Source organism: Phyllobates terribilis, unplaced genomic scaffold (genome assembly GCF_046119375.1).
Source record: "Phyllobates terribilis strain yellow unplaced genomic scaffold, ASM4611937v1 Scaffold_7__3_contigs__length_470593459, whole genome shotgun sequence".
In the NCBI taxonomy this organism is placed as follows: domain Eukaryota; kingdom Metazoa; phylum Chordata; class Amphibia; order Anura; family Dendrobatidae; genus Phyllobates; species Phyllobates terribilis.
The window spans coordinates 56,815,716-57,392,431 of record NW_027362767.1 but is presented as its reverse complement, the minus strand read 5'-3'; the positions used below and the strand labels follow the sequence as shown (position 1 = coordinate 57,392,431).

Here is a 576,716-nt window from a genome sequence, read left to right as displayed (position 1 = left end):
TGGTTAATTTAAATGATTAAAGAATGTGTCTGTTGTATTTCAAATAAAATGTTTGCTTTGTGTCTGTGTGTTTATTTAACTCTTTAATTTACTTTAATTAGTTTTGGTCATGAAAAGGTGTGATTGACATGTTATCATAATCAAACAAAAGAGCTGGATGTCAGCTAGTCCCATTCACCCAGTCTTCATTAGCATTTCTATTCATGTAATTTATGTGACTGCTGTGAGCTGGTATTTTTAGCCTGGGAAGGTGCCATTTGCAAACATGGTCCCTGGCCATTAAATAACATCTCACAGCTGTTTCGTTAGCTGCTATGTCCTCCCGATCAGCACTCAAAGCGCTGCTATATCCGAATAGTGGGCAGATAGCCTAAATTTTTTTTTAAAAATGGCGTGGGCTCCTGTGTCATTTTTATAACCAGCAGAGGGAAAACCGACCGCTGGGGGCTGATATTATTAGCTGGGGAAGGGGCCATTAGCCAACAATGTTCCCTGGCTATTAATATCAGCCCACAGCTGTTTGTTTAGCCTTTACTGGCTAGATTACAGGGGGACCCCAGAAAAAAATCGACGTGGGGTCCCCCTATAAAATATAACCAGCAAAGGCTAAACTAGACAGCTGCGGGCTGATATTAATAGCCAGTGAAGGGGCTATGGATACTAGCCACCTCCGCGGCTATTAATATCACCCCTCAGCAGTCCCAGAAATGGTGCATCCATAAGATGCCCCAAATCTGGCGCTTAGCCTCCACTCTTCCCACTGCCCTGTAGCGGTGGCGAGTGGGGTAATGGGGTTGGGGTTCACGTCAGCTTTGTATTGGCGGCTGACGTGAAGCCCAGGTTAGTAATGGAGGGGTCTATAAGACGCCTCCATTACTAACTGCGTAGTAAAATGGTCGCCGCTTTTTCAATAAAAGACACGGCCAGAATAAAGTATTTTAATGAAATAAAAAACACATGGTTCTACAATTTTTTTTATTGCATTCCATCCGCGAAGCTGTCGATCTCCTGAAAAAATAACCCGTAAAATAACAAACAACCATATCCCTTACCTGTCCGCCGTCAACAACTTAGTCCACGTACCGCCAACGATTGTCCCTCGGCGATCCAGGTCACTTCTACAGCAGTGACATCAGCCATCACTGATGTCACTGCTGTAGAAGACAGCACTGTACACTGACAGGGTTGTATAATCACCACTATCAGTATACATGCTGCAGGAGGTCACTAGGGTTGATCAGCTGAAGATCAGCTGATCAGGCCCGGTGAGCTTACCACCCTGGGAACATTCTTGCAAATGTTCCCAGGGTCAGGTGAGCATCAGCTGATCGGTCACGTGCTTGATCAGCTAATCGCTGGCGTCACCACTCAACTAATGGTCACGTGACCGACCAGCTGATCGCAGATGTAACCAATCAGCTGATGGTCACGTGACCATCAGCTGATCGCTGACGTCACTATCAGCTGAGCGGTCTCGTGACCATCAACTGATCGCTGACATCACTGATGGTGCAGGTCCTGGCCGCTCGATAGACTGCGGGAGCGCGCGTGCTCCTGCAGTGTACCGCCGGGAGGAGAGAATCAACGCCAGGGACCAGGAGGACATCGGGTGCCAGCTGACAGGTGAGTATAAAGTTTTTTTTTGTTTTTTTTACTTTTTTTTACTGCGGGCACATGGGCTGGGCAGAGCAGACTACTGTTCCTCCCATCCACGCCACTCTCGCTGTTATCAGCGGGAGCGGAGGTCGGATGAGAGGAGTTGTAGTCCTCCTCTTCTGACCTGGGCACCAACCGCACCGCATTTCCACCGCGAATTCGCTGCCTTTGGCTGTAATCGAAACACAGCAAATCCGCAGGTATAGATATTATACCTGTGGGTTTGCTGCGGTTCAATGCAAGTCAAAGGGCGCAAATTCGCGGCGGGATCGCGCAAGAAATGGCCATGCTGCATTTTTTACCGCAATGGTTATCTGGAGCGGAAATTTCCGCATCATGTGCACAGCATATCCGGATAACCATTGCTGCAGCTGGCAGACCTATTACTAGCATTCAATGATTTGATTTTTGCTTCATTCTCTTTTTTGTTTTTTCCTTGCAAGCAAATTAAATGAAGAAAATAATACCAAAGAATTTGTGATTGCAATCATTTTCAGGAAGAAACTGAGTATTATCTGACAGAATTGCAGGGGTGCCAATACTTTTGGCCACCACTGTATATGGCAGAGTTCCAAGACGAAAACCCCTCCTGAGCAAAAGGAATATAAAGGCTCATCTCGATTTTGTCAGAAAACATCTTGATGATTGCCAAGACTTTTGGGAGAATACTCTGGACTGACGAGACAAAAGTTGAACTTTTTGGAAGGTGTATGTCCCATTACATCTGACATAGAAGTAACACAGCATTCCAGAAAAGGAATATCATACCAACAGTAAAATATGGTGGTGGTAGTGTGATGCTCTGTGGCTGTTTTGCTGCTTCAGGTCCTGGATGACTTGCTGTGGTAAATGGAACCATGAATTCTGCTGTCTATCAAAAAATCCTGAAGGAGAATGTCCGGCCATCTGTTCGTGACCTCAAGCTGAAGCGCACTTGGGTTATGCAGCAGGACAATGATCCAAAACACACCAGCAAGTCCACCTCTGAATGGCTTAAGAAAAACAAAATTTAGACATTGGAGTGGCCTAGTCAATGTCCTGACCTTAATCCGATTGAGATGCCGTAGCATGACCTTAAAAAGGCGGTTCATGCTTGGAAACCCTCCAATGTGACTGAATTGCAACAATTTTTCAAAGAATAGTGGGCCCAAATTCCTCCAGAGCGTTGTAAAAGACTCATTGCCAGTTATCGCAAACGCTTGATTGCAGATGTTGCTACTAAGGGTGGCCCAACCAGTTATTAGGTTTAGGGGGCAATCACTTTTTCACACAGGGCCCTGTAGGTTTGGATTTCTTTTTCCCTTAATAATAAAGACCTTCATTTAAAAACTGCATTTTGTGTTTACTTATGTTAACTTTGTCAAATATTTACATTTGTGCTGTGATCTGAAACGTCTAAGTGTGACAAACATGCAAAAGAATAAGAAATTAGGAAGGGGGCAAACACTTTTTCACACCACTGTAGAATTAATCACTAATAACTGGCAGCCGTTACACAGGAGAAAGTGCCTGGCCCTCTGATTAATCAGCTGGATAAGCTTCCTGATTGGCCCAAATGGTCTGATTTCTGTGAGTGGACAGCAAATTGTACACCCGCCATATTTTGGTCATATTTTGGTCATATTTTGTAGATGCAGACACCATTTATATAGAGAGCACATAGAGCTCGATTAAATCAACAGTTTTTGGGCATAAATCACCTTGAAATGTTGCAAATCAAAGTTGTGCAAAAATTCTGCACTTTTTGACCTTTTTTACGCCATTCCTGGCCAGCTGCGCCAAAACAGACAAAATTTGGAAAGGGCATAGCGAAGCCAGCCCGACAAATTTATGAAAGGGACTGGAGTAATATTTCTGATGGTGATACTCATAATTCAATAAGAAGCACACTCCTCTTAATAAATGAGGCGCATCTTAATTCAGAGCTGCACAATGCCTATCTTAATTAATCTGGCTGATAGTCTCCCTTGACGTGCTTACATACATTCATTATCAAAAGCTATTATTCTTCTTCATTCTTGGGAGGCAGTCTATAAGCTTAGAACATATTTTAACACCACAGCGAAGGCTGAAAACTTAATTATCATGTCACCAAGATGTAATATGTGTCAAGATGTGGAGATGTTGCTAAAGATTAATTACAGGCTGTAATTCATCATCAAGTGTCCTTGTAAATAAGAATCTTATTAGGACTACTCATAGCATCATGGAAAGAAATAAGAACAGTGAGTCCTTCAGATAAACTGTAACTCACATGACTCTAGTTGGACTCTTAGGCCACAGCCCCACTATCAGTATTTGGTCATGTTCAGTCAGTATTATTTCTCAGGAGTGGAAGCCAAAACCAGGAGTGGGTGATAAATGCAGAATTGGTGACTTGTTTCTATTATACCTTTTCTCTGATTGTTCCTCACCTGGTTTTGGCTCCCGCTCCTGAGAAAAAATACTGACCAAATACTGATAGTGGAGCCGTGGCCTTAAAGGGGTTCTCCTGGAATTGAAGAAAATAAAGAACTAAACCAAATGTCACAAATAAATTCCTAAATACCTTTAATTGGCACGTACAATCTCTGGAGATAATCTTGAGATTGTTGATATTTTTCAACAATTTTGGTTCTCAAGTCCTCAGATAGTTCTTCTCTCCTCTTTCTGTTCTCCATGCTTGGTGTGGCACACACACACACACACAATGCAAAGATTGAGTCAACTTCTCCCCTTTTATCTTGTTTCAGGTGTGATTTTCATATTGCCCACACTTGTTACTTGCCACAGGTCAGTTTGAAAGAGCATCACTTGCTTGAAACAAAGTTTTTTACCCACTTTCTTGGAAAAGTGCCAACAATTGTGTCCTACCTATTTTGGAGGTTTTGTGTGAAATTATGTCCAGCTTGCATTTTTTTCTCTCTTTTTTTGTGTTGTTCCAATACACAAAGTAAATTAACATGTGTATAACAAAATATGTGTAATTGCAATAATTTTTTTGGAGAAATACTTCATTTTCTGGAACAATTCCAAGGGTGCCAACACTTTCGGCCATGACTATATACAGTTGTGCTCAAAAGTTTACATACCCCGGCAGAATTTTTGCTTTCTTGGCCTTGTTTCAGAAAATATGAATATTAACAAAAAAACTTTTTCCCCACTCACAGTTATTGGTTGGTTGAAGCCATTTGTTGTCAAACTACTGTGTTTTCTCTTTTTAAATAATTATGACAATCAAAAACATCCAAATGACCCTGATCAACAGTTCACATACCCTGGTGATTTTGGCCTGATAACATGCACAGAATTTGACAGAAATGGGTTTGAATGGCTACTAAAGGTAACATCCTCACATGTGACCTGTTTGCTTGTAATCATTGTGTGTGCATAAAAGCTGAGTGAGTTTCTGGGATCCAGACAGACTCTTGCAGCTTTCATCCAGCCACTGACGTTTCTGGATTGTGAGTCATGGGGAAAGCAAAATAATTGTCAAAGGATCTACAGGAAAAGGTAGTTGAACTGTATAACACAGGAAAGGGATACAAAAAGATATCCAAGGAATTGATAATGCCAGTCAGCAGCGTTCAAACTGTGATTAACAAATGGAAAATCAGGGGGTCTATAAAAACCAAACCACGGTCAGGTAGACCAACAAAAATTTCGGCCACAACTGCCAGGAAAATTGTTCGGGATGCAAAGAAAACCCCACAAATAACATCAGGACTCTCTGAAAACTAGCAGTGTGGCTGTTTCAAGATGCACAATAAGGAGGCACTTGAAGAAAAATAGGCGGCATGGTCGAGTAGCCAGAAGAAAGCCATTACTGCGCAAATGCCACAAAGTATCTCGCCTATAATACACCAAACAGCACAGAGACAAGCCTCAAAACTTCTGGAACATGGTAATTTGGAGTGATGAGACCAAAATGTAACTTTTTGGCAACAACCATAAACGTTACATTTGGAGAGAGGTCAACAAGGCCTATGATGAAAGGAACACCATTCCTACAGTAAAGCACGGAGGTGGATTGCTGATGTTTTGGGAATGTGTGAGCTACAAAGGCACAGGAAACTTGTTGAACGAAAGATGAATGCAGCACCTTATCAGCAAATACTGGAGGCAAATTTGTACTCATCAGCCCGGAAGCTGAGCATGGGACGTACTTGGACGTACCAATATGACAACGATCCAAAACACAAGGCCAAGTCGACCTGTCATTGGCTACAGCAGAACAAAGTGAAGGTTCTGGAGTGGTTATCTCAGTCTCCTGACCTCAATATCATTGAGCCACTCTGGGGAGATCTCAAGCGCGCAGGTCATGCTAGACAGCCCAGGAATTTACAGGAACTAGAGGATTTTTGCCAAGAAGAATGGGCAGCTTTACCATCTGAGAAAATAAAGAACCTCATCCACAACTACCACAAAAGACTTCAAGATGTCATTGATGTTAGAGGGGGCAATGCACGGTATTAAGAACTGGGGTATGTGAACTTTTGATCAGGGTCATTTGGATGTTTTTGGTTGTCATTAAGATTTAAAAAGAGAAAACACAGTAGTTTGACAATAAATGGCTTCACCCAACCAATAACCATGAGTGGAGAAAAAGTTTTTTTGTTATCATTCATATTCTCTGAAACAAGACCAAGAAAGGAAAAATTCTGCCGGGGTATGTAAACTTTTGAGCACAACGGTATATATTAATGGTATACAATATGAAAGATGATAAAGTTTTATTATTATCAAGTTTTAAACACTAGAGGGAGCAGCTGCTGACATTTGTCATAAAAACCTAGTGTACTGTTAGCTTTGCTTATAACTGCAGTAAAAGTGAGCAGAATCTATAGACATGAGTCTGATGGCACTCCTCCCCTACTCTTCTGGGCTTTTGCAATGACATGACTGCTCTGCTCAAATCTCAGCAATTACAGGTGACAGAGGGAAACTGTAACCCAGTTCTCAGCGCTGGGCTTCAATAAGATGGTGCAGGGCTCAAACTAAAGCTGTGAACCAGGGGCATGCCCAGTTCACAGTCCCCTATGAACTGGGGCTATCGTTTTTGCGGTGTGTAAGTGTTGTGTTCTTACACTTACACAACAGCAAATAAAAATGGCAGCTCCCAGTGGCTCAGTAATAAAAAAAAACTAAAAAAAGTTCACAATTTAATTTTAGACATTTATAAATACATTTTTTTAACATAATGTCCAAACATTTAAATAAAATTGTGACACATTGCCTTTAAAATGTCAGTTGTCTTGTTACACTGACAGAAACCTGTCCTAGCATGTTAAGACAAGTGCCTTTGAGCATGTGCAGTATGGATAGGTCATCAATACCTGTGCCTGGACAGCCCCTTTATCTTCCATAGTGTACAGCTGGTTTCCAAAGAGCTCTACCATCAGAGCCTTGCGAGTGTGCACAGCAGTTACCTTCCAGAAGAGGATTTACCTGCTAACATCCCAGCCATATCTCTCCAGCCCATTTATTTCTACACATGACGAGACAGAAGAATCTGCACAAGCCTCATACACAGAAGAGCTGTGGTTAGTTCTCCAAGATGTTTGGAATAAGCTTCTGCCAAAAACTGTGTGCAAGTGTACCTGAAAGATGTGATGCTGTTTTGAAGGCAATGAGCCGTCACACCAAATATTGATGTGATTTAGATTTCATCTTTGTTCATTCACTTTGCATTTTGTTAATTGATAGAAATAAACTATTAACACTTCTATAGTGAAAGCTTCTTACTTTGCAGCATTTTTTCCACACTGCTGTGACGCAAGGTGTGGGAAAGACTAAGTGCAACACGAAGGGATGAGGGGAAGGGAGCCCAGACACTAGGGAAAGGGGGAGTGAAGACTTCCTAGGCTGATCTGATATCACCCTGTCTCCCCTATATTGGTTCCTCACCAATCGCCGCACAGGAACCTAAAACCCTGTATTTCCCTAGAGCTGGACCATGGCTAGGGAAGAGGGGGGGGGGGGGGTGAGCACTAGTCAGTCCCCACTAATAACTAAAGGCAACAAGGTAGACAGACACAGGGGAAAGTAACTTAGCTTGAGCTGATTTCGGAGAGAAAGCACACACATCCTCTTAGCACCAGAGAGGAAGTAAGAACAGCACGAGCTCCAAGCTTTCACAAGGAAACATGTGAATATCACCTGCACCTACCTATAGCAAACAGGAAGTATTTAAACACCTAGGCCAGGGTGTCAATTAGCAGGCGGAAAGTAGCCGCTGGGTCCTAGAGTGAGACAGATCTAAGAAAGTGTGACTGTCTGTCACATCTGACACATCCGTGACAACTACCTTTCACTTTTGCACATTAATGTATATATTTAGTGAGTATGTAGTTTGTGTGTATAAATCCATGTACATCACAAGAATATCGACTTACTAAATAAATGTATGGGCTACTGTGCCCAGGGCTGTATTTTATTCCTAGTCCGGCTCTGGGTGTTTTCCAAACCTACTTACAATCTAATATACCTATCCTTATATCTGGAGGTCTGTCTCTACAACTTATCCTCTTTCAGCTGTATTTTAGAGCTTCTGTCACCGGGAAAAGCTCCTCATTTTACCTCTATAAAAAGGGATAAAATGCCCAGCCAAAGGAAAATATAGCCACATACAAGTCTCTGTGTGTATAATATATATACTTGTTGCATACAATCCATTATCTGCACCAGCCGTTCTCTTTCATATATTTTCCTGGTTATTTTAGCTTAGAGGGTTTTTTTTTCACACTCCACCCATAGTTCTGTGTTATCTTTCTGAATGTTATCTCTCTGCCTTTTGTGATGTTTCTGATAAATTGATGGCAAAGCATAATTTTTTCTGATGAGTAACCAACATTGCTCATGGGGTTTGCTTGTGCCCGGCCGCCCCTGATAATGAACACACGGGTGACACTTCAGCTGGCACTGTCTGACGAATACTGATGGGAGCTGAATGATTGTTATGTGACAGTTCTGTCCTCATACAGCATCATGTTGGCAGCACATCACCTGTTTACATGGGGGGATGTGCTGCATATAATGATGCTTTTTTTTTTGCCCCCCTTAAATAAAGGAAAGCTCAATCCTGACTATTGGCTCTTCTAAACAAACCGGCAAACATCTGATGAATGAGATTTGCTTGTTCATTGGTACAATGACTTTCATGCTGGTTATTCTGCCGATAACATTATATTCTGTGCGCGTAGAATAATTATGATAGCAATTGCACTGTGTGCATAGAACGATTGTCGGCTTGTGCAAATAGGCGAGTAAATAACCAGCTATCAGCTTACAGCCAAATCCAAGGTCATTTAACAACCTGAATCAGCTCACCTAAAGAGGCAGTAAATGGTTTGATCAACCAACAAACATGCAAAGCATTTTACTAGTTCCTCTGGTGATCTGCAGTATGTTTAAGTGTCTCTTTAACTGATCCTCAGCCCATCTAAATGCACCTTAATCCATATCCGTTACCTGACTTGTCTTTCGAACCTATTTCTGCATAAGGGAACCATTTTCCTCATCTGCCTAGGGCCTGGAAATACCTTGTCACAGGCTTTTTTGGTTGCGTAAACTCAAAAAGTAAGAGTCCCTACTGTTTCATTTTTCACCTATATTTTTTTTATCATATACATCATTGCCACATTTATTTTACTTACGACATGAGTTTAAAGCCGTGCCCTCCATTGTATTTGTTACAAATGCATGTTTGTCCTCCATTATTGTCCATAGGAAATACATAGAATGAGCGTGCAGCGCTACTTTTCTTTCTCCCAAAGGCTATAATTGAGAATCACCGCACACATGGAGAGCAGAGCAGGAGAATAAAGCAGAGTGACACACACAGATCTGGGTTGCCACTTTCTACTAATTGTTTTATCCCACCCCAGTACTGAATTCACAGCTACACTGCTCAGTATTGCTGTATGATGTCCTCCATGCTGCAGCTTCTGAACTTGTGCTGCATTGATGCAGGAGAGAAGAAATCCCTCATGACTGCGGAGACATTCTAGCTGATAGTCTCCACTCTCTAGCTCAGAGACAACCAAAAATTAGAAATGCTGATGCCTCTTGGCTGTTCCCATATTGCTGTAAAACCCTCTCTTTATTAGAGAGTTGGTTAGTTCCTTAATTCTGTAGTGTCCAGCACTTTGCCAAGGTTACTGGCAGTCTCCTAGGTAAGAAGTGCACGCTTCCAAGCTGTTTGCTACACAACTTTGTGACGCGCCCCCTGGGCCTGTGCTGTGCAGGGGAATACCCGGAGCCGGATCGCTGGGGGTTGTAGTCTCAATGTGGCGGTGACCCGGTCCGTGCCCAGGGTGGTCAAACCAGTGGCAGTCTATTTGTATTGTAATAAGTGTCCGACTACGCCATCCGTGGATTGCGGTCAGTGGGGACCGCCGCTGCGCTGCAGACCGCTGAGGCTGATATTGTTTGCGCAGCTGAGTATGGGATGACTCCCCACGGGAGAAGTATTGCCTCAGAGCAGCTAAGGTGGAAGATGATGGGAGTGATGGTCTGAGGGTCCCAGTGCTGATGGTGCAGGAGCGGCAAGGAATCACAGAGACGGGAGGTGCGGTTCAGGGTCTTTACTGATGGTACAAGGCAGACCCTCCCGGGAGTACTGGCTAGTATAAGGGGCCTGGTCAGTCTGCGAGCAAGCAGGAGTTCCTCTGGCCAGGTGGAGTTGTAGGCCTCCCCGTTTATCTGCACTCTTCCTGGCTACCTTGCTGTCAGCGGTTACAAGTAGCCCACGTCCCTGAGTATACCGTGTGGTGCTCACCCGTATGGCTGGTAACTTGGGGCCTTCTGTTAGCCTCCGCTCCTGGATGGCGGCGCTGGTCCCTTCCCTGTGACTGAGCCTCCGGGCTTCTATGGCCAGAGGACCTGGAATCCCCTGCCGGCTGGTTTCTGCTGCTGGGTGTATATCAGTCCCCACAGCCTCGGACTCCTGTGTCCGGCTTTAGTATCTTCGTCCAGGGCGAACTCTGCTCAGCTCCAGCCCCTGGACTTCAGCTACTGCTCCTACAGAGCTCCTAGTTCTTCCTTTCCCTGTGTCTGGAACTGAACTCCAGGCTCTGACTGCTCTAATCCCGCCCCAGACCCAGTTTAAAAGGGCAGATTCCTCCCCTCCCAGGTCTGGGTGGGCCGTGTTGCATGCTTAGGGATCCTGACCAGAGAAACCTCCCACTTGCTCTCAGACATAATATCTCTATTACTGCGGCAACCAGACCCCTGGGGTGTCGCATTCCCCCCTAGTAAATTTTAGTACTCCGGGACTAAACACATTTTTGAAGAAACATAAATACAAGGTATAACAATAACAAGACAACATATTTACAAGAAGCTTTAGTCTGTAGAGGTCACGGCGTTTCCGTGACCGGGTGTCCATATCACCCAAGGTGAAGTTTATGAAACAAAAGGGGGTGTCCATGTCACCCAACAAGGCGAAGTCTTGGCACAGAATAGGGGACCTGTCCAAAGCAAACCCCTTGCGTTGTCCTTGGGCGTGGCTGCAAGGCTGGAGCTAGCTACTTTGGGCCGCAAGTAGGCCACGCCAGACAGGTTTTTCTCTTCCGCGGCCATCTTCGCAAGAGGCACCAAGGTGCAACTATCTACAATGTAGTTCCGGTTATTCAGCGTCCATAACCTGTCAGTCCAAATAAACCTGAAGGGTAACTAGAGAAACATAATTAATAAACAGGCAACAAACATAAACCATTTTCAACATTTGCAGTTTACAGGTAAATTCACATTACAGGTTAGATTCTCCAGCGAGCGGGCATCTGACCTCTAGTGACTCTAGTGGACCTACGGAGCTCACTAACTGGTCCTGCACTACAGGGTGTAGGGGGTGTTATGGGTAAGCTGGGCAGCTTTCTGCGCACTCTTTGGCTCACTAGCGGCACGGCAGGCTCACTACTAGCAGAGGGTTGATCCTCCTGTACTGCTGGTGTGGACTCTTCTGCCTCTTGGGCCGGCTGCTCTTCCAGCTCTACCGGTTCCTCTGTAGGCAATTGCGGGGCTGGCTGGAGAAAGGTGAGAACGGGTACCACGACAGCGCCGTTTACTTGTGTCCAAGACCGGGGGAAGTCTCCGAGTACGGTACTGATCATTTCTTCCCTTTCCTCTGCGGGTTGAGGGTTTTCTTGATCTTCTTCAGGGCTTTGCAGCTGCTCGGGACACTTCTTCAGGTGGTCTCTGGAGACAATGGCTGTGGTTTCTCCTCCATCCTTACTGATTACGCAAATTTTTGGGTTCTCATGGCTTGATGGCAGTACGGTGTACGGGTCCTTCTCCCACTGGTCGTCCAACTTGTGGAGCCGCCTCTTCCTCTTCAAGACCTGCTCTCCAGGTACCAGGGGAACAGCGGGAGCATACTGGTTATAAGCCTTCTCTTGCCTTTCTCTAGCTTGAGACAGACTTCGCTCGACGCTCTCCTGTACTTTCCGATACTGCTGCTGCCTTTCTGTATCCCAGTCTGCCTCTGGCGAGGTGTCCTCAGGCGTCAGGACTCCCATATCCAGGTCAATAGGCAGCTTACCAGGTCTTGCTCTCATTAGGTAAGCCGGGGTACAGTTGGTGGAACCTACAGGGATGTGGTTATACAGGTCCACCAGATCGGGCAGTTTCTCAGGCCACAGACTGCGTTCTTCCAGGGGCAATGTTTTTAGCAGATCTATCACCACCTGGTTCATCTTCTCGCAGAGTCCATTGGTTTGAGGGTGATAGGGCGTTGTTCTTATCTTCTTGCAGCCGTACAGGTTGCAGAACTCCTGGAAGACCTCCGCTTCAAAGGCTGGTCCTTGGTCTGTCAGCACTTGGTCCGGGTACCCGTGTGGACGGCAGAAGTGCTGCTGGAAGGCTCTAGCTGCTGTTTGAGCCGTTAAGTCCTTGACCGGGACCACCACCAGGAACCGGGAGTAATGATCTACGATTGTGAGGGCGTAGACATACCCAGATCTGCTTGGAGCCAGTTTCACATGGTCCAGGGCTACCAGTTCCAGTGGCTGTCTGGTGATGATGGGCTGCAGGGGAGTCTTCTGGCTGGCACGGTCTTTTCTTCTCAGGTGGCACGGGCCACAGTCTCTGCACCACCTCTCGATGGCTCCTCTCATGCCTACCCAGTAGAACCGTTCACGCAACAAGAACTCCAGCTTCTTCCATCCGAAATGCCCTGCTCCGTTGTGGTATGCCTCCAGAATCATAGCCGCGTCTCGTCTTGGGACCACTACCTGCCAGGTCAACTCATGTGTTCGAGAGTTAACCATTCTCCGGCACAGCTTCTCCCTGTAGAGGAACAGCTTACTTTTCTCCTTCCACAGTTGCTTGGTCTCCTCCGGAGCGTCTGGGTCAAGACAGGCATCGGCTTGGGTCAGCATTTCCTTCACCAAATGGACTGCGGGATCACTGTCTTGCGTCTCCGCCCAGTTGTAGTGGGGCAAGGGATTGAATGTCACGGAGCGCCTGTCCTTCACACGGTGGGAATACAGGGTAATCCCATGACGGTGGAACGCAGGGAGCTCAACTTCTTCCAGATCTTCTGGATCTTCCCCTACGTCCGGTAAGTTCGGCATTCTAGACAGGGCATCCGCGTTGGCATTTGATCGTCCTGCCCGGTATTTGATGGTGAATTCAAAGTTGGACAGGCGGGCCATCCATCTCTGTTCCAGGGCACCGAGCCTTGCAGTGTCCAGGTGTGTCAACGGGTTGTTATCCGTGTACACGCTGAATTTGGAGGAGGCAAGGTAATGCTTGAAACGTTCGGTCACTGCCCACACTACTGCCAGGAACTCCAACTTGAATGAGCTATAATTCTCAGGGTTCCTCTCAGTGGGCCGTAACTTTCGGCTGGCGTAAGCGATTACCCGTTCTTTCCCTTGCTGGATCTGGGACAGTACGGCTCCTAGCCCGATGTTGCTTGCGTCCGTGTGGAGGATAAAGGGCTGGCTGTAGTCTGGATATGCCAGGATTTCATCCCCCGTGAGGGCCATCTTCAGCTGGCAAAAGGACTCCTCTTCCAGCTTTTCCCACCTGAAGGGCGGCTTCTGGTTCTTGGCTTTCCGAGATTGACCTATCAGGAGGTCCTGCATAGGGGCTGCCATTTTGGTGAAACCGGGAATGAATCTTCGGTAGTAGCCTACCAACCCGAGGAACTGCCGCACTTCCTTTATGCTGGAGGGTCTTGGCCAGTCCTTAATCACAGTGATCTTATCAGGGTCGGGAGCCACTCCGTCAGCACTCACCACGTGTCCCAGGTACTGCACCTTTGGTTTCAGGAGGTGACACTTGGAGGGTTTCACCTTTAGGCCGTAATTTGCCAGAGCTTCGAACACTTCTGCCAGGTGTTTCAGGTGGTCCTCGTAGGTCTTGGAATAGACGATGACATCGTCCAGGTATAACAGGACCGTCTCGAAGTTCCGGTGTTCCAGACAGCATTCCATCAACCGTTGGAAGGTTCCTGGTGCGTTGCAGAGCCCGAACGGCATACAGTTAAATTCGCTGAGACCCATCGGGGTGGTGAATGCGGTCTTCTCCCGGTCCGCCTCTGCTACAGGAACCTGCCAGTACCCGCTAGTGAGATCCAAAGTAGAGAAGAAGTTAGCAGATTTTAATGCAGCTAAGGACTCTTCTATCCTTGGTAACGGGTACGCATCTTTGTGTGTGATACGGTTGACCTTCCTGTAGTCTACACACATTCTCATGGTGTTGTCTTTCTTTTTCACTAAGACTAGTGGAGCTGCCCAGGGGCTACAGCTGTCCCTGATTACCCCAGCCTCCTTCATGTCTCTAAGCATCCCCTTGGCGTGTTGGTAGTGTGCAGGGGGTACGGGTCGGTATCTCTCCTTTATGGGAGGATGGTCTCCCGTGGGGATGTGTTGTTCTACCCCCTTTACTCGCCCGAAGTCTAGTGGGTGTTTACTAAACACTCTCTCGTACTCTCGAACCACCCGATAGACTCCCTGTTTCTGGTGTGAGGGAGTGGAGTCAGTACCCAAATGCAGTTGCTGACACCAGTCCTCCATTGGTTTCTTAGAGCCGTTACCTTCCTCTGGTTGAGATGGAGGCAAGGGTTCCACGGCCTGTACAGAATTCTGGTTTATGGTGAACAATTTGGCTAGCGTGGCATACCGGGGCAGGTGTACTTCTCTCTCCCCGATATTTATGATGCGAACGGGCACCCTCCCATGGCGTACATCGACCACCCCCCGTGCTGTCAAAATGGTGGGCCTACTGTCTGAGTAGACGGGTTCTACCATTGCTTGGTAGTCTCTACCTCTTAGACCAATAGCTGCCCGGCACCAAATCATCATCTCACTTTTTGGGGGCATGGCAATAGGGAACGGGTCACACATTCTCACGCTACCTATCTCACCACCAGATAGTTCCACCTGTTGCCGCTTCATCAGTGCCCGGATCTCTTTTTGGAGCACACGCTGCTGGCCGGAACTGGCGTTCTTGGCAACCTGCTGTAAAATGAGAATCACCTCTGCAAGACAATTTTCAATCACATTAGTTCCCAAGGTTATTCTAGGGTGACTCTCATGATGGTCTATGTCCACTATAATCAGTCCTTGTGCCGCCAGTTCGACTTTACCGATCTTAATGGTCACCTCTTTGAATCCCACCTGCGGCACGGGCTGACCATTGCTGGCGATGATACTCAGGTCGTCATCTGGGTAGCGGGTTATGTCCGAGTCATTCCAGTACTGTTTAAAGAGCACGTACGGGACGGTGGTCACCTGTGACCCAGTGTCTAGTAGGGCACTCATAGGAATGCCATCCAGTACTACAGGCAAGATTGGACGTCCCCCTACGTATTTATCACGCCAGTTTGATGGGCCTGATGGTCTTATGCCTGGGGGTTGACCCTCTACCCCAGGTTGTGCCCGTTTAAATGACAGTACCTTGCTACATGTCCGGGTTGATTGCAGCGGCGGCAGATGGGTCGTCCGTCCTCGTTGTATCTGTCGCTGGGTCTTCCTCTGGCCGGTGGGGTCCTCCTCAGTCGGCGCCACGGGACGTCCTCCGGTCCGGATGCCAGCTGGATCTTTTCTGGAGAAGAGACCTGTAAAGACTGCACAGTTCTGGTTAGCGCGGCAACGCTCTTAGTCAGCTCTTGGACCTGATGGTGCAGGTCTGTAGCCGGGTCACTGTTTAAAGCCTGCGCATCAGCTCCCACAGGCCCTGCAGACAAGGGCGCCGTCTCCTGGTGGTAAGTGATAGCAGGGCGCCTGTGGGTCACAGCGCCACCTGGTGCCGGTTCTCGGAGCACCCGGATGGCTCTGTCCTTGAACTGTGCAAAGTCCAGGTCAGGGTCCTGTAAGGCCATTGCCCGCAACTGGGTTCGGTGGGCATTGCACAGTAGACCCTCAATAAATTGTTCAGTCAACAGCTTATCTTCATTTCCCACGCTGTCAGGGTCTGCCTGCTTAATGGCTCTCAGGGCCTCTTGTAGGTTTAGCGCATAGTCTCTTATACTCTCATGTGCCCGCTGTTTACACCCGTAAAATCTGAGCTTTATTTCGGCTGAGGTGCGGGTATCAAATGTGTCTTTCAGCCGGGCTAGTATTTCTCTGACAGTCCTCTTCCTCCCAGGTGGCCAGGACTTTACCTCCCTTTGGGCTGCCCCGATTAATTGGGCCACCAGGATGCTCACTTTTTGCTCTTCTGTGAGGGGGTACACCTGGAAGAGGCTATCCAGTCTTTCTCTAAAGTCATTTAGGGTATGTGACTCCCCTGAGTACTGGGGAAGCCAGGCTGCCCCCGGGATATAGGGCATGGTGAAGGGCATGACCGCAGCAGCGGTTGCGCTGGCGGTGGCTGTGGCAGTGGAGCTCCCTCGGTATCTGGCATCCTCCTCCCCCCTAGTGGACCGTGGCCTACCTTGCGATGCTCTTCTTCCGTAGGCCGCGGCTCCGCAGTCGATCGTCGGGGTTGAGGACCTGGCGTCGCGCTCCGATGACGTCAGCGTCGCTCTTCCTTCCTTCCAGGACCTTGCGCAGCGTCAGAGCGTGGGGCGGAGCGTGGGGCGGAGCTTCGGATCTCGCGCGCTTTCGGCGTCCACGCCCCTCTTCTTCCCGTGCGGCGTCCCGAAGATGGCGTCCGAAGGCGGGAAGCAGCTGCGGATGGCGGGAAGAAGGCAGAAGACGGCGGGAAACGGTCCAAGATGGCGTCTGATGGCGGGAATCGGCTCCGGATGGCGGGAAACGACTCCGGACGGTGGGAAACTTCACCACAGGTAAGTATAAAAGTCTCTTTTTCAGGCACGCAGTACCCGGTGGTTGCGGGCACGAAATCCTGCCGACTACGCCAAAGTTGACACGTCCCCTGGGCCTGTGCTGTGCAGGGGAATACCCGGAGCCGGATCGCTGGGGGTTGTAGTCTCAATGTGGCGGTGACCCGGTCCGTGCCCAGGGTGGTCAAACCAGTGGCAGTCTATTTGTATTGTAATAAGTGTCCGACTACGCCACCCGTGGATTGCGGTCAGTGGGGACCGCCGCTGCGCTGCTGAGGCTGATGTTGTTTGCGCAGCTGAGTATGGGATGACTCCCCACGGGAGAAGTATTGCCTCAGGGCAGCTAAGGTGGAAGATGATGGGAGTGATGGTCTGAGGGTCCCAGTGCTGATGGTGCAGGAGCGGCAAGGAATCACAGAGACGGGAGGTGCGGTTCAGGGTCTTTACTGATGGTACAAGGCAGACCCTCCCGGGAGTACTGGCTAGTATAAGGGACCTGGTCAGTCTGCGAGCAAGCAGGAGTTCCTCTGGCCAGGTGGAGTTGTAGGCCTCCCCGTTTATCTGCACTCTTCCTGGCTACCTTGCTGTCAGCGGTTACAAGTAGCCCACGTCCCTGAGTATACCGTGTGGTGCTCACCCGTATGGCTGGTGACTTGGGGCCTTCTGTTAGCCTCCGCTCCTGGATGGCGGCGCTGGTCCCTTCTCTGTGACTGAGCCTCCGGGCTTCTAAGGCCAGAGGACCTGGAATCCCCTGCCGGCTGGTTTCTGCTGCTGGGTGTATATCAGTCCCCACAGCCTCGGACTCCTGTGTCCGGCTTTAGTATCTTCGTCCAGGGCGAACTCTGCTCAGCTCCAGCCCCTGGCCTTCAGCTACTGCTCCTACAGAGCTCCTAGTTCTTCCTTTCCCTGTGTCTGGAACTGAACTCCAGGCTCTGACTGCTCTAATCCCGCCCCAGACCCAGTTTAAAAGGGCAGATTCCTCCCCTCCCAGGTCTGGGTGGGCCGTGTTGCATGCTTAGGGCTCCTGACCAGAGAAACCTCCCACTTGCTCTCAGACATAATATCTCTATTACTGCGGCAACCAGACCCCTGGGGTGTCGCATTTGCAAGCGCTGGTTTGCAGCTGGCTGGATCGGTGCGCTCCTCCAATGCCATAGAGGCAAAGCTGCGCAGTATCGAAGAGCACACGGTTCAGGTCAGCAGCTTAGCCATGCCACCGGCCCGAATATCAATCTTCAGGAGCAGGCTGACAAGCAGAAGGACAGGAGCCGGGTAGTGCTGCGCTCAGTTTGTCTTTAGTGAGTACTGTCTGTAAGTTTTGTTATGTAGTGGTTGGCCAACAAAATTCTGTAATGCAGCTTTACTGCCATCTAGTGTTGAATCCATAGATAGATAAACAAAAATTAATAATTTTGGGGTCAAAATAGCTTACATTTCTGTATTGCAGTTAGAACTCTAGGACTTTCTCATTGGGCCTTATGGGAAAATACACAGGTATAGGTCAAGGAAAGCGATGTGGTTGAGGATTCCCCCATAAGGCAGAGCGAATTCTTGATTTTCTTTCTAACGACACAACACACTTAATGGATATATTCACACATTAGGACGCAATGTAGGTGGCACACAGAATACTTGAATGTTCTGGAAAATAACTTGAGCAATTGAGCATTGACACAGACCTCAGAACACATTTGTCTTCCTATCTGTTACGGTGGTGGAACCTCTGTGCTGAGATGCAAGGAGGGACCAGAGGGGCGTAACTAAGTGCCAACTCGAACCGACCCTTTTAATCGACTCTGTGAACCAGGGAGGGACTGGGCAGGTGGACCAGGTGCCACTCTGGGACCGACCTTGTGTGAGAGCAGGCGACTCCCATGGGTCAGATGGTTGAAACAGACAGGTACAGCAGATGAGCACGGCAGGTAGCCTGAGGGGTGATCCGGGTAGGTACGCAGGCGGGCACAGCAGGTAGCCAGACAGGTGATCCGGGTAGGCAAGCTGGCGGGCACGGCAGGTAGCCAGACAGGTGATCCGGGTAGGCATGCAGGCGGCCACTGCAGGTAGCCAGACAGGTGATCCGGGTAGGCATGCAGGTGGCCACTGCAGGTAGCCAGACAGGTGATCCGGGTAGGCAAGCCGGCGGGCACGGCAGGTAGCCAGACAGGTGATCTGGGTAGGCACGCAGGTGGGCACAGCAGGTAGCCAGACAGGTGATCCGGGTAGGCACGGCAAGTAGACAGGCTGGCGGGCACGGCTGATAGATAAGCAGGCGGGCACGGCAAGTAGACAGGCTGGCGGGCACGGCTGATAGATAAGCAGGCGGGCACGACTGATAGACAGGCTGGCGAGCATGGCTGATAGACAGGCTGGTGGGCACTGGCTGATAGATAAGCAGGCAGGCACGTCTGATAGACAGACTGGCAGACACAGCTGATAGACAGACTGGTGGCACTGGAACCTGCAGGGGAGCAGGAGGACTCCGGACCGGGACCGGGGAGGTGAGGGGAGCGGCGTCTCTGCTCATCAGGAGGCAGAGATGCCGACGCTACAGTACCCCCCCCCTTTAAGCCCGCTCTTCTTTAGGCCTGCAAGAAATTTTTCAAGAAGATGAGGGGCATGAATGTTCTCCCTGAGCTCCCAAGATCTCTCCTCAGGACCAAACTCCTTCCAATCCACAAGAAAGAAAGTCTTTCCTCTTACCCTCTTGATGGCCAAAATGTTCTCTACCTCAAAGATGTAGTCAGCGGAGACAGGAACTGGAGTGGTACCTGGATTGTCAGAGAAAGAATTAACGACAACCGGTTTGAGGAGAGACACGTGAAAGGAGTTGGGGATCCGTAAGGAGGCTGGGAGTTTCAGCTTGTAAGACACAGGATTTATTTGGTTCAGAATCTCGAACGGACCAATGAACCGCGGACCCAACTTGTATGATGGTATCTTGAGACGGACATATTTGGAGGAAAGCCAGACCTTGTCTCCCGGACGGAATTGAGGGGGATCCAGACGTCTCTTATCAGCATGTCTCTTCATCCGCTCGGAGGACTGAAGGAGAGCAGATCTAGTATCTTCCCAAATTGCAGAAAATTCACTGACGAGAGACTCCGCGGTAGGATTGTCCACTGAAGCGGAGACTGGAAATGGAATCCGGGGGTGTTGACCGTAGACAACAAAAAAACGGAGACTTGGCAGAAGACTCACTTACATGGTTGTTATAGGAAAACTCTGTCCAGGACAGGAGCTCTACCCAATCGCTATGGTGAGCGTTGACAAAGTGCCGAAGAAAACTGGTAAGGATTTGATTGATATGTTCCACTTGACCATTGGACTGAGGATGATAGGCAAAAGAAAAGTCCAAAGAGACATCCAGCAGCTTGCATGTGGCTCTCCAAAAGCGAGAAGTGAACTGAACTCCTCGGTCCGAGACAATGTGGAGGGGTAAGCCATGGAGACGGAAGACGTGACGGATGATGTCCTTAGCACACAGGTGCAGAAGGAAGATCAGGCAGAGGGATGAAGTGAGCCATCTTGGAGAAGCGGTCGGCGACCACCCAAATGACAGTACAACCGGCCGATACAGGAATATCCGTGATGAAATCCATTGCAATATGTTGCCACGGAGCGGAAGGCACGGGAAGAGGAAGAAGACGATCGGCTGGAAGGTGTCTAGGTATCTTGTTACGGGCACAAGAGGAACAAGCCGCGACAAAATCCGCAACATCCTTGCGCAGGGTGGGCAACCAATAGTGCCAGGTAATGAGCAGAAGTGTCTTCCTCTGGCCGGCATGGCCAGCCAGTTTGGATGAATGGCTCCAGAGTAAGGCCCTCTTCCCATCCTGAGCCGCTACAAAGCTCTTACCAGGAGGTAGATGAGACAGGTCAAACGGAGCAACAGTCAGTATTCTGGAGGGGTCAATGATGTGTAGAGGCTCCTCCTCCAGGTCGGAAGATGGAAAAGAGCGGGATAGAGCGTCAGCTTTAATGTTCTTGTCTGTCGGGCGGTAATGGAGACCGAAGCAGAATTGAGCAATGAACAAAGACCATCTGGCCTGACGCGGGTGTAGTCTTTGGGCGGTCTGCAAATACGCAAGGTTTTTATGGTCAGAGTAGATGACCACCGGGTGCAGAGCCCCCTCAAGCAAGTAGCGCCACTCCTCCAACGCTAATTTGATTCCCAGCAGTTCACAATCCCCTATGGAGTAATTGCGCTTGGCTGGAGAGAAGAGTTTAGAGAAGAAGCTGCAGGTCACCATTCTCCCGGATGAAGATTTCTGGGTGAGCACTGCTCCGGCTCCGGAGGAAGAGGCATCAACCTCCAGGAAGAACTGTTTATTGCCATCCGGACGGTGTAGCACAGGAGCGGAGGAAAAGGCTTGTTTAAGAGAGATAAAGGCATTCTCTGCCTCGGGAGGCCACTCCCTGAGATTTGCTCCCTTACGGGTAAGAGCAGAGATGGGAGCTGTCCGGGAGGAGAAATGAGGAATGCAGAGGCGGTAATAGTTAGTGAATTCCAGAAACCGCTGAATAGCCTTCAACCCCTCAGGTTGGGGCCACTTTAAGACGGCAGACACCTTCTCGGGATCCATCCGCAGTCCGGTCTCCGAGATGATATACCCCAGAAATAGTAGGGAGGCCTGCTCAAAGAGGCATTTCTCGTACTTAGAATACAGACGATTCCTCCGGAGCCTAAGCAGGACCTGACGAACATCCCTCCGGTGAGAGGGCAGATTAGGGGAGAACACTTAGATATCGTCCAGGTACACCACCACGCAGGAATACAGGAGATCTCGGAAGATATCGTTCACTAATTCCTGGAGGACGGCCGGAGCATTACAGAGACCGAAGGGCATCACGCGGTATTTGTAGTGACCATCCCGAGTGTTGAATGCCTTCTTCCACTCGTCTCCCTGGCGAATCCGGACCAGATTGTATGCCCCACGAAGATCGAGCTTAGTGAAGATCTTAGCGCCTTTCTAGGCGGTCAAACAGCTCCGAGATGAGAGGCAGGGGGTACTTATTTTTGATGGTGATCTGGATTAGGCCCCTATAGTCGATACAAGGATGAAGAGAGCCGTGTTACTTTTTGATGAAAAAGAATCCTGCTCCAGCCGGAGAGGTGGATTTCTGTATAAATCCCCTAGCAAGATTTTCTTCAATGTATTCAGACATGGCACGGGTCTCGGCCAGAGACAAGGGGTAGATTCGCCCGCGAGGAGGTGAAGCACCAGGTATTAGGTCGATGGGGCAATCATACGGCTTATGGGGTGGTAGAGTTTCTGCCTCCTTTTTATCAAAGACGTCCGCATAGGACCAGTAGGGTGCCGGCAGGCCAGGTAGGTTAGCCGGAGTACACGGGGGTCGAGAAGGACGAACCGGAACCAGACAGGTCTTATGTCATTCCTGGCCCCAACGGAGCACCTCTCCCGAGCTCCAATTCAGGACGGGCTCATGTCTCTGTAACCAAGGCAGGCCAAGCAAGATGGGATGAGAGAGACCGGACAGTACGTAAAAAGAGATCTTCTCCGAGTGCAGCATTCCCACCTGAAGGGTTACCGGTTCAGTGACCAACAAGATGGTTTCAGGGAGAAGCTTTCCATCCACAGAGGAAACCGCTAAAGGATCCGCCAGATGTATGGTAGGAATCTGAAAACGCTCCACAAAGGCCTGTTGGATGAGATTCCCAGCGGCTCCGGAATCCAGAAAGGCAGTCTCGAAGAAGCGGGTCTCACCACTGGTAACGGAAATGAACAGAGTCAAGGGCGGAGAGGAAGAACTCTTGCCTAGGAAGACCTCTCCGGGCGGTACTAGACACTGGAGTTTCCCGGTCTCACCGGGTAAGAGCGGATCTGATGCTCTATATTGCCACAATAGAAGTAACTCCCCTCGGCACGACGGGTCTCCTGGCGAGACTTGACCATCTTGACTTGGTCAATTTGCATCGGCTCTGGAGAAGACACCCGGGGGAGTGCAGGTAGCGAGACTGGACTTTGGAGGACGGGAGCGAGGTGCGGAGGTTTCCTCTCACGGGTCATCTCCTTAGCGCGTTCCAGGAAACGGATGTCGATCCGAGCAGCTAATGACACCAGGTCGTCCAGGGAAGGAGGTATGTCACGACCGGCTAGTTCATCCTTGATCCGTCCGGAAAGGCCCTCCCAAAAGGTGGACACCAAGGCCTCGTTGTTCCAGGCAAGTTCAGATGCGAGGGTTCGGAAACGTATGGCATATTGGCCCACAGTGAGACTCCACTGGCGGAGTCGAAGAAGTGAGAAGGCAGTAGAAGATTTTCATCCGGGCTCATCGAAAGCCGCGAGGAAAGCCTGGAGATCGGACACCAGAGGATCACCTCTCTCCCACAGAGGGTTAAGCCACGCCAACGCCTCTCTGGTGAGGTGAGACATGATGAATGCCACCTTGGCCCGGTCGGAGGTGAACTGGTGTGCCAAGAGTTCAAAGTGCAGTGTGCACTGATTTATAAAGCCCCGACATAGGACAGGGTCACCATCAAAACGTGGAGGCGCAGAAAGCCGGGGTCCAAAGCCAGTTGCCACAGCGCCACTGGGTTGAGGTGGCGCCGGAGCGGGTGCTGCTTGGTTAGAGGCGGACACAGTCGGGGTGGACAGCGCATCCAAGCGGGAATTGACTGTCCGCAGATAGGACAGGATAGTATCCTGTTGGGATCTCTGGCAAGAGACCTCTTGGTACAGGTCTGAGAGCCAAGGAGCCTGGGAGCCACCGAGTTCCATGGCCTGTGCAAACTGTTACGGATCCGGGTGGTGGAACTTCTGTGCTGAGATGCAAGGAGGGTCCAGAGGGGCGTAACAAAGTGCCAACTCGGACCGAACCTGGCCACACGGCGGCTTAATCGACTCTGTGAACCAGGGAGGAACCGGGCAGGTGGACCAGGTGCCACTCTGGGATCGACCTTGTGTGAGAGCAGGCGACTCCCATGAGTCAGATGGCTGCAGCTGACAGATACAGCGGATGAGCACAGCAGGTAGCCTGACGGGTGATCCGGGTAGGCAAGCAGGCGGGCTTGGCAGGTAGCCAGACAGGTGATCCGGGTAGGCAAGCAGGCGGGCACAGCAGGTAGCCAGACAGGTGATCTGGGTAGACAAGCCGGCGGGCACGGCATGTAGACAGGCTGGCGGGCACGGCTGATAGATAAGAAGGCGGGCATGGCTGATAGACAGGCTGGCGGGCACAGCTGATAGACAGGCTGGCGGGCACGGCTGATAGACAGGCAGGCGGGCACGGCTGATAGACAGACTGGTGGGCACAGCTGATAGACAGACTGGCTTGCACTGGAACCTGAGGGCTGAAGAGAGTGTTAGCACACAAACAACAACCTTGCACAGGCACCTCCATATTGGAGGAGGTGCTTTAAATAGGAGTGGTCTTCCGGCCATCGGCTGGCGACTCTTTAGGACGGCGCGCGTGGCCCCTTTAAGAGGGAGGGAGCATGCACGCGCCCTAAGCACAGTGCCCAGGAAGCTGCGCGCGGTGTGCGCAGCAGCAGCAGGAGAGCAGGGGGACGTCGGACAGGGATCGGGGAAGTGAGGGGAACGGCGTCTCTGCCCGGCAGGAGGCAGAGACGTCGACGCTACACCATCGCTCTCTAGAACTTGACAAAGTAAAACTCTCAGTATAATGTAAAGGGGTCGTCCAGTAAAAAGACGTTATCACAGATTTGGTGATAACTTGTTGATCTGTGGGGTCTAGCTGCTGGGACCTGCACTGATCAGCTTTTATCCTAGTTAGAATGGAGTGTTAGTGTGCAGGTGTGACCTGCGCTCCATTCATTCCCTATGGGGCTGCAGAGCGACGCACTTGGCTTTTTCCAGCTACGCCGTAGACAATGAACAGAGCAGCAATTGGATGTCCGATCTGCCACCCAATTTTTTATAGCAGGGATTAAAGTTCCCTATCGGGGATAAAAATTCCCTAATATGCCATTTGGTGCTGGTCCAGCTTTGGGAAGCCCACCAATCGGCAAGTTATCACCTATACAGCAGACATAGCAAAAGAGATTTCTCCAGAAGGTGCGATAAATTAGCTGAGATAAGCTTAATAATTAATATATGGAAAACACCCAGACACTGAGCAATTAAAAAAATCAATCAATTTTATTATACAAAAATACAGCAATTGAAGCAAAAATGTAACATAATAAATGATGCAGAGAGATGGCTAAAACTATACAGGAGTATAGTTGGAAAAAACCCTATAAGTGACTAGAATGATCCTCAATATAGAGCCAAAAGGGCAGATACTGGAATTCCTCCCAAAGGAGATAGTAAGGGAACCAGTCCGAAAAGCCCAGTGTGCTGAGATAGAAAACCATCCGTATACCAAGGCACAATATCTGCACGCAGAACCATACAGTATGATAAAGAATTCATGCACTAAAATGCTCTTAATAGTATTGAGATGAAACACAGACAATAATTACATACAGTAATGTCATAAGATCACAAATAGTGAATACAATAAAGTGCTAAGTGATGACAATGATGAAGACCGTCTAAAATAAGACAGGCACTAGCTATCAATCATTGCAAGCCGCATAATGGGCTGATTGTCTATATATAACTATGCTATACTAATTTCATTGTATTTGTTTGGGCCCAATATGGGAATTGTGACCATGGACTTCATGTCCCAGACACAGCACTTGACTCTATTAGAGGACCCTATTAGATTCTACTACAATCTAAGGGATTATTATTTCCCTTCTATCTACTAATCCCTCTCCCCATAGGTCCGGTATCTACTTTAACCTATAATTCTGGATAATTCTTTATCATACTGTATGGTTCTGCGTGCAGATATTGTGCCTTGGTATACGGATGGTTTTCTATCTCAGCACACTGGGCTTTTCGGACTGGTTCCCTTACTATCTCCTTTGGGAGGAATTCCAGGATCTGCCCTTTTGGCTCTATATTCGGGATCATTCTAGTCACTTATAGGTTTTTTTTTCCAACTATACTCCTGTATAGTTTTAGCCATCTCTCTGCATCATTTATTATGTTACATTTTAGCTTCAATTACTGTATTTTGTATAATAAAATTGATTGCATTTTTTAATAGCTCAGTGTCTGGGTGTTTTCCATATATTAATTATTAAGCTTATGTCAGCTAATTTATCGCACCTTCTGGAGAACACTCTTTTGGTAGGTCTTATTTGTTACCTGGGGATTACATCTCACAGTCAGGTGATTTGTTCTATAGCTCAATAACCTATACAGCAGAGTTAACTGGTTTTAACTGGAGAACCCCTTTAACTCAATTTTTGGCAGTTAAACAGGAGGAGGATTACTTGTTATTTCTACACCTGACCTTAAAGGGGCTGTTTGGCCTTAGGCCTCAGGCTACTCTGTGTGACTGCAGACTTGTGAATCCTCACATTGCATGCACTGCGCACTGGGAGGATTATTCTCTGGCGCTGGGAGCGTAGGGCGTGTGACTGCAACTATGTGATTTGCATACATGCAGTCATGTGCTGACTAGACGTTTCACAGCCTCTTTCAATGCAAGTGTATTGAGCGAGGCCAAACACAGTCTAGTGAGAATGTGGCCGGAAAGATGAAAATCGCATACTGGTGCTCATATGACCGCCCGACGCCAGCAGCGGAGAACCTTCACAGCACGCGGTGCCACTGAGGATCCACAAATCTGTAGTCCCATAAAGTGAAGGCAGACTAATAGCCTAAGGCCAGACAGCCCCTTTAATCCTGAGAGCCTTTTTATAACTGATCATCTCACAGGCCTCAGGGCAGACGATCTCCTACTTATGCACTGGTCACTAGTCCCACCCACAGATGGTATCCGTTGCAGATGTAGCCTAAATGCAGGTGTAGCCTCCCAGGGTTGAGGCCTTTTGCAGCCCAAACCATGTTGGCTTCTATATGGGCTAACATTCCTCATAGCTACTGTATAGCCACCTGCAAACTCACCAGAATTGACTATTCTCAGGGCTGACAGCCCACTCCGCTGCAGTGACAGCCGTCACAGAGCCCTGCAATCTTTCCCTCCATCCAACTACAGTCATGGCCAAAAGTGTTGGCACCCTTGAAATTGTTCCAGAAAATGAAGTATTTCTCCCAGAAAATGATTGCAATTACACAAATTTTGTTATACACATGTTTATTTCTTTTGCGTGTATTGCAACAACACAAACAGAGAAAAAAAGGCAAATGCGACATAATTTTACACAAAACCCAAAAAAAGAGCAAGACAAAATTGTTGGCACCCTCAACTTAATATTTGGTTGCACACACTTTGTAAAAAATAACTGCAATCAATCACTTCCTATAACCATCAACAAGCTTCTTACACCTCTCAACTGGAATTTTGGAGCACTCTTCTTTTGAAGACTGTCCCAGGTCTCTCATATTTTAAGGCGTCTTCTCCCAACAGCAATTATAAGATCTCTCCACAGATGTTCTATGGGATTTAGATCCGGACTCATTGCTGCCACTTCAGAACTCTCCAACGCTTTGTTTCCAATAATTTCTTGGGGCTTCTTGAAGTATGTTTGGGGTCATTGTACTGCTGGAAGACTCATTACCTAGGACGCAAACCCAGCTTTCTGACACTGAGCACTACATTGCCACCCAAAATCATTTGGTAATCTTCATATTTAATGATGCCTTGCACATAGTCAAGGAACACACTGACAGAGGCAGCAAAATAATCCCAAAACATCTTTGAACCTCCACCATATTTGACTGTAGGTACCGTGTTCTTTTCTTTGTAGTCCTCATTCCATTTTCGGTAAATAGTTGCAACCTTTCATCAATTTTTCTCTGTCGTCCACATTCAGGGAAATTAGCTACAGTGACATGGGTTGTAAACTTCTTGATTATGTTGCGCACTGTGGACAAAGGAACATCAAGATCTCTGGAGATGAACTTGTAACCTTGAAATTGTTGATATTGTTCAACAATTTTGGTTCTCGAGTCCTGAGACAGTTCTCTTCTCCTCTTTCTGTTCTCCATGCTTAGTGTGGCACACACAGACACACAATGCAAAGACTGAGTCAACTTCTCTCCTTTATATCTGGTTTCAGGTGTGATTTTTATATTGCCCACACCTGTTACTTGCAACAGGTGAGTTTGAACGAGCATAACATGCTTGAAGAAAAGTTGTTTATCCACAATTTTGGCAAGATGCCAACAATTTTGTCCGGCCCATTTTTGGAGTTTTGGGTGAAATTATGTCCAATTTGCATTTTTTTCTCTGTTTTTTTTTTGTGTTATTCCAATATATACAAAGGTAATAAACGTGTATAACAAAACATGTAATTGCAATAATTTTCTGGGAGAAATACTTCATTTTCGGCAATAATTTCAACACTTTTGGCCATGACTCTATATAACCCAGCTCACTACTCTAAAGTTGGAACAATGCCTTCTGTCAGCTTCCCGTCTTCTACGTATTGGCGTTTTCTAGGATTTACTAAGTGATATTACGACAACACCTCTAGCCTTTGGTTCTCCCAGGAGCAAGCAAGGAGGTCCATTATGCAGCTTAACCACAGGTTTCTTGTCGTTCACTTCGACCCCCAGCCCATCACACCGACTTTCTTCATGAACTAGCACTTTGGCCTCCTGCAAACCAATGCACCACAGATAAACAAGTCCAAGGCTAACAACTTACATTGGCTGCTCACAGGTCTTCTCTGACTTGCCTTACTTGATCCTACTTCCATAGGCCTCCGAGGCTTTCCATATGGCATTAGCAGCTCATTGACTGGGCTTCCTGATTGTAGTCCTTTCTATAACATCCTGGTTTCTGCTACAACATCCAGTGACAACACAATAGGTTTACTCTTTTTGTTTGGCAGGAGGAGTGAGTTTAATAGTAGTTACAATCTTTCAAAGAGGGTACAAACTTGATAGTTTTTATGCTAAGTAGTGGCACAGATCTTGATGGTTACGCAATCAAATGATGACACAAGACTTGGTGGTTATACTTCATGATCGAAGCACAGAGTTCAGCATAAAAAGTGAGGTCCTTACACATCAGAATCAAGGCTCAGCTTGGTGGTTACACATCAGAACTGAGACACAAATCTTGTCAGTTACAGTTAACAAAGGGAACAATCTTTTAATACGTTTCACAGAAGCAGGTTGCGATCAGCGGTGAGCATAGCCTGGCCACTCAGAACTCGCTGCAGTCCACAATGTTACTCACTGGTGCAGCCCAGAGTAGAACCTAATTGTTTTACTCATTGTTGCAGGACAGAGTATTCTTCACCTCTGGCTTTTGCAGGCCTGGCAGGTGGACCTGCGCTGTCAGCACTTGTAGGACATACTAGTCCAAAGGGTCACCAATTGGTCAGAGCATTACTCCTTGTACTAACTTAGAAGTTAATAATTTTCCCTCTTACCTTGGTGTTATGGTTTACACTTGTCTGCAATACTGGTAGACATCAGAGAGAGAGATCCACAACCACTTGCAGTATATAAGGCTCTTTCTTAGAATCATAGAATCATAGAATGGTAGAGTTGGAGGGGACCTCCTGGGTCATCTGGTCCAACCCCCTGCTCAAAGCAGGATTCACTAAATCATCTCAGACAGATGTCTGTCCAGCCTCTGTTTGAAGACGTCCATTGAAGGAGAACTCACCACCTCTCGTGGCAGCCTGTTCCACTCATTGATCACCCTCACTGTCAAAAAGTTTTTTCTAATATCTAATCTGTGTCTCCTCCCATTCAGTTTCATCCCATTGCTTCTAGTCTTTCCTTGTGCAAATGAGAATAAAGATGATCCCTCTACAACGTGACAGCCCTTGAGATATTTGTAGACAGCTATTAAGTCTCCTCTCAGTCTTCTTTTTTGCAAGCTAAACATTCCCAAATCCTGTAACCATTCCTCATAGGACATGGTTTGCAGACCGGTCACCATTCTGGTCGCTCTTCTCTGAACTTGCTCCAGTTTGTCAATGTCTTTTTTAAAATGTGGTGCCCAAAACTGGACGCAGTATTCCAGATGAGGTCTGACCAAAGAGGAGTAAAGTGCGATAATGACTTCACGTGATCTAGACTGTATGCTTCTGTTAATACATCCCAGAATTGTATTTGCCTTTTTTGCTGCTGCATCACACTGTTGACTCATGTTCAGTCTATGATCTATTAGTATACCTAAGTCTTTTTCACATGTACTGTTGCTTAGCTCTATTCATCCCATTTTGTATATGCTTTTTTCATTTTTATTGCCCAGATGTAGTACTTTGTATTTTTCCCTGTTAAAAACCATTCTGTTAGTTACTGCCCACTGCTCCAGTTTATTTAGGTCTTTTTGAATCCTCTCTCTCTCTTCTCTAGTATTAGCTATCCCTCCTAGCTTTGTGTCATCAGCAAATTTAATCAGTTTATCCTCAATTCCTTCATCTAAATCATTGATAAAGATGTTGAACAATACAGGTCCCAGGACAGAGCCCTGTGGTACCCCACTTGAGACATTCATCCAACTGGATGTGAAGCCATTACGACCACTCTTTGAGTCCGATCACTAAGCCAGTTATGAATCCACCCAACAGTTGCCTGGTCCATTCCATACTTGGTAATTTTTTTCAATAAGGATGGTGTGAGATACTTTGTCAAATGCTTTGCTGAAGTCAAGATATACTATATCTACAGCATTTCTCTGATCCACCCAGTCAGTGATTCTGTCATAGAAGGAAATTAAGTTAGTCTGACATGACTTGTTAGTTACAAACACATGCTGACTCTGGTTAATCACTTCATTCTTATCCATGTACTTACATACATGTTGTTTAATAATTTGTTCAAAGATCTTTCCTGGTATAGAAGTCAGACTCACCGGCCTATAGTTCCCTGGGTCCACCTACTTCCCCTTTTTGAAGATAGGAACAACATTTGCTCTTCTCCAGTCTTCTGGGACTTCTCCTGTTCTCCAAGAATTTTCAAAGACTATGGAGAGTGGTTCTAAAATTTCTTCTACGATCTCCTTCAGTACTCTGGGGTGTAATTCATCTGGACCTGGAGACTTGAACTCATTTATGTTAGCTAAATATTCCCTCACAATCTCTCTGTTTACAGATAACTTGGATTCTTCTATTCCTTTAATAGGACAGTGAAGATCAGTTGATGTTACATTTTCTTTCTGAGAGAAAACAGATGCAAAATAGGAATTAAAAAGTTCTGCCTTCTCAACATCCTTTCTTACCATTTCACCATTTTCATCCTGTAAAAATCCTATAGTATCTTTGACTTTTCTTTTACTTTTGACATACCCCCAAAATCCTTTTTTATTGCTTTTGACATCTCTTGCAAGCTTTAATTCATTGTCAGCTTTAGATAACCTGATACATGCCCTACAGGTTCTGCAGACTGCATTATAATTTTCTTTAGATATGCCTCCCTCTTTCCATTTAATAAACATTTCTTTCTTTCTTTTAAGCATGTGTTTAAGTGCTGTGTTCATCCATCCTGGTTTCCTTAAATGCTTCCCATTCTTCCTACTTATCGGGATTGTTAACGATTGTGCTTTGAGAATCTCATTTTTAAAAATTTCCCATCCTTCCTGGACATTTTTGTCCTTAAGGACATCCAGCCATTGGATCCCTCCTATTCTCTTTCTGAGTCGCTTAAAATCTGCCTTTCTGAAATCTAACCTTGAAGTTTGAGTCTTCACATGTCTTCCTCCTCTAGTTATCCAAAATTCTATAATAGCATGATCGCTGCCTCCTAGGGTCACAGCCACCTTTACCTCCTCAACCATTTCCTCCCTGTTTATAAGGATTAGATCCAAAGTAGCAGATCCACTTGTTTTCTCACCTACCTTTTGGAAGATAAAGTTGTCAGCAAGAGAGGATAAGAATTTGCTTGACCTGTTAGCTTCTCCAGAGCCTTCTCTTGATCGGCCCCGATATTTACATCAAAGCAGAATTCTTGGCGTAGGTAGTGGGCCGCAACCACCCAATTCTAAGGGACACCTATATACTGTATGATAGATTCAACTCCAACCGCAGAACCTCTCAGTGCCGAGGAAGGAACCTGGGAGGGTTTACTGAGGCTCTAGAGCAGGGAGGAAGTGACTAAAGGAATTTCTCTGATCATCATAACTGGGCAAAATTGCATATAACCACTGTCAGATCATTTTTACTGCACAATGAACCCCTTGAAACCAAAACCCCAAAAAATAATATCAGAATTGCCTTTTTTTTTTCACCATTTCACCGCACTTGGAATGTTTGCTCCTGCTTTTCCAGTACATTATATTGTCATTCAATACTACAACTTGTCCAAGTCTTCACACGGTTGTACCCCCAGAAAAATAAAAAGCTATGGCTCTTGTAAGAAGAGGAGGAAAAAAAGCTAATAATGGCTGTTTATTTACTGGGATTGCTGAAGCTTCAGTTTACACTTCTGAATGGTAGAGAAAACATTGTACATTACGGGTACAAGTATTGCAAGAATCATTAATACACTGCTCAAAAAAATAAAGGGAACACTGAAATAACACATCCTAGATCTGAATGAATGAAATATTCTCATTGAATACTTTGTTCTGTACATAGTTGAATGTGCTGACAACAAAATCACACAAAAATCATCAATGGAAATCAAATGTATTAGCCAATGGAGGCCTGGATTTGGAGTCACCCCCAAAATTAAAGTGAAAAAACACACTACAGGCTGATCCAACCTTGATGTAATGTCCTTAAAACAAGTCAAAATGAGGCTCAGTATTGTGTGTGGCCTCCACGTGCCTGTATGACCTCCCTACAACGCCTGGGCATGCTCCTGATGAGGTTGCGGATGGTCTCCTGTGGGATCTCCTCCCAGACCTGGACTAAAGCATCCGCCAACTTCTGGACAGTGTGGTGCAATGTGACGTTGGTGGATGGAGCGAGACATGATGTCCCAGATGTGCTCAATCGGATTCAGGTCTGGGGAACGGGCTGGCCAGTCCATAGCTTCAATGCCTTCATCTTGCAGGAACTGCTGACACACTCCAGCCATATGAGGTCTGGCATTGTCCTGCATTAGGAGGAACCCAGGGTCAACTGCACCAGCATATGGTCTCACAAGGGGTCTGAGGATCTCATCTCGGTACCTAATGGCAGTCAGGCTACCTCTGGCGAGCACACTGAGGGCTGTGCGGCCCTCCAAAGAAATTCCACCCCACACCATTACTGACCCACTGTCAAACCGGTCATGCTGAAGGATGTTGCAGGCACAAGATCGCTCTCCACGGCGTCTCCAGACTCTGTCACATGAGCTCAGTGTGAACCTGCTTTCATCTGTGAAGAGCACAGGGCGCCAGTGGTGACTTTGCCAATCCTGGTGTTCTGTGGCAAATGCCAAGCATCCTGCATGGTGTTGGGCTGTGAGCACAACCTCCATCTGTGGACGTCGGGCCCTCATATCACCCTCATGGAGTTGGTTTCTAACCATTTGTGCAGACACATGCACATTTGTGGCCTGCTGGAGGTCATTTTGCAGGGCTCTGGCAGTGCTCCTCCTGTTCCTCCTTGCACAAAGGCGGAGGTAGTGGTCCTGCTGCTGGGTTGTTGCCCTCCTACGGCCCCCACCACGTCTTCTGGTGTACTGGCCTGTCTCCTGGTAGCACCTTCTGCCTCTGGACACTACGCTGACTGACGCAGCAAACCTTCTTGCCACAGCTCGCATTGATGTGCCATCCTGGATGAGCTGCACTACCTGAGCAACTTCTGTGGGTTGTAGAGTCCGTCTCATGCTACCACGAGTGTGAAAGCACAACCAACATTCAAAAGTGACCAAAACATCAGCCAGAAAGCATTGGTACTGAGATATGGTCTGTGGTCCCCCCCCTGTAGAACCACTCCTTTATTGAGGGTGTCTTGATAATTGCCAATAATTTCCATCTATTGTCTATTCCATTTGCACAACAGCATGTGAAATTGATTGTCAATCAGTGTTGCTTCCTAAGTGGACAGTTTGATTTCACAGAAGTTTGATTTACTTGAAGTTATATTCTGTTGTTTAAGTGTTCCCTTTATTTTTTGGAGCAGTGTATTTGGAGATAAAACCTCTACAGTTTATTGGGCAATGACTTTGCTAACATCTGTTTGTTTATTACATTTCTCACTGTGTAAACTGTGAATGCAAACACTGTAAATAGAGAATCTTCCAGGTTGCTTCTATAGAAATGATTAGTGGACTACTAGGGATTTTGTTGGAGCGTTTAGTCTGGGCAGTGCATGGTGCAGTATATAGATGTGACAGTAGGTGGTGCTGGCTGTATCTCTTACATCACACAGATTCTTATATCACAGAGCAGCCTGTGCTTTTCGCCGGATGCGGTGGCGTGCGTCTGTAATCCCAGCTACCTGGGAGGCTGAGGCTGGCGGATCGCTTGAGTCCAGGAGTTCTGGTCCACTCTGGACTATCTCAGTCGAGTGTCCACACTATGTTTGGTATCAATTTGGTGACTCTGGGGGAGCTCAGAGCTGCCGGGTTGTTAAAGGAGGGGTGAACTTGCCTAGGTCGGAAACGGAGCAGGTCAAAACCCCCTTGCTGATCAGTAGTGGGACCATGTCTGTGAATGGCTGGTGTGGAGCCACCTGGACAACACAGCGAGACCCAGACTTTTTACAATAATATATCCCGTGTATCAGGATTATCATTTATGTGCAGATTATTGTGCTTTACCTCAATTCCTCAAATAATTTTGTATAATTATTCCATTGAAAACCTTTATGGATTCAGAACCTAAATGTATCTAGGTATTGGGAATTCTGCAGGACCTGATGTTATCTGCTTATCTATAGGAACCAGGTAGAGGATGCATAGAAGTATAATGCTGAGTGAGAAGATCATATTGCAGAATCCTGGCCGTCTGTAACGCAGACTTTGCTTCCATTTCAATAGCTGTGATTGTGTGTACATGGTGAAAGTAAACAGTAGGTGGCGATAAATCGCTGGATTTTCTATTGTCTGTCCCAAATTCCCATGTTACAAAGCAGCCTGCATCTCTCCTAAGGCACATGGCGTCTGTCTGTAAGGGTATGTACCCACGATGCAGAAATGATGCAGACATTTTCCTGAGCGTTTCTGCATCTTCTTGGCAGAAAAAACGCACGCGGATTGTACATGCGTTTTTCTGCCAGGGAGAAGCGTTTTTTAAGCGTTCTTCACATGCATTTCCGCATGCTTTTCTTCAAACGCTTTTCCAAGCGATTTTGAGCATCACTTGGAAAGTGCTTGACAAGTTGGTCACACTATATAAATCCATGCAAACGGCATGGATTTATATTGTGTGACCAACTTATGCTGCTTTAAATAGTAAAAAAAAAGAATTAAAACATAAAAAATAAAAAATAAATTATACTTACCTCTCCGGCGGTCCCCGGAGAGGTAATGTGATGGTCACGCGACCTCTGACATCGGCGGTCGCGTAACCTGTCAGCTGACTAAATGATGTCACCACAGGTTCTTTCAGAACACCGCGGGACGCCGAGGACAGAGGATGCCACCGGAGAAGGAGACCGGGGACCGCCGGAGAGGTAAGTATAATTTTTTTTTTATTTTTTATGTTTTAATTCTTTTTCTACTTAGGCTATGTGCCCACGTTGCATTTATGAAGCAGAAAATTTCTGCTTCATTTCTGCAAGTCCTCTCCCGGAAAAACGCATGCGGAATTCCGCACGCGTTTATCGCGCATTTTTCGCGCGTTTATCACGCGTTTTCCACATGCGGAATTGCCTTGCGTTTTTTATGCATTGGACAAAGGCAATTCTGCTTGCGGAAACGCAAAATTAATTGACATGCTGCGGATTTTTGAACGCGGCATAAACGCTGCGGAAAAATCCGCAGCATGTGCATAGAACTTGCGGAATCCCATTGGGGACCATGGGGTGCGGGTTACCAAGCGTTTTACAAGCGTTTCCGCTGCGGAAATTCCGCATCAAAAACGCTTGAAAAACGCTACGTGGGCACACAGCCTAATGGTACCCGGGTCGGATGAGAGTCTCCTCTTCTCCAGACTCGGTTACCGTTCGCGCATTGAACCGCATAACATCCGCATGTATACATGCGTTATGCGTTTCAATGCAAGTCAACGGCGGCGATTTCGCCGCGTTTACGCACAATAAATGGTTATGCTGCGGGTTTTTCCGCAATGATAATCTGCAGCCGAAATTTCCGCACCATGTGCACAGCACATGCGGATTATCATTGGGAAACATGGCAGACAACTTAACAAGGGTTTTTAATGCATTTTCGTGGCGGAAATTCTCATTGTGGGCACACAGCCTAGACATTTATACTGTGTGACCAACTTGTCAAGCACTTTTCCAAGTGATGCTCAAAATCGCTTGGAAAAGCGCTTGAAAAAACGCATGCGGAAATGCATGCAAAAACGCTTAAAAAACGCTTCTCTCTGGCAGAAAAACGCATGTACAATCCGCATGCGTTTTTTCTGCCAAGGAGATACAGAAAGGCTATGTGCCCACGATGCAGAAATGAAGCAGAAAATTTCTGCAGCATTTCTGCATCTCCCTGGCAGAAAAAAACGCATGCAGATTGTGCATGCGTTTTTCCTGCAGAATACATGCGGATCCACATGCAGATTGACAAGCACTTTCCAGGCGATAGCATCACTTGGAAAGTGCTTGACAACTAGGTCACACTATATAAATCCATGCAAACAGCATGGATTTATACAGTGTGAACCGTAAAAATTAAAACAAATAAAGCTATACTCACCCCCGAGGCCCCGGCGTGGCTGCAGCGCTCGTTCCTGTCTGGTTCCCGGCTGCCGGCATATCGCGAGACAGAGTGGTGAAGGGCCTGCGGTCACATGACTGTGACGTCACCGAAGGTCCTTCAGCGCTGCTGGCATTCAGAGAGAAGACGCCGGACAGGTGAGTATAAACTTTGTTATTTTATTCTTTTTTTACAGGTACAATGGTACCCAGGTCTGGATGAGAGTCTCCTCTCCTCCAGAACTGGGTACCATCCGCACATAGAGACGCATAGAAGCCGCTTGTAAAAATGTACAGTCGCGGTTTCTGTGCGTCTCAATGCAAGTCAATGGCGGGAGTTCCGCTGCGCTTCCGCAAAATTAAATGACATGCTGCGGATTTTTGTACGCAGCATAAACGCTGCGGAAAAATCCGCAGCATGTGCATAGAACATGCGGAATCCCCTTGGGGACCTTGGGGTGCGGATTACCTAGCGTTTCACAAGCGTTTCCGCTGCGGAAATTCCGCAGCATAAACGCTTGAAAAACGCTACGTGGGCACACAGCCAAATTCTCAGGAAAATTTCTGCATCTTTTGTGCATCGTGGGCACATAGCCTAATTCCAGCTACCAGGGAGGCATCAAGAGCGTTGCCCTGTACTATGTCGGGTGTCCGCACTAAGTACGACTGCATTATAGTGACTCTGGGAAAAAGGGGTTTTCCTAGTTTTAAGAAACTCTTGTCCCCTGGGTGCATTTTGTTTTAAAAAAACAAAATCAAAACTGTATTTTAATTGCCCTCCCCGGGTCCAGCACTGAGTCATTGCCACTGATTCCGGTGTCTGTTATTTTTTTACGCACTGTCGCTGCAGTCAATCACTGGAGCTCAGCAGCTCTGGGTGGTTTGTGCTAACAACTCTAGCAAAACCACTGAATTCAGCATTGGAAAAGGGGAGGGAGATCAAAGCATAGTTTTTCTTTAGTATTTTTTTATAAAGCAAACTGCAGCTGACGAACAGGAGTTTTTCAAAACTGGAAACCCCCTTTAAATGAGTTCCCCAGAGTGTCACGGGTGTGTCAGGTTTGACAGATTCGGCTGTAGAAGGTCGCTGCGTTTGGCCTTGCAAACATCTTCCTGATCCTTTCATTATCCCTCTCTCTCTAGGACCCAGCGGTGATTTTCACTTTGCTTGGGGATTATACCTTTAGGGCACCTCGGTGATCCTCACCTGCTGCTAATTACCACACCCTTGCTGGATCCTTAAACACACTCAGTTTCTCCAGAGAGTTGCTGGTGATAGAGTTTCCTCTTCTATTCAGGCCTGGAATTCTAGTAGTCGGCTAGAATTTTATGGGGGTTCCTTTGTGGATTGTAGCCGTGTTCTCTCTGGTGTCATTTTAAAGCTAAGTGTATTCCCTTGTTTGTTTCCCTGGTTTGTACTTTAGTTTGCAGTGGGGCTGACTAGTGCTTACCCCTTCCCCTCCCTACCTAGGGCCTAGCTCTAGGGTCAGCCAGGGCTAAGGTATCCTGCTCGGCGATAGGTGCAGAACCTATTTAGTGTCGATAGGGGAGTCAGGGTGTCATTAGATCTGCTTAGGGGTCTCCACTCTCCCTTTCCCTGGTTGTAGGGCTCCCCACCCCTGTTCTCGTTGTTGTACGCTGGGTTCTCCTCATACCTAGCATGACACATAGTCACCCTAATGCAATCAGACTTCGTGCTGACACACGACATAGCACATGGCAATGCTCAACCCTTGACATGGGGAGGGGGAGTAAAGTGCAGGTTTTTTTTGTTAAACAAACTGCAGTTGGGTGAGAGGGGCTTTCCAAAAACGGAAGACCCCTTTAACCACTTTTTGATACATAATGTACTATTATGTCATGTAGCTCCAGAGGGCACTTGCATGGCTCCCAACCGTCCTGGATTCAGTGAGACTGTCTCGATTTGAGGGGGCAGTCCCGCTACATCAGGACTTTGTTCTGACTTACTTCATTCTCTCTCTGCAACATCTTCATCGCTCAATAGCTCCTCCTCATCAGGGACAGGTCCAGCATCGTTGTACAAACTTACATTATTTAAATAAACAATTCTCTTCTTTTCTTGTGATCTGGTCTCCCCTGGAATCAAACCCACAACCTGTAACATTGCAGACAGCAGCTAAAGCTATGAGCCACAGCCTGCACTAGCATAACTAAGAGGATGTTGTAGACTTCAAGCTGCATTGCAGGTGTCACGGGTGTGTCAAGTTTAACTGTCATACGGGGTCCGGCTGTAGAAGGTTACTGCGTTTGGCCTTGCAAACATCTTCCTGATCCTTTCATGATCCCTCTTTTTCTAGGACCCAGTGGTGATCCTCACCTTGCTTGGGGATTATACCTTTAGGACCCAGCAGTGATCCTCACCTTCTGCTGCTAATTACCACACCATTGCTGTATCCTTAAATACACTCAGTTTCTCCAGAGAGAATAATGTTCTTCTTCTATTCATGCCTGGAATTCTAGTAATCGGCTAGAATTTCATAGGAGTTCCTTTGTGGATAGTTGTCGTGTTCTCTCTGGTGTCACTTTAAAGCTAAGTGTATTCCCTTGTTTGTTTCCCTTGTGTGTACTTTAGTTTGCAGTGGGGCTGACTAGTGCTCACCCCTCCCCCTCCCTACCTATGGCATAGCATTAGGGTCAGCTAGGGCCAGGTTTCCTGCTCGGTGATAGGTGCAGAACCTATATAGGGTCCATAGGGGAGTCAGGGTTTGTCGTCTGAGCTATTTAGGGGTCTCCACTCCCCCTTTCCCTACTTGTAGGGCACCCTTCCCTTTTCCTGTTGTTATACGCTGGGTTCTCCCCATGCCTAGTGTAACAGCAGGCCCTGACACCCACAGGCAGATTATACTGAAACCTAGAGATACATTGTACAGTGCTGCTCACCATTATTGGCACCCTTTCATTTTTTCATAGACTGTACAATATCTAGAGAAATAAATGGAAATGTACCAAAGTTATATTCTCAGGATTTTTTAATTAGTGGTCCAAAGTAATACAACAATAAAACATTATTTTTTAACTTCCATGTTGCAATTTCAAATAAGAAACAAAATAAACAGCATGTGCAGCAATAAAGACCCCCCTAATTAATACTTGGTTGCACACGCTTTGGCATTGCTGACAGTCTCCAAATGTTTCTTGTAGCCATCTATAAGCTTCTTGCACTTCTCAGCTGGAAGAGCTTTCAGTTTGTTCAAGCTCTTGAATGTTTGCAGGGTTCTTTTTCCCAATGGCAGATTTCAGCTCACCCCAAATATTTTCAATGGGATTGAGGTCAGGACTCATTGCTGACCATTTTAAAACAGTCCATTTTTACTTTTTCAACCATTCCTGTGTACTTTTGGATGTGTGCTTTGGGTCATTGTCTTGCTGGAGGACCCATGATTTTTCACTCAAACCAAGTTTTCTTACACTGGGTAGTACATTTCTTTAAAATCTCGTGATAATTCTCTGATGTCATGATTCCTGTGATACATAAAAGCCTCCAGTACCAAATGCAGCAAAGCAACCCCACAGCATTGTGGATCCTCCACCATGCTTAACTGTTGGTAAGGTGTTCTTTTCCTTATAAGATTCATTGCATGGTCTGTAAACAAACAGTTGCTTTGCATTGCCAAAAAGCTCCATTTTTGTTTCATCTGTCCACAGAACATTTTCCCAGAAGGATTGTGGTTTGTCAGGGTACTCTTTGGCAAAGACCAGTTGTTCCTTTTTATGTATTTTCTTCAGCAAGGTTTCTTCCTTGGCCTTCGCCCATAAAGCTCTGCTTGTTTTAGTGTGTGGCGTATGGTACTTGTTGAAATCATGACTCCAAACTGTTCCAGGTTGGCCATTGGGTCTTTGGATGTTTGACGTGGCGTTTTCCCCACAATTCGCACCAACCTTCAAAGACATCTTTTGTCAATTTTCCTCTTTTCCCCACATCCAGGGAGGTTCTTGATGGTTCCATGCTTGGCAAACTTCTTAAGAATATTGCACAGTATTGAAACTGGGATACCAAGGTCTTTGGAGATGGCCTTATACCCTTTGGCAGTCTTGTGTTTGCTAATAGCAGTTCTGATGTCCTTAGACATCTCCTTTGTCTTCGCCATTGTAAGAAAGGAACAGGGCCTATCATGTGGTTTTTTAAAACACTGAAGTCATGTGTTTCCACACTAAATTAATGTAAAGGGTGCCAATACCAGTGACACAGCAGCTTTAGGTTACTCTACGTTTCCCTCCCATTGTTTTTTGCTTTAAATTATTGTCTATCATTTGCTCTTTTGTATTTAACACGAGTCTCTATACAAAAAACTGTTTCACTTGATTCATTTTTTTCAGAAGATATTCCACATTATGTACTTAAACTTCATGGAGGCCAATAATGACGAGCAAGACTGTATATACAGTGGCATGTAAAAATTTGGGCACCCCTGATCAAAATTACTGTTATTGTGAACAGTTACGCAAGTTGAAGATGAAATGATTTCTAAAAGGCCTGAAGTTAAAGATGACACATTTCCTTTGTATTTTAGAGAAATATATATATATATATATATATATATATATATATATATATATATATTCATCTTTTACATTTTAATAATTACAAAAAGGAAAAATGGGCCAATACAAAAGTTTGTGTACCCTGCATGGTTAATACCTAGTAGCACAACCCTTTTGAAAGTATCACAGCTTGTAAATGCTTTTCGTATCCAGACAAGAGTCTTTCAGTTCTTGTTTGATGGATTTTCATCGATTCTTTCTTGGAAACTTCTTCCGATTCTGTGAGATTCCTGGGTCGTCTTGCATGCGCTGCTATATTGAGGTCTAGCCACAGATTTTCACTGATGTTCAGATCAGGGGACTGTGAGGGCCATTGTTAAACCTTCAGCTTGTGCCTTTTGAGGTCGTCTATTGTGGATTTTGATGTGTGTTTAGGATCATTATCATTTGTAGAAGCCATCTTCTTTTCAACTTCAGCTTTTTTACAGATGGTGTTATGTTTCCATCAAGAATTTGTTGAAATTTCATTGAATCCATTCTTCTATCTACCCGTGAAATGTTCCCCATGCCATTGGCTGCATCACAACCCAAAAGCATGATTGATCCACCCTCATGTTTAAAGCAAACTTGTTACCAAGAAAATGCAATGCGATCTGCGGGCACCATGTTATAGAGAAGGAGGAGGTGAGCAGAATGATATGTGATTTTGTGAGAAAAGATTCAATATAACCTGTGATTTATTGAAAAAAAATGACAATGCATTTTTTTTGCCTAAAATATAAACGAAATGTGTCACCTTTAACTTTAGTCCTTTTAGAGATCATTTCATCTTCAACTTGCTTAACTGTTCACAATAACAGTAATTTTGACCAGGGGTGCCCAAACTTTTACATGCCACTGTAGCAGTGTATTTATACAGTACAGACCAAAAGTTTGGACACACCTTCTCATTTAAACATTTTTCTGTATTTTCATGACTAGGAAAATTGTACATTCATACTGAAGGCATCAAAACTATGAAATAACACATGTGGAATTATATACTTAACAAAACAGTGTGAAGCAACAGAAAATGTGTCTTATATTCTAGGTTCTTCAAAGTAGCCACCTTTTGCTTTGATGACTGCTTTGCACACTCTTGGCATTCTCTTGATGAGCTTCAAGAGGTAGTCACCGGAAATGGTCTTCCAACAATCTTAAAGGAGTTCCCAGAAATGCATAGCAACGGTTGGCCCTTTTGCCTTCACTCTGCGGTCCAGTTCACCCCAAACCATCTCGATTGGGTTCAGGTTTGGTGACTGTGGAGGCCAGGTCATCTGGCGTAGCACCCCATCACTCTCCTACTTGGTCAAATAGCCCTTACACAGCCTGGAGGTGTGTTTGGGGTCATTGTCCTGATGAAAAATAAATGATGGTCCAACTAAACGCAAACCGGATGGAATAGCATGCCACTGCAAGATGCTGTGGTAGCCATGCTGGTTCAGTGTGCCTTAAATTTTGAATAAATCCCCAACAGTGTCACCAGCAAAGCACCCCCACACCATCACACCTCCTCCTCCATGCTTCACGGTGGGAACCAGGCATGTAGAGCCCATCCGTTCACCTTTTCTGTGTCGCACAAAGACACGGTGGTTGGAACCAAAGATCTCAAATTTGGACTCATCACACCAAAGCACACATTTCCAATGGTCTAATGTCCATTACTTGTGTTCTTTAGCCCAAACAAGTCTCTTCTGCTTGTTGCCTGTCCTTAGCAGTGGTTTCCTAGCAGCTATTTTACCATGAAGGCCTGCTGCACAAAGTCTCCTCTTAACAGTTGTTATAGAGATGTGTGTGCTGCTAGAACTCTGTGTGGCATTGACCTGGTCTCTAATCTGAGCTGCTGTTAACCTGCGATTTCTGAGGCTGGTGACTTGGATAAACTTATCCTCAGAAGCAGAGGTGACTCTTGGTCTTCCTTTCCTGGAGCGGTCTTCATGTGAGCCAGTTTCTTTGTAGCGCTTGATGGTTTTTGCAACTGCACTTGGGGACACTTTCAAAGTTTGCCCAATTTTTCGGACTGACTGACCTTCATTTCTTAAAGTAATGATGGCCACTCGTTTTTCTTTACTTAGCTGCTTTTTTTTTGTCATAATACAAATTCTAACAGTCTATTCAGTAGGACTATCAGCTGTGTATCCAACTGACTTCTGCACAACACAACTGATGGTCCCAACCTCATTTATAAGGCAAGAAATTCCACTTATTAAACCTGACTGGGCACACCTGTGAAGTGAAAACCATTTCCGGTGACTACCTCTTGAAGCTCATCAAGAGAATGCAAGAGTGTGCAAAGCAGTCATCAAAGCAAAAGGTGGCTACTTTGAAGAACCTAGAATATAAGACATATTTTCAGTTGTTTCACACTTTTTTGTTAAGTATATAATTCCACATGTGTTAATTCATAGTTTTGATGCCTTCAGTGTGAATGTACAATTTTCATAGTCATGAAAATGCAGAAAAATCTTTAAATGAGAAGGTGTGTCCAAACTTTTGGTCTGTACTGTATGTACCTGTATTCTATAGGGAAAATAAAAGTAAGATTTTTTTTTCTTCCTATAACATTGCTTACAACTAATTAAAAACAATAACAAAAAAATTATTTTCTCTTATTGAGATCTGGCTTCCCCAGGAATTGAAACCGCAGTCTCTGTCATTGCAGGCAGTAGCTAAAGCTATATGCCACAGCCTGCACTGTCAAATATGGGAGGATTTTCTCTACTTATTATACTGGTACATAGAGATACATCTGTATATAACCATGTATTTCTACAACCCCTGGCAAAAATTATGGAATCACCGGGCTCGGAGGATGTTCATTCAGTTGTTGGCACAAAACTAAAGTAATTTCAAATGGCAACTTTATGGCTTTAAGAAACACTAAAATAATTCAAGATAAAAAATGTGGTACTCAGTAAGAGTAATTTTTTTCAGACCAAGCAGAGGGAAAAAATTATGGAATCACTCAATTCTGAGGAAAAAATTATGGAATCACCCTGTAAATTTTCATTTCCAAAACTAACACCTGCATCTAATTCGATCTGCTCGTTAGTTTGCTTCTAAAAAGGAGTGATCACACATTGGAGAGCTGTTGCACCAAGTGGACTGACATGAATCATGGCTCCAACACCAGAGATGTCAATTGAAACAAAGGAGAGGATTATCAAACTCTTAAAAGAAGGTAAATCATCACGCAATGTTGCAAAAGATGTTGGTTGTTCACAGTCAGCTGTGTCTAAAATCTGGACCAAATACAAACAACATGGGAAGGTTGTTAAAGGCAAACATACTGGTAGGCCAAGGAAGACATCAAAGCGTCAAGACCGGAAACTTAAAGCCCTAAAGTTGCCATTTGAAATGACTTTAGTTTTGTGCAATGTCTGTGATCTGCTTTTTTCCAACAATATTAAACAACTGAATGAACATCCTCCGAGCCCGGTGATTCCATAATTTTTGCCAGCGATTGTATATCCCTGTATTCCAGAGGGAAAATAAAAGTCTGTTTTTTTTCCCTATAAAATTACTAAAAAATTAAGAAAAACAATCACAATAATAATTTTTTATTGCATTGTTTTTTAAAAATAATCATCACAAATCAGAAAATAACAGACTTATTTTTTATCCATGTAACAACTCGCACAACACAGCGATCAGATTATTTATGATGATCGGTAAATTATTTTTTTTCTCCATTAAACCCGTAAAAAATGTAACAAAAAAGTAATGATGAGGCTGTGTTCAAACATAGCTTAAATGCTGTGTTTTTTTCTGCTGTTTTTCATGTGCACATTTTCTGCAGTGTCTGCACCACACGACGCAATAACAATCTTCTCTGATTAATGCTTTTTTGATGCGTTTTTGGTGAGATGTGAAGATGTGAATCCGCTTTTTAATGCTTTTTTAATAGTGCAGAAAAGCTTTGATTCTGCACTTTTTTTACATGTGTTTTTTTAGGCTCCACGTAGAAGCCTATAGAGAAAAAATGCACAAAAAACGCTCAGTACAACAGGGTCTTTGGACGCACCGAGGGCAGAGTTTTCATGAAATCATATCCACTTTGCTTGGACATTTAAGCCGTGTTCACATGTACCGTAAATGCTGCATTTTTTCTGCTGCTTTTTTGCACCGATATTCTGCTGTCTTTAACTGTCTAAGCAAAATGGATGTGATTTCATGAAAGCTGCACCCACTGTGCGTCTAAAGACGCAGCTGAAATGTACGTTTTTTGTGCTTTTTTTTCTCTAAGGCTGTGTGCCCACGTAGCGTTTTTCAAACGTATATGCTGCGGAATTTCCGCAGCGTAAACGCTTGAAAAACGCATGTATATCCACACCCCATGGTCCCCAATGGCATTCCGCAATGTCAACGCCCATGCTGCGGATTTTTCCGCAGCGAATATGCTGCGGTCAAAAATCCGCAGCATGTTCATTAATTTTGCGGAAGCGCTGCGGAATCAATGTGCGGATGGTACCCAAGTCTGGATGAGAGGAGACTCTCATCCAGACCTGGGTTCCAAAGAACCTGTAAAAAAAAGAATAAAATAAAGTTTATACTTATCTTCTGATGTTTTCCCTCCGTCGCGCTGTTGTCTGAAGGACCTGCCACGTCATTGAGTCATGTGACCCACCACATGACTCAATGACGTCACCGCAGGTCCTGCACACAACAGCGTGAGCCGCTCAAGCCTCCGGACGGGGCAGAGAATGCATCGGAAGGTGAGTATAAAGTTTATTTTTTTATTTTTTACCATTCTGAACAAGTTGTCAAGCACTTTTCCAAGTGATGCTTGGAGAAGTGCTTGATAACCCGCATGCGGAAATGCATGCAAAGACGCCTCACAAACGCTTCTACCTGGTGGAAAACCGCATGTAATATCCGCATGCGATTTTCCCGCCAGGGAGAAGCGTAAAAAATATGCTTCAGGTCCGCAACGTGGGCACATAGCCTAAAGGCTTTTATAAGGAGCCTAAAAAAGGCATGTAAAAAACCTGCATTTTTTTTTTAGAAAGAAATGGTAAATGGGTGTTGGGGTGTGGCTAGGAGCATGGTCAGAAATTGCCCTTGCGAGCTGCATGGTTTGTCCCTCTTACTCTTCTGCTAAAGTTGGGAGGTATGCAAGTGTCAGCTAGGTTTTACGTGAATCTGCCTTTAAAAGCGGTGATATGAGCTACCTCTGATTGCTGCTTTTTAACCTCTTAAATGACACTGTCAATTATTGACAGCAGCATTTAGATTGCATGATGCTGGTGGCTCATCCGTTCGAGCACCCATCCATTGGCCCCCCTCAACACATGATCTTGGGGTACCTTTGGGTTGCCCTGGCAGCCAGAAGCCCCATGTTGAAACTCCTGTGAAGCCTAGTCACAGGCTGGGCTTCATAGGAAACTGTATTATTGCACTATATAGAACAACTGACCAAACAATCGCAGGTCAAGTCCCTTCTGGAAACTTAAAAAATAGAGCGCAAAGTGAAAAAAAAGAGTTTTAACAAACAATAACAAAATAATAACATAAAAATTTGAATCATTCTCATTTAGAAATAAAGGAATTTTGTATCTCCACATCCAGAAAAGTCTGATCTTTGATAATATAAATTTATGGTATTTAATCAGTGCAATAAACACCTTTAAAGGGAAAAAAAATCAGAATGCCAGAATTGCCCTTTTTTTGGTAGCCACACCTTCCCTAGCCCCAGAATTAAAAAGTGATCAAAACTTTTTATATGCTGCAAAATAAAACAAATTAGAACTATATCCCGGCATGCAAAAAGAAAACCCTCACACAGCTCAATCAACAGAAAAATAAAAAAGTTACAGGACGCAAAACAATTTTTGTTTTTAGTCAAATTTCAGAATTTTTTCACCACTTAAATAATAAATGAAAAACGAGACAATTTAGGTATGACCATAATCATGCTGATCTGGAGAATCATGTTACCAGGTCATTTTTACTGTACATTGAAGGCCGGTAAAAATAAAACAAAAAATGATGGCAGAATTGCATTTTTTTCACCATTTCACCTCTTTTGGATTTTTTTTCCCTGTTTTTCAAGACATTGTGTGGTAAAATGAATGCTGACATTCAAATCTACAGCTCGTCCTGACAAAGCAAGCTCTCATCCAGCTATATAGAGGGAAGAATAAGAAAGGTATGACTCTCGAAAAAAGGGAGAAAAAACCCCAAAAAGTTAAAAAAGAAAAGTTGCTGCTGCTGCTGGATGGTGTTAGGCTACTGTGCAGATGGCGTTTTTATGTGACAAGTTGGAAACTCTCCTCCTTTGAAGAGTTTATGGGGGAGTTTTCTTTTTCCTGAAGCGGGTTTGAAGAGATTTCGAAGAGTTTTTAATATCTTGAAGTATTTTTTTTGCAGCCTTTTGCTTTAACAGTGCCTAGTTTTGAACGGATTCCATCAGGATCCGCTCCAAACAAGTGACATGCACTTTCTCTTTTTCCACCTGGCGTTTTTCAAAGCCTGAAGTGGAAAAAAATTCTCATTCATCTTTCGAAAATGATATAATGTTAATGAAGATCGTTCGCTCATTCATCATGTTGACTGGCAAAGAAGAGGAGTGGAAACTCAAGCCCAAAATATAGTTGATCGTGTTCCAAGGCAACAAATAGTTCAGGAGCAGTGGAACGAGTAAATATTCGTGATTAGATGACATTTTCTTTGTACAGTATCAATGGAAATGTTTGTACAATACTTTATCAATTCATGTATTCGAAATACATATGTATCACTTATGGGATATGAACTTTGAAAGCACAAACACTTCTCTATTCAGCCATTTCCTTCATGATTCTCGTCCTGTGTAAACACTTGTCTGACATTGTTTGCTCGTCGTGAGTTATGATCACGTCGTTCATCGTTTAAACGATTATCTGCTGGTGTAAACGTATGCTTACTATGGTGATAAAGAATAGGAAAAAATGTTAATGGTCTCATTCCTTTTGTCTTGGGTAATGAAAGGGCAAAGTATCGGTTGGTTGGTAACAATATGGAAGGTATTATCCCTGTTGGTCTGGTGTATTAGGGGTTAGAAGAAAAGTCCCTACTGGGTTAGAGTAGTAAAAAGAGATAAAGGTTAAATCCAAGATGGTCTAGGGAGTTACACACATGGAAGGTATTATCCCTGGTGGGATGATTTAGTAGGAGTTAGAAGAAAATACTGGTGAAGGAGAATACAGGTTAAATCCCAGGTGGTCTCGGGAATTAAAAATATGGAAGGTATTATCCCTAGTGGGCTGATTCAGTAGGGGTTAGAAGACAAGACTCTGGTGAAGGGGGATACAGGATAAATCCCAGGTTGTCTAGGGAGTTATATATATGGAAGATATTATTCCTGGTGGGCTGATTTAGTAGGGGTTAGAAGACAAGATTCTGGTGAAGGAGGATACAGAATAAATCCCAGGTGGTCTAGGGAGTTATGTATATGGAAGGTATTATTCCTGGTGGGCTGATTTAGTAGGGGTTAGAAGAAAAGACACTGGTGAAGGGGGATACAGGATAAATCCCAGGTGGTCTAGGGAGTTAAATATATGGAAGGTATTATTCCTGGTGGGCTGATTTAGTAGGGGTTAGAAGAAATAACACTGGTGAAGGGAGATACAGGATAAATCCCAGGTGGTCTAGGGAGTTAAATATATGGAAGGTATTATACCTAGTGGGCTGATTTAGTAGTGGTTAGAAGACAAGACTCTGGTGAAGGGGGATACAGGATAAATCCCAGGTGGTCTAGGGAGTTATATATATGGAAGGTATTATTCCTGGTGGGCTGATTTAGTAGTGGTTAGAAGACAAGACTCTGGTGAAGGGGGAAACAGGATAAATCCCAGGTGGTCTAGAGAGTTAACTATATGGAAGGTATTATTCCTGGTGGGCTTATTTAGTAGGGGTTAGAAGAAATAACACTGGTGAAGGGGGATACAGTTTAAATCCCTGGTGGTCTAGGGAGTTAAATATATGGAAGGTATTATTCCTTGTGGGCTGATTCAGTAGGGGTTAGAGGAAAAGACTCTGGTGAAGGGGGATACAGGATAAATCCCAGGTGGTCTAGGGAGTTAAATAAATGGAAGGTATTATCCCCGGTGGGCCGATTTAGTAGTGGTTAGAAGAAAAGACACTGGTGAAGGGGGATACAGGTTAAATCCCAGGTGGTCTAGGGAGTTATATATATGGAAGGTATTATTCCTGGTGGGCTGATTCAGTAGGGGTTAGAAGAAAAGACACTGGTGAAGGGGGATACAGGTTAAATCCCGGGTGGTCTAGGGAGTTATATATATGGAAGGTATTATTCCTGGTGGGCTGATTTAGTAGTGGTTAGAAGAAATAACAGTGGTGAAGGGGGATACAGGATAAATTCCAGGTGGTCTAGGGAGTTAAATATATGGAAGGTATTGTCCCTGGTGGGCTGATTTAGTAGGGGTTAGAAGAAATAACACTGGTGAAGGGGGATACAGTTTAAATCCCTGGTGGTCTAGGGAGTTAAATATATGGAAGGTATTATTCCTGGTGGGCTGATTCAGTAGGGGTTAGAGGAAAAGACTCTGGTGAAGGGGGATACAGGATAAATCCCAGGTGGTCTAGGGAGTTAAATAAATGGAAGGTATTATCCCCGGTGGGCCGATTTAGTAGTGGTTAGAAGAAAAGACACTGGTGAAGGGGGATACAGGTTAAATCCCAGGTGGTCTAGGGAGTTATATATATTGAAGGTATTATTCCTGGTGGGCTGATTCAGTAGGGGTTAGAAGAAAAGACTCTGGTGAAGGGGGATACAGGATAAATCCCAGGTGGTCTAGGGAGTTAAATATATGGAAGGTATTGTCCCTGGTGGGCCGATTTAGTAGTGGTTAGAAGAAAGACACTGGTGAAGGGGGATACAGGTTAAATCCCAGGTGGTCTAGGGAGTTATATATATGGAAGGTATTATTCCTGGTGGGCTGATTTAGTAGTGGTTAGAAGAAATAACACTGGTGAAGGGGGATACAGGTTAAATCCCTGGTGGTCTAGGGAGTTAAATATATGGAAGGTATTATTCCTGGAGGGCTGATTTAGTAGGGGTTAGAAGAAAAGATACTGGTGAAGGGAGATACAGGTTAAATCCCAGGTGGTCTAGGGAGTTATATATATGGAAGGTATTATCCCTGGTGGGCTGATTTAGTAGGGGTTAGAAGAAATAACACTGGTGAAGGGGGATACAGTTTAAATCCCTGGTGGTCTAGGGAGTTAAATATATGGAAGGTATTATTCCTGGTGGGCTGATTTAGTAGGGGTTAGAAGACAAGATTCTGGTGAAGGGGGATACAGGATAAATCCCGGGTGGTCTAGGGAGTTACATATAGGGTGTTCGATGCAGCACGTTGAGGAAACCTTTTTCTCCGCTGCCAGTTTGCCCCTGCAGTTCTTCATAGGTTAGGGCCCTTGAAACTCTACAGTGGATCACAAACAGTGGATTTGGCCCCTGTAGAGTTCTCATCTTCCCTGTGTACTCTGATGATGACAATATTCGGTCACCATATGGCATAGTAGATATATTTGGGTACTATGTGGCGACATTGTTTAACTCAAAAAATATTTTGCTTTGGTTTAGATAGACCTTGATCCACCCATGTTCTCAGTACAAATATCTCCCTGTCCCAGCACTGTAATTACTCTAATCCGACCAGTTAAATATATATTTTTATAAACCTTGTGTCCTGTGTATACTTCCTATTAACCCTCAATCTGCGCAATCTACCAAGTGATGCCAATGTTTTTACCACATTTGACTCAACCTTACCAAACTGGATTTATGTCTTAAGGCAATTCTATGTTCCAGTATAACCTGTGGGAATCCCAAGAAGCAAGATGTCAGCATCTCGAGGATTAATTATATGGTTAATAATCGGCTTGTTTTAAATAAATTTATAAAACAACTCTGCACATATGCATAAAACTTTCCAAGGGGGAATTCCCTGGTACTAAAAGCACCAAAAAGTTTTTAGTTTTAAGGATCTGGTCAACATTAGCTTTTATCCCATTTTACATGCTAAGCTGGACACATCATGACATAGTGGCTGAAGATCTGAATAAAACATATTATTTATTTTTATTTCTCATCTCCATTGCGGAGATATTAGCTTGTAAACTTTATATGCTATTTCCCATTAAATTCAAAGGGGGGGGGGAATAGCACAGATTCTTCTATGGGGGTGGATACTTATTCACCTGTATGACATTGCCCAATCGTAAGTATGAGGCAACTTGCAGAGGAAAAAAAAGAAACTTCCCCCAGAGAAGGTCAGACTTTGCTTTTTTGGTGTCTAACAAAGTCACACAGATCTTACTGCCAGTGATTCCTGTGTAAGGGGCGGAGAGCGGAGCTGTGTTTCATTACAAACACTCCTCTGCCATTATCTCAGGCATCTGGAAATAATGCATCGGTACCTTGGATAGATGAACAGAGCAGTATGAGAAGCATTGCTCACACACTACAGCTCTCATCTGCCGGCACTGTTATGCTTTGAGATGAGAGCTGTGGTGTATGAGCAGCGCTTTTCACATACATCGCTCTGCATCTATCCCAGGCATACAGGAAAAATGCGTCGGTACCTGGGATAGATGAAGAGCGCTTTATAACAAGCGTTGCTCACAAACTACAGCTCTCATCTGCCGGCACTGTCATGCTTTTGAGATGAGAGCTGTGACGTGTGAGCAGCGCTTGTCATATACACTGTTCTGCATTTATCCCAGGCATCTGAGAATAATGCATCGGTACCTGGGATAGATGAAGAGCGCTGTATAACAAGTGTTGCTCACACACTACAGCTCTCATCTACCGACACTGTTATGCTTTGAGATGAGAGCTGGGGTGTGTGAGCAGCGCATGTCATATACACTGTTCTGCATTTATCCCAGGCATCCGGGAATAATGCATCGGTACCTGGGATAGATGAAGAGCACTGTATAACAAGCGTTGCTCACACGCTACAGCTCTCATCTACCGGCACTGTTATGCTTTGAGATGAGAGCTGTGGTGTGTGAGTAGCGCATGTCACATGCAGTGCTCTGCATTTATCCCAGGAATAGGGGCATTATTCCCTGTGGTTAAAGGTCCTCTTTAAACCCCTTTAATGTCCTGGTGATCAGTCACAGCTGCCAACTACTGTTGATGAAAAGTGCACAGTCCTTTAGCCCTGTGATCACGATGTCAGCTAACTTCAAGCCACCAGTGCAGTACATTTACATCAAAAGTTGCGAAGAGGTTAAGAGAAAACAATCCCTCTTTTTGCTACATTCATGCTGATTGCATCTTATGTGTACATGTTTCACATAGATAGTCCAAGTATATAAAGAAATGAAAGTACTCCCAATATCACTTATATATACAAATTTTTACAAAGGTGTGCGGTAATCACCAAGTAAAGAAAGGAGTAACAAAAAGAATATTAAAATGAATATTTTATTTGAGACATATATATAAAAAGATAAATAAAAGGGAAAGGTACCAATCAAAGGAAGACACAATAGGAGCTATTTAGTGCTTGGGAGGATATTAGATGAAAAAAATAATGTAAATAGGGCTAAGGGTGTCCGTAATCAAAATTTCATGGTAAAAAATATCTGCTCAGCAGCGCTCTTTGTGAATATAATCCATGACATTCCAAAATGGTTTAATTAGTCCAATGAAGAACAAAGAAGCACCCAAAGTTGACCTATATGTTCCACATAACGGGGCAAATCACCGACAGCAGCATATCAGGTGAGGGAAACAGCAGTGCTATCGTGCCTTAAACACAAAAAATGACACGGCCAAAGAATACAAAGATCCCCTCTAACCGATATGCCAATTGCCAAAGCGAGTCCTCCAATGAAAAGTGGAATATCAAACATAAGTATCAACATCAGATAGATAATTCACAATAAAGTCATCAAAAAATATATCCCATACCAATGTGAAAGCTCCTGCTTCCTGCCCCGACGCGCACGTTTCGCATTAGCTTCTTCTGGAGGCATCCGGGAATAATGCATCGGTACCTGGGATAGATGAAGAGCACTGTATAGCAAGCGTTGCTCACACGCTACAGCTCTCATCTACCGGCACTGTTATGCTTTGAGATGAGAGCTGTGGTGTGTGAGTAGCGCATGTCACATGCAGTGCCCTGCATTTATCCCAGGAATAGGGGCATTATTCCCTGTGGTTAAAGGTCCTCTTTAAACCCCTTTAATGTCCTGGTGATCAGTCACTGTTAGAACTCTCCTGTTAGGTTTTTTCTATTTTGCTGGTCACATGACCTTTTTGCCTATTTAATTCTGCTCCGCCCTTCTGGCCATGCTGGACTTCATTGTAATTTCTACTCTTAAGCTAGCCAGGTGCTTTGTAACCTTTCTCAGTCAGTTTACCTAGGTCTTTTGACCTTTATGTTCTATGTTGTGTGTTTGTCTTTTTACTGTTACAATTTCTGCTAGGAGGTGTCCATCTTTCTCCCAGTCCCTAGTTCTTGTAGGGATCCCTCCCTCACATCTATAGGTCTTCGTTCAGACTAGCTGAGGACTTTAGCGGGTCTGATCGCAGGATCAGGTTCCCCGTTACATCGTAGGGATCTAGCTTAGTTCTATTGTAGGGACAGATCTCCTGTCTTTCCTTAGTGCTTGTAGCCTATCATAACAGTAAGTCCAGCCCTAAAATATCTCTAAGGAAAGACCTCCAGTTTCCATCATGGTGTCGGTTCAGGATTTGGCTCAACGCCTGCAGGGACTCTCTCTGGAGGTGGCCGAGCTCCAACAACACGTGAGTAGCTGTTCTGGAGCGCATTTTGTGGAGCCAAAGGTACGATTGCCTGATTTCTTTTTTGGTGAACAACAAGATTTTTTTTCCTTTAAAAATGCTTGTTTATTGTATTTTCGTTTGAGACCCAAATCCTCTGGTGATGAATCACAGAGCATAGGGTTCATAATGTCACTTTTGCGCAAAGAACCTCAGGGATGGGCCTTTTCTATCCAACCTAGTAATCCGTGCTTTAGATCAGTGGATAGTTTTTTTTCTGCTTTGGCGTTGTTGTATGATGATCCTGATCGTGTCTCATCTGCTGAGACGGAATTGAGACTTTTGAGACAGGGATCAGGTAATGTGGAAAATTATTGTACTCACTTCCGTTGGTGGTCTGCTCAGGTGGGGTGAAACGATTCAGCTCTGAAAAGTTTGTTTCTTGCTGGGCTAGGTGAAAGGGTTAAGGATCTGCTGATTGCTTATCCTACACCTGGAAACTTGCAGGAGGCAATGCAATTAGCTCTACGGGTGGACAGGAGACTGCATGCAAGGGTTAATTAGAGTAAATCCTTTGCCATGTCAGCTCCTAGTCTTGAGAGGGTCTGTACTGACATTGGAGAGCCGATGGAGATTGGGGCGATGTCACCCCGCTCTCAGGAAAAAGACCGCAGGTTTTCTGAAGGTTTGTGCTTTTATTGCGGAAAATCTGACCATTTCATTAAGAACTGTGTGCTTCGTATGAACAAAGAAAAAAAAAAAAAGGTCAGTTACGCCCGTATAGCCTGTTTAAACACTAAGGGGGTATTTCTTTCTGCTACTACTGCAGCTCAGGAAGAATTGATTGAATTTCGGGTATTTGTGGATTGTGGTTCTACTCTGAATGTGATTGATGGGGGATTCTTGGAAAAACTTAAATTAAAACCCAAACCTTTGTCATCCCCTATTGCCGTGGTTTCTGTCGATGGCTCTCCCTTGAAATGTGTTACTCACAAGGTTTATGAATTTCCCCTCACTATTAATGGTATTCACCAAGAAAATTTGGATTTGGTAGTATTAAATAATTTGCCTTCTCCAGTAATTTTGGGGTTACCCTGGTTAAAATTGCACAATCCTGTACTGGATTGGTCTACTAATGAAATTAAGTCCTGGAGCCCTAAGTGTTATGACAAGTGTTGTAACGGGCGCATTGCTGCTGTGGATAAAGGGGAATTACCTGTACCTATTCAGGATTTTTGGAAAGTTTTTTCTGAGGAGGAGTCTCAAATTTTGCCTCCCCATAGAGACTATGATTGTACCATTGAATTTATCCCTGGAGCGACTCTTCCTAAAAGTCGTTTATTTAATCATACTATTCCTGAGAGAAAGGCTTTGGAGGAATACATACAGACGAGCTTGGCCGCCGGTCATATCCGACCCTCTAAGTCACCTGTGGCTGTTGGATTTTTTTTTGTAAAAAAAAAGGACGGCGGTTTACGTCCTTGTCTGGACTTTCGTGAGATTAATAAAATTACTGTACGCAATCCTTACCCACTGCCACTGATTCCTGATTTGTTTAACCAGTTAGTGGGGGCCAAAATTGATCTCCGGGGGGCATACAATTTGTTGCGCATGAAGGAGGGTGATGAATGGAAGACTGCTTTTAACACTCCTGTGGGTCATTTTGAGAACCTGGTTATGCCTTTTGGTCTTACCAATGCTCCAGCATTTTTTCAGAATCTTATTAATGACATCCTTAGACCTTTGATCGGCAAAAATGTGGTTGTGTATTTGGATGACATTTTGATTTATTCGCCTGATCTGGAGTCTCATTGGCGGAGAGTACGTGAGGTATTACAGTTATTAATTGACAATTCGCTTTTTGCTAAGCTGGAGAAATGTGAGTTCGCTGTACAGAGAATTAGTTTTTTGGGCTACATTATCTCCAGTGAAGGTTTTGAGATGGACCCGGTTAAAGTTCAAGCTGTGCAGGAATGGCCTAGGCCTATTGGTTTGAAATCGATACAGAGGTTTTTGGGTTTCGCCAATTATTACAGAAAATTAAATAAAAAATGTTCTATTATTGTTAAACCGCTGACCGATCTCACCAGGAAAGGTGCTAATACGGTTCAGTGGACTTCTGAGGCCATTGAAGCTTTTGTGTTTCTAAAGGAGAGGTTCAGCTCTGCCCCCATCCTTATGCAGCCTGATGTGACTAAGCCATTTTTGGTTGAGGTTGATGCTTCTTCTGTGGGGGTCGGTGCGGTGTTGTCTCAGGAAAACAAGGATGGAGTACATCCCTGTGCCTTTTTTCAAAAAAATTTTCTGAGACTGAACTTAATTACGATATTGGTAATCGGGAATTGCTGCCTATTAAACTCGCATTTGAACACTGGCATCATCTCTTGGAAGGTGCTGAATTTCCCATTCAGGTTTTCACTGATCATAAAAATCTGATCTATCTTGATGCTGCCAAGCGCTTGAATGCCCGTCAGGCTAGGTGGGCACTTTTGTTTTTGCGGTTTAATTTTTCCGTTACTTACATCCCGGGTACCAAGAATGTTAAAGCGGATGCTTTGTCTCGCAGCTTTTCTCCCATGGTCGGTGTTGAGGAGGAAGAGGAGAGCATTTTACAAGAAGGTGTTGTGATTGCTGCATTGGACTCCGTTTTGGAAGATGAGATTCTTAAAGCACAGGAGAATGCCCCATCTAACACTCCCCATGGGAGGTTGTTTGTGCCTAGGACCTTTAGGAGAGATTTGTTTGTTGAGTGTCATGAGTCTAGGTTGGCAGGTCATCCAGGAATTTCTGAGACCAAGAGACTTGTGGGTCGCAGTTTTTGGTGGCCTGGATGGCAGAAGGAGGTCATTAAGTGGGTGCGTCAATGTACTGTGTGTGCTAGATCTAAGTCTTCTCATACTCTAGCTGCGGGTTTGCTTTGCCCTCTGGAGGTTCCTAGTGCACCTTGGACACATCTGGCTATGGACTTTATTACTGACCTTCCCTCCTCTGAGGGTTTCACTGTCATCTGGGTGGTCGTGGACCGTTTTAGCAAGATGTGTCACTTGGTTCCCTTCATCAAACTGCCCTGCGCTAAGACACTCGCTAAGGCCTTTGTCAAGGAAATTGTCAGACTCCATGGTGTTCCTACTGACATTGTTTCTGATAGGGGACCTCAGTTCGTGGCTCGTTTTTGGCGTGCCTTTTGTGACAGGTTGGGAGTTCATTTGTCGTTTTCATCTGGATATCATCCTGAGTCTAATGACCAGACAGAAAGGAAGAATCAGGATGTTGAGCCAGTTCTTGCGTTGTTTTGTGGCAGACAATCAAGAGGGGTGGTCTGAGTTTCTGCCGCTTGCTGAATTTGCTCTTAACAACCATACATCCTCTTCTGCTGGGTGTTCGCCTTTTTTTTGTTGTTCTGGGAGACATCCGTCTTTTGGGTCATTCTCCAAATTGGTATCGGCTGTGCCTGAGGAGGAGAGTTTTTCCGGTGATTTGGAGAGAGTTTGGACGGATGTGCGTGGTAATCTTCAGGAGGCTAACAAAAAATCTTATAGGTACTTTGACAGGAAACGTCAAGAGGTTTTGTTTACGGTTGATGACATGGTTTGGTTGTCCTCTAAGAATCTGCGGTTGAGGATTCCTTCTAAAAAATTGGGTCCCAAGTTTGTAGGGCCCTTTAAGGTGCTTCAGATAGTTAACCAATCTGCTGTTAGGTTGGAGGTTCCTACCTCCTGGAAGATTAATCCGGTGTTTCATGTTTCTCTATTGAAAAAAGCTGATGTATCAGATAGAGACGCCACTGCCACTGTTCCTCCGGTGGTGGAGGACGGGGAATATGACATTTCCCGCATCCTTAATTCTAGACGGTATAGGGGGAGTTTGCAGTATCTCGTCGCTTGGAAGGGTTTCGGTCCCGAGGATAACTCATGGGTGAGGGCGGATGATGTTTCTGCTTCCAGACTTGTCAGAGCGTCTCACAAGAGGTTTCCTGATAAGCCTGGGCCTAGGGGATCCGGAGGATCCTCTTAGAAGAGGGGGTACTGTTAGAACTCTCCTGTTAGTTTTTTTCTATTTTGCTGGTCACATGACCTTTTTGCCTATTTAATCCTGCTCCGCTCTTCTGGCCATGCTGGACTTCATTGTAATTTCTACTCTTAAGCTAGCCAGGTGCTTTGTAACCTTTCTCAGTCAGTTTAGCTAGGTCTTTTGACCTCTATGTTCTATGTTGTTTGTTTGTCTTTTTACTGCTACAATTTCTGCTAGGAGGTGTCCATCTTTCTCCCAGTCCCTAGTTCTTGTAGGGATCCCTCCCTCACATCTATAGGTGTTCGTTCAGACTAGCTGAGGACTTTAGCGGGTCTGATCGCAGGATCAGGTTCCCCGTTACATCGTAGGGATCTAGCTTAGTTCTATTGTAGGGACAGATCTCCTGTCTTTCCTTAGTGCTTGTAGCCTATCATAACAGTCACAGCTGCCAACTACTTTTGATGAAAAGTGCACAGTTCCTTTAGGCCTGTGATCACGATGTCAGCTAACTTCAAGCCACCAGTGCAGTACATTTACATCAAAAGTTGCGAAGAGGTTAAGAGAAAACAATCCCTCTTTTTGCTACATTCATTCTGATTGCATCTTATGTGTACATGTGCCAAGGGGAACTTCTGAAACACTAAAATATATAAAGAACTGCTATCTGATTATCGCAGGTTCATCAAACAAAAGTAATGGTCAAGGTTTTAGTATAAAAATCCCCATTCCGTTGTTGTGATTAAAAAAAGTGACAACGGTTATACTGTATTCACGGGCAGGTCAGCAGGTACCTAAGCCAAGAGAAAAGTCCCCGGGACCACAAATGACATGACACACACATAGGTCCTGTAATAACCAGTACGGAATGAAGGAAGACATTGTTCGGCACAACACACTTTCATAGCCATGATTGTTCTCCCAAACCAGGTAAAAAAGGAAGCAGATTTATGGATATTATCAATATATCTGTGAATAATTCCACAGCTGTGCAAAGAGGATTCAGCTCAGATAGGTTTATTGTTGTCTCCTTGATAGGCTCATCATAGAAGGTACATCCTGCAAAATGCCATACATATGCATCATGGTAAAAGCTGTGCCTGAATGGCAGCTCCGGCTCTACGGGAAGGGATTGGTGATGACTCCCGTCCTGGTTATTCACCCCCTTACATGCTGTAGTCAATGCTGACTTTACCATCTAAGTCGTTACAGAGGAAATGGACTCCTTCCATCACCCCATCGTTTTTCCTGCAATGTTATCTCTTGGTGCCGATAATTATTATGGCAGTCGGGGGCTAACGTTATCCCCCAGGTCCGGCATCTTAGGATATCTATTAGGTCTGATAATTGTAATACACGTCAATACAAAGTATTGAAGAATATCATACAAATTATCACATATCCAATCAAAATTCCATACTGAGAATAAAGAAAAGCAACAATATTTTCAATAAAATGTTAAAAAAATTAAACAAAGCAAAAAAAGCAAGAACCCAAACTATAAAACATCTTTTTTCCTTTTTGGATGAAATTTGAATACTGCAGCCGATCAGTGGCTGCAGATTGCCTGCAGTGGTCACGTGATGCCCCTGTCAGATGTTGATGCCAAGGAGACCCATTAAAGGGATTATCCAGTCACAATATATTGAATTTCTATCTTTAGGATAGGTCATCAATAATAGATCAGTAGAGGTCCAATACCAAATACCCCCTCCAATCAGCTGGTATTTCCATATATAAAATTTGAGCAGAGCTACAAAGCGCAGCTCCATTCAATGTGTAGTGCCCTCTGCCAGGTACTGCAGAACAGCTCCTACTTTTTAAAAGAAGTTGCAGTAACCGGCTGCTGCTATTCAGAAGAGTAGGAGTTGTTCTGCAGCACTCGGCAGCGGATGCTGCACACTGAATGGCGTTGCCTTTGGCTGATCTGTTCAAAGTGTTTATATCCAGCAACCGCCGAAGCAAATTATGGCTGATCGGCGGAGGTGCTGAGTATTGGATATTGATGACCTATCATATGGATGGTTAATCAATATGTTGTGCCCGGTCAACTTCTTTAAGGTTACATTTTAAGGCAGTGGGCAAGGGCCAAAGCTGATTGCAATAGTAAGGGGTTAAATGTTGACATTCTGGCTGCCTGCAGCCACCACTAACTTAGTTAGGAGATTATTGCATACTGTTTTAGTTCTATAGCTGCAAAAATGCAATTTCTATTATTATTATTATTATTATTATTATTATTATTATTATTATTATTATTATTTATTGTGCAGACCTCCTCTCCCCTCCCCTTCTAATGTCTCTGGGTGGATTTGGATCTCTGTGTCAGAAAATTAAAGCTCCAACTGTTATAAGATATGCTAAGAAATATAGCACCATAAATTGTGAACCTATATAGATAAAAAAAAAGGTGTTTGAGCATGAAAATCTACTATTAAGGGGTTGTTCAAGTGGCTGTTGTCTAATAGTAGAACCTCACCTGCTCACAGGTCACAATTTACCCTCTCCCTGTCTCTACTCAATGACCTCTTCACAGGTCACATTACCACTTTCTAATATAAGTGAATGAGGTATCTCATATTGTGGCGCCCCTGAGGGTTCGACCGCCACAGGAATGCTGCACTTCTCTAATGGGGTGTAGTGTTCCTCCTCTGAGGTAAGAACAGTGTGATAGTCGTGACCCAACCTTTTGCATCCAACACCAAATTTCTCCACCAGAGGGGGCTGGTATGCACTAGGTGCTGCTCCCCTGGTTACAGGGAGACTGGGGAACCAAGAGTTAGGGGAACCAGTTAGTGGGTGAGGGTGGAGGACTTACAAGTTAGTTACACTTTAAATTTCCTATTTAATAGAAAGCCATCTTTGATCTTGGTCCTTGTTAGTCAGATCTTCGGCTGTCTCTGTGCTGTCAAAATTACTGTGTGTAATGTGACCTCCCTCCCGGAGCGCAGATCCTGTGTGGGCCTGCGCCGGCTAGGGACACAGCCCTCGTACCCCGGCCTTGGGACGAGAGGTAGGTTGTAGACAAAGAATGTCTCAACCCAGCCGAGGACCAGGATCAAGAAGGCCCAGAGCTTAAGAGCGTGGCTCCACAGCAAATGGATCCCAGGCAGGATGCAGACGGAGCGGTGTACGCCACCTGTCCTCGCCATGCTGACATATTCAGAGGGACTCCGGCTGCAAAAGGGGTACCGGCCCCCGACACCTGACCTTGCTACTCTACGTCTTGGACGGGAAAGCCCGGTAGGCCCAGAGGATCCCAGCGGGTATCGGACGGAGCGGAGCTGCCACCCGTACCCTTGTTCTGAGAGGAGTTCAGAGGGAGTCCCGGCCTATTTGCACACACACGGACAGGAAAGGATTCGGTCTGTAGTTCAGGAATACTCTGCTGTAAGGTCTCGACTGAACGCTGGACTTACTCGGAGGTTGTCGGACCCCCGTCCCTGGTGACCGCAGGACCCCGTGGGGAGCAGGGAGTCGCCTTCCTTTGCCATCTAAGTGAGTAAAGCCTTGGAAGTTCACCCCTATGGCCTCCGGACTGTTTATTCTGCGCCACACCGCGGGATGCGGGATCCATTCTCCTCAACTACTACCCCCATCCTCCTATCCCTCTGCCCTGAGGCCATGCTCCGCCTGTGGGGAGTAGTAAGAACTTTGGCCGCCATAACACCAGGCCTCAGCGGACTGTAGCGGCGCTGGTGGCCCTTCACCAGGTGCCACAGGTGGCGTAGTCGTTAATCAGCCACTCAACCCGGACAAGCCCATACCATCTCTTTTTAATGTGACGGCCCTGAGCACGGGTCGGGCCCGGGCCACGGCTGCATCCCACCTCTCCATCACAGGGCCCGACACCGAGTCCCCCAACACCCAGGGTAAAACACGGGCTTTACGAGTAGAGGCGTCACAACCTGGCGTAGTCGGCAGGATCGCGTGCCCGCAGCAAAGGAAGAAGTATCCATTGCTACCGGGTACTGTGTGCCTTACACCTTGAACTGTTGTTTTACACTTAAAATGGCGCCCCCCCCAAGAATAACAGGCGCCATAATGCTGTGAAAAGACTGTCTTTGAACGCCTCCCATCGCGGGCTGGGCTCCCGCTTGGCGCTAAAAATGTGGACTGCCCCTTCCATCAGAGACTGTCCGCGGGGTAATGCCCGTCAAACTGGATGGGCTGAACGAAGGCGGGCCTGTCAGCATTCCGCCCAGGAACCGCCCCGAAAGAGGAGGAAGAAGAAAGGCAACAAGGTGCGGCCATTGCAGTCGGAGCTTGGCAATCAACAGAGGCAGACATGGACGCCTCTGGGGAGCAAGTCCACACATCTACTGAACCCGGTTCAGGCCCTTCACCCGGCAGAGAGCAAGGTGGCAGCGGGTTAACAGTGGGAGATTTTGCATTTCTCCGGCAGGAAGCTCCGGGACTCTTAAGAAGGCAGAGAGAGGCCCAGGAGGCGGCGACGGCTGCATGGCGGGAGGAGATGCTGCTGCGTATCCGGGACCGCCGCCAAGGAGTTGAGGTTCCAGGACAAGGCGACGCGGTGACAGAGGTCGAGAGCGGCCCAGCGGCGGGTGAGTGTGCAACCCCTGCCCCGGCTGCAGAGCCTACCATGACTATCCTGGACCTCATGACGGAGTACCTAATCCCCCACGCGGTCACCTGGGAGCAAGCGTTGGCTCCAGAGCTGCAATCGGCAGCTATGAGTGGGGACCTGCGATGCCGCCCAAACCCTGATTCGGAGGTGCCTGAAACTACGGAGGGATCTACCGGCTCCAACCCGGACTGGTTCGCGTCTGCAGAGGACCCGCAGCAACCTGTTTTAACCCCGCTACCCGCACCAGCAGTAACCTGGCCCGAGGCTGAGGAGTGGGCATGGGAAAACCAGGGGGGCAACCTGATGGGCTTCCCCCGGGAGACCCGGGCTGAAGCGCGGAGGAGGAGCCAGTGGTGCAGTGATCAGATCTTCCAGCTCGCTCGGGAGCAGCGTCAGCGGGAACAGCGCTGCGAGCGTCTCGGGGTACGGGCCAAAGCTGCTAAATCTCGGGCGCGTCAGGAGGAGGCCACCCGTCCCAATCCCCGAGAGGAAGGCCAAGTCGTCCGTTTTCACCATGAGGCGGGGTGGGGGTTCATCCGAAGTCCCCAGTACCAGGACGATGTCTTCGTCAGCCGGCGGGACATCGAGCCGCGTTTAAGGAAGGGACACCCTGGTCGGAACCTCTTCCCGGGCGACACAGTGACTTTCTCTCGCCACCAGGGGGAGCGAGGGTGGTACGCCCTGGACGTACACAAAGTGTCTGGGAGCGACGCCACCCCGCGCTCAGCCTCAGGGGACCGGCTAGCCTCCGTCGGGAGGAATGAGCCCTTTCCAAGGAGAGAGCCCGAGGTTTAAAGCAGCCCCCGGCTGTTGCAGTTCTTGTTTACAAGTTTAATCTGTTGACTTTTTCTATTATTGCTTAATTTATTACCCGGTTTCTAGAGACACGTGTCCCTGCGGACTGGCAGCAGACAGACTCTTTACATTGTATATAGTTTGCATCTCTTTAGGTGCTCCATATTGGTTATATACAAAAACCGCGGATGTTTTCTACCTCAAGACCTCAGAAGAAAAACCTGTCGGGGTGGCTCTCCGGGAGGTCCAACTCGGGATCTTCATGCCCTGCAGCCACCCCAGGGCCCACGTTGGGGGTTTAGGACAGGTCCCTCGCACTTCTGAACTGACTCTGCGTCCTTGCACTTTTACCTGTCTGTTTGCACAAATGTCTCTGGAAAAATGCTAGCACTTTTATAATTTTATACTTTTATACTGTATGCCGTGTTATGCAACGTTTAAGATATGTGTCTCCCATAAAGGGAAGATAGTTTTTGTTATATTAAAAAGAAAATTTCCTGGGTGTTACTTCTTTTGCAGCCCGCGGACATGCTGTGTTTTACCAGGGGGGAATGTGGCGCCCCTGAGGGTTCGACCGCCACAGGAATGCTGCACTTCTCTAATGGAGTGTGGTGTTCCTCCTCTGAGGTAAGCCCAGTGTGATAGTCGTGACCCAACCTTTTGCATCCAACACCACATTTCTCCACCAGAGGGAGCTAGTATGCACTAGGTGCTGCTCCTCTGGTTACAGGGAGACTGGGGAACCAAGAGTTAGGGGAACCAGTTAGTGGGTGAGGGTGGAGGACTTACAAGTTAATTACACTTTAAATTTCATATTTAATAGAAAGCCATCTTTGATCTTGGTCCTTGTTAGTCAGATCTTCGGCTGTCTCTGTGCTGTCAAAATTACTGTGTGTAATGTGACCTCCCTCCCGGAGCGCAGATCCTGTGTGGGCCTGCGCCGGCTAGGGACACAGCCCTCGTACCCCGGCCTTGGGACGAGAGGTAGGTTGTAGACAAAGAATGTCTCAACCCGGCCGAGGACCAGGATCAAGAAGGCCCGGAGCTTAAGAGTATGGCTCCACAGCAAATGGATCCCAGGCTGGATGCAGATGGAGCGGTGTACGCCACCTGTCCTCACCATGCAGATATATTCAGAGGGACTCCGGCTGCAAAAGGGGTACCGGCCCCCGACACCCGACCTTGCTACTCTACGTCTTGGACGGGAAAGCCCAGTAGGCCCAGAGGATCCCACCGGGTATCGGACGGAGCGGAGCTGCCACCCGTGCCCTTGTTCTGAGAGGAGCTCAGAGGGAGACCCGGCCTATTTGCACACACACAGACAGGAAAGGATTTGGTCTGTAGTTCAGGAATACTCTGCTGTAAGGTCTCGACTGAACGCTGGACTTACTCGGAGGTTGTCGGACCCCCGTCCCTGGTGACCGCAGGACCCCGTGGGGAGCAGGGAGTCGCCTTCCTTTGCCATCTAAGTGAGTAAAGCCTTGGAAGTTCACCCCTATGGCCTCCGGACTGTTTATTCTGCGCCACACCGCGGGATGCGGGATCCCTTCTCCTCAACTACTACCCCCATCCTCCTGTCCCTCTGCCCTGAGGCCATGCTCCGTCTGTGGGGAGTAGTAAGAACTTTGGCCACCATAACACTAGGCCTCAGCGGACTGTAGCGGCGCTGGTGGCCCTTCACCAGGTGCCACAGGTGGCGTAGTCGTTAATCAGCCACTCAACCCGGACAAGCCCATACCATCTCTTTTTAATGTGACGGCCCTGAGCACGGGTCGGGTCCGGGCCACGGCTGCATCCCACCTCTCCATCACAGGACCCGACACTGAGTCCCCCAACACCCAGGGTAAAACACGGGCTTTACGAGTAGAGGCGTCACAATATTATCACAGGTAGGGTGACTATGATTGATGACCCCTCTATATACAGTAAATAACACAGAATCCAACATTTTTAACTGCAAATGTCACAGTTCACATCCTACTCCTGCTGTAAAATGACTGATAACACCTCTATATGCAGTAGATAACAGGCTCCACCATTCATAATGGCTGATATCACAGCTCACCTTCTCCTGAACAATGTCTAATAACACCTCTATATACAGTAGATAACACAGGATTCTCTGATAACAGCAGCTCAGGCCTGATGGCCACCCCATTATTATATGCACACAATTGTTTAGAAAACACAATTTGATTTTCTACTATAGGAGAAGAAATGTCTTATAAATAATCTAGGTGACACTTTGCTTTCAGAATACTTTTACATTGAATTGAGTTCTGATGTTAAACACAAATCCATGTCTGTTAACCTCTAATAATAATAACAGAATCGTGGTGTTGCCCATAGCGGTTTATTTAGTGATATTGTACAAGCGACGATCTGCTGTTTCTAAGGGAACACTTTTCTCAGTACTAAGTTGTGACAGACTATGAAATGTCTAACGTGAAGTTTCTCTAGCTGGTGCGGTTTTAAGGTTTTACATTATGAAATCTTTCCAAGCTGATGAAAGTCAAATTGCAAAATTCTGTGAATCCTGACATACAGCGCTTCTCTAAAATGCAGATTGGCACTGCCCGCCTCTCTCTAAAGGGGTGGTCCACAACTTGGACAACTCCTTCTTAAATGCTGCATTCCCAGTACTGACCTCCCGTACTGGTGCTGTTCCAGTGAAGTTGGCGCTGGGTCTCCACCATGCTCAAATGACATTGTTATATCAGAAGTGTGAGAACTGCAGACAATCAGCGGCTGCGGATAGGCTGCAGAATTCATGTGACATAATAATGTCACGCAGAAGCAATGGATGAAAAATTAAGTGCACCTCATGAAACAATAGCTTCTAAAACCACCTTTAGCAGCAATAACTTGAAGTAATCAGACAGGGCCAAAATGGAGGTCTGGACTTTGGGCCATTGCTGCTCAGTGATTCTTTTCTTTTTCAACCGTTGTGATATGGATTTGCTGGTTTGCTCAGGGACATTGTCCTGTTGCATGACCCACCTTTGATCAAGCTTAACTTTTAGATAGTTTGTCTCATATTTGACTTCATGGTAAACTCAATCAATGCAAGGAACCCAGGTTCTGTGGCTGCAAAACAAGCCAAATCATCACCCCTTCTACCACCATGCTTGACAGCTGGTTTGATCTGTTTGTACTGATAGGATGTGTCTATTTTTCACCAGATATGGACATTATGGCCAAACGTCTCTATTTTCATCTAGTCTGTCCAAAGGACATTGTTCCAGCAGCCTTCTGGTTTGTTCAGTTGCAACTTTGAAAACTTTTTAGAAAGAAAGAGCTTTCCCTTGGCAACCCTTCCAAACAAACGCTACATGTTCAGTCTTTTTCTGACTGTACTGTCATGAACTTGAACATTTAACATGCTAACTGAGGCCTTTAGACTCTGAGCTTTAGCTCTTGTATTTTTATTTTTTTTGCAATTTCTCTGAGCATTGTGTAGCACCCCGAGGGCTCGGCTGCTACAGGGGTATTGCACCTCAAACCAGAGGTGTGATATTCCACTACCGGGTAAGGATGGAGTGTGGACTAGGGCTCAGTAAGCTGCATGCACCACACACACCCCATTTCCGAGGAACAGCTCAACGGTGCTCCCACTAGACAGAAGTGCAGGCACGACAGCATCTGTTCCTGGCTGGGGTGGGGAGGGGGGTGGAATACCCAGTGGTGTAGGAGCAGATAGGGGTAGGTCTCTGGGCATAGGCAGGAGCCCATTGGTTGCTAGTCACCTGGGCTCGGGTGTCAGAAGGAGGTATATAAGGTGGGCACCATCTTAGAACAGGGTTGAGTCCGGTTCAGTTCAGAGAGGAGGAGAAGAAGACAGGAACTCAGCCAGAGAGGGCTGACAGGGAGCTGTGGCTCAGTCTGGGCCCAGCTCCAGAGGCAGGCCTGGAGTGGAGGCCAGAAGCAGCAGAGAGAGAGAGGAGGAGGAACAGAAAGGAAAATAAGAAAGGAACTGGAACAGAGGAGAAAGGAAGCAAGGAACACAGAGAAAGGCCCAGAGACACGAAGGCAGAAGGAACCCCATATGCCCAGAGGAGATACTGGGTGAAGGGTTGGCAGAATAGGGTACCGGAACCCAAATTGGTGGAGGCGACTAATCCTCAGCCAAAACCGGAGGTTGTGACCACATCTTGGTGCGACCCCTCACTACATCCACCAGAAAGGCATACTGCATAGGGTCAGGGAAACCGGGAGAGGTTTCGCCAACAGAAGGCCCGAGGAAGCTGGACAAAGGTGGGTCACTAGTGGGGACGGCCAGTAGAAAGGAAGAGAGGGGAGCTCTGACCCACGCTCTGGAATTGCCTGGGAGTTGACCGAGTCCCTCACCTGGTGGACGCAGCACGGCTTGGGCAGTCATCGCCTGCAGCATTGACCTGAATAACAACCGTGAGTAAAGCTTTGGAAACTGCAATTACAAGTCTCTGTGATTCCTTGCCGCTCCTGCACCATTAGCACTGGGACACTCACACCATCACTACCACCATCATCCACATCAGCTGCCCTGAGGCCATACTATTCCCGTGGGGAGTTATCCCATACTCAGCTGCGCAACCAACATCAGCCTCAGCGGTCGGCAGCGCAGCGGCGGTCCCCACTGACCGCAATCCACTGGTGGCGTAGTCGGACACTTATTACAATACAAATAGACTGCCACTGGTTTGACCACCCTGGGCACGGACCGGGTCACCGCCACACGGAGACTACAACCCCCAGCATCTCAGCGATCCGGCTCCGGGTATTCCCCTTGCACAGCACAGGCCCAGGGGGCGCGTCAACTTCACTGTCTGACCTTGGAGTGAATTTGTTGGGATGTTCACTCCTGTGAAGATTGTCAGCTGTCTTGATTGTTTTCTGTTTGTGAATAATCATTTTCATTGTACAATGATGGACTCCAAATTGGAAATGGCCTCATACAGTACCTCCTCTCCTATTGATGAGCAGCAATAATTGCTTCTCTAAGATCATTGCTTATGTCTTTCCTTCTTGGCATTGAGTTAACACACCCCTGAATGCTCCAGGCCAACAAGAGTTCTTTTATACATGTGTTCATTCACACTTGGCTTTGAACAATTAATCAAGGGCATTTGATTAGCAGCACCTGACAGTTACGTATGGAAACAGCAAGGGTGTACTTAATTTTTCTCACTGTCTTCTATATTTTGGTCTGGGTTTTGTTAAATAAATAACGACAGGGTGTAATTTATCAGGTGTTATTGTTCAGCCGAGGTCTTTGCCTAATTTTAACCCCTTAGTGACCATCAATACATCTTTTTACTGACCTGCGATATAAGAGACTAGTGTTCCCCGACAGGTGACAATCCTGTAGCTGTCACCTGTACACTATAGCTGACAACTTGCTGCATCAGCCACAATCAGTGTTGGCACTGACCATGGCCATTTAACCCCTTAAATGCTGCTGTCAGTAGTGACTACAGAATCTAAATAGTTTACAGAGTGTGGGGGCTCCCTCTTTACCCCATTGGCACCTTGAGATCTTGATTGTGTGGTCCTGATGTTTGCCATGGCAGGTAACGGCCAAATAACGGCCTTAGAGTCTGCCGGCTATAGCGACCTGTTCAGAAGTTATCAAAATTTAGGTGGTAAAAATGAACTTTTTCATTCCTGTCATTCCACTTTGTATTAATTCCTGAAAAGCACCTGAAGGGTTAATGAACTACCTGACAGCAGTTTTGAATACGTTGAGGGGTGCGGTTTTTAAAATAGTAGCACTTTTGAGTGGCTTCCAATGTATAGGTCCCCCAAAGTCACTTCAAAACTGAACTATAAAAATAAGTTTTGTAAATTTCCTTGAAAAAAAGAAAATTACTGCTACATTTTTAAGCCTTCTAAAATGCTATCAAAATAAAAAATCATTTTACAAATGGTGTTGATGTAAAGCAGACATGAGGGAAATGTTATTTATTTTTTTTTTTTTGTGGTACGACTATCGGGATTAAAGGAATAGTGATTCAAAGTTTGAAAATTGCTATTTTTTTTACATTTTTGTAAAATTTCTGATATTTTTATAAATAAACGCAAAACATATCCACCAAAATTTACCATTATTAGAAAGTATAATGTGTCAGGAAAAATCAATCTAAAAATCTATGGGATATGGTGAAGCATTCCAGAGCTATTACTACAGAAAGTGACACATGTCAGATTTAAAAAACATTTTTGTCCTGTCACTAAGGGGTTAAAACCTTCTAAGGTTACAGATATTTTTTTATACGTAAAACCATAGAATTCAAGTTTATTTTTTTTTGATGGATGGATGGATGACCGAGATAAATAGAGATACTGAAAAGGGGTTGGACCACAATAGTACAGGGTACCTTTCCTTAAAAAAAGAGTACATTTATGTTTTCGTTTTAGTGCCGCTCTCTCTCATAGCACAAGGGTCAGACAAGCTGAGGATGAGAACTGCAGCATCAGTTACCCCCTTTTCCTCCTTCACCTTCTCCTCTCCTCTGTATCTTCAGTTTCTTTATTACTGCATATCAGCTTTTTGCTGACTGATGAGGTTTATGAACAACTTATAATTAGTTTATGACTGCAGGATCCTTAAAAAATTGGCTAAAACTCATAAAATACAAAATATGTGAGTGCAAAGAAAGTCAGAAGCTGAGCCTGTTTTTACAACTTCTGATATTCTGGCATATCTAGGAAGGAATTTCGGGGCCCCATACTTGCAAAATTTTCGGGCCCCCTTGAGACTCAACCCATGCTCCGCTTCCATCCCTCGAACCTTCCACAGTCCCACCTCCCACTCTTGGAAAAACTCCACGTCTGCACCACATCCTCACCAATCACACATTACCAGTTCCCATTGAAAACCAGATCACATACGTAGCCAGCAGCTTTTGTTTTGGCCAAAAGATTTTTAAAGCCGCCACCACGATAAGGTAAACTATTGTGGCCGGGCCCTACTCTGTTCTAACCTATTAAAATTTTCTTAAAATATCCAATACTGGGTTTAGGTCAGGCCTCTGGCTGGGCCAGTCAGGAATGGTCACAGAGTTGTTCTGAAGCCACTCCTTTGTTATTTTAGCTGTGTGCTTAGGGTCATTGTCTTGTTGAAAGGTGAACCTTTGGTCAAGTCTGAGGTCAAGAGCACTCTGGAAGAGGTTTTCATCCAGGATATCTCTGTACTTGGCCACATTCATGTTTCCTTCAATTGCAACTAGTCGTCCTGTCCCTGCAGCTGAAAAACACCCCCATAGCATGATGCTGCCACCACCATGTTTTACTGTTGGGATTGTGCTGAGCAGGTGATGAGCAGTGCCTGGTTTTCTCCACACATACTGCTTAGAATTACCACCAAAAAGTTCTATTTTCATCTCATCAGACCAGAGAATCTTATTTCTCATAGTCTGGGAGTCCTTGAATGTGTTTTTGAGCAAACTCTATGCAGGCTTTCATTTGTCTTGCACTGAGGAGAGGCTTCTGTCGGGCCACTCTGCCATAGAGGCCCGACTGGTGGAGGGCTGCAGTGATAGTTGACTTTGTGGAACTTTCTCCCACCTCCCTACTGCATCTCTGGAGCTCAGCCACAGTGATCTTGGGGTTCTTCTTTACCTCTCTCACCAAGGCTCTTCTCCCACGATTGCTCAGTTTGGCTGGATGGCCAGGTCTAGGAAGACTTCTGGTGGTCCCAAACTTCTTCCATTTAAGGACTATGGAGGCCACTGTGCTCTTAGGAACCTTGAGTAATGCAGAAATTCTTTTGTAACCTTGGCCAGATCTGTGCCTTGCCACAATTCTGTCTCTGAGCTCCTTGGGCAGTTCCTTTGAGCTCATGATTCTCATTTGGTCTGACATGCACTGGGAGCTGTGAGGTCTTATATAGAGAGGTGTGTGCCTTTCCAAATCAAGTCCTATCAGTTTAATTAAACACAGCTGGTCTCCAATGAAGAGTAGAACCATCTCAAGGAGGATCACAAGGAAATGGACAGCATGTGACTTAAATATGAGTGTCTGAGCAAAGGGTCTGAATACTTATGACCAGTTTTTCTTTTTTAATAAATTTGCAAACATTTTTTTCAGAAATGAAAAAGTGAAGTTTTTTTTTCAGTCAAGATGGGGTGCATGGCTGCAATGAAACAAAGAGTGAAAAATTTAAAGGGGTCTGAATACTTTCTGTACCCACTGTAGTGTATAGTGTCAGTATACATGAAATACACTGACTCACCGGTGAGACATCTAGGTGAAGTCCTTCATCTTCGCTATTCTCCTTCATCCGGCACAGACCACTATCACATCTTCCAGACAGGACTTGTCTCTGCATAAAATAACACACAGTTATGTAGAGCACATTCCCCAACTTCTACACTACACAGCTGAATACAGACGTGCACCCACCATTAATATATAATTAGTCATTATGCAACCCACCATTACAAATATAAATTGTAATCCACCACGGTGCCCCTAACTGTAAATATCCATTTTCCCCACCTAATAAATATATAAACTAATTAGAACCTGTACCCTTTCCCCCAATTTATTAAAAGTCACATTCCTGCATCCGCAACACCCCCCTACTCTGTACCTCCTGCTCCCCCGATTCATTATATTTACATGCACCCTCTGCCCCAATTCATTATGTCATGTCCGTGCTCTCCCCACCCCCACCCTCTATTCATCAACATTTACTCTCCCCCATTCACCATTTGCTCTCCCCACCCCCCACTCCCAAATCATCATATGCTCTCCCCACTCCCATCTCCCAATTCACCATTTGCTCTCCCCACCACCAATTCACCATGCGCTCTTACCACCCACCACTCCCTATTCACCATGCGCTCATCCTCCCCCCACTCCCAATTCCCCATGTGCAGCTCATCCTCCCCCCACTCCCAATTCCCATGGGTAGCTCATCCTCGCCCCATTCCCAATTCCCCATCATGTGCAGCTCATCCTCCCACCACTCCCAATTCCCCATGTGAAGCTCATCCCCCCCACTCCCAATTCCCCATCATGTGCTGCTCATCCTCCCCCACTCCCAATTCCCCATCATGTGCAGCTCACCCCCCCACACTCCCAATTCCCCATGTGCAGCTCATCCATCCCCCACTCCCAAACCCCATCATATACAGCTCATCCTCCCCGCACTCCCAGTTCCCCATGTGCAGCTCATCCCCCCACTCCCAATTCCCCATGTGCAGCTCATCCTCCCCCCACTCCCAATTCTCCATGTGCAGCTCTTCCGCCCCCCCACTTCCAATTCCCCATGTGCAGCTCATCCTTCCCCCACTACCAATTTCCCATATGCAGCTCATTCTCCCCCCCACTCAAAATTTCCCATCTGCAGCTCATTCCCCCCCCACTCCCAATTTCCTATGTGCAGCTCATCCTCCCCCCCTCTCCTAATTCCCCATCATGTGCAGCCAATCCCAATTCCCCATGTGCAGCTCATCCTCCCCCCACTCCCAATTCCCCATGTGCAGCCCATCCCCCCCACTCCCAATTCCCCATGTGCAGCTCATCCCACTCCCAATTCCCCTTGTGCAGCACATCCCCCCCCACTCCCAATTCCCCATGCACAGCTCATCCCACTCCCAATTCCCCTTGTGCAGCACATCCCCCCCCACTCCCAATTCCCCATGCGCAGCTCATCCTCCCCCCCACTCCCAATTCCCCATGTGCAGCTCATCCTCCCCCCATTCCCAATTCCCCATGTGCAGCCCATCTCCCCCCACTCCCAATTCCCCATGTGCAGCCCATCTCCCCCCACTCCCAATTCCCCATGTGCAGCCCATCTCCCCCCACTCCCAATTCCCCATGTGCAGCCCATCTCCCCCCACTCCCAATTCCCCATGTGCAGCTCATCCTCCCCCCACTCCCAATTCCCCATGTGCAGCTCATTCCCCCCACTCCCAATTTCCCATGTGCAGCTCATCCTCCCCCACTCCCAATTCCCCATGTGCAGCTCATCCACCCCCACTCCCAATTTCCCATGTGCAGCTCACCCCCCACTTCCAATTCTCCATGTGCAGCTCTTCCTCCCCTCACTCCCAATTCCCCATGTGCAGCTCATCCTCTCCTCCACTCCCAATTCACCATCATGTGCAGCTCACCCCCCCCACACCCAATTCCCCATGTGCAGCTCATCCTCCCCCCACACCCAATTCCCCATGTGCAGCTCATCCTCCCCCCATTCCCAATTCCCCATGTGCAGCCCATCTCTCCCCACTCCCAATTCCCCATGTGCAGCTCATCCTCTCCCCCACTCCCAATTCACCATCATGTGCAGCTCATCCTCCCCCCCACACCCAATTCCCCTTGTGCCGCTCATCCTCCCCCCATTCCCAATTCCCCATGTGCAGCTCATCTCCCCCCACTCCCAATTCCCCATGTGCAGCTCATCCTCTCCCCCACTCCCAATTCACCATCATGTGCAGCTCATCCTCCCCCCACTCCCAATTCCCCATGTGCAGCTCATCCTCCCCCCACTCCCAATTCCCCATGTGCAGCTCATTCCCCCCACTCCCAATTCCCCATGTGCAGCTCATCCTCCCCCCACTCCCAATTCCCCATGTGCAGCTCACCCCCCCCACTTCCAATTCTTCATGTACAGCTCTTCCACCCCCCACTCCCAATTCCCCATGTGCAGCTCATCCTCCCCTCACTCCCAATTGCCCATGTGCAGCTCATCCTCTCCCCCACTCCCAATTCACCATCATGTGCAGATCATCCTCCCCCCCACAACCAATTCCCCTTGTGCAGCTCATCCTCCCCCCACTCCCATTTAATTAATTCTATTTAAAAAAATAAAATTGTCATACTTACCCCTCATACTATCCCTGCAGCATCCTGCGATGAGGAGATGCATACTGCCGCCGGGTTTTCCTGACTTCTGGTCAGGTGACGGTGCGTACTCGCTGTCACATGACTAGAAGTCAGGAGAAGAATGAAGGAACTGCTGCAGCTGCGCAGCTCCGGTAAGGAACACAGTGCCGAGATGTGCACACCCCGGCACTCAGCACTTTATTACAGCATGGGGCCCCGTGAACAGAAGAACAAGAGGGAGGGCCCCGACCGGGCCTGGGCCCTCCCTCTGTACTGCTGCTCACGGGGGCCCCATACAGCAGTAAGGGCAGTAATGCCCTGATGGCGGCCCTGAGTAGATATTTCATAAAGAACGCTGAACAGTGGATACGGGCAAGAACACAGCTGACCAATGATCATTCAGGAACATTATTCTCAGAATATGAGTATAGTGTGCCTGTATACTGTGCCGCGGCTGATGGACTTCACAGCTAATGCAATCTGCATCATAAATTTTCCTTTAAAATTAGTTAAGACTAGTGTTGAGTCATGGCTGATCCATTCTGATCAAAGCTTCAGTAGCTGCTGCATGAAAGATGTTTCCACCAATATGTAACAGATGGCTAGATAGATAGATAGATAGATAGATAGATAGATAGATAGATAGAGGGGCAGACATATCATTGGTGCAAATTGTGCAGCTGCCCAGGGGCCCAAGAAGTGAGGAGGCCACTACTACCTCCAAGACATGTGGTATTGCGCATTCTGATGAGCTATTGGAATGCAAAGGGCCCATATATTGTTCTTTCACAGGGGCCATTTTTTGTCTGTGTCCACCAGTGGATAGATAGCAGGAGCAGAAACTGACAGCGAAGGGCCCCCAGGCAGGACGTACGCCTGGGCCCCGTCCGCTATGACTCTCTTGCATATACACACATAATAAGTATTTGATACACTGCCAATTTTGCAAGTTTTCCCACCTACAAAGAATGGAGAGATGTGTCATTTTCATTGTAGGTACACTTCACCTGTGAGAGTCAGAATCTAAAAATATACAAGATCTCACCTTGTGGGGTAAGGATGATTCTGAGAAAGATCTGGAATCAACCCAGAAATACATGGGAGGACTTGGTCAATGACCTGAAGAAAGTTGGGACCACAGTCTCAAACATTACCGTTAGTAACACACTACGTCGTCATGGATTATAATCCTGCAGAGCACGCAAGGTCCCCCTGCTCACACCAGCACATGTCCAGGCTCGTTTGAAGTTCTCCAATGATCATCTGGATGATCCAGAAGAGGCATGGGAGAAGGTCATGTGGTCAGATGAGACCAAAATAGAACTTTTTGGTATCAACTCAACTCACCGTGTTTGGAGGAAGAAGAAGAATGAGTACAACCCGACAAACACTGTCCCAAGCATGAAGCATGGGGGTGGGGAACATCATACTTTGGGGGTGCTTTTCTGCAAAGGGGACAGGATGACTGCACCGTATTGGAGGGAGGATGAATGGGGTAATGTATTGCGAGATTTTGGCCAACAGCCTCCTTCCTTCAGTAAGAGGATTGAAGATGGGTCATGGCTGGGTCTTCCAACATGACAATGACCAGAAACACACAGCCAGGGCAACTAAGGAATGACTCCTTAAGAAGCATTTCAAGGTCCCGGAGTGGCCTAGCCACTCTCCAGACCTGAACTCAATAGAAAATCTTTGGAGGGAGCTGAAACTCAATGTTGCCCAGCGACAGCCCCGAAACGTGAAAGATCTGGAGAAGATCTGTTTGGAGGAGTGGGCCAAAATCCCTGCTGCAGTGTGTGCAAACCTGATCAAGAACTACAGGAAACGTCTGACCTCTGTAATTGCAATCAAAGGTTTCTGTACCAAATATTAAGTTCTGTTTTTCTATTGTATCAAATACTTATTTCATGCGATAAAATGCAAATTAATTATGTAAAAATCATACAATGTGATTTTCTGTTTTTTTTCTTTTTAGATTCTGTCTCTCACAGGTGAAGTGTACCTACGATAAACATTACAGGCCTCTCCATTCTTTGTAGATCGGAAAACTTGCAAAATCGGCAGTGTATCAAATACTTATTTTCCCCACTGTACATAACTTTATGAACACATTTGTACATTATGCATGCATTTTATGTACACAAGTAAGTACATAAAATTTCTTTTTTTGCTTTCTCCTTTTCACATTCACAGTCATAGCTTCCATAAAGTTTTATTTTTCCCAAAAATCTGATATGAGAAAAATGTGATATGAGGTCTAGTTTTTTGGGAGATGAGCTGTAGTTTTTATTTTGAGCCATTATACCAATCACATATCAAGCATTGCATTTATATTAACTATTGTTATAATCTAAATGCTGAAAAAAATGATTGTGCCACTTTTATTCACACAATTAATGATGTGTTCACTCCATTATATGGGTTGTTACGATTACAGGGATACCAAATATGTTATTTAGTGGTTTGTGACATTCGTTTAAAAATAGTATAAAAAAATTGATCATTGTAATTGATTTAGAATTATAATCTCTTTTAGTAACTTTCTGGAAAAAAAATCTTTCCTTTCTTTCCCTATAAGTTACTAGTAAAAAGAGAGGTTCCTCTATGTACCACTATATTGTTCCTCTAAGGGCTCGTGCAGACAACCGTATTTTCGGTTCGAGTGTGATCTGACAAAACATCGGATTGTACTCGGATGTCACGGGTGTGTCAGATGTGACCTGCAGTTGGTTGCAGAAGATCTCTTCGTTTGGCATTACAGACACCTTCTTAGCTGTTTCACTCTAGGTCCCAGCGGCTACCTCCTTCCTGCTAATTGACACCCAGACCTGAGTGTTTAAATAGTTTCACTTTGCAGCATGAAGGTGCCGGTGATACTCACATGTTTCCTTGTGAATGCTTGGAGCTCTCAGACTGCTATCTTCCTCTGTGGTGCTAGGAGGACGCTTGGAGTTATCTCTCTGAAGTCGACTAAAGCTAAGCTAGTTTCCCCCGTGTTTGTCTTCCTTGTTGTCTTTAGTCGTTAGTGGGGATCGATTAGTGCTCATATACAGGGTTTAGGTTTGCTTGCGGCGATTGGTGAGGAACCAATATAGGGACGTTAGTGGAGACAGGGTGATTTCAGATCAGCCTAGGAGGTCTCCACTCCCCCCTTTCCTTAGAGTCTGGGCTCCCTTTCCCCCTTCCCTTTGTGTTGCACATAGTCTTTCACACACCTTGTGTGACATTATCACTGGCCGTGCACATTTAGGAAAAAAAAAACAAAAATTGACATTTGGGTTTAACTGTGTGTGGGTTTTTTGGGGGGCATGTTTTCTTTTTCCCTTTCTCCTTAGTATGTGTTCAGATGCAGAGCGGCTGCGCAGTCTGCCTCTGGAGGTGAATGACCTCCGCTGTGAGGTTCAGCAACAGCATCAGCGGCTACAGGTTGCTAATGTAGGGGTTTCTGCAGGTAGTCCTGTCCAGCCTGAACCCAAGGTTGCCCTCCCAGACAGGTTTTCAGGATGTAGGGACAAGATTTTTGTATTCAAGGAGGCCTGAAAACTGTATTTTAAACTTTGTCCTTACTCCGGAAGTGAGGAGCAATGAGTAGGAATTGTGATCTCTCTACTGCAGGGAGATCCTCAGTCCTGGGCGTTTTCTTTACCGCAGGATTCGGTTTGTCTCCAGTCTGTAGAGAGGTTTTTCGGGGCTCTGGCCCTCATCTATGATGACCCTGACTGAGTCGCCTTGGCAGAGTCTAGGCTACGTCGCCTTCAGCAATCGAATCTGTCAGTGGAGACGTACAGTTCTGAATTCCGTAGATGGGCAATGGATTCTAAATGGAATGACTCAGCCATTAGAAGCCAATTTTGTGAGGGTCTTTCTGAAAGGTTGAAAGATGCCTTGGCAGTATATGAAACCCCTCAGTCCTTGGAGGCTGCCATGTCGTTGGCCATACGTTTTGATAGATGCTTTCGGGATAGACGGGTGAAATCACCTTCTCTGGGGCCTTCTTGCCAAGGTTATGTACCTCTGCCGGGGGAGTGGTCTTGCGGTGAACCAGTACTGGGGTAGGTGGAGGAACCCATGCAGTTGGTGGTGCCTTTACATCATACATTTCCCTGGAGATTCGCAAGAAAAAAGGCGGATGTTTTTTTTCTGGGAAAAAGGGACATTTTACTGGGACTTGTCCTTCAATTCCTAAACAAAAGGACACTCGATTAACTCTTGGTAGTCTGGAGTTGGATAAGCAAGAGGTGCATTTGTCGCCAACCTGCAGTTCCCGGTTTGTCCTGACAGCAGAGGTGGTGATAGAGATCAAAACTGAGAACATTTCTGTGTTTGTTGACAGTGGAGTCGGAGTCAGCATGATTGATACTGAGTTTGTGAAAACTCATGGTCTTGCTTGCTGTACTTTAGCTAAGCCTATTTCCATATTCGCCATCGACTCGGCGCCACTTGCACAGAAAGCATTTACTCAGATTGTACATAATGTAAAACTGAGGGTGGGGTCAGTTCATTGTGAATTAATCCCTTGCTATGTCCTGGACAGTCTTCCCACCTCAATTGTTTTGGGTCTTCCTTGGCTTGTGAAACATAATCCGTTGGTAGATTGGCAAGCCAGGGAGGTTATTGAATGGGGAGATTACTGCCATGAGAACTGTTTAGATATTTCCCTTGCTACAGTCTCTATGGAAATATTACATACTTTTCTGTCTGGTTTCGAGGACTTTTTTTCTGAGAGGGGGTGTCAGGATATACCTCCTCATCGTGCATATGACTGTACTATTAACCTGACCCCCGGAGCTAAACTACCTGTAGCGTCGGCGTCCCTGCCCTCTGCTAGGCAGGGACGCTGTTCCCCTCACCTCTCTGCTCCGAGCCCGGCGTCCTCCTCCCGCTCTGCTGGCAGCGCTCGCTCATTCCCGGCCACTGTGCTTAGGGCGCGCGCACCGTCCTAAGGATGGCCGGAGGACTTCACCATATATAAGGCACCTCCTCCAAAATGGAGGTGCCCGAGCAATGTTGTTGCACTGTTCACTACTCTGCTTCAGCCCTCAGGTCCCGTTGCCAGTTACCTGCCAGTTACCTGCCAGATTCCTGCCAGCTTGCTGTCTTATTCCTGCCTGATATTCTGCTACTTGCCTGCTAGCCTGAGGTCCGACGGTCTGCCTTCCAACTCCTGTCAGTCTGTCTAAGGACCAGCTTGCCCGCTCACCTGGGAGCGCACATCAGCTACCTGCCTGCTTGCCTGAGGTCCGACGGTCTGCCTTCCAACTCCTGTCAGTCTGTCTATGGACCAGCTTGCCCGCTCACCTGGGAGCGCACATCTGCTACCTGCCTGCTAGCCTACCTGGAGGCTCCGCCGTCACGTGCTGTGACCACCTGCCTGTCCAGAGACTCCTGCCCGCTCACCTGGGAGCGCTCATCTGCTGCCTGTCTGCTAGCCTACCTGGAGGCTCCGCCGTCACATGCTGTGACCACCCGCCTGTCCAGAGACTTCTGCCCGCTCACCTGGGAGCGCTCATCTGCTGCCTGTCTGTTGGTCTTCCTGGAGGCTCCGCCGTCACATGCTGTGACCACCCGTTTATCCAGAGACTCTCGCCTACTCACCTGGGAGCTCACGTCTACCATCAGCCGCCACAGGTCGTACCAACCCTTTACCCAGAGACTGCCCCGGTCACTTGCCGTGACCTTCTGCCCGTTCATCCAGAGACTGCCCCGGTCACTTTTCGTGACCTCCTGCCCGTTCATCCAGAGACTGCCCCGGTCACTTGCCGTGATCTCCTGCCCGTTCATCCAGAGACTGTCCCGGTCACCTGCTGTGACTGCCTGCCTGGTCGCCACCCGCTCCCTTACAAGGACCGCCCCCTTGTATAGTAGCTCAGAGGTTCCGCCTCCCAGACCCGTTACAGTTTGCTCGGGCACTGGAACCCGGTGGCACCCAAGCTCCCTCGCTCTCGGACCTGTGTCATGAACTGTCCCGTCAGAGGTCCCAACAGGAGTCCATCCTGGGTCACCTGCGGAATGTCAATTCTCGCCTGGACACTCTGACTGCTCCGCCAGCAACCACCGCCAGTGCCATGACTCGCAATCCGGCAGCTCCGCTGCCCACTAATACCATGGTATCCTACCCCGGACCCTGGCTTTCTGCACCTCCTCGCTTCGGAGGCGACTCCGCCCAGGCTCGGGGCTTCATAAATCAGTGCACCCTGCACTTTGAACTTCTGTCCCACCAGTTTAACTCCGACCGGGCCAAAATTGCCTTCATCATGTCCCATCTCACCGGGGAGGCCCTGGCCTGGCTAAATCCTCTATGGGAGAGAGGAGACCCCCTGGTGTCCGACTTGCCTGCCTTTCTCACGGCTTTCCGGAAAGTCTTCGACGAACCCGGACGGAAGACCTCATCCGCATCATCACTGCTATGCCTCCGTCAGGGAAGTCTCACCGTGGGCCAATATGCCATACGGTTCCGTACCCTTGCCTCGGAGCTGGCCTGGAATAACGACGCTCTGGTATCCGTCTTCTGGGAGGGTCTGTCCGGCCGTATTAAAGATGAACTTGCCGGTCGGGACATTCCTACCACTCTCGATGACCTAATAACTCTTGCCACCCGGATTGACCTACGGTTCCAGGAGCGTGCCAAAGAGGTCACCCGTGAGAGGAGGTTTCCACGTCTAGCTCCTACTTTTCAGAAACCCGTCACTCCCTCCGTCTCTTCCCAGGTACACTCTCCTGAGCCTATGCAGGTCGACCAGACCAAGATGGTCAAAACCCGTCAGGACTTACGCCGTGCCGAGGGGTGCTGCTTCTACTGTGGCAGTAAGGAGCACCGGATCCGTGCCTGCCTGGAGAAGTCGGGAAACGCCTGTGTCTAGGTTCGCTCAGAGAGGACGACCTAGACAAGAATAAATCCTCTCCATCTCTGCTGTTGTCAGTCTCAATCGTCTGCGGGGAGAACCGTTATTTCGAACTAGCCCAACTTGACTCTGGAGCAGCCGGGAATCTTATTTCACAGTCCCTGGTAGAGAAATATCGCATCCCCACCAAACCTCTGGCTGTACCCTTGTCTGTTGCTGCCGTGGATGGGGGCCTCTTACCACGCCCCATCCAACTCATCACCGAATCCATTACTCTGCAGGTGGGAATGCTGCATTCTGAGAGTATCTCCTTTCATGTTCTGCCTGGACTCTCTCACGCTCTCTTGATAGGCCTACCTTGGCTCCAGAGACATGCACCCGTGCTTGACTGGCAGACCGGAGAAGTCCTTCGCTGGGGACAGGACTGCCATAAGACCTGTCTGGTTCCCGTCCATCCCGTCCGTCCTTCTCCTACCCCAGCTAATCTACCTGGACTTCCGATTCCTTATTGGTCTTATGCTGATGTCTTTAATAAAAAGGAGGCAGAGACACTACCCCCTCATAGACCATACGAGTGCCCTATCGACCTGTTACCCGGTACTACTCCTCCCCGTGGGCGTATTTATCCATTATCCGCTGCTGAGACCCGGTCGATGTCCGAATATATTGAGGAGAATCTGGCCAGGGGATTCATCCGGAAATCTACCTCTCCGGCGGGAGCAGGCTTCTTTTTCGTCAAAAAGAAGGACGGCTCTCTCCGTCCCTGTATAGACTATAGAGGCCTTAACCAGATCACGGTAAAGAATAAGTACCCCCTTCCGCTCATTCCGGAGTTATTTGATTGTCTGAGGGGGGCTAGAATCTTCACCAAACTGGACCTCCGTGGGGCGTACAACCTGGTCCTTATCCGTCAGGGGGATGAATGGAAGACGGCATTCAACACCCGGGACGGCCACTATGAATATCTGGTAATGCCCTTTGGTCTTTGTAACGCTCCTGCCGTCTTTCAAGAGTTGGTCAATGACATCTTCCGGGACCTTCTCTACTCCTGCGTAGTGGTGTACCTGGACGACATCTTGGTCTTCTCTCCGGATCTCCAGACTCACCGGAGGGACGTTCGTCAGGTTCTGCTCAGGCTCAGGCAGAATCACCTCTTCGCTAAATACGAGAAGTGTCTCTTTGAGCAGACCTCGCTTCCGTTTTTGGGCTACATTATTTCTCAGACCGGCCTACGAATGGATCCAGAGAAACTGTCTGCCATCGAGAAATGGCCTCGACCGGAGGGGTTGAAGGCCATTCAGCGGTTCCTGGGCTTCGCCAACTACTACCGCCTCTTCATACCACACTTCTCTTCCCGGACTGCTCCAATTTCCGCGCTCACCCGTAAGGGTACTAATCCCAAAGACTGGCCGCCCGAAGCAGAGGAGGCCTTTCTTTCCTTAAAACAGGCCTTCTCTTCCGCCCCGGTGCTGCATCGCCCGGACGGCAACAAGCAGTTCTTCCTGGAAGTTGACGCCTCCTCCTCTGGAGCCGGAGCGGTACTTACTCAAAAATGATCTTCCGGGAGGATGGTAACTTGCGGCTTCTTCTCTAAACTCTTCTCCTCCTCAGAGCGCAATTATTCCATAGGAGACCGAGAGTTATTGGCCATCAAACTGGCATTGGAGGAGTGGCGTTACCTGCTCGAGGGGGCTCTTCACCCGGTAATAATTTACACAGACCACAAGAACTTGGCTTACCTCCAGCATGCCCAGAGACTTAACCCGCGCCAAGCCCGGTGGTCCTTGTTTTTTGCTCGCTTTGATTTTGTTCTTCATTTTCGCCCGGCTGACAAGAACGTCAAGGCGGACGCCTTGTCTCGATCCTTTCTGGTGTCTGATCTTGAGGAAGATCCGAAACACATCATCGATCCCGCCAGAGTAATGCAGGTGGCTCCCGTGAGTCTAAATCGTCTCCCTCCCGGAAAGACGTTCGTGTCGGTACCTGATCGGGAGAAGATCCTTCACTGGGGGTCATTCGTCTAAACTAGCTGGCCACGCCGGTCAGATAAAGACCCTCCAGCTTATTACCCGGCACTACTGGTGGCCTACCCTGCACAAGGACGTAATAGACTTTGTTTCTGCCTGTGTGTCCTGCGCCCGCAACAAGGTTCCAAGACATCTGCCAGCCGGTCGCCTCCTTCCGCTTTCTGTACCTGCTGCCCCCTGGCAGCATATAGCAATGGACTTTATAACTGACCTCCCAGTCTCTGCCGGTTGTACGGTCATTTGGGTGGTCGCTGACCGCTTCTCCAAGATGGCTCATTTCGTTCCCCTGCCAGGCCTCCCATCTGCACCCGAGCTAGCTAAAGACTTTATTCGTCACATCTTTCGTCTCCATGGCCTGCCCCTCCACATCGTGTCGGATCGTGGGGTACAGTTCACCTCACGCTTCTGGAGAGCCACTTGTAAACTGCTGGACGTCACCCTGGACTTCTCTTCTGCTTACCACTCACAGTCCAATGGTCAAGTGGAGCGGATCAATCAGAATCTGACCAGTTACCTCCGGCACTTCGTTAATGCCCACCATTCTGACTGGGTGGATCTCCTACCATGGGCCGAGTTCTCTTACAACAATCACGAGAGCGAATCCTCCTCCAAATCCCCGTTTTTTGTAGTCTTCGGTCAGCATCCTCGGATTCCTTTTCCTGTCTCCACCTCTGTGGACAACCCGGCTGCGGAATCTCTCGTTAGCAAATTTTCCTCCATTTGGGAGAGTACCCGATCCGCACTCCTTCAGTCGTCCGAGCGAATGAAAAGACATGCTGACAAAAAACGCCTGGATCCTCCACAATTTCGTCCCGGAGATAAAGTCTGGCTCTCATCTAAATATGTCCGACTCAAGATACCTTCTTACAAGTTAGGGCCTCGGTTCATCGGCCCCCTGGAGGTCATCAGTCAGATCAACCCGGTGGCCTATAAATTGAAACTCCCGGCCAACTTACGGATCCCTAACTCCTTCCATGTATCTCTCCTCAAACCTGTGGTACTTAACTCTTTTTCCAAGTCTACAGGTACGCCTCCTGCTCCGGTTTCTGCTGAGGACGAGTTTGAGGTAGAAAACATTCTTGCCACCAAAAGGGTAAGAGGAAAGACCTTTTTTCTAGTAGATTGGAAGGGGTTTGGTCCTGAGGAGAGAACGTGGGAGCCCCGGGAGAACATCCATGCCCCTCTTATCCTTGCTAAATTTCTGTCTGGCCTAAAAAAGGGGGGGCCTAAAGGGGGGGGTACTGTAGCGCCGGCGTCCCTGCCCTCTGCTAGGCAGGGACGCTGTTCCCCTCACCTCTCTGCTCCGAGCCCGGCGTCCTCCTCCCGCTCTGCTGGCAGCGCGCGCTCCTTCCCGGCCACTGTGCTTAGGGCGCGCGCGCGCGCGCTCCCTCCCTCTTAAAGGGGCCGCGCGCACCTTCCTAAGGAGTCCCCGGCCAATGGCCGGAGGACTTCACCATATATAAGGCACCTCCTCCAAAATGGAGGTGCCCGAGCAATGTTGTTGCACTGTTCACTACTCTGCTTCAGCCCTCAGGTCCCGTTGCCAGTTACCTGCCAGATTCCTGCCAGCTTGCTGTCTTATTCCTGCCTGATATTCTGCTACTTGCCTGCTAGCCAGAGGTCCGACGGTCTGCCTTCCAACTCCTGTCAGTCTGTCTAAGGACCAGCTTGCCCGCTCACCTGGGAGCGCACATCAGCTACCTGCCTGCTTGCCTGAGGTCCGACGGTCTGCCTTCCAACTCCTGTCAGTCTGTCTATGGACCAGCTTGCCCGCTCACCTGGGAGCGCACATCTGCTACCTGCCTGCTAGCCTACCTGGAGGCTCCGCCGTCACGTGCTGTGACCACCTGCCTGTCCAGAGACTCCTGCCCGCTCACCTGGGAGTTCTCATCTGCTGCCTGTCTGCTAGCCTACCTGGAGGCTCCGCCGTCACATGCTGTGACCACCCGCCTGTCCAGAGACTTCTGCCCGCTCACCTGGGAGTGCTCATCTGCTGCCTGTCTGTTGGTCTTCCTGGAGGCTCCGCCGTCACATGCTGTGACCACCCGTTTATCCAGAGACTCTCGCCTACTCACCTGGGAGCTCACGTCTACCATCAGCCGCCACAGGTCGTACCAACCCTTTACCCAGAGACTGCCCCGGTCACTTGCCGTGACCTTCTGCCCGTTCATCCAGAGACTGCCCCGGTCACTTGCCGTGACCTCCTGCCCGTTCATCCAGAGACTGCCCCGGTCACTTGCCGTGATCTCCTGCCCGTTCATCCAGAGACTGTCCCGGTCACCTGCTGTGACTGCCTGCCTGGTCGCCACCCGCTCCCTTACAAGGACCGCCCCCTTGTATAGTAGCTCAGAGGTTCCGCCTCCCAGACCCGTTACACTACCGAAATCCAGACTGTATAATCTTTTTGGCCCTGAGAGACAAGCCATGAACGATTTCATTGCAGAGAGTCTGGAGAAGGGACACATTAGGCCTTCATCTTTGCCTGTGGTGGAAGGGTTCTTCTTTGTGAAGAAAAAAGATGGCAGTCTACGTCCCTGTTTGGATTTCCGGGAATTAAATCAAATTACCATCCGAGATCCATACCCTCTTCCTCTGATTCCTGATTTGTTCAGCCAGGTTGTGGGAGCTAAGGTATTCTCCAAGTTGGATTTAAGGGAAGCCTACAATCTGGTTAGAATCAGAGAAGGGGGCGAATGGAAAACAGCATTCAATACCCCTGAAGGGCATTTTGAGAGTCTGGTTATGCCTTTCAGTTTGACCAATGCACCTGCGGTATTCCAGCATTTCATAAATAATATTTTCCATCATTTGGTGGGGAGGTTTGTGGTAGTCTATTTGGATGATATTTTGATTTACTCACCTGATTTTGAGACACATCAGGGGCATGTTAAACAGGTGCTCCAGATATTATGGGATAACAAACTTTATGCCAAACTAGAAAAATGTTTTCGCCGTTCAGGAGGTGCAATTTTTGGGGTACTTGTTGTCATCTTCTGGTTTTCGGATGGATCCGGAGAAGATCCGTGCAGTCCTTGATTGGAACCGTCCTGAGAACCTGAAGGCTCTACAACGTTTTCTGGACTTTACTAATTTTTACCGGAAATTCATCCAAAATTACTCAGCAATTGTGAAACCCATTACTGACATGACTAAGAAGGGGTCTGATTTTTCCAAATGGTCGGATGCCTCCCTCCAGGCGTTCTTCCTTAAAGAATTATTTTACCACAGCACCTATACTCAGTCAACCTGATGTTTCCCAACCCTTTATTGTGGAAGTTGATGCGTCGGATGTGAGGGTTGGGGCTGTGTTGTCTCAGGGTGCGTCCCCTGGTAAATGGCGTTCATGCGCCTTCTTTTAAAAAAAAATTGTCTTCGGCTGCGAGAAATTATGACGTGGGTAATAGGAAGCTTTTGGCGATCAAATTGGCGACATTGGTTGGAGGGGGCTGTCAATCCTAATACTGTTATTACTGACCATAAGAACCTGTCATATCTCCAGTCAGCTGAACGTCTCAACCCTAGGCAAGCCAGATGGTCCCTGTTTTTTTACTAGTTTCAATTTTGTTGTCACTTTTCGTCCAGGGGTCAAAAATGTCAAGGCTGATGCTTTCTCCCGGAGCTTCCCTGGTGGCGGTGACCATGAGAACCCTGCCCCGATATTACAGAAGGGGGTAGTCATTTCGGCATTATATCCTGAACTGGAGGGTGAGGTGTTGGAGGCTCAGGGGGAAGCCCCTGCCTCCTGCCTTTCAGGAAGGTTATTTGTACCATGTAATCTGCGCTGCAAAGTAATTAAGGAACGTCATAACTCTGTGCTTGGCTGGTCATCCAGGTGGTAAGGCAACCGCTGACCTCCTCTCTCGTAGTTTTTGGTGGTCGGGGTTGGATTGAACACATATCTGCTTGTAGTATTTTCCCGCGTTTTAAGGTTTTCCATACTCGTCCGTCTGGTACTCTTCTTCCGCTACCTATCCCTAGTAGGCCATGGACACATTTTTCCATGGATTTATATTACGGACCTACCGTTTTCTGCAGGGAAAATGGTGGTTTTGGTGGTTGTAACTAGTTCAGAAAAATGGTTCACTTCGTCACATTACCTGCACTTCCAAATGCCAAAACACTTGCTCAGGTGTTCATAAATGAGATCATGAAGCTTCATGGAGTTCCCTTCAGTGTGGTGTCAGATCGGGGGACCCAGTTTGTTTCCAAGTTTTGGAAGGCTTTCTGTTCTCAACTAGGGGTGCAGCTGTCCTTTTCCTCTGCCTTCACCCTGAGTCAAATGGACAGACCGAGAGAGTCAATCAGAATTTGGAGACCTACCTCAGTGGTTTCGTCTCCGAAAATCAGGAGGATTGGGGATCCTACTTACCGCTGGCAGAATTTGCCATTAATAATCATCGTCAAGAATCCACTGGCAGGTCACCATTCTTTGGTGCATATGGTTACCATCCACAGTTTGATACTGTTAGAACCCTCCTGTTTGTTTTTTATATCTTGTGTTTTGCGGTCACGTGACCATCTGCCTTTATATTCCAGCTCCGCTCTTCTGGCTGTGCTGGACTTCAGTGTTTGACTGTTTCTCTAGCCTGGTGCTTCGGTGCCTTTCTCTGTCAAGTTCGCTTGGTCCTCTGGGACCTCTAGTACATTTTTGTCAGTTTGTCTTTTTGTGTTCTGCACCAACTTCTCTGTTTAGAAGGTGTCCCATTTTTGTCCCAGTCCTTAGTTCTTTTAGGGACCCCTCCCTTAATTCTATAGGTCTTCGTCCAGACTAGCCGAGGACTAAGGCGGGTCTGTTCACTAGGAACAGGCAGCCCGCTACATCATAGGGATTCAGCTTAGTCTTACTGTAGGGACAGCTTTCCCCTATCTTTCCTTAGTACATGTTGCAGATCATAACAGTAAGTCCAGCCAAAAAAAAAAAAAAACTAAAAGGAAAGAAATTCGGGGATCAGTTTGGTTTCCGTCCAGGATTTGGCTCAACGCCAGCAGGGATTGTCTCTGGAAGTGGCCGAGCTTCAGCTCAGTGCATTTTGTCAAACCCAAGGTAGGACTGCCTGATGTTTTTTATGTTAAACAGCAAGATTTTTGTTCCTTTAAAAATGCTTGTTTGTTATATTTTCATTTGAGACCAAGATCCTATGGGAATGAATCACAGCACATTGGTTTTATTATGTCACTTTTGCGCAATGAACCACAGGGGTGGGCCTTTTCGCTCCAGCCTAATGATCCGGGTTTAAGGTCTGTTGAAGAATTTTTTTCTGCTATGGGGCTATTATATGACGATCGTGATCGAATCTCATCTGCTGAATCAGAACTTAGACGTTTGAATCAGGGGTCAGATGATGTTGAAAATTATTGCACACACTTCAGGAGATGGGCTTCAGAAGTTAGATGGAATGATCCTGCGCTGAGATGTTTATTTCTTGCTGGTTTGAGTGAAAGGGTTAAGGATTTGCTAATTGCATTCCCTGCACCTGAGACTCTGCAGGAAGCTATGCAGTTAGCTGTTCGTATAGACAGGAGACTGAGGTGCAGGCTCAATGAGGTAAAGACTCCTGTAATGTCAGTTCCTAGTCCCCAGAAAATCTGCTCTGACGGCGGAGAACCAATGGAGGTTGGGGGGATGTCACTCCGCTCTCAGGAAAGAGACTGGAGGTTTACTGAGGGATTGTGTCTTTATTGTGGTAAAGCTGACCATTTGATTAAGTATTGTGAGCGTCGTTTAAGTAAAGAAAAAAAAGGGTCAGTTACGCCCGTATAGCTTGTTTACGCTCTGCAGGAGTATTTCTTTCTGGGAGTACTACTCTGCAGGGAGATTTGATTGAATTTCAGGTATTTGTGGATTGTGGTTCAACACTTAATGTGATTGATAAAGGGTTTTTGGAAAACCTTAAATTGAAATCCAAACCTTTGTCATCACCTATTTCTGTGATTGCAATTGATAACACTCCTTTGAAATGTATTACTCACAAGTAGTGTTGAGCATTCCGATACTGAAATATCGGGTATCGGCCGATATTCGCGGTATCGGAATTCCGATACTTAATTCCGATACTTTTACAATATCGAATACCGGAATCGGAAGTTCCCATACTGCCTGCGCTCTGCAGTGTCTCTGAAGGATGACAAGCTGGATGGCAGAGCTCAGCTGAGATCCAGCCTGTCATCAGAATGCCATCCCAGCGTGGGAGAATTCTCCTGATTGTTTAAAAGCCGGCGCGCGGTAAAAAGCCGCCGGCTTTTAAACAATCACACATCCCCATACTGCTTCCCCGCAGCCTCCCACCCCGATCCTCCGCTCCCCTCGCCACCTCACATCCCGATCGTAAGTTAGGACCGGGCGGGCAGCGCAGCACCAAGGAGCGGGGAGCAAAGGACCCGGGCGGGGAAGCCGGCAGTGAAAAGACTTCACCACCGGCTTTCCCGTTCTGTGCTGCGCTTTCCCGCCGGTTATTTCAAATGAACAGCTGCGGTATCAGGTGATGGCGATCAGCTGTTCATTTGAAGTCGCCGCGGTGCCCTCAGAGGGTTCATGTGAGTTCATGCTTGACTGCATTGCATGAACTCACATGAACTTTCCCACGGTCGCACAGGTTAGCCTCACCTCCCAGACCCGTCATGATTGGTGTGTGTGGGTGTCTGTGCGATGTGTGCGGGTGTGCGCGGTGTCTGTGCGATGTCTGCGGGTGTGTGCGGTGTCTGTGCGATGTGAGCGGGTGTGCGCGGTGTCTGTGCGATGTCTGCGAGTGTGTGCGGTGTCTGTGCGATGTGCACGGTGTCTGTGTGATGTGTGCGGGTGTGTGCGTGCAGGCAGACATAGGCCGATGTGACACTACTACTCCCATCGGCCTATGTCTGTCCCCCGTCCACTCGTGCCAGCAGGATCAGCTTGATGGGAGCAGTAGTTCCCATCAGCCTGATCCTGCTATTTAAATTGCCCTACTGTGTCCCCAATAAATGTTAAATACATGTCATTGGTGGCCAGTGATTACCTACAATAAATTAGTTCATACATTACCTGTCCCCGCCGATCGCCACCTAAAATAATGTAAAAAATAAAAAACTACACCTATACTCATCTAGACACCTAATTCCCCGAAGCCATCGATCTCCTGTAATAAAATATAAAATAATAAACCACAACCTTATCCTTACCCCTCCGTAGTAGTCCACGAGTGTCCCACGAAGATCTCCAGTTCAGAGCAGCCACATAGAATGTGACCGCTCTGAACCGCTGCCGCCGCTAGAATGACGGGGCCGTAAGGGTTCACCGGAGTTCAGGCAGCGCTGCTCCGGTTAGCTCCTTTACGGCCCCGCTGTATCATGAGAAATTCCCACGGTACAGCACTGCCGTAAAGGAGGTCTCCGGAGCTGCGCTGCCTGAATGCACTCCGGTGACCTCAGTCAGTGGCTCCCGCTGCCGGGAGCGGACGTGTTCCCGGCAGTGTGAACTTACAGCAGCCATGCACAGCTGTCACCATCTCCAGATGTGACAGCTGTGCATGGGAGATCAGCGCAGGAACGTGGACAGGTAACTATTTTTTTTTAGTAAACTAAGAATTTAATAAAATGGTGTGTTTTATTTCAAATAAATTATTTTTTTCTGGGTGTAGTGTGTGTTTTTTCTTTTTAACACTTTGTAGGTTAGTAATGAGGGTGTCTTATAGACGCCCATCATTACTAACCTGGGCTTCATGGCAGCTGGCGCTGACATGAACCCCAACCCTATTACCCCCTGCCACCGCACCAGGGCAGCGTGGAAGAGCGAGGCTAAGTGCCAGAATTGGCGCATCCTATGGATGCGCCATTTCTGGGGCGGCTGACGGCTGGTGTTTCTAGCCTGGGAGGGGGCCAATATTCATGGCTCCCTTCCTGGGCTATTAATATCAGCCCCCAGCTGTCTGCCTAGCCTTTGCTAGCTATTAAAATAGGGGGGACCCCACTTCATTTTTTTGGGGGGGTTCCCCATTTTAATAGCTAGTAAAGGCTAGGTATTCAGCTGGGGGCTGATATTAGTAGTCTGGGAAGCTCCGTGGGTATTACCCCCTTCCCAGGCTTCAAACATCTTCCCCAGCCGTCTGCTTAACCTCCGCTAGAGACTAAAATTATGGGGGATCCCACGCCAATTTTTTTTTTAAATAAATCCTTTATTTTAACACTAAATGACATTTGAAGAGTTAATAAAGATGCAGTCCCTAAATTATTATTTATTTTTTAATTAATTTTTCCCAAAAATTTTGACGTGGGCTTTGCTATATTTTTGTATGCCAGCCAGGTACAGCATCCAGCTTCTATGAACGCGCCATTTTCCGGGGCGGCTGCGGACTGCAATTTGCAGCGGGGGGGGGGGGCCCAGAAAGCTTGGGTCTCCCTGCGCTGCAGATTCCAGCCCCCAGCTGCCTAGTTGTACCTGGCTGGACACAAAAATAGGGCGAAGCTCCACGTATTTTTTTTTTTAAATTATTTCATGAAATTCATGAAATAATAAAGAAAAAAAGGGCTTCCCTATATTGTTGTGTCCGGCCAGGTACAAATAGGCAGCTGGTGGTTGGGGGCAGCCCGTTCCTGCCTGCTGTACCTGGCTGGACACAAATATAGTGCAAAGCCCCACGTCAATTTTTTTTAAATTATTTCAGGAAATTCATGAAATAATTTAAAAAAAATTGATGTGGGGCTGCGTCCTATATTTGTGTCCAGCCAGGTACAGCAGGCAGGAACAGGCTGCCCCCAACCACCAGCTGCCTATTTGTACCTGGCCGGACACAACAATATAGGGAAGCCCTTTTTTAAAAAAATTATTTCATGAAATAATTAAAAAAAAATTGACGTGGCGCTTCGCACTATATTTGGGTCCAGCCAGGTACAGCAGGCAGGAACGGGCTGCCCCCAACCACGAGCTGCCTATTTGTACCTGGCCGGACACAACAATATAGGGAAGCCCTTTTTTTCTTAATTATTTCATGAATTTCATGAAATAATTAAAAAAAAAAATACGTGGGGCTTCGCCCTATTTTTGTGTCCAGCCAGGTACAACTAGGCAGCTGGGGGCTGGAATCTGCAGCGCAGGGAGGCCCAAGCTTTCTGGGCCCCACCCGCTGCAAATTGCAGTCCGCAGCCGCCCCGGAAAATGGCGCGTTCATAGAAGCGCCATCTTCTGGCGCTGTACCCAACTCATCCAGGGCCCTGGTGCGGTGGCTCACTGGGTAATAAAGGGGTTAAGGCCAGCTTGGCATTATCAGCTGGCCCTAAGCCCGAAATTCATGGGGTCACGCCAATATTAGACATGACCACCATGAATTTCTAGTAAAGTATTTAAAAAAAACACAACACCCAGAATAAAGTCCTTTAATTGAAATAAAGACACAATTCTTTATTGTTCTAAATTAAACTATACTTACCATCACGCCCATTCCAGCTGAAGCCAACAATCTCCTGCAATAAAAGAAAAATAATAAACCAACCTCATCCTTACCTTCCCATGGATCCCACAACAGCTTCAGCTCTGCTACATCGAGATGACAGGCTGGACCGCAGCAGAACGCTGCCATCCAGCCTGTCATCCCGCAGACACTGAGAAGCGCAGGCTTGCTTGCGCTCCTCAGTGTCTCTCTGTGACGGCATAAAGATGAGCCGAGTTCATGTCCAATGAACTCAGCTCACCTCATGCACGTCACTGACAGCGTGGGAAAATTCTCCTGCACTCAGCGCTTCAGCGTGAGAATTCTCCCACGCTGTCAGTGACGTACATGAAGTGAGCTGAGTTCATTGGACATGAGCTCACCTCATGCACGTCACTGACAGCGTGGGGAAATTCTCACGCTGAAGCGCTGAGTGCAGGAGAATTTTCCCACGCTGTCAGTGAAGTGCATGAGGTGAGCCGAGTTCATTGTCGGCTCATCTGCATGCCGTCACAGAGAGACACTGAGGAGCGCAAGCAAGCCTGTGCTTCTCAGTGTCTGCGGGATGACAGGCTGGATGGCAGCGTTCTGCTGCGGTCCAGCCTGTCATCTCGATGTAGCAGAGCTGAAGCTGTCGTGGGAACCATGGAAAGGTAAGGATGAGGTTGCTTTATTATTTTTCTTTTATTGCAGGAGATCGTTGGCTTCAGCTGGAATGGGCGTGACGGTAAGTATGGTTTAATTTAGAACAATAAAGAATTGTGTGTTTATTTCAATTAAAGGACTTTATTCTGGGTGTTTGTGTTTTTTTTTTAGCTTTCACTATGGGGTTAGTAATGGGGGTGTCTTATAGACGCCTCTCCATTATTAACCTGGGCTTGATGTCAGCTGGCATTATAAGCTGACATCAACCCCAGCCCTATTACCCCACTGCCACCGCTACAGGGCAGTGGGAAGAGCGAGGCTAAGTGCCAGAATTGGCGCATCCTATGGATGCGCCATTTCTGGGGCGGCTGACGGCTGGTGTTTCTAGCCTGGGAGGGGGCCAATATTCATGGCTCCCTTCCTGGGCTATTAATATCAGCCCCCAGCTGTCTGCCTAGCCTTTGCTAGCTATTAAAATAGGGGGGACCCCACGTCATTTTTTGGGGGGGGTCCCCCATTTTAATAGCTAGTAAAGGCTAGGTATTCAGCTGGGGGCTGATATTAGTAGCCTGGGAAGCTCCGTGGGTATTACCCCCTTCCCAGGCTTCAAACATCTGCCCCAGCCGTCTGCTTAACCTCCGCTAGAGACTAAAATTACAGGGAACCGGACGCCAATTTTTTTTAACATAAATCCTTTATTTTAACACTAAATGACAAGTACAGTAATCAACACTATCACTGTACTTCATATATATGTGACTGACATGTTTCTATCTATCTAATCTATGTGTGAAGCTCTATTCTTTCTGTTATAAATTGTCGGGTACAGATGCTGAATTGCCGGCCGGCTTTCTTAAAGAGACGGTGCATGAAAACACTAATATTTTTTTATATAAATCCTTTACACTAAATGACAAGTACAGTAAGCAACACTGTCACTGTACTTATTATATATGTGACTGACATGTTTCTATCTATCTAATCTATGTGTGAAGCTCTATTCTTTCTGTTGTAAATTGTCGGGTACCGGTGTATGCGCTGATGAATTGCCGGCTTTTCGCATAATACATTCTACATTATTCTTAGTTGTTTTACTTCATGTAGAATTAACCTATAAGGAAAGAAAGGGTTTATTTTCATTCCGATATTAGTGTCCCATTGACTTGCATTGGTTTCCGGTATCGGAATCGGCGATATCCGATACTTTTTGAGTATCGGTCCGATCCAATCCGATACGATATTTCCTGATATCGGAAGGTATCGCTCAACACTACTCACAAGACTGTTGCATTTCCCCTCACTATAAATGGAGTTCACCAAGAAATTTTGGACTTGGTTGCTTTGGATAATTTGCCCTCTCCAGTTGTTCTAGGATTGCCTTGGTTAAAACTGCACTATCCTTTATTGGACTGGTCTACTAGTATGATTAAGTTTTGGAGTCCGAAGTGCTATGATAAATGTAATGGTCGCATTGCGGCTATGGAAAAAGGGGAATTACCGGTACCTATTCAAGATTTTTGGAGGTTTTTTTTCGGAGGAGGAGTCGCAAGTTTTGCCTCCTCATAGGGATTATGATTGCGCCATTGAGTTTGTTCCAGGTGCTACTCTTCCCAAAAGTCGCTTGTTTAATCTGACTATCCCTGAAAGAAAGGCCTTGGAGGAATACATACAGACTAGCCTGGATGCTGGTCACTTTAGACCTTCTAAGTTGCCTGTGGAAGTTGGATTCTTCTTTGTTAAAAAAAAGATGGCGGTTTACGTCCATGTCTGGATTTTCGTGAAATTAATAAGATTACCGTACGCAATTCCTACCCATTGCCGTTAATTCCTGACTTGTTTAACCAGTTAGTGGGAGCCAAGTGGTTCTCCAAAATTGATCTCCGGGGGGCATACAATTTGTTACGAGTGAAGGAGGGTGATGAATGGAAAACTGCTTTTAACACTCCGGTAGGCCATTTTGAGAATCTGGTGATGCCTTTTGGTCTTACCAATGCACCTGCATTTTTTCAGAACCTTATTAATGACATCCTGAGACCTTTGATTGGTAAGAATGTGGTTGTGTATTTGGATGACATTTTGATTTATTCACCAGATCTAGAGTCCCATTGGCAGAGTGTACGTGAAGTTTTGCAGTTATTGAGTGATAATTCACTCTTTGCTAAGCTGGAGAAATGTGAGTTCGCTGTGCAGAAAATTAGTTTTTTGGGCTACATTGTCTCCAGCGAGGGCTTTGAGATGGACCCTGTCAAGGTTCAGGCTGAGCAGGAATGGCCTAGGCCTGTTGGTTTGAAATCTATACAGAGATTTTTGGGTTTTGCCAATTATTACAGGAAATTCATTAAGAATTTTTCTGTAATTGTTAAACCTCTAACCGATCTCACCAGAAAAGGTGCGAATACGGTCCAGTGGACTACTGAGGCCATTGAAGCGTTTGAGTATCTCAAAGAGAGGTTCAGTTCTGCCCCTATCATTATGCAGCCTGATGAGACCAGGCCTTTTTTGGTCGAGGTCGATGCTTCATCGGTGGGAGTCGGAGCAGTTTTGTCTCAGGAGAACAAGGGTGGAGTACATCCTTGTACCTTCTTTTCGAAAAAAAATTCGGAAACCGAACTGAATTATGATGTTGGAAATCGGGAGTTGCTGGCTATTAAACTTGCGTTTGAACATTGGTGTCATTTTTTGGAAGGTGCTAGATCTCCTATTCAGGTTTTCACAGATCATAAGAATTTGATCTATCTGGATGCTGCCAAGCGCTTGAATGCCCGTCAAGCTATTTGGGCACATTTTTTTCTCGGTTTCATTTTTCTGTTACCTATATCCCTGGTACTAAGAATGTTAAAGCCAATGCTTTATCTCGCAGCTTCTCTCCTACGGTCGGTGCCGAGGAGGAGGAGAGCATTTTACAGAAAGGAGTTGTGGTGGCGGCTTTGGACTCCATTTTGGAGAATGGGATTCTGAAAGCTCAAGATGATGCTCCATCTAACACTCCCCATGGGAGGTTGTTCGTGCTTAGAGCCTTTAGGAGAGATTTGTTTGTGGAGTGTCATGAGTCTCGGTTGGCAGGTCATCCAGGAATTTCGGAGGCTAAGAGACTTATCAGTCGCAGTTTTTGGTGGCCTGGATGGCAGAAGGAAGTCATCAAGTGGGAGCGTCAGTGTACTGTGTGTGCTAGGTCAAAGGCTTCACATCCTCCTCTGCTGGGTGTTCTCCTTTTTTTGTTGTACTGGGAGACATCCGTCTTTTGGTTCGTTCTCCAAATTGGAGTCGGCGGTGCCGGAGGAGGAGAATTTTTCCGGTGATTTGGAGAGAGTTTGGACTAATGTACGTTGCAACCTTCAAGAGGCTAACAAGAAGTCCAAGAAGTATTTTGACAGGAAAAGTAAAGAGGTTTTGTTTACTGTGGGTGACATGGTTTGGTTGTCCTCGAAGAACCTGCGGTTGAGGATTCCCTCTAAAAAACTGGGTCCTAAGTTTGTGGGTCCATTTAAAGTGCTTCAGGTTGTTAACTTGTCTGCTGTTAGGTTGGATGTCCCTACTTCCTGGAAGATTAATCCTGTGTTTCATGTTTCCTTGTTGAAAAAGGCTGACGTATCTGATATGGACGCCACTGTCACAGTTTCTCCTGTTGTTGAAGACGGCGAATATGAAATTTCTCGTATCTTTAATTCTAGATGGCATAGAGCGAGATTACAGTATCTTGTCTCCTGGAAGGGTTTCGGTTCCGAAGACAACTCCGAAGATGTCTCTGCTCCTAGGCTTGTTAAAGCTTTCCACAGGAGGTTTCCGGATAGGCCTGGGCCTGGAGGATCCGGAGGATCCTCATAAAAGAGGGGGTACTGTTAGAACCCTCCTCTTTGTTTTTTCTATTTTGTGTTTTGCGGTCACGTGACCATCTGCCTTTATATTCCAGCTCTGCCCTTATGGCTGTGCTGGACTTCAGTGTTTGTCTGTTTCTCTAGCCTGGTGCTTCGGTACCTTTCTCTGTCAGTTCGCTTGGTCCTCTGGGACCTCTAGTACATTTTTGTCAGTTTGTCTTTTTGTGTTCTGCAACAACTTCTCTGTTTAGGAGGTGTCCCATTTTTGTCCCAGTCCTTAGTTCTTTAGGGACCCCTCCCTTAATTCTATAGGTCTTCGTTCAGACTAGCCGAGGACTAAGGCGGGTCTGTTCACTAGGAACAGGCAGCCCGCTACATCGTAGGGATTCAGCTTAGTCTTACTGTAGGGACAGCTTTCCCCTATCTTTCCTTAGTACATGTTGCAGATCATAACAGGTACCTTTAGTGGGGGAGGAGCTTCGGGAGTTCCTGAAGAGGATCGCTTTGCTTCGTCGCTCTCCTCAGTGTGGCAGGGGGTTCTGAGCAATTTAAAGATCATGGGAGACAGGTATAAACGTATGACTGACAGAAAACGCTTGCCAGGTCCGGACCTGAATGTGAATGACTTAGTGTGGTTGTCTACCAGGAATATAAGATTGAAAGTTCCTTCTTGGAAGTTGGGACCTAGGTTTATTGGTCCCTATAAAATAACCACCATTATTAACCCAGCAGCGTTTCGTCTTGAGCTTCCTCAGGCCTTTAAGGTCCACAATGTTTTCCAAAGGTCCTTACTCAAGAAGTATGTGGAACCTCTTGAGCCCTCACTTCTACCGCCACCCCCAGTAATAGTTGATGGTAATCTGGAGTTTCAGATTTCGAGGATTGTAGATTCTCGTCTCCAACGTCGTTCTCTACAATACTTGGTGCACTGGAAGGGTTATGGTCCAGAGTAGAGGATGTGGGTTTCAGCATCAGAGGTGAAGTCGCCCAGGTTGGTTCGTTCATTTCACACCTCTTATCCTGAGAAACCTGGTCCTCAGTGTCTGGAGGCTACTCGTAGAGGGGCAGGGTACTGTCACGGGTGTGTCAGATGTGACAGACAGTCGCTCTGCAGTTGGTTGCAGAAGATCTCTTTGTTTGGCATTACAGACACATTCTTAGCTGTTTCACTCTACGACCCAGCGGCTGCCTCCTTCCTGCTAATTGACATCCAGGCCTGGGTGTTTAAATAGTTTCACTTTGCAGTATGAAGGTGCCGGTGATACTCACATGTTTCCTTGTGAATGCTTGGAGCTCTCGGACTGCTATCTTCCTCTGTGGTGCTAGGAGGACGCTTGGAGCTATCTCTCTGAAGTCAGCTAAAGCTAAGCTACTTTCCCCCGTGTTTTTCTCCCTTGTTGTGTTTATTCGTTAGTGTTAAACCCCCCTTCCCTATCAAGGGCCAAGCTCTAGGGAAACACAGAGTTCGAGTGCTGCGATTGGTGAGGAACCAATATAGGGACGTTAATGGAGACATCAGATCAGCCTAGGAGGTCTCTACTCCCCCTTTCCCTAGAGTCTTGGCTCCCTTTTCCCTTTCTCTTTGTGTTGCACTTAGTCTTTCACACACCTTGCGTGACATCGGACCAATGTTATTCTATAGGTCCCTGTACATGCCTGTTTTTCTCCTCGGACAGAGTCTGTCCAAGGATGAAAATCACAGCATTCACGATTTACATCCGATATTCAGATCACACTCGGATGAGATCTGATTGTGATTTGATTTTCATGGACTGATAGAATGGAGAAGATGGAGAAATTTTTTCTCCATCTTCTCCTGATCCAAGAAAATTGGATCACACTGTGATCAAACTCTGATCAGAGTGTGATTAGCATAATCGGCCTGATTCTCTTAGATGAGAGAAAATACAGTGGTGTGTTCCTAGCCTAAAGAAAAAGAGTCCTATTTAGGTTTTTAGGCAGAGAAAATTCTCCCTTAGACATCATTGCAGCCTGTGACTCACTGTTAGAGTTTCTGCCTTCCTTTCCAAACAAGCTCTAAATAAAACAGATTATTAATATAAAAAGGCACTCACTGCTCATAGTCATATGCCTGGAGGAGAATCTGCTCAGGAAGATGAGAGAATACAGCAGTGCACAAAAACTAAACAGGAGATGTAATATGATTGCCAAGCGCCAATATACAGATAAATAATCAGCACAGACTGGATTCTACTGGGTTTTACCTTTTCCAGAATTATCTATATGTGTTAGATAATAAACATGTCAGTGTGATATAGTGCAGTCAGTGCATGTATATTTTACTGTACAATGTATTTATTAAATAAATAAAAAATAAATTAATCCCCTGTAATTTTTATAACCAGCTGAGGGAAAGCCGACGGTTGGGAGCTGATGTTAATATTCCAGGAACGTGCCAATATCCATAAAGGTTCCCAGGCTATTAATATCAGCTCACAGCTGTTTGCTTAGCCTTTACTGGTTATTATAGGGGAGACCCCCCCAAAAATATGTGGGGTCCCCCCTATATTCAATAACCAGTAAAGGCTAAACAGACAGCTGCAGGCTGATATTAATAGCCCAGGAAAGGGCCATGGATATTGCCCCCCTCCCAGACTAAGAGCATCAGCTCTCAGCCTTCACTCTTCCTACTTGCCCTGGTGCGGTGGAAAGTGGGGTAAAAGGTTTGGGGTTGATGTAAGCTGTTTTATGGCCGCTGACATCAAGCCCAGGGGTGTTAGAACCTTCCTCTTTGTTTTTTCCATCTTGTGTTTTGCGGTCACGTGACCATCTGCCTTTATATTCCAGCTCTGCCCTTATGGCTGTGCTGGACTTCAGTGTTTGTCTGTTTCTCTAGCCTGGTGCTTCGTTGCCTTTCTCTGTCAGTTCGCTTGGTCCTCTGGGACCGCTAGTACATTTTTGTCAGTTTGTCTTTTTGTGTTCTGCAACAACTTCTCTGTTTAGGAGGTGTCCCATTTTTGTCCCAGTCCTTAGTTCTTTAGGGACCCCTCCCTTAATTCTATAGGTCTTCGTTCAGACTAGCCGAGGACTAAGGCGGGTCTGTTCACTAGGAACAGGCAGCCCACTACATTGTAGGGATTCAGCTTAGTCTTACTGTAGGGACAGCTTTCCCCTATCTTTCCTTAGTACATGTTGCAGATCATAACAGTAAGTCCAGCCCAAAAAACTAAAAGGAAAGAAATTCGGGGATCAGTATGGTTTCAGTCCAGGATTTGGCTCAACGCCTGCAGGGATTGTCTCTGGAGGTGGCCGAGCTTCAGCAACACGTGAGTAGCTGTTCTGTAGCACATTTTGTCAAACCCAAGGTAGGACTGCCTGATGTTTTTTTATGGTAAACAGCAAGATTTTTTTCCTTTAAAAATGCTTGTTTGTTATATATTCGTTTGAGACCAAGGTCCTCTGGGAATGAATCACAGCGCATTGGTTTTATTATGTCACTTTTGCGCAATGAACCACAGGGGTGGGCCTTTTCTCTCCAGCCTAATGATCCGTGTTTAAGGTCTGTTGAAGAATTTTTTTCTGCTATGGGGCTATTATATGACGATCCTGATCGAATCTCATCTGCTGAATCAGAACTCAGGCGTTTGAATCAGGGGTCAGATCATGTTGAAAATTATTGCACACAGTTCAGGAGATGGGCTTCAGAAGTTAAGTGGAATGATCCTGCGCTGAGATGTTTATTTCTTGCTGGTCTGAGTGAAAGGGTTAAGGATTTGCTAATTGCATTCCCTGCACCTGAGATTCTGCAGGATGCCATGCATTTAGCTGTTCCTATAGACAGGAGACTGAGGTGCAGGTTCAATGAGGTAAAGACTCCTGTAATGTCAGTTCCTAGTCCCCAGAAAATCTGCTCTGACGGCGGAGAACCGATGGAGGTTGGGGGGATGTCACTCCGATATCAGGAAAGAGACAGGAGGTTTACCGAGGGATTGTGTCTTTATTGTGGTAAAGCTGACCATTTGATTAAGTATTGTGAGTGTCGTTTAAATAAAGAAAAAAAAAAGTCAGTTACGCCCGTATAGCTTGTTTACGCTTTGCAGGAGTATTTCTTTCTGGGAGTACTACTCTGCAGGAAGATTTGATTGAATTTCAGGTATTTGATTTGTGGATTGTGGTTCAACACTTAATGTGATTGATAAAGGGTTTTTGGAAAACCTTAAATTGAAATCCAAACCTTGTCATCACCTATTTCTGTGATAGCAATTGCTAAAACTCCTTTGAAATGTATTACTCACAAGACTGCTGCATTTCCTTTCACTATGAATGGAGATCACCAAGAAATTTTGGACTTGGTTGTTTTAGATAATTTGCCCTCTCCAGTTGTTCTAGGATTGCCTTGGTTAAAACTGCACTAAGTATCAACCCGATCCGACCAAGGTCGCACGACGGCTAACGATGCCGAGCACCAGGGAGGAACCGAGCAGAGGGACCAGGTGCTACTCCAGGCCTGACCCCGGACACGACTGTTGACCCACACTGGGGAATACAGGAACAGGCAGGTTAGGCTGGTACACAGACAGGTGGGTATTGGCAGGCACGGCTGGCATGCAGACAGGTGGGCACTGGCAGGCACGGCTGGAGTGCAGACAGGTGGGCACTGGCAGGCACGGCTGGAGTGCAGACAGGAAGATACTGGCAGGCACGGCGGGTATGCAGACAGGAGGGTACTGACAAGTATGGCTGGCGTGCAGACGGGGAGGTACTAGCAGGTTGGAGCACAGGCTGGATAGGGTCCAGTACAGACTGGGATTCAGGAACAGAACCGCAGATGTGGTAGACAAGCAGAGCAGAGAGGAACCGCCGGAGCGGTGGGCAAGGCGGAGCAGAGAGGTACCGCTGGAGCGGTGAGCAAGGCAGAGCAGGGAGAAACCGCCGGAGCGGTGAGCAAGGTAGAGCAGGCAGGAACCGCCGGAGCGGTGAGCAAGGCAGAGCAGGCAGGAACCGCCGGAGCGGTGAGCAAGGCAGAGCAGACTGGAACCGCCGGAGCGGTGAGCAAGGCAGAGCAGGCAGGAACCGCCGGAGCGATGAACAAGGCAGAGCAGGCAGGAACCACCGGAGCGGTGAGCAAGGCAGAGCAGGCAGGAACCGCTGGAGCGGTGGGCAAGGCAGAGAAGGCAGGAACCGCCAGAGCGGTGAACAAGGCCGAGCAGGCAGGAACCGCCGGAGCGGTGAGCAAGGCATAGCAGGCACGAACCGCCGGAGCGGTGAGCAAGGCAGAGCAGGCAGGAACCGCCGGAGCGGTGAGCAAGGCAGAGCAGGCAGGAACCGCCAGAGCGGTGAGCAAGGCAGAGCAGGCAGGAACCGCCGGAGCGGTGAGCAAGGCATAGCCGGCAGGAACCGCCGGAGCGGTGAGCAAGGCAGAGCAGGCAGGGACCGCCGGAGCAGTGAGCAAGGCATAGCAGGCAGGAACCGCTGGAGCGGTGAGCAAGGCAGAGCAGGCAGGAACCACCAGAGCGGTGAGCAAGGCAGAGCAGGCAGGGATCACTGGAGCGGTGAGCAAGGCAGAGCAGGCAGGAACCGCCGGAGCGGTGAGCAAGGCAGAGCAGAGATAAACCGCCGGAGCGGTAAGCAAGGAAGGGCAGGAGGGAAACCGCCTGGAGTGGTGAGCAAAGGCAGAGCGGAGGGAAGCCACCGGAGCAGTGAGCAAAGGCAGAGCAAAGGGAAACCGCCGGAGCGGTGAGCAATGGCAGAGCAGAGGGGACAGGGCTCTGTTCACACGGAACAGACTGGAAGGGAAAGGCAGAACCAGATACACACAAGCTACTTGCAATGAAGTAGCGAGTGGACTCTAAACTCACAAACGGAAGTACAGCGACAAAGAGTAGGAGTTAGGTGCAGGTTCAGACTCTGCAGAAAAAAGGAAGGTACGGACATAGAGCAAAACAGGTAACAGGCTAGGAGAGTGTTCAGACAGGAACTGAGTGTTCAGACAGGAACTGACTCTGCAGCGAGATACAGGAGCGAGTCCAGGTATGCGGCCCCCAGAATGGCGGACAAACAGGCTAGGAGAGTGTTCAGACAGGAACTGAGTGTTCAGACAGGAACTGACACTGCAGCGAGATACAGGAGCGAGTCTGGGTATACGGCCCCCAGAATGGCGGACAAACAGGCTAGAAGATACAGATAACAGGTATGGGTATGCGGCCCTCAGAAGGCGGGACGAACAGGCTAGGAGCGTGTTCAGACAGGCTTGGGAATACAGCCTCCAGGAAGGCGGACAGGCAGGAAAGACAGAACAGGACCTGGCACATCAGAGGCAAGAAGCCCTCTGAGGATAAGCGTTGCTCAGGCACCAGCTACAAGGTGGAGCTGGTTTAAATATCCAGTGACAGACAGCAATAGGCTGAGGACGCATTAGGGGTGTGCCCACAGCAGCTACACAAAACAGGAAGTAACCGGGCCGCCGCCCTAAGCAGTCAGAACAGAGACAAACAGACAGCATGAATAGAAGCCAGGCTAGCAGACTGGACTGAAGATCAAGTTTGCGATCTTGCATAGTGAGAGATGGTGCACCATGCAAGCCCGCCACCAGGTATGTTACACTAGGTCAAAGGCTTCACATACTCCTGCTGCGGGGTTGCTTTGCCCTCTGGAGGTTCCTAGTGTGCCTTGGACGCATCTCACAATGGATTTTATTACTGATCTTCCTGTGTCCAAGGGTTTTACTGTCATCTGGGTGGTCGTGGACCGTTTTAGTAAGATGTGTCATTTGATTCCATTCATTAAGTTGCCCTGCGCCAAGACACTTGCTAAGGCGTTTGTTAAGAAGATTGTCGAGCTTCATGGCGTTCCCACGGATATTGTTTCTGATAGAGGACCTCAGTTTGTGGCTCGCTTTTGGCGTGCTTTGTGTGACAGGTTGGGAGTCCATTTGTCGTTTTCGTCTGGTTATCATCCTGAGTCTAATGGACAGACTGAAAGAAAGAACCAGGATGTTGAACAGTTTTTGCGTTGTTTTGTGGCGGACAATCAAGAGGGGTGGTCTGAGTTTCTGCCTCTCGCAGAATTTGCTCTTAACAGTCATACATCCTCCTCTGCTGGGTGTTCACCTTTTTTTTGTTGTACTGGGAGACATCCGTCTTTTGGTTCGTTCTCCAAATTGGGGTCGGCGGTGCCGTAGGAGGAGAATTTTTCCGGTGATTTGGAGAGAGTTTGTACTAATGTACGTTGCAACCTTCAAGAGGCTAACAAGAAGTCCAAGAAGTATTTTGACAGGAAACGTAAAGAGGTTTTGTTTACTGTGGGTGACATGGTTTGGTTGTTCTCGAAGAACCTGCGGTTGAGGATTTCCTCTAAAAAACTGGGTCCTAAGTTTGTGGGTCCATTTAAAGTGCTTCAGGTTGTTAACCCGTCTACTGTTAGGTTGGATGTCCCTACTTCCTGGAATATTAATCATGTGTTTCATGTTTCCTTGTTGAAAAAGGCTGATGTATCTGATAGGGACGCCACTGTCACAGTTCCTCCTGTGGTGGAAGACTGTGAATATGAAATTTCTTGTATCTTGAATTCTAGATGGCATAGAGGGAGATTACAGTATCTTGTCTCCTGGAAGGGTTTCGGTCCCGAAGACAACTCTTGGGTAAGGAAGGATGATGTCTCTGCTCCTAGGCTTGTTAAAGCTTTCCACAGGAGGTTTCTGGATAGGCCTGGAGGATCCTCATAAAAGAGGGGATACTGTTAGAACCCTCCTGTTTGTTTTTTCCATCTTGTGTTTTGTGGTCACGTGACCATCTGCCTTTATATTCCAGCTCTGCCCTTATGGCTGTGCTGGACTTCAGTTTTTGTCTGTTTCTCTAGCCTGGTGCTTCGGTGCCTTTCTCTGTCAGTTCGCTTGGTCCTCTGGGACCTCTAGTACATTTTTGTCAGTTTGTCTTTTTGTGTTCTGCAGCAACGTCTCTGTTTAGGAGGTGTCCCATTTTTGTCCCAGTCCTTAGTTCTTTAGGGACCCCTCCCTTAATTCTATAGGTCTTCGTTCAGACTAGCCGAGGACTAAGGCGGGTCTGTTCACTAGGAACAGGCAGCCCGCTACATCGTAGGGATTCAGCTTAGTCTTACTGTAGGGACAGCTTTCCCCTATCTTTCCTTAGTACATGTTGCAGATCATAACAAGGGGTTAGTAATGGAAAGGTATAGACACCCACATTACTAACCCCATAGTCATATTGTAATAAAGACACAGCCAGAATAAAGTTCTTTATTTAAAATAAAACTTCCCGACTCTCTTTTATCTATTTATTTGCAAAAATTAAAAATAAAAAAACACCATATTCCTCACCTGTCTGACGATAATCCATATTTCTCACAATGCGCTCCAACTCTGCTACATCTGGATAGCATGGCTGAGAAGTGAATCCAGGAGACACTAAGCTGAGTTTGAGAACTTAGCTGTAGTGCCGAGCGTCGATGTCAATAAGGTGAGCGGAGTTCACAGTCGACGAACTACGGTGACCTCACTGACGTCAGCGCTGGCTGCGTGAGAACTTTCTAAACAAAGGCTAAACAGACAGCTGCGGACTAATATCAATAGCCTAAGAAAGGGCCATGCATATTGGCCCCCTCCCAGATTAAGAACATCAGCCCTCAGCCTCCCTTGAAATGTTGTAGCCATAAAAAAGGCGCCAATTCTGGCGCTTAACCTTGCTCTTCCCACTTGCCTTGGTGCGGTGGCAAGTGGGGTAATATTTGTGGGGTTGATGTCAGCTTTGTTATGTCAGCTGACACAAGCCCCGGGGTTAGTAATGGAGAGGCTGGTTGTCAAAAATGGGGGGACCTCACGCCGTTTTTTTCATTTATTTATTATTTATAAAACCAGCGTGGGACCCCTCTATTTTTGATAACCAGCCAACATAAAGCTGACAGCTGGGGGCTGAAGCCTGCATCTGTCAGCTATATTTGCGCTGGTTAGCACAAATAGAGCGGACAGATTTTTTTTTCACACAGTGTGCCCCGGCCAATCACAGCCATGCCAATACTTGTAATGGCTGTGATTGAGCCGGTTGTGCCCACACCGGCAAAGCTTGTTGACTGGCTGCACTGCAGCCTTTCACGGTGAACTCAGTGAGCTCAGCGCAACACCATGAGAAATTTCTCACAGTGAACTGCGGTGATCTCATTGAGGTCACCGCAGTTCATGGGCCCGCTCTCGCTGCAGCAGGTCATTCTCTCCTGCTCTTCAGCATGAGCGGTCGCCTCATGCCACCGTTCATGCTGAAGACCAAATGTCACACAGATGGATTATGGCGTGGGACACTACGGATTATTTTCACTTCGGACAGGTGAGGGATATTGTTTTTTTTTATTTTTATTGTTTTTTACATGGGACAACGGCTTCTGGGATTAGGTGTTAGGTGAGTATAAATTTTAGGTGATTATAACTGTGTTTCTTACTTTTAAATAAATATGTAAAACAAGTTGTGGACTTTTATTTCAAATAAAGGATTGTTGACACGCTGTGTGTTTATTTCCAAACTTTTATTATGGGGTTAGTAATGGGGGCATCTTATAGACGCCTCTCCATTGCTAACCCTTTGGCTTTATGTCAGCTGCCAATACAATGCTGACAGGAACCCCAATTCTATTACCCCACTTGCCACCGCACCAGGGCAGTTGGGAATAGCCAAGGCTAAGCACCAGATTTGCCGCATCTTATTGATGCGCCATTTCTGGGGCCACCGAGGGCTGATTTTATTAGCCTCGGAGGGGCCAGGATTCATGGACCCTTCCCTGGCTATTAATATCAGACCTCAGCTGTGTGTTTAACCTTTGATGGATAGATTTTATAGGGGGACCCTGCATCAATTTTTTTCTGGGGTCCCCCTGTAATCTAGCCAGTAAACGCTAACAGCTGTGGGCTGTTATTAATAGTCAGGGAACATTTTTTAGCTAATGGCTCCTTCCCTAGCTAGTGATATCGGTCCCCAGCGGTCAACTTTCCCTCTGCTGGTTATGAAAATGTTGCGGGAGCCCATACCATTTTTTTAATCTAATTTTTCATTTTACACTGGATGTACTGAATACAACTCCCATCATTGTCTACTGCAGGGAACAATGATGAGAGCTACCTTCAGCAGCCGGTGCCAGGGATCAGCATGAACTGTACTGCTTTTCCCAGGTGCCGGTATGTGTCACACGGACATATGGATGGCACACGGATGTGTCACACGGACACACGGATGTCACATACAGATGGCATATGGACACCGACCACGGATCTTACCAGTACTGGTTTTTCTTGTACAGAAATCACCAGGACATGTGCAGGAGGCCTAACAGAGAGCTTGTTAGCTCTGTACTCCTTGTTCCCCAACTCCAGTCCTCAAGGCCCACCAACAGATCATGTTTTCAGGGTTTCCTTAGTATTTGCACAGGTGATGGAATTATTGCATGTGCAGGTTATGGTATTATCACCTGTGCAATACTAAGGAAATCCTGAAAACATGACCTGTTGGTGGGCCTTGAGGACTGGAGTTGGGGAACACTGGTCTAGGAGACCAGACAAAGTCTATAGGCTGCAGTGGTGGTCAGTAACCTTGGAAATGAGGAGTATACAACATAATTAAAGGGGTTGTTCAGGACTTTAACATTGATGACCTATTCTTAGAAGAGGTCATCAATGTCTGATTGGTATGGGTGCAACACCCAGCCCCTCTGCTGATCAGCTGTTCCTGTGTCTGCGGCTCAAACTGTTCAGTTGTGGAGCTGCACAGCACAGCTCCATCGACTGTATAGTGGCCATGGCCGGGTACTACACATCCGCCACCTATTCAAATCAAATGTGCAGAGCTATTCCATCATTGCAGCTGTGCTGTGCAGCTGCGTTATTGAGGAGTTCCGGTTGGCATCGGGAACAGCTGATCGTGGGAATGCCGGGTGTCTCACCCCCACCGATCAGACGTAGATGACCTATCCTAAGGATAGGCCATCAGTATTATAGTCCCCAACCCCTTTAAAGATCCCTTTGTTCTTGAGAATGGAGAGGAGTTTTAATAATAGGGAAAGTGCAAACTTGCATGTTTTTACAGCACTTTGTCATTTCACCCATTTAAGAAGATAAGACGATGCCTTTAATATAAACTTCATATTCATGAAATGATCTGTAACAATACATCCACCCATTCATTGTAGTTTAGAAAAAAAGGTGCTTCAATACATCTGTGAAGTACTGCGTATCTACATGGGTATATATGATAAAATGGGTAATAATATAATATTTTCGAGTTGCAGTTCATTAGGGGAAGAACTGAGACCAAGGTGGGAAGTTCATCTTTATTTAGTCTGTAGATTTCTGCCTTGTGGTCAGAGTGGTTGTCACAGACTATAAATTTCCTAGGCGTGGTTAATTCATTTTGGGATTACCTAGTATGTTAGAGAAGTAGAGGAGGAGCGGATCCTGTGTGCAAGCAGACTGTAGTGTGACAGCCGGCGGGCACAAGGGCAGGACACAGATTCAGTCTGCACAGGGAATCAGAAATGCCTCATCCAACTGTGCAGATGGGCGAGAAGAAAAGCCCAATCAGGAGAGTACTGAGTAAATTCAAGAACATTCACGCCTCTCACCCAGAAAATGGCCCCCTACTGCCTCAAAAAGGCCAGCACAAAGAAAATCCTTGTCTGAAAAAATTTAAAGAAAGTTTAAGATTTGACATCCCCATCACAAATTATGTCAAATTCAGAAACAAAGTGAATCTTATTTCTGAACCTCGGGGAAATTGTAAATCAAAAGGTAAGTCTATTTTTTAATCATCTGTAATATACGCTGTATTTCTATAATCATTTTCAAAATCTCCGCTTGCTGTCAGTGAATGAGAAAACTCCTGTTTACATTCAGAGGCTGCAAACCCCCTATAGATCTACTTCTGCTCACACATCTGGGGGTCCGTTACAATTCCATCCAGTCTAGACAATGCTCTGTGAGCTAAATAGCCAGAAAGTTAGACTGATACATTGTTGATGACTGTTTTGCTGATGGAGAAGTATCCACTTCTTCACTGAGAGCATTAGTGTTTCATTCACTGTAGAAAGTTGAAGAACTTTTTGTTTTTAAAGTCATAAGCGAGATTTACAGAAAACTGAAAAACCTCTTTGAAATGTAGCAAATGTGGCAACCAATTTATTATATTTCTCAGGATCATTTATAAATATTTTACCATGCAAATATGTTAATTTGACAATTTATGCTTATTTTGTAAGCATGAATTTAACCCACTCCTGACTTGACAAAAATGTACTGAAACTGCGGGATCAGAGAACTTCTGAATTTAGCCCCTTAGGCCCCCTTCACACGTCCATTTAAAACACATACGTGAAAAAACAGTACCAGTGTCATCAGTGTGTCCATTTTTACCATCAGTGTATTTCTGGTATGGTAAAGAAATTACAACGCTTCTTCTATACTTTGCAATGTTGCATCCAGACGACACTTGGACAGTACCCAAATTCCATTTGTGTCCTATATGTGTTTTTCATGGACCCATAGACTTGTGTTGGTCTTTCTCATCTGTGTGCTGGAAAAAAATGGAGATGTGAATAGCACCATACGTTTTAATGGGTACATGTGGCATCCATGAAAAAAAACAGATACTACATGTCCTAGAAACACAGACAAGTGGAGGAGGCCTTAGATGCTGCAGTCTATAGAGTCTGAAGACATCTAAGAGGTTACACAGCGGGGATGTTATGTCTCACCTGGTGAGGTGGTTCCTTGAAGCTCCTGGTCCATATAAGCAGTTCTTCAGCAACAAGCACAATTGATACAGGTACAGCTGGATGGCTGACCCAAGCTGAAGTGGTGATGACTATGGTGCAGATTGTAAAGGTAATGAAGACATGAAGCAGAGCCTGATTACTGATAACTGATTAGCAGAGCTGGAACTGCGATGACTGATGTAGCAGAGCTGGAACTGCGATGGTTGATATAGCAGAGCTGGAACTATGATGGCTGATGTAGCAGAGTTGGAACTGCGATGGCTGATGTAGCAGAGCTGGAACTGCGATGACTGATGTAGCAGAGCTGGAAGTATGATGGCTCATGTAGCCGAGTTGGAACTGCCATGGCTGATGTAGCAGAGCTGGAACTACGATGGCTGATGTAGCAGAGCTGGAACTGCGATGGATGGTGTAGCAGAGCTTGAACTGCGATGGCTGATGTAGCAGAGCTGGAACTGCGATGGCTGAAGTAGCAGAGCTGGAACTCTGATGGATGATCTAGCAGACCTGTAACTGCGATGGCTAATGTAGCAGAGCTGGAACTGCAACGGCTGATGTAGCAGAGCTGGAACTGCGATGGCTGAAGTAGCAGAGCTGGAACTGCGATGGCTGAAGTAGCAGAGCTGGAACTCTGATGGATGATCTAGCAGACCTGTAACTGCGATGGCTAATGTAGCAGAGCTGGAACTGCAACGGCTGATGTAGCAGAGCTGGAACTGCGATGGCTGATGTAGCAGAGCTGGAACTGCGATGGCTGAAGTAGCAGAGCTGGAACTCTGATGGATGATCTAGCAGACCTGTAACTGCGATGGCTAATGTAGCAGAGCTGGAACTGCAACGGCTGATGTAGCAGAGCTTGAACTGCAATGGCTGATGTAGCAGAGCTGGAACTGCGACGGTTGATGTAGCAGAGCTGGAACTACGACGGCTGATGTAGAGGAGCTGGAATTGCGATTGCTGATGTAGCAGAGTTGGAACTGCGACGGCTGATGTAGCAGAGCTGGAACTGCGATGGCTGATGTAGCAGACCTAGAACTGCGAGGACTGGGATCAGAAAGACTTATGATAGCAGTGACTGATGTAGCACTGCTGGAACAATAATCACCAGAATAGCAGAGTTGTAGCAGCAGTGGCTGATGTTGCAGTGCTGTAGGAATGATGAATGTAAGAGCAGAGTTGTAGCAAAGATTGATGTAGAAGAGCTGGCGCAGCGGTGACTGATGAAGCAAAGCTTGCATATTTTCCTGTTTGTAATAGCGCACTTCAAGTAAATATATAGGATCCTAAATATTACTTAACAAATAGAAGAGCATATGTATAACGAGTACTACACCAGTCTGTCATGATAGACACGTGTACTAGCTTAAGGCACAACATCTCATAGGGGTGCCTATATGAAATACTTATAAATGTCACATAAATGAAGAACAATGCCATGGAGGGAAAGCTGTGCAATAAACTTCATATGCAAATTGCCTCTTCAGAGAAAAAAAGGACTTTAACTCTATATCGCCACCTACTGGAAGCACCAATCCTACAAGTCACAATCAACCCTTTAGCGAGTCGTGCAATGTGACTTAGGATAAAAGCCGAATCAGAATCTCAATTTGCAGACACTGTGTTTTGGGGTGTTGGCCCTCATCAGTGCAAAGTATGAGAACTGATAAGATGAGTTAAATTATTCCAAGAGTCAGTGTCATAAGTGGAGTTATGAGTTATACAGATCAAAGGCAGGGGGCGTTTGATCACTGCCTGCACCCCCTGCTGTAAACTGGTAACTGAAGCAGGTTATCTGATGAACAGCAGACATGGAGTGTGTACACAGAGTAATTAACAGGTAGCTGTCAATATTGGATAACTATCTGGGCCAAGAGAAGTGTCCTGTATGCCTCCTTTGGCACATAGGTGTTAAACACGGGAGCGTCAATGCTTTCACCTTGTGTAGCCATTCCATCTGTACTCCATAGACAACACAAGGTGAAACAATATTTTAAGGTTTTTTAAATTATAATTATAGCCTTACAGAATCCATAGATATATCCATAATCAGGGAGCATATTCACATCTTTGGGTAAAATTGCAAAAGTTTTGGTAGCTGGCAACCCACAGGAACACAATGTCTCCCTGAATTATGGATATATCATATTCATGTGTGGTATGTATAGAATTATTGAAGGATGTTCAGTAAGATGATAGCCATATTGTTTCTCTAGCAGGTTTCTGGGGGAAAATATGACCCAGAGCAGAAATGAAGGTTAAAACTGGATTAGAGTCGAATCTAATCAGCCGCCCCTCTCTTACCTCAGTGGAAGTAGGAGTAAGGGGTCTGGTCAGACGCTTTATAACATGTCATTTAAGGATTACCCCAGGAGAGAGAGAGTTAGTACAGTGGTTAAAAAAGGTTACAAAAGATGAAATATTAGAGACATACATACAGGCAAAAACAGTATAAAGTATAATAACCTCCTAGAAAAACATACTGATCATACTTCAAGCAGATGGTTATCCAACATTGCCAGCTACCTGTTAATTAGTCTGTATATATGATCCATGTCTGCTCTTCATCAGATAACCTGCTTCAATTACCTGTTCACAGCGGGGAGGGAGGGAAGTGATCCAATGCCCCCTGCCTTTGATCAGTATATTCATAACTCAACTTATGACATACAGGAAGAAGGTTAATGATTAACAAGCCAGATTAGATATCAAAAATAACAGTCAACAATATCAGTAGCAGTAACTTTATTGCAATAAACCCCCAGTTCAAATACAATTTATTGGCAAAATGTACAAACTTTCTGCTGTTTACAATAAACAAATCAATCAAGAACAATGCAAATAGCTCAACACAACTAATATAACAAGTGGCTTCTCCAAATTCATTACAAAAATGACATTTTTACTGACTTCTGCTGTCTCAGAATTATGCAACCACTTCATGACAAGTGTCTTTAGTACTTAGTACATCACTTTTTGGCTGTTATTATGACCTGCTACAAATGCCACTCAAAGCCAGAAGCCAATTTCCTCATGGGCAATGGCCTCCAGGTCACTAAATATTATTGGATTTGCTGCTACAACCACCTTCTTCACATCCTACTAAAGATTTTCTTTTAATTTCAAGTCAGGCGACTGTGATGGCCACTACATAACCTTATTGGTCTTCTTTTGAAACCAAAACTTGGTGGACTTTAAGATATGTTTGAAATCATTGTCCTGTTGGACACCCAAGCTTCAACTTCTTCAAAGAAGTCATGACATTTTCTTCTGGGATTTCCTGATACTTGATTGAATCCATCTTGCCCACCAGAATGCTGCAGGTTTACAGTGCCAGAATAAGCAAAGCAGCCCTAGAGCATCACCGAGCCACCACCATGCTTCACTTTAGGCATCACCGAGCCACTGCCTTGCTTCAGTGTAGGCTTAACCAAGACTCTGCCATGCTTCACTGTAGACCTCACTGAGACCCTGCCGTGCTCCACTGTAGGCTTCACTGAGTCGTAGCAATGCTGCACTGCAGACACCACCAAGACCCCAGCCTGCTTCACTGTGAGCAGGCTGTTCTTTTTAGCATTTGCTTCATTCTTCCTCCTCCCGACATATTACTGACCCATAGTCCCGAAAAGTTCCAGTTTTGTTTCATTGCTCTAGAGAATAGAATCCCAAAACCTCTGTGGTTTCTTTATTTGCTTTTGAACATATTGAAGCCAACTTTTCTTGTCCTTTTAGGTTAGTAGAGGTGTACGTCTTGCAGTTTGGTCATGGAGATATGCAGTGTTTAGCATGCTCCCTTATGGGCAAATAGCTACTACCAATTCTTGCTGCAGTTATTTTGCAGTGTCTCAAAGATTTTAGACTACCTGTCCCCACAGTGATCCCGTGACTGGGGTTCTGGAACTTCAAGCACAGGACTCTGTAGTCCCATCCGCAATGGAGTGGAGATGTGAATGTACAGCCTCAGCTCCTTTTACTGTCTATGGGACTGCCTAGTACAGCACTTGGGCTATTTCCATCGGATCCCATAGACGATGAGGGGAGTGGAGGCTGCTCCATTCAGGATGGGGTTGCAGAGCCCCATTCTTAGGATCTATTCGGGCCAGATGGCTGGGTCCGATCAGCAAGTTATCTCTTGTAAACGCTACAGTGGCGGAGACTCAGCGCTGGACCTGGGGATGGTGAGTAAAGCGCTGTTAGTTTTTACATTTCAAATTGTATCAAGGGATCTGTATTTTTTGAAAGGTGACAATCCCTTTAAAGTGATGAAGAAGACATTGCTTTTTAAACTCCGGGGATTGGTCTGGCCCCCAAGATGTGGCACAGTAATTGGCCTGAGAGGTCCAGCAAAAGACAGAATTTTTGGATGCCTTTCACTTGCTGCTAAGGACTTTTCCTATGGGGTTATTCCCAAAAATAATTTCCAAAGGTGCATCCATCACATAAGTGAATACATTTTTTTATATTTATCAATTATTAGTTGGCAAGTCTCTCTTTTGAGGTTGGGATTTTTTTCTATATACTTTTTCTATATACTGGGTTGTGATGCTATGATACTGATACTAAGTAGTCTAAGCGTCTTTTCTCTTTTTACTTCCTAACTCGGATTTTCAGTGTTAGATTTTATGTTGTGAACACCTGTAACTAACTGTACTCAAACTTGATGTTTCTTTTCTTTTTGGGTGGAGTTTGGAGTAAATTCTGCTCCAATATCCACATTAAAAAGAATGTTTCCAATGCTCTTTGAGTAATCTTCCCTTTCATTTTAATGGGAAAACACATCAACAGTAAATATTTGACAAAAACAAACAAAAGACCCCGTGCACAAAAATTGTGCCAAAAATGTGGATTTAACAGATTTTTCAACCAAAACATGCCCTTTTATATGTATTTTAGGATGGGCTGGATAAAAGGTCTACTGTGAATCTGAATAAACCATAGCTGGGCACCTACTGAACAAGTAGCGCTTCTGTAATATTACCCAACTATGACATGTGCCTAAATAAAAACTGTACTATATAGTGCCTAAAGGGTAATAAAGTGATGGCTATAGGATATGCTACCACTTTATGATCAGATGGGGCTCTGACCTCGGGAACCATAACCGACACTGAAAATGAAGAGGTTGCTGCAAATAATTCATAGCTGCATTCCCTTCAATGTATGTAAATGTGCAGCACTGCTGAGGTCATCCGCTGTGATGTCATAGTACAATGAGCATGATCACAGGTTATCAATATACAGGGTTATTGCTCAAAGGGTTGTCACAAAACAGGAATAAACCTTGTGATGTGACAATACATGGATAATAAACGCTCTCGTGTCATAGGAAATGTTTATTGTACACAGCTAAGTCGCGGTATGGAAATAATGGCTACAGTGATATCACAGCATAGGAAAAACAATCAGTGATGTCACAGTATGAGGTAATATAGCTGTCACGGGTCACGGGTTTGTCAGGTGTGACATACAGTCGTTCTGGAGCCAGCTGTAGAAGGTCACTGTGCTTGGCATTGCAGACGCCTTCTTGATTCCCTCATCTCTGTAGTATAGTTTTATCCTTCTTCCTTTAGGACCCAGCAGTGACCTCCACCTTCTGCTATTGATTGACACACCCTTGCTGGGTAGTTAAATAGTCTCAGTTTCTCCAGAGAGTCGCCGGTGATAGTTCTATGTACCTCTGTGTAGTCTTGGAGCACTAGCAGTCGGCTAGTTTCTTCTCTGGTACCCTTGGAGGAAAGTTGGTGTTATCTCCCTTCCCTATCTAGGGCCTTGCTCTAGGGACATTCAGGGCTTAGGTTCCTGCTCGACGATAGGTGTGGAACCTATATAGGAACGATAGGCTAGGCAGGGTGATATTAGATCTGCCTAGGGGTCTCTACTCCCCCTTTCCCTAGTGTTTGGGTTTCCTCCCCCTCTTCCCTTCGTGTTGCACTTAGTCTTTCCCAAACCTTGTATGACAATAGCACCATGATATTTCACAGTACAGGAAAAATAGTGATGTCAAAGAATAAGGTAATATAGCAACAGGACCGTGATGTCACAGTACACAGATAATAAACTCAGTGATGTCACAGTACAGGGCTGATAAGTAATGATGTCACAGTACATGGATTATAACACAGTGGTGTCACAGTACAGAGGTAATGTCACGGGGATACTGCGACAAAGAGGGGCCAGAAGACTATGGTGTGTGATTTCACTCACTCCTGCACTGTTAAGAAGTACTTCACTATCGTATTAAACAGTGCAGGGTTTTTCCTTGCTAGCAGTACAAGAGTTAATTTGTCCAGTTGAAGCTCCTGGAGCTTTCCTACTTGGATTGTTTCAGCTGTTCAGTGTTGGCCACTCCCCTCTGCTATATATGATTGCCTCTGGCACTTAGAGATTGCCAGTGTTAGTTCTTACTGCCTGGTTCTGGAGTTGGAGGTGTAGCACGTGGTTGTTGTAGGCGTTTGGAGATTTATTCAGGAGACTGTTGCTCAGAGTTTTGTCTGTGTGCACATTCTCATACTCTCCTATTTGGTTGCTCCTCCCATGTGCCCCACTCTGTTTTTTGGTGACTGTATTTTGTATGGTTGGTATTTTCATTCATCCCTGCCGTCTCCCCTTGTTTGTCTGGTTAGTGTTTTCCTATACACTTCTGCTTCCCACTACTCTGGGTGGGGGAGTGGACAGATCAGGCTAGATATAGGAGCATAGCAAGGTATGAGAACCCAGTGTCTCCACCTTCAGGAATAATCTGGGGAACCGGGACAGACTAGGGCACACCTTGTTCTAGGGACCTGGTTAGCGCCCAAAGTCCCAACACTATTGTGACAGGTAATACACAAAGTGATATTACAGTACTGGGATAATAAACACACGGAAGTCACAGTACAGGACTGATAAGTAATGATGTCACAGTCCTTGGATTATAACACAGTGATGTCACAGTACAGTAATACACACAGTGATGTCACAGTATAGGGATAATAATCACAATGATGCCACAGTGCAAGGATAATAATCACAATGATGTCACAGTACAGTGATAATACACACAGTGATGTCACAGTACAGAGATAATACACAGTGATATCTCAGTACAGTAATACACACAGTGATGTCACAGTACAGTGATAATAAACACAGTGATGTCATAGTACAGGGATAACACACAGTGATGTCACGGTACAGGGGTAATGCACACGGTGATGTCACAATACAGGGTTAATACACACAGTGATGTCACAATACAGGGGTAATACACACAGTGATGTCACAATACAGGGGTAATTCACACAGTGATGTCACAGTACAGTGATAATAAACAGTGATGTCACAGTACAGGGATAATAAACAGTGATGTCACAGTACAGGGATAATATACACAGTGATGTCACAGTAAAGTGATTATAAACAGTGATGTCACAGTAAAGTGATTACAAACAGTGATGTCACAGTACAGAGATAATAAACCGTGATGTCACAGTATGAGGTAATAAAGCATTAGAATAGTTCACACAGTAATGTTAAAATATAAAGGTATCGCACATGGTGATGCCACATTACAGTAGTAACACTGTGATTTCTCGCTGTTGGATAATAAGCTTTGGTATTCTTTGTGAGGACTGGACTTCTGATTTACCTTTTATTTCACCAGTAGACAATGTTCTGCCCTGTTACATACGCCATCGCACTTTATATAATTCACTGCCTGGAAAAAAGTTGCCCGATAACTATATATTTTTGAGAAACCACAAATATACAAATTATGTTCCCATGCACCTTCAATGGTTGATTTTCCACTTCTGGTGGTCAAATCACTTTTCAACCTAAATGTCTAGATGGCACAATATACATTGAGGGTGATGAGTCGTTTCTCATTGGTTTTATCTTACAGAACATCTGAAAAGTCTGATCAGCAAACAAGAATACTATGACGCCTGTTTATTCATCCATGACGCAGAGCAAAATGGAAAATGTGACGGCAGCGAGTTATATGAGGCCGTAGCCCAGGAGATGTGGCGATGCTTGACTCTGGCCATTGATGGTGATTCCAATCAGACTGCGACTCTTGCGTCCATCTCACAATGCATTCAATGGGCAAAGCACCAACAATGCAGCAAAGGTCCTGACTGGAGCCCACAAATGTGGGTCAATCACGTAGAGAGTCTTTTTGAAAATGATATTAAGAAGAACAATGCAAAACTTGAACTCGAAAGAGGCCTGGACCAATATCTGGAGGAACTTGAAAAGAATCTGTCAGAGATTATATTGAGACTTGAACATTTTCCAGAGGCCCTGACTGCGTCGTACTTGAAGTGCCTACATGTTGAGTTATTTAAACAACTCACGTCTTTGTTCGATAAGAAACTAAAATATGAAGATCACGTGCTGCTGTTCAAATGGGCTCATAAGGAGCATAGAAGGTGCGGTATATATTGGTAATACAGATTTGTTAAGTATTTTAATATGCTATGTTGAAGAGTGAGTCCAGGCTTAGAAAAATGTCTGCTTTCTTCTAAAAGAAGAAACATACACACATATATGTACACATTACACATTACAAATACATAAACGCATTACACCTATTTATAGTGGGTACGGAAAGTATTCAGACCCCTTTAAATTTTTCACTCTTTGTTTCATTGCTGCCATTTGGTAAATTCTAAAATGTTCTTTTTTTTCTCATTAAAGTACACTCTGCACCCCATCTTGACTGAAAAAAAACTGAAATGTAGAAATTTTTACAAATTTATTAAAAAAGAAAAACTGAAATATCACATGGTCATAAGTGTAACGGGTCTGGGAGGCGGAACCTCTGAGCAACTATACAAGGGGGCAGTCCTTGTAAGGAAGCGGGTGGCTCCCAGGGAAGACGGGCAGGTAGTCACGGCAAGTGACAGGAACAGTCTCTGGGTAGAAGGGCAGGTAGTCACGGCAAGTGACAGGGACAGTCTCTGGGTAGAAGGGCAGGTAGTCACGGCAAGTGACAGGGACAGTCTCTGGGTAGAAGGGCAGGTAGTCACGGCAAGTGACAGGGACAGTCTCTGGGTAGAAGGACAGCAGGCTGGTGGCTGGTGAGCGCTCCCAGGTGAGCGGGCAAGAGTCTCTGGACAGGCAGGTGGTCAAGCAGGAATCTGGCAGGTGACTGGCAGGTAACAGGCAGGAATCTGGCAGGTGACTGGCAGGTAACTGGTAACGGGACCTGAGGGCTGAAGCAGAGTGAAGGCTTTGCAACAACATTGCTCGGGCACCTCCATTTTGGAGGAGGTGCCTTATATATGGGAGGTCCTCTGGCAATTGGCCGGGGACTCCTTAGGACGGCGTGCGCGGTCCCTTTAAGAGAGGGGGAGCGCGCGCGCACGCGCCCTAAGCACACTGCCGGGTAAGGAGAGAGTGCCGGAAGCAGCGGGGAGAGAAGCGCTGGAGGACGCCGCGCCAGGAGCGGGGAGGTGAGAGGGACGACGTCTCTGCCTAGTACTGGGCAGAGAAGCCGATGCTACAGTACCCCCCCTTTAGGCCCCCTCTTTTTTTGGCCAGAAAGAAATTTTTCAAGGAGAAGCGGGGCATTGATGTTGTCCCTGGGTTCCCAAGTTCTCTCCTCAGGACCAAACCCCTTCCAATCTACCAGTAAAAAGGTCTTTCCTCTTACCCTCTTGGAGGCCAGAATACTCTCTACCTCAAAGACGTCATCAGCGGAAACCGGAGCAGGAGGGGCACCTGGATTATTGGAAAAAGAGTTAAAGACAACGGGTTTGAGGAGAGATACGTGGAAGGAGTTGGGAATCCGTAGGGTGGCCGGGAGTTTTAATTTGTAGGCCACAGGGTTAATTTGCCTGAGGACTTCGAAGGGACCGATGAATCGAGGGCCCAACTTGAAGGAGGGTACTTTGAGCCGCACATGTTTGGACGAGAGCCAAACCTTGTCTCCCGGACGGAATTGAGGCGGATCCAGACGTCTCTTATCAGCATATCTCTTCATCCGCTCAGAAGACAGAAGAAGAGCGGACCTGGTACTCTCCCAAATAGTAGAAAATTCGCTGACAAGAGACTCCGCAGCAGGGTTGTCCACAGAAACGGAGACAGGAAGTGGAATCCGGGGATGTTGGCCACCGACTATAAAGAACGGGGATTTGGAAGAGGATTTGCTCTCATGGTTATTGTAAGAGAACTCGGCCCATGGTAGGAGATCCACCCAGTCCGAATGGTGTGCATTAACGAAGTGCCGGAGGTAACTGGTCAGGATCTGATTGATCCGCTCCACTTGACCATTGGACTGTGGGTGGTAAGCGGAGGAGAAGTCCAGGGTGATGTCTAGCAGCTTACATGTGGCTCTCCAGAAGCGTGAAGTGAACTGAACCCCACGATCCGATACGATGTGGAGGGGCAGGCCATGGAGACGGAAGATGTGGCGGATAAAGTCTTTAGCCAGCTCGGGTGCAGATGGGAGACCAGGCAGGGGAATGAAGTGGGCCATCTTAGAAAAGCGGTCAGCGACAACCCAAATGACTGTACAACCGGCAGAAATAGGAACATCGGTGATAAAGTCCATAGCAATGTGCTGCCAAGGAGCAGCAGGTACGGGAAGGGGCAGGAGATGGCCGGCTGGTAGATGTCTGGGAACTTTGTTACGGGCACAGGATGAGCAGGCCGCGACGAAGTCTACCACGTCCTTACGCAGGGTAGGCCACCAGTAATGCCGGGTAATGAGTTGGAAGGTCTTCTTTTGGCCAGCATGGCCAGCTAGTTTAGAAGAATGTCCCCAGCGAAGAACCCTCTCCCGATCTGGTACAGCTACAAACGTCTTACCGGGTGGGAGATGAGTCAGATCCAAGGGGGCCACATTCATCACCTTGGAGGAGTCGATGATGTGCGTAGGCTCCTCCTCTTGATCGGAGGACAGGAAGGACCGGGACAAGGCATCAGCTTTGACGTTCTTGTCCGCCGGACGGAAATGAAGAATGAAGTCGAAGCGGGCAAAAAACAACGGCCACCGGGCCTGGCGAGGATTGAGTCTCTGGGCATTTTGGAGATATGCCAGGTTTTTGTGATCCGTGTAGATAATTACCGGGTAAAGAGCCCCTTCAAGCAGATAGCGCCACTCCCCCAGTGCCAATTTGATGGCTAACAATTCACGGTCTCCTATGGAGTAGTTGCACTCAGACGAGGAGAAGATTTTGGAGAAGAAGCCGCAGGTTACCATTCTCCCGGTAGAAGATCTTTGGGTGAGTACCGCTCCGGCTCCGGAGGAGGAGGCATCAACCTCCAGGTAGAATTGTTTATTACAGTCCGGACGGTGCAGGACGGGAGCAGAGGCGAAGTCTTTCTTTAAGGAAAGGAAGGCCTCCTCAGCTTCAGGCGACCATGTCCTGGGATTAGCCCCCTTACGGGTAAGTGCAGATATGGGAGCAGTCCGAGACGAGAAGTGTGGGATGAAAAGACGATAGTAATTAGCGAAGCCCAGGAATCGCTGTATCGCCTTCAAACCTTCAGGATGAGGCCATTTTAGAACGGAAGAGAGCTTCTCGGGATCCATTTGCAGACCTGTCTGGGAGATGACATAGCCCAAGAACGGTAGGGAGGTCTGGTCGAAGAGGCACTTCTCGTATTTGGCATAGAGGTGGTTCTGCCGAAGCCTAAGCAGGACCTGACGAACATCCCTTCGGTGTGTGGGGAGATCCGGAGAGAAGACCAAGATATCGTCCAGGTATACCACTACGCAGGAGTACAGGAGGTCACGGAAGATGTCGTTGACTAGTTCTTGAAAGACAGCGGGAGCATTACAGAGACTGAAGGGCATCACAAGGTACTCATAGTGACCGTCCCGGGTATTGAATGCCGTCTTCCACTCGTCTACTTGACGGATACGGACCAGGTTATATGCTCCTCGTAGATCCAGCTTGGAGAAGATCCTGGCGCCCTTGAGACGGTCAAACAATTCGGAGATGAGCGGCAGGGGGTATTTGTTTTTTACTGTGATGAGATTGAGTCCTCTGTAGTCAATACAGGGACGTAGCGAGCCGTCTTTCTTTTTGACAAAGAAGAATCCGGCTCCAGCCGGGGAGGTAGATTTTCGGATAAATCCCCTAGCCAGATTCTCTTCAATGTACTCAGACATGGCCCGGGTCTCGGCTGCAGACAATGGGTAGATACGCCCACGGGGAGGAGTGGTGCCAGGTACCAGGTCGATCGGGCAGTCATATGGCCTATGGGGTGGCAACGTTTCTGCTTCCTTCTTACCGAAGACGTCCGAAAAGGGCCAGTAAGGAACCAGGAGACCTGGTAAATTAGCTGGAGTAGGCGGAGGGCGAGCTGGACGGACCGGAACCAGGCAGGACCTATGGCAGTCTGGACCCCATCGGAGTACTTCACCGGAACGCCAGTTCAATACGGGTTCGTGTGTCTGGAGCCAAGGTAGACCTAGCAACAGGGAGTGAGAAAGTCCGGACAGCACATGGAATGAGATTTCCTCAGAGTGCAGCATTCCCACCTGCAGGGTTATGGGTTCAGTGACGAGCAGGATGGTCTCCGAGAGAAGTCTTCCATCCACGGAGGCGACTGACAATGGTTCAGCCAGGGACTTGGTGGGAATACGGTATCTCTCTACCAGAGACTGGGAGATGAGGTTTCCAGCAGCTCCAGAATCCAGGTGGGCGAGTTCAAAGTGACGGTTTTCTCCCCAAGCAATAGAGACCGGTAAAGTCAGAGACGGAGAGGACTTACTTTTGTCTAGGACGACCTCTCCAAGCGGTCCTAGACACTGGCGTTTCCCGGCTTTTCCGGGCAGGAACGGATGAAGTGCTCCATACTGCCACAATAGAAACAGCTTCCCTTGGCTCGGCGAGATTCTTGGCGAGATCTGACCATCTTGGTCTGGTAGATCTGCATAGGTTCAGGCGAGAGCGCCCGCGGAGTGACTGGTTGAGAGGCAGGTCTCAGGGAAATAGGAGCAGAGCAAGAAAAGTCTTTCTCCCAGGCAGTCTCTTTGGTACGTTCGTGGAACCGGATGCCAATCTGGGTAGCTAGTGACACCAGGTCATCCAGAGTGGTAGGAATGTCCCGACCAGCTAACTCGTCCTTAATCCGACCGGAAAGACCCTCCCAGAAGATGGACACAAGAGCCTCATTTTCCCAGGCAAGCTCAGAAGTGAGGGTACGGAACCGTATGGCATATTGGCCCACGGTGAGACTCCCTTGGCGGAGACGTAGCAGAGAGGAGGCAGAAGAGATTTTCCGTCCAGGTACATCGAAGACTTTCCGGAAAGCAGCGAGGAAAGACGGCAGGTCGGACACCAGGGGATCCCCTCTCTCCCACAGGGGATTTAGCCATGCCAGTGCTTCCCCAGTGAGATGGGACATGATGAAGGCCACCTTGGCCCGGTCGGAGATGAACTGGTATGCCAATAGCTCAAAGTGCAGGGTGCACTGGTTTATGAAACCCCGAGCTAAAGTAGGTTCGCCGGCAAAGCGTGGAGGTGCCAGAAGCCGAGGTCCATAGTTGGGTACCATGAAGGGACTGGATTGAGGTACCGCAGGAATGGGCACGGCTGGACCAGAGGTAGACATAGACGAGTCACACAATGCGCCTAGACGAGAGTTAACGGACCGTAGATAGGACAGTACCACCTCCTGCTGAGTTTTCTGACGTAAGACTTCCTGGTGCAGATCGGAGATCTGGGGGCCACCGGGTTCCATGGCCCGAGCAAACTGTAACGGGTCTGAGAGGTGGAACCTCTGAGCAACTATACAAGGGGGCAGTCCTTGCAAGGAAGCGGGTGGCTCCCAGGGAAGACGGGCAGGTAGTCACGGCAAGTGACAGGGACAGTCTCTGGGTAGAAGGGCAGGTAGTCACGACAAGTGACAGGGACAGTCTCTGGGTAGAAGGGCAGGTAGTCACGGCAAGTGACAGGGACAGTCTCTGGGTAGAAGGACAGCAGGCTGGTGGCTGGTGAGCGCTCCCAGGTGAGCGGGCGAGAGTCTCTGGACAGGCAGGTGGTCACGGCAAGTGACGGCAGAGCCTCCAGGTAGGCTAGCAGGCGGGTAGCAGGTGAGCGCTCCCAGGTGAGCGGGCAAGAGTCTCTGGACAGGCAGGTGGTCACGGCAAGTGACGGCAGAGCCTCCAGGTAGGCTAGCAGGCGGGTAGCAGGTGAGCGCTCCCAGGTGAGCGGGCAAGAGTCTCTGGACAGGCAGGTGGTCACGGCAAGTGACGGCAGAGCCTACAGGTAGGCTAGCAGGCGGGTAGCAGGTGAGCGCTCCCAGGTGAGCGGGCAAGAGTCTCTGGACAGGCAGGTGGTCAAGCAGGAATCTGGCAGGTGACTGGCAGGTAACAGGCAGGAATCTGGCAGGTGACTGGCAGGTAACTGGTAATGGGACCTGAGGGCCATTTTGGAGGAGGTGCCTTATATATGGGAGGTCCTCCGGCAATTGGCCGGGGACTGCTTAGAACGGCGCGCGCGGTCCCTTTAAGAGAGGGGGAGCGCGCGCGCGCGCGCCCTAAGCACACTGCCGGGAAGGAGCGCGTGCCGGAAGCAGGGGGGAGAGAAGCGCTGGAGGACGCCGCGCCAGGAGCGGGGAGGTGAGAGGGACGGCGTCTCTGCCTAGTACAGGGCAGAGACGCCGATGCTACAATTAGTATTCAGACCCTTTGCTCAGTATTGAGTAGAAGCACCCTTTGGAGCTAGTACAGCCATGAGTCTTCTTGGGAATGATGCAACAAGTTTTTCACACCTGGATTTGGAGATCCTCTGCCATTCTTCCTTGCAGATCCTCTACAGTTCTGTCAGATTGGATGGCGAACGTTGGTGGACAGCCATTTTCAGGTCTCTCCAGAGATGCTCAATTGGGTTTAGGTCAGGGCTCTGTCTGGGCCAGTCAAGAATGGTCACAGAGTTGTTCTGAAGCCCCTCCTTTGTTATTTTAGCTGTGTGCTTAGGGTCATTGTCTTGTTGGAAGGTGAACCTTCGGCCAAGTCTGAGGTTCAGAGCACTCTGGAAGAGGTTTTCATCCAGGATATCTCTGTGCTTGGCCGCATTCATGTTTCCTTCAATTGCAACCAGTCATTCCGTCCCTGCAGCTGAAAAACACCCCCATAGCATCATGCTGCCCCCACCATGTTTCACTGTTGGGATTGTATTGGGCAGGTGATGAGCAGTGCCTGTTTTTTTCCACACATACCACTTAGAATTATCACCAAAAAGTTCTATTTTCATCTCATCAGACCAGAGAATCTTATTTCTCATAGTCTGAGAGTCCTTCATGTGTTTTTGAGCAAACTCTATGCGGGCTTTCATATGTCTTGCACTGAGGAGAGGCTTCTGTCGGGCTACTCTGTCATAAAGGCCTGATGGAGGGCTGCAGTGATAGTTGACTTTGTGGAACTAACTCCCATCTCCCTACTGCATCTCTGGAGATCAGCCACAGTGATCTTGGGGTTCTTCTTTATCTCTCCCACCAAGGCTCTTTTCCTACGATTGCTCAGTTTGGCTGGACGGCCAGGTCTAGGAAGACTTCTGGTGGTCCCAAACTTCTTCCATTTAAGGATTATGGAGGCCACTGTGCTCTTGGGAACCTTGAGTAATGCACAAATTCTTTTGTAACCTTGACCAGATCTGTGCCTTGCCACAATTCTGTCTCTGAGCTCCTTGGGCAGTTCATTTGAGTTCATGATTCTCATTTGGTCTGACATGCACTGTGAGCTGTGAGGTCTTATATAAACAGGTGTATGCCTTTCCAAATCAAGTCCTATCAGTTTAATTAAACACAGCTGGACTCCAATGAAGGAGTAGAACCATCTCAAGGAGGATCACAAGGAAATGGACAGCATGTGACTTAAATATGAGTGACTGAGCAAAGGGTCTGAATACTTATGACCATGTGATATTTCAGTTTTTCTTTTTTAATAAATTTGCAAAAATTTCTACATTTCTGTTTTTTTTTCAGTCACGATGGGGTGCAGAGTGCACTTTAATGAGAAAAAAAATGAATTTTTTTTAGAATTTACCAAATGGCTGCAATGAAACAAAGAGTGAAAAATTTAAAGGGGTCTGAATACTTTCCGTACCCACTGTAGCTGAGCTACCTGTGAGATTGAAAAATCCCTTTGTCCCAGGGAGGTGTGAAATTGAACAATGCCCTGTGCAACTGAATGGCAGGCCAGAGTGTGAAAGTAAATAGTGTCCTACAAACTCAATGCACTGCCAGTGTCTTAGGTAAACTATTCCTGAACAATTCACCTCCCCCACTATTATGCCAAAACCAGAATGAGATATTTTTTTCACTGAACTTTATGTACATGCATAATAGAGACAAAAGGACAGTGAAAAAAACGCTGAAAAAACACACCAAAAACGCACCAAAAAAGTAAGAAAAATCCTGGCAAGAGATCAGGTTTTGCTGCAGAAAAAGACGCTGAAAAAACCATGATGTGTGAACATAGCCTAACCCTCCTTCCCTAACACCCCTCCATTACCCCCTTTCTCCATGATTTTATTGCTCTCATACTCTTTAATGGATCAAGCTCCTAAATAAATGTGATTTTTATTTTACCCTTTTCTACAGTGCTGGACGTTTTTCCCTTTCTTCCCCTTCGATTTTTGCTTACTTCGTATCTTTAGGATAGGTTATTGATAGGTGGGTGTTCCCGGTGCTGGCCAGGACTGCTTAGTTGTGGAGTTGCACAGAGCAGCTCCTTCATCTGCATAGTGGCTGCAGGTGGGTACTGCACATCCACCCTCTGTTGATTCACCGCTGGCACTGGGAACAGCTGATCGGCGATGGTGCCTGGTGTCGCAACCCCACCGGTCAGATATTGATGATCTATCGTAAGGATAAGCCATCAATGCTAAAGTCCCGGACAACCCCTTTAATTACCTTAGAAGGAGAATAGTTAAAGGCCTTACCGTCTGACAAGCTCGCTGATGGATTCACTGGTAACCCAGTCTGCAGTCAGCTATGTACTGTGATATATAGAAACTGCGGAAGACAAACGGGTCCAAAATTTTGACTATAACCCTGTTTATTTATTTTTTTTGGCCAAAAATACTTGCATTTAAGTGATTAGAGCCAGGAGTTATTCACGGGTCAAGATGAGAATAACATGTATACTCATCCAGGACACATGTAGTACAGTAATATCACAAAAAGAACCTTAGCTACTCTTCTCTTCTTGCGTCTATAATATGCTAGTGGATCAGCAAAGAACCATGCCACATCTTAAAGGAGTAACCAGCCTTACTGTAAATGCTTAACTATTACTATTCTTACTTGTTTGGTTTTCATAGAGCTTCATACAAAGCCTCCCACCACAGATATACTGATGCGGTGCAGGTACTGAAGTCCCATTCTAGTGATTGGTAGGGCCCCAAACAATCTACTAGTAATGGTTTGAATTCCCCTTTAAACTATTGGTTTGCTTCTAGTCTTAGAAAGTAGCCGTTCTGCAATATGTTATTAGAACAGATGTTTTGGCAATATCACGGATGATATTGCAGTTGCAGTCGTTCCCTGAAAAGCCCAAAATTCATATACGTATAAGTGCTGTAAATAGTGTATTAAGGTTGTGGGTCCCATTTAAAGGTTTTGCATTAGGCAGAGGCACAACTCGATGCTTATGTGTCCCAATGTATATTTTCCAACAATCCTGATTAAGCCTCTTCCAAAGTGGTCATTATGGGTCATTTCTGGGTATTTTTAGGTCAGTCCAGCTTTAAGCTGCACTACAAGGTGTGCATTTTCTACCCCTCGAGGTCGAGGTGGTTGGCGGTAAAAAAAAATGCAAATCACAGTCTATAAGGTTATGTCTGCATCAAGTCCTGCTCTCCACGAAGCACTCTGACGAGAATCCATTGCTGCACTTGTCCTCCTGATATGTCCTGTCATTCATTCTCTGTTTCAGCTGCACTCGCAATGTGGGGACTTTGCATTTCAGAGTTAATTAATGCCTGATTATACGAGCAATAGAATTTACAAACAGAAAATGAAACCTTTTCGTGACTTGGAATTTCCTAACGTCTCTGGAGGGCTGGGAATTTCCCCGTCTGATAAATTTATATTATTGCAAGGAAACATTTAAAAACCATGGAATTCTTTCCAAGAGACGGATGCCAGAGAACTGTGCTAGAAATACAGCGTTCATGATGTGATACATTTTTTCCATGTTAGTCTTACTTTCTTGTTGTATCTTGATCACAGCCAAAGCTCTGTTTTTCTGATATAAAGCTGCTTATTCTCTCCCACAGACTCACAGATTAATTACTATTTTTTTTTTGCTGCCTGCTGCCACCATTATGGGGTTCAACCTATGGGCCCCTTTTCACAGTGTGCCACACGCAGCAAACCGTGGGCTCCTAAACGATGATGTATATCATAAGCCCCCTTGCAAATAGACATCAAAAGGGACATTGTGAAAAGGGAGCAATCAGCTCACCTGTTCGGGTGCACCGCAAAATACTCCAGTTATAGCAACAGTACAAGCGATAGCTGTCACTCACATCTTAAAAGAATTGCTTTATTGATTCAATACAAAAAAAGTGCTGAACACAACAGCAAAAAAAAATTAAAAAGGCAGAAAATAAATATCCGCTACGCTCCCTGGCAACATGTTTCAGACCTGTATGATCCTTTGTCAAGCCTAGGAAGGGACATTCCTATCATTTCCAACCTCTTAAATGCTGCTATAATGGTACCCTCGGGAGCATGCTCCATACATCTCATCAACTATACATATATAGCAGATGTCACTAATGGAAATGTAGGCCCGAGTTGGGCCCAAAGGCTCAGTGGGCCCCAGCACCTCCCTGGATTTTTTGGGTGCTGATGCCCTGAGCTCTCCCTACGAGTGACAATTGCCCCTTACTAGGTCTGTAGACTGTATCAGAAAATGAAAACATATGTATTGCTGTTTTATATATGATATAATAATACCTGCATCCACATACAGGCTGTGCAAATGTCGGGTTGGATCAGAAGATTTTGATCATATGCTACTTGGAAACTGGTTCTTCAAGAGTGGGGACAAAATAGCTTTTACCGGACGTGTAAGTTAATTTAGCCTTACTTTCACGCACTTCAATGGGTGGGATATTTGAGGGACAGCCTTCGCCATTGACTTTACGTTGTCTGTTATATGAGACTCTGATAGGCTATGGACACCTTTTTCCATGATTTTTACATCTATTAGTGGACACTTTTAGTTAATAAAATTGCACTAAGTTTCAGGCCGCAAACTACATTTTTTCATTCATTTTCCGACCTCCCAATATGTAGTTTGCAGCCTGATCCATGTTTCAGATTGTTCTCTGGTAGAAGTGTCCCTCCCGGTAATATAGGCTGAATGTGATATTTATGTATACAGGGTGCTGCTATTTTCACTTGCATCATGTATCAGTACAGCTTCTGTCCAACACCTCTTTTCTCTTCATGTCCTTACCTCCTTGTTTGCAGCCTGAGGCTTTTTTCTCTGCTCTCCATAAGACTTTAGATAGTTTTTCCCCTGTCCATTGCGAATCTTTTTACAACTTTCTCCCTTCTGCTGTTATCTCTAACACTGAGTGAAAGGAGAGAGCGCAGAGAGAGAGTTGGGTCTCTGATGGATTTGTAACGATTTTCCAAATCACTCAGCTAGATAAAGAACTGCGGCAAAATGGTTGAGAATTTGTAAAGAAGACTATTTAGAAAGTTGCTTTACTTTGCATTTAGCAAGCAAATGAGCAATAAAAAGATTCTGCGCAGAGGTGTATACGGCCTTTGAGGCCCTGATACACATTAGATTTAAGTCAGTTGATCCCACCGTGATGGACATGAGCAGTCAATCATCTAAGGCACAGATGTCAAACTCAAACACACAGGGGGCCAAAATGAAAAATTTGGACAAAGTCTCGGGTGAACCAGTACACAGTATAATGGGCCCCACATAATCCTCAATACAGTATAATGGGCTACACATAATCCTCCATACAGAATAATAGGCCCCACATAGTCCGCCATACAGAATAATGGGCCCCACATAGTCTTCCATACAGTATAATGGGCCCACATAGTCCTCCATACAGAATAATGGGCCCCACATAGTCCTCCATACAGTATAATGGCCCCACATAGTCCTCCATACAGTATAAAGAGCGCCACATAGTCCTCCATACAGTATAATGGGCCCAACATAGTCCTCCATACAGAATAATGGGCCCCACATAGTCCTCCATACAGAATAATGGGCCCCACATAATCCTTCATACAGTATAATGGGCCCCACATAATCCTTCATACAGTATAAAGGGCCCCACATAGTCCTCTGTGCAAAATAATGGGCCCCACATAGTCCTCCATACAGAATAATGGGCCCACATTGTCCTCCATACAGAATAATTGGCCCCACATAGTCCTACATACAGTATAATGGGCCCACATAGTCCTTCATACAGTATAATGGGCCCCATATAGTCCTCTATACAGAATAATGGGCCCCACATAGTCCTTCATACAGTATAATGGGCCCACATAGTCCTCCATACAGTATAATGGACCCACATAGTCCTCCATACAGTATAATGGGCCCCGCATAGTCCTCCATACAAAATAATGGGCCCCACATAGTCCTCCATACAGAATAATGGGCCCCATATAGTCCTCTATACAGAATAATGGGCCCACATTGTCCTTCATACACTATAATGGGCCCCACATAGTCCTTCATACAGTATAATGGGCCCCACATAGTCCTCTATACAGAATAATGGCTCCACATAGACCTCCATACAGAATAATGGGCTCCACATAGTCCTCCATACAGAATAATGGGCTCCACATAGTCCTCCATACAGTATAATGGGCCCCACATAGTCTTCCATACAGAATAATGGGCCCCATATAGTCTTCCATACAGTATAATGGCCCCACATAGTCCTCCATACAGAATAATGGGCCCCACATAGTCCTCCATTCAGAATAATGGGCTCCATATAGTCCTCCATACAGAATAATGGGCCCCACATAGTCCTCCATACAGAATAATGGGCTCCGCATAGTCTTCCATACAGAATAATGGGCTCCGCATAGTCTTCCATACAGAATAATGGGCTCCATATAGTCTTCCATACAGAATAATGGGCTCCATATAGTCCTCCATACACTATAATAGGCCCCAGATAGGGGTGGGGGTTCTGGTGTCACGGGCCAAATATGATCACCCTGCGGGCCAGATTTGTCCCACGGGCCAGAGTTTGACGTGTATGGTCTAAGGTGAATGAGGTCCTCCCAACTCTTCTCCAATAGATGATGGCAGGAGAGAGAAGAAGCAGACATGTTGAATTACAACTCTCCATAAATGCTATTCCAGTAGCACTTTTGGTGAAGATGATGGGTGGGCGGGTGTAGCTATGCCTTGTCCAGCCCCCGCACTTCTCCATCTCCGCCCATTTTGGCAGAGCTGATTCAAACTGGTGTGAAAACGGCAAAAGTTGCAAAATTTTTGCTCAACAAAAATGTTTGCAACTCTTCAAAGCATTTTATGGCAGTATTCTGGAGTAAAAGCTTTGATGAACGAACCCCATAATTTACTGGATACTACCATAATATCAGAACAGGACGCGTGACTTCTCATACACTAAACTGGGGCTGGCACTGATCCTGTTATCAAAACAGCTAATAAAATTGACAGTACACAACTCCTACAAGAAGGAAGCATTGCAGACAAAGGGGCCTGCACTGTACTTCCCGAACAATGATCACAGAAATAAGGGTTGTATAGGATTAGAAAAAAAGTCTTACTACCATTTTTGTAACTATTTCTGGCATTGCAGCGTTGCAGGGTGCGGAGGGAGCAGTCCTCAAATCCTGAGATGGGGGGCACTATTGCAAACTTTGCATTAGGGCTCTGGAACTACAAGTCGACATGCCATTTTTTGACCCACACGGGGATTGAAACGTTGCACATTAATTATGCTGAATTAAAGGGGTTGTTCTATCTAGTTCATTTTGTGGCTTGTCAACAGGATACACTATAATTGTCCTGAAGATGTATGTAGGTCCCACCGCTAAGACCCTTGTCTGTTTTGAGACACTGTCAGGAGTGGCACTCTCCCTTCATATCTATGGGACTTCCGAAAATTGTTGGAGCTACCATAGACATGAATGACGAGAGACGCTCAAGCGCGGGTACTAGTGGTGAGCGAGCGTGTTCTGTTAACCCTTTCGGCGAGCATGCTTGGGTGCTTGCTGAGTATCTTCAGCGGTGCTCGGTGTTATGTGTTAGTCACTCGTTGCTCATGATTTGCGACTGTTTGACAGCTTTAATATATGTGAGGAATGCCTAAGAAACAGGTAGTCCTCACATGTATTAAAGCTGTCAAAAAGTCGCGAATCATGAGCACTGGGTGACCAAAACATAACACCGAGCACCGCTGAAGATACTCGGAAAACACCCGAGCATGCTCGTAAATCTCGAGTAACGAGCATGCTCGCTCATCACTAGCGGTCACCTCTCTTCTGAAAGCGGTAGGCGACTGAGCCTTGTTCTGGGGGTAAATGAGGCTCTAAGTGGTGGGAACTATATCAATTTTACATTTATAGCATAACTTGCCGATATATGTCACAAATATAAAAGATGGGAATCATCCTTTGATAAAGTCTTAGAGGTCTCAACTCTCGATGTTTGTCCAAGAAGGATTCCTAAGTATTAGGACTCTGCACCTAAACTTTATACAAGGGGGGCTATGAATTTTCGAGTGTGCTGCAGGTCATATTAATCTGTATTGGCATTGCAGTATTGACTTGAATGGGGCTCAGCTGCAATTCCAAACACAACCTATAGTCAAGAATGGCACTGTGACCGAAAAAAAAAAACAATCCTTTTTTTCTTATACTATTCAATCCTTTAATTGCATATTTAGTACATAGTAATAATAAAATAGTGTATTATTATTAGTAGTATTATTTTCAGTGCAATGATGAAACCCATCATCTTTCCATTACAGGAAGCAATGTACAGAACATTAGTTGAAATTCTTCAGAGTGAAATTGTTTGGAATTCGTATCCAGGCGGTGAAGTTCGGTATTATTTCACTGATGTCTTACAGGTAACATTTGAGATAGGTATTATTCTCCTTCTACATATTTGCCATTGGTTAACCCCTTTACCCCCGAGGGTGATTTGCACGTTAATGACCAGGCAAATTTTTACAATTCTGACCACTGTCACTTTATGAAGTAATTACTCTGGAACGCTTCAACGGATCCCACTGATTCTGAGATTGTTTTTTCGTGACATATTGTACTTCATCATAGTGGTAAAATTTCTTCGATATCGCTTGCATTTATTTGTGAAAAAATTGGAAATTTGGCAAAAGTGTTGAAAATTTTGCAATTTTGCAATTTTCAAACTTTGAATTTTCATGCCCTTAAAGAAGTTGTTCACAACTTTTTATCACCCCCCCCAATGTATTCCCCCAGTGCTCCTGAGGGATTTTATAATTACCTTATGTTGCAGATACTGCCCGTGAGCCGCTCACAGGCATCACGTGACCCGCCACTGATGTCACGTCAAGTGAGGCGTGACATCAGTGACGCGGTCCCCGCAGTGGATGTTGGGTTGTGGGCGGGGTTACCCCCCCCGTCACACCCAGCATCCACGCTTTCCCAATGAATGAGGAGAGGGAGAGCGTGCGGTGGATGCCGGGTGTGACGTGCAGGGTAACCCCACCCACAGCCCAGCATCCACCGGTGGAGCGCAGAAGAGAGATACCCCCGGCTGCATCCGGAATCATGACGTGACATCAGTGGATGTCAGAGCCGCCTGCAGCCAGGGGTCACGTGATGCCTGTGAGCGGTCAGTGATAGCGTAATTACAAAAAACACTTAGGGGCCCCGGGGGAAAACATTGGGGGGGTAATAAAATGTAGTGAACAATCCCTTTAAATCAGAGAGTTATGTCACACAAAATAGGTAATAAATAACACTTCCCACATGTCTACTTTACATCAGAACAATTTTGGAACCAAAACTTTTTTTTGTTAGGGAGCTATAAGGGTTAAAAGTTGACCAGCGATTTCTCAATTTTACAACAAAATTTACAAAACAATTTTTTTAGGGACCACATCATATTTGAAGTGACTTTGAGGGGCCTTTATGACAGAAAATACCCAAAAGTGACACCATTCTAAAAACTGCACCCCTCAAGGTGCTCAAAACCACATTCAAGAAGTTTATTAACCCTTCAAGTGCTTCACAGGAATTTTTGAAATGTGTAAGAAAAAAATTAACATTTATTTTTTTTTCGCAAAAATGTTACATTAGACCCCAATTTTTTTATTTTTGCAAGGGTAACAGGAAAAAATGGATCCCAAAATTTGTTGTGCAATTTCTCCTGAGCACGCCAATACCCCATATGTGGGCGAAAACCACTGTTTGGGCGCACGGCAGGATTCGGTAGGGAAGGAGCGCCATTTTACTTTTTGAATGTAAAATTTGCTTGAATAATTAGCGGACGCCATGTTGCGTTTGGGGAGACCCTGATGTGCCTAAACAGTGGAAACCCTCCAAAAGTGACACCATTTTGGAAACTAGACCCCTCAGGGAACTTATCTAGATGTGTGGTGAGCACCTTGAACTCCCAGGTGCTTCACAGAAGTTTATAACATTGAGCCGTAAAAATAAAATTTTTACATTTTTCCCACAAAAATGTTTTTCAGCCCCCAATTTTGCATTTTCATAAGGGTAATAGGAGAAATTGCACCATATGATTTGTTGTGCAGTCTCTCTTGAGTAAGCCGATACCCCATATGTGGGGGAAAACGACTGTTTTGATGCACGGCAGGGCTCAGAAGGGAAGGAGCACTGTGTGATTTTTTGAACGCAAAATTGGCAGGAATTGAGAGCAGACGCCATGTCGCGTTTGGAGAGCCCCTGATATACCTAAACAGTGGAAACCCCCCAAAAGTGACCCCATTTTGGAAACTAGACCCCTCAAGGATTTTATTAAGGGGTGTAATGAACATTTTGAACCCAGAGGTACGACACAGAAATTGATAACCTTAGGTCATCATATTAAATAAGTTGTCATTAGTCTTGAGCGCAAGTGCTCGCTACTTGAGTTTGCATCAGATACTCAGGTATGCACCAAGTATCGCGGGTGCTCGAGTGACATGCTCGAGTCCCCACCCCGCATGTCTCACAGTTTTTAGACACCCAAAAAAACATGCGGGGATCACTTGGGCATGGCAGGCAATCCCCGCAAGGTTTTTTTGGCCGCAAAGCATGTGGGGCGGAGACTCCAGCATGTCACTCGAGCACCCGCGATACTCAGTGCATACCCGAGCACCCGATGCAAACTCAAGTAGCGAGCACTTGCGCTCAACACTGGTCGCCATATCGTCATCATTTTTTTTCTTTACTTTTGAAAAAATCCCAACCCCAACCTTAACCCTAGCACAACCCTAACCCTAGCACAACCCAAACCCTAGAGTTTATTTTTTACGCCTTTCCTCGTGCCGTATAAGTGATTAGATGACTTTATTCTTTGGGTCGGTGTGATTACAGAGATACCAGATTCATATCGGGTTTTTATGATTGACAGCTGTCACACACTAAAAGACGCTTTTTTTTGCAAAGACTACTGGTAGTTTTTTTTATCGCCATATTTTGAGAGCTATAATTTTTCCATATTTCGACCAACAGAGTCATGTGACAGCTTATTTTTTGCGGGACGTGTTGACGTTTTTATTGGTACCATTTTCAGGCACATGACATTTTTTGATTGCTTTCTATTCCGATTTTTGGGAGGCAGAATAAACAAAAACCAACAATTCCGGAATTGTTTTTCTTGGGGCTTTTTTTATGCCGTTCCGCGTGTGGTAAAATTCATAAGGCAGCTTTATTCTTCGGGTCAGTATGATTACAGCGGTACTACATTTATTTATTTTTTTTTTATGTTTTGGCGCTTTTATACAATAAAAGCTATTTTATAGAAAAAATAATTTTTTTGCATCACTTTATTCTGAGAGCTATGACTTTTTTATTTTTCGGCTGATGGAGCTGTATGGCAGCTTGTTTTTTGAGGGACAAGATGACGTTGTCAGCGGTACCATTTTTATTTACATTCGTCTTTTTGGTCGCGTTTTATTCCATTTTTTGTTTGGCGGTATGATGATAAAGGATCGTTTTTTGCTTAGTTTTTTATTTTTATTTTTTACCGTGTTCACTAAAGGGGTTAACTAGTGGGACAGTTTTATAGGTCAGGTCGTTCCGGATGCGGCGATACCAAATGTGTGTACTTTTTAGTGTTTGTTTTTTTTTTCAGAATAATATTTATTCATGGGTAAAATATATTTTTATTTTTTGGGGATTATTTTTTTCATTTTTTTAACATATTTTTACAATTTTTTTTTTCACTTTCTGATTATTTTTTTAACTTTTATACTTTGTCCCACTATGGGGCTTTCATTTTTTTCACCCAGATCGCCTGTATAGCATATAGAAATGCTGCAGCAGCACCTCTATGCTATGCAGGCTGCAGCCCTGTGCACACAAGTTAGGTAGACCGCTCACTGAGCACGATCTACCTAACTTCCTGCTATCTGGTGACCCGGATGTCGTCATGACGACATCGGGTCACCGTGGCAAGCAACGGGAGCCCGCACAGACAGCGCGGGACGCCAGTGAGGAGGCAAGTATCTGCGCTTACCTCCCCTATCTCGACTTTGATTGCAGCATTTCGGGGGTTAATGTGCCGGGAGCGGTGGGGGAATGCTCCTGGCACATAGTACCGGGTGTCAGCTGTGATAATAATCTGTCACCCAGCGGCGATCACCCTGCACCGCTTGCGTGCGGACACGATCGCATTCTGCGTAATAGTAAGTCCCTGGCCCAATAGGCTCACGGCACAGGGACGTACTATTACTGGCCATGTCAGAAAGGGGTTAAAACCAATTACTTATAGGCCCAGTTGTATGTGTGGTTAGTGCCGCCCGAGGCATGGAGATCTCTTTTACTGGAAATCTCACAAATATTTCGGGAGAATTGGAAGTTATGGTATTAAAGGGGGGTTGTCTCAGATTTAATTTTTACTATTACAGGAGGAAGGAATGATACAAAATTCCTGTTAAATCTCCTGGCGATACAATGCATACACATTAGATGAACGCTGGACGAAGCTGCCGATTTTGGCGGTGCCGTCCGAACATCTGAGGCATATGGGGATGTCTCTGGGGGGTCTTCACCGATCTGATATTGATGACCTATCCTAAGGAAAGATCATAAACATTAGATGCACAGATAACCCCTTTAATTTCTCTGTAAAGTGCCGCCATTCCCTTCCAGCCGCCCTAGGCGTTTGCTTTCTTCATCCCTGCAAATCTAGATGATAACTGTGCACATATTACATAATGATCATTATGATATTTCCTTAATATAAACATGTAGTGTCTCCAAACCTCAACTTCTTCACCACAATGCTAGCTGAACGTTTTTATTTTTAGGGAAATTATCTGTTTTTACTTCCTTAAATGATTCTAAGTAAATAAGGTAGTCAGAAACATGGTAGTTAGAAACAACAGGGGACGTTCCCATCTCCCTTATGCGCAATGGATTTTCCACAACGGAATTGTAAAATAGGAAACGTGTAAAACTTAAGCCTCAACCGTGTCTTGTCTTCAAATTTAGGAAGGAACCAGGATATGCAAGGCAGTCGAAGACCTTGGGGATACCTTAGTATCTAGGCTACAATCCTTGGTTTGGGAGGAGTTTTTGCATTTTGTGACCAGGTAATAATCTGTTTATAAGGCCCCCAGCCCTTATGTTATAATGTCTTTTACGCCTCATTCAGACGTCCATCATTTTTCTCTTATGTAAAAACACAGAGCGTCGTTCATCAGTGTTTTGGATGTGATTTTCTTCAGTATTGACCATCAGTGACTTTCAGGTTTGTTTTACAGCTTCGTTTGAGTAGTAAAAGGAAAAAGAGAACTTTATTCTGCGGCTCAGTGCGATTATGGCAATACTAAATTTATACAACTTATTTTTTATTTTACTACTTTTAAAAAATCAAAATCAGCAATTCTGGCATTTTCAGCATTTTTTTTTTACGACGTTTTTTGTTGTTCGGGATAAAATGTGATCTTATTAAGTTTTCGACTTTCACAGATGTGGATATTTTCCTCTAGAATTTTCAGTTTTCAGGAGAGAATATCCTCGGCATATATCGGCATACATATCCTCTCATGTCGCCATAAATCTTGGCATGCCTCTGTATGAAGGAACATGCACGCACTTCTGTAGGAACCTGATTACCACCCCATACACATCTGAGTCATGCTATGGCTGCAATCGGGTTTTATCAAGTCTAGTAAATGTGAACCTAATATATTCAGCTGCCAGTGATACTCGAACAGTCTGCAGTTTTCCCGTCATGAAATCTTGAACTGAAAGTCCCGTCTGTGCACATGTACATGGTCCGTTGACAATGTAGGCACGAATACTGTGTAGTTTCATTGCACATCCTTTTCTTTTAGATTTTAATCTGCTAAATATAATTGTTTCCGTGTCATTTTTGCATTCTACTCTTATTTTGAATACTCTGTATCTCTGTGTGTTTCGTTATTTGTGTTTTTTTTGCACTAGATGACTAATATATATTCCAGATGCAAACAGAAATGGTCACGATGCAACTGATAAACTGTTGGTATATATATATATATATAACAGTTAGGTCCAAAAATATTTGGACAGTGACACAAGTTTTGGCATTTTAGCTGATTTCCGATTTATCATAACATATTCAAGGTACAGTTATATAATCAATATGGGCTTAAAGTGCCAACTCTCAGCTTTAATTTGAGGGTATTCGCAACCTAATTGGAGTGAGGGTTTAGGAATTACAGCTCGTAAATATGTAGCTGCTTCTTTTTAAAGGGACCAAAAGTAATCAGACAGTTATCTCAAAAGCTCTTTAATGGGCTGCATTGGCTATTCCCTCGTTAATCCATCATCAATTCAGCAGGTAAAAGGTCTGGAGCTGATTCCAGGTGTGGCATTTGCATTTGGAAGCTGTTGCTGTGAACCCACAACATGCGGTCAAAGGAGCTCTCAATGGAAGAGAAACAGACAATCATTAGGCTTAAAAAAAGAAAAAAAAATCCATCAGAAAGCTAGCAGAAATGTTAGGAGTGGCCAAATCAACAGTTTGCTACATTCTGCATAAAAAAAGAGTGCACTGGTGAGCCTGGGAACTCAAAAAGGCCTGGATGTCCACGGAAGACAACAGTGGTGGATGATCTCTACAAAGTATTAAAATGAACATTTTAGTAATGGTAAAGTAAATTTGTCTAATTACTTTTGAGCCCCTGAAATGAGGAGGCTTTGTAGAAAAATGGCTGCAATTCCTAAATGTTTCACAGGATATTTTTCTTAAACCCCTTTAATTAAACCTGAAGGTCTCCACTTCAATTGCATCTCAGTTGTTTCATTTTAAATCCAAAATAATGGCCTGCAGAGCTGAAATCACAGCGATTCGGTCGCTGTCCAAACATTTCTGGACCTAACTTTGCTGATTTGGCTGATCAAGTCTACAGAAAATAACTGCTGCAGACAATCACTGGGCACGTTAGCGGTTCCGAGGCAGACAACTACAGCAATTCTCTATAGTCAAGTGCTGTAGACAGGACTTCACTTTTGTAGCCTAATAAACTAAGTCCAAGGGGATCCCCGGAAAGGCAACACTGGGGCAACAGGGGCCAGTAAAGTGGACAAGCCTGTGGACAAGGGTGGTGCTGTTTATGGAACTGCACAGCAGCTATTAGTGTCTGATGGTGGCTTACATGAGCTTGTGGCAGGAAAATTATGGCTTTGTTGTATTGAATATTGAAAGTGCAGTTTTATGTACAGTAAAAAAGGCTTTAGGCTGTGTGCCCACTATGGTAAAACGCTGCAGAAACGCTTAAAAAACGCTTGGTAGAAGGTCTGCCATGTTCTCCAATGATAATCCGCATGTGCTGTGCACATGCTGCGGAAATTTCCGCTGCGGATTATCATTGCGGAAAAAAATGCAGCACTACCAATTATTTTGCGGAAGCGCTGCGTTTTCGCCGCCATTGACTTGCATTGGAACACATGACATCCACATCACTGCATCTGTACATGCAGAATCCACATGCGTTTCAATGTGCGGATGGTACCAGGGTGTGGAGGACAGGAGACTCTCCTCCAGACCCGGGTACCATAGAACCTGTAAAAAAAGAATAAAATAAAAAATAAATATTATACTTACCTTCTGATGGCCCCCGGTCTCCTTGTCTTCGCTTGCTGGCAGATCGCGGTGTACTGAAGGACCTGTGCTGACATCATTTAGTCATGTGACGGCAGGTCCTTCAGTGTACCGCGAGCTGCTGGCAAGCCAGGACGGAGTGAATCAAGACTCCGGGGGCCATCAGAAGGTAAGTATAGATTTATTTTTTACCATTCTTTCGGTCACACTATATATGCCGGTTGCCGGTTGCATGGATTTATATAGTGTGAACAAGTTGTCAAGCACTTTCCAAGTGATGCTGAAATCGCATGGAAAGCGCTTGATAACCCGCATGCGGAAATGCATGTGAAGAACGCTTCACATCCGCATGTCCCTGGCAGGAAAACGCATGTACAATCCGCATGTACAATCCGCATGTACAATCCGCATGTACAATCCACATGTACAATCCACATGTACAATCCGCATATACAATCCGCATGCATTTTTTCTGCCAGGGAGATGCAGAAACGCTCAGGACAAATCCGGAGCATTTTTGCATCATGGGCACATAGCCTTACATTATGATTTCACTGTTCGCTATTTCTTTTTTGCTTTTTCATACTTGGAATCAAACAAACACCACGAAAACACTCCAAGAGCAAAGATGTAAAATAACCACAAAGCTGTGACGTGGGAGTGCAGTGAAAATGGTGGAAAATCTTTGTGTGAGCCCAGATAGGACAAATATATATGTGTTTTTTTTTTCAATTTAGGTATAAAACATTCCTTATGGAGAAACTGGGTGGACCGTCCTCTGAGAATGGGATCTGCGTTGGGATCCGAATTGTTAAGAATTGCAGCATTTTACGGTAATTACCATATTTTTTAAGAGATTAATACATTTTTGGAGTTTTTGTGTGTCTGTTATCTATTGATTTTTCTATGTAATATACAGTGCTGTGCATAAATGAGTACACCCCCTTTGAAAAGTAAGATTTTAATCAATATCTCACTCAGCACAAGAACAATTTCCCAAATTTTCATGAGACTGAGTTTTATAGAACATTTTTTTTTTAAACCATAACATGAAACTAAGGTTAATAATATAACTTTCATTACAAAATCTTCAGTTTTACTCAAGTTAGTTGATGCAAAAATGAGTACACCTCACATCAAAAACTATTAGATCCAGTATTTTGTATGACCTTCATGATTTTTAAGAACAGCACCAAATCTTCTAGGCATGGAAGGAACAAGTTGGCGACATATTGAAACATCTAGCTTTTTCTTTTCGAGCTCTTATAGAGCCTGGATGCTGGATGGAGAGTGATGACAACTTGTGTCTTCAGAATTCCCCATAGGTGTCCAGTTGGGCTCAGATCAGGAGACACTTGGCCACTGAATCACTTTCACCCTGTTCTTCTTCAGAATTGCAACAGATGTGTGTTTTGGATCATTGTCATGTTGGAAAAGTGAACGTCTACCAAGGGCACGGAGTGATGGCAGCATCTTTATTTTCACTATAGAGCAGCACATCTGGGAATTCATGATACCAACAATGACATGTAGCTCCTGACACTAGCAGCGCTTATGTGCCCCACGTAAGGACACTGCCACCACCATGTTCCTACATTTATTTTTCTAAATGCCTGGTGCCTACAGTGCAAAATGGTGGTGACAGTGAAAGAGAAGATGCCGCCATCACTCCATGCCCTTGGTAGACGTGCACTTGCCAACATAACAATGAACTAAAACACACATCAGTTGCATCTCTGAAGAAGAACAGAGTGAAAGTGATTCAGTGGCCAAGTGTCTCCTGATCTGACCCCAACCTAACACATGCGGGGAATTCTGAATAGATAAGTTGTCATCCCTCTCCATCCAATACCCAGGCTCGTAAAGAGCTCATTCTTGAAGAAAGGAAAAAGATACAATATGTTACAAAAGTTTCAAAATAATAAAAAGTTACAAAATAGTTACAAAAGTTACAATATGTCACCAACTTGTTCCTTCCACGCCTAGAAGACTTGATGCTGTCCTTAAAATTCATGGAGGTCATACAAAATACTATATGTAGTAGTTTTTGATGTGGGGTGTACTCATTTTTACATCAACTACCTTGAGTAAAACTGAAAATTTTGTAATGAAAATTACATTATTAACCTTAGTTTTATGTTATGGCTTAAAAAAATGTTCTATGACACTGTCTTATCAAAATTTTAGAAATTGTTCTTGTGTTGAGTGAGATATTGATTAACATCCTACTTTTCAAAGGGGGTGTACTCATTTATGCTGAGCACTGTACATTTATACATCAAGTAATTAATTTAATATCTAATCGTTTTCTATAATAATAATAATAATAATAATAGAGGACAGTAATGAGTAATCCAGATTTCTTGTTTTTGCTTTTCCCACATCCTGATATAAACAGTGATCGCATGAAATTATTGTGCAATTGTTCATTTCTTATTGATTATATTGAATCCTAAATACAAAACGGACTATTTGTATAAATATATTTCTGTTTCCAAAGCACGGCAATGACAGTCCAAGGTGCATTCACCAGATCTGCATTTCTGTATGGCCAGACGGGAATATGTAGGTGCACTGATGACAGTGCACCCACATATGTGTTTGAGCACTAAGTCTGTGAACCCCTTTAATGTTGGCCAAGCCTGACAATTTTAGCAGGAACAATGGACTGTTTAATCTGTAGAGGAGGATCCGGATGTTCCCCTGATGGCAGATGCCGGAGAAAATAAGTCATATTGCAAGGCTCGTTAAAGAGTCAATATTGACTTGTAGGATTGAAGCTTCCAATAGGTGGCACTAGAGTTCTAGTCCTCTTTCTCTCTGAAGAGACAATTTGCTTATTTAATTTCCACGAGGAGCGTGCATAGCATATAAGTCTCCACACTTTGACATGCCAGGCTTAGCATGTCACTCTCCACAAGGAGACACGTTGCCCCTTAGACTCCAGACCAGAGCCTCTCACCTAGTCAAATCAGATCTCATATTTTGCACCGATGAGGGGCAACACCACGAAACATCGTGTCTGCAAACTGAGATTCTGGTTTGGCTTTAATCCTAAGTCATATTGCAAGGCTCATTAAAGAAGTTACAGAGAGTGAGGGTAAAACAGCGTGGCAATACTTTATTGAACCACAAAGCGGACCATAAACAGATAAAACAGTCCCAACAAATACCCAAGATGAGCAAAGAGAAATAGACCATAAGTGTTAAAAAAAAACCTCAGGGTACAATATAGTTAAGAAACAATGTGATGACTAAAAAATAAGTACTTTATTAAATATATTTAAAAAGACACACATTGTATGATTCCATATATTATCAGACATAATATGGGCAGGTGAGGCAACAGAGGGTAGATAGAGACACAGTTGGTATCAAATATAAACCAAAGATGCAATCACATAGTCCAACCAATACAATCAATTGGTCACACCAAAAGGTGTGTAGGTCAGGTTACAATAATATTAATCATATGGCCTAAACAAAGGTCAATATAAATAATCAATCAAAAGTCAAATCCTACAGCACACAATAATGCAAGTATCGCATGAGTAAGGCTGGGTAAAGCATACTTAGTAACAGGTGAGAGATAACCAACAGTGTCAGGAGAAGCCCCGACACGTGTTTCCGTACTTCCTCAGGGGGCAGTGGTGGGGTGTGTGTGGATACAATGCCTCTTATATATGTGAGCCGTCAAGAGACAGAGGTGGGTACTGAGCAATAGAGGCGCATAGCGCCGCGCACCCCTGGTCATTGGTGACAGCGGTGCGGTCTCAGGCTGCGTCCCGGAAGAGGGGAACTCCCCCATTGACGTCACATGTTCCGGCGCGCCGCCCACCAGAGACCGCGTCACAGTCACAAGATGGTACAACCCAAGATACCCAAGATGGTGCAACATTACACAGTCTCACCCTTCCTTCTCCGCCCGCCTGGGATACAACAGCTGTGACTTTGGAGACTTCCAGGGATGACTACCTCAACTAGTGGCCCCCCCGCTTCTGGCGGGCCCCCAGAGAGAGAAGGTAGCATAAAGCTTAGGAAGCTAGCAGTCCATCGAGGTACAAGGCAAGGAGACCCGAGGGTCCCAACCTGGCCTCTCCGAGAGTTTCCGTGGGTTGCAGGCGACCGATGGGTCCCTCCTGGCAACCCCCAACAACATATCCATGGGGCCAGGTGACTTCTTCGTTCCACCCTGGTCTCCCCAAAATGTATCCATGTCTCTCTGATAGTTAATGGAGTAGATCCGAATTTTTCCAGTCAGGGCCGGTACCTTCAGGCTAGACTCATATAGAATTCAAATCTGTGTCTCTTTGGGTAATGTCATGCAATCCATCTACTGTCCTGAAGGATGTCTCTCATTCTCCTTGTAAAGTCTTCCTACAATCTCTGTTTCAAGTCTGACTGCTACAAAAACACATGTCCCTTTTGCTTCTCTGGGCTCAGCCCCCTGAATAGCAGAACTGCTCTCACCTCCCCTCCAAAGCTAAGTGTGCATTTGTGGAGGTATCTTTCTCAGATGACCTCATCACCTGGGTCTACATGTGAGACTCCCTGTGGTGAAGGCTCCTCTGGATCTTCTTTGAACACTTACACAATGGGCCTAGACCCGAGACGATTTTTTGAACAATGGTTACAGGCTCCTGAGATACTAATGAGATTAGTGGAATGCTGGACACTTTTCAAAACTGGTGTACATAAACTGACCAGCAAGCAGAACATTAATAAAACACAACCAGCCATTTCTAATTAAACACAATAAGGTATTTCTCTTGGATTAACAAATCTAATCGTCTGGCTAATTAAGATTTTATGCTGTATCGTCACAAGTTACAACCCAGGAAAAGTTTGGTGTATTGTAAATCATTTATTTTTAAAAGGAATTTATCATCAAAAATGACCTATTGTCATTAAATCAAGTTTTTATGTTAAACATTTTTTTCAATATTTTTAATAAGTAATGGCCACAGTTCGCTTCCTCCCCCTCCCTGTACAATGACTTTTGCACAGGTCACTGAGCATGCCCACAACACTCCCATAAGTCAATGGACATCTCCATTCTATTGATATCAGAGGCCCACGTGGCTGATGTAAAGAATATATCTAAATACTGTTAACTGAAGCTAAAGATGGCCACCCCATAATCATTTACAGAAAACACAATTTAAAAATAATGTGCAAAAATAATATGCATCAGTAACTGGTTTTAATCATTAACAATAACAAAGTTGATATATTTTATATTTAACAGTAATATGGCGCTGGCAGGAGAAAAGTATTCTGCATTAGTATGTCAGATCACAAGTCACCCAGATGTACCATGGAAAATGTCACTATACGAGAGTGTGGGGGAGTTCATGTGATACTTAGAAGATTTATTTTGGGTGTGTGAGAGGGTGAGATAAGCTGCAGAATGGATTGTGTTGGAGCTAATGCAAAGGTTGATCATGTAATTCCAAACCCACTGCCATTTATTTAGATTTGGTCCTTGTTGGGAAGACTTGACAGCTAAACTAAATACATGGCTGCAAGGATTTGCATTTGTTTAACCATATAGGCGTGAATGAGGTTTGGCGCTAATGATTGGGTTTGCATTTGACACTTTGTGCAATTGTAAGCCAATCGTGTTATGGATAAGTGTGGCGCCCCTGAGGGTTCGGTCGCCACAGAGGTACTGCATCTCACCCAGAGGTGTGGTATCCCACTCTCAGGTAAGGAAGGAGTACAGCTCAGGACCCTAACACCTGCATCCAACACACCACTCCAGGCCAGCAGGAGGGGCAAGATGCCTCTGGTCCTTGCTGAGCCCCTTTCCTGGCTGGAGTGGGGGGAACCCAGAGAGGGGGAACCATGTAGTGAGTGTGGGTGGAGGAAGTAGCTTAGGGGAGCACATGAGAGGAAGGTATAAAAAGGGAAGCCATCTTGTGAGATGAGATTAGTTCAGTCTGAGGAGAGAAAGAGAACAGTAAACAGTGAGAGGATTGGAGCAGGGCTCTGCAGGAGCTCTCCTCAGGCAGAGGGCCTGAGGAGAGGCCCAGGACTGAAGAAAGAGGAGAGGGAGCAGGAAGGGCTCCAGGAACGAAAGAAGGGACCCCAGGGGTACGGGCAGTGCTGGAGGCCACCCGTACGCCCAAATCTACCAGGAGGTGGAGGGGTCAGGCCACACAAAGGGGACCGGTCCCTCAACTAGCAGAGAACTCTATGTCTTAACTAGAAACCGGAGGCTGCAGTATTTCAAGTCCTGCAGCCAACATTCCGACAAGGCCCGCAGGTACCGGATTGGGACACTAGGTATGAGGTGCAGGGAGACGGCCAGGGAGAAGACACAGAAGGGGGTCCTGCTAAGTACTCCGGAGCTATCTGAGGGTGGACTGAACCCCTCACTGAGTAAGCGCAGCACGGCGAGGGAAGTTACTTTGGCGTCTGCAACTTGGACTGCAATAACCGTGAGTAAAGACCCTGAGGACTGCACTTCCTTGTCTCTGTGTTTCTTGCTGCGCCATCAGCCCCTGCACTACAACGCCCAGCAAAACCCATACCATCTACACTGCCCTGGAGCTAAGCTCTACCTGTGGAGAGCCACACCATCCCTGCTGCAGTAACATCAGCTCCAGAGGACCTGCTCCGCAGCGGCGGCTCCCCTAGCCGCATACCACAGGTGGCTTCACGAACTGTATACAAACAATATAAATCCCCTATAAATAAACCCCTATTATTGACCGCCCTGGGTCACGGACTGGGTCACCGCCACTGTGACATCCCCCAGTATCTACCGGCCCGTCACCGGGTACCCCACAGCCCAGGGGGCGCGTCATAAGTGTAGCGCCCCGAGGGTTCGGCCGCTACAGGGGTATTGCACCTCAGACCAGAGGTGTGATATTCCACTCCCAGGTAAGGATGGAGTATGGACAAGGGCTCAGTTAGCTGCATGCAGCACACACACCCCATTTCCGAGGGACAGCTCAACGGTGCTCCCACTAGACAGAAGTGCAGGCACGACCGACCATGTCCCTGCTGGAGTGGGGAGGGGGGTGGAATACCCAGTGCTGTAGGGGCAGATAGGGGTTGGTTCCTGAGCGTAGGAAGGAGCCCATTGGTTGCTGGTCACCTGGGCTCATGGCTAGAGGGAGGTATAAAAGGTGGGCACCATCTGAGATCTAGGTTCGTTCTGTGGAGAGGAGAAGACAGGGAGCAGCAGCTCAGGCTGAGTGCTGCTCCAGAGGCAGGCCTAGAGAAGAGGCCGGGGCCTGAGAGGAGAAGGAGAAGTGGGCCTGGAGAAGAGGGCGAGGAGGAGGTGAAGGGGAGCTGAGATTCTGGCTCATCTCAGCTCCAAGAGAAAGGAACAGAAACAGAAAGGAACTGCAAAGAAGGAGAGACAGAGAAACAGAAGGGCTCAGGAACAAGAAGGTGGAAGGGACCCTAAGAACCCACGAGAATCCAGGGTGCAGGGTCAGGCAGATTAAGGGTACCGGATCCCAAGTTGGTGGAGGAGAAACAACCCTCAGCCAAAGACCGGTCGTCGTGATCATATATTGGTGCGACACCTCATCAAACCTGCTAGTAAGGCACCATATAGGACAGCGGAGGACGGGGCCCACGTTTAACCGCACAGGTCCGCGGCAGCTGGACAAAAGTGGGTCACTGGTGAGGCAGGCCAGAGAAAGGATAAAAGGGGGTCCTGTGCCATGCTCCTGAACTGCCTGGGAGTTGACCGAGCCCCTCACCTGGTGGACGCAGCACGGCTCGGGCGGTCACTGCTGGTCGAAGTGACTTGGAACAAACGAACTGTGAGTAAAGACCCTGGACTGTAACTTGTTGTCTGTGTGCTCCTTCGCGCCTCCAGCACTATCAGCACCGGGACCCGCACTACCATCACTCCCAACATCCACTACACTGCCCTGGGGCTGCACTCTTCCCGTGGGGAGTCACATCACCTCAGCTGCACCCATCATCAGCCCCAGCGGACTGCCTTGCAGCGGCGGTTCCTAATAACCGCAATCCACGGGTGGCGTAGTCGGACATTATTTGGAGCGCATAGCAGACTACCATTGGCCTGACCACCCTGATCCGCGGGACCGGGCCGCCACTACTACTACCCCCATCGTTCCCCTATCGCCCGGATCCGCGTGCCCCACGGCCCAGGGGGCGAGTCATAAGCATGGCTTCCAACTTTGAAGTATCGTAAAACCCCTCTAAGCCCCCCATCCTGGGACTTTTGGGTGCCCCAAATAAGGCGGTATTGTGCCTGCAAGTGTTTTGGCACCACCATGGCATGGATAACATCATCCGTCTGACGATATTAAGGTGGAGTGGTTAGAATGGCCCTACAGTGATGTGAGTGAATGCGTTATGTTCATCCGCCAAAAATATATCTCCCATAAATATTGGATCGATGCAAACCCCAATATTCATCACTGACAACTGGCTCCAGAAAGTCTGGGACCAGTCCTTTGAACAGAGGAAGCTTTTGCCTTAGAAGTTTACTTCTCAGCCTCTGAATATATACAAATCCTTGGCTTAGTGTCAGGTTCTCATAGCAGATCTCCTGTTGTAATTACCTGGTCACGGCAGGAGGTCCTACTTAAATGGAGGTTGAAGTGTGTTACGCTCACGCCCGGACTGACTGGCGTGAGCGTGGTTAGTGGTCCCATTGGGCCACGAACCGAGGAGTGCCTGGAGGGGCATGACTAGGGGCCTTGCCAGATACGACCACGAACACAAGGCGGCTTAATCGACTCCGTGGTCCGAGGAGGGACGTGGGAGGTGGCCCTGGTGCTACTCCAGGTCAGACCCCGGTAACAGCTGTTGACCCACAGCGGGGAATGCAGGAACGGGCAGATTTGGCTGGTATGCAGACAGGTGGGTACTGGCAGGCATGGCTGGTATGCAGACAGGCGGGTACTGGCAGGCACGGCTGGTATGCAGACAGGCGGGTACAGGCAGGTTCGGCTGGTATGCAGACAGGCCGGTACTGGCAGGTAGGAAAACAGGCTGGATAGGGACCAGTACAGACTGGGATACAGGAACAGAGCCGCAGGTGCGGAGGACAAGCAGAGCAGAGCAGAACCGCAGGTGCGCGGGACAAGCAGAGCAGAGCAGAACCACAGGTGCGGGGGACAAGCGGAGCAGAGCTGAACCGCAGGTGGGGGGGACAAGAGGAGCAGAGCAGAGCAGAACCGCAGGTGCGGGGGACAAGCGGAGCAGAGCAGAACCGCAGGTGCAGAGGACAAACAGAGCAGAGCAGAACTGCAGTTGCGGAGGACAAGCAGAGCAGAGCAGAACCGCAGGTGCGGAGGACAAGCAGAGCAGAACCACAGGTGCGGGGGACAAGCAGAGAAGAGCAGAACCTCAGGTGCGCAGGACAAACAGAGCAGAGTAGAAACGCAGGTGCAGAGGACAAGCGGAGCAGAGCAGAGCAGAACCGCAGGTGCGGAGGACAAGCGGAGCAGAGCAGAACCGCAGGTGCGGAGGACAAGCAGAGCAGAACCGCAGGTGCGGGGGACAAGTGGAGCAGAGCAGAACCGTAGGTGTGGGGGACAAGTGGAGCAGAGCAGAACCGCAGGTGCGGGGGACAAGCGGAGCAGAGCAGAACGCAACAGCAGGTGTGGAGGACAAGCGGAGCAGAGCAGAGCGGAACCGCAGGTGCGGAGGACAAGCGGAGCAGGGCAGAACCGCAGGTGCGGAGGACAAGCGGAGCAGAGCAGAACCGCAGGTGCAGAGGACAATCGGAGCAGAGCAGAACTGCAGGTGCGGAGGACAAGCGGAGCAGAGCAGAACTGCAGGTGCGGAGGACAAGCAGAGCAGAGCCGAACTGCAGTTGCGGAGGACAAGCAGAGCAGAGCAGAACCTCAGGTGCGGAGGACAAGCGGAGCAGAGCAGAGTGGAACCGCAGGTGCGGAGGACAAGCGGAGCAGAGCAGAGCGGAACCGCAGGTGCGGAGGACAAGCGGAGCAGAGCAGAACGGAACCGCAGGTGCGGAGGACAAGTGGAGCAGGGCAGAGCAGAAACTCAGGTGCGGAGGACAAGCAGAGCAGAGCGGAACCGCAGGTGCGGAGGACAAGCGGAGCAGAGCGGAACCGCAGGTGCAGAGAACAAGCGGAGCAGAGCAAAGCAGAACCGTAGGTGCAGAGGACAAGTGGAGCAGAGCGGAACCGTAGGTGTGGAGGACAAGCAGAGCAGGGCAGAGCAGAGCAAAGCTGCAGGTGCGCAGGGCAAGCAGAGCAGAGCGGAGTAGAGCCGCAGGTGCAGGCAGACAGGACAGGGCTCTGTTCATATGGAACAGACTGGGAAACACAGGAAGATAGCTAGAGCACAGGAGGTAGAAACGGAGGCAGGGAAACGGGACAAGCAGAGCCAGATACACACAAGGTACTTGCAATGAAGTAGCGAGTGGACGCAAAGCTCACAAGCAGAAGTACAGAGAGAACGAGTTGGAGTTAGGTACTGGTTCAGACACTGCAGGAAAAGGGAAGGATCGAACTTAGAGACAAACAGGTAACGGACTAGGACACAGTTCAGACAGGAACACTGGAACGAGATACAGGAACGAGCCTGGGTACTCAGCCCCCAGGGTGGCAGGAATAGACTAGAAGTCACAGATACAGGTAACGGGCCTGGGTACTTAGCCCCCAGGGTGGCAGAAACAGACAAGATACAGGACAGGACCTGGCAACTCAGTTGCACAGAACACACTGAAAGAAAGTGTTGCTCAGGCACCTCCTACTGGGTGGAGGAGGTTTAAGTATCTAGTGACTCACAGCAATAGGCTGGGGATGCATTAGGACTGTGCACACTGTAACTTTAAGAATCAGGAAGTGCCAGCGCCGCCGCCTTAAGCCAGCAGACAAGAAACATGCATACAGCAAGTAAAGGAGTATAGTGCACAGCCTGGACAGATAGGTAAGTTGGCGGTCTTGCATGGTGGGAGATAGTAAGCCATGCCAGCACGCCGCCAGGGATGTTACAAAGTGTCAGCTCTTTCTCACTTCCCCAGTTATAATTAGTTTCTTACTTCCCCAGTTATAATTACTCCCATATGTACAATGTGAGGGTGATATGTCCTCTCTCTGGAGATGTCTTTATGGATTTTAATTTTTCTCTACAACATTCTCCATTTTGTCAGTCTATGTAAATCGGACTGCACTCAGATATCGTCCGAGTGCAGTCCAGTGTTTTCCATGGACTCATTGACTTGCATGGCCAAGTGCGATCTGTATCAAATTTGGGCATGTGCACAGCTCCATAGAATAACATTGGTCCGAGTGCAATCCCATGTTCTGTCGGATCGCTCTCGTACTGAAAATACGCTCGTATGTACGTGCCCTAAGGATGGGTCTTCAGTATTTTAGTCCTTAAAAACTCCTTACTTGTCTAAGACAGTTCCACATATTTTCCTCTGTTTAGAAATACGATGAATAATTTGGGTTCAGTGGAGGATCTGGAAATACAAAGAATTCAGAAACTTCTTGGGCAATGTGAGAACAAAGGGATCGATCTTGTACTCAGCAATTTGAAACCATCTTTAAAGGTAATATTTCCATCACATTAGGGTGATTTATTTTATGGAATATGCAGTTATAAGCCTATATGTTGGCAATTCAATAACACAAAAAAATTCCAAGTTTTCGTTTACTTTCAAAATACCTTTTCTCACTTCAGGAAGCTTTCCAAAATTACTTTAAGAAGAGATGCAATAACTATGAGAATGTGCTCAGGCACTTAAAACGTGCATTAATAAAGGAGGACATTCAACATGACCAGGTAAATAAAATACACTATTACCGGTATTGATAATGTGGGATCATGATTAAAGGGGGTGTCTGGATTAGAAAATGTATTATTAATATTCCTGTTGAAACTCTACATCTGTTGGTGGGGTCTTAAAAGATCAGAAACACTAGCCCAAGGCAAAAATATGTCCCCCCCCCCATAAAAAAAATAATTGGTAGATAGATACAGTGACATGAAAAAGTATTTATAACCCGTTACACCCACTAAATGTATTTTATAGATATTTTATGTGATATACTAACACAAAGTAGAAAGTATTTGTGAAGTGTAAAGGAAATGATACATTGTTTTCTAATTATTTTAAAAATAGAAATCTGAAAATTGTGAGGTGCATTTGTATTTAGCCCCCTGTAGTCTGATTCCCCTAAATAAAATACTGAATGATCAATTGCCTCCAGAAGTCACATAGTTAGTAAATTGAGTCCACCTTTGTGTAATTTCTTCTCAGTATAACCACAGCTGGGAAAGCCTCAGGGGTTTGTGTGAGAACATCAGGAATCAAACAGCATCATGAAAACCAAGGAACACATCAGACAGGTCAGGGATAAAGTTGTGGAGAAGAGTAAAGCTGGGTTAGGTTATAAAAAAAATAGCCCAAGCTGTGAACATCTGATTTTTAGTAGGATCAGCAGACAATCAGCCACAGGGTTAAGACAAGGATCCCATATGTTCATTTTTACTTTTCCAAGTGTCACCAGACATGTCTGACAGCTGCTTATCCTCCCCATAATAAAATAACCAAAGCATTTACCCAAAGCAAAGACAAGATCTGGAGCTTCCCTAAAGTCTAAGGGCCCCGTCACACTAAGCGATGCAGCAGCGATCCCGACAACGATACGACCTGTCAGGGATCGTTGCTGCATCGCTAATACATCGCTGGTGAGCTGTCAAACAGGCAGGCTCACCAGCGATCAGGGGAGCAGCGATATCGTGGAAAGAATCGTTCCACGATGTCCTGCTCCCGTTACCAGCCTGCTGCAAGCAGGAGCAGGCTGGTAACTATGGTAAACATCGGGTTACTAAGTGCGCGTGTGCCCCTAGTAACCCGCTGTTTACCATGGATACCACTCTGCTACGGTGCGCGGGAGCCTCCGTGCACCGTAGCAGAGTGGTATCCATGGTAAACAGCGGGTTACTAAGTGCGCGCGTGCCCCTAGTAACCCGATGTTTACCATAGTTACCAGCCAGATCGTTGGTCCCGCTGGTCACACACAGCGATGTGTGCTGGCCAGCGGGAGGCCAACGACCAAAAAATGGTCCAGGACACTTTGCAACGATCAGCGACCTCACAGCAGGTGCCTGATCGTTGCAAAGTGTCACACACAGCGACATCGCTGGTGAGGTCGCTGGTGAGTCACCAAAACCGTGACTCAGCAGCGATATCGCTAGCGATATCGCTATGTGAGACGGGGGCTTAAGACCACTTAAATCAGGAGCTACCAATAGATTGAGATACCACTTTAAGGGAGTGTGGAGAATGGCTGAAGTCAATTGTCTCTCAAAGTGATATCCATTTGTTTGAATAACCACCAGTCATGTAATACTACATCTGCCCTGAAGTGGCTGCTGTAGGGAAAACGTTTGATCTTTCCCAGCTTCCTCTTCCCCGATGACGATCACTAGAGGTTTCAGCTGCATTACCTGCCAGGAGTGAGCTGAACACTTGGGTGGCTTGTATTTTAGGGGGGATTTGTTCAGTTGGGACACCTCCTTAAAGGGAGGATTGCTGATTTTACATAAGCAATGGGTGTTTTAACAATCCTAATATATTTTATTTCTGCAGAAGATGGTAACACTGATTCACCACCGGCTCGTCGTCCTGTTCATTCAGTCATTTTTCAAATGCTCCAAAAATTTATCCCGTCAAAACTCAGGGGAAATTTTTTCTAATGGATGCAAAACACTGCTGGATTTTTTTTCAGATATGGTAAGTACCATGTCAGTGAATTTGAAAGTCAAGTTCTTACTTTTCTCTTTTGATGGTATTTTATATTATATCCAACCAGGACTATCTTCTGGGAGTTATGCAGCAGACAGGACTGCTCCACAACAGACACTGAATGGGCCCCTGTGCAAAAATTCCCATCGGGCTCCATGATTTTCAACTGCAAATTTTACTGCAATAGCTTACCTGATGGAAACACAGAGAGTCCCATTCATCATTTGTGGCATGTTGTTTTTTTAAGTCACTTTTCTTTTTTGCCTTGGTGGCGCACATGGTTTGAATTTTGCGCAGAAGTAAAAAATGGTCTTTATTTTTGTCGTTAACTTTTGTTTTTTGCAATTTTTTACTGTAAAAAATCATCTAAGCCTAACTGCGGGGAACCGGCTGTCAATCAGCATGATGTTGGCAGTCACGCCTCATCTACAGAGCAGTCCGGAAGAAGAAGAGCTGCTCTGTTTACATGGAGCAGATGAATCGCCAGCAGGAGCGGTCAGTGACCACTCTGAGCCAGCACTGGGTAGAACAGGCAGGTAGTTAGCAAATCGGGCCCAGTTATCTAAGGTGTATGGGTACCTTTCAAGGTTGGAGGCCTGTTCTAGGTTTCATCCTCTGTATGTGATCAATAATGTTGAATCCTTGAAAATATTAATATGCAAAAATACTTTTTGTTTAAAATATTCATTTTTTTTATTACCAAGGTTTCAGACAATTACCTCCTGCCTAGTGATCCACTGGATTTCATATCTGAGATGCTGACTTCTAATGACTACGCATCGCTACACACGACGACTGTCTTCTTTATTGATAAGCACCAGGACTTACGGTGAGTGACGTTGTAAACTGCAGTATTTATGTCTTCATTCTTTTAGTTACAAGGAACAGTGAAGGTCAAGAAAAGGTCTGGAAGCAGAAGCAAAATTTCTGTGAGAGCTGCTCGTAGGATTGCTAGAGAGGAAAATCAAAACCCCCGCTTGAGTGCAAAAAGACCTTCAGAAAGATTTAGCAGACTCAGGAGTTGTGGTACATTATTCTACTGTTCAGAGACACCTGCACAAATATGGCCTCATGGAAGAGTCGTTCGAAGAAAACCATTCCTGCGTCCTCACCATAGAGCATCAGAAGTATGTAAAAGAACATCTAAACAAGCCTGATGCATTTTGGAAACAAGTCCTGTGGCCCGATGAGATAAAATAGAACTCTGTGGCCACAATGATCAAAGGTATGTGTGGAGAAAAAGGGGTACAGAATTTCAGGAAAAGAACATCTCGCCAACCATTAAGCATGGCGGTGGATCAATCATGCTTTATGTTACAGCCAATGGCACAGGGAACATTTCATGGGTAGATGGATGGAAGAATGGAATCAATGAAATTTCATCACATTCTTGATGCAAACATAACACCATCTGTAAAAAAGCTGAAGTTGAAAAGAGAATGGAATCTACAAATGGATAATGATCCTAAACACACGTCAAAATCCACAATAGACGACCTCAAAAGGCGCAAGCTGAAGGTTTTACAATGGCCCTCACAGTCCTGTGATCTGAACATCATTGAAAATCTGTAACTAGACCTCAAAATAGCAGCGCATGCAAGACGATCCAGGAATCTCACAGAACTGGAAGAATTTTCCAAGAAAGAATGGATGAAAAAATCCCTCAAACAAGAGTTGAAAGACTCTTGTCTGGTTACAAAAAGCATTTACAAGCTGAGATACTTGCAAAAGGGTTGTGGTACTAGGTACCAACCATGCAGGGTGCCCAAACTTTTGCATTTCCTTTTTGTAATTTTTAAAATGTAAAATATAATATATATATATATATATATATATATATATATATATATATATATATATATATATATATATATATTTTATTTTGTTTAAAATACAAAGGAAATGTGTCATCTTTAACTTTAGGCCTTTTAAAGATCATTTAATCTTCAACTTGCTTAACTGTTTACAATAAAAGTAATTTTGACCAGGGGTGCCCAAACTTTTACATGCCACTGTATAGGCCTTGAGGTCTTTTCTTAAAAGTAGAAAGCATAAATTTAAGGGGAAACTGCTTCATGTCACTGCTTGATCCATTTAGTCAGTGACCTTTCATTACTTTGTTTAAAAGGGAGGAACATCTTAACGCCATCTTGAATATCAAAGGAAACCTCAGCACTAAAGAAAAAAAAGATCTTTTATATTACATACGCAACAAGCAGACGGACCGGCACCGGAACAAACCGTGTTTCTTCGAAGGTATTACAGTGGACAGCAGTACATTTAGGTGTATCTTATGTTGCCCCTGTTAGTCTGTCCAAAACCAGAATGAAAGGACTGAATGTACGATCCGAATGTATAAATTATTTGATCTTTAATATAGTGATACTGAGCGCACAATGTACAGATACAGAGATGTTGTGTATTGTAACGACTCGTCGCACGACCTTGAGAAATAAATCTTTTTTTTTTTTCACATTTGCCTAATTACTTTCTGTTTTTGTCGACAGCGTTATGACATATGTGAGTTTCACCTTGTAAATCAGTACAATATGTAATTGGATGATGGGTGTACAAACTTTTGTGAGACTGCATATACAAACAAACAAACACACAAGTCGCTGCACAAATTAAAATTGAAGACCAGGGGTTTGAACATGAAAATATTATTTTTTTATTCTTCCCATGACTTGTGTGATTTAAATATTATTATACAACTACAGTCTCATTTCCAGAAGTACACGCCCCAGAGGAACGTGCAGTCTAATTTCTTTATTATTCATGCACGCTGATGTTTTTTTCGTACTTTTCTAGTGCACACAGTGAAGCACAGGGACGTGCGGCAGCCTTAGGGCTCATTTAGACGAGTTTCATCAGTGTTTTGTTTTTTTTTTATCAGCGTTTCATCTGGGTATCATTAGAGTGTCATCAGAGTTTGGTACGAGTTTCATTCGTTTTTCATTTATTTTTCTTGCATGTCAGGAGACTTATAAGTCATGCATGTTTCTTTGGGAAATTAAATATGAGAAAGAAGAGAAAAAAACTATTTCTTCAGCTTCATCAATATTGGACATATATCCACAACTTTGCGCAGACCACTCGGTCTGCAAAAAATCACAGATATGTGAACAGCCCCATAGACTTTCAAAGGAACGACTTATGTCCATGAAAAACTTGGATAGAACTTGTACGAGAAAGACAAATGTCTGAATGAGACCTCAGACCCGTGATCTGAGTACAGACCGTGATGTCTAGACTGATCATTGGTGTCCTGACCCGAAATCAACAGCCTCGTAGGCATCGATGAGGCTGTGTGTTATGCACACGCCCGGGCTAAGCGGCGTGTGCGGGTGATTGGTAGTGATTCCACTGGACCGTGCCGGAGAGTGAATGCCTGGAGGGGCGTGACTAAGTATTCACCCGATCCGACCAGGGTCGCACGACGGCATACGACGCCAGTGCACCAAGGAGGAACCGAGCAGAGGGACCAGGTGCTACTCCAGGACAGACCCCGGACACGGCTGTTGACCCACACAGGGGAATACAGGAACAGACTGGTATGCAGGCAGGCGGGTATGCAGGCAGGCAGGTATGCAGGCAGGCGGGTATGCAGGCAGGCGGATATGCAGGCCGGGGGGTAAAGGTAAGCACAGCTAGAGTGCAGACAGGGAGGCACTGGCAAGTAGGAACACAGGCGGGATAGGACCCAGTACACACCGGGATTCAGGAACAATACAGGCAGAGGGGTACAGGCAAGCACAACTAGAGTGCAGAAGACTGAGCAGGGAGGACAGGGCTCTGTTCACACTGAACAGACAGGAAGGGAAAGGCAGAGCCAGACACCCACAGGGTACTTGCAGTGAAGTAGCGAGTGGATCACAAACTCACAAACGGGAGTACAGAGACAACTGGCAGGAGTTAGGTACGAGTTCAGACTCTGCAGAAAAAGGAAGGGAACGGACATAGAGGCAAAACAGGTAAAGGATAGGAGAGAGTTCAGACTGGAACTGAGTGTACGGAGGAGACCGACACTGCAGCGGGATACAGGAGCGGGTCTGGGAATACTGCCCCCAGAGAGGCGGAACGAACAGGCCAGGAGCGTGTTCAGACAGGACAGACTAAAGAACACAGAAAGGACTCAGTTCAGACTCGGGAACTAATACCGTAAAGCAGGAGACATACAGGACACAGTTCAGACACGGGAGCTGACACCGCAAGGCAGGAGAAATACAGGACTTAGTTCAGACACGGGAACTAATACCGTAAAGCAGGAGACATACAGGACTTAGTTCAGACACGGGAACTAATACCGTAAAGCAGGAGACATACAGGACTTAGTTCAGACACGGGAACTAATACCGTAAAGCAGGAGAAATACAGGACACAGTTCAGACACGGGAGCTGACACCGCAAGGCAGGAGAAATACAGGACACAGTTCAGACAGGCCTGGAAATACAGCCTCCAGGAAGGGCGGACAGGGAAACAGGAACGGGACCTGGCAACTTCAGAGTGCAAGCACACACTGAAAGAAACACATATGCACAGGCAGGGATAGAAGGGAGCTGCTGAGCTATATACCAAGTGTCAGACAGCAATAGGCTGAGGACGCACAAGGGGTGTGACCCACAGCAGGTACAAAAAGCAGGAAGTGATCGGGCGCCGCCCTTAAGCAGCAGAGACAGACACAAACAGACAGCATGGAGGGAAGCCAGAGAGACATTCTGGACAGGGGATCAAGTGCGCGCTCCTGCACAGTGGGAGATGGACCACTATGCAAGGACGCCGCCAGGTATGTTACAGTACCTCCCCCCTTACGCCCCCTCTTCTTCAGGCCTGCCAGAATCTTCCGCAGGGAATTCGAGGACCAGTCGTTCACTGGGTTGGAGGGGGACAGAGACTTGAGGGTAATCTCTGCTTCGAGGTACATCTTGTCAAGCTCACAGGAAAAAATAGACGGGTTATCAGGTACATGAAATAGGAAAGTCTCTGTCCATTCACCACCAGGTGGCACCCCGAAGGGTTCTAAACACAACTGGAGGTCCTCCGCCTGGTCGGAGGGGTGTAGAGACTCGGGAGTAACTTCTGCTTCGGAGAACACTAGGTCGGACTCACTGGAGGAAGCAGGCGAGGTATCAGGTACAGGAAATAGGAAAGTCTCTGTCCATTCACCACCAGGTGGCACCCCGAAGGGTTCTAAACACAACTGGAGGTCCTCCGCCTGGTCGGAGGGGTGTAGAGACTCGGGAGTAACTTCTGCTTCGGAGAACACTAGGTCGGACTCACTGGAGGAAGCAGGCGAGGTATCAGGTACAGGAAATAGGAAAGTCTCTGTCCATTCACCACCAGGTGGCACCCCGAAGGGTTCTAAACAGAACTGGAGGTCCTCCGCCTGGTCGGAGGGGTGTAGAGACTCGGGAGTAACTTCTGCTTCGGAGAACACTAGGTCGGACTCACTGGAGGAAGCAGGCGAGGTATCAGGTACAGGAAATAGGAAAGTCTCTGTCCATTCACCACCAGGTGGCACCCCGAAGGGTTCTAAACACAACTGGAGGTCCTCCGCCTGGTCGGAGGGGTGTAGAGACTCGGGAGTAACTTCTGCTTCGGAGAACACTAGGTCGGACTCACTGGAGGAAGCAGGCGAGGTATCGGGTACCGAGTATAGGAAAGTCTCTGTCCATTCACCACCAGGTGGCACCCCGAAGGGTTCTGAACACAACTGGAGGTCCTCCGCCTGGTCGGAGGGGTGTAGAGACTCGGGAGTAACCTCTGCTTCGGAGTACACCAGGTTGGACTCACTGGACGAAGCGAGCGAGGTATCAGGTACAGAGTATAGGAGAGTCTCTGTCCTTTCGTTACCAGGTAGCACCCCGAAGGGTTCAGGAGGTCTCAGGGAGGACAGACCCAGGCGTGACTGCTTGCCTCTAAGTCTAGCACGCCTGGACTGCCTCTTGAGGTTGGGAGAAGTATTCCGGAAAGCATAGTCACCCTGTGAGGATTCTGGGTGGGCAGTAGTCTCATTGGGCTGGAGAACTATTACGCTACCCACACACATTACCCATTGGGGCTGCTCCGGGATATTGGGAAGTGAAGCTTCAGCAGGAGCCTCCGGGTTAGGATCATCGAAGACCATTAGAAAGGCCACCAGGAAGGCCATTAGGTCCCGGAGGATCGGATCCTGTGTCTCATATAGGGGGTTGATCCATTCCAAGGCATCCCCCGCCAGGTAAGACATAATAAAGGCCACTTTAGCCCAATCGGAAGGAAAATAGAGAGGGTAGGCCTTAAAGTGTAGCATGCATTGCTCCACAAATGCACGACACTGTTTTGGATCCCCATAGTAACGTGGCGGATCCGCAGGAACGAGAGCTGATAGATCCATCTGGACGAGTGCGCAATTCGCCTGGAACTCAGCTAAAGGGAAAAAAATTATTTATTTATTTTAATGCATGTATTCGCTGGAAAAACTTCTCAAAGAGCGAAGGCCGTGGGGCTCAACGGGAACCATGGCCTGAGCATGCTGTTATGCACACGCCCGGGCTAAGCGGCGTGTGCGGGTGATTGGTAGTGATTCCACTGGACCGTGCCGGAGAGTGAATGCCTGGAGGGGCGTGACTAAGTATTCACCCGATCCGACCAGGGTCGCACGACGGCATACGACGCCAGTGCACCAAGGAGGAACCGAGCAGAGGGACCAGGTGCTACTCCAGGACAGACCCCGGACACGGCTGTTGACCCACACAGGGGAATACAGGAACAGACTGGTATGCAGGCAGGCGGGTATGCAGGCAGGCGGGTATGCAGGCAGGCGGGTATGCAGGCAGGCGGATATGCAGGCCGGGGGGTAAAGGTAAGCACAGCTAGAGTGCAGACAGGGAGGCACTGGCAAGTAGGAACACAGGCGGGATAGGACCCAGTACACACCGGGATTCAGGAACAATACAGGCAGAGGGGTACAGGCAAGCACAACTAGAGTGCAGAAGACTGAGCAGGGAGGACAGGGCTCTGTTCACACTGAACAGACAGGAAGGGAAAGGCAGAGCCAGACACCCACAGGGTACTTGCAGTGAAGTAGCGAGTGGATCACAAACTCACAAACGGGAGTACAGAGACAACTGGCAGGAGTTAGGTACGAGTTCAGACTCTGCAGAAAAAGGAAGGGAACGGACATAGAGGCAAAACAGGTAAAGGATAGGAGAGAGTTCAGACTGGAACTGAGTGTACGGAGGAGACCGACACTGCAGCGGGATACAGGAGCGGGTCTGGGAATACTGCCCCCAGAGAGGCGGAACGAACAGGCCAGGAGCGTGTTCAGACAGGACAGACTAAAGAACACAGAAAGGACTCAGTTCAGACTCGGGAACTAATACCGTAAAGCAGGAGACATACAGGACACAGTTCAGACACGGGAGCTGACACCGCAAGGCAGGAGAAATACAGGACTTAGTTCAGACACGGGAACTAATACCGTAAAGCAGGAGACATACAGGACTTAGTTCAGACACGGGAACTAATACCGTAAAGCAGGAGACATACAGGACTTAGTTCAGACACGGGAACTAATACCGTAAAGCAGGAGAAATACAGGACACAGTTCAGACACGGGAGCTGACACCGCAAGGCAGGAGAAATACAGGACACAGTTCAGACAGGCCTGGAAATACAGCCTCCAGGAAGGGCGGACAGGGAAACAGGAACGGGACCTGGCAACTTCAGAGTGCAAGCACACACTGAAAGAAACACATATGCACAGGCAGGGATAGAAGGGAGCTGCTGAGCTATATACCAAGTGTCAGACAGCAATAGGCTGAGGACGCACAAGGGGTGTGACCCACAGCAGGTACAAAAAGCAGGAAGTGATCGGGCGCCGCCCTTAAGCAGCAGAGACAGACACAAACAGACAGCATGGAGGGAAGCCAGAGAGACATTCTGGACAGGGGATCAAGTGCGCGCTCCTGCACAGTGGGAGATGGACCACTATGCAAGGACGCCGCCAGGTATGTTACACTGTGGAGTTTAGATCAGGAGACATGCTGCTGGTCCAGACCGAACCGTGTTCCATGCACATCTGACTTCGGCTTTCCACTCTGTGGGTTTTCCTCTACAAGGACACTTATAGAGGAGAATCCTCTAAAATGCAACATATAGGAATATGTCTTAGTGCGCCTTAAGATGGCCCATACTATGTGATACCATTCATTCCATCATGTTTTTTTAGCTAATATTTATTTCTCCCCTATTCACGGGAATGGGACATAAGCCGCTGCCAGACTTGTCATATTTTCCATATAGAATGTACAAGAGTTGAGGCTGCGTGCCACTCCTATTATGGGTGCTCAAATAGGGTTCCTGTCAGGAATTCTGTTGCCTTCTACAGTTTGACTACTAGTGACCACTATTGTTGACTTTAATAATTGTGCTGCAGTTTCACTCCTTACCACTAGAGGCTGCTATTGTGTTCTACAGTTTCCCTTTTCCAAGATGGAGGATTCTGCATCTATGGGATCCATCTTGTTTCCTGTTTGGACCTACTTAAAGCCGCATGGATCTCTCACTCATTGCTTGAGCATTGTGTCTAGCTGTTAGCTTAGCTTCAGTCTCCAGCTCCTGAACATTCTTACCCAGCCTGTTCTAATTTATCTATGGATTGTTTCCTACAACTCCTTGCTGTCTCTAAGAACTTCTACTGCCGCTTGCTGTTCCTGCTTGTGCTCCTTCGGCCACTGGTTTCTAGCAGTACTACCCCAGTATCGTAACCGTTCAACTCCAAATCAAATAACAAGATGAATTTGGCACTACAGAGTGCCAAATTCACCATATAGAATGTAGGTCTTCAATTTATTTTCAAAATGCATCAATTTCCAGTTGGGGAAGTAATTTATTAAGATCATTCTGAGTGGTTTTAGTTTCTTTTTCTAATTCAGTGTCATGCAAGGTGAGGGAAAGACTAAGTGCACAACGATGGGAAGAGGGGGAGAAAGCCCAAACACTAGGGAAAGAGGGAGTGGAGACCCTTAAGCAGATCTGACAACACCCTGACTCCCCTAACGTCCCTAGATTGGTTCTGCGCCTATCGCCGTGCAGGAAACCTAATTCCTGACTGCCCCTAGCAATAGGCCCTAGATAGGGAGGGGACAGGGTGAGCACTAGTCAGTCCCCACTACTACTAAAGACAAACAGGTAAACAGACAAGGGAATATACTTAGCTTGAGAAGACACCAGAGAGATCACGCCAACTATCCTCCAAGGGAACTCCAAGAAGACACTAGCCGACTACTAGTACTTCAAGCCTGGACAGAGGAAAATAGAGCTATCATCGGCGACTCTCTGGAAAGACTGAAGGTATTTAAACATCCAGCAAGGGTCTGTCAATTAGCAGCAGAAGGTGGAGGTCACTGCTAGGTCCTAGAGGGAGAAGGATATCATGACACTACAGAGATGAAAAGATCAAGAAGGTGCCTGCAGAGCCAAGTGCAATGACCTTCTACAGCTGGATCCAGAATGACTGTCTGTCACACCTGACACACCCATAACATTCCGTTAATGTTTTAGTATTGAGATCAACAATCAAGGATAAAAATGATTGGGTGCAGGTGTTACACATATTCTCCCAGGCAGAAGTGAAGACATCATTATCTCTTCCATATGAAGGAAACAATTGTACCCGTAGACCTCTGGGAATGAGGTTTTTGCTGATATAGTTCTCTAAAAATATTTTATTCCACCAATTTTTTTGACGACTGTGGAGACTATTTTTAAGTTTGTTTTTTTAACTCAAGTATTGTTCTACAATCATCATTATCATGTGTAGGTTCCCCATGGAAAACATTTTCAACTTGTTGGCTTCAAGAGTACGAAAATTCATCTTACTGAAGAAAAGAACTGAGATGCTTAGGACCCTGTAAGGGAATAAGAATTAAACATAAAGAAACACACCCAAATAGAAAATTAGTCTTATTTGATATGAATGGATAATCACGAAAAAAATATATATGACTACACAATAGGGTGAATAACCAAAGACAAAGATAAAATTACATTAAAAAGATATACATTTTATTGGTACATACAAATAAACTTACCGTACGTAAAATTGCAGGGAGCAATACACAGAAGGAATGTAAGAAAGTTCACGACAAACGTGTGCATTAAATGTATAAGTAAGAGGGGCTAAAGGCTTTATTCTCATTGCATCAGTTACAGTTAGGTCCATATATATTTGGACAGAGACGAGACAACATTTTTCTAATTTTGGTTCTAGACATTACCACAATGAATTTTAAACAAAACAATTCAGATGCAGTTGAAGTTCAGACTTTCAGCTTTCATTTGAGGGTATCCACCTTAAAATTGGATGAAGGGTTTAGGAGTTTCTGCTCCTTAACATGTGCCACCCTGTTTTTAAAGGGACCAAAAGTAATTGGACAGATTAAATAATTTTAAATAAAATGTTCATTTCTAGCACTTGGTTGAAAACCCTTTGTTGGCAATGACTGCCTGAAGTCTTGAACTCATGGACATCACCAGACGCTGTGTTTCCTCCTTTTTGATGCTCTGCCAGGCCTTCACTGCGGTGGTTTTCAGTTGCTGTTTGTTTGTGGGCCTTTCTGTCTGAAGTTTAGTCTTTAACAAGTGAAATGCATGCTCAATTGGGTTGAGATCAGGTGACTGACTTGGCCATTAAAGAATATTCCACTTCTTTGCTTTAATAAACTCCTGGGTTGCTTTGGCTTTATGTGGCGCCCCTGAGGGTTCGACAGCCACAGGGATGCTGCACTTCTCTAATGGAGTGTAATATTCCTCCTCTGAGGTAAGAACAGTGTGATAGTCTTGACCCAACCTTTGCATCCAACACCACATTTCTCCACCAGAGGGGGCAAGTATGCACTACACTGTGTTCCAAATTATTATGCAAATAATATTTTCTCAGATTTTCCCAAATTACCTATATGAATTGCAGTCATTGTAATTTTCCAGTCAAATAACTATTAGAGTACAATTGAAAGGTTTTTGTACAAACTGCCTATGATAACAGTATATTTTTTTAAAAAATAAAAAACTCAAACTGCACTCAAAATGCATGTATCAAATTATTATGCACAGCAGAGTTTTCAACCTTTTCATTTTAATAAAGAACAAAAAAATGGTCATTTTTGAAATTATAAGCATTAGCAGGTTATTACAAACTGAAATCAAACAGTTTTCAACTCAAAACTTTATTTTAGGTGATATTACATTTGCACATAGGACCGCTTGTTCGAAAGGAGCTTCTGAACTCTCTCGTCCATTGAATTTGTCAGGTTTTGGATGGTTTCTGCTTCAATTGTTTTGCATGAGGACAGAATACCCTCCCAGAGCTGTTGCTTAGATGTGAACTGCCTCCCGCCATCATAGACACTCCTTTTGATGATGCTCCAGAGGTTCTCAATGGGGTTGAGGTCAGGGGAGCATGGGTGCCACACCATAAGTTTGTCCCCTTTTATGCCCATAGCAGCCAGAGATGCAGATGTGTTATGTGCAGCATGAGACGGGGCATAAACTAAAGGGCTTTTTCGAGTAAGAGGCGTCACATTTATGTTTTGAGTCATTGTCCATCTGTAGTATGAAACGACAACCAATCAGTTTGGCTGCATTTGGCTGGATCTGAGCACACAGTATGGCTCTAAATACATCAGAATTCATTCGGCTGCTTCTGTCCTGTGTCACATCATCAATAAACACTAGTGACCCACTGCCACTGGCAGCCATGCATGCCCAAGCCATCACACTGCCTCCGCCGTGTTTTACAGATGATGTGGTATGCTTTGGATCATGAGCTGTACCACGCCTTTGCCATACTTTTCTCTTTCCATCATTCTGGTAGAGGTTGATCTTGGTTTCATCTGTCCAAAGAATGTTCTTCCAGAACTGTGCTGGCTTTTTTAGATGTTTTTTAGCAAAGTCCAGTCTAGCCTTCTTACTCTTGATGCTTATGAGTGGCTTGCATCGTGCAGTGAACCCTCTGTATTTACTTTCATGCAGTCTTCTCTTTATGGTAGATTTGGATATTGATACGCCTACCTCCTGGAGAGTGTTGTTCACTTGGTTGGCTGTTGTGAAGGGGTTTCTCTTCACCATGGAGATTATTCTGCGATCATCCACCACTCTTGTCTTCCGTGGGCGCCCAGGTCTTTTTGCATTGATGAGTTCACCAGTGCTTTCTTTCTTTCTCAGGATGTACCAAACTGTAGATTTTGCCACTCCTAATATTGTAGCAATTTCTCGGATGGGGTTTTTCAGTTTTTGCAGCTTAAGGATGGCTTGTTTCACCTGCATGGAGAGCTCCTGTGACCGCATGTTTACTTCACCCCAAAACCTTCCAAATGCAAGCACAACACCTCAAATCAACTCCAGGCCTTTTATCTGCTTAATTGAGAATGACATAATGAAGGGATTGCCCACACCTGTCCAAGAAATAGCCTTGGAGTCAATTGTCCAATTACTTTTGGTCCCTTTAAAAACAGGGTGGCACATGTTAAGGAGCTGAAACTCCTAAACCCTTCATCCAATTTTAATGTGGATACCCTCAAATGAAAGCTGAAAGTCTGAACTTCAACTGCATCTGAATTGTTTTGTTTAAAATTCATTGTGGTAATGTCTAGAACCAAAATTGGAAAAATGTTGTCTCTGTCCAAATATATATGGACCTAACTGTAAGTAAAACCCTGGCCACCGTCCTGAGCACCCTGCAGCTACAGACGGAGCCTGAGCCGGAAGGAAGGATCCTACTGGCCGACAGCCCTGAGGACGTCCCCTGGATGAGGAGAAAAAGGAGGACAACGCCACCCCGTAGGAGGACAACGCCGCCCCGGAGGAGGACACCGCCACCCCGTGGGAGGACCAACGACCAACGTCACCCTCCAGGAGAATTCATCTGCTACCGCTGCCACAAGGCAGGCCACACAGCGCGGAACTGTCCTTTAAACGAGCAAACCCTGGGGCCGAGGGCCGACACCGAGGAGTACATCAAGCAGGCCCATCAAGCTGGTATCACCGGTTCATAGGAGGAAGGCCTTTCCTGTCCATCGTGCTGGACGGGATAGCAACACCTGCATTACTGGACACCGGCTAGCAGGTTACCATCATACCTGATGTCCTCTACAAAAGGTACTGGTCCGTAGATGAACTCCAGCCGCCAGCCCCGAACCTCTCCGTGTATGCCTCTAACGGCCTTCCTCTTAACCTAGTAGGGGTTAAGGATGTGACAGTGAAGGTGGGGAGAGCGGAACTAAAGGACCAAGGACTGATTGTAGTCTAGTCTAACTCTGGTGATGCAGACTTGTATATGATACTTGGTACAAATATTGTCGGTAACTGTTTGGGAGAAGTGTTGTTTTTGCTACAACAGATTGCTGACACCGCCAAACCAGGGAAGAGGAAGGTGCTCCAGAGAGAGATACGAGCCCTCCTGTACCAGCAACAGGTAAAGCTAACAGGTGGTGAGATTGGTAATGTACGGGTGACAGACCCGATACCCATTGTGATTCCCCTGATGAGTGAAATGTTGATTTGGTGTAGGGCAGCAATAGGTCTCAAAGGACAGAACTACCAGGCGGTAGTGGAGCCCATTAGCTCAGAGCACAGACCTACACTCTTAACTGCCAGGGGGGTGGTTGATGTACACAATGGGAGGGTACCCGTACGTCTCCTAAATTGTGGGGAGGATGAAGTTAAATTACTAAGATACGCCACTGTTGCCAGGTTGTATACTGTGAATGATGATGCCATACACACAGTGGAATCCTTGACCCCACCAAATACAGTGGAGGACAATGACACCGAAGCTCAGCTGGAGGATTGGTGTCAACAGCTCCATGTTGGGACTGACGCCATTCCTGTCCATCAAAAACAAGGTGTATACAGGGTGGTCCAGGAATACGAACAGGTATTCAGTAAACACCCACTTGATTTTGGGAGGATTAAAGGGGTACAACACCATATACCCACAGGTGACCATCCACCCATCAAAGAACGTTACAGGCCCATACCGCCAGCACACTACCAGAAAGCGAAGGAAATGTTGCATGACATGAAGAAAGCTGGGGTAATAAGAGATAGCTGTAGCCCCTGGGCAGCTCCCCTGGTCCTGGTCAGGAAAAAGGATGGAAGCATGAGGATGTGTGTAGATTACAGACAGGTAAATCGCATAACACATAAAGATGCATACCCTTTGCCCCGTATAGAGGAATCCCTGGCTGCACTGAAGTCTGCAAATTACTTCTCTACCCTTGACCTCACAAGTGGGTACTGGCAAGTAGCAGTTGCTGAAGGGGACCGGAAGAAAACGTCCTTCACTACCCCGATGGGACTCTGCGAGTTCAACTGTATGCCGTTCGGACTCTGCAACGTCCCTGGAACGTTCCAGAGATTGATGGAGTGCTGTTTGGGACACCGTAACTTCGAGACCGTGCTGCTATACCTGGATGACGTGATAGTGTACTCCAAAACGTATGAGGACCATTTGAAGCACCTGGCGGAAGTATTTGAGTCGTTGTCCCGGTATGGGATGAAATTGAAGCCTTCCAAGTGCCACCTGCTCAAGCAGAAGGTTCAGTACCTGGGGCACATCGTCAGTCCAGAAGGAGTAGCACCAGACCCGGAGAAGGTCACTGCCATCCAGAAATGGCTGGAACCGATGAATCTCAAGGAGGTACGTCAGTTCCTGGGACTGGTCGGATATTACCGGAGATTTGTAAGGGACTACACCAAGAAGGCAGCGCCTTTGCAAGATTTCCTGGTAGGACAGTCCCACAGAGGCAAGAACCCCCCCCTTCCAGTGGGGTAAAGAACAGGCTGAGTCCTTTGCAGTGATGAAAGAGATCCTGACTGGCGAAGAAATCCTGGCCTACCCTGACTACAGCCAACCTTTCCTGCTGTACACTGATGCCAGCAACGAGGGACTAGGAGCTGTGTTAAGCCAGAAGCAGTATGGCAAAGAGAAGGTGATTGCCTATGCCAGCAGGAAGCTTCGTCCTACTGAGAGGAATCCAGAAAACTATAGCTCCTTCAAGTTGGAGCTCCTGGCCTTGGTCTGGGCCATCACTGAATGATTCAAGTACTACCTGGCCTCCACTAAGTTCACGACCTATACTGACAACAACCCCTTGACACATCTAGAGACAGCCAAGTTGGGAGCCATGGAACAGTGTTGGTTGGCCCGGCTGTCAAACTATCAGTTCACTATCAAGTAACGGGCAGGCCACAAGAACGCCAACGCCGATGCCCTATCCAGAATGCCTCACCAGTCGGACACTGAAGAAGAAGTGGATGACTTGGAGGAGATTGAACTACCTGCCTTCCACAGAAATGGGATGGTCCATGAGCAGCGCACCTCCAGTAGGTATCGTGGTTAGACACTAAACCCTTTACCTCACCACAGTTGGAAGGAGACCCAGGACAGCGACCTGGTTGTCAGCCGTATCAAAGAACTGATAACCCAGGAAGGTTCCTCCCTGGAGAAGGACGCTCCTCCCCAAGCCAAGCAACTGCGGAATGAGAGAAGCCGGCTGTTCATCTATAGAGAGAAGCTGTGCCGAAGGTATGTCAACCCTAGGACCCATGAGATGGTATGGCAGATCGTAGTGCCCAGGACAGACATCCTGATGGTATTGGAGGAATACCACGATCAAGCAGGGCACTTTGGCTGGAAGAAGCTGGAAACCCTCGTGAAGAATCGGTTTTATTGGGTTGGAATGCGGAGTTCCATAGAGAGGTGGTGCCGGGATTGTGGACCCTGTAGCCTCAGAAGAAAAGACTACAGCAGCCAGAAGGCACCCCTGTAACCCATCAAGACAACCCAGCCCCTGGAGATCGTCGCTCTGGACCACGTCAAGCTGTCACCCAGCAGGTCAGGCTACTCGTATGCCCTGACCTTGGTGGATCACTACTCCCGGTTCCTGGTGGTAGCCCTCGTCAAGGATCTGACGGGAGAAACTGCAGCAAGGATGTTCCAAGCCTACTTCTGCAGGCCCCATGGATACCCGGATAAGATGCTGACGGATCAAGGCCCTGCCTTTGAAGCTGAGCTGTTCAAAGAGTTTTGCCATCTGTACGGGTGTAAGAAGATCCGGACTACACCGTACCACCCCCAAACCAATGGGTTATGTGAAAAGATGAATAACATAGTCATCGACCTGTTGAAGACCTTACCTCTAGAAGAAAGAAACCAGTGGCCAGACAAACTACCTGACCTGGTAGATCTGTACAATCACATACCTGTGAGTTCCACCAATTGTACTCCAGCGTACTTCATGAGAGCAAGACCCGGAAAGTTGCCCATGGACCTGGAACTTGGAGTGGTAGAGCCAGAAGCAGATATGTCCACTGAAAACTGGGATACGACTCGACAGGAGCAGTACAGGAGAGTACAGGCCTGTGTCGAAGACAGTCTAAGTAGGGTGAGAGATAAGCAGGAAGCATAGTACAACAAGAGTGCACCAGCCGAACCCTTGACACCTGGAGAAGTTGTGCTGAAACGAAAGAGAAGAAGCCACAAGCTTGATGACCAGTGGGAAAGGGAACCTTATACTGTGTTGAATTCCAGATTGGACAATAGGAAAACCTGTCTAATTAGCAAAGACGGAGGAAGAACAACTGCAACGGTATCAAGAGACCATCTGAAGTTGTGCCCAAGTCCGCTGAAGCCCCAGGAGGAAGTGCCTCTCACCGTACCGGAGGAGCCTAAAGAAGAAGTACTCCATACTGTCTTAGGAGATTTCCCGGCAGATTGGCCTCAACTGGATGGAGCGGTAATAATACCTGTGATACACTTCTACCAACAGCCAGAAGACTCTCCACTGCAAGTAAGACCTGTAAGTGCCCCGGAAGAGCCTGCTCAGGAAGAATCCCCGGAAGAAGGATCACCAGTCGAAGCAGAGCCAGTAGGCACGGTAACCAGTGTACTTGCCAGTCCTGTAGAGAGGTTAAGGCAGTCTTGCAGTCCACCAACACATAGAGCTGTTAGAGAGCGGAAAATAGCGCAAGCATCCACACTACACACATCCCAGTACTACGTAGGTCATCGCGTAGCACAAAAGGCCAGACCCCTGTCAGGTATAGGGAGTGAATGGAGAAACACTGACAGTATAAATAGTTACCCCGTAGGGTATGTTCTTGTAATAATTTCATGTATTTATTTATTGATTTATTTTGCCTTACTAATGGACAATTTAAGTGACACGGACACTTCTTATTGCATTTAGTTACCCATAAGGGTATATGTAAAGGACTCGGTGGCTGAGGACTGTGAGCAGCTCAAAAACTGTCATGTACATAAGTTGCACTCCCTGGAGTGCCTTTTAAGCGGCCTCAGAACAAAAAAACCTGTTTGGCGTGGCAGAAGTCGTGGTCCAACCCTGGATCGCCTGTGCCCTGCAGCCACGCCCAGGGCCTACATGGAGGGTTTACGGACAGGTCCCTCAAGCTACCTTTGCACTTTAACCAGTGAGAGGGATACCCTGTTGGGATCTCACTGGAACTGATTTGAGAAACTCTGAAGATACTTTATATTATTGTATTATAATGTTACCTGTAACGTTCAAGAAAAGTGCCTCCCATAAACGGAAGAAATGTTATTGTTTAACCTGTTTTGAGAAAAATGCTTCAGTCCAGGAGTACTGAGTTTTACTAGGGGGGAATGTGGCGCCCTGCTGTGCATTGGTGCCACAGAACCCAGAAGAGTGCATGGATGGACTTCTCCACAAGAGGCCCTCACACATTCACACACCTCCACCCTACCACCTCAGACCAGCAGAGGGAGCCCATTGGGGACATATAGACACTGGAGGGTGGAGTTAGGCAGGGAGTTCCTACTCAGACACATAGAGGGACAGAGCTGAGAGTTGAGCAGAGAGCGTGCTGACGCTCAGAGAGCAGCGAAGAGGCAGCACGCTGGCTGCTGTGCTTAGGCGAGCCAAGGCCTACAGCACGAGTGAAGGCCTAGTGAGGGCCCTGAGTGTGGCCGAAGGCGAGAGGAGAAGGAAGAAGTAGCGAGGGGGCAGAGGAGCATACCAGGCTCACCCCGATGTTATGCACACGGCCGGACTGACTGGCGTGTGCGTGTTTAGTGATCCCACTGGACCATGAACCGGAGAGTGCCTGGAGGGGCGTAACTAAGTATCTACCCGATCCGACCAAGGCCGCACGACGGCTAACGACGCCAGTGCACCAGGGAGGAACTGAGCAGAGGGACCAGGTGCTACTCCAGGGCAGGCAGGGCAGAGTGAGACCGCAGGTGCAGTGGACAAAGCTGAGCAGAGCGAAACCACAGGTGCGGTAGACAAGGCTGAGCAGAGCGAAACCGCAGGCGCGGTGGACAAAGCAGAGCAGAGCGAAACCGCAAGTGCGGTGGACAAAGCTGAGCAGAGCGAAACCGCAGGTGCGGTAGACAAGGCTGAGCAGAGCGAAACCGCAGGCGCGGTGGACAAGGCAGAGCAGAGCGAAACCGCAAGTGCGGTAGACAAAGCTGAGCAGAGCGAAACCGCAGGTGCGGTAGACAAGGCTGAGCAGAGCGAAACCGCAGGCGCGGTGGACAAGGCAGAGCAGAGTGAAACCGCAAGTGCGGTGGACAAAGCAGAGCAGAGCGGGCAGAAACCGCCAGAGCGGTAAGCAAAGCAGAACAGAGATAAACCGCCAAAGCGGTGAGCAAAGACAGACCAGAGGGGACAGGGCTCTGTTCACACGGAACAGACCAGAAGGGAAAGGCAGAACCAGATACACACAAGGTACTTGCAAAGAAGTAGCGAGTGGACTCCAAACTCACAAACGGAAGTACAGCAACAACGAGTAGGAGTTAGGTACAGGTACAGACGCTGCAGAAAAAGAGAGGAAACGGATACAGAGACAAAACAAGTAACAGGTTAGGAGACAGTTCAGACAAGAACTGTACTGCAACGAAATACAGGAACGAGCCTAGGTAAAGCCAAGTGCTGGTTCAGACACTGCAGCAAAAGGGAGGAAATGGACATAGAGACAAAACAAGTAACAGGTTAGGAGACAGTTCAGACAGGAACTGTTGCTACAACAAAATACAGGAACGAGCCTAGGTATAGCCAAGTGCTGGTTCAGACACTGCAGAAAAAGGGAGGAACGGACATAGAGACAAAACAGGTAAGAGACTAGGAGACAGTTCAGACAGGAACTGTTACTGAAAGCGATACAGGTGCCAGTCTGGGAATACAGTCCCCAGAGTGGTGGAAACAGACAAGAACAGAACAGGACCTGGCACATTCAGAGACAAGCAGCACACTGAATGAAAGCGTTGCTCAGGCATCAGCTTCCAGGTGAAGCTGGTTTAAATATCCAGTGACAGACCGCAATAGGCTGAGGACGCATTAGTGGTGTGCCCACAGCAGCTACAAGAAACAGGAAGTGACCAGGCCGCCGCCCTAAGCAGCCAGAACAGAGGCAAGCAGACAGCATGGAAAGAAGCCAGGCTAGCAGACTGGACTGATGATCAAGTTTGCGATCTTGCATAGTGGGAGATGGTGCCCTATGCAAGAACGCCGCCAGGTATGTTACACCCGAGATATATACCGGACACCGGGTCCGCGCCTACGGGGTCCCTTTATACCCAGTAGGGACCACCGGAACCCCTGGAGGACTACAGGTCCCAGGTTTACCAAACGCTGACTACAGTACCAGGGCTAGGAGGCCCCAGCGACCAGGGAGAGTGATCTCCAAGAGAAGGCCCTACCACCAAGTCAACAGGTGCAAAGGAGAGAGAGACAATAACCAAGCTAGGCCTAGCTCCAGGCAGGTCAGAAGCTTAGCGATTAAAGCCACGGATCAGGAGGCCCTATACCCGCTCACTGGGGAGAGTCCAAAAGTGCGCCCTTCATCCGGAGTACCCTGGACCGTGCCTGCATCATCACCAGTAAAGGTACTGAAGCTTACCCCCGTGTGAGTGTCCGTCTTTCTTCCAGGACCGTCCTGCCGTCTCTCACCAGCATCCACCATCTACCCCTATACTGCACTGGAGCTAGCTCTACCCGTGGAGAGCCACACCATCCCTGCTGCCGTAACACCAGCTCCAGAGGACTGCTCCGCAGCAGCGGCTCCCTTTAGCTGCATTCCACAGGTGGCGTCACGAACACTTTACAAATCCCCTATAATTTATTCCCCCCTTTTAATGACCTCCCTGGGTCATGGACCGGGTCACCGCCACAGTGACATCACCCCCAGCATCCACCGGCCCAGCACCGGGTACCCCACGGCCCAGGGGGAGCGTCACTACTTATTGGATGTAGCAATCCTAAAAGTCAATATCGTTCCTTTAACGAGCCTTGCTACAAGATTTAGGATAAGAAACCATACCAGACATTCCATTTGCAGACACGTGTTTCTGGATGTTTACCCCTCATCGGTGCAAAGCAGGAGATCTGATTTGGCTGCATGAGAGGTGACGCGCCCCCTGGGCCGTGGGGTACTTGGCAGCCGGGCCTCTGGTTGCCGGGGGATATCACGGTAGCTGGCCCGGTCCGTGACCTAGGCCGGTCAGTAAAAAGGGGATAGATATGAGGGATTTGGACAGTTCGTGACGCCACCTGTGGAATGCGGCTAAGGGGTGCCGCCGCTGTGGAGCAGTCCTCTGGAGCTGGTGTTACGGCAGCAGGGATGGTGTGGCTCTCCACAGGTAGAGCTAGCTCCAGGGCAGTGTGGGGTGTTATGGATGGTGGTGCAGGGGAGAGACGGCAGGACGGTCCCGGAGGAAAGACGGACACTCACACGGGGGTACCTTTACTGGTGATGCTGCTGGCACGGTCCAGGGTACTCCACGTGAAGGGCGCACTTTTGGACTCTCCCCAGTGAGCGGGTATAGGGCCTCCTGATCCGTTGCTTTATTCTCTAAACTTCTGACCTGCCTGGAGCTTTTCTTTATTTGCAAATTTATGTTAACTTGACTAAGTATCCAGTATTCAGGCAGGCTTTGTTTGGCTAGATCGGATATTTCATTGTCTACCTTGCTCTTCACTTTGGTTTTTTGGGTTATATTTTTAAATGAATGTTTCAATAAAATATGTACTCTTTTCTAAACTATGATGACTCTGTCTCTCTCCTGTTTAAAAAACTATTTATACTATCAGAGTTTCTCTTCCTACTCTCTGTATCTGACAGGGGTCTGACCTTGCGTGCTACGTGTTGACCTACATAGTACTGGGATGCGTGTCGTACTGGTGTTTGCACTACCTCCCATTCTGTCAGTTCTAGGTGTGGAGGGACTGCAAGACTGCCTTAACCTCTCTACGGGACTGGCAAGTGTACCATTGGCTGGGCCTTCTTGCTCTGCTCCAACCGGGGATCCTTCTTCCGGGGATTCTTCGTGAGCAGGCTCTTCTGGGGCACCTACAGGTTCTACTTGCTGTGGAGGGTCTTCTGGCTGTTGGTAGAAGTGGATCACAGGTATTATCACTGCTCCTCCTAGTTGGGGCCAATCTGCCGGGAAATCTCCTAATTCAGTATGTATTACTGCTTCTTTAGGCTCCTCCGGTACGATGAGAGGCACTTCTTCCTGGGGCTTTAGCAGACCTGGACACAACTTCAGATGGTCTCTAGATACTGTTGCAGTCGTTCTTCCTCCGTCCTTGGTAACTAAACAGGTCTTCCTGTTATCAAATCTTGAATTTAACACAGTGTAGGGTTCCCTCTCCCACTGGTCATCAAGTTTGTGGTTTCTTCTTTTTCTCTTTAGCACAACTTCTCCAGGTGAAAAGGGTTCTGCTGGTGCACTCTTGTTTTACTGTGCCTCCTGCTTATCTCTCACCCTACTTAGACTGTCTTCGACACAGGCTTGTACTCTCCTGTACTGTTCCTGTCGCGTCGTGTCCCAGTCTTCAGTGGACATATCTGCTTTGGGTTCTACTACACCAAGCTCCAGGTCCATGGGCAACTTTCCGGGTCTTGCTCGCATGAGATATGCTGGAGTACAATTGGTGGAACTCACAGGTATGTGGTTGTACAGATCTACCAGGTCAGGTAGTTTGTCTGGCCATTGGTTTCTTTCTTCTAGCAGTAAGGTCTTCAACAGGTCGATGACGATGTTATTCATCTTTTCACATAACCCATTGGTTTGGGGGTGGTACAGTGTAGTCCGGATCTTCTTACACCCGTACAGATGGCAAAACTCCTTGAAAAATTCGGCTTCGAAGGCAGTGCCTTGATCTGTCAGCACCTGCTCCGGGTATCCATGGGGCCTGCAGAAGTACGCCTGAAACGTCTTCGCCGAGGTTTCTGCCGTCAGATCTTTGACGGGGGCGACCACCAGGAACCAGGAGTAGTGATCCACCATGGTCAGGGCATAGGAATATCCTGACCTGCTGGGTGACAGCTTGACATGATCCAGGGCCACGATCTCCAAGGGTCGGGTTGTCTTGATGGGTTGCAGGGGTGCCTTCTGGCTGCTGTAGTCTTTTCTTCTGAGGCTACAGAGTCCACAATCCCGGCACCATCTCTCTATGGAACTGCGCATTCCAACCCAATAAAACCGACCTTTCAGCAGGGTTTCTAGCTTCTTCCAGCCAAAGTGCCCTGCTTGATCGTGGTAGGCCTCCAACACCATCTGGATGTCCACCCTAGGAACTACGATCTGCCATACCATCTCATGGGTCCTCGGGTTGATGTACCTTCGGCACAGCTTTTCCCTATAGATGAACAGCCGGCTTCTCTCATTCCACAGTTGCTTGGCTTGTGGAGACGCGTCCTTCTCCAGGGTGGAACCTTCCTGGGTTATCAGTTCTTTGATACGGCTGACAACCGGGTCGCTGTCCTGGGTCTCCTTCCAGCTGTGGTGAGGCAAAGGGTTTAACGTCTTACCGCGATGCCTCCTGGAGGCTCGTTGCTCGTGGACCATTCCAATACGGTGGAAGGCAGGTAGCTGAATCTCCTCCAGGTCTTCCGCTTCTTCTTCAGTGTCCGACTGGTGAGGCATCCTGGGCAGGGCATCGGCTTTGGCATTCTTGCGGCCTGCCCGGTACTTAATGGTGAACTGGTAGTTTGACAGCCGAGCCATCCATCGTTGTTCCATGGCTCCTAACTTGGCTGTTTACAGATGAGTCAAGGGGTTATTATCAGTGTAGGCTGTGAACTTACTGGAGGCTAGGTAGTGCTTGAACCACTGGGTGATGGCCCAGACCAGGGTCAAGAACTCCAACTTGAAGCTGCTATAGTTCTCTGGGTTCCTCTTGGTCGGTCGAAGCTTCCTGCTTGCATAGGCGATCACATTCTCTTTGCCATTCTGCTTCTGACTTAACACAGCTCCTAATCCTTCGTTGCTGGCATCAGTGTACAGCAGGAATGGTTGGTTGTAGTCAGGGTAGGCTAGGATCTCTTCGCCGGTCAGGATCTCCTTCATCACCTCAAAGGATTCAGCTTGCTCCTTACCCCACTGGAATGGGGGGTTTCTGCCTCTCCTGGACTGTCCTACCAGGAGATCTTGCAAAGGCGCCGCTTTATTGGTGTAGTCCTTCACAAACCTCCGGTAATACCCGACTAGTCCCAGGAACTGACATACCTCCTTGAGGCTCTTCGGCTCCGGCCATTTCTGGATGGCAGTGACCTTCTCCGGGTCCGGTGCTACTCCTTCTGGACTGAAGATGTGCCCCAGGTACTGTACCTTTCGCTTGAGCAGGTGGCACTTGGAGGGCTTCAGCTTCATCCCATACCGGGACAACGACTCAAATACCTCTTCCAGGTGCTTCAAATGGGCCTCGTACGTTTTGGAGTACACTATCACGTCATCCAGGTATAGCAGTACAGTCTCGAAGTTGCGGTGTCCCAGGCAGCACTCCATCAATCTCTGGAACGTTCCGGGGGCGTTGCAGAGTTCGAACGGCATACTGTTGAACTCGCCTAGTCCCATCGGGGTACTAAAGGCCGTCTTCTCCCGATCCTCCTCAGCAACAGCTACTTGCCAGTACCCACTAGTGAGGTCAAGGGTGGAGAAGTAATTTTCAGACTTTAATGCAGCCAGGCATTCCTCTATACGGGGCAAAGGGTATGCATCTTTGTGTGTTATGCGATTTACCTGTCTGTAATCTACACACATTCTCATGCTTCCATCCTTTTTCCTGACTAGGACCAGGGGAGCTGCCCAGGGACTACAGCTATCCCTTACTACCCCTGCCTTCTTCATGTCGTGCAACATCTCCTTTGCCTTCTGGTAGTGTGCTGGTGGTATGGGCCTGTAACGTTCTTTGATGGGTGGATGGTCACCTGTGGGTATATGGTGTTGCACCCCTTTAATCCTCCTAAAGTTAAGTGGGTGTTTACTGAATACCTGCTCGTATTCCTGAACCACCCGGTGTACACCCTGTTTCTGATGGGCAGAAGTGGTGTTTGTCCCAACATGGAGCTGTTGACACCAATCCTCCACCTGGGTTCCCGGGTCATTATCCTCCACTTCGTCTGGTGAGATTAAGGACTCCGCCGTGTGTATGGAGTTGTTATCTACTGTGTACAGTTTGGCAACAGTGGCGTAGCGTGGTAATCTAACCTCGTCCTCCCCATAGTTTAGGAGGCGTACGGGCACCCTCCCATTGCGTACATCCACTACCCTTCTGGCAGTCAAGAGTGTAGGTCTATGCTCTGAGCTAAGAGGCTCTACTACCGCCTGGTAGCTCCGTCCTTTGAGACCTATTGCAGCTCTACACCAAATCAGCATCTCACTCATCGGGGGGATCACAATGGGTATCGGGTCTGTAACCCATACATTACCAATTTCACCACCTGTTAGCTTTACCTGTTGCTGGTACATAAGGGCTCAAATCTCTTTCTGGAGCACCCTCCTCTGCCGTGGTTTGGCAGTGTCGACCATCTGTTGGAGCAAAAACAACACTTCTCCCAAACAGTTACCGACAATATTTGTGCCAAGTACCATATACAAGTCTGTATTATCAGGATTAGTCTCTACTACAATTAGTCCCTGGTCCTTCAGTTCCACTCTTCCCACCTTTACTGCCACATCCTTAACCCCGACTAGGTTAAGGGGAAGGCCACTGGAGGCACACACGGAAAGGTTTGGAGCTGGCGGGTGAAGTTCGTCTATGGACCAGAACCTTTTGTAGAGGACATCTGACATGATGGTTACCTGAGATCCAGAGTCCAGCAGGGCAGGTGTCGCGATGCCGTCCAGCACAATGGACAGGAAAGGTCTTCCTCCCACGAACCGATGGTACCAGTTTGATGGGCCTGCTTGATTTACTCCTGGGTGTCGGCCCTCGGCCCCAGGGTTTGCTCGTTTAAAGGACAGTTCCTCACTGTGTGGCCCGCCTTCTGGCAGCGGTAGCAGATGAATTCTCCTGGAGGGTGACGTTGGTCGTTGGTCCTCCCACGGGGTGGCGTTGTCCTCCTCCGGGGCGGCGTTGTCCTCCTACGGGGTGGCGTTGTCCTCCTTCTTCTTCTCATCCAGGGGACATCCTCAGGGCTGTCAGCGAGTAGTATCCTTCCTTCCGGCTCGGGCTCCTCCTGTAGCTGCAGGGTGCTCAGAACACTGGCCAGGGTTTTACTTAACTGGCGCACTTCAGAGAGCAGACTGTCCAGCTCGCTAGGGGGCACTGTTTGCATCTTTGTTTCCGCCGTTAGTGAAGGAGCAGTGGGTGCTGCGGGCACTGGGGTGGCCCCACCCTGGTAACGCTGGATAGCAGTATCTGATGTTTCCAGGCCCTGTAGACCCTTTATAGCCATGTCCTTAAGTGTGTCAAAGGTGGCATCTGGATGATCTAAGGCCCACCACCGTACAGTTCTGCTCTCCCCCTGGGACCTCAACCCCCGGATGAACTGTTCCATCAGCATTTTATTTTCATTCTGTATGCTGGCTGGACTAACCTGTTTCAGGGCTTCCTGTAAGCGCCAGGCATAGTCCCGGATACTGTCCTCAGTTTTCTGGACACAGTGGTAGAACCTCATCCGGAGATCTGTCTCAGTGCGGTTTTCAAACACAGTTTGCAGTCTCTTAAAGATGATGGATACCGATTCCTGGTCTGTGGCTGGCCAGGTTTCAACTTCCCGCTCTGTGGCACCAGTCAATTGTCCCAACACGACAGCAGCTCTCTGCCAGTCAAAGAATACATATCTAGCACACCGCATATTCTTCTCTTGAATCCGGACAGGGTGTCCGGTTTGCCGTTATACTGGGGGAGCCACTTCGCTCCAGGGATATACGGCAGGGCCATAGGTAATAACGGGGTCACGACCCCTGCTGGTGGAGCGGCCGCTCCGGCCTGTGGAGCGCCGGGCGCAGGTTGGGCAACAGGAGCGTTACCCGGTGCTCCGGCGGCTTGCTGGTCGTCAGCCATTGTTGCGCCCCCCTAGTGAACCGGAGCCTACCTTCTTCACTTTCTTTACCAGGTAGGCCGCAGCTCCTCGGGCGACGGTCTTCTTCCAGGACCTTGCGTCGCTCGCGTCTGACGTCAGGGCGTCCTCTGGCTCCTTCCAGGACCTGACGTTTCCTGGTTCGACGTCAGGGGCGGGGCGTGTCCTCAACTTCGCGTGCTTCCAGCGGTTACGCCTCTCCCATTCCCGCGGTTACGCCCTTCTTCTTCCCGCGCGGCGACAGGAAGATGGCAGACAATGGCGGGAAATCTCGGGAATGGCAGGAAAACTTCACCACAGTGAGTACTACAGTCTCTTAAGGCGCACAGTACCCGGTGGCAATGGGCACGAAATCCTGTTTGTGACGCAAAGGCTGACCTGCCCCCTGGGCCGTGAGGTACTCGGCAGCCGGGCCTCTGGTTGCCGGGGGATATCACGGTGGCTGGCCCGGTCCGTGACCCAGGGCGGTCAGTGAAAAGGGGGATAGATATGAGGGATTTGGACAGTTCGTGACGCCACCTGTGGAATGCGGCTAAGGGGTGCCGCCACTGCGGAGCAGTCCTCTGGAGCTGGTGTTACGGCAGCAGGGATGGTGTGGCTCTCCACAGGTAGAGCTAGCTCCAGGGCAGCGTGGGGTGTTATGGATGGTGGTGCAGGGGAGAGAGACGGCAGGACAGTCTCGGAGGAAAGAAGGACACTCACACGGGGGTAAGCTTCAGTACCTTTACTGGTGATGCCGCTGGCACGGTCCAGGGTACTCCACGTGAAGGGCGCACTTTTGGACTCTCCCCAGTGAGCGGGTATAGGGCCTCCTGATCCGTTGCTTTATTCTCTAAGCTTCTGACCTGCCTGGAGCTAGGCCTAGCTTGGTTACTGTCTCTCTTTACACCTGCTGACTTGGTGGTAGGGCCTACTCTTTGAAGATCACTCTCCCTGGACGCTGGGAGCTCCGTGACTCCTAGCCCAGGTACTGCAATCAGCGTTTGGTGAACCTGGGACCTGTAGTCCTCCAGGGGTCCCGGTGGTTCCTACTGGGTATAAATGTCCCTGTAGGCGCGGACCCGGTGTCCGGTATAAATATCGGGGTGAGCCTGGTATGCTCCTCTGCCCCCTTGCAACTTCTTCCTTCTCCTCTCGCTTTCGGCCCACTCGAGGCCCTCACTAGGCCTTCACATGTGCTGTAGGCCTTGGCTCGCCTAAGCACAGCAGCCAGCGTGCTGCTCTCTCCACTGCTCTCTGAGCGTCAGCACGCTCTCTGCTCAACTCTGAGCTGTGTTCCTCTCTCTCTGAACACTGAACTGAAACTAACCCTCCCTTTATATATCCCTGACGGGCTCCCTCTGCTGGTCTGAGGTGGTAGGGTGGAGGTGTGTGAATGTGTGAGGGCCTCTTGTGGAGAAGTCCATCCATGCACCCTTCTGAGTTCTGTGGCACCAATGCACAGCAGGGTGCCACAGAGGCCTCTGACTAGATTTTAAGGGGTAACGTCACTCCTTATGGAGACTGCCATGCCGAATCTTCTAGATCACTTAATGAATGTGATTCCAGCCTAAAGGGATTGAGGTTAAAGAAAAGGGTTTTCTTATCTGTTTGGGTCAGGAGGGAGGGGGGTATCATCATTTTTATATGTGGGCTGTCCAGTATTTTAGTTTTACTTGAATGCGAATAAGTTGCAATACGACATGCAGCCTAAGTTCATGTGGGGGCACTGTTTCCAGAAGGGAAGCACACTATTTTCTAATCCCAGAGAACAGGTTTATTTTTAAGTCTATGACTCACCCAGGGGGGATATGGGGGACTCGGTACCCGGGCCTTTACCGTCTTGGGATGTAACCGCGGTCGGCTCCCCGGCCCGTACCTGGGGTCACTTTTAAAAGGGGTTGTTGCTTGAAGGGATGATAAACAGTTTTATCTCGTGACGCCACCTGTGGTTCCTGGTAATGGGTACCAGCGCTACTGCAGACCTCTGGTGGTGATGGGATGGCAGCTGAGATGTTTCTGCTCCCCACAGGGGGAGCGTGCCCCCGGGGCAGGGTTGATGGAAGGGATGCAGGTGAGAGGTGGCCCAGCCGGGTCAGGGGAGAATAACAGACACGCACACAGGGGATTCGCTTCAGTACCTTTACTGGTGTAGACGGCAGGTATGGTCCAGGGTACTTGGTAGGAAGGGTGCACTTCTGGACTCTCCCCAGTGAGCCGGTATAAGGCCTCCTTGTCTGTTTCTTCCTCTCTCTGAAGCTCCTGACCTGCTTGGAACTAGGCCTAGCTTCTGTACTCTTTCTCACTCTCTCACCTGTCTGCTTGGTGGTAAGAACTTTCCTCTGGCTACCACTATCCCTGGACACTGGGGCCTTCGTGGTTCCTAGTCCTTTGGATGGTTGCAGCTTCAGGTTGACCAGGGGTCTAGAATCCCCTTGGTATACCGGTTATTCCTACTGGGCGTAGAGGACCCTGTAGGCGCGGACCCGGTGTCCGGCTTGTGTTCTGGGGTGAGCCTAAGATGCTCCTCTGCCCCCCAACATTTCTCTCTCCTCTCCTTGCCTCCGGCCACACTCTCTAGGCCCTCAGGTTTCAGCACGTGCTTTAGGCCTTAACTTGCCCTCAGCACAGCAGCTAACATGTGCTGCTTCTTTACTGCTCTAAAGTGTCAGCACACTCTCTCTACCTAACTCCACCCTCCAGTATATATATATCCCTAACAGGGCTCCCTCTGGTGGTATCAGGTGGAATGGTGGAGGTGTCTGTGTGTACTGAGGGCCTCTTGTGGAGAAGTCCGTCCATGCACCCTTTTGGGTCCTGTGGTACCTGTGGGTAGCAGGGTGCCACATTCCCCCCTAGTACAATTCAGTACTCCTGGACTGAAGCATTTTTGTAACCAGGTAACAACAACAATTACAATTATAATAACAATAACACATAGATAATATATGTACAAGCTTTGAAAAATTCAAAAATGTAACAAAAACCAACTGGGTAACTATCTACAAGTTTGACACATTTTTACACTTTAGGCTTTTGTATTTTATTCCCTATACCTGGTAGGGATTTGGCCTTGTGTGCTGCGTGTGGATCTACGTAGCACTGGGGTGATACTGGTGTCTGTCTCTGACGTGCGTGCACTATCCGCTAACCTATCAGGTGTACGTGCGGGTAAGTTATAGAACTGCCTCAACATCTCTATAGGGCTGGCAAGTGCACTGTTTACTGGACCCTCAGGCTCTGCTTCAACTGGTGATCCTCCTCTTACTGGGGACTCTTCCTGTTCCTGAGCAGGTTCTTCCAGGGTGCTCACAGGTTCTATTTGTAGTGGAGGTCCTTCTGGTGGCTGACAGAAGTGTATCACTGGTATGATAACTGCTTCATCGAGTTGAGGCCAGCCCACAGGGAAGTCTCCTAGAACTGTATGAGCTACATCTTCCTTGGGTTTTTCCGGTATTATAAGAGGTACTTCTTCCTCCTGTGTCTTCAGTAGACCTGGGCACAATTTCAAGTGGTCTCTTGAGACTGTTGTGGTTGTCCCACCTCCATCCTTGCTGATCAGGCAGGTTTTGGTGTTGTCAAATCCGGAATTTAACACGGTGTAGGGCTCTCTTTCCCACTGGTCATCGAGCTTGTGACCTCTTCTTTTCCGCTTTAGCACTATTTCTCCGGGTGCCAAGGGTTCTGCTGATGCATGTGTGGCGCCCTTGAGGGTTCGCTCACCACAGGGGTACTGCATCTCTTTAATGAGGTGTGGTATCTCTCCTTCGAGGTAAAGATGGTGCAGCTGTCAGGACCCCACCTCTTCACACAACACTACACCACTCCCACCTGAGGGGGGCTTATATGGACGAGGGTGCTGCCCCAGCCGTGATAAGAGGAGATGGGGGGGGGGACCAAAGATAGGGGGAACCTAGTAGTGGGTGAGGGTGGAGGACACACTTAGAGGTTACACGTACTAAATTCATATTTAATAGTAGCCATCTTAAGTTCAAGGTCTTTGATTGTGATCTTCATCGCTGAACGTGGCTTTCTGTGTGAACCTGCAGTTGATAGGGACACGGTCCTCGTACTCTGGCCTTGAGCCGAGGAGCGGGCAAGAGTTAACGGCTGTCTCTACCCGGTCAAGGTCCTTACTTAAGAAGGCCTGGAGGGGAGCGGAGGAGTAGAGCTCCACAGGCAAAAGGATCCCGGAGAATAAGGACGGAGCGGCAAATGTAGCACCCTGAGGATTCGGCTGCTACAGGGGTATTGCACCTCAACCCAGAGGTGTGATATTCCACTCCCGGATAAGGATGGAGAGTGGAACTGAGCTCGGTAGGCTGCATGCACTACATACATCCCATTTCCGGAGGGCAGACCAACGGTACTCCCACTTAGAAATGTGCAGGTACGACCGAGTCTGTCCTTGGCTGGAGTGGGAGGGGGTTGGAACATCCCATGTAGTGTAGGGGCAGATAGGGGGTGCAGTCTGGGTAGTGATAGGAGCTCATTGGGTGCTGGTCACCTGAGCTCACACATAGAGGGTGTATATAAGGTGGGCACCAACTAAGATCAGGGTCAGATGCAGAGAACAAGTCAGTTGGAGACAGCAAGACAGCTGCAGAGGAGCAGACAGCAAGCAGAGAGGAAGTCAGCCTGCAGCAAGGGAGAAGAGAGACCCTGAGTGAGAGAGGAGCAGAGAAGGAGTACCCAGAGGGGAGAACAGAAAGGACCCAAGAACCCAAATTAAAGCACCGGGTGAGGAGTCGGCACAGGGTACCGGAACCCAAGCTGGTGGGGGCAGAAAACACACCCTAGCCAGAGACCGGAGACCGTGGGCAGCGTTTGCCACGGTCACCCATCACATCCACCCCGAAGGCACACCACATGAAGGGTCAGGGAACCCAAGGCCAAGGGTGTCCCAACAGAAGGCCCGAGGGAGCTGGACCTAGGTGGATCACTGGTGGGGACGGCCAGAGAACGGGACAGAAGGAGAGCTCAGGGCCACACTCCGGACTTGTTTGGGGGTTGGCTGGATCCAGGACCTGGTGGACGCAGCACGGCTCGGGTGGTCACTCGCAGCTGGAGTGACCAGTACAACATCTGCAGTAAGTAAACACCCTTAACTGCACAACCCGACTCTGTCTTCATTGCCGTCTGCACTGCACCACCACAACCCCCATCCTCTGCACCTGTCCCCCCTGAGGCTATACCCCTCCCGTTGGGGGTTATCCCACCAAGCTGCGCACCCACCATCAGCCTCAGCGGACCCTGCTGCAGCGGCGGCCACAGTGACCGCATCACAACGGGTGGCGTAGTCGACACAAAAGAACTCTTAATAACATCTGTAGGACTGCCACATAACACTGAGCTTGACGCCCTGGGCACGGGCCGGGTCACAGCCGCTCGGAGACTACAACCCCCCCCATCTGATCCGGTGCCGGGTATTCCCCTCAAAAAGGAATATGTCCCAGGGGGCGCGTCAACTTTGGCGTAGTCGGCAGGATTACGTGCCCGCAACACCCGGGTACTGCGTGCCTGAAGAAAAGTGCAAGTTTACCTCAGAAAGAAGTCTCCCGCCGGTTCCGGAGGGTCCACGCTATCGGACTCCATCACCAGTCGTTTCCCGCCGATTGTCCGCCATTTCCAGCTTGTTCCCGCCATCTGCAGAGTTTCCCGCCACTGGGCGACGCTTCCCGCCAAATCCGAAGATTTCCCGCCTTGGAAGAGCAGCGGACGCCATTATGGGCGTGCCAAAGGAGGGCAAGAGGCCACCTCCCATCGTGGGCCAGGACAGAAAATGGCGCCAAAAGTGGAAACCGCCCCCACCAACAGAGACTGTGATGCTGGAGGTGTCTGTCAGCGTGAAAGAACTACCCCTGGAGCTGACAGTCACCGAGTTGCCCCGGGACCGCCCTCGAAGTGGGAGGAGACGAAAGAAAAGAGCGAAGATGGGTGCCGCCTGGAGCAGTCTGGAGCGAGCGCACCCGGAGGCAAGAAGTCTAACGAGGAGTAGCGGAGGAGCTTACCCGGATATGGAGAGAAAGCAGAACAGCACCGGCCCGCTGGCCAGGAGTCTGCTAGAGACCGAGGAAGGAGAGCAGAGCAGCACCGGCCCGCTGGCCAGGAGCCTGCTGGAAGAAAAGCAGAGCAGCACCGACCCGTTGGTCAGGAGCCTGCTAGACACCACGACCCCACTAGGCCTAGTGGAGGTCCTTGCACAGCTCCCCCGAGACCGGGAGTGTGCACAGACCGCTCTGGAGGGCCTCGCACGGAGGATGGCCCGGGTACAGCGCGAGATATTGGCGGAATGGAGCCGGGAGATGGCCCAGCAAGCTGAGACCAGTCAACGGAGCACGCTACCCTGGAAGAGGAAACAGACCGCCTCTGAGGATGGCGCGGGAGGACCAAAGGCCGGAGACGGCGCCGAGAAGGGAGCCGAACGCATGGAGGCAGGTAAAGGGGACGCCTATACCCCAAGCCGGGAAACCGCCCACCTGCCCCAGCTCCCCGTCGCAGAGCCAGAAAGTTCCCCTGCTGTGCCCGTAGCCGCCATGTCACCGCTAAGGACTAGGCCCCGACCGGAAGCCGCCGCAGCGACCCCTGTGACGTCATGCGCCTCGACCCGGAGCGTGACAAAGCAGGAAATACCACCAGCCTGGTCGCAAGGCCTAGTACCCCCGGGCGCCGCATCACCAACAGCGCCCCCTACCTCCGCGGAGCCTCCGGCCTGGTCGCAAGGCCAGGTAGCCCAGGGCGCCGCCGTCCTAACGGTGCCCTTCACCTTCCAGGTGCCCCAGGCCTGGCCGCAAGGCCTGGGCAACCCGGGCGCCACCACCACCGCGCCCGCGCCCGTAAAGCCAAGGGTGCCACACCTGGGGGAGGACTTGTTCAGCCAGCTCACATGGCCGGACGGGCGGCCCTTCATCTGGCCCGAAGGATACCATGAGCTGGAACGGCAGCAGAAACTAAGACCCCTGGATGAACCCCTGATTCCGGCTCCGAAGCCCGTGGCACGGATCTCGCCCCCGCTAGCGGAAGCACAGTTTGAGTGGGACCCCACCGGAGAAGATCTAATGGGGTTCACTCAGGAAAGCAGGGCAGCTGCAGCAGAGCGCGCTGAGTGTTGCCGACAGCAGCTCGAAGAGTTTGCGAGGGAGCGGAGAGAGAGGCGGGTCCGGGAACAACAGGCCCAAATACGGAGTGCCGAGCAGAAGAGCCGGACCAGGAGGGACCCCCGTGCAGCGCATTGTCCCCGCACCATCGGGACAGTGATCAAGTTTAACCAGCAGCATGGGTGGGGCTTCATTAGAGACAACAACACCCCCGGCGACGTCTTTGTCACGCGCAGAGACGTGGAGTCCCATCTGCCGGAGGGGCACAGAGGCCGTGACCTCTACATCGGAGACGAGGTCACCTTTACCCGGCACAAGTGTGCCAAGGGACCTTATGCCCTCCACGTACACCGCCTGACGGAGGAGGAGTTGCGGTGCGAGGAGGAGGAGCAAGAGGACCCGGACGGGTCTGAAGTTACAACCAGCTACAAGCAAAGAGCAGGAGGAAGACGCCGTTGAGTGCGGCAGAGCAGGAGATGTAAATAGTTACCCGACCGGGTATCAAAGAAACTGTTGTTACATATATATAGTCCCCGTTGGGACCAGCATGAGTGAACTGTTCACCCGTAATTCCGTATCCATACCAGGCTGAGGACTGTGAGCAGCCATTCCCTTCCCTTTACCTGGCCGAGGACTGAGAGCGGCCAACTTCCCCTGTATATAGTTGCGCTTCCTAAAGCGCCCCCTACTGGTTTTATAGGAAAACCAGTTTTCCAGAGAGACTGTCGCACTTTACCCGGTCACACGTTGCACAGTGACCGGAGGAAGAGCCAGAGGCGACGAGAATGTTTTATTTGCTAATATATGTTGTTTTATATGTTTATGAAAAAAAAAAAAAATGTATGTTTTTGGTGTTATTTATGTCTTACAGCCCGAGGACGTGCTGTGATTTACCAGGGGGGAATGTAGCACCCTGAGGATTCGGCTGCTACAGGGGTATTGCACCTCAACCCAGAGGTGTGATATTCCACTCCCGGATAAGGATGGAGAGTGGAACTGAGCTCGGTAGGCTGCATGCACTACATACATCCCATTTCCGGAGGGCAGACCAACGGTACTCCCACTTAGAAATGTGCAGGTACGACCGAGTCTGTCCTTGGCTGGAGTGGGAGGGGGTTGGAACATCCCATGTAGTGTAGGGGCAGATAGGGGGTGCAGTCTGGGTAGTGATAGGAGCTCATTGGGTGCTGGTCACCTGAGCTCACACATAGAGGGTGTATATAAGGTGGGCACCAACTAAGATCAGGGTCAGATGCAGAGAACAAGTCAGTTGGAGACAGCAAGACAGCTGCAGAGGAGCAGACAGCAAGCAGAGAGGAAGTCAGCCTGCAGCAAGGGAGAAGAGAGACCCTGAGTGAGAGAGGAGCAGAGAAGGAGTACCCAGAGGGGAGAACAGAAAGGACCCAAGAACCCAAATTAAAGCACCGGGTGAGGAGTCGGCACAGGGTACCGGAATCCAAGCTGGTGGGGGCAGAAAACACACCCTAGCCAGAGACCGGAGACCGTGGGCAGCGTTTGCCACGGTCACCCATCACATCCACCCCGAAGGCACACCACATGAAGGGTCAGGGAACCCAAGGCCAAGGGTGTCCCAACAGAAGGCCCGAGGGAGCTGGACCTAGGTGGATCACTGGTGGGGACGGCCAGAGAACGGGACAGAAGGAGAGCTCAGGGCCACACTCCGGACTTGTTTGGGGGTTGGCTGGATCCAGGACCTGGTGGACGCAGCACGGCTCGGGTGGTCACTCGCAGCTGGAGTGACCAGTACAACATCTGCAGTAAGTAAACACCCTTAACTGCACAACCCGACTCTGTCTTCATTGCCGTCTGCACTGCACCACCACAACCCCCATCCTCTGCACCTGTCCCCCCTGAGGCTATACCCCTCCCGTTGGGGGTTATCCCACCAAGCTGCGCACCCACCATCAGCCTCAGCGGACCCTGCTGCAGCGGCGGCCACAGTGACCGCATCACAACGGGTGGCGTAGTCGACACAAAAGAACTCTTAATAACATCTGTAGGACTGCCACATAACACTGAGCTTGACGCCCTGGGCACGGGCCGGGTCACAGCCGCTCGGAGACTACAACCCCCCCCATCTGATCCGGTGCCGGGTATTCCCCTCAAAAAGGAATATGTCCCAGGGGGCGCGTCACATACGCCACCTGTACTCTTCATTCTGGCCTAGTCAGAGGGACTCCTGCTGCAAAAGGGATTCCGGCCCCCGATATCTGACTTTGTTACTTCACGTCCTAGTCAGGAAAGCCCGGAAGGCTCAGTGGATCCCACCGGGTAACGGACGGAGCGGATTCGCCACCCGTACCCTTTTTCTGTGCATAGACCAGAGGGAGACCCGGCCTTACCACACGAAGTACACCCGGACAGGAGAGGACTTAGTAAGAAGTCTAGGAACACTCTGGTACGGGGTCCTGACCAAAGCACCTGAACTACCCGGAAGTTGTCGGACCCCCAGTCCTGGTGGCCACAGAGCGCCGTGAGGAGCAGGGAGAAGCCTTGCAGCTGCATGCTCTATCGTGAGTAAAACCTGGAAGACTACCCCTATGGCCTCCGGTCCTTTATTCCAGCGCCGCACCGCACTGCACCAGAATTCACTACTACTCCCTCCATCCGCGTCTCTGCCCTGAGGCCCTGCTCCGCCTGTGGGGAGTAGCATCATCCAAAGCTGCCACTACATCGCCTCAGAGGACTGCCGCAGCGCTGGTGGCCATCACCAGACACCACAGGTGGCGTAGTCTTTCACACCACTCGAAGCACTGTCACCCTCCCTCCTAGCCCTTAACTTTTTTTTATGTGACAACCCTGGGCACGGACCGGGCCTAGGCCACGACTACATCCACCTTGCACAGTGGCCCGGCTCCGAGTACCCCAACTCTCAGGGTGGGCTAGCGAGCGGGGAAGGAGAGAGGCGTCCCCTAGTCCAACTAACTCGGACTCAGGGGCGGAACTACCGCCCGTGCAGCCGGTTCATTGAACGGGGGCCCCGAGGGAGAGGGGGCCCCTCCAGCCTCCAGCAGGGCCGCCATCAGGGCATGACTGCCCTGACTCCAGTATGGGGCCCGGCCGGTAGGGGCCCCCTCGGAGCCCCCCTCTTGTGCGTCTCTCTCCTCTCCTCCCCTCTAAGCGCCGGGTCCGGGACATCTCAGCGCTGCGCTGCTCTGCTGCGGCAGCGCCTTTATGATTTCCCTGACTTCCGGTCATGTGACCGCGCCGTCACATGACCGGAAGTCAGGAGAACCTGCTGTCAGCGATTTGGACGAGCGCCAGGATTCTGCAGGGATCGCATGGGGGTAAGTATAACAAGTTTTTTTTTTTTTTTTTAAATACAATTAACTAGGAGTGGGGGGGAATGGGAGATGCACATGGGGGGGTAAATGGGAGATGCACATGGGAGGGGGAATGGGAGATGCACATGGGAGGTGAATGGGAGATGCACATGGGGGGGGGGGAAATGGGAGATGCACATGGGGGGGTGGATGGGGGATGCACATGGGGGGGGAAATGGGAGATGCACATGGGGGGGTGGATGGGGGATGCACATGGGGGGGGAAATGGGGGATGCACATGGGGGAATGGGAGATGCACATGGGGGGGATGGGAGATGCGGGGGGGAGAGGGATGAGAGAGGTGCACATGGGGAGGGGAATGGGAGATGCACATGGGGGGGAGGGGGATGAGAGAGGTGCACATGTGGGGGAGGGGGATGAGAGAGGTGCACATGGGGGGGAATGGGAGATGCACATGGGGGGAGGGGGATGGGAGAGGTGCACATGTGGGGGAGGGGGATGAGAGAGGTGCACATGTGGGGGAGGGGGATGAGAGGTGCACATGGGGGGGATGAGAGAGGTGCACATGGGGGGGTGGTGAGAGCTGCACATGGTGGGGGGATGAGAGATGCACATGGGGTGGGATGAGAGAGGTGCACATGGGGAGGGGAATGGGAGATGCACATGGGGGGGAGGGGGATGAGAGAGGTGCACATGTGGGGGAGGGGGATGAGAGAGGTGCACATGGGGGGGAATGGGAGATGCACATGGGGGGGAGGGGGATGGGAGAGGTGCACATGTGGGGGAGGGGGATGAGAGAGGTGCACATGTGGGGGAGGGGGATGAGAGGTGCACATGGGGGGGATGAGAGAGGTGCACATGGGGGGGTGGTGAGAGCTGCACATGGTGGGGGGATGAGAGATGCACATGGGGTGGGATGAGAGAGGGGCACATGTGGGGGAGGGGGATGAGAGATGTGCACATGGGGGGGTGAGAGCTGCACATGGGGGGGATGAGAGCTGCACATGGGGGAATTGGGAGAAAATGAGCTGCACATGGGGGAATTGGGAGTAGGGGGATAATGAGCTGCACATAATGAATGTGGGGTGGGGGAGAGTAAATGATAAATGATGATTGGGTGGGGAGAGCTCGGACATGATATAATGAATTGGGGCAGGGGGTGCATGTAAATAATGAATGCGGGGAGCAGGAAGTATAGAGTAGGGGGCGTTGCGGATGCAGGAGTGTAACTGGTAACAAATTGGTGGAAAGAGTAGAGGTTCTAATTAAATTATATATTAAGTGCCTATTTACAGTTAATGGGGGCACCGTGGTGGATTACAATTTATATTTGGAATGGTGGGTAGCATAATAACTATATATTAATGGTGGGTGCACGTCTGTATTCAGCTGCGTAATGTAGAAGTTGGGGAATGTGCTCTAGATAACTGTGTTATTTTATGCAGAGACGAGTCCTGGCTGGAAGACGTGATGGCGGTCTGTGCTGGATGAAGGAGAAAAGCGTAGCTGAAGGACTTCACCTAGAGACGTCACCAGTGAGTCAGTGTATTACATGTACACTTACACTATATACTATGTACCGGGCTCCTGTGTATAATGTCACTGGTGATCACTGTATTACCTGTACACTGACACTATATACAGAGCTCCTGTGTATAATGTCACTGGTGATCACTGTATTACCTGTACACTGACACTATATACAGAGCCTCTGTGTATAATGTCACTGGTGATCACTGTATTACCTGTACACTGACACTATATACAGAGCTCCTGTGTATAATGTCACTGGTGATCACTGTATTACCTGTACACTGACACTATATACAGAGCTCCTGTGTATAATGTCACTGGTGATCACTAGATTACCTGGACACTTAAATTATACATACCATGTATAGAGCTCCCGTGTATAATGACACTTATGGTAATATTAGTAATGTGGTGGTAATATTAGTAATGTGGTGGTAATATGTGGTCTGGTCATGGTGTGGCAGTTTTTCTTCCTTCTGTGTGGTATTATTCGGTCACTATGTTGTGGTAATATGTGGTCTGGTCATGGTGTGGCGGTATTCCCTGTATGTGGTATTATTGGTCATTTAAAAAAAAAAATGTATATGACACATTCCCTTAAAGAAAACGAAATAAAAATATATCTAAAAAGAGTATTGGATATTTTAAGAAAATTTTAATAGGTTAGAGTAGGGCCCAGCCAGAAGAGTCTACCTTATCGTGGTGGCGGCTTTAAAAATCTTTTGGCCAAAACAAAAGCTGCTGGCTATGTATGTGGCGCCGTCACATGACTGAACGTCAGGAGAGCCTGGTGGTAGCGACGTGGACGTGCGCCAGGATTCTGCAGGGATCGCATGGGGGTAAGTATAACAAGTTTTATTTTTTTTAAATACAATTAATTAACTAGGAGTGGGGGGAATCAGAGATGCACGGGGGGGATGAGAGATGCACATGGGGGGGGATGAAAGATGCACATGGGGGGGATGAGAGATGCACATGGGGGGGGGTGAGAGATGCACATGGGGGGGGTGAGAGATGCACATGGGGGGGATGAGAGATGCACATGGGGGGGATGAGAGATGCACATGGGGGGGGATGAGAGATGCACATGGGGGGGGTTATGTTTACATAACTTTGTTGCCTTATGAAGGGCAGGGGGGGGCCCCAAAAATTTCTTGCACAGGGGCCCACTACAGTCTGTGTCCGCCCCTGCTCGGACTTATTATTATCATGTCATCTCTCTCCTCCACAAGGGCGTCACATAACCTGGCGTAGTCGGCAGAATTGCGTGCCCGCAGCAACGGAGGAAGATTGCCTATTGCTGCCGGGTACTGCGCGCCTTTTACCACAGACTGTCATTTTCCACTTAAAATGGCGCCCGCCCAAGAAGAATGGACGCCATAATGTGCAGAAAGGACAGCGTCCTAGCACCTCCTATCGTGGGCCTGGCTGCCCCATGGCGTCAAAAGAGCAGACCGCCCCTTCCATTAGAGACTGTCCACGGGATAGTGTCAGTCAAAACGGATGGGATGTCTGGAGGAGTGCCTGTCAGCCTATCGACCTGGAGCCGCCCCGAAAAGAGGAGGGAACGAAGGAAACAACAAGGTGCGGCCATAACAGTCCGAGACTCACCATTCCCAGGAGCAGTCATGGACGCTGCTGTGAAAAGTCCACTGGAGCCTTCCGAGGTCGGCCCAAGTCCTGCTACCGTTGGAAAAGAGGGAGGCATGTGCCTGACCCCGGGGGATACTGAATTCCTCCGTAGGGAAACACAGGACCTTGCCCGAAGGGTTGCTGAGGCCCAGCATGCAGCGTCCGCCGCGTGGCGGGAAGAGATGCTGCAGAAAATCCGGGCCCGCCGCCAAGGAGCAGCAACCCAGGAGGAAGAAGCATCGTAGGTTGCGTGCAGCCCAGGATCGGAGAGACATTAGTCCCTGCGGACATTTGCAGAAGACAGACTTTCTTTGTATATAGTTCTGCACCTCTTTAGGTGCTCCCTATTGGTTTTATGCAAAACCGCTCTACTACTACCTCAGACCTCAGAAGAAAATCCTCTCTGGAGTGGCTCTCCTGGAGGTCCAACTCAGGATCTTCATGCCCTGCAGCCACCCCAGGGCCTACGTTGAGGGTTTGGGACAGGTCCCTCTTGCTTCTGAACTGACTTTTTCCTACTGCACTTTAATCGGTCTGCCATCATGCTGAATGTCTCTCCATTTTACTATTTCCATGTTTTATACTTTGGTATTGTTTTGTTATGCAACGTTCAAGTAATCTGAGCCTCCCATAATGGGAAGAAAGTTTAGACTGTTATAAAAAAAAATATAAAAAGTCTGTACCATGTTTTTGCTCTCTTTGCAGCCCGCGGACGTGCTGTGTTTCACCAGGGTGGAATGGGGCGCCCCTGAGGGTTCGGTCACCACAGGGGTACTGCATCTCTTTAATGAGGTGTGGTGTCTCTCCTTCAAGGTAAGGATGGTGCAGCTGTCAGGACCCCACCTCTTCACTCAACACGACACCACTCCCACCTGAGGGGGGCTTATATGCACCAGGGTGCTGCCCCAGCCGGGATAAGAGGAGATGGGGGGGGGGACCAAAGATAGGGGGAACCTAGTAGTGGGTGAGGGTGGAGGACATACTTAGAGGTTACACATACTAAATTCATATTTAATAGTCAGCCATCTTAAGTTCAAGGTCTTTGATTGTGATCTTCATCGCTGAACGTGGCTTTCTGTGTGAACCTGCAGTTGATGGGGACACAGTCCTCGTACTCTGGCCTTGAGTCGAGGAGCGGGCAAGAGTTAACGGCTGTCTCTACCCGGTCAAGGTCCTTACTTAAGAAGGCCTGGAGGGGAGCAGAGGAGTAGAGCTCCACAGGCAAAAGGATGCCGGAGAATACGAACGGAGCGGCATACGCCACCTGTACTCTTCATTCTGGCCTAGTCAGAGGAACTCCTGCTGCAAAAGGGGTTCCGGCCCCCGATACCTAACTTTGTTACTTCACGTCCTAGTCAGGAAAGCCCGGAAGGCTCAGTGGATCCCACCGGGTAACGGACGGAGCGGAGTCGCCACCCGTACCCTTGTTCTGTGCATAGACCAGAGGGAGACCCGGCCTTACTACACAAAGTACACCCGGACAGGAGAGGACTTAGTAAGAAGTCTAGGAACACTCTGGTACGGGGTCCTGACCAAAGCACCTGAACTACCCGGAGGTTGTCGGACCCCCAGTCCTGGTCGCCACGGAGCGCCATGAGGAGCAGGGAGAAGCCTTGCAGCTGCATGCTCTATCGTGAGTAAAACCTGGAAGACTACCCCTATGGCCTCCGGTCCTTTATTCCGGCGCCGCACCGCACTGCACCAGAATTCACTACTACTCCCTCCATCCGCGTCTCTGCCCTGAGGCCCTGCTCCGCCTGTGGGGAGTAGCATCATCCAAAGCTGCCACTACATCGCCTCAGAGGACTGCTGCAGCGCTGGTGGCCATCACCAGACACCACAGGTGGCGTAGTCTTTCACACCACTCGAAGCACTGTCACCCTCCCTCCTAGCCCTTAACTTTTTTTTATGTTACAACCCTGGGCACGGACTGGGCCTAGGCCGCGACTACATCCACCTTGCACAGTGCCCCGGCTCCGAGTATCCCAACTCTCAGGGTGGGCTAGCGAGCGGGGAAGGAGAGAGGCGTCCCCTAGTCCAACTAACTCGGACTTATTATTATCATGTCATCTCTCTCCTCCACAAGAGCGTCACATAACCTGGCGTAGTCGGCAGAATTGCGTGCCCGCAGCAACGGAGGAAGATTGCCTATTGCTGCCGGGTACTGCGCGCCTTTTACCACAGACTGTCGACTCGGACGTATTATTATCATGTCATCTCTCTCCTCCACCCGGGCGTCACACATGCTTGTTATACTGGTCTTCTTGTCTTTCTCTTACTTTGTTTTAGGCTTTCTTCAACACAGGCCTGTACTTTCCTGTACTGCTCTTGCCGATTTGTGTCCCAGTCTTCAGTGGACATATCTGCAGTAGGTTCTGCCACTCCGAGTTCCAGGTCCATGGGCAATTTTCCAGGTCTTGCTCTCATGAGGTACGCTGGGGTACAATTAGTAGAACTCACAGGTATGTGGTTATACAGGTCCACCAGGTCAGGTAGTTTGTCTTGCCACTGGTTCCTCTCTTCCAAAGGTAGGGTTTTTAACAGGTCAATGACGATGTTATTCATTTTCTCGCACATACCATTGGTTTGAGGATGATATGGTGTAGTCCGGATCTTCTTACATCCATACAGGTGACAGAATTCTTTGAATAGTTCAGCTTCAAAGGCAGGGCCTTGATCTGTTAGCACCTTGTCCGGGTATCCATGGGGCCTGCAGAAGTAGGTTTGGAATGTTCTTGCTGCAGTTTCTGCTGTCAGGTCCTTGACAGGAGCTACCACCAGGAACCAGGAATAGTGATCCACCATGGTCAGCCTGATCTGCTGGGTGACAGTTTGACGTGATCCAGAGCGACAATCTCCAGGGGTTGGGCTGTTTTGATGGAAGGGTGCTTTCTGACTTCCGTAGTCTTTCCTTCTGAGGCTACAGGGTCCACAATTCCGGCACCACCTTTCTATGGAACTCCGCATTCCAACCCAATAGAACCGGTCCTTCAGCAGGGTTTCCGACTTCTTCCAGCCAAAATGACCTGCTTGGTCAAGGTAGGCCTCTAGCACCATCTGGATATCTTTCCTGGGTACTACAATCTGCCACACCATTTCTTGGGTTCTGGGGTTGACATACCTTCTGCACAGCTTTTCTCAGTAGGTGAACAGCCGGCTTCTCTCATTCCACAGGTGTTTGGCTTGTAGAGGAGCATCCTTCTCCAGGTGAGAACCTTCTTGGGTTATCAGTCCTTTGATGAGGCTGACAACTGGGTCACTGTCCTGGGTCTCCTTCCAGCTGTGATGAGGTAAAGGGTTTAGTGTCTTACCATGACGTCTTCTGGAGGCATGTTGCTCTTGGACCATTCCATTCCTGTGGAAAGCAGGTAATTCTATTTCTTCTAGGTCATCCACTTCATCCTCGGTGTCCGACTGGTGGGGCATTCTTGACAGGGCATCAGCATTGGTGTTCTTGTGACCTGCCCGGTACTTGACTGTGAACTGGTAATTTGACAGTCTGGCCACCCAACGCTGTTCCATGGCTCCCAACATGGCTGTCTCCAGGTGTGTCAAGTGGATATTGTCGGTAAAGGCTGTAAATTTAGTTGAGGCTAGGTAATGTTTAAATCTTTCGGTGATAGCCCAGACCAAGGCCAGGAACTCCAGCTTGAAGGAACTGTAATTCTCCGGGTTCCTCTCAGTAGGGCGAAGCTTTCTACTGGCATAGGCAATTACCTTTTCTCTGCCGTTTTGCTTCTGGGACAATACAGCTCCCAGTCCCTCATTGCTGGCGTCTGTGTATAACAGGAAAGGTTGGCTGTAGTCGGGGTAAGCCAGGATTTCCTCACCGGTTAGGGCTTCCTTCATTAATGCAAAGAACTCAGCCTGTTCTTTGCCCCACTGGAATGGGGGACTTTTACCTCTTTTGGACTGTCCTACTTGGAGATCTTGCAAAGGTGCTGCCTTTTTGGTGTAGTCCTTAATGAATCTCCTGTAGTACCCGACCAGTCCCAGGAATTGACATACTTCTTTGATGTTCTTTGGTTCAGGCCACTTCTGGATGGCAGTGACCTTCTCCGGGTCTGGTGCTATTCCCTCTGAGCTGACCACGTGTCCCAGGTACTGAACCTTCTGTTTGAGCAGGTGGCACTTGGAAGGGTTTAGTTTCATCCCATACCGGGACAATGCCTCAAATACCTCTGGCAGGTGTTTTAGATGGTCTTCATATGTCCTTGAGTACACGATAACGTCATCCAGGTATAACAGCACTGTTTCAAAGTTCTGGTGTCCTAAGCAACACTCCATCAACCTCTGGAACGTTCCGGGTGCGTTGCAGAGTCCAAATGGCATGCTATTGAATTCACACAATCCCATCGGGGTGGTGAAGGCTGTCTTCTCCCGGTCTTCCTCAGCAACAGAGACTTGCCAGTACCCGCTAGTGAGATCCAATGTGGAGAAATATTTGGCAGATTTTAGTGCAGCCAGGGATTCCTCTATATGGGACAAAGGGTTTGCATCCTTATGTGTTATTTAACTAATTTGTCTGTTATCTACACACATCCTCATGCTACCATCCTTCTTTCTGACCAGGACCAGGGGAGCTGCCCAGGGGCTACAGCTATCCCTTACTACCCCTGCCTTTTTCATGTCATGCAACATTTCTTTTGCTTTTTGGTAATGTGCTGGTGGTATGGGTCTGTAACGCTCCTTGATGGGTGGATGGTTACCTGTGGGTATGTGGTGTTGTATCCCTTTAACCCTTCCAAAATCAAGTGAGTGTTTACTAAACACTTGTTCATATTCCTGAACCACTCTGTACACACCATGTTTTTGATGGACAGGAGTGGCGTCAGTTCCAACATGGAGCTGTTGACACCAATCCTCCAGCTGAGCTTCGGAGTCATTGTCCTCCACTGTGTCTGGTGGGGTCAAGGATTCCACTGTGTGTATGGCATCATCATTCACAGTATACAGTCTGGCAACAGTGGCGTATCTTGGCATTTTTACTTCCTCCTCCCACAATTTAGGAGGCGTACGGGTACCCTTCCATTGCGCACATCAACTACCCCTCTAGCAGTTAGGAGTGTAGGTCTGTGTTCTGAGCTGATGGGCTCCACTACCGCCTGGTAGTCCTGTCCCTTGAGACCTATTGCTGCCCTACACCAAATCAGCATTTCACTCATTGGGGGAATCACAATGGGTATCGGGTCTGTCACCCGTACATTACCAATCTCACCACCTGTTAGCTTTACCTGTTGCTGGTACAGGAGGGCTCGTATCTCTCTCTGGAGCACCTTCCTCTGCCCTGGTTTGGCAGTGTCAGCAATCTGTTGGAGTAAAAACAACACTTCTCCCAAACAGTTACCAACAATATTTGTACCAAGTATCATATATGGGTTTTTATCACCAGGGTTAGACTCTACTACAATTAGTCCTTGATCCTTTGAGTCCACTCTTCACACCTTTACTGTCACGTCCTTAACCCCGATTAGGTTAAGAGGAAGGCCATTGGAGGCATACACGGTGTGGTTTGGGTCTGGCGGGCGGAGTTCATCTATGGACCAGTACCTTTTGTAGAGGACATCAGGTATGATGGTCACCTGTGACCCCGTGTCCAGTAATGCAGGTGTTGCTATGCCATCCAGCACGATGGACAGGAAAGCTCTTCCTCCTACAAACCGGTCGTACCAGCCTGATGGGCCTTGTTGGTCTACTCCTGGGTGTTGGCCCTCGGCCCCAGGATTTGCCCGTTTAAAGGACAGGTGGTCCGGATGAGGTGGCCTGTCTTGTGGCAACGGTAGCAGATGAGTTCTCCTGGAGGGCGACGTCGGTCGTGGGTCCACCCACGGGGTGGCGTTGTCCTTCTTCTTCTCCTCATCCAGGGGACATCCTCGGGACTGTCGGCGAATAGGATCCTTCCATCTGGCTTGGGCTCCGTCTGTAGCTGCAGGGCGCTTAGGACGGTGGTCAGGGTTTTACATAGCTGACGCACTTCAGAGCGCAGGCTGTCCAGCTCGCTAGGGGGCGCTGTTTGCACTTTTGCCTCAGCCGCTAATGAAGGAGCAGTGGGTGCTGCGGGCACTGGGGTGGCCCCACCCTGGTAACGCTGGATAGCAGTATCTGATGTTTCCATGGGCTGCAGACCCTTAATAGCCATGTCTTTCAGGGCGTCAAAAGTTGCATTTGGATGATCTAAGCTCCACCACCATACAGTTCTGCTCTCCTCCTGGGACCTCAACCCCCAGATGAATTGTTCTGTCAGCATTTTGCTCTCATCATCTATGCTGACTGGACTAACCTGTTTCAGGGCCCGCAGTGCCTCTTGCAAGCGCCAGGCATAGTTCCGGATACTGTCCTCAGGTTTCTGGGCACAGTGGTAGAACCTCATCCGGAGATCTGTCTCAGTGCGGTTTTCAAAAACAGTTTGCAGTCTCTTGAATATAATAGGTACTGATTCCTGGTCTGCGGCTGGCCAGGTTTCAATTTCCCGCTCTGCAGCACCAGTCAATTGTCCCAGCACAACAACGGCTCTCTGTTTACCAGCCATTGAGTACATGTGCAATACACCGCATATTTTTCTCTTGAACCCAGACAGGGTGTCTGATTTGCCGTCATACTGCGAAAGCCACTTCGCTCCGGGGACGTTTGGCAGGGCCATGGGTATTATTGGAGTCACGGCCCCTGCTGGTGGGGCGGCTGCTCCGGCCTGAGCAGCGCCGGGCGCGGTTTGAGCGTCGGGAGCGTTAACCGGTGCTCCGGCGTTTTGCTGGTCGTCGGCCATGGTTGCGCCCCCCTAGTAAACCGTAGCCTACCTTCTTTCCTTCGATCAGGTAGGCCGCAGCCCCGCAGACGGTAAGTAAGGAATTGCCCGTTGAGCAACTTCAGTGCAGGACCTTGCGTCTCCCTCGTGGCTGACGTCAGAGTGCGCGCTTCATGGGACGGCGGTCTCCTTCCAGGACCTGACGCTACCTGGTGCTGCGTCAGAGAGCGAGGTGGGGCTTGGGCTTCGCGCGCTACCAACGATCACGCCTCTCTGGTTCCCGCGGTTACGCCCCTCTTCTTCCCGCGCGGCGACGCGGTAATGGCGGCGATGTTCACCACAGTTCTGAATAAACAGTTCAAACACGGCACACAGTACCCGGTGGCAACGGGCATGAAATCTTGTTTGTGACGCCAGGAAGAGATGACTCGCCCAGGGGGGATATGGGTAACTCAGTACCCGGGCCTTTACCTTCTTGGGATGTCACGGCGGTCGGCTCCCGGCCCGTACCCTGGGGTCACTCTTAAAAGTGGTTGTTGCTTGAAGGGATGATAAACGGTTTTATCTCGTGACGCCAGCTGTGGTTCCTGGTAATGGGTACCAGTGCTGCTGCAGACTTCCGGGGGTGATGGGATGGCAGCTGAGATGTTTCAGCTCCCCACAGGCGGAGCGGGCCCCCGGGGCAGGGTTGATGGAAGGGATGCAGGTGAGAGGTGGCCCAGCCAGGTCAGGGGAGAATAACAGACACGCACACAGGGGATTCGCTTCAGTACCTTTACTGGTGTAGACAGCAGGTACGGTCCAGGGTACTTGGTATGAAGGGTGCACTTCTGGACTCTCCCCAGTGAGCGGGTATAAGACCTCCTTGTCTGTTTCTTCCTCTCTCTCTCTGAAGCTCCTGACCTGCTTGGAACTAGGCCTAGCTTCTGTACTCTTTCTCACTCTCTCACCTGTCTGCTTGGTGGTAAGAACTTTCCTCTGGCTACCTTCATGGTTCCTAGTTCTTTGGATGTTTGCAGCTTCAGGTTGATGAGGGGTCTAGAATCCCCTTGGTATACCGGTTATTCCTACTGGGCGTAGAGGACCCCGTAGGTGCGGACCCGGTGTCCGGCTTGTGTTCTGGGGTGAGCCTAAGATGCTCCTCTGCCCCCCAACACTTCTCTCTCCTCTCCTTGCCTCCGGCCACGCTCTGGGCCCTCAGGCTTCAGCACGTGCTTTAGGCCTTAACTTGCCCTCTGCACAGCAGCTAACATGTGCTGCTTCTTCACTGCTCTAAAGTGTCAGCACACTCTCTCTACCTAACTCCACCCTCCAGTATATATATATATATATATATATATATATCCCTAACAGGGCTCCCTCTGGTGGTATGAGGTGGAAGAGTGGAGGTGTCTGTGTGTACTGAGGGCCTCTTGTGGAGAAGTCCGTCCATGCACCCTTTTGGGTCCTGTGGTACCTGTGGGTAGCAGGGTGCCACATCTACACACAAAGGACCGGTGCCTTGAAAATGACTCTCAGTAGCAGTATCGGGATACGAGAGAGAAACCCCTTCTGTATGGAGTTACAGTGGGTAGGAATGGCCTGATTTATTAAAACTACTGCAAAAAAATCCCCATCTGAGGAATTTCTGCATATATTCACCTTTGCAGTGAACTCACTAGGACATGCGGCAGGCATTCTCCTTTCAGCTAGTCTTCACCTTCGATAGATGTTGCACTATAAACCTGTGTATCAGATTGGCTGTATACTATCCACATGTTTAATATTTCAGGGAAAATGAAATAAGTGACTGCCAGACTTCTGGTGCCTCTGGTCTCCCTGGAGAGCAATGGATTGGACAAATTCAAGTCAATTATATGTGAATGAACGAGATAGGAAAGTAATGGCTATGAAAGTGAACAAATAAGATAAGCTGTGTTTAAAAAAAAAACAGTTCATACATGCCTGATATGTAACTTGCTGCATGTTATAAAGCAAGAGGAGCCAATTGCTGTGTAGTTTATAGTATATTGTACTTCTGTAGTCTCTACGACTAGGAGTCCAGGGGGCAGTCCTATTTAGAGATTGACAACTATCTTTACCTGCATATAAAGAGCTCAGGATTAGGGCAATAAAACGTACAATGATCTTTACTCAAAAACTATTTTCCGATCTGAACAGCCCTTGCTGATCTAAACATGTCATGCTTATTGATCCGTTCTACCTGCAGTCACCACTAGAGGGAGCTCAGTGTTCAATGCATAACAGTATGCAGTTAGCTCCTTAGCTCCCTCTAGTGGTGGCTGATGATAGTCATTGACTTACCTTTTATGTCTATTTAGAGAATTTGGAGCCTTGTATTAGAAAAAGCAAGCTTCTACTGATATAAAGATATATTAAGAAATGAATCAGTATAAAAGTGTGTCAGTTGGCAAAATATAGATTTCTATAGGTTCTCTCTGCATTGGAAAGTGTAGTAGGCATTGTTTTTCTATACCGTGAAAAAAAGGCATGGTATACTCAAAAACAAAACTCCATTTAAAGATTAATGGTCTTCAGCCCTCAGGTCCTCTGCAAGTCAGTTCTGTCCGCCAGTCTGATCTTCAGTCCAGTCCGCCAGCCTGACTACTCTCCAGTCCGCCAGTCTGTCTATGGGCTCTGCCCGCCTGCTTACCTGGAAGCACCCGCCTGTTACCTGCCGTGCCCGCCTGCCTGCTTACCTGGAAGTGACGCGCCCCTGGGCCTGTGTCGCGCTGCGTTGCGCACGCGGGAGCTTACCCGGAGCCGGATCTCTTGAGGGTTGTAGTCTCGTGGCGGTGACCCGGTCCGTGCCCAGGGAGTCAAACTGAGCGGCGATGTAACAGCGGTAGATGCAGGACGACTACGCCACCCGTTGAATGCAGCTATGGAGCTGCCGCTGCAGGACAGTCCGCTGAGGCCGGTGGATGGATGGTGCAGCGTAGATGGTATAACCCCCAACGGGAGGGGTATGGCCTCAGGGCAGCAGATGTGGATGATGGGGGTAGCAGGAACCACTCAGAGACGGTGCGGTGTAATTCAGGGTCTTTACTGGTAACAACGATAGACCCTCCCGGAGTACTTGCTAGTGAACGGGGCCTGGTCAGTCCTTGAGCAGATGGGATCTCCCCTGGCCAGGCGGAGTTGTAGGCCTCCCAAACTGACTGTACTCTTCTGGCTACCTTGCTAGAAGCGGATATAAGTAGCCCACGTCCCTGAGTGTACCGTGTGGTGCTCACCCGTATGGCCGGTGACTCGGGGCCTTCGGGTTTCTGGGCCTGAGGACCTGAAATCCCCTGCCGGTCGGCTTCTGCTGCTGGGTAAGAGTTAGTCCCCACAGCCTCGGACGCCGGGTCCGGTAAGAAAGCTTCTCAGGGCGAGCTCTGCAGCTGCCAGCCCCTGACTTGTAGTAGTATTGCTCCCACTGAGCTTCTGCTGTTTCTTCCTGTGACTGTTTCTTGTCTCTACTCTCCTTGACTGCAGGCTCAGGCCCCTGGACAGGGCCTGCCTGTGGAGCAGAGCCCATAGAGCAGCTCTGCTCCCTGTCTTCTCCTCTCAGAACTCCCTACTCTGCCTCAGCCCCAGGTTTATATAGGGGAAGTCCTTCCCCTCCCAAGACTGGGCAGGAGGTGTGGCATGCACAGGATCCCTGACCAAAGGACCTCCCACCTGCTCTCAGACGTAACATTACATTACTGTGGAAAACCAGACCCCTGGGGTGCCACAGAAGCACCTGCCAGCTATCTGTTGTGCCCGCCAGCTTGCCTACCTGGAACACTCGCCTGACTATCTGCTTAATCAGCTTGCTTGTTTACCCGGACCACCCGTCAGCCTGCCTGCCGAAGCTCATCCGCTGTACCGGTCAGTTCCTGCCTTCTGACTCATGGGAGTCACCTGCTCTCATACAAGGTCTGTCCCAGAGGGGCACCTGGTCCCTCTGCTTGGTTCCTCCCTGGTTCACGAAGTCGACTGAGCCGCCGTTCGACCTTGGTCGGGCCGAGTAGATACTTAGTCACGCCCCTCTGGCCCCTCCTTGCACTGCAGCACAGAGGTTCCACCACCCGGATCCGTAACAACCAAATTCACCTATCCAAGTGAATGAAAAAATAAAAGCAACACGTGGAAGTCATCGGTGTTGCATCTGCGTGCTGTCCATTTTTCATTGACTTTTTGCTAGAAAAGCTTGAAAATGTAAAGATGGAAGCAGAATGTATTCTGTACACTGATGAAAAATGGTCCGGTTTGTGCTGATGTGAAAAATTATGGCTTTTGTTGTTTTTTTTACCCTGGGACCTTTCCGCTGCAGAAAATCTGTTGTGAAATCTGCAGCTACATAAAAAAAAGCTTATGCGACAATACAGCTTATAATCTTAATCAGCCAGGCGATTAGATTTGTTAATACAAGAGAAATACCCTATTATCTTTAGGTTGACTTGAAAATGTATGTGTATTTCTGTGGCTGGTCAAGAAGGACAGACCAGTATTTGTATAACCCTGAATGTTGTCTTCTCTTTGATTCTGAAACCATGATCTTTATTTACAAGTGCCCCTGCGATACTAACTATGTAAATTGATTAGCTCAAACAATGAAACCTGAGCCCTGTGAGTAATGCTCTCCCTAACACCTTGATCTGTGGATGTGTACTTAAAAAGGAGATATGCTTCTATAGCAGTGAGACTTGAGACATAGATTGAAAAGAGACTTTAAAAGGAGAATCAAAGATCAGACTCTCTTCACACCATCAGCTTGGTAGGATGGCTTTACCCAAAGAGACACAGATTTGGATTCTACATGGTTCTAGCCTAAGGGTAAATGGCCCTGACTGGAAAGATACGGATCTGCTCAATTAACCATCAGAGAGACCATGGATACATTTGGGGAGACCAGGTTGGGATGATGAAGTCATCTGGCCCCATGGATATGTTGTTTGGGGTTGCCAGGTGGGACCCTCCGGTCACCTGGAACTGATGGAGACATTCGGAGAAGCTAGATTGGGACCAGCCGGTCATCTGGCCCCATGGAAACTGTCGGAGAGGCCAGGGTAGGACCCTCGGGTCTTCTGGCCTTGTACCTCGATGAACTGCTAGCTTCCTAAGCTTGCTGCTACCTTCTCTCTGTGGGGGCACGCCAAAAGTGCAGGGCCACTGGTTGAGGTAGTTGGCCCTGGAAGTCCCAAAGTCGCAACTGTTGTATCCCAGGCGGGCCAGTGGAAGGGTGAGACTGTGTAATGTTGTACCATCTTGGGTAATTGCTGGGACTGTTCTATGTATTTATTGTCCACTTTGTGGTTCAATAAAATACTGCCACACTGTTTTACCCTTACCCTGTGTTGTCTGAGTAGCGTTACGCCCACACAGCTTCACAGCTTAAATTAGGAAATGCTGCCATATTTCTACAATTGTCACTGTTTGCAATGCATAGGGTGACAGCCGAGGTGATAAATGCTGCATAACTTGTAATGTTGTAGATTTCAAATTAGAAGATTTTCTCTGCGTCGTGTGCATGAGATTTTGGAAAGTCTCACGTTATTGTAATACACAGTGGAAAATCTGCTGTGTGTCTGGCTCTTGGGATACAAGGTACCACAATATGAGAATTGACCTTACATGTCTTCTGTTTTATGGAGCCTTTCATTGTTAGCTCATTTCCCGCTGATAACATTGTCCGAAATGATAACGCTTATCCGTTATAACGGTCACATTATTTATATGCCGCTACACCTGCCTCTTATCTGTTCTATCAACAATAAAATTCCACGGATGGGAAGGATTGATGAAAAGTAGCCGTCAGTTCGTAATCCAGGTAATGCAATTCGGCATATTTGGCATACTGTGTTTCTCTCCTCCAGGAGATTGTTGTTCCCCTTCTCTGTACATGCACAGAAACCACATCAGTCACTCGCTCTTGTGAAAGTTATATCTGTATCTGATATGTAACCCCTTTTCATGTACAGCACCATGGAATCAATGGCACTATATAAATAAGTGATAATAATAACTTCACGGTTACATGTGATGGTACATATCTTCCATTACATGTTAGTCAATAAACAGGTCACAATGGGAACCTCCATCTTCCCTTGAGTAGGCCACACGCCCTGAGATGCGTCACTGCAACCCTCATAACCATTCTCAACTTCCACTTGATGTGGGCACATGCCCCTTGGTGTGCCACTGCATCTTCAGTTCCTCGTAGAAGAACACTTGTCCCAGCCTGGCCATCTTCTCCTTTAAGCCCCTCAGGTCTGGCTACACTTTTGCTTATCTAGTATAGATAATGCTGTAGGCCTCACTTGCCTAAGATAAGGATTCAGTCTGCCCCTTGATATTTTTTTCCTTCAGAACATGCTACCTGAGTATGATCTCCCTTCTTCGCACACAACACCCCTTTTCAATGAAGGTCTGCAAACTACAGAACCATAGGACTTTCCCTTTTCAATACTTTTCTACTAACTGCCTTACAAACAGGAAACTGAATTTCCTATGCCCACTTACCTCCTCCCATCCAGGGCTGGCCCCAATTGTAAACCTATCCACTGGTTAGCTAAGTGATGCAGACCAAAAAACATTAAAATCCTGCCAATACATTACATTACTATAAGATCTTCAATGGGGGTGTTGACAACTTCGCCATTCCTTTGCGCCCCTCCTCTTTTAACGATGGCCGTCCTTGGCCTTCCAGGACCTGCAAGACAATAAAAGCAACCAAACCATTAAATAATATAATGCATTCTTGAACTTGAGAGCATCTGGAACATCTTTTCCTTTAAGATGCAACTGTCCACCAGTCTGTGTCCACCAGCTCTGCCTGTATGAGATTGATGCTGTGAGAGGGAGAGAAGAGCAACAGGGTAGGCTATGATTAATCAGAGTGCCTGCTCTGTAGCTGATACAATATAAGCAGGGGCGTAACTTAATGTGATTATAAGCAGGAAGTCCAGAAAAGACCCGCCAAACAATCCTCACTTTATCTCTAAGTCTCAGAGCCACCGGAACACTGCATGTACCGGTACAAATGTATTGTACGTGGGGATAGCAGGTTTTTTTTTTATTATTAGTGCTCAGCATATTCAGATGAGTTTTTTTTATTTTTAATTGCAATTGTTTAAGTACAGAACATGTTTCCTCAGGAAAGGCAGTGCAAAATGCCGCCTCTGAATGCTTCCTACCATCGTATTTGGCAGAGATCACGGTAACAGACATCTGGACAGGATACGAGCGGCATGAAGTTGCCAGTGGGAAATTCCAGCAAAACTTATCTCATCAAAACAAAGTCTGCAAACACGCGATTTCTGTGAAAATCCCAAACATTTACTTAGGATTGCAGACTATATGAATTTTTCTTGCTTTTTTATTGAACACTTTTTTTTTACATTTTTTTTAACTTTACATTCCTAAAATTGTGGTACTTTTTTTAAACTCCTCCCAGGCCCCAAACGTTGATGGGAACGCCTGTTTTTGTGCAAATTGACACATTCCTCGCTTCTTTACCAACCTATTTTCAGGATAGTTGCACAGGTCGTCCCACTTCTGGGAATCTCGTGATCAACTGCAGTGTGTAAAGGACTGGACAGCATGTGTTTTTCTTTTCCCTACAGCGCCACCACAGGATAAAAGAGGAATTACACAAGTCCCATGAAATGTAATAATGTATGAACATGTCAAGCATTTGTATTCGCTTTCCCCTCTGGCTTGTAGATGAGGGTCCTATTCCCTAATGCAGTATTATATGTTTGTATGTGACCGCCTATCCCGTGGGTAATTTCTGAGGTCAATAGTTGAGGATAGACTGGACCACGGAATATGGTAGTGACCAAAGCCGGAGGCTGTCATTCGGAGAAGACCTAAAATACCTGGTTATGGTGTCATCCCAGACTTCAGCTGCATGTGTTTTCAATAGGAAGAGGGCAACAACCAACCAACCAGGTATGTTGAACTGCCCAAATATTGGGATACAATTGGGACACCTATTAGGTAGTTGGACGGTTCTACAAAATTAGGGCAACTTACTTGTAATATAAATGGTTACTTTAAAGGAGGTTTCCATTTAAAGGGAATATTCCATTAGAAAATTAACTATGTTCTTGTGTTAAACTATACAGTTTTGTTTACATTTGGTATTGTTTTTCTTTCTTCTCCTATAGCACAATCGATATTAAAAATGTAATTTTGAAATGTTGCAGTTTTCACACAGTCATGGGAATATTCTAGGCTCCTGCTGTCACGGGTGGGTCAGAGGTGACAGACAGTCGCCCTGCAGTTGGTTGCAGGAGATCTCTACGCTTGGAATAACAGACATCTTCTTAGAGGCTGGCTGTCTATAGGACCCAGCGGCTACCTTCCTCTGGCTAATTAGCTACCTGGCCTGGGTGCATAAATACCTGGTGTGTCTGAGAGGGAGGTGCCGGCGATATTCATTACCACTTGTAAGGCTTTAGCATGAGCAGTACTTCGTCCTCTCTGGAGCTTGAGGCCGTGTGCACATTGGTTTGAAGTCATCTAAAGTTAAGCAATTCTCCCCCCTTTCCCTATTGTCTGGGCTCCCTTTACCTCTTCCCTCTTTGTTGCATTAAGTCTTTCCCACACCTTGCGTGACATTATTACCGTTCAAGCACATTTTGAAAAGGAAAAAAAAACTGACTTTTTTTTTTCCTGTGTGTTTTTGGGTGTGGACCTTTTTTTTTCCTTTCTCCATTGGTATGGGTTCAGTTGCAGAGCTTCAAGGGTGGCTGCACAGGCTGTCTCTGGAGGTGAATGACCTCTGCTGTGAGGTACAGCAGCAGCGGCTACAGGTCGCCAATATGGGGGCGTGAACCTAAGGTTGCCCTCCCGGACAGGTTCTCTGGAGGTAGGGAGAAGTTTTTTGTATTCAAGGAGGCATGCAAATTGTATTTTAAACTTTGTACTTATTCCTCTGGAAATGAGGAGGAACGGGTTCGAATTGTGATCTCTCTACTGCAGGGCGATCCTCAATCCTGGGCATTTTCTTTACCGCAGGACTCGGTTTGTCTTCAGTCTCTGGAGGGGCTTTTCGGGGTTCTGGCCCTTATCTATGATGACCCTGACCGAGTCGCCTTGGCTGAGTCTAGGCTACATCGCCTTCAGCAGGGGATTCGATCAGTGGAAACATACAGTTCGGAATTCCGTAGATGTGCAACGGATTCCAAATGGAATGACTCAGCCCTTAGAAGTCAATTTTGTGAGGGGCTTACTGAAAGGTTGAAAGATGCCTTGGCTGTATATTATACCCCTCAGTCCTGGAAGGCTGCCATGTCTTTGGCCATACATCTTGATAGACGCCTTCGGGATAGACGGGTGAGACCACCTTCTCCAGGGCCTTCTTGTCGGGGTTGTGTACCTCTGCAAGGGGAGTGGACTCGGGGTGAACCAGTACTGGGGGAGGTGGAGGAACCCATGCAGTTAGGGGGTGTCCCTGTGACTCGCCCCCTGGGCCGTGGGGCACTCGGATCCGGGCAATAGGGGAACGATGGGGGTAGTAGTGGCGACCCGGTCCGTGGCTCAGGGTGGTCAGACCAGTGGTAGTCCCTTTACAAGTTTTAAGTGATGTCCGACTACTCAACCCGTGGATTGCGGTTATTAGGAACCGCCGCTGCAGGGCAGACAGCTGGGGCCGATGATGTATGCAGCTGGGATGGTGTGACTCCCCACAGGAAGAGTGCGGCTCCAGGGCAGTGTAGTGGATGGTGGGAGTGATGGTGGTGGGAGTCTCAGTACCGTTAGTGCTGGAGGAGCGAAAGAGCACACAGACAACGTACTGCAGTCCAATGTCTTTTACTCACAGTTCAGGTACTCCGGGTCACTTCTGTACAGGTAGTGACCGCCCGAGCCGTGCTACGTCCACCAGGTGAGGGGCTCGGTCAACTCCCAGGCAGCTCAGGAATATGGCACAGGACCCCCATCTTTCCTTTCTCTGGCCTGCCTCACCAGTGACCCGCTTTTGTCCAGCTGCCGCGGACTTGTGCGGGTAAACGTGGGCCCCGTTCTCCGGTGTCCTATATGGTGCATTCCTAGCTGGTTTGATGAGGTGTCGCACCAATAAATGATCACGTCGTCCGGTCTTTGGCTGAGGGTAGTTTCTCCTCCACCAACTTGGGATCCGGCACCCTTAATCTGCCTGACCCTTCACCCTGTATTCTCGTGGGTTCTTAGGGTCCCTTCCACCTTCTTGTTCCTGAGCCCTTCTGTTTCTCTGTCTCTTCTTCTCCTTTTCTGTTCCTTCCTGTTCCTTTCTCGTGGAGCTGGGATGAGACGTAATCACAGCTCCCTTACACCTCCTCTCTCTCTCTCTTCCACTCTCTCTTCCTCGGCCTCTCTCTAGGCCCACTCCTGAGTGGAGCTCCTACAGAGCCTCCACTCCCGGTCTTCTCCTCTCACTGACTAAACAGACTGAACCCAGATCTAAGATGGTGCCCACCTTTCATACCTCCCTCTGACCATGAGCCCAGGTGACCAGCAACCAATGGGCTCCTTCCTACGCTCAGGAACTAACCCCTATCTGCCCCTACAGCACTGGGTATTCCACCCCCCTCCCCACTCTAGCCAGGGACATAGTCGGTCGTGCCTGCACTTCTGTCTAGTGGGAGAACCGTTGAGCTGTCCCTCGGAAATGGGGTGAGTGTGTGTATGCAGCTAACTGAGCCCTGGTCCATACTCCATCCTTACCTGGGAGTGGAATACCACACCTCTGGCAGAGGTGCAATACCCCTGTAGCGGCCGAACCCTCGGGGCGCTACACCTGCATCATACATCTCCCCGGAGATTCGCAAAAAAAAGGCATATTTTTTTTGTGGGAAAAAGGGACATTTTGTTAGGACCTGTCCTTCAATTCCTAAACAAAAGGAGACTCGATTAACTCTTGGTAGTCTGGAGTTGGATAAACAAGGGGTACATTTGTGGCCAAACTGCAGTCCCAGCTTTGTTCTGACAGCAGAGGTGGTGCTAGAGAGCAAATCCGAGAAAATTTCCGTGTTTGTTGACAGTGGAGCCGGAGTCAGCATGGTGGATGCTGAGTTTGTCTTGCTCATGGTGTTGCTTGCTGTCCTTTAGATAAACCTATTACTGTCCATACGAACCTGTCATATCTCCAGTCAGCTAAACGTCTTAACCCTAGGCAAGCCAGATGGTCCCTGTTTATTACTAGGTTCAATTTTGTTGTCACTTTTCGTCCAGGGGTTAAAAATGTCAAGGCTGATGCTTTGTCCCAGAGCTTCCCTGGTGGTGGTGACCATGAGAATCCTGTCCCGATATTACAGAAGGGGGTAGTCATTTCGGCACTGTATCCTGAACTGGAGGGTGAGGTGTTGGAGGCTCAGGGGGATGCACCTGCCTCCTGCCCTTCAGGAAGGTTATTTGTACTATCTAATCTGTTCCACAAAGTAATTAAGGAACATCATAACTCTGTGCTTGCTGGGCGTCCAGGTGGTAAGGCAACCGCGGACCTCCACTCTCATCGTTTTTGGTGGCCGGGGTTGCATCGGGATATAATTGAACACGTAGTTGATTGTAGTATTTGCGTACGTTCTAAGGCTTCGCATGCCCGTCCATCTGGTACTCTTTTTCCGCTACCTATCCCTAGTAGGCCATGGACACACTTGTCCATGGATTTTATTACTGACCTACCGGTTTCTTCAGGCAAAACGGTGGTTTTGGTGGTTGTAGATAGGTTCAGTAAAATGGTTCACTTCGTCGCATTGCCTGCACTTCCCAATGCCAAGACACTTGCTCAGGTGTTCATAAATGAGATTGTGAAGCTTCACAGGGTTCCCTCCAATGTGGTGTTCTGGTGCCCCTAAGGGTTCAGTCACCACAGTGGTACTGCACCTCACCCAGAGGTGTGGTGTCTCCCTTCTCTCAGGTAAGGAGGGAGTGCTGCACGGAACCCCAAACACCTGCATCCAACACTACACTGCTCCAGGTCGGCGGGAGGGGCATCATGCAGAGCGCAGCTGCTGAGCCCTGACCCTGGCTGGAGTGGGGGGAACCCAAAGGTAGGGGGAACCAGTAGTGGGTGTGGGTGGAGGAGGTAGTTAGAGGGAGCACTTTGGTAGGAGTATAAGATAGGGAAGCCATCTTAGGGTGGTGGTTAGATAGTTCTGGAGAGCAGTTCAGAAGAACAGCTCGGGGCAGTTCAGAAGAACAGCTCGGGACAGTTCAGAAGAACAGTCCGGGAGCAGAGTCTCATTAGGAGCTCTGCTCCACAAGAAGGGCCAGGTCTGGAGGCTCAGGAGGGGAGCAGGGAGTAGGCTCCATTCTAGGAAAGGATGCTAGGGGGCACGGCGCATGCAGGACGGCACCCGTACGCCCCGCATCTGTCAGAAGACAGAGGGATCGTAGCCGCATTCTAGTCCCTTGAGGGTCAAGCAAGTCTGTGTAACTCCGACGGACAGGAGGGACTTCAGAGTACCCCAACAGGATTGAGTGTGGGCAGCGCAGAGCAGGAGGGAGAAAGACCAGTGTGAAGACGGTCAAAATAGGAACACGAGAAAGTGGGGTTCTGCCAGGTATTCCCAAGCTGCCTGAGGAAGGATTGAACCCCTGCCCGGTGAACGCAGCGCGACGCGGGAGGAGAACTGTGAGTAAAATCTCGGATGACTGCACTGTACTGCCTCCGTCCATTCTTTCATCGGCGCCACTGTTCCCCCTGCACTACAACGCCGAGCGCAACCCACGTTCTCTCACTTCACTGCTCTGAGGCCTGCTCCACCTGTGGGGAGCCGTTCAATCACAAGCTGCCCTAACATCTGCCTCAGAGGACTGTTGCAGTACTGGTGATCCTCACCAGACACCACAGGTGGCATCACAAACTTTCTAAAAATACCCCCCTTTTGCACTGACCGCCCTGGGTCACGGACCGGGCCAGCCACCGTGATATTTCCCGCCAACCGGCATCCAGAGGCCCGGCTGCCAAGTACCCCACGGCCCTTGGGGCGCGTCAGATCTGGCGTCACGAACAGGATGCGTGACCAGCCCATACCGGCGGGTGAAGTGTGCCTAGAGAACTGTGTTATGTTACTGAATGTGGCGCCCGCCCCAGAAGAACGGGCGCCATTATGTGTGTGCTAAAGAGCAACAATATGGAACCTCCCATCGTGGGCCGGGTCCCGGAATGGCGCCAAAAGCCAACCCTGCCCCTTGCAACAGTGACTGTCTGCATAGATGTGTCCGTCAAGGCAGGGAGGCCGTCACATGGAGTGACAGACAGCAGATCGCCATGGGGCCGCCCCCGAAAGAAGAGAGGAGGCGGAGAGAAGGAATGGAGACAGGGTGTGGTCTTAACCAGTCTAGACAGACCGCACCCGGCAGCCAGAATGGAAGGAAGCAAAAGTTCGGCCTCCACTTCTGGCCTGCCGCAGCATCAAGTGACCCCCCTCACCCTGGAGGGAGAAGTTGAGAAATCGTCCCCGGAGGACGTGGAGTTCCTCCAGAGTGAGGTCCTCGAGCTGGGCCAACAGGTGGAACGAGCTCAGCAAGCAGTGGTCGCAAAGTGGAGAAGCGAGCTGCTGGAAAAGTTGGCAGCACGGCGGAAAGCAGCACCGGATGCCAGCAGCGGCCACCCAGCCCCGGCGGAGCCCGCGGAGAACCAGGAGGCCGTATGGAGTACAGGAGCAGGTAGGAGAGAATCCCCAGTCCCGGGCGCTGCCAGCGCCGACCTGCTCCTGGGCCTCTTTCCCCAGCCCTTACCGTATGCTGCCGTACCCTGGCTGGAACAGCTGAGCAGCCCAGAACCTCCACCCCGGGCGCTGAACCAGAGGATCCCCCATCTAGTGCCCTCCCGGAGCCTCCACTCCCGGGCGCTGAAGCTACGGGCCTACTACTGGAAGCCCTCCCGTCACCTCCGGCACCCGAGTGGATATACGGCGCGCCAGTCTTTGATTGGTCCGCCCGGTTTGAGAACCAGCAGCCGTGCCCGCTCCTCCCAATACCAGCGCCCCCGGTTGCCTACCCCAGCGGAGAAGAGTTATGCTGGGACAACCGGGGGGGGGGACCTGATGGGGTTCTCACCGGAGACCGAGGCCGCCGCCGTGCAGAGGAAAGAGTTCTGCAGGCGGGAGCTCCGGCAAGTAGAGAGGGAGCGACGTGCGCGGCAGGCACGTTGTGAGCGCCTGGAGGCCCGAGACAAGGCCGCCAAGGCGTAGGTCCACCAGGCGGAGTCAGCCCACCCCAGCCCCCGCGAGGAAGGACTCGTGGTGAAGTTCAACCTGAAGGCTGGGTGGGGCTTTATCAGGAGTCCCGATTTCGAGAGGGACATATTTGTAAACCGGCGGGATGTGGAGACCGAGCTGGAGGAAGGCCATCCCGACAGGAACCTGTATCCGGGGGACCACGTCACGTACACCCGGCACCATGGTGAATGTGGCTGGTACGCCCTGCACGTGTATCGTGTCAGCGAGGACGCACCCCTGCAGGAAACCCCTCATGACCCGGCTGGGTCAGGGAACAATGAAAAGTACCCCAGGCGGGGTCCCCACTATTGAGCCAGCAGGTGGGACTAAACACTAATTGTATATAGTCACCCGTAAGTGTTCAGTGTTGAGAGTTGAAAATAGTATTTTGCCTTATAGTGTGTGTTTACTTAAGTACCCGCCAGGGTAAATAGACTTGTAGGCTGAGGACAGTGAACGGCCAAGAACTTGCATTGTAAAATAGTTCAGCACTTCTTAAAGTGCACCCTATTGGTTTTATATTAAAAACCATGATCACAGAACAAAAAAAACGTTTGGCGTGGCGGAAGCCGTGGTCCAATTCCAGGATCGCCTATGCCCTGCAGCCACGCCCAGGGCCTACGTTGAGGGTTTGCGGACGGGTCCCTCATGCTGCTACTTGTTGCACTTATTGAAAAAGGAAAATGTTATTTAAGAAAGTTTTATAATGTCTCTGAAAAATGTAACCTGTAACGTTTAAGGAAGATGTGCCTCCCATAAAGGGAAGAAATGTTGAGTTTCACAATTTTATATGTGGATGCATCTAAAAATTTGCATGTCATATATCCCTGTTTTACTCTGTTCCAGCTCGCGGACGTGCTGTGTTTTACCGGGGGGGAATGTGGCTCCCCTGAGGGTTTAGTCGCCACAGAGGTACTGCACCTCACCCAGAGGTGTGGTGTCTCCCTTCTCTCAGGTAAGGAGGGAGTGCTGCACGGAACCCCAAACACCTGCATCCAACACTACACTGCTCCAGGTCGGCGGGAGGGGCAACATGCAGAGCACAGCTGCTGAGCCCTGATCCTGCCTGGAGTGGGGGGGACCCAAAGGTAGGGGGAACCAGTAGTGGGTGTGGGTGGAGGAAATAGTTAGAGGGAGCACTTTGGTAGGAGTATAAGATAGGGAAGCCATCTTAGGGTGGTGGTCAGATAGTTCTGGAGAGCAGTTCAGAAGAACAGCTCGGGACAGTTCAGAAGAACAGTCCTGGAGCAGAGTCTCATTAGGAGATCTGCTCCACAGTTAAGGCCAGGTCTGGAGGCCCAGGAGGGGAGCAGGGAGTAGGCTCTGTTCTAGGAAAGGATCCTAGGGGGTACAGCGCGTGCAGGACGGCACCCGTACGCCCCGCATCTGTCAGAAGACAGAGGGATCGTAGCCACATTCTAGTCCCTTGAGGGTCAAGCAAGTCTGTGTAACTCCGACGGGCAGGAGGGACTTCAGAGTACCCGAGCAGGATTGAGAGTGGGCAGCACAGAGCAGGAGGGAGAAAGACCAGAGTGAAGACGGTCAAAATAGGAGCACGAGAAAGTGGGGTTCTGCCAGGTATTCCCAAGCTGCCTGAGGAAGGATTGAACCCCTGCCCGGTGAACGCAGCGCGACGCGGGAGGCCTTCACCTGTACAGTGCACCTGTGGATGGTCTTAAGAACTGTGAGTAAAATCTCGGATGACTGCACTGTACTGCCTCCGTCCATTCTTTCATCGGCGCCACTGTTCCCTCTGCACTACAACGCCCAGCTCAACCCACGCTCTCTCACTTCACTGCCCTGAGGCCTGCTCCACCTGTGGGGAGCCGTCCCATCACAAGCTTCCCTAACATCTGCTTCAGAGGACTATTGCAGCACTGGTGATCCTCACCAGACACCACAGGTGGCGTCACAAACTTTCTAAAAATACCCCCCTTTTGCACTGACCACCCTGGGTCATGGACCCGGCCAGCCACCGTGATATTTCCCGCCAACCGGCATCCAGAGGCCCGGCTGCTGAGTACCCCACGGCCCTGGGGGCGCATCAGTGTCAGATCGGGGGACCAGTTTGTTTCCAAGTTCTGGAAGGAATTCTGTTCTCAACTGGGGGTGCAGTTTCCTTTTTCTCTGCCTTCCATCCTCAGTCGAATGGTCAGACCGAGCGTGTCAATCAGAATTTGGAGACTTATGACAAGCCCAGGGGGATGGTGATTACTCGGGTACCCGGGCCTTTAGCCTGGCCTTGGGGATGTCGCGGTGGTCGGCTACGGGGTCCGTACCCTGGGGTCACTCTTTAAAAAGGGGCTAATAGATTTCTTAGTTTTATGAAAGTTCGTGACGCCACCTGTGGCTTCTGGTGAGAATCACCAGCGCTGCGCAGTCCACTGAGGCTGATGATAAGGCAGCTCGATGGTATAGCTCCCCACAGGTGGAGCTGGGCCTCAGGACAGCGTACGGAAAGGGGAATGCAGGACAGGTGAGACCCAGCCGGGTCAGAGCAAGAACAGGGACAGACACGATAGTCACTTCAGTACCTTTTACTGATGGAAATTCAGGCACGTCCCGGAGCACTGTAGGGTGAAGGGTGCATGTCGGGATCCTCCCCAATGAGCGGGTGTAGGGCCTCCTGTTACTTGCCTCTGCGTAGTAAGTTTCTGACCTGCCTGGAGCTAGGCCTAACTTTGTCTCTGTCCTGCGCTGGCTGACCTTGTGGTAGGGCCTTTCCTTGGAGTACACGCTCCTCAGCTTGCAGGGCCTATGTGTCTCCCGTCTCTGTTACGTATCAGCACTTTAGCGATCCTGGGACTTGTAGTTCTCCAGGGATTCCGGTTATGCCTTACTGGGTCATAGAGATCCCGGTAAGCTTCGGACCCGGTGTCTGGTAAATTCTTCAGGGTGAGCTGGTTAAGCTCCTCTGCCCCCTATGTACTAACTCTCCACTCGCCTTCGGCCTACTCGGGCCCTCACTAGGCTACTCACACTAACGGCAGCTTGCCGCGCTTCACCGATCTTATGGTGCCGGCACACCTTAAGCTCCCTTTTCCGAGCTTCAACTGAACTGAGCTCAACTCTGCATTCAGACCTGTACTTGCTGAACTCGCCATAGGAACTGCACTGCCTGGCTCCACCTTCCCTATTTATATCCCTAATGGGCTCCCTCTGCTGGTCTGAGGTGGAAGGTGGAGATGTGTGAATGTTTATGGAGGCCTCTTGTGGAGGAATCCATCAATGCACTCTTCTAGGATCTGTGATACCAAGCGCAGCTGGGCGTCACACTTACTCCAGGTGTTTTGTCTCCCAAAATCAGGAGGATTGGGCATCCTACCTACCACTGGCAGAATTTGCCATTAATAATCATCGTCAAGAATCCACTGGCAGGTCACCATTCTTCGGTGCATACAGTTATCATCCACAGTTTGGTACCTTTGTGCTGGAGGAGCTTCAGGAGTTCCTGAGGAGGAACGGTTTGCTTCGTCGCTCTCCTCGGTATGGGAGGGTGTGCTGAGTAATTTAAAGATCATGGAAGACAGATATAAACGTATGGCTGACAGAAAATGCTTGCCAGGTCCGGACATGAATGTGAATGACTTTGTGTGGTTGTCTACCAGGAATATAAGATTGAAAGTTCCTTCTTGGAAGCTGGGACCTAGGTTTATTGGTCCCTATAAAATATCCGCCGTCATTAACCCAGCAGCGTTTCGTCTTGAACTTCCTCAGGCCCTTAAAGTTCACAACTTTTTCCATGGGTCCTTACTTAAAAAATATGTGGAACCTCTTGAGCCCTCACCTCTACCACCGCCCCCAGTAATGGTTGGTGGTAATCTGGAGTTCCAGATTTCGAGGATTGTAGATTCTCGTCTCCAACATCGTTCTCTACAATACTTGGTGCACTGGAAAGGCTACAGTCCAGAGGAGGGGATATGGGTTTCAACGTCAGAGGTGAACGCTCCCAGATTGGTTCTCTCATTTCACATTTCTTCTCCTGAGAAACCTGGTTCTGAGTGCCTGGAAGCCACTCGTAGAGGGGGGTACTGTCACGGGTGTGTCAGAGGTGACAGACAGTCGCCCTGCAGTTGGTTGCAGGAAATCTCTACATTTGCCATTACAGACATCTTCTTAGAGGCTGACTGTCTTTACGACCCAGCGGCTACCTCCCTCTGGCTAATTAGCTCCCTGGCCTGGGTGTATAAATACCTGGTGTGTCTGATAGGGAGGTGCCGGCGATATTCATTACTACTTGTGAGACTTTAGCAAGAGCAGTACTTCATCCTCTCTGGAGCTTGAGGCCATGTGCACATTTGTTTGGAGTCGTCTAAAGCTAAGAAATTCTCCCCCCCTTTCCCTAGTGTCTGGGCTCCCTTTCCCTCTTCCCTCTGTGTTGCACTAAGTCTTTCCCACACCTTGCGTGACACCTGTTTCCTGTTGTTTTAGGAAATGCGCATGTACATTAGCAGCAATAGACTGACTCATTCCCTATCTTTTGTATTGAATCATCTAATGAGCGTGTGCAAAAATCATTGTAAATGGAGGCGGGGGGGGGTGGGGGAGCAGGGTCAGGTGTAACCTCACCTATTGTGCTTGGTGGATCCTGTGCTGTCAGAAGTGTTATCTGTCATTTTAATTGTGTCTCTGCAGATAATGAGCCTGCTGAAAACTCAGAGGAAATGAGAGATTAAAATACCCACAAGTAGCCAGTGAGAAAACTTCAGAATTACTAAACCAAGTGCTCCTGTGTAATGGAGAGTCGGGTGAGATAGATTTCATCCAATCGGTTTATTGTGTATGGGGGCTATCGGCTATTTATAGGGGGCTTTAGAAATTGCTAACCCATTGACTGCTGGAAAGCAGTGTGTATATTAGTTACTTATCAGCCATAGGTGGGGGCAGCAAGCTGTGTATCTGGGATGTGTGTGATTCATTCTCACTTTATGAAAAAAGAAAGAAAGAAAGACTGCACAGAGAAATTGTATAGTACACATCAAATCATGAAAAATATAAAGTTTATTGAAAGGCAAAACACTGACAAAGTTAAAACCAATTACCGTAAATACATAGTACAAAAATTGTACAAAGAACAGATTGGGGTATATGGATAAAGTAACCCCCACACCAGGCAACCATGAACAACAATATATCGTTATTCAAATCAACAAACGTGCAGCTGAGTGCAATTATATAAGAATCTGACATATGCGTAAAATAGACACAAAGTAGATAATGATAATAAAAATAAGAACTCTTGTTGGAAAAATGAAGAATAGCATGGATAGCACTGTGACGTGTCATTTATAGGGCTTTGTCATGATAGGCGGCCCGGACAACTCATGTGACATCGTTACCTTGGGGACAACAATGGGTGCACTAGCAGGCGAAATTAAAACCCTTTGTTTTCTATAGGCAGCATAGTAAAAGAGATTTCCAAAATTATCCAATCGACAAATACAGTACTTTAAAATGTAACTGAGAGTTAAACTACACAGATGAATCTATCACTATTCACACTGCTAGGGATGGGGTCAGGCTGTGACAAAATGAAAGAACTTTATAAGGGTATTCCCATTACCCATCTGTGGGATATAAAGTCAAATCAAGACTATGGTTCATTGTCTGACAAAAGCTGCTCCATGTGAATAACCAGAGGATGACCGTACTCTGAACCTTCATCCTGAAACTATTATATTGGTTACAGTATATATTATATATTCCCAATTCTGCTTTCCATCAGTGAAAAGAATCACATCACTACAGCTGGTTGGACCATCTATGTCTGACATATACTGTATACAGTGGTCCCGCTGATTTCCCTTGTTGATTGCTATGTGGTCCCTCACATTGCAGTTTTTATAGCGCTGATAGCGATTGTATTACTTGGGGTTTAACTCTGGAACTATTAATAGTGATGCTCTCTGTCTGGCAATGAAAGTTCTATTTCTGGGTTTAGGTCTGGCATTATACCTCCACCAGCAGAACAGTGAGTGCAGCTCTGGAGTATAATGCAGGATGTAACTCAGGATCAGTAATGTAATGTATGTACACAGTGACTGCACCAGCAGAATAGTGAGTGCAGCTCTGCAGTATAATACAGGATGTAACTAAGGATTAGTACAGGATCAGTAATGTAATGTATGTACACAGTGACTGCACCAGCAGAATAGTGAGTGCAGCTCTGGAGTATAATGCAGGATGTAACTCAGGATCAGTAATGTAATGTATGTACACAGTGACTGCACCAGCAGAAAAGTGAGTGCAGCTCTGGAGTAAAATACAGGATGTAACTCCGCATCAGTACAGGATAAGTAATGTAATGTATGTACACAGTGACTGCACCAGCAGAATAGTGAGTGCAGCTCTGGAGTATAATACAGGATGTAACTCAGGATCAGTAATGTAATGTATGTACACAGTGACTGCACCAGCAGAATAGTGAGTGCAGCTCTGGAGTATAATACAGGATGTAACTCAGGATCAGTAATGTAATGTATGTACACAGTGACTCCACCAGCAGAATAGTGAGTGCAGCTCTGGAGTATAATACAGGATGTAACTCAGGATCAGTAATGTAATGTATGTACACAGTGACTCCACCAGCAGAATAGTGAGTGCAGCTCTGGAGTATAATACAGTATGTAAACCAGGATCAGTACAGGATCAGTAATGTAATGTATGTACACAGTGACTACACCAGCAGAATAGTGAGTGCAGCTCTGGAGTATAATACAGGATGTAACTCAGGATCAGTAATGTAATGTATGTACACAGTGACTGCCCAGCAGAATAGTAAGTGCAGCTCTGGAGTATAATACAGGATGTAACTCAAGATCAGTAATGTAATGTATGTACACAGTGACTCCACCAGCAGAATAGTGAGTACAGCTCTGGAGTATAATACAGGATGTAACTCAGGATCAGTAATGTATGTACACAGTGACTCCACCAGCAGAATAGTGAGTGCAGCTCTGGGGTATAATACAGGATGTAACTCAGGATCAGTAATGTAATGTATGTACACAGTGACTGCACCAGCAGAATAGTGAGTGCAGCTCTGGAGTATAATACAGGATGTAACTCAGGATCAGTACAGGATCAGTAATGTAGTGTATGTGCACAGTGACTGCACCAGCAGAATAGTGAGTGCAGCTCTGGAGTATAATACAGGATGTAACTCAGGATCAGTAATGTATGTACACAGTGACTGCACCAGCAGAATAGTGAGCGCACCTCTGGAGTATAATACAGGATGTAACTCAGGATCAGTAATGTAATGTATGTACACAGTGACTGCACCAGCAGAATAGTGAGTACAGCTCTGGAGTATAATACAGGATATAACTCAGGATCACTACAGGATCAGTAATGTAATGTATGTATACAGTGACGGCACCAGCAGAATAGTGAGTGCAGCTCTGGAGTATAATACAGGAGGTAACTCAGGATGGGTGAAATCTCTTTTAGGCTGAATTCACACAAGCGTATAAAGAATTGTTAGAATTTTATCTAGAAAATGTTTTTTTGTCATTTATCACCCGTATGCAATCCGAGTACAATCTGTTTTTATACAGCAGTAGTTATTAAATATTTACAAGACTAAATACAGTTTCCTATGTTAAGGAATCACTATATGGTTCATCCGTATGTGCTCCGATTTTTTTTTTTCTTTTTTTGCTCACCCATAGATTTGAATTGGATGACTCATCCTATATACGTAATAAAATACTGCATGCTGCAATTTTTTTTGATCTTTGAAATTAATCTCTCATCCAAACAGTCCTATAGAGTAACATTGGTCCGAGCGCTGCACTTGGACTGAAGATATGGTCGTGTGAATGCTGCCTTACAATGACTGCCGAGAGATTTGGGGATATCTTATGACCTTCAACCATTGCGATTTAAAGACTTGAGTTACATCATGTAAAACGCAAAAAAATGCAGCACATTACACAGATTAAAGGGAATCTGTCAGTAGGTTTTTGCTATGTAATATGAGAGCATCATTGTGTAGGGGGTGAGAGCCTGATTTCAAAAATGTATCTGTGGCGCCCCTGAGGGTTCAGTCGCCACAGAGGTACTGCACCTCAACCAAAGGTGTGGTGTCTCCTTCTCTCAGGTAAGGAGGGAGTGCTGCCCAGAACCCCAACACCTGCATCCAACACTACACTGCTCCAGGCCGGCTGGAGGGGCAACATGCATGCGCAGAGCTGAGCTCTGACCCTGGCTGGAGTGGGGGGAACCCAGAGGTAGGGGGAACCAGTAGTGGGTGTGGGTGGAGGAAGTAGTTTAGAGGAGCACCATGGAAGGAGGTATAAAAAAGGAAGCCATTTTAGGGTGGCAGTTCAGAACAGAAGAGAATGGTCAGTCAGTGAGTGAGAGCAGTCAGGGAGCAGAGTCTCTTTAGGAGCTCTGCCCCACAAGTAGGGCCCAGTCCTAGAGGCCCAGGTGGGGAGCAGAGGAGTAGGCGCCGATCTAAGGAAGGGATCCTAGGGGGTACGGCGAGTGCAGGACGGCACCCGTACGCCCCGCATCTGTCAGAAGACAGAGGGATCGTAGGCCGCAAGAAGGTAACCGGCCCCTGGACCAGTCGTGTAACTTCAAGTCTCGGCTGGAAAAACCGTAGGCTTCTGGCTTATATAGTCAGTTGCCGAAGCCTCATTCTAATCCCCGTGAGGGTCAAGCAGGTCTAGGAACTCCGACGAGACAGGAGGGACTTCAGAGCACCCGAGCGGGATTGAGAGTGGGAAGCGCAGGGCAGGAGGGAGAAAGACCCAGCGTGAAGACGTTCTAGCTAGGAACACAAGAAAGTGGGGTTCTGCCAGGTACTCCTAATCTGCCTGAGGAAGAGCTGAACCCCTGCCTGGTGAACGCAGCGCGACGTGGGAGGCTGACACCCGTACAGTGCACAAGTGGAACTGTCATAAGAGCTGTGAGTAAAAACCCGGATGACTGCACTGTACTGCCTCCGTCCATTATTCCTTCTGCGTCATCTTCCCCCCCTGCACTAAAACGCCCAGCGCAACCACCAGCACTTACATTGCCCTGGAACTAGCTCTTCCTGTGGAGAGCCACACCATCCCTGCTGCAGTAACATCAGCTTCAGAGGACTGCTTCGCAGCGGCGGCTCCCTTTAGCCGCATTCCACAGGTGGCGTCACGAACACTTTACAAATCCCCTATAAATAATAATCCCCCTTTTCATTGACCGCCCTGGGTCACGGACCGGGCCAACCACCGTGATATTCCCCATACCGGCATCCATAGGCCGGGCTGCCGAGTACCCCACGGCCCAGGGGGCGCGTCAATTCGTTCGAATCCTGTTTGTGACGCCAGAATTGACGCGCCCCCTGGGCCGTGGGGTACTCGGCAGCCGGGCCTATGGATGCCGGTATGGGGAATATCACAGTGGTTGGCCCGGTCCGTGACCCAGGGCGGTCAATGAAAAGGGGGATTATTATTTATAGGGGATTTGTAAAGTGTTCGTGACGCCACCTGTGGAATGCGGCTAAAGGGAGACGCCGCTGCGAAGCAGTCCTCTGAAGCTGATGTTACTGCAGCAGGGATGGTGTGGCTCTCCACAGGAAGAGCTAGTTCCAGGGCAATGTAAGTGCTGGTGGTTGCGCTGGGCGTTTTAGTGCAGGGGGGGAAGATGACGCAGAAGGAATAATGGACGGAGGCAGTACAGTGCAGTCATCCGAGTTTTTACTCACAGTTCTTATGACAGTTCCACTTGTGCACTATACGGGTGTCAGCCTCCCACGTCGCGCTGCGTTCACCAGGCAGGGGTTCAGCTATTCAGGCAGATTAGGAACACCTGACGGAACCCCACTTTCTTGTGTTCCTAGCTAGACCGTCTTCACGCTGGGTCTTTCTCCCTCCTGCCCTGCGCTTCCCACTCTCAATCCCGCTCGGGTGCTCTGAAGTCCCTCCTGTCTCGTTGGAGTTCCAGGACCTGCTTGACCCTCACGGGGATTAGAATGAGGCTTCGGCAACTGACTATATAAGCCAGAATCCTCCGGTTTTCCCAGCCGGGACTTAGAGTAACACGGCTGGACCAGGGGCCGGTCCCCTTCTTGCAGCCTACGATCCCTCTGTCTTCTGACAGATTCGGGGCGTATGGGTGCCGTCTCGCACTCGCCGTACCCCCTAGGATCCCTTCTGTAGATCGGAGCCTACTCCTCTGCTCCCCACCTGTGCCTCTAGGACTAGGCGCTACTTGTGGGGCAGAGCTCCTAAAGAGACTCTGCTCCATGACTGCTCTCACTCACTGACTTACCATTCTCTTCTGTTCTGAACTGCCACTCTAAAATGGCTTCCCTTTTTATACCTCCTTCCATGGTGCTCCTCTAAACTACTTCCTCCACCCACACCCACTACTGGTTCCCCCCACTCCAGCCAGGGTCAGGGCTCAGCTCTATGCACGCATGTTGCCCCTCCAGCCGGCCTGGAGCAGTGTAGTGTTGGATGCAGGTGTTGGGGTTCCGTGCAGCACTCCATCCTTACCTGAGAGAAGGGAGACACCGCGCCTCTGGGTGAGGTGCAGTACCTCTGTGGCAACTGAACCCTCAGGGGCGCCACATATCACTTACTGGTCTGTAGTTTTGATAAAATCATTGTTTTATCAGCTGCAGATCTAGCTGAGCTTGGAATGATGAGCCCTGTATAACCCCGCCCACACCATTGATTGGCAGCTTTCTGTGTATAACCCTGCCCACACCTCTGATTGGTTGAGATTTTCTGTGTACAGTGTGCATTGACAAATAGCTGCTAATCAGTGGTGGGGGCGAGGTTAGAACAGGTGTCACACGTGTGTTAGAAGCGACAGACAGTCGCTCTGCAGTTGGTTGCAGGAGATCTCTACGTTTTGCATTATGGACACCTTCTTAGAGGCTGTCTCTAGGACCCAGCGGCTACCTTCCCCTGGCTAATTAACACCCTGGCCTGGGTGTATAAATAGCTGCTGTATTTCAGAGGGAGGTGCCGGCAATATTCATTACTCCTTGTGAAGGCTTGAGCAAGAGCAGTACTTCTTCCTCTCTGGTGTTCAGGACGTGTGCGCATTTGTCTGGAGTCGTGTAAAGCTAAGCAATTCTCCTTTGTTTGTCCTCCCTTGTTGTCTTTAGTGTTCAGTGGGGATCGACTAGTGCTCATCTCCCTTCCCTAGCCTTAGCCAAATGCCAGGGAAAGACAGGGCGAGGAATGCGTGTGGCGATTGGTGAAGTGCCAATATAGGGACGTTAGGGGAGACAGGGTGATATTCTATCAACCAGGAGGTCTCCACCTCCCCCTTTCCCTAAAGTCTGGGCTTCCTTCCCCTCTTCCCTTTGTGTTGCACTAAGTCTTTCCCATACCTTGCGTGACAATAGGAGGCACAAGAGACCTAGTCCTGTAGTGATAATCTCCTGCTGATAAAACACTGATTTTAGTGAAACAACAGCAAAGCCTAGTAAGTGACACATCACTGGAATCAGGGTTTTTGCCCCTACCTCATGCAGCTGTCGGATTACATTGCAAAAAAACAGCTGTTAGATTCCCTTTAGTTTGCTCTACTAGTTTTCTGACGAAAACACATCGCAAAAAATGCTTCACCAAAATTTTAGAAAATGACATGGCCAACATGGGATATTTGTGAATAGCTGTCTACCTAGTGGATTTTTCCGATTGATGTCCAACATATTCACTGCCGACTTCCTCTCAGAATTCGTCAGGGTATTTTTGATGCATAAAATGGACTTGACATGTCGCCTCCTGTAAGAATAAAGGTAATATTATTCTGCAATTTATGCAACAGGAGTTGAGTAGTAACTTGCATGCTGTATGTGGGCCGTCACATGGATGGACAGCGGTGGCCATCTTTGTGCACACAAAGCACGGTAATGTGACTATGTCTTGTACTTCTGACCTGATGACTGCCCAGATAATGCTGGGGGTTGTGCAGGTTGTGCAGAATTAGGAAAATATGGTTGCTTTTTTTTCCTGCCTGTGGGTGTATTATGTGGTATTACATCTTGGCTTTACCACTCACGACCTGTAGACAGGTATGGAGCTGTTTCTAAAAAATAGCAGCCATGATTTATATATTTTTTTTTTTATTTTGAACATCTGGAAGGTCAATCACTCATTTTTTGGTCACCCCTTTGACTCCTTACCTGATATCTGGGTATTCGTTGCCGAGTATAAATACTGCACGCTTAATTGCTTCCAAATCCTGAGATTCTATGATGTTGGCAATCTGCTGGATCACATTATTCACCCAGGTGGTCTCTGACTGTTGAGCATCATTTAACTGTAAAAGGGATAACTGTTATTAGGGGTGTAGTCCAGGATATAGCCACCGCTGATAATATATAGATGAATAGATGTACAGTTAGACCCAGAAATATTTGGACAGTGGCCGGATCTTTGTGATTTCAGCTCTGCAGGTCACTATTTTTGATTTAAAATGAAAAAACTGAGATGCAATTGAAGTGGAGACCTTCAGGTTTATAAAAAGAGGTTGAACAAAAATATCCTGTGAAACCTTTAGGAATTGCAGCCATTTTTCTACAAAGCCTCCTCATTTCAGGGGCTCAAAAGTAATTGGACAAATTGACTTTACCATAAATAAAATGTTAATTTTTCATACTTTGTAGAGAATCCTTCGCAGGCAATGACGGCCTGAAGTCTGGAAGCCATGGACGTCACCACATGCTGAGTTTCCTCCTGTGTGAGGCTTTGTCAGCCTTTACTGCAGCTGACTTCAGTTGCTTGTTCGTGGGTCTTTCTGCCTTAAGTTTTGTCTTAAAGGGGTTGGACTACTTGGACAACCCCTTCTCATGCCCCACGCTTTGCCCCGATAAAATATAAAAGCTTATACTCACCTCCCATGCTGGCGCCGTTTCAGCGGTGTCGGCCCTCGCGGTCCCGGGGCTCTTGTGCGGTTGTTGTGACACGTGACGGCGGTGCCCAATCAGCGCTGGCGTCACTTTCCCCGCCTTCTGTTGAATTGAACATGAAGAGGAAGTCCAGGCTGCAGCTGATCCCTGACTTCCTCTTCATGTTCAATTCAACAGTAGGCGGGGAAAGTGACGCCAGCGCAGACTGGGCACTAGGCTCACATGCCACAACAACTGCATGGTAGCCCCGGGACCTGCAGTGCTGACACCGCGGGAACTGCGCCAGCGCGGGAGTTGAGTATAAGCTTTTTAATTTTATCTGGGCCAAGCGTGGTTTATGAGAAGCAGTTGTCCAAGTAGTGGACAACTTCTTTAAACATGTGAATTGCTGCTCGAAGGGGCTGAGATCTGGTGATGACTCGGCCATTGCACAATATTCCACTTCTTTGCTATCACAATATGTTTTAGGCCATTGTCCATCTGTCCTGTGAAGCGCCGTCCAATCAGCCTTGCTGCATTTGGTTAAATCTGAGCAGAATGTCTGGCTCTGTACACACAGGATTCAGCCGGCTGCTGTCTGTCACCACTGTTGTCTTCCATATACATCCAGGTCTTTTTGCGTTCCCAGGCTCACCAATGTGCTTTATTTTTTTGCAGAATATTCCAAACTGTTGATTTGGCCACTCCTAACATTTCTGCTATCACTCTGGTGGATTTCTTTTTTTTTTTCAGCCTAATGATTGTCTGTTTCACTTCCATTGAGAGCTCTTTTGACCGCGTGTTGTGGGTTCACAGCAACAGCTTCCACATGCAAATGCCACACCTGGAATCAGGTCCTAACCTTTTACCTGCTTAATTGATAATGGATTAATGAGGGAATAGCCCATGCAACACATTAAAGAGCTTTTGAGATAATTGTCCAATTATCTTTGGTCCCCTTTAAAAAAAGGTAGCTACATATTAAAGAGCTGTAATTCCTGAACCCTTTCTTCAATTAGGATGTCAATACCCTCAAATTAAAGCTGAGTCGTCACTCTAAGCCCATATTAATTATATAACAGTATCTTGAATATTTTGGTAAATTGGTAAGCAACTGCTAAAATGCCAAAACTTGTGTCTTTATCAAAATATTTCTGGACCTTATTGTATATCTGTGTGTGCATATACAATATATTTACAGTGGTGTGAAAAACTGTTTGCCCCCTTCCTAATTTCTTATTTTTTTGCATGTTTGCCACACTTAAATGTTTCGGATTACAAAACAAATTTAAATATTAGACAAAGATAACACAAGTAAACACAAAATGCAGTTTTTAAATGAATGTCTTTATTATTAAGGAAAAAATTAATCCAAACCTACAGGGTCCTGTGTGAAAAAGTGATTGCCCCCTAAACCTAATAACTGGTCGGGCCACACTTAGCAGCAACAACTGCAATCAAGAATTTGCGATAACTGGCAATGAGTCTTTTACCACCCTTTTGAGGAATTTTGGCCAACTAATCTTTGTAAAATTATTTTAATTCAGCCACATTGGAGGGTTTCCAAGCATGAACCAACTTTTTAAGGTCATGCCACAGCATCTTAATCGGATTAAGGTCAGGACTTTGACTAGGCCACGCCAAAGTCTTAATCATGTTTTTCTTAAGCCATTCAGAGGTGGACTTGCTGGTGTGTTTTGGATCATTGTCCTGCTGCATAACCCAAGTGCGCTTCAGCTTGAGGTCACGAACAGATGGCCGGACATTCTCCATCAGGATTTTTTGGTAGACAGCAGAATTCATGGTTCCATTTACCACAGCAAGTCATCCAGGTCCTGAAGCAGCAAAACAGCCCCAGACCATCACTCTACCACCACATTTTACTGTTGGTATGATGTTTCTTTTCTGAAGTGCTGTGTTACTTCTATGCCAAATGTAATGGGACATACACCTTCCAAAACTTCAACTTTTGTCTCGTCAGTCTACAGAATATTCTCCCAAAAGTCTTGGCAATCATCAAATCAAGATGTTTTCTGGCAAAACTAAGACAAGCCTTTATGTTATTTTTGCTCAGGAGGGGTTTTCGTCTTTGAACTCTGCCATGCTGCCATTATTGCTCAGTCTCTTTCTTATGGTGGAGTCATGAACATTGACCTTAACTGAGGTAGGTGAGGCCGGCAGTTCTATGGATGTTGTTGTGGGGTCTTTTATTGCCTCTTGGATGAGTCGTCGCTGCGCTCTTGGGGTCATTTTAGTCTGCCGGCCACTCCTGGGAAGGTTCACCACTGTTCCACGTTTTCAGAATTTATGGATAATGGCTTTCACTGTGGTTCGCAGGAGTCCCAAAGCTTTAGAAATGGTTTTATAACCTTTTCCAGACTGATAGATCTCAATTACTTTGTTTCTCATTTGTTCCTGAATTTCTTTGGATCGCAGCATGATGTCTAGCTTTTGAGGATCTTTTGGTCTACTTCACTTTCTCAGGCAGATCCTGTTTAAGTGATTTCTTGATTGAGAACAGGTGTGGCAGTAATCAGGCCTGTGTGTGGCTACGAAAATTGAACTGAGCTTCCCAAAGATGTGATAAACAGTTAATCTATGTTGTTTTTTTTTGGGGGGGGGGGGGCAATCACTTTATCACACAGGGCCCTGTAGGTTTGGATTTCTTTTCCCTTAATAATAAAGACCTTCATTTAAAAACTGCATTTTGTGTTTACTTGTGGTATCTTCGTCTAATATTTACATTTTTGTTTTGTGATCCGAAACATTTAAATGTGAGAAACACGGAAATGAATAAGAAATCAGGAAGGGGGCAAACACTTTTTCAAACCGCTGTATATACACCAACTTCTTAGCAGTTGTATCGTGACCGTTTTTAATTGGGAATACATATTAGTCATCTGGAGTGCAGGAAATACAAATAATGAGAGATACAGATTCAAAATAAGAGTAAAATGCACTTATGACATGGAAACAATTATATTTAGCTAATGAAAATCTAAAAAAGGAATCTGTGATGAAACCACACAGTATTCGTGTCTACACTGTGAGGGGTCCGTGTACATGTGCACACATGGGACTTTCAGTTCTTGATTTCAATCTGTCACAAACCCCCCCCCCCGAAGACTGTAGTCTGTACGAGTATCACAGGCAGCTGAATACATTAGATTCACATTTACTTAGACATAATAGGTGAAAGCGGGCTGACCATATATGTATGGATCCCTTCTTATTTGCTCCCGCCTGATGATGTTGGGGCAGAGAAAAATCGGGCATGTTGAATTTTAATGTCCGATCCTTTTGTTTTCCTAGAAGATAAGCAGCTGGCAGAAGTGTCTAGCAGGAGCATGCTCCCTTATCCTGAGTGTGCATGTGTATGCAGGGTGGGGTAGCTGGAGCAGATGCACATAGCCTTCCCCCACAGTTATCCATAACTACAGCCCCTGCCCGTACTTACATGCTCAGTACTGAACTGACTGAGGAGCTTCGCCGTCTCATTCATTTGGATGGCCAGAGCCTTCTGCTCAGCTTTATTGCAATTCCTTATGTCCTTTATTTCTGTTACATATTGGGTCACTAGGTGCATATGGATTTTAGCAGCCACAACCTATAGAGAAAATACATTAGATCTGTCTCACCAGATACCTCCCACCACTGACTCAGTAGTTATCTAGTAACACTTACTAGTCATAGTTGGCTATTGAAGTACTGCTTAGATTGTAAAGTCTACACAAGCTACGACTAGCAAGACATCAAGGCAGAGTGGGCATGCTAACAGTGAGGTGAGTAGCACTCATGTTTTATATCTTTAATTTCTTTATGCTAGTAAAACTGAACAAGAGTAAAATCTAAAAAGTTATAAATGACTGGATTCCTTTAAATATTACAATTCTGGCTGCCTGCAGCCACCACTAGAGGGAGCTCACTGCTTACTGTTTCACCACAAGGTATACAGAAGGCTTCTAGGCTCCCTCTAGTGGTGGCTAGAGTTTTATTATTTATCTCTTTGTCTTTGCAGGGGGATTTGGAACTCTGTATCAGAAAAAGATGAGTCTCAAAAAGACTACATTTATATTTTCTCCAATTATACAAAGTTCTCAAGCCTTATGATGAGGGATGCAAAGGCAGAATCTAAGTGGTTATATACTGTAATTGTACTCTATTGTCAAGTGTAACATTCAATATCTCACCTGGCGATATTCGTCAGACAACGTAGATAGAGAGGACAGATAGACATTGGTGCTGGACATGATTTCCCGCATGATTTCTAGACTGGTCAGTCCTTTTGTCTTGCTCAGCTTTCTGAGATTACGCTGGAAAAAATGTTTGCTTAGATTTGTATTAAAGTGTTCCAAGTAGTATATTATATTGATCATGTATTAACATGCCGTACATTGGTAAACATTAAAGGGGTCTACCAAGAGGCCCAGGGAATTCTGGCAGGTAGGAGGTAGTTCGCAGGGCTTCTGTCTGTCAGGCAGCCATGGACTACTGACGTATCCTCTGCACTAGGGTCCTGCTAATCAATTTGCAAATCTCTAGTCATAATGTACGGTAATTCCCAATAATGAACCTTGTTAGCTCCACATGCATCCTGATGTCTGGGAATGCCCAAAAGTGCAAAAATATTTATTTTTTCTATATTTAAACTGTAACTAAACCTTTATTTGCTTAAAGAGGTCGTCCGATCTAAAATGGCCGGAAAATCTCTTGTGGTGCGCGCAATTTTAGGATTAACAATTCTGCAGTTACTCTATGTGACTGCAGACTTATCATTTTTGACCGGACAATTCCTTTAATATATGGGTGTGTATTGTAAGAAAGCAGGAGGTAAGGTCCTGGATGGCAGGTATGTGTCACCCAGGTCGCTGGCCTCGGTGATGTAGGTCCCGGGAGAAAAGGCACTAGCAATAATAGGTTACTGAGATGGGTTTTAATTGACTGGATTGTGGTTCCGGGATTTAGGAATAGCCAAAAGAGCATGGGTGGGTGGTAATGGTCGCTCCCATACTCCAGTCCGGGTCTTACTGGCCTAATAAAATGCACCTGGCCAGGTGAGGCTGGAGAAAGATGGAGCTGGTGAATACTCTGTGTTATAACCCGAGAGATTCCTGTGACACCAAGTTGGTGAGACTGTTTTGATTAAAAGGACTGTTTTTGCTTATTCATATGTGTTGAAGAAAGGACAGTTTTTTATTCCTATATTCTGAAGAAAGCTGTTTCTGTTTTGGAGCTTCTGTACTGTGTTTTGAGTGATCATGGCGGTTTCAGGACTCTTATCTCAACCGATCTATAGGAAGTTTAAGGAGCTGCAGCATATAAAAGCAAAACTTCTTAATGTTTAGTTACACTTGCAGATACTTACGTCTACGTCTTTAAACAAGTCCTGGAGGAGGATTCTGTCTCCTTCCTTTTCAATCTCTTGAAGGATTAAATTCATCTTCTGCTTTTCTTTTTCATTGGCTCTGATACATTTAACAAGATCTCTAAGATGAAGAGGGACAATAGAATATATGATCTGACCCCAGTATAGGGGCATCCCACATACTGGACAATCCTGACCAACCTAGGTTTCCTTCAGAAGCAGATAACCTCTTTATCGAAGAGATTGTCTACAGGTCTAGAGTCCATTCATAGCTGTGGAGTGCTTATTTTCTTAAAGTGAATCTGTCACCAGGTTTTTGCCACCGCATCTGGGATCAGCATGATGAAGGCAAAGAGACCCTTAATCCAACGATGTATCACTTAGATTACTGAGTGCAGCAGTTCTGATACAATCAGAGTTCTTAGATGTAGCATGCAGCAGAGCTGAGAAAGCTGCCCCAGCCCACACCAGGCTCTGTATGTACATTGTCTATAGACAGTGAGCTGCTTATCACAGAAGGGGGCGGAGTTGGACTTGAAAGTGCACTGCCAGCTAGTCACAGCAAAGATAATCACCAGGTGACAAAACCTTTAGTGTAAATAAACTACAGCACACAGCTGGACATTTGACACATTGTTGAATTCATAGTTTTAACCCCTTCCTCATGCTGTCCTCAGATTACATAGCAAAAGCCTGCTAACAGATTACCTTTTAAATGCATGTGGGGTTCATTGCTGAAAGCTCAGCTTCCTGGAGAAAACGAGATTTATTCCTTTGGGAGTCGTTGTGTAACAGTCATAGAGATGTGCATGGAGCGACTACAGTCATCGCTAACAGCATTGAGAGTGGCGGTTGTTAATATGCCCCAGCACTTTGACAGTGCTCTGCACTGATGTGTAGCACCCTGCTGTTCACAGGTACCACAGGATGGACTTTTCCACAAGAGGCCCTCATTACAAACAAACACCTCCACCCTTCCACCTTATACCACCAGAGGGAGCCCGTTAGGGATATATATATATGGAGGGTGGAGCCAGGCAGTTAGTCAGTCAGAGAGTGTGCTGTCACTGAGAGCAGTGAAGACGCAGCACGTCTGCTGCTGTATTGAGGACCCCGAGTGTGGCCGGAGGCAAGGAGGAGAGGAGAGAGGAGTTGAGGGGGCAGAGGAGCATCATAGGCTCACCCCAAGACACAAACCGGACACCGGGTCCGCGCCTACAGGGTCCTTTATACCCAGTAGGGATCACCAGCATACCAGGAGGACTACAAGTCCCTGGTCGACATGAAGCTAAACCCTTGACAGGACTAGGAACCACGAAGGCCCCGGCGTCTAGGGATAGTGGTTGCCAGAAGAAGGTCCTACTACCAAGCGTCAGGTGAAGGAACAGCACGACACAGAAGCTAGGACCAGTTGCAGGCTGGCCAGGAGCTTAGAGAGAGGGAAACACGGACCAGGATGCCTTATACCTGCTCACTGGGGAGAAGTCCTGAAGTGCACCCTTCCTTCCGAGTACCCTGGACCGTACCTGACATCCGCACCAGTAAAGGTACTGAAGTGAATCCCCTGTCTCTGTCAGTTACTCCTGCTGCGCCATCTCTCCTGCACTGCAAGCCCCAGCATCACCACCATTTGCACCTACACTGCCCCGGGGGCCCGCTCCGCCTGTGGGGAGCAAGAACATCCCAGCTGCCATCCCATCACCCCCGGAGGTCTGCAGCAGCGCCGGTAACCATTACCGGAAACCACAGGTGGCGTCACGAGACAAACTGTACACTAAAACCCCTTTTTAAAGAGAGACCCAGAGTACGGGCCCGGGAACCGACTGCCGTGACCTCCTAAACAAGGTAAAAGGCCCCGGTACCGAGTCCCCTATATTCCCCCTGGGTGACACAGCTCTCTTTCCTGGCGTCACGAATAGGATTTCGTGCCCGTTGCCACAGGGTACTGTGTGCAGTATTTGAACTGTGTTTTTACTGTGGTGAACATCGCCGCCATTACCACGTCGCCGCGCGGGAAGAAGAGGGGCGTAACCGCGGGAATCGGAGAGGCGTGACTGCTGGAAGCGCGCGAAGCTCAAGCCCCGCCTCGCGCTCTGACGCAGCACCAGGAAGCGTCAGGTCCTGGAAGGAGACCGTCGTCTGCGGAGCTGCCGCCTGCCCGATTAAAGAAACAGGAGGTAGGCTCCGGTTCACTAGGGGGGGCGCAACCATGGCCGACGACCAGCAAAACGCCGGAGCACCGGTTAACGCTCCTGATGCTCAACTCGCGCCCAGCGCTGCTCAGGCCGGAGCGGCCGCCCCACCAGCAGAGGTCGTGGCACCGTTGATACCCATGGCCCTGCCATATATCCCTGGAGCAAAATGGCTTCCCCAGTATGACGGCAAACCAGACACCCTGTCTGGATTCAAAAGGAAAATATGCGGTGTACTGAATATGTTGTACTCAATGACTGGTAAGCAGAGAGCCGCTGTTGTGCTGGGACAATTGACTGGTGCCGCGGAGCGGGAAGTTGAAACCTTGCCAGCCGCAGACCAGGAATCAGTATCCATTATCTTTAAGAGACTGCAAACTATGTTTGAAAACCGCACTGAGACAGATCTCCAGATGAGGTTCTACCACTGTACCCAGAAATCTGAGGACAGTATCCGGGACTATGCCTGGTGCTTACAAGAGGCCCTGCGGGCCCTGAAACAGGTTAGTCCAGCCAGCATACATGGTGAGGACAAAATGCTGACAGAACAGTTCATCCGGAAGTTGAGGTTCCAGGAGGAGAGCAGAACCGTACGGTGGTGGTCCTTAGATCATCCAAATGCCACCTTTGACGCCCTGAAGGACATGGCTATTAAGGGTCTGCAGACCCTGGAACCATCAGATACTGCTATCCAGCGTTACCAGGGTGGGGCCACCCCAGTGCCCGCAGCACCCACTGCTCCTTCATTAACGGCTGAAACAAAGATGCAAACAGTGCCCCCTAGCGAGCTGGACAGCCTACGCTCTGAAGTGTGTCAGCTAAGTAAAACCCTGACCACTGCCCTGAGCGCCCTGCAGCTACAGGCGGAGCCCGAGCCGGAGGGAAGGATCCTACTCGCCGACAGTCCTGAGGATGTCCCCTGGATGAGGAGAAGGACAACGCCACCCCGTAGGAGGACAACGCCACCCCGTGGGAGGACCAACGACCAAAGTCGCCCTCCAGGAGACTTCATCTGCTACCGTTGCCACAAGGCAGGCCACACAGCGCTGGACTGTCCTTTAAACGGGCAAACCTTGGGGCCAAGGGCCGACACCTAGGAGTAAATCAACCAGGCCCATCAAGCTGGTACGACCGGTTTGTAGGAGGAAGGCCTTTCCTGTCCATCGTGCTGGACGGCATAGCAACACCTGCATTACTGGACACCGGCTCACAGGTAACCATCATACCTGATGTCCTCTACAAAAGGTACTGGTCCATAGATGAACTCCACCCGCCAGCCCCGAACCTCTCTGTGTATGCCTCTAACGGCCTTCCTCTTAACCTAGTAGGGGTTAAGGACGTGACAGTGAAGGTGGGGAGAGTGGAACTAAAGGACCAAGGACTAATAGTCATAGAATCTAACCCTGGTGATACCAATCCGTATATGATACTTGGTACAAATATTGTCGGTAACTGTTTGGGAGAAGTGTTGTTTTTACTCCAACAGATGGCTGACACTGCCAAACCAGGGCAGGGGAAGGTGCTCCAGAAAGAAATTTGAGCCCCCCTGTACCAGCAACAGGTAAAACTAACAGGTGGTGAGATTGGTAATGTACGGGTGACAGACCCGATACCCATTGTTATTCCCCCAATGAGTGAAATGCTGATTAGGTGTAGGGCAGCAATAGGTCTCAAGGGACAGAACTACCAGGCGGTAGTGGAGCCCACTAGCTCAGAGCACAGACCTACACTTCTAACTGCTAGAGAGGTAGTTGATGTACGCAATGGGAGGGTACCTGTACGTCTCCTAAATTGTGGGGGGGAGTTAAATTGCCACGATACGCCACTGTTGCCCGACTGTATACTGTGAATGATGATGCCATACACACAGTGGAATCCTTGAACCCACCAGACACAGTGGAGGACAATGACTCCGAAGCTCAGCTGGAGGAATGGTGTCAACAGCTCCATGTTGGGACTGACGCCACCCCTGTCCATCAAAAACACGGTGTCTACAGAGTGGTTCAGGAATATGAACAAGTGTTTAGTAAACACCCACTTGATTTTGGAATGGTTAAAGGGGTACAACACCACATACCCACCGGTAACCATCCACCCATTAAAGAGCGTTACAGACCCATACCACCAGCACATTACCAAAAAGCCAAGGAAATGTTGCATGACATGAAAAAGGCAGGGGTAATAAGGGATAGCTGTAGCCCCTGGGCAGCTCCCCTGGTCCTGGTCAGGAAAAAGGACGGTATCATGAGGATGTGTGTAGATTATAGACAAATTAATCGAATAACACATAAGGATGCATACCCTTTGCCCCGTATAGAGGAATCCCTGGCTGCACTAAAATCTGCCAATTACTTCTCTACATTGGATCTCACTAGCGGGTACTGGCAAGTCTCTGTTGCTGAGGAAGACCGGGAGAAGACAGCCTTCACCACCCCGATGGGATTATGCGAGTTCAACAGTATGCCGTTTGGGCTCTGCAACGCCCCCGGAACGTTCCTGAGGCTGATGGAGTGTCGCTTAGGACACTGGAACTTTGAGACAGTGCTGCTGTACCTGAATGACGTTATCGTGTACTCGAGGACGTATGAAGACCATCTGAAGCACCTGGCGGAGGTATTTGAAGCATTGTCCCGGTATGGGATGAAACTAAAATCTTCTAAGTGCCACATGCTCACACAGAAGGTTCAGTAACTGGACACGTAGTCAGCTCCGAGGGAGTAGCACCAGACCCGGAGAAGGTCACTGCCATCCAGAAGTGGCCTGAACCGAGAAGCATCAAAGAAGTACGGCAATTCCTGGGACTGGTCGGGTACTACAGGAGGTTCATAAAGGATTACACCAAAAAGGCAGCACCTTTACAAGATCTCCTGGTAGGACAGTCCAAGAGAGGTAAAAGTCCCCCATTCCAGTGGGGTAAGGAACAGGCTGAATCCTTTGCTGAAATGAAGGAAGTCCTAACTGGTGAAGAAATCCTGGCTTACCCTGACTATAGCCAGCCTTTCCTGTTGTACACCGACGCCAGCAACGAGGGACTGGGAGCTGTGTTGTCCCAGAAGCAAAACGGCAGAGAAAAGGTAATTGCTTATGCCAGTCGGAAGCTTCGCCCTACTGAAAGGAACCCGGAGAATTACAGTTCCTTCAAGCTGGAGTTCCTGGCCTTGGTCTGGGCTATCACTGAAAGATTCAAGCATTACCTAGCCTCAACTAAATTCACAGCCTTTACTGACAATAATCCTTTACACACCTGTAGACAGCCAGGTTGGGAGCCATGGAACAGCGTTGGGTGGCCAGACTGTCGAATTATCAGTTCACAATCAAGTACCGGGCAGGTCACAAGAACACCAATGCAGATGCCCTGTCAAGGATGCCCCACCAGTCAGACACCGAGGATGAGGTGGATGATCTCGAAGAAATTGAACTACCTGCTTTCCACAGAAATGGAATGGTCCACGAGCAGCACGCCTCCAGAAGATGTCATGGTAGGACGCCAAACCCTCTACCTCATCACAGCTGGAAGGAGACCCAGGACAGTGACCCGGTTGTCAGCCTCATCAAAAGACTGATAACCCAAGAAGGTTCTCAGCTGGAGAAGGATGCTCCTCCACAAGCCAAACACCTGTGGAATGAGAGAAGCCGGCTGTTCATCTACAAAGAGAAGCTGTGCAGAAGGTATGTCAACCCCAAGACCCATGAAATGGTGTGGCAGATTGTTGTACCCAGGACGGATATCCAGATGGTATTGGAATCCTACCACGATCAAGCAGGTCACTTTGGCTGGAAGAAGCTGGAAACCCTGCTGAAGGACCGGTTCTATTGGGTTGGAATGCGGAGTTCCATAGAGAGGTGGTGCCGGAATTGTGGGCCCTGTAGCCTAAGAAGAAAAGACATCGCACCACAATTTTTAAAAAAAAAAAATCATATACTCACCTAATCCAAATGAGTCCAGCGGCAAGGCTACGCGCTGCCAGTGTGCCGACGTACGCATCGAACATCAACGTGCCAGGACTTTGACGGCCTGTGCATGTGTCGGCGCCTCAGTCGTTCTGTAGACAGCAGGCTTACAGCGATCTGTGGTTTTGAGAAGAAACAGCGGTAGCGCAGGAAGAAGCAGCACATCTGCTGCTGTATTGAGGGCCCTGAGTGTGGCCAGAGGCAAGGAGGAGAGGAGAGAGGAGTTGAGGGGGCAGAGGAGCATCATAGGCTCACCCCAAGACACAAACCGGACACCGGGTCCGCGCCTACAGGGTCCTTTATACCCAGTAGGGATCACCGGCATACTAGGAGGACTACAAGTCCCTGGTCGACCTGAAGCTAAACCCTTGACAGGACTAGGAACCACGAAGGCCCCGGCGTCCAGGGATAGTGGTTGCCAGAAGAAGGTCCTACTACCAAGCGTCAGGTGAAGGAACAGCACGACACAGAAGCTAGGCCCAGTTGCAGGCTGGCCAGGACCTTAGAGAGAGGGAGACATGGACCAGGAGGCCTTATACCCGCTCACTGGTGAGAAGTCCTGAAGTGCACTCTTCCTACCGAGTACCCTGGACCGTACCTGACATCTGCACCAGTAAAGGTACTGAAGTGAATCCCCTATCTCTGTCAGTTACTCCTGCTGCGCCATCTCTCCTGTACTGCAAGCCCCAGCATCACCACCATTTGCACCTACAATGCCCTGGGGGCCTGCTCCGCCTGTGGGGAGCAAGAATATCCCAGCTGCCATCCCATCACCCCCGGAGGTCTGCAGCAGCACCGGCAACCATTACCGGAAACCACAGGTGGCGTCACGAGACAAACTGTACACTAAAACCCCATTTTAAAGAGAGACCCAGAGTACGGGCCCGGGAACCGACTGCCGTGGCCTCCTAAACAAGGTAAAAGGCCCGGGTACCGAGTCCCCTATATTCCCCCTGGGTGACACAGATGCACTGAACTGCGAACTGTCATTCAAAGTACTGGGGCGTGCTTACAGCCTCCGCTCCCGGTCATTATGTACTCAGCAATGACTGGGCATGAATCTACTAGTTAAAGGAAGTCTGTTGGCACAGAATTATTGCTCAGCACACCTTGGCGAGGCCATACAATTCAGAGCACCTTCCCACCTACTTGTTTTCCCTCTATCTCCACCCCTCACCTCTATTTTGATTGACCGCTTAGGCTTTATGATGCCACAGAAGGGCAGAGATAGGTAGAAAACAAGTAGGTGGGAAGGTGCACAGAGCGCCTATAATTTTGTACGACTGTTCAAACCAACTCCCTTGAAAGTCGGCGGCTCCTGGTAAAAAGAATGATAATTTTCTCCCTGTAGCTGCACTTGCCGTAAGGAGGCCGGGCAGCATTGTAACGCCTGGTGTCTTTGAATCAGTATAATAGCAACTTTAACCTCGGTATGGCCTGCAGCTGCACCGGACCATACCTCGTGTACTCAACAAAAACCCCATACCCCCTAATTCAATTTGTCTTTGGACGACCCACAATCTTACAATCACACAACACCTATTGCCATAACCAAAATGTGTTTTGTCAGGATCCTTACCTGAAATGGCTGCAGTAGATCATGTTAGTCATGATTATTTCTCTGAAATGAGACTTTTTCCGGTTCTTTTTCTGATAATTATTGAATGATGATTTGTATCTAAAACAAAACGTTACAATGTATCACTGGAAAAATACAATAAATGCTATGTGCCTTATACTTCCTCATCTTATAATTACCAAGATAAATATTTATAGTTCTTCACGGAAAACAAAGGCGACTTTATACAAATGTGATTGGACTTTTATATATAATGGGGGTGGGTAAATTATCGCAAGGGGATTTTTGAAATCTGTTTTCCTTGTGGTTACGTTGTTATTTCCTCCAAATTTATCAACCTGTCAATTGATATTTAATAAACTAGTTGCATCTTAAGATATAACACACACCAATTCTGTCCAGAACTGTTTTTACCACATTTTACTCTGCCCCCTACTAGAGTGAAAATTGAAACTTTTTTTTTTTGCCAAATCTTTTTTTTCTTTATGTACATCAGGGATGTCAAACTCAGATACACAGAGGACCAAAATTAAAAACTTTGACAAAGTCGGCTGCCAACCTTGATATGTATTAAAAACAAATGTCTACAATTGAGGAAGTTTTTCCTTATCATCAAATATAACGATGAAACTTTTCAAATGGAAACAAACTTAAATGAGTTGTCCCAGAAACAACGCACATTTTAATTAATAGATCTTAGAATAAAATAAATCACATCACAAATGAGGAATATTGGAATAATATGTTATGTAAGAGCAGTAAAAAGCATATGGCCTAATTTACATATGTAATAACAAAAGATAAACCTTGAATAATAAAGATAATAAATAATGTATGATGCAAATAAAAGTGCCCCAAAGCACAGTATGATACCCACACAGTGAATTCCTCCCCACTCACATTATGGTGACCCTGTTGAATCCCCCAACACAGTATGATGCCACAACTGTGATCCCCACACAGCCCTCCACATGAAATAATGGGCCCCACATAGTCCTCAATACAGTATGGGCCCCAACTAGACCTCCATACAGTATAATGGGCCACCTCATAGACCTCCATGCAGTATAATGGCCCCACATAGTCCTCCATACAGAATAATGGGCCCCACATAGTCCTCCATACAGAATAATGGGCCCCGCATTGTCCTTTATACAGTATAATGGGCCCCACATAGTCCTCCATGCAGTATAATGGCCCCACATAGACCTCCATACAGAATAATGGGCTCCACATAGTCCTCCATACAGAATAATGGGCCCCACATAGACCTCCATACAGTATAATGGCCCCACATAGTGCACCATACAGTATAATGGGCCCACATAGTTCTCCATACAGAATAATGGGCCCCACATAGTCCTCCATACAGTATAATGGCCCATCATAGTGCTGCATACAGTATAATGGCCTCACATAGCCCTCCATACAGTATAATGGGCTCCACATAGTCTTCCATACAGAATAATGGCCCCACATAGTCCTCCATACAGATTAATGGGCCCCACATAGTCCTTCATACAGTATAATGGCCTCTAGTCCTCCATACAGTATAATTTTCCCACATAGTCCTCCATATTATTATTATTATTATTATAGCGCCATTTATTCCATGGCGCTTTACATGTGCTCTATCCAGTATAATGGCCCCACATAGTGCTCCATACAATATAATGAGTCCATACAATATAATAGCCCCATATAGTCCTCCATACAGTATAATGGCCACATATAGTCATCCATACAGTATAATGGGCCCTACATAGTCCTCCATACAGTATAATGGCCCCACATAGTCCTCCATACAGAATAATGTCCCCACATAGTCCTCCATACAGTATAATGGCCCCACATAGTCCTCCATACAGAATAATGGCTCCACATAATGCTCCATACAGTATAATGGCCCCACATAGTCCTCTATACAGAATAATGGCCCCACATAGTCCTGCATACAGTATAATGGCCCCACATAGTCCTCCATACAATATAATGAGTCCACACAGTGCTCCATACAGTATAATGGCCCCATATAGTCCTCCATACATTATAATGGGCCCCACATAGTCCTCCATACAGAATAATGGGCCCCACATAGTCCTACATACAGTATAATGGCCTCACATAGTTCTCCATACAGTATAATGGGCCCCATGTAGTCCTCCATACATTATAATGGGCCCCACATAGTCCTCCATACAGAATAATGGGCCCCACATAGTCCTTTGTACAGTATAATGGGCCCCATGTAGTCCTCCATACAGAATAATGGGCCCCACATAGTCCTCCATACAGTATAATGGCATCACGTAGTTCTCCACACAGTATAATGAGCCCCACATAGTGCTCCATACAATATAATGAGTCCATACAATATAATAGCCCCATATAGTCCTCCATACAGTATAATGGCCACATATAGTCATCCATACAGTATAATGGGCCCTACATAGTCCTCCATACAGTATAATGGCCCCACATAGTCCTCCATACAGAATAATGTCCCCACATAGTCCTCCATACAGTATAATGGCCCCACATAGTCCTCCATACAGAATAATGGCTCTACATAAGGCTCCATACAGTATAAAGGCCCCACATAGTCCTCCATACAGAATAATGGCCCCACATAGTCCTGCATACAGTATAATGGCCCCACATAGTCCTCCATACAGAATAATTGCCCCACATAGTCCTCCATACAGTATAATTGCCCCACATAGTCCTCCATATAGTATAATGTCCCCACATAATGCTCCATACAGTATAATGGCCCCACATAGTCCTCCATACAGTATAATGGCCCCACATAGTGCACCATACAGTATAATGGGCCCACATAGTCCTCCATGCAGAATAATGGGCCCCACATAGTTCTCAATACAGAATAATGGGCCCCACATAGTCCTCCATACAGTATAGTGGCCCATCATAGTCCTCCATACAGTATAATGAGCCCCACATAGTGCTCCATACAATATAATGAGTCCACACAGTGCTCCATACAGTATAATGGCCCCATATAGTCCTCCATACATTATAATGGGCCCCACATAGTCCTCCATACAGTATAATGGGCCCCACATAGTCCTCCATACAGTATAATAGGCCCCACGTAGTCCTCCATACAGTATAATGGCCCCACATAGTCCTCCATGCAGTATAATTGTTAGAACTCTCCTATTAGGTTTTTTCTATTATGCTGGTCACATGACCGTTTTTGCCTATTTAATCCTGCTCCGCCCTTCTGGCCTTGCTGGACTTCATTGTAATTTCTACTCTTAAGCTAGCCAGGTGCTTTGTTACCTTTCTCAGTCAGTTTAGCTAGGTCTTTTGACCTCTATGTTCTTTGCTGTTTGTTTGTCTTTTTACTGCTACAATTTCTGCTAGGAGGTGTCCATCTTTCTCCCAGTCCCTAGTTCTTGTAGGGATCCCTCCCTCACATCTATAGGTCTTCGTTCAGACTAGCTGAGGACTTTAGCGGGTCTGATCGCAGGATCAGGTTCCCCGTTACATCGTAGGGATCTAGCTTAGTTCTATTGTAGGGACAGATCTCCTGTCTTTCCTTAGTGCTTGTAGCAGATCATAACAGTAAGTCCAGCCCAAAAAAAAAAAAAAAAAATTTCTCTAAGGTAAGACCTCCAGTTTCCATCATGGTGTCGGTTCAGGATTTGGCTCAATGCCTACAGGGACTCTCTCTGGAGGTGGCCGAGCTCCAACAACACGTGAGTAGCTGTTCTGGAGCGCATTTTGTGGAGCCAAAGGTACAATTGCCTGATTTATTTTTTGGTGAACAACAAGATTTTTTTTCCTTTAAAAATGCTTGTTTATTGTATTTTCGTTTGAGACCCAGATCCTCTGGTGATGAATCACAGCGCATAGGGTTCATAATGTCACTTTTGCGCAAAGAACCTCAGGGATGGGCCTTTTCTCTCCAACCTAGTGATCCGTGCTTTAGATCAGTGGATAGGTTTTTTTCTGCTTTGGGGTTGTTGTATGATGATCCTGATCGTGTCTCATCAGCTGAGACGGAATTGAGACATTTGAGGCAGGGATCAAGTAATGTGGAAAATTATTGTACTCACTTCCGTCGGTGGTCTGCTCAGGTGGGGTGGAACGATTCAGCTCTGAGAAGTTTGTTTCTTGCTGGGCTAGGTGAAAGGGTTAAGGATCTGCTGATTGCTTATCCTACACCTGGAAACTTGCAGGAGGCAATGCAATTAGCTATACGGGTGAACAGGAGACTGCGTGCAAGGGTTAATGAGAGTAAATCCTCTGCCATGTCAGCTCCGAGTCTTGAGAGGGTCTGTACTGACACTGGAGAGCCGATGGAGATTGGGGCGATGTCACCCCGCTCTCAGGAAAAAGACCGCAGGTTTTCTGAAGGTTTGTGCTTTTATTGCGGCAAATCTGACCATTTCATTAAGAACTGTGTGCTTCGTATGAACAAAGAAAAAAAAAAGGTCAGTTACGCCCGTATAGCCTGTTTAAACACTAAGGGTGTATTTCATTCTGCTACTACCGCAGCTCAGGAAGAATTAATTGAATTTTGGGTATTTGTGGATTGTGGTTCAACTCTGAATGTGATGGGGGATTCTTGGAAAAACTTAATTTAAAACCCCAACCTTTGTCATCTCCTATTGTCGTGGTTTCTGTCGATGGCTCTCCCTTGAATGTGTTACTCACAAGGTTTATGAATTTCCCCTCACTATTAATGGTATTCACCAAGAAAATTTGGATTTGGTGGTATTAAATAATTTGCCTTCTCCAGTAGTTTTGGGGTTGCCCTGGTTAAAATTGCACAATCCTGTACTGGATTGGTCTACCAATGAAATTAAGTCCTGGAGCCCTAAGTGTTATGACAAGTGTTGTAACGGGCGCATTGCTGCTGTGGATAAAGGGGAATTACCTGTACCTATTCAGGATTTTTGGAAAGCTTTTTCTGAGGAGGAGTCGCAAATTTTGCCTCCCCATAGAGACTACGATTGTACCATTGAATTTGTCCCTGGAGCGACTCTTCCTAAAAGTCGTTTATTTAATCTTACTATTCCTGAGAGAAAGGCTTTGGAGGAATACATACAGACGAGCTTGGCCGCCGGTCATATCAGACCCTCTAAGTCACCTGTGGCTGTTGGATTTTTTTTTGTTAAAAAAAAGGACGGCGGTTTACGTCCTTGTTTGGACTTTCGCGAGATTAATAAAATTACTGTACGCAATCCTTACCCACTGCCATTGATTCCTGATTTGTTTAACCAGTTAGTGGGGGCCAAGTGGTTCTCTAAAATTGATCTCCGAGGGGCATACAATTTGTTGCGCATGAAGGAGGGTGATGAATGGAAGACTGCTTTTAACACTCCTGTGGGTCATTTTGAGAATTTGGTTATGCCTTTTGGTCTTACCAATGCACCAGCATTTTCTCAGAATCTTATTAATGACATCCTTAGACCTTTGATTGGTAAGAATGTGGTTGTGTATTTGGATGACATTTTGATTTATTCGCCTGATCTGGAGTCTCATTGGCGGAGCGTACGTGAGGTATTACAGTTATTGATTGACAATTCGCTTTTTGCTAAGCTGGAGAAATGTGAGTTCGCTGTACAGAGAATTAGTTTTTTGGGCTACATTATCTCCAGCGAGGGCTTTGAGATGGACCCGGTGAAAGTTCAAGCTGTGCAGGAATGGCCTAGGCCTATTGGTTTGAAATCGATACAGAGGTTTTTGGGTTTCGCCAATTATTACAGAAAATTAATTAAAAAAAATTCTATTATTGTTAAACCACTGACCGATCTCACCAGGAAAGGTTCTAATACGGTTCAGTGAACTACTGAGGCCATTGAAGCTTTTGTGTTTCTAAAGGAGAGGTTCACCTCTGCCCCCATCCTTATGCAGCCTGATGTGACTAAGCCGTTTTTGGTTGAGGTTGATGCTTCTTCTGTGGGGGTCGGTGCGGTGTTGTCTCAGCGAAACAAGGATGGAGTACATCCCTGTGCCTTTTTTTCAAAAAATTTTCTGAGACTGAACTTAATTACGATATTGGTAATCGGGAATTGCTGGCTATTAAACTCGCATTTGAACACTGGCGTCATCTCTTGGAAGGTGATGATTTTCCCATTCAGGTTTTCACTGATCATAAAAATCTGATCTATCTTGATGCTGCCAAGCGCTTGAATGCCCGTCAGGCTAGGTGGGCACTTTTTTTTTCGCGGTTTAATTTTTCCGTTACTTACATCCCGGGTACCAAGAATGTTAAAGCTGATGCTTTGTCTCGCAGCTTTTCTCCCATGGTTGGTGCTGAGGAGGAGGGGAGCATTTTACAAGAAGGTGTTGTGATTGCTGCATTGGACTCCGTTTTGGAGGATGAGATTCTTAAAGCTCAGGAGAATGCCCCATCTAACACTCCCCATGGGAGGTTGTTTGTGCCTAGGACCTTTAGGAGAGATTTGTTTGTTGAGTGTCATGAGTCTCGGTTGGCAGGTCATCCTGGAATTTCTGAGACCAAGAGACTTGTGGGTTGCAGTTTTTGGTGGCCTGGATGGCAGAAGGAAGTCATTAAGTGGGTGCGTCAATGTACTATATGTGCTAGATCTAAGTCCTCACATACTCCTGCTGCGGGGTTGCTTTGTCCTTTGGAGGTTCCCAGTGCTCCTTGGACACATCTGGCTATGGACTTTATTACTGACCTTCCCCCCTCTGAGGGTTTCACGGTCATCTGGGTGGTCGTGGACCGTTTTAGCAAGATGTGTCACTTGGTTCCCTTCATCAAACTGCCCTGTGCTAAGACACTCGCTAAGGCTTTTGTCAAGGAGATTGTCAGACTCCATGGTGTTCCTACTGACATTGTTTCTGATAGGGGACCTCAGTTCGTGGCTCGTTTTTGGCGTGCCTTTTGTGACAGGTTGGGAGTTCATTTGTCATTTTCATCTGGATATCATCCTGAGTCTAATGGCCAGACAAAAAGGAAGAACCAGGATGTTGAGCAGTTCTTGCGTTGTTTTGTGGCAGACAATCAAGAGGGGTGGTCTGAGTTTCTGCCGCTTGCTGAATTTGCTCTTAACAACCATACATCCTCTTCTGCTGGGTGTTCGCCTTTTTTTTGTTGTTCTGGGAGACATCCGTCTTTTGGGTCATTCTCCAAATTGGTATCGGCTGTGCCTGAGGAGGAGAGTTTTTCCGGTGATTTGGAAAGAATTTGGACGGATGTGCGTGGTAATCTTCAGGAGGCTAACAAAAAATCTAAGAGGTACTTTGACAGGAAACGTCAAGAGGTTTTGTTTATGGTTGGTGACATGGTTTGGTTGTCCTCTAAGAATCTGCGGTTGAGGATTCCTTCTAAAAAATTGGGTCCCAAGTTTGTAGGGCCCTTTAAGGTGCTTCAGGTAGTTAACCAATCTGCTGTTAGGTTGGAGGTTCCTACCTCCTGGAAGATTAATCCGGTGTTTCATGTTTCTCTATTGAAAAAAGCTTATGTATCAGATAGAGACGCCACTGCCACTGTTCCTCCGGTGGTGGAGGACGGGGAATATGAAATTTCCCGCATCCTTAATTCTAGACGGTATAGAGGGAGTTTGCAGTATCTCGTCGCTTGGAAGGGTTTCGGTCCCGAGGATAACTCATGGGTGAGGGCAGATGATGTTTCTGCTTCCAGACTTGTCAGAGCGTTTCACAAGATAAGCCTGGGCCTAGGGGATCCGGAGGATCCTCATAGAAGACGGGGTACTGTTGGAACTCTCCTATTAGGTTTTTTCTATTATGCTGGTCACATGACCGTTTTTGCCTATTTAATCCTGCTCCGCCCTTCTGGCCTTGCTGGACTTCATTGTAATTTCTACTCTTAAGCTAGTCAGGTGCTTTGTTACCTTTCTCAGTCAGTTTAGCTAGGTCTTTTGACCTCTATGTTCTTTGTTGTTTGTTTGTCTTTTTACTGCTACAATTTCTGCTAGGAGGTGTCCATCTTTCTCCCAGTCCCTAGTTCTTGTAGGGATCCCTCCCTCACATCTATAGGTCTTCGTTCAGACTAGCTGAGGACTTTAGCGGGTCTGATCGCAGGATCAGGTTCCCCGTTACATCGTAGGGATCTAGCTTAGTTCTATTGTAGGGACAGATCTCCTGTCTTTCCTTAGTGCTTGTAGCAGATCATAACAATAATGGCCCCACATAGACCTCCATACAGTATAATGGCCCCACTTAGACCTCCATACAGTATAATGGCCCCACATAGTTCTCCATACAGAATAATGGGCCCCACATAGTCCTCCATATAGTATAATGGCCCATCATAGTGCTGCATACAGTATAATGGCCTCACATAGCCCTCCATACAGTATAATGGGCTCCACATAGTCTTCCATACAGAATAATGGCCCCACATAGTCCTCCATACAGATTAATGGGCCCCACATAGTCCTTCATACAGTATAATGGCCTCTAGTCCTACATACAGTATAATTTTCCCACATAGTCCTCCATATTATTATTATTATTATTATTATTATAGCGCCATTTATTCCATGGCGCTTTACATGTGCTCTATCCAGTATAATGGCCCCACATAGTGCTCCATACAATATAATGAGTCCATACAATATAATAGCCCCATATAGTCCTCCATACAGTATAATGGCCACATATAGTCATCCATACAGTATAATGGGCCCTACATAGTCCTCCATACAGTATAATGGCCCCACATAGTCCTCCATACAGAATAATGTCCTCACATAGTCCTCCATACAGTATAATGGCCCCACATAGTCCTCCATACAGAATAATGGCTCCACATAATGCTCCATACAGTATAATGGCCCCACATAGTCCTCTATACAGAATAATGGCCCCACATAGTCCTGCATACAGTATAATGGCCCCACATAGTCCTCCATACAGAATAATTGCCCCACATAGTCCTCCATACAGTATAATGGCCCCACATAGTCCTCCATATAGTATAATGTCCCCACATAATGCTCCATACAGTATAATGGCCCCACATAGTCCTCCATACAGTATAATGGCCCCACATAGTGCACCATACAGTAAAATGGGCCCACATAGTCCTCCATGCAGAATAATGGGCCCCACATAGTTCTCAATACAGAATAATGGCCCCCACATAGTCCTCCATACTGTATAGTGGCCCATCATAGTCCTCCATAGAGTATAATAAGCCCCACATAGTGCTCCATACAATATAATGAGTCCACACAGTGCTCCATACAGTATAATGGCCCCATATAGTCCTCCATACATTATAATGGGCCCCACCTAGTCCTCCATACAGTATAATGGCCCCACATAGACCTCCATACAGTATAATGGCCCCACATAGACCTTCATACAGTATAATGGCACCACATAGTGCACCATACAGTATAATGGGCCAACATAGTTCTCCATACAGAATAATGGGCCCCACATAGTTCTCCATACAGAATAATGGGCCCCACATAGTCCTCCATACAGAATAATGGCCCATCATAGTGCTGCATACAGTATAATGGCCTCACATAGCCCTCCATACAGTATAATGGGCTCCACATAGTCTTCCATACAGAATAATGGCCCCACATAGTCCTCCATACAGATTAATGGGCCCCACATAGTCCTTCATACAGTATAATGGCCTCTAGTCCTCCATACAGTATAATTTTCCCACATAGTCCTCCATATTATTATTATTATTATTATTATTATTATAGCGCCATTTATTCCATGGCGCTTTACATGTGCTCTATCCAGTATAATAGCCTGACATAGTGCTCCATACAGTACAATTTCCTCACATAGTCCTCCATACAGTATAATGGCCCCACATAGTCCTTTATACAGTATAATGGCCCCACATAGTCTTCCATACAGAATAGTGGCCCCACATAGTCCTCTGTCATGGAGATATTAAGGAAAATATTAAGGACTTCTCTCTTTCCCTGAAACCCCTCTTCATCCCCCTCTCCTATACCAAGTGTCAAAAGAGAAGAGCTGACACCTTGGCCAGTGGCATCTGTGCAAATTAACACACCCATGAGAAATGCTTTGAAAGCAAGTGCCAGCCAGAAGGTGCTACCAACCCCAATTAACACAGGCTTGTGATAAATTTACATCTAGCTAAGGAAGACTTAGTTCCCAGGAATTTAACCGAAGTATGTAGCCGACCCGGAGCCGAAACAAAATATGGAATAACTAAAGTTCAATACGTTCGGTAATAATGGGGCCCATATTTTTAGTGACAGGGTCAGCTAAAGAACAATATGGATATTTTCCCATCACTGTAGGCCCCTCCGGGGGGCTGTGGCGCAAAAGTAACAAAATAGCAGACTGCAACTATGTCCTATGTCATGTGTGATCTCTAAAGGAAGATAAATTCATAACGGAAAAAATGGTATTAGTTCCGAGCTTCTGCGATCAACCAACGATGAGTTATCGCAAAAGCCAGATATTCTAATAAAAATATGAAGGCTGGAGACCAGCCCCCGTGATGTCCTGTGTGGGCAGGTCTCCCCTTAGGCATAAAAGAATCCATGGAGGATGGATAAGTATTCATTGCTGAGAGTAAATATTTATTATAAGCAACGGATCCCGTTCGGTTACGGTCAAATGTGGAGTGCTTCCCTCTAGCTATATTGAGTCGTCTCTGCCAACGATATAGTAAGTTTCTTCTTTAATCCTGTTTATTTTGTGTAACTGTATATTCTGTATTGTAATATCCCCTTTTGTAAAATCTTGTATATTTTTCCTAAACACTGCCTCCCTTTTGGATTAAATCTAAAATTTAATAGCTCTGTTTCTTTTGCTCTGTAATCGTTCCCTCCCCCAAAGCCATACGCTACCAGAACGCAGACATCCAACCAGCCCTGTATTATATTTTCAATTTGGCCAGTAGTGCCAGCGAATAATAATAATTGGGCTATCGTGAAGCTGGCAGTAACCGTACGGGGCGATTACACTAATTCCATGCGTTGGAATCCGGAGGTGTGACGCCATACGTTTTCTGCTCACTTGCCGATTGCTACGCAGTGAGTAGTCAGGATCATGTGCTCGCGAATCCCTGACGAAATCTGGACCGAGTGACGGCACGGTGAGATATTGTGTGGTCTCCCTGGTATCGCCCCTGTGGCTGTGAGTCCCTGACATCCTCCATACAGTATAATGGCCCCATATAGTCCTCTATACAGTATAATGGCCTCACATAGTTCTCCATACAGTATAATGGCCCCATATAGTCCTCTATACAGTATAATGGCCCCACATAGTCCTCTATGCAGAATAATGGGACCCACATAGTCCTCCATACAGTATAATGGGCCTCACATAGTCCTCTATACAGAATAATGGGACCCTCATAGTCCTCCATACAGAATAATGGACCCCATATAGTCCTCCATACAGAATAATGGGCCCCACATAGTCTTCCATACAGAATAATGGGCCCCATATAGTCCTACATACAGTATAATGGCCCCACATAGTTCTCCATACAATATAATGGCCACCACATAGTGCTCCATACAGAATAATGGGACCCATCTAGTCCTCCATACAGAATAATGGGCCCTACATAGTCCTCCATACAGAATAATGGGCCCACATAGTCTTCCATATAGAATAATGGGCCCCATATAGTCCTACATACAGTATAATGGCCCCACATAGTGCTCCATACAGAATAATGGGCTCCACATAGTCCTCCATGCAGAATAATGGGCTCCACATAGTCCTCCATACAGGATAATGGGCCCCACATAGTCCTCCATACAGAATAATGGCCCCACATAGTCCCAGGTGTCGCTGGCCAAATATAATCACTCTTAGGACCAGATTTAGTCCGCGGGCCGGAGTTAGACATGTGTGATGTACAGTACAGACCAAAAGTTTGGACACACCTTCTCATTTAATGATTTTTCTGTATTTTCATGACTATGAAAATTGTACATTCACACTGAAGGCATCAAAACTATGAATTAACACATGTGGAATTATATAGTTAACAAAAAAGTGTGAAACAACTGAAAATATGTCATATTCTAGGTTCTTCAAAGTAGCCACCTTTTGCTTTGATGACTGCTTTGCACACTCTTGGCATTCTCTTGATGAGCTTCAAGAGGTAGTCACCGGAAATGGTTTTCACTTCACAGGTGTGCCCTGTCAGGTTTAATAAGTGGGATTTCTTGCCTTATAAATGGGGTTGGGACCATCAGTTGTGTTGTGCAGAAGTCAGGTGGACACACAGCTGAAAGTCCTACTGAATAGACTGTTAGAATTTGTATTATGGCAAGAAAAAAGCAGCTAAGTAAAGAAAAACGAGTGGCCATCATTACTTTAAGAAATTAAGGTCAGTCAGTGCGAAAAATTGTGAAAACTTTGAAAGTGTCCCCAAGTGCAGTTGCAAAAACCATCAAGCGCTACAAAGAAACTGGCTCACATGAGGACCGCCCCAGGAAAGGAAGACCAAGAGTCACCTCTGCTTCTGAGGATAAGTTTATCCGAGTCACCAGCCTCAGAAATCGCAGGTTAACAGCAGCTCAGATTAGAGACCAGGTCAATGCCACACAGAGTTCTAGCAGCAGACACATCTCTTCAACAACTGTTAAGAGGAGACTTTGTGCAGCAGGCTTTCATGGTAAAATAGCTGCTAGGAAACCACTGCTAAGGACAGGCAACAAGCAGAAGAGACTTGTTTGGGCTAAAGAACACAAGGAATGGACATTAGACCAGTGGAAATCTGTGCTTTGGTCTGATGAGTCCAAATTTGAGATCTTTGGTTCCAACCACCGTGTCTTTGTGCGACGCAGAAAAGGTGAACGGATGGACTCTACATGCCTGGTTCCCACCGTGAAGCATGGAGGAGGAGGTGTGATGGTGTGGGGGGGCTTTGCTGGTGACACTGTTGGGGATTTATTCAAAATTGAAGGCATACTGAACCAGCATGGCTACCACAGCATCTTGCAGCGGCATGCTATTCAATCCGGTTTGCGTTTAGTTGGACCATCATTTATTTTTCAACATGACAATGACTCCAAACACACCTCCAGACTGTGTAAGGGCTATTTGACCAAGAAGGAGAGTGATGGGGTGCTACGCCAGATGACCTGACCTCCACAGTCACCAGACCTGAACCCAATCGAGATGGTTTGGGATGAGCTGGACCGCAGAGTGAAGGCAAAAGGGCCAACAAGTGCTAAGCATCTCTGGGAACTCCTTCAAGATTGTTGGAAGACCATTTCCGGTGACTACCTCTTGAAGCTCATCAAGAGAATGCCAAGAATGTGCAAAGCAGTCATCAAAGCAAAAGGTGGCTACTTTGAAGAACCTAGAATATAAGACATATGTTCAGTTGTTTCACACTTTTTTGTTAAGTATATTATTCCACATGTGTTAATTCATAGTTTTGATGCCTTCAGTGTGAATGTACAATTTTCATAGTCATGAAAATACAGAAAAATCTTTAAATGAGAAGGTGTGTCCAAACTTTTGGTCTGTACTGTACATAAATCAGCTTTAGACCTATTTGTATAGCGGAATTCCCACTGACATTTCAAAAGTGTGGAGTGTAGAGTGCAATTGTAAAAAATATTCACCCCCCTCCACACACCCTCCCTGAATTGTCTATGTAAATGTGGAGAAAACTTCATAGGAAGGAACTTATTGTAGAATTCTTACTTTACCTATTTAAGAATTGCAGAAATTCCCTTTCCACCATCGGCATCACTCTGCTTACAAAATCATCTGGTATTTTCTTTGCTAACTTGATAACTCCATTAAACATCTGTTAAAACAATGCTACTTTAATTAGCAAATTACATTGTGTACTATACTTGAGAATGAGTATCTACTACAGATCCCCTCAAAATTTCACACATCATTCATCATGCTGGTCTCTTCATAAATAGCAGGCTTTGTGACCCAGGTGTAGTGACAACCCCTGCACCTCCACAGCAGTATTCCTACATTTGGTTCCCTTAGGATTTAAGACCAGGTGCAGCTGCAACTTCTGAACTTCCTAGGGCAACATCCCTACATTTGACCCTCAGTCTCCAGGGTGGCTGTATCCTCTGCATCCCTATAGTGTCAACCCTACTTTTCCGCTCCCCTAATCTCTGGGGCCAAAGTATGACTGTAACCTCTGCACCCCATATATCAATATTCCTAGTTTTGGACTCCCTCTGGTCCAGATGTAGCTATAACCTCTGCACCCCTGATGGGCAACATCCTTAGTTTGGGGCTCAATCAGACACCAAGGCCCAGATGTGACTGTATCCTCATCACTTTATACAGCTACAGCCCTACCTTTCTGGTTCCCTCCAGCTCTAGGGCCATGATGAATATGCACTCCCTATATCTATATCACTAGTTTTGGGCTCTCTGAGGTATCATGGCCTAAGTATAGATCCTCAGCACCTCCTATAGCTATATCCATACTTTAGGGTTACAGGAGACAGTAGCAGTTGCTTCCTCTGTACCTAATTATGAGGACTGTGATGATATGCAAAATTTTGCAAAAGTTCAAATCTTGCCATGGCAATACTGCAAATTTGGATAGAAAAGAGGTGAGGTGTTGCACACCTGTCCTGGATCTGTCCTTTGCACCCCTCACCCCGGTCCTCTAAACTCTGCTGTGCTCCACGCTGGTCTTTGCAGATAGCCTGGCATGATCCCATGTGATTATCTGTCTGGGCTTATATAAGGCCTACCAAGAAACACACATGTGTCTTGGTTTTAAACTGAAAGTCTTAGGAACACTAAAGTCTTATCAGTACACTGCTCCTGTTTACCTGCAGGTTCCAGTCTGCTGATTCCAGGATGTCTGCTATCTGTTGGTGGTCTCCAGGATGTCTCCGGTCTGCCTGGGGCTTCTAGTAACCCTGCTACCTGTCTGTGGTCTCCAGGACATCGCTGGTCTGCTTCGGGTTTCCAGTAACACTACCTGTCTGCTGATTCCAGGATGTCTGCTACTTGTCGGTGGTCTCCAGGACGTCTCCGGTCTGCCTGGGGCTTCTAGTAACCCTGCTACCTCTCTGTGGTCTCCAAGACGTCTCCGGTCTGCCTGGGGCTTCCAGAAATACTACCTGTCTGCTGACTCCAGGATGTCTGCTACCTGTCTGCGGTCTCCATGATGTCTCTGGTCTGCTTGCGGCTTCCAGTAACCCTGCTACCTGTCTGTGGTCTCCAGGATGTCTCCGGTCTTCCTAGGGCTTCCAGTAACCCTGCTACCTGTCTGTTCTCCAGGACATCTCCAGTCTGCCTGGGGTTTCCAGTAACCATGCTACCTGTCTGTGGTCTTCAGGACGTCTCCAGCTTCCAGGACCTCTGATGTCTGGGTCCTGCGTGCCTCACCCATCTGCTGCACTGATGCCTGTGGCCAGTGTGCCCACCTGGAACTTGGGCTCGGAGGATCCACCTTACCAGGTGAGCCTAACATGATCGAGGCTTGGAAAAATCATGTCCAAAAGTCGGTATTTTGGGGTGGTACATTAGAAAGACCTTAAATGCCCTGCATTTTGCTGTGTAAATGTTTGTAAGTTTATGTATGTGCACATTTTTCACTGACAAATGTGTAACTGGATCCATGTTTAATATCAGAACCTCCCTGGTAAATGAAAGAATTTAATTTTAATATACCTCTCCGATGCTGTGAGATATTTCAGAAAGCTTATCTGTGTTTTCTTTCCAACATTTCAACTCAATTTCTAATGCTTTGCTCCACCACTTCTGCAGATCCTCCTGTGTAAAAATAATGTTATCATAAATTCTCTGCAAATTACAAATAGAATAAAAAAAAAAAAGAACAATGGGAGAAACAAAAAGAAAAATCTAAAACAGCCTATAGTTTTTCAGATTTTGCCTAGTAACCCCGTGTCTTACTATGTGCTCTTCAACACATATAGTATTAAGTTCAGGAGGAGTTGCAGGAAGTTCTAGCTGCACAGGCTTGATTTACTTGCCTTGCATGGGACTTCTCTTTGTTACATGGCTTGGTTTAGCTGTCCTACATGGGACCTCTTTTCTAAACTTTTTATCTGTCCCACTCAATAGAACAGTACACTTGACTATATACCTCCAAAATAAGAGGAGTGTCAAACAGAGAAATCTTTATCAGCTCAGCCCCATTTAAAGAAGCCCTCCTCCTCCTCCCATCAAAGTTTTTATCCTCTTAATATATTGCAATCATCATATTATATAGCACTGTGTACTTACAATTGCTCATTTTGCCTTTTTACCAAGTTAATTCTTCTCTTTTCCATTAGGTCTATGTAGAAACAGGAGGTCAATTTTCCCTGCATGAGTCATAAGTCACTGCGAAATTCCCTGGCAGGGGAGGAGGAGCAGCTGGGTCAGGAGCTGAAGAGGGGAATGATAAATGCAGGGACAAGAGACTTCCTGTTTCTACACAGAGCAGAGAAAAGAGAATAAGTAACTGGGTAGAATGGCAAAATGAGCAATTGTAAGTACACAGAGCTATATAATATGGTGACTGCAATGTATTAAGGGGATATTTTTTATGGAAGTGCTTCTTTAAGTGAACTAGACTGAGACACAAAACCACATACATACAGCCCATGTACAAGAGTGGCTCTCTTTCTGTGAATCTATACTCGCATCGCATTTATCTCCAACACTGCCTTTAGAAATTTTTTTTCTGCCTGCCCTTTAATAAGCTCTATACTCCTGTAAAGATAATGAAGGAGACACAACAACAAATCATCTGAGAGCAGCATAATGTCAGGGCAGAGACCCTGATTCCATTAATGTATTACTTACTAGGCTGCTTGCTGCAGTTTTGATTAAAAATTGTATTTTTCTGCTGCAGATCTAGCAGTTCTCTGAATGCTGAGCTCTGTTTAACCCCGACCATACCACTGATTGGCAGTTTTATGTGTACACTGTGCATAGCCAGAAAGCAGCCAATCATTAGTGGGGGCTGGGTTATACAGAGCTCATGAATATATTGGACTGCATGGCAGCAGGATTACTAGTCCTCTAGTGATATTTTCCTGATTATGAAACAGTGATTTTATAAAAACTACAACACGCAGCCCAATAAGTGACACATCGCTGCAATCAGGGTCTCTGTCTCTGAAATGCTGATCTCAGATTAGGTGGCAAAAACTCAGTGACAAGTTCCCTGTAAAGTAATTCTGCACTTTGACAATCCCTGCTTTGATAATAATGGTGATCACAAAGTGTCTTAGTACCAAGTTTCCCCACAGATCACCGCTGATCGCTGGGAGTTCTTCCAGAAGGAAGTGTGTAATTTCTCTGCAGCACCACCACAGGAGAAATTAAGTATTACAGTGTGTCCGTTCCAATAAATGGGCTGTCTGTGTATAGCAGGACATGACAGATCCATCAGAGCCGCTCCCCACCCTGCCCAACTGATGAGGACCCTAAACAGACGACCTCCCCTATTAACTCAGAATTCACTAATGGAAGTGGGATTAAGCTTTAATGGGAAACCCTATTATTATTTCTTTAACAAAATGCATGAAATGAACTCACCTTTTGTTTTTGTACATATTTGTCTTCAAGATGGCGTATTTCATCTGCAGATAGCAGTTCTCCTAGTTGGGCATCATTTATTTTATCTCTAAGGAAACTGTTGCACAGAAGATAAAGCAATGCGGATATTAGAATATGTCTCTTCGCATTGATGACCAATTATTTTATACTTTTTGCAATAAGTGATTTTTTTTTCCCTTGCCGAATAATGACCAGAGAAAGCATTGCACAATAAAGAAGACCTGTCCGTTCTGACATTGCATTCTCCTTGAAAAATCAATTCCTGAACATCTTTTTGTAGATTTTTTGCTTTGTATTGTTTCTCTTTTAAATGTCTGTATAGATTGACAACTGGGTGTTATCATTCCCTTTGTCAAAAAGATGAGATCCTTTACCGTCTTGCTCTGTGGATGCTGACAGGCTGTGTCCCTCTATACTGACACTGTTTCATTAACAAGTGGGATGGTTACACCCAGTTGTCAATTTATTAATTAATTTCCAAGATGAATAAAAGAGGAACAGTGCAATGCAAAATATGCTCCAAAATTATTTAATGGGAAATGCAATTATTTGCTGAAATGGACATGTTCTTCTGGCATCAGGGTCTGATGTGACTGCTACCTCTGTACCCCTTATAGCTAAACTCCAGGGCGTGTGCTCCGTCATTTGATGAAGGGTCTAAAGCAGACCATGTACTTAAAGGGAATCTAACTCTATGTTTTGACCTCCTAATCTGAGAACAGCATAATGTGGAGACAGAGATCCTGATTCCAGCGATGTGTCACTTACTGGGCTGCTTGCTGTAGTTTTGATAAAATCTCTAATTATCAACAAGAGATTATCACTAGAGGACTAGTAATCCTGCTGCCATGTAGTCCTCCATATTCATGAGGTCTTATATAACCCCGCCCTGCACCACTGATTGGCAGCTTTCTGTCTATGCACAGCGTACACTGAAAGCTGCCAATCAGTGGTGTGGGCGGAGTTATACAGAGCTCAGCATTCAGAGAACTGTTAGTTCTCCAGCAAATCAAACCATGATCTCATCACAACTACAGCAAGCGGTTCAATAAGTGACAACTCACTGGAATCAGGGTCTCAGTGCTGCTTCATGCAAACTCCTCCTAGTCAAGGTATTTCTGATGTGGGGAATGGAGGGGTGGGATCCCCAGTTCTGGCAATTGGACTTTCGCTAAACTAGTATTTATCTACTACCTATTGGATGGGTAATAAATGGTAAATGTTGGAATAGCCCTTTAAGACAGGTGCGACATCCAAGTCCACTGATGAGTGCTTTTCCAACAAATAATTGATAACTATCATTGAAGACCCATCCAGCAATCAGATAGTTAATCGATCCAGTCTCCCATGAAACTTGCCAAATGATATGACCCACTCTGAGATGCCTCCCTCTTTCTCCCTGGCCTATAGAGATAAATATTAGGAACTTACTCGGGATATATTGTTTTGATCCAGCTCAGCAGACAGTGGTAATTATTCATTTCGAGGTTACTTTTTGCAGCTAGCCTTATGACACACTGCAACTGCTGTTGATACTGTTTGGCCGACTTAGGATTCATCTCCATAGCCTTTGCCAGAGCCACTAACGTTTGGCCCAAACAGGAGTCCTGAGCATCAGGAAAGACATCAGAACCTTTCAAATTCTGCTGATCCGGAATGTTCGGTTCTTTAGTTTTCTCCAAAAGAGTTTCCTGCTCTTCTATCTGCTCATCGTGTTCTTCAGAACCTGCAAAAAAAAATCATAATAGGGGAAGTGGACCTGTCCTTTTAGAATAAACTGTTGTGTGTGTGTGTACATAGGGAGAGACCTGTCAATCATCGGGAGCGGTGCAGGGAGAAGCCGAGCGGGCGACCGCATCAGACTAGTCAGGTCTCTCCCAGTGTTCTCCAGCCGAAACCCGGGATCAGTACAGGATACGTAATATGACAAAATTGAAATATTTGAAAGATTTTCTTGCACCGCTCACTTCTGCATCAGGATGCAGTAGTGTCAATATTAATACCCTATATGGCCAGAAAAACCCTGATGAAGGCCCCAGCCTGGAGCTGAAACACCGTCATGTTACTCTTAAAGTGAACCTATGAAAAACGTCAAGGTTGCATCCCAAATTCCTAAGACTGATTTGCTCTGAAACATAGAAACTACGCTGCAACTATAGAAAATTATCAAAGCGCTTTTTCTGTAATATTAATATGAAAATTGCAGTAAAGGAAGGTACGTATCGCATAGATTGGCTAATATAGGGGTACCCAACAGCCAGCGTCAAGGCGTTTTAATATTAATATTATAAAGGCATTTTTTTAAATATTTAATGTGTACATTTTGTAGCGCCTTCATAATTTTCTATAGTAGCAACGTAGTTTCTATGTTTCAGAGCAATACCTCTTAGCAATTTAGGATGCAACTTTGATGTTTTTTCATAGTTTGAGTTTTTTAAGTTGGCTCCTGTTCACACTGGATGTGCTGGTCATTTTCTCTATTTATTAAAGTGAACCTGTCAGCAGACACACGCTTTCCAATTCACAGGTATGATTTTAGACATATAGGTTTGACTCTGAAATGCTGCCGGCGGGGACCAAGCCGCAGAGGTGACAAATCTCCCCGCCTGCTCACCTTGAGTGTCGTGTCTCTCTAAGAAAGTTGCAGATATTAAGCTATCCGGAGTCTGGATGTCCACTGTATCCATCCAGTGACTGATCTTTAGACTTACCAGTATGGTTTGTTGTGCCTATAGCCACTACTGACTCCATTTCAATGTCTGATGATAAAAATAGAAGAAATTAGAAGAAAATTAAAATGAGTTGTCCCACAAACAAAGTTCATTTTAATCAATAGATCTTGGAATAATAATAAGTTCCACAATTGGATGTGTGTAAATAAAATGTTCCTGTGCTGAGATAATCTTATAAATGTTCCCCTACTGTGTACTGTGTAATGTCTGTGTCTGACCATACAGGAACTTGGTCTGATCATACCACATCTCCTGGGCAGGGGAGGACAGAAAGAATCTGCTTCAATCCAGTTCTGTCCTGTCTGTATACTCTCTTTTGCTTCCTCCCCTGGACAGGAGCTGTGGTATGTGCCAACCATGAACTGGAGAAGCTCTGCACGGTAAGACACAGCCATTACACAGTACACAGCAGGGGCACATTTATAAGATTATCTGAGCACAGGAACATTTGTTTTCAACACATCCAATTGTGGAACGTATTTTTATCCCAGGATCTATGGATTAAAATTAACTTTATTTGTGAAAAAAACACTTTAAGTATATCATTACTTTTCAACAGTCTAAGTCTTGATTTGGCAATAAAGTTATTTGTTTCTTTTTTTAATTTTCATTTCAATTCTATTTATTTTTATTATCTGTATATTATTAATTTTTCTCCATTCATCCTTTGTTTGCCAACCTGTGTATTTTTAGCTCCCTACATTTTTTTCCTGTCTTGGCAAAAATGTACAATATCTCTCTTTCTAATATCTACTGTATCTCCTATAACCTATTCACTAAACTTTATAGAGTACACACACAAAAAAATATAATATCCCTACAAATAATAATGTGTCACACTTCAAAATAATAAAATGAAATATCTTTATTGAATCATATTTAAAAAAAAAAAAAAGTATTCCTGACTACACACACCAATGGGAACTCTGAACTTTATGACTGTATAACGGAAGTACAAAAGGAGGGGTTTGGCACATTTTCCACATCCCCTTGAGAAAGCAACAAGCGAAACGTGCGTCGGGATGTGGACATTACTCTGATCTTTGAGTAAGTATATACTATGTTATAGTGCTCATTAGAATGTCTTGTATTTCCAGGATTTTAATAAACTTTTATACTATATAACATTTTTTTTTATATGAATCAATAAAAATATTTAATTTTATTCATTCGAAATGTGACACATTTTTGTAGGGATATCATATCTATCTCACACTATGGGAATGTGCACATGTCCAGATTTTTCTTCAGCAAATATTGGAGTGACGGCAGGAAAAACACTGCATAAAATATGCAAGTTTTTTATGTGTTTTTCTTTCCCATTCATTTGAATAGGTGAAAAACGCTGAAAAAATTGACAGGATGCCGATATGAAGAAAAAAAAACAAAAACGCTTTTTAATCAAATTTGCAAGGAAAAAATAGCATGTGCATGAGATTTCAAAAATCATACTCATTTTGCTGGTACTGTAAAACGCTGCGCTTTTTCCACAGCAAAAACATGCAGGGGAAGTTTCAAAAACGCAACATGTAAACAAGCCCTTAGTTATTATATATTAACCCCCGTTACGTCTTTTGACGAACATGTACGTCACAATTCGTGTCGCTGCCTTTGATGCGGGCTCGCACACCGAGCCTGCATCTTTCCCTGCACATGATGACTGATTTAATCAGCAATCAAGTGCCTTTGACAGCCGCGGGCAGAGTTATGCTCTGCCGGCACCATGTTTTTGGTTGTCATTAAGATTTAAAAAGAGAAAACACAGTAGTTTGACAATAAATGGCTTCACCCAACCAATACCCATGAGTGGAGAAAAAGTTTTTTTTATAATAATTCATATTCTCTGAAACAAGGCCAAGAAAGGAAAAATTCTGCCGGGGTATGTAAACTTTTGAGCACAAGGGTAGTGAAGATGGTAAATAAAACCACCAAAAAAAACAATTGTGGAATTGCACTTTTTTTTGCAATTTCAGCGCACTTAAAAATTTTTTTCCTGCTTTCCAGTGCATCGCATGATAAATTCAATGGTGTAATTCAAAAGTTCAATTCGTTACGCGAAAAACAAACCCTCATATGGCTATGGGGATGGAAAAATTAAAAAAGTTATTGCTCTTGGAAGAAGGGGAGGAAAAACGGAGGAATGGAAAATCGCCCGGGGAAGGGGCTTTTTAATATATTATTTATACTTTATAGTATATAGAAAATCCAGCTTGCGCAATGTGTTTGATGCTACAGTCCGGAGCAATGAAACGGGGGAAATCCAGCTTCATGGGTGCAATCTTCTTTATTCAGTAGAAGAATTCAAATTGCATTAAACAATTGCTAAAATAATAAATTATTTATTTTTTACATTTCCTATTGATTTCTACAGGGTGAATGTTGCATCATATTTAGTTATGACTGATCAGTGGACTACTTACTAGTATTGTCCCGTGCATCTGTACCAGGAAGCAATGGTGGAGTTTCATTACTATCTAACTTCTTCTTTTTAGGTCGTATCTTTTTCCAAAAGTCTAATAAGAATAGAAGAAAATTATAATAAATAAAAAATATATAAATAAAAAAAAAATAAGAATAATACTAATTATAATAATTTTACTTTACCTTTAATTATTGTAGATCGATTAAGAGGACCAGTAATAAATTTTATTTTTGGCAAATGGTGTTTCTTTTTCTCTTTTTTATCTTCTTTTTCATCGTGTCCCTCTTTATTATCCGGATTGATCCCTTCATTTTCTCCATTTACACCTCCTTTGCCACCTGATCCTTTTATAGATTCCTCTATTTTTTTTCTCCCCCTATCATGGCAAAAATTCACAAAATAAATAACAAATAAAAATCCGAACAGGAAAATTAGAGAAAAAAAGAAATGAATGGGCTAAATATCATACGAGAAACAAGAAATGTTACAGCTCCTAGTTAGTTTGCAGTCGAAACGCGTGGCTTATTTCTCCTTGTGTCCTGCAGTTTTGGACAGCCCGTGCAATTTTTAAGTTTGTAGTAATATACTGTAGGATTGAAGATTTGTAACGAGGAGCTGGAACTATTCTTGTTTTTCATATCGTACTTACATGATTGGATCAAGATGAAATTCTGTGCTCCTGAAATGAGTGGTGAGCGTCTGAGTCTAAAAATAATACATTTATTAAGATATATATATAGTACTTAAGTATATGCATAGATACAGAGACACATTGATTTCTGTAATATTAATATCTTAGAATCTAATATATATATGTATCTAAATATACTGTATATATATGTGTGTGTGTGCGCATATATATATATATATATATATATATATATATGTGCTCTATTATAAAAGGGAAGAGGGTGATGTACTTACAATATCTGCTGTTTTGGGATTGAACTTGAAGCTCTGTACAAAAGACTAAATTTACTGAGGTTACACCCACTGAGATTACACCCACTAGTCGCCCTCCCACATATTTTCCTGTGGAAAAACACTCAGACAACCCATTTACTGGAAATGCATTAATCTATCCAAAAGTCATAACGCAAATCAGATTCTACTCCTAAGGTATGAGATGTTTGACAGAAAGCAATATCTTATCGTTATAACTTGCATCCTTCTCAGTTGCCGTAAATATCATCATCACCTCCTGCCCGAGTGACCGATTACCAATATTTCTTACCAAGAGTTTTAAAATTACAGCTTTAAAAAAGTCTCAGCAAAGCTCCATTGCTTGGCGCTAGATTAGGTCACTAGAATAAATTCATAACATATTGAAATCCCCATTTCTGAGATATTTTAAAGTGAAAGTCCTTACAAACAAGACCTGTATAGAAGTCATGATCCTGCTTCCCCGTGAGTTAAAACTGATTTTAGAGCATATTACAGTCTACCATGTCCAGTAACTGCCCCAATTCTGAAACTATACAACTTGCCTCTTGTTTTTTTCCTCTCCTCTTTATCTGCATTCTGCCAGCATTACAAGTGCTGGAGCTTTCTTTACCTCAATTCCCAGAGTGCATATCTTTTGCATTTGTCCAATAGCGTGCGCTTTGAGTCCATTGTGAGAAAAGCACAATACAAATATTTGTTGTTGTTGTTATGGCTGCGTGAAGTCTGATAGAGGAGAGCAGAAGAAGAGAGCCTAAAGATTTGTCCCCCCTCCCGTCCAGTAGAGAGCTAAAGACCAGCCCCCATACTGTAGAAAGCTAGGGATCTACCTCATCCAATAGAAAGCCAAGGACCTGCGCCCTCATCCTATATAAAGCTAAGGACCCACGCCCTCATCCTATATAAAGCTAAGGACCCGCGCTCTCATCCTATATAAAGCTAAGGACCTTCACCCTCATCCTATATAAAGCTAAGGACCCGCGCTCTCATCCTATATAAAGCTAAGGACCTTCACCCTCATCCTATATAAAGCTAAGGACCCGCGCCCTCAACCTATATTAAGCTAAGGACCCGCGCCCTCATTCTATATAAAGCTAAGGACCCGCGCCCTCATTCTATATAAAGCTAAGGACCCGCGCCCTCATCCTATATAAAGCTAAGGACCCGCGCCCTCATCCTATATAAAGCTAAGGACCCGCGCCCTCATTCTATATAAAGCTAAGGACCCGCGCCCTCATTCTATATAAAGCTAAGGACCCGCGCCCTCATCCTATATAAAGCTAAGGACCCGCGCCCTCATCCTATATAAAGCTAAGGACCCGCGCCCTCATCCTATATAAAGCTAAGGACCCGCGCCCTCATCCTATATAAAGCTAAGGACCCGCGCCCTCAACCTATATTAAGCTAAGGACCCGCGCCCTCATTCTATATAAAGCTAAGGACCCGCGCCCTCATCCTATATAAAGCTAAGGACCCGCGCCCTCATCCTATATAAAGCTAAGGACCCGCGCCCTCATCCTATATAAAGCTAAGGACCCGCGCCCTCATCCTATATAAAGCTAAGGACCCGCGCCCTCATCCTATATAAAGCTAAGTACCCGCGCCCTCATCCTATATAAAGCTAAGGACCCGCGCCCTCATCCTATATAAAGCTAAGGACCCGCGCCCTCATCCTATATAAAGCTAAGGACCCGCGCCCTCATCCTATATAAAGATAAGGACCCGCGCCCTCATCCTGTATAAAGCTAAGGACCTGCGCCCTCATCCTATATAAAGCTAAGGACTCGCGCCCTCATCCTATATAAAGCTAAGGACCCACGCCCTCATCCTATATAAAGATAAGGACCCGCGCCCTCATCCTATATAAAGGAGGACCCACGCCCTCATCCTATATAAAGGAGGACCCACGCCCTCATCCTATATAAAGATAAGGACCCGCGCCCTCATCCTATATAAAGCTAAGGACCCGCGCCCTCATCCTATATAAAGGAGGACCCACGCCCTCATCCTATATAAAGATAAGGACCCGCGCCCTCATCCTATATAAAGGAGGACCCACGCCCTCATCCTATATAAAGATAAGGACCCGCGCCCTCATCCTATATAAAGCTAAGTGTTATGTTCTGCAACTAAGAACTAAGGAATAGAGGGGAGAAGCTGTCCCTGCACTGAGACTCAGCTTAAACCCTACCCTGGGATGGGTGCCCTATTCTGTGTGAATAGCCCCACCGAAGATCCTGCACTGAACTCAAACGAAGACCTGAAGGAAGGCCAAAGGGTGTCCCTAAAAAATCTGAGGACTGAGAGCAAAAACAGGTGATCTCCTAAAAGATAAGTTGGTTGCAGAAATGAAGATAAAAGGAAACAAAACTGGTGGAACAAGAAGTCCCAGGATACCAATAGTACAAAGCACAAAGAACTAACAAGGCAACTTAGCCAGAGCACAAGCGTAACAACACTGATGTCCAGGGGAATGGGAGACAGGTGCTGAGTTCTAAAGAGTGAGGAGATCACGTGACCAAGACACCCAGCACCAGAGGAAAAGACTAGAAGCCAGCAAACCACAAAAAGATGGCCGAAAAGTAAAACAACATAGATTCTAACACTAAGGACCTGCGCCCTCATCCTATATAAAGCTAAGGACCTGCGTCCTCATTCTATATAAAGCTAAGGACCTGTGCCCTCATCCTATATAAAGCTAAGGACCTGCACCCTCATTCTATATAAAGCTAAGGACCTGCGCCCTCATCCAGTAGAAAGCTAAGGACCTGCGCCCTCATCCAGTAGAAAGCTAAGGACCTGCGCCCTTATCCAATAGAAAGCTAAGGACCTGCGCCCTCATCCTATATAAAGCTAAGGACCTGCGCCCTCATCCTATATAAAGCTAAGGACCTGCGTCCCCATCCTATATAAAGCTAAGGACCTGCGCCCTCATCCAGTAGAAAGCTAAGGACCTGCACCCTCATCCAGTAGATAGCTAAGGACCTGTACCCTCATCCAGTAGAAAGCTAAGGACCTGCGCCCTCATCCTATATAAAGCTAAGGACCTGCGCCCTCATCCAATATAAAGCTAAGGACCTGCACCCTCATCCTATATAAAGCTAAGGACCTGCGCCCTCATCCAGTAGAAAGCTAAGGACCTGCGCCCTCATCCTATATAAAGACCTGCACCCTCATCCTATATACACTGTGTTCCAAATTATTATGCAAATAATATTTTCTCAGATTTTTCCAAATTACCTATATGAATTGCAGTCATTGTAATTTTCCAGTCAAATAACTATTAGAGTACAATTGAAAGGTTTTTGTACAAACTGCCTATGATAACAGTATATTTTTAAAAAAATAAAAAACTCAAACTGCACTCAAAATGCATGTTCCAAATTATTATGCACGGGAGAGTTTTCAACCTTTTCATTTTAATAAAGAACAAAAAAATTGTCATTTTTGAAATGATAAGCATTAGCAGGTTATTACAAACTGAAATCAAACAGTTTTCAACTCAAAACTTTATTCTAGGTGATGTTACATTTGCACATAGGACCCCTTGTTCGAAAGGAGCTTCTGAACTCTCTCGTCCATTGAATTTGTCAGGTTTTGGATGGTTTCTGCTTCAATTGTTTTGCATGAGGACAGAATACCCTCCCACAGCTGTTGCTTAGATGTGAACTGCCTCCCGCCATCATAGACACTCCTTTTGATGATGCTTCAGAGGTTCTCAATGGGGTTGAGGTCAGGGGAGCATGGGTGCCACACCATAAGTTTGTCCCCTTTTATGCCCATAGCAGCCAGAGATGCAGATGTGTTATGTGCAGCATGAGACAGTGCATTATCATGCATGAAAATGATCTTGCTGCGGAATGCACGGTTCTTCTTCTTGAACCATGGAAGGAAGTGCTGTTTGAGAAACTCAACATACATTATGGAGTTCATCTTTACCCCTTCAGGGATCCTAAAAGGGCCGACAATCTCTCTCCCCATGATTCCAGCCCAAAACATTACTCCACCTCCTCCTTATTAGCGCCGTAGCCGTGTTTGCATGGGGTGTCCATCAACCAGCCATCCTCCACTCCATCCATCTGGACCATCGAGATCATTTCATGCATAATAATGCCCCGTCTCATGCTGCACATAACACATCTGCATCTCTGGCTGCTATGGGCATAAAAGGGGACAAACTTATGGTGTGGCACCCATGCTCCCCTGACCTCAACCCCATTGAGAACCTCTGGAGCATCATCAAAAGGAGTGTCTATGATGGCGGGAGGCAGTTCACATCTAAGTAACAGCTGTGGGAGGGTATTCTGTCCTCATGCAAAACAATTAAAGCAGAAACCATCCAAAACCTGACAAATTCAATGGACGAGAGAGTTCAGAAGCTCCTTTCGAACAAGGGGTCCTATGTGCAAATGTAACATCACCTAGAATAAAGTTTTGAGTTGAAAACTGTTTGATTTCAGTGTGTAATAACCTGCTAATGCTTATAATTTCAAAAATGACCATTTTTTGTTCTTTATTAAAATGAAAAGGTTGAAAACTCTGCTGTGCATAATAATTTGGAACATGCATTTTGAGTGCAGTTTGAGTTTTTTATTTTTTTAAAAATATACTGTTATCATAGGCAGTTTGTACAAAAACCTTTCAATTGTACTCTAATAGTTATTTGACTGGAAAATTACAATGACTGCAATTCATATAGGTAATTTGGGAAAATCTGAGAAAATATTATTTGCATAATAATTTGGAACACAGTGTAAAGCTAAGGGCCCGCTCCCTCATCCTATATAAAGCTAAAGACCTGCACCCTCATCCTATGTAAAGCTAAGGACCTGCGCCCTCATCCTATATAAAGCTAAGGACCTGCGCCCTCATCCTATAAAAAGCTAATGACCCGCGCCCTCATCCTATACAGTATAAAGCTAAGGACCCGCGTCCTCATCCTATATAAAGCCAAGGACCCACCCCCCATCCAGTACATGGCTAAGGACCCATCCTCACATCCCGCAGAGAGCTAAGGTTCTGCCCACATCTTGTAGACTGTTATATAGTCCTGAGTTTTGATCTTTTACCTTGTTCTCTGGCCCTCGTCAAGGGAAAGGTATCAGTAAGGTTTTCCTTTTTCCTCTTGGTGACATTCGTGATTGTCTTGTTTGTTATTTTACTTGTCTTGCCCTTTATTCTTTTTGTATCCCAATAGATAGGAAGTGGCACAGACTTGAAACCTTTTTCTGGACAATGTTGTTCACACATTGAGTCAATGAAGTGGCATGGTGGAGTAAAAGGCATTTGATTCATTAAAAGGCGCATCTTAAAAGTGATGTGCGCCTCCATGTGCCTCACCAGAAATCTTTCTCCAGTCAGGGACACCATAAATGACCATGAATTAGACGGGCGGATGTTGACCACTGTATCTGAGCTGGCCGAGACTGCTGTCAAAATGCCAAAAGTTGCAAAAATGTTGTGCAACTTCGCATCAATTTTGCAACTTTTCAGAGTGTTTTAAAGTCGTAAACTGTCACAAACACTTTAATGGATCGGCCCCTGTTTCCTTTTGGCTTCAGACAATGGTTAGAGAAATATTAACTATCAACGTCCTAATTCAAACATGAAGGGCACACGGTTATTAAAGAAGCCCTCCTCCTCCTCATTAAAGTTTTTGTCCTCTTAATATATTACAATCATCATATTATATAGCCCTGTGTACTTACAACTGCTCATTTTACCCTTCTACCCAGTAAATTAGTCTCTTCTCCATTAGGTCTGACATCACATGATTAAAAACTGTAGAAACAGGAGGTAAATTTTCTCTGCACAAGTAAAGAGTCACTGCAAAAGTCTATGGCAGCGGGGAGGAGCGGAGCAGCTGGGTCAGGAGTTAAAGAGGGGAATGATTTCTGCAGAGACAAGACACTAACTTTTTCTACATGGAGCAGAGAAAAGAGAAAAAATAACTGTGTAGAAAGGCAAAATGAGCAATTGTAAGTGCACTGTGCTATATAACATGGTGACTGCAATATATCATCTGAGTAAATGTTCTCTTTTTATTCCTCTTCTCATGGCATTCATATACATATCGATTATTTTTTTGGGGGAGAGATGTGTAAACCCCGACATTGATACTTGAGGCGGATGTAAGAGAATGAGAATGCTGATACTCCTACAGACATATGCCAATGGAGACTTAAAACCTTCTTCTTAAAAAACTTGCCAATTGGTTTTCTTTAAAATCATTGAGCTTTTTCATTCTTCAAAATATTTAGGGAGTGGATTACAGGTCAGGGAATCATATCTGAAGCCGAAAGAATCTGGATAGTTTTGTACATGTAATCTTGGAGGACTCGTATAACTTTGCTCTCTCCCTTAGGCCTTATTCACACACCTGTGCTTACACATGTACATTAAAAATGGTACCGGTGTCAATCAGTATTTTGCATCAGTGTGACATCCCTGTGTCTGTTTTTTATTTTACGTGCAATATGGACGTATGAATTAGACTTAATCGGCACTGAGAAACCCTTAGTCTATGTTCACACTTGGCGTTTTTGCAGCATTTTTTTCCGACACCCGGCAGCCCCGCCTATCAGCTGTTATCGGTGCCAGTGGTCGCCGACCGGAAGTACTTACTTTTGGAGCTGGCCGTCTACTTGGCGGGGGTTCGGGGTGTGGGACCCCGACCGATCAGACATTGATGCCCTATCTTAACGATAGGGCATGAATGTAAAAGTAGCGGACATACCTCTTTAAGATTTTTTGCAGCACTTTTCACCCATTCACTGCAAAAAGGCGATTATTGTTATTGTTTGCATTGTTTTTTTCTGCAACCACTCTGTTTTTTGGTGCAGAAAAAAAACGTCAAATGTGAACATACTCTTAGTGAGTAGGGCCGTTTCCTCTTACGAGAAGAGATTAAATATTCTTTTTTCTATTTGATTTTAATAAAACAAATATATCAAGAAGTTTGTCAAATGCTTATGTTTTGTGTTTCCTCTGGGGTGTGCTTTTCATGTTACCCATAAAAGAAGTTTCCCTGTTAAGGTGGAATGTGTCATGTATTTTTAGGATCGACGCCCCATTGTGTGGCACATATTACGTTTCAAAGGACCAAGTGACCCATCAAATAATTTAAAGGATTTTTTTTTTGGAGTGTTTGGAATTGTTAAGAAGCTTAATCTGACCTTTATAAACCAGAAAAATCACATTATTGTATGATGTGTTTCAATTTCCCAAGCACTGGGTGGTGCGGCCTCTTACCGTAAACCACAAATTCCAAAGCAAAAAGGGCAGTAAAAAAAAAGGTTTTATTTTTTATTCTTTTCCTTGTGCTATTATTACTGTAAACCTCTGGGTGCCGTTCACATTGAACATATTTATTTGTTGTTGTTTTTGGAGTGTTGAAAACTCGATTACTGACAGGTAGTGTTGACACTGGCTGCAGGAGATGTAGTCGCACCTGAGTCCTGGACTCTAACGGGACCCAAAAAGGTCCAATTGGCCCATACGAGAATGCCAAAACTATGAAAGACCCGGGGTAGTTGGCGGCCTTGTTGGAGATTTTGCATTGGGGCCCACAAGCTTCAAGATACATTACTGGGGTTGGCCCCTTTCTCCTGGGGTCCAAGAATTGTGTAAATGGCCTAATAAGCAGGTGAAGAACTTTTGGCAAATATTTTTATCTTTTCTCTTTATTATTGAATGTTTATAGATCTATCAGGATACCTTATAAACTCTGTGTCTACCGTAAAATTGTAATGGCTCTTACCCTGTACGCGCTCGCTAATATATTGTCCGTGTCAGTGGCATCACTTGAAGCTCATGGGCCCCAAAGCAAAAGCTCTAATATGCCCCCAATTATTGCAGCTCTTTAATAATATTGGTCTTTTCATATCGGCTATAGGGACTTTTCGGGCCCCCTAGACACCAGGGCCTGGGTACGATTGTAACCTCTGCATTTATTGGTTCGTGGTTAGAAATGAGTAAACCCGAACTGTGAAGTGTGTCCGGTACCGAACCCCGAACACGGACGTTCCACCTGAAGTCCGGTTTACTGTTTGGGTTTGGATGCCTAATAAAGTTTGTTGAAAAGTTGCAGCGCAGCCAATCAGCAAGCTTTTAGGTTGTGGGCACTTAAAGAGCCATCACTGCCAAGCCAAGTATTGGCATGATTGTGATTGGCCGGTGCACCACGTGACCCGGCCTGTATAAATGCCGGATCACGGGGGCCGTCGCTATTGTGCTCTGATTCGCATAGGGACAGGATGCAGCTGCAATGAGGGAAAGAATTAGACTACACACTCTGCAAAAAAAACTTCTTTGTGTATTCTGCTCCCCTGCCTGTGGGAGTACTGTGCCTTTAAGCATCTATGTGTACTCTGCACCCCTGCCTGTGGGAGTACTGTGCCTTTAAGTCTCTGTGTGTACTCTGCACCCCTGACTGTGGGAGTACTGTGTCTTTAAGCCTCTCTGTGTACTCTGCACCCCTGCCTGTGGGAGTACTGTGCCTTTAAGCCTCTGTGTGTACTCTGCACCCCTGCCTGTGGGAGTACTGTGCCTTTAAGCCTCTGTGTGTACTCTGCACCCCTGCCTGTGGGAGTACTGTGCCTTTAAGCATCTATGTGTACTCTGCACCCCTGCCTGTGGGAGTACTGTGTCTTTAAGCCTCTGTGTGTACTCTGCACCCCTGCCTGTGGGAGTACTGTGCCTTTAAGCATCTATGTGTACTCTGCACCCCTGCCTGTGGGAGTACTGTGCCTTTAAGTCTCTGTGTGTACTCTGCACCCCTGACTGTGGGAGTACTGTGTCTTTAAGCCTCTCTGTGTACTCTGCACCCCTGCCTGTGGGAGTACTGTGCCTTTAAGCCTCTGTGTGTACTCTGCACCCCTGCCTGTGGGAGTACTGTGCCTTTAAGCCTCTGTGTGTACTCTGCACCCCTGCCTGTGGGAGTACTGTGCCTTTAAGCATCTATGTGTACTCTGCACCCCTGCCTCTGGGAGTACTGTGTCTTTAAGCCTCTGTGTGTACTCTGCACCCCTGCCTGTGGGAGTACTGTGCCTTTAAGCCTCTGTGTGTACTCTGCACCCCTGCCTGTGGGAGTACTGTGTCTTTAAACCTCTGTGTGTACTCTGCACCCCTGCCTGTGGGAGTACTGTGCCTTTAAGCCTCTGTGTGTACTCTGCACCCCTGCCTGTGGGAGTACTGTGCCTTTAAGAATCTATGTGTACTCTGCACCCCTGCCTGTGGGAGTACTGTGCCTTTAAGTCTCTGTGTGTACTCTGCACCCCTGACTGTGGGAGTACTGTGTCTTTAAGCCTCTGTGTGTACTCTGCACCCCTGACTGTGGGAGTACTGTGTCTTTAAGCCTCTGTGTGTACTCTGCACTCCTACCTGTGGGAGTACTGTACCTTGGGTGGCACGGTAGTTCAGTGGTTAGCACTGCAGTCTTGCAGCGCTGGGGTCCTGGATTCAAATCCCACCAAGGACAACATCTGCAAGGAGTTTGTATATTCTCCCCATGTTTGAGTAGGTTTCCTCCCACACTCCAAAGACATAGTAACATAGTTTTTAAGGTTGAAGGAAGACTAAGTCCATCTAGTTCAACCCATAGCCTAACATGTTGATCCAGAGGAAGGCAAAAAAAAACCATGTGGCAAACACTAAGCTCCACATTGGGGAAAAAAATTCCTTCCCGACTCCATACGACAATCAGACTAGTTCCCTGGATCAACGCCCTATCAAGGAATCTAGTATTTATAACCTGTAATATTATACTTTTCAAGAAAGGCATCCAGGCCCTTCTTAAATGTTAGTAGTGAATCCCTCATTACATCATGCGGTAGAGAGTTCCATAGTCTCACTGCTCTTACAGTAAAGAATCCCCGTCTGTGATTATGATTAAACCTTCTTTCCTCCAGATGTAGAAGATGCCCCCTTGTCCCCGTCTCAGGCCTCAGAGTAAAAAGATCAGTAGACCGGTCTTTGTACTGTCCCCTCATATACTTGTACATAGTAATAAGATCACCCCTAAGCCTTCTTTTTTCCACAGTAAATAACCCCAAGTGTAATAACCTGTCTTGGTATTGCAGACCCCCCAGTCCTCTAATAACCTTGGTCGCTCTTTTCTGCTCTAGTTCAGCTATGTCTTTCTTATACACCGGAGACCAGAACTGTACACAGTATTCTAAGTGTGGTCGCACTAGTGACTTGTATAGAGGTAAAATTATCTTCTCCTCATGAGCATCTATGCCTCTTTTAATGCATCCCATTATTTTATTTGCCTTTGCAGCAGCTGCCTGACACTGGCCACTAAACGTGAGCTTGTTGTCCACCAATACACCCAGGTCTTTTTCAGTTACAGTTTTGCCCAGTGTTTTACAATTAAGCATATAATTATACATTTTATTTCCTCTGCCCAAGTGCATTACCTTACATTTATCCCCATTAAAGCTCATTTGCTATTTATCAGCCCAAGCTTCACACCACCACATTTGCTATACGCCAGTCGTGTGGTACAGACCCTGTTATTAAGGAATCTTTAAAGATTAAAAATAATGGTCTATCTATGACGTTACTTAATTCCTGCAGTACTCGCGGGTGTATCCCATCTGGGCCCGGGGATTTGTCAACTTTAGTGATTTTAGACGCTGCCGTACTTCCTGCTGGGTTAAGCAAGTGACATTTAATGGAGAATTTTTGTTATCACTAATCATGTTTTCTGTCATGCGATTTTCTTGTGTAAATACGGTTGAAAAAAATCATTTAGCATATTGGCTTTTTCCTCATCCTCATCCACCATTTTACCCAAACTATTTTTAAGGGGGCCAACACTATCATTTTTTAGTTTCTTACTATTTATGTAGTTAAATAATATTTTGGGATTATTTTTACTTTCTCTGGCAATGATTCTCTCTGCCTCAATCTTTGCTGCCTTGATTTGTTTTTTACATAATTTATTTAATTTTCTGAATTTATTTAATGCCTCATCACTACCTACTTGCTTTAGTTCTCTAAATGCTTTCTTTTTGTCACTTATTGCGCCCCTTACAGCTCTATTTAGCCATAGTGGTTTCTTCCTATTTCTAGCATGTTTATTCCCATAGGGTATATATTGTGCACAGGTCCTATTCAGGATGCTAATAAATGTCTCCCATTTGCTTTGTGTAGCTTTATGTTTCAGGATATCGTCCCAGTTCATTGCACTAAGATCATCTCTCAACCGTTGGAAATTTGCCTTCCTGAAGTTTAGTGTCCTTGTAACCCCTCTACTACACATCTTATTAAAGGATACATGAAAACGTATTATTTTGTGATCACTATTACTCAAGTGACCCCCAAGTCATATATTTGATATACTGATAGGGAATGTAGATTGTGAGCCCCAATGGGGACAGTGCCCATAATGTCTGTAAATTGTCTGAATTGTGAAGCGCTGCGGAATATGTTGGCGCTATATAAATAAAAAAATTATTATTTAAGCCTCCTGGTTCACGATTATTATTTGTTATTTCTGCTCTGCTTAGCGTAGACACGACACAACTATAGTGAGGGACAGTATTAGGTTGTGTGTGAGCAGTTTTCCAAAAACACTGTATGTGTATTCTGTGCCCATGTCTGTGATAGTACTGTGTGTAAAAACAAAATTTTCTAATCTGCAACCATGTTTGTGAGAGTACTTTGCCTAAAAAAACACTTAAAAAAATGAGAACATCTAATGAGGGATGTGGACGTCAAGTTCTTGCTTTTTGCCATCTTGTTTCTTGTTGTCTCATATCGGTATTATCTGCTGGAAATGAGTGTTCATTCTGGTCACAAAAATCTCTTCCACTGTCCATAACTTGATACCTATTTTCCATACACTCATTAACAGATTCATGTTTTTTACAGTGATCTATAGTCAGAAATTCATCAAAACAGGCAAAATGAAATAATTTAATGACCTTTCTCAGCTTCAGTGTATGATATGTGTGTGCGCGGTAGTGGTGGGAGACTTTAGTGTACGCAACTGGAGCTGGAATTACCGCGACTGATGGCACCAGATTTGCCCTCAAATAGATGTTCATTAAAGGATTTAACTACTCATTCCTATTACAGAGCCTCTAAATTGTCATGGATGGCTATTCTGTCTTACAATATCAACTGCTGACTCAGTTGAGTGGTTAATTTGTTTACTGCCTTCCTTGGATGTGGTACCCGTTAATCAAGTTCCCTCTCCAGATTCAAACCCTGATTCCCTGTACTCCAAGGACACCAGCATGTAATGGAGCCTGTACGGCAGGTGGGTAACGGGTTGGAAGGGAGAGAGGCTCGCTGTGCAGGCAGGTTCAGAAGCGTCAGGCGTAGAGAAAACACCTCATGCACGGCGAGGGTGAGGTGAATAGCCTCCAGAGGACGGCCATGGCCACCTTGCCTCGTCAACCAAAGCAACCCAAGGCAATGCACAGGGTCGCTCGGGATACGGGCGAGGGTGTGGGGGCCTATGCGGCACCTCTGTCAGGCTTAGACCTGCCTCTGCCGCAGGGGTCCTTTTTTGGGGGGGATTCTATGTTAAGTAATTTCCCTATTCAAATTTGTTTGCAGGGCACTTGTTCTGTTCTCACCCCCATTTTGCTTACTTTTGCAGCCCCCTGACCCTGGCTATGACAATTTTACAGGTAATTTAAAGCCCCAAAGTTTGGATCGCCATTGAATTCTATGGTGTCCGGGGGTTATGTTCGGATACCGAATGGAACTTTTAACTCCAGTTCGGCTGAACTCGAACATCCATGGGTCCGCTCATCTCTATTCGTGGTTACCATCGACCTCTGCAAATTGCTAGTTTTCTAGGCAATGAGCATGCACTTGCAAGATCTTTTCTGCAGAGCCTGCATGTGCTGCTCTGAAGATAGTCAAGTCTCTGGATCCAGGCAGCTTCAGTGCCCGTGAACTCTTTCCATGCTGCAGAGCCAAAGCTGCCTCTGCTTGCAGCATGAGAGAGCGCAGTTCAAACTGTCAATCATCAGGAGTGCTCCGCACCCCCAATCGCGAGGATGCCGGAAGCAGTGGAGCGGTGCGCTCGTGAAGAATGAACATTAGACTACCCCCTTTAATGCTGGTTATGAAGACCCTGAAATGCATCTCTTGGGACTTGAGAGAGGGGGGTCTTAAAACACTGAAATGTGTCATTTTTCTTGCATTTTTAATATCACAGATGAATCTTTTCAATATCCTGGACTATGGCGCTGCACCATTCTTGAGGTATCCACTGTCTTCTGGGCTTCCTTGGATGCAGTAAAGAAAGGAGAGAACATTGAGAGAAGTTTTTTTAATTTCATTATAGGGATTTTCCAGGAGATACTACTGACAACCCCTTCTCAATCTGTATGCCCCCCCCCCCGCCAAGTAAAATAATAACACTTATAAATAGGGCTGAGCTGCAGAATCTTACACAAGTAGACAGAGGCGCTGCTGTTTAGGAAATCAGCCGTCCAGAACAATTGTAGGAAATTCAACTTTTCTCTGTTGGAAATAAATATTTCCATCTCATTTATACTAAAAATAGATGTGGGGAAACTCCATTTATAGCAAGAACTTTGAAAAACAGGTTTGTCCACTTGTATTAATCCTCAAACCTGATACCGGCTATTAATATGAGAATTGTAACTAATGTGTAATAATTTTCTATAGAAAATACATAAACTTTCTGCATAGGAACAATATAGTTTGACTTTAAAGGGAACCTGTCAGCAATTTTTACTTCTGGAAATCATGGTCTGGATCTTTTTTTTAGAGATCTGATGTGTCAAACATGAGAAATCCAGTATAGATTTTGTATGCAAATCAGGCTAGTAGTGCATTGGGGGTGTGGACTGCTGATTCCAAATGCAGCTCAGTGCACTTCCAGCCTGATTTGCATACGGCTTGTAAATTTCTCACGTCTCACACGTTGGACTGCTACTAAAAAGGTATAATTTTTATTGGGGGACAAGCACCTACACTGCCATACTGCTACTTCCATAGAAAAAAAAAAGGTGTGGACGGGTTTCTTTTAATGCTATTGGTACACCAGGTGCCCCCCGAACACTTCCGAGCTTCTCTTCCTATGATGGCTCTTGCTTTCTTGTATTTGGTGTTGACCATCCTGAAATTTCCTCCAATCCGCGATTGTGGATAGGATGGCCGTCCCCGTCCGCCTCGTGGTTCGTTGCTCACTGGTCGCTTCTTCCTCTTCTCAGAAATCTGTATGAATATTCTTTACTTTTGTCAGCTCTGCACCTCACTGTACATTTGTTGTGACTGCCTGGTATCGTAGCTCAAGGTTGCCCTGTACAATTCAAGAGATTAGAACGAACCTGCAGTACCAGGTACAGCCACTATGTGAAGTATGGAGCCAAATTCATTAAGAGGCACTCACCACTTACTGAACTGAAAGTGGCACATCTCATCAGTGGTGTGCGCCTCGCCAGAAAAGTTACTCCTGCATTGACGAGTTACATTTCCAATGTAAGAAATGCATCCACTTTCCACAGATTTGATTTTCGGGGGTAGCCATGTCCCATCCTGGTTCCTCCAATTTTGGCGGTGCTGCTTGAAACCAGCGTGAAAATGCCGAAAGTCGCCAAAATTATGTGCAACTTCACATTGAATAGTTGCAAAATTTTTGTGCAGTGTTTTACACCTTTTTTTCCCCCGTCATGTATGATATGATGCTGAGCCTCCCTTTTTGTGTCTTTTTTTTCTGGAGTAAAAATGCTTCTAATTTTGACTTTTATGTTTGTGTCTTATTCATTATTTAATTTGCAGCTTTTTCTTAGTTCCTTAATCATTTGTGACTTTTTGAAATGCCACCATTTGGGCTCAATTTTTACCCCAGCGGCCAAATGGATCACAAAATCTAATTTTTTATTTTTGCACAATTGAAGACAACGGTGCGATATTTGAAAGGATTTTAGTGCCACCTTTCAGTCTTAAATTAATAAAACAAAAAGTGTAAAAAAATAAACTAAACAAAACAAACCAAAAAACAAACAAAAATTAAAAAAAAATTAAAAAAATGGCATTTTAAATTTTGGCCAAAATTCATCAAATCGGTGTATGCAATTTTGGTGCAAAAAAAAAAAAAAAAAAGTCAACGAATAACACTAGAGAAAAAAAAAAAAAAAAGAAAAATCGTGGCCCCATTGTGTCATCTACCCTGTACTGATGTATTAAAATGATAGAAACGCTGCCGTACAAGGGTATATAGTATACTGAACCGTTCATTAAATGGCAGAATTGTTTTTTTTCTCCGGGAGCAAAGTGAAAATGAAAGTTATGATAGAAGTCAGAATGATTCATCCAGAAGTTATTTTTGTAAACACGGCAACGATCAATTCCTGGTTGAATTTCAAGAATGTATGTGATCATTAAATAAATATCCGAGACCCTGGGGCTGGTACTAAATATTCCCTCGCGTGTGGAGGGTGTTCTCAGAAATGCTCAGTGTTACTATAAGGCTATGTGTCCACGATGCAGAAATGCTCTGGATTTTTCTTGAGCGTTTCTGCATCTCCCTGGCAGAAAAAACGCATGTGGATTGTACATGCGGATTGTGCATGCGGATTGTACATGCGTTTTCCTGCCAGGGACATGCGGATATGAAGCGTTCTTCACATGCATTTCTGCATGCAGATTGACAAGCGCTTTCCATGCGATTTTAGCATCACTTGGAAAGTGCTTGACAACTTGGTCACACTATATAAATCCATGCAACCGGCATATATAGTGTGACCGAAGGAATGGTAAAAAACAAATCTATACTTACCTTCTGATGGCCCCTGCTGTCTTGCTTCACTCCGTCCTGGCTTGCCAGCAGCTCGCGGTACACTGAAGGACCTGCCGTCACATGACTATGACGTCAGCGCAGGCCCTTTAGTCCATCGCGATCTGCCGGCAAAGGAGGATGAGCGCAGCGGGGGCCGTCAGAAGGTAAATAAAATATTTATTTTTTATTTTATTCTTTTTTTCACAGTTTCTATGGTACCCGGGTCCAGAGGAGAGTCTCCTGTCCTCCACACCCGGGTACCATCCGCACATTGAAACGCATGGATTCCACATCTACATATACAGTGATGCGTAATCCAAGCGTTCCAATGGAAGTCAATGACTGCAAAAACTCCGCGCTTCCGCAAAATAATTGGTAGTGCTGCGCTTTTTTCCGCAATGATAATCTGCAGCGGAAACCTCCGCAGCATGTGCACATGCGGATTATCATTGGGGAACATGGCAGGCCTTCTAACATGCGTTTTTTAAGCGTTTCTGCAGCGTTTTTGCCGCTGCGGAAACACTTAAAAAACATATCGTGAGCACACAGCCTGATGCAGAGCTCCCCCTAGTGGAAGTAAATGTAATATTATTTTGTATAGAGTAAGTAGTTTCATAGTAGTGTAGTATAGTTCTTCTGATTAGCCATTACCCCATGTGCAGGGCATTGCAGTAGATTAGGTATCCATGTTTACAACCACTCAAATAGTGACAGTTAGCTGTTACTGGTGGTAACCATGGATACCCAAGCTACTGAAATGCCCTGCACATGGGGTAAGCAACATAGCTAATCAGAAGAACTATACTACATTTTTAATTGGAAATATTTACTAATATTATTATAACACCTACTACATATTGGGATAGGATCTTGAAGATGGGAATACCCTTGAAGGCTACGTTCTCACGTATAGAACTCTTACAAGGAAAACCGATGTGTTAATGAGCCCCAACACAGATTGTATCAATCCAGTGGTTGCAGTAATGAGCTGCTTTAGGTCGGTATCCTGTAAAATAAATTGCTTTCCTGCCAGCCTAGAGGTAGTGTTGGTGCCAAGCAGTGATGGCGACCTCAGTCCGATTCCTCCAAATCCAGTATTCTTCACAGAGATCGGAGCCCCCACCTAATTATTACATTTCTAAAAAAAAACAATAAAAAAAAAAAAGACAGACCACCAACATCCAAAAATATTATTTATTAATATAGATCAATAAAAATATATCGGTAACATACACGGCGTATAGACTTTGCATTAACAGGGTCCAAAAGACAAATGTGAGGAAGAAGAAAACCAAAAAGACAAATGTAAAAAAATAAATATAAAATACTCGGCAACACATGGAAAAATATCTGCAGGTAAAACATTCCTCAGTTCTAGGTGAGATTTTGTGTCTCAGACAGTGGCGATGTGCAATGTGAGAGGAGCGGGGCTACGCCACGACACCCAAATACTAAGCAACACCCAGATACAGTATATACAGAGCGCTATACAGAGTGCTGCACAGATCCTGCGGCTCGCCAGTGGCTGCGAACTACAACTCCCAGCAGACATCATAGGTCCGCCTAGTAAAGCTCCACGTCTCTTCCCTTTAGTCATCAGAAATCTATTAATTTTACCTGCCTGCAGCCACCACTGGGGGGAGCTCTCTGCATATGGATTTATAATGTTCCTATTAAAGGGGCCATCTAACTTTTCAAAACTTTAAAAAAAGAAAAAAAAAAAAAAAAAGAAGCTGCAAACGGGTGTAAGATAAAAGAAAAGTTAGAAAAAAAAATAGTACGCCAACACGAAAGAGAAAAATGGCAACTCCCATCAAACCCGCAATGATGGATCGGGTGGGGGCTGTAATAGTCTCCATTTATCCCAGCTGTGAGCTCCCTCTAGTGGTGGCATCCTCTCACTACTTGCTTCGTACCTCTATAGAAGATATGCCACTAGCAATCAGGGCATGATAGAAGTTGTAGTTCTTCCAACAGCCGGAGACCAGTGATACAAGCCTCCCAATGTGTCTGGATAGAAGATTGCACTTCAGCCTGGATATGCGACCATGGATTATTTCGGTGAGAGTAAATTTCTACAAGCCTCCATTACACTCGTGTATTCTTATGCAAAGTTGTCAGGGTATGGTGGGAGTTGTAGTGTCTCACCAACTTAGGAGCCACAGGTTACAGACGATGCTACACAATGTGACCGCTATTATAAAATCTTATGGTCTCTGCAACATTTATGATCCGTTTGTGCCTCTTATTCTTGCTAAGCGCAAAGTTAAAGTGCCGCTGCCAACGTCTAACATCCTGATCATATGTACAAGAAAATAAAATGATGATGAGCGTAAAGAGGACCTGTCACCAAAGAGAATGGGGGGGTGCATCTGTATTCAGCCCCCTGAGTCAGTACTTTGTAGGACCATCTTTCTCAGCAATTACTGCTGCAGGTCTTTTGGGGTCTGTCTCTACCAGCTTTGCACATCTAGGGGTGACATTTTGCCCCTTCTTTGCACGCTCGCTCAGGGATTGGATGGAGACGTCTGATCAGCAATTCTTATCACAGATTCTCTGGGATTTCGGTCTGGACTGTGACTGCGCCATTCACACACATGAATATGCTTTGATCTAAACCATCCATTGTAGATCTGGCAGTATGTCTAGGGTCGTTGTTCTGCTAGGTGAACCTACGCCCCAGTCTCAAGTCTTTTTCAGCCACTAACAGGTTTTCCTCCAGGATTGCCCAGTATTTTGCCCCATCCATCTTCCCATCAACTCTGACCAGCTTCCCTGCCTCTGCTGTAGAAAAGCCTCCCCACAGCATGATGCTGCCACCACCATGTGTGATTGTGGGGATGGTGTTTACAGGGTGAGGAATAGTGTTAGTTTTCCACAACACTTAGTGATTTTCATTTAGCCCAAAAAGTTCTAGTTTGGTCTCATCTGATAAAGGAACCTTGTTCCACATGTCATGTAGATCAGGGTTCCCCAACTCCAGTCCTCAAGGCCCACCAACAGATCATGTTTTCAGGATTTCCTTAGTATTGCACAGGTGATAATTACATCCCCTGTGCAATACTAGGGAAATCCTAAAACCATGACATGTTGGCGGGCCTTGAGGACTGGAGTTGGGGAACCCTGATGTAGATGACACAGCGAGCGTGTGGAAGAAGGTGCACCGGTCAAATGACACTATACTGAGAATCTGGGACAAGGCTTGAAACTTGCCGTTTACAGACGTCTCCACCCAATCTCACTGAGCGAGTGTGCAAAGAAGAAGGGGCTAAAATGTCACCTGTAGATGTGCAAAGTTGGTAGTGACAAAACCTAGAAGACTCACAGCAGTAATTACAGTGAAAGGTGGTCCTACAAAGCATTGACTGAGGGGGCTGCATACAAATGCACATCACAATTTTCAGATTTATATATTTTTAAAATAATTAGAAAATCATGTATCATTTCCTTTACACTTCACAAATATCTGCTACTTTGTGTTGGTATATCACATAAAAGTCAAATAAATATTTAAGTTTATGGGTGTAAAATGAAAAAGCCTCCTGGAAATGTATGAATAAATGGAAAACTGAGTGTTATTATTCCCTTGGATGGCAGGGTGCGACCTTACACTCTTGGCACCGATATATAGGATTGATATCCAGGCCCCTAACCGGGCACTAATTGGGCAGTGTCTTTGTACAGGGACATGCCCACAACTGGTAACCAATTTAATTTTTTTTTTTTTCAAAAAGTTGCAGGAGGAATAACAGAGGAAAAGCACAACGAGGAGTCAGGATTTAAAAAAATAAATAAATAAAGTTTTAGGACAGAAGAAAAAAAAAAAGCTGCGGGCAGACACCTCTGGCAGCGACTTATCCTCCCTATGAATGAAAGGATCAAAGGTTGAAATTCCTACTGTCTTACAGGTGATGTGAGAGGATCGTCGGGAGACCCCCATATATGGCGGACGGTAGGCCTGTCCCACCGAGGTCTGTGGGTTCAGACGATTTTCATATGATGTGTTTCGGTATCCTGAAAATGAGTCCGCACTCAGCAGAGTATACAGCTGTATATACTTCTGTATCTTGTGTGACAGGTCCCCTTTAAATATTTACTAATACAAATAAACGTATCCATATAAAAGCGGCATTATATGACCCCCCCATGCAGACAGGAGCCTGGCCCCGACTACACTGTACAACCGACTTCTCATGAAAATAGATAAATAGATTTGATCTCTGCTACAATTTGGCTCCGGCGCAGAATGGGAATCTCCGTATACAAGTAGTGAAGACAAACAAGATGTCTAATGTACAGTGAGAAGACGCGGGCCGTCCTGTAGGAATGCAACTGAATCAGCGATTCCCTTATTTTTCCCTTTATGGCTAAAGAGTTTTTCCTCTATTATATTGTTACTCTCTCCTCAGGATCGGTCAGAGAGATCTGATTGGTGGGGTGCCGGGTCTCGGACCCCCAGAGATCAGCTGTTCGGCCAGATGTGCACCGTGTACGGAGCTGGACTGCACGGCCCTGTACTCTGTAGTGGCCACTCCTGGGCACAGAAGATCAAATAACAGTTATTGGATTTGGCTACAGCTCGTTGGGGTGGCCCTTCCCTTAAAGCAGCGTTTCATCATGCACATCCCCTTTAACATGGCGGCGCTGTACGACTGCTGCAAATCAAAGCCAAATGGCAGCTTCAGATGGGGATTGTCTTATGCTAGATATCAGCAGGGGAAGGTTTCTTACTTGTTGGACGAGTAGCTGCCGATATAATATATGGAGGACCCAAGAAGTAAGAGCGGATGCCTGACAGCATGGGACCCCCTCTTCTATACGTTTCCTTATAGGACAGACGGGACCACCTCCTCTATACGTTCCCTTATAGGACAGACGGGACCCACTCCTCTATGCGTTCCCTTATAGGACAGACGGGACCCCCTCCTCTATACGTTCCCTTATAGGACAGATGGGACCCCCTCCTCTATAAGTTCCCTTATAGGACACACGGGACCCCCTCCTCCATACGATCCCTTATAGGACAAACAGATGGGACCCCCTCCTCCATAAGATCCCTTATAGGACAAACAGACGGGACCCACTCCTCCATACGATCCCTTATAGGACAAACAGACGGGGCCCCCTCCTCCATACGATCTCTTATAGGACAAACAGACGGGACCCCCTCCTCCATACGATCCCTTATAGGACAAACAGACGGGACCCCCTCCTCCATACGATCCCTTATAGGACAAACAGACGGGACCCCCTCCTCCATACGATCCCTTATAGGACAAACAGATGGGACCCCCTCCTCCATACGATCCCTTATAGGACAAACAGACGGGACCCCTTCCTCTATACGTTCCCTTATAGGACAAACAGACGGGACCCCTTCCTCTATACGTTCCCTTATAGGACAAACAGATGGGACCCCTTCCTCTATACGTTCCCTTATAGGACAAACAGACTTTAAGAGCTACTCCACACACACACACACACACACACACACACACACACACACACACACACACACACACACTTCTTTGGAGGGGTGGATACACATGGCTTTTGTCGTCTGGTATTCGTGTTCACACAATTCCTTTCAATGGAGCGAACCTGCGATAATAGATGCAACCTCTACCCAGGCTCGGTGCCGTCTCTCTCTCTCGCTGGTAGAAAGCAGACATTTTTTCCCTCTTTCTAGATAACCCCTTTAAATAATAAAAATGGGATCTGAATCTATCAGGATCCATTAGAATATAAAGGCTTCTAATCGACATTTAACCCTTCCCCATACTGCACGTAAAGGAGGAAAGTTGGCGACTTCTGGAAACAACAAATCTGGATTTGTCACAGTCGCTGTGTACGGAGAACGGGAAAGAAGATGATCACACAATTCACATCGGGTATTTCAGGAAGGCACAATGAAGGTGTATGTAGCATGGAAATCCCATATTCTCGTCCCACCACTGACAGAACTGATTACAGGAGGCAAATATGATCCACGAATAAAGAAAACAAATTACAAAATCAGTACCTGTACCGGCCCAGAAGAGCGGTCCGACCTCACAAGGACTAGTCACAATATCAAGTGTTACACGTAGCGGTATACAGGGACATTTAATACTCTTCTGGTTACTGTCCTATTAAAGGGTCAGGACATTAGTGTCTTTACTGCGCGTTACTTGTGAGGACACATCCTCGGCCGTAATCCAGAGCTGTCCCCTCATGTGTCACCGTCTCCCTCCGTACTGTTTAGCAATCGTCCATCCGTTACGATTTCATGTCTCTGTGCAACACGCTGTAAAGCGAGAGAACAAAGTGAGTCAATAAGTGACATTACATCACATGATGGCAACAATAACTCATTTCTATGTTGGGAAACGCACAACGTGAAGGACGTCCCAGCAACGAGAGCCGCACCGATGGCACATCCACGCCACGTTACATAAGTATCCAAGAGGGGACAATCTCCCCAGACAGACCGGTACAGCACCAACTCTTATGACACGGTGTGAAAAGGGAGAACCAGGTGATGGCGCTGTCTTTGCCACCAAGTGAGATCAAGGTGCAGGAACTTCAGGTTGCTCATAAGTAAAAAAAAAAAAAAAAAAAAATGATTTTTATTCACACTAATATAAAACAATAAAACCTATATACATAACACGTTTCGGCTGTTTCCAGCCTTCTTCAGGTGCATGGAAAAAATGAATTTGACCCTTCTTTTATAGCCCTTTGCCAGAGTGAGAGAGGGAGGAGTTACAAAAAGAGGAAGAGGAGGAGTGCTTCATCCCGCATTGTTCTCAGTTTTTTTCATATATATGTATATATAAAAGAAGGGTCAAATTCATTTTTTCCATACACCTGAATAAGGCTGGAAACAGCCGAAACGTATTGTGTATATAGGTTTTATTGTTTTATATTAGTGTGAACAAATTTTTTTTTTTACTTACGAGAAACGTGAAGTTCCGGCACCTTGATCTCACTTGGTGGCAAAGACAGCGCCATCACCTGGTTCTCCCTTTAGGCATCCTCGTTGTGGGATACTGCTGTCTCCGGATGCAATCCCACCTCACCAGGTCGGCCGCAGTCTTTTGCAAATTCATCCATACTACAAGCGGGAGGAGTTGTGCCTTTGCACAACCGCATCAGGTGAGCAATTTCCTATAGATACTCACCCTTTTAATTGATCAAATCTTACTCCGCTTAGATAGCGCCACGTTTTTTCTCCTTTAGGAAATCTATTATGACACGGTGTGATAACCTTTTCTGTACCAAAATAAAGCTGCACGCCATTTGTATGGCCAGAGAAAAAATAAATCTGACACCCAGCAAATAAAGAAGTTTTTTGGGCACATTTTAAGGTCATGAAAACATGGATCTGCATAATCAACATGGTGGGAGATTTGCAGTGATTTTTTTATTATTATTTTCCATGCAGTGAAAGCAATGAGAAAAAAAGTTATAAAAGTCTAAAAAGTGTCACTTAATCTAAGAAAAAGAGAAAACGACTTATTGATGATTAATTCACTGCACTTTGCTACTAAAATCATAAAGTGAGAACAGTGTCCAATGACCAAGACGTATTGCACTGAACACTATGACCTTTGCATTTTCTTACATATTGGTAGTGGGGGCGGCACGTACCTGTCCAGAGTATTGTGGGCGTTCTGGGACACCGATGAAGCTCGCAGGCTGCCCACGCTGCCGTGGTACGATCTTCTTCCTCGCGCTGATGGAGTATCCTGGATTTCCCCTACACCCTGTGAGACGACAAGAAATCCAGAGATCAAATGTGAAATACTAAAAAAACTATTCTAGGGTATATTTTGATAGAATTCTTAATTGTTCCTCCTTTACTCCTCCTGGAAATGTTGACAGCAGTGCGTTACTATTCCCCGTGCTGGTATTGTTGAATTGATGCAGACAGTGTAGGGAATGCAGCCTATGACAGGGGGAATAGTGATGCCCAGTTGTCAATTTAGAGGAAAGACACACAGCAGCGCTCCAGAATTACGGAGCTTTTCATGCAAATTACTTGAACGTTGTGCAACAACAAAAAAGGGTCTTTACTCATTAAACCAGTGTAATAGTAGACTGGCGTTATTGCCCAGTGACAGATGGGAGTGCGGCTTTCATCTTATCCCAGCACCACTTTTTGACAGTAACCTGATCACTCAGTGTCTCCCCCTGCTGGGACCTTTGATCAGCTGTAATGTTGCAGTACAGGCGGCTCCTTTTCCCTGCACCATAGAAAGGGATTGTAAATCCACCAAGCTCAATGATGTTCCCAATTTTTTATGGGCTCAAAATATTATTGTAAAGGTAGGTCAACTACGAGGTGATAGAAGATCTAAGATGCTTTTTGTGTTTTTAGTTTTAGTTCATCATTGTGTGTGGTTTAACAAGTCATTACCATGTTGCTTAAAATAACCTATTAAAATTTGGTTCATGACTTAAAAAAAAAAAACGCTATACTGAAGTTACCAAGGACTCCCACAGCGCTGTCACGTTGTATATGACGCCTTGTACTGCGGCAATCACTTCTGATGAGGGTCCGGATTAGGATCAAAGCGTTATATTGTTTTGGATTGTCATTAAAAACCCTTTGTTCACTTACAGTAAAATCGAGTGCAGAGTCTCTCATTAAAAACAATCAAACCCCACACTGTCAAAGCGATGAGGTTCATGCAAAGGCCGAATAAAGTCAACTGCAATCAGTTTTTGATTGTATCGTGGGCGCAGTCTGGTCTTTACTGTCAGTAAGAAAACTGGAAGCTGGGAGGTCATACACGGAAAATCACGTCAAAATGAACTTTAGCTCAGTCATCGATGTACGCGAGAAGCTCACACGTGCACCACAGATTTCCAGAAGAGAAGAGAAGACATGTACAAAGATCAAACCCCCTGTGGCACGGCTCGGAGATTTCTGTTATTGGTGAACTGACATTTCTCAGCAAGACGCCAATGATCACTTTAGGGAATGACATTGGCAATGCTTGTGCGCTGCAAGCACATACACACCAGGACAGTTACACTGTGTGTCATGTGGTTGGCATTAGGCCGCGGCGTGAAGGGGAGACGGGCCGCAGTTAAGCCACAGGGAAATTACACGTCTCTTACCTCCCGATGTAGACATGAGGGGCCCTACACATTCTCAGCAGCTCTCCTCTTATGTCCATATGATGGAGTAGTTGGCTGGTACAGGCCCGGACACAAGGATTCTCTCTTTTTTGTGCACTTACCCCCCTCCTCAGGTCCGGCTTACCATTACTTGCATCAACTTTATGCTTTAAATGTCTCCTACAGAAGCGAGATTTTCCTCTCACTTACCTTGACTTGAATATTCTTCATTAAGCCTCGGATGTAAGGCAAGTCCTTGCTTGGGATATATTTTTCCAGCATCTTGTCAAATTCTGGATGAGACATCAGATAGTGCAACATCTTTCGCCCAAAAAACCTGCAAAAAACAAAACGTAAGTATCAAAGACTACTAGACGGGTGGCTGCATAAATGCTGGAAAAGGAAATCTGCCAGGGAAAACCATGGCTGACAAGCAGGGGCCTATACACAGATCATGGGACCCGCCAAATTAAGACCCCCTTCCTCTCCCCACTGAAAAAAAATATATTTGGTGATGTAGGTGGGATCATGGCATAATCACTGAAGGACATGTCTGCTAACATTAAGAGACAAGGAGAGAGTATTGCAGCATAAATATGGTAGTTGTGCCCCTACTGATCTCACGCTCCACACTGCCCCTCTCATGGCGTCCATAAAGGAGGACACAGTATGATGCCCCCACAGCCCCCCTACACAGCATCATAGGGCCTATATACTGTATGATGCCCCCACATACAGTATATGGCCCCCACAGATGCACACAGCATCATGGCCCCGTATAGTATGATGGCCCCCTACACAGTGTGATGGACCTCACAGTATCATAGCCCTCTCACACAACCCACCATTCAGTATTAAACAATAGTAACTAGATAGTAGGAGGGGGATGCAGCTGCAGCTTATCTGCATCACACCAGGAAGAACCCACACAGTAAGAATGGAGACATAATATACACAGTCCAAACTCATACACAATCTTTGCCTTACAGCGATTTTTGCAAGAGTTACATATTAAAAGGGGTTGTCCACTATTCAAAATTGTAGGTCCATAATGGTCTTTAATAAAAAAAACAAAAACCCACCCCCTACAGGCCTATCGGACGCCCATTGCTCCTCAGCTCTGTATTTCCCAGTCTCCTGAGCTCCTCTTCCAGCTTCGGGTGTCAGGTGACCACTGATTGGCTGCAGAGGTCATGTTCCATCCAAGCCAGAAGTCTAGTGGTAGTGGCACAGATTCTTCCAGCTCAAACAACTTGACCGCTGCAGTCAATCAGAACAGTCACTGACAGCAGTACGGTAGTGACGGGGGTCTGGCAGAGGAGTGTGTTTTTTTCTTATTTTAAGACCACAATTGGTGCATTAAAATACCTATAAGTAGTGGACATGGCAGTCAATCATATATTTCGTCACTGATTAGGAATTATAATCATTTGCAGAGAGCGGCGACTTCTCACCTGGTCTCCTGCGAGCCGTCCTGAGCAAACTTTGCAATGGCCGGCAGCGCCCTATCTGTGATGTCCTTTATTCCAGAGAGAATCCGACCCGGCCCCATTCTCTCCACCAGATCGGACATATGCTGTGCTGCACATTTTTTGACTGCGGTGTTCAAATGGCTAAAAAAAAAAAAGTGTTTGTAAGCATCGAAAAATCTAGAAAATTATTTAAAGGGATTTTCCAATAAACCACATAGGATAGGTGGTGGAGCCCCAACGTCAGTCACGGTGACGGGTCCACAGTGCCCCGAGTGAGCATGTGCAACCACTGCTGCTGGAGGCGTAGTCGCTCATGCTCACTTCTGCTTCCTGTTCTTGTGGGGGTCTTAGTAGCCGGGCCACCAGCGATCATACAATTATCCTCTATTCTGTGCTGTTTTTTACCTTAGCCCTCCATTAATGAGGGCAGCGAGAGCCCTTCCTGGCGTCACGTTCTGCACCATCGCATCTAGGGCCTTGTCCACATCCTCGCGTATGAAGACGTTTGATTCTCCGGCCTTGTGCAGCAGTACGCGGGCACAGTTGTCCAGCTCGTGGTCCATGTGTTTCTTCAGATGTGTGAACATGTCCCCTAAACAGCCGATTGCTGCTCGGGACACTGTGGAGCGCAGGTTCCTCACCTGCAGTCAAGATGTGAGGTAGAGAAATAATCACTAAAGGACAGTGACGAGGATGGGTCCAGCAACAGCGACCGGCACACGAGCGCTCACCTCTTGTGTCACCGCAATCTTAAGCTCATGGAGTTTTTCCAGAGCCACATCCGAGTGGAAGATGGAAAGTGATCGGACCAGGTTCAGGCCCTCGATCTTCTTCTCCCTGTAAAACCAATTCACACAGATTTATCGTGACCCCCAACAGGCGCTCACTGGGGATACAATGTAATGCCCCCAAAACAAGCGCACACCTCATTTGTAATGAGTAGTGTTGAGCATTCCGATACTGAAATATCGGGTATCGGCCGATATTCGCGGTATCGGAATTCTGATACTTTTAGGATATCGGATACCGGAATCGGAAGTTCCCATAATGCAATGAGCCAGTTTCATTTTATTCAGCCAATGAGGATCCTAAGAAGTGTGGGCACATCCTGTTAGGCATGTAAACTAATGGCATGGCTGTGATTGGCTGCTGAAATGATGTCATGATGCACTATAAAAGCCGCCGCCGCCATTTTGAGCTCACTCTGCTGTGAATTCAGTTAGGGATAGGACGCTGTTGTTCTGAGGGACAGTTTTAGCTACCCATTTGCTCTATTCTGCTTTACCCAAGCTACTTTATAAACCGCTGTGCCTTGCAGCGCTAGTGCACAGTTCTCTGCGCTGTTCACCGCTGTCTGCAAGGTCTCTGTGTGTGAGTGCTGCTCACCCTGTAGTGTGTGCTTCAACCACGTCTGGTTGTAGTGCGCTCAGCAAACGTCACTGCCTCATACATTGTCCATTTTTGCTAATTTAACATTTTTCCTGATTTCTCCTATTAGTGTGGTGGTTCCATCCGTATTCAGCTACATTGGTTCCAAACACACTATATAGGAGTAGTTAGAGGAGCCTTTCTGCAGCATTGGGCCCTGCAGCCCCAGCCAGATTAGTATTAGCCTATTTTTTGTAGCCTCATCTATTGCATTGTAATAGCTACAAAAAGTTTGTGATACTATCGGTATTACATCTTTGGGCACATCCAGTGTCTTTTTGTGACAAAAAAAAAACCTAAATAAAGTTCACCAAACGCTCCACTTTACAGTTGTGTAGGCCACATTAGCTCATATTAAAGTCTAGTCCACACTTTATAAAATTAGTGTTTCTTATACCTGTTAGCAGCTGTTCAGGAATAAGCACACTAAGCCCTTAGTACTTTTCTGCCTATCTTTATCAGTCTACCAAGATGAAGAAGGCAGGGAGTAAGGCATGTGGTCGTGGTGTTTCTGCAGGGAGAGGACGTGAGGATTCTGTGCCTGCAGGGAGAGGACGTGGGGATTCTGTGCCTGCTGCGGGCACCAGTGTCTCAGCATCCCCCAGTTTTACCAGGGAACAATCCTTTATGCGCAGCTTTGTAGGAGCTAGCCGTACCCCACTGCTGCGGGAGGACCAAATTGAAGCCGTTGTCGGATGGATGGCAGCTAACGCATCAACTTCAATTAGTTCCAGATCCTCTCAGGTCCTGAGCACTGAAGAGCACCCATCTGTCTCTTCACCACCTGCCAAATTGCCAAGGCAGTCAGAGAGCCCTGGACAGGAGCCATCTCTACTTCTGTTCTCTGAATCTCTTGGCTTGGAAAGAGGGGGCCAGCCAAGCAGAATTCGAGAATTTGAAGACGAGGTAGTATGCAGTGATGCGCAACCGTTTTGTCTCTCTGAATCTGAAGAGGAAGGTGGGCCAGTGCCTATGGTCAGCAGCACCCCTCATTACGCATCTGATGATGAGACTCTGAGGAAGAGATTCCCCGAACGGCCCAAAAAGGAGGGAGAGGGAGGGGGCAGACTTGGTTGCCTGTAGCCTCCACTTCGGCACCCATTAGGAGCATGGCTCTTCCAAAATCCAAAGCGGGCGCTCCCAAGACTTGCAGTGCCTGGTCCTTTTTTGACACAGTTGCAGATGACATTTGCTTTGTCAAATGCAAGCTGTGTAATCAGAAGGTGAAAAGAGGGAAAAGTGTCAGCAACCTCAATACCACAAATATGTGGAAACATGTGCGGACCAAGCACGTGGTGGAGTTACAAAAACACACTGAAGACCTAGGCCAACCTACAGCGCCACCTACCACCTCTTCAGCTCGTGTTGTAGCCTCTTCCTCCAGCTCACACACAGCTGGTTCGGCTTCCTCACAGGATCGCCATGGAAGAACCTCTGGCACTGTTGTACAGAGACACAGTGTAATTCCACCCACAGCACCACTTTCCCTGTCATCCTCACACTCCCAGGCCAGTCTACAGCCATCGTTAGCACAGGCATGGGAGAAAAGGCGCCCATACTCGGCAAACCACCCCTGAGCACAGGCTCTGAATGCTCGCATTGCAAAACTACTGGCCCTTGAAATGCTATCATTCAGGTTGGTGGAGACTGACACCTTCCGTAACTTTATGGCATTGGCAATCCCACAATACAACGTGCCCAGCCGCTTTTATTTCAGCAGGCAAGCCGTCCCTGCCCTGCAACATCATGTGGAGGGAAAAATTAAACATGCGCTACAAAACGCCGTCAGTAGCAAGGTCCACCTGACTACCGATGCGTGGACCAGTAAGCATGGACAGGGACAATACTTTTCCCTCATTGCCCATTGGGTAAATGTTGTGGAGCCGGGTACAGATCTTGAGAGTGGCGCTGTACGTGTTCTGCCAACTCCAAGGATTGTAGCAATCCAGTCTGTACACATTGACTCCTCCTCATACTCCAGTTCCTCTGAATCAGCGCTGCAGGAGCCGTCACGGTCTACCTCCACATCGACCCATGAACGGTTGGTTACCTGTTATGATGACCGATATGAGCACAGCCGTGGCCAAACGTCAACAGGCCGTATTAAAATGAATTTCTTTGGGGAATCGAAGCCACACAGCGCAGGAGCTCTGGAATGCCATCAAGCAGCAGAGCGACGTATGGTTTGTGCCAGCGAATCTCCAGCCAGGCATGGTAGTGTGTGACAATGGCCGAAATCTGGTGGCAGCTCTGGGCCTAGGCAACCTCACTCACATCCCATGTCTGGCACATGTGTTCAACTTGGTCATGCAGAGTTTTTTGAGGGACTATCCGGATCTTGATGCACTGCTTCACAAGGTAAGCATAGAGTGCGCTCACTTGCGGCGTTCCAGCAACGCAAGATCGCGCATTGCAGCTCTGCAGCGCCGATTAAGTCTTCCGGAACATCGCTTCATATGTGACCTACCCACCAGGTGGAATTCAACGTTACATATGTTGGAGAGGTTGTGTGAGCAGCAGACAGCAGTAATGGAGAACCAGCTGCAGCAGGCGCAAACAAGTCGCAGTGCGCGCCGTTCACACTTCACCACCACTGAGTGGGCCTCTATGAAGGACATTTGCCACGTTTTGCGTGCCTTCGATTATTCCACGTGGATGGCGAGTGCAGATGATGCACTAGTCAGCATGACTATCCCCCTTATCTGCCTGCTTGAAAAAACACTGCAAGCACTAAGGGAGGAGGTTTTGGAAGAGGTGAAGGATGAGGAGTCACAAATGCCATCTGCTTCTGTACAGTCTGCGCAACGTGGTTCCTCACAAAGGCCTAGGTAGGGGACACTTTGTGAGGAGGATGAGGAGGAGTCAATGGAGGAGGAAGACATCTGTCCAAAGGAGGGAGGTACACAATGCTCTAGTAGTCAGTATCTAGAGCGAGGGTGGGGTGATGCAGAGCAGGCAGAGATCACGCCTCAAGCAGGGGACAGCGTTTCTTGGCCGGTTGGCAGTCTGCAGCACATGGTTGATTTCATGCTGCAGTGCCTGAGAAACGACCGCCGCATCGCCCACATTCTCAACACGGCTGATTATTGGGTGTCCACCCTCCTAGATCCTCGCTACCGGGACAACTTACAAAGCCTCATAACACCGTTGAACCGGGAGCGTAAAATGCGGGAGTACCAAGACGCACTGGTGCATTCCATCATGTTCTCCATTCCAACCGAGAGCAGTGCTGCTAGTGCTTTACAAAGCAGCTCAGTGAGTCGAGGCAGTCTAGGAAGCTCTGCACAAAGAGGGAGCAGAAGCAGCGCCTCAGCACAAGGCAAGACCAGTATGGCCCAAATGTGGCAAAGTTTTGTGTCCCCGCCACAAATGTCTACACAATCACAGACGGCTCCAGTCAGCAGGAGGCAACGTTTCCGTCAGATGGTGACAGACTACATGTCTTGCCCTCTCAATGTACTCCCAGACGGCTCTTTCCCCTTCAAGTTTTGGGTCTCTAAGCTGGATACATGGCCAGAGCTTAGTCAGTATGCATTGGAGGTGCTGGCTTGCCCTGCTGCTAGTATATTATCGGAACGTGTCTTTAGTGCCGCAGGTGGTGTACTAACAGACCGTCGCATGCGCCTATCCTCCGATAACGTTGACCGGCTTACTTTTCTGAAAATGAACAAGGCCTGGATCTCGCATGAATTTGCCAGTCCTCTTCCAGAATAAATAATTGGTTCGCAACAGTATCCAGGTCTCCTGTTGTGTTCATGTTTCTACCACCTGAACTGTAATCCCTGAGCTCCAACACCGCCAGTTGCTGCTCAGAAGTGCCGTCTGCACAGTCAACGCTTGCTCCAGTGTTATTGGGGGTTCAGTAACGTCAGCTGATCCCCAGCTGTGTGTCCGGCAAATTCTCCTGCTCTGTCCACATCCACTGTACTACTAATTTAAAACTTGCTCCAATTACACCTCTGGCTCCTCTGTTTTTAGTATTTACCCTGGGCTCCAACACCGCTAGTTGCTGCTCAGAAGTGCCGTCTGCACAGTCAATGCTTGCTCCAGTGTTAATGGGGTTCAGTAACGTCAGCTGATCCCCAGCTGTGTGTCCGGCAAATTCTCCTGCTCTGTCCACATCCACAGTACTACTAATTTAAAACTTGCTCCAATTATACCTCTGGCTCCTGTTTTCAGCATTATCCCTGAGCTCCAACACCGCCAGTTGGCGCTCAGAAGTGCCGTCTGCACAGTCAACACTTGCTGCCGTGCTATTGGGGTTCAGTAACATCAGCTGTTCCCCTGCTGTGTGTACGGCAATTTCTCCTGCTCTGTCCACATTCACACTACTAGTCTACTACTGATTTTAAAGTTGCTCCAATTAGGCCTCTGGCTCCACTCTGTTTTTAGTATTTACCCTGGGTTCCAGCAACGCCAGCTGTTTCCCAGCAGTGTCTTTGGCATGGGTACTCCCTCCTGCCCAGCCTGGTTCCAGCACGCCAGCTGTTTCAGGGTAGTGTCAACGTCACTTTGCCTCCAATGCGTTGTCCTGTCGTGTTGGGGTCAGGTTAGCCGACTCTATGGTGCCTGCAGTTTAGGTGACTCCTATGTAGGCTGCGGGATCTGGCAATGAAGGCTGGTTCCATAGTGCCAATAGGACAAGCACCCCCTGTAGGACTGTGGGTTTCGGTAACTGCCGCCGGCTCGCGGCCTTGCAACTTTTTTTTTCATGGGTACCTTCTGCTACCCATCCGAGTTCCAGTACCGTCAGCTGGTTCTCGGCAGTGCCTTTGGCTTAGGTGCCTCCTTCTCGGTATCCAAGTTCCAGCAACGTCTGCTGGTCCTTGGTAGTGCTTTCTGGCACAGGTACCTCCTGCTTAGTAACCGAGTTCCAGTACGGTCAGCTGGTCCTCGGTAGTTCCATTGGCTCTTGTACCTTCTGCTACCCATCCGAGTTCCAGTACCGTCAACTGGTTCTCGGCAGTGTCTTTGGCACGGGTACTCCCTCCCGCCCAGCCTGGTTCCAGCACGCCAGCTGTTTCCGGGTAGTGTCAACGTCACTTTGCCTCCAATGCGTTGTCCTGTCGTGTTGGGGTCAGGTTAGCTGACTCTATGGTGCCTGCAGTTTAGGTGACTCCTATGTGGGCTGCGGGATCTGGCAATGAAGGCTGGTTCCATAGTGCCAATAGGACAAGCACCCCCTGTAGGACTGTGGGTTTCGGTAACTGCGGCCGGCTTGCGGCCTTGCAACTTTTGTTTTCATGGGTACCTTCTGCTACCCATTCGAGTTCCAGTACCGTCAGCTGGTTCTCGGCAGTTCCTCAGCCTTCTTGTACCTTCTGCTACATTTCCAAGTTCAAGCTTTTTGAAATGGTTCTTGGTAATCACTCTGGATCTCCCTGACGAGGACCCTGAAGACGAGGACCCTGAAGAACACCCCGAAGAAGACGAGGACCCCGAAGACCACCCCGAAGACGACGACCCTGAAGACGAGGACTCTGAAGACCACCCTGAAGAAGACGAAGACCCCGACCCTGAAGACCACCCCGAAGAAGACGAGGACCCCGAAGACGAGGACCCTGAAGAAGACCAAGAAGATGACCCAGAAGAAGATGACCAAGAGGACAAAGAACAAGAAGACAACCACCAAGATACAGAAGAACAAGAGACAGAAAACCAAGAAGCAGAAGTACAAGAAGCTGCAGAACAGAAAGCGGAAGAACATTAAGCATAAGACTAAAAATCAGAGCAAAAGATCTTATCTAAATTATAAGCAGAAGACGACTAAGCAGTGTATGGGGGTGAGTCCGTTCCTCCTCGTGGTGCCCCTGGAAAAGACCTGCTGCTGCAGGCCAAACTGAACGCGGACAAATCCTGTTGTAAATCTTTTGTGACGGGCAGAACGAAAGGTGTAATGTTCAAACTTTTATAGATAACAACTACAGGAATGCCTGTCACAAATAAGAATATGATGAAGCAGAAGAACATGAAGAAGATGAAGAAGTAGAATATGAAGAAGAATAATAGTTGAATAAGAAGAATATGAAGAATATAAAAAAAAAAGAATAATAAGAAGAAGGTGAAGAAGAAGAAGATGAAGAAGGTGAAGAAGAAGTTGATGAAAAAGATGCTGCTGCTGAGGATGATGAAGGAGAAAGTGTGGGAGAAGTAAAAAAGAAGGTGAAGAGCATGGAAGTAGTGAAACATAAATATCTGACAAAATATAAAAAAGCTTAACATAATCAATATTTCCGTAACTCAGAACGTCTTAAAAAAAATATTAATTCCTGCTATTCCGTTTGATTGGGCTAAACCTCTATGCCTTTATTGTCTCCCCCACCTCCCCCAATACATTATACATTATTCTTAGTTGTTTTCCTTCATGTAGAATTCACCTACAATGAAAGAAAGGGTTTATTTTCATTCCGATATTTGTGTCCCATTGACTTGCATTGGTTTCCGGTATCGGAATCGGCGATATCCGATATTTTTTGGGTATCGGTCCGATACAATCCGATCCGATATTTCTCGATATCGGAAGGTATCGCTCAACACTACTATTGAGTCATCTTTGTGGCAAGAGCTAAAATAGAGCCCATATGTCTAGAGCATATATTGAAAAAAAATTATATTATAAATATATCTATCTATCTATCTATCTATACACGTACCCAGATAGATCTATCTACCTACCCTAACTAACTAACCACACACATATATACACATTATATATATATATATATATATATATATATATATATATATATATATATATACATACAGTTATATGAAAAAGTTTGGGCACCCCTATTAATCTTAAGCTTAATGTTTTATAAAAATTGGTGTTTTTGCAACAGGTATTTCAGTTTCATATATGTAATAACTGTTGGACACAGTAATGTTTTTGCCTTGAAATGAGGTTTATTGTACTAACAGAAAATGTGCAATCTGCATTCAAACAAAATTTGACAGGTGCATAAGTATGGGCACCCTTATCATTTTCTAATTTTAAATACTCCTACCTACTTTTTACTGACGTACTAAAGCACTTTTTTTGGTTTTGTAACCTCATTGAGCTTTGAACTTCATAGCCAGGTGTATGCAATCATGAGAAAAGCTACTTAAAGTGGCCACTTGCAAGTTGTTCTCCTGTTTGAATCTCCTCTGAAGAGTGGCATCATGGGCTCCTCAAAACAACTGTCAAATGATCTTAAAACAAAGATTATTCAACATAGTTGTTCAGGGGAAGGATACAAAAAGCTGTCTCAGAGATTTAACCTGTCAGTTTCCACTGTGAGGAACATAGTAAGGAAATGGAAGAACACAGGGACAGTTCTTGTTAAGGCCAGAAGTGGCAGGCCAAGAAAAACATCAGAAAGGCAGAGAAGAAGAATGGTGAGATCAGTCAAGGACAATCCTCAGACCACCTCCAGAGAGCTGCAGCATCAACTTGCTGCAGATGGTGTCACTGTGCATCGGTCAACTATACAACACACTTTGCACAAGGAGAAGCTGTATGGGAGAGTGATGCGAATGAAGCCGTTTCTGCAAGCACGCCACAAACAGAGTCGGCTGAGGTATGCAAAAGCACATTTGGCGAAGCCAATTTCGGTTTGGAAGAAGGTCCTGTGGACTGGTGTAACCAAGATTGAGTTGTTTGGTCATACAAAAAGGCGTTATGCATGGTGGCAAAAAAACACAGCATTCCAAGAAAAACACTTGCTACCCACAGTAAAATTTGGTGGAGGTTCCATCATGCTTTGGGGCTGTGTGGCCAATGCCGGCACCGGGAATCTTGTTAAAGTTGAGGGACGCATGGATTCCACTCAGTATCAGCAGATTCTTGACAATAATGTTCAAGAATCAGTGATAAAGTTGAAGTTACGCAGGGGATGGATCTTTCTGCAAGACAATGATCCAAAACACCGCCCCAAATCTACTCAGGCATTCATGCAGAGGAACAATGACAATGTTCTGGAATGGCCATCCCAGTCCCCAGACCTGAATATCATTGAACATCTGTGGGATCATTTGAAGAGGGCTGTCCATGCTCGGCGACCATCAAACTTAACTGAACTGGAATTGTTTTGTAAAGAGGAATGGTCAAAAATACCTTCATCCAGGATCCAGGAAATCATTAAAAGCTACAGGAAGCGACTAGAGGCTGTTATTTTTGCAAAAGGAGGATCTACTAAATATTAACGTCACTTTTCTGGTGAGGTGCCCATACTTATGCACCTGTCAAATTTTGTTTGAATGCAGATTGCACATTTTCTGTTAGTACAATAAACCTCATTTCAAGGCAGAAACATTTGTGTCCAACAGTTATTACATAGATCAAACTGAAATAGCTGCTGCAAAAACACCAATTTTTATAAAACATTAAGCTTAAGATTAATAGGGGTGCCCAAACTTTTTCATATAACTGTATATATATATATATATATATATATATATATATATATATATATATATATATAGCGACATAGATACATAGCTAGAGAGATATAGGTATATATATATATATATCTAGATCTCTCTAGCTATGCATCTATGACGCTCACTCTCTCTCTCTATATCTGTACACTGCTCAAGAAAAAATAAAGGGAACACTGAAATAACACATCCTAGATCTGAATGAATGAAATATTCTCATTGAATACTTTGTTCTGCACAAAGTTGAATGTGCGGACAACAAAATCACACAAAAATCATCAATGGAAATCAAATTTATTAACCAATGGAGGCCTGGATTTGGAGTCAGCCCTCAAATTAAAGTGGAAAAACACAATACAGGCTGATCCAACTTTGATGTAATGTCCTTAAAACAAGTCAAAATGAGTCTCCGTATTGTGTGTGGCCTCCACGTGCCTGTATGACCTTCTACAATGCCTGGGCATGCTCCTGATGAGGTTGCGGATGGTCTCCTGTGGGATCTCCTCCCAGACCTGGACTAAAGCATCCGCCAACTCCTGGACAGTCTGTGGAGCAACGTGACGTTGGTGGATGGAGCGAGACATGATGTCCCAGATGTGCTCAATCGGATTCAGGTCTGGGGAACGGGCGGGCCAGTCCATAGCTTCAATGCCTTCATCTTGCAGGAACTGCTGACACACTCCAGCCACATGAGGTCTGGCATTGTCCTGCATTAGGAGGAACCCAGGGCCAACTACACCAGCATATGGTCTCACAAGGGGTCTGAGTATCTCATCTCGGTACCTAATGGCAGTCAGGCTACCTCTGGCGAGCACATGGAGGGCTGTGCAGCCCTCCAAAGAAATGGCACCACACACACCATTACTGACCCACTGCCAAACCGGTCATGCTGAAGGATGTTGCAGGCAGCAGATCGCTCTCCACGACGTCTCCAGACTCTGTCACGTCTGTCACATGTGCTCAGTGTGAACCTGCTTTCATCTGTGAAGAGCACAGGGTGCCAGTGGCGACTTTGCCAATCCTGGTGTTCTGTGGCTAATGCCAAGTATCCTGCACGGTGTTGGGCTGTGAGCACAACCCCCATCTGTGGACATCGGGCCCTCATACCACCCTCATGGAGTCGGTTTCTAACCGTTTGTGCAGACACATGCACATTTGTGGCCTGCTGGAGGTCATTTTGCAGGGCTCTGGCAGTGCTCCTCCTGTTTCTCCTTGCACAAAGGCGGATGTAGCGGTCCTGCTGCTGGGTGGCTGCCCTCTTACGGCCCCCTCCATGTCTCCTGGTGTACTGGCCTGTCTCTTGGTAGCGCCTCCAACCACTGGACACTACGCTAACAGACACAGCAAACCTTCTTGCCACAGCTCGCATTGATGTGCCATCCTGGATGAGCTGCACTACCTGAGCAACTTCTGTGGGTTGTAGAGTCCATCTCATGCTACCACGAGTGTGAAAGCACAACCAACATTCAAAAGTGACCAAAACATCAGCCAGAAAGCATTGGTACTGAGATGTGGTCTGTGGTCCCCACCTGCAGAACCACTCCTTTATTGAGGGTGTCTTGATAATTGCCAATAATTTCCATCTATTGTCTATTCCATTTGCACAACAGCATGTGAAATTGATTGTCAATCAGTGTTGCTTCCTAAGTGGACAGTTTGATTTCACAGACGTTTGATTTACTTGGGGTTATATTCTGTTGTTTAAGTGGTCCCTTTATTTTTTTGAGCAGTGTATTTATATATAGATAGACACATATAGGGTTAGGGTAGATATACTGTATATAGACAGATATATATATATATATATATATATATACGCATCTCTCTGTCTATCTATAGATATAGGGCTAGGGTAGATGTAGATATATCTATCTCGAGGTTAAAATTGTTGGTACCCCTCGTTTAATGAAAGAAATACCCACAATGGTCACAGAAATAACTTGAATCTGACAAAAGTTATAATAAATTAAAAATCTATGAAAATGAACAAATGAAAGTCAGACATTACTTTTCTGCTTCCACAGAATTTTTGAAAAAATTAAACTCATGAAATCGGCCTGGACAGAAATGATGGTTCTTCTTAACTTAATATTTTGTTGAACAACCTTTTGAGACAATCACTGCAATCAGACGATTCCTGTTACTGTCAATGAGACTTCTGCACCTCTTGACAGGTATTTTGGTTCACTCCTCATGAGCAAACTGCTCCAGTTGTCTCGTGTTTGAAGGTTGCCTTTTCCAGACGCCATGTTTCAGCTCTTTCCAAAGATGCTCAATAGGATTTAGGTCAGGGCTCATAGAAGCCACTTCAGAATAGTCCAATGTTTTCCTCTTAGCCATTCTTGGGTGTTTTTAGCTGTGTGTTTTGGATCATTATCCTGTTGCAAGACCCATGACCTGCGACTGAGACAAAGCTTTCTGACACTGGGCAGCACATTTCTCTCTAGAATCCCTTAATAGTCTTGAGATTTCATTGTACCCTGCACAGATTCGAGACACCCTGTGCCAGATGCAGCCCCAGAACATAACAGAGCCTCCACCATGTTTCACAGTAGGGACAGTGTTCTTTTCTTGATATGCTTCATTTTTCCATCTGTGAACATAGAGCTGATGTGCCTTGCCAAAAACTTCCATTGTTGTCTCATCTGTCCATAGGACATTCTCCCAGAAGCTTTGTGGCTTGTCAACATGTAGTTTGCCAAATTCCAGTCTGGCTTTTTTAAGATTTTTTTTCAACAATGGTGTTCTCCTTGGTTGTCTCCCATGAAGTCCACTTTGGATCAAACAACGACGGATGGTGCGATCTGACACTGATGTTCCTTGAGCTTGAAGTTCACCTTTAATCTCTTTAGAAATTATCCTGGGCTCTTTTGTTACCATTCGTATTATCCGTCTCTTTGATTTGTCATCAATTTTCCTCCTGCGGCCAAGTCCAGGAAGGTTGGCTACAGTACTATGGATCTTAAATTTCTGAATAATATGTGCAGCTGTAGTCACAGGAACATCAAGCTGCTTGGAGATGGTCTTCTAACCTTTACCTTTAACATGCTTGTCTATAATTTTCTTTCTAATCTCCTGAGACAACTCTTTCCTTTGCTTCCTCTGGTCCATGTTGAGTGTGGTACACACCATGTTACCCAACAGCACAGCGAGTATCTGTAGCCCTATATACAGGCCCACTGACTGATTACAAGATTGTAGACACCTGTGATGCTAATTAGTGGACACAACTTGATTTAACATGTCCCTTTTGTCACATTATTTTCAGGGGTACCATAATTTCTGTCCAGGCCTATTTCATGAGTTTCATTTTTTTTTAAATTCTGTGGAAGCCAAAAAGCAATGTCTGACTTTCATTTGTTCATTTTCATACATTTTTAATTTATTATTACTTTTTTCAGATTCAAGTTATTTCTGTGACCATTGTGGGTTTTTCTTTCATTAAACGAGGGGTATCAACAATATATATATATATATATATATATATCAAAAGAATGCAGCAGCACTCCATATGGCCAAAATAAGTCTTAACAATGAAAACATTAGATCTAAACTGTTTTGGTCAGCAACAAGTACTTACAAAAAACGAAGGTTTTTAGCGCATAAATTGGCCAATTCATGTGTGCCCATCAACCACGGCAAGGTAACCTCCCCCTGATGGGAAATACTCGTAACCTTCGTTTTTTTCCTGTCCCCACCATCCTATCCTGGTATGCATGGCACCCCTCATCCCCAATCCTGGTATGCATGGCACCCCTAATCCCCAATCCTGGTATGCATGGCTCCCTCATCCCCAATCCTGGTATGCATGGCTCCCTCATCCCCAATCCTGGTATGCATGGCACCCCTCAACCCCAATCCTGGTATGCATGGCACCCCTCAACCCCAATCCTGGTATGCATGGCACCCCTCAACCCCAATCCTGGTATGCATGGCACCCCTCAACCCCAATCCTGGTATGCATGGCACCCCTCAACCCCAATCCTGGTATGCATGGCACCCCTCACCCCCAATCCTGGTATGCATGGCACCCCTCACCCCCAATCCTGGTATGTGTGGCCCCCTCTCCCCCAATCCTGATATAGATAGATAGATGTATCTCTATAGATATTTATTTATTTTACACAGTTATATAGTGCCATTAATTCCGCTACATTTCTAATTTGAGGTATTGGTTAATATTATCATTACATCTACTGCACATTGGGATAGAATCTTGGAAATGGGAATACCCCTTTAAGTCCTCACCTGATTGAGAGTCCATGACCTGAACTAACCGCAGTATAGATCCCTATGATGCAGTTAAAGAGATTTTCAGAAAACCCCTGCTCTTTGGCTGCAGTTTGTTTTAAAAAAAATAAAATAAACTGTCTCTTACTCACCCTCCCCAGGTCCAGCAGTCTCCACAGCTGCTCCCGGTGTCAGTTATTGTCTGCAGCGCAGGCGTCACGTCAATGACGATGCAATCACTGAGCTCAGCGGCGCTCTGGCAGAGCTGCCAAGCTCCATTATTGGCTGCAGACAACAAGAGACATGGGGAACAGCAGCAGAGACTCAAGACTGGACCTGGGGAGGGTGAGTAAATCCTTTTCTTTCTTTTTTTTTTAAACTCCAGCCAAGGGATGAGGCTTTTCTAAAAACCCATAAGGTAATAAATCCTGCACTCAGGCTAGGACATGTGGCCGTAATGCAATGCTAAAATGTGCTGGCATTATGGTCGTCTGAATGGGACCTGGTTTGGGGAAAAAAGCAAGTGAAAAGGAAATTTCAATGTACTGCAGATGATGAAATAAGCAGTAAGTGAAGGATGGAGCAATGTAATCCAGTACCGAATGGCACGTCATCACTGCCTCTCTTCCTCGACTTACCAGTCATCATCGGACAACAGTTTAAACGCTTCCATGATGGCCGAGTCCGGTCTGGAGACTTCTCTGGGCACCGATGGGTCCATGATGTCGGAGCTACGACTGACAGACGATCGATCTCGGTACGGGCTCCGCTGTGCTGCAGACAATACACATTAACCCCGTCAGGTCAGCACCTCGTACTAACTGCAGCATACACTTCAAGGGGTGAAGGAAGATAAAACCACTTTCCTAAAAGGAAGTTCCTACAATCCTGCGCGGCCACACGCTGCAGAAAACCTGCACTGAAATTCATGTGGGAAAAGCAGATTATAGGCACAGATTTCATTTTATGCAAATGGTGACATGTGCAGTGAAAATCCACATATTGCAGAAAGGAACATCCCTGTGACTTGATCACGGGGAGCCGATGGGTAGCCATGTTGGCCACGAGTCTGCAGAAGACCCTCGTGCTTGTCATGACGATCCTCCTGTGAAATCCAGCCCGTGGGCAGCGTTCATAGGAGATCGGGATTTTCTCTATACATAGCATGGCTGATGCACTGCTACGTATAGCACAAGAGATCGGAGGATCGCAGCTTCAGGTGAATACAGTGAAAAAAGGGGTTTAAAAATATGAAAAAAAAAAACGTTCACTATACCCCCATTACATTTTTTTTTTTTTTTTTAACAAATACACATATTTGGTATCACTGCGTTCACAAAAGTCCAATCTAGCAAAATATAAAGTGAATTAATCCAAACAGTAAACGGCGTAACGAGGAAAAAAAAAAAGCCAGAATTACGTGTTTTTTTTGGCAGCCGCAACATAGCGCTAAAATGCAATAAGAGGCGATTGAAACATTATATCTAAGCCAAAATGTTATCAGTAAAAACATCAGCTCATGTGTTTTAATTAGTGCCACAGACTGAATGAAGCAGCATGGTGCACTGCACACTCCACCGCTGCACCATTCAACGTCCTCCAAGGAACAAGGTCCCCTAACTCTGCACTATGGGGGTCCCAGCAGCTGGACCCCCTCCAATTTGGTATTTATCACCTCTCCAGTGGATAGAGAGATATATATCTTATTTTACAAAAAAGGCATCATACAATGATTTGCAAGAATCTTTACCTGAGGATTTCTTCAAGCTAGAAGTTCTTTTTAAGGCTGGGGGGCTTATGTCCATGTCGTCTAGATAGTCCGATCGTGGTCTCCAAGCTAAAAGTATAGAAAATTAAGTGTGAACTGCTATAACAGGGTTGTCTACCTCCTATTTGGACAGTGTGGTGGGAGTCCTTTCTATAAATGAAGCCCGAGAACTGATAATTGGCTCCGATACAGACTCCTACAACCCCTGGCAAAAATTATGGAATCGCTGGGCTCGGAGGATGTTCATTCAGTTGTTTAATGTTGTTGAAAAAAAGCAGATCACAGACATGGCACAAAACTAAAGTAATTTAAAATGCCAACTTTAGGGCTTTAAGAAACACTAAAAGAAATCAAGATAAAAAATGTGGTACTCAGTAAGGGTAATTTTTTTCAGACCAAGTAGAGGGAAAAAATTATGGAATCACCCTGTAAATTTTAATTTCCAAAACTAACACCAGCATCAAATTAGATCTGCTCATTAGCCTGCATCTAAAAAGGAGTGATCACACCTTGGAGAGCTGTTGCACCAAGTGGATTCACATGAATCATGGCTCCAACATGAGAGATGTCAATTGAAACAAAGGAGAGGATTATCAAACTCTTAAAAGAAGGCAAATCATCACACAATGTTGCAAAATATGTTGGTTGTTCACAGTGAGCTGTGTCTAAAATCTGGACCAAATACAAACAACATACGAAGGTTGTTAAAGGCAAACATACTGGTAGACCAAGGAAGAAATCAAAGCGTCAAGACCGGAAACATAAAGCAATATGTCTCAAAACAGGAAATGCACAACAAAACAGATGAGGAACGAATGGGAGGAAACTGAAGTCAATGTCTGTGACAAAACTGTAAGAAACCACCTAAAGGAAATGGGATTTACATACAGAAAAGCTAAACATAAGCCATCATTAACACCTAAACAGAAAAAAACAAGGTTACAATGGGCTAAGGAAAAGCAATCGTGGACTGTGGATGACTGGATGAAAGTCATATTCAGCGATGAATCGCGAATCTGCATTGGGCAAGGTGATGATGCTGGAACTTTTGTTTGGTGCCGTTCCAATGAGATTTATAAAGATGACTGCATGAAGAGAACATGCAAATTTCCACAGTCATTGATGATATGGGGCTGCATATCAGGTAAAGGCACTGGGGAGATGGCTGTCGTTACATCTTTAATAAATGCCCAAAATTACATTGATATTTTGGACAGTTTTCTTATCCCATCAATTGAAAGGATGTTTGGGGATGATGACATCATTTTCAAGATGATAATGCATCCTGCCATAGAGCAAAAACTGTGAAAACATTCCTTGAAAGAAGACACATAAGGTCAATGTCATGGCCTGCAAATAGTCCGGATCTCAATCCAATTGAAAATCTTTGGTGGAAGCTGAAGAAAATGGTCCATGACAAGGCTCCAACCTGCAAAGCTGATCTGGCAACAGCAATCAGAGAAAGTGGGAGCCAGATTGATGAAGAGTACTGTTTGTCACTCATTAAGTCCATGCCTCAGAGACTGCAAGCTGTTATTAAAACCAGAGGTGGTGCAACAAAATACTAGTGATGTATTGGAGTGTTCTTTTGTGTGTTTGTTTTACATGATTTTTTTCAACAACATTAAACAACTGAATGAACATCCTCCGAGCCCGGTGATTCCATAATTCTGCCAGGGGTTGTAGACATGAGAACGCTCTTCCCTTCCACTAAGACAAGTGTAATTGCTGAGGTGATAACTGGAAATCAACAAGCAGCCCTAGCAAAATCTACTCACGATCTCTGGCCAAAGGGCCCGGGTCAGTGTGGGACAGCCGCCCTCTCCTCCCCGGGTCCAGGTCAGTGTGGGACAGCCGCTCTCTCCTACTTGGGTCCGGGTCAGTGTGGGACAGCCGCTCTCTCCTGCTTGGGTCCGGGTCAGTGTGGGACAGCCGCTCTCTCCTACTTGGGTCCGGGTCAGTGTGGGACAGCCGCTCTCTCCTACTTGGGTCCGGGTCAGTGTGGGACAGCCGCTCTCTCCTCCCCGGGTCCTTCACATCTACCAGCTCTTTCAGGTTATGCTCTCGCTTCTGCCTCATCTTGTCCCGAGCAGATTTGGACATGGTGACTTTAACCTGCGCAGAATAAGTAATAGTCTTCAAATCTAGATTGGAAGATATGATATTGGAGGAATATTAATGTGAAGAGACACCTTACGTCATTCTCCGTGCTAGGACTGTTCTGCTGGACTGCTCTGCCGTAGACGCCGGTGGGCGGCTGAAAGTTCTGCTTTACTGGACTGGACTCCTCTGGTGCAGAGAAGGAAGACTGACTGTGCGACTGAAGATTGGGGGGCAGAGACTCAAAGACCCCTGGAAAAGTTATAGGAAAAAAAAGCATTAATATGGTACCAGAATGCAAAACAGCCGGACGCACAGAAAACCGCAGCCTTGTTTGCTAACGTTGCAATACTTCCCTGGATGGGACTTTTGTACTGGTCCTCCTAAAAGAAAAGGGAGAAACCTCGGGGACTGGGCGCCTCTTCTCAAAAATCCCTATAGGCGGCTTGTAAGGCACATACACACATTAGGGACATAAATGCAGATTTGTGCCCAAATTTGCTCCATTTTTTGTGCCTGCTCAGTCACCAGAGATTTCGTTTTTGGATTTTAGGACAGTCCAAAATGTGCCAAATTTTCCTAGACGGAAAAAAGCGAATAACCCCCCCAATGTCAGCTGGAGAACGACTCACCTGACTGGGAGTCACCCGAAGCAAGTTATATTGAATTTTTTCCAACAAACGTATATACCAGGATCTCCAGAGCGAGAGATGCTCTTAGTGACCCCTCTCCAATCTGGATGAGTTATGAACCCTGAAGAGGGAACCGTCTCCACTAACTCAGAGTTCAATAATAAGTAGGGACGAGCGAGCGTGCGCAGATATGGAGTTATCCAAGCGTGCTTGGGTTCGGATAGAGGAGTCGGTGTGCTCGAGTCAAATACTCGGGTGGCCGCATGTGTCGTGGCTGATACACTGCTGCTAAACATTCGGAGAAAGTTGGCTGCGGCTACCCGAGCACGTCGGCTCCTCTATCCGGACCCAAGCACGCTCAGATAACTCCATATCAGAGCATGCTCGCTCGTCCCTACTAATAAAAGGTGTCAGAAAAAAAGATTTTTTTTTTCCAAGCCGGACAACCTCTCTAATAATCAACTCTCCAGCAGGTTCCCCCGGAGCCTGATGCCTCATGTACTCACCTTTTCCAATGACGGCCACAGAGTCGTCATACAGGGGACTGGTCACATCGTGGTCGTTGTTATGTTGCTGGAAATTAGAGACCGATGTGGTGATTCCTGCACGTATAAAATATAAGATGCAATTTACCTTTAAGCTTCTGGGATCCATTACACCATCCTCCCCCGGCATTGTATACGGCTGCTGACGCAGAACACGGTTATAGCGACCGCACGACTTCACCTTTAATAGGTTTTGCTGCTCTCTGCAGATCTTTAGGCGGATGTCTGGTATAAGCGGGGGCGACCTCCTTAGACACGTTCTCGTCGGCCTCTGCGGTCCCGTTCCTGTAATTCATCCGCTGCCCGATCACGGTCACCGCTTTATCATTCACTGCGGTTCCTACGTCATAAAGTAAAGGGCCAAAGGTCAGGAGACAATGCGGTAATGGGGGAGATACACTTCTACCTCCTAGTCCTGATATCTGCAGGGTAAGAAGCAGAACACGTCGGAGGATGGGGAGAATCTCACGGGACGACATTCTTCACCTCGCGCAGCGCAGAACAGAGCACACAATGAAAACCCTTCACATGAATGGCGGCATGATAATCCCGCACGTCACCGGATTTGTCCTGTCAGCTCAATGACAGCTGAAGTGCTATAGTGACCATTTACATAGGTGGTAACTCGAGTATATGGAAATATGATGTGAGTAATGTGCTAGGAATCTCCTCTGCAAAACACTGGTAATTCCAAGTGTGTACACGGCCCTACGCCGAGGCCACAGGCCTGTCCCTAATACCACCCATGGACCCAGGTGCTATATAACACAAGAAAAGGGGCATTGACCTTCCAGATCGGATCAGTTCTACTTCCTCCCCTTCTCACTGTGATGTGATTTACCCCGACAATTGCTAAACAGAGGAAATAATGGAATGCCCCTTTAAAAAAAAAAAAACACTCAAAATCCTATTCCCGTTATATCTGTATATACTTGTAGTCCAAATCCATTCTGTGCACTACAGGGGGTACAAGTCCTGTCTATAGGGGTCCTCAGACTCTGGAGGTACTGTTATGTAACCTGCTTCAGTTTGGGTGATCGCACCTTGAGGGGTGCCATCCGGCTTCTTCACAGCATCTTTGTTCCGGGCAGAAAAGACTCTCGACGTCCGTAATTTTGATACCAAAGTCACATCCGACCTGAAATTGTAAGACAGAGTTCTTTGCAAGACAAGGAAATATATATAAAGTGGGCAAAAATATTATTTCTGTTATGGCGCCCATTGGTGTGTTGCATAAAGTACAATATCTTGCACCAGGTGATTGGTGCAATTTGAAGCAAAATCGGTCCTCCTGATCCCCCCTTTTGCAGGGAAGTAGTTACACGGGAATGTTGTAGTTACCTGCACCAGGGGTGGACAGGAGCAGCGCTGTGAAAGATCATGGGGGTCCTACAAGTCAGCCCACCATCAATGAGTAATGAGGCATATTCAATAGATCTTCCATTGTGACCCTCTGTGTAATCTGTGGGGGCGCACCTGTGATGCGCTGCAGTCCTCCGAGGACATACATATACCAGAAAGGGTTAATGTTCTCTTAGTGACCCACCATGTGTGGGGCTTTTCCATCCACTGGTCAGCCAGTTTTCTGCAGTCACACCACATTCCTCCAGTCCTGGTTATTAATTAACTCCTAATATTGGAAAGTTCTGCAAACATCACACTTTTGTTTTGTGAGAAAGCCACAATCAGTTTTGGAGTGTACTACACCCCTCTGACGGCACATGGAAATGTCTGCGCTGTGATGTCAGCGTCCAGGTGATGACATCATGATGCAAATATCTCTGTGTGTCTGTACGGTGTGAGTTCAGGAGCAGAGTCAGCTGCATACAGGGCAGGTGCCGACCGTGTTATATAGTCAGCACCTGCCTCCTACTGCAGTGATCAAAGCTACTGTTTAATCACTTAAATATGGCTATCCATCTCTGGCCGCGGGATTTAATTGGGGCAATTGAGTGACGTGACTGATCAGGCGTCCATTGCTCCCCAACCCCACACTGCGGGGTGCCAATGGACTGCCAAGGCAGCCAGGAGCCTACTGAAGGCCCCCCCTCCATTGCTGGCATCTTTCTGCTCCCATGAAGGCTACCATAGGCTGAGCTTTGTAGCAGATGGTAATTTCGTATATATACTTGCAGGCTGAAATCCCATAGGGGGACTAAAAATATATATATAAAAAAAATAATGAAATATTAGGGGAAAAAAAGAAAAAAAAAGCGTTAATCAACTCCTTTTTTCCAGTGCAAAAATAGAGCTTAAAAAAAAATTGCAGCATTTGTAGAAGTTTAATCTATGAAAAGATAAAATTAATCCATGTGATAAATGCCTCAAAAAAAGTGTCAGAATTGCTATTTTCAGTCATTTAATATATATTAGAAATGATAAGCAAAAAAAATACACTCACAGAAAAAGGTGATAACTTTGGCTAAAAAAAAAATACAATTTATGATTTTTTTTTTCTGCCATTATACAAAACTTTTTTTCCCAAAACTGTTATTGCCTTAATGAATCACATCGCCAGGAGACTTCTATTGCACAGTTAGTGCTTTAAAAGAATAAAAAAATAAATGCTGGAATTGTGACTTTTTATATGTTTTAGAAACTTCAACTTGTCCTGCATAAAAATAAGAAGAGTCTTCGTACAGCTTGTCTTGGGGAGGTAAAAAAAGAAATGAAAAAAATGCAAAAGCAAACATTAGATAAATGTTATTATTATTCGATCTAATGCACTGCTTATTACTTAGGTAGAATCTGACAACAAACCGTCCGGATTATCTTCTTAAAGTAAAAAGTTTTGATAGATGAGGGGTAACGTCACACAAAGGTCTAACGCTCTGAAACCGAAGGATTAAGCGGCAAAAAGTCACAAACCTCCGGGTGTAATTATCGGAGCGACGTCCCTGCAGCCCATCATTATGGCAGATGAACCAGTCCGTCATTATGTACCTGACTATTAGAGGAGGAGACGCCTGCCATTTAGCTGTCAGCAGGGATCACTCCCCCGGTGCTCGCCATGCTGCCTCTGCTGTATGGAGTGGTGCAGACGTGCAGCAATGGTGGTGCACACGTGTATGACCTGGGGCCTATGGAGATGCCGCCATAGCTCCATACAGTGGGACACTTCGGGGGCGTCCGCCCTGAACGGTGAGGTGGCCGTGCCTGCGCTCACATCAGAGCCTGTTCTGGAGCAGGATTCGAGTCCCAGCGATGGCGTGCCCATCGGACATGTATGGCATCTCTTGTAGATGTGCCGTAAAGGGTTCAGGTGGAGTAAAGTAAAAGTGAAGAGTCCTAGGCGAGTATCACACGCGGACTACAGAGGCCGCTGCTCGCCATGTGGGTGATGAGACAAGAGGTCTACAACCAGGGCTGTGGAGTCGGAACCCATTTTGGTGGAGTCGGAGTTGGAGTCGGTATAAAATGGACCGACTAACTCCTAAAATATATAATAAATTGGGTACAGTAGTTCAATGCAGTTTGTGGGGAATATTTTTTCATAAGAATTTGGTAAAGTTATGAAATGTCCTATAAATGTCTGTCCTATTCCTGATCTAAGGGTCTAGACTTTTAGCTGAGATGAATCTGTGCTACAGTAAATGTATCACTTAAACATGAGCCATGTATGAGGGAGTCGTGGAGTCGGAGTTGGAGTCGGAGTCATGGAAATTGAGGAGTCGGAGTCGAAGGTTAGGCTTACCGACTCCACAGCCCTGTCTACAACCTACAGCAGAGGGAACCTGCTGCCAATCAATGCAACCAATCACATTTCACCTTGCAAATTTTTAAAGCCCCCCCTGGAGAATGGGAGCAGCGACCTGATTGGTTGCCGTAGGTTCTTACTATGAATTTCCTTTAGATCAGTCTTTATACAGTTACCCAAGTAATAACACTGCATAGGGCTAATAACCATAGCGATGCCACAGCGCGGCTCAGACAGGAAGCGCGGCGCGATGCCACAGCGCGGCCCAGACAGGAAGCGCGGCGCGATGCCACAGCGCGGCCCAGACAGGAAGCGCGGCGCGATGCCACAGCGCGGCCCAGACAGGAAGCGCGGCGCGATGCCACAGCGCGGCCCAGACAGGAAGCGCGGCGCGATGCCACAGCGCGGCCCAGACAGGAAGCGCGGCGCGATGCCACAGCACGGCCCAGACAGGAAGCGCGGCGATGTCACAGCGCACAGACAGGAAACAGCGCAATGTCACAGCGCACAGACAGGAAACAGCGCAATGTCACAGCGCACAGACAGGAAACAGCGCAATGTCACAGCGCACAGACAGGAAACAGCGCAATGTCACAGCGCACAGACAGGAAACAGCGCAATGTCACAGCGCACAGACAGGAAACAGCGCAATGTCACAGCGCACAGACAGGAAACAGCGCAATGTCACAGCGCACAGACAGGAAACAGCGCAATGTCACAGCGCACAGACAGGAAACAGCGCAATGTCACAGCGCACAGACAGGAAACAGCGCAATGTCACAGCGCACAGACAGGAAACAGCGCAATGTCACAGCGCACAGACAGGAAACAGCGCAATGTCACAGCGCACAGACAGGAAACAGCGCAATGTCACAGCGCACAGACAGGAAACAGCGCAATGTCACAGTGCCCAGACAGGAAACATAGTGATGTCATAGCGCCCAGACAGGAAACAGTGATGTCACAGATCACAGACAGGAAGCACAGTGATGTCACAGCGCCCAGACAGGAAACAGCACGATGTCACAGCGCACAGACAGGAAGCACAGTGATGTCACAGCGCCCAGACAGGAAACAGCACGATGTCACAGCGCACAGACAGGAAACACAGTGATGTCACAGTGCCCAGACAGGAAACATAGTGATGTCACATCGCCCAGACAGGAAGCACAGTGATGTCACAGTGCCCAGACAGGAAACATAGTGATGTCACAGCGCCCAGACAGGAAACATAGTGATGTCACAGCGCCCAGACAGGAAGCACAGTGATGTCACAGCGCACAGACAGGAAACATAGTGATGTCACAGCGAACAGACAGGAAACACAATGATGTCACAGCGCACAGACAGGAAAACGTAGTGATGTCACAGTGCACAGACAGGAAGCACAGCGATGTCATAACACCTGGAAAACACACAAGATGACATCCTACTACAGGGAGTAATAATGTCACAGAAAGAATGAATACAGTGATGTCACAGGGCAGGGCTAATAAACACTATGACATCACAGGAAAGGTTATTGCACACAGTGATGTCACATTACATTAATGGCGCCCACAGTTCTCACATAACCAAGTAAGGATCCGGTTTGCTGGGAGCCGGTGTCCAGCAGCCCTAGAGGTGGCCGGTACTCACATTCTCTTCAGCTGCGGGGGAGGGGAGAGCGGTGAATGCTGGGACTCGCGGCTGTAGACCCCGCTCTCACTGTAACAGCCGCTAATAGGGGAAGAGGCCGAGGATGGAGAGTCCATATTCAGGTCTATTTTCATGGAGTCCGGGCTCTCCAGGTCGGACAGGCTGCCGCCCATCTTGGCCCGCTTCCTCGCTGCGCTGTTCCGGACGTTTCTAAGTGAACTTTCCATCTGCACATTGAGATCAGCGATAAAAACACATCAAATCACACGCAAATAATACGGGGAGGATCGGAGCAGGATCACTGGAGGACCCGACACAGCCACAGTAATAGGCACCATGTAATGCTTCACTTCCCCTGTGGGGGCGCCGCGGGTCACTTCACATCTGCTTAAAAGGGGTTTACAGTTTTGAAAACCATTGTTAGCGCATAAAAAAATAAAAAAAATGAACTGCTCTTTACTCCCCCTCTCTGGGTCCAGTGCAGATTCTTCTCCGCTGCTCCTGGTGTCAGTTATTGTCGGCAGCGCTGAGCAGCGCTGATTTCACATCGACAGCACTGCAGCCAGTCACTGAGCTCAGCGGCTTTCCCAGAGTTGAGGGCATAATCAGCTGACCTCACTATTGTCTGCAGCACTGTCGACACAATGTCGGTGCTGCAGACAATCACAGACACCAGGAGCAGCTTCAGAGACTTAGATTTGGACCTGGGGAAGGTGAGTAAAGCAGAGTGTTTTTCAGAACGAACTGCACATGGGGACGGAGGTTTTCTAAGACTGGGGCTGCCAATGACTTTCGCCCCGACACAGGCTGCATGTCACTGCGTAATGCAGAGGCAAATGGTGACCCCGCCAGGGAACGTGACCCCGCCAGGGAACGTGACCCATGCAGAGGAGTATAAAAAAAGCTGACAACCTCTAATGTAACTCCATCATCAGCACAGCAAGGTGGAATCATAAGGGATTCCAGAACTAGACAAGCTTGACTGTCTTCTTCAAAAAACAGCGCCACCCCTGTGTACAGATTGTGTGTAGTATTGCATTTCAGCACCATTCATTACATTGCAGCTTAGCTGCAATATCAGACACAACCTGTACACAGGAGAGAAGTGAGGAGGCATTTTTTTTGTGGAAAAAGTAGGCCATGTCTTACTAATCCTGGACCGCCCTTGTAACATAATGTGCTCTATGCAGGAGACCCACGGAAATCGTAAGTAAAGATTGCAACAGCGGAGGGAATAAGAACATGCGAGACCCGTCCTAGTGACAAAACACAAACCTCATCACGATCGTCTTCATCCCCTAGACTTAGATCCAAGAGGTCCAGCAGGAGGCTTTCCTCCTCTCCGCTCTTGGCGAGGGCTTTGGGGTTACTCCAGACGTAGCTGCCAGACACAGAACTGATCTCCGGCAAGGACTTGGTCCCTTTAGTGATTGGGGGGACGGGTTTGGACTTATTGAGGTCTTTCCGTCCTGATGGGAGTCGCACGATAGAGGCCTTCAGAGGAACGGCAGCCTCCTCCTTACCTGGGGAATAACACACAGCGGCGACACTGAAGATTACGTTTCTTTAGCACTGAATTTCAGCTGTAGCTTCACAGAACAGACAACATGGCAGCCGTGCAGGAACATAGAAGGTAACGCAGTTGTGGGGTATCCGTGCTCCCCCCTCGACTGTGCACCTTAAATGCTGCGGTCAGAAATCCACAGCAGCATTTAAGGCAGCGGATGTGCGGCCGGCGGCCATCACTGGCGATTATTTTATACTCCTTATTATCTGAAAACGATCTGCATCCAGTTCAGAGGGGACGGCCCGCTGGTTTACATCTCCGGCAGCTGTAACCCTTTCATTACGGGCCTCTGATGGAACAGGCGTTCTTTTTGACCCCTATAATTAAGGAGCGGAAATGTCAGGGACCGAGCACCCATTCATTACAGCTAACACCCCCAGGCTGCGGACAAATATTCCCCACCTGCACCTTGTGTGAGGTGAGACGAGGTAAGCGTCCCCCTGCTGAACACAAAGTACTCCAGAGTCCAGTGTGAAATTCTGCATTTTTTGGGAAAAAAAAACCCCTCTACGGCTATGTTCACACGTTGCATTTTTACTATGTTTTTTCCCGCAGGCAAAACCTGCTGTCTTGGCAGGTTTTGCTGCGTTTTTATTGTCTTTTGTGCATGCTGATAAAGTTTAGTGCCCCCCCCCCCCCAAAAAAAATGATGCAACTTCCTGAGGTTTTTGCACCAAAACCTGATACCTGCGTGTTTTGCAGAGTTTTTGCACTTACTCATTGTTTTCTATGGGTGAAAAAATGCTGCAAAAATGCTGAAAGAAGTGACATGCTACATTTTGCAAAAGAGCGGCAGTTTTCCAAATCAGTCAGGAAAAAAAGAAAAAAAAAACAAATGTGTGCGCATGAGATTTCTAAAATCTCGTAGCTTTGGCTGGTACTGTAAAAAGCAGCTTAAAATTTGCATTAAAAAAAAAAAGCAGCAAAAACGTCAACTTAGGCTAAATACACACACAAAAAAAAAAGCTGAAAAATGCCATGTAACTCTCCCCATAGGACATGCTTGCACGAGCCATACCCACGACTTTCTGAATGTCTGAACCAGGCCATATCCAAAAGAAATCATCTACAGACGGGCGCAGGAGGCGAAGTTTATTCCATACACTATTCTGGTCTGAAAAACTTTTTTTTTATTTTCTTCTTCATTTTTTCCATCACCTTGTGTGGAAAAAATGCCCCCGTGCACTGGCTGCAATAGGTCCGTCACGCACGTGGACTGGAAACACGCTCATCTGCACAGCGACGTGGCTGAGACTTCACTAAATCTTGTGCAGCAAATCTTCCCCATTACTGGAGAGAGGGCCGAGTCTTCTGCAGCGGGTCAGTTCAGCCACTGCAGATTCACAACTCTTAATCCAGAAATAGCACCACTTGTGTGATCAGGCTGTGTCAGGTATTGCAGTTTTGACTCATGTAAATTTAATCTGGAAAGAAAAAAAAAGAAGAAAACACTTATTCATTACCTGCGGCGGCCGGCCGGGTGTTGGTCTGGATACTGTAGTCAGTGGGCGTCTGGTGGACGGAGTTTCTGGTTTTCGCCGTTGGGGTCTTCACAATGGGCGTGTGATGGACATCGAAGGTGGAGGGAAGCTGTGAGGAGAAAAAGACGAGCTCCATCAAAGGAGGCGACACATTAAATAGCCAAATCCATATTCCCCTCGCTTATTAGTTTTTCCTGTAAATTTCAAAAATTGCAGGAAAAAAATCAAGCAAAAATTGCAACATGTGAATGAACCCTTTAGATAAAAGGACGACCGAACAGCTTATATTAAAAGAGGGAGTAAAATGGACGTCACCAGGACGGATCCTGAGTCTGACTGTACAGGAGCACGCTGCCATTCACTGACAGGTGTCATAAGGACCTAATAATACAAGGTTTCTCACCAGCAGATTATCATAATGCAATCACTTCCTGCTGTTACACAGCAGCCAAACCTAAATGCACAAACCTGCAGTGTAAAGCACAGGGGTCAAACAGCTGCAGTGTAAAGTATGTGACAACAAACAGACATATCATGATTATAGGGGAATAAAGTGGCACTTTAAATTTTGGGCAAAGTATCCCACATGATCATAAGCTGCATTATGACCCCCAGAAGACCACACACCCCTGTGTAAAGTAAGACGATGCAGTACGGTGTAAATAGGATTATACGCCCCGTCCAAAAAGGAGTCCTAACGAGCCACTGTGTAATTAAGCCTCAGCTTGGCCGGAGCGGCAGGTGAACAAGTTCTTATCGGCGGCGTCCTGGTAACATCACACCTCCTCTACTTACACAGAGAGTAAACTCGGGCCAGACAATGGGCGAGGTGGAGGCATGCCCCGCACCGGCACATGGAGTATTTATCTAGTGCAAACAGGAGTGACAGGTGCCCGGGCGGACGGAGGATCTGACATCAAGAGCGTCCATTGTGCCCCGGATAAAAGGCTCACGCCGATCACTCATGCACCTGGTTACGGGCGGCTGCCATATAATGGCGGGGGAGCGTAATAATATTGGGAGATGGGATTATGAGGCATGGCGTTCCAGGACTGAGCAGCATGGCTGTCATAATAGGGTATTATTCCACACCCATATCTGTGAGATTAGTGGGGTCTGACCAATGGGCCCCCCCCCCCTTAAATCCCAGAGCAAGGATCTGGCACTCAGCTCCACCATTTCCAGCAGTACTGTAGACTATGTGCCAGGGAGCTTCCCCACCAATGCGAGTTTCAAACTTTTTAGCCGTGGCTGGAGGGGAAAAGAGGGTCCCATTGTTTTTTTATTGGTGGAGGTTTAGGCATTCATATCCAACAGACGGAGAGATAGATAATGCTTCTGCCTGCAAGACCCCCTTAAAGTCCTGTTCACATATTATTTCATGCCAGCACATATGTTATAAAATAAGGCCCTGCAATATACACTACCGTTCAAAAGTTTGGGGTCACCCAGACAATTTTGTGCTTTCCATGAAAACTCATACTTTTATTTATCAAATGATTTGCAAAATGATTAGAAAATATAGTCCAGACATTGACAAGGTTAGAAATAATGATTTTTATTAGAATAATTTTCTCCTTCAAACTTTGCTTTGGTCACAGAATGCTCCTTTGCAGCGATTACAGCATTGCAGACCTTTGGCTTCTAGCTGATAATTTACTGAGGTAATCTTGAGACATTTCCCCCCATGCTTCCTGAAGCCCCTCCCACAAGTTGGATTGGCTTGGTGGGCACTTTTGGCGTACCATACGGTCAAGCTGCTCCCACAACAGCTCAAGATCTGGTGACTGCACTGGCCACTCCATTACAGATAGAATACCAGCTGCCTGCTTCTTCCCTATATAGTTCATGCATAATTTGGAGGTGTGCTTTGGATCATTGTCCTGTTGTAGGATGAAATTGGCTCCAATCAAGCGCTGTCCACAGGGTATGGCATGGCATTGCAAAATGGAGTGATAGCCTTCCTTATTCAAAATCCCATTTACCTTGTACAAATCTCCCACTTTACCAGCACAAAAGCAACCCCAGACCATCACATTACCTCCACCATGCTTGACAGATGGCGTCAGGCGCTCTTCCAGCATCTTTTCAGTTGTTCTGCGTCTCACAAATGTTCTTCTGTGTGATCCAAACACCTCAAACTTTGATTCATCTGTCCATAAAACTTTTTTACAATCTTCCTCTGTCCAATGTCTGTGTTCTTTTGCCCATATTAATCTTTGCCTATTATTAGCCAGTCTCAGATATGGCCTTTTCTTTGCCACTTTGCCCTGAAGGCCAGCATCCCGGAGTCGCCTCTTCACTGTAGACGTTGACACTGGCGTTTTGCGTGTACTATTTAATGAAGCTGCCAGTTGAGGAGCTGTGAGGCGTCGATTTCTCAAACTAGAGACTCTAATGTACTTGTCTTGTTGCTCAGTTGTGCAGCGGGGCCTCCCACTTCTCTTTCTACTCTGGTTAGAGCCTGTTTGTGCTCTCCTCTGAAGGGAGTAGTACACACCGTTGTAGGAAATCTTCAGTTTCTTGGCAATCTCTCGCATGGAATAGCCTTCATTTCTAAGAACAAGAATAGACTGTCGAGTTTCACATGAAAGTTCTCTTTCTCTGGCCATTTTGAGAGTTTCATAGAACAAACAAATGTAATGCTCCAGATTCTCAACTAGCTCAAAGGAAGGTCAATTTTATAGCTTCTCAAATAAGCCAAACCGTTTTCAGCTGGGCTAACATACTTGTGCAAGGGTTTTCTAAACATCCATTAGCCTTCTTACACAGTTAGCAAACACAATCTACCATTAAAACACTGGAGTGGTGGTTGGTGGAAATGGGCCTCTATACACCTATGTAGATATTGCAATAAAAACAAGACGTTTGCAGCTAGAATAGTCACTTACCACATTAACAATGTATAGAGTGTATTTCTGATTCATTTAATGCAGGGCTCGACAAACCCAGGCGCCTGGTCGCCAGTGGCGCCTAGAAAATGTTGCCTGGTGCTTGAGGAGTTGAGAAGAAAAAAAAAAAATTACTCTCAATCCAATCCCACCTCCTGCACGGAGTCATCCAATCGGAGGAAGCAGGGACAGTATCGCTCAGGCCGCCTTCTCCACTTTGCTCCGCCCCCCTTATGCTCCGGGACTGGACAGGGAGAGTTGGGTTACGGGGGAAGGATCGCTGTGGCCGGGGGCCCGTTCTCATCTCCCGCTACCTGTGTAAGTACATACAAAGGCCGTGCTCCCCGGGGAGACGCCGTGTGTGAGGGGGTCTATATGTACATACAGTGTGTGCCCCACCATCCCCCCTCCCCGGCCGCGTACAATGAGGCCGCAGTCGTGCAGCCGCCGCGCTGCACATTCGCTGCCCGTGGTATTGTGTGAGGAAATTCTCGTCTGCTGTGAGTGCGGCGATTGGAACCTGATGGCCGGGAGGGGGTAGCGCTGCACGGCTGCACAAACGCCTGCGGCCGCCAGGTGGCGCTCCGCCGAGTGCTGCGCACAAAGCAGCGCGAGGGGCAGCAAGACAAACATCAGCCTCTGTCCATGGTGATCGCCCGCCGCTGACCCCTCCTCTGTGGCCGCTGAAGCACTGCCCGGTGTGTAATGCTGCAGTCTCCCCAAAATCACATGGCCACACACTACATACGTTACCCAGCAACCCCCTCCAATGTGTGTGTTATTAAAAGGTCTTCATTCTACTTGAAATCATCAGCTGCAGTATATACTGGTGTATATACAGCACTGTATATACTGCAGTATATATGTATGTACATTGGTGTACATATGTATATCCACCAGTATATATGTATATCGTGCTGTATATACAGCAGTGTCTCTATGTATATACACCTGTGTATATATGTATATACCCCAGTCGCTATATCTATATACTATAAAAAATTCTGGCTCCTAAATTTTTTGGCTGGCTCCTAGATTCTGAACAACTTTGTCGACCCCTGATTTAATGTTAGCTTCAATGAAAAAAAAAGTGCTTTTCTTTCAAAAATAATGAAATTTCTAAATGACCCCAAATTTTTGAACGGTAGTGTATATGCCAAATGGGGGGCAAATCTGCACCTTGCAGGCAAAGAAGGGGGAACTGATCTGAGGACCCCACACAATCTCCTGTACAAACAAATATTGCAGAATAAAAAAGTGCAGCCAACCAGTGCCAGGAGTCTCCTCATTCCTCCATGTGATCTACAGAAATCATTTTGCATTGGATGATCCAGCTCTTATAATGAGAAGCAGAACAGCAAAGAGTTTATGATCAGTGATCGGCAGTAATCTGTAGAGGGAATCTGCAGCAAGTGGTCAGTGTCCCTGCAGCGCCCCCACAGGAAAAATAAAGTATGGCACTGTTGCTATTCAAAATCATTAGTCTGGTCAAGCAATCAGTGGGTCCTCCAGAGAAATAAGCAGCCAATCTCAGCTCGTTAATGGATTTGAGACGTCCTTTCTCCTACCAATTCTTTAATACACCAGACAACCCCTTTAAGTCGTAATCAGCTCCCACGTGAGGAGTTAATAACAAGCATTTATTCACAGCGGAGCGGGTTTCCCCCTTCATTTACGGCTATTGATCATGTACCTAGTGTATAATTTAATGATTGTGTCAGAACACGGAAACTTTCTGAGTGATTCGGCCTGATGCCCCCCCGGGGACTCGCAGACTATTCCAAAATTGTGCAATGCAGGTTGGCAAAGAGCAAAAAACTTCTACAAGCAGTGAAGAAGAAATGTCACCCTGGAAATAGTTGCACAGTGATGCCTCTCGGTACAACCCCTCATACAAGTACTTTACTTTCCTGAGTACTTAAAGGGGTTTTCTTGTTCGGACAAACCTTGAGCAGTTTGTAAAAAAAAAAAATACATACATAGCCAATCAGGTTTGTGCTGTCAAATTGGACAGTGCTGCCGAGTTTAGTTATCGGTTACATGACGTCAGCGCTGCAGACAATAACGGACACAGAGAGCAGTGCGGAGACTCAGCACTGGACCCAGGGAGGGGGAGTAAAGCACAGTTTGTTTATTAAGCAAATTGCAGATGGGAGATAGGGGTTTTCTGATATCCAGCAAACCCTCAGACTAGCAGATCTGTAAATAGTTAAATACAAGACACTTGCTCCAACAAGTCAAGGTGTACATAGTTGGTAAGCCAAACCTTCGACTCCGACTCCTCAATTTCCTTGACTCCGACTCCCTCATACATGGCTCATGTTTAAGTGATAAATTTACGGTAGGACACATTTTTCTCAGCTAAAAGTCTAGACCCTTAGATCGGGAATAGGACAGACATTTATAGGACATTTCATAACTTTCCCAAATTCTTATGAAAAAATATTCCCCACAAACTGCATTGAACTACTGTACCCAATTTATTATATATTTTAGGAGTTGGAGTCGGTCCACTTTATACCGACTCCAACTCCGACTCCAGGACTCTGACTCTACAGCCCTGCGTAGCAGTCACACCATAGGAGCAGGGGACTAGATAAAAATCATTTTGAAGACCCCCCCAATGCTGGAAGTTGATATGCAAAATAAATGACTACATGGGTTCTCAATGAGTTTAAAGGGTGTGCATATTTTTGAACACAATTCTATTGCTCTATATACTTCAAAGAAAAAAAAATAAATAAAATGAAGCAACTGTGCAAATAAATAGTCTGGTTACATGAGGTGACGTCATTAAGTCAAACACTCGGGAACATCGGAATGTAGAAAAGGTTTTTTTGCTTTTCCTCTTGCACCAAGTGTCAGTGACGGCCCCCAGCACCCTGTCCATCATGGATGACCCCACCAGGTGATCCTACCATGGTCCTGAGAAAAGAATTACGGTCTTTTCAGCATCGATCCCACTGTTACCAGGGCATTTATAGATCATACAGTCGCCTCCTCGTCACGTCAGAGCCCATTACTGCACACGTCGTAGCTTCACAACAGCTGTACCAATCACCCAAGAGAAACGCAGCGTTAAAAATGGGTCATAAACGGACCTTTCATGAAAAACAGCGGTTTCCCCCTTTTTACCAGAAGGGAAGGCACTCACTCAAATTATACTTAGGTAGTCCCTGCTGTTGCAGATATCTATGGGGGTCTTCAGCCATCCCAAAACCTCTACAGAAAATAACTTTTTTCCATGCAGGTTCCTAGGAGGCTCGTGGCATACAGACCACCATAGTGAATGAGCCCGACAAATCTATGGGGACCAGGAAAATATAGCTTCTAAGGTGGAGAAAGCAACTTGTTTTGACCCCATCATTTTTCCCTGTGTGGTCATGTTGAAACGAAACAAACAATTCGGTGGTCTTCACCAGCCTGCATTGAAACGTAGACACTTTGGTTATCCTCATCAATCTCAGTTTACCACCCTGCAGCCAATCGCTGGCCTACATGCTAACATCACTGTGATTGACTGCAGTGGTCATCAAGCAAGTAATCGCGTTAAGGGGGTAAACAAAGCGGGAGTTAAAGGAACAGGAGTTTAAAAGTCTTATTCTATCAACTTTTGCTGTTTGCTACATTAACTCCTGGACCCCCGGATATCTCAAAAAGCAAAAAGGTGAATTTTACTTGGAAAACGTAGAGGGTTGAGAATACACAGGATTTATTCTCCTTAGGGTCATCGCTAAAAATATACCTACGGCATAAGAATCCGTGCTGGTCACATATATATACATTGCGTGATGAATGAGTGAAACCAACAGGGAGAAAACATGAAATCAACACGACACACACATGCAAAGGTACCTTCTCCGAAGTCGGAGTTCCAGGAAACACATCGAAGACTCCTGGGTCCTGATTTTCCCACGGGAACTTATTTTTTCCTTTGCCAGCGCTCAACATTCGTCGAGAAACAGGATCAATGTGAGGGGCGCCTCCTCTGCCGCCCTGATCTGCAGTTTGGTAATGTCCGCTTTGCACCGGATTCCCAGTTAGGAGCCAGTCCGTGTCCGCCCCGGGCAGGTGATGAGTCCCTCTGACCTGTGCGGATGACGGGAAAGGAAGGGCGTACTCTACTACACCTTGGGGGGTAATCCTAGGGAGGGTTTTACGTGCCAACCTGGCCTGCACCGCGTTCATTAATCCGTCCCCATCTTCTCGTAGTTCTACTTCATCCACCGCTTTCAGTAGGCTGCTTTTTCCAGGGCCCATAGAGGCGGCCAAGACGGCGAAGGCTTCCAAGGCGGCGTGGCGGACTTTCCTCTTGCTGTCGATTAAACATGGCGCAATCTCACAAGCTATCAACGGTAAATTGAAGTCCTCGCTTGGGTACGTCAGTAGGGACACGATGCAGATATTCACCACCTCTTCCCTCACCCGGGAATTTTTGTTTTTTAGGTTTTCCAGCAGTACCGTTACCACCTTGTAGGGTCCAGCCACCTTCATCAGTCTCATATATATCTTCATATATTCCTGTTTGATCTTACCGTCACCGAGGAGCTTCACCGTGGAGGAAACTATGGGTCTGAGGAACTCCTTAACGCCCTGATCGAGATTAAGAACGAAGCAGTTGAGAACATCTAAAGTGACCAGGACGACGGTGAAGTTGCTGTCATTGAGCAGCGTGCATAAAAAGCTGATGAACCCGACCACGTTGGAATGGGACACCGAACTGAAGTTGAAATCTTGGATGAGATACTTCAGTTCCTCGATAGCGCGGGTCCGGGACTTATAGTCCTTCAAGTCAAGAAGCCTGGATTGCAGCTCCTTCGGGATCACCCCGCAGCTGAGGTTGCTGTCACCTACAGATACATAGGTCTTGTCTTGAGGAGGACTCGTTATAGCCTCGGGGTTTCTCGTACGAGAATGTGGCCGACTCTGAGACCGACTTCTCTGGGTAACCGGTTCTGAATTATCTAGAGTATGAGATCGCCGCCTTCCAGATCCACTTCGCAGCTGTGAGATTTCCCCATTGTTGGCAAAAGGAGCCACACGGGACATGTGGACCTCCATATTTTCACTAGACATGGGTGGGAGATCTCTGCTATCGGAAAACGTCATTCTCTACATGATGGATAACGATGATGCTGGAGACTGAGGTTGCCTCGTGGGACGCCTCCAAGTTTGATCCAGTTGGTGGTGATGACTTTTGAAGCCCACTGACCTATAGAAATCATATTGCGTAGGAGGAGGTAGAGACATGGATGGAAACCCTACAGTCTGATGCCAAAGCCGGTTTCTTGTGCTTCCTCACACATGCTGAAGAAGAGGCTGAAAGAAGAAGAAAACAACAGGTTAAAATATCTATCTTGAGGGGACATCGCTGTCTTGGCATTGCTGCATTAAAGAGTTTTTTGGGTTTGGATCAACCCTTATCGTCTGGCTGCAATTGGTACTTAAAAAAATAAGACGTCTTAGAGAACAAAATTATGTAACAAAGATATAAACTACTAACATGAGTAAACTATATAAAATACAATGCAAACCAAGACAGCACTCATGTACCCTAAACCATCAATGTAGGCTCCACAGTCAGTTTGGAATATACAGACTATATATAAAAAATAAAAAAATATCAGCAATGAAGATCCAATGTGTCCAAATGTCAGCTATGTTATGACTGGTAAATCACAACATACAGAAAATAACTACTCAGCGATGGAGGGCTCTGGCTGCTAAGTGGTTAAATATATACAGGTCAGCTTCTGCATTGTCCATACAGCTGTGCGGCAGCGGCACTACGCCATACAGACTGCTCCTGGTCTCCCCAATGAGAAGCAAGAGGGGGCAGCAGGGCTGTTACATGAAGGGGCGTAAAACACAGATTCTGCTGGGACCCCCACCCATCAGCAGGGCAAAGACCCCAAGTAATAAATATTACACACAGCCGTACGCACCTCCATACGCACAGTCGTACACATTACACAGAAGTACGCACCTCCACACGCATAGCCGTACGCACAGCTGCACGCAGCCATAAGCACAGCCATACGCGTCTCCATACGCACAGCCGTACACAATATAACACAGCTGTAGGTACCTCCATACGCACAGGCGTACGCACCTCCATAAGCGTCTCCATACGCACAGCCGTACACAATATAACACAGGCGTACGCACCTCCATACGCACAGGCGTACGCACCTCCATACGCACAGGCGTACGCACCTCCATACGCACAGGCGTACGCACATTAGACAGCCGTACGCACCTCCATACGCACATTAGACAGCCGTACGCACATTAGACAGCCGTACGCACCTCCATACGCACATTAGACAGCCGTACGCACCTCCATACGCACATTAGACAGCCGTACGCACCTCCATACGCACATTAGACAGCCGTACGCACCTCCATACGCACATTACACAGCCGTACGCACCTCCATACGCACATTACACAGCCGTACGCACCTCCATACGCACAGGCGTACGCACCTCCATACGCACAGGCGTACGCACCTCCATACGCACATTAGACAGCCGTACGCACCTCCATACGCACATTAGACAGCCGTACGCACCTCCATACACACATTACACAGCCGTACGCACCTCCATAAGCACATTACACAGCCGTACGCACCTCCATACGCACATTACACAGCCGTACGCACCTCCATACGCACATTACACAGCCGTACGCACCTCCATACGCACATTACACAGCCGTACGCACCTCCAAACGCACATTACACAGCCGTACGCACCTCCATACGCACATTACACAGCCGTACGCACCTCCATACGCACATTACACAGCCGTACGCACCTCCATACGCACATTACACAGCCGTACGCACCTCCATACGCACATTACACAGCCGTACGTACCTCCATACGCACATTACACAGCCGTACGCACCTCCATACGCACATTACACAGCCGTACGCACATTAGACAGCCGTACGCACCTCCACACGCACATTAGACAGCCGTACGCACCTCCATACGCACATTAGACAGCCGTACGCACCTCCATACGCACATTAGACAGCCGTACGCACCTCCATACGCACATTAGACAGCCGTACGCACCTCCATAAGCACATTAGACAGCCGTACGCACCTCCATACGCACATTAGACAGCCGTACGCACCTCCATACGCACATTAGACAGCCGTACGCACCTCCATACGCACATTAGACAGCCGTACGCACCTCCATACGCACATTAGACAGCCGTACGCACCTCCATACGCACATTAGACAGCCGTACGCACCTCCATACGCACATTAGACAGCCGTACGCACCTCCATACGCACATTAGACAGCCGTACGCACCTCCATACGCACATTAGACAGCCGTACGCACCTCCATACGCACATTAGACAGCCGTACGCACCTCCATACGCACATTAGACAGCCGTACGCACCTCCATACGCACATTACACAGCCGTACGCACCTCCATACGCACATTACACAGCCGTACGCACCTCCATACGCACATTACACAGCCGTACGCACCTCCATACGCACATTACACAGCCGTTCGCACCTCCATACGCACATTACACAGCCGTACGCACCTCCATACGCACATTACACAGCCGTAAGCACCTCCATACGCACATTACACAGCCGTACGCACCTCCATACGCACATTACACAGCCGTACGCACCTCCATACGCACATTACACAGCCGTACGCACATTACACAGCCGTACGCACCTCCATACGCACATTAGACAGCCGTACGCACCTCCATACGCACATTAGACAGCCGTACGCACCTCCATACGCACATTAGACAGCCGTACGCACCTCCATAGGCACATTACACAGCCGTACGCACCTCCATACGCACATTACACAGCCGTACGCACCTCCATACGCACATTACACAGCCGTACGCACCTCCATACGCACATTACACAGCCGTACGCACCTCCATACGCACATTAGACAGCCGTACGCACCTCCATACGCACATTAGACAGCCGTACGCACCTCCATACGCACATTAGACAGCCGTACGCACCTCCATACGCACATTAGACAGCCGTACGCACCTCCATACGCACATTAGACAGCCGTACGCACCTCCATACGCACATTAGACAGCCGTACGCACCTCCATACGCACATTAGACAGCCGTACGCACCTCCATACGCACATTAGACAGCCGTACGCACCTCCATACGCACATTACACAGCCGTACGCACCTCCATACGCACATTACACAGCCGTACGCACCTTCATACGCACATTACACAGCCGTACGCACCTCCATACGCACATTACACAGCCGTACGCACCTCCATACGCACATTACACAGCCGTACGCACCTCCATACGCACATTACACAGCCGTACGCACCTCCATACGCACATTACACAGCCGTACGCACCTCCATACGCACATTACACAGCCGTACGCACCTCCATACGCACATTACACAGCCGTACGCACATTACACAGCCGTACGCACCTCCATACGCACATTAGACAGCCGTACGCACCTCCATACGCACATTAGACAGCCGTACGCACCTCCATACGCACATTAGACAGCCGTACGCACCTCCATACGCACATTAGACAGCCGTACGCACCTCCATACTCACATTAGATAGCCTTACGCACCTCCATACGCACATTAGACAGCCGTACGCACCTCCATACGCACATTACACAGCCGTACGCACCTCCATACGCACATTACACAGCCGTACGCACCTCCATACGCACATTACACAGCCGTACGCACATTAGACAGCCGTACGCACCTCCATACGCACATTAGACAGCCGTACGCACCTCCATACGCACATTAGACAGCCGTACGCACCTCCATACGCACATTACACAGCCGTACGCACCTCCATACGCACATTACACAGACGTACGCACCTCCATACGCACATTACACAGACGTACGCACCTCCATAAGCACATTACACAGCCGTACGCACCTCCATACGCACATTACACAGCCGTACGCACATTAGACAGCCGTACGCACCTCCATACGCACATTAGACAGCCGTACGCACCTCCATACGCACATTAGACAGCCGTACGCACCTCCATACGCACATTAGACAGCCGTACGCACCTCCATACGCACATTAGACAGCCGTACGCACCTCCATACGCACATTACACAGCCGTACGCACCTCCATACGCACATTACACAGCCGTACGCACCTCCATACGCACATTACACAGCCGTACGCACCTCCATACGCACATTACACAGCCGTACGCACCTCCATACGCACATTACACAGCTGTACGCACATTACACAGCCGTAAGCACCTCCATACGCACATTACACAGCCGTACGCACATTAGACAGCCGTACGCACCTCCATACGCACATTACACAGCCGTACGCACCTCCATACGCACATTACACAGCCGTACGCACCTCCATACGCACATTAGACAGCCGTACGCACCTCCATACGCACATTACACAGCCGTACGCACCTCCATACGCACATTACACAGCCGTACGCACATTACACAGCCGTACGCACCTCCATACGCACATTACACAGCTGTACGCACCTCCATACGCACATTACACAGCCGTACGCACCTCCATACGCACATTACACAGCCGTACGCACCTCCATACGCACATTACACAGCCGTACGCACCTCCATACGCACATTACACAGCCGTACGCACCTCCATACGCACAGGCGTACGCACCTCCATACGCACAGGCGTACGCACATTAGACAGCCGTACGCACCTCCATACGCACATTAGACAGCCGTACGCACATTAGACAGCCGTACGCACCTCCATACGCACATTAGACAGCCGTACGCACCTCCATACGCACATTAGACAGCCGTACGCACCTCCATACGCACATTAGACAGCCGTACGCACCTCCATACGCACATTACACAGCCGTACGCACCTCCATACGCACAGGCGTACGCACCTCCATACGCACAGGCGTACGCACCTCCATACGCACAGGCGTACGCACCTCCATACGCACATTAGACAGCCGTACGCACCTCCATACGCACATTAGACAGCCGTACGCACCTCCATACGCACATTACACAGCCGTACGCACCTCCATACGCACATTACACAGCCGTACGCACCTCCATACGCACATTACACAGCCGTACGCACCTCCATACGCACATTACACAGCCGTACGCACCTCCATACGCACATTACACAGCCGTACGCACCTCCAAACGAACATTACACAGCCGTACGCACCTCCATACGCACATTACACAGCCGTACGCACCTCCATACGCACATTACACAGCCGTACGCACCTCCATACGCACATTACACAGCCGTACGCACCTCCATACGCACATTACACAGCCGTACGCACCTCCATACGCACATTACACAGCCGTACGTACCTCCATACGCACATTACACAGCCGTACGCACCTCCATACGCACATTACACAGCCGTACGCACATTAGACAGCCGTACGCACCTCCACACGCACATTAGACAGCCGTACGCACCTCCATACGCACATTAGACAGCCGTACGCACCTCCATACGCACATTAGACAGCCGTACGCACCTCCATACGCACATTAGACAGCCGTACTCACCTCCATACGCACATTACACAGCCGTACGCACCTCCATACGCACATTACACAGCCGTACGCACATTACACAGCCGTACGCACCTCCATACGCACATTACACAGCCGTACGCACCTCCATACGCACATTACACAGCCGTACGCACCTCCATACGCACATTACACAGCCGTACGCACCTCCATACGCACATTACACAGCCGTACGCACCTCCATACGCACATTACACAGCCGTACGCACCTCCATACGCACAGGCGTACGCACCTCCATACGCACAGGCGTACGCACCTCCATACGCACAGGCGTACGCACCTCCATACGCACATTAGACAGCCGTACGCACATTAGACAGCCGTACGCACCTCCATACGCACATTAGACAGCCGTACGCACCTCCATACGCACATTAGACAGCCGTACGCACCTCCATACGCACATTAGACAGCCGTACGCACCTCCATACGCACATTACACAGCCGTACGCACCTCCATACACACAGGCGTACGCACCTCCATACGCACAGGCGTACGCACCTCCATACGCACAGGCGTACGCACCTCCATACGCACATTAGACAGCCGTACGCACCTCCATACGCACATTAGACAGCCGTACGCACCTCCATACGCACATTACACAGCCGTACGCACCTCCATACGCACATTACACAGCCGTACGCACCTCCATACGCACATTACACAGCCGTACGCACCTCCATACGCACATTACACAGCCGTACGCACCTCCAAACGAACATTACACAGCCGTACGCACCTCCATACGCACATTACACAGCCGTACGCACCTCCATACGCACATTACACAGCCGTACGCACCTCCATACGCACATTACACAGCCGTACGCACCTCCATACGCACATTACACAGCCGTACGCACCTCCATACGCACATTACACAGCCGTACGTACCTCCATACGCACATTACACAGCCGTACGCACCTCCATACGCACATTACACAGCCGAACGCACATTAGACAGCCGTACGCACCTCCACACGCACATTAGACAGCCGTACGCACCTCCACACGCACATTAGACAGCCGTACGCACCTCCATACGCACATTAGACAGCCGTACGCACCTCCATACGCACATTAGACAGCCGTACTCACCTCCATACGCACATTAGACAGCCGTACGCACCTCCATACGCACATTAGACAGCCGTACGCACCTCCATACGCACATTAGACAGCCGTACGCACCTCCATACGCACATTAGACAGCCGTACGCACCTCCATACGCACATTAGACAGCCGTACGCACCTCCATACGCACATTAGACAGCCGTACGCACCTCCATACGCACATTACACAGCCGTATGCACCTCCATACGCACATTAGACAGCCGTACGCACCTCCATACGCACATTACACAGCCGTACGCACCTCCATACGCACATTACACAGCCGTACGCACCTCCATACGCACATTACACAGCCGTACGCACCTCCATACGCACATTACACAGCCGTAAGCACCTCCATACGCACATTACACAGCCGTACGCACCTCCATACGCACATTACACAGCCGTACGCACCTCCATACGCACATTACACAGCCGTACGCACATTACACAGCCGTACGCACCTCCATACGCACATTAGACAGCCGTACGCACCTCAATACGCACATTAGACAGCCGTACGCACCTCCATACGCACATTAGACAGCCGTACGCACCTCCATAAGCACATTAGACAGCCGTACGCACCTCCATAAGCACATTACACAGCCGTACGCACCTCCATACGCACATTACACAGCCGTACGCACCTCCATACGCACATTACACAGCCGTACGCACCTCCATACGCACATTACACAGCCGTACCCACCTCCATACGCACATTACACAGCCGTACGCACCTCCATACGCACATTACACAGCCGTACGCACCTCCATACGCACATTAGACAGCCGTACGCACCTCCATACGCACATTAGACAGCCGTACGCACCTCCATACGCACATTAGACAGCCGTACGCACCTCCATACGCACATTAGACAGCCGTACGCACCTCCATACGCACATTAGACAGCCGTACGCACCTCCATACGCACATTAGACAGCCGTACGCACCTCCATACGCACATTACACAGCCGTACGCACCTCCATACGCACATTACACAGCCGTACGCACCTCCATACGCACATTACACAGCCGTACGCACCTCCATACGCACATTACACAGCCGTACGCACCTCCATACGCACATTACACAGCCGTACGCACCTCCATACGCACATTACACAGCCGTACGCACCTCCATACGCACATTACACAGCCGTACGCACCTCCATACGCACATTACACAGCCGTACGCACCTCCATACGCACATTACACAGCCGTACGCACCTCCATACGCACATTACACAGCCGTACGCACATTACACAGCCGTACGCACCTCCATACGCACATTAGACAGCCGTACGCACCTCCATACGCACATTAGACAGCCGTACGCACCTCCATACGCACATTAGACAGCCGTACGCACCTCCATACTCACATTAGACAGCCGTACGCACCTCCATACTCACATTAGATAGCCGTACGCACCTCCATACTCACATTAGACAGCCGTACGCACCTCCATACGCACATTACACAGCCGTACGCACCTCCATACGCACATTACACAGCCGTACGCACCTCCATACGCACATTACACAGCCGTACGCACCTCCATACGCACATTACACAGCCGTACGCACATTAGACAGCCGTACGCACCTCCATACGCACATTAGACAGCCGTACGCACCTCCATACGCACATTAGACAGCCGTACGCACCTCCATACGCACATTAGACAGCCGTACGCACCTCCATACGCACATTACACAGCCGTACGCACCTCCATACGCACATTACACAGACGTACGCACCTCCATAAGCACATTACACAGCCGTACGCACCTCCATACGCACATTACACAGCCGTACGCACCTCCATACGCACATTAGACAGCCGTACGCACCTCCATACGCACATTAGACAGCCGTACGCACCTCCATACGCACATTAGACAGCCGTACGCACCTCCATACGCACATTAGACAGCCGTACGCACCTCCATACGCACATTACACAGCCGTACGCACCTCCATACGCACATTACACAGCCATACGCACATTACACAGCCGTAAGCACCTCCATACGCACATTACACAGCCGTACGCACCTCCATACGCACATTACACAGCCGTACGCACCTCCATACGCACATTACACAGCCGTACGCACCTCCATACGCACATTACACAGCCGTACGCACCTCCATACGCACATTACACAGCCGTACGCACATTACACAGCCGTAAGCACCTCCATACGCACATTACACAGCCGTACGCACATTAGACAGCCGTACGCACCTCCATACGCACATTACACAGCCGTACGCACCTCCATACGCACATTACACAGACGTACGCACCTCCATAAGCACATTACACAGCCGTACGCACCTCCATACGCACATTACACAGCCGTACGCACCTCCATACGCACATTAGACAGCCGTACGCACCTCCATACGCACATTAGACAGCCGTACGCACCTCCATACGCACATTAGACAGCCGTACGCACCTCCATACGCACATTAGACAGCCGTACGCACCTCCATACGCACATTACACAGCCGTACGCACCTCCATACGCACATTACACAGCCGTACGCACCTCCATACGCACATTACACAGCCGTACGCACCTCCATACGCACATTACACAGCCGTACGCACCTCCATACGCACATTACACAGCCGTACGCACATTACACAGCCGTAAGCACCTCCATACGCACATTACACAGCCGTACGCACATTAGACAGCCGTACGCACCTCCATACGCACATTACACAGCCGTACGCACCTCCATACGCACATTACACAGCCGTACGCACCTCCATACGCACATTATACAGCCGTACGCACCTCCATACGCACATTACACAGCCGTACGCACCTCCATACGCACATTACACAGCCGTACGCACATTACACAGCTGTACGCACCTCCATACGCACATTAGACAGCCGTACGCACCTCAGACAGCCGTACGCACCTCCATACGCACATTAGACAGCCGTACGCACCTCCATACGCACATTACACAGCCGTACGCACCTCCATACGCACATTACACAGCCGTACGCACCTCCATACGCACATTACACAGCCGTACGCACCTCCATACGCACATTACACAGCCGTACGCACCTCCATACGCACATTACACAGCCGTACGCACATCCATACGCACATTACACAGCCGTACGCACATCCATACGCACATTACACAGCCGTACGCACATTACACAGCCGTACGCACCTCCATACGCACATTACACAGCCGTACGCACCTCCATACGCACATTACACAGCCGTACGCACCTCCATACGCACATTACACAGCCGTACGCACCTCCATAAGCGTCTCCATACGCACAGCCGTACACAATATAACACAGGCGTACGCACCTCCATACGCACAGGCGTACGCACCTCCATACGCACAGGCGTACGCACCTCCATACGCACAGGCGTACGCACCTCCATACGCACAGGCGTACGCACCTCCATACGCACAGGCGTACGCACCTCCATACGCACAGGCGTACGCACCTCTATACGCACATTAGACAGCCGTACGCACCTCCATACGCACATTAGACAGCCGTACGCACCTCCATACGCACATTAGACAGCCGTACGCACCTCCATACGCACATTAGACAGCCGTACGCACCTCCATACGCACATTACACAGCCGTACGCACCTCCATACGCACATTACACAGCCGTACGCACCTCCATACGCACAGGCGTACGCACCTCCATACGCACATTAGACAGCCGTACGCACCTCCATACGCACATTAGACAGCCGTACGCACCTCCATACACACATTACACAGCCGTACGCACCTCCATACGCACATTACACAGCCGTATGCACCTCCATACGCACATTACACAGCCGTACGCACCTCCATACGCACATTACACAGCCGTACGCACCTCCATACGCACATTACACAGCCGTACGCACCTCCATACGCACAGGCGTACGCACCTCCATACGCACAGGCGTACGCACATTAGACAGCCGTACGCACCTCCATACGCACATTAGACAGCCGTACGCACATTAGACAGCCGTACGCACCTCCATACGCACATTAGACAGCCGTACGCACCTCCATACGCACATTAGACAGCCGTACGCACCTCCATACGCACATTAGACAGCCGTACGCACCTCCATACGCACATTACACAGCCGTACGCACCTCCATACGCACATTACACAGCCGTACGCACCTCCATACGCACCTCCATACGCAAAGGCGTACGCACCTCCATACGCACAGGCGTACGCACCTCCATACGCACAGGCGTACGCACCTCCATACGCACATTAGACAGCCGTACGCACCTCCATACGCACATTAGACAGCCGTACGCACCTCCATACACACATTACACAGCCGTACGCACCTCCATACGCACATTACACAGCCGTACGCACCTCCATACGCACATTACACAGCCGTACGCACCTCCATACGCACATTACACAGCCGTACGCACCTCCATACGCACATTACACAGCCGTACGCACCTCCATACGCACATTACACAGCCGTACGCACCTCCATACGCACATTACACAGCCGTACGCACCTCCATACGCACATTACACAGCCGTACGCACCTCCATACGCACATTAGACAACCGTACGCACCTCCATACGCACATTAGACAACCGTACGCACCTCCATAAGCACATTAGACAGCCGTACGCACCTCCATACGCACATTAGACAGCCGTACGCACCTCCATACGCACATTAGACAGCCGTACGCACCTCCATACGCACATTAGACAGCCGTACGCACCTCCATACGCACATTAGACAGCCGTACGCACCTCCATACGCACATTAGACAGCCGTACGCACCTCCATACGCACATTAGACAGCCGTACGCACCTCCATACGCACATTAGACAGCCGTACGCACCTCCATACGCACATTAGACAGCCGTACGCACCTCCATACGCACATTAGACAGCCGTACGCACCTCCATACGCACATTAGACAGCCGTACGCACCTCCATACGCACATTACACAGCCGTACGCACCTCCATACGCACATTACACAGCCGTACGCACCTCCATACGCACATTACACAGCCGTACGCACCTCCATACGCACATTACACAGCCGTACGCACCTCCATACGCACATTACACAGCCGTACGCACCTCCATACGCACATTACACAGCCGTACGCACCTCCATACGCACATTACACAGCCGTAAGCACCTCCATACGCACATTACACAGCCGTACGCACCTCCATACGCACATTACACAGCCGTACGCACCTCCATACGCACATTACACAGCCGTACGCACATTACACAGCCGTACGCACCTCCATACGCACATTAGACAGCCGTACGCACCTCCATACGCACATTAGACAGCCGTACGCACCTCCATACGCACATTAGACAGCCGTAGGCACCTCCATAAGCACATTACACAGCCGTACGCACCTCCATACGCACATTACACAGCCGTACGCACCTCCATACGCACATTACACAGCCGTACGCACCTCCATACGCACATTACACAGCCGTACGCACCTCCATACGCACATTACACAGCCGTACGCACCTCAATACGCACATTAGACAGCCGTACGCACCTCCATACGCACATTAGACAGCCGTACGCACCTCCATACGCACATTAGACAGCCGTACGCACCTCCATACGCACATTAGACAGCCGTACGCACCTCCATACGCACATTAGACAGCCGTACGCACCTATATACGCACATTAGACAGCCGTACGCACCTCCATACGCACATTACACAGCCGTACGCACCTCCATACGCACATTACACAGCCGTACGCACCTCCATACGCACATTACACAGCCGTACGCACCTCCATACGCACATTACACAGCCGTACGCACCTCCATACGCACATTACACAGCCGTACGCACCTCCATACGCACATTACACAGCCGTACGCACCTCCATACGCACATTACACAGCCGTACGAACCTCCATACGCACATTACACAGCCGTACGCACCTCCATACGCACATTACACAGCCGTACGCACATTACACAGCCGTACGCACCTCCATACGCACATTAGACAGCCGTACGCACCTCCATACGCACATTAGACAGCCGTACGCACCTCCATACGCACATTAGACAGCCGTACGCACCTCCATACTCACATTAGACAGCCGTACGCACCTCCATACTCACATTAGATAGCCGTACGCACCTCCATACGCACATTAGACAGCCGTACGCACCTCCATACGCACATTAGACAGCCGTACGCACCTCCATACGCACATTACACAGCCGTACGCACCTCCATACGCACATTACACAGCCGTACGCACCTCCATACGCACATTACACAGCCGTACGCACATTAGACAGCCGTACGCACCTCCATACGCACATTAGACAGCCGTACGCACCTCCATACGCACATTAGACAGCCGTACGCACCTCCATACGCACATTACACAGCCGTACGCACCTCCATACGCACATTACACAGCCGTACGCACCTCCATACGCACATTACACAGACGTACGCACCTCCATACGCACATTACACAGACGTACGCACCTCCATAAGCACATTACACAGCCGTACGCACCTCCATACGCACATTACACAGCCGTACGCACATTAGACAGCCGTACGCACCTCCATACGCACATTAGACAGCCGTACGCACCTCCATACGCACATTAGACAGCCGTACGCACCTCCATACGCACATTAGACAGCCGTACGCACCTCCATACGCACATTAGACAGCCGTACGCACCTCCATACGCACATTAGACAGCCGTACGCACCTCCATACGCACATTAGACAGCCGTACGCACCTCCATACGCACATTACACAGCCGTACGCACCTCCATACGCACATTACACAGCCGTACGCACCTCCATACGCACATTACACAGCCGTACGCACCTCCATACGCACATTACACAGCCGTACGCACCTCCATACGCACATTACACAGCCGTACGCACCTCCATACGCACATTACACAGCCGTACGCACCTCCATACGCACATTACACAGCCGTACGCACCTCCATACGCACATTACACAGCCGTACGCACCTCCATACGCACATTAGACAACCGTACGCACCTCCATACGCACATTAGACAACCGTACGCACCTCCATAAGCACATTAGACAGCCGTACGCACCTCCATACGCACATTAGACAGCCGTACGCACCTCCATACGCACATTAGACAGCCGTACGCACCTCCATACGCACATTAGACAGCCGTACGCACCTCCATACGCACATTAGACAGCCGTACGCACCTCCATACGCACATTAGACAGCCGTACGCACCTCCATACGCACATTAGACAGCCGTACGCACCTCCATACGCACAGACAGCCGTACGCACCTCCATACGCACATTAGACAGCCGTACGCACCTCCATACGCACATTAGACAGCCGTACGCACCTCCATACGCACATTACACAGCCGTACGCACCTCCATACGCACATTACACAGCCGTACGCACCTCCATACGCACATTACACAGCCGTACGCACCTCCATACGCACATTACACAGCCGTACGCACCTCCATACGCACATTACACAGCCGTACGCACCTCCATACGCACATTACACAGCCGTACGCACCTCCATACGCACATTACACAGCCGTAAGGACCTCCATACGCACATTACACAGCCGTACGCACCTCCATACGCACATTACACAGCCGTACGCACCTCCATACGCACATTACACAGCCGTACGCACATTACACAGCCGTACGCACCTCCATACGCACATTAGACAGCCGTACGCACCTCCATACGCACATTAGACAGCCGTACGCACCTCCATACGCACATTAGACAGCCGTAGGCACCTCCATAAGCACATTACACAGCCGTACGCACCTCCATACGCACATTACACAGCCGTACGCACCTCCATACGCACATTACACAGCCGTACGCACCTCCATACGCACATTACACAGCCGTACGCACCTCCATACGCACATTACACAGCCGTACGCACCTCAATACGCACATTAGACAGCCGTACGCACCTCCATACGCACATTAGACAGCCGTACGCACCTCCATACGCACATTAGACAGCCGTACGCACCTCCATACGCACATTAGACAGCCGTACGCACCTCCATACGCACATTAGACAGCCGTACGCACCTATATACGCACATTAGACAGCCGTACGCACCTCCATACGCACATTACACAGCCGTACGCACCTCCATACGCACATTACACAGCCGTACGCACCTCCATACGCACATTACACAGCCGTACGCACCTCCATACGCACATTACACAGCCGTACGCACCTCCATACGCACATTACACAGCCGTACGCACCTCCATACGCACATTACACAGCCGTACGCACCTCCATACGCACATTACACAGCCGTACGAACCTCCATACGCACATTACACAGCCGTACGCACCTCCATACGCACATTACACAGCCGTACGCACATTACACAGCTGTACGCACCTCCATACGCACATTAGACAGCCGTACGCACCTCCATACGCACATTAGACAGCCGTACGCACCTCCATACGCACATTAGACAGCCGTACGCACCTCCATACTCACATTAGACAGCCGTACGCACCTCCATACTCACATTAGATAGCCGTACGCACCTCCATACGCACATTAGACAGTCGTACGCACCTCCATACGCACATTAGACAGCCGTACGCACCTCCATACGCACATTACACAGCCGTACGCACCTCCATACGCACATTACACAGCCGTACGCACCTCCATACGCACATTACACAGCCGTACGCACATTAGACAGCCGTACGCACCTCCATACGCACATTAGACAGCCGTACGCACCTCCATACGCACATTAGACAGCCGTACGCACCTCCATACGCACATTACACAGCCGTACGCACCTCCATACGCACATTACACAGCCGTACGCACCTCCATACGCACATTACACAGACGTACGCACCTCCATACGCACATTACACAGACGTACGCACCTCCATAAGCACATTACACAGCCGTACGCACCTCCATACGCACATTACACAGCCGTACGCACATTAGACAGCCGTACGCACCTCCATACGCACATTAGACAGCCGTACGCACCTCCATACGCACATTAGACAGCCGTACGCACCTCCATACGCACATTAGACAGCTGTACGCACCTCCATACGCACATTACACAGCCGTACGCACCTCCATACGCACATTACACAGCCGTACGCACCTCCATACGCACATTACACAGCCGTACGCACCTCCATACGCACATTACACAGCCGTACGCACCTCCATACGCACATTACACAGCCGTACGCACATTACACAGCCGTAAGCACCTCCATACGCACATTACACAGCCGTACGCACATTAGACAGCCGTACGCACCTCCATACGCACATTACACAGTCGTACGCACCTCCATACGCACATTACACAGCCGTACGCACCTCCATACGCACATTAGACAGCCGTACGCACCTCCATACGCACATTACACAGCCGTACGCACCTCTATACGCACATTACACAGCCGTACGCACATTACACAGCCGTACGCACCTCCATACGCACATTACACAGCCGTACGCACCTCCATACGCACATTACACAGCCGTACGCACCTCCATACGCACATTACACAGCCGTACGCACCTCCATACACACATTACACAGCCGTACGCACCTCCATACGCACAGGCGTACGCACCTCCATACGCACAGGCGTACGCACCTCCATACGCACAGGCGTACGCACATTAGACAGCCGCACGCACCTCCATACGCACATTAGACAGCCGTACGCACATTAGACAGCCGTACGCACCTCCATACGCACATTAGACAGCCGTACGCACCTCCATACGCACATTAGACAGCCGTACGCACCTCCATACGCACATTACACAGCCGTACGCACCTCCATACGCACATTACACAGCCGTACGCACCTCCATACGCACAGGCGTACGCACCTCCATACGCAAAGGCGTACGCACCTCCATACGCACAGGCGTACGCACCTCCATACGCACATTAGACAGCCGTACGCACCTCCATCCGCACATTAGACAGCCGTACGCACCTCCATACACACATTACACAGCCGTACGCACCTCCATACGCACATTACACAGCCGTACGCACCTCCATACGCACATTACACAGCCGTACGCACCTCCATACGCACATTACACAGCCGTACGCACCTCCATACGCACATTACACAGCCGTACGCACCTCCAAACGAACATTACACAGCCGTACGCACCTCCATACGCACATTACACAGCCGTACGCACCTCCATACGCACATTACACAGCCGAACGCACCTCCATACGCACATTACACAGCCGTACGCACCTCCATACGCACATTACACAGCCGTACGCACCTCCATACGCACATTACACAGCCGTACGTACCTCCATACGCACATTACACAGCCGTACGCACCTCCATACGCACATTACACAGCCGTACGCACATTAGACAGCCGTACGCACCTCCACACGCACATTAGACAGCCGTACGCACCTCCATACGCACATTAGACAGCCGTACGCACCTCCATACGCACATTAGACAGCCGTACGCACCTCCATACGCACATTAGACAGCCGTACGCACCTCCATACGCACATTAGACAGCCGTACGCACCTCCATACGCACATTAGACAGCCGTACGCACCTCCATACGCACATTAGACAGCCGTACGCACCTCCATACGCACATTAGACAGCCGTACGCACCTCCATACGCACATTAGACAGCCGTACGCACCTCCATACGCACATTAGACAGCCGTACGCACCTCCATACGCACATTAGACAGCCGTACGCACCTCCATACGCACATTACACAGCCGTACGCACCTCCATACGCACATTAGACAGCCGTACGCACCTCCATACGCACATTACACAGCCGTACGCACCTCCATACGCACATTACACAGCCGTACGCACATCCATACGCACATTACACAGCCGTACGCACCTCCATACGCACATTACACAGCCGTAAGCACCTCCATACGCACATTACACAGCCGTACGCACCTCCATACGCACATTACACAGCCGTACGCACCTCCATACGCACATTACACAGCCGTACGCACATTAGACAGCCGTACGCACCTCCATACGCACATTAGACAGCCGTACGCACCTCCATACGCACATTAGACAGCCGTACGCACCTCCATACGCACATTAGACAGCCGTACGCACCTTCATAAGCACATTACACAGCCGTACGCACCTCCATACGCACATTACACAGCCGTACGCACCTCCATACGCACATTACACAGCCGTACGCACCTCCATACGCACATTACACAGCCGTACGCACCTCCATACGCACATTACACAGCCGTACGCACCTCCATACGCACATTAGACAGCCGTACGCACCTCCATACGCACATTAGACAGCCGTACGCACCTCCATACGCACATTAGACAGCCGTACGCACCTCCATACGCACATTAGACAGCCGTACGCACCTCCATACGCACATTAGACAGCCGTACGCACCTCCATACGCACATTAGACAGCCGTACGCACCTCCATACGCACATTAGACAGCCGTACGCACCTCCATACGCACATTACACAGCCGTACGCACCTCCATACGCACATTACACAGCCGTACGCACCTGCATACGCACATTACACAGCCGTACGCACCTCCATACGCACATTACACAGCCGTACGCACCTCCATACGCACATTACACAGCCGTACGCACCTCCATACGCACATTACACAGCCGTACGCACCTCCATACGCACATTACACAGCCGTACGCACCTCCATACGCACATTACACAGCCGTACGCACCTCCATACGCACATTACACAGCCGTACGCACATTACACAGCCGTACGCACCTCCATACGCACATTAGACAGCCGTACGCACCTCCATACGCACATTAGACAGCCGTACGCACCTCCATACGCACATTAGACAGCCGTACGCACCTCCATACTCACATTAGACAGCCGTACGCACCTCCATACTCACATTAGATAGCCGTACGCACCTCCATACTCACATTAGACAGCCGTACGCACCTCCATACGCACATTACACAGCCGTACGCACCTCCATACGCACATTACACAGCCGTACGCACCTCCATACGCACATTACACAGCCGTACGCACATTAGACAGCCGTACGCACCTCCATACGCACATTAGACAGCCGTACGCACCTCCATACGCACATTAGACAGCCGTACGCACCTCCATACGCACATTACACAGCCGTACGCACCTCCATACGCACATTACACAGACGTACGCACCTCCATACGCACATTACACAGACGTACGCACCTCCATAAGCACATTACACAGCCGTACGCACCTCCATAAGCACATTACACAGCCGTACGCACCTCCATACGCACATTACACAGCCGTACGCACCTCCATACGCACATTACACAGCCGTACGCACCTCCATACGCACATTAGACAGCCGTACGCACCTCCATACGCACATTAGACAGCCGTACGCACCTCCATACGCACATTAGACAGCCGTACGCACCTCCATACGCACATTACACAGCCGTACGCACCTCCATACGCACATTACACAGCCGTACGCACCTCCATACGCACATTACACATCCGTACGCACCTCCATACGCACATTACACAGCCGTACGCACCTCCATACGCACATTACACAGCCGTACGCACATTACACAGCCGTAAGCACCTCCATACGCACATTACACAGCCGTACGCACATTAGACAGCCGTACGCACTTCCATACGCACATTACACAGCCGTACGCACCTCCATACGCACATTACACAGCCGTACGCACCTCCAAACGCACATTAGACAGCCGTACGCACCTCCATACGCACATTACACAGCCGTACGCACCTCCATACGCACATTACACAGCCGTACGCACATTATACAGCCGTACGCACCTCCATACGCACATTACACAGCCGTACGCACCTCCATACGCACATTAGACAGCCGTACGCACCTCCATACGCACATTAGACAGCCGTACGCACCTCCATACGCACATTACACAGCCGTACGCACCTCCATACGCACATTAGACAGCCGTACGCACCTCAGACAGCCGTACGCACCTCCATACGCACATTAGACAGCCGTACGCACCTCCATACGCACATTACACAGCCGTACGCACCTCCATACGCACATTACACAGCCGTACGCACCTCCATACGCACATTACACAGCCGTAAGCACCTCCATACGCACATTACACAGCCGTACGCACCTCCATACGCACATTACACAGCCGTACGCACATCCATACGCACATTACACAGCCGTACGCACATCCATACGCACATTACACAGCCATACGCACATTACACAGCCGTACGCACCTCCATACGCACATTACACAGCCGTACGCACCTCCATACGCACATTACACAGCCGTACGCACCTCCATACGCACATTACACAGCCGTACGCACCTCCATACGCACATTACACAGCCGTACGCACCTCCATACGCACATTACACAGCCGTAGGCACCTCCATACGCACATTAGACAGCCGTAGGCACCTCCATACGCACATTAGACAGCCGTACGCACATTAGACAGCCGTACGCACCTCCATACGCACATTAGACAGCCGTACGCACCTCCATACGCACATTAGACAGCCGTACGCACCTCCATATGCACATTACACAGCCGTACGCACCTCCATACGCACATTAGACAGCCGTACGCACCTCCATACGCACATTAGACAGCCGTACGCACATCCATACGCACATTACACAGCCGTACGCACATTAGACAGCCATACGCACATTACACAGCCGTACGCACCTCCATACGCACATTACATAGTCGTACGCACCTCCATACGCACATTACACAGCCGTACGCACCTCCATACGCACATTAGACAGCCGTACGCACCTCCATACGCACATTAGACAGCCGTACGCACCTCCATACGCACATTAGACAGCCGTACGCACCTCCATACGCACATTACACAGCCGTACGCACCTCCATACGCACATTACACAGCCGTACGCACATTAGACAGCCGTACGCACCTCCATACGCACATTACACAGCCGTACGCACCTCCATACGCACATTACACAGCCGTACGCACCTCCATACGCACATTACACAGCCGTACGCACATTAGACAGCCGTACGCACCTCCATACGCACATTAGACAGCCGTACGCACCTCCATACGCACATTACACAGCCGTACGCACATTACACAGCCGTACGCACCTCCATATGCACATTACACAGCCGTACGCACCTCAATACGCACATTACACAGCCGTACGCACCTCCATACGCACATTACACAGCCGTACGCACCTCCGTACGCACATTACACAGCCGTACACACCTCCGTACGCACATTACACAGCCGTACGCACCTCCGTACGCACATTACACAGCCGTACGCACATTACACAGCCGTACGCACCTCCATACGCACATTAGACAGCCGTAGGCACCTCAATACGCACATTAGACAGTCGTACGAACCTCCATACGCACATTAGACAGCCATACGCACATTACACAGCCGTACGCACCTCCATACGCACATTAGACAGCCGTACGCACCTCCATACGCACATTAGACAGCCGTACGAACCTCCATACGCACATTAGACAGCCGTACGCACCTCCATATGCATATTAGACAGCCGTACGCACCTCCATACGCACATTAGACAGCCATACGCACATTACACAGCCGTACGCACTTCCATACGCACATTACACAGCCGTACGCACCTCCATACGCACATTACACAGCCGTACGCACCTCCATACGCACATTACACAGCCGTACGCACCTCCATACGCACATTAGACAGCCGTACGCACCTCCATACGCACATTAGACAGCCGTACGCACATTAGACAGCCGTACGCACCTACATACGCACATTAGACAGCCGTACGCACCTCCATACGCACATTACACAGCCGTACGCACCTCCATACGCACATTACACAGCCGTACGCACCTCCATACGCACATTAGACAGCCGTACGCACATTAGACAGCCGTACGCACCTCCATGCGCACATTACACAGCCGTACGCACCTCCATACGCACATTACACAGCCGTACGCACATTACACAGCCGTACGCACCTCCATACGCACATTACACAGCCGTAAGCACCTCTATAAGCACATTACACAGCCGTACGCACCTCCATACGCACATTACACAGCCGTACGCACCTCCATACGCACATTACACAGCCGTACGCACCTCCATACGCACATTAGACAGCCGCACGCACCTCCATACGCACATTAGACAGCCGCACGCACCTCCATACGCACATTACACAGCCGTACGCACCTCCATACGCACATTACACAGCCGTACGCACATTAGACAGCCGTACGCACCTCCATACGCACATTAGACAGCCGTACGCACCTCCATACGCACATTAGACAGCCGTACGCACCTCCATACGCACATTACACAGCCGTACGCACCTCCATACGCACATTACACAGCCGTACGCACCTCCATACGCACATTACACAGCCGCACGCACCTCCATACGCACATTACACAGCCGTACGCACCTCCATACGCACATTACACAGCCGTACGCACCTCCATACGCACATTACACAGCCGTACGCACCTCCATACGCACATTACACAGCCGTACGCACCTCCATACGCACATTACACAGCCGTACGCACCTCCATACGCACATTACACAGCCGTACGCACCTCCATACGCACATTACACAGCCGTACGCACCTCCATACGCACATTACACAGCCGTACGCACCTCCATACGCACATTACACAGCCGTACGCACCTCCATACGCACATTACACAGCCGTACGCACCTCCATACGCACATTACACAGCCGTACGCACCTCCATACGCACATTACACAGCCGTACGCACATTAGACAGCCGTACGCACCTCCATACGCACATTACACAGCCGTACGCACCTCCATACGCACATTACACAGCCGTACGCACCTCCATACGCACATTACACAGCCGTACGCACCTCCATACGCACATTAGACAGCCGTACGCACCTCCATACGCACATTACACAGCCGTACGCACATTAGACAGCCGTACGCAACTCCATACGCACATTACACAGCCGTACGCACCTCCATACGCACATTACACAGCCGTACGCACCTCCATACGCACATTACACAGCCGTACGCACCTCCATACGCACATTACACAGCCGTACGCACCTCCATACGCACATTAGACAGCCGTACGCACCTCCATACGCACATTAGACAGCCGTACGCACCTCTATACGCACATTACACAGCCGTACGCACATTAGACAGCCGTTCGCACCTCCATACGCACATTACACAGCCGTACGCACCTCCATACGCACATTACACAGCCGTACGCACCTCCATACGCACATTACACAGCCGTACGCACATTACACAGCCGTACGCACCTCCATACGCACATTAGACAGCCGTACGCACATTAGACAGCCGTACGCACCTCCATACGCACATTAGACAGCCGTACGCACCTCCATACGCACATTAGACAGCCGTACGCACCTCCATACGCACATTACACAGCCGTACGCACCTCCATACGCACATTACACAGCCGTACGCACCTCCATACGCACATTACACAGCCGTACGCACCTCCATACGCACATTACACAGCCGTACGCACCTCCATACGCACATTAGACAGCCGTACGCACCTCCATACGCACATTAGACAGCCGTACGCACCTCCATACGCACATTACACAGCCGTAAGCACCTCCATACGCACATTACACAGCCGTACGCACCTCCATACGCACATTACACAGCCGTACGCACCTCCATACGCACATTAGACAGCCGTACGCACCTCCATACGCACATTAGACAGCCGTACGCACCTCCATACGCACATTAGACAGCCGTACGCACCTCCATACGCACATTAGACAGCCGTACGCACCTCCATACGCACATTAGACAGCCGCAAACACCTCCATACGCACATTAGACAGCCGTACGCACCTCCATACGCACATTAGACAGCCGTACGCACCTCTATACGCACATTACACAGCCGTACGCACATTAGACAGCCGTACGCACCTCCATACGCACATTACACAGCCGTACGCACCTCCATACGCACATTACACAGCCGTACGCACCTCCATACGCACATTACACAGCCGTACGCACCTCCATACGCACATTACACAGCCGTACGCACCTCCATACGCACATTACACAGCCGTACGAACCTCCATACGCACATTAGACAGCCGTACGCACCTCCATACGCACCTCCATACGCATATTACACAGCCGTACGCACCTCCATACGCACAGTAGACAGCCGTACGCACATTAGACAGCCGTACGCACATCCATACGCACATTAGACAGCCGTACGCACCTCCATACGCACATTACACAGCCGTACGCACCTCCATACGCACATTACACAGACGTACGCACCTCCATACGCACATTACACAGCCGTACGCACCTCCATACGCACATTAGACAGCCGTACGCACCTCCATACGCACATTAGACAGCCATACGCACCTCCATACGCACATTAGACAGCCGTACGCACCTCTATACGCACATTACACAGCCGTACGCACATTAGACAGCCGTACGCACCTCCATACGCACATTACACAGCCGTACGCACCTCCATACGCACATTACACAGCCGTACGCACCTCCATACGCACATTACAGACGTACGCACCTCCATACGCACATTACACAGCCGTACGCACCTCCATACGCACATTAGACAGCCGTACGCACATTAGACAGCCGTACGCACCTCCATACGCACATTAGACAGCCGTACGCACCTCCATACGCACATTAGACAGCCGTACGCACCTCCATACGCACATTAGACAGTCGTACGCACCTCCATACGCACATTAGACAGCCGTAAGCACCTCCATACGCACATTACACAGCCGTACGCACCTCCATACGCACATTACACAGCCGTACGCACCTCCATACGCACATTACACAGCTGTACGCACCTCCATACGCACATTACACAGCCGTACGCACCTCCATACGCACATTACACAGCCGTACGCACATTAGACAGCCGTACGCACCTCCATACGCACATTAGACAGCCGTACGCACCTCCATACGCACATTACACAGCCGTACGCACCTCCATACGCACATTACACAGACGTACGCACCTCCATACGCACATTACACAGCCGTACGCACCTCCATACGCACATTAGACAGCCGTACGCACCTCCATACGCACATTAGACAGCCATACGCACCTCCATACGCACATTAGACAGCAGTACGCACCTCCATACGCACATTACACAGCCGTACGCACATTAGACAGCCGTACGCACCTCCATACGCACATTACACAGCCGTACGCACCTCCATACGCACATTACACAGCCGTACGCACCTCCATACGCACATTAGACAGCCGTACGCACCTCCATACGCACATTACACAGCCGTACGCACCTCCATACGCACATTACACAGCCGTACGCACCTCCATACGCACATTACACAGCCGTACGCACCTCCATACGCACATTACAAAGCCGTACGCACCTCCATACGCACATTACACAGCGGTACGCACCTCCATACGCACATTAGACAGCCGTACGCACCTCCATACGCACATTAGACAGCCGTAAGCACCTCCATACGCACATTACACAGCCGTACGCACCTCCATACGCACATTACACAGCCGTACGCACATTAGACAGCCGTACGCACCTCCATACGCACATTACACAGCCGTAAGCACCTCCATACGCACATTACACAGCCGTACGCACCTCCATACGCACATTACACAGCCGTACGCACCTCCATACGCACATTACACAGCCGTACGCACCTCCATACGCACATTACACAGCCGTACGCACCTCCATACGCACATTACACAGCCGTACGCACCTCCATACGCACATTACACAGCCGTACGCACCTCCATACGCACATTACACAGCCGTACGCACATTAGACAGCCGTACGCACCTCCATACGCACATTAGACAGCCGTACGCACCTCCATACGCACATTAGACAGCCGTACGCACCTCCATACGCACATTACACAGCCGTACGCACCTCCATACGCACATTACACAGCCGTACGCACCTCCATACGTACATTACACAGCCGTACGCACCTCCATACGCACATTAGACAGCCGTACGCACCTCCATACGCACATGAGACAGCCGTACGCACCTCCATACGCACATTAGACAGCCGTACGCACCTCCATACGCACATTAGACAGCCGTACGCACCTCCATACGCACATTACACAGCCGTACGCACATTAGACAGCCGTACGCACCTCCATACGCACATTACACAGCCGTAAGCACCTCCATACGCACATTACACAGCCGTACGCACCTCCATACGCACATTACACAGCCGTACGCACCTCCATACGCACATTAGACAGCCGTACGCACCTCCATACGCACATTAGACAGCCGTACGCACCTCCATACGCACATTAGACAGCCGTACGCACCTCCATACGCACATTAGACAGCCGTACGCACCTCCATACGCACATTAGACAGCCGTACGCACCTCCATACGCACATTAGACAGCCGTACGCACCTCCATACGCACATTGCACAGCCGTACGCACCTCCATACGCACATTGCACAGCCGTACGCACCTCCATACGCACATTACACAGCCGTACGCACCTCCATACGCACATTACACAGCCGTACGCACCTCCATACGCACATTACACAGCCGTACGCACCTCCATACGCACATTACACAGCCGTACGCACCTCCATACGCACATTACACAGCCGTACGCACCTCCATACGCACATTACACAGCCGTACGCACCTCCATACGCACATTACACAGCCGTACGCACATTACACAGCCGTACGCACCTCCATACGCACATTACACAGCCGTACGCACCTCCATACGCACATTAAACAGCCGTACGCACCTCCATACGCACATTACACAGCCGTACGCACCTCCATACGCACCTCCATACGCACATTACACAGCCGTACGCACCTCCATACGCACATTACACAGCCGTACGCACCTCCATACGCACATTACACAGCCGTACGCACCTCCATACGCACATTACACAGCCGTACGTACCTCCATACGCACATTACACAGCCGTACGCACATTACACAGCCGTACGCACCTCCATACGCACATTACACAGCCGTACGCACCTCCATACGCACATTACACAGCCGTATGCACCTCCATACGCACATTACACAGCCGTACGCACCTCCATACGCACATTACACAGCCGTACGCACCTCCATACGCACATTACACAGCCGTACGCACATTACACAGCCGTACGCACCTCCATACGCACATTAGACAGCCGTACGCACCTCCATACGCACATTAGACAGACGTACGCACATTATACAGCCGTACGCACCTCCATACGCACATTACACAGCCGTACGCACCTCCATACGCACATTACACAGCCGTACGCACCTCCATACGCACATTACACAGCCGTACGCACATCCATACGCACATTACACAGCTGTACGCACATCCATTCGCACATTACACAGCCGTACGCACATTACACAGCCGTACGCACCTCCATACGCACATTAGACAGCCGTACGCACCTCCATACGCACATTAGACAGCCGTACGCACCTCCATACGCACATTACACAGCCGTACGCACCTCCATACGCACATTACACAGCCGTACGCACCTCCATACGCACATTACACAGCCGTACGCACCTCCATACGCACATCACACAGCCGTACACATTACACAACCGTACGCACCTCCATACGCACATTACACAGCCGTACGCACCTCCATACGCACATTACACAGCCGTACGCACCTCCACACGCACATTACACAGCCGTACGCACCTCCATACGCACATTACACAGCCGTACGCACCTCCATACGCACATTACACAGCCGTACGCACCTCCATACGCACATTACACAGCCGTACGCACCTCCATACGCACATTACACAGCCGTACGCACCTCCATACGCACATTACACAGCCGTACGCACCTCCATACGCACATTACACAGCCGTACGCACCTCCATACGCACATTACACAGCCGTACGCACCTCCATACGCACATTACACAGCCGTACGCACCTCCATACGCACATTACACAGCCGTACGCACCTCCATACGTACATCACACAGCCGTACACATTACACAGCCGTACGCACCTCCATACGCACATTACACAGCCGTACGCACCTCCATACGCACATTACACAGCTGTACGCACCTCCATACGCACATTACACAGCCGTACGCACCTCCATACGCACATTACACAGCCGTACGCACCTCCATACGTACATCACACAGCCGTACACATTACACAGCCGTACGCACCTCCATACGCACATTACACAGCCGTACGCACCTCCATACGCACATTACACAGCCGTACGCACCTCCATACGCACATTACACAGCCGTACGCACCTCCATGCGCACATTACACAGCCGTACGCACCTCCATACGCACATTACACAGCCGTACGCACCTCCATACGCACATTACACAGCCGTACGTACCTCCATACGCACATTACACAGCCGTACGCACCTCCATACGCACATTAGACAGCCGTACGCACCTCCATACGCACATTAGACAGCCGTACGCACCTCCATACGCACATTAGACAGCCGTACGCACCTCTATACGCACATTACACAGCCGTACGCACCTCAATACGCACATTACACAGCCGTACGCACCTCCATACGCACATTACACAGCCGTACGCACCTCCATACGCACATTAGACAGCCGTACGCACCTCCATACGCACATTAGACAGCCGTACGCACCTCCATACGCACATTACACAGTCATACGCACCTCCATATGCACATTACACAGCCGTACGCACATTAGACAGCCGTACGCATCTCAATACGCACATTACACAGCCGTACGCACCTCCATACGCACATTACACAGCCGTACGCACCTCCATACGCACATTACACAGCCGTACGCACCTCCATACGCACATTACACAGCCGTACGCACCTCCATACGCACATTAGACAGCCGTGCGCACCTCCATACGCACATTAGACAGCCGTACGCACCTCCATACGCACATTACACAGCCGTACGCACCTCCATACGCACATTACACAGCCGTACGCACCTCCATACGCACATTACACAGCCGTACGCACCTCCATACGCACATTACACAGCCGTACGCACCTCCATACGCACATTACACAGCCGTACGCACCTCCATACGCACATTAGACAGCCGTGCGCACCTCCATACGCACATTAGACAGCCGTGCGCACCTCCATACGCACATTAGACAGCCGTACGCACCTCCATACGCACATTACACAGCCGTACGCACCTCCATACGCACATTAGACAGCCGTACGCACCTCCATACGCACATTAGACAGCCGTACGCACCTCCATACGCACATTACACAGCCGTACGCACCTCCATACGCACATTACACAGCCGTACGCACATTAGACAGCCGTACGCACCTCCATACGCACATTACACAGCCGTACGCACCTCCATACGCACATTAGACAGCCGTACGCACCTCCATACGCACATTAGACAGCCGTACGCACCTCCATACGCACATTACACAGCCGTACGCACCTCCATACGCACATTACACAGCCGTACGCACCTCCATACGCACATTACACAGCCGTACGCACCTCCATACGCACATTACACAGCCGTACGCACCTCCATACGCACATTACACAGCCGTACGCACCTCCATACGCACATTACACAGCCGTACGCACCTCCATACGCACATTACACAGCCGTACGCACATTACACAGCCGTACGCACCTCCATACGCACATTACACAGCCGTACGCACCTCCATACGCACATTACACAGCCGTATGCACCTCCATACGCACATTACACAGCCGTATGCACCTCCATACGCACATTACACAGCCGTACGCACCTCCATACGCACATTACACAGCCGTACGCACCTCCATACGCACATTACACAGCCGTACGCACATTACACAGCCGTACGCACCTCCATACGCACATTAGACAGCCGTACGCACCTCCATACGCACATTAGACAGACGTACGCACATTATACAGCCGTACGCACCTCAATACGCACATTACACAGCCGTACGCACCTCCATATGCACATTACACAGCCGTACGCACATCCATACGCACATTACATAGCCGTACGCACATCCATACGCACATTACACAGCCGTACGCACATCCATACGCACATTACACAGCCGTACGCACATCCATACGCACATTACACAGCCGTACGCACATTACACAGCCATACGCACATTACACAGCCGTACGCACCTCCATACGCACATTAGACAGCCGTACGCACCTCCATACGCACATCACACAGCCGTACGCACCTCCATACGCACATCACACAGCCGTACACATTACACAGCCGTACGCACCTCCATACGCACATTACACAGCCGTACGCACCTCCATACGCACATTACACAGCCGTACGCACATTACACAGCCGTACGCACCTCCATACGCACATTACACAGCCGTACGCACCTCCATACGCACATTACACAGCCGTACGCACCTCCATACGCACATTACACAGCCGTACGCACCTCCATAAGCACATTACACAGCCGTACGCACCTCCATACGCACATTACACAGCCGTACGCACCTCCATACGCACATTACACAGCCGTACGCACCACCATACGCACATTACACAGCCGTACGCACCTGCATACGCACATTACACAGCCGTACGCACCTCCATACGCACATTACACAGCCGTACGCACCTCCATACGTACATCACACAGCCGTACACATTACACAGCCGTACGCACCTCCATACGCACATTACACAGCCGTACGCACCTCCATACGCACATTACACAACCGTACGCACCTCCATACGCACATTACACAGCCGTACGCACCTCCATAACCACATTACACAGCTGTACGCACCTCCATATGCACATTACACAGCCGTACGCACCTCCATACGCACATTACACAGCCGTACGCACCTCCATACGTACATCACACAGCCGTACACATTACACAGCCGTACGCACCTCCATACGCACATTACACAGCCGTACGCACCTCCATACGCACATTACACAGCCGTACGCACCTCCATACGCACATTACACAGCCGTACGCACCTCCATACGCACATTACACAGCCGTACGCACCTCCATACGCACATTACAAAGCCGTACGCACCTCCATACGCACATTACACAGCCGTACGCACCTCCATACGCACATTACACAGCCGTACGCACCTCCATACGCACATTACACAGCCGTACGCACCTCCATACGCACATTACACAGCCGTACGCACCTCCATACGCACATTACACAGCCGTACGCACCTCCATACGCACATTACACAGCCGTACGCACATTAGACAGCCATACGCACCTCCATACGCACATTACACAGCCGTACGCACCTCCATACGCACATTACACAGCCGTACGCACCTCCATACGCACATTACACAGCCGTACGCACCTCCATACGCACATTACACAGCCGTACGCACCTCCATACGCACATTACACAGCCGTACGCACCTCCATACGCACATTACACAGCCGTACGCACCTCCATACGCACATTACACAGCCGTACGCACATTACACAGCCGTACGCACCTCCATACGCACATTACACAGCCGTACGCACCTCCATACGCACATTAAACAGCCGTACGCACCTCCATACGCACATTACACAGCCGTACGCACCTCCATACGCACCTCCATACGCACATTACACAGCCGTACGCACCTCCATACGCACATTACACAGCCGTACGCACCTCCATACGCACATTACACAGCCGTACGTACCTCCATACGCACATTACACAGCCGTACGCACATTACACAGCCGTACGCACCTCCATACGCACATTACACAGCCGTACGCACCTCCATACGCACATTACACAGCCGTATGCACCTCCATACGCACATTACACAGCCGTACGCACCTCCATACGCACATTACACAGCCGTACGCACCTCCATACGCACATTACACAGCCGTACGCACATTACACAGCCGTACGCACCTCCATACGCACATTAGACAGCCGTACGCACCTCCATACGCACATTAGACAGACGTACGCACATTATACAGCCGTACGCACCTCCATACGCACATTACACAGCCGTACGCACCTCCATACGCACATTACACAGCCGTACGCACCTCCATACGCACATTACACAGCCGTACGCACATCCATACGCACATTACACAGCTGTACGCACATCCATTCGCACATTACACAGCCGTACGCACATTACACAGCCGTACGCACCTCCATACGCACATTAGACAGCCGTACGCACCTCCATACGCACATTAGACAGCCGTACGCACCTCCATACGCACATTACACAGCCGTACGCACCTCCATACGCACATTACACAGCCGTACGCACCTCCATACGCACATTACACAGCCGTACGCACCTCCATACGCACATCACACAGCCGTACACATTACACAACCGTACGCACCTCCATACGCACATTACACAGCCGTACGCACCTCCATACGCACATTACACAGCCGTACGCACCTCCACACGCACATTACACAGCCGTACGCACCTCCATACGCACATTACACAGCCGTACGCACCTCCATACGCACATTACACAGCCGTACGCACCTCCATACGCACATTACACAGCCGTACGCACCTCCATACGCACATTACACAGCCGTACGCACCTCCATACGCACATTACACAGCCGTACGCACCTCCATACGCACATTACACAGCCGTACGCACCTCCATACGCACATTACACAGCCGTACGCACCTCCATACGCACATTACACAGCCGTACGCACCTCCATACGCACATTACACAGCCGTACGCACCTCCATACGTACATCACACAGCCGTACACATTACACAGCCGTACGCACCTCCATACGCACATTACACAGCCGTACGCACCTCCATACGCACATTACACAGCTGTACGCACCTCCATACGCACATTACACAGCCGTACGCACCTCCATACGCACATTACACAGCCGTACGCACCTCCATACGTACATCACACAGCCGTACACATTACACAGCCGTACGCACCTCCATACGCACATTACACAGCCGTACGCACCTCCATACGCACATTACACAGCCGTACGCACCTCCATACGCACATTACACAGCCGTACGCACCTCCATACGCACATTACACAGCCGTACGCACCTCCATACGCACATTACACAGCCGTACGCACCTCCATGCGCACATTACACAGCCGTACGCACCTCCATACGCACATTACACAGCCGTACGCACCTCCATACGCACATTACACAGCCGTACGTACCTCCATACGCACATTACACAGCCGTACGCACCTCCATACGCACATTAGACAGCCGTACGCACCTCCATACGCACATTAGACAGCCGTACGCACCTCCATACGCACATTAGACAGCCGTACGCACCTCTATACGCACATTACACAGCCGTACGCACCTCAATACGCACATTACACAGCCGTACGCACCTCCATACGCACATTACACAGCCGTACGCACCTCCATACGCACATTAGACAGCCGTACGCACCTCCATACGCACATTAGACAGCCGTACGCACCTCCATACGCACATTACACAGCCATACGCACCTCCATATGCACATTACACAGCCGTACGCACATTAGACAGCCGTACGCATCTCAATACGCACATTACACAGCCGTACGCACCTCCAAACGCACATTACACAGCCGTACGCACCTCCATACGCACATTACACAGCCGTACGCACCTCCAGACGCACATTACACAGCCGTACGCACCTCCATACGCACATTAGACAGCCGTGCGCACCTCCATACGCACATTAGACAGCCGTACGCACCTCCATACGCACATTACACAGCCGTACGCACCTCCATACGCACATTACACAGCCGTACGCACCTCCATACGCACATTACACAGCCGTACGCACCTCCATACGCACATTACACAGCCGTACGCACCTCCATACGCACATTACACAGCCGTACGCACCTCCATACGCACATTAGACAGCCGTGCGCACCTCCATACGCACATTAGACAGCCGTGCGCACCTCCATACGCACATTAGACAGCCGTACGCACCTCCATACGCACATTACACAGCCGTACGCACCTCCATACGCACATTAGACAGCCGTACGCACCTCCATACGCACATTAGACAGCCGTACGCACCTCCATACGCACATTACACAGCCGTACGCACCTCCATACGCACATTAGACAGCCGTACGCACCTCCATACGCACATTAGACAGACGTACGCACATTATACAGCCGTACGCACCTCAATACGCACATTACACAGCCGTACGCACATCCATACGCACATTACACAGCCGTACGCACATCCATACGCACATTACATAGCCGTACGCACATCCATACGCACATTACACAGCCGTACGCACATCCATACGCACATTACACAGCCGTACGCACATCCATACGCACATTACACAGCCGTACGCACATTACACAGCCATACGCACATTACACAGCCGTACGCACCTCCATACGCACATTAGACAGCCGTACGCACCTCCATACGCACATCACACAGCCGTACGCACCTCCATACGCACATCACACAGCCGTACACATTACACAGCCGTACGCACCTCCATACGCACATTACACAGCCGTACGCACCTCCATACGCACATTACACAGCCGTACGCACATTACACAGCCGTACGCACCTCCATACGCACATTACACAGCCGTACGCACCTCCATACGCACATTACACAGCCGTACGCACCTCCATACGCACATTACACAGCCGTACGCACCTCCATACGCACATTACACAGCCGTACGCACCTCCATACGCACATTACACAGCCGTACGCACCTCCATACGCACATTACACAGCCGTACGCACCACCATACGCACATTACACAGCCGTACGCACCTGCATACGCACATTACACAGCCGTACGCACCTCCATACGCACATTACACAGCCGTACGCACCTCCATACGTACATCACACAGCCGTACACATTACACAGCCGTACGCACCTCCATACGCACATTACACAGCCGTACGCACCTCCATACGCACATTACACAACCGTACGCACCTCCATACGCACATTACACAGCCGTACGCACCTCCATAACCACATTACACAGCTGTACGCACCTCCATATGCACATTACACAGCCGTACGCACCTCCATACGCACATTACACAGCCGTACGCACCTCCATACGTACATCACACAGCCGTACACATTACACAGCCGTACGCACCTCCATACGCACATTACACAGCCGTACGCACCTCCATACGCACATTACACAGCCGTACGCACCTCCATACGCACATTACACAGCCGTACGCACCTCCATACGCACATTACACAGCCGTACGCACCTCCATACGCACATTACAAAGCCGTACGCACCTCCATACGCACATTACACAGCCGTACGCACCTCCATACGCACATTACACAGCCGTACGCACCTCCATACGCACATTACACAGCCGTACGCACCTCCATACGCACATTACACAGCCGTACGCACCTCCATACGCACATTACACAGCCGTACGCACCTCCATACGCACATTACACAGCCGTACGCACATTAGACAGCCATACGCACCTCCATACGCACATTACACAGCCGTACGCACCTCCATACGCACATTACACAGCCGTACGCACTTCCATACGCACATTACACAGCCGTACGCACCTCCATACGCACATTAGACAGCCGTACGCACCTCCATACGCACATTAGACAGCCGTACGCACCTCCATACGCACATTAGACAGCCGTACGCACCTCCATAAGCACATTACACAGCCGTACGCACCTCCATACGCACATTAGACAGCCGTACGCACCTCCATACGCACATTAGACAGCCGTACGCACCTCCATAAGCACATTAGACAGCCGTACGCACCTCCATACGCACATTAGACAGCCGTACGCACCTCCATACGCACATTAGACAGCCGTACGCACCTCCATACGCACATTAGACAGCCGTACGCACCTCCATACGCACATTAGACAGCCGTACGCACCTCCATACGCACATTAGACAGCCGTACGCACCTCCATACGCACATTAGACAGCCGTACGCACCTCCATACGCACATTAGACAGCCGTACGCACCAACATACGCACATTAGACAGCCGTACGCACCTCCATATGCACGTTACACAGCCGTACGCACCTCCATACGCACATTACACAGCCGTACGCACCTCCATACGCACATTACACAGCCGTACGCACCTCCATACGCACATTACACAGCCGTACGCACCTCCATACGCACATTACACAGCCGTACGCACCTCCATACGCACATTACACAGCCGTACGCACCTCCATACGCACATTACACAGCCGTACGCACCTCCATACGCACATTACACAGCCGTACGTACCTCCATACGCACATTACACAGCCGTACGCACATTAGACAGCCGTACGCACCTCCATACGCACATTACACAGCCGTACGCACCTCCATACGCACATTACACAGCCGTACGCACCTCCATACGCACATTACACAGCCGTACGCACCTCCATACGCACATTACACAGCCGTACGCACCTCCATACGCACATTACACAGCCGTACGCACCTCCATACGCACATTACACAGCCGTACGCACCTCCATACGCACATTACACAGCCGTACGCACCTCCATACGCACATTAGACAGCCGTACGCACCTCCATACGCACATTAGACAGCCGTACGCACCTCCATACGCACATTACACAGCCGTACGCACCTCCATACGCACATTACAGAGCCGTACGCACATTAGACAGCCGTACGCACCTCCATACGCACATTACACAGCCGTACGCACCTCCATACGCACATTAGACAGCCGTACGCACCTCCATACGCACATTACACAGCCGTACGCACCTCCATACGCACATTACACAGCCGTACGCACCTCCATACGCACATTACACAGCCGTACGCACCTCCATACGCACATTACACAGCCGTACGCACCTCCATAGCACCTCCATACGCACATTACACAGCCGTACGCACCTCCATACGCACATTACACAGCCGTACGCACCTCCATACGCACATTACACAGCCGTACGCACCTCCATACGCACCTCCATACGCACATTACACAGCCGTACGCACCTCCATACGCACATTACACAGCCGTACGCACATTACACAGCCGTACGCACCTCCATACGCATATTACACAGCCGTACGCACCTCCATACGCACATTAGACAGCCGTACGCACCTCCATACGCACATTACACAGCCGTACGCACCTCCATACGCACATTATACAGCCGTACGCACATTACACAGCCGTACGCACCTCCATACGCACATTAGACAGCCGTACGCACCTCCATACGCACATTAGACAGACGTACGCACATTATACAGCCGTACGCACCTCCATACGCACATTACACAGCCGTACGCACCTCCATACGCACATTACACAGCCGTACGCACCTCCATACGCACATTACACAGCCGTACGCACCTCCATACGCACATTACACAGCCGTACGCACATTACACAGCCGTACGCACCTCCATACGCACATTACACAGCCGTACGCACCTCAATACGCACATTACACAGCCGTACGCACATCCATACGCACATTACACAGCCGTACGCACATCCATACGCACATTACATAGCCGTACGCACATCCATACGCACATTACACAGCCGTACGCACATCCATACGCACATTACACAGCCGTACGCACATCCATACGCACATTACACAGCCGTACGCACATTACACAGCCATACGCACATTACACAGCCGTACGCACCTCCATACGCACATTAGACAGCCGTACGCACCTCCATACGCACATCACACAGCCGTACGCACCTCCATACGCACATCACACAGCCGTACACATTACACAGCCGTACGCACCTCCATACGCACATTACACAGCCGTACGCACCTCCATACGCACATTACACAGCCGTACGCACATTACACAGCCGTACGCACCTCCATACGCACATTACACAGCCGTACGCACCTCCATACGCACATTACACAGCCGTACGCACCTCCATACGCACATTACACAGCCGTACGCACCTCCATACGCACATTACACAGCCGTACGCACCTCCATACGCACATTACACAGCCGTACGCACCTCCATACGCACATTACACAGCCGTACGCACCACCATACGCACATTACACAGCCGTACGCACCTGCATACGCACATTACACAGCCGTACGCACCTCCATACGCACATTACACAGCCGTACGCACCTCCATACGTACATCACACAGCCGTACACATTACACAGCCGTACGCACCTCCATACGCACATTACACAGCCGTACGCACCTCCATACGCACATTACACAACCGTACGCACCTCCATACGCACATTACACAGCCGTACGCACCTCCATAACCACATTACACAGCTGTACGCACCTCCATATGCACATTACACAGCCGTACGCACCTCCATACGCACATTACACAGCCGTACGCACCTCCATACGTACATCACACAGCCGTACACATTACACAGCCGTACGCACCTCCATACGCACATTACACAGCCGTACGCACCTCCATACGCACATTACACAGCCGTACGCACCTCCATACGCACATTACACAGCCGTACGCACCTCCATACGCACATTACACAGCCGTACGCACCTCCATACGCACATTACAAAGCCGTACGCACCTCCATACGCACATTACACAGCCGTACGCACCTCCATACGCACATTACACAGCCGTACGCACCTCCATACGCACATTACACAGCCGTACGCACCTCCATACGCACATTACACAGCCGTACGCACCTCCATACGCACATTACACAGCCGTACGCACCTCCATACGCACATTACACAGCCGTACGCACATTAGACAGCCATACGCACCTCCATACGCACATTACACAGCCGTACGCACCTCCATACGCACATTACACAGCCGTACGCACTTCCATACGCACATTACACAGCCGTACGCACCTCCATACGCACATTAGACAGCCGTACGCACCTCCATACGCACATTAGACAGCCGTACGCACCTCCATACGCACATTAGACAGCCGTACGCACCTCCATAAGCACATTACACAGCCGTACGCACCTCCATACGCACATTAGACAGCCGTACGCACCTCCATACGCACATTAGACAGCCGTACGCACCTCCATAAGCACATTAGACAGCCGTACGCACCTCCATACGCACATTAGACAGCCGTACGCACCTCCATACGCACATTAGACAGCCGTACGCACCTCCATACGCACATTAGACAGCCGTACGCACCTCCATACGCACATTAGACAGCCGTACGCACCTCCATACGCACATTAGACAGCCGTACGCACCTCCATACGCACATTAGACAGCCGTACGCACCTCCATACGCACATTAGACAGCCGTACGCACCTCCATACGCACATTAGACAGCCGTACGCACCTCCATACGCACGTTACACAGCCGTACGCACCTCCATACGCACATTACACAGCCGTACGCACCTCCATACGCACATTACACAGCCGTACGCACCTCCATACGCACATTACACAGCCGTACGCACCTCCATACGCACATTACACAGCCGTACGCACCTCCATACGCACATTACACAGCCGTACGCACCTCCATACGCACATTACACAGCCGTACGCACCTCCATACGCACATTACACAGCCGTACGTACCTCCATACGCACATTACACAGCCGTACGCACATTAGACAGCCGTACGCACCTCCATACGCACATTACACAGCCGTACGCACCTCCATACGCACATTACACAGCCGTACGCACCTCCATACGCACATTACACAGCCGTACGCACCTCCATACGCACATTACACAGCCGTACGCACCTCCATACGCACATTACACAGCCGTACGCACCTCCATACGCACATTACACAGCCGTACGCACCTCCATACGCACATTACACAGCCGTACGCACCTCCATACGCACATTAGACAGCCGTACGCACCTCCATACGCACATTAGACAGCCGTACGCACCTCCATACGCACATTACACAGCCGTACGCACCTCCATACGCACATTACAGAGCCGTACGCACATTAGACAGCCGTACGCACCTCCATACGCACATTACACAGCCGTACGCACCTCCATACGCACATTAGACAGCCGTACGCACCTCCATACGCACATTACACAGCCGTACGCACCTCCATACGCACATTACACAGCCGTACGCACCTCCATACGCACATTACACAGCCGTACGCACCTCCATACGCACATTACACAGCCGTACGCACCTCCATAGCACCTCCATACGCACATTACACAGCCGTACGCACCTCCATACGCACATTACACAGCCGTACGCACCTCCATACGCACATTACACAGCCGTACGCACCTCCATACGCACCTCCATACGCACATTACACAGCCGTACGCACCTCCATACGCACATTACACAGCCGTACGCACATTACACAGCCGTACGCACCTCCATACGCATATTACACAGCCGTACGCACCTCCATACGCACATTAGACAGCCGTACGCACCTCCATACGCACATTACACAGCCGTACGCACCTCCATACGCACATTATACAGCCGTACGCACATTACACAGCCGTACGCACCTCCATACGCACATTAGACAGCCGTACGCACCTCCATACGCACATTAGACAGACGTACGCACATTATACAGCCGTACGCACCTCCATACGCACATTACACAGCCGTACGCACCTCCATACGCACATTACACAGCCGTACGCACCTCCATACGCACATTACACAGCCGTACGCACCTCCATACGCACATTACACAGCCGTACGCACATTACACAGCCGTACGCACCTCCATACGCACATTACACAGCCGTACGCACCTCCATACGCACATTACACAGCCGTACGCACCTCCATACGCACATTACACAGCCGTACGCACCTCCATACGCACATTACACAGCCGTACGCACCTCCATAAGCACATTACACAGCCGTACGCACATTACACAGCCGTACGCACCTCCATACGCACATTATACAGCCGTACGCACCTCCATACGCACATTACACAGCCGTATGCACCTCCATACGCACATTACACAGCCGTACGCACCTCCATACGCACATTACACAGCCGTACGCACCTCCATACGCACATTACACAGCCGTACGCACATTACACAGCCGTACGCACCTCCATACGCACATTAGACAGCCGTACGCACCTCCATACGCACATTAGACAGACTTACGCACATTATACAGCCGTACGCACCTCCATACGCACATTACACAGCCGTACGCACCTCCATACGCACATTACACAGCCGTACGCACCTCCATACGCACATTACACAGCCGTACGCACATCCATACGCACATTACACAGCCGTACGCACATCCATACGCACATTACACAGCCGTACGCACATCCATACGCACATTACACAGCCGTACGCACATTACACAGCCGTACGCACATTACACAGCCGTACGCACCTCCATACGCACATTAGACAGCCGTACGCACCTCCATACGCACATTAGACAGCCGTACGCACCTCCATACGCACATTACACAGCCGTACGCACCTCCATACGCACATTACACAGCCGTACGCACCTCCATACGCACATCACACAGCCGTACACATTACACAGCCGTACGCACCTCCATACGCACATTACACAGCCGTACGCACCTCCATACGCACATTACACAGCCGTACGCACCTCCATACGCACATTACACAGCCGTACGCACCTCCATACGCACATTACACAGCCGTACGCACCTCCATACGCACATTACACAGCCGTACGCACCTCCACACGCACATTACACAGCCGTACGCACCTCCACACGCACATTACACAGCCGTACGCACCTCCACACGCACATTACACAGCCGTACGCACCTCCATACGCACATTACACAGCCGTACGCACCTCCATACGCACATTACACAGCCGTACGCACCTCCATACGCACATTACACAGCCGTACGCACCTCCATACGCACATTACACAGCCGTACGCACCTCCATACGCACATTACACAGCCGTACGCACCTCCATACGCACATTAGACAGCCGTACGCACCTCCATACGCACATTAGACAGCCGTACGCACCTCTATACGCACATTACACAGCCGTACGCACCTCAATACGCACATTACACAGCCGTACGCACCTCCATACGCACATTACACAGCCATACGCACCTCCATACGCACATTACACAGCCGTACGCACATTAGACAGCCGTACGCACCTCAATACGCACATTACACAGCCGTACGCACCTCCATACGCACATTACACAGCCGTACGCACCTCCATACGCACATTACACAGCCGTACGCACCTCCATACGCACATTACACAGCCGTACGCACCTCCATACGCACATTACACAGCCGTACGCACCTCCATACGCACATTACACAGCCGTACGCACCTCCATACGCACATTAGACAGCCGTACGCACCTCCATACGCACATTACACAGCCGTACGCACCTCCATACGCACATTACACAGCCGTACGCACCTCCATACGCACATTACACAGCCGTACGCACCTCCATACGCACATTACACAGCCGTACGCACCTCCACACGCACATTACACAGCCGTACGCACCTCCACACGCACATTACACAGCCGTACGCACCTCCATACGCACATTAGACAGCCGTACGCACCTCCATACGCACATTACACAGCCGTACGCACCTCCATACGCACATTACACAGCCGTACGCACATTAGACAGCCGTACGCACCTCCATACGCACATTACACAGCCGTACGCACCTCCATACGCACATTAGACAGCCGTACGCACCTCCATACGCACATTACACAGCCGTACGCACCTCCATACGCACATTACACAGCCGTACGCACCTCCATACGCACATTACACAGCCGTACGCACCTCCATACGCACATTACACAGCCGTACGCACCTCCATACGCACATTACACAGCCTTACGCACCTCCATACGCACATTACACAGCCGTACGCACCTCCATACGCACATTACACAGCCGTACGCACCTCCATACGCACATTACACAGCCGTACGCACCTCCATACGCACATTACACAGCCGTACGCACCTCCATACGCACATTACACAGCCGTACGCACCTCCATACGCACATTACACAGCCGTACGCACATTACACAGCCGTACGCACCTCCATACGCACATTAGACAGCCGTACGCACCTCCATACGCACATTAGACAGACGTACGCACATTACACAGCCGTACGCACCTCCATACGCACATTACACAGCCGTAAGCACCTCCATACGCACATTACACAGCCGTACGCACCTCCATACGCACATTACACAGCCGTACGCACATCCATACGCACATTACACAGCCGTACGCACATCCATACGCACATTACACAGCCGTACGCACATCCATACGCACATTACACAGCCGTACGCACATCCATACGCACATTACACAGCCATACGCACATTACACAGCCATACGCACATTACACAGCCGTACGCACCTCCATACGCACATTAGACAGCCGTACGCACCTCCATACGCACATTAGACAGCCGTACGCACCTCCATACGCACATTACACAGCCGTACGCACCTCCATACGCACATTACACAGCCGTACGCACCTCCATACGCACATCACACAGCCGTACACATTACACAGCCGTACGCACATTACACAGCCGTACGCACCTCCATACGCACATTACACAGCCGTACGCACCTCCATACGCACATTACACAGCCGTACGCACCTCCATACGCACATTACACAGCCGTACGCACCTCCATACGCACATTACACAGCCGTACGCACCTCCATACGCACATTACACAGCCGTACGCACCTCCATACGCACATTACACAGCCGTACGCACCTCCATACGCACATTACACAGCCGTACGCACCTCCATACGCACATTACACAGCCGTACGCACATTAGACAGCCATACGCACCTCCATACGCACATTACACAGCCGTACGCACCTCCATACGCACATTACACAGCCGTACGCACTTCCATACGCACATTACACAGCCGTACGCACCTCCATACGCACATTACACAGCCGTACGCACCTCCATACGCACATTACACAGCCGTACGCACCTCCATACGCACATTAGACAGCCGTACGCACCTCCATACGCACATTAGACAGCCGTACGCACCTCCATACGCACATTAGACAGCCGTACGCACCTCCATACGCACATTACACAGCCGTACGCACCTCCATACGCACATTACACAGTCGTACGCACATTAGACAGCCGTACGCACCTCCATACGCACATTAGACAGCCGTACGCACCTCCATACGCACATTACACAGCCGTACGCACCTCCATACGCACATTACACAGCCGTACGCACCTCCATACGCACATTACACAGCCGTACGCACCTCCATACGCACATTACACAGCCTTACGCACCTCCATACGCACATTACACAGCCGTACGCACCTCCATACGCACATTACACAGCCGTACGCACCTCCATACGCACATTACACAGCCGTACGCACCTCCATACGCACATTACACAGCCGTACGCACCTCCATACGCACATTACACAGCCGTACGCACCTCCATACGCACCTCCATACGCACATTACACAGCCGTACGCACATTACACAGCCGTACGCACCTCCATACGCACATTAGACAGCCGTACGCACCTCCATACGCACATTAGACAGACGTACGCACATTATACAGCCGTACGCACCTCCATACGCACATTACACAGCCGTAAGCACCTCCATACGCACATTACACAGCCGTACGCACCTCCATACGCACATTACACAGCCGTACGCACATCCATACGCACATTACACAGCCGTACGCACATCCATACGCACATTACACAGCCGTACGCACATCCATACGCACATTACACAGCCGTACGCACATCCATACGCACATTACACAGCCATACGCACATTACACAGCCATACGCACATTACACAGCCGTACGCACCTCCATACGCACATTAGACAGCCGTACGCACCTCCATACGCACATTAGACAGCCGTACGCACCTCCATACGCACATTACACAGCCGTACGCACCTCCATACGCACATTACACAGCCGTACGCACCTCCATACGCACATCACACAGCCGTACACATTACACAGCCGTACGCACCTCCATACGCACATTACACAGCCGTACGCACCTCCATACGCACATTACACAGCCGTACGCACCTCCATACGCACATTACACAGCCGTACGCACCTCCATACGCACATTACACAGCCGTACGCACCTCCATACGCACATTACACAGCCGTACGCACCTCCATACGCACATTACACAGCCGTACGCACCTGCATACGCACATTACAAAGCCGTACGCACCTCCATACGCACATTACACAGCCGTACGCACCTCCATACGTACATCACACAGTCGTACACATTACACAGCCGTACGCACCTCCATACGCACATTACACAGCCGTACGCACCTCCATACGCACATTACACAGCCGTACGCACCTCCATACGCACATTACACAGCCGTACGCACCTCCATACGCACATTACACAGCTGTACGCACCTCCATATGCACATTACACAGCCGTACGCACCTCCATACGCACATTACACAGCCGTACGCACCTCCATACGTACATCACACAGCCGTACACATTACACAGCCGTACGCACCTCCATACGCACATTACACAGCCGTACGCACCTCCATACGCACATTACACAGCCGTACGCACCTCCATACGCACATTACACAGCCGTACGCACCTCCATACGCACATTACACAGCCGTACGCACCTCCATACGCACATTACACAGCCGTACGCACCTCCATACGCACATTACACAGCCGTACGCACCTCCATACGCACATTACACAGCCGTACGCACCTCCATACGCACATTACACAGCCGTACGCACATTAGACAGCCATACGCACCTCCATACGCACATTACACAGCCGTACGCACCTCCATACGCACATTACACAGCCGTACGCACTTCCATACGCACATTACACAGCCGTACGCACCTCCATACGCACATTACACAGCCGTACGCACCTCCATACGCACATTAGACAGCCGTACGCACCTCCATACGCACATTAGACAGCCGTACGCACCTCCATAAGCACATTACACAGCCGTACGCACCTCCATACGCACATTAGACAGCCGTACGCACCTCCATACGCACATTAGACAGCCGTACGCACCTCCATAAGCACATTAGACAGCCGTACGCACCTCCATACGCACATTAGACAGCCGTACGCACCTCCATACGCACATTACACAGCCGTACGCACCTCCATACGCACATTAGACAGCCGTACGCACCTCCATACGCACATTACACAGCCGTACGCACCTCCATACGCACATTACACAGCCGTACGCACCTCCATACGCACATTACACAGCCGTACGCACCTCCATACGCACATTACACAGCCGTACGTACCTCCATACGCACATTACACAGCCGTACGCACATTAGACAGCCGTACACACCTCCATACGCACATTACACAGCCGTACGCACCTCCATACGCACATTACACAGCCGTACGCACCTCCATACGCACATTACACAGCCGTACGCACCTCCATACGCACATTAGACAGCCGTACGCACCTCCATACGCACATTAGACAGCCGTACGCACCTCCATACGCACATTAGACAGCCGTACGCACCTCTATACGCACATTACACAGCCGTACGCACCTCCATACGCACATTACACAGCCGTACGCACATTACACAGCCGTACGCACCTCCATACGCACCTCCATACGCACATTAGACAGCCGTACGCACCTCCATACGCACATTACACAGCCGTACGCACCTCCATACGCACATTACACAGGCGTACGCACCTCCATACGCACATTACACAGCCGTACGCACCTCCATACGCACATTACACAGCCGTACGCACCTCCATACGCACATTACACAGCCGTACGCACCTCCATACGCACATTAGACAGCCGTACGCACCTCCATACGCACATTAGACAGCCGTACGCATCTCCATACGCACATTACACAGCCGTACGCACCTCCATACGCACATTACACAGCCGTACGCACATTAGACAGCCGTACGCACCTCCATACGCACATTACACAGCCGTACGCACCTCCATACGCACATTAGACAGCCGTACGCACCTCCATACGCACATTAGACAGCCGTACGCACCTCCATACGCACATTACACAGCCGTACGCACCTCCATACGCACATTACACAGCCGTACGCACCTCCATACGCACATTACACAGCCGTACGCACCTCCATACGCACATTACACAGCCGTACGCACCTCCATACGCACCTCCATACGCACATTACACAGCCGTACGCACCTCCATACGCACATTACACAGCCGTACGCACCTCCATACACACATTACACAGCCGTACGCACCTCCATACGCACCTCCATACGCACATTACACAGCCGTACGCACCTCCATACGCATATTACACAGCCGTACGCACCTCCATACGCACATTAGACAGCCGTATGCACCTCCATACGCACATTACACAGCCGTACGCACCTCCATACGCACATTACAGCCGTACGCACCTCCATACGCACATTACACAGCCGTACGCACATTACACAGCCGTACGCACCTCCATACGCACATTAGACAGCCGTACGCACCTCCATTCGCACATTAGACAGACGTACGCACATTATACAGCCGTACGCACCTCCATACGCACATTACACAGCCGTACGCACATCCATACGCACATTACACAGCCGTACGCACCTCCATACGCACATTACACAGCCGTACGCACCTCCATACGCACATTACACAGCCGTACGCACATCACACAGCCGTACGCACATCCATACGCACATTACACAGCCGTACGCACATTACACAGCCGTACGCACATTACACAGCCGTACGCACATTACACAGCCGTAAGCACCTCCATACGCACATTAGACAGCCGTACGCACCTCCATACGCACATTAGACAGCCGTACGCACCTCCATACGCACATTACACAGCCGTACGCACCTCCATACGCACATTACACAGCCGTACGCACCTCCATACGCACATTACACAGCCGTACGCACCTCCATACGCACATCACAGAGCCGTACACATTACACAGCCGTACGCACCTCCATACGCACATTAAACAGCCGTACGCACCTCCATACGCACATCACACAGCCGTACGCACCTCCATACGCACATCACACAGCCGTACGCACCTCCATACGCACATTACACAGCCGTACGCACCTCCATACGCACATTACACAGCCGTACGCACCTCCATACGCACATTACACAGCCGTACGCACCTCCATACGCACATTACACAGCCGTACGCACCTCCATACGCACATTACACAGCCGTACGCACCTCCATACGCACATTACACAGCCGAGCGCACCTCCATACGCACATTACACAGCCGTATGCACCTCCATACGCACATTACACAGCCGTACGCACCTCCATACGCACATTACACAGCCGTACGCACCTCCATACGCACATTACACAGCCGTACGCACCTCCATAGGCACATTACACAGCCGTACGCACCTCCATACGTACATCACACAGCCGTACACATTACACAGCCGTACGCACCTCCATACGCACATTACACAGCCGTACGCACCTCCATACGCACATTAGACAGACGTACGCACATTACACAGCCGTACGCACCTCCATACGCACATTACACAGCCGTACGCACCTCCATACGCACATTACACAGCCGTACGCACATTACACAGCCGTACGCACCTCCATACGCACATTACACAGCCGTACGCACCTCCATACGCACATTAGACAGCCGTACGCACCTCCATACGCACATTACACAGCCGTACGCACCTCCATACGTACATCACACAGCCGTACACATTACACAGCCGTACGCACCTCCATACGCACATTACACAGCCGTAGGCACCTCCATACGCACATTACACAGCCGTACGCACCTCCATACGCACATTACACAGCCGTACGCACCTCCATACGCACATTACACAGCCGTACGCACATTACACAGCCGTACGCACCTCCATACGCACATTAGACAGCCGTACGCACCTCCATACGCACATTAGACAGACGTACGCACATTATACAGCCGTACGCACCTCCATACGCACATTACACAGCCGTACGCACCTCCATACGCACATTACACAGCCGTACGCACATCCATACGCACATTACACAGCCGTACGCACATTACACAGCCATACGCACATCCATACGCACATTACACAGCCGTACGCACATCCATACGCACATTACACAGCCGTACGCACATCCATACGCACATTACACAGCCGTACGCACATTACACAGCCATACGCACATTACACAGCCGTACGCACCTCCATACGCACATTAGACAGCCGTACGCACCTCCGTACGCACATTAGACAGCCGTACGCACCTCCATACGCACATTACACAGCCGTACGCACCTCCATACGCACATTACACAGCCGTACGCACCTCCATACGCACATCACACAGCCGTACACATTACACAGCCGTACGCACCTCCATACGCACATTACACAGCCGTACGCACCTCCATACGCACATTACACAGCCGTACGCACCTCCATACGCACATTACACAGCCGTACGCACCTCCATACGCACATTACACAGCCGTACGCACCTCCATACGCACATTACACAGCCGTACGCACCTCCATACGCACATTACACAGCCGTACGCACCTCCATACGCACATTACACAGCCGTACGCACCTCCATACGCACATTACACAGCCGTACGCACCTCCATACGCACATTACACAGCCGTACGCACCTCCATACGCACATTACACAGCCGTACGCACCTCCATACGCACATTACACAGCCGTACGCACCTCCATACGCACATTACACAGCCGTACGCACCTCCATACGCACATTACACAGCCGTACGCACCTCCATACGCACATTACACAGCCGTACGCACCTCCATACGCACATTACACAGCCGTACGCACCTCCATACGCACATTACACAGCCGTACGCACCTCCATACGCACATTACACAGCCGTACGCACCTCCATACGCACATTACACAGCCGTACGCACCTCCATACGCACATTACACAGCCGTACGCACCTCCATACGCACATTACACAGCCGTACGCACCTCCATACGCACATTACACAGCCGTACGCACCTCCATACGCACATTACACAGCCGTACGCACCTCCATACGCACATTACACAGCCGTACGCACCTCCATACGCACATTACACAGCCGTACGCACCTCCATACGCACATTACACAGCCGTACGCACCTCCATACGCACATTACACAGCCGTACGCACCTCCATACGCACATTACACAGCCGTACGCACCTCCATACGCACATTACACAGCCGTACGCACCTCCATACGCACATTAGACAGCCGTACGCACCTCCATACGCACATTACACAGCCGTACGCACCTCCATACGCACATTAGACAGCCGTACGCACCTCCATACGCACATTACACAGCCGTACGCACCTCCATACGCACATTACACAGCCGTACGCACATTACACAGCCGTACGCACCTCCATACGCACATTACACAGCCGTACGCACCTCCATACGCACCTCCATACGCACATTACACAGCCGTACGCACCTCCATACGCACATTACACAGCCATACGCACATTACACAGCCGTACGCACCTCCATACGCACCTCCATACGCACATTACACAGCCCTACGCACCTCCATACGCACATTACACAGCCGTACGCACCTTCATACGCACATTAGACAGCCGTACGCACCTCCATACGCACATTACACAGCCGTACGCACCTCCATACGCACATTACACAGCCGTACGCACCTCCATACGCACATTACACAGCCGTACGCACATTACACAGCCGTACGCACCTCCATACGCACATTAGACAGCCGTACGCACCTCCATACGCACATTAGACAGACGTACGCACATTATACAGCCGTACGCACCTCCATACGCACATTACACAGCCGTACGCACCTCCATACGCACATTACACAGCCGTACGCACCTCCATACGCACATTACACAGCCGTACGCACATCCATACGCACATTACACAGCCGTACGCACATCCATACGCACATTACACAGCCGTACGCACATCCATACGCACATTACACAGCCGTACGCACATTACACAGCCGTACGCACATTAGACAGCCGTACGCACATTAGACAGCCGTACGCACCTCCATACGCACATTAGACAGCCGTACGCACCTCCATACGCACATTACACAGCCGTACGCACCTCCATACGCACATTACACAGCCGTACGCACATCCATACGCACATTACACAGCCGTACGCACATCCATACGCACATTACACAGCCGTACGCACCTCCATACGCACATCACACAGCCGTACGCACCTCCATACGCACATTACACAGCCGTACGCACCTCCATACGCACATCACACAGCCGTACACATTACACAGCCGTACGCACCTCCATACGCACATTACACAGCCGTACGCACCTCCGTACGTACATCACACAGCCGTACACATTACACAGCTGTACGCACCTCCATATGCACAGCCGTACACACATTACACAGCTGTGCGCACCTCCGTACACATATATACCTGCATTGCATTACACACATACATACCTCCACACACGGTGACGATTCTCTGTTTTGGAGGTATCAGGATCCCAGGTCTCCCGCTCCGCTCCGCTCCGCTCCGTGCTGCCCCCCCACTGTCCCGTTCAGCTGCCGGCCCCGGCCTCAGCACCGCGCACACAGACAGCTCCTACTCCCTGCCCTCCCCGGCTCACACTGGATGCGGAGCTTGTGTTGCCGGTTGCTCTGGACGGAGGCGATCAGCTGATCCGTGACGTCGGCGTACTACAGCGAGGCGGAGGAGCCAGTCTTCCTCCGTGCGCGTTTGTCAGTACAGGCCGCCTCCTCTCCGCTGATCCGTGTGTACACTAGTGAGCAATGCGCTGTACCTGGCTGCGATCTCTCAGAGCCCCATACACATATCTATGTGCTTCCATGGCTGCAGCGTCTCCGGACTTGTCTCCCATTTCCGCACATCTGGAACCTCATTGGTCGGCAATTGCATCACCTTTAAAAAAAAAAATAATATTAAGTTGCGCACCCCAAAATGTTACCAAAGAAAATGATCGATTGTCCTGCAAATACCCAGCCATGTGGCTATGAAAATACACCATTAGCTGACAGACAGAAAATTTTATTTTGAACATTTTTATTATTTTTATTGATTTTTTATTTATTTATTTTACATTTTATTTTAAATGTTTTTTTATTGTTTTAAAATTGTAATTTTTAGTTTTTAAAAAATCGCTGTCACCGCACTGAGCCGAAGATTATTTTTTACCCCAAAATGAACGTTGTAAACACAAAACGGAAGAAAATCCTCAGCAGAATTTTCTTTTTTTATTTTTACACATGACTTGGAAATTTTATTTGTTTTACAGTTTTAAAGCTTCTAATGCCAAAAATTGCGTGGCGCTATGGGTTGTCATTACAGCTGGGGGTCTGCTGATGACCCCCGTGCCTGTCATAACAATCCTATGAAAGACAGCCCGTGGCCAGCGTTCATAGGAGACCGTGATTGTAGCTATACATAGCAGGGCTGACCATCACAGCTTCAAGTCCCCTAAGGGGACTATTGAATACACTAAAAAGTGAAAAAAAAAGTTTTAAAAAAATATAAAAGTCAACCACCTTTCCCCCCATTAGAAATTAAGAATGAAAAAAATACACATATTTGCTATCGCTGCTTTTTTAAAACTCCGATCTATCAAAATATATAATGAATTAATGCGATCCGCTAATGGCAAAATGAGAAATAAAAAAAACTACATAATTGCATTTTTTTTGGCCGCCGATAAACTGCAATAAGAGGCGATCAAAAGATCTTATGTACCCAAAAGTGATACCAATAAAAACATTGGCTCGGGGCGTAAAAAATAAGCCCTCATTCAGCCCCATATCTCGAAAATTGAAAACGTTATGGCACTTGAAAAATGGCGTCACAAGTGAAAAGATTCTTTTTACAAGTTTCTTGAATTTTATTTTACCATTTAAATAAAACAAAAACTATAGATGTTTGGTATCTGCATACTTGTTTTGACCTGGGGAATCGTATTGCCAGGTCAGTTTTACAGTAAAATTAAAGCTGTAACTAAAAGCCCCCCAAAAATTATTGCGTAATTGCACTTTTTTTTCCACCACTCTTGGAATTTTGTTTCCCGCTTTCCAGTGCATCACACGATAAAATTACTAATGTTGTTCAAAAGTACAATTTGTCCCGCAAAAAACAAGCCCTTGTATGGCTATGGGGACAGAAAAATAAAAAAGTTATGGCTCTTGGAAGAAGGGTAGGAAAAAATGAAAGCGCAAAAACGAAAAATTGCCCCTTCAGGAAGGGGTTAAGGGTAAGTTCACATGAGGTTTTTCTTTTGAGGCAGTCAAGAGTGATGAGTTTTTCAAGAGGAAATTGCTTCAGGAATTGCTCCTTTTATGTTTTTTTTTTTTTTTGCCTGCAGCATTTTTTTTCATTTTTTTCTTAGCTTTTTGTTAGGGCTCTTTCACATGTCCTGATATTTCCGGTACCGGAAAAACCAGTACCGGAGATATCCGTGTCCGTGTTCACCTGTGTGGCATCCGTGTGCTGCCTGTGTGCCGCATCAGGAGCACACATACTGGTGCCTGGGAATCAGTGGTACAGTTAGCGCTGCTCCCAAGTGCCGGATGCTGAACGCTGCCTTATCATGGTTCCCTGCTGGCGCTGCGATCAGCACCAGCAGGGACAATGATGAGAGTAGTAGTCTACTCCCGCAGTGTCTCCACCTGTAAAAATAAGAATGAAAGAAAAAAATCCATATTCTCACCTGTTCTAAGTGTCCCCTGCTGTAATCCATGAGACTGCTCAGCAGAGGAGCCGGGGAGAATGACTCACTCCAGCGAACGGCCCCGGAGATGCACTGAGCTCAGTGAGTGACAGGACACTGCTCGCTGAGCGCAGCTCCGCTGCAGGAGTCATTCTCTCCGACTCCTCTGCTGGTCAGTCGCATGAATTACAGCATGGGACACTTAGGACAGGTGAGTATATAAGGATTTTTATTTTATTCTTATTTTTACAGGTGGACACTACTACTCTCATCATTGTCCCTGCTGGTGCTGATCGCAACGCCAGCAGAGGTTATGATGAGGGCAGCGTTCAGCACCCGGCACTTGGGAACAGTGCTAACTGCACACTGATTCTCAGGCGCCCGTCCGTGTCATATGGATGGCATCCGTGTGCGGTACATGTTTACATGGACCCATTGACTTGAATGGATCCGTGTGATCCGTGCTTCCAGCCAAAAACGGACATGTCTACGTGTGGATCACACGGTCCGTGGAAACACACTGACATGTGCACAGACCCATTCATTTTAATGCGACTGTGTGTCAGTGTCTTCAGTACGTGTCGAAACTGTCACCACATGTACCGGATACACGGATGTGTGAAAATGGCTTTGAGGGTATGTGCCCACGTTGCGTACCAGCCTGCTGGTTTGACGCTGCGGAGTAGCCGCTGGCAGCTTCTGCTCAATATGCTTTTGAGCGGCGCCATTTTTTTTTTTTTACCTGCGGACTTTCCTTATAGAGATTAGGTCTATGGGGAAAACCTACATGCGGACCCACAAGAGAAATTGACATGCTGCGGTCTGGAAGGACGCGCCGCATGTCAGTTTCCGAGGGTGATCCGCAGGTGTACAGAAACGCATAGAGGACATGGGATTTCTAGAAATCCATCTACTATGCTGTAACATCTGGCCGCGGCGGGTTTGATGCTGCATAAGTCCGCAGCGGCTCCGGATCATGGGCACACAGCCTTACAGTTTTCTGAGCATTTTCTATAAACAAATTTTATTACTGTCTTTATGTGTTTTTTTATGGCTGATTTTGTCACAGTTTTTTTTAATCCATTAGGCAACGAATAAAACACTGATTCCTCAAAAAACTTAAAAAAGATGAACAGGCGACTTTGAAGTCTTCCCATTGACTTCTGTTGTACAATATGGAGCCGTTCAAAAGCCTGAATCATTGTCGGGGTAAGAGCTCACAGGTTTTTTTTTTGGTGACTTTTCTTTTTTTTTTGGGGTCTGTTTCAAAAAATGTCTGAAAAATTCAAAACAGTTGAATAGTCTTCCTTCCTGTTCTTAGACGATCCGCCGATCGCACTTTCAGTCTTTTGTTTTTTATTACCTTCAGGTTTCCAAGAGTGCCGAGTGTTTAACACATCCAGACAATTGTTCAGAAAAAACGCATGAAAATGTTTACAGAAAACACTTCAAGACAAAAAAAAGTCCTACATTTTTATTTTTATAAACTCAAAAAATAAAATAAAAACCCCAAACCCTCGGGCTATGTTCACACTGAGCATTTTTACTGAGTGGAAACTCCCAAGTTTTAGGGGAAGATTTTGGAGCAATTTCACTTCAAAAACTCAGCAAAAAGACTCAAACATTAAGGGCGTATTCACACATCCTTTCAAATGGGCAAAAACGAAGCAGAAACCCCTTCATGAAACGCTCCTTCAATGTGTTTTTTATTTTTAAGCATTTTTTTTTTTTTGACTTTTTTATATTTTTGGGCCTTTTATTGTGGATTTTTGACATTTTTTTTTACAGCCGTTAACTTACGAAGGAAACAAAAACCGCTGACAAAACGCTAAGAAAAAGTCTTCTGAGCCTCCCCATTGGGTCTATTGAAAGATACACAGCAGAAAACGACTTCAGAGAGGGTCACTTATTTTTCGGCGATTTTTCAGGTGTTTTTAGGGTCAGAGCGGCCTCAAAAAACACTCCCCAATAACCTCGGTGTGTACACAGCCCACAGCGTATGACAGCCCCGGTTACTGTGTGGCAGGTGAATGCGCTCCCGCTGTCTGTCACATGTTCCTATAGTGACAGCTCCGCCCTCATCACGTGGTGGGCGCTGTTCTCCTCCGCGCACTGGCCGCCGGGAGTTGTAGTTTTTGCCCGTCTGCGGCCTCCATTGCAGAGCGGCGGCGCTGCTGTTTCTGGGCGGGGCCGTCCTGACCTGGAAGTGACGCTCTCTCTCCGCTGTGTTTGGGTTGTGACAGGAGAGGAGCTTGTGTGTGTTCTGCTGTCTCCGGGTGACACAGGTAGGTGACATCTGGGGGGAGGATGATGGGAGTGGTGGGACATGCACGATATAAAGGGCAGTGTATTATAGAGACATCATCCTGGGGGCGGCCCCTGGGGATGGATGAGGCAGAGGAGATGTGTCAGGTCCCACAATTTGGGTCTGTTACCAAAATCAATTTTATATAGGGACCTATGGCGTCCTGATCCTCAGGGGTCCCCTGCATCCAAAGCCCCCGGCGGGGCAGAGTGTGGGGCCGGCTGATAAGCCATAAGAACATCCAAGCCAGCCGCCTCCTATGTCACAGCCGGTGTATAGAGAGAACGGGCGGCTCATACAGCGGCGAAATAAGTATTGAACACGTCACCAATTGTCTAAGCAAATCTATTTCTAAAGGTGCTATTGACATGAAATTCTCACCAAATGTCGGTAGCAAGCCATCTAATCTACACAGGCAAAGAAATCACCATAGATGTCCATAAGTTATGTGTAATAATGAGAAATGACACAGAGAAAAAGTATTGAACACATGAAGGGGAGGTGTAAAAAGCCATGAAAAGTCCTGACACCAGCTGAAATCTATCAGTAATTAGAAAGCAATCCTGCCACTTAGTGGAAAATAATATCAACTAATGGCCTATAAAATGGTGTCTCATTACCAAGGTGCCACACAAGAAACCTCTTGTGATGGGTAAAACCAGTGAGCTGTCTCAAAACCTTCACAACCTTATTGTTGCAAAACATACTGATGGCATTGGTTACAGAAGAATTTCTAAACTACTGAAGGTTCCAGTGAGCACTGCTGGAGCCATAATGTGGAAGTGGAAAGAACATCATAAACCGGCCATGACCAGGTCCAAGATTTCAGACAGAGGAGTGAAAAGAACTATCAGAAGAGTTGTCCAAGAGCCAATGACCACCTGTGGAGAGCTACAGAAAGACCATGAATCAGTAGGTACAATTATTTCAAAGAAAACTATAAGAAATGCACTCAACCCCCATGGCCTGTATGCACGCTCACCACGCGAGACTCCGTGGCCTGTATGCACGCTCACCACGCGAGACTCCGTGGCCTGTATTCACGCTCACCACGCAAGACTCCATTGCTGAACATAAAGCACGTGCAAGCGTATTTACAGTTTGCTCAACAACATTTAGACAAGCCTGTGAAATACTGGGAGAAAATAGTCTGCTCAGATAAGACCCAAACTGAACTCTTTGGATGCAATAATACACTCCATATTTGGAGGCCAAAAGGCACTGCATATCACCCCCAAAACACCATACCAACAGTGATGTTTGGAGGTGGTAACATCATGGTGTGGGGGTGTTATTCAGCATTCAGCACTGGCAAACTTCATATAATTGAAGGAATGATGAATCGACAAATGTACCGAGACAATCTTGATAAAAATCTGCTGCCATCTACCAGGATGAAGAAGGGTGGACATTTCATCAAGACAATGATCCCAAACACACAGCCAAGAAAACTATCAATTGGTTTCCGAGAAAGAAAATAAAGCTGCTAGACAGGCCGAGCCGATCACCGGATCTGAATCTAATAGAAAATGTATGGAAGGAACTAAAGCTCAGAGTCCATAGAAGGAGCCCACGGGAGCTTCAGGATGTGAAGAGTGTTTGTGTGGAAGAATCGGCCAAAATCACACCTGAGCAATGCCTGCGACTAGTTTCTCCATACAGGAGGTGTCTTAAAGATTCATCACCAACAAAGGCTTTTGTATGAAGTATTAATAAATATTAGTAAGTGTGCTAAATACTTTTTCCCTGTGTCATTTCTCATTTTTACACATAATTTATGGACATCTATGGATGATTTCTTTCCCTGTGTGGCTTGGATGGGCTTTTACCGACATCTGGTGAGAATTTCATGACAATAACTCCTTTAGAAATGGATTTACTTAGAAAATTGGTGACGTGTTCAATACTTATTTCACCCACTGTACAGTGGACTAAGAGGCCATCCAGGCCCTTCTACTCACAGCCGGTGTATGGACAGATCAGTCCGTGGCTTATTATAGTGAAATAAGCCGTCAGCTCGGCCTCTTGGCTGTCACTGCCGGTTTATGGAGAAGCTGTCTATAGGCTGTGAGCCAGCCCCCTTCATACACTGCTACGGTCATATGACAGCACAGGGAATACTCCGGAACGGAAGTGGAGCTGCTGGGACCAGTGACGGAGCGGCCACCAGCAGATCGCACTGATAGTTTAATGAGTGAAATCTTTTGGTGTAAATGTGCCATTATTTTTGGCACAAACAATTTACTCCGGACCCCTTGCTGTGATGGAGGGGCTGGAGTGATATCAGGAGTGGAGAATACTATGGTGAAGAAGGTGCGGGGTGGCTGCAGTGCAGAGGAACGGGCGCCACGCGGGGACGCACCGGGGACGGGCGTGGTGTTGGATCTTTTTAGAAGTTGCAGAGAAATCTCCATCTCAAATGACACCGCAGATTGCACTCTTTGCATTGCACGGGGTGATGTGCGCCGGGCATCCCCTCAGCTATAAATGGCATTCAGCTCTGCTACGTCTGTAGTCGACTCATTTGGATTTGCAAGAAAGCAGAAATCTGGGTTATATCGGAAGTAGGGTGAGAGGAGGGGGTTGCACAGGAAGTGAGTGCGGTTTCTAATCTGTGCACACTGTCCTGGGGAATAATACGCTGCATGTAAAGGGGGAACTCCCACCCTCATACAGTGATAATCCCTCACTCTATGGTCAGTGGAGATCTGACTGCTGTGATCCCCATTTGCCCAGAGAATGATGGGGATCCCCTTAACAGCAGTGCTCCGGCCTACCCCATCTGCTGGTACGGTTCCCATTAACTTAAAGGATTATTCCTCAAATCAGAAGTTCTACTATGAGCATAGGATGGGGGATAAAGTGCTGATTGCTGGGGGCCATTGATTGGAGAGGAGGCGTACCGAGCTGAGCCCCAGTCTCAGGATCGCAGGGGTCACCGAGCGATGATCCAATTATTCCCAATCTTGTGGCTTAAGAGATAACTTTTGATTTTGGGCAATAATATCCAAATGGATCTTTCTTGCACTTCCCCCGCACAGCAGGATATCGAGGTGGAGGGAACGCAGCGCTAAACCTGTGATCCCGCCTCTGCGTGTTCAGAATCGTGGGGGTCCCAGAGATCAGACCTTCACTAGTCATAGAGGGAGGGTACATCCTACAGATACAATCACTTCATACGATGAGAATATTTATACAAAGTATTTGGTTTGGGGGTGTGGGGCGGCTGGGGCGGGCCCATGTCGCCCTGCGGGGCGGCTGGGGCGGGCCGTATTCCCTTTGCATTGACGCTTGCACAATGACCATGTCATCTGCTTCTGCTTTCAGATGGACCAGTCCTCTCAGTCCTACATGCTTGCCAACATAACCCACTTGCACTCAGAACAGCTCCTGCAGGGCCTGAACCTCCTCCGCCAGCACCACGAGCTCTGCGATATTGTCCTCCAGGTGGGCGATGTCAAGATCCATGCCCATAAAGTGGTGCTCGCCAGCATCAGCCCTTACTTCAAAGCCATGTTTACGGGAAACCTTTCAGAGAAAGAGAATTCGCAGGTGGAGTTCCAATGCGTCGACGAGGCCGCCCTCCAGGCCATCATAGAGTACGCCTACACGGGGACCGTCTTCATCTCCCAAGAAACGGTGGAGTCCCTTCTTCCGGCCGCGAACCTCCTGCAGATCAAGCTGGTGCTGAAGGAATGCTGCGCGTTCTTGGAGAGCCAGCTCGACGTGGGCAATTGCATCGGGATCTCCCGCTTCGCCGAGACGTACGGCTGCCACGAACTCTACCTAGCTGCCAACAAGTTCATTTGCCAGAACTTTGAGGACGTTTGTCAGACGGAAGAGTTTTTCGAGCTGACGAACTCTGAGCTCCACGAGATCGTATCCAATGACTGTTTGAATGTTGTGAATGAGGAGAGCGTGTTTTATGCCCTCGAGGCCTGGATCAAGTACGACGTGCAGGAGCGGCAGAAGTTCCTCTCCCAGTTGTTGCACTATGTCCGGCTGCCATTGCTGAGTGTCAAATTTCTTACCCGGCTCTACGAAGCGAATCACCTTATACGCGATGACCACACGTGTAAACACTTACTGAACGAAGCTCTGAAATACCATTTTATGCCTGAACACAGACTCTCCCATCAGACGGTGCTAAAGACGCAGCCGCGCTGTGCTCCCAAAGTGCTCTGCGCGGTGGGAGGGAAAGCTGGACTGTTTAACTGCCTGGAAAGGTACGTTCGTGGGTCTTGCCATTAAAAGTGAGGCTCCACTTTCACTATTATTTCTTCCATTGCTCTAAAATTAGAAGTTAAGTCCTAGAGGACTTCAGACCATTTTTTTATGGTTGCCCGGGTGGGTGCTAACTGTTGGACAGAGCAGAAGGCAGAAATGGTTTATCACCACTCCTGTCTTCTCTTTTTTGCTCTCCTTTGTGTCTACAGCTCTGGTGCAGAACTATGCATTACCATGGAAACAGACTACAAAAAGCCCCCTTCCTGTGTAGTCAGATCTTGCAGTCATGTGCGACTCTCTTATGTACTATTGGCTAACTTACAATATGTAGTAAAAAAGGTAAGATCACCGGGAAGAGAGCTCGACCGCAGGATCAGACTACACTTGGTTTTTATGTAGTCTGTTACCAAGGAGACACATAGATCTGCATTGCAGCAGTAGACACAATAGTTTTTTTTTTTTTTTTAATTAGGACTATTTGCAAAGTGGCTTTATTGTTCATTATGTCATTGGAGCAGTAGAAATAATAAAGGTTGTAAAGGTGCAGCTTGAGCTGTGTAATATACAGGTATCATGCATGTTAATTTCCAGGTTAAGGGCATTACAAACCGATATAAGACACCTTAGGCATCAGCATTGGCTATGTCCCCCCCCCTCCATCCCTAATAACTGCCCTCAGTACTGCATCAAGTGACCCCCGTACATATTACGGCTCAGTACCAGGTGTTGTATTTTCCTGGCTCCCTCTAATTGACAGCACTAGCTCCAGGAAAAGAAACAGTGCTGTCAATCATTAGTGAGGGAGGCGGAAACATGCAAAACCAGTGGGCGGAGCCCTGCACTGAGGGTGTGACAAATATCGTAATTAGCATATTTGATTGAACTTCAGATTTTGCAGGATTACGGTCATTAAAGGGGCCTTCTGTATATGGGCTGGTATCTTCTACAAGGCTCCGTGCTTAATTTATATTGTCAGTTTGGGCTGGCACACTTCCTTTAAAGTACTATTAGTGTAGCCTGATCTACTCCACAAAGGGTTAACTCTTCAGATAGTATTTAGGTACAGCCAGAGAGCACATAATATTGTTCTGGGGGAAGTCTTGGAGTTGGTGGTTATTTATACCCAGTGGAATGTTCATTTTGTAAACATTCTGAAGGTGCGAACTACCTGAAGGTGCGAACTACCTGCGGAATGTTTACAAAACGAACATTCCGGTAAACAAGTGGGAATCATGGGTTCTCAGTAAGTCAAAAAGTCACAGTCTCTTGGAGCACTGTCCTCACATGTGACCGCAGGTCTCTACGTCTGCGGGGTGAATCTGTGCAAGAAATATTTTATCAAGCATATATGAAGAAAAGCATGTCCGTCAACAGCAGCTTGTTGATGGTTTGCAAACAATAGTAGATATTTTTATTTTAGCCCCAGGGATCATAATTATGACAAAGGTATTCCTTTAAGACCTCACAGGACAAGAATGGCGTTAGTAGAAGCAATTATTACTTTGTAGCTTGGTAAACTCTCTCTCTCCTTTCTTCTCAGCATGGAGATGTATTTTCCCCAAGACGACTCTTGGATCGGCCTGGCCCCTCTCGGATCCCCCCGTTATGAATTTGGACTGTGCACTCTGGACCAGAAAGTGTACGTGGTCGGGGGCATCGCCACTCACATGAGACAGGGCATAAATTACAGGAAGCACGAGAGCTCTGTGGAGTGCTGGGACCCCGTGACCAACACGTGGACGTCAGTGGAGAGAATGAACGAGTGTCGGAGCACCCTTGGCGCGGTCGTCTTGACTGGGGAACTTTATGCCTTAGGCGGATACGACGGAACATCATGTTTACAATCTGTGGAAAAATACATCCCGAAGGCTAAAGAATGGCAGCCAGTCGCCCCCATGATTAAGACAAGAAGTTGCTTTGCGGGTGCCGTCCTGGATGGTATGATCTATGCTATCGGGGGCTACGGGCCCGCACACATGAACAGGTACATTGTAGTATTGTCTTGTGTTTACCCCGTCCGCGCGTTTCAGTCCTCTGGATAATTAACCACCAGGGATGTAATTAGCGACCTATAAATACATTGTTGTTAGGAGAACAACTTCTGTATGTAAATGGCAGATCCCTCCATGGCCGTACACGGGGAAGGAGGCAGTTGTGACGACCTCAAGGGGGCAAATTTGCTCCCGGGATCGCCATCTTCCATGACTTTCCGTGAACTGATTCATTCTCTCCAAAGCACTGAGCAAAATATACCCCCACTAAAGTCGACACAAAGGCGTGAAATTCATCACTTCTGAAAATGGCAAAAAAATTACTAAATTTAGTAATTTTGTTTTCACATTTTTATTTTTTTTCTCCCAAGTGGGTGTAGCCTAAATATGCACAACAAATATTCTCCCATTTTTTACGTACAAGTAGCTGAAATAGCCAGCTCATTAATTGTGCTTTTTTTTTTTTCTTTCCTAGTGTGGAGCGATACGATCCCGCTAAAGACTCCTGGGAGATGGTGGCCCCAATGGCTGACAAGAGGATTAATTTCGGAGTGAGCGTCATGCTGGGATTTGTATTTGTAGTGGGGGGTCACAACGGAGTGTCCCATTTATCGAGCATCGAGAGATACGACCCCCATCAGAATCAATGGACGGTCTGTAGACCGATGACAGAACCCAGGACAGGTGAGAGAAATCAGGAATCCTTCACGTCTCTGCTGCACATTCTTCTGAGGAATTGTGTAAATCTAGTGGATTACCCCGTCCCTAAGAGGAGATCTATATACACAATCCGGGAGGGAAAAATTACTCAGAAGTGTTGCTCCCTTAAAGGTCTGTTCAACATGTGGAGGTGAGCGGTTCTGATAACGTCACGTCTGCACCAATAGTGCGTGCATCCTATCAAGTAAGTGCAGACGCAACGTCATCAGAGCCGCCCAACTCCCGGTGGGCAAGTAAGCAGTGCCGGATACCCGTACAGGTGTGCGGCCATCTACAAACCAGTGCAGCCCAAAACGCGTTGTGCCAATTTGCTGCAAAACGTGCAGTTTCTCCATGTAATGACTGATAACACCGTACAAAAACTGTAAGCCCCCATCCCCACATATGTCTAATTCAGGTTTCCAGCTGTTTAAAGACTATAACTCCCATCATACCCTTATTTATTGTACGCTATGTACATGATTGAAGGGCAGTTCTTATAAAATCTAGTAATATTTTAGGGGCTTTCAATGACAATAATGGAGACCCCCTTTTATTGAACCAATGCAGAGCGTGGGATCGATAAGGGCAACCTTCATACAGAATTGTATTAATAAGTTTTTTTTTCCCCCTTTTGCAGGAGTCGGAGCGGCGGTGATCGACAACTACCTCTACGTGGTTGGGGGTCACTCAGGATCATCCTATCTCAATACTGTACAGAAATACGACCCCATCTCGGACACATGGCTGGACTCGGCCGGCATGGCGTATTCGCGATGTAACTTTGGCCTGACGGCGCTATGACGAGCGTGAGCACACGGTGTAATAACGTATTCCTGCATGAGCGGACGTCCGAGGCCTCAGAGAGATTCTACGAAGACGTGGCGATCCCAGGGGAGATTTGTCCGGTCCGCCTGGTGAACGTGCGCTGCACACGCTCGCACATCTCTAGCCGGTGATTTTTTTTCTCCCCTCAAACTTCGCCTACGCTACAAAGTACCTACAGCCGTAGTCGGGGGGAAGTCGTCGCTGTGTATCGCTCATCTTACAGTTATAAGTTTACATTCAGAACTATGGGCTTTTATGTCAGTGCTCTCACTTTAATTATTTCCTCCTAAAACTAAAGAATTTATTTTTTAAAAAGAGCAGTAGATGAAAAGTGAATGGCCAATAAGCCCCAAATTATACGTTGATTTATTCCTTAATTTATTTTCATGGTGGCTGAAGCTCTGTTTTTCCTGTTATAGAGTGGAGATGTTTTAATGAGAGTGTTGTGGTCATGCTCGGTGATCTGCGCAGAGGTCCTGGCGCAAGGAGGGGAAGAGATGAGCTGTGACCATCATCAGTTGTGAATGTGTAGATAATACAGCTCACCTCCCTGCGCAGTGACCTCTGCACAGATCACAGAGCATGCCCATAACACTCTCCCATAGTCATAAATGAACCTCTCGTGTTGCTGTAAAGCATTTTTCTGCTTTACAGCATCTATGGCAAGATGGCCGCCCTCCTTTATAGAAAAAAGAAAATATTTTTTGCCCTATTTAAATAGTAAAAAGTTTCGGTGAGCAGTCATTTAACCCCTTAACGACGACCGCCATGTATGTACTTAGCCATGTGTGATCTCTATATGAACCTAAGCCTGCTCCATGCAGCATGGGTGACGGCTGTGTTATACAGCTGGCACCCAAGAGTAACTGCTCTGATGGGAGCTAGCTCTGACCACGGCAGCTTACCCTGTTAAATTTCTCTGATGTCCATGACAGCGGCCTTTAAAGTGGCATCTGTCAGTTCAGACGGCGATCGGCCCCCTGCAGGACACGATCGCGGGGGGCTGATTGGTTGGCATTGTAACCAATGGCCTACAGGAGACTGATGTATGACATGTTGAAACTTTTATGAAATTCTGCCTGTGAATGGACTGTGTAGATCATCAATACACTGTATAGTATAGGCAATCGTAGATTTAGTTCCCTAATTAAAAATGTCAAAAAATATTAAAATTGTAGAAAAAAAAAATTTTGTAAACACCCCCCCACACTTCTTAAAAAAAAAAGAAGTTTAATCACCTCCCTTTTTCTGTGGACGTAAATACGAAAATGTAAAAAAAAAAATAATGTATTTGATATAAATGTATTTATTCCATACGGCGAAAACCGAAACAAAAAAAAAAAAATAGAAAAGTCAAAGTTGTTTTTTCCGGTCACGGCACTCCTCTATCCCTAAATGCAATAAAAAGTTATCAAACTTATAAAACTACACCTCATTACGCAAAAAAAAATAAGCTGCATTGATTAAAACATAAAAAAGTTACGGGTCTCAGAAATTGACGTTAGAAATTTTTTCTTTTTAAAAAAGTTCTTAATTTTTCTTTTAACTAGCAAAAAAATATATATATTTACACCATTACAAAACTTGAAGAGTTTCATATATATATATTCAAGTTTGGTATCATTTTTATTCCACAAGGAACGCCGTAAAAACAAAAAAAAAAACAATGGCATAATTGCTGTTTTTTTTTTACTATTTCACTGTACTTGGAACTTTTATTTACTGCTTTTGGGCACATTTTATGGTAAAATGAATGGCGATATTTAAAAGTACAACTCGTCCCGCAAAAAAACAAGCCCTTGTACGGTTACAGGGATGGAAAGATGTAAAAGTTATGGCTCTTGGAAGAAGGGAAGGAAAAAATAAAAGTGCAAAAACAAAACTTTTTTCACTTTTTCTGGGTCTGGGAAAGCTGGGTGATGACTAATATGGCTTCCGTTATGCAGAAGACTGCAGTGGGCACATAAGACCACCAATGTAGCAGCCATACTGACCGTCACCCCGCTTTTCCAGAAACAGATGAAACTTGAGGAAGAACCCCGGGGCGCAGACAGATGGCTTTAATTTTAGGAGGAAATGTTATAGCGGATGTATCGGCCTTTCTGTGACTTGACCAGAACATGTTCAGTGCAGGGTGATCTGTCCGGGCGAGATATGGGGTGGTCAGGGCTGTGTACTGTCCTGGAGTACAACCCCCATCATCTACACCTATATCCGATAACGGATTGTCGTGACATAACGATGCATGGTGAAGCAGGGGACCATCCTGGAGTCTATTCTGGAAATATTTAACCCTTCTATTACTATTTAAGAAAAATATTCAGCGGCCCTTGTACGGGACATAGTGTCTGTAGATAGATATTTATGAGACTAAACCCAGGAGAATGGATGTGCAGCACCGCCGTGTCACCAGGAGGAGGCGATGTCACACCGAAGAGCAGATGAGAGCGCCTTGAAGGCGGCTTATGGTCAGGATACCTCAATGACTGCAGTCAGACAACATCTGGGGAATAAGACTGGACATCATAGAATAGAAAGACTAACGTGTCTGCTTTCCTTCAAGAACAGCGCCACCCTTATCCACAGGTTGTGTCTGGTATTGCTGCTCGGCTCTAATTCACTGCACAGGAAATGAGCTGCAATACCAGACACAACCCCTGGACAGGGGTGGTGCTTTTTTGGAGAAAAGCAAACATGGTTATCTATCCCATTTTAATCAAAAATGTGAGCCCAAAATACATGCATTTAAAGGGGTGGTGCAGGATTAGTAAAATATGGCTACAACCTCACTGGTATAACGCCCAGTGGTGTAACTGGAAGCTGGTGGGCACCAATGCAAAATGTCCTACAGCCACCGCAGCTATCTGGACCCTACACTTTTTGGACCCCCCTACCTCCAGGGCCCGGGTGCGCTCCTGAACACACCTGTCTCCAGGGTGGGTCTTGTATTGCATCGCAGCCCTATTGAGATAAATGGGACTGAGTTGCAATACCACACACAGCCTGTAGGTGAGTTTTTTTTTCTTTTTAAAGGCAACCATGTTTACTATTTCTTGGACAACCCCTTTAAGCAAAAAAAAAAAAAAAGAAACGTCTCTCTTTACATCTAGACAGTGAAATCCTGCCCCAGTATGATTAGGCTGCAGAGCAAGCTTGTGAATTCGGGACGTTGTACGTGCTATGTCTCGCTGGAATCAGCCAGTAAAAGCCATTATTGTGCATTCTCCAGACAGTGGCTCCTAATGGTCATCTCTGCTAATGTGCAGACCACACTTGTACCGATTGTTGCAGAAGAAGACCTCCCAGTCTTGGGCAGGGCATGCTGGGAATTGTAGTTCTGCAGTGACTTTAAAGCCGCAGCTTGGAGAGCATTGCCGGAAAGAAAACCTGCAGAACGTTAATTGCAGCGGAGGATATTATACAGAGCAGAGCTGCTTGGGGATGTTCCCTAAGGCCCAGGCACACAATATGTAATATACCCTCACATGTGACAAGGATGGAGAATAGCATCCTGATTTCTGGGGGTTTCACCACCAATCCCCCCCCCCCCCCCCCAATTCTAAATATACCCTCCTGAATGGCGCAAAGGTCGAGCACGACCACCACCTCCACTTGATTCATTCTCTGTGAGGCAAGTGTAGCGTTCTCCACGGAGGTGTGTGTGAATTCATGCAGAGCTATTTACTACCATTTTTTTTTTTTTAATTAGTGGTGGTCCCAGCGGTCAAACCACCCGCAATTGGTAGGTTATCCCTTCAGTTATGGAATAACTTCAAAGCCCCCCCTGAATACCATTTACAAGCAGATATCTACATAAAAAATGTAACCTTGTAAATACATTGTCATTTTTATTTTGAAACTGTATAATAATCCAGAGCCGCATTCACAATTCTGCAGGATGCCAGATTCATTACCCCGATCCCCTCTCCATACTAATCGGCCGAACATGCTAATATCAGTGAACTAGGCTGACAGTGTAATGTGTACGTGGTGCCCCAAAAGATGTCGGGGAAGAGCAGGATCTGGGGTATCAGATTCCGGAGCCTTTTGTTCTCCCGGAGATAAGCCACCACCAAAAGATATATCAGCGGTTTTCTCTTAGAGGACACAGCAGCACTCGGGCCCCTTAGTCAAACTCCTATAATGCGGCAATTGGTCACGAAATTCCTTTACGGCGCCACTTTCCAGAGTGCAAGTCGCCAGTGATGGCTCCGGCAGATTTTAGCTCTAAAGCTTGCAGTAATATGAATGCTGCTCTGGTGCCACACCTCTCTACAGGTTGAGTTTGGTATTGCAGCTCGGCTAAACTAATAGGACTGAACTGCAAAACTATACATAAGCGATCAACAGGTGTAGCACTGGTTCTGAAGAAAACAGCCTTTTTTTTTTAAATTCTGGACAACCCCTTCAATACAGTGATCATTTATACCATACTGAGAAAGGGTTATAGGGTTTACTCCCAGCATCATAGATGGATATTATTGGATAGTGCGTGCAAAAACAAGCACTTTTTCAATTTACTCCATATTAAAATATTAATCCGTTTTTAAGATATGAACACTTTTGTTTAAAGCTCATCGCCTAGGAGACCGACCACCGCCGCTGCCTAGTTTATAAGTATTGTGCCGAAGCTGGCAGAGATTAGACGCACACATCGCCGCTCCCTAGAGTTCGCGGTCAATTTCCAACTAGGGCTTACAAGCACAACAGAAAAAAAAAAAAGCTTGTAAGCACTGCACATGTTCTCTGCTGTCTAGCAGCGGTGGTCGGTCTCCTAGGCAACAAGCTGTAAACAAAATAAAAATGGTAATATCTCAGGAACGGCTAAAAATTTTAATGCATCAAATTGCAAAAAAAGCTTGTATTTACAAAAACTATCCGACTATACCCATTTATGAAAATGGGAAGAGCCCTTTTTAAGTAATTTTTTTCCCACCTTGCAGCAGAGGTAAATGCGATTTTCTGTCCCACAGAATAAATACAGGCGAACTAGCGAGCGCTGTGCTATAAATGTGTATACCTTATCATATAGAACGCTGGGATAATATGTGCAAAGGTCTTAATCTGCATTTCATGGAATTTCGTGTTCTAAATAAATTTATTCTTATGATCTCTTTAAGTACATGACGAGCCTGGAGAATGATTTGTACGGTGAATGACACAATCTAGGTACCTATTATATCATCCTAAAGGGATTACTCAATCTTTTCTGTAGAAGGAATAAAAAAATAAAAAGGAAGTATTAAAAATAATAATAATAAAAAAAGTTTAAGCTGCCCCTATCTTAAAAGTAAATATAAAGAACAAAACATTTTAATCACTATGTCCATAAAAATCTCATCTATTATTAACCCATATCGGAAACGCCATAAACAAAATCAATAAAAAAAACAGTGCCAGAATTGCCATTTTTTTGGGGTCACCATAATTTCCCACCACCCACCCCTCCCTAAAAAATAAAAACTACAGCTCCTCATTAAGAAAAAAAACTAAGTTATAGGTCAAAACCAATTTTTTTTTTTTACAAGAGTTCTGATTTTTTTTCCCGCCTATTTAAAATAATAATAAAAAGAGTTTTATAAAGTTTGGTGTCGCCAGAATCATACTGACCTGGAGAATAATGTTGCAATGTCATTTTCCCACACAATGAATGCTGGAGAAACAAAACTTAAAAAAAGTCCTTATGCGGCTGTTGACATACATTTTTTAAATATATATGTTAATTTTTTTTTCTCTTTGTTGCGGGATGTTAAGAATAGTAGTTTCCCCACTTACGGCCATATTTTCTCTCTACGGCCAGCGTGTAGATGTTTTTTCTGTCCCTACTCCATAATATATTGTATATGGGTATCTTGGACACAGTCTTAGTATAATGAGCCAGCGCCTCCTGAGATTCAGTCTATAGGTAACGTATAGAGTATTGCCTGGATACTGTTACACTGAGGATCGAGGACTCGGGGGTCTGTACAGTAGCAGTCGGAGGTCCCGAGTTGTGTCTATGGAGAGGAGATAAAAGCTTTAACACCTTTCTTTTCTAGCTTCTCTGCTGCTATTAAAGATTCCCTGTCATTGGTGCTGGCTACAGTGGGTACAGAAAGTATTCAGACCCCTTTAAATTTTTCACTCTTTGTTTCATTTCAGCCATTTGGTAAATTCTAAAAAGTTCATTTTTTTTCTCATTAAAGTTCACTCTGCACCCCATCTTGACTGAAAAAAAACAAATGTAGAAATTTTTGCAAATGTATTAAAAAAGAAAAACTGAAATATCACAAGGACATAAGTATTCAGACCCTTTGCTCAGACACTCATACATAAGTCACATGCTGTCCATTTCCTTGTGATCCTCCTTGAGATGGTTCTACTCCTTCATTGGAGTCCAGCTGTGTTTAATTAAACTGATAGGACTTGATTTGGAAAGACACACACCTGTCTATATAAGACCTCACTGCTCACAGTGCATGTCACACCAAATGAGAGTAATGAGCTCAAAGGAACTGCCCAAGGAGCTCAGAGGCTGAATTGTGGCAAGGCACAGGTCTGACCAAGGTTACAAAAGAATTTCTGAATTATTCAAAGTTCCTAAGAGCACAGTGGCCTCCATAATCCTTAAATGGAAGAAGTTTGGGACCACCAGAAGTCTTCCTAGACCTGGCCATCCAGCCAAACTGAGCAATCATGAGAGAAGAGCCTTGGTGAGAGAGGTAAAGAAGAACCCCAAGATCACTGTGGCTGAGCTCCAGAGATGCAGTAGGGAGATGGGAGAAATTCCACAAAGTCAACTATCACTGCAGCCCTCCACCAGTCAGGCCTGTATGGCAGAGTGGCCCGACGGAAGCCTCTACTCAGTGCAAGACATATGAAAGCCCACATAGAGTTTGCTCAAAAACACATGAAGGACTCCCAGACTATGAGAAATAAGATTCTCTGGTCTGCTGAGACAAAGATAGAATTTTTGGTGATAATTCTAAGTGGTATGGGTGGAGAAAACCAGGCACTGCTCATCACCTGCCCAATACAATCCCAACAGTGAAACATGGTGGTGGCAGCATCATGCTATGGGGGTGTTTTTCAGCTCCAGGGACAGGACGACTGGTTGCAACTGAAGGAAACATGAATGCGGACAAGTACAGAGATCTCTTGGATGAAAACCTCTTCCAGAGTGCTCTGGACCTCAGACTTGGCCGAAGGTTCACCTTCCAACAAGACAATGACCCTAAGCACACAGCTAAAATAACAAAGGAGTGGCTTCAGAACAACTCTGTGACCATTCTTGACTGGCCCAGCCAGAACACTGACCTAAACCCAATTGAGCATCTCTGGAGAGACCTGAAAATGGCTGTCCACCAATGTTTACCATCCAACCTGACGGAACTGGAGAGGATCTGCAAGGAAGAATGGCAGAGGATCCCCAAATCCAGGTGTGAAAAACTTGTATCATTCCCGAGAAGACTCATGGCTGTACTAGCTCAAAAGGTGCCTCTACTCAATACTGAGCAAAGGGTCTGAATACTTATGACCATGTGATATTTCAGTTTTTCTTTTTTAATAAATTTGCAAAAATTTCTACATTTCTGGGTTTTTTCAGTCAAGATGGGGTGCACAGTGTACTTTAATGAGAAAAAAATGAACTTTTTAGAATTTACCAAATGGCTGAAATGAAACAAAAAGTGAAAAATTTAAAGGGGTCTGAATGCTTTCCGTACCCACTGTATTACACTTTTTCTGGTCAACTTTGGAGAGAAATAATCTGCAGCATTTCTGCAACAAAATCCAAACTAATTGGATCTGCTTGGTAAAAAAAAAAAAAAAAAAAAAAAATCAGAAAAATGTAAAATACACAGATTGCTGAAAATGTTCCTGGAGGGTATGATAGAAGGGTGTCAGGAGAGACAGAGCATCGCAGCTAGGATGGAAAGGTACCAGGCTACAGAGTGCATCGCAGCTAGGATAGGAAAGGTACAGAGAGCATCACAGCTAGGATAGAAAGGTACCAGGACAAAGAGCATCGCAGCTAGGATAGAAAGGTACCAGGACAAAGATCATCGCAGCTAGGATAGAAAGGTACCAGGACAAAAAGACCATAAGAAAGAAAAATGAGCTGCACTCACCAGTCCTTAAAATCAGTATCTTTATTCCATGAGAATAAAAAGTCCGGCAAGCAGGGAGAGCAGGGAAGAAAAGAGCAGACAACAGCTGTTTCGCGTGAAGACGCTTCTACAGGTACACAGACCTGTAGAAGTGTCTTCACGCGTAACAGCTGTTGTCTGCACTTTTCTTCCCCGCTCTCCCTGCTTGCCGGACTTTTTATTCTCATGGAATAAAGATATTGCTTTTAAGGACTGGTGAGTGCAGCTCATTTTTCTTTCTTATGGTTATTTTGGACTGTTTAAACTTTTTTATGAGCTTTTGCACCTGAAATGTTACCAAGTCCTATTTAGGTGTCTGCACTGTACATGTTCAGCTTTGCACTGACTATTGCAGCTGCTTGCAGGTGGTGCAGGTTTTTCACTTTCCTCGCCAGGACAAAAAGAGCATGCAGCTAGAATAGAAAGGTACCTGGACAGAGAGCATCGCAGCTAAGATAGAAAGGTACTAGGACACAGCGTCACAGCTAGGATAGAAAGGTACCAAGGCATGCAGCGCATCACAGCTAGGATAGAAAGGTTCCAGGATACAGAAAGCATCACAGCTAGGATAGAAAGGTACCAGGACAATGCACATCGCAGCTAGGATAGAAAGGTACTAGGATACAGAGAGCATCGCAGCTAGGACAGAAAGGTACCAGGACACAGCGTCGCAGCTAAGAAAGGTACCAAGGCATGCAGAGCATTGCAGCTAGGATAGAAAGGTACCAGGTCATGTAGAGCATCACAGCTAGGATAGAAAGGTACTAGGATACAGAGAGCATCACAGCTAGGATAGAAAGGTACTAGGATAGAGAAAGCATCAGCTAGTATAGAAAGGTACCAGAACAGGCAGCGCATCGCAGCTAGAGTAGAAAGGTTCCAGGATATAGAGTGCATTGCAGCTAGGCTGAAAAGGTACCAGGACATACAGAGCATCGCAGCTAGGATAGAAAGATACGTAGACTTGCAGAACATCACAGGTAGTATAGAAAGGTACCACGACTTGCAGAGCATCGTGGCTGGGATAACAAGGAACCAGGACTTGCAGAGCATAGCAGCTAGGATACAAAAGGTACGAGGACATTGCAGCTATGAAAGAAAGGTCCTAGGACACATCCTTTTTTGTTGTATATGGGGTATTGTAACTGGAGACCAGTCAGCAAGCCAATGTTGACCAATGTTAACAGCCAAAATTGCTTACAATGAAAATTTGAAGAAGGAGCAATGACAGAATGCGGCCTTGTCTGAGGAATGACGTTTTACATCATGTTCATGGCCGGGTGTGTGTACGTCACTTACCCGGAAAAAGAGATGGCACCAGGGTGCACTAACAGAGGAAGACGATCCGAAGGAGAAAGAGCAATGGGGCAATGTCTTGCTGGAAACCTGGTGTCTTTCCATCATGTAGACGTGACACCTACATAAGATAGACCATTTGCCCCCTTCATGGCAGCGCCTCTTTTGTCAGGATACTGCCTCTGTCACACTGTCAAAACTGTTCAGGGACCTGACAATGATCAAGATGATGATGACATCCCATCTTTGGAAGCCGCATTTCACTTTTTTATTATTATTATTAAACATCTACAACCTAAGTCCCTTGTCCTGCAGATCGGTGGAGATTTTGGTCCCGAGATGCCTCCTCCTCGTCTCCTACCCACATATCACCCCAATAAAAACAGCAAAATTAAAGTTTTAAAGTATAAATTTATTACAAAAAAAGCTGAATTATACAAAGAATTACAAAAAGTATTGCATAGATGAATTTCCACCTAATCATTGCGAGCCACAGAGACAATTTACATTGTAGAACTATCATAGTCCGATCATTCATCTTGGATACCAAGTGTGAAGCCACAAGCCCTTATTATACCAGGAGCGTGAACCCTTTTTTATTTTTAATATACAGATTTCAATCTAACAAAACTGTAACCCAGTGTTTGCGAGCCAAAATTCCCTTTTTTTTTTTTTGCATTCAAAACATCAGAGACTGGCAGCTTTTGAGGGATTTCTTATCCTGACACTGTGCTCTGTACCTTATACATACACGGCAGTGTCTCACAATTCGGGGCACCGGGTGCCCGTATTATATTCAGGTTCCTTTTCTCTACCTGTATGGTGATCCTGCTGCTCCCTGAGCAGGAAAGGTCCATGGAAATAGACAATGGTTGTGCAAATAAATGGAAGGCTCAAGCATACACTTCACCATGATTTAGGGAAGAAATGGCAGCTTTCTTCCAAAAAAAAAACAAGAAAGCAAGCTGCATTACCATACACGTAGACCATTGTGCTGCTGCTTTTGAAAAATTAGACAACCCCCTTAAGTGGTAGTGTATTTGCTCTTCTATTGGACCGTCGCCTGTATTCTATGGAAAATTATATACTTGAGTGGTCGTGTGCGACTACATTTACCTCCCTTGCAGGAAAATGTATGGCGGACGGCAGCTTTCCCCCTCTAGAAGGATCAGCTGTTCACTAGAGGTCCCGGAAGCTAATAGCATAGTGCTCAACTGATCACAAGGCATGATTTTTTTTCTTTATATTTTATGATTTAATTAAATTTTTAACTGCTGCGTAAATGAGATTCCTCATCTTTAAAGAAAAAAAAAATATCAGAATAAAAATGATGATGATAATAATAAGGGTATGTGCACACAGCGTCATTATTAGGAACTTGGAACCAGTCTGAAAAAAGTGCTTAAATAAAATAAAATAAAAAAAAACAAAAACATGGCAAATATAAAGAACAAGTCTTTTGTCGCTTCTTTTAATCACTTTAGGCTTTGAAATCCGTGAAGAGACTAAAAAGTGATTGGTCCATTCTTCTGGCAGCTTCCACTACTATGTTATATGTGGAACTTAAAGAGGTTGTCCACTAGTTTAACACTGATGACTTATCCTTAGTATAGATCAGATCGGTCGGGGTCTGACAGCTCCGCCGATAAGCTGTTTCCGATATTGGCGGCTGGAACTGCTCAGTTGCGGAGCTGCACAGCTCCATCTACTGTATAGTGGCAGCGGCAGGGTACTGCACATCTGCCACCTATTGAAATCTATAGGGGGCAGATGTGCAGTACCCAGCCGCGGCCACTATACAGTAGATGGAGCTGTGCTGTGCAGCTCTGTATCTGAGCAGTTCAAGCCACCGATACTGGGAACAGTTGATCAGCGGTGGTGCTGGATGTCAAAAGGGGACTTCTGACCCTTCAACCAAACGATCGACCAAGGTTACAGAAGCAAAACCCCTACGGAGAAATAGCTAAAGTATATCCAAGCTGTCAGTGACAAGATCCCTGTAAAACGTTGACTACATGATACGACAAGGACAATATTGGGAACGTGATCGCACAGGACTAGTGTATGGCGTTACACATCTGCCGCGCCTCTACATTACGTGATGCCATGTAAACGGTTTACATTCTGCAACTCCATACTTTTCTACGATTAATTATTGCTCCGGTACATTGGACGATACAGAACATTACAAGTTACCTGTCGGGATTTCATTCTGCAGATTATTCTAGGTAAGATTTGCTTCGCTGCGGTAAGAAACCTCAATGTACACCTATTAAATAAAAAATCATAAAATAAAAAATTAACTCTTAAAAAGGGAAACTGACAAATAGGACAAGCCCCACTTAGATGAAGGTGCTATATCTGCAGGATATAGCATAAATGTGGTGGTGGCGCAGAAGGATACAATCTCCCCCCCCCCCCCCCCCCCCCACTCAAAAGCTACCAGCTCTTATAAGGCATATGGACCAGACGAGGGTTGAACCCCTTTTAATAGGAATACTTACTTTCCTGTTTATTTTATTTTTTTGTCCTACCGAAAACACCTTAGAGGGGGGGGGGGGGGGGAGGCTCCTGCCGCAGCTAGTTGTCTCACTGCCAAACACAAGTTTGGTAAATATGTGGGGAGGCTCCTGCTGCCAGGGCTGTGGAGTCGGTGTCCATCTTGGTGGAGTCGGAGACTGTATAAAATGGACCGACTAACTCCTAAAATATATAATAAATTGGGTACAGTAGTTCAATGCAGTTTGTGGGGAATATTTTTTCATAAGAATTTGGGAACGTTATGAAATGTCCTATAAATGTCTGTCCTATTCCTGATCTAAGGGTCTAGACTTTTAGCTGAGATGAATCTGTGCTACAGTAAATTTATCACTTAAACATGAGCCATGTATGATGGAGCCGTAGTTGGAGTCGGAGGTTTGGCTTACCGACTCCACAGCCCTGCCTGCTGCAGCTAGTTGTCTCGCAGCCAGACACAAGTTTGGTAAATATGGGGGAGGTTCCTGCTGCAGCTAGTTGTCTCGCAGCCAGACACAAGTTTGGTAAATATGGGGGAGGTTCCTGCTGCAGCTAGTTGTCTCGCAGCCAGACACAAGTTTGATAAATAGAAGAAATGGCTGATCTATTGGGACCCATTTTTTAATACATTTATTTGTATAATATTAGTAACTGTAATATGAAAAACTTGGATCAAAGGACAAAAAGAAAAAAAAAATGTTTGGGACACTCTTGTGCATTTTCTATTCTCAGTGTTCCTTTAAGTGCTGAAATTAGCTTGAGAAATACTTTTCTCCAATCTGAAGAATTTACGGAGTCGAAAAGGCGGAAACTCCTCTCTACTTTTAGCAAGTCATCATACAGATGCCTAAAAGTACGATCCCACAGAGCGCTGCCGCCCGTGCCTGAAAGCCAAACTCCCCCACCTCTGGGATTGAGGGAGTTCAGGGATTTGCGGTAACGCTGAACTATGATTTCGGCTCTGGAAAACCTCTTAGAAGGCTATGCTCGTCTCTAAACGACGTAAGTAATATGTTTTTTTTTTTTACAAAGTGCACAGATCCAGATTTTGATTTATTTTTTTTTAATTGTATTATACTCCAGAGCTGCAATCACAATTCTGCTGTTTGTTATTGTAAAACGTCAAAAACCCTTGTCTAAACAGTATGGGTAATTGACTTTTTTTAAATGCTTTTTTTTTTTTTTTTTTGGTTGACACTTGGTGCTGTATTTACCTTAGTAAATCTCTCCTGACTGCTTCAGCGATTTTGAAGCTGGCAGAATTATAAATACAGCTCTGGAGTATAATATGGATTATATGTATATATCAACAATATAATGTTGCTTGCGGGAGTGAACATATGCTTTAATTTAAAGCAAAACGTGTCGGGCTTAGGTTCCAGATGCAATGTCAAACCCGCATCAATCCAGAGCGAGTCTGGCCCCCGTCTACAGTACAAAATATAGAATCCTGAAGTCACCAACACCTCGTATTATAAGATCCCTTAGGTCTCAGCGATGTTACCGGCTCCAGGACTCGCCTAGATGATCCGGTGTCTACTTTGTAGAGGTTACAAGCAGCGTAACTGCACTGTTATTACAATATTTTTTTTAGCACCAACATGATTAAAGTTTATACCAATTACAAAAATGTAACTTTAAAAAATAATAAAAAAAAATAATCCACTTTTTTCCAAAATTGTACCTTGAAAAAATACAATTATAAAAAAAAAATAAAGAAGAATGAAATCATTTTGGTCACTTCTCTGCTGCTCGCACGTAGACCAGCGACGAGAGGAGGAGCAGCTCCGGAGGTTTGTGTAAAAGGATTAAGTTTACATTCCTGAGGCCGTCGTAGTGCATCCAGTAGCCGTCGATCTGGAAGGCTGCGGAGTAATGGTGCTCCTCCTTGTTAAAAAGAGTGGCGCCTTCTAGAAGATACCTGGAGCAGATTAGATAAAACATAAAATAAAAAAATAACACAAGTAAATGACTTATCCCATTTCTAGCATCCGGCCCAATTAAAGGGGTTCGTAATTTTAAAGAATATAGACACCTTTGGGGAGAGGGGTGCTTTTTTGGTTCTGTAAATGCATGTGTTTTTGGATAAAAATCAGTTTTGCAATTGGGTTGCATTAAAAATTTTGCACCGTTTGCCTTCTATAGCCACTGTCAGCTGCGGACTGAGTTAACTGAGAATCCGCTGGTGAGCTCGTTCATAACTTTTAATCTTCCTTCTTCTGAGCGTCTCTCAGAGGATAACTTCAGCTTATGACCGTGTAAAACTCAACTCTGGTACGGGGAGCTCAGGAGACGGGAGATGTGAGTAATAAAAGCCCCTGTTAGTATGAGCTCACTCACTCACTACCCATAAAAGCCTATGGAGAGGGTACCAGAAAGAGATGCTACTAAAGAAAGACAGAAAGACACTGCTGCATCAAGTGTTTATCGCACCCCTGTGCTGGATACACAGATACACTGCTCAATACCACTGTATAATGTTTTCCAATGAAGCTTCTGCTTCCTGATATGTGCTGCATAGAGATGGGAAAGGAAAGAGATGCTGCTAGAAGAATACAGAGAGACAAGCTGCTTCAAGTACATGTTTAATCCAACTCCGAAGCTGGATACACAGCTACACTGCTCAATATTGCTGTATAATATTTTCCATGAGGCTTCTGCTTCCTGACATGTGCTGCAAAGAAATGCTGCATGAAGGATTCAGGGACAATGATACTTCAAGTACGTGTTTTATCTCACCCCAGTGCTGTATACACAGCTACACTGCTCAATATTACAGTATAATGTTTTCCAATGAAGTTTCTGCTTCTTGACATGCTTCATAGAGATGGGAGTGGAAAGCGATGCTGCTAGAGGGATACAGTGACAATGCTGCTTCAAGTATGTGTTTCATCTCTCCCCGGTGCTGGATACACAGCTACACTACTCACTATTGCTCTATAAGCTTTGCCATGCGGTTTCTGCTTCCTGACATGTTCTGCATAGAGGTGGGAAAAGAAAAAGATGCTGCTAGAGGGCAACAGAGAGACAATGCTGCTTCAAGTACGTGTTTTATCTCACCCCAGAGCAGGATTCATGGCTAGACTGCTCAGTACAGCTCGATCAGGTCTTCCCTGCGGCTTCAGCTTCTTGATATGTACTGCATAGAGACAGGGGAGCAGGAGAGTCTCATCTGTGTGTGTGCTGAGTATAAGAGACATCATTGCAGCTAGTTTCCACTCCCTAGCTCAGAGACAGTTGAAAATTAGAGATGAAGCATGCATATCCAAAGAATATCTAAATGTCTTAACGGGAAGGTCCCACCTCAGGGACCCCTTGACTGTTAGGTGGAATTGGTGGTCTTTGGACATGTGAGGAAGTGCAATTGGTCAGTGCACCAAATACAGAGATGATGATCATTCTTTACTTACTTATGGGCGGATAAGTCCAGGTAGTACGGTACATAAGCCAGGTCTTCGGACTTCCACTGTTCCATGTTTAAAATAACAAACGGAGGCGCCCCGTGACAGAATATTCTCTGGGAAAATTCTCTCAGGCAGCCACATCTGCAAGACACGAAGATTACTCTCACAGAACAAAGGTAATCATCAGATCACACAGGGCGGAAACAGCTGGAGATTAGCAGACGGTGCCTCATTTACACGAGCCGATAAACGGGAAGGAAATGAGCATGTGCAAAGGTTATTGTACAGGAGGAGGTGAGCTGTGACATCACGTATTGTGAATGGTGGATCCTGTGTTATCTACTGTATATAGAGATGTTATCAGCCACTGTACAGGAGGAGGAGAGCTGTGACATCACCTATTGTGAATGGTGGGTCCTGTGTTATCTACTGTATATAGAGGTGTTATCAGTCATTGTACAGGAGGAGGGGAGCTGTGACATCACGTATTGTGAATGGTGGATCCTGTATTATCTACTGTATATAGAGATGTTATCAGCCACTGTACAGGAGGAGGAGAGCTGTGACATCACCTATTGTGAATGGTGGATCCTGTGTTATCTACTGTATATAGAGGTGTTATCAGTCATTGTACAGGAGGAGAAGGAGGTGAGCTGTGACATCACCTATTGTGAATGGTGGATCCTGTGATATCTACTGTATATAGAGGTGTGATCAGTCATTGTACAGGAGGAGGAGGTGAGCTGTGACATCACGTATTGTGAATGGTGGATCCTGTGTTATTTACTGTATATAGAGATGATATCAGTCATTGTACAGGAGGAGGAGGTGACCTGTGATATCACCTATTGTGAATGGTGGATCCTGTGTTATCTACTGTATATAGAGGTGTGATCAGTCATTGTACAGGAGGAGGTGAGCTGTGACATCACGTATTGTGAATGGTGGATCCTGTGTTATCTACTGTATATAGAGATGTTATCAGCCACTGTACAGGAGGAGGAGAGCTGTGACATCACCTATTGTGAATGGTGGGTCCTGTGTTATCTACTGTATATAGAGGTGTTATCAGTCATTGTACAGGAGGAGGGGAGCTGTGACATCACGTATTGTGAATGGTGGATCCTGTATTATCTACTGTATATAGAGATGTTATCAGCCACTGTACAGGAGGAGGAGAGCTGTGACATCACCTATTGTGAATGGTGGATCCTGTGTTATCTACTGTATATAGAGGTGTTATCAGTCATTGTACAGGAGGAGAAGGAGGTGAGCTGTGACATCACCTATTGTGAATGGTGGATCCTGTGATATCTACTGTATATAGAGATGCTATCAGTCATTGTACACGTGCCTCTGCTGATAATGACACTGCTGAAAATAGAATTAGACTTACCGGTAATTCGGTTTCTAATAACCCACCACGACAGCACACAGGAGGATGTAACCCCACCCTAATAGGGACAGGAAATACGAAGAGGTTTAAATAGCCCCCCCACATCCTCCCTCCAGTGTTATTACAAAGGACCACAAGAGTATAGATGCTTCAAATTAATTTTTATTCCTACTGATCAAGCTGTCGTACAAACAATAAGCAAGGGGGAGGGAATTACCCGTGCTGTCGTGGTGGGTTATTAGAAACCGAATTACCGGTAAGTCTAATTCTATTTTCTCTAATAACCCCCCACGACAGCACACAGGAGGTATACCAAAGATATACTAGGGAGGGACAATAGCCTGAAGGACCTTCCTTCCGAAGGCTAAATCTCCAACAGACATTAGGTCTAGTCTGTAGTGTTTGGAAAAAGTATGAATTGAGGACCATGTGGCAGCTCTGCAATCAGTTCGATGGATGCGCTGGCTTTTTCAGCCCAGGAGACAGATATCGCCCTTGAGCTTTGCTGGAGGAGGTAGATCCTGGATCTGGTAAGCCTCCGTAATCGCCCTCTTAATCCAGTTGGCTATTGTGGATTTTGCTGCTTTCTTTCCTGTTTGGACCTTGTGTATGGACAAATAGGTTCTTGTCTTTCCTTCCTTCTTCGGTTTCGTGAAGATAGTGCAGTACTATTCTCCGAACGTCCAGAGTGTGGAATTCCATCTCTTTTTTGTCTTTTGGGTTGTCACAAAAAGATGGAAGGATTATCTCCTGAGATCTGTGGAAATTTGAGACCACCTTAGGTAGAAATGAAGGGTCAAGTTGGAAAATTAGACGATCTTCCAGGATTCTCCGGTAGGGTTCGTTGACCGAAAGGGCCTGTAGTTCACACACTCTTCTGGCTGTAGTTATTGCCACCAGAAAAGCCGTTTTCCAGGTCAGCCTGTCCAGTCTTATGGTTGATAAGGGCTCAAAGGGTGGAAGGGTTAACCCTTTCAGAACAATGTTAAGGTCCCAGGGGGGAACCAGGTCTGTTACTCTAGGGTGGATGCGGGTGGCTGCTGTCATAAGTCTTCTCACCCACTGATGTTCTGCTAGTCTTTGATCGAAGTATGAACTCAACGCCGCTACCTGGACCTTAAGAGTACTAGGTCTGAGACCTTTGTCCAGACCTTCTTGTAAAAAGTCTAGAATATGGGCCACATTAGCCCTATGAGGGTCTGGGCAAGTGCGTGCACACCACCTTAAGAAGGTTTTCCACATCTTATGGTAAATGGTGTTCGTTACAGGTTTCCTGCTGTTCTGGAGAGTTTTGATGACTTTCTCTGAGAGCCTCATCTTTAATATCAGGAATTCAGAAGCCAGGCAGTTAGATGTAGTCTCTCGGGATCCGGATGGTGAATCGGTCCCTGGAGAAGGAGATCCTTGATGGGAGGAAGGATTAGAAGGTTCTCCACATTCAGACTGGTTAACGTTCTGAACCAACTCCTTTTTGGCCAGAGAGGGGCCACTAGGATTACTCCGGTCCTTCTGTAAGGTTTTTGAAAGGATAGGTAGTGGGGGAAAGGCATACGCTAGTTTGAATTCCCATTTGTAAGCGAATCCGTCCACACCCAGGCAAGGGCCGTTTGGATCCAGAGAGAAATATTGAGGTACTTTCGCGTTCTGGTGTCCGGCGAAGAGATCTACCTCTGGATAGCCCCATCTCTCGACTAACATCTGGAAGACGTCTGTGTTTAGGCTCCACTCTCCTGGATGAATCTTTGTTCTGCTTAAGAAGTCGGTCTGGATATTGACTGAACCTTTGATATGAAGAGCCGATAGGGATAGAAGATGTTCTTTGGCCCAGGAGAATATTTTTGCTGAGATTGCTTTTAAGCTTTCGTATCTTGTGCCCCCTTGATGACGAAGGTGGGCTACCGTGGCGATATTGTCTCAAAGTATCTGAATGTGATATTTCAGGACCAGAGGCTCTGCTGCTCTGAGGACTTCCTCTACGGCTTTTAGTTCTCTGAAATTTGATGAGCGTTGGCTCACCTCTTTGGTCCATATACCCTGGAATAGCTCTTGGGAGACCATGGCTCCCCATCCCTTTTTGCTGGCATCCACCTTTATGGTTACCAGCGGATTCTGGATCCATTGTACTCCTGTGTTCAGATTTTTCCTGTTCAGCCACCAGAATAGAGAGGTCTTTACCCGTGGTGGTATAGGGATTCTCCTGTTCAGAGACCATGGGGATCCATCCTAATTTGTAAGGATGTGGGTCTGTAATGTTTGGGCATGCGCCTTAGCCTAGGCCACCATCTGAATACAGGATGTCATAGACCCGAGGACCGACATGGCATCTCTTAATGATACTGATCTTCTGCTCCTTAGGACATTGATTTTTGCTTTTATCATGACCTGTTTTTGTTTGGGCAGGAATGACATCTGGCTGTGGGAATCCAATAGTACTCCTAGAAATGTTTATGTCATGGAGGGACCCATATCGAATTTTTTCTGGTTCACTAACCAGCCCTGAGACGATAGGATCTGAGTGGTCAACTGTAGATGTTCTCGGAGTACTGGTACTGAGGGCCCGATTAATAACAGGTCATCGAGGTATGGTACTATTGAAATGTTCTGACCCCTGATATAAGCCATGACTTTTGTAAATATTCGGGGGGCTGATGAAATTCCAAATGGGAGAACATTGAATTGATAGTGGACTATTTGATCCCCCTGAGCCACTGCGAATCTTAGGAACCTCCTGTGAAGTGGATGTGGTAATATGCATCCTGGAGGTCGATGTAGCCATTACATGGTCCTGTCCTATCAGGGGGACCGTCGACCTGATGGATTCCATCTTGAATCGTTGGTAGTGGATATACTGATTCAGTGGCCTTAGATTGATCATAACTCTGTGTGAGCCATTTGGTTTTTTTTATTAGGAAGAGTCTGGAATAATGTCCTGTGCCTATCTCTCGTGTAGGAACCAGGGATATCACCCCTGAGGACAATAGGTCTGTAAGACAGGATATCAGGGTGGCCTAACCACTCAGAGGAGAGCGGTGTTAACCTTATCCTCTCTGGAGGATAGGAGGAGAAATGTATTTTTACTTCGAACTGGACAACCCTCAGGACCCATGGGTCTGAGCAGATTTCTTTCCACTGAGAGAGAAAATTCGAGATGCGGCCCCCGACTGTCCTGACATCATGGTCTGTTCGGACGTTGGTTTTGGGAGAGAAAAAGATTTTTGCCTCCTCTACCTTTTGGGTAGCTCCATCGTCCTGTTTTGCCTTACCCCTATATTGAGGGGTTTGCTCTTGGCTGCTGAGGGAGTAGATGTAGAACCATGACTAGGTGAGGGCGTAGGGAGGGTGACTGAGGCGAAGGAGGATTTGATCTCCGTGACGGTTTAACTTTTTCTCCAGATGCAGGTTCCTTGTCCCCCTACAAGAGAGGGGAGAAGGGGAGGGGAGCTATAATCACTATTTCCTGAATCTGGGAGATGGACGACCAGTGCCATACTTACTGGGACCGGACCGGCGCTGGGCTATACAGATGCAGAGTGAGAAGCTTCAACAGACATGGTTTTGTCCTACCTGTAGAGGTCTTACTGTCCAGGGCTCCTTTTATGGGCGACCGGACCAGCGCCTCCCTCTGTTTAGAGGGCTCCTCCCCCGGTGTCCAGGTGAAGATTTCTGATCACTGCTGGCATTCCGCTCTTTTTTCCCCATAGCTTTTTGATGCGGTCCACAGTGGAACGCAAACTGCCGGAAATTACGTCATCATCCACCACCCGGCGTTACTTCCGGCGCCGCGGCGTGCACTCCACATCCTGGAGCCGGCATCGACTGCGCATCCAGCGGGGGAGAGGAGGAGGAGATGGACCAGAGAGCTCAGAGAGGCCTCCAGTCAGAAGATCCAGCAGACCTTGCTTGAGAGCGTGGACTGCAGGAGGGGGTCCCGAATCCGGAGGAGATGGGAGCAGCGCCCATAGGAGGAGAGGTAAAGACCGCTCGATCCTCCGCTGCCCAGCTAGTAGCTTTCCCCCAGTGCCTGTCGCCGGCCCAGCACACCAGGGATGACCTCTTCATCCCTGATAGGGACAGGAAATAACACTGGAGGGAGGATGTGGGAGGGGATATTTAAACCTCTTCGTATTTCCTGTCCCTATTAGGGTGGGTTTACATCCTCCTGCGTGCTGTCGTGGGGGGTTATTAGAGAAAACTCCGTGGGCAGTGGGAAAATTGCAAAAATTACAATTTTATTTTATATTAAGTAACTACTTTTTGGGCAGAATGTATTTTCTTTATTATTATTATTATGTATTTGTCCCGGGAGGTCACTTACCCGATCTCTTCACATACTTCAATCCGATAACAAAACAACTCGTCCACCGCCATCTGAATGAGGTCTCCGTGTGGTATGTCGTGGGGAGGGCTGAGGGGAAACAGGACACAGGTGAGACGATGACCTGTAAGGTACAACACAGCTGCAAGATGGAGACCAGTGGACATGGCAGGCATAGCAAAGAGGCTGGCTTATAGTTCAGGAAAGGCAATGGGCAATGGAGAGAGCAATACCTACTGGGAAATGAAAAGTACATTCCTGTGCCTATAGAGCTGGCAGAATGCTGATGAAGTAAAACTGGCTGCAGAAGTTTGTCTGGACTTTATAGACAGACTAAGGCTGAGTTCACACAATGCGTATTTCATGCGTTTCCGCGGCGTTTTTGCAGTTGCGGAAACGCATGAAAAACGCATGGTAGAAGGGAAGCAATGTTCCCCAATGGAAATCCGCATGTGCTGTGCCCATGATGCGGATTTTTCCGCAGCGTGAACGCTGCGGTGAAAAATCCGCAGCATGTCAATTAATTTTGCGGAAACGCGGCGATTTCGCCGCCATTGACTTGCATTAGAACGCGCCAATTCCGCAAGACAGCATCTGTACTTGCGCTATTGGCGCGTTCTAATATGCGGATGGTACCCGAGTGTGGAGGAGAGGAGAGTCTCATCCACACCCAGGTACCATTAAAAAAGCTGTAAAAAAAGAATAAAATAAAAAATAAATGTATTCTTACCTTCTGTCGGCCCGCGCAGCGCTCCTGCTTGGTTCCCGGCACTTGCAGTGAGTTGTAGGACCTGCGCTGACGTCAGAGTCATGTGACGGGTCACGTGACGCTGACGTCGGCAGGTCTTTCAATTCAAAGTTGCCGGCAGCCGGGAACTTTGTAAAGCAGGACAGCGCAGGCCATCGGAGGTAAGTATATACACTCTCTCGGGTCACACTATATAAATCCATGCCGTTTGCATGGATTTATACAGTGTGACCTAGTTGTCAAGCACTTTCCAGGTGATGCTAAAATCGCCTGGAAAGCGCTTGTCAATCTGCATGCGGAAACGCATGTGAATCTGCATGTGGATCCGCATGTATTCTGCAGGAAAAACGCATGCACAATCTGCATGCGTTTTTTCTGCCAGGGAGATGCAGAAATGATGCAGAAATTTTCTGCTTCATTTCTGCATCGTGTGCACATACCCTTACTCTTACTGAGCTCAGCTGACAACCCCAATACATTAAATCATGCACTATATTGACACAAAACAGGCGGCGGCGGAGGAGAGAAGAGGAAAGAGGAGGAGGAGGAGGAAAGAGGAGGAGGAGGAGGAGGAGGAGGAAAGAGGAGGAGGAGGAGGAGGAGGAAAGAGGAGGAGGAGGAGGAGGAGGAGGAGGAGGAGGAGGAGGAAAGAGGAGGAGGAGGAGGAGGAGGAGGAGGAAAGAGGAGGAGGAGGAGGAGGAAAGAGGAGGAGGAGGAGGAAAGAGGAGGAAAGAGGAGGAGGAGGAGAGAGGAGGAAAGAGGAGGAGGAGGAGGAGGAGGAGGAAAGAGGAGGAGGAGGAGGAGGAGGAGGAAAGAGGAGGAGGAGGAGGAAAGAGGAGGAGGAGGAAAGAGGAGGAGGAGGAGGAGGAGGAAAGAGGAGGAGGAGGAGGAGGAGGAAAGAGGAGGAGGAGGAGGAGGAAAGAGGAGGAGGAGGAGGAAAGAGGAGGAGGAGGAGGAGGAAAGAGGAGGAGGAGGAGGAGGAAAGAGGAGGAGGAGGAGGAGGAAAGAGGAGGAGGAGGAGGAGGAAAGAGGAGGAGGAGGAGGAGGAAAGAGGAGGAGGAGGAGGAGGAGGAAAGAGGAGGAAAGAGGAGGAGGAGGAGGAGGAAAGAGGAGGAGGAGGAGGAGGAAAGAGGAGGAGGAGGAGGAGGAAAGAGGAGGAGGAGGAGGAAAGAGGAGGAGGAGGAGGAAAGAGGAGGAGGAGGAGGAGGAAAGAGGAGGAGGAGGAGGAAAGAGGAGGAGGAGGAGGAAAGAGGAGGAGGAGGAGGAAAGAGGAGGAGGAGGAGGAAAGAGGAGGAGGAGGAGGAAAGAGGAGGAGGAGGAGGAAAGAGGAGGAGGAGGAGGAAAGAGGAGGAGGAGGAGGAAAGAGGAGGAGGAGGAAAGAGGAGGAGGAGGAAAGAGGAGGAGGAGGAAAGAGGAGGAGGAGGAGGAAAGAGGAGGAGGAGAGAGGAGGAGGAGGAGGAGGAAAGAGGAGGAGGAGGAGGAAAGAGGAGGAGGAGGAAAGAGGAGGAGGAGGAAAGAGGAGGAGGAGGAGGAAAGAGGAGGAGGAGGAAAGAGGAGGAGGAGGAGGAAAGAGGAGGAGGAGGAAAGAGGAGGAGGAGGAGGAGGAGGAGGAGGAAAGAGGAGGAGGAGGAGGAGGAGGAGGAAAGAGGAGGAGGAGGAGGAGGAGGAGGAAAGAGGAGGAGGAAAGAGGAGGAGGAGGAGGAAAGAGGAGGAGGAAAGAGGAGGAGGAAAGAGGAGGAGGAAAGAGGAGGAGGAAAGAGGAGGAGGAAAGAGGAGGAGGAGGAGGAAAGAGGAGGAGGAGGAGGAAAGAGGAGGAGGAGGAGGAGGAGGAAAGAGGAGGAGGAGGAGGAAAGAGGAGGAGGAGGAAAGAGGAGGAGGAAAGAGGAGGAGGAAAGAGGAGGAGGAAAGAGGAGGAGGAAAGAGGAGGAGGAAAGAGGAGGAGGAAAGAGGAGGAGGAAAGAGGAGGAGGAAAGAGGAGGAGGAAAGAGGAGGAGGAGGAGGAGGAAAGAGGAGGAGGAGGAAAGAGGAGGAGGAGGAAAGAGGAGGAGGAGGAGGAAAGAGGAGGAGGAGGAGGAAAGAGGAGGAGGAGGAGGAAAGAGGAGGAGGAGGAGGAAAGAGGAGGAGGAGGAAAGAGGAGGAGGAGGAAAGAGGAGGAGGAGGAAAGAGGAGGAGGAGGAGGAGGAAAGAGGAGGAGGAGGAGGAAAGAGGAGGAGGAGGAGGAGGAAAGAGGAGGAGGAGGAGGAAAGAGGAGGAGGAGGAGGAAAGAGGGGAGGAGGAGGAGGAGGAAAGAGGAGGAGGAGGAAAGAGGAGGAGGAGGAAAGAGGAGGAGGAGGAGGAGGAAAGAGGAGGAGGAGGAGGAAAGAGGAGGAGGAGGAGGAAAGAGGAGGAGGAGGAGGAAAGAGGAGGAGGAGGAGGAAAGAGGAGGAGGAGGAGGAAAGAGGAGGAGGAGGAAAGAGGAGGAGGAGGAGGAGGAGGAAAGAGGAGGAGGAGGAAAGAGGAGGAGGAGGAGGAGGAGGAGGAAGAGGAGGAGGAGGAGGAAAGGGGAGGAAGAGGAGGAAAGGGGAGGAGGAGGAGGAAAGGGGAGGGAAGAGGAGGAAAGGGGAGGAAGAGGAGGAAAGGGGAGGAAGAGGAAAGGGGAGGAAGAGGAAAGGGGAGGAAGAGGAAAGGGGAGGAAGAGGAAAGGGGAGGAAGAGGAAAGGGGAGGAAGAGGAAAGGGGAGGAAGAGGAAAGGGGAGGAAGAGGAAAGGGGAGGAAGAGGAAAGAGGAGGAAGAGGAAAGAGGAAGAAAGAGGAAAGAGGAAGAAAGAGGAGGAGGAAGAGGAAAGAGGAGGAGGAGGAAGAGGAAAGAGGAGAGCGGCGGAGGACAAAGGAGAGCGGCGGAGGAGGAGGACAAAGGAGAGCGGCGGAGGAGGAGGACAAAGGAGATCGGCGGAGGAGGAGGACAAAGGAGATCGGCGGAAAAGAGGGGGTGGAGATGAGCTCCTGAACTTGGCAGCCTCACTTATGCCCATGAGGCTGTGGAGTTTGGGTCAGAAGACCCATGGTCAGATCAGAAATCATCGACGTTTGAATTTGGCCAGATACTGTAGAACATAGTACCTAGAGCAAGAAGGCAGCCAGTGCCAACAAACTGACTATCCTTTTATCAGAGTTTCATTATGTTAATGCTAAAACGTCCTGTATCCCACCTCCCTCCAGTGCAAGCAGAGTCCCCCCCCTCCCAAGCGCAAGCAAATATAATACACAGTTATAACCAGAGCAGGACTTATAGCACCTGTCTCATGGTCCGACCTCCAGTGGCCCAATACTGGGAGACTATCAGACAGCCCCCCACCACCACTGCCAGTAGAGAGCTGTCCCTTACTTGATGAGGATGGTTTGCATGTGGCTCTCCTTGGCACGGAGCGGGCACCTGGAGTTGGAGCAGTAACTCTCCTGCATCGTGGCCATAAGACGCTCCAGATTTCGGGTGAAATTCTCATGCTCATTACCAAACAGGTCGATCTCCAGAGTGGCCTTGTGTATCCCCGATTTGTACTGCCGCTTCTCCATCTTGTCCCAGATCCACAGTAACTTTACAGAGGTGAAGCTGTAGGTGTCCATCAGATGAAGGAAGCAATCTACAAACTCCCGGCCCAAGTATAGCGACAGCTCCCGGGGGAAGGTGTGATTCTCGCGTAAGATAACATACAGCAGCATTAAGAAACCATCAATGGTGCAGGTGTTCTTCAGCGTGATCTCCACGTACAGCGGCATACAGGACACAGCCTTCCTGCCGGCTCTAATGGTGAACACTCCTCCCCATGGGAGTACCGGCCTCCAGAAGGAGCGGTCCTGATCAGAGTTGTTCTTTATGGAAGCTCTGATCTCCTGAAACAATGTCTTCATCCTGAGGAAAAAGGAACGACCACAGTGTAAATCTTTGAGAAATCACCTACCGATGGGGGAAGGGGGATGTTCCCCTGATGGAGAGGGGCCGAGCTGTAGTGTTAGTGATGTGATGTTTGGATTGCATTACTTAGGGGAGGTTCAGTGTCTAAAAAAAGTAGAATACACCATGCAGTGAGATCAGCAGCACATAGGGTGCGATAGATGAGCTATGCCCTGTCTGCAAGGCAACTACAGGTGGCACCGTGTCCTCCCTATAGGTGATCAATAGAGAGATGGGGGCCCGAGGGGGAAGCGCCGGAAAGAGACGGGGACCCGAGGGGGTGGGGCGCCGGAGAGATGGGGGCACCGGAAACAGACAGGGCCTGAGGGGGAAGCGCCGGAGAGAGACGGGGGCACCGGAAACAGACCGGGGACAAGGTGGGAACGCCGGAGAGAGACGGGGGCTCGAGGGACAGCGCTGGAGAGAGACGGGGGCACCGGAAACAGATGGGGCACGAGGAGGGAACGCCGGAGAGAGACGGGGGCCCGAGGGGGGACAGGACGCTGGAGAGAGAAGGGGACTGAGGTGGAGGTGCCGGAGAGACAAGGGGGGGGGGGGGACGCCGGAGAGAGACGGGGGCGATGTAAAGACGAGGGCACAAGGTGGGGGGTGCCGGGCCGACCAGGGAGAGAAGCACGGGGCCAGGTGAACAGCTGGGTGTTGAGGGGGACCCCGGTTACGCACAGCACACCGGGGAGCGCACACAGACATGCTAGGGCACAGTGGGACCCCAGTTAATCAACCAAGACGCCCCATGACGGTATTAGACTGGTCAGGGCACAGTGGGACCCCAGTTACGCAGCACAAATGCCTCATGGCGGTATTAGAACGGCCAGTACCCCGGGGGCAGCACTCAGACCCCCATGGACCCCGCCCCCTAGCACTGTACCCACGTGCCGTCCGCCCACACAGAGCACATCACGTGACGGGCGCAGGCTTGCGCCCTGTGACAGGAGGAGGCCTCTGATGACTGGCCGCTCGGCTGCTCTGTCAGGCATTGGCCGCGCGTCCAGCCAATAGTAAGAGAGCTGTCCTGCCGCCGGAGCCCGCACCGCAGCCGGACCCCCGCCCCGGGAGCACCGCAGCCTCACCCGCAGTCGGAGCTCTTACTCAGCCCAGGAGAAGAGCGGAGGGGCCCCGAGGGGCGGCTCCAGACAGCGCCGACATCAACCCAGCCGCTCCTCCAGCCAGCTGCGTGCATAAACAAGCGCGACGTCACCACGTTCTTTGCGTTCCACGCTGAATCCTGACGTCCCACACGTCGATCATGTTTCCCTCCTCCTCGTACGTGACTACGTGCTGACGTAGGGCGGAGCGGCCGTCTCTGGCGGCGTGTTGCCAGTTAGTTCCCGCACGGACTCCAGGCCTGAGCGTTAGTATCGTTGGTTGATGTGGAGGCCTGAGGCGGGTGTGGGAGAGAGAACACCCGGGGGAGCGGGAGCTGCGCTGTGACCGCCGGTACGTACGTGCTTGTGTATGTGTGGAGGGGAGAAATGGCGGGAGGCTCTGCCGTGTGAGTGGTGGGAGACCCCGCCGTGTGTGAGAGGGGGGAGAGGTGACCGCCGGCCGTCCGCGCCATCCGCGAGGCGCGCTTAACCCCTCAGTGACCAGGTGGTTTTTCTCTTCCGTTCGGCATGTGATTAACCCTTACCACCGCGGCCTTTTTTTTTTTCTTGCCCGATAGCCGGAACTTATTGTTTTGTGAAGATTTAACCCCTTAAGCCCCGCGGGTGGTTTGCACGTTAATGACCGGGCCAATTTTTACAATTCTGACCACTGTCACTTTATGAGGTAATTACTCTCGAACGCTTCAACGGATCCCCCTGATTCTGAGATTGTTTTTTCGTGACATATTGTACTTCATGATTGTGGAAAAATTTCTTCGATATCACTTGCGTTTATTTGTGAAAAAAACGGAAATTTGGCGAAAATTTTGAAAATTTTGCAATTTTCAAAATTTGAATTTTTAAGCCCTGAAATCAGAGCGATATGTCACACAAAAGAGTTAATAAATAACATTTCCCACATGTCTACTTTACATCAGCACAATTTTGGAACCAAAATTTTTTTTTGTTAGGGAGCTATAAGGGTTAAAAGTTGACCAGCGATTTCTCATTTTTCCAACAAAATTTACAAAACCATTTTTTTAGGGACCACATCACATTTGAAGTCACTTTGAGAGGTCTTTATGACAGAAAATACCCAAAAGTGACACCATTCTAAAAACTGCACCCCTCAAGGTGCTCAAAACCACATTCAAGAACTTTATTAACCCTTCAGGTGCTTCACAGGAATTTTTTGAATGTGGAAGAAAAAAATGAACATTTAACTTTTTTCACAAAAATGTTAATTTAGACCCAATTTTTTTTATTTTCACAGGGGTAACAAGAAAAAATGGACCCCAAAATTTGTTGTGCAATTTCCCCTGGGCACGCAGATACCCAATATTTGGGGAAAAAATACTGTTTGGGCGCACGGCAGGGCTCGGAAGGGAAGGAGCGCTATTTGACTTTTTGATTGTAAAATTTGCTTGAATAATTAGCGGACGCCATGTTGTGTTTGGAGAGCCCATGTGTGCCCAAACTTTGGAGCTCCCCCACAAGTGACCCCATTTTGGAAACTAGACCCCCCAAGGCACCTATCTAGATGCATTGTGAGCACTTGGAACACTCAGGTGCTTCACAAATTGATTCATAAAAATGAAAAAGTGTTTTTTTTTTCACTTTTTCATTGTTACGAATCAATTTGTGAAGCACCTGGGGGTTCCAAGTGCTCACTATGCATCTAGAAAGGTGCCTTGGGGGGTCTAGTTTCCAAAATGGGGTCACTTGTGGGGGAGCTCCAATATTTGGGCACACAGCGGCTCTCTAAATGCAACATGGTGTCCGCTAACAAATTTAACGCAAAATTGGCTCAAATTGTTAGCGACACCATGTTGCGTTTGGAGAGCTGCTGTGTGCCCAAACATTGGAGCTCCCCCACAAGTGACCCCATTTTGGAAACTAGACCCCCCAAGGCACCTTTCTAGATGCATAGTGAGCACTTGGAACCCCCAGGTGCTTCACAAATTGATTCGTAACAATGAAAAAGTGAAAAAAAAAACACTTTTTCATTTTTATGAATCAATTTGTGAAGCACCTGAGTGTTCCAAGTGCTCACAATGCATCTAGATAGGTGCCTTGGGGGGTCTAGTTTCCAAAATGGGGTCACTTGTGGGGGAGCTCCAATGTTTGGGCACACAGCGGCTCTCCAAACGCAACATGGTGTCGCTAACAATTTGAGCCGATTTTCCGTTAAATTTGTTAGAGGACACCATGTTGCATTTAGAGAGTCCCTGTGTGCCCAAACATTGGAGCTCCCCCACAAGTGACCCCATTTTGGAAACTAGACCCCCCAAGGCACCTATCTAGATGCATAGTGAGCACTTGGAACCCCCAGGTGCTTCACAAATTGATTCGTAACAATGAAAAAGTGAAAAAAAAAACACTTTTTCATTTGTATGAATCAATTTGTGAAGCACCTGAGGGTTCCAAGTGCTCACTATGCATCTAGATAGGTGCCTTGGGTGGTCTAGTTTCCAAAATGGGGTCACTTGTGGGGGAGCTCCAATATTTGGGCACACAGCGGCTCTCTAAATGCAACATGGTGTCCGCTAACAAATTTAACGCAAAATTGGCTCAAATTGTTAGCGACACCATGTTGCGTTTGGAGAGCTGCTGTGTGCCCAAACATTGGAGCTCCCCCACAAGTGACCCCATTTTGGAAACTAGACCCCCCAAGGCACCTATCTAGATGCATAGTGAGCACTTGGAACCCCCAGGTGCTTCACAAATTGATTCGTAACAATGAAAAAGTGAAAAAAAAAACACTTTTTCATTTTTATGAATCAATTTGTGAAGCACCTGGGGGTTCCAACTGCTCACTATGCATCTAGATAGGTGCCTTGGGGGGTCTAGTTTCCAAAATGGGGTCACTTGTGGGAGAGCTCCAATGTTTGGGCACACAGGGACTCTCTAAATGCAACATGGTATCCGCTAACAAATTGAATGGAAAATCGGCTCAAATTGTTAGCGGACACCACATTGCGTTTGGAGAGCTTCTCTGTGCCCAAACTTTGGAGCTCCCCCACAAGTGACCCCATTTTGGAAACTAGACCCCCCAAGGCACCTTTCTAGATGCATAGTGAGCACTTGGAACCCCCAGGTGCTTCACAAATTGATTCATAATAATGAAAAAGTGAAAAAAAAAACACTTTTTCATTTTTACGAATTAATTTGTGAAGCACCTAGGGGTTCCAAGTGCTCACTATGCATCTAGATAGGTGCCTTGGGGGGTCTAGTTTCCAAAATGGGGTCACTTGTGGAGGAGCTCCAATGTTTGGGCACACAGGGACTCTCCAAATGCAACATGATATCCGCTAACAATTTGAGCCGACAATTTGTTAGCGGATATCATGTTGCATTTGGAGAGTCCCTGTGTGCCCAAACATTGGAGCTCCCCCACAAGTGACCCCATTTTGGAAACTAGACCCCCCAAGGCACCTATCTAGATTCATAGTGAGCACTTGGAACCCCAGGTTCTTCACAAATTGATTCATAAAAATGAAAAAGTGTTTTTTTTTTCACTTTTTCATTTTTACGAAACAATTTGTGAAGCACCTGGGGGTTCCAAGTGCTCACTATGCATCTAGAAAGGTGCCTTGGGGGGTCTAGTTTCCAAAATGGGGTCACTTGTGGGGGAGCTCCAAAGTTTGGGCACAGAGGGGCTCTCCAAACGCAATGTGGTGTCCGCTAACAATTTGAGCCGATTTTCCATTCAATTTGTTAGCGGATACCATGTTGCATTTAGAGAGTCCCTGTGTGCCCAAACATTGGAGCTCCCCCACAAGTGACCCCATTTTGGAAACTAGACCCCCCAAGGCACCTATCTAGATTCATAGTGAGCACTTGGAACCCCAGGTGCTTCACAAATTGATTCATAAAAATGAAAAAGTGTTTTTTTTTTCACTTTTTCATTTTTACGAATCAATTTGTGAAGCACCTGGGGGTTCTAAGTGCTCACTATGCATCTAGATAGGTGCCTTGGGGGGTCTAGTTTCCAAAATGGGGTCACTTGTGGGGGAGCTCCAATGTTTGGACACACAGGGGCTCTCCAAACGCAACATGGCGTCCGCTAACAATTTGAGCCGATTTTCCATTCAATTTGTTAGCGGACACCATGTCGCGTTTGGAGAGCCCGTGATGTGCCTAAACAGTGGAGCTCCCCCACAAGTGTCCCCATTTTGGAAACTATACCCCTCAAAGATTTTATTAAGGTGTATAGTGAACATTTTGAACCCAGAGGTACGGCACATTATTTGTTTACATTAGGTCATCATATTGAATAAGTTTTCATTATTCTTGAGCGCAAGTGCTCGCTACTTGAGTTTGCTCAAGTGCTCGAGTGACATGCTCGAGTCCCTGCTCCGCATGTTTCACGGTTATTAGACACCCAAAAAAAAACATGCGGGGATCGCTCGTGCATGGCAGGCAATCCCCATAAAGTTTTTTGGCCGCGAAGCATATGGGGCAGAGACTCGAGCATGTCACTCAAATACCCACGATACTAAATGCATACCAGAGCACCCGATGCAAACTCAAGTAGCGAGCACTTGCTCTCAGCACTAGTCGCCATATCGTCATCTTTTTTTCTTACTTTTGAAAAAAATCCCAACCCCAGCCCTAACCCTAGCACAACCCTAGCCCCAGCACAACCCTAGCCCCAGCACAACCCTAGCCCCAGCACAATCCTAGCCCCAGCACAACCCTAGCCCCAGCACAACCCTAGCCCCAAACCCAGCCCTAACCCTAGCCCAATCCTAACTCAAGAGTTTATTTTTGACGCCGTTCCTTGTGCGGTATAAGTGATTAGACGACTTTATTCTTCGGGTCGGTGTGATTACAGCAATGCCAGAATCATATGGGGTTTTTATGACTGACAGCTGTCACACACTAAAAGACGCATTTTTTGTAAAATCTAGTTTTTGCATCGCCATATTTTGAGAGCTATAATTTTTCCAGATTTTGGCAGACAGTCATGTGACGGCTCGTTTTTTGCGGGATGACTTGACGTTGTTATTGGTGCCATTTTCAGGCACGTGACATTTTTTGATCGCTTTCTATTCCGATTTTTGGGAGGCAGAATAAACAAAAACCAACAATTCAGGAATTGTTTTTTTTTTATTTTTTTTATTCTGTTCCGCGTGTGGTAAAATTGATGAGGCAGCTTTACTCTTCGGGTCAGTACGTTTACAGCGGTACCACATTTGTATCATTTTTCTATGTTTTGGCGCTTATACACAATAAAAGCTATTTTATAGAAAAAAATATTTTTTAGTATGGTATCATTTTTATTTATATGCGTCTTTTTGATCGCGTGTTATTCCACTTTTTGTTTGGCGGTATGGTGATAAAGCATTGTTTTTTGCTTGGTTTTTTTTTTTTTTTTTTTACCGTGTTCACTGAAGGGGTTAACTAGTGGGACAGTTTTATAGGTCAGGTTGTTCCGGACGCGGCGATACCAAATATGTGTACTTTTATTGTTTTTTTTTTATTTTTTTTATAATAATATTTATTGATGGGTACATTATATTTTTATTTTTGGTGTATTATTTTTTTTATTTTTTTATAATATTTTTGCACTTTTTTTTTTTTTTTTTTTCCCACTTTCACACAGTTTATACACTTTATTACTTTGTCCCACTCTGGGACTTTCACTTTTTTTTTCTGATCGCCTGCATGGCACAGGAATGGAGCACCATCCCTATGCCATGCAAGCTGTCAGAAGTGCACAGTGTGAAGATTGCTTGGAGATGCACTGCGCATGTCCAAGCAATCTTCCTGCTCTCTGGTGACCCGGATGTTGTCATGACGACATCGGGTCGTCATGGCAACACCCGGGAAGCCTTTGCAGACTGCGCTGGAAGCCGGAAGAGGAGGTGAGTATCGCCGATCACCTCCCCTTGCCCCCGCAATGCCGCGATCGACTTCGATCGCAGCATCGCGGGGGTTAATGTGCTGGGAGCGGTGCGTGACCGCTCCCTGCACATAGTACCGGGTGTCAGCTGTGACAATCAGCTGACACCCGGCGGCGATCGCGCCCGCACAGCCTGTGTGCGGGCGCGATCGCGATGACGTACTAATACGGGTCTGGCTCTTAAGTCCCAGGGCACAGACGCGTATTAGTACGTCAGATGTTATTAAGGGGTTAAAATGATTTTTTTGTGTTAATTCTACATTTTGATTGTTTTTTTTACTGACACGATGATACAAAGATTTTATTTTAAATAAACTACTTTTTTTTTATAAAATGAGTAAATAAGTTTTTTGAGGGTGTCGTGGGTTTTTTCTTTTTTTTCTTTATATATAAAACTCTCCTAGGTATAGTTTGAGCACTTAGACTTGACAGGATCACCAAGATGGTGGCGTTTAGTGGGCACCTGGCTGCCATGACAACCCCTTGGCACCCCTCATGCGAGGTGATGGGTGCCCAAAAGGACCTGCCACCAGGATCACACCACATAGAGTCCGTACAAATCTGTTCAATATCATAATTTTTATGAAGTTGTGTCTTGCGCTCCAATCTCAGACCCATTTCTACTGCGGCTCTGGGTCTGTACGTTCACTCTGAGCGGAGTATGGGCTCGATGGTGAGGCTCTGGGTCTGTACGTTCATTCTCGGAGCGGTGCACGGGCTCGATGGTGAGGCTCTGGGTCTGTACGTTCACTCTCGGAGCGGTTCACGGGCATGATGGTGAGGCTCTGGGTCTGTACGTTCGCTCTGATCGATGGTGAGGCTCTGGGTCTGTATGTTCAATCTGAGCGGTGCACAGGCTCGATGGTGAGGCTCTGGGTCTGTACGTTCACGCTGATCGATGGTGAGGCTCTGGGTCTGCACGTTCACGCTGATCGATGGTGAGGCTCTGGGTCTGCACGTTCACGCTGATCGATGGTGAGGCTCTGGGTCTGCACGTTCACGCTGATCGATGGTGAGGCTCTGGGTCTGCACGTTCACGCTGATCGATGGTGAGGCTCTGGGTCTGCACGTTCACGCTGATCGATGGTGAGGCTCTGGGTCTGCACGTTCACGCTGATCGATGGTGAGGCTCTGGGTCTGCACGTTCACGCTGATCGATCGTGAGGCTCTGGGTCTGCACGTTCAGTGGAAGAAGGATGGTGAGGCTCTGGGCCTTTACGTTCACTCTGATGGATGGTGAGGCTCTGGGTCTTTACGTTCACTCTGATGGATGGTGAGGCTCTGGGTCTTTACGTTCACTCTGATGGATGGTGAGGCTCTGGGTCTGTACGTTCACTCTGATCGATGGTGAGGCTCTGGGTCTGTACGTTCACTCTGATCGATGGCGAGGCTCTGGGTCTGTACGTTCACTCTGATCGATGGCGAGGCTCTGGGTCTTTACGTTCACTCTGATCGATGGCGAGGCTCTGGGTCTGTACGTTCACTCTCGGAGCAGAGTACGAGCTCGATGGTGAGGCTCTGGGTCTGTACGTTCACTCTGATCGATCGTGAGGCTCTGGGTCTGTACGTTCAGTGGAAGAAGGATGGTGAGGCTCTGGGTCTGTACGTTCACTCTGATCGTTGGTGAGGCTCTGGGTCTGTACGTTCACTCTCGGAGCAGAGTACGTGCTCGTTGGTGAGGCTCTGGGTCTGTACGTTCACTCTGATCGTTGGTGAGGCTCTGGGTCTGTACGTTCACTCTGATCGTTGGTGAGGCTCTGGGTCTGTACGTTCACTCTCGGAGCAGAGTACGTGCTCGTTGGTGAGGCTCTGGGTCTGTACGTTCACTCTGATCGTTGGTGAGGCTCTGGGTCTGTACGTTCACTCTGATCGTTGGTGAGGCTCTGGGTCTGTACGTTCACTCTGATCGTTGGTGAGGCTCTGGGTCTGTACGTTCACTCTGATCGTTGGTGAGGCTCTGGGTCTGTACGTTCACTCTGATCGTTGGTGAGGCTCTGAGTCTGTACTTTCACTCTGATCGTTGGTGAGGCTCTGGGTCTGTACGTTCACTCTGATCGTTGGTGAGGCTCTGGGTCTGTACGTTCACTCTCGGAGCAGAGTACGAGCTCGTTGGTGAGGCTCTGGGTCTGTACGTTCACTCTGATCGATCGTGAGGCTCTGGGTCTGTACGTTCAGTGGAAGAAGGATGGTGAGGCTCTGGGTCTGTACGTTCACTCTGATCGATGGCGAGGCTCTGGGTCTGTACGTTCACTCTGATCGATGGCGAGGCTCTGGGTCTGTACGTTCACTCTGATCGATGGCGAGGCTCTGGGTCTGTACGTTCACTCTGATCGATGGCGAGGCTCTGGGTCTGTACGTTCACTCTGATCGATGGCGAGGCTCTGGGTCTGTACGTTCACTCTGATCGATGGCGAGGCTCTGGGTCTGTACGTTCACTCTGATCGATGGCGAGGCTCTGGGTCTGTACGTTCACTCTGATCGATGGCGAGGCTCTGGGTCTGTACGTTCACTCTGATCGATGGCGAGGCTCTGGGTCTGTACGTTCACTCTGATCGATGGCGAGGCTCTGGGTCTGTACGTTCACTCTGATCGATGGCGAGGCTCTGGGTCTGTACGTTCACTCTGATCGATGGCGAGGCTCTGGGTCTGTACGTTCACTCTGATCGATGGCGAGGCTCTGGGTCTGTACGTTCACTCTGATCGATGGCGAGGCTCTGGGTCTGTACGTTCACTCTGATCGATGGCGAGGCTCTGGGTCTGTACGTTCACTCTGATCGATGGCGAGGCTCTGGGTCTGTACGTTCACTCTGATCGATGGCGAGGCTCTGGGTCTGTACGTTCACTCTGATCGATGGCGAGGCTCTGGGTCTGTACGTTCACTCTGATCGATGGCGAGGCTCTGGGTCTGTACGTTCACTCTGATCGATGGCGAGGCTCTGGGTCTGTACGTTCACTCTGATCGATGGCGAGGCTCTGGGTCTGTACGTTCACTCTGATCGATGGCGAGGCTCTGGGTCTGTACGTTCACTCTGATCGATGGCGAGGCTCTGGGTCTGTACGTTCACTCTGATCGATGGCGAGGCTCTGGGTCTGTACGTTCACTCTGATCGATGGCGAGGCTCTGGGTCTGTACGTTCACTCTGATCGATGGCGAGGCTCTGGGTCTGTACGTTCACTCTGATCGATGGCGAGGCTCTGGGTCTGTACGTTCACTCTGATCGATGGCGAGGCTCTGGGTCTGTACGTTCACTCTGATCGATGGCGAGGCTCTGGGTCTGTACGTTCACTCTGATCGATGGCGAGGCTCTGGGTCTGTACGTTCACTCTGATCGATGGCGAGGCTCTGGGTCTGTACGTTCACTCTGATCGATGGCGAGGCTCTGGGTCTGTACGTTCACTCTGATCGATGGCGAGGCTCTGGGTCTGTACGTTCACTCTGATCGATGGCGAGGCTCTGGGTCTGTACGTTCACTCTGATCGATGGCGAGGCTCTGGGTCTGTACGTTCACTCTGATCGATGGCGAGGCTCTGGGTCTGTACGTTCACTCTGATCGATGGCGAGGCTCTGGGTCTGTACGTTCACTCTGATCGATGGCGAGGCTCTGGGTCTGTACGTTCACTCTGATCGATGGCGAGGCTCTGGGTCTGTACGTTCACTCTGATCGATGGCGAGGCTCTGGGTCTGTACGTTCACTCTGATCGATGGCGAGGCTCTGGGTCTGTACGTTCACTCTGATCGATGGCGAGGCTCTGGGTCTGTACGTTCACTCTGATCGATGGCGAGGCTCTGGGTCTGTACGTTCACTCTGATCGATGGCGAGGCTCTGGGTCTGTACGTTCACTCTGATCGATGGCGAGGCTCTGGGTCTGTACGTTCACTCTGATCGATGGCGAGGCTCTGGGTCTGTACGTTCACTCTGATCGATGGCGAGGCTCTGGGTCTGTACGTTCACTCTGATCGATGGCGAGGCTCTGGGTCTGTACGTTCACTCTGATCGATGGCGAGGCTCTGGGTCTGTACGTTCACTCTGATCGATGGCGAGGCTCTGGGTCTGTACGTTCACTCTGATCGATGGCGAGGCTCTGGGTCTGTACGTTCACTCTGATCGATGGCGAGGCTCTGGGTCTGTACGTTCACTCTGATCGATGGCGAGGCTCTGGGTCTGTACGTTCACTCTGATCGATGGCGAGGCTCTGGGTCTGTACGTTCACTCTGATCGATGGCGAGGCTCTGGGTCTGTACGTTCACTCTGATCGATGGCGAGGCTCTGGGTCTGTACGTTCACTCTGATCGATGGCGAGGCTCTGGGTCTGTACGTTCACTCTGATCGATGGCGAGGCTCTGGGTCTGTACGTTCACTCTGATCGATGGCGAGGCTCTGGGTCTGTACGTTCACTCTGATCGATGGCGAGGCTCTGGGTCTGTACGTTCACTCTGATCGATGGCGAGGCTCTGGGTCTGTACGTTCACTCTGATCGATGGCGAGGCTCTGGGTCTGTACGTTCACTCTGATCGATGGCGAGGCTCTGGGTCTGTACGTTCACTCTGATCGATGGCGAGGCTCTGGGTCTGTACGTTCACTCTGATCGATGGCGAGGCTCTGGGTCTGTACGTTCACTCTGATCGATGGCGAGGCTCTGGGTCTGTACGTTCACTCTGATCGATGGCGAGGCTCTGGGTCTGTACGTTCACTCTGATCGATGGCGAGGCTCTGGGTCTGTACGTTCACTCTGATCGATGGCGAGGCTCTGGGTCTGTACGTTCACTCTGATCGATGGCGAGGCTCTGGGTCTGTACGTTCACTCTGATCGATGGCGAGGCTCTGGGTCTGTACGTTCACTCTGATCGATGGCGAGGCTCTGGGTCTGTACGTTCACTCTGATCGATGGCGAGGCTCTGGGTCTGTACGTTCACTCTGATCGATGGCGAGGCTCTGGGTCTGTACGTTCACTCTGATCGATGGCGAGGCTCTGGGTCTGTACGTTCACTCTGATCGATGGCGAGGCTCTGGGTCTGTACGTTCACTCTGATCGATGGCGAGGCTCTGGGTCTGTACGTTCACTCTGATCGATGGCGAGGCTCTGGGTCTGTACGTTCACTCTGATCGATGGCGAGGCTCTGGGTCTGTACGTTCACTCTGATCGATGGCGAGGCTCTGGGTCTGTACGTTCACTCTGATCGATGGCGAGGCTCTGGGTCTGTACGTTCGCTCTGATCGATGGCGAGGCTCTGGGTCTGTACGTTCGCTCTGATCGATGGCGAGGCTCTGGGTCTGTACGTTCGCTCTGATCGATGGCGAGGCTCTGGGTCTGTACGTTCGCTCTGATCGATGGCGAGGCTCTGGGTCTGTACGTTCGCTCTGATCGATGGCGAGGCTCTGGGTCTGTACGTTCGCTCTGATCGATGGCGAGGCTCTGGGTCTGTACGTTCGCTCTGATCGATGGCGAGGCTCTGGGTCTGTACGTTCGCTCTGATCGATGGCGAGGCTCTGGGTCTGTACGTTCGCTCTGATCGATGGCGAGGCTCTGGGTCTGTACGTTCGCTCTGATCGATGGCGAGGCTCTGGGTCTGTACGTTCGCTCTGATGGTTGGTGAGGCTCTGGCTCTGTACGTTCGCTCTGATCGATGGTGAGGCTCTGGGTCTGTACCTTCGCTCTGATCGATGGTGAGGCTCTGGGTCTGTACCTTCACTCTGAGTGGTGCACAGGCTCGATGGTGAGGCCCTGGGTCTGTACGTTCACTCTCTGAGCAGAGTACGAGCTCGATGGTGAGGCTCTGGGTCTGTACGTTCACTCTGATCGATGGCGAGGCTCTGGGTCTGTACGTTCACTCTGATCGATGGCGAGGCTCTGGGTCTGTACGTTCACTCTGATCGATGGCGAGGCTCTGGGTCTGTACGTTCACTCTGATCGATGGCGAGGCTCTGGGTCTGTACGTTCACTCTGATCGTTGGCGAGGCTCTGGGTCTGTACGTTCACTCTGATCGATGGTGAGGCTCTGGGTCTGTACGTTCACTCTGAGTGGTGCACAGGCTCGATGGTGAGGCTATGGGTCTGTATTTTCACTCTCGGAGCTTAGTATGGATGCAAAGGCTTCATATTAAAGGCAACCTATCACGTCTTAGTTGCTATGTACACTGCCCCCATTGCTTTGTTAGTGATACCATGTGCATCACTAAGGCTGTGTGCCCACGTAGCATTTTTCAAGCGTATATGCTGCGGAATTTCCGCAGCGTAAACGCTTGAAAAACGCATGTATATCCGCACCCCATGGTCCCCAATGGGATTCCGCAAGTTCTATGCACATGCTGCGGATTTTTCCGCAGCGTTTATGCCGCGTTCAAAAATCCGCAGCATGTCATTTAATTTTGCGTTTCCGCAAGCGGAATTGCCTTTGTCCAATGCATAAAAAACGCAAGGCAATTCCGCATGTGGAAAACGCGTGATAAACGCGCGAAAAATGCGCTATAAACGCGTGCGGAATTCCGCATGCGTTTTTCCGGGAGAGGACTTGCATTTATGCAGCAGAAATTTTCTGCTTCATAAATGCAACGTGGGCACATAGCCTTACAAGCGTTTTTCATTAAAATTGGTGGTATTATAATGATTTTATAACATTTTATATACTTTGTCCTACCTGCTCGTTTTCAGTCATAGGGGTGTGATCCTGCTATTCAGTCACTGCTGGCACCGCCCATGTATTTGAATATTCCTCTCGGCAAGCGCTGATATTATTGAGGCGCATGCAGTTTTAGATGTCCGGCCGCTGGTCCACGTGTGTGTGCAGTGAGGCTGTGTGGTTACTAGTGGGTCATGGCGCATGTGCAGTGAAGCTTCGAACTACACAGCCTCACTGCGCAGGCGCGTTTAAAACTGCATGCGCCGATCAGTGCTGTTAGAGGCAGGTCCTTGCTGCAAAACACAGCCAGCACTCATCGTGCATGGCGCGGCCTGAACCTGTGGCTTCAGTTCCGGCAGCTTCCTATTGTCCGCTGCTCTCTCCTTCCTGGTCCAGTGTTGACACGCCAAAGGTGTTTTGCTCGGCCAGTCCCTGAGTGTGGTGGGTCACGTCTGCGGCCAGTGGGTGGCTCAGCAGGTATGTCCTGTGTGTCAGGACTGGACCAGGATGTAGAGACCAGAGAGGATTGAATACCGGGACAGCACTAAAGCAAAAATGTAGTTCCGTAATCCCTTCTCAGTACGTCTGTAGTGCGGATGCGTTGTCAATACGTCACAGAAGACTGTGATTGGTAAGTGTTTAATCCGATCCACACTACAGACATATTTTACGTGGTTTTCTGGATGTTTTTTTTTTCCTAGTAGAGCTGCTTTAATTATGTACCAGTCTGAGCCCAATACTAAAGGGTATAGATGTGACACCTTATTTTATACTTGTGTGTTGGCAGACATCCCTCCATTACTGTTATGCCCGGTGTCCCTTAGAGAACAGATAACGGACAGCAGAGCTGACTGCGGACCGTTTCCCTTGATCGTTCTCTTCACGCTGTTGTCCGCAGCAGCGATCAAAGTGTTATATGGCCTGGATTTGAGGTTGCTTTGATCCCGTCTGTTGATAGGCTATGTTCACACTTGCTGTTTTTTTATGCAAATTTTCAGCTGCGTTTTACAGTACCAGCAAAGTCTGAAATTTCAGAAATCTCATGCACACAGTTTGTTTTTTTTTGCACAATAGAGCATGTCACTACTTTCAGCGTTTTTCCGTGTTTCACCCATCAAAAATAATGAGTGATGAAAAAATGCTGAAAAAAACCCCCACAGGTATCGTTTTTTGCTGTTTTTTTTTATGCCAAAATCTGATAAAATAGAATCAGTTTTATTTTTTTGCACTAAACTTTTATCAGCACGCACAAGACAAATGTAGCATGACAAAAACGCAGGAAAAAAACAAGCAAAACCTGCTTTTTTTTTCTGCAGCTTCTTTACTGCCAAGAGAGCAAGTTTTGCTGCAGAAAAAAAAAACCTCCTAGGCCCCGGATCTACGGTCATTTGTGATGGCTACAGCTACGTCTGAGGGAAAGGCGAGTGAAGCAGCTCATCAGCGGCCACTGATTAGCAGCAGCGTTCACATGACCTTAAAATGTCAGGCGTCTGTTATCAAATGCAGCGCTGATATCGCTGCTCCGAAAGGCGAGTACAAGCTGTTTTTATTTTTATTGGGTTCAGTTTCATTTAAAGGCTTTGTCTGGGATGATTTTATCTGTTTACTATGGGCCTAAAGCCCCCGTCTCACATAGCGAGATCGCTGCTTTGTCACGGTTTTGGTGACGCAACAGCGACCTCACCAGCGATGTCGCTATGTGTGACACTTTGCAGCGATCAGGCCCCTGCTGTGAGATCGCTGCAAAGTGTCCTGGCCCATTTTTTGGTCGTTGCCCTCCCGCTGGTCAGCACACATTGCTGTGTGTGACCAGCGGGAGCAGCGATCAGGCTGGTAACCATGGTAAACATCGGGTTACTAGGGGCACACGCGCACCTAGTAACCCGTTGTTTATCATGGTTACGGTAACCTCCCGCTCACTGTAGCAGAGTGGTAACCATGATAAGCAACGGGTTACTAGGTGCGCGTGTGCCCCTAGTAACCCGATGTTTACCATAGTTAGCAGCCTGCTCCTGCTTCAGCAGGCTGGTAACCAGGAGCAGTACATCGTGGAAAGATTCTTTCCACGATGTCGCTGCTCCCCTGATCGTTGGTGAGCCTGCCTGTTTGACAGCTCACCAGCGACCACATAGCGACGCAGCAACAATCCCTGACAGGTCATATCGTTGATGGGATCGTTGCAGCGTCGCTAAGTGTGACGGGGCCTTAAGAACTGAGAGGCAGGTATTTTACATGTGGACAGAGTGGACTGGCCCTACACGGCTGAGAGCCCCAGCTTGTGGCTTACAACGTTATCAAGTCACAGATATCCGAGCAGTATAAAGGGAGTTTCACTTCTCTACAGAGGTATTTTTTTTTAATCCACGTGGTCTGAGATCAGATAGTACTAATGTAATGTCATTAGTATCTGCCTGGATTTCCCCATTAACTCTCTATAATTAGACCTGTAGTGTTTGGATCCTTATAAGAATCATCTTCAGCATGTGTCGCCTCAGCTGTCGTGAAACTAAAACTCCCTGTATGATGGGACTGACTTTGTTCCTATTGATATTTTTGCATAGATTAATTGAGTAATAGATAGTTGTGCCTGCCATCCTGCCAGGATGGGTGTGTTATCAGCTTATATACATGTATATGTTTTTTATTTTTCAGATCCACAAAAATATCGTGCCAACATGCAGGACCCAAAGCCGGACCCTAGTCCTGTGACCCAGAATCTGGAGGAGAAAGCTGCCGAGGCCCCCGCTGAGGCTTCACAGCCTAGTAAAGACAGTGCAGATATATTAGAGGTGACTGCTATGGAGCAATCTCCAGAACAGGACTCCACCAGTGAAGTGGAGGAAGCGGCAGAACCGCCTGAGAAGGTAGAGCCCGAGCCTGAGCCTCCTCTGCCTCCAGAGTTTGACAAGTATTGGAAGGCCGTGGAAGCAAATCCTGAGGATTTCACTACATGGACCTATATGCTGCATTATATTGAACAAGAGGTCAGTAACGATCTTATGAGACTGCTGATAGTGACGTCCAATTCTCTAACTTCATCTGTATTTACAGGACCCGGGTCAAATAAGGCCTCTAATTTTAGCTTTCTGTCCAAACAGGCCTGTTATTATTAGTCTTCTAAAAAGTGAAGCCATAACTTGCTGGATTTAGAAATTGCATCCATCATTCCCTATAAAATGAATGTGAGAACTACCGGGTGGGCCATTTATATGGATGCACCTAAATTAAATGGGAATGGTTGGTGATATCAACTTCCTGTTTGTGGCACATTAGTATATGGGAGGGGGGAAACTTTTCCAGATGGATGGATGGTGACCATGGCGGCCATTTTGAAGTCGGCCAATTTGGATCCAACTTTATTTTTTTTTCAATGGGAAGAGGGTCATGTGACACATCAAACTTATTGAGAATTTCATAAGAAAAACAATGGTGTGCTTGGTTTTAACGTAACTTTATTCTTTCATGATATTTTTACAAGTTTATGACCACTTATAAAATGTGTTGAAAGTGCTGCCCATTGTGTTGGATTGTCAATGCAACCCTCTTCTCCCACTCTTCACACACTGATGGCAACACCGCAGAAGAAATGCTACCAGTGAGGGCACCTGCACACTGAACGGGATATATCAAGTTGAAAATGTGTCCAGAAAGACCGTCACTTCTTCTTTATTTTTTTTTTAAATAAATTAGTGAACAGAAGTTGCCTAAAGAATGGACCGGACCGGTCACTTCTCATAACCACTTTGTGTATTTGAAAGTGAGAAGCGGTGTAAAGAAGCTCCAAAAACTGAACGAATGCGAAGCAAGTGGTTTCTACACCGTAATGCATGCGTCCATTTTAGTTGAGCATTTATCGCGTTTTCTGACGCAATGCCAAGCTTACCCACCTGAAAAAGATGTCTGCACGTACTCTAAGAATGTATCTAGGAAACTTGAGGTTCTTAAGGATAGAGCAAGGAAACACATTACCAGCTATACCTTTTTCAGTTATTATGCAGGTTTCCACTGCGCCAAAATTTCTGTATTAATCCCGTGCAAAATAGGCCTGCAATTGCACTGGTGGGTATACTGGTGAACTTGCAGTCCTTGGATCGGCATCACCTCTGCTTCTTGACTGACAGATGTAGACTGAGGCTCTGCTATGGGGAGCCTGCCGGTGCCCTGTGGGAGAGGGGGGAGGTGAGACTGCCGGTGCACTAAGGGTGGGGAACGTGGGGGTGGGGAGCCTGCCGATGCCCTGTGGGGAGGGTGGGTGAGACTGCCGGTGCACTAGGGGTGGGGAGCCTGCTGGTGCCCTGTGGGGGGGGGGGGGGAGGAGGTGAGACTGCCGGTGCACTGGGGGTGGGGTGCCTGCTGGTGCACTAGGGGTGGGGAATGTGAGGGTAGGGAGCCTGCCGGTGCCCTGTGGGGGGGTGGGGGGAGGTGAGACTGCCGCAGCACTGGGGGTGGGGGTGGGGAGCCTGCCAGTGCCCTGTGGGGGGGGAGGAGGAGGTGAGACTGCCGGTGCACTAGGGGTGGGGAATGTGGGGGTGGGGAGCCTGCGGGTGCCCTGTGGGGGGGGGGGGGGGAGGAGGTGAGACTGCCGGTGCACTGGGGGTGAGGTGCCTGCTGGTGCACTAGGGGTGGGGAATGTGAGGGTAAGGAGCCTGCCGGTGCCCTGTGGGGTGGGGGTGGGGGGAGGTGAGACTGCCGCAGCACTGGGGGTGGGGGTGGGGTGCCTGCTGGTGCACTAGGGGAGGGGAACGTGGGGGTGCCGGTGCCCTGGGGGTGTGCCTGCTCATGATTTTTGGCACAGCAAAGCCCCAGATAACAGCTGATTAGGTATAGTTAGAAATGTTCGTTATCTTGCATTATCTTATTGACTAATGCTCTTTTTAGAGGGGTTTCCTTTGGAAGTGACTGCATATTTCTCAGGCTGCGTGCTCACTATGCTTTTTTCAAGTGTTTTTGCTGTGGAATTTCTGCAGTGAAAACGCTTGGTAATACGTGCCCCATGTTCCCCAATGATAATCCGCATGTGCTGTGTACATGTAGCGGAAATTTCTGCTGCGGATTATCATTGCGGAAAAATACGCAGCATGTCCATTAATTTTGCAGACACGCAGCGTAATCGCCGCCATTGACTTGCATTGAAACGCATATTATCCGTGTAAGGACATTTGCACACACGGATAATATGCTTTTCTATGTGCGGATGGTACCCATGTCTGGAGAAGAGGAGACTCTCATCCAGACCTGGGTACCATAGAACCTGTAAAAAAAAAAAAAAAAAAAAAAAAAAAAAAGAATTTAGACCTGTCACATGACTCAATGACGTAATCGCAGGTCCTTCACACCACCGCGAGCAGTGCAACAGACCGGATGCAGCGGAGAAAATACCGGGGGCCATCGGAAGGTGAGTATAATCTTTATTTTTTACCATTCTTATTCTTGTCTTTTAACTATTACTTGGTCACACTATATATGCCGTTTGCATGGATTTTTATAGTGTGACCAAGTTGTCAAGCACTTTCCAAGTGATGCTAAAATCTCTTGGAAAAGCTCTTGATAACCCGCATGCAGAAATGCATGCAAAACCGCTGGACAAACAATTCTACCTGGCGGGAAAAACCCATGTAAAATCCGCATGCATTTTTTCTGCCAGGGAGAATCTGAAAAAATCTGCAGCATTTCTGCATCGTGTGCACTTAGCCTAAGAAAACTTTACCCACACGTTGTTTTAATTTGACCTTGTCACATCCTGATGAGCTCCTTTTACTTCTCCCCTGTCTAGAATCACATATTTGCTGCTCGGCGAGTATTTGACATGTTCCTCGCTCGTTATCCGTATTGTTATGGCTACTGGAAGAAGTACGCCGATCTGGAAAAGCGGAGCAACAACGTGATGGAGGCTGATGAGGTAATTACGAGGATATGTAGACATTAGACAGAAGACTGGACATTGGCTTAGGGCCTGCGCTAGGCCTCCCCCACGTGTAAGGTCAAAACAGGATTAATACTACAGCATTTGTCACTAAGCGTGACATTTGTCCTAATATCTCCTTTCTTTGTTGACAGGTGCCTTAAATCTCCACAGTTTGTCAAGCTGTGCAGTGCAAGCCAATATTACACTGCAGCTTAACAAGTAGGGCAGGGCTTTCTGTCATTCGTTGTGTGGTGGCTTAGATTAATTTTTTTTTTATTTTTGCTGGTTTACATTTTGCTACTTGTTTATTGAATTTGTGGTCAGACGCTGTGAATGAGAATCTAATGGGTCTGTGCCGTATGGTCTGTACCCCAAAGCCAGCCCTCAGCTCCTGCTAAGAATACAGCTGCGCATTGAAGATCAAGACTCACTGCAAGTGGAGCTCAGAACATAAGCCATGTTCTATCCAACCTCCACTTCTATGGTAATGGCAAGATTTTCAATGAAATTCCAAAATTTGTAAGGTTCACCGGATACAAATCATTCTCCTGGGACTAGAAATGTATCATTGCCCTTGGCGTATTCTCTCTCTCTTATCTCGCTGCGTAGGTTTATCGTAGAGGAATTCAGGCTGTTACCTTAAGTGTTGACCTCTGGATACATTATCTCCAGTTCTTAAAAGAAACTTTAGATCCTGCTGACCCGGAGACCTGTAACACGCTGAGAGGGTGAGTTATAAAAGTGTCACGTATTACAGCTACAGAGGTACACCGTGGTCACATGCATTATCATTGAGCTGGGCATGTAATAGTAATTTATCTGGTATCGGATCAGTGGGTGATCGACAGCCAGCAACCCCACTGATCGGCCGTTATTCGCTCTGGTGGAGGCTGGATGTAAACATAAAGCCAAGCTGCACAGCTCTGATCAGTGTGTAGCAGCCGCTGCTGGGTACTGCTGAAGTTGATTTTTAAACAATAGCTGATCTGCAGTTCTTGGCAGCAGCTGCTACACATTGGACGGAGCCAGTGTTCACAGCTAGACTCCGCCAGAGCCAAATACAAACTTATCGGTTGCGTAACTTTCTGTGCCGTGCACCATTTGTATTCTGAGCCTCTTAGCTATCTGACTAAATTTGACACAGCCTCCTCTAATTATCTTAAAAAAAAATAAGTGTTTTTTAATCCTTGTCTATATTATTGGCCACGTCTAGAATGTTTTTGCTAAGATGGGTTTTGTTACGGGAGTTAAAGGGAATCTGTCAGTAACATTTTCCTTAGACTGCGTGCGAGGGCGGTGTAATACCCTTTCCTATCATGCCTGTTTCTTTACGCTCTGGTGCTCCCTTGCTCTGAAACTCGCTTATTATATGCAAATTAGTGTTGTGGGCGTACGGGTGCACTCACAGTAAGTGGCTCCTCTTCCCTGCCCTCCGCTGCTTGATTAACAGTGGAACGCAGGGGTGATGACGTCCAATCATGAAGTGAGGCCGGCGCTGATGAGGAGACGCATCGAGCAGCCCAGGACGGACAGGGCACCGGTTATTCCCTCTGTTACTTTCAGATTCCCTATATAAGATCAGTCTGTTCAATGTAAAAGCGTCTTAAATCTATAGATGAGACCCCTGTGAGGTCTGCGCTTACCGTGATTCTGATCCGTTTTCTATCCCGCAGGACATTTGAGCATGCCATCATGTCAGCGGGTCTAGACTTTCGTTCAGATAAGTTATGGGAAATGTATATGACCTATGAGGCCGAGCAAGGCAATCTAAGCGGAGTCACCTCTATATACAGTCGCCTTCTGGGAATACCAACACAGCACTACACTCACCACTTTCAACAGTAAGTTCAGTATTATCGACACCGTGGGGTTTTTATATAAAAAAGAAAAAAATGACAAGCCGGACGCACAATTCCGTGTCTGACGAGGTAATATGTGAACAGGCCTCACCTGAGGGCGGCCCCCCACAGAACGGATCCGCTATGAATTTCTTGTGCCTTTCTTAGGCTGGGGAATCTGAATCATGAAACACTCTTTTCTTGAAGAAACAATTTAACATTTTGTTAAAATAACACTACCAGGCCCCACTAAAACTCCACAATTTGTTTGTAGCTAATTTCCTTGTTATATATATATATATATGTATATATGTATGTATGTGTGTGTATATACATACATACAGTACAGACCAAAAGTTTGGACACACCTTCTCATTTAAAGATTTTTCTGTATTTTCATGACTATGAAAATTGTACATTCACACTGAAGGCATCAAAACTATGAATTAGCACATGTGGAATTATATACTTAACAAAAAAGTGTGAAACAACTGAAAATGTCTTATATTCTAGGTTCTTCAAAGTAGCCACCTTTTGCTTTGATGACTGCTTTGCACACTCTTGGCATTCTCTTGATGAGCTTCAAGAGGTAGTCACCGGAAATGGTCTTCCAACAATCTTGAAGGAGTTCCCAGAGATGCTTAGCACTTGTTGGCCCTTTTGCCTTCACTCTGCGGTCCAGCTCACCCCAAACCACCTCGATTGGGTTCAGGTCTGGTGACTGTGGAGGCCAGGTCATCTGGCGTAGCACCCCATCACTCTCCTTCTTGGTCAAATAGCCCTTACACAGCCTGGAGTTGTTTGCTGTCATTGTCCTGTTGAAAAATAAATGATGGCCCAACTAAGCGCAAACCGGGTGGAATAGCATGCCGCTGCAAGATGCTGTGGTAGCCATGCTGGTTCAGTATGCCTTCAATTTTGAATAAATCCCCAACAGTGTCACCAGCAAAGCACCCCCACACCATCACACCTCCTCCTCCATGCTTCACGGTGGGAACCAGGCATGTAGAGTCCATCCGTTCACATTTTCTGCGTCGCACAAAGACACGTTGGTTGGAACCAAAGATCTCAAATTTGGACTCATCAGACCAAAGCACAGATTTCCACTGGTCTAATGTCCATTCCTTGTGTTCTTTAGCCCAAACAAGTCTCTTCTGCTTGTTGCCTGTCCTTAGCTGTGGTTTCCTAGCAGCTATTTTACCATGAAGGCCTGCTGCACAAAGTCTCCTCTTAACAGTTGTTGAAGAGATGTGTCTGCTGCTAGAACTCTGTGTGGCATTGACCTGGTCTCTAATCTGAGCTGCTGTTAACCTGCGATTTCTGAGGCTGGTGACTCGGATAAACTTATCCTCAGAAGCAGAGGTGACTCTTGGTCTTCCTTTCCTGGGGCGGTTCTCATGTGAGCTAGTTTCTTTGTAGTGCTTGATGGTTTTTGCAACTGCACTTGGGGACACTTTCAAAGTTTGCCCAATTTTTCGGACTGACTGACCTTCATTTCTTAAAGTAATGATGGCCACTCATTTTTCTTAGCTGCTTTCTTCTTGCCATAATACAAATTCTAACAGTCTATTCAGTAGGACTATCAGCTGTGTATCCACCTGACTTCTGCACAACACAACTGATGGTCCCAACCCCATTTATAAGGCAAGAAATCCCACTTATTAAACCTGACAGGGCACACCTGTGAAGTGAAAACCATTTCCGGTGACTACCTCTTGAAGCTCATCAAGAGAATGCCAAGAGTGTGCAAAGCAGTCATCAAAGCAAAAGGTGGCTACTATGAAGAACCTAGAATATAAGACATATTTTCAGTTGTTTCACACTTTTTTGTTAAGTATATAATTCCACATGTGTTAATTCATAGTTTTGATGCCTTCAGTGTGAATGTACAATTTTCAAAGTCTTGAAAATACAGAATTTTTTTTAAATGAGGTGTGTCCAAACTTTTGGTCTGTACTGTATATATTACATTTTTTTTTTAAATAACCTTACAAAAATGTGTTAATTGCCTGTTTTTTTTAATCTTTTTTTGTGCCTTTTTTAATGCTTTTGTGTTGCCTGTGTTTTTTTTTTTATTCTAAAATGTATATATAATATGGGATTTATGTTCAACTTTTAAACGAGTTGCAAAATTACTTTGAAATGTAGTACTGTCCCCCTTCACCTCCACTGCCTGTGTGCCCAGTTAATTTGATGTGAAACTTTTTACACTACAAAGTTCAATGGATGGGTCAGACAAAAATAATTATTAATAATAATAAAAAGAATATTTAGTAAAATTCATAAACCACGTGTGCAATTTTGACAAATTTGGTGCAAAATAGAGCATCAACTACTAACAAACCCCCAAAAAAGACTAAAATAAAATGCAAGTGATGAATTCGGGGCATTAGTGTTTGCAAGTGAAAATGTTGTATACCTTCATAGAAAGTTTGTTTCCAATCTCTCCCCCATCGTGGATATTACATCCTCTGAGAAGACGCAGAGAACTGGTGGGCTCAGCAGTTGTGAACCTGATACTTAAGTACAGTCTTGGATCAGTGTACTTCATATAAACTAAAGCCTGTGAAGTGGATGTTCAGCTTTCTAGTCTTTTGCTGTGTTACATAGGCAATAAGTGCAGTGACCAGAGCGAGCTCAGATCGCTGCAGTTTAACCATTTAAATGTCGGTCTCACAGCGGAATTTAAATGACATGCGTGCGCACCCGATCCCATCGGCCGCCCTCACGAGGGACTGCCGAATGCCCCTGTATCAGCCATCCTAGTTTTCCTGTAAAGCTGGACTGCGACTTCACAATATACTGCAATGCTTTGGTATTGTAGTACATAGTATGACGGACCTACATAACTTTTTTTTTTTTTCTTACCTTTTTTTTGTTTATAAACCTATAAAGAAATCACTCAAAAGTGAAATCAATCCCAAAGTTAGTAGAAAAACCGAAAAAACATTCCCAGGTCTATGTCACATACTGGTAATACATCATTATAATATTACATTAGAGACTAACGGGAATCAAAACAACCTGTGGAGTCAGTTTTATACAAAAGTGAAATTTTTTTTTATTCAGAATAATGTAAATATATAACATGAATACAAATCATCTAAAAGATTTGGAATAGAGAAAGGTGCTGCTGTGGCCCTATGGAGAACGTGATAGAATGTCTATCACACTAAGAAAATCATAGAGACACATTGGGTCCCATCCAGCAAGAACAAGGCATGTAAAGATTTAAGGTGAGCCACTAACTATGCTGAATTATAAATGGTAGCTAGATTAAATGCCAGCAATTAGTCAAAAGCATTGTGTAGGGCCATATTAATCCTCTGTGTGTTTAAATGACAAACTAAAAGAGGTGCAAAGTAAGGGGATTACCTTGCGCCATGTTCTCAAGTGAAGCAAAGCGTCTGTGGGACCCGTGCAGTGGCCTCAACGCGCGTTTCACCTTCCGGCTTCGTCAGGTCTTGTTTAGGTCGCCACACACTTTTTTCCCCTTTAAAAAATAAATAAATTTTTTTTAATGAAATTAAATCAAAGAAATAAATTTGTGTTTGAAAGTCTCATCTATCAAAATATTTAACTTTTAGTTTAATAAAAGCAAAATGCAAGAATTGCCTTTTTTTTTTATTTTCTCGCTGTGCTTTTTTCCTACTCCTTTACTCCCACCCCCTCAAAAAAAAGGTTTTGATTGCTTTTGTACCCCAAAATATCAAAAATAAAAATGTCAGCTCAGCGTGCAAAAAAACCTAGTCCTCGCACAGCTCCATGGACCGAGTTTTATAAAAGTTACAAATCTCAAAGTAGTGATGCAAACGAGCTGCATATTTTCGTACAAACCCCTGTAAGTTTGGTGTCACACAGATCTTACTGCCCTGGAGAATCCTTTTGCGAGATACTATTTACCGCAGGCTGTAAAAATGAAACCCAAACATAACCCATGTAGGAATCCACCCTCCCAGCATTTTGTTTGACTTGCAATTTTTCCCATTTCTCAATATTGTGGTGTCATTCCAAACTACAACTTGTCTCAAAGGAAAAAAAAAAGCCCATCATACGGCTGTTATGGGAAGAAAAATGCAAAGGAGCTTAAATTAAAACTGGATCATTGAAGGGTTAAAGTTTCATACTGAAACCTGTGATGTTCCAGGGCCTCCTCCCTGCCGCCGCTGTGTCTGTACCATGTGACTGCTGCAGCCAATTACAGCCCTTACAGATTACCCATCACCAATCTGAGGGTGCCCTAAGGGTGGGCAGCCCCAGAAATATCACAGATTTACAGAAGCTCTCAGAAGGGTCCCTAATGTCTGCTGAAACGGCCTGACTTTCTAGTAAGTCATCGTGCTCTACCGTCCGGGTTGTGGGTCCTGGCATGCAGGGCGACATCCCACAATCCTCCGCGTCCCCTCGTAGTAAAAGTGCGGGATCTCGCTCTTAGGCCTAACACAGAGCTGCCATATGCTTTACAGGGTTCTTACCGAACAGTAACTATCAGAACAATTACTCTTAAGTAACCGCTTAGTAAATAGGTGGACTGTAATCTTTACCAGCCAAGCGCTGTCTACTTTTGGATGAGCGCTGAGGCTAGTGATTTGCTGCAGCGGTTATGGATTGTAGCTGTGGCATTACTTGTGAACAATGCAGGCAGGGAGTAGTGGAGAGCCTACTGGCGTGCAAGGGGGCTTCACCAGGCCATCTGTGTGTGATCAATGGGGGTCCCAGTCCCATGATTAGAATGACGAGACAGCAGGGTTGGCGCGAGTGAGACGGCAGGGCCAGCGTCATTGCCTGGAGCTGCTGTGGCTAAGTGTTTTCATTGGGATGGGCTGGAGCACCACAGCCTCTATCTGGACAACCCTTGTAGACTGTTTTGGAAAGGAACGTGTATACCATTTTACTTGATGCAATAATTGGTAGACCTTTTCGTCCCTTGATATTTTCTTTACACCTATGTTGCCAGCCATCTAACTTTGCAATCCACTGTCATTAACAGAAGTGTCGCCTCTTGCAGAGGGTTAATTTTGGGTTCATGGAGAGTCCACTGGACATGAACTGCTGCTTTACTGCTTGGGTGAATAAGAGTAGGTTGTATAACCTTCCTTCCTCAATTGATTAGACGCTTTTGCATCTTCTTGACCTTTTTACTATGTGAATTGCCCACCCACAGGTTTAAAGAACACATACAAGACCATTTGCCGAAAGTGTTTCTTACCGCTGAAAAATTCATTGAGCTGCGAAAAGAGTTGGCATCGGTAAAACATCATAGCGGATCTAAAATGGAATATCCCTCCGGCATCGAGGACATCGCTGATCCGGCACAGGTACGGAGAGCCGAGTATGTGACAGTGGTCAACAAATAAAGCTGCGCTATAGCATGAAACCATAAAGTCTGAATTGCATTACTGCTCTAGAAAATAGGAAAAATTGAGAATACTTTGGCCAATTTATGTATACCTAGCAGCCGCCACAAGGCGATTCTTGTTGCTGAGAACCTATCGAATGTGAATCCTCTCCTAGGCTGAAGCCTACAATTATGTGGGTAGATAGGATCCTGCTATGAAGGGTGGTGTGCTTAGGTGCTAAGTATCTTCAAATTTTCCTATTTTCTAGAGCAGTATTAAAAATTCATATTTCATGCCATGGTGTTACAGTGCAACTTTATTTGTTGGTTTCATATGGAGATGGCTGCTCTTAGTTGGCACCTGTACACTCCTGTTTTGTTTGGAATTGACGGTCAGTCTTTTATTTGTAACACTGAGGGGTATGTAGCACCATGGAGGGAGCATATAATATGCAGAAACTCACGACTGGTTTTTTATAATAGATGCTGATGGCAGAGGCCTCTTACAGATAGAGGATGTCCGGCCATAATTTAGCCTCCTCATACTGGGGGGCTGTGGTTGGTTGTTGAGCGGCTCCAGTACAATTCACATTAGTTCTGATGCTTCTTGGTGTACTGTCTGGCTGGTGTGAATTCGGGACTGCTCAGATGCCATGCGCTGGCAGCTTATAAGGATCAAAAAGAGCACGGAAGCGGTTTGAGAACTTCTTAGGCGCTTTTCCCAACGCTCCTATTGTGCAAGATCTGTCTGTCCAGAGCAAGATCTAAATCTGTTTAATAAAATCATGCACAAAACTGAATCTGCTGCACGCAGAAGCCTTTTATAGGCGACGTCAGTCGTGTTATCGCTGCGACTTATGGGGGTGGAAAGGTTTCTTTTGGGTCTATATTTATGTCGCTGTTTAATCCGCCGCAGACACTTAGACATCTGCAATCCTATTCTGGTTACCATGTAATATCTCTTGCCGCATTACCGTTGTGGGGGAGACATCACTGGATTTTTTTTAGAGCCATTTCTTACTCATGTCTTCCCTTTTGGCTGAATTAAATCTGTCAGTGCAGTCTAAATTTTAGTAATTAACATTAGCGATGCGGGCAATGGTATACCTCGGATTTGTGCAGAAGTGAACCACCTCGTCACTCACACGTGAAGCAAATAAATGAGTGACGTAAAAGTTTTGATTATTTTTTTTTCATACATTACTGTTGTCTTGCAGCGCACAACAGAAGTGGAGAACATGAGACACCGAATCATTGAAGTCCATCAAGAAATCTTCAGCCTCAATGACAATGAAGTCCACAAAAGATGGGCCTTTGAGGAGGGAGTAAGTTTCATGTTGGTCTTGGGGTTGGTTGTAAGGTGGAGACGCAGACTCGTATGCATAGGATGGGGGTCGACGTGGTGCCATGCTGAACTTACACCGTTCCTTTCCTTTAAAGATTAAAAGGCCGTACTTTCACGTGAAACCTTTGGAGAAAGTGCAGATCAATAACTGGAAGGAGTATTTGGACTTTGAAATGGAAAACGGCTCCCACGAGCGAGTGGTCATCCTGTTTGAGAGATGTGTCATTGCCTGCGCCTGCTACGAGGAGTTCTGGATAAAGGTAAGACGCGTGCACCGCCTTCATGCAATATGGTCTGACACATTGATCTCGTGCCTAACCCTGTATACTTGTGAATTCTGTTCATCTATAACTATATCTATTGCATTAGGGGATGGTCTGCTTGCAACCAGATTTGACTGCTGCATATGCCAACAGCGTTGCCTCCCTTCGCCCTTCCTTACAGAGTCTAGTCTAGTGGTTCAATAAAGGTGCTGAATGGGTTTAAAACAAGAATTTTATTGTTCACACGTTACATCGTTCTTAGACGCGTTAACGGAGAGTCTCTCTTGTGTTTAGTATGCCAAGTACATGGAGCATCACAGCGCCGAAGGAGCAAGACACGTCTACAACAGAGCCTGTCATATACATCTCCTGAAGAAGCCTTTGGCTCATTTACTATGGGCCGCATTTGAGGAACAGCAGGGTAAGAGATCCTAACTTTCTCTCCGCCATATTAGATTATATACATCTGTAGCGCTCTGTTCTAATAGTCCCTCTCGTTGCAGGGAACGTAGATGACGCAAAACAAATATTAAAAACACTGGAAGAGTCTGTGGAAGGTCTGGCAATGGTTCGATTAAGACGAGTCAACTTAGAGAGGCGGCACGGGAACATTAAGGAGGCCGAGGAGCTCTTGTCCGAAGCGATGAAAAACTCTAAAACCCCGCACGAGCACTCGTTTTATGCAATTAAGCTCGCTCGCTTCTATTACAAACATCTGAAAAATTTGGTGAAGGCAAAGAAAGTGTTAAATGACGCCCTCCAGAAAGACAAAGTGAGTGACTTCAATCCTCATCTAAGCTATAGTGATTGCAGACTTTGATATATGGTCAGCCGTCATTGTCATATTGGTGAGCACGGCGACAAGGAAGGGGACTGCGGTGCTGGGGGGGGGTGAGCGTGGCTACAAGGAAGCGGGCTGCGGCGCCCGGGGGGGTGAGTGCGTCTTCAAGGGGTGGGGGGGGCCTGTGACACGGGAGTGGGCACACCTGCGAGGAAGGGGGGGTGAGCGCGGCTACATGGAAGGGGACCGGGGGGGGGGGGTGAGCTTTGGCTACAAGGAAGGGGACCGGCGGGGGGGGGGTGAGCTTTGGCTACAAGGAAGGGGACCGGGGGGGTGAGCTTTGGCTGCAAGGAAGGGGACCGGGGGGGTGAGCTTTGGCTACCAGGAAGGGGACCGGGGGGGTGAGCTTTGGCTACAAGGAAGGGGACCGGGGGAGTGAGCTTTGGCTACAAGGAAGGGGACCGGGGGGGTGAGCTTTGGCTACAAGGGAGGGTGAGCGCGGCTACAAGCAAGGGGGCCGCGGCTTCAAGGGGGGTGCTGTGGCACGGGAGTGAGCACATCTACAAGGAAGGGGGCCGCAGCGCCAGGAGGTGAGCGTGGCTACAATGAAGGGGGCCGTGGCGCCTTGGGGTGAGCGTGTCTACAAGCAAGGGGGCAGGGGATGAGCGCAGCTACAAGGAAGGGGGCTGTGGCATGGGAGTGAGCACATCTACAAGGAAGGGGGCCGCGGCTTCGAGGGGGGTGCTGTGGCACGGGAGTGAGCACATCTACAAGGAAGGGGGCCGCAGCGCCATGAGGTGAGCGTGGCTACAATGAAGGGGGCCTTGGCGCTTTGGGGTGAGCTTGTCTACAAGCAAGGGGGCAGGGGATGAGCGCAGCTACAAGGAAGGGGGCTGTGGCATGGGAGTGAGCACATCTACAAGGAAGGGGGCCGTGGCGCTGGGGGGTGAGCACGGCTACAAGGAAGGGGACCGGTGGTGAGCGCGGCTACATACAAGGAAGCAAGGAAGGGGACTGCGACGCCAGGAGTGAGTGCTGCTGCAAGGGGGTCTATGGCATGGGAGTGAGCACATCTACAAGGAAGGGGGCCGCAGCGCCGGGAGGTGAGCATGGCTACAAGGAAGGGGGCTGCGGTGCCGGGGGGTGAGCGCGGCTACAAGCAAGGGGGTTGCGGCGTGGGAGTGAGCACCATGTCCCTTTAATTACCAGCTGCCATTCTTTATATTTTGGAGCACCTGTGTTGGATTCTTCCTTACCACACCTCACTTGACTGATTTTCATTGATGACCAATCTTGGATACAGTGACGTTATTTCCACATGTTAGTTTTGTTGCTGATACTCTGAGCACTGCAGAGGGTAATTTTTTTTTACTGCAGTGCATGGATGAAGTTTGGTAAAATCTCATCCACTGTACTGCTCCCGTAATGCGGTGCAAATTTTGCTGCGAATCTGCTGCTTTTATATTTTGTAATATACATTTTTTCCTTGTGTGAACTTTTAAGGGGTATTTCGGTAGGTGGGTAGTTTTTCTTACTGGAATGCTACCTTAAATTTACTCATGAGATGGGTGATAACTTTATCGGTGGGGGTCTGACTATCAGGGTTCCAGCAGTCAAACCACCAATGAGAATCGGCTATCCGATGATTCCTGCCAGAATACCCTTTAAAAATGAATCCCTTTGGATGCATACTAATTTTTGTTGTACTTTCTAATGTGTTCCCACTTGCATATAATGCCAGTACATTACAACCAGTGCTGTCAGCGACTGAGGACTGTTCTGATAAGAGACCTCCTGGCAATAGTGATGACTCTCAAGTTGTCTGTATGTAACTTCTGTTACAACATGTTGACAACTGTCCCTCTAATCTGACGTTGCCTGGGAAGTCGCAATGAACTTTTGTGCCGTTGAATGATGGGGGGCGGGGGAAACCAGACCCCACTAGCTACTATGTTTTTTTTTCCTTTGGCAGGAAAATACAAAGCTTTACCTCAACCTCATCGATCTGGAGTTCAGCGGCGACGTGAAACAGAATGAGAGCAATATCTTGTTACTATTCGATAAAGTGATAAAAAGCTCCATGTCCCTAACAACAAAAATCACCTTCTCACAGAGGAAAGTGGAGTTCTTAGAGGACTTCGGCTCAGACGTTCATAAGTAAGTACATTACCTTAACTATGAGATACGGAAATGTACTCTCCCATGATGTACGAAGTGTATGTAAGTTGTGCACTACGGTAAAGAAGAATTAATCGTTAAAGGAGACAGAAAATGGTTATTTGCGAAGTTCACCCTCCACCCCCTCACCTTCCCCAAGGCTATGGATCATCCACCCTAGTGTCGCAGCCACAGCACCGTCCCCATTATAAGCGGATATGATCTTCTAGCCGTAGTTCTTACAGCAGCTGACTAATATCTTATTAATTGCTGTTTCTGTAAAAAGTCTGTAGTACAGGGGATAAGGAAGAGCAAGACAATAGCCGGCTGCATACATGAAACGTGTGTCCGCACAATAGTACAGCTCTATAGCGGCCTAATGGGATCGGGACTGATCTCTTGTAACAAAGGGTTATTACCGGTCATTGGGATTACTGGTAACGTTTTGATCTGTTGGTTTCTGACCTGTGGAGGCCCTAAAATGCCCCTTAGGACTGGAGAGAAGGCCACGCGTACCCATTTCCGGATATACCTGAGCGCTGCCCTTGCATTAAGCCCCCGTCTCACATAGCGAGATCGCTGCTGTGTCACGGTTTTGATGACGCAACAGCGACCTCACCAGCGATGTCGCTATGTGTGACACTTTGCAGCGATCAAGCCCCTGCTGCGAGGTTGCTGATCGCTGCAAAGTGTCCTGGACCATTTTATGGTCGTTGCCGTCCCGCTGGTCAGCACACATCGCTGTGTGTGACCAGCGGGAGCAGCGATCAGGCTGGTAACCATGATAAACATCGGGTTATTAGGGGCACACGCGCACATAGTAACCCATTGTTTATCATTGTTACGAGCCTGCTAAAGTGAGTGGTAACCTCCCGCTCACTGTAGCAGAGTGGTAACCATGATAAACAGTGGGTTACTAGGTGCGCGTGTGCCCCTAGTAACCCGATGTTTACCATAGTTACCAGCCTGCCCCTGCTTCAGCAGGCTGGTAACCAGGAGCAGGACATCGTGGAAAGATTCTTTCCACGATGTCGCTGCTCCCCTGATCGTTGGTGAGCCTGCCTGTTTGACAGCTCACCAGCGATCACAAAGCGACGCAGCAACGATCCCTGACAGGTCGTATCGTTGCCGGGATCGTTGCAGCGTCGCTAAGTGTGACGGGGCCTTTACACTATCAGTCCCATAGAGTGGAAATATAGCTCTTATGCTCATGCGTCGCCTATTCTTCCTATGGGGCATCTATTTTACAGCCCCATTTTAGGGATCGTGGAGGGTGGAGGTCTTCATTGAGTCAAAAAAATAATAATAAATAAAAAAAAAAAAAGACAACACCTTTAACAAAGTTACAGATTAATTCATCGCACGCTCAAATAGTAATAGTGCAGAATTTGTTTACAAGCAGAAAAAGAACATTCAAACCATGGGGTGATGACGGTAACAGTAAGACTTTTTGTCCCTTGTGTGCGCCTCAATCATTAGAGTCGCTACTGTGGAAGCGAAACAAGACCTGAGATTCAATATTCATAATAAACAGTGTTAGAAGCAGAGATAATTCCAAAGGAGGGGGAGGGGAAAGAAGAGACGGAAAGGGAGGGGGACAGAAGAGAGAGGGAGTTGGGAGACATGTAGTATTTACAGTTTGTGCAACATAGATACATATATACAAGCAGGATCATAGACTGCATACATGGCTTATAGTATGTCCATCATTAATGCCATGTAATGAAAAACTGTAGAATCCTTACTTTTTGTCTGGTTTGGGTTCTTGTAAGGCAGAGTGAAGGCAAAAGGAGAGAACTAGCGGTCACTATATTTGTGGTCTTAACCATGGATACCTAAGCTTCTACAATGCCCTGCACATGGGGTAAGCAACAGCTAATTAGAAGAACTCTACTACACTTTTAATTGGAGGGATTTGCCAATATTATTACTACACCTACTATATATTGGGATAGGGTCTAAAATATGGGAATACCCCTTTTAAAGCCAAATGTCCATTTCAAGTGCTTTGTGTCTCCCAGCCTCCCCCCCAAACTGTTATAAGCACCCCTGAATGCAGACAGCTCCCAGAAGTGGCAGAGTGATTTCTGCCATTGTGCCGGCCAGTGATTGTGATGAGCGCTGGAGGCAGCTTCTTCTATGCAGCCCCGATCAGACACCATGACACACGTGATAAAGTATCCAGGCAGAAGGGCTGTTCTTCTAGTCAATACATACAGAAACAATCCTCAGTATAAAGAAATTATATGTTTACTAGTTTAGAACACAAACACTCACTACATACGGGCCCAGATTGTGGGGATTCACGCTGTGGCTACACAGCGACACATTGTAACGTTGGATGTAATGATTTACTATGGTGTCACGTTTTGACCTGCAACAATCGTATGTTTTAATGTTAGATTTTCTGTTGCAATCTGCACCTGATTTTCCATAGACTTCAATGCAAGCCACATGCAACTTAGCTCTGTTGTATTTAGAGCAAAATGCGATAGTGATTGCAAAAACATATTTTGGTATCGTGACTTGAGAGAACTGCTGTCGTGACACGTGGCCGTGTAGTCCAAGCCTAAAACTCACTGCCCATAGCTAAGTCCCGTAGATCCACTTAGCTGGTCGGGCATGCTCAGTTTCAGCACTTGGCATTATAGGAGGTTACTAATGGGCGGGCCTCAGCAGCGCGGAAGCACAATGTGACCTGTACATAATGCTGGGGACTTGCCCGTCAGGGTGATACAGGGGGAGAATAGTTTGTCAGCAATGCATGATGGGAACTGTAGTTTGCAGCTGAAGCCATGCCCACTTCCTGCGCTGAGGAGGAGCAGGTAACGGGCAACCGTGCAAAATATCTGCTAAAAGAGGTTGGATAATCCCCTTAAATTGGAGGAACGGCGCGGTCTTGACAGCCACTGATCAACTGTCGCCTTCACTGTTCCGTCAGTGCTGAAGAAACTGTTTAGTAGTGGACAACCCCTTTTAATGTTGTACTGTTACTATGAGTAAGGACCCTGCAGACTTTTTTTTCCCTTTTATAGATTGGAATAAATTTATGATTTGGTTCTGCCTGATCCAAGAGAAATGAAATATCCCCTTTGTTTCAGGTTGCTGACCACCTACGATGAGCACCAGAGGCTTCTGAGAGAGCAAGAAATTCTGAAAAGGAAAGCGGAGAATGGGTGAGTAATCGGCTACATATATGGAGACCAGAAGTGACCCAAGCCTGACCCCGGTCAGCAAGTTTGTATAATAAATACATCTCATTAGGCTCCGCTAGGGGTTGAATACGCCTCGTCCTGTGTTATACGCCATGTGTTGTGTTCCTCGTAGGTTGGAACAGCCCGACGCTAAGAGATTGCACACGGAGGACGGTGCAGTAATGGCAGCTGCTCCGATGGCTGCAACAACCACTGCTGCCTCGCAGCCGGCGTATAACTATGCAAACTGGTACCAGGTAAGTGTCTACTCCAGGGTCTGGCACTGTGGTCACTCGTCTCCGATGTCTGCGCTCTGCTGATGGCGGCTCACAGATCGTAATCTAGTGATCCCATTCACCCGCCGCAAACATGGAATCTTGAATGTGAGAAGTATTTTGAAACAGTTTGTTAAAGTTGGATAATTCTTCATCTGTATAATTAAAGGCTGTTTTGAGAAGTCAACTCAAGAATACATAGTACTCAATGATATCATGACCCCGCCATGTTCTGTTTTTGAGACAAGAAACTAGTACTGCAGCCAAAAAAATATATAAAATGGATCGCTCCTCTGAGGCAATATGCACCGCAAATGGGGAAACTAAAAATCTGGTTTATATATGAAGATTTACTGTAGTAGAGGATTGAAGAAGTGTTCTGGTTTGTAAAAATTAATATAGACCATCAATTTTGAAAGTGTCGGATCCACGCCGATCAGCTTTTTAAAGGACCCGCACTGCTCTGATTTTTGCAATGGTTTGTCATGCATGCTCTGTACATTTTGTAGCAGCTGTGCTTGATATTTTTGCTCTTGAAAGAGTTAAAATTTCAATACAAAGCTCAGCCAGTAATAAAAGTAAGGTTAACAGATTTGCTGCCGAACCTTCAAACAGCTGATCGGTGGGGATGCCAAGAGTCAACTCGCCCTTCACCAGTGTTTGCTGGAAAGAAAGTTGCATGCAGCCTTCTCAAAAAATTCATTGCATTTCTGGCAAATCATGGTCATCCTGGAGACCTAGACTAAAAAAAAAAAGACAACCTGTCCTGTAACTTTTATAAATGTCACCCACACATGTAAAAACGGTAAAATTCTATTTTATCATTACTTTGTTTTATTTTTTGCAGCAACAGCATTACAACTACCAGAACACCTGGAATTACGGACAGTACTACCACCCTCCTTCCACATGATGGCCTTTTCTCATTCTTACCTACATCCCATTTCAAGGCAGGAGTTGACATAACTTAAAAAAAAAAAAAAAAAAAAAAAATGTTCTAATTTGTTGTTCACTTTGGGGGAAAGTTTGTTTTGGCACCCGAGGGGAGTGCCGATAATGATCAGACTGTAATCTAATCCTGTGGGAAAAATTCACAGGAAAATTTGTGGGAGAGGGAATTTCTTTTACCATCTCTGTCCCAGGTTACTCTAGTTGGAAGTGATATGAATTCAGTATAATCTATATATATTTTTTTTCTTATTTTCTGCTCTTGTCTTTTTGTAAAATTTAAGACTTAACTAATGTTTTCCAAATGATTGGATAAATACTGGCCTTTTTTTTTTTTTTCTGTGAAGTGTTTAACAAGGGACAGATGTCTGTGTCAGGGTAATTCTCCAGCAGGTGATGGACACGACTTTGTGCAAAAAAATATAATTCTTTTTTTTTTTTCCTTTTCCTCATTGGAGGGGGGGTGTTTATCTGCATTTTTAGGAACATTCATGTTTGTATTCATCTGTATGTACTTTCTCTTTTTATCACGTTTTGTTGTTAATAAATTGTTGGCAAAGTCACGACCATAACTTTTTATTTTCCTCCTATTTAAAATATATTAAATTGAGAATTTTTTTTCCCCCCACTTATGGATTTTTTTTTTTTTTTTTTACTCTTAATTTGGATATGATTGCACTTAATTGCTGTCTTTTATTGGATTGTTATTTTAATAGAAAAGACTATATGTATTATCAAGCCCAATTGCCTGTGTGAGCCATTGATGGTAAGTATCTGAAAAAGTTGCTGACTACATAAAGGCAAAAATGGCAAAAGGACACCATTAAAAGGAACCTGTCAGAAGCCTCAGTCCTGTGTTTTTTTTTTTTTTTTTACAAGGGCTAATTCACATGTTTGTATATTCTTGCCTGTATTACAGTTGCTATTCCCAGACTTGTAAGTAATCCCCCTTGATCACTGTATGCTAATAACATTTTTGCATTTAAGGAGGGGGAGACATTTGGAAGATGAGTCAAGCTGTCCCTGGTCTAATCCCACCCACTGTTGCCTGATTGGCATCCCTGAGGACAGGGATTTCAGATTTGCTTGGGATGATGTACTCTTTCCCCAGGAAACGTAAAGGCTGCATACACATTTGCAGGTTTTTTTTTTATTAATTTTTAGACCCCCTGATACAGTTTTCAGCTTGATCTTAAGTGTTAGATTTTTCTCTTGTAAGAGTGTCTCTCTCAGTAATACAGGCTGAATGTGAGGTCTGTCTGTATCCAGGGTGCTGAGGATTTCAGTAGCTAATATATCATCTTTTCCGATCTTTCTATAAACTCTTTTCTTTGCAGCCTTTGAGATATTTTCTTTCTTTTCACCACCTGTCCGTGTCCATCACCCCACAGGCTGTCTGGTCCGATGGGCATCGCTAGTCTTGCTTTGCGCCTCCTCTCCCCACAAACGCCATCCTCCTTCCCTACTTCATGTGGATGACGTTGTGCACAATGTCCTCCACACAGCCCTCTTAAATCTCAGTGGTGGCCTTTGTTTATATTTTGGAAAACCTGGTGACCAGTTTAAATGACCACTCCATTAACTTTTTTTTTTTTTGGAGAGCTATTGTGAAGCTTAGAACAGGTTTTTTTCGCCTGTGTGAGATGTAATGACAGTGTATAATCACACACAGCTCTGCAATAAAATCAAAGTGCCAGGAATAGAGCAAAAATTAGGAACACCTGCTTTCATCTCACACCCGCCAGTGTGGGGAGAGAGGAGGTATACAGCAGAGCGGACAGTGCTGTGAGAGGAGAGCTGCAGATGTCTGAGGCAAAACTCCGCTTTGCTGTACTGCCCCACCACCCTCTGCATTTACTGTCCTAATGGAAGGTGTATGTAATCACACACAGCTCTGCAATGAGAACAGGACTCTTCTTGCTGCTCCAAGGTGTTCCCCACCTCCGTATGTTGCTGCCTGCTTATGATTAGTCAACTGCATGCAAGGGAAGAAATGCTCGCCTAGAGAAACTATCTCCTTGGACGTCACATGAATTATTATCTAAGCTTTTACAAGAAAAGAAGTTGTAAAAAAAATTGTACAACTCTGCAATCACTATTCCATGGTATGGCCAGTTTAACATGCTCATCCTAGGAAAAGTTAATCTTTGCACCAGTTTTTTTTTTTTTTTTTTTTTTTTTTTTTTTTTTTTAAGGACGAGAAAGTAAAAACAAAACAAAAAATAACTACATCTTCCTTTAAGAAATCCCCCACTTTCCTGTTTTTCTTTAGCTCCCCTTCACTCGGGATTTCCTATCTGCTCTCTGTGATTTTTAAATGTCTCATTTTGTTCTTGTTTTGTCAGCCACAGCTCACTGCCACCCTGTACAGCACCATCCTGAGACTCCTATACAGTCTCAAGATGGATAAATTGCTGCTCAGTTTTTTCCATCCTAACCATCCAAAACGAAGGTTCAAAAATTGGAGAGCTGGTTCGGGGTATACTTCTATTTTTCAACTGTGTATCTGCTCTCAGGAAAACTTCTCATCTCTACTCCACCATTCAGTCTGGGTGGATGGTAAAGGACTTCTATGTAATGTGACAGTCTCAGGTTGCAGGACTAGACCAGCTCAGAGGAGCTGCGATGTGACAGAACACAGCGGGACATGGGATGCTTGTGTGTATGTGGAGGGAGACATGTCCTGTGTTTGTGTCCCTCTTTCAGTTGGGAGGTGCGAGTTATCCTTCACGCCTCTTGCAGACAATAATGGTTCAGGTGCTGATATTGGCATCACACAGACTCTAAACTATAGGCAGCAATGTCTCAATATATGAAACTATCCTATCTATCACACTGGACTGCCCAAGTCATTGGTTAATAAGCTTACTAGTGTTCCCTGTGGATCCTATACTGGCTCTATGGCTTCTGCTTTCCTTCACTCTTCCAAACCTTGCTGGTTCTTTCCATTTCAAGTGATCCAAATCTGTTGTTTTTTTTTCTTACCTTGCATCTTAAGATATTTATTTTCTTTGGTGTTCTTTTGAAGTGCTACCTACATTAGTGAATTAAAAATAAGTTTTGAATTATCTTAATTTTTTTTTTTTTTTTAATTGATTTTCTAAAGTTTTGAAAGCCTGAATTTTGGGTTTGTATGACTTTACATATGTTATCATATCTCGGGCTAGAATTGGGGGTGAGGAGGTGCAGAATTTTGTTCAGAATTGTTACAGACTTTAACTCCATATGTCATAAGACTTGATATTTTGTTTTCGAGGAGTCCAATTCCAACGGGCGGATTCGGGAAAACAACTTTTTATAAGGGTCTCAAGTGGATCTCTGTAGGATCATATTTCGAAGTGTGATCTTCTAAATACAGTCTCATCCTAATCCTATGTTTAATACTAATTAAAAGAATGAATATGTAAAACCTTTTTAAATATACATGTAACAATGTTTTATTACTATTTCACCAGACATTTTTTTTTTTTTTTTTTTTAAAAAGAATAACAGTAGTGAAATCATCAAGCTATAACATAAAACAACATGAGCTAGTCTTAATTAATAGTACGTCTTTACACTGAGCTTTTATTAATTTGTCCCTTCTACTGGGTGAAATGTAATCTTGTCACAATCGCTTACTAACAATGGCCGTTTCCTTTTGTGTCCAATATGTCTGGCTGTTCTAGGGTTAATATCTGATATTTATTTACTCTTATATCTGGTTTTCTTGGATACACAAAGGACTGCGATGGACCAGAGGGTGCAGAAATGTCACTACTTAATTATCATAATCTGCAGAGTCCATTAGCCAGCAGTGTCGAGCATATTCACAGGTCACATAACCACTTATGTCATCCATCGCCAATCTGGTGCCATCTTCAATCACTTCATAGACTTTGTCATTGCTGAATGAAAAAAATCCTTTTATTTAATTTCTGTTTCACTATAGAGTGTGGTTTTGCCAAGTCCCTTTTAATGGGTTTTGTAACCTTTAACCAATGTTTTAACAAACTCTCCTTCTCAGTCCTGGTTTGTACGGTACTACAGTCACAGATCATACACATAAAATCACTATGTATTAGTATCCAGCAAAAAACAAACAATTCCCTCAAAAATTCTCTTATGCTACCGTTTCTGGAAAAGGATCTTACCACTAGCTACTTTCACATGCGCGGTCTATTGCTGCATTAGTACAGTCTAAGAAAAACCAAAGACAAGAAAAATACCCAAATGATTAAAAGTAAATGTATAAATCGCACAGTGCAAAAATACTAATAAATAATAAAGGGTATTTAGTTAACATAATTTTGATCAAAATAATGTAAAAGCTGTCCCGCCACGTCACGGCATCCCTTGTGGGACAGTCCTAACTCTAATATTAAAAACCTTACCATTTGTCAAGTGACGTACATATGGACAAGGACAGAGAGACTGGATCCCTAGTGCAAGCATAAAACCGAGGCAGGATCAGCGTCCCAGCCCAGACCAAGGGCGGCCACACCCTTTTATATGCACTCAAGCATACTAACTGCAAAGAAAAAACCTGAAGGTGTGAACTGGAACATAAATTGATGTGCATGCAAAATGTAAATGCATGTTCACACAGGGCCATTAGACAAAGAAAAACCAAAGACAAGAAAAATACCCAAATGATTAAAAGTAAATGTATAAATCGCACAGTGCAAAAATACTAATAAATAATAAACCCCTTTATTAAAATCACAAAAAATGAGTTCCACATACTGCTGTACTTATTTTCATTAAAGACGCAGCAAACCCTGATAGCTATGTTCACACTAGGCGTTTATCCCATTTTTTTTTTTTTACTACTCATTACTTCCAATGGGTGAAAAAACACAAAGCAGTGACATGCTCTACTTTGCAAAAATACGTGCAAAGCACAAAATCCTGAACACAAAAAAAACAGTGTGCATGAGATTTCTGTAATCTTATAGATGTGGCTGGTGTACTGTAAAACACAAAATTTGCATCAAAAACCGCTGAAAAAAACCATGATGTGTGAACATATCCAGATATCTATTCAATAGTCTCAGGCTAAGAATACATCTTTGAGATGCATAATTCACACCACCTCAGTTTATTTTGAATGTATTATTGGACTAAACACTAGGTGATATATAGGGGTGTGATCATATGTGCTGGTTTCTAGTCTGTTGTGGACTAGTGTCCACAATAAGAGGTTGGCTACTACCTTTCTCCGATTTTGAGAATTTCCATGATTTCCCATTGGATTAGGGACTATTAGGGAGAGCTGTCGTGGAGGGGGGGGCACTGTTCGTGTCCAAGAGGGTGCTAACCTCCGCTGTCAGGTAGGGACGGGGTCAGTGGTCATGTTAGGGTGACTGCCCCCTACTCTCGCACTACCTAATTTTTTATCTTTATATTGGATATGGTCACATTTTTTGAGGGAATTGTTTTTTTTTTTTTTTTTAACAATGTTTTAACCGTGCTAATTACATACCTTTTTTTTTTTTTTTTTGGACCATTCGGTGATTGGCTTGTACAGTACATGAACTGGATGTTAGGAATATTTTTATCACTCGTTGAAAAGTTGCATGGGTGTTAAAATTTGGTGCGAGTACGGCTTCTGGAGGCTTGCCCGAGCTGCAAGGCGTTTCACGGTGTCTCCTAAACCATCACATACACCATTGCCATGACCTGTGGGAAAAAAAAGTGCCGTTTAGCTTCCGCTCCTAAATCTTTCTTGTGATGGTGTACATTTCTAAAGTTTTTCTCATCTTTATACTGTGCAGAGGAGCAATCTGAGCAGTAGTAGATCTTGCTCAAACCTAGTAGTATCTCAGTTTTTATCACTGAAATCATTTTTTTTTGTAACAAATGAACAGTTATTGAATCATTAAGTAAGCGCTCAGATATCATAACACTTTTGTATTTTATTTCTCTGTTCTCATTACAGGGAAAATTATATATTTTTGTACCGTATTAGCCAGTAGATAGAAAAATATTTAGATTTGAGAGTCCTCAGTGGTTGATACCATCTTTTCATTTAGCCATTAAAAGGTAACAGGTGCCAAGCTTTCGAGACTACGCAGGTCTCGTCATCAGGCTTGTATAACGCAAAATCTGAAGAGTCACATTTATACACAATAAAACAGAAATAATGCAATAGATGAGACAGTTGACGGAAAGCAGAGTTATTACTATAGGAGAGAAACAGTTCTGGCTATAAATATTTTAGCAATTAATAGATAAGGAGTGAACCCACAAGCCCATCAAACTTGTGGGGTTGTAAGAAGGAAGACTTGCCTAGGGCCAGGTGTGGAGCCCCGACGCTGGAATTGCCAGGGTCCTGCCCAGTGTGCCAGGGGATGGGATTAAGAGTGCATGGGGGACTTCCTGGACAGTGCTGGGTGACAGAGGAGCTTGACGGAAGAGAGGAAGTCAGGTATCTGGGCTCGCGCGAAAGAGACGGTTGTGGAGAGCAGACCGGCAGTTGGGAAGAAACCGTTGGACCTGCCGACATCGAGAGACAGACGTGCTGACCTGTCTGCGGTGACGTACGAACGGGTGGCACAGCTTGCCGCTAAAACTAAAGGACGTGCGGTCTGTACCGGGCCTACAGAAAGTGATCGTTCAGTTACCTGCATCACCACAGTTTTCCAGACAACTGACGGTGACCTACGGGTGAGGACGCACCTGGGATTAGTGATCCTAACGCAGTTTGTTGTACGCCGGAGGAGCTTGCTACGGCTCTTAAAGGAGTCGTGACCGCTGTCGTGTGGTCAAAGGACTGGGGGCCCAGTGGGTGAGACCCGAGACCGCCCACTGCCGCCAGAAGACTGACACCCTCCGGAGTGAGTGTCTGAAGGCGGACGTAGTTATCGCTGAAGGACAGATAAGTGCAAGCCTCCAGTAATCTACCTTCTCTTATTCAGCCTGAACTTTTGGGACTGCGCCGTATTGTTCATACTTTCCATGTTATAGTTAAACCACAATCGTTTATTGTCCGATTTTACTGTTTTATTGTGTTACATAAATTTATACTCCCTGCGTGGAGAAACCAAATCTTGAATTAAACCTCTGCCATACTCTCTGCGTGCTGTGTGTGGCATCCGAGCCTTTTATCATTAGGCGTAGTCGGCAGGATGTCGTCCCCAGACGCAGTTGCAGGCATGGCAAACCAGGCCAGCGCAAGAGCCCCTACAGCTAGCCTACCCCTGGGCGCCATGTTGAATAATCTCCAAAAGTTTACCGGAGACATGATGCTGTGGGATTGGGTAGAACGGGTTAAGAGCATGTTACGGATGCACCCAATGACCCCCGATATGCAAGCAGAGATAGCTTTGCTGGCTTTAGAAGGAGAAGCTCGACAGTCAGTAATGTTTCGTTCCCACACTGACCGAAATACGGTGGAAAAGGTGGTACGAATCCTAGAAGAAATGCATGGGGACCCTACTAATGTGGCAGAGTTAAGGATGCGACTGTTCCAACAGGTACAAAGGGAGGGGGAGACTGTGACCCAATATGTCAACGCCCTACAGAGTGTGTACACTTACATCACTAGGAAAACGAACCTAGAAGACGTGGGAGTGGGGCCCCCGGACCTAGTACTTAGGGACCAGTTCGTAGCCGGCCTCAGAGAAGCACAGCTGAGACAGGCCTTGCGAGAGCGCTTGTGCACCAACCCGCGTATGACATTTCTGGAGGCAGGGGCTGAGGCCCGTGTGAGGGTACAGGAGATGGGGGTTGTGACCCTGGGAGGGATGGTCCGGGGCAATGCAGTGCCCCTGTCGCCCACTGACGAACCAGAATGGGCCCGAGAGATGCGGCGGGAGATCCAAGAAATGCGAGAAGAGTGGTACAATATTCGAATGGCTCAATCAGTGAGAGCTGGAACAGTTGACCCGAGACCCCCGGGCGAAGTAAAGGACGAGCCCAGACCCCGGGTTGGAACAGAGCCCAATCGGGTGGCCCGACGACCCCCTGCAGACAGGGGACCAATTTGTTGGAATTGTGGGGGCATGGGGCATTATGCCAAGAGCTGTGCCAGTCGAGGAAGGCCTCTGTCCCGGCAGCCGTTAAACTGACGGGCTCTGGCTGTGAGGGACGCAACCCGGAGCTGAGGAAGGCAGTGAGTCCCGAAGACTTAATATCCATGAGCCCGACAGTGTGGGCCGAGCTTGGCGGACGGGCGGTTCACTGCTTGATCTACACGGGATCTCAAGTGACCACCATGGGAGAAACTTATTTCCATCAGCGGTACCCAGAGATGGCACGAAATAAAGGGGGTCCCTTGATAAAGCTCACAGCCACTAACCAACTGCCCATTCCCGTCACAGGAGTAGTGTGGTTACACATCCAGGTGTGTGGACAAGATGTGGGAAGAAAAGGAGTTGTCCTGACAGGCGGAGATGCCGGCCCAGTACCAGCAGTGACCCTCGGTATGAACGTCCTGAAGGAAATCGGGCAGATCCTAATTAGGGAACCACGAGAGCTCACGCTAGGGCGGTGGAACTCTAGAGCCCCTCAAAGGAAGGCCCTCCAGCAGCTGATCAGGGTTGCCCAGGTGCAAGAGACCTCGAGTGGGGGAAAAGTTTTGGGAAAGGTGAGAATACCCGCCACCAACACCCTCACGTTACCACCAGGACAGACAGTCCTCACTTTGCCCGTCCGAGCCTGCACCCCACTAGAAGGGGTAGAGATTCAGATCGAGTCAACCACCGTGGACAAGGTGCCTCCGGGTCTATTGGTAGCGCGGACCTTGGCTACTGTCCATAAGGGAAACGTGGTGGTGCTTTGCGTGAACCTGAATCCGAGTGAGCTCATTCTCCCCGCCAGGACCGAAATGGCCCAGATCCTGGGGATGCCAGAACAGCTGGAACCGCCAGATGCAATACAATTGTCAGCCGTAAGGGGGGATCCCTGGACCCTGGCGATCACCGTACGATCGGGGTCTCCTTGACCTCAGACTAAGGACGGTCAAAGGATCCTAGAACAGATGCGTGCTGATTTGACAGGGCTCACGACGGAACAGGTGTACCAGGTCGAAGAGATGCTGGGACGGTACCAGGACGTCTTTGCCCGACATGAGGACGACTTTGGATGTACCGAGGCCATCACCCATGGGATCCCTACGGGAAATGCTGCTCCGGTACGGGAACGGTATAGACAGATACCCCCGCAAATGTACCAGGAGGTGAAGGAAATGCTGGCCCATATGATACAGAACGGGGTGATTCGGGAAAGCCAGAGCCCGTAGACGGCTCCAATCGTCCTGGTCAGGAAGAAGGATGGAACCCTACAATTCTGTGTGGACTACAGGCGGCTAAATACTTGCACCGTAAGAGACTCGTACCCTTTACCCAGGATCGACGAGTCTATCCGCCCTGGATCTGGCCAGCGGATACTGGCAAGTGCCAGTGGCTGAACATGACCGTGCCAAGACAGCATTCGTGTTGCCCATGGGACTCTTCGAGTTTAATCGGATGCCTTTTGGCCTAACCAACGCTCCTGGGACCTTTCAGCGCTTGCTGGAGAGATGTTTAGGCGATCTGAACTTTGAGGCCACACTGATTTACCTCGATGACATAATCGTCTATGCGTCTTACCTTCCAGGAACATCTACGACGACTGGAGCAAGTCTTGAGTCGCCTTCGAAATCACGGCCTGAAGGTGAAGCCACAAAAATGTCTTATATTTCGCAAGCAGGTTGAGTACCTCGGGCACACTGTGTCCGGTGAAGGAGTCAGGCCCACTCGGGAGAAAGTTGCCACCGTGCAAGAGTGGCCCACCCCGAAGACTGTAAAGGACGTGCGGGACTTCCTAGGACTCGCAGGGTATTACCGCAGATTCGTGAAAAATTTCACGCGCATCGCTAATCCACTACTGGAGCTCCTTCAAGGGATACCTGCGGGCTCGAAAAATTGAACAGTGAAATGGGGAAGAGAACAGGAGGAGGCCTTCAGGGCCTTGAAGATGGCCCTGACGGAAACTCCCATACTGGCCTACGCGGCCTTTTCTTAGCCCTTCGTTCTTCACACCGATGGAAGTTTCCTTGGTCTAGGGGCCGTGCTGTCGCAGGATGGGAGAGAGCTGGTGATAGAGTCTCGGAGGGAGCGACTCGCATATGCTGAGAAGAACCCAGACAATTACAGCTCCTTTAAACTGGAATTGTTGGCCCTAGTGTGTCAATGACAGAAAAGTTCGCGGAGTACTTGTTGGGGTCTGAAGTGGTGGTGAAGACACACAACAACCCATTGGCTCATCTGGAGAACGCGAAGTTGGGAGCCCTGGAACAACGATGGGTGGCTCGCATGGCTCGGTACCGGTATAAGATCACCTACTGGCCTAGGGCTGAAAACACGCATGCTGATGCCCTCTCCAGGGTGACCCATGAGCACCCCGACCATGACGTAGAACTGAAGGCCGAAGAGGTGCCCAGCTTCCGGAGGGTTGGCAGCCCGTTGTCCGCTACGCAGGGACAGATCGGGGAAGTGAAAGGACACGTGTTGGGGCGGCCCAGGGACGAGTGGGTACCGATACAGCAAATGGATGGAGTGATTGCGCGGTTGCGACAGTGGGTGGCTATGAAACAAGTCCCTAACCGTGAAAAAAGGGGGACCCTGACGCCAGAGGGGCTGAAGATGCGGCAGTGGGAGAGACTGGGCCTGCAGGACGGCTTGTTGTACAGACGGGTCCAGTTGGTACGGGAGTTCGGCACCACTTGGCAAGTAGTGGTTCCAGAGAGTGTGATCGGGACACTGGCCAAGGAAGCACACGAGCGGGGAGCACACTTTGGACCCAAAAAAACCTTCCAGTGGCTGCAGAGACTGGTGTACCACCCCCAGCTAAGAGTTGCAGTGGAGAACGTCTGCCAGAAGTGCCGGAGTTGTGAGTTGGTGAAAACCCCAGAGCAGCGGGCCCCCGTCCTGAACATTGTGACGGCTGCGCCCTTAGAGGTGTTAATGATCGACTACCTGACCATCGGGCCGGCGCATCTCGGGTATGGACATTGCCTGGTCATGACCGACCACTTTACGAAATTCGCGGTGGTAACTCCGACCAGGGATCAGACGGCTGAATCTGCTGCCCAGGCTATCTGTCGGGACTTCATCAGGGTCTATAGCTGTCCGAAGAGAATTCACTCCGATGGAGGAGCTGCACTGGCTATACAAGATCGAGAAGTCTAGGACCACCCCATACCATCCGCAAGGGAATGGGTCCTGTGAACGCTTCAACAGAACGTTGATCCAGATGCTTCGAACCTTGGAAGATCGGAAGGTACGCTGGCCGGAGTTTGTGGCTGAGCTGGTGTGGGTCTATAATAACCAGGTACATAGTGCCACAGGGTTCACCCCCTACACCCTGCTGTTCGGACAGAAGGGTAGGGAGAACACCGAGCTCGAACTAGATCCTGTGGAGGACTGGCCTCGGACGGGCCCATCTACCTGGGTCCGGGAACATCGGCACCGGTTGCAGACTCTTCGGAGGTTGGTGCAGCAGAAGTTTAAGGAACATAGGCACCATGAAACGCCACCTCTTCAGGGGACAGCACTTAAGTCGGGAGAACGGGTGTTGGTACAGGACAAGAGACCCCGGGGAAAGCTGAGTAGACGGTGGGAGTCGACCCCGTATCGAGTGAAACGGAGAGTTAGTCCTGAAGGACCGGTGTATGAGGTTCAGCCTGAGGGGGGAAGAAGCGGCTCCAGCTAGAATCGTTCATCGAAGCATGTTGCGGCCCTGTTTGTCTAGCGATGAGGAAAAGAAGGAAGAACTCCGCACAAGGACGAGAGATCCCACACCCAGTGCGGCCGTCTACGATGATGAGGAGGAAGAGACGATAGTGGCTGCGATCCCCAGTCTCACATCGCCCACAGCTTCCCACACAAGAGAGGATGGCCCACCGCTCCGTCAGGCTGGGCCGGACGAAGTTGGGAACCCCAGTGACTCAAGTACCCTGCGCTCCAACTGCGTTACGGTGGTCCGAACGATCCACGGCTGGTGTGCCGCCTATCCGCTACAATCAGGATCAGTTCATCTGGCAACGTATCATCCAAGAGGTCAAAGAGTGTGAGCGCCTGGTGAAAAAACTCTCGCCCGTGGAATGGCAAGCTCAAAGGGAGCGGGAGTGTAAGAAGGAAGACTTGCCTAGGGCCAGGTGCGGAGCTCCGGCGCTTGAACTGCCAGGGTCCTGCCCAGTGTGCCATGGGACGGGATTAAGAGTGCACGGGGGACTTCCTGGACAGTGCTGGGGGACAGAGGAGAGGGACGGAAGAGAGGAAGTCAGGTGTCTGGGCTCGCGCGAAAGAGACGGTTGTGGAGAGCAGACCGGCAGTTGGGGAGAAACGGTTGGACCTGCCGACATCGAGAGACAGACGTGCTGACCTGTCTGCGGTGACGTACGAACGGGTGGCACAGCTTGCCGCAAAAACAAAGGACGTGCGGTCTGTACCGGGCCTACAGAAAGTGATCGTTCAGTTACCTGCATCACCATAGTTTTCCAGACAACTGACGGTGACCTACAGGTGAGAACGCACCTGGGATTAGTGATCCTAACGCAGTTTGTTGTACGCCGGAGGAGCTTGCTACAGCTCTTAAAGGAGTCGTGACCGCTGTCGTGTGGTCAAAGGACTGGGGGTCCAGTGGGTGAGACCCGAGACCGCCCACTGCCGCCAGAAGATGGACACCCTCGGGAGTGAGTGTCTGAAGACGGACTTAGTTATTGCTAAAGGACAGATAAGTGCAAGCCTCCAGTAATCTACCTTCTCTTGTTCAGCCTGAACTTTTGGGACTGCGCCGTATTGTTCATCCTTTCCGTGTTATAGTTAAACCACAATCGTTTTTTGTCCGATTTTACTGTTTTATTGTTGTTACTTAAATTTACACTCCCTGCATGGAGAAACCAAATCTTGAATTAAACCTCTGCCATACTCTCTGCGTGCTGTGAGCCTTTTAACAGGGTCATCATAACACTGGACCTAGTCACAGGACAATAAAACCTTCACACTCCTTATCAACTGCGAAAATATTTATATCCAAAACTGTTTAACTCTCCCATAGTAATAACTCTGCTTTCTGTCACCTGTCTCATCTATTGCATTATTTCTGTTTTATTGTGTATAAATGTGACTCTTCAGATTTTGCGTTATACTAGCCTGATGAAGAGACCTGCGTAGTTTCGAAAGCTTGCAACTTACCATCTTTTCAGTTAACCATTAAACGGTATCAACCGCTGAGGACTCTCAAATCTAAATATTTTTCCATTCTCATTATAATAGTCCATAAAAGGGTGGACAGCTGATTGTTAATTGTTCCAATGAAATGACTGCTCCATTCTGAACAACAAAGGAATAGTTCTCTGAAAAGTATAAGCGTTTTACTGCCTCACGCGGATGGTTTTTTGAGGTGATTGTAGTAATCACACTGTTGATTAGCTATAAATGAGTGTTTAAGGACTATCAGCTGGTCACAAACTCTTCTGCACTTTTAGAAAGTGTCTAAAGTCCATGAGCAGTGGAATCCCCCGTCATGTAATTGTGGAGGACATTGCCTCAGAGCAAGACCAGTTTTACAGTAAGTGGAAGGTGAATCTTAAAAGGATTTCGGCTTTATAAAATGCAGAGTGTTCGTGTTGAGTAGAGGGGGGAGGCATGTACTGTGTTTGGTGTGATACGAAGACCTCATCTCTCTGAAGAACCTGATGTGACTGACATGGAATCGTGTAATGCTCCTTTTCCTTCTGTGGTGGCGCTGCCTAAAAAAAAAATGAATCATTTGTGTCATTGTCTCTCTGGAGGACAGGGGATCGATGAGAATAGCCTACCATAGCTTCTTCAAAATGGTTTAATATTTTTTCTTGGAGAGCCATTACTGGAGGACATTTTTTGCAGATAATTCACATGATTGACAGGGCTTTTCTGCATTCACTCTGTTCATTCTTAGTATCTGTGATCTAACAAAGCTTTCTCCTCTCCAGCTTCACATCACTGGCTATACTCCTCTGCTCTCTCGTGCTTCTAAGCTGTAACATAATATAATAACCAATTCATGAATTTTAGGTATTAGGAAAACCTAGACCGTGCACTTTTAGACCATAGGCTGAACAGATCTGAATTCCAAGATTGACACTCTTTATATAGTTATGTTTTGCAGTATGATCCCATTGAGATCCCAACTTCAATTTCGGTTCTATGGGGCTAGGAGCACAGCTGAATTTTTTGAAAATTTTGTATCATATTGATATTTTTGTAAATTCTTTTCAAAATTTTGCGTTTGAGTGTCCACGTGGGTAAAATATATATATATATATATATATATAAAAAAAATTCTTATGATGTCACATTGGGTGTAAGCCTGTACCGTTCTGAGTGTAATGGTGTTTTTACTGTTTCTCTATCTTGGTTCTGGCCTGAGTTATGAGGAGAAACGTAAAGGCATGCAAGACAGAAATTCACATTTTATTCAAAGTTTTGAAAATTAATAAAAAAAAATATAAAATTATATAGAACATTCTTTCCTTTACATATTGCAAATCTCCAAAACGCTATTACCAAAGAAGACAATCTAAAAAAAAAAAATAAAAACAGAGGAAAATGGCATTGGTTCACGGACCACGCTGTTTATGACAGCAGCGGTCAAAGCATGCTGCTGCTAGCTGAACCCTGCCTCCTGCTTGTAGAGTTGTACTGGCCCTACGCTCATTACATCACCATTCAGAGCATGCTGCTGCTAGCTGAACCCTGCCTCCTGCTTGTAGAGTTGTACTGGCCCTACGCTCATTACATCACCATTCAGAGCATGCTGCTGCTAGCTGAACCCTACCTCCTGCTTGTATAGTTGTATAGGCCCTACGCTCATTACATCACCATTCAGAGCATGCTGCTGCTAGCTGAACCCTGCCTCCTGCTTGTATAGTTGTACAGGCCCTATGCTCATTACATCACCATTCAGAGCATGCTGCTGCTAGCTGAACCCTGCCTCCTTCTTGTATAGTTGTACAGGCCCTACGCTCATTACATCACCATTCAGAGCATGCTGCTGCTAGCTGAACCCTGCCTCCTGCTTGTATAGTTGTACTGGCCCTACGCTCATTACATCACCATTCAGAGCATGCTGCTGCTAGCTGAACCCTACCTCCTGCTTGTAGAGTTGTACAGGCCCTACGCTCATTACATCACCATTCAGAGCATGCTGCTGCTAGCTGAACCCTGCCTCCTGCTTGTAGAGTTGTACTGGCCCTACGCTCATTACATCACCATTCAGAGCATGCTGCTGATAGCTGAACCCTGCCTCCTGCTTGTATAGTTGTACTGGCCCTACGCTCATTACATCAACATTCAGAGCATGCTGCTGCTAGCTGAACCCTGCCTCCTGCTTGTAGAGTTGTACTGGCCCTACGCTCATTACATCACCATTCAGAGCATGCTGCTGCGAGCTGAACCCTGCCTCCTGCTTGTAGAGTTGTACTGGCCCTACGCTCATTACATCACCATTCAGAGCATGCTGCTGCTAGCTGAACCCTGCCTCCTGCTTGTAGAGTTGTACTGGCCCGAAGCTCATTACATCACCATTCAGAGCATGCTGCTGCGAGCTGAACCCTGCCTCCTGCTTGTAGAGTTGTACTGGCCCGAAGCTCATTACATCACCATTCAGAGCATGCTGCTGCTAGCTGAACCCTGCCTCCTGCTTGTATAGTTGTACAGGCCCTACGCTCATTACATCACCATTCAGAGCATGCTGCTGCTAGCTGAACCCTGCCTCCTGCTTGTATAGTTGTACTGGCCCTACGCTCATTACATCACCATTCAGAGCATGCTGCTGCTAGCTGAACCCTACCTCCTGCTTGTAGAGTTGTACTGGCCCTACGCTCATTACATCACCATTCAGAGCATGCTGCTGATAGCTGAACCCTGCCTCCTGCTTGTATAGTTGTACTGGCCCTACGCTCATTACATCACCATTCAGAGTATGCTGCTGCTAGCTGAACCCTGCCTCCTGCTTGTAGAGTTGTACTGGCCCTACGCTCATTACATCACCATTCAGAGCATGCTGCTGATAGCTGAACCCTGCCTCCTGCTTGTATAGTTGTACTGGCCCTACGCTCATTACATCAACATTCAGAGCATGCTGCTGCTAGCTGAACCCTGCCTCCTGCTTGTAGAGTTGTACTGGCCCTACGCTCATTACATCACCATTCAGAGCATGCTGCTGCGAGCTGAACCCTGCCTCCTGCTTGTAGAGTTGTACTGGCCCTACGCTCATTACATCACCATTCAGAGCATGCTGCTGCTAGCTGAACCCTGCCTCCTGCTTGTAGAGTTGTACTGGCCCGAAGCTCATTACATCACCATTCAGAGCATGCTGCTGCGAGCTGAACCCTGCCTCCTGCTTGTAGAGTTGTACTGGCCCGAAGCTCATTACATCACCATTCAGAGCATGCTGCTGCGAGCTGAACCCTGACTCCTGCTTGCAGCGTTGTACTGGCCCTACGCTCATTACATCACCATTCACAGCATGCTGCTGCTAGCTGAACACTGAACCTCCTGCTTGCACCGTTGTACTGGCCCTACGCTCATTACATCACCATTCAGAGCATGCTGCTGCTAGCTGAACCCTGCCTCCTGCTTGTAGAGTTGTACTGGCCCTACGCTCATTACATCACCATTCAGAGCATGCTGCTGCGAGCTGAACCCTGCCTCCTGCTTGTAGAGTTGTACTGGCCCTACGCTCATTACATCACCATTCAGAGCATGCTGCTGCTAGCTGAACCCTGCCTCCTGCTTGTAGAGTTGTACTGGCCCGAAGCTCATTACATCACCATTCAGAGCATGCTGCTGCGAGCTGAACCCTGCCTCCTGCTTGTAGAGTTGTACTGGCCCGAAGCTCATTACATCACCATTCAGAGCATGCTGCTGCAAGCTGAACCCTGCCTCCTGCTTGTAGAGTTGTACTGGCCCTACGCTCATTACATCACCATTCAGAGCATGCTGCTGATAGCTGAACCCTGCCTCCTGCTTGTAGAGTTGTACTGGCCCTACGCTCATTACATCACCATTCAGAGCATGCTGCTGCTAGCTGAACACTGAACCTCCTGCTTGCAGTGTTGTACTGGCCTTGTCCCCACATCATCATTTGGAGCTGCTTGCTGAGCCCTGCCTCCAGCGTGCAGTGTTATGCTTCTGTCACAGCACAGACTGGAAAGGTCTACTTTGCACAGACTGTAGCAAGAAGTAAAGAGCTGGTGGCCACATGACTACATGCGACTGGGCAGGAGCCGAACTCCTAAAGCAAGTAAATTGTGAAGTTTCCTCATTGCTCACGGGCTTTACAGTGGTTTAATGAACCACATTAAGACCCCCCATACACATTAATGTGAGGCAAACCCAACCATCTAATGTGGAGGGGGTCACTCGACTCTTCCAGGAGGAATGTCAGGGGTAAGAAGCATCAGGCATGGTGAATTACAGCATGCGACCCAATTTTTTATTTTTTTAGGTAGATTAGCGGAGCAATATGGTAGTGGTTAACGCCACTCTCCCCACCGAGAACGTGGATGACAGTTCTCCCTGGGGTAGGGGCACCTTTATGAATGAATGCGGCTTTCCACAGTGATCATGACGACGGCTGGTGGAGGGTTGACGAAATCGAATAGCAGGAACACCTAAGACAAGACCATTGTGTCTGGGACTTGCAAAACTGCTTCATGACTGTCACGATCGGTCCTATAGAAACAAACTTATGGGGTGGGGGTCTGCGGCAGCTGGTGCATAGTTATACTCATTATTTCGTTTTCACTGGTTATGATATATTTCTCCTCATAAAGTGAGGCCTGCTCCAAACGTAATCCTCCCCATACAGTTCATTAATGACTCAGAAAAGAGAGTACGCCTGGAGACTAGTGAGGTTTTATCCTGCTGGTTAGATTTAATATTCAAGCTACAGCAAGTATGAGAGTCTTAAAAAATAAAAATCTTTCTGAAGATCACAGAATATTAGAAGACTTTACACGCGGCTGATGGAGAAGAATGTGGATTTCATGCACAAATTGCATAGTAACAAAAGAAAAATACACAGAAGAAAATATTATGCAGCAGCACAATTATAAATAATAGCAATAAAGCATGGGCAGTGGAATCCCCCTTTATGTAATTGTGCAGAACATTGCCTAAGAGAAAGACCAGCTTCACAGTAAGTGGAAGGTGAATCTTAAAAGTATTTCAGCTTTAAAAATGCAGAGTGTTGGTGTTGAGTAGAGGGGGGAGGCATGTACTGTGTTTGGTGTGCTGCCCATTCAGGACCTTTAGATACAAAGACCTCATCTTTCTGGAGAACCTGATGCGTATGTGACTGACATGGAATCGTGTAATGCTCCTTTTCCCCTGTGGTGGCGCTGCATATAAAAAATGAATCACTTGTGTCATTGTCTCCCTGGAGGACAGGGGATCGATGAGGATCTCCGCAGTGGGATCTGTGCATCATTAAGATTGTCCAAAGCAAGAGAACGGCATAAAGAAGAAATAAAAGGCCATTTCTAAGTGATTCCTTTAGATTAAAGGGGCTTTCCATCAGTGGTCTTCCACCACCAGGACCTCCCACTGGACCACTGACACTTACCAGAGACCTGCAGTACCTGACACCGCAACATCCTTGTTAGTACTGCCGCTGAAGGGTTAGTCCCACAAGTCCTGGCATATTGCCAGAGAATGAAGGGATCACATTGGTGGGCTTAGCCCTGCATCCTGACTACGGCACAACCCAATTCGGGTCAGTGAGGTTCAGCTGCAGTCTCCTACATGACTGGTGACTAGGAAAATTGAGAAGATGCTGTGCTAAACTAGCCCTGCAGCCTCTCCATTTTCAGAAGACAGACTCCCATGGGAATAACCTAGAGGCCAGGGAGAGTTGCTGTTCCTTTAGTCTGATCATTTTGGGTCCTGGCGGTAGGAATCCTACCGATCGCACACCACAGGCCACACTACTGCTCCTTTAAGAGGTTTCTAAAGGTGCTGCTGGCACATCAGCAGGAGATCTGAGGGATTGGCAACCAAATTTAGTCTCCTCAACCCCCCTTACCTATTGGCACCTTGGAAGACCCCTTAGTTTGACATGTCCCTAATAAAGGAGGTCTTTCTGCCGTCAGATTCCCTTATACTACATCCACAATTCACATTTTTAGCTCAGGGACCCATTGATATTAGTAAGCATGGCACACACGGCCCATAGCTGATTGGCTATGCCACCTAAAGCGTATGGCAAGACGTTATCGAACAGGTGATACTGGCGGACCCGCTCTATGTCTTGGTTAATGCAAATTCTTAGACGAGCGAGAGAATTAATGTCTTTATCGAGTCCAGAAGCTTCCTCATTGGCCTTCCCCATGTGTGCCTCGCACCTTGCCCGCTCCTCCAGGCCGTAACGTGTGTCCTTAATAACAATCTCGTGACTTTTGCCCAAGTCTCTCATTTCCGCTGTAGTGTGATCTTCAGAAACCTCGTCTCTCATGTTTTCTGTGGTGGTCACCACCTCCTCCACTAACTTCTCCTCAGTCACAACCTCCTCAACCACATCCATCTCTCCAGCCGACTGCTCCAGTTCCACAACTGCGTCTTCTACTCCCGTTGAGGTCACCACCAAGGTCTCCTGCCCCTCTTCGTTGGTGGACGCAAGGACGAACATGGCGTTCTGTTCGGTTTGCGGCTGGCTTAACATGACCGTCGCATCGCGGCACTCCTTAGGGAGGGCAGCGGTCGTAATAATGGGAGGGATGACCACAGAAGCACCAACAGATTCCACCAAGTCTTGGATGAGGAAATCCTTCTCAGTGACCACCCAATCCTCCGGTTCCAACAATTCCAAGATGCCCGAGGACATAACGATCTCTCTCTTTGAAGCACACCCGGAATAGAGTGGGCTTATAAATATGACGGCTCCGTGGGGGGCTATGCCTAGCAGGCCTTTGTAAACAGCACTGTTATAAGATATTGGAGAACGTACGCTTTCTGTGTTGCTGGTCTGCACCTTAACTTCTGCATAATGTAAAGTCACTCGGGCACGTGGGTATGAAGCCTTAAAGCATTCTGGCACGTCCTGACAACCAGTTTCCCGACTTCGCCAAAGGGGTATTTCACTAAGGACCAAATACAAATAGTGAGCCCACGTGGTAACAATCCTGGCAACCCTGGTCTGTGAGATGTTAAACCGAACAGCTAGATCCTGATCATGGAATCCCTGACGGACTTTGCATAAAAATAAGAAGAACTGGTCGATCTGTGGCATGGCCTCCAATTCCGCTGTCGCCTCCTTGTTGACCGTCATATCCCCTTCCTCTTTGCATTGCCTCCACTTTTCCGAGCTGCCCTCTGTATCAGTCAGGGTTGAGAAAACTACTTTTAAAGTGGAATAATCCTTAAACCCGGTATAAAAGTGGATAAGGCTGGAGTCTGTGGAAAACCGCTCCAGAAAGAAGAGATTCTTCTCAAGGGCAGCGTTGCGTTGCTGTAATCTGGCGATCTCCTCGCGGGCAGCGTGCAGCATTTCCGTATCGGTCATGGGGGGTAAGTCGTAGCAGTGGTCCAGTATGGAAGCAGTCATCTCTAGCGGTTGGGAGGGTTTATAGCTTTGTACTTGGGGTTGTGAAGGCAAGATGGGTTGAAGCATGTTTTTACTGCTCCTGGAGACATGATAGAAACAAAAGGAGAAAGATCAGTTTCATCAGAAATACTTTGCCATAACTACACATGTGGACATGGCGTCCATATTACACATGCCATTGGGTCTAACACCTTCCCGACATTGGACGTACTGATAAATCCACTGTTGGGTCCCCGAGTATAATGTGCTGCACCAAAACAATATCCGGCAGATGCTGGCTTTGCTGCACAGCCAGCGTCTGCCTCTACCAGCAGCGAGTGGAGCTGAGCTCGCTGCTGTTAACCTCTTAAATGACGCCATCACTCTCTGACAGTGGCATTTAAGGCATGAGGACCAAGTGGGGGTTGCCGTTCCATGAGCCCATCCCACTCTCGTCTACTGTGATTGTGGGTTTCTGATAAGTTGCCAGGGACCTGTAAAAATTAATGGTGTCATTCAGAATGAGTGCAATTCCAACTCTAGCCCCCTCTTAATTTATGTAGAAAGGTGCACGGGACTCGACCGCTGCTCCATTCACTGACTATGGGATTTCCGGAGAACGCCCATTTGTCAGTCACTTATACAACGAATGGTGGGCACATCTCGTGTGAACAGGGGATGATGTAATAACAGTATGGGGGTCGATTAAGTATTTTAAGAATAGTTTTGACCCAAGTCTGCAATGATGACCCATGTAAAGGGCTTATAAGCGGCTCGTTACACCAATGACTGGTAGGAACTTGACGGTGCAAATGGGTTTTAGCACGATTAGAGGGATTACCCCTGGAGTGCTACACAGTTCGGGATATGCAATCTGGAATATGTGGGCTGTTGATAATAAATATTAATTGAACGAGATTGATATTCACATTTTCCAGTTAAGTAATAAGTCTGGTGATAAGTGCACAGGTGGCCAAGTCTATTTGGCTACATTCTTCTCAGAAGGATAACCCTTGTGCTCCATTAAAGGTTAGGGAAAACATGGCGGCTTTCTATCAGAAACAGCACCACCCCTGACCATGGATTATGTCTAATACTGCAGATCGGCTCCATTCACTTCAACTGGGCTCAGCTCCAATACCAGACACAACCCATGGTCGAGGGGGTGGTGCGGTTTTTGAAAGAAAGCTATAGTTTCTAGATCTAGACAACCACTTTAAGTCATTTGGATATCTTAAACTATATTCACTTCTCGTTTTGGGCTATTCCTCTACAGTGTGTTCCTTGGCCCCATGTCCCCAACATTGGCCAAAAGAGTCCTTTTGCCACCCTATGAAAAAAAGACAAAATTACCTATGCAGCATGATATAAAAGTTGGCCAAGCTACGTGTCCCTAAATGTCTTTACAGTGGCATATGTCAGGGATATATAGTGGGGAACACTGCTGACATTCGTCCAATATAGCCAAAAACAAGAGGCAAAGAGTCTTCGAGGTGCACCCCCAAGGTAAAAGCAGCTACCGCATTTGGCACATAAGACTACAATTTACCCAGAATTTCTCTTTGGGACAGACATCTGCTCCTGGGTCATGTCTTCTGTGGACCACTGGAAGATGCACGGCACGCTGTATGGCTTGAGATTCCTTTTTCCTGTTAATGTCCTTATAAAATCAGACGGGAGAAAGTGTTTGGAGCAAACTCTGGTGCAGCTGGAGACCTGAAACGATGAAGACAAGAACGATCGCACGGAGCCAGAAACCGGGGCACAAGAACGATCGCACGGAGCCAGAAACCGGGGCACAAGAACGATCGCACGGAGCCAGAAACCGGGGCACAAGAACGATCGCACGGAGCCAGACACCGGGGCACAAGAACAATCGCACGGAGCCAGAAACCGGGGCACAAGAATGATCGCACGGAGCCAGAAACCAGGGCACAAGAACGATCGCACGGAGCCAGAAACCGGGGCACAAGAACGATCGCACGGAGCCAGAAACCGGGGCACAAGAACGATCGCACGGAGCCAGAAACCGGGGCACAAGAACGATCGCACGGAGCCAGAAACCGGGGCACAAGAACGATCGCACGGAGCCAGAAACCGGGGCACAAGAACGATCGCACGGAGCCAGACACCGGGGCACAAGAACAATCGCACGGAGCCAGAAACCGGGGCACAAGAACGATCGCACGGAGCCAGAAACCGGGGCACAAGAACGATCGCACGGAGCCAGAAACCGGGGCACAAGAACGATCGCACGGAGCCAGAAACCGGGGCACAAGAACGATCGCACGGAGCCAGAAACCGGGGCACAAGAACGATCGCACGGAGCCAGAAACCGGGGCACAAGAACGATCGCACGGAGCCAGAAACCGGGGCACAAGAACGATCGCACGGAGCCAGAAACCGGGGCACAAGAACGATCGCACGGAGCCAGAAACCGGGGCACAAGAACGATAGCACGGAGCCAGAAAGCAGGACACAGAAACGATCGCACGGGCACAAGAACGATCGCACGGGCACAAGAACGATCGCACAGAGCCAGAAAGCGGGGCAAGGGAATGAACGCACGGAGCCAGAAAGCGGGGAACAAGAACAATAGCATGGAGCCAGAAAGAGGGGCACAAGAACGATCGCACGGCTACAGAAAACGGGGCACAAGAACGATCGCACGGCTACAGAAAACGGGGCACAAGAACGATCGCACGGCTACAGAAAACAGGGAAACAAAAATAAGACAGAAAACGGCGACATCAGTCAGAGAACATAAAGTCAATGACACTAGTATATCTTCTAAGAAAGAGGTTGTATGGGTCGTGTATAAGATATGAGGAGGAGTCATGGATTGACAAATCTTGCCTAGATAAGAAAGTTGTGGAGGCAATTGACCCTTTCATGATGGTGAATTTTCATTTTTGTGCTTTTGTTCCCCATTTTCCAAGAGCCATAACTTTTTCATCTGTAGTTTTAGGAAATATCCGAGCTTAGTGGCTCTGATAAGCTCTCGTCGACTCGGGCAGAGCCGCTGAGCTCAGTGATTAGCTGCAGCATTGCAGACAATTATGGATATAGCGCAAGCAGTGGCAGAGACTCAGCGCTAAACCTGGGGACAGGGAATAAAGCTCAGTTCGTTTTTTTAAAAACTGCAGCTGGGAGGAAATAATTCACCACCTTTTTCCCATCCATGGATGTGGTGACATTTAGAATCACCATTTCTGTAAGTCTGATTTATCAAAATATAAAAATTATTTGACCCAAACGGAAAATGTCAAAGAGGAAAAAAACAAAATAGAAATAAATGAATTAAAGTTTTGAACACTTCTGCCTAAAAACATAAAAGTGAAAAAAAAAATGAAATCATGGTGTGCACCCAAAGATGGTGTCAATAAAAACTACAACCCCCATACAGCTCCATAAAGTGATGGATGTCGAAAAACAGTGACTCAAAACTATTTAATTTTTTGCAAACTTTAGAATTTTTCTTATGTCACTAAAATAAAATCTACACGTTTGTTATCGCCGTGATGGTAGTGACCTCCAGGATCCTCCCGCTGGCTCACTACCACACAACGAACCGTGGAAAATCAAAACCCCCCAAAAAGTATTTCTCCCCCTCAGGTTTTTTTTTTTGCTCATTACACACGTGGTCAAAATTGTTGGTACCCCTCGTTTAATGAAATAAAAACCCACAATGGTCACAGAAATAACTTCAATCTGACAAAAGTAATAATAAATTAAAAATCTATGAAAATGAACAAATGAAAGTCAGACATTACTTTTCAGCCCTGCTTCCACAGAATTTTTAAAAAAATAAACTCATGAAATAGGCCTGGACAGAAATGATGGCACCCCTGAAAATAATGTGACAAAAGGGACAAGTTAAATTAAGTTGTGTCCACTAATTAGCATCACAGCCGTCTACAATCTTGTAATCAGTCAGTGGGCCTGTATATAGGGCTACAGATACTCACTGTGCTGTTTGGTGACATGGTGTGTACCACATTCAACATGGACCAGAGGAAGCAAAGGAAAGAGTTCTCAGGAGATTAGAAAGAAAATTATAGACAAGCATGGTAAAGGTTATAAGACCATCTCCAAGCAGATTGATGTTCCTGTGACTACAGTTGCACATATTATTCAAAAATGTAAGATCCATGGGACTGTAGCCAACCTCCCTGGACGTGGCCGCAGGAGGAAAATTGGTGACAAATCAAAGAGACAGATAATACGAATGGTAACAAAAGAGCCCAGGAAAACTTCTAAAGAGATTAAAGGTGAACTTCAAGCTCAAGGAACATCAGTGTCAGATCGCACCATCCGTCATTTGATCCAAAGTGGACTTCATGGGAAACGACCAAGGAGAACACCATTGTTGAAAAAAATCATAAAAAAAACAGACTGGAATTTGCCAAACTACATGTTGTCAAGCCACAAAGCTTCTGGGAGAATGTCCTATGGACAGATGAGATAAAGATGGAAGTTTTTGGCAAGGCACATCAGCACTATGTTCACAGATGGAAAAATGAAGCATATCAAGAAAAGAACACTGTCCCTACTGTGAAACATGGAGGTGGCTCTGTTATGTTCTGGGGCTGCATCTGGCACTGGGTGTCTTTAATCTGTGCAGGGTACATTGAAATCTCAAGACAATCAAGGGATTGTAGACAGAAATGTGCTGCCAGGAGTCAGAAAGCTTGGTCTCAGTCGCAGGTCAAGGGTCTTGCAACATGATAATGACCTAAAACACACAGCTAAAAACACCCAAGAATGGCTAAGAGGAAAACATTGGACTATTCTGAAGTGGCCTTCTATGAGCCCTGACCTAAATCCTATTGAGCATCTTTGGAAAGAGCTGAAACATGGCGTCTGGAAAAGGCAACCTTCAAACACGAGACAACTGGAGCAGTTTGCTCATGAGAAGTGGACCAAAATACCTGTGGAGAGGTGCAGAAGTCTCATTGACAGTAACAGGAATCGTCTGATTGCAGCGATTGCCTCAAAAGGTTCAACAAAATATTAAGTTAAGAAGAACCATCATTTCTGTCCAGGCCGATTTCATGGGTTTAATTTTTTAAAAAATTCTGTGGAAGCAGAAAAGTAATGTCTGACTTTCATTTGTTCATTTTCATAGATTTTTAATTTATTATAACTTTTGTCAGATTCAAGTTATTTCTGTGACCATTGTGGGTTTTTCTTTCATTAAACGAGGGGTACCAACAATTTTGACCACGTGTGAACATGGTAAAGTGAACGGTAATGAATGGTCCAGAAATTAATAAACAAGTTATGGCTCTTGGAAGAAGCAGAATGAAAGTGCAAAAATGAAAATTGGCCACGAAGCGAAGGGGTTAATCACAAAGTATGTCAGGAAATTTTTATCACACCTATAGGAGGGATCCCACTGTGACACCAGCTCCGCTTACCTCTATGTGTCCGCCTGTCACTCTGGAGAGCGAGGAGTCAGTCTGTGCCTGTCGCTCTGGACGGCAGAAGGGGGGGTCCGCCTGACGCTCTGTAAAAAGGGAAGCGGGGGTCCGCCTGACGCTCTGTAAAAAGGGAAGCGGGGGTCCGCCTGACGCTCTGTAAAAAGGGAAGCGGGGGTCCGCCTGACGCTCTGTAAAAAGGGAAGCGGGGGTCCGCCTGTCGCTCTGGATGGGGAAGAATGGTCCGCCTGTCGCTCTGGATGGCAGAAGGGGGGTCCACCTGACGCTCTGGAAAAAGGGAAGCGGGGGTCCGCCTGACGCTCTGGAAAAAGGGAAGCGGGGGTCCGCCTGACGCTCTGGAAAAAGGGAAGCGGGGGTCCGCCTGACGCTCTGGAAAAAGGGAAGCGGGGGTCCGCCTGACGCTCTGGAAAAAGGGAAGCGGGGGTCCGCCTGACGCTCTGGAAAAAGGGAAGCGGGGGTCCGCCTGACGCTCTGGAAAAAGGGAAGCGGGGGTCCGCCTGACGCTCTGGAAAAAGGGAAGCGGGGGTCCGCCTGACGCTCTGGAAAAAGGGAAGCGGGGGTCCGCCTGACACTCTGGAAAAAGGGAAGCGGGGGTCCGCCTGACGCTCTGGAAAAAGGGAAGCGGGGGTCCGCCTGACGCTCTGGAAAAAGGGAAGCGGGGGTCCGCCTGTCGCTCTGGATGGGGAAGAAGGGTCCGCCTGTCGCTCTGGATGGCAGAAGGGGGGTCCACCTGACGCTCTGGAAAAAGGGAAGCGTTGGTCCGTCTGACGCTCTGGAAAAAGGGAAGCGGGGGTCCGTCTGACGCTCTGGAAAAAGGGAAGCGGGGGTCCGCCTGCTGACGCTCTGGAAAAAGGGAAGCGGGGGTCCGCCTGACGCTCGGGAAAAAGGGAAGCGGGGGTCCGCCTGACGCTCTGGAAAAAGGGAAGTGGGGGTCCGCCTGACGCTCTGGAAAAAGGGAAGCGGGGGTCCGCCTGACGCTCTGGAAAAAGGGAAGCGGGGGTCCGCCTGACGCTCTGGAAAAAGGGAAGCGGGGGTCCGCCTGACGCTCTGGAAAAAGGGAAGCGGGGGTCCGCCTGACGCTCTGGAAAAAGGGAAGCGGGGGTCCGCCTGACGCTCTGGAAAAAGGGAAGCGGGGGTCCGCCTGACGCTCCGGAAAAAGGGAAGCGGGGGTCCGCCTGTCGCTCTGGATGGGGAAGAAGGGTCCGCCTGTCGCTCTGGATGGCAGAAGGGGGGTCCACCTGACGCTCTGGAAAAAGGGAAGCGGGGGTCCGTCTGACGCTCTGGAAAAAGGGAAGCGGGGGTCCGTCTGACGCTCTGGAAAAAGGGAAGCGGGGGTCCGTCTGACGCTCTGGAAAAAGGGAAGCGGGGGTCCGTCTGACGCTCTGGAAAAAGGGAAGCGGGGGTCCGCCTGACGCTCGGGAAAAAGGGAAGCGGGGGTCCGCCTGACGCTCGGGAAAAAGGGAAGCGGGGGTCCGCCTGACGCTCGGGAAAAAGGGAAGCGGGGGTCCGCCTGACGCTCGGGAAAAAGGGAAGCGGGGGTCCGCCTGTTGCTCTGGATGGGGAAGAAGGGTCCGCCTGTCGCTCTGGACGGCAGAAGGGGGGTCCACCTGACGCTCTGGAAAAAGGGAAGCGGGGGTCCGCCTGTCGCTCTGGACGGCAGAAGGGGGGGTCCGTCCGACGCTCTGGAAAAAGAGAAGTGGGGGTCCGCCCGACGCTCTGGAAAAAGGGAAGTGGGGGTCCGCCCGACGCTCTGGAAAAAGGGAAGTGGGGGTCCGCCCGACGCTCTGGAAAAAGGGAAGTGGGGGTCCGCCCGACGCTCTGGAAAAAGGGAAGTGGGGGTCCGCCCGACGCTCTGGAAAAAGGGAAGTGGGGGTCCGCCCGACGCTCTGGAAAAAGGGAAGTGGGGGTCCGCCCGACGCTCTGGAAAAAGGGAAGTGGGGGTCCGCCCGACGCTCTGGAAAAAGGGAAGTGGGGGTCCGCCCGACGCTCTGGAAAAAGGGAAGTGGGGGTCCGCCCGACGCTCTGGAAAAAGGGAAGTGGGGGTCCGCCCGACGCTCTGGAAAAAGGGAAGTGGGGGTCCGCCCGACGCTCTGGAAAAAGGGAAGTGGGGGTCCGCCCGACGCTCTGGAAAAAGGGAAGTGGGGGTCCGCCCGACGCTCTGGAAAAAGGGAAGTGGGGGTCCGCCCGACGCTCTGGAAAAAGGGAAGTGGGGGTCCGCCCGACGCTCTGGAAAAAGGGAAGTGGGGGTCCGCCCGACGCTCTGGAAAAAGGGAAGTGGGGGTCCGCCCGACGCTCTGGAAAAAGGGACGCCGGGGTCCGCCCGACGCTCTGGAAAAAGGGAAGTGGGGGTCCGCCCGACGCTCTGGAAAAAGGGAAGTGGGGGTCCGCCCGACGCTCTGGAAAAAGGGAAGTGGGGGTCCGCCCGACGCTCTGGAAAAAGGGAAGTGGGGGTCCGCCCGACGCTCTGGAAAAAGGGACGCCGGGGTCCGCCTGACGCTCTGGACGGCAGAAGGGGGGGTCCGCCTGACGCTCTGAAAAAAGGGAAGCGGGGGGGTCCGCCTGACGCTCTGGAAAAAGGGAAGCGGGGGTCCGCCTGACGCTCTGGAAAAAGGGAAGCGGGGGTCCGCCTGACGCTCTGGAAAAAGGGAAGCGGGGGTCCGCCTGACGCTCTGGAAAAAGGGAAGCGGGGGTCCGCCTGACGCTCTGGAAAAAGGGAAGCGGGGGTCCGCCTGACGCTCTGGAAAAAGGGAAGCGGGGGTCCGCCTGACGCTCTGGAAAAAGGGAAGCGGGGGTCCGCCTGACGCTCTGGAAAACGGGAAGCGGGGGTCCGCCTGACGCTCTGGAAAACGGGAAGCGGGGGTACGCCTGACGCTCTGGATGGGGGATGGGGGGGGGTCCACAGGTTGCTCTTGAAAGACTGCCTGTCGCTCTGGACAGGGGGGTCCGCCGCAGACAGGGCAGTTTTATTCCGCGTCACACGCCGGACATTACACGATATAACGGACATTCTGGCAATCACCTTGAAGCTGGGCCCCGGCTCCCGGCGGATCCGGCTCAGCCAGTCCCGGTGTCTCTGCGGCTCCACATGGAAGGCCGGGATCCTGTGGAATGAGATCTTCTTGTCGGCATTGTACCTGGAGTCACTGTTACAGAAGGGTACACAGCAGTGATAGGCAGCCATGTGGGGAGCACCAGCCTACAGCATGCCTTGCACTAGGATGCCCTCGTCCTCTGCTCTGAAGCCTGCTGCCCACCACCTGGCACTGCCCGCCCCCACCACCAGCCCCCCGGCACCTTCCTTCCTCAGCCTTTTTCAAACTTGCCCGTCTACGCAGCACCATACAACTCCACGCATGCGCGTTGCCATCCCTTCCGAGACGCATGCGCAAGCTATCCAGTACGCGACTGTCGGAGATCCTGAGAAAATGCGCATGCGCCTGCTGTCCAGCGGACGCGGGTTGATGACGTCAGCATACACGGAAGTGGTCTGCTTGTCAGTTTTGCTTGCATAGTTTTCCTCTCTGGGTCTTGGCGCAGGAGGTGAGAGGTAACTAGCGACGAGATCGGGCGACTTTTGCGCTGTTTTTCTACTCGTTAATGCTTTTATGATCAGTTATTGCATGGCTAGATGCAGAAATCCGTCAGCCTGCTTGTTGATGGTTTCCAGCTAGCAACAAATTAGCAAAACAAAAAGTCAGACTTTTACCCCTACACCAGTGAGGCGCCCCCTAGAGAACAGCTTGTGGCACTACCGCTGATGTGACACTATGACCCCCATCGTGCACATGCTGGGAGTTGTAATCCGCAGCGTCCGGTCTCCATGTCGTCGTGTCAATAGAGAAATCGTCTCCTGAGAGGTTGGGCCCTTAACCCCTTCACGCCAGGCGATTTTTCACTTCTGTTTTTTCCATCTCTTCTTCCCGGAGCCATAACTCTTTTATTTTTCTGTTCCCGTAGCCGTACGAGGGTTTGTTTTTTGCGGGACGAGTTGTACTTCTGATTGACGCCATCCATTTTATCATGTTATGCACTGGAGAGCAGGAAAGCATCTCCAAGTGAGGAAAAATAGCAAAAAAAATCAATTCCACAATTGTTTTTTGGGCTTTTTATTTACAGCGTTCACTTTACGGTAATACTGACCTGACAATATGATTCCCCAGGTCAGTACGAGTGCGCAGATACCAAACACTTATAGCTTTTCCCTTATTTAAGTTGTGAAAAAAACTTTTAAATTGTATTTTTTTTTCTTGTAACACGATTTACCGAGACCCGTAGCATTTTCAATTTTCGGTATATGCAGCTGGGCGAGGGCTTGTTTTTTGCGCCCTGAGCTGCCGTTTTTATTAATACCATTTTGGGGTAGATACAATGTTTTTATTGCCTCTTATTGCACTTTTCTGTGTTGTTTCAGTGGCCAAAAAAAAATACAATTCTGGTGTTCTGATCTTGTTCTCGCAATGCTGTTTATCGATCGGATTAATTTATTTTATATTTTGATAGATCGGACTGTTACGAACGCAGTGATACCTAATATGTGCATTTTTTATTTCTTAATGGTGGGGACTTGATTTTAACTTGAGATTTTATTTTTTATATTTTTTTTTAAAACTTTTTCACTGTATTTCTTTGGTTCCTTGGAACAGTTTTCCAATAGAATCCAAATCCAGCTCCTTAAAATGCAAAAACTTTATTGAAAAAATATATTAAAAGGATTTAATATCACAAATGCACAATGGCAACGCGTTTTGCCTGCACACCGATGCTCTTTGAGCTGAATGACTTGAACTCCCACAATACATTTATGCTCAAAAGCACCAATAGACATGAACATAGGAACTTGATGCGCATACGGTGGTTTCATTAACCCTTCACTTAGTCCCCTTAGGGAACTTGAACCTGTGATTGTCTGATCGCTTCTGCTATATAAAGCAAATCCCCCGGCATTGCTGTATATAGCAGAAATCAGGGTCTCCTATGAACGCTAGCTATAATACCATCATGACAGGCATGGGGGTTTTCAGCAGACTACTGGCCATTATGGCAACCCATCGGCTGCTAGATTGTTACAATTGGATCCTCTACGTCAGGACAGGGATTTGATTGCTTTCTCCTTTTTTTTTTTTTCCCCCCAGTACAACCATGCAGATTTTTATAACGGGCCGGACCCTGCACACACTGAATGTGTCCAGCCAAGACACAGTGCTGGATATTAAGGTATATACTGGGGTACGAGCTGTGCGCACACTGTCACATGCTGACTAGACTTGGTCATCCTCTCTCAGTGCACTTCTGTTGAGAGAAGGGGCACGTTTAGTTGGCATGTGACCCACAAGCATGCAAACATGATAACGTAACTGCCCGTTGACGCCAAAGAATCCTGACAGCGGGTGCAGTGCACTTTTATGATTATGTCGCATAGAATGACATCACAATCCTAGATGACCCATTGCCCCCTTTCATGTCACATAGCCACAGTTGCTGTGGTCTGAATGCAGCTCTGGACTAGAATATTGCATGTAACTTAGTACCAGTAATGTATGTACACAGTGACTGCACAAGCAGAATAGTGAGTGCAGCTCTGGAGTATAATACAGGATGTAACTCAAGATCAGTAATGTAATGTATGTACACAGCGACTGCACCAGCGGAATAGTGAGTGCAGCTCTGCAGTATAATACAGGATGTAACTCAGGATCAGTACAGAATAAGTAATGTAATGTATGTACAGAGTGACTGCACCAGCAGAATAGTGAGTGCAGCTCTGGAGTATAATACAGGGTGTAACTCAGGATCAGTACAGGATCAGTAATGTATGTACACAGTGACTGCACCAGCAGAATAGTGAGTGCAGCTCTGCAGTATAATACAGGATGTAATGTGGGGTCAGTACAGGATCAGTAATGTATTGTATGCACACAATGACTGCACCAGCAGAATAGTGAGTGTGGCTCTGGAGTATAATACAGGATGTAACCCAGGATCAGTAATGTAATGTATGTACACAGTGACTGCACCAGCAGAATAGTGAGTGCAGCTCTGCAGTATAATACAGGCCATAATCCTGGATCAGTGTAATGAAGGTAAAGTAGTGTATTGATACATTTCTTCCCTAGGCCTACTGTTCCCATGTTTAGCACCTCCTGCTCCTACAGTCCTACAGGTGCATTTCACTAAATTAGAATATCATAAAAAAAGTTAATTTATTTCAGTTCTTCAATACAAAAAGTGAAACTCATATTATATAGAGTCATTACACACAGAGTGATCTATTTCAAGTGTTTATTACTGTTAATTGATGCAGTAATTGACGCAAAAGGAGCCTCGACCAAGTATTGAGGGCATTTACTGAACATACATTTCAGTAGGACAACATTTCGGATTTTAAAAACATTTTTCAAGCTGTTATAAAGTATTCTAATTTACTGAGATAATGACTTTTGTGTTTTCATTGTCTGTAAGCCATAATCATCAACATTAACAGAAATAAACACATGAAATAGATCCCTCTGTGTGTAATGACTATATAATATACGAGTTTCACTTTTTGTATTGAAGAACTGAAATAAATTAACTTTTTCATGATATTCTAACTTAGTGAGATGCACCTGTATATAATCTATAGAAGAGGTTGATCCTGATGCTGCTGTATAAGGGGGTCATGTTTTCAGACAGACACGTTACCTTTTCTGCTCTGAATGTTTTTAGTGTCCCTGTGTTGTAGACTCATATCGCGGAGCTGGAGGGCCTCCTGGATTGGGATCTGGTCCTGTCTTGTGCTGGGATCTCTCTGGACGATGAGGCCGTGCTGTCAGATTGTGGGGTGCAGGATCAGTGCACCCTGAATGTGTCGGGGAGACTTCTCGGAGGTAGGAGACCTGGAAAGGTTGGAGTATTGGCCCAGTCCTCAGCATCTGATGATTGTAATATTCAGTAAGGATCCTCTGCCTGAACCGTGTAGTCATACAGGGTCTTCTTCTTGCAGGTAAAGTCCACGGCTCACTTGCTCGTGCAGGGAAGGTGAGAGGTCAGACCCCCAAAGTAAGTGAGCACTATTTATTTAATAGTATATTAATTTGGCAAAAACTTAAATATTTTTTGCTTAAATTAAATGCTTAAATCTGTCATCAAATTTAACTAATAATTTCATCAATTATTACATTGATCTTTTAGACCTGATGAACTCCTTATTGCATCCAGTTAGTACAAACTGTTTTTCACTGCGCTCAATTGTCTTTCCAGTGTTTTTACTTTCCAAAACTATATCAGATTGGTTGTATAATGCCTTCTGAAAGTTTAGAGTAAACTTTCATCCACAAAACCTGATTGTTAGTTCCTGAGTGTCCCTCCTCCCTGCTGCGTCTGTGATTTTGCACTGCTCAGTACAAGCTGCAGTTGTCAGGCGGGCTGGACGTGCATACATTGAATACACTTGGACCCATGAGCTCTCTCTTTAGCTGGGCCGATAAAATGCTCAATTTAGTATCAATAATATACAGCTATTTTGACACTGTGGTTTGAACGTAAATGCTCCAGTCTCATCAGGTATAAGACTTACTATTATATTCACTTTACGTGGTGAAATCTGGTGACAGATTTACAAAAATAAATACCGGTGTATAGGAGTTTACACCTAAGGGAAGAGTCAGACGGCCGTATAACTCGGACGAGGATCATAACATAATGCTCGGACTGGCCGGCAGCTCTCCTGACTCGAGCGTGACAGCATGTATTTCTATGCAGGAGAGCCGCCAGCCAGTCCGAGCACTGCGTTACGATCCTCATCCAAGGTATACGGCCGTCTGACTCTTCCCTATACCGTCTCCTGAAGGATCCATGCCTCTCCTTGATCCTGTCCTGTCTTCTTTCACAGTAGGGCTGTGTGCACTCATGGCTGTTTTCCAGTGGGGAACGCTCCTTTTGGGACATTTTTGGAGGAGTTTTTAATTTGCTGAAAAATTTTGGAAAAGCGTGTTTTTGTTTTTTTTTCAGCTTTTTTATTGGACAGTGCCCAAATAGGAGCGGAATCCATCAAAGTTATAGGGCACCCTCTTTTTTTTTCGTGTTTAGCTCCTTTGTTCTATTTGCAACATTTTTTAGCCATCAATTTTTTTTTTTTTTAATACTTGTATTGTAAAAATTAGTGAGTCGCTGCCTGAAGAATGGACTAGTGATGCTCGCAGTCACTCCTATCTAGAACTACACTTCTTAAAGTAATGACCTAATATTTTATATGTTTTTAATATATAGTATTAAATAATTTATTATTCAAATATAATTTTAATATTTAATAATATTTTTTATATATATTTAATAGGTGGCAAAACAAGAAAAGAGGAAAAAGAAAACCGGGCGAGCCAAAAGACGCATGCAGTACAACCGCAGATTTGTCAATGTGGTTCCGACATTTGGCAAGAAAAAAGGGCCCAATGCCAACTCTTAATTTGAGGTGTCTTCTTCTCGGCAGGTGTATCAGGGATGGAATATCTAAATTCAGGTTTAATTTTAGAGATTTTTGTAGAATCAATTGTGTCTCAAAAAACAAAACAATTTTACATATGTAAATCATTTCGCTAATAAAACATCAGCTTTTTTCAAAGACAAGTTGATTCTGCGTCTGTTTAATGTCATTCGTGACATAACGGGGGTCTGGTGTTTGTTTTATCCTGGACAGAGACAGATGTTAAAGCAAAAATTCATCCATTACAACCCAAGAGTCTTGGCAAACTATATTGCAGGGATCAGCCACCTGGTGGCGCTATATGGCATTCTGGTAGTTGTAGTATAGCAGCTGTTGGTTGCTGATTCCTGCTATATGGACCATAAATGATGCATAGCTTTGGTTGCTGGTAGTTCTGCGCCATGGGCAATACATACTACATAAGCACCGAACCCCAACCTGTGATGAAAAAGGAACCTAAAACTGATCCCATTCATTACCATGGAAAGAATAGGCAAAGGTTCCAGAGCACCCCAATATCACATAGCCCCAAACTGATCCTCTACCATGGCTAGAGGAAGGTACAATTAAAAAAAAAATTGACTCTGTCCATGGCCCATGCAGACATTATAAAAAAAATATGTTATGAGGTCTAAGGTGTACTTACTTTTTAAAAAAAAAAAATCCACATCAGAATGGTGGCAGAATCCTTATCAAATGTTTTCCCACATGAAACGAAAATGAGCATTTTAGGAGTCCAGCCCTAGCTGGGAATGCTCATCTGTGTAACAGATATGGACATTCTGATGTTTATTTTCAAAGCAAGTACACCAGTCTCTTCAGGTCTAAGATTGAGTTAATAACTTATGCAGCTTGTACTGAGTAATCTGGTAACTTCCTGAGCTGTGAGAAGTGTCCGGACCCTATTTCATAGGTGTAATGTGCCGCAACATCCAATGGTTACCTGCCCCAGTGGTGGGCACAGTGCAGGGGGAGCTGGTTAGAGCCCCACAGCTGCCTAGACTCTACCCATAGGATTTTGGAGTCGGCCACAAAAAAAGGACCCATTTTTACACAGTCCACAAAGTCCAATACTAGACTCATACTTTCTGCATAGGCAGCAATTTGGACTTGGGCTGGTGCAGTCTGGATCTGACAGTATGTGCACACGGCGTCTTTTTCAGGCGGATTGCCCCTGAAAAAGTGCATAATGCACAGCAATGTAAAAAACACATTGCTGTGCACCTGTTCACACCTTTGCTACTTCTTTTAACCCCATCAGGTTTGGAAAACACCAACCTGCTCATTTTTCAGGCTCCTTTCTAAAGCCGCTTACTCTTTAAAGTGGAAGCAACAAAACCTACCAGCGAAACCACTTTGGGTAAAAGACGGCCGGCTTTTTTTTCCTAAAGTGGCTTTGCCTAGGAAAACTCTAGCGGTTCCTCCGGCGTCTTAAAGACATCAGCTTTGATTAATCAAGAGCGGCGATGTTTCTTGGGCAGTAGTTGTGCCAGATATGCCTCTTCATGAATCAGGAGCGTCTGAACACAGGCTTGCACCTCGCCAGAAATTTTGCTCCAGGCAGAGACTGGAGTTAGATTTCTGGCATACGGAACGTCACTGTTCATGAATTAGATGAGCTGTAGTGTTGCGGCCCTGTCCCACCCCAACTTTACCCATTTCGGCGATGCTGGGAGAATAGGTGTTAAACCTCCAAAAATTGCAAAATTTTGGCGCAAACGACTTGCACCAAAATGTGGCTTTTCAAAGGTTTTACGTCACTATTTGAGTATAAAAGCTTTGAAGAATCGGAGACATGAAATGCAGATACCCTTACATGGGACATACATGTGTTGGACCGCGATGCATGGATTGCCAGCCTTATATAACGCTGTTGCGTTTAGGTGAAGAGGCGCACGGCTTGTCTGCAGAGATGGGTCTGTGCACCGTGGATGTGATAATCCGGCCATATTGACTTCGGAAGGATAACCAAGGCCCCGCAGCACGCAGAGAAAAGATTCCAGCATTACTACTTGATGGGGAGTATAAGGTTTTTACTAAGACAGAGGTGTCAGAAGAGCGGACTGTACGAGGCACACGGGGGCGCCGGCCGGTAGACGTCCGTCATCCGCTTTATACAGCAGCAGCAGCTTTGTAAACAAGGTTTTCACATTCGACTTTTAGATCAAAATTCAAGAAGCGTCTCATTCAATGCTGACCAATTCAACCTCAAAGAAGAGTTTGGCGTTAGGAGGGATTCTGGGTGATGGCGTTAAGAAAAATTGGGCTATTTCACAATGTCACTACCCCCCTCGCCCATACTACAACTGTAAATCCCAATTTCGGGACCCAAACTAATCCGGGCTCGCAGATGAGAAAATACAACCACTATCCGGTCATAATGAGAAACTCAATTTGAACTGCATGGTTCGGCAATCTGTGGCAGGAGCGAACTTCGGCATCGGTCCCGGCCTCCGGCGCGCGTCTTTCACTTACCAGGCAACATGGATGAGTAAAATTACGGCAGAACAAACTAAAGTGTATTCAGTAAAACTGTTCTACATGCTTCAAGATCAATCCGACTTCCTCAGGTACACGTAAAAAAGAGGTCAATCGAACCGGTTAACAAATACGTAGTTGTTCCTTTCCTTATCTAACGTGATCACCTTTTTCTGGAATTTCATGAGATTATCCTCTATGAAGGAGGTCACCACAACTGCCTGCACGATGCAATTAAATGGACTGTATGGTCGAAGATTTACAAGAGGCAGGAATATAAGCTTATATCAAAGGTAATGATGATGATTGCACAGCTCCTGTCACACTTATAATATGAGATAACGACCATTCAGCCTTCCTGATCGTACAATGATACAGAGAGGATAATCAGTAACCTCCCAGCAGACAGCGCTGGCCTTGGGATGCTGTACTGGTCTAACGTAGGATTTCCAGAAAACGATAGAAGAAAAATACGCAACTTGAATTAGAGCATTTTTTTCTGTAGCCGAGGAAAAAGTCAAAATAGACCTTGAAGCTCATGTTTTTTTTAGTAACTATACAGTTTTGTTCTACAGCTATGCATCTACCAATTTGTGGCATTGATGCCTGCATGTTTACATACTGGTGATCTCTTGCCTCCCTTTCTGGGTGACCACCGAACAACTAGCTAATATTATAGCGTTGGTGAAAAAAAACAATGAAAAAAAAAAAAAAAAACCATATCTTTTCCTTGCCCCATAAGGAGTCAAGTACAGAATGAAAACTTACAAAGCGGAAGGCTGTTCATGAAGAAACTGAGAAATGGTTCTGGAAAACCTAATCCCACCCCCAGATAAAAGGATACTTCGCATCAGGTTGCCCTTTTTTACCGTAAGCCCATTCGGATTGGATTTCCAGTTTGGCTTTTTCTCCTTTGCTCATAGTGAGAAGCGCCTCGTCCCACTGTAAGAAACGCAAACCAGTTCAGATGCCGCATTATCCTCCCATGATATTAGCATGGATGTGTTGTGTGCACTAATACTCACCCCTCTTATAACTTTACCAACGCCAACTTTAAAGCTGAGGGGCTTGGCAGCTTTTTTCTTCTTTGAACCTGGTAAAGCAAATAGTAGGAAGGAAGGATTGTTTATTTTTTGGCTTCTCTATCATTTTTTATAAATGCACAGGGGCTGAAATCACACTAGCAGGTTTAGGCTGCAGTTTTCTGTGCCAGAATTGGATACAAAAGAAAGCCCCGATTTACATGAACCTGGCCCAGTGGGCCCCCCCCCCCCCCCCCCCGGTCGGCCGTGATGGCTTCCTGCTAGGAATAACCCTTTAATATTTACAGCTCAGCTGTATCTGCTCGTCCCGCGGGGCCAGGCGCACCACCTCTCCATTCAGTGTGAACTGGGAAACCAGGCACCTAACAGGCGAGCTGCACTTAATCAAACATTCAATCTTTAAGAACTTTATCAGATTTTATGAGATTACAAACTGGGTTTGCTTTTTATTTTTTCCACCTAAGAATAGCTCCACTTCTGTCCATAGGCCATGTCTGGTATTGCAGCTCAGACATTTCCATGTACATACTGCAATATCAGACAAATATGGAAAAGTGGAGAAAGTTTTCTAAAGTAACTTTATAGAAGATGCTTAATAACAGAGCACATCTCTTACTGGTGGGGATATTAGAGTCAAACACGGTGCCGTCCTCCAGAGTCCCGGTGTACCAGCAGTGAACGGTGTCCCCTTTCTTTGGGAAATTGGTTTTATCCCCTTTTTTCAGAATGGACTTCGTGTATTTTGGGGGGCCCTATAGATTAAAGAGAAGATATTAATTACACACACACACACACTATATATACATATATTTATAGAAAAAACACAGAAAAAAATAAAAAAGGCTTACATCATCCACAACTTCTTCTGACTTTGCTTCGGGGGCTTTTTCCTCGTTGACCTTGAGATCTTTCACATCTTTGGTCACTTGCTCCACACTGTCCTTTCCTTTAAATCGCTGAAACCACAGAAAAAGGAGGCATAGGGTCAACGAAATTTACTATTTCTTACATTTAAAAGGGGGTCTTTCAGGTTCAAAATATTGATGACTTGATATCAGACTGGTGTGGGGGGGTCCCACTCTCACTGATCACTTGCTTAAAGTGTCGGCAGCACCCTATATGCAGGTAAACAGATGAGGATCCAGGGTGCGCCGCGGCCCCTTTAACAGCTGATCGAAAGTGGTGCAGAATCGCCCCCTCTACACTCGGATATTGAGGGCTGGTCACCTTCCGTCATCCCTTTGGATCCAGTGCAGGCAGCTCCGGAGGTCTGTGCCGCTTAGATATCAACAAGACCACTGTAGCCTGTTATTGGCTGCAGCGATCATGTGATTAGAAGACCCCCTCGTCTGATGTGACTCTTATTCCGCCTGTAAATTTTACTTTTCTCTATTGTCAATAGATTTCACTGCCAGAAGTATCAGACTGAGGAGAAATTGAATGACGACGCCCCATTATCAATTTATTCATTCATTTCCAGGAGGAATAACAGGGGAACGATAGTAGTTCTTAAAATAATTTTTTTTTTTTTTTTTTTTTAAATCAGGTACTTGCTATACAGACATGTCAGGAATGAACGAGCTTTGCCACATGTATGAGTGCAATAACGACTACACCTCCCATCGTTGTCGTCGTACGGATCAGCACTCACCTTAGACTCGAAGAGTTTTTCGTAGGCGGCAATCAGATGCTCCTTCTTGGCGGTTTTTGCCACATTTTTTATGTTTCCGAGTAATTTATGTTCTGCAAGAAACTGGGGAGGAAAAGGTTACAGATGAATAATCCGTCTTCTGCCGTTGGAACTACAACTCCTATCATGCTGGGCTGCTCCGATCCAGACAGCGGGGGGCGCTCCATGATATTTCCACTGAGGTTCAGGGGAAGTAAGAATAGACTGGGGGGGGGACGATAGATCTAGGCACATGATGGATTGAGCTCATTTCTGGAGATCAGCGGCGTCACCCCCTACACACGAAGGTTGGAGAGTGAACGAGTTATGATTTAAAGGGGACTTAACCCTTTACTTGGGGTCCAGAAATTTGCTATAAGACCCTATGTGACGCTCACTATACGGAGGCACTAATTTTTGCAAGAACATGAATAAAAGGGATCCCTGCCGGTACTGTCAGATCCCCTCTAATAACAGCTATTGTTTATATACGCTGCTGCCCATAGGGGGCGGTATAGCACATTACTACTGACAACCACTAGCCCGGGCCAGGAATGCGCTCACCGCCGTTGTCAGCTCCCTTCCCCCACTCTTCGCCTCACCCATTAGGTGGCGCTATTGAGCACAAGCCAATGACTCCATGATGCAGGTGAGATTTTACTAAACCCTATTGTTTTTTTTATGTTTTTAGGTATTTTTTACTTTTTTTTAAAGGATTAATGCAACCAGCTTTGACGCTTCAGCTGGGAGTTGTAGTCCCACAAGCCTCCCCCCCCCGTGTACCGCTTCGGACGCATGCTGCTGTAGAAAGGCGATGACATCCTTCTTGGGCAGCTCCTCACTGTGCAGCTTCTCGCTGCTCCACTCTCTCACTGGTTCCCCTGCAGCTGCCATGACACGTGCTTTTTTTTTTTACTTTCAATAAAACTTTATTGAAGAAAAAAAAAAAACGGAAGAAACTATCACGTGACTAATGCGCTGCCGCCGCCATATTGGATGAGGGCATATTACAGCGCTGTGCGTCACTTCCGGTCGTGACGTGTTTCCCGGGCGCCTTTTTTTTTCTTCAATATTGTAGTGTTTACATCCATGGAGCTGCAGGAATGAACGGGAAGCAGAGGACTTTGTTCCAGACGTGGGGCTCAGAGCCTAAGAGACCTGCGGAGCCCGGGGCTAAGAAGAGGAAGGGGAAGGCTGCAAGCAAGGGCAGGAATGTGTCCTCCCAGGGGCCCCCTCTAAGGGCCAGTTCAAACCTGTGGCCCCAGGAGGATGATGACGTTTTGCTGGTTGCTGTGTATGAGGCTGAGCAGGGTATAAATCCTGGTGAGAGTAGTGTCGGTGTGCGCCCAGAGCCGGGCAGCTGCGATGTCGCCCCCTTGTGTCCGCCTCCTGCTGCCACTGACATCTGCAATCTGCCCGGTTTCGACCTGTCAGCCGGCAGCGTCTGGATCTACCCCACAAACTGCCCGGTGCGGGGGTACCAGCAAAGCATGGCGCACACCGCGCTCCTGCACAACACCCTGGTGTGTCTGCCCACTGGCCTGGGCAAGACCTTCATCGCCGCCGTGGTCATGTATAACTTCTACCGCTGGTACCCGTCCGGCAAGATCATCTTCATGGCTCCCACCAAGCCGCTGGTGGCGCAGCAGATCGAGGCCTGTTTCCGGGTGATGGGGATTCCTCAGGCGCACATGGCGGAGATGACGGGTAAGGGATCGGGGCGGGGACCACCAGGATCCACACCTGTCTTCTTCTTGTAAACCAGTTTTCCACTAAAATTTCAGTTGTACAAAAAAATCACTCCCAGATGGATAGAAAGGAGACGAGGGGTATTCCCCTCTCCAAGATCCTATCCCAGTATGAAGAAGGTGTAATAATAATAATATTAGCAAATACCTCCAATTAGGAATGTAGTATAGTTCTTCTGGTTAGCTATGTCACTTACCTCATGTGCAGGGCATTGCAGTGGTTTAGGTATCCATGGTTACGACCACTCATATAGTGACAGCTAGTTGCTAGTGGTTATAGCCCTGGATACCTAAGCTACTGCAATGCCCTGCACATGGGGTAAGTGACTTAGTGAATCAGAAAAACTATAATAAATTTCTAATCGGATGTATTTGCTAATATTATTATTATTACACCTTCTACATATTGGGATAGGATATTGTAGATGGAAATGCACCTTTTAAGTACATTTTGCGACTTTTTAAAGTTGCTTTTGAATCAGGTGAGAATATCTGACACCGTCAAACTCTGCTTGTAATGAGGAAAATAGAAAGAAACAAAAGAAAAACCTGGCAAACACGTCAGATAGGCTTTTTTTTATTAAAAAAAAAGATTAATTTGGTCATAATTTAGCTTGGAGGATGGTTCAGGAGAAGAGAGATAAGAGTTACAGACCTGATCTGTCTGATTGTGCTCAGTGCATGTTCACTTCCTGTAGTAGCATTCTTACCAGCCGCCGTCGCCGGCCCCTCTCCGCTCGCCTTCTGTCGCCGGCCCCTCTCCGCTCGCCTTCTGTCGCCGGCCCCTCTCCGCTCGCCTTCTGTCGCCGGCCCCTCTCCGCTCGCCTTCTGTCGCCGGCCCCTCTCCGCTCGCCTTCTGTCGCCGGCCCCTCTCCGCTCGCCTTCTGTCGCCGGCCCCTCTCCGCTCGCCTTCTGTCGCCGGCCCCTCTCCGCTCGCCTTCTGTCGCCGGCCCCTCTCCGCTCGCCTTGTAAATCTATGAGAGCCAGAACGAATGTCTCATAGACTACACTGAGAGCTTGTGGCCGTTACCTCTGACTTCTGGTCAGTCAGGAGCTGTGGTCACAATATGGCCGGACTGGCGCCGGGAAGTGCAGAAGACAACAGCTGGTAAGGATAATACTAAGGGCTAAGAACATGCATTAGTGATCACTCTTTGGTGGTTAAATAAAACAAAATGGTGATTTTTAATCAAATTGGTCAATAAATTTGCATAAATTATTAGATACATTTCTTAGACCTGATCAGACCAGTGTACTCTTTTCAAAAATCACGGTCTGAATGGCTCTATAATTCTTCCTGACAATAGTCTTACATTTTTAGCGTTTTAATATCAGGTGGGGAAAGGGGTTATCCAGCCATTTGGTTTATATGTTTTCAAAGTACGTACACAAGCTTCATTTGGCCTAAGAGACAGATCAAATGAGGCTTGTGTACTTACTGTACTTGGAAAATTTATGTCCAAATGGGTGTATCTATCCCACTACAGAGGCTGCATACATTATTTTATGCATCTCTTAGACCTGATGAGGCTGGTGTACTTTAAAAAAAAAAAAAAAAATCGTATCAAAATGGCTGGCTGTATAATCAGTCCTTTGTGAAATATAAACTTGATCTCCACCCTGTCTGACATCTCCTCAGTGTCCTTCCTCTCTGCTGCTGATCATCCACGTATCCAGCATGAGTCTCTTCCCTGCTTCCGCTGTAGTACACCATCCTCATCAGACATAAGACAGCTCTTCAATACATACAGTACGCAGATAATTGGTGATTTATCCCCTTTAATTCCTATAAACATAATGGGGATGAATATGGTAATACCCCATGACTTGTTTATTCCTTTTTGCCGTGTTCTCTGCACTCCTTATCCTTGTCCTGATCGCCGTCTCTGTATTGTCCCCCTCCTTACAGGAGCCACCCAGGCTCATAACCGGAAAGGAATATGGCAGAAACATAGAGTCTTCTTCCTAACCCCTCAAATCATGGTGAATGATCTTACCCGTGGCGCCTGTCCGGCCAGCGACATCAAGTGCCTGGTCATCGATGAGGCTCATAAGTCCCTTGGCAATTATGCCTATTGTCAGGTAAGCTGGAGGACAGGGCTCCCTCCCTGGCGCTGACCATCTACTTTCCTCTGACTGTATTTTTTTTCTGTAACTGCACCACTTTTTTCTTAGCTATTACAGCTTAGCTTTATTTACTGGAATGCTGCAATACCAGAAGACGCCTTAAGATCATTAGTGGTGCTATTTCACAGGGGAAAAAAAGCAATCCCTTTTTTATTCCAACCTTTGAGTTGTGCAGGGCTATATTAATTCCTCTTTTTTTCCAGGTTGTACGAGAGCTGAGTAATTATACCACACAGTTTCGGATCTTGGCTCTCAGCGCCACCCCTGGCAGTGATACCAAGGTGAGGATATGTCATGTCTGGAGTATTGACCATAGCTGGTCACACATGGACCTTCTATACCCAAGCCAACCAGCTCACATCTGTGTACGCACTATGTCCAGACTGCCATCTCCCGGCGGTCACCTAACTTTGTCACATTATATCGGCGGTCCCTCTGCGGCCCCTCGTTCAGCGGCGGCCCCTCTGTCATAATGGAAATCTGCTTGGATGGAATAGTGAAGGCTGCGGCTGCTGAACGACCTCAGTGGTCACGTGATGTAACAAGGACTCAGGAGCGTCGTTCATCTGGGAGCTATGTAGAAAAGTTTTCCAGTAGTGGACACCCCCTTCAAAGGGATATTTGATTAGCACAAAGCTCTGTATTCCTTTCCCACACCTCGCGATACCTACAGGAGTCCATGATGCAGAGATCTGATCGGCTGCATGTAGCTGGACGGAAGCCATGACACCAGAGCGGTCCGAGCACATACACTGCCATCCTACGGGTTCATGTTACATCAATCCATAGTAAGGTAGCTATGGTTCACTGTGGGCACATCTGCACCTCCGTTTGCTGGTCAATACTGCAGCCTTGTGTATTGTAGGGATGGAGGGATGAATCTCTCTACAGCTTTAGGGACCTTACAACCCTCCGCGTTAGTGCATCTGGACCCTTTAAAGTATTATACAGAAGCGTTCAGATTTTATTCCACACCGGATTGATAATAACTGCTCAATGTCATTGCCAAAATCTAGATATTTCAAGCAGTGTAGACCGCAGAGAAGCGGACATCTGACCCCTGAGCAGCGTAGACCCCAGAGAAGTAGACATCTGACCCCTGAGCAGCGTAGACCCCAGAGAAGCACACATCTGACCCCTGAGCAGTGTGATGCTCCAGTAATGACATACACAAATAGGGTCTTAATCTGGAAATTAAAGGGAATCTCTAAATCCTTTTTTTTTTTTTTTTTATCCTTCTTCTAGTCTGTCCAGCAAGTCGTATCAAACCTGCTGATCAGCCGGATAGAGCTGCGCTCAGAGGACTCCCCGGACATTCAGCCTTACTCCCACGAGAGGCTGCTGGAGAAGTTTGTGGTGCCCCTGGGAGAGGAGTTGGTAGCTGTGCAGAAGTCCTACATACAGGTGAGTCCTGGCCGCTGGCTGGTACGTGGCCGTGGATCGGTCTGTGCTGTGAGGTCGGTGCCTCTCTGGACCTGATCATGTAGCCGATCCCGCTATTGTGCAGCATTGTGCTGGCAGAACATTTAGTGTTTATTTGAGGATCATCTGCAATCTCAAAGCTTTCATGAGATGGTTAATGACCTCTCTGTTTGGAATTATACATTAGATCTTAAAGGGGCTGCTCAGTGTCACTTCCATATCAAGAAGTTAGCTGTGTCGGTGACTTATCTATACATGCCGGCATTTGTGCACGATCGGCAGGTATGTGTAGGCGCGACGTCATGGACCCCACTCACCTTCTGATGCAGGAGTGACAGGCACCGGACATCCCCTTTAACCTTGTTATTCCTGTTCTTTCACTCCAGTGGTGACTATGAATATGGCTAATGAAGGTAGTATGGTTAAAAGGAACCTGTCGCCTTGGAAAATTCTGCTTATCTGCAGGTAAATAGTGTCACAATATTATTCCACTACTGGGAGAAAATGAACTTATTTTCCTTCTGGGAGCCGCCGGCTTTCAGTCAAGGAGGCATGCACTTAACTGAGCGGCGCCTGTAAGCATGTCCCTGCACTTTGACAGCTCCCTCTCTGCACAGATACTCTGCAGGTCCGCTGTCACTCATAGTTCTGGGGCGATGACTGTAGCTGCTCCGTGCACGGCTGCATGACTGAAAGCCGGCGGCTTCTGGGAGGAAATAACGTCGTTTTCTCCCAATAGCCACACTTTCAGTAGGCGACCAGCCAAGATTGTAATGCTATTTGCCTGCAGATTAACCCTATATCTGCAGACATCTATGGCACCTTTCAGACTATATAGGCCCAGACATGTCATGTCTCTCAGGGCACAGGCCCCCCGTTCTGTCTTGTGTACTTTCAAGACCGCAGACCCTTTTTTCTTCAGATCTGTGCAGTACGTGACCATGTAATGGTGAATGCTCTGTCTGAGCCCGCGGCCTCGGGGACTCTCCTTCATTACATCTCCCTAGTGAATTCAGGATAGACGTTTATTTGACATATTTTACAATTACTTTTTATTCAGCGATTGCTGGTTAACATTGGTTTTCACTGAATTATTACACAAGTCGGCAGCTGCCAGGACAGATATTGTAGTTTCATCGCCTCTGGGCGTAACTGGTGTATTCAGACAGTAAATTACAGGGCACGTGCGAGACATACACTTTCATAAAACTTTTAGCAAGTCTCTGTGCTGGGACCCCACGATGGCTACAGCAAAGGGGCAGAAACGCTGCTGAGAAGACTCATAGACTCTTTATTGAGCCCATCGTGGAGGAAGCAGCCCCTGCCTCTTTGATCCATGCGGGTCTTGGCACCTGAACCCCCACCGATCAATATTGTTTGACATATATTGTGAAAATACATCTACACTTCAACTTGTACTGTACATCCATTCAGTAATCCATTACTTGGATAGAGGAGTTTTCTGGGGGCAGAATAGGGAGTCCGTAGGCACGGTGCCGTATATACACATGCAGCTCTGCCGAGCTCTTCTCTGCTGGTCTGGGGTGGTCCGGAGTGGGGGTCAGATACCTGACAATCACACAATGATGGACGATCTCGATTATTGGGCTCTTTTGCTGGTTGAGTGCTCGGGGACACCACCTGCCTGTGAGTGTTTTTTTTTTTTCTCTTTCTGAACTTGAAATTTTATTTTATTCTCCGATTTAGTTTTTTTATAGATTTATCAAATTTAAATTTATTGTTGCACATTTATAGCAATATAAATAGTGTGCGATGTCGTTCAGCTCTGCAACCCTCGTCACTGATTAGGTTACTTCACTCTAAAATGTATCGGGAAACCGCGTGCGTTTCTTTAAAGAAGAAAGGTTTCATTTAGCTAATTTTATTTCCTGGGGATGTCCAGGACTCGTCTTCCATATCCATTCTGTGGCAGCTCCGACACCCGGCATCCTCGCCGAGCAGGAGTAAGTAGTGTACGGAGCCGGAACAACACGCAGGCTGTTTATGGTACTGCCGCTCCGCGTCCAGTCTCTTTAATGGGAGCCGAGCAGATTACCGGGCAGCAGCCCCTATACAGTATGCGGAGCAGTGTGGGACCTGGTAACTGATTGCTGAGGGTCCTGGGTATCAGACTCCCACCCAGCTAATTTTGATATCCTAACCTAATTTAATGCATCCTTTGTTGCGTTTCCACTTTACAAATCATTATTTATTTATTTTTTAATGCAGGCGGGACGTTGGGGGTGGGAGGATCCTGCTGCAGGCGGGACGTTGGGGGTGGGAGGATCCTGCTGCAGGCGGGACGGAGGAGGGGGGGGGATCCTGCTGCAGGCGGGACGGAGGAGGGGGGGGGGGGGGATCCTGCTGCAGGCGGGACGGAGGAGGGGGGGAGGATCCTGCTGCAGGCGGGACGGAGGGGGGGGGGGGGATCCTGCTGCAGGCGGGACGGAGGAGGGGGGAGGATCCTGCTGCAGGCGGGACGGAGGAGGGGGGGAGGATCCTGCTGCAGGCGGGACGGAGGAGGGGGGGAGGATCCTGCTGCAGGCGGGACGTTGGGGGGGGGGGGGATCCTGCTGCAGGCGGGACGTTGGGGGGGGGGGGATCCTGCTGCAGGCGGGACGTTGGGGGTGGGAGGATCCTGCTGCAGGCGGGACGGAGGAGGGGGGGAGGATCCTGCTGCAGGCGGGACGGAGGAGGGGGGGAATCCTGCTGCAGGCGGGACGTTGGGGGTGGGAGGATCCTGCTGCAGGCGGGACGGAGGAGGGGGGGGCTCCTGCTGCAGGCGGGACGTTGAGGGGCGGAGGCTCCTGCTGTCGGAGGAGGGAGGGAGGAGAGGCTCCTGCTGTCGGAGGAGGAGGGGGGAGAGGCTCCTGCTGTCGGAGGAGGAGGGGGGAGAGGCTCCTGCTGTCGGAGGAGGGAGGGGGGGGAGAGGCTCCTGCTGTCGGAGGAGGGAGGGGGGGAGAGGCTCCTGCTGTCGGAGGAGGGAGGGGGGGGAGAGGCTCCTGCTGTCGGAGGAGGAGGGGGGAGAGGCTCCTGCTGTCGGAGGAGGGAGGGGGGAGAGGCTCCTGCTGTCGGAGGAGGGAGGGGGGAGAGGCTCCTGCTGTCGGAGGAGGGAGGGGGGAGAGGCTCCTGCTGTCGGAGGAGGAGGGGGGAGAGGCTCCTGCTGTCGGAGGAGGGAGGGGGGGGAGAGGCTCCTGCTGTCGGAGGAGGGAGGGGGGAGAGGCTCCTGCTGTCGGAGGAGGGAGGGGGGAGAGGCTCCTGCTGTCGGAGGAGGGAGGGGGGAGAGGCTCCTGCTGTCGGAGGAGGGAGGGGGGAGAGGCTCCTGCTGTCGGAGGAGGGAGGGGGGAGAGGCTCCTGCTGTCGGAGGAGGGAGGGGGGAGAGGCTCCTGCTGTCGGAGGAGGGAGGGGGGAGAGGCTCCTGCTGTCGGAGGAGGGAGGGGGGAGAGGCTCCTGCTGTCGGAGGAGGGAGGGGGGAGAGGCTCCTGCTGTCGGAGGAGGGAGGGGGGAGAGGCTCCTGCTGTCGGAGGAGGGAGGGGGGAGAGGCTCCTGCTGTCGGAGGAGGGAGGGGGGAGAGGCTCCTGCTGTCGGAGGAGGGAGGGGGGAGAGGCTCCTGCTGTCGGAGGAGGGAGGGGGGAGAGGCTCCTGCTGTCGGAGGAGGGAGGGCGGAGAGGCTCCTGCTGTCGGAGGAGGGAGGGCGGAGAGGCTCCTGCTGTCGGAGGAGGGAGGGGGGAGAGGCTCCTGCTGTCGGAGGAGGAGGGGGGAGAGGCTCCTGCTGTCGGAGGAGGGAGGGGGGAGAGGCTCCTGCTGTCGGAGGAGGGAGGGGGGAGAGGCTCCTGCTGTCGGAGGAGGGAGGGGGGAGAGGCTCCTGCTGTCGGAGGAGGGAGGGGGGAGAGGCTCCTGCTGTCGGAGGAGGGAGGGGGGAGAGGCTCCTGCTGTCGGAGGAGGGAGGGGGGAGAGGCTCCTGCTGTCGGAGGAGGGAGGGGGGAGAGGCTCCTGCTGTCGGAGGAGGGAGGGGGGAGAGGCTCCTGCTGTCGGAGGAGGGAGGGGGGAGAGGCTCCTGCTGTCGGAGGAGGGAGGGGGGAGAGGCTCCTGCTGTCGGAGGAGGGAGGGGGGAGAGGCTCCTGCTGTCGGAGGAGGGAGGGGGGAGAGGCTCCTGCTGTCGGAGGAGGGAGGGGGGAGAGGCTCCTGCTGTCGGAGGAGGGAGGGGGGAGAGGCTCCTGCTGTCGGAGGAGGGAGGGGGGAGAGGCTCCTGCTGTCGGAGGAGGGAGGGGGGAGAGGCTCCTGCTGTCGGAGGAGGGAGGGGGGAGAGGCTCCTGCTGTCGGAGGAGGGAGGGGGGAGAGGCTCCTGCTGTCGGAGGAGGGAGGGGGGAGAGGCTCCTGCTGTCGGAGGAGGGAGGGGGGAGAGGCTCCTGCTGTCGGAGGAGGGAGGGGGGAGAGGCTCCTGCTGTCGGAGGAGGGAGGGGGGAGAGGCTCCTGCTGTCGGAGGAGGGAGGGGGGAGAGGCTCCTGCTGTCGGAGGAGGGAGGGGGGAGAGGCTCCTGCTGTCGGAGGAGGGAGGGGGGAGAGGCTCCTGCTGTCGGAGGAGGGAGGGGGGAGAGGCTCCTGCTGTCGGAGGAGGGAGGGGGGAGAGGCTCCTGCTGTCGGAGGAGGGAGGGGGGAGAGGCTCCTGCTGTCGGAGGAGGGAGGGGGGAGAGGCTCCTGCTGTCGGAGGAGGGAGGGGGGAGAGGCTCCTGCTGTCGGAGGAGGGAGGGGGGAGTGGCTCCTGCTGTCGGAGGAGGAGGGGGGAGAGGCTCCTGCTGCAGTTTATCTAACTAGAAAAGGGACATTGAGGAGGAGAGAAAACAGAATCAGAATATTTAGTTTTAGCTATCTCTATTTTAATTGTAAAGTGAAACAAAATATGGTCAGAAAATGAAGAGAAGAAGTGCTGGATGTGTGTGTATATAATATATTATAAAATAAAAAATGTTAATTTTTGGTGCATTTGCTGATTTTTGGCGAGGCTGCATTCACAAGTCCTCTCTCATGTAAGCCTGTGAGGCTGATAGTTTGGGTCAGGAGACCATTGTTTGTTCTGGTCATTGTGGTCCAAATATAGACTGAGAAACGCGATTGTGTGATTACAGTTTAAAGTAAAAAAAAAAAAAAAACAGACAACTTTTTTCATCGTATTTTCAGTGTCATGTCCCTAGCAACCAGTCCATGTATTTTCAGTGTCATGTCCCTAGCAACCAGTCCATGTATTTTCAGTGTCATGTCCCTAGCAACCAGTCCATGTATTTTCAGTGTCATGTCCCTAGCAACCAGTCATTTGTAGGTTATTTGGCCCTTTAATTTATGGCAGAAGTGCCCCTGAACGTATGTCTGGACGGGGTGACAGGATCTGGCAGGATTTCACTAGATACAAATCTGATTAGTAAAGCTGGCTGAGATGGGAAATAACATGGAGCGACTACTGCCAAACTTGATGTTTGCCTTCTCTACTCTCAACACCGTGCTAATCCGTTCATTAAAGATTGGTTGCTAGGAAATGTGCCCATAGTACCAGTGTCTTGTCTCTAGCAACCGGTTTGCTGTAGATTACTTAGGTCTTCAGCACAAGGCAGGGTCTCCCCTGAATCTCTCTATGGGGGTGCTTAGCCTTATCAGCACTTGTATCACACCTTTTTCTCTTGGCCTTTCTCTAGGTCATGGTAAACCACCATTTTACCGCACTCATCCTACGGAAAAAGTCAATTTCTATGTCCGGCATTAAAATCAGACCTAAATTTGGATGGAAAACCTCTTGTAGTTAACAGATTTTTCTAGGAGACAATTAACAAACTACTGAGTCCATTGACATCTTCTCCAGACCATTGTGGATCACTGATTTAGGACCACCCACCGGACTCTTTAAGCCCAAAATGAGCATAGACTTAATACAAGTTATATAGGTTTGTGAGAGAAGAGCTGTGAAATGGATTTGGGCAGTCGTTCATTATAAGGGGTCTGGAAAACCTCTGTATCACATGAGTAACCCTTTGTGGACCCCCTGTTGTGCCATTGGTGGGATGGTCAATAGTTCTGGAATTGTTTGAAACTTTGGAAGCTTTTCTTAAAGGAACACAACCTAGAATTGTTTGAGTAAAAAAAATATATATCAATATCCTTTTTCTAAATGAAAATGGTCCATCTTATAGAAATCCTACAGGAAACTGCCAATCAGTTTGTCAGCAAAGAGGTCGGGGCTTAGAGATCTGTTGTCTGTGGGGGGAGGCTCCTGCTGCAGCCAGACACAGGACAAGGAGGAGGAACAGGCTTAGACGGGGGTCCTGCTTCATCCATTGGATCCTATTGGACATTTATTGGTTTCCCAGGACGGCATGTAAAGAATACACATTATGGTTGTTTTGGTAAAAATTGCCTGATTTTGGTGGGTACTCTCCACGATCAGCAAATCTTTAGGACCATTATTCCTCATGTCACTCGCTTCCTTTGCTAATCTTGAATGCAGTCTATTATCCTCTGGTTTCGGCCATTTTAGGCTCAGGTGAGGGCTGATTATTATTGTTTTTACTATATATATATTTCTCCCGTTAATTAAGACCATATACACTTATATATTCCCTCCCGGGTGACTTTCCCACCGACTATAACTAATCTCAACGTCTCGCCGTAACCCTTTGGAGGCTACGTAAATCGGCTTTTACTTTGTGGTTTTAATATTTACAGCTAATGCCTTTTTTTTTCCAGGAGCTTAATCCTTTTCCAACCTTCCATTATGCACGTGGGAACTAGAAGTCAGAGCTAATCCTTAAGGCCGATGCTATGTTTAGTTGTCTGCGTGGAGCCAGGCATTTTTGGGAAGTTGGGTGATTAAACATTGGAGTGAAGGTGGGAATGTGATGGCTTCGTCCATACTATTGGAGAATAGTACAGCTTTAAAGGGTTAATAAATATTGTGAATTGATGGAATGTTACCAGGATATGCCATCGCTTTATGGGACCCTCATTGGTCCTCAATTAAGTTTTTTTTCCTGCAAAGCATTGCCCCGGCTGTGCGCGGAGAAACGGATGTATCGCTAAATCGCTACAGCGATTTAAAGGGAATGTCTTGGGACAATTTTAGTACAGATACTAGCAGTATGGCTGTATAGGTCGTAGAATAATCATAAAAAATTATACCGGTCTTGTAGTAATCCAGTTTTCCAGTCCTGAGAAATCAAGCTTTAAAGCCATATGCAAATTTACTTGTTAGTGCATTGGAGGCGTGTCCAATGAAGGCTGCTGATGCACTTCAAAGTGAATTTGCATATGACTTCAAAGCTTGATTTCTCAGCGCTGGCACATCGGATTACTATAGGAAAGGTATCATATTTACTGTTGTTCTCCTACCTATACTGCCATACCACTAGTCTCCGTACTAAAATTAGGATCAAGTCCCTTTAACTTTTGATATCGATGGGTGTCCCAGAGATCGGACGTCCAAAATGAAGGCATATCCTAATGATATAGATGATCGCTTTAGAAGATAGGGAAAATTCCTTTAAGGGGTGGGTGGGTGGGGTTATATGCGTTTACCATAACCAGCCTTCACGGGGTTAAATATTAATCCTATGCAATCGTCTACTGTAGGTAGTGTCTGTATATGCACTTAGGCGGCAAATCTCCAGGGAAAAGATACTAGAGAGCGATGCCGCTCAGTACTGGCCCACAGTGGCTAGCCTGGGAGAATGGTTCTTGGATCATGTGATGACCATGTCCACTGGGGCCACCGCTCTCCATCCGCTCACGGGCAGCTCCTCCCGTGCAAAGCTCAAGGCCTCTGCAAGAACCAGATCTCGTTCCGCCTGTTGGCCGCCGCTGGGTTCGTGTATCCGGCAATGATAAACGTGTCTTGCAAGCACAGCTCCGGAGACTCCAACAGCTCGGCCAGCAGGGAGATTTCATGCATGATGGACTCTTCGTTGGTTGCTCCAGTGAACGCTCTGAAATAAGAGAATAAAGTGTTTCAACGTAGAGTTCTCCACCCAAGAATGAAGAATTGCAAACCACCAGGGTGCTTTTCTAGGGTTGTCACATACAAACCCATTGCCCTAGTGACCGCTGGGCATATACCCTGGGTGATACAGGTGCCAAAATGCGTAAGGCTGGAGGGCATATACCCTGGGTGATACAGGTGCCAAAATGCGTAGGGCTGGAGGGCATATACCCTGGGTGATACAGGTGCCAAAATGCGTAGGGCTGGAGGGCATATACCCTGGGTGATACAGGTGCCAAAATGCGTAGGGCTGGAGGGCATATACCCTGGGTGATACAGGTGCCAAAATGCGTAGGGCAGGAGGGCATATACCCTGGGTGATACAGGTGCCAAAATGCGTAGGGCTGGAGGGCATATACCCTGGGTGATACAGGTGCCAAAATGCTTAGAGCTGGAGGGCATATACCCTGGGTGATACAGGTGCCAAAATGCGTAGGGCTGGAGGGCATATACCCTGGGTGATACAGGTGCCAAAATGTGTAGGGATGGCGGGCGTATACCCTGGGTGATACAGGTGCCAAAATGCTTAGAGCTGGAGGGCATATACCCTGGGTGATACAGGTGCCAAAATGCGTAGGCCTGGAGGGCATATACCCTGGGTGATACAGGTGCCAAAATGCTTAGAGCTGGAGGGCATATACCCTGGGTGATACAGGTGCCAAAATGCTTAGAGCTGGAGGGCATATACCCTGGGTGATACAGGTGCCAAAATGCGTAGGCCTGGAGGGCATATACCCTGCGTGATACAGGTGCCAAAATGCGTAGGGCTGGAGGGCATATACCCTGGGTGATAGAGGTGCCAACATGCGCTTTTAGCTAGTCATGAAGATAAAAAGCTAAGGTACCAAAAGAAGCCAAGTTACAAAGGCAGCAGTGCAAACCAGTATGCTACAAAATTGATTGCCTTCCCTTAGGCAATTAGTATTCAATGTGTCCCACTTCTGGAAACCCCAGCAATCGGTTCAGTAAAAGGGTTGTATCCCCTTCGAGAATGGGTCTGAGCTGTAATACCAGGCATAGCCACTACTAAGTGTGGCGCTGTGCCAGATAAACAGTGCTGGGCCCCTTCAATCAGGTGATCGATGGAGGGTCATGAAAATTTCCCATAGCTAGGAATATCATTGGAGACTGGAAACCATAACCATTCCCCTTCGATGCTGATGTGTGTCCTTGATAGGGAGGGCGGAATAATCCGCTCCTGATTTGCTGCAAAGGATTGGACATGTTGAAGTTCAGCATGCCTGATCTTTTTTTTTTTCTTGCCGAGATCTGCCATTTTGGGAAATTTGAGCCCCCACTATACATATCAGGTCAAGGCTTTGTTCTACTGGTCAGAACATGATACCTGTGCCTCACCACCCATGGCCGAAGCCCATGCCAAAATGTAAAATATTTCCCAATGTACCTTTTCACTTCAGCCAGGACCATGTAGCTTATGATTGTTTCTGTAAAGATAAAACTGCCCCTATTTTTTTGGGCCTAACCAACAACTAGGAGGAGCCTTAATGATGAGATCCACCTCCTAGTTTGAGAAGCGCTACATTAGATTGTCGACAGATGGCAAAATTGAGTTTCGCTGCGGGTCATCTGGGCACCTTTACTAAAGAAGGGATAGGGTGAGAGGGGCTGGGGTCAGTCTCTGGTCAAAATATGGGACCAGGTCCAACATGATCTCTGGATTGTGAAGGAAATCACATGGGAACATCCCAGACTGAACTCAAATACTTGTAGATTTTGCCTTGGCTCAATGACTGGAATATGGAATTTGAGCACAAGACAGTCAGCTGATCGTCTGGTGTTCCTGCTCTCCCTGATGGGGTTATGCCCATTATATAACAAGCCGCCTACACACATCTTCTCACAAGATTGTCAATGTTCAAATACCTTTTCAATGGAATGTATCATCAGAAAATGATCTGATTTTTTTTTTTTTTTCTTTACTAAAAGACAAAATTGATAATCTTCCAATTTTTGCACTCGGGCTTTTTTAAACGCTTCTTGTCCTTTTCATGAAGGGTTTTCAGCAGACTCATTATCATCAGAGGCAGGATTATACTGACAGATCACAGGTGATAACACAAGATGTTACAGCTCCTCCCCCATCCCCCACTTCACAATGACCTTTGCAGACGCTCATTAGATGCTTAATACAAAAGAAAGGGTCGGGGATTGTTCATTGTGGCTAATGTACATGTTGTGTTTCCTGAAATAGGACATTTTGATTCTAAAATGGCCCCAGTAACAACAGATCCACTGTTCACAAAACGTGATATCACAGCTCACCTCCTCCTTCTGTACAATGATTGGTAACACCTCAATATACAGTATGTAACACAGGATCCACCATTCACAATGGGTGATATCACAGCTCACCTCCTCCTCCTCCTGTACAACGACTGATAACAGCTCTATGTACAGTAGATACCACAGGATCCACCACTCACAATAGGTGATGTCACAGCTCACCTCCTCCTCCTGTACAATGACTGATAACACCTCTATATACAGTAGATAACACAGGATCCACCATTCACAATAGATATCACAGCTCACCTCCTCCTCCTGTACAATGACTGATAACACCTCTATATACAGTAGATAACACAGGATCCACCATTCACTATAGGTGATGTCACAGCTCCCCTCCTCCTGTACAATGACTGATAACACCTCTATATACAGTAGATAACACAGGATCCACCATTCACAATAGGTGATGTCACAGCTCCCCTCCTCCTCCTGTACAATGACATTTGCCCTAATCAGAACTTCCATACAACTAAGTAGTATTGTTGCTGCTAATATCCTTCTGGCTTTCCTGAACTAACAGGAATTGTGTTTCTAGTATACGGCCTAGTAGCCAGCCTGAGAGTGTTTTTTGTTTTTTTAAATGGAAAATACATTTAACATAAGAACCTGATTTTTAAGCCCCTGAAACGCTCCCTTTTAAGTTGAATTAGCCAGCCCAATTTACTTGCTCCTCTCCGGATTATTTATAAGACCACGTGTGGCATTAATGGAAATGAAAAGAAATAAAGTGGGAAAAAAAATAACGTTGAATTTTAATAGCAAATATTTGGAAGAACGGAACTGAATAATTTTTTTGTGTTCCTTTTTGTCGATCTAAGCGGCTTTTCTATTAAATTTCTTTTTTCTTTTTCCGGTGTAGTTAGTTTTCCTTTAATAAACTTCGTATTTTATGATTAATTCTGCGGGGGATAACTGCATTCAATATGTATCTGCATCTACATCTTTGTTTCTTTTTCTATAGATAAGGAGTTATTAAATGTTATAAATGGACGTCCTCCGGAGTCATTATTTCGCTGATGCCCCTCTCATTACTAGTATTTGTCAGTCTCGGCAGGGAGCTCCTCGGGCCAAGATGTTCCTTCCCTGCTTCTTATGCCTTTTTGTATCTATGGGTGTTTTTGTTCATTGGCATAAAACCTTGAAGTCATTCATGTCAGGTTACTCAGACCCTCATCTTATTGAATCTCAATAATTGTCTGAAATATGAAAGATGGGAGAAGTGGATGTTCGGCTGGAGGACGTGCTAATCACATCAGCCTTATTCTCACAAGAACAAACCACATGGATCGGCCACTCGGCTATTAAAAGAATTAGGGCTTATTTATTCTTATTTTTCCTATTGAGAATATATTAGGAATAAGACAAGTAAATGGCCAGGCGGCATTTAAGCGGTGTTCTCGAAAGGGATTAAACTCCTTATTGTGATGCGGGAAAATTTCTGCTTGGAAAGTTTTTTTTTTTTTTCTCTTAAATGTATTCTTATATATTCTTACACATTTTAATATATATCTATATATTATAAAATAAAATATACACATTTTAATTATATATATGTGTATGTATGTGTGTATATATATATATATATTAAATATAATATATTTTATTTTATATATACATTACAATATTCAAGTATAATAAAGTACATATACATAATAAATAAAAAAAAAATTATAATAAATATATATATATATATATATATATATATATATATATATATATATTATATATAATTTATTTATTTATATATTTATTATGTGTGTGTGTGATCTGTTTTTTTAGCACTGCACCTGCCCAGAACATTGGAAGTGTTCAGAGACTCCTCTAGTAAAATCTGTTAGAAACGGACAAAAAAGATGAAAAAAAGCAACCAAGGTTTACATTTTAAACAGATAAATTTGTGTATGTGTGTATATATACAGTACAGACCAAAAGTTTGGACACACCTTCTCATTTAAGGATTTTTCTGTATTTTCATGACTATGAAAATTGTACATTCACACTGAAGGCATCAAAACTATGAATTAGCACATGTGGAATTATATACTTAACAAAAAAGTGTGAAACAACTGAAAATATGTCTTATATTCTAGGTTCTTCAAAGTAGCCACCTTTTGCTTTGCTGACTGCTTTGCACACTTTTGGCATTCTCTTGATGAGCTTCAAGAGGTAGTCACCGGAAATGGTTTTCCAACAATCTTGAAGGAGTTCCCAGAGATGCTTAGCACTTGCTGGCCCTTTTGCCTTCACTCTGCGGTCCAGCTCACCCCAAACCATCTCGATTGGGTTCAGGTCTGGTGACTGTGGAGGCCAGATCATCTGGCGTAGCACCCCATCACTCTCCTCCTTGGTCAAATAGCCCTTACACAGCCTGGAGGTGTGTTTGGGGTCATTGTCCTGTTGAAAAATAAATGATGGTCCAACTAAACGCAAACCGGATGGAATAGTATGCCCCTGCAAGATGCTATGGTAGCCATGCTGGTTCAGTATGCCTTAAATTTAGAATAAATCCCCAACAGTGTCACCAGCAAAGCCCCCCCACACCATCACACCTCCTCCTCCATGCTTCACGGTGGGAACCAGGCATGTAGAGTCCATCCGTTCACCTTTTCTGCGTCGCACAAAGACACGGTGGTTGGAACCAAAGATCTCAAATTTGGACTCATCAGACCAAAGCACTCATTTCCACTGGTCTAATGTCCATTCCTTGTCTTCTTTAGCCCAAACAAGTCTCTTCTGCTTGTTGCCTGTCCTTAGCAGTGGTTTCCTAGCAGCTATTTTACCATGAAGGCCTGCTGCACAAAGTCTCCTCTTAACAGTTGTTGTAGAGATGTGTCTGCTGCTAGAACTCTGTGTGGCATTGACCTGGTCTCTAATCTGAGCTGCTGTTAACCTGCGATTTCTGAGGCTGGTGACTCAGATAAACTTATCCTCAGAAGCAGAGGTGACTCTTGGTCTTCCTTTCCTGGGGCGGTCCTCATGTGAGCCAGTTTCTTTGTAGCGCTTGATGGTTTTTGCAACTGCATTTGGGGACACTTTCAAAGTTTGCCCAATTTTTCGCACTGACTGACCTTCATTTCTTAAAGTAATGATGGCCACTCGTTTTTCTTTACTTAGCTGCTTTTTTCTTGCCATAATACAAATTCTAACAGTCTATTCAGTAGGACTATCAGCTGTGTATCCACCTGACTTCTGCACAACACAACTGATGGTCCCAACCCCAATTATAAGGCAAGAAACCCCGCTTATTAAACCTGACAGGGCACACCTGTGAAGTGAAAACCATTTCCGGTGACTACCTCTTGAAGCTCATCAAGAGAATGCCAAGAGTGTGCAAAGCAGTCATCAAAGCAAAAGGTGGCTACTTTGAAGAACCTAGAATATAAGACATATTTTCAGTTGTTTCACACTTTTTTGTTAAGTATATAATTCCACATGTGTTAATTCATAGTTTTGATGCCTTCAGTGTGAATGTACAATTTTCATAGTCATGAAAATACAGAAAAATCTTTAAATGAGAAGATGTGTCCAAACTTTTGGTCTGTATTGTGTATATATGTGTGTATATATATATATATATATATATATATATATATATATATATATATATATATATATATATATATATATATATATATATATATATATATATATATATATATATATATATATATATATATATATATAATATATTTTGTTTGACTGATCCACTCAAGAATGGAAACTTTGTTTTTCCTTTTTGTTGCTCTTTGTAACAGATTCACTTTTTTTTTTTTAAACGCTCATCTGTGTGACAACATGGACATGTGAACACATCGTAACGGTTTAAAGCTTGTTGAAACAAAAGTGTGACTTTTTACTATCAAACGGCACAAAAAGCCGTATTTTCTTGGCGTTGGGTTTGTTAAGGTGCCCGTGAGTTTGCTACCCGGTCTGCGACGTAACACGGGCACATGAACAGCTCCGCAGATTATAACGGGTGGTGTGTACACGCTACGGATACAACACGCAACACATATGTGAAAAAGTGGACGTCTGAATGAGGCCTTAGTCAACATCAGTTTTTCTCCACCTCTTCTTGGGGTCCGTGCGCATGACATGTTTTTGATACTTTATTTGCAGATTTTCATGCATTTTTTTTTTTCTGCAAGAAAAAAAAATCTTTACCCAATCATCAGATTTTGATGTTTTATTTTTCTTTTGTCACAATTTTTTACATTTTTGCTTTTTCTGCTCATGTGACATGACATTCCCTGTGAGGTGCATAAACTCTACAGTACTTGTACATGTGTCTTATTTAATGTGAAAAATGAGTTCCCCATTGAAGTTAGTGGAGGAAAAGAAAAACACAGAAAAAAAATACTGAAACGTGCGGATTATACGTCAATATACTCATGGGAAAGAAAAAAAAAACCTCAACACCTTCATGAGATTGCAAAAATCTCAGTTACTTCAATGGTATTATACTTCTCTGCATTTTTTTTTTTTTTTTTCTGCGCGAAAAGAAGCATTGTGTTCATTGACCATTAGTCATTAGCCGGCCATACAGCTTAGATGGCTGGCAGTCGACAGCTTTTCCTTACAATTCCCCCACCATGCATGTGTTTGATCAGAATGAGGACAACTCTCCCTTTTAAATCACAGGATCGGACATGTTGAAATCCAGCATGCCTTGTCCTTCCTTCACCCAACATCTAGAGTCAGGGAGCAATCAATTCCACAATTTGTGTCCATATAATGCTGTTATCCGCAGTACAATTAATCCGGCCACTCGCACTACAAGTAATGCTGTCACTCACCCGCATTACAATTAATGTCACCGCCCACTCCCAGTTTCAATAATGGGACAGTATCGGTTTGTTGTTGATTGACAACTTTTATAAAAAGTTTTAAAGGGGTATTCCCGTCTCCAAGATCCTATCTCAATATGTAGTAGGTATAATAATATTAGCAAATACCTCCTATTAGAAATGTAGTATAGTTATTCTGATTAACTATGTCGCTTACACCATGTGCAGGGCATTGCAGTAGCTTAGGTATCTATGGTTATGGCCACTAACAACTAACTGACACTATATGATTGATCGTGACCATGGATAACTAAGCTGCTGCAATGCCCTGGACTTGGGGTAAGTGACATAGCAAATCAGAAGAACTATACTACATTTCTAATTGGAGGTATTTGGTAATAATAATAATAATATTACACCTACTACATACTGGGATAGGATCTTGGAGATGGCAATACCCCTTTTAAGTAAAAGTTGTACCTAGAGAAGACTATGGTAGCTGGCCACTCCTCGATGATGATTTCTTGGTCGGTTGGTTGAGGCGGATCGTCTTGAAGATGGTTCGGGATATAATAAGCCACCGTCACCAAGCGCATGAGGCCAGTCCGTGCTTCATCGGTGTGCACCGTTGTAAGAATTGGGATAGTCATGCCCAGATACGCACCTAGGAAGAAAGGATTACAACGCGGGTATAGGATAACATTGCAAGTGATCACCTATCCGCAGGAGAACTGGGATCTGTGGGGGTCTGTCGGTAGAAATTCCCTACCGTTAGAATGGAGTGGTGGAAGCCCCATAAGAAAGACCCACTCGCGTTATTACACTCACGGCAGTAGATGTCTTACCTGAGGAGTTTTGTTCACAGATGTATCTCATGAGCTTCATGAACCCCATGCAGATACTCTGCTCATACCGCTCCTCTTTCATCTTGATACACGCCCACTTGGCTTTTCCGTACTGTCTTTTCTCGTACATCACTTCTCCGCACTGTTGGAAAAAGATGGAAAAAATTATAGACTCCTGTAGTAATATGGCTGCTTCTTCTGCAGGGCTGGACATACAGTGTTCATGGGGGGGGTTGCTGGACACACACTGCGTGTGGGGGAGGAGGGTGGCTGGACACACACTGTGCGTGGGGGAGGTGGGTGGCTGGACACACACTGTGCGTGGGGGAGGTGGGTGGCTGGACACACACTGTGCGTGGGGGAGGGGGGTGGCTGGACACACACTGCGTGGGGGAGGGGGGTGGCTGGACACACACTGTGCGTGGGGGAGGGGGGTGGCTGGACACACACTGTGCGTGGGGGAGGGGGGTGGCTGGACACACACTGTGCGTGGGGGAGGGGGGTGGCTGGACACACACTGTGCGTGGGGGAGGGGGGTGGCTGGACACACACTGTGCGTGGGGGAGGGGGGTGGCTGGACACACTGTGCGTGGGGGAGGGGGTGGCTGGACACTGCGTGGGGGAGGGGGTGGCTGGACACTGCGTGGGGGGGTGGGGTGGCTGGACACACACTGCGTGGGGGGGTGGGGTGGCTGGACACACACTGCGTGGGGGGGTGGGGTGGCTGGACACACACTGTGTGGGGGAGGGGGTGGCTGGACACACTGCGTGGGGGGGTGGGGTGGCTGGACACAGTGTGCATGGGGCGGTGGGGTGGCTGGACACAGTGTGCATGGGGGTGGCGGCTGGTAAACAGATTTTTTTTCTGGAGGTGGTCCGCAGTTCAAGGACTCGGCTTGCGCATATTAGAGGCCAAAATGATTGCTTTGCCCACCAAAGACACGTCATGAAACGTTTCATCAAGCTGACCCCTTTTAAATACACCCTATTAGGAAGTCATGACCTCTCACCATTTAAAGGAGTTTTCCACTGCTATGATTTTGATGGGACATCAATACCAGATCTTTAGGGGCACCACCATCCATGAGCTGTTACCACATCCGATTGCTGGTGATAACCGTAATGGCTGCTTCTGGGTACCAGTATTTAATGTAATAGGAGTTGAACTGCAGTTCTCAGCACCAGCCACTAGGTGGTGTGACGGAGCTGTGCTGTTCGGCTTTGCTCATTGCTTACATCCAACTGCCAGAGCTGAATCCATGGGGGTCATCAACAGAACCCCAGTAAGTAATGCGGCTCCCACTGTCCATGCATTCTTTGTCGGGCTGTCCATTGGAACGCTGTGTGTGCCAGGAGCCAGATTACCCCCCCCCACACACACACACACACACTAATCTGATCTTAAAGGGGTTGTCTAGAAGGGAGCATCATTGGAGAAACATCTGATGATGCCACCCTCTTGTGACCGCTGCAGCCGTTCTTGGAATTCCAAACGGAAGAGTCGCCATTTTCGGAGTTGCTCCAGACCTCCGGAGCGGCTTGTACTGAATCTGCGGGGGGTGAGGGGCAGTGCAAAGTGAGTATTGTTCTTGATAAATAATTTTACTGTTGGATGACCCCCCCCCCTCATTTAATGACCTATCCTAAGTATAGGCCATCAATGTCAAAATCTCGGACAGCCCTTTTAATTTTTTTTTTTCACATTCTTATAAATCTTCCATTTTTAGATCTCTCTGGAGGACCCTACAGTCATGGCCAAAAGTTTTGAGAATGACACCAAAATTATATTTTCTCATGATCTGCTGGCCTCTGGTTTTTATTAGTGTTTGTCTGATGTTTATATCACATACAGAAATATAATTGCAATCATATTATGAGTACCAATAGGTTATATTGACAATTAGAATGAGTTAATGCAGCAAGTCAATATTTGCAGTGTTGCCCCTTCTTCTTCAAGACCTCTGTAATTCTCCCTGGCATGCTCTCAATCAACTTTTGGACCAAATCCTGACTGATAGCAGTCCATTCTTGCAAAATCAATGCTTGCATTTTGCCAGAATTTGTTGGTTTTTGTTTGTCCACCCGTCTCTTGATGATTGACCACAAGTTCTCAATGGGATTAAGATCTGGGGAGTTTCCAGGCCATGGACCCAAAATCTCTGTTTTTGTTCCATGAGCCATTTAGTTATCACCTTTGCTTTATGGCAAGGTGCTCCATCATGCTGGAAAAGGCATTGTTGGGCGCCAAACTGCTCTTGGACGGTTGGGAGAAGTTGCTCTTGGAGGACATTCTGGTACCATTCTTTATTCATGGCTGTGTTTTTAGGCAAGACTGTGAGTGTGCCGATTCCCTTGGCTGAGAAGCAACCCCACACATGAATGGTTTCAGGATGCTTTACAGTTGGCATGAGACAAGACTGGTGGTAGCGCTCACCTCTTCTTCTCCAAATAAGCTGTTTTCCACATGTCCCAAACAATCGAAAAGGGGATTCATCAGAGAAAATGACTTTGCCCCAGTCCTCAGCAGTCCACTCCCTGTACCTTTTGCAGAATATCAGTCGGTCCCTGATGTTTTTTCTGGAGAGAAGTGGCTTCTTTGCTGCCCTCCTTGAAACCAGCCCTTGCTCAAAGAGTCTCCGCCTCACAGTGCGTGCAGAAGCACTCACACCAGCCTGCTGCCATTCCTGAGCAAGCTCGGCACTGCTGGTAGTCCGATCCCGCAGCTGAAACAGTTTTAAGATACGGTCCTGGCGCTTGCTGGTCTTTCTTGGGCGCCCTGGAGCCTTTTTGACAACAATGGAAGCTCTCTCCTTGAAGTTCTTGATGATGTGATAGATTGTTGACTGAGGTGCAATCTTTGTAGCTGCGATACTCTTCCCTGTTAGGCCATTTTTGTGCAGTGCAATGATGGCTGCACGTGTTTCTTTAGAGATAACCATGGTTAACTGAAGAGAAACAATGATACCAAGAACCAGCCTCCTTTTAAAGTGTCCAGTGATGTCATTCTTACTTAATCATGGCTGATAGATCCATTAACACAGGTGTGGGTGTTGATGAGGACAGGGCTGGCAATCAGTCACTAAAACGATGTTAGCTGCTCCTTTTAAGGCAGGACTGCAATGATGTTGGAATGTGTTTTGGGGGTTAAAGTTCATTTTCTGGGCAAATATTGACTTTGCAAGTACAGTAATTGCTGTTAAGCTGATCACTCTTTGACATTCAGGAGTATATGCAAATTGCCATTACAAAAAATGAAGTAGTAAACTTTGGAAAAATTACTATTTGTCTCATTCTCAATACTTTTGGCCATGACTGTACAAATTACATGCAGGGGTCATGTAAAGACGCTTCAGCATTGGAAGTGAGCATTGCCAATAAGATTGCAACTCGGAATGGGGTCACGGTGGTCAGGTATCGAGCACGTGTCTGGTTCCTTAGACTAGGTCATGATACATGTGCATATGGCACTTGCCCATTGTGCACGCGATTCGTGGCCGTAACCTCATCTGCCCATCAATGCGGAAGAGAGCGGCTCTGGATGAAATGTGTAATGCTTAACTTCCCCTGCGGGGGAGCTGTAGGTAAAATGAACACTTGATAAGCGCGTCTCCCCTCAGATACTTGTGATCGGAGCATCCTGTGATCTGAGGGTTCGTTCACCTCTGTGTCAAGCTGCTAACGTAGGAGCCTGTGCGGGCGCTCTGTATGATTCTGTATAATCCTGATTCTCGTTGTCATCTACAGGGGTGACGCACAGCTGCGCTGCTAATTATTTTTTCTGGCAGTGCGGCTCCTACTTATCCGTAATACAACTAATGCCAACATTAGATTTTTTTTTTTTTTAATTAAAAAATTAATTGTTCTAAATGTTTTCAGCAATTTTTTTGTTTATAAAATCCCTTTTCCGGTACCCGATTCTTCATATAATGGGTAGGTGTTTGTTCAGTTTGCAGTCATGGTGCAATTTTTTACAGCATTTTGCAAAATTGTGGCTAAACAATTTTTTTTTGTTTGTTTGTTTTTTTTTAAATAAAGTTTAAAAAAAAAAAAAAAAAGTTTTGAAAAAAAAAAACTGTAGAAAAACGGGCAGCCTTTTTAACACCAGAAAACTGGTAGGGCTTGTGCCTCACTGCACTATGGGTAGGGGCTCGTGCTTTACAGCGCTGGGGGTGGGGTGGCTCATTCTTTACAGCATTGTGACTTTGTGGCGGCAGCTTGTGTTTTTTTTTTTAGCAGTATGGCACGGAGGTGGTGCTTTGAGGCACCTGGTTGGGAGGGGCTCGTGCTTTGCGGCACTGGGTTGGGAGGGGCTCGTGCTTTGAGGCTCCTGGTTGGGAGGGGCTCGTGCTTTGCGGCACCGGGTTGGGTGGGGCTCGTGCTTTGCGGCACCGGGTTGGGAGGGGCTCGTGCTTTGCGGCACCGGGTTGGGAGGGGCTCGTGCTTTGCGGCACCGGGTTGGGAGGGGCTCGTGCTTTGCGGCTCTGGGTTGGGAGGGGCTCGTGCTTTGAGGCTCCTGGTTGGGAGGGGCTCGTGCTTTGCGGCACCGGGTTGGGTGGTGCTCGTGCTTTGCGGCACCGGGTTGGGAGGGGCTCGTGCTTTGCGGCACCGGGTTGGGAGGGGCTCGTGCTTTGCGGCACCGGGTTGGGAGGGGCTCGTGCTTTGCGGCACCGGGTTGGGTGGGGCTCGTGCTTTGCGGCACCGGGTTGGGAGGGGCTCGTGCTTTGCGGCACCGGGTTGGGAGGGGCTCGTGCTTTGCGGCATCGGGTTGGGAGGGGCTCGTGCTTTGCGGCATCGGGTTGGGAGGGGCTCGTGCTTTGCGGCACCGGGTTGGGAGGAGGGGCTCGTGCTTTGCGGCACTGGGCGGGGAGAGGATCGTGCTCATGGTTTATACCACTACATTTCTCTGGGGGTTGCACTTTTTTCAAGCACCAATACTGCAATTTTTTTTTTTTTTTTACATGATGTTCACTTGTACAAGGAGTGTCTAAGCAGTGATCACTTGTGATCTGACCACTTCTGACCTCTTATCAGTTCTTTGATTTAGACGCAGGGTCTCTGTAAATTTGCGGTGCACTGACCACATGCAGGCAGTAATATTTATTTTGTGGGGTCAGCGGAGCCCTGTCATTTGACCTACAAACAAGGTTTCTGCTTAGGAAAACAAGGCAGCAGTCAGCCCCGCATTAGAGATTGATAATCTGATTTCCTGCTCAGAGATTCTTATGCAAAAGTGCAGAAAAACAGAGGATGAAAAATATACAAAACCAACGTCTCGTGTGGACCACCTGATGTATTCACCCTCTGCATGCCACACGCGCACCGTTCATACACCACTAACTTATGCACGAGTAGACACATAGTATACGGCAATGCCAGCATCCCATAATCCATAATATGTGAAAGTTTGGCACTGAATTATTTTTTTTTAAGTTTTCTACCCTTACACATGAGTCAATATACTTTACTTTTCTAATCCAGAATACATGATCTTGCACCGCTTGGGGTATGTGCACACGTTAAGTATTTTTAAGCCAAATAATATAACCCATTTAAGTGCTAAACTCTAAACTTTTTTGAGAATGAAAGTCCTTTAACCCCTTCCCCCACCTGCGTGTCACTTTGAGACCAGTAAAACCTGTCCAGCTGACATTCGATATATCATAGGAGGATGCCCCTTTAACTTAGTATTATCCCCGAAAAAATCCAAATGTACCTTTTCTTTGCAGCTGAGCTGCAGGAAGGGCACTCTCTGACGCTCCTCTGTCCGACCGCTTCTTGTCAGCTGTTGAATTGGCTCTGCCATCTCTGAAATGGTGGGGAGAAAAAGGATTCAGAGAATTTTTTTTTTTTTTTTTTTCAGTCCCACGATCCCACTGCACAGTCGGCACCATCAGTAGCCTAAAAGAGTGCATTCTGGTTGTCCCATGCCGAAGGAGGCCACAATCGCACTCGCTGAGCCGTGACTTGCTTTTCTGTGTTTATAGGAGCAAAGATTAAGACGGATTTCAGGAAGCGGGGGCGGGTCGTTGACTTCCTACAGGAAGCGGGGGCGGGTCGTTGACTTCCTACAGGAAGCGGGGGCGGGTCGTTGACTTCCTACAGGAAGCGGGGGCGGGTCGTTGACTTCCTACAGGAAGCGGGGGCGGGTCGTTGACTTCCTACAGGAAGCGGGGGCGGGTCGTTGACTTCCTACAGGAAGCGGGGGCGGGTCGTTGACTTCCTACAGGAAGCGGGGGCGGGTCGTTGACTTCCTACAGGAAGCGGGGGCGGGTCGTTGACTTCCTACAGGAAGCGGGGGCGGGTCGTTGACTTCCTACAGGAAGCGGGGGCGGGTCGTTGACTTCCTACAGGAAGCGGGGGCGGGTCGTTGACTTCCTACAGGAAGCGGGGGCGGGTCGTTGACAGGAAGTAATGGTAGGTCTTTATTTCTCTACAGGAAGTGGCGGTGGGTTCTTTACTACAGGAATTTAGGGCGTTGCTTTGGCTCTCTATAGGAAGTAAAGGTGGGTCTTTGTACAGAGAGTGGGGTTGGCTTTTGTCTCTTCATGCCTGCTGTCGAACGGCATAGTCGAGCTTTTGGTTGAGGACTGGTAAGTCTTTTATCAATGGCAGCAGCAATTATGTAAATTGAGGAAGTTCAAACACCAATTGTGCTGGCAGAATACTAATGAAAAGGAACTGCCCTCTGAAAAAGAATGAATGACTGAGCAGATGAAGTTAGACAGCTCCAGGACATATAAGATTGGGGGATGCGGACAGCAAGATTATCTTTTGCTGTGAAAGGACAGGTGGGCTTTTAAAGGGGTTGTAAAAAGGTAACATGTAGGGATTTTTAATTATTGTGTCGCGCAGATTGCCCCTAGGTTTCCAGCCACCTTTTGCAGTCTCTGGCCTGTGGCCAGTCTCTTAGGCAAGGAGTGCAGCGCTTACAAACTCTTTGTTATACGGCTTGTGAGCGCTTCTCTGACCGCTGGAGCCCGCCAGGTTCTGTGCCCTTGTGTTTCTCCAATGCTGCCTCATATAGAAGCATCAGAGAGGGCGCCATTAAGGCCAGTGGTGCAACTATGTGTCCTGTCAGTCATCAGGAGCCCCCCGGCTAGCAGGAGGCTGAGGAGCGGCGCGCTCCTGAATACAGAACAAACCCTTTAAATATTGCAGTCGCCTCAAAGCCAACAATGGAAATGTGACCTGTTGGTGGTGGGGGGGACGTTTTTGGATAACTTTCTGCGCATAGTTGTATTTCTTTCTCTAGATGGCGGTCATTTGATAAACTCCACACAGTAATTATTTTTCATCCAGCCGCTGCCAGGAACATCCTAAGACTGAGAGCAGCTAATCTCATTGAGATATTCAGGTCATGTCGGCATTAGGTGCTGCCTAATAACCGGAGCGTTTCATCTGATTCACAGAAATTAACCACTTCCCGGCGTTGTAGTAATTTCTCACTATTAAATGCCGCAGATGTTACAGCCGCCGCCGCGTTCAGGAGCCGCTGCTTCGCGTGAAATAAGAGTCAAATAGCCGCCTTAAGGGTCCGACATGGCCGGCGCTGGGGTGCGGTTTTCAAAAACGCAATTATTAACTATTTAGCAGTTTACAGTAACGCATTAGACTAAAGTCGGCCGAACCCGCAAATTTTGGCCAGATATTCTGAAATTGGAGTATAGGGGGGCTACCAAATCTCCTCCCCCAACAGATAATGTCGGGGAGAGAGGTGAATCTGGCTGTTGGAATTTCCACCGCCGAAAATTTTTGTTTTGAGATAAGCTGCTACTAGAAGGGGACTGGCAGCAGCCTCCTTTCTCTTCCAGCAGGGACCGCTGCATCTCGTCAGTGATGCATTGGAGGCCACCGATTTGGCCAGACTGGCCAACCATCTAATGTGCGTGGTGGTCCTTTATCTCTGCTGATTGACGATATTGAGGGTAAGAATGATTGGGCTGTTTAATGTTAACATGTCCAGTCATTTTCCTTTTTTTTTTTTTTTTTTTTTTTTTTTTTTTAAATCCGATTTTACACGGACCGCGATGCATGGACTGGCCACTGGGCTCCTGACGTGTTGAGTTCAGGTTAGGAGACACGCGGTCTGTACTCGGACCATGAAACATAGATGTGAGAAACTGGCCGCAGGCCTAGTGTATTTCACGGTCTGCATAAGGGCCGCAATACCCAGACTGACCCGACATTACAGCTTCATAGTCATAGATGAGGCTGCAAGTTCTGGTCAGAAGACCCGCCATCAGTCCGGATAAGAACACATGCACGCTCCTACAAGCTGAGAATACATGTGTATTGGGGGGTGAGGGTGCTGTTCACTGGAAAACTGCATCACTGTGTAGAAGGAATAATGAATGAGCAAAAAAAATAAAAAGTAATATGAAAAAAATTGTGGGTCGGATGGTCTAAGGGTTCTGAAAATAATCTCTTTTCGAATCTGTCAGCAGGATTTTGCTATTTACACAGAGAGCAGCATAATATAGGGCAAGAGAGCCTGATTTCAGCGATGTGTCACTTATTAGGCTGTGTGCTGTAATTTCAATGCAATCAATGTTTTATCAGCAGGTGATTATCACTGTGTGACTAGGTCTCACATGCAGGCCAGTCCAGCTAATCTGTGTAACCCCGCCCTCACCACTGATTGGCAGCTTCCTGTGTACACTGTGCATTGTCAGCCAATCAGGGGTGTGGGCGGATCTATACACAGTCTACAAGTCTTAGCTCTGCTACATCTACATCAGATAAAACAGGGATTTTATCAAAACTGCACCTAGCAGCCCAGTCAGTGATGCATCCCTGGAATCAGGCTCTCTTGCCCTATATCATGCTGCTTTCAGATTGTATAGCAGAAACCTGCTGATAGATTCCCTTTAAAGCATCTTACGAGCCTCAGGAAACCCCTTGTTTTTAATAATTAAGCGTTTGTAGAACTGCAAAGTATATCTTCCTATCTGTCTCGTGTGTCAGTTGTCTTCTGTCTCCAGAAAGATGCACAGATCCTATCTCTGCGTTTTATGTATATTATTATTTTTTACTCCCATGCCCTAGAGATCCGGGTGAATACGTGCGGTCGAGGTGTGACTGGTTAATGTAAAGAAATCCTTGTAATGTCTGCACCCTCCAGCAAGTCTCCTATTCTGCTTCCACCTCTCGGATGCTGATCACGGCTCTTTGTTGGTTGCCTCCTGGGCATAGGACGGGTCATAAAGCTCTGAAGAGAGCTCCTCCAGAAGGGTCCACTATGGAGTATCCACATATTTTATAAAATCACGATTTCCTCTGTTCTTTCTCCCCCGGTCTCTTCTTTCAGTACTTGAGGGTTTGGTTAGTACTTTTGAATGTGGTCCACCAACCCCAAAACTTAATGTAAGGACCTGCGGTTCCCATACCTGGCATATGGCTTGTGGACAAAACAAGGCCTCCGTCACATGTTAGTGTTTCGGTACATGTGGCATACGTTTTTTTTTTTTTCTCAGATACCACACATACCCATCATAACCTATGGGGCTGCTCACATGTCCATGTTTCTACATCGAGCGTGAGTCCGTGTAAACCACAGGGAGACGTGTCTGTATTTTACTGGCAGCGATTACAACGGCCAATACAAGACTCTGGGTCCATGTAAAACAAGTACAGCACACGGATGGCGTACATGTGCTGTATGTGTGTAACATTGCAAAGTATAGAAGCTTTGTCACTTTTTTCTTTAGCCATTCTGGAAAAACACTGGCGGCACGCTGGTCCGCAGCAAGCTGGCGGCACGCTGGTCCGCATCACGCTGGCGGCACGCTGGTCCGCATCACGCTGGCGGCACGCTGGTCCGCAGCAAGCTGGCGGCACGCTGGTCCGCATCACGCTGTCTGCACGCTGGTCTGCCGCGCGGTGATCTGTGGCGCGCTGGTCCACCACGCGCTGATCTGCAACATTGTTGACACCGGTACGTCCCTCCGCTCCATGCAAGTCTGTGCCACAGGCCAAAATAACAGAATGCAGCATTTGGACAAGTACACTGTGCAACCAGATTCTCGGTGTAAGATTATTCGCTCAAGGGCAAGATCCTGTTTCTTCTTATCAGAATTAGTGTTTTTTTTATTTTTTTTTGTTATTCGCAGTTATAGTTCTTTTCCTTACTGGCAAATTACATGATTGATTAGCGCTAAAAGCAGAAAATCTGCCGCTCATCTGCCTTCCTTCTCACGAGGAGCTCCCATGAAAATTGCATCTCCTGTGGATGCTGAAATGGCTTTAAATCTCTAGGATTCGGCGATTCTGGAATTGTTTCCCGGATATTATACAGGGTGTATTTATTTATCCGGGAGTCGCGAGTATTGGCGGCGTTGGCTTTTGGGCTCTCGGCGGGGCGGCGTTGGCTTTTGGGCTCTCGGCGGGGCGGCGTTGGCTTTTGGGCTCGGCGGGGCGGTGTTGGCAGTTGGGCCCGGCAGGTTGCAGCATTGCAGGCTGGGCATTAATGTGGAAGTATTCAGCCAATGTATGGCCTTGTTGTTTGGGACAACGGGTCACTGAACTCTGATATGGAGGCAGTAAAAGGAAGTACATTGGGTGCAGTGACTGCACGTTAGAAATGTACTCTCACATTTTGTATGATGGATGGAGGGGCGCCTTAAAGACTTGGACATTTTACACGTTTAAGGTAGCGCTCTCCAACAGGGGGCACTAGAGAGCAAGCTTTCTTTCCCATTGAGCATCTCTTGACCCATTAGTCCCCCAGTGCCCGTTTGGTTTGGTGGTCTCTATAAGGAGAATCGGGGCCTTTTTATGTAAAGCCGTGCACAGATTGCAGTAATCCCATTGGTCCAGTCTAGGTGAAGTCGGTGGACCTCTGACAGCCGATACGTGTAGTGCGGATCCTTCTGCGATTGACATTAAACCTTGTGAATAATTGATGGGGGCTATAGGCTTTAGCACGCGTAAACAGCCGGCAGATCTACATTAGTCACGGATATTGGGCATGTAGTACCTGCACAGCTATGCATGACGGTATGGAGACGCTGCATGCAACACGCGAAGATACAGCAGAGCTGAACTGGTTAGTGGCTGCACTGTGCCATTAGAATAAGGTTCGCTCTCAGTAATCTGACCTTCCAATAATGCAGAATATTTGGGAATCCAGAACCCATTTCCTCTCCATGGCAGGAGTTGGACTCCAGGGGTGTGCGCCCGCTCCCCCATATTGCATTCATTCCCAGGCCTGATGGATTCTCATTTCTCAGAGACCTCATAACTATAAGATTTCCCATAGATGTAAGGTCGGGATTGCGATGTATTGTTCACTTTAATACACCACAAAGAGATTTTCTGTGATTTTCATCAAATCCTCTTATTGTAGCAGCTGGCACATGAAGGAAGCGGCTCCTGGTAATTCAGGGCCTGCTTGGTTTACGGCTGCAGGATCAGCGTACAAGGTCACTGAATGCACTCCATCTCCCAAGTGCTATCTGCAGCGCTCGCTGAATGCTCTGCAAGGTTGGATAAGTGCTCTCCACCGAATGAATCAGCGGCGCATACGGCACAGACTCAGCTCGCACATGGGGTGAAGGAACGTGCAGCAAAAACCTGTGTATTTTACATTTGCTTGATCAAGAAGGGGGGGCTTTTCTTTAAATAAACTGCTCTAGGAAATTATATCTGCTTCACACTGGAGGCCATTAGCCATTTCCTTATGAGTTAAATTAGTGGTCAACCGGCTGCTGTTTATGGCAGCCTGTATTCTGTCTATGGAGCTGCTGATGGACTTTAGTAAAATGAATGTGCACATGCACGCTACCGCTCTATGCACCTCTCTGGTAAAGTGATCAAAATGTAAAGAGGATCTGTCGCTGTAAAAATCTCCAAGATCCCCTGATTATACCACTCTTTTCCATTTTGCGCTGCGTCACTCCATTGCAGAGATATTCACATATGTTGTTTTTGGAGCGCAGCATGTGAAATCTCTGCTCAGTGTTTCTTCAGAGTCTTCTCTGGGGGTGTGTGCTTTCAATCCTCCCTCCACGATGCTTACAATCGCAGCTCTCCGTCATGTTTTAAAGTGCTAGATCAGCTGCCGAGCTGTGATTGGCAGCGTCCGATAGGGAGGGATGAAGGCGTACACTCCCAGAGAAGACTCTGCAGAGCAGAGATTTCACTTGCTGCGCTCCTAAAGCAACAAACGCGAATAACTCTGCAATGGAGCGACGCAGCACAAAAAGGAAAACTGCGACAGAATCAGGGAAGCTCAGATTTTTATAGGTTCACTGTGAGCAAGTGGCAGGTCCACGTTAAAGGGATTTTCCAACACTAAAGATGTGACTTTTTATCTCGGCCCTCCGATGTGCATGTGCTGAAGCACATTGTCATAGAGGTATCGTGCCTTTCTCAATACACTTGTATGGGAAGTACTAGAATTTCGGATCAGGGGTGTCATGTGATTTCTGCGGGGATTAGGAACAATAAGTTTATATTAGAAACTTTAATAGTCGAGGGAAAACTCCTTTAATCTGTTTCATAGCTTTTCTTACTAAAGGTGTAGTCCTGAAGCCTCATCTAATAGGACAAGACCGCCGGCCGCCGCTGGTCTGTGTGTACAAGTCTTTGTTCCTCTGGGCTAATGGCTCAGTCATGCAGCAGAAATAACGGGGGGTAACGAAATGTGTACAGGGGAATGTGATCTAGCAAGCCGACCTGTATGAAGGAGCGAGCAGACCGCTGGTGCACATTGTGTTCTCTAGAAGTATGCTGGGGCTCTTCCTCCACCCTAGAGACTTACGGAAGGTGTCCCACGTATTCTCTGGTCTCCATGCAGTCCATGGGGCAATCGTACAAGGGATTAAGAGTGGAATAAAAGCAAATGATCCCTGGATGAATGGGGCAGTATGGGATAACAGACCAGTCTTTTAAGAAGCTGAGGGTGGTAGCATCTGTGAGGGCATGTCCACCACACACATTCCCAATATAGCAATGAGCTACAGTGTATATAGATTAGTAGGTGGCTGCACGTTCCAGCTCTGGGCAGATCTTTCCATAATCTCCAATACCCTGATATTAGCTGTTCTGTTAGTCGCTGTTGACTTCAAGCGTCCGTGTCCTTTCAGTTAAAGCATGTAGAATATTCTGGTTTTTGGTTCCTTCCGCTCCTTCACTCAACAAGACAAAACTGCCTTTTTGTGCACATACCAGTGTAATATATCTGGGAATTGTCCCGAGATTCTTATGTTCTGTAACTAGTGTGCAGTCCCACTTTCTGCCAGCACTGTAGGTGCTGAAACATCCTTTCCCTTTTATCCCAGCATTACCTTTTATCTGAACTGAATGCCCACATCTTTTTATGACCTGCATGCAGATTGAAAGGCAAGGAGCAGATGTCTGTCGGGAGAGGGGTTCCCCCCTGTCTGCCTGGAGAGGGACCGGGGACTGCCCCGCCCCCCCCCTGTCTGCCTGGAGAGGGGCCTGCCCCCCACTGCTGCCTGCCTAGAGAGAGCCCCCCCCCCCCCTGCTGCCTGCCTAGAGAGGGACCTGCCCCCCCCCCCTGCCGCCCGCCTAGAGAGGGACCTGCCCCCCCCCCCCCCCCGCCTGCCTGGAGAGTGGCCTGCCCCCCCGCCGCCTGCCTGGAGAGTGGCCTGCCCCCCCGCCGCCTGCCTGGAGAGGGGCCTGCCCCCCCGCCGCCTGCCTGGAGAGGGGCCTGCCCCCCCGCCGCCTGCCTGGAGAGGGGCCTGCCCCCCCGCCGCCTGCCTGGAGAGGGGCCTGCCCCCCCGCCGCCTGCCTGGAGAGGGGCCTGCCCCCCCGCCGCCTGCCTGGAGAGGGGCCTGCCCCCCCGCCGCCTGCCTGGAGAGGGGCCTGCCCCCCCCCCCCCCCCCGCCGCCTGCCTGGAGAGGGGCCTGCCCCCCCCCCCCGCCGCCTGCCTGGAGAGGGGCCTGCCCCCCCCCCCCTGCCTGCCTGGAGAGGGGCCTGCCCCCCCCCCCCCCCTCCCCTGCCTGCCTGAAGAGGGGCCTGCCCCCCTCCTGCCTGCCTGGAGAGGGACCAGGGCCTGATAACCCCCGCCCCCCGCTGTCTGCCTGGAGAGGGCCCCACCCAGCTGCCTGCCTGGAGAGGTACTGGGGCCCCCCGCTGCCTGTAATCCAACTCTGTGCTTCTGCTTATAGAGACGGATTACACTCGACAGGTATTAGTGAGCAAGTCATACAGAAAGGAGACCGCTTAGTGGCCGACTTGTTGCAGATTGTCTATTTTAGCATTGAATTGTATTTTTCTGGCGGTCTGACTCATGCATGCTCTGCTCTGCTTTGGTGCATTCATGTGTTCCCATTAACAAGTGGGAAATCAGCCACTGTGAGGGATCTGCAACTGATCCTGGGAATCAAGCTCTTAAGTCCCGTGTGAATGGAGCTCTACTGAGCATGTGCGACCACCACTTCTGTAGACTGAAGGGGTCGCACGTGCTCACTTCTGCTCTGCTGACACAGGGGCTTTCGGGACTCTTGTTCTTGTGATCTGAGTGCGATCGTCACCTCTTACCACCTCATATCTCCGCTTCCTAGACTTCTATGAGCTTAATATAAAGAGAAGTGAGCATATAAGTGAGCTTGTACTTGGCAAGAATCCTAACCTCACGGACCATCACATCGGCCTGTATGTAGTGGCTTTGTCCTTGCTGCACGCCGGCCAGTTGTCACTTCTGGTCACGGCCGCAGCACAGAGTGAATAAGCTCTATGATGTAAATCCTTTGTTAATGGACTTAAGTCTGTACTGGGGATGATTCTCTGCCGCGCTGTCGCTGGAGATAACACAGAGCCTTGCAATAATCTACAAGCGAGACTGTGCACACTACAACCCCCAGCATGCCTTACTGGCGGAATGCGATGTCAGGGAATTCTCACACCCAAACCTTGATAGCTGCTCCTGCGCCACCACCAGCAGCCCAAATCTCTCCTCTCTTGGGAGATTGCTACGATTCATCATTCTGACATCTGGATACATTTATAGCAAAGCTCTGAGAGCTTCATGTGCCGATCGGCAAGCAAAAAATGTTTCCATTCACTGACCGCAAGCAGAAAGCTTGAAATGGATGCACTTAGTATACGAGGAAGTTGCAGAACTTTTTCAGTATCGGGATGGATTCACATGAGTACAGACTGCAATGCACGGACCGGCCGCAGGTCTCCTGCCCCGAAGCAGCCTGTTAACCCGACGTATATAAGGCCGTCGCGTTTTGGGTCAGAAAATATGTGAAGCCAACCTTCGGCTAAGTGCAGACAACCGTCTGTTCTCCATCCGAGAAAGTCAGCCCAATTATACTGATCAGACTCGGATCCGATTTTCCCGGATATGGAGAATTAAAAAAGTTTCTCCTTCTTCTCCATTCAGTCTGTCTATGAGTGCCACAAGTCATACTATGTTTTGCCGGATCACACTCGGACCAAAATTCTGGTAGTCTGCATGAGCCATTAGTCTATGCATACAAGATTGTATCTAGTTCTTTTCAGGAATCAGTATGCTCAGTTGAACAAAGTTACGTGAAGCCCCCCTCCCACCCGCCCAAGCAATGATTCGGCCCCTTACCATTTGGCACCTCGACTTGATGTCCTCTCGCCACGGTTTGCCAGTAGTTGAGCAGCCGGTCCTGTTCTCCGTCTTCCATGGGTTCGGTTTCTTCCTCGACGCTTCCGTTGCTGTTGTACGCCGAATCGGAGCCCGGGTCGTCCGTCATGTTGTCTAAGTCGTCTAAGGTGATCATCCCGGCCGCCGCCGGCTCCTGTACCCCTCCGCTCATCCTACATCCTTCACGTTGCATTTTTTTTTTTGTATAATCCAGAACTATACTGGGGCGACCGGATCTAGTCTAGAACCTTTTCTAGCTCAAGCAGGGAAGGGTCTAGATGAATTCTGATCAGGATGGTGGTAATATGGGACAGAAATTGGCTACACCGGATATGGGACAGAAATTGGCTACACCGGAGCGGTATCTGGAATTACCCAGAGTGCGGCTCCGCAGAGCCGATGAACCAACAGTGGTCAAGGAAAAGTTGCGTGCAGGGTTTAATGGGAAGAAGAGTTGGCGGCACTGCCCGGGACACCACCAGGGCACAGTCTACTCTCCTGCCCCTAACTCTGCCAGTGCTCGGACTTCAGCAATGCTGCCGAGTGTTTGCTGCATCTCTCAGCTGCTGCTTTTAAAAGCTGAGCTTCATAGGAGGCGTGCAGGAAGCCCTAGAGGGAGGGGAGAGGCAAATACACATGCTCTCAGCGGGGTGGGGAGAGGAGGAGAGCGCTGTCACTGCACTTTAACTCTCCCTCTGCCAGCGTAGCAGAGCCAGATCTCTCATTGCGACTGCATTGTCTACATTTACTAAAGCCAAGCCACATTGTGCTGAAAAAAAAGAAAAAAAAAACCAATGCCGACTCTGCTACATATGCACCAGGGATTTTGACATTTCTGTGCAAAAAAAAAAAAAAGTGATCAACAATGGAGTATGTAGTAGTTTCCTGGATCAGTCACAGCCCCACCCTTTGCACTCTAGGGAGGGTACGTGCCATCAAGATGAAACCAACGTCTGAATGGCGAAAAAGAGAGAGAAAAAAGAAAAAACGTTTTGATGAACAATTTAGAACGGGCTGCCGGATTTATTTGGCGCCCCCTATCTTTAAAAGAATACGATATTGAAAAGTAAAACACTTAAAGGGAATGTCTGGTGAAAACTAACCACAGTTTAGCTGATAACTTACTGATCGGTGTGGATCTGTCCACTGTCCACCGATCGGGGAATTATTTAACCCCGTTCCAAAATGGTGCTGAAGGTCGGATGCTGGATTCATGCTCTATGGAGAGGACAGAAAAAGCCGAGCGCAGTGCTCAGCAACCCCATAGGGAATTAGTGGGTCAAGTACGTGCACTACCGTTTCCATTCCAAAGGGATAAAAATGCCCTAATCTCATGATCGGTGATGGTCCCTGTAATCAGTAAGTTATCACCTATCCTGTTAATGGGTGATAATTTGTTTTCACCGGACGACCCCTATAATGTTGGAAAAGAGGCTGGCTGCGGAAGCTGGGACCTCCAGAAATCTATGCAAATTCCAGGTATAACTAATATACTAGTGCCGGACCCGGGGGACGGCGACTTCTGTCTTGCATACACCGCTCCTTGGAGGGCTCCTTTAAACAATAATTCGCATTTTATACCAGTTGATCTTTAAACAAGTCAGTCGTTTTCTAGCCTGAAGAGCACAATCATTAGTACAATCGTTCTGTCCCCACACAGCATCCAGTTTTCTGCGGCACATCTCCTGCTTATGCCGTGCAATGTGCTGCTGATAATGATGATTTTTATGCCAGCATCAACAACCGGTGAGCTAAGGTTTTCTTTCTGTCAGATTATTGCACAAGCCGATAAATTGGAACAAGTCTTCTCGGATGCTGCCGAGGCAAAGTCGCCTTTGCTTGGTGCCCCTGCGCTCCTCGGATGCTGCCGAGGCAAAGTCGCCTCTGCTTGGTGCCCCTGCGCTCCTTGGATGCTGCCGAGGCAAAGTCGCCTCTGCTCGGTGCCACTGCGCTCCTCGGATGCTGCCGAGGCAAAGTCTCCTCTGCTCTGTGACCCTGCGCTCCTCGGATGCTGCCGAGGCAAAGTCGCCTCTGCTCGGTGCCCCTGCGCTCCTCGGATGCTGCCGAGGCAAAGTCGCCTCTGCTCGGTGCCCCTGCGCTCCTCGGATGCTGCCGAGGCAAAGTCGCCTCTGCTCTCACAGTTTGGGCCTGAAATGCAATAATGCTGGTGGTCTGAACTGTCAGTCGAGCAGGAGCGCACCGCCCCCCTGGCATGCAGGAACTCAAGCCGTAGGGGGGCATTGGGAGATGATGATACAACCCTTTTGAGCTGTCTCCCAGTGGCTAAACTCCATTTACGTAGGCGTATTTCTGAACGCCGACCAACTATATACAAGTCAGTATGCATTGCCCCAAGTGGTTGTTAATACAATCATTCTGTAGCCAAAGAGCATCCGTATTGTCATCAGCACATCCCCTGTTTACGATCGGGCCATATTCTGCCACCCATTTGTATGGTGAGGGGGCGAGCGAGAGCTGTCAGCCAAATGGTCTCTCCACACTGGACTTTAACTGCTGGTCGGCGGTGGTTTAATAGCTTGTTTACACAGGCAGAGCGCACTTTCGATGTGCACAGAACGATCAGCAATCAATAAATCATTCGTTTTTCCTAGACAGTCATTGTTTTCTGCAAAAATATGTCAACGATGTGCTGCCAAGAACGATAATTAAAAATCATCTCACCCGACGAGCGTGCATTTTGCTCAGGTGATTAGCCACCTGTTTACACTGCACGATTAACAAGGAATGAGCATTTTGGGAAGCACTTGTTCACGATAATCGGCCCGAGTAAATGCACTTTAGCCCCTGTCTCATTTCAGTATGTGGGCGTTTATATGATGACAACTGGCAGTCAGTGTCCAATAAATATGTGTCCAACCACTGGCTCTGCCGCTGGTGTAAGACTGAAACCATCAGCATGTGGCTTCACAAAAGCCGGAGAGCGCTACCCTAGGCTGGCAACCATTGGCATAGGTTGTGATGGAAGGGATTGTCCTATGACCTGACAATTGGCACTACTGAGCTGAAGATGAACAGTGATCTCCAACCTGAGGCCGACCAGGTGTTGTACCTAAAGGCCAGCAGGACATGCCGGGAGGTGTTATTTTTGCAGAAGCTGGAGATCCCCACTGCCCCAGACACTCAGATTTTTGGTACTTGTTATGGGTCCCGTCACCTGAACTTCTGAAACCTCTTGTCCGGCCCCATACACTGTATCCGCCAGAGGTACAGAACGGGACCACCGATGTGAATGAGCCTAAGGCTGGGTGGGACAAGCAACGAGTTACTTAGAGATCCAGGCGACATATACTACATGTAAATGGATCGGCTCCTTATCTGACCTACATAGATGTTTGTGCTGCACCCATGTAAAGCCCGGCCTTATTGCTATGTAACCCAAGAACCCCACAGCAGACCGACGTGCCTGTGTGCAGTGTTACGTCCGCACCTGTGCAAACACCGAAAGACTATTCCAAAAGATTACGCTGCCGTTTACGCCTGGAAATCTCTCTCCTGTCACCGCACTATGGATACTTGTAATAGTACAGTGTTATAGAGACTATGTAGGTGACCTGGATCTTCTACCTACCTAAAACTGCTTGCTGTGAGCCACACCACTAACTCCAAGCAGTGTAGTCACTACACGGACGGGGAATTGTACTGGGCAAGCAGTTAAAGTGAATATCTGCTGTACCCCACTTCTAGTCTAAAACCATTGGGCCCTTTGCCACTGGTGCCACCCAAACTGCTCTGACCCCTTGAGGCATCAGAAGACCTCCTGAAGATCTCCTGTGGTATCTGGCGCCAAAACTTCAGCAGTAGCTTCATAGTTGCCCAGTGCGGCCTCCCATAGGTGATCGATCGTCATGAGATCCTGAGAATTTGGAGACAAGTCCTCTCCTTGGCAGGGGCATGATCTACTAAAAGAGGACACTGCCATCAGGAAACACCACTACCATGAAGGGGGCACTTGGACTCTACAATGTTTAGTAGATGGTACGTGTCATATCCACATGATGTCGGACCCAAGATTCCCAGCAGAATGTCGACCCATCTCGCTGCCTCCGCTGGCTCGTTGTCTTATTCTGGTGCCATCTCCTCCCCAGGTAAGTGATGCACATGCTCCTGATGTCCACAAGGTCACCTTCTTCCATTGCTCCATGGTCAAGTTCTGATCCATTGTAGGTGATTTTTGGCCATTTCTTTGGACACTCTTGGTAGGATCCAACCACTCCCTAGAACCAAGACCCCACAAGACCTGTCCTCTAGTCACTACAGTTTAATCCTTGTCAAATTTGCACTGGCCCACTTTTCTTTTTTCCAACACAACCGCTTTAAGAACTTGTCCTCCTCCTCCCTAATATGTTCCCATCGCGTGATTGTACCGTAGTCACAAGATATTCAATGGTTTAATGTTATGGACCTTGGTGTAAAAATCTACATAAGTTTGAGCAAATTTTGTAAATCTTCCGCATTACTTACACTGAACTGATTCATTTACCACTGGTTTTGTACTTCAGAGCTGCATTTATAATTCTGAAGGCTTCAGATCTAGAATCTCCAGGCATTTACCTTTTTTGTTATTTTTATTCGTGTCTATTAGTTACTTCCTAGATAATCACTTGACGTACGACACAACGACGAAGAGCTCTGCGGTGCCTTTATTTTGCTGATTGGCGAGGGGGTATGGAGATTGCACCCACCTACTGATCATATATTGATAGGCAAACCTATAGTGATATATGGTTTGTGCTCAGATTGCAATACCCAGCCTGACTGCAGGGGTCTCCTGCTGCTCCTGCGACCACCATCTATCATCTGCAACAAGTGTTTAATCTCCCTACAGCTCCTCCACAGGAGAAATGAAGTATTGCAGTTTTCAGTGAAATTCATGAGCCGTGCATGTCACACATGGACGTGTTAGGTCTTCTTTTTGTATCCACTCATTAACTAACTATCTGAGGCCCCTGACGAGAAACTGCTCTTTAAGAACTTAAAGTGATACTGTCTAACATACCATAATCTTCCACATACTTTTTCAGGTTAATTTTTTGCACACCCGTATGGTAGGTCCACCCTGGACAGTACCAGGCGAATCTCTTCTGTACCTGGTGGGTTTTTTCCCCACACAGATTATTTTAATACCCAGAATGCTTATTTCTTATGTGGAAAATGAGTGGATTTGTTGCATTCAATGGGGCAGAAAAAAAAATTGCAATCACATCCTAGAGTTGCGGATGTGCTGTGGAAGTTCTCTGCAGCACATTCAATGCATGCAGATCTGCTCTTTAAACTGACTGGAGCTGGCAATTGTACATGCTTTTATTTTTGGAGGGTGCAGTCCCGCCAGTGGAGGAATGGTGCAGCTGTATGGAGCATCAGCGCCCCCTAGTGACATTATCTACTCGGGTGCAGGCAAGGTGCACGGCAGAATCTGCATGATGTAGCGAGCCCTTGACATGATCAGGACCGGATGCCTCCATTCAGTACTGGCTAGCAGTGATGGATGTCAAAAATTGTACCCTTTTTTAATTAGAAAGTTTGTTAATTTATGATTAACTTTTATTTATTACCCAAGACTTGAAAACCTATTCCTGTGTACAAGTAAATCTGAAGACATTCCTCAATATTGACTATGGATAATCCCTTTAGTCATCTCTTCCATTCTGCAAAATTTCCACAAGGTTATTCCCACCACTATTTATTACTAGATGGTGGCCCGATTCTAATGCATCGGATATTCTAGAATATGTATGCGGCCGACCGGGCGCAATCAGCAGAGCGGTGTTTAAATTTGGCTGCAATATCGGTGATTGGTCACAGGTGGCGGCCGCGACCAATCAGCGAACTGTGTTAGTGAGGACCGGAGAGCTTGTTTAAATTTGGCGATAAAATCGACCGATCAGCACAGCGGCGTTTAAATTTGCAGCCTATATCGCTGATTGGTCGCGGCCGGCTATCGCGACCAATCAATCAGCAGAGCGGCGTTTAAATTTGCCGCCCATCTCGCTGATTGGTCGCGGCCGGATATCGCGACCAATCAGAGCGTTGTTTAAATTTGGCGCCAAGCTCGCTGATTGGTCGCGGCTGGCGTCCGCGACCAATTAGCACAGCAGTGTTTAAATGTGGCGTCAAAATTGGTGATTGGTCGCGGCCGCTATTTAAATGTGGCGCCCAAATCAGTGATTGGTCGCGGGCAGCGGCCGCGACCAATCAGCAGAGCGGTGTTTAACTTTAGCGCCAAGATCACTGATTGGTTGCGTGCGGAGAGCGCGACCAATCAGCGAATCGTATTGGTGAGGAGCGGGGAGCGTAATCGTATTAGTGAGGACCGGGGAGCGCCGCTGCCTGTACCGCTACTTCCGCTGCGAGAAGCCGGGACATGAGCGACTGCTCGCAGCAGAAGTATCCCGACCCGCTGCGCCGCTCCCCGGTCCTCCATTGACAACCTAGCCGCTGATGTCCCCACAGTATCCGCATGGTGTTACTAAGGTCCGGACATTTGTGTTAAATATCGCTGATTGGTCGCTGGCGCTGCCCGCGACCAATCACCGATTTGGGCGCCAAATTTAAATATCGGCTGCGACCAATCACCGATCTTGGCTCCACATTTAAACACCGCTGTGCTGATTGGTCTCCGACGCTGGGCGCGACCAATCACCGATTTTGGCGCCACATTTAAATAGCGTCCGCGACCAATCAGCACAGCGGTGTTTAAATGTGGAGCCAAGATCGGTGATTGGTCGCGGCCGATATTTAAATTTGGCGCCCAAATCGGTGATTGGTCGCGGGCAGCGCCTAGGGTGTGAAGGGAGGACCGGGGAGCGGAGCTGCGGGTCGGGATACTTCTGCTGCGAGCGCCCGCTCATGTCCCGGATTCTCGCAGCGGAACTATCCGCACAGGCAGCGGCGCTGACATTCATGCGGCTAGGGTGTGAAGGGAGGACCGGGGAGCGGCGCTGACATCCAATTGGTCGCAGCCGCTATTTAAATGTGCCGCACAAATCGGTGATTGGTCGCCGTCTTGGCCCGCGACCAATCACTGATCTTGTCGCCAAAGTTAAACACTACTGTGCTGATTGGTTGCGGATGCTGCCCGCGACCAATCACCGATTTGGGCGCCAAATGTAAATATCGGCCGCGACCAATCACCGATCTTGGCTCCACATTTAAACACCGCTGTGCTGATTGATCGCGGCCGATATTTAAATGTGGCGCCCAAATCGGTGATTGGTCGCGGGCAGCGTCCGCGACCAATCAGCACAGCGGTGTTTAACTTTTGCGGTAAGATCAGTGATTGGTCGGGTCCGAAGACCGCGACCAATCATCGAATCGTCTTGGTGAGCACCGGGGAGCGGCGCTGCCTGTGCTTGTACTTCCGCTGCGAGAACCCGGGACATGAGCGGGCGCTTGCAGCAGAAGTATCCCGACCCGCAGCGCCGCTCCCCGGTCCTCTCTTCCGCATGGAGGTCAGCGACGCCGGCGGTCCTTCCGCTGCTACCGACCGGGAGATGAGCGCCTCGCGCCGCTCATCTCCCAGCTGCATCTCCTTCCCGCAGATGGCTCCGGCGGTTGAGGTCCTTCTGCTGGTACCGGCCGGGAGATGAGCGCCTCGCGGCGCTCATCTCCCGGCTGCATCGCCGCTGAGCTCCGTCCCGCAGATGAGCCGCTAACGACCGGCATCTTTTTTCAGAAATCCCGCGGCGCTGATTGGCCGCTGCCGGACCAATGAGCGACGCGGGATTTCCTGGACAGTCAGACAGACAGACGGGATAAGACGATTATATATATATAGATTCTCTACAGGATTGGTGATAACTTTCAGATGGATGGGCGGGGAGCTCCGACCTCTGGGGCCTCCACTGATCGCAAGATCCGAGCTCTGAAATGTCCCATCGGAATGAAGAGACTTTCTCCGATCATCTTGTAGAGAATGAATGAAACAGTGTCGCACCAATGCTCAGATGCTGCTCCGTTCCAAGGGGCGTTTCAGAGCCCCGGTGGCGGTCCAATTGCCCGGACTCTCTCAGGTCCTGATAGAATGAAACTGCTTTCTCCTGCAGTCCTATAGTGAATGAATAAACGGTGCGCATGACGGTGCGCATGCACAGTACCAAGGGGCATTTTGGAGTCCCATTCTGGGGATTGGTGTGGATCCAACTGCTCGGAATCCAACTGGACGCGAAAGCCTGTCCCTGAAGTGTCTTAATGAAATGAAGCAGCTTTCTCCAGAAGTCCCTCAGAGCAGGGTTCCCCAACTCCAGTCCTCAAGGCCCACCAACAGGTCATGTTTTCAGGATTTCCTTAGTATTACCCAGGTGATAATTGCATCACCTGCACAGGCAATAATTCCATCACCTGTGCAATACTAAGGAAATCCTGAAAACATGACCTGTTGGTGGGCCTTGAGGACTGGAGTTGGGGAACCCTGCCTCAGAGGATGAATGAAGCGCATGCGCAGCTAGTGCTCACTTCCGCCTGGGCATTTCAGAAACTCAGGATTGGTGAGGGTGCAACTGCTGGGACTTCAACCGATCTAAAAACTGGGCTCTGAAATACCCCGTTTGAATGTAGCTGCTTTCTCTGGAACTCCCTTAGACAATGAATGAAGTGATGGTGCGCATGCTCAGCCACTGTTCCATTCCCATGCGGCATTTCAGAGCCCCATTCTCTGGTTCAGTGGGGATCCAATTGCTTGGGCTCACCCTGATCCAAGAACTGGGCTCTGAAATGCCCCATCATAATGAAGTTCTGTTCTCTGGCAGTCCTATAGAGAACTAATAACGCCATGGTGCGCATGCGCAGCCACTGTGCCATTCTCATGGGGCATTTCCGAGCTCCATTCTGGAATTTGGTGGGGATCCAACTACTCGAGCTCACCCCGCTCCAAGAACAGGGCTCTGAAATGCCCCATCATAATGAAGATCCTTTCTCTGTCAGTCCTATAGAGAATTAATGATGCCATGGTGTGCATGCGCAACTATGGTTTCATTCTCATGGGGTATTTCCGAGCTCTGTTCTGGGGTTTGGTGGGGATCCAACTGCTCGAGCTCACCCGATCCAAAAACACGGCTCTGAAATGCCCCATTGTAATGAAGATGCTTTCTCCACCAGTCCTATAGAGAATGGATGAAGTCATGGTGCGCATGAGCAGCCACTGCTCCATTCCCATAGGACATTTCAGAGCCAGTTAGCTGATTAGTGGGGGCTCCATCCAGCCGTTGGACCCCCACCGATCTGTAAGTTATTGCCTATTCAGAGTACACTTTAAATATTAAGAATATCTCTTTAGCACAGGTCGGACAAGCCTATTTTGGTAAAATGGTTCCCTGATCACAGAACGAACCCCAGCGATCAGCTGCGATCTATAGAGCAAACAGGATGCAAGTGTTCACTTTCCCTGCAGCGCCACCACAGGGGACATGAAGCATTACATACTGTCCATTCAAATGGCTGGATTGACTGTGTAACACAGGTCAGGTGAAGTCCTCCAGAGCGAGAGACGCTCTGTACAGATAAATGGGATAGCTCTATTCGTTCAGAATTTCTCAACCATAAAAAAGACCGAACACTAAATATTTAATGGCTTTAACACCCTTAAAATTAAGTGAACCCCTTTACTGTCTTTTAAGTGTGTCACAATGTCCGATGTGACCCTGTTTCGGTCCGGCAGATGCTCGCAGGTAACGGGTTAGGAAGTAGGTTATGTTTACTGAGTCATGCAGATTGTGTTACCCGCCGGCCCCTGCCATGTGTGGGAGGGTTGTGTTACGTGGCCTCCGCTCCATGTAATCTCACATAATATAAATTAAACCCACCCTTATCCTATAGACCAGGCCAGCTATAACGTTGCACGCCAGCGGCCGCAGCTGCACCGTTGTGGGATTCAAGGACTTATTTAGGGAATTACATTGACTGCGGCAGTGAAAGTACATGGGCGTTTATGTAAGGGGCAATCTGCAAGGCTTCCTTTTATTTTAATTGGGGCATTTGCTTTTCATTTCCTAATGGCTCCATCCTACACGGCTTTATATAATGTGAAGAGCTGGAGAATGTGTAATCGGGGGATATAATCCCCATATCCAACGTATACTTTCTTACTACACTTTGCCTATGTTATATCAGCCAATGGCTTTGTTATGGCTTTCATTATAACCCGAGAGAGATAATGGCACCTTCTCTTAGGTTATGTAGGTCTACGGACAACCTGGTCATCATGGGGCTGATATCAAAGACTTGAATAGCTTGCCTACCCTTGCCATTTCTTGACACATGAAGGCAGAAGCCGGGAGTCATAGGCCCGCCCCCGCTTTCTGTGGCGCGTCGTAGGCCCGCCCCCGCTTTCTGTGGCGCGTCGTAGGCCCGCCCCCGCTTTCTGTGGCGCGTCGTAGGCCCGCCCCCGCTTTCTGTGGCGCGTCGTAGGCCCGCCCCCGCTTTCTGTGGCGCGTCGTAGGCCCGCCCCCGCTTTCTGTGGCGCGTCGTAGGCCCGCCCCCGCTTTCTGTGGCGCGTCGTAGGCCCGCCCCCGCTTTCTGTGGCGCGTCGTAGGCCCGCCCCCGCTTTCTGTGGCGCGTCGTAGGCCCGCCCCCGCTTTCTGTGGCGCGTCGTAGGCCCGCCCCCGCTTTCTGTGGCGCGTCGTAGGCCCGCCCCCGCTTTCTGTGGCGCGTCGTAGGCCCGCCCCCGCTTTCTGTGGCGCGTCGTAGGCCCGCCCCCGCTTTCTGTGGCGCGTCGTAGGCCCGCCCCCGCTTTCTGTGGCGCGTCGTAGGCCCGCCCCCGCTTTCTGTGGCGCGTCGTAGGCCCGCCCCCTGCTTTCTGTGGCGCGTCGTAGGCCCGCCTCCTGCTTTCTGTGGCGCGTCGTAGGCCCGCCCCCGCTTTCTGTGGCGTGGCGTAGTCCCGCCCCCGCTTTCTGTGGCGCGTCGTAGGCCCGCCCCCGCTTTCTGTGGCGCGTCGTAGGCCCGCCGCTACCGCTTTCTGTGGCGCGTCGTAGGCCCGCCGCTACCGCTTTCTGTGGCGCGTCGTAGGCCCGCCGCTACCGCTTTCTGTGGCGCGTCGTAGGCCCGCCGCTACCGCTTTCTGTGGCGCGTCGTAGGCCCGCCGCTACCGCTTTCTGTGGCGCGTCGTAGGCCCGCCGCTACCGCTTTCTGTGGCGCGTCGTAGGCCCGCCGCTACCGCTTTCTGTGGCGCGTCGTAGGCCCGCCGCTACCGCTTTCTGTGGCGCGTCGTAGGCCCGCCCCCGCTTTCTGTGGCGCGTCGTAGGCCCGCCCCCGCTTTCTGTGGCGCGTCGTAGGCCCGCCGCTACCGCTTTCTGTGGCGCGTCGTAGGCCCGCCGCTACCGCTTTCTGTGGCGCGTCGTAGGCCCGCCGCTACCGCTTTCTGTGGCGCGTCGTAGGCCCGCCGCTACCGCTTTCTGTGGCGCGTCGTAGGCCCGCCGCTACCGCTTTCTGTGGCGCGTCGTAGGCCCGCCGCTACCGCTTTCTGTGGCGCGTCGTAGGCCCGCCGCCCCCGCTTTCTGTGGCGCGGCGTAGGCCCGCCGCCCCCGCTTTCTGTGGCGCGGCGTAGGCCCGCCCCCGCTTTCTGTGGCGCGGCGTAGGCCCGCCCCCGTTTCCTCTGGCGCGGCGTAGGCCCGCCCCCGTTTCCTCTGGCGCGTCGTAGGCCCGCCCCCGTTTCCTCTGGCGCGTCGTAGGCCCGCCCCCGTTTCCTGTGGCGCGTCGTAGGCCCGCCCCCGTTTCCTGTGGCGCGTCGTAGGCCCGCCCCCGTTTCCTGTGGCGCGTCGTAGGCCCGCCCCCGTTTCCTGTGGCTCGTCGTAGGCCCGCCCCCGTTTCCTGTGGCTCGTCGTAGGCCCGCCCCCGTTTCCTGTGGCTCGTCGTAGGCCCGCCCCCGTTTCCTGTGGCTCGTCGTAGGCCCGCCCCCGTTTCCTGTGGCTCGTCGTAGGCCCGCCCCCGTTTCCTGTGGCTCGTCGTAGGCCCGCCCCTGTTTCCTGTGGCTCGTCGTAGGCCCGCCCCCGTTTCCTGTGGCGCGTCGTTGGCCCGCCGCTACCGCTTCCTGTGGCGCGTCGTAGACCTGCCCCCGCTTCCTGTGATTCATCTCTGCTTCTAGAGACTAATTAAATCTGACAACAGGCAGTGGACAGAAAGCTGGACAGAAGGGAAGAATCTGGTGGCCGGGACATAATTTTTACATAGTGATTTGAAGATTGTGTATTTAGTCGGTGCTTAATTTTGTATTTTTTGTTATTTTTATTTGTTAAATGTATTTGTTTTAAAAGTGTTTAATAATGCTGTTTGTGTGACGTAGGCTGAGGTTAGTATTAAAAAAGGGTCTCCCCTTCATCAACAACCACTCTGATCTTCGGTGTGTCTGGTATTGCAGAATTTGCTTGAATGAGGATGAGCTGCAATGCCAGAATCGGCAGGTAGGCTAAACAATTTTTTCCACAATCCTGAGCAACCTCTTTTTTTTTTTTTTTTAAAGCAATGTCCTATTGGTTTGAATGAATGCACTGTGTCCTCCCGTGCAGAGTAATCCCCTTTAAGAGGAACTGTCACTTGTGAAAAATAATTTGAGGTAGTTATCATGCAATAATCCTGAAACTCCCGATTCTGCCGCTGTTTTCCTTTTTGCGTTGCAAAGATATTCGCATTTGTGGCGTTTGGAGTGCCGCATGTGAGATTTCTGCTTACAGTCCAACTGGGCGTCTCTTCAGAGTCTTCCCTGGGGGGTGTGCTCTTTCACTCTTCTTCTTCCCCAGAAGCTGCCAATCACAGCTCGACAGCATAGGAGACTGATAGACTGCTAGATCAGCTGCCGAGCTGTGATTGGCAGGGAGGGGTGGAAACGCACACACCCCCAGAGAAGACTCTGAAGAAACGCCCAGTTGTTCTACAAGCAGAGATTTCACATGCTGTGCTGCAAAAAACAAATGTGAATATCTTTGCAATGGAAAGACACAGAGCAAAAAGGAAAACAGCGACCGAATCAGGGGAGCGCAGGGATTTTCTTTACAGGGTATTTTAAGCAATTTATTTTGAGTTTGTGACACTTTAAGCACTCATGATGTATGGGCGCATCTGTTATATGTGGTTGTGTCTTTGTACTGGTTGCATTGAATAATTTCACAAACCTTTCCGCTTTGATAATAGGACCATTCCTCGTGTAATCGACTTTATTATATTTTCTATGTACTAATGCAGCACTCTAGAGGCTCAGACTATTTTTTTTTTTTCCTTTGGCTTGTAGTAATTTTTTTTCTTGCACTGATGGCAGAACATGAAATTATGTGTAGGGAAGAGGACGCACTGTACAAATGCTGGACTGTATGGTAATCATGTCTGCTTTTATCACAATCACAACCTGATTCCCCAAATTACAGGGAATCTTCCTCTCCGCGGCGGTCAGAACATTCTTATAGTATTTCTAACATATGTATGTGCATGCACAAAGCCAAGACTCGGAGTAGGTAAAGATTGTCAGCCTATGGATAGATCCGTCTACACTGATACATTGTACCAAACAGCAGCTCTGTGAGCCACATCCGGTCATGATTTAGAGATATTTGAGACATTTGCAAAAAAGTAACTTGATTCTGAAAAAGTATGGCTTGTTTGTCACTTATTTAAAGGGGTTTTCCAGGCTTTAAATAAATTTCTGCAGACGCTCTACATTACTGCAGATTGGTGAATCCTGACAGTGCGCACAATGCAAAATGTCAGGATTTCCCTCAGTTTCCACAGTATGCGTTTTGCACTAGAAAATTGAGAGAAGCGGGTGAGAATCTAGTCGGCATGTGACCACCGGTATCCAGATGACATTACCTGACTGCCTCCTCGATCTGGCGGTTGAGTGTAATGCACACTGTCAGGATTCTCCAGCCTGCAGTCACTGCAGAACTTTACCTCCTTTTTTTTTTTTTTTGAAATTGCATTTCGTCTTATTTTTCCCACCTAGTCAGATTTAATATTTTGACATTTTTCCTGCAGGTCTTGGAGACATTTGCCGGGCGTCTGATACAAAACAACGTGTTAACGCGACGAGAGATCCCCAACCTCACCAAATATCAAATCATTCTGTCTCGAGATCAGTTCAGAAAGAACCCCCCGTCTAACATAATAGTAAGTCCCCCATTGTCATGTTTAGGGGTGCTCCCACCTCCTGGGGAATAAAATCTTTTTAGCAAAAAATTATTGCTGGATTTGGAAGATAGCAGCCATGTTTTTCCCATTCTACACGATAGGCATTTCTTAAAAAAAACCCAAAAACTTAAACGCATCTATTTGGGGCTAAAAATCATTTTTGCAGTTGGATTTCATTAAAAGTTTTGTTCCATTTTGGCTTTTACTGTCTGTTTCCCGACACATTCAACTTTGATGTGGTCATAAATCAGCGGAGAGGAGCTCAGAAAAAGACGGATAAGAGTTATAAATTCCTAATCAGACCTTCATAGCGGCTCACTGACGGATTCTCAGTTAGCTCATTCTACAGCAGACACTAGAGAAGGCAAACTGTGCAAAACTTTAAATGAAACCCAATTGCAAAAATTGTTTTTATCCCAAAATTCATGCATTGATGTAAAAAAAGAATATTGTTAACCCTTTTAAATCATTAGATGTGCTTCTTTTGCTCTGATGTTTTATTCAGGGGGCTCAGATGGGAATGGTGGAGGGAGACTTTGCACTTTGTATAAGTCTGTATCACGGCTACGAGCTGCTGCTGCAGATGGGAACCCGTTCTCTGTTCTACTACCTGCGCTCCATAATGGACGGCTCCAAAGGTAAGTGTGTGCACTGCGCCCTATAATATAATCAGATGCAAAAAAAAGCTCCCCCTAGTGGTGGCAGCCGGCAGACAGGATTTTATCATTTCATTTGATGTCTGTGCACTAAATTTGGAGCTCTGTAGGTAACCTGGCATCCAAAAGCATAGTTGCTCCGTCCAAAGAGTTCAACGTCACGCAGCGCCCCCTCAGGCCAAAAAAAATTAAAGCCCCGCACAGCTTGGATCGCATTAGGCTGTTTTTATATTTTATAGCTTTTGGTCTTTTTAGAAGATTTCTTTTTTTTTTCAACAGGTATGAGTCGGGCAAGAAATGAGCTTGGCAGAAATGCCGACTTCATGAAGCTTTACCAGAATCTGGAGTTCATGTTTGCATCTGGTAACGGTACGTGTGAAACCGGCCAACATCTACACCGGGCAGAAGAGCCATGAAGGGGTTGCCCCATACACAACATATTGGCAATCTGCACCAAAGGTGATAAGTGTTTGATCGCTGAATATCTAATTGTTGGGACCCTCGTCAGTCACAGAAACTGGGGTCACAAAGTCTTCTCTGTGATTGGGAGAGGTCATGAGCATTTACGACCACCACTCCTATGGACCGTGAATGGAGCAGTGGTCGCACATGCTCAGTACTGCTCCATTCACACTGGAGACCTTGGCCCATGTTCTGAGGTTGGTGAGTCTCATCTGCTAAACCCCCAGCGATCCTACATTTATCATCTGCAGGGGACCTTGCAGGGGACCATGCATTTTAAAATTGAGCAAAAAGATTTGTAGGACCCTGGTCCAGCAGCCATGTCTGTAGTCCACGGCCACCAGCCCAGACGGCTGTGGAACTCTTCTTATCTGCTGGCAGCCCAATAGCCTCTTCTGATTAGTAGGGCTGGTATAACGTCATATGTGCATTGCTCCGCTATGATGACTTATGTGCCGGGCCTAGTAATCGGAAGAAGAGCCAACAAGTAAGAGGAGGTTCACAGCGCTTGCGTCCTTCAGACATGGCCATAGTCTCAGGGTCCTATTCTATTGCTCCGCACTGAAAAATGTCCTGCAGGAACAGTAGTGCCCTGCACAGCGGTCCGACCAGGCTATCTCTATTCCAAGACCCCCTTAATTCAGCTTACTTTTGAAATCAGCAATTTACAAGACTTTACTTTTGTGGGTTAATCTGATTGTAAATCCGGCTATGCGCCTGGACGTGATCCTATACATCTATACCTCGCTGCCCAGGAAATCCCAATCCTGCAGATAATCCTCCTATACGATCAGCTGTCCCGGCCACGTAGAAAAATGAGCGTTCATCCTAGCAGTCCTGATCGGCTGCATTTGGTCTGCTGTGTATACGTTATGAAATATCAATTTAATCCTGTATTTTGCACGAAGATCTATTTTTGACAGTAAGCGGTTAATAGGAGTGCGATTTATGTAAAGATCTGAGATTGAGGGTTTTAATAATAAACTAGGCAGGTTAACAATGCAACAATATTTTATTCCTCACATCCATGGTAATACAGCCATTCCAGGTAAATGTCCAAAATACAATTGTCTCAGTCCACAAGATCCCCTCCATGGGGCGGTAGATCCACTGACTTTGTGCCAGTATAGTCTGTAGTCACAGTCTCCGATACTCCAGACGACAGGTAAAACGATGGAAGCACAGGTATCCAGTAGCAACAATCCTTTCATATAGTTTAAATCCAAATGACACATCCCACAACTGTAGCATGTTCATCCAGTCCAGTCGGTACTGATCCCCAACACTCCATATGCCATGCATCCATCCATCCTTCCAGGTCCTCAGTCTTGATCCTATTTCTTCTATCATTTCACCAACACTCCACTAAACATGTGGCTTCTTTTCTCCTTCACTGGGATCAGCCCCCTGAATGCTCAGAAGAGCTCACCCCTCCTCCCCAAAGATAAGTGTGTATTAGTGGAGGTATTTTTCTCAGGTCAAACTCTTCACCTGGGTCTGCATGTGAGACTCCCTGTGCTGACGACTCCAGATGGATCTACTTTCAATACTCACACAATGGGCCTAGTCTCTGTTTCAGCAATGGGTAGAGGCTCCTGAGATAAGGTCACTGAATGGAATTGATATCTGATGCTGAACTGATGAGTAAACAAATCACTAATAAAACACAACAACAAATGTTTAACAAAGCACAACAATGAGATCAAGGAAAATGGGTGCTCTGTGCTGGAAAAAGTCTTATAGTCTTTAGTAACTGGGCAGCTTCTCATCGTTTTTTTTTTTTCACTTGCGGCATTTGTCAACAGTGAGTATATGTGGACGTCTGATCGGACGCCTTATGTAATTATGGCTTCCTGCGACTACCACTAGGTGGACCTCCCTGCATACTCTTAATATATTGAGTTTAATGACAATACTGTATGCAGCAAGCTCCTCAGCTCCCTTAGTGGCAGCTGTAAGCAGCTGGATGATTATTCATAGGGGTATGCCTATCTCTTAGAGTGAGTGATATATTGCAGAGTTGGGTCTGAGCACTGTGATTTCCACCAGTCCTGATACTTGGGGGCTTTGGCACCGATTCAGCACTGAAGCCTGTTGCCTGTTTTCCCTGCACATTGGCGCTCCTGCCGTCCCGTTGTGCCGGCCAGGCGTCCCGTTGTGCCGACTAGCCGGCCGGGATCGGGCAACAGAAAGTGAATAGGTATTACCTATTGCTATCTGTCGATCCTGTTCCTTCTCTCCAGTCATTGTTTACAGGGCTGAGACGGTGACTACAACAGGTGACCGCTGCTTCCAATCACTGGTGAAGATTCTAAGGTAGACAGCACAAAATCACTGACTGTTGGCAGCAGACATATTGTAGACAGGACATCACCACCGCAGCCCTGTAAATGAAGACTGTAAGATATTAAAAGGGCCACAATAAATCAATCTCAGGATTGATGGGGGTCTACCAATCATAGCATGTCTTAAAGGGATCTCTTTACACAGTGGGGATATCCCTTTAACTCTTTGCTCCGGACTGTGTATGTATTGAGTTCTAATAGGATGACCTTGTAACTAACCCATGTCCTTTTCTTATAGGGTCTGACGTCAAGAAACCGGTTATCTACAGTCACCCAAAGCTGAAAAAGTTAGAAGAGGTTGTGATCCAGCATTTTAAAAATTGGAATAAACCAGGTAAGTGCGTCAGTCATGTGCCTGGCGCGTGAGAGTACGGGAGTACGTCAGCGTACACCCTGCTGATGAGTATAGCGCAAGCTAAAAAATATTAGGACCGACCGGAATAATAGCAAAATAAAAAGATAAATGAGCCGCGCTCCGACCACCTCTGAAGCCCCGACCACTTTCCCTTTCATTGTAATATGGCATTCACCATGTTTTTGTCCTTATTAAGTCTGGAGAAAAAAAAAGGGGGGTCAAATGGTACAAATTCTGCAAAAGAATTATAGCCGGAGGGGTATGTAACCCTTGAATTGTGAATTTGGGGTTTTTCCACTATTACGAATGTTGTCAGAACTGTATACACGTCCCCTTTTTTCTTTTTTTTTTTTTTCTTTTTTTTTATATACTTGCGTCTTGTCCGCAAAAATCTATGTCCATGCGCCATTACAGGAACATGAAAATGCAGAAATAAAATATATAAATATATAAACGCTGCAAAATCTATAAAGGAAGCTTTGTTTCCTGGCAGCAGTGTCCCCTCTTCTCCTCCCCCTCCTCTTACTCCTCCTCTTCCTCCCCATCCTCCTCCTCCTCACTGTCCTGTTTGTGCCTGTTAGACAATTGACTGCAACAGGAGCAGGGGTGGATTAAGAGTAGCCAGGGCCCCGGGCAGTTTAGAAGGTGTGGGCCCCCCCCCACAGGTACCCGATGTATCATGTGATATGTCACATGATCCCCTTTGATAGATCATGTGATAGGTCATGTGACTAACACACAGATGCTTTGGTGACATCTGTAGATGGAAAATGATGGAAATTTTTTTCCATTATGTACACAGCCCTATACATAACATAGCGCTATATATAGTAGAGCAGCGGTGGGAGATTAATTTCCTTGAGGGGCCACATCAGAGACCATGACTGTTGTGGAAGCCAAACCAATAGGCTGAAATTAATTCTGCTCAATATTAATAATATTAACAAAATAATAAACTAAATATATTAACTGTATGACTTAATATTGAGCAGAATTAAGTATACTGACATCCCACTATATACAGTATGAGCCCCCACATAGCTCCCTAGATACAGTATGAGCCCCCACATAGCTCCCTAGATACGGTATGAGTCCCACACATAGCTCCCTAGATACGGTATGAGTCCCACACATAGCTCCCTAGATACGGTATGAGCCCCACACATAGCTCCCTAGATACGGTATGAGCCCCACACATAGCTCCCTAGATACGGTATGAGCCCCCGCATAGTCCCCTATATACAATATGGCCCGCACATAGCTCCCTATATACAGTATGCGCCCCCACATAGCTCCCTAGATACAGTATGAGCCCCCACATAGCTCCCTAGATACGGTATGAGCCCCACACATAGCTCCCTAGATACATTATGAGCCCCACACATAGCTCCCTAGATACGGTATGAGTCCCACACATAGCTCCCTAGATACGGTATGAGCCCCACACATAGCTCCCTAGATACGGTATGAGCCCCCGCATAGTCCCCTATATACAATATGGCCCGCACATAGCCTCCTATATATAGTATGTGCCCCCACATAGCTCCCTATATACAGTATGCGCCCCCACATAGCTCCCTAGATACAGTATGAGCCCCCACATAGCTCCCTAGATACAGTATGAGCCCCACACATAGCTCCCTAGATACATTATGAGCCCCACACATAGCTCCCTAGATACATTATGAGCCCCACACATAGCTCCCTAGATACGGTATGAGTCCCACACATAGCTCCCTAGATACGGTATGAGCCCCACACATAGCTCCCTAGATACGGTATGAGCCCCCGCATAGTCCCCTATATACAATATGGCCCGCACATAGCCTCCTATATATAGTATGTGCCCCCACATAGCTCCCTATATACAGTATGCGCCCCCACATAGCTCCCTATATACAGTATGAGCCCCCACATAGCTCCCTAGATACAGTATGAGCACCACACATAGCTCCCTAGATATAGTATGAGCCCCCTCATAGTCCCCTATATACAATATGAGCCCGTACGTAGCTGCCTATATACAATATGAGCCCGTACATAGCTGCCTATATACATTATGAGCCCGTACATAGCTCCCTATATACATTATGAGCCCGTACATAGCTCCCTATATACATTATGAGCCCGTACATAGCTCCCTATATACATTATGAGCCCGTACATAGCTCCCTATATACATTATGAGCCCGTACATAGTTCCCTGCATACAATATGAGCCCGTACATAGCTCCCTTCTCTGATCGACTGTCGGTTCCACAGCCAGCTCAGAGAATGGTCGAATGCAAAATGCAGCTGCCTGGGAGACACCTCTGACCACCGCATGAGGTGGCCGAGTCACCCCCCTGACGGCTGTACCCAGGTCACATGCCCCCCCTGATTCCCCTAGGTACAACCCTGTACAGTCTATATGACAATACATGACTGGTATCTGCTATAGTATAATCAGGGATGTGTCCTTCTGTCAGAAGCCTCTATAGACTGCGCAAGTGCAATACCTGCGCAGTCTGGCCGCAGACAGAAAGACACATCCACATCCCAGACAGGGATGAGGAGTGTGGCGCCGGAGATCGCAGTATGCAAAGGCACCATAAATCCATACCGGTTCGGTCCTGTCATCTCTGGAGAGGCCGGGGGAGGAGTGTGGCGCCGGAATCAGCGCCTGCGCATACTGCGATTTCCGGCGCTATTTTAGTGAAGACAAATATGAACAGTGTCTTCGACAAAATGGACAGCGTGGTATGCGCATGCGCGTACTTTGGCGCCATTTTGTTGAATACACTCTGCACATTTGTATTCATTCAAATTAAACTGGATATCGCGCTATGCGGATATGATGAGCATAGACCAGGATGGGGGGAAAGCATGGACCAGGATAGGGGAGCATATACTAAGATGGGGGGGGAGCATGGAGCAGGATGGGGGAGCATATACCAGGATGGGGGCGCATATACCAGGATGGGGAGGGGGGAGCATGGACCAGGATGGGGGAGCATATACCAGGATTGGGGAGCATATACCAGGATTGGGGAGCATGTACCAGGATGGGGGAGCATGTACCAGGATGGGGGAGCATGTACCAGGATGGGGGAGCATGTACCAGGATGGGGGAGCATGTACCAATAAAAAAGCTCGCCACCCGAGCGTACAACGGGTTCAATAGCTAGTACTATACACTGTGATACAGACATCAGCTGTTATATACTATACACATTGTTATATCCCATCTGATGTCTGTAGCACAGTATACCATACAGTAATCTGTATACTGGATGACATTTTTTGTACAGGGATATACACTGTACTGATCATACCTGGACCTGCCTACAGGACCTCACATATCATATATGGAGCAGTATAGTATGTGACGTCCTGTAGGTTTAGGGTTGATCAGTCAGTGTATGATCTGGTCTTCTGATGCCTGTGGTCGCTCTTCTGGGGCTCAGTGTGATTTATTGCAGGACATTTTCCTGCAGATCTGGTGACACTGGAGCCGATGACCTGGCACTGACAGCGCGACCTGATCTGCAGCTAAGGTCAGACTCTGGCAATAAGTCATACAGAGCCCCAGCAGAGCGGCCACCGACCTGACACTAAGGGATCCATGTGAACTCATCAGGAGGGGGAGCAGCATCCTGCAGCCTCCCCCTTACTCCAGACATCCTGCCCTGGGCCCGACCTCGCATTTGCTATTTACCGCCATCCATTGCTACACGAGCTCCTCTCCGGCAGGCTGAAGAGAAGCTGCTCCAGGCGCCGCTGTGTGACGTCAGTCCTGGAGACGCAGCACACAGCGTGCAGGGGGCGTGTCTGCCTCCCTGTGATGTAGCCGGCCGGCGTCTAAAAGGTACAGTGCAGTCCCCCTGCCTCTGCAGAAAACATTATAATGAGGGCGATCTGGCCATGGGCCCCAAGGAGCCCCGGGCCCCGGGCGGTAGCCCAGATCGTCCTCATTATAATCCGCCTATGAGCAGGAGCCTCTCCCCTCTGCTCTGTCTTCAGTATGAAAGGCAAAACTGATCTGCAGGAGCAAAATGTAATCTCCAAATGTGCGATTGGACATTCAGATTCAGGAAAAGTGAATATTCGTCCCTAATTTTGGCTTTATCCACTTGATAGACTTGGAATTCCCCAATCCGTGCCTCCATCAATGAGCTGAAATGGAGAAGAGCTGCCACAACAGCGCCTCCCTGTCTCTGGAGGACTCGGCACATCCATGCCTTACTCCGACAGACTTTTCAATTCAATGGGCGTTGTGTAATGCTTCACTTCCCCTGGTGGTGGCGCTGCAGGGAAATTTAGACACTATCAGATTATTGCATAGATCGCAGCCGATCACTGGAGATCCTGACTGTTCATACAATCCACAACTTTTGTAAAAGAAAGTGGCTAAATCGCCTCCATTACTGGATGATGATCTATGAAATCTAAAATAATAGAAATCCGTCGCGGGCAATAAATGCACCCAGCCTCCAGCGGAAAATCTTGTGGTTAAAGTTGTCATTTTTATAGTTTTATTCTAGAATTTATTTTTGCAGTAGGAGCCTTTTCATCACGGCACAGCGTGAAATAACCCCTCCGAAATAAAGCAGAGTCCTGTCTATTATGAACCAGTGACAAAGGCAATTTGTGATGGAGAGCGAACACACAGTTAGCCGCTGACCCGGGCGAGACCCCCAACGCGCGTCATACTGGTTTTTGTTTTTTTGGTGGGGTTGGGGCTGGACTTACTCTTTCCACTGTAGTAGTACATTGACAACGGGCTCTGATAATAGGTGTGTTTTTTTATGCTTATTCATGTTACTGCACCTTTTTAAAGAGTTAATAAACTACACTGTAGCTTCTATTTGTAGGAAGGCCTCACAGACAGAAGTCAAATCGTAGGATTTCTGGTGTACCTACAACCCCCCAGCAGATAACTGTAATCTATGAGTTGATTAAATAGGTGCTCAATTCTCCCACAGCGCCCCCGCAGACCATACAGTGCATAGATGTGCTGAGTCCTCCCAAAAATCCCCCCCCCCCCCCTTTTTTTTTTTTTTTTGCAAGTTCTGGCCATAAACAATTATTACGTCATTAAAACTATTTGTATTTTATTATTTTTTTAACATTTTCAATCAGATTTGATAATTGGGTAAGGAATATTTTAATTACTGAATCTGGACACGTATGCCATGCAACTTGCCAAGGTGGAAAGCACTCGAGAAACATCAGTCCCTTTTTTTTTGTCTGTGCGATGCTTTCAGAGCCGTGTGATTTGTGTGGCCGATATTGAACGACTGTGTTTTATCTAGGCCATCTCCCAGCGGCTAATTTCAAGGAAATCAATTTGTATGATTTGTTCTTTGTGTCGTTATATATGGTTAATTGTACAAAAAGTGCACTCACTCTGGGCGCCTATTGATCGGATATGAGCGGGGGATGGGGGGGGGACTCGTTAGGACGCTGGTTAATTAGTCTGGTTACAACTGAAGCTCTTAATTAACTCAAAACACAAACCTGTCTGTATGCTGTCCATTTTGTTATGTTTCTTTATTCTTAGATTTTATATATATTTTTTTTATATTGAACCTACGTTTTCTACACGCACTGCACTTTCTGTGTACATAAAGTGTGTATGTTTATGTACACACACGGGATAATAAGTACACTGCCGATTTTGCAAGTTTTCCCACCTACATAGAATGGAGAGGTCTGTAATTTTTATCGTAGGTACACTTCACCTGTGAGAGACAGAATCTAAAAAGAAAAAACAGAAAATCACATTGTATGATTTTTACACAATTAATTTGCATTTTATTGCATGAAATAAGTATGTGATCACCTACCAACCAGCAAGAATTCTGTCTCTCAGGGACATATTAGTTTTCTTTAAGAAGTCCTCCTACTCTGCACTCACTACCTGAATTAATTGCCCATTTGAACGCTTTACCTGTATAAGAGACACCTGTCCACACACTGAATCAATCACACTCCAACCTCTCCACCATGGCCAAGACCAAACAGCTGTCTGAGGACACCAGGGACAAAAATGTAGATCTGCAAAAGGCTGGGATGGGCCACAGGACAATAACAATAGGCAAGCAGCTTGGTGAGAAGGCAACAACTGTTGGTGCAATTATTAGAAAATGGAAGAAACACAAGATGACTGTCAATCTTCCTCGGTCTGGGGCTCCATGCAAGGTCTCACCTTGTGGGGTAAGCATGATTGTGAGAAAGGTCCGAAATCAGCCCAGAACTACACAGGAGGACCTGGTCAATGTCCTGAAGAGAGCTGAGATCACAGTCTCAAACATTACTGTTAGTAACACACTACGTCGTCATGGATTATAATCCTGCAGAGCACGCAAGGTCCCCTGCTCATGCAAGCACATGTCCAGGCTCGTTTGAAGTTCGCCAATGACCATCTGGATGATGTAGAGGAGGCATGTGAGAAGGTCAAGTGGTCAGATGAGACCAAAATAGAACTTTCTGGTATCCACTCCACTCGCCGTGTTTGGAGGAAGAAGCAGGATGAATACAACTCGAAGAATACCGTCCCAACCGTGAACCATGGTGGGGAAAACATCATAATTTAGGGTGCTTTTTTGCAAAGGGGACAGGACGACTGCACCATATTGAAGGGAGGATGGATGGAGTCATGTATCGTGAGTTTGACCAACAACCTCCTTCTCTCAGTAAGAGCATTGAAGATGGATCATGGCTGGGTCTTCCAGCATAACAATGACCCAAAACACAGCCAGGGCAACTAAGGAGTGGCTCCGTAAGAAGCATTTCTAAGTCTTGGAGTGGTCTAGCCAGTCTCCAGACCTGAACCCAAAAGAAAATCTTTTGAGGGAGCTGAAACTTTATGTTGCCAGTGACAGCCCCGAAACCTGAAAAGATCTGGAGAAGATCTGTATGGAGGAGTGGGCCAAAATCCCTGCTGCAGTGTGTGCAAACATGGTCCAGAACTACAGGAAACATCTGACCTCTGTAACTGTAACAAAGGTTTCTGTACTAAATATTAAGTTCGGTTTTTCTATTGTATCAAATACTTATTTATATACATTGTAATGTATTATAATATATTACATACACCGTATTTCTCCAAAAGTAAGACAGGATGTTATAATATTTTTTGCTCTGAACAATAAATTGGGGCTTATTTTCAGGTTTCCAGAGATATCTTTTATTTATTTATTTTTGTTAAACATGAATAACAAACCACATTTGTTCTTGAACATAGAAAAATCAGCATGTATTCAAATATAATCATGTCCTCATACACACACACACACACACTGCACATACATACACACTGCACATACATACACACACACACTGCACATACATACCCATGGCAGGCAGTTGAACTCTCTATTGGCTATTAATGATATTTAGGTGCCTATTTAAGTTTTCAGGCCCTCACTAGATGATTTATTACGTTATTTTAAAATTTGCCTACTACTTTAATTCAGGTCAGCGTTCCTCCGGTGGTTCTCCTGAAGACACTCGAATCATGATCTTCTCTTCATTCAGGGACAGCGTACAAGAAATAGCGGAAATGCTCAACCATCATCACCCTGTTGTCAGGGTTATGACTTTTGTGGGCCATTCCTCCACTGGGAAAGGCGTTAAAGGTTTTACCCAGAAAGAGCAGCTGGAGGTGAGCCCCGAGCCTTTCCCATATTTACTGTCCTCGGTCGTCAGCACTGTTGTTTACTTAAATGTTGACCAGGAAGAGTTGACTTTTTGACATCGACCAAAAGCCGTGATCCAGTTGTCCCATTTCCCAGGTGGTGAAGCGTTTCCGGGAGGGTGGGTATAATACACTGGTCTCCACCTGCGTAGGAGAAGAAGGCTTGGACATCGGAGAGGTAGATCTCATCATTTGCTTTGATGCACAGAGAAGTCCTATCCGTCTGGTCCAGAGAATGGGTCGAACGGGAAGGAAACGCCAAGGACGTATAGTGGTCATATTGTGCCAAGGACGAGAGGAACGGGTATGTGGACAGGATTTATCTTTCCAAATGTTATTATGTGCCTTTTTTATGTAGCATATACAGAAACAGAATTGTAATAATTGTCTGTTTAATTAATGTATTAAAATATTATAGGACATCATATATAAAAAAAAAAAAAAAAAAAGTCATATCTTCTGGTCATGTACTACGCATATAGGAGAAGATATATAACACTATAGAAAGTGAAATATACCTATTTGAAAATGTATTTTTAAAAATTTAGCCCATTTCAAACTGGAGGTTGGATAATTGGGAGAGGCGCAGGGAGGGAGACTGGCAGATTGGGAGAGGCGCAGGGAGGGAGACTGGCAGATTGGGAGAGGCGCAGGGAGGGAGACTGGCAGATTGGGAGAGGCGCAGGGAGGGAGACTGGCAGATTGGGAGAGGCGCAGGGAGGGAGACTGGCAGATTGGGAGAGGCGCAGGGAGGGAGACTGGCAGATTGGGAGAGGCGCAGGGAGGGAGACTGGCAGATTGGGAGAGGCGCAGGGAGGGAGACTGGCAGATTGGGAGAGGCGCAGGGAGGGAGACTGGCAGATTGGGAGAGGCGCAGGGAGGGAGACTGGCAGATTGGGAGAGGCGCAGGGAGGGAGACTGGGAGATTGGGAGAGGCGCAGGGAGGGAGACTGGGCGATTGGGAGAGGCGCAGGGACGGAGAGTGGGCGATTGGGAGAGGCGCAGGGAAGGAGACTGGGCGATTGGGAGAGGCGCAGGGAAGGAGACTGGGCGATTGGGAGAGGCGCAGGGAAGGAGACTGGGCGATTGGGAGAGGCGCAGGGAAGGAGACTGGGCGATTGGGAGAGGCGCAGGGAAGGAGACTGGGCGATTGGGAGAGGCGCAGGGAAGGAGACTGGGCGGTTGTGAGAGGCGCAGGGAAGGAGACTGGGCGGTTGTGAGAGGCTCAGGGAAGGAGACTGGGCGGTTGGGAGAGGCTCAAGGAAGGAGACTGGGCGGTTGGGAGAGGCTCAAGGAAGGAGACTGGGCGGTTGGGAGAGGCGCAGGGAAGGAGACTGGGCGGTTGGGAGAGGCGCAGGGAAGGAGACTGGGCGGTTGGGAGAGATATTGTTAAACCCTTGTTTTTGCTTGCCACCGTATGCAATATACAGTACAGACCAAAAGTTTGGACACACCTTCTCATTTAAAGATTTTTCTGTATTTTCATGACTATGAAAATTGTACATTCACACTGAAGGCATCAAAACTATGAATTAACACATGTGGAATTATATACTTAACAAAAAAGTGTGAAACAACTGAAAATATGTCTTATATTCTAGGTTCTTCAAAGTAGCCACCTTTTGCTTTGATGACTGCTTTGCACACTCTTGGTATTCTCTTGATGAACTTCAAGAGGTAGTCACCGGAAATGGTCTTCCAACAATCTTGAAGGAGTTCCCAGAGATGCTTAGCACTTGTTGGCCCTTTTGCCTTCACTCTGCGGTCCAGCTCACCCCAAACCATCTCTATTGGGTTCAGGTCTGGTGACTGTGGAGGCCAGGTCATCTGGCTTAGCACCCCATCACTCTCCTTCTTGGTCAAATAGCCCTTACACAGCCTGGAGGTGTGTTTGGGGTCATTGTCCTGTTGAAAAATAAATGATGGTCCAACTGCACGCAAACCGGATGGAATAGCATGCCGCTGCAAGATGCTGTGATAGCCATGCTGGCTCAGTGTGCCTTCAATTTTGAATAAATCCCCAACAGTGTCACCAGCAAAGCACCCCCACACCATCATACCTCCTCCTCCATGCTTCACGGTGGGAACCAGGCATGTAGAGTCCATCCGTTCACCTTTTCTGCGTCGCACAAAGACACGGTGGTTGGAACCAAAGATCTCAAATTTGGACTCATCAGACCAAAGCTCAGATTTCCACTGGTCTAATGTCCATTCCTTGTGTTCTTTAGCCCACGCAAGTCTCTTCTGCTTGTTACCTGTCCTTAGCAGTGGTTTCCTAGCAGCTATTTTACCATGAAGGCCTGCTGCACAAAGTCTCCTCTTAACAGTTGTTGTAGAGATGTGTCTGCTGCTAGAACTCTGTGTGGCATTGACCTGGTCTCTAATCTGAGCTGCTGTTAACCTGTGATTTCTGATGCTGGTGACTCTGATAAACTTATCCTCAGAAGCAGAGGTGACTCTTGGTCTTCCTTTCCTGGGGCGGTCCTCATGTGAGGCAGTTTCTTTGTAGGGCTTGATGGTTTTTGCAACTGCACTTGGGGACACTTTCAAAGTTTTCCCAATTTTTCGCACTGACTGACCTTCATTTCTTAAAGTAATTATGGCCACTCGTTTTTCTTTACTTAGCTGCTTTTTTCTTGCCATAATACAAATTCTAACAGTCTATTGAGTAGGACTATCAGCTGTGTATCCACCTGACTTCTGCACGACACAACTGATGGTCCCAACCCCATTTATAAGGCAAGAAATCCCACTTATTAAACCTGACAGGGCACACCTGTGAAGTGAAAACCATTTCCGGTGACTACCTCTTGAAGCTCATCAAGAGAATGCCAAGAATGTGCAAAGCAGTCATCAAAGCAAAAGGTGGCTACTTTGAAGAACCTAGAATATAAGACATATTTTCAGTTGTTTCACACTTTTTTGTTCAGTATATAATTCCACATGTGTTAATTCATAGTTTTGATGCCTTCAGTGTGAATGTACAATTTTCATAGTCAAGAAAATACAGAAAAATCTTTAAATGAGAAGGTGTGTCCAAACTTTTGGTCTGTACTGTATACAGTTGAAACCAGAAGTTTACATACACTATATAAAAAGACGCACATGCGTGTTTTTCTGAATATCTGACATGAAATCAGAATAAACCTTTCCTGTTTTAGGTCAATTAGGATTACCATCATTTTTACTATTTGCCAAATGCCAGAATAATGAGAGAGAGAGAATGTTTTAAGGCATTTTATTACTTACTGAAAGTCAGAAGTTTACATACATTTCATTAGTATTTGGTACCATTGCCCTTAAACTGAATGACTTGGGTCAAACGTTTGGGATATCCTTCCACAAGCTTCTCATAATAGTTGGTGGGAATTTGGGCCCATTCTTCCTGACAAAACTGGTGTATTTGATCCAGGTTTGTAGGTCGTCTTGCTCGCACCTGCCTTTTCAGCTTTGCCCATACATTTTCAATAGGATTGAGATCAGGGCTTTGTGATGGCCACTCCAAAACATGGACTTTGTTATCCTTAAGCCACTTTGTTACCATTTTGGCAGTATGCTTCGGGTCATTGTCCATTTGGAAAACCCATTTACGCCCAAGCTTTTAACTTCCTGGCTGATGTCTTGAGATGTTGCTTCAGTATTGCCACATAATCTTCTTTTCTCATGATGTCATCAATTTTGTGAAGTGCACCAGTCCATTCTGCAGCAAAACAACCCCACAACATGATGCTGCCACCCCCTTGTTTCACAGTTGGGATGGTGTTTTAAGGCTTCCAAGCTTCTCCCTTTTTTCCTCCAAATGTAATGATGAACAAAAGCACGTGCATCTCTGGGACACAGAACCTGTCTCCTTCCTGAGCAGTATGATGGCTGGACACTCCAATCTTGTTTGTACTTGCATATAAGTGTTTGTACAGATGAACGAGGCACCATCAGGTATCTTGAAATTGTACCCAAGGATGAGCCAGACTTGTGCAAGTCCTAATTCTCTTCCTGATATCTTGGCTGATTTCTTTAGACTTTCCCGTGATGCTACACAAATAAGCAGTGTGTTTCAGGTGTGCATTAAAATACATCCACAGATGTGTCTCTAATTAACCTAGATGTTGCCAAAAAAAAAAAACTATCAGAAGCTTCCAAACACATGACATCATCATATGGGCAGTCTAGAATTGCTTAAAGGCATAGTAATCTTAGTGTATGTAAACTTTTGACTTTTCAGTAAATAATAAAAAATGCCTTTAAAACATTTTCTTTCTTTCTTTCTTTCTTTCTTTCTTTCTTTCTTTCTTTCTTTCTTTCTTTCTTTCTTTCTTTCTTTCTTTCTTTCTTTCTTTCTTTCTTTCTTTCTTTCTTTCTTTCTTTCTTTCTTTCTTTCTTTCTTTCTTTCTTTCTTTCTTTCTTTCTTTCCTGTTTCAACTGTATATGTCAGAAGATAATTTTGCTCCTATTGTCTTCAGAAAATTAAGAGTTATTTAAAACCCAGCCGAGCTCCAGAGATAAGTTATTTTTCTTTTTGACCGCATCGGCCAAAATAGATTTGACAGTTTTTTTTTATTAATACAAAGTAAATGAACAATATAAGATGGTTTTATATTTCGGGATTAGAGCTTGTCACAACTTTTAGTATAGTTGACATTTACATGATTCCTCTGGCTTTGACTGCCTACTGACTTCCATTTCTTCAGACCTATAACCAGAGTCAGTGTAATAAGAGAAGCATCTATAAGGCCATCATGGGAAACAACACTGATTTGCACCTGCACCAACAAAGCCCGCGCATGGTGCCAGAAGGGATCAATCCTACGGTGCACAAAATGTTCATCACACAAGAAGCCTTCGATGCTAAAGATGGAAATGCCCCCAAAGAGCGTCGATCTGGCGTGACCCACCGTAAGTCGTCCTTGTTCTTCAATGCAGGAGGTTTGTTACAGCAAAGGCAGTGATCGACATCCAGATTTGCCTTGAGTGTTCATTTCTATCCATGAGATTGATGAAACTACATGAAGAGGCATTAAACAGTGCCCCCGGTGGTCATATGTTGTAATAGTAATGAAAACCTTGTTATTCGAGTGTTTGTTCCTTAACTCATTTTACACATATCCACAGACTCCACAAAGGAAGACGGGTTCCTGACCAACACAGAATTTGAGACTTGGGACAGATCGTATCGTTTAAAGGAATCTGACGGAGTGACGGATTTTATTTTACCCAAAACCCGCTTTGAGCTATTTCAAGACCCCGACCCCGTCATTGTAAGTAGCAGATGAGATTTTCCCAGTTTTTATGGACTTCTTTTCTTGTGTACTGGGGGTCTTATTTAAAGGGTTTTTCTGCTTTTGACAATCCCTTATTGTTTCAAGTGTCCCCCGATCAGCCATTTATGGACAAGATGTTCCCTATTAGTGGAAAGTGTTATGACTTCAATTCCCCCTGCAGCACTGGCAAATATGGTGACCACAACACAGTATGATTCCCCAACTGTAATCTCCACACTGCCCTCCAGACAGACAGTATAATGGCCCCACATAGTGCTTCGTACAGTATAATGACCCCACATAGTGCTCCGTACAGTATAATGGCCCCACATAGTGCTCTGTACAGTATAATGGCCCCACATAGTCCTCCGTGCAGAATAATGGCCTCACATAGTCTTCCGTACAGAATAATTGGCCTCACATAGTCTTCCATACAGAATAATTGGCCTCACATAGTCCTCCATACAGAATAATGGGCCCCACATAGTCCTCCATACAGTATAATGGCCCCACATAGTCCTCCATAAAGTATAATGGCCTCACATAGTCCTCCATACAGAATAATGGGCCCCACATAGTCCTCCATACAGTATAATGGCCCCACATAGTCCTCCATACAGAATAATGGGCCCCACATAGTCCTCCATACAGTATAATGGCCCCACATAGTCCTCCATACAGTACAATGTCCCCCATATAGCGCTCCATATGGTATCATGGCCTCCACATAGTGCTCTATACAGTATAATGGCTCCACACAGTGCTCCATACAGTATAATGGGCCCCACATAGTGCTTCGTACAGTATAATGGGCTCCACATAGTTCTCCATACAGAATAATGGCCCCACATAATCCTCCATAAAGTATAATGGCCCACATAGTCCTCCATACAGTATAATGGCCTCACATAGTCCTCCATACAGTATAATGGCCTCACATAGTCCTCCATACAGTATAATGGCCTCACATAGTCCTCCATACTGTATAATGGCCCCACATAGTCCTCCATACAGAATAATGCCCCCTCATAGTGCTCCATACAGTATAATGGCACCACATAGTCCTCCATACAGAATAATGGCCCCACATAGTCCTCCATACTGTATAATGGCCTCACATAGTCCTCCATACAGAATAATGCCCCCTCATAGTCCTCCATACAGTATAATGGGCCCCAGATAAAAAAAAAATACTCACCTCTCCTCGTTCGTCTGCTGCTCCGGTCTCTGCAGCGCATCTTCTGATCTTCTGCACTGCTTGGCGCAGCAGGCCCGTTATAATGACGTAATCGCGCCTGCTGCACTGAGCCGTCAGATGCAGAGGGAGACTGATGGTGTAGGGAGCGGGCCAAATATACTCACCCTGATGGCCAGAGTTTTACATGTGTGGTTTAGCGTGTAAGATGGAAAACCAAGCTGTGTGGATTGGCACCTTCCCGTAGTTCTCTCTACATCCTGCCTCCTACACCACCAGCGTGGTACAATTCCTTATGAACCTGATGGGCGATACTGATAATGAGCTAGCGTTAGCATGCAGACTGACTGTCCTTTACTCCTCTGCGCGATCTAGGAAGTCGTCCCGGAAAAAGTCCACAAGCTTTCTCTGTCCGAATGGAGCTTGTGGCAGAATCGCCCTTTTCCGATTGGCTCTGTTGATCACTCTCATCGATGTCAGAATTTCATCGCCGTTATGGAATTGATTGAGCAGATGAGATTGGAGGAGGTAAGCACTACTGCCACCGTGCATTGTTGGGTGACCACTGGCAATGCATCTGCCTGCCTGATATTATCCTGCCTTCTCTAGTTGCAGCTTCGGCCCTTGCATTACTAGTGATCTCTTGTAAAGGGCTTGTCTACAATAAATATCCCGCACATATTTTGGCTGGGGCGCGATAACTGCACATGGAGTACTGCTGTTTGCTCCTTGACACCATGGTAAGCTCAGCTGGAGCACAGCAATTAACAGTAATCCGTGTGTGTTTACCATTGCCCAGCCTTGCAACATGCTCTGGCCACCCTCAAGACAAGACCATATGGATGGGCTAGCCACACATGGCAGAAACCTTGCTTGCTCGTGGTGGCCAATGGTTGCACAATTTTGAAACATGGGGTCTCTTGTTGTGCTTGACCGAAACTTCTCCCACCTGTGGTGGTCAATGGCCACACAATTTTGCATCAAAATCATGTGTCCCTTAATCCGCACTGATGGGCAGAGTTTTGGCCGTGCGCTGCCATTCTCCCTGTTTTTGAAAATTGTGCGGTCGTTGGCCACCACGGGTTGGCAGACTTGGCCACTTCATATTGGCTTACCCTTTACATGCAGGCAAACATCTAGTTTGGACACTGGTGAACCTACGTGTAGTGTAACAGCAACCATAACTCTTGGTGTAAAAACCCCCATTAGAGTCCTTTTAGGATACAAGTTACTACAGAAATGATTGAAAATCTCTTGAAACATTTTTTCAGTGGTCCTTTACCATCTGTCTAGTGCATTACCCCATGATGACTACTTGTCTGGATAATTGTGCTGTGTAGGGAGTCTCGGTGCCTATCCCCTTCTACAGCGTCTTGACACTGAGAGGGGTCAGGTTTTTTCTTGGGCTCTTGATAGAGTAAAGTGTTTTGCATTCTCGTACTTGTTCGGCATGTGAACCATTGAGCCCTTTCTAGTAGGGCATTTGGCTTTTCACTTTTGCTTTTTTCTATTCATAGTCTGAAATAAGTTGCTCTTACCTTTTTGTGTTTTCTTTTTTATGTAGATACTTTATGACTTTATCTGATGTGCATGGTCGTAATTAGGGCTCTCTGTTTTAATTACTCTTGTGATTCAAAGGTTTATTTAAAAAAAAAAAAGCAAGTTTTTGTTCCACCATTTTGCAGAACGGTTGCAAGTATGATGAAGAGATGAAGGCGTTTTTTCAGAAGAAGGACGTCCAGCCATCACTTAAAGGCATTAAAGATAGAGTTTGCCCAATCGCTAATTCCAAGGCCAAAAAAAAGTTGCCAGTCATCAAAAATGCAAATAACTCCATTTTCTTCTCTACCATTGAGCTTGATGAAGATTTTAAGTCAACTTCCAAAGCTTCTAACAGCATAAGGTCTCGCTCCAATGAGCTTCCAAGTACAGATACGTTGATTGATGTTTCAGAGATGAAGGAAGCCAGTGCTATAGAAGTTGACGTGAATCATGATGTGGCCGATGTCATGGAAATTGAGTCTGCGAAGAGCCCTACAAATTTGGAACAAGTTTCCACAACCAATTCCCAAAGGACAATGTTGAAATCTCCACCAAAGACCAACTCGAATTACAGTGGTCGTGATGACGACTCAACTTCTCTTTTATCTAATTTCTTCTATGCTCCACGAGGACTAAATACTCATGAAATTCCCAATGAGTTGGCCAACGACTGGGTGAAGCGAATGTTATCACGAGTCAAGAAATTTTTAACCTGTTCCCCTCCGCCTCTATCTGACCTCGATTCTTTGGTTAGTGTCGAATTTTCTGTAGGATCTTCAACAAACGGAAGATGCTCTGTGCCATATAAAACATCTGAACTCCCACCTATAGCCATAGGTCATTTAAGTCAACTAGATCATTTAGAGGATGAGCCAGACCCTACAGAAGTTAATAAAGAAGGGTCATGTGAGAATATAGTTTCAAGCTCCACAAATGAACAGAATAAAGTTGATGATGTGGTGAATGGTGACACCAATGGCATTGTAGATATAGGATCGATACGTGAGCAGCTATGGGATGATATTTTTGATTGTGATGAAGATGAAACCTACGAAGAAAATGTTGATCCTCCTCCAATATATAACCATGCATTACACCAAGATCGTGGTTACAAGAATAACCGTGAGGATTTTTACATTCTTACGAAGACCGAGAGTGTCGTCAAGAAGCCAAGAACTGTAAAAGATCATATCAACATCGAAAATTCATCCATTTCCTGTAATTTGAATGTCTTCCAAGACCGAAATATTAGCAGAAGTGATGATACTGACATTGATGTCCCAAGGGCTTCCCAGTGCCAGAAGGTCGAATCTCCACTAGAGTTACCAGAAGATGAACTAAATTCATTTCCTGATGACCTTGATGATAGCTTCGACTTATATGAAGAATTTGCAGAAATTGACCATTTGACTTCAAGCAAGGCTGGCACCACCACCAACAAGTCTGGTAACGAAGGGACCAGCGTCAACTTTAATATGTTTGACCCATCTTTACTATCTGAGGACACCACAGGACATGAACCAGAAAGTCAAGCTTCTTCCTTATCCATTGAGAACACAAAAGTGAAAAAGGATGACGATTTTGATGGTTCTCAAGAATTGTTTTCTGTCAATTTTGACCTTGGATTTTCCATTGATAACGATTCTCCGGAAGGTGAAGAGGATGGACAGCCGGAGAGTGAATGTGAAGAAGAACTCAACCACTTTAAGGAACCCAGTCCTCCTAAAATGATAGTCAATGGAGATGGCATCATGTCTACTCCTCTAACTTCTGTGATTAGGAGCTCCACCTATGGAGCCATGTCTGACAAACACATTTCCTTACTCTCTCCCTTACACCCGCTTAAAGACCAGTTTTCTCAGACTCCTGAAAATTCACATCGTGTTTCTTCATTTCTAAAATCCCCCATGGAAAAAACAGGCACCACTAAAAAAACTTTTGATACTTTTGCTAAATCTGATTTGGTTACACCAACTAAGAAGATTGGAGTGAGGGAAGAAAACACCCCCATTGTTATACGCTCCAAACCAGAAATCAAGGCAGATCCTTCTAGAGCTATAGGTACGTACCATTTCATCTGCACACTGATCTCTTAAATACATGTGTTTTTAAGAGAGTGTTAAACCATTTAAAGGGGCAGACATTTTTCCAGATCTCCTGCCAGTAATGCCAGTGAAGAACGCTACAGTCCGTCCCTTCCACAAAGGGGTGGTCTGGTTTGCAAACACCATTTGCAAATTTACAATTTGAGAGTTCTTGGATGGTAGAGCTGATTTAGGGCCCTCCTCTATTAGAGGGCATGTAATGGTGGCAATGTAGGGGATTCGAACATATCCAGAGGCCTCCCACCCCCCCCCCCCCACCCCCCTCGACACCACCACCACATAAAAAAAGGCCTGCTATTTTGTGGTATGCAACTCCTTTGCTAAAGTATGTGTGTCCATAGTTGACAGACAAACCCTGATTTTTCAGTCCTTTGTTCCTCCTCATCGCTCAACTTACATCTGTCTATCTAATATTCACCGTTCCGCCAGAACATTAAAAAAATGACAACACATTACCTCCTGTAATAGGGGTGGGCTATATTAGACCGCTCTTGTGGTTGTTGAATGCAGGAAAAATGGGCAAGCCAAGGATCTGAGCAACCATGGCAAGCAGGAAAGCATCAAGTTATCTTCTGGGCGGTATGCAGTGGTTAGTAGCCATCAAAAGTGGTCTAAGGGGTTCACCTAAGGAATGAAGGCTTGTCGGCCTGGTCCGATTTTACAGAAGAGGAGATGCTATAGGACAAATTGCTGAAGTTACCTTTGACTATAATAGACTTAAACTGCACAACCTCCTAGCTTGTTGTGTATGGGGCAGCCGGTGAGCGTGTCCATGCTGATCTCGAAGAGGGCCTCCAATGGGCTTGTGAGCAGAAGAAGTGGACCATGGAGCAATGTAGGAAGACTACCTGGTCTGATGAATCACGTTCATATGGACGGCCAGGTGCATCCGGGGAAGAGATGGCACCCGGATGCACTATGGGAAGAATACAGGCCGGCAGAGGCAGCATGGTGGGTTTGGGAAACTTCTGCCATTTATGTGACAAACATTGTCAGCGCAAGTATCATCAGGGCAGCACTAATCCGTAATGACAGTGATAAGGAAAGTAATCACTACAGCTATTATAATCTATCATTTGCCAATATGTTATATTACTTGCTACATGCCCGCATCCTCCACCACGTGGTATGGAAAATCCAGCTGAGATCTGATCTGGTCTTTACAGCTGATATGAATAAAATGGAAATTTAGACTAAAAGTTACAATTAAAAAGGGATAGATAAAGATCAGATATAATACAAAAATCTGTACGGAGACCCCCTCCGTCATATAGAAAGTAGGCTCTGTTTCTAAAGGTTTTTTTTGTATCATATCTTTATTCCTTTTTAAGTGAAACTTAAACTCTGTTTAATTTTATTCAAATCGCCTATGAAAACCGGATCTTTGCTGGATTTTCGATATCACCAGTGCCCTCTTTCATCAGATTATGACGCCATTGGTTTGGTGGAGTCCATGGGTCAGAGACTCTTTTTTTTTTTGGCACGAAGGGAAATCTGCACCATGTTAAGCCCATGGTTTACTGTTCTGGCTGATTGGTGAATATTTTGTCTTTTCTTTTGTTCTTTGTTATTTTCGCTCTTTTCCTCCTTTTAACAATCCGGCACGTCCCCTGTATCTGCCGTGTAGTAATAATGACCTCGGGGACAGCTGTTTTCTTTCTGTAGCTGCAGGACACTGAACATGGAGGTCGGACTCTGGTGATTTAATTGCTGTCTGTCGCTGTATTTTTGCCTTTTCATTTCGCGTTTTTATCATTCTTTTTTGGGATTTTTGTCATCTCTCCACAGGTAGCAGCCCCGAGAGCGAAGATGATGTTGTCTTTAGACGGAAAAGAAAATTGACTAGTGCCGATGTCCTCAGGTCCCCGGAGGTGAGATGGGGGAAGCGTCTGACAAGAACGCGCCGGGACGCGTCTGAAGGCGCCGACTCTGGTTTTTATTAGTTTGTTCCCAATTCTGTTTTGCAGACCCCAAGCAGCGAGTGTGATTTCGACTCACCGATGCCCGCGGTTAAGAAGCGACGACACCTCCTTCACACAGTAAGCTTGCTGTCAGGGAAGATCTGCCCATCTTCAAGAAAAAACAAATCCATCCAATAATCCAGAATACTTCATCGATTAATGATCAGATTACAGTCTTATGCTGTTTGTGTAACCATAGACATACACATGTAATCCGGCTTGGACGGGACCCGATGTTAATAGATTATTCTGGGTTATTAGAGAATAAAAATAAAGCTAGATTAGCCAGCAGACATGGGCGTGCTTGACATATATAGCCCGCATGATGTTTTCTAAAAGTCGCTAAAAACTGATGTGCCGAACCTGTTGTTTTCAAGGGTGGAGGGACCAATTGACCCACTAATGTATTGGGACTCACTGACTCTCCTCCTAATTGCTGCTGCAGGGAAAAAAGAAAGATTGGGCAGTTTGATTTTAACATGCCCAATCCTTAGCCACTGCCTGAGGGGTCTGACAGTGGTGTACTCCCCACAATCAGAAGACCGCGGCATCTCGCTCGGGCGCTCCCCGTCTCTCTGCCGCTCGCTCGGGCGCTCCCCGTCTCTCTGCCGCTCGCTCGGGCGCTCCCCGTCTCTCTGCCGCTCGCTCGGGCGCTCCCCGTCTCTCTGCCGCTCGCTCGGGCGCTCCCCGTCTCTCTGCCGCTCGCTCGGGCGCTCCCCGTCTCTCTGCCGCTCGCTCGGGCGCTCCCCGTCTCTCTGCCGCTCCCCGTCTCTCTGCCGCTCCCCGTCTCTCTGCCGCTCCCCGTCGCTCGGCCGCTCCCCGTCGCTCGGCCGCTCCCCGTCTCTCTGCCGCTCCCCGTCGCTCGGCCGCTCCCCGTCTCTCTGCCGCTCGCTCGGCCGCTCCCCGTCTCTCTGCCGCTCGCTCGGCCGCTCCCCGTCTCTCTGCCGCTCGCTCGGCCGCTCCCCGTCTCTCTGCCGCTCGCTCGGCCGCTCCCCGTCTCTCTGCCGCTCGCTCGGCCGCTCCCCGTCTCTCTGCCCCTCGCTCGGCCGCTCCCCGTCTCTCTGCCGCTCCCCGTCTCTCTGCCGCTCCCCGTCTCTCTGCCGCTCCCCGTCTCTCTGCCGCTCCCCGTCTCTCTGCCGCTCCCCGTCTCTCTGCCGCTCCCCGTCTCTCTGCCGCTCCCCGTCTCTCTGCCGCTCCCCGTCTCTCGGCCGCTCCCCGTCTCTCGGCCGCTCCTCGTCTCTCGGCCGCTCCCCGTCTCTCGGCCGCTCGCTCGGCCGCTCCCCGTCTCTCGGCCGCTCCCCGTCTCTCGGCCGCTCGCTCGGCCGCTCCCCGTCTCTCGGCCGCTCGCTCGGCCGCTCCCCGTCTCTCGGCCGCTCGCTCGGCCGCTCCCCGTCTCTCGGCCGCTCGCTCGGCCGCTCCCCGTCTCTCGGCCGCTCCCCGTCTCTCGGCCGCTCCCCGTCTCTCGGCCGCTCGCTCGGCCGCTCCCCGTCTCTCGGCCGCTCGCTCGGCCGCTCCCCGTCTCTCTGCCGCTCCCCGTCTCTCTGCCGCTCCCCGTCTCTCGGCCGCTCGCTCGGCCGCTCCCCGTCTCTCTGCCGCTCCCCGTCTCTCGGCCGCTCCCCGTCTCTCGGCCGCTCCCCGTCTCTCGGCCGCTCGCTCGGCCGCTCCCCGTCTCTCGGCCGCTCCCCGTCTCTCGGCCGCTCCCCGTCTCTCTGCCGCTCCCCGTCTCTCGGCCGCTCCCCGTCTCTCGGCCGCTCGCTCGGCCGCTCCCCGTCTCTCGGCCGCTCCCCGTCTCTCGGCCGCTCGCTCGGCCGCTCCCCGTCTCTCGGCCGCTCGCTCGGCCGCTCCCCGTCTCTCGGCCGCTCGCTCGGCCGCTCCCCGTCTCTCGGCCGCTCGCTCGGCCGCTCCCCGTCTCTCGGCCGCTCGCTCGGCCGCTCCCCGTCTCTCGGCCGCTCGCTCGGCCGCTCCCCGTCTCTCTGCCGCTCGCTCGGCCGCTCCCCGTCTCTCTGCCGCTCCCCGTCTCTCTGCCGCTCGCTCGGCCGCTCCCCGTCTCTCGGCCGCTCCCCGTCTCTCTGCCGCTCGCTCGGCCGCTCCCCGTCTCTCGGCCGCTCCCCGTCTCTCGGCCGCTCCCCGTCTCTCTGCCGCTCGCTCGGCCGCTCCCCGTCTCTCTGCCGCTCCCCGTCTCTCTGCCGCTCGCTCGGCCGCTCCCCGTCTCTCTGCCGCTCGCTCGGCCGCTCCCCGTCTCTCTGCCGCTCGCTCGGCCGCTCCCCGTCTCTCTGCCGCTCGCTCGGCCGCTCCCCGTCTCTCTGCCGCTCGCTCGGCCGCTCCCCGTCTCTCTGCCGCTCGCTCGGCCGCTCCCCGTCTCTCTGCCGCTCGCTCGGCCGCTCCCCGTCTCTCTGCCGCTCGCTCGGCCGCTCCCCGTCTCTCTGCCGCTCGCTCGTTCTATATTATATATGTATTTCTATATACAGCTGACTTTCCGTGCCTCTGTTTCCCGCAGGCACAACGTATTTTGATCATTTGCCAGCATTCTTTCCTCTTATTATGTAGATGGGTCTGGGCCCCGTTCTTACAATTACCTTACATTGTGTATAAAATTACCCATGAGCCATTTAGCGGCCATTATGCCCATTATCTGTATACATATAAGACTGTATAGCATTAGTATAGTGCTGTACAATGCAGGCGAGGTCTGCGCAGCGCGGCTCCTATTCACATCCCGTATGCAGGATAAAGCAGCGCCTCATCCCGCTGTTCTAGTAATTTAGCTAACGAACGCCTTCTATCCGTCGTCTGTACAGAGAATGGCCCACGTGTAATTTATCGGAAAATACAAATGATTGCCGACGTCTAGTCATCGCCTAGCAACAGCCGCCATCCGGGAAGCGGCACTTTCCGCAGCTCGTTCAAGGCTGATAATGAAAAGCGGCATCGGAATCCGCTCGTCCTTGGACTCTTCTTAGTGAATGTTATTTGTCGCTCCTTTGTTTCTCAGGCGGTGACCTCTGCCCCCCAGCTCCATACTAATGGTATATGTTGTAATGTCACTGTGATCACTGTGCTTTTATGGAAGTTTTATTGCAAAAAAAGTTTTGCTTTCTCGAGAGTTAGAAAACCTTCTGACTAATGTATTTTCTGAGGAGTCATTGATGGCACCGAGAGGACTTCAGCTACAGCGAGTACCCGGCTGGGGGTCTCTGTGCCCTGATATAGAAATTACACCACATTTTCACAAAGGCAACATTTCTGCCATTCAAACTTGGCCTAATGTTTGAGCTCTGTATGGTGGTAGAATATGTTCTTTGTATGGCGGTAGTATGTGAACCCTGTATGGCGGCAGCGCAAGGGCTTTGGGGTGGGGGAGGGTGGGGTGGCTCGTGAGCTCTAGGATGGGGGGGTGGCGGCGGCGCGTGAGCTCTGGGGTGGGGGGAGGGTGGGGTGGCGCGTGAGCTCTGGGACGGGGGGGTGGTGGCGGCGCGTGAGCTCTGGGACGGGGGGGTGGTGGCGGCGCGTGAGCTCTGGGATGGGGGAGGGTGGCTCGTGAGCTTTGGGATGGAGGAGGGTGTTGCGTGAACTCTGGGATAGGGGGGTGGCGCGTGAGCTTTGAGATGGGGTAGCGCGTGAGCTCTGGGATGGGGGGATGGCGTGTGAGCTTTGAGATGGGGTAGCGCGTGAGCTCTGGGATGGGGGGATGGCGTGTGAGCTTTGAGATGGGGTAGCGCGTGAGCTCTGGGATGGGGGGATGGCGTGTGAGCTCTGGGATGGGGGTGGTGGCGGCGCGTGAGCTCTGGGATGGCGGGGTGGTGGAGCTTGAGCTCTGGGATGAGGGTAGTGTATGGCACTGGTGTCTTTGCAGTTCTTGGTAGTATTTAATATTCTGGTACTATTGTGCTACTTTTACCAATAATAATCTTTTGTGTGATCATTTTTTTTACAGCTGGACTCTGATGATGAAAACTTTGTTAAACCCTCCGCTCATCACAAGGTTACTGTTCATAATGGCCGAAAGGAAAAAGATGTGCAAACGGCGAAACACAAGAAGCGGAAGGTTTGTGCTAGTAACACAATCTCTGATCAATCATCTATTATTTCTGATCATTCAGAATATTTAATTACTCCGATTGTAAAAAAAAACCCCCAAAAAACCCCCAAAAAACGTATCATAAACACCATTGCACCAGTCTGTGAGTTTTGTCTATTACTGCAGGCTAGCTCCATTGAAATTCATAGGACTTCAGCTGCAATCCTAGACCCAGCCTGAGTATAGGAGTGGCGCTGTATCTGGAAGAAAGCAGCTGTTTTCCCATAATTCTGTGTATCCGTTAATGATCATCCCCCCTTTTTTTTTTTTTTTTAATCTACTGTTACATCCTACTCAATGGTGATATACTGACTTGTTGGGTCATCCAATGCAATAAATATGTTGTAGCTGCTCTCTGCTCTGACTAAACCAGAAAACTCATTTCTAGAGAAACTGTTATTTGTCATACGCATGTACTTTACCTGGTGTAAACGCCGCTGTTCTCCTGAATTCTGAGATGTTTTTCTTTTCCTCCTGTGCCTCTCTGTTCCTGAATTATGGCACTCTTTTCCATGTATGTAAATCTAGACTTCTTAGCAAAGTGGGTGTGGTCTTCCAGACAACGCCCATCATGAAAGCTGTGGACCACACCCAATTTGCTAAGAAGTCTAGATTTACATACATGGAAAAGAGTGCCATAATTCAGGAACAGAGAGGCACAGGAGGAAAAGAAAAACAGCGCTGGATTCAGGAAAGCAGCGGCATTTGCACCAAATAAAAAATAGTATATCTGTGACAAGTGAAAGGTGCCATTTTAAGGCCATTATTGTCAGCATTTAATTGTGCATAGTTTTAGTCTTGCTAATTTCATGTATAATGGTAACATCTTGTTGCGCTATATATATATATATATATATATATATATATATATATATATATATATATATATATATATATATATATATATATATATATATATATATATATATATATATATACATATATTATTGTGTGTGTGTGTATATATATATATATATATATATATATATATATATATATATATATATATATATATATATATATGTGTATATATATATATAATATTGTGTGTGTATATATAATATTGTGTGTGTGTGTATATATGTATATGTATATATATATGTATATATATATATGTATGTATGTGTATGTGTATATATATATATATATATATATATATATATATATATATATATATATATATATATATATATATATATATATATATAATGTATGTGTGTGTATATATAATGTATGTGTGTGTATATATACATACATACAGTTGTGCTCAAAAGTTTACATATCCCGGCAGAATTTTTCTTGGCCTTGTTTCAGAGAATATGAATGATAACAAAAAAGCTGCATAAAAGCTGAGTGAGTTTCTGGGATCCAGACAGACTCTTGCATCTTTCATCCAGCCACTGACGTTTCTGGATTGTGAGTCATGGGGAAAGCAAAAGAATGGTCAACGGATCTACGGGAAAAGGTAGTGGAACTGTATAACACAGGAAAGAGATACAAAAAGATATCCAAGGAATTGATGATGCCAGTCAGCAGCGTTCAAACTGTGATTAACAAATGGAAAATCAGGGGCTCTGTAAAAACCAAACCACGGTCAGCTAGACCAAATGAAATTCCGGCCACAACTGCCAAGAAAATTGTTCGGGATGCAAAGAAAACCCCACAAATAACATCAGCTGAAATTCACTAGAGGTGTGACTGTTTCAAGATGCACAATAAGGAGGCACTTGAAGAAAAATGGGCTGCATGGTCGAGTCGCCAGAAGAAAGACATTACTGCGCAAATGCCACAAAGTATCTCGCCTACAATACGCCAAACAGCACAGAGACAAGCCTCAAAACTTCTGGAACAAGGTAATTTGGAGTGATGAGACCAAAATTTGAACTTTTTGGCCACAACCATAAACGTTACATTTCGAGAAAGGTCAACAAGGCCTATGATGAAAGGAACACCATTCCTATGGTAAAGCATGGAGGTGGATCGCTGATGTTTTTGGGATGTGTGAGCTACAAAGGCACAGGAAACTTGGTAAAAGTTGAAGGAAAGATGAATGCAGCACGTTATCAGCAAATACTGAAGGCAAATTTGCACTCATCAGCTGGAAGCTGAGCATGGGACGTACTTGGATGTTCCAATATGACACCGATCCAAAACACTAAGGCCAAGTCGACCTGTCAATGACTACAGCAGAACAAAGTGAAGGTTCTGAAGTGGCCACCTCAGTCTCCTGGCCTCAATATCATTGAGCCACTCTTGGGAGATCTCAAGCGCGCAGTTCATGCTAGACAGCCCAGGAATTTACAGGAACTGGAGGCTTTTTGCCAAGAAGAATGGGCAGCTTTACCATCTGAGAAAATAAAGAACCTCATCCACAACTACCACAAAAGACTTCAAGCTGTCATTGATGTTAGAGGGGGGACGATACACAGTATTAAGAACTGGGGTGTGTGAACATTTGATCAGGGTCATTTGGATGTTTTTGGTTGTCATTAAGATTTAAAAAGAGAAAACACAGTAGTTTAACAATAAATGGCTTCACCCAACCAATAACCACAAGTGGAGAAAAAGATTTTTTTATCATCATTCATATTCTCTGAAACAAGGCCAAGAAAGCAAAAACATGGCTGCCATTAGCGGCTCATGTGTGGCACGGAGGTCAGCGGCGATGCAGCCGGCTGCTCGCAGCATAAGTCCCCCGACCGCACGTGCCGCTGACCTACATACGGCTATCGTCGGAAGATCAGCGGCTACGGCCGCTTATCTCCCGAGGACAAGAGTGACGCCCCTCCCCTCCTTTCCTCTCCTTTCCCCTCCTTTCCTCTCCTCTCCCCTCCTCTCCCCTCCTCTCCCCTCCTCTCCCCTCCTCTCCCCTCCTCTCCCCTCCTCTCCCCTCCTCTCCCCTCCTCTCCCCGATCAGGACCCCGATCAGGACCCCGATCAGGACCCCGATCAGGACCCCGATCAGGACCCCGATCAGGACCCCGGCGTCATACTTACCCCTCCCCGTGCCTCCACAGCAGCTCCTGTGTCTTCCGCTGCAGCTCTGTGACGTCTCAGGTCAGAGGGCGCGGTGACGTCTTTCAGCAGCAGAAGGGAAGGAAGGGAGACACGGATCCATTACTAGTGGTAGACGGAGCCCCACAGGATAGTTCACCTCAGATTAGAAAAAGTGACGACCGGCCCCTCCAGCTTAGGCTTCTCCTACTCCCATGTCCTTCAGTCTAAAATTTGAGGTCGCAGAGGATAGTTGCTGCCTTTGCAGCTCCTCAGAAGAATTTTTTGTTTTATCATTTCCGGAGACCTGGACACCCCGTGGTCTAGAGGTCTCAGGGGGTCTCGGCGCTGCTGGGACCCCTGACCCTCCCCTGGCAGATCTGCGTACCCCCTAAGGAGGTCCCCGCAGAAGCCTGCCGGCCCCGGGGGATACAGGGCGCTCCCTGGCGGAGACGCACACCGCTTCTGTGGGGTCCCTGCGCTCTCCGCCGTGGGGGGAGCAAAGGGCCACGGTGCCACAGATCCCTGGGGGTCCCTGTGGCGCTCAGCTGGGTAAGTGCTCTCAATGTTTGAGTGCTTCAGCGGCAGCCGCTGTTACTGTTTCAAGTGGTGACCTCTGTTTTGTCCTTGCAGGATATCACCGCTGCAGGCGTTTGTGTCAGGGGAGCAGGGACGGGGAAGCGCAGGCTCCGTTAGTAGCGACGGTGGGGGGCGTGGCTTCGCGCCTCTATGCTGCCTGTCATCATAGCCTCAGACAGGAAGTGCCAGGAAAGCGCGCGCTGGAGCTGACTCAGCCCCCTCTTCTTCTTCCGGCCATTACCTCGTGCAACCTCCTGCTCCCCGCTCTCTACACCAGACACCGATAAGGAAGAGCAGTCACCGCGGCCAGCTGGTGAGTCACTTCTGCCTTTTAAGGCAGAAGATTCCTTTTTAACACTATTGCAGCGCAGAGCACCTTACTGCTGGCCTGTTAAGGCAGACAGGGTGTGCTATATCCGGCGCTGCTACCTACCCGCTGAGGAGGCTCTGGGACTTGCACACCGCTGTCCTTTTAAGGCAAAGGTGTATTGCGTGGTCAGCAGCATTAACCCCTTCTCATCAGGGCAGTTAACCCTTTCTGGACCCTAGTCTGTTAGGTTAACTTTTGCTCTGCAGGCAGCTGGGGTAGCTCTTCTCCCTCTAAGGAGGAGCTTTAACCCTTCAGTGCTTGGGTTTTTTTTGTGTAGGAACAGGCTGTGGTAGCGGAATCACACATCCTCGGTCCTGTACCCATTGTAAGTGGTTATTACCTCCTTATCCGTGACGCTCGCAACTGTGTGGGATCATGTCGGATCAGGGACCAGGGGGCGCGGATCTCTCTCCCGGTCCGCTTCAGGATCGGTCACGCGTATCTGATACGCCGGGGTCTTCGACGGCGTCAAGTTCGACACTGGTCGGGGGTTTCAATGATGTTAAAGTGGAGGGCTGGTTATGTCGGCAGGCTATTTCATAGAGTTTCATTCTCGACCCCCGGACAGGTTTCGTCAGTGTGTGGTGGTTCCGGGTCCGCTGGAGGACCGGGGAAGGGGGTTTTACGCCAACTTTTTTGTGGTCCCCATTCTGGACCTCAAAGAATTGAATGTTCATGTCCGGACCCGGAAATTCCGTATGGAGTCTCTTCGCTCTGTCGTGGCGGCCCTGTCACAGTATTATATCTTGGTGTCGATCGACATCCGCGACGCCTATTTGCATGTCCCTATTTGCAGGGCTCACCAACGCTTCCTGCGTTTCGGCATACGTCAGGCCCATTACCAGTTTGTGGCCCTACCATTCGGGTTGGCCTCGGCTCCCAGGGTTTTACAAAGATTCTGGCGCCGCTCATGGCGCTCCTTCGAAGGCAAGGAGTTACGATTCTCCCCTACCTGGACGACCTGTTAATTGTGTCGCCCTCAGCGGAGGAGGCGGTGACAGCTCGCGATCTCTCCCTTCAGCACCTGGAGGACTTCGGGTGGCTGGTCAATTGGAAGAAGTTGTCATTGGAGCCGTCGCAGTCAATCCTGTTCTTGGGGATGCATTTCGACACTGTACGGCACGAGGTCGGCGATGGCGATGTCCCTTCGGAAGTGTATGCTCCTTCTGGGTCTGATGGTGGCGGCAATGGAGGCGGTACCGTTTGCACAATTTCATTCCCGGGGTCTCCAAGATCTTATTCTGACCCGTTGGGATCGATCGCCGGCTTCGCTAGATCGCTGTGTCGGTATCTCCCGCAGGGTGCGAGAGTCTCTTGGATGGTGGTTACGTCCGGAGGCTTTATCCCTGGGGAAATCCTTCCTCCTTCCACGGCGGTCGGTCATTACCACCGATGCCAGCCTGACTGGCTGGGGGGGGTTTGGAACGATCTCTGGGTTCAGGGGGTCTGGTCGTCAGAAGAGTCGTCTCTGCCGATCAACATCCTGGAGTTGAGAGCGATATTTCTCTGCCTCCGACATTGGATGGTCCCTTTGAGCGGTCTGCCGGTCTGGATTCAGACGGACAATGCGACAGCTGTCGAGTATATCAACCATCAGGGCGGGACGAGGAGTTCCAGACTCATGATGGAGGTCTCTCGGATCCTGGTATGGGCTGAGTCCAGGGTTCCAGCCATCTCCGCTATTCACATCCCAGGAGTGCTGAATATCACGGCGGACTTCCTCAGTCGCGAGCAGGTGGATCCCGGAGAATGGAGTCTTCATCCGGAAGTTTTTGCACTGCTGTGCTCCCGTTGGGGGACTCCCCAGGTGGACTTGATGGCATCCAGGCTGAACGCCAGGATTCCAACGTTCATGTCCAGGTACAGGGACCCGGAGGCTGTGGCGGTAGATGCTCTAGTGGCCTCGTGGGACCAGTTCGAGCTGGTCTACGTGTTTCCGCCGGTATCCTTACTTCCTCTGGTGATCCGGCGGATCAAACTCTAACGAATTCCGGCGATTTTGGTGGCGCCGGATTGGCCGCGGAGGGAGTGGTATTCAACGCTGGTGTCTCTTCTGGCTGCGCCTCCGTTTCCACTGCCTCTTCGCCCGGACCTGTTAACCCAAGGGCCCATTCGTCATCCGGACCTGAAGTCACTTTTTTTGACGGTGTGGCACTTGAGACCGAGATCTTGACCCGTCGTGGGTTTTCGGCCGAGGTCATTGCCACCTTGCGGGCGGCCAGAGGTCCAGCTACGACTAGGATTTATCACAGAACTTGGGAGGCCTTCTATTCATGGTGTTCTGGATCGTCAAGGAACCCGAGGGTTTTTTCCATTCCCAACTTCTTGGCTTTTCTGCAATGTGGTTTGGCCAAGGGTCTGGCGGTTGGTACCTTGCGGGGTCAGGTATCTGCACTATCCGTGCTTTTTCGGAAGGCTATTGCCTCGCGCTGGGATGTGCGTTCGTTTTTTCGCGGGGTGGCACGTCAGTTTCCGCCTCGTAGGGCGTTTGTGGCTCCTTGGCGGCTCAATCTAGTCTTGGAGGCTCTTCAGCATGGGCCGATTGAGCCTATGGATTCAGCTACGCTTTACTTGCTTTCTTGGAAGGTGGCCTTCCTGCTGGCGGTCACCTCCTTGAGAAGGGTTTCTGAGTTGGCGGCATTGTCTTGCTCGGCCCCTTTTCTGGAGTTCCACTCGGATCGCGTGGTGCTTCTTACCCGTTGCGATTTTCTGCCTAAAGTGGTGTCGCGTTTCCACGTCAATCAGGACATCGTGTTGCCCTCCCTCTGTCCGAATCCGAAGAGTCCAAAGGAGCGAGCCTTGCACTCGTTGGATTTGGTGCGGGCTTTGAAGTTCTATCTTACAATCGCGCAAGGGTTTCGGAAGTCGGACTCTCTTTTTGTGATTCCTGCTGGTCGTCGGCGTGGTCAGCGGGCTTCCAAGGACACTATAGCTCGGTTAATACGTTCGGCTATCCTGGAGGCGTACCGGCTCAAGGGCGAGCCTTGTCCGGTTAAGGTTCGAGCTCATTCCACGAGAGCTGTTGGTTCGTCGTGGGCTTTTCGTCAGGGGGCCTCGGCAGCGCAGCTCTGCCAGGCGGCTACCTGGCGCTCCGTTCACACTTTTAGTAAATTTTATAAAGTGGACGTGAGTGCTTCCGCCGATGTGGCCTTGGGACGCAGGGTCCTGCAGGCGGCGGTGGTTTAGGTTATCTCTTTATCTAGTTTTGGCACTTGTTGCG

The 576,716-nt window shown here is 47.6% G+C and overlaps 10 protein-coding genes, 1 non-coding gene and 1 pseudogene across 15 annotated transcripts in view; 6 read left to right on the top strand and 6 right to left on the bottom strand.

Annotated features, from left to right (window-relative positions):
• The first annotated feature begins 108,175 nt into the window (after window positions 1-108,175).
• On the top strand, window positions 108,176-155,940 carry LOC141152861 (uncharacterized). The gene is made up of 11 exons (XM_073637508.1): window positions 108,176-108,544; window positions 117,407-117,935; window positions 128,447-128,543; window positions 132,477-132,578; window positions 137,158-137,258; window positions 140,494-140,589; window positions 151,157-151,280; window positions 151,412-151,513; window positions 153,327-153,470; window positions 154,187-154,311; window positions 155,611-155,940. Exons 1-11 carry the CDS (start codon window positions 108,292-108,294, stop codon window positions 155,789-155,791), a joined length of 1,854 nt encoding a protein of 617 aa, XP_073493609.1. The 5' UTR covers window positions 108,176-108,291; the 3' UTR covers window positions 155,792-155,940.
• A 50,377-nt stretch (window positions 155,941-206,317) lies between these two features.
• On the bottom strand, window positions 206,318-263,892 carry LOC141153626 (tumor necrosis factor alpha-induced protein 2-like). The gene is made up of 16 exons (XM_073638588.1): window positions 263,806-263,892; window positions 263,531-263,586; window positions 263,064-263,257; window positions 262,880-262,972; window positions 260,439-260,486; window positions 259,159-259,453; window positions 257,707-257,803; window positions 255,829-255,930; window positions 253,875-253,975; window positions 240,217-240,315; window positions 232,495-232,615; window positions 231,320-231,442; window positions 230,587-230,736; window positions 226,425-226,561; window positions 225,920-226,023; window positions 206,318-206,790 (listed from the first exon to the last, which is right to left on the bottom strand). Coding segments are annotated over exons 2-16 (1,764 nt in total). The 5' UTR covers window positions 263,533-263,586; window positions 263,806-263,892; the 3' UTR covers window positions 206,318-206,692.
• Window positions 263,893-283,234: 19,342 nt separating this feature from the next.
• TOGARAM1 (TOG array regulator of axonemal microtubules 1) lies at window positions 283,235-377,684 on the bottom strand. The gene is made up of 18 exons (XM_073638587.1): window positions 377,610-377,684; window positions 324,426-325,889; window positions 317,662-317,788; window positions 315,907-316,154; window positions 314,632-314,858; window positions 310,340-310,434; window positions 309,478-309,636; window positions 309,258-309,353; window positions 308,217-308,371; window positions 307,798-308,134; window positions 306,002-306,088; window positions 304,890-305,025; window positions 290,907-291,012; window positions 290,581-290,816; window positions 290,158-290,316; window positions 288,914-289,040; window positions 287,228-287,343; window positions 283,235-285,881 (listed from the first exon to the last, which is right to left on the bottom strand). Exons 2-18 carry the CDS (start codon window positions 325,677-325,679, stop codon window positions 285,854-285,856), a joined length of 3,693 nt encoding a protein of 1,230 aa, XP_073494688.1. The 5' UTR covers window positions 325,680-325,889; window positions 377,610-377,684; the 3' UTR covers window positions 283,235-285,853.
• Window positions 377,685-382,001: 4,317 nt separating this feature from the next.
• On the top strand, window positions 382,002-395,033 carry KLHL28 (kelch like family member 28). Its single transcript, XM_073638586.1, has 5 exons — window positions 382,002-382,146; window positions 385,494-386,392; window positions 387,934-388,377; window positions 388,860-389,068; window positions 389,724-395,033. Exons 2-5 carry the CDS (start codon window positions 385,494-385,496, stop codon window positions 389,885-389,887), a joined length of 1,716 nt encoding a protein of 571 aa, XP_073494687.1. The 5' UTR covers window positions 382,002-382,146; the 3' UTR covers window positions 389,888-395,033.
• Window positions 395,034-403,000: 7,967 nt separating this feature from the next.
• Window positions 403,001-416,896, bottom strand: DORIP1 (dopamine receptor interacting protein 1). 2 transcript variants are annotated; one of them, XM_073638584.1, is made up of 5 exons: window positions 416,735-416,896; window positions 415,077-415,601; window positions 410,966-411,055; window positions 405,261-405,395; window positions 403,001-403,771 (listed from the first exon to the last, which is right to left on the bottom strand). In XM_073638584.1, the coding sequence occupies exons 1-5, from the start codon at window positions 416,842-416,844 to the stop codon at window positions 403,588-403,590; spliced, it is 1,044 nt and encodes a 347-aa protein (XP_073494685.1). In that variant the 5' UTR covers window positions 416,845-416,896; the 3' UTR covers window positions 403,001-403,587. The 2 variants fall into 2 exon arrangements, with proteins under 2 accessions (XP_073494685.1, XP_073494686.1); XM_073638585.1 differs by having other exon boundaries at window positions 416,754-416,872.
• A 14-nt stretch (window positions 416,897-416,910) lies between these two features.
• PRPF39 (pre-mRNA processing factor 39) lies at window positions 416,911-451,883 on the top strand. Its single transcript, XM_073638583.1, has 14 exons — window positions 416,911-417,101; window positions 431,929-432,260; window positions 435,050-435,175; window positions 435,791-435,909; window positions 436,855-437,022; window positions 442,184-442,337; window positions 443,575-443,682; window positions 443,798-443,962; window positions 444,260-444,386; window positions 444,469-444,737; window positions 446,719-446,903; window positions 450,005-450,079; window positions 450,231-450,354; window positions 451,220-451,883. Exons 2-14 carry the CDS (start codon window positions 431,952-431,954, stop codon window positions 451,283-451,285), a joined length of 1,995 nt encoding a protein of 664 aa, XP_073494684.1. The 5' UTR covers window positions 416,911-417,101; window positions 431,929-431,951; the 3' UTR covers window positions 451,286-451,883.
• On the top strand, window positions 446,542-446,626 carry LOC141155629 (small nucleolar RNA SNORD127). The gene has a single exon (XR_012247556.1). It is a non-coding gene; the product is annotated as a small nucleolar RNA SNORD127 (small nucleolar RNA).
• Window positions 451,884-469,181: 17,298 nt separating the features above from the next.
• Window positions 469,182-480,679, bottom strand: LOC141153618 (uncharacterized). The gene is made up of 3 exons (XM_073638581.1): window positions 480,313-480,679; window positions 473,402-473,568; window positions 469,182-471,952 (listed from the first exon to the last, which is right to left on the bottom strand). Exons 1-3 carry the CDS (start codon window positions 480,472-480,474, stop codon window positions 470,455-470,457), a joined length of 1,827 nt encoding a protein of 608 aa, XP_073494682.1. The 5' UTR covers window positions 480,475-480,679; the 3' UTR covers window positions 469,182-470,454.
• Window positions 480,680-480,745: 66 nt separating this feature from the next.
• Window positions 480,746-485,894, top strand: LOC141153620 (ubiquitin-like FUBI-ribosomal protein eS30 fusion protein; annotated as a pseudogene).
• A 1,873-nt stretch (window positions 485,895-487,767) lies between these two features.
• Window positions 487,768-491,880, bottom strand: FKBP3 (FKBP prolyl isomerase 3). Its single transcript, XM_073638582.1, has 7 exons — window positions 491,725-491,880; window positions 490,924-491,025; window positions 490,121-490,228; window positions 489,889-490,024; window positions 489,255-489,322; window positions 489,074-489,171; window positions 487,768-487,989 (listed from the first exon to the last, which is right to left on the bottom strand). Exons 1-7 carry the CDS (start codon window positions 491,833-491,835, stop codon window positions 487,935-487,937), a joined length of 678 nt encoding a protein of 225 aa, XP_073494683.1. The 5' UTR covers window positions 491,836-491,880; the 3' UTR covers window positions 487,768-487,934.
• A 52-nt stretch (window positions 491,881-491,932) lies between these two features.
• Window positions 491,933-576,716, top strand: part of LOC141153617 (Fanconi anemia group M protein-like) — a 91,122-nt gene continuing 6,338 nt past the window's right edge. Inside the window, exons 1-17 of one of the 4 annotated variants that reach the window (XM_073638578.1) lie at window positions 491,933-492,648; window positions 494,599-494,771; window positions 495,020-495,097; window positions 496,062-496,220; window positions 541,763-541,894; window positions 542,421-542,553; window positions 542,851-542,940; window positions 545,617-545,712; window positions 553,194-553,381; window positions 553,512-553,718; window positions 558,103-558,307; window positions 558,524-558,669; window positions 560,243-560,395; window positions 561,553-563,470; window positions 565,303-565,385; window positions 565,482-565,553; window positions 569,410-569,520. In XM_073638578.1, coding sequence (XP_073494679.1) covers window positions 492,045-492,648; window positions 494,599-494,771; window positions 495,020-495,097; window positions 496,062-496,220; window positions 541,763-541,894; window positions 542,421-542,553; window positions 542,851-542,940; window positions 545,617-545,712; window positions 553,194-553,381; window positions 553,512-553,718; window positions 558,103-558,307; window positions 558,524-558,669; window positions 560,243-560,395; window positions 561,553-563,470; window positions 565,303-565,385; window positions 565,482-565,553; window positions 569,410-569,520 — 4,548 coding nt within the window. In that variant the 5' untranslated portion in view covers window positions 491,933-492,044. Of the gene's footprint in view, window positions 492,649-494,598; window positions 494,772-495,019; window positions 495,098-496,061; window positions 496,221-541,762; window positions 541,895-542,420; window positions 542,554-542,850; window positions 542,941-545,616; window positions 545,713-553,193; window positions 553,382-553,511; window positions 553,719-558,102; window positions 558,308-558,523; window positions 558,670-560,242; window positions 560,396-561,552; window positions 563,471-565,302; window positions 565,386-565,457; window positions 565,554-569,409; window positions 569,521-576,716 lie in introns of those variants that run through there. The other 3 variants (XM_073638577.1, XR_012247327.1, XM_073638579.1) reach the window with 3 other exon arrangements.
• LOC141153615 (heme-binding protein 1-like) lies at window positions 501,032-528,416 on the bottom strand. The gene is made up of 5 exons (XM_073638574.1): window positions 527,750-528,416; window positions 517,913-518,004; window positions 512,200-512,341; window positions 511,835-512,018; window positions 501,032-504,204 (listed from the first exon to the last, which is right to left on the bottom strand). The coding sequence occupies exons 1-5, from the start codon at window positions 527,979-527,981 to the stop codon at window positions 504,033-504,035; spliced, it is 822 nt and encodes a 273-aa protein (XP_073494675.1). The 5' UTR covers window positions 527,982-528,416; the 3' UTR covers window positions 501,032-504,032.

Excerpts from the sequence above, each read along its gene's own strand:
- LOC141152861 (XM_073637508.1), top strand. The coding sequence starts at position 108,292 with ATGCCTCATCCAACTGTGCAGATGGGCGAGAAGAAAAGCCCAATCAGG. Across the intron at positions 108,545-117,406 it reads GGGAAATTGTAAATCAAAAG|AACATCTGAAAAGTCTGATC; the intron begins GTAAGTCTATTT and ends TTTATCTTACAG. Across the intron at positions 128,544-132,476 it reads AAATAGCTTTTACCGGACGT|GAAGCAATGTACAGAACATT; the intron begins GTAAGTTAATTT and ends TTTCCATTACAG.
- LOC141153626 (XM_073638588.1), bottom strand. Across the intron at positions 230,737-231,319 it reads TGTCTGACGAATATCGCCAG|GTTGTGGCTGCTAAAATCCA; the intron begins GTGAGATATTGA and ends TTTTCTCTATAG. Across the intron at positions 226,024-226,424 it reads AACGAATACCCAGATATCAG|GAGGCGACATGTCAAGTCCA; the intron begins GTAAGGAGTCAA and ends TTATTCTTACAG.
- TOGARAM1 (XM_073638587.1), bottom strand. The coding sequence starts at position 325,679 with ATGACGTTTTCCGATAGCAGAGATCTCCCACCCATGTCTAGTGAAAAT. Across the intron at positions 309,637-310,339 it reads GCCGGATGGCACCCCTCAAG|GAACCGCAGTGAATGATAAA; the intron begins GTGCGATCACCC and ends TTTATGACGTAG. Across the intron at positions 305,026-306,001 it reads TAGCTTGAAGAAATCCTCAG|CACAGCGGAGCCCGTACCGA; the intron begins GTAAAGATTCTT and ends TATTGTCTGCAG.
- KLHL28 (XM_073638586.1), top strand. The coding sequence starts at position 385,494 with ATGGACCAGTCCTCTCAGTCCTACATGCTTGCCAACATAACCCACTTG. Across the intron at positions 386,393-387,933 it reads CTGTTTAACTGCCTGGAAAG|CATGGAGATGTATTTTCCCC; the intron begins GTACGTTCGTGG and ends CTTTCTTCTCAG. Across the intron at positions 388,378-388,859 it reads GGGCCCGCACACATGAACAG|TGTGGAGCGATACGATCCCG; the intron begins GTACATTGTAGT and ends TTTCTTTCCTAG.
- DORIP1 (XM_073638584.1), bottom strand. The coding sequence starts at position 416,844 with ATGCACGCAGCTGGCTGGAGGAGCGGCTGGGTTGATGTCGGCGCTGTC. Across the intron at positions 405,396-410,965 it reads GAAGTATGTGAAGAGATCGG|ATGTGGCTGCCTGAGAGAAT; the intron begins GTAAGTGACCTC and ends CGTGTCTTGCAG. Across the intron at positions 403,772-405,260 it reads CTGGACTTATCCGCCCATAA|GTATCTTCTAGAAGGCGCCA; the intron begins GTAAGTAAAGAA and ends AATCTGCTCCAG.
- PRPF39 (XM_073638583.1), top strand. The coding sequence starts at position 431,952 with ATGCAGGACCCAAAGCCGGACCCTAGTCCTGTGACCCAGAATCTGGAG. Across the intron at positions 444,738-446,718 it reads ACGCCCTCCAGAAAGACAAA|GAAAATACAAAGCTTTACCT; the intron begins GTGAGTGACTTC and ends TTCCTTTGGCAG. Across the intron at positions 446,904-450,004 it reads TTCGGCTCAGACGTTCATAA|GTTGCTGACCACCTACGATG; the intron begins GTAAGTACATTA and ends CCTTTGTTTCAG.
- LOC141153618 (XM_073638581.1), bottom strand. The coding sequence starts at position 480,474 with ATGGCTGCCTATCACTGCTGTGTACCCTTCTGTAACAGTGACTCCAGG. Across the intron at positions 473,569-480,312 it reads AGCCGGGGCCCAGCTTCAAG|GTCTCCAGCTGCACCAGAGT; the intron begins GTGATTGCCAGA and ends TCATCGTTTCAG. Across the intron at positions 471,953-473,401 it reads GTCCCAAAGAGAAATTCTGG|GAGCAGTAAAAACATGCTTC; the intron begins GTAAATTGTAGT and ends TCATGTCTCCAG.
- FKBP3 (XM_073638582.1), bottom strand. The coding sequence starts at position 491,835 with ATGGCAGCTGCAGGGGAACCAGTGAGAGAGTGGAGCAGCGAGAAGCTG. Across the intron at positions 491,026-491,724 it reads AGCAGCATGCGTCCGAAGCG|TTTCTTGCAGAACATAAATT; the intron begins GTACACGGGGGG and ends TTTCCTCCCCAG. Across the intron at positions 489,172-489,254 it reads TTGGTAAAGTTATAAGAGGG|TGGGACGAGGCGCTTCTCAC; the intron begins GTGAGTATTAGT and ends CGTTTCTTACAG.
- LOC141153615 (XM_073638574.1), bottom strand. The coding sequence starts at position 527,981 with ATGCAACGTGAAGGATGTAGGATGAGCGGAGGGGTACAGGAGCCGGCG. Across the intron at positions 512,019-512,199 it reads CTGTGAACAAAACTCCTCAG|GTGCGTATCTGGGCATGACT; the intron begins GTAAGACATCTA and ends CTTTCTTCCTAG. Across the intron at positions 504,205-511,834 it reads GCTACCATAGTCTTCTCTAG|AGCGTTCACTGGAGCAACCA; the intron begins GTACAACTTTTA and ends CTCTTATTTCAG.